Genomic DNA, 576,716 nt, shown 5'->3' with positions numbered 1-576,716 from the left:
AAACAATACCAACCACTCTACACACACTGGGGAATAACTGTGTTTGAATACTTCACAATAAAGCGACACCATATTATTTATTCAAAGTATACTCATTTTAGTACAAAACATAATTCACTTTTTTTTCTGTAATTGATGTGGTATGTTATTATTTCTCTATTTAACACGTGTATAAGTGTATGCATGTCTAGCTGACCCAGGTTTTCTGTATGTCTGGTAATTTGTGGTTATTTAATGAAACACAACTTTATTTAGGAAAATACACAATGTGAGCACAATTTTAGACTGAAGTACTAACGGTGTGTAAACTAGATTTTGACACAGGGCCAGTGGTGGAAGAAGTATTCACATCCTTTACTTAAGTAAAAGTAGAAATACTGTTGTCTAAAAATACTCCATTACAACTAAAAGTCCTGAATTCAAAGTGTTACTTAAGTAAAAGTGCAAGAGCATTATCAGCTAATGTACTTAAAGTATCAAAACTGAGAGTGTACATTATGCAGACTGACTTCTTCCAGAGTGTCATATTATTACAATATGTTTTATTGTTTGTTTTTATCACTAACAAATACATGTAAGAGCATTTTAATGCTGTAGTAAAAAATTCAGTGATCCATTTTAATAATATAGATTTTATCGAACAAAATAACAATAAAGAAAGCCATGTTCTGCTCGTTATTAACAGCGTGTCGTTACCACATAAGCAGCTACCTGTTGTTTAGAGGTGAGAACATCCTCAGCTGCCTCCTCAACTTCTGATAAATATTCCAAAACACGGTGCGACTCAGCGTCCATGATGCTTGTGTTGCTCTAAAAATACGTTCGGGCTGAAACAACAACATGAAACAGAAAGGTTCTGTCTTCCCCGTTAATTACAGCAAACACGCCCCATCACGTGGATTTATGTTGTTGAAATTTACCATTTAAACATAACATTATATCATACCATATATAGCATGTGAAGGTACAACAGTAAGACTAGGATACTTCTTTGTCATAAACAAAAATAGCAATAATACACCTATCAAGTGTGGGAAGTTACTTACTCCACTTATTTACACGAACATTTTGTGATGTGAACATCTATACTATGCATCTGTTTATGATTAATAAGTGTGCACACAAGGCTCTGTGAGATTCTCAAAACTGCATTAAAGGAGACAGAAACTTTCATTCTTTGTCTGGGATGTGTAACCCAAAGTCAACTTTTCTTATAAAAGAAATAAATAACATATACAGTAGGCTTACGTGTTCACCTCCACCCCTTAGATAAAACAAACCAACAAAAACAGCAAACAGTGTAAAGTTATCATATCTGAAGTACGTTTCACATTTAAAATTTACATAGTGTTTACGGAAATATATTCAACACGTGAAAACATAAATTTCACGTGACCTTTTATAATGTCTTTTGTAATGCTTTGTTTTACACCACATTTGGAGTTTTTTGAGGTGTGCTCACAAGCAAGCTCTATGTTCGCTGCAAAATCTAGGGACATAATCTGCCTCAAGATGGCGCCACAAGCTTTAAAAGAGTTTATATCTCATAATCGACTATAAGACTTTTTTTTCCTGAAATTTAAAGGACATGATCTAGTTTTATGTGCAAGTCGTCACTTGGAATCTGACTGTCACTGATGAAAATTGGTGGAGTTAATAATAATAATAATAATAATAATAATAATAATAATAATAATAATAATAATAATAATAATAATAAGAGTTAAGTTAAGAGTTTGAAAACTTCAGAGATTTGTCAGAGGTCACCAGAAGGTTCCTGACAGTTCAGGCTTATTGCAACACATCTTCCTAAATGTGAGGAAACTGCTTCACTGTAACCCATGGTCAATTACAGGGTCCTTCACTCTGTCTTTTAAAATTTTAAAATTTGCAAAATAAATTAAAGGATAGGTTCACAATTTTTTACCAAGAGTCCTGGTAGTCGTGGGGTTATGGTGCTGATCATGTACAACAAGGTCCATAGTTTGAATCCAAGCCTTTGTTGAATGTCATCCTCCTGTTTCCCACCACTGTCTGTTGTGCACACACTGTGTGCTTGAATGTGTGAATGTGCGTGACAGAAATGTGTGTTAATAGAAATGTGTTTCTTCAAGAAGAAAGTAGAAACATGTCCTTGGATTATACACTACAGTGGTAGAAGTACTCAGATTCTTTACTTAAGTAAAAGTACAAATACAATAATATGAAAATACTCCATTACAAGTAAATGCCCTGCAGCACATACACTTAAAGTATCAAAATACTGATCATTTGACCTCTTTGTCTTTTAAGAGAAGTTTAGAGGGGAAATGTCTCTTTGGTGGAACTCATAACAACTCATATTCCCCCCCCGACATGTAGCACAGTACAATAATAAAGTACTATAAAGTTGAAATACTCAAGTTAAGTACAAGTAACTGAAAATTATAATTAAGTACAGTACTTGAATAAATGTACTTCCACTGCAGAGTAGGTATATTTTGACACATCTTAAGAAATGGACTGATATGAAACAGAATCAAATAAATAATATGTTTAATAAATGTACCACAGCCAATATTATCATTAAGATTGTGTAAAATGTACATTTTTGTAGTAAATGAAGGTAAAATTACCTGTATGGAGGAGACATTTATCCACAATAACAAAGTAGGAGCTAGTTTGGTCTTTTTTACTAATGATGTTTAGTATTGTTTGATTATTCTAGAAATTTGCTTTATTTAGATCCAATTTTGATAGTTTTCCTTTTTTGCTAATTATTTGTTTAGTTTAATTATCTGTTTGTTTAATGTATTTAGTTTTAGTTAAGTAGTATTTTGTTATTTTTATTTTGTTTTGTGAATTAAATAACACTATGGGCATCTAAGGTTATATACTGTATATATCTATTCTTTTGTTTGCTTGCTTGTTTTTAAGAAATAAGCCTTCAGAAATGCAAAACTTTACATAGACAATGGACTTCTTTTGCCTGTGTACATCACATGCCATGTGTGTTGGTGGCAGTGGCATTTCATTTAAATTTGAATTTGATTCATGACAAATGGCCACGACATAAGGTAAAAAACACCGTTGGACTCAAAGGAAGGACCCCTCATCACTAGACTTGTTACATTCACTTGGATTTTGGATGGATGATGGATGAAGACCCTTTTCATTACATGTCTTTCATCAAAGCTTTTAAAATGGAGTGAAGGAGAAGACAACTAATTGAAGTGACTGTTTGCTCTTCCTCAAACATTACACCAGGGGGCAGCCAAGAGACCTAGTGAACTAGTTAAGGCCTTCAGAGCAGGGATCCCACAGAGCAAAGTCTTCTTGCAGAGCACTGAACACAAAATTGCACCTGCTTATATGGAAAAGATTCTCAGCTGTTAAAAGTGAGGATATTAAAGTGTTACAATCATTCTCCCTGTTTCTGGGACTAGACTTACTATCTAACATGAGGAGCATTATCTTGAAACTTTCTTACAAATTAAGGAAAAAAAATGGAGAAATGTTGCTTGTGATCTGCAAGAGCGCAGTGGTCAGAGAGCAGTGTTTACTGACCTTTTAGCCTTCATCCAAAAACAAGTCAAAATTGCCTGAGATCCACTTTGTGGCACCATTCAAGACTCACAACACACTTGCTCTAAGGCCTCCAATGCTATTCACATAAAGCAAAGGAAAGAGGGAAGCAGTTTTGACACCATGTCACTGCAGTTAAGGGAGGAGTCATAACTCCTTCCTTTAATAATAATGTTGTAAAGATTCACTAATTTTGCCTTATTTTTTCAACTTCCTTTTCCATCACCTGACTTCCTGCCGTCCCTTTTTCTTCTCACTAATTGGTTGGCTGGTTCACAATTCATTATCTTGATTCATTTCACTTGTGCACTCTAGTCCTATTTAAACACATCCCTCACTGTCATTCATTCTTTCACTTCTACACGGGGTGGCAGAATTGGTAAGAAGTTTATTTTGCACCTCAATTCATCCTTAGTTTTGTTGAAACAATATTTCCTTTTTAAAGATATGAGAATAATTTTCGGTGTTCATTTAATCTTATTTCTTTTCTTTCAGATATAGACCCATGTGTGTCTTTTTTCCCCCCTTGCTTTTCCCCATACACTTCTACAATCCACATTATCAAATAAATATATTGAGAGTGAATTCAAGTTTTCATGGTCTCCTTCATACACATCCTGAGCGATGCCCATCACAATAGTTTAACTCCTGGAACCCTCCTATTAGATAAATAAAGAACAGGAAACAAGACCAAGTCCCCCTCTACTCACAACTGTCTCCTTTGTTCACAAAGTAGTCACTGACTGGATAGATTTAAAGTGAACACGGGGACAAGATTCATTTCATCAAGGAAAAAGGAATTTGTTTTGGTTGCCTAAAGTAGACCACACAAGCAAAGACTGCAGGAGTCATTTTGATTACAATGTCTGTCACCAAAAGCATCCAGGAGTCCTTCGTACAGTATAAAGCAGCAGGATAAACACATATCCTCAGAACAAGCCCAACAGTCTGAGCCCTTAGAGTGTTTCCATTGCAATGTCTCAGACCTGCGACCATTTGGGGCAAGTTGTGAAGATGATTCCATCTTCTCTATCGTTGCAGTCAAAGTCACAAGTCAGAGGAGTAACAAAACTCTGCAGATGTATGCCTTTTTCAATCCAGATAGTTCAGGCATATTCTTTACAGAAAACTTGGCAAGAAAAGTAAAAAAAAGTATTCTGTTAAGAAAAATTGTCCAAAAGAAGACTGTAAACACTCATACATTGTTAGGTCTTGAAGTGTCTGGTATGGATACGAATGATTTCATTGAGGTACCAGATACTTTAACTCAAAAGACACTGACTGTCCCACAACAAGAGGATGTTGACAGTGGTGGACTCAGGCTGTCAGAGGGGCAGGGCTGAAAAAATATAAAGGGCACCTGATACATTCAATGGGCCTCCATCAGCAGAGAACAATGACACATGTTTGGTTAAAAAGGCTACATCCTCAATTAAGATTAACATTTTATAAGGTGATTCAGAATATAAAAAAAACAACACGTCTGTATTAAAAAGAGTTTACTTTTTTAACATTTATTTTGCAAACATCTCTATAATAACTTACAGGGAATGTGTAACATTTTAAATCTTTATTTCTCAACCACTATTAAAAACAAAGAACTATTAATAGTTTGAGAATTAGCTGAGCAGTCTTGTCAGGGGAGCGAGAAGCAAGATCGGTAAAATCAAAGGAGAATTATTTTCACCATGAGTTTGTAAATGTTAATGACCTTGTTATGGTCAAATAAGATGTCCCTCTCAATGGACAACAGAAGATCTGAGAGCCTTCCTTCTCCACATCTGTTTCTAAGCTGGGTCTTGATCACCTTCAGTTTGGAGAATAATTGGTCGACTGATGCAGTTGTCACTGGCAATGTGACATATTTTTTGAGGAGTTTTGTATTAGGAAAAGCTATTCTAAGGGTATCGTCAATAAGGAGTTCAGGGGTGTGTTACAGAAAGCGAGTTTAAATATTACACAGTGTGAATTCAGCCTTATCTCAGAATAAAACCTCTGCAAGTCCTTCTGTTATAACACTGTGACTCTGCACAAAAGACAGATCAGCTTTTTTCGAGCAGCTCCTGCACTGAAATATTTATTGCACATGTAACACCCACTGCAAGTCACTAAGGAATGACAATAAAATGAGTAAAATAAAAAATTTTATTACAGAAAGTCAGATTGAGATTTTACATTCGCCCACCTTAACCAGTTAAATAGTTAACTTCCCAGCTATCACTAACTGAGTTTCACTAAGACACACCAGTGCACACTGCAATCAGTGGTCCATTAGCTGCTCTTGCTGTGGGATTATTTGAATCATTTGTTTGTTTGTTTGTTTTGGGGGTTTTCTTTTCTGTCTAGTCCGAGTATTGCCCTTCCGCCTTGTACGGAATCATTTGAATGACTCACTCCCCCCGCCTGTTTGTGCCTTGGGTGTTGGCACCAGTCTTCAATGGAAAGCTTCCTGTGCTGTAGTTTTGTTTAGTTTTTTTAGGGCCTGAGCCCAAAGGGTGTGTTTTTTCAAGGAGTACATGTGCTCCTAAATGAAAAAAATTAGGAGCATACATATAACGTTAGGAGCACACTAAAAAATGTTCAAGTAACAGTTTCTTAAAGAAAACAATTCATTACATACATATTTACAATTTATCACATACATATTTAAACTCTTTGTGTGTGTGTGTGTGTGTGTGTGTGTGTGTGTGTGTGTGTGTGTGTGTGTGTGTGTATGTAAGTCACAATTTATGTTTTTAGGGGTGCTCGATTATGGCAAAAATCATAATCACGATTATCTTGTTCAATATTGGATCACAATTATTTAACACGATTACTTTTTGAGTCGTTTTTGCCAATTGCTGATGTTCATATATGCACATATTTTTTCCACTTGGCTGAGGAGACTATTACACATGTATATTGTACGTATATTGTACTGATGATCAAGAAAGACTATAGCCTATATAAGGGAAGAACTTGAATGCTGAGCTACTGAACTCCAGTCTTCCTAAGTTCTTCCTTCATATATTGTCTTTCTTGATCATAGTATAATCTATGCTTACATACATAATCGCCTCCTCAGCCAGCTGGTAAAAATATGTGCATATATCGGCATCGGCAATCGGCCACAATGACTTGGAAATATCAGCATATCGGATATCGGCAAAAATCCAATGTCGTGCATCCCAAGTTAAAAGTCTTTACATTCCTAAAAACAGACTTGATGAAAATTAGGAAATTAATTTGTTTTACACACAAACTCATCAAGGGTTTTCAATTTACTAATTGAAATTCAAGTGAATGGGTGCAAAACTTGCATGATTTTTATGACACAGGTGTGAGCAAGGCAGCCATGTCTCACCCTACAGAAAATTCTCATCCTCACACTGTTGAGATTTGATGTTTCACCATGACAGAGGAAGTTGCTATAATTTTATTGTAAATGCTCCATTCTGCACCAAACTTTACATGTTTGATATGACTATGACTCCCGGCCTGAATATTCCATCAGTGATGCAAACTGGCTGAATAGCGCTCCCCACGAAATTTCAGTAAAGCAGCCCCAACAGCGGGCAAAACAGTGGACAAAGGAAGTGATGTTTATCTCCTTCTTGCACTGTCTGAAAACAACCCGGGTCTGAAGACATCTACATGCCCGTCACAGAAGCCCTTCGATTGCGCCACGGCCCGACGTGCGTAAGGGCGCGAAGGCCCGTTCAACGCCGCTTGCAGCTTTAATTTCTTTTTTTTCTTTTTGGCACAAGTTCCAAAAGAAGCACCCTGCACAGAGATTGAGAGTCACTCAGTAATTTTCCACTGTGAACACCGTGTGTCCAAGCCTAAATTATAAGTCACATTCGTTCAATAGTTTCTATATATACCTCAGGTTGTTGTGTACCCATGGAAATTAAAACAAGCTATCTAATTATTATGGATTTAGAAGTTTTAGAAGTTTAGAAGTTAGTCCTATGGCACACTTTGCCCCAAGATAGGGGTAAAATGAGCATGGGGATGGGGTAAATTGAGCGCTCTACGGGCAAATAGTGCTACCATTAAATACTGATATAAAAATGACACAAAATCAAACAAATTAATTATAAAATTAAAAATAATGTTGAACTTTATTGATGCCATCAATTTAACAAAGGCAAAAACTTGTGATTTTCAGTAAAACCATATGTTTGTGTCTTGTTGTTCAACATGTTACCTAAACATTTTCAGTAAAGATTAAACTGTGATCTTTGTGTGTTAGCTACAGAGGGAATGTGTGTGCAAATGTGCTTTTGTGTATACAGACCAGTGGTCCAGGTCTGAATGACCTTGACCCCTACAGTGAGGGGATCTGGTGGCTCTGTTATGCTGTGGGGAGCATTTTGCTGGCATGGTTTGGGTCCACTTGTCTCCTTAGAGGGAAGGGTCACTGCTAATCAATACAAAGTTGTTGTGAGTGATCACCTTTAGCCTATGATGAAACATTTCTATCCTGATGGGAGTGGTCTCTTCCAGGATGACAATGCCACAGTTCACAGGACACGAGGGTTCACTGAATGGTTTGATGAGTATGAAAATGATGTGAATCATACGCTATGACCTTCACAGTCACCAGATCTCAACCCAATTGACAGCACTCTCCACGTGTTTCCATGCCTATCTTTCTTATCTTATCATTATGAATCTAAATTTCATCTCATGGTCTTTTCATATAATCTCAAATAATCTTGCTTTTAATTTGACAATCTTATATTATGAATTTCTAGTTGAAATTGTGGGTGTATGTGATGTGCTAATGTGTGTAGCTTTGTATTTTGTATAATGTGTCCTGTGTGGTTTTTGCTTTGTACTGTTTGTTATTGTGCTGTTATATGTTTTAATTGTAAGGGACTGTGGATGAAAATTAGCTAAATTTGGTGCAGTACATCAAATGTCAACATTTATGTTCCACGCAGGACATGGTCCCATTAAATACAATACAATTTTAAAACATATGGTCCAAGTATGGCCAGATTAATTTTGCTATCTGGGTATCCTCAGTAGAAAATGCAATATTTTAATATAATTTCGGCAGTAAAATGCATTTTGATAACATTTCTAGTAAGAAATGTGCATTTTGATTTTATAATCTTTGTTCAGTGAATGAATGATGTTTAGTTTGTCAGTTATTACGAAGGTTGTTTCAGGTCCCGCCAGTAAATTTTTGTAATGCAACGTTTTCTGTTATGTGATTTGTGATATTTTATGTAACTGAGATTTTGTAAATGTTCATGGAGCTAAAACTACAGGCAAACACATTTATAAAAAGGCTAATCTACAGAAATGAGTTTTCAGCAGCCACTTAAAACAAAGCACAGATTCAGTAGATCTGATTGAATGGGGAAGGCTGTTCCAAACTTTAGGAGCAACACCTGCAAAAGCACAGTCACCTCTGGATCTAATATAGGAACGGGGAACAGATAAAAGACCTTCATCAGATGATCGGAGTGCAGACCAACAGCTAAAGTGGGGACTCAACATCTCTGCTGTATGTGCAGGGTGCAGGCCGTGCAAGGCCTTCTACATAATTAGTAAAATTTTTGAGTCAATTGTCAATTCTGTGTTTTACTGGAAGCCAGTGAAGGGAGCAAGAATTGAGATGATGTTTGACTGAGGACTAGTTTTTGTTAACAGTCTTGCAGCTGCATTTTGCATTAACTAAAGATGAGCTAGAGAGGACTGAGTGATGCAAGTAAAGAGGGAGTTACAGTAGTCTAAATGAGAAAAGATTAAGGTGTGCACTAGAAGTTCCATATTTTTGTCTGATTATATAGGTTTAATTTTTGCAATATTTCTAAACTGAAAGAAACAAGACTGAATGAGCTTAGTAGTATGAGGTTCAAATGTTGGTTCACAAAGAACACCAAGATTCTTAGAGGTGGTCTTGATGCTGCTAGTGATTTCATCATGAAAATAAAGTTAAAGTAGCCAAATCAAACAATTTTACCTTGATGGATTTTTATCGCTGTTTAAATGAGTAAATAATAAAATAAAATGAATTATGTTGCCCACTGAACTTTCAAAGGGCTCTGTGAAGCTATGTCTGGGCAAAGTCATGTCCATGAAAAGTGAAAATTAAAACTTTGTCATAGGACTAAACCAAATACATTGTTGGAAATGTCTCAACCTGAAGAGTAACATCATGTCAGTCTGAAGATGAAGAAATATTGATCTCTGAGCCTTGAACCAGGACATGTTTGATTTCTTATCATTCAGCAACAGGAGGGGCTACAGACACAGGACCAGCTATTTCAGAAGATCTTGACCTCAGTTGTCATGTGGGTATGGTCGCTGTTGGGCACCAACTGGGGGTGCTGTCAAATATGAAGAAAAGCAATTTCCCTTAATTATGAGGAATATATCAATGTATTTAAAAACTACAATTCCCATCAGAGAAACGCCGTAGAACTTGTTAAAAAGCATACAAATCAGCCGGCATAGTTGTAGTTCTACCGATTTCCAGAACAGGGTTGTAATTATGCTTATAAAATGCATCTTTATTAAATATATCAGCAATCTACAACAGCCGAAAGATACATAATACTGCATCTAGACGATCAGGGTGAAAAAAATCACGAGGATGTCAGTTCATCTGGGATAGTTTAGCTGATAGGCCTACTGTAGAAATGAGTTTTCCAGTCGTGTTCAGTGTCGGCGGGAGTTATGCAGCCTTTCAAAGAGCGATTAAGGATGTTTGTGGCCTCCACATGTTTGTTTAGTAATAAACTGCGTTGAAATAATTCAGGTTCATTAATCAACGAACCTGAGTCCCAAACTGCATTGCTTCAAGAAATCAGCCGATCGCAAAGCTTCAAATTTTGGATTTCAAATTCACTTCATCCCCGGGGCGCTCTAAAATCTAAGTTTTTATTGAAAGAACATCATACAAAACAACACAAATAACTACACAACGCAAATGAAGCGTCGTGTGAAGCGACGGCTTAACAGCTGTAGAGACTTTTGATGGTTTGTGTCTGCACACATGTGCACTGTGCTAATACTAATAACGACACAGTTATGACTGCCAGAGCAGCTGTTTTCTCTCTGCAGCCTGTTACCTGTTTGACAAACACCTGCACATGAATAAAAACCTGCATTCTGTATTTATACTGTGTCCTGGTCAGACACATGAACCGTTTCTACTGGCAGAATGCGTTTATATTATTTATGAATTATTTGCATCTGTATTTATTGATATTCTGATTGTGAATTCATTATTTAATAACTCAGAGTATGATTAGAATGTCTTTTGAACACTGGAAATGATTTATTGGGCTAAATGTTTCAGGGAAAATGGAAATTATGTAACTCATCAAACCAGATGCTCAGGAATTTTCAGCCTCACATGTGACTGAATGGAAATGACGATAAATGATGTGAAATATAAATAATATAAATGTGTTTAAAATGTTTCTTGCTGACAGATAGACCATCCCTGACTTTAATTTTACCTATAATTAAAGTTAATGGGGAAAATAACAGATCATAAAAAGAAAAATCTTTCTAATAAATGAAGAAAGTTGATTATGGTTTTTTTATTGTTCAGACTGACAATTAACACAGATGTTTAACTAGATGGTGAATCAGAAAACAAATAAAGTTTTTGAGTTTTATCTGTTATGTGTCTCCACTCAGTGATGTTGTGATGTATGCAGATCAACAGTGTACGCACATCCATAAAACATCTAGCCTACAGGTGCTGAATCAAAATCAAAAACTAAAGGCAACAATCAGACCAAAGATCTGCACACTGTACTATAGCTTCCAGCAATTTTAATGGAGCAACGTTTCGATCTGAAAGTGATCTTCGTCTGGTAGGGTCAAAGTCATTGTCAGGCATTTACAAGTGTGCGTCGCATCGAAAAGACGTTGTTTGACTGGTGGTTTCAACGCAACAATACAGTAGTGTTTCCTCTGATCCCTCTGATCCCACCCATCATGAGCCATATCAAGAGCACCATAACTTCAGGAACCTCAGGAACAGTATGGACTTGCAGAGGATGCAGAGTATACAAGTAAGTTCAGCAAATTTGTTGATTTATTTATGCTCCAGCTTCATTGTCGGTTAAAGTGTGAATATCAAATATTTGTTTGAACACTTGTAATGTAATGTAGAGCCCACTGAGTGGATTATTTTAGCAAGAAAAGCAAAACAAACTGTGACAATCAGGAATACAAGTAATATTAAAAAAAGCTCACTTCTCCATTTCAAATCAAATCGCTCTCTTTACCGTGTTATTACGATTTGTTACATTTGTTTCTGGCTTTCAGTGAGTTTTATTGTCTTGAAGCTTTTATTTCGTATTTGTGGACCTTATTTAATGTCCAAATGATATACCTAATCAGTATCTAAATATTATGTGTTTTGTCTTAAGTCTATGAACGAGCTCATAGCTCTCATGAAGAATCTCTCCATCAGTGATCATCCTGAGGCCCAGATGAAGCCTCAGAAAAAAAGAAAGTTGGACGCTGTTGCTTCGGAGCACGACAACAGGTAGGTGTGATATCACTTGCCTAAAGATTATTTACACGGAGCATTTAAGATTTCAGAGGATTAAACACATTTTCCTCTGCACAAAAGCCCTGACAGGAAGAGACGAAAGCTCGACCTGCAGGCCACCAAATGGAGCCGCTCTGCAGAGAACACCGGAGGGTCTGACTGTGATCCTAACTATCCCACAAGACAGTCAGCGACGCAGAGGAAGAGAAGAAACGAAGAATTGTTGAGGTTAGTTGTCTACATTATACGCGGAATCTCTTAAAATTTGACTAATAATGCCTTATGACTGCTAACTGCCGCAAGAATAAGCTATGAGCATGACAATAGTCCTGTGTCAGGGTTCAGTGCATGGATTAAGTGTTTTGCCTGTTATTAGATTTTATTAACTGTCTCTCTCATTTATTAGTGCAACCAACATTTTATAATCGCTGCTTCCTTTCTGCGGTTACGGTTATCACCATGGTTACTGTGTTATCTATTTCATGCTGCCACTCCTAAATCATTTACTAATACAAACTTTCTTTCATCTTATGAGGTCTTTAATTGAACAGGGGATTTCCCCCAATGGACTCTTGGACCATCCATCTTCTAAGATCGGCACGACATCTGGACCAGAATTTATAAACTGCAGAGTTGATGGATTACCATTAGTAGTAATCCACATTTAAAACGAATAAAATAATCTTACATTGAAAATGTCTGTTTTCTTTTTTTCCCTGAAGAAACAAAGTCTATTTGACCTGAACAACCTCCGCATTTTCTACACATTGTATAACGTGTTTCTGGTTAATCAGACAAGGACGTGGCGCTGTGCCACATTTCCACTTCTGGGTGGAAATGTGGCACAGCGCCAGAGAAGAGTAATATTAATTTGACTAGTTGACATCTTTCAATCAAGATGACTTGAGGGAAGAAATGCAAACATGAATCCCTAAAGAAGCATAATTGATGACATATTATAGGACATATTTTATTCATGTACATATATTTGTTTCTTCAACACTTTGTGCAGTTAGGATACTTGTTAAAACCATGGCAGGCTAAATAATGGAGGTGTACAATGATGTAAAAGGATGACTTTGGGTCAAGTTATTTTATGGTATAAAGGTGTGAAAAGAACCGTGATAGAAGAGTCTTTACTCGCTGATAATGTGGACGATGAGAACAGATCCCATAGTCGGGTATAAGAGGCACTTCTGTAGGTTTCATCAGTCGGAGCCAAAACACTGAAACATGTTGTTGGCCTTATAGAATCTCAAGTGATGGGGCCAAAATCCACAGTCCTCCCTCTGTGCAAAAGTTAGGCCTCCAGACTTTTTAATGCCAACTTCCCTCTTTTGTTATGACGTTTGATTAAAATAGTTTATCTATATTTGAACCTTTATTCAATTGTTATGTTAAGTTTGATATTGTCGATAAAATCACCGCAAACATATATGGTTCCGACACGTCTGTTTTCAGGAGCCAGCAACCCATTTTCTACAAAAATACTAACAATTTCATTTGCACTGAGTCATTTGACACACCCCACCTGCACCAGCTTCCTGAGCTGCAGTTTCTCACATGGTCCAAAAGAAGAGCCCAGCGCAGAGAGAGGGAGGTACTCAGTAATTTTCCACTGTGCGTGTTTCCACGCCTATCTTTCTCATCTTAACATTATGAACTGTTGGACCATCCATCTTCTAAGATCGGCAGGAAATCTGGACCAAAATCTATTCATAAACAACTGAAGAGTTGATGGAATACTAGTAGTAATCCATATTTAAAACTAATAAGAATATATTGACATTGAAAATGTCTGATGTCTTTTTAGAAACTGAGAAACCCAAGACTCAATATGAATGACTTAGTAACATTTAGAACTGCAGACATGATGACTTTTGAGGGCTGTAGTCCTTGGTGCGGGTGGTTCTTGTTATTTATATGTATTTGTTGTGTTCTTGTAGTTTGTGCTGTCAGGTGAGGGGTTTGTTTCTGGGCGGGGCTGGGCTGCCAACACACTTTACACCATATTTTCACTCATCTCACACATTGCTAACACAACTGATGTCTCTCCTACCTACACAACCCACTAGTTAGTGAATATGTTTATTTGTTTGAGTTGAATAAATTACTTTTTGACTGATATGTCTGTGTGTGGCCTCCCTTCTTGTTGCCAGCCTTGAGCCATGTGGAAACTCCACCTTTTCACCTCTTTTAATGCTTTTTGTAACAAATTCCAGTTGTTGTGTAAATAGATGAATTTGCAAAAGAACTGCTGACGAGAAATTTGACAATACTTTCTTAACAGCTGCAATACTTTTGTAGTTTGAAACTCAGAAGAAAACATCAGCCCAGCAAATAGTCTTACAGTGGCTTTCTATAAGATGGAAGTAACTGATTTAATATTTTAAGTTTTTTTATGCAACTATACTTAAGTACAGATTTCAATATAATATCTTTTTAGACTAAGTAGTTTGACTTCTACAAGTTTCTAACACTTATCTGACGGACAGTCAGGATGAAACAGCACTACAGCAGCGCAACAATGGTTTACCCAGTGCTCCACCATTCAGCCCACCAAAAACACTTACAACTCTCCAGTGTAAGACCTCTCATCAATCATTCACATATCTGGAGGGAATCTTTTAATCAACAAGATGGCTTTTTTCTATGCCATGGTTCATAAAGGTGCGCTTTGACATATGCAGAGGACAACAATCCTGTCTCCACATCAGGACCTTATTTTCCTTATCGGTATCAACTACCATTTACAATTTCATTTAGCAGACACTTCTACGCAAATCATCTGAGAGTTGATACAACATAAGCAGGGTTCTAGTCAGGAGAGAACAACACGAGTAAGTGCCATAAAGCTAGGTATGAGTCTGATCGGACGTAGATGCCAACAGACAGTCTTTTTTTTTAATAATAGGAGGATTGTCAGTTTTGAGAAACAGAATAGATGTGAATTAGCAATGGATTAAAACAAAACCATGCTAAAATATACTACCACAAAATCCTGGTCTGTTTTGTTTTCAGTTTGATTCCACTTGGAACTGGATCAAACTGAACCAATGTTCAGATGGTCTTGGTCCTGTTGTTTAGTCAACACCATGTTTTTTTTTGCAAGTAGTTCAGTTAGTTAAGGCTGGTTTGAACACTGTCAAGTGTACACTTTTGAATGGAACCAAACAGGGTAGGTGTGTAAAAAAAACCTAAAGCTCCCTAAAACTCAGGCAGCATCAAACAAATAGTCAGAGTCACCTTATTATCAAATAGCTTCATTCTGCTTTATTACTGGTATCAAATTCATACAATGAAGCTCAAAAAAATAGGAAGTGAGGGAGATACATTCAGAGAGCAAAAGGGACTGGAGCACAATAACGTTTCGACACTGTGCAAACATTAGTCATTATACAACCCAGAGTTGAGACCAGGAGGCAGAGCTGCAGTCCTACACGCTTCTCTGCGCTTCCATTAGAGCAGTTACCCACCCAAAACTACATAGAGACTGTGTCTGTCCCCTGACCACTTAAATCAATTAAATCCAAAGTAAACAAAAGAAGAGTCATTCATGAAAATCTAGTAAAAATTAAAACCACTACTGCAATAGTACAACAAAATAAGATAATTAAATGTGGACTCTTGAACATTAGATCTCTTTCATCTAAAGCCGTTTTAGTAAACGATTTAATTTCAGATCATCATATCGATTTATTTTGTCTTACTGAAACCTGGCTGTGTCATGAAGAATATGTCAGCCTAAATGAATCCACTCCCCCCAGTCATATTAATACTCACATTCCTCGAGACACTGGCCGAGGAGAAGGAGTTGCAGCCATTTTCAACTCAAGCCTAATCATCAACCCTAGACCTAAATTTAATTATAACTCATTCGAAAGCCTTGTTCTTAGTCTCTCTCAGCCAACCTGGAAAACTTTACAGCCAGTTCTATTTGTTATAGTGTATCGTCCTCCTGGCCCGTACTCTGAATTCCTATCTGAATTCTCAGAGTTTTTGTCGTATTTAGTCCTTAGTACAGATAAAGTAATTATAGTAGGTGATTTTAATATTCATGTGGACGTTGATAATGACAGTCTCAGCACTGCATTTATCTCATTATTAGACTCAATTGGCTTCTCTCAGTCTGTAAATAATCCCACTCACCATCTTAACCACACCCTAGACCTTGTTCTGACTTATGGGATTGAAATTGAACATTTAATAATTTTTCCACAAAATCCTATTTTATCAGATCATTTTTTAATAACTTTTTAATTCCTTTTACTGGATTACACACCATTAGACAAAAATGTCCTCACTAGATGTCTATCTGATAGTGTTGTAGATAAATTTAAGGAAGCAATTCCATCAGTACTGAATTCACTGCCATGTCTCAATACTACAGAGGACTCTTATGTTAACTTTAGTCCCTCCCAAATTCATAATCTTGTTGATAGTGCTGCAGGCTCATTAAGAAAAACACTCGACTCCATTGCCCCCTTAAAAAAGAAGATAATAAAACATAAGAGGTTAGCTCCTTGGTATAACTCCCAAACCCGCAAATTAAAGCAAACATCGTGAAAATTGGAAAGGATTTGGCGTTCCACCAAAGTAGAAGAATCTCCCTTAGTCTGGCAAGATAGTCTATTACTCAGCATTAATAGAAGAGAATAAAAATAGCCCTAGGTTCCTTTTCAGCACTTTGGCCAGGCTGACAAAGAGTCATAACTCTATTGATCCATGTATTCCTATAGCTCCCAGTAGTAATGACTTTATGAGCTTCTTTAATGATAAAATTCTAACTATTAGAGACAAAATTAACCACCTCCTGCCCTCAACAGGCACCGATTTCTCCCCAAACATAGGCACCTTAGAAACAGCTGTAAATCCTGACATATATTTGGACTGTTTTTCTCCAGTAGACTTGTCTGAACTAACTTCAATGATTTGTTCAGCTAAACCATCAACCTGTCTCTTAGATCCCATCCCAACTAGGCTGCTTAAGGAAGCCTTACCCTTAGTGAGCACTTCTCTACTAGATATGATCAATCTGTCTTTAGTAACAGGCTATGTACCACAGTCCTTTAAAGTAGCTGTAATTAAACCTCTTCTTAAGAAGCCTACTCTTGATTCAGGTGTTTTAGCCAATTATAGACCTATATCTAACCTTCCCTTTCTCTCTAAGATCCTTGAGAAAGCAGTCTCTAATCAGTTATGTGACTTTCTACATGACAATAGTTTATTTGAGGATTTTCAGTCAGGATTTAGAGCTCATCATAGCACAGAGACAGCACTGGTGAAAGTCACAAATGACCTCCTAACTGCATCAGACAAAGGATTTGTCTCTATACTTGTCCTGTTAGATCTTAGTGCTGCATTCGACACAATTGACCATCAAATCCTTTTGCAGAGACTGGAACATTTAATTGGCATTAAAGGAACTGCATTAAGCTGGTTTAAGTCCTATTTATCAGACCGATTTCAGTTTGTACATGTTAATGATGAATCCTCCGTGAAGGCAAAAGTTAGACACCGAGTTCCACAAGGTTCTGTACTTGGACCAATTCTATTCACCTTATATATGCTTCCTTTAGGTAATATTATTAGGAAACACTCCATAAATTTTCATTGTTACGCAGATGACACCCAATTATATTTATCAATGAAGCCAGATGAAACCAATCAGTTAAACAAACTCCAAGCATGCCTTAACGACATAAAGACCTGGATGACCTGCAATTTTCTACTACTAAATTCAGATAAAACTGAAGTTATTGTGCTTTGCCCTAAACACCTTAGAAACACTTTATCTAATGATATAGCTACTCTGGATGGCATTACCCTGGCCTCCAGCACCACCGTAAGGAATCTGGGAGTTATCTTTGATCAGGATATGTCCTTTAACTCCCACATAAATCAAATTTTAAAGACTGCCTTTTTCACTTACGTAATATCACAAAAATCAGGCACATCCTGTCCCTAAAAGATGCAGAAAAACTAGTTCATGCATTTGTTACTTCTAGGCTGGATTATTGCAATTCCTTATTATCAGGCTGCCCTAACAAGTCTCTAAAGACTCTCCAGCTGGTCCAGAATGCAGCTGCATGTGTTCTGACTAAAACTAGAAAAAGAGACCACATTTCTCCCATTTTAGCTTCGCTACATTCCTGTAAAATCTAGAATAGAATTTAAAATCCTTCTCCTAACTTACAAAGCCCTTAATGGTCAGGCACCATCATATCTAGAAGAGCTCATAATACCGTATTATCCCACTAGAACACTGCGCTCCCAGTATGCAGGCTTACTGGTGGTCCCTACAGTCTTTAAAAGTAGAATGGGAGGCAGAGCCTTCAGCTATCAGGCTCCTCTTCTATGGAACCATCTACCAGATTCAGTCCGGGGTGCAAACACCCTCTCTATGTTTAAGAGTAGGCTTAAAACTTTCCTTTTTGATAAAGCTTATAGTTAGGGCCGACCAGGCTCGCCTTGGATCAGCCCTTAGTTATGCTGGTATAGGCCTAGACTGCTGGGGGACTTCCCATGATGCACTGAGCTCCTCTCTCCTCCTCCTCCTCCTCTCCATCTGTATGCATTCATGTAACATCAATGCATGTCACTAACTTTGCTTCTTCCCCGGAGTTTTTTGTGCTTTCTCATCTCACAGGAAACCCTTGATTCTGGGCCGAGCCTTCACGGTCCTTCACAGTCCTGATGGCATCCTTCCCTGTCTATTGATGCTTATGCTTGTTGTTGTTGTTGTTGTGATTGTTGCTCTCCTGTCCTCCCTCCCCCTTTCCCTCTCTCTTTCTCTCTCTCAACCCAACCGGTCAAAGCAGATGGCCGCCCACCAAGAGCCGGGTTCTGCTTGAGGTTTCTACCCGTTAAAGGGGAGTTTTTCCTTACCGCTGTTGCCAAGTGCTTGCTCATGGGGGAATTGTTGGGTCTCTGTAAATTAAAGAGTACGGTCTTGACCTGCTCAATGTGAAAAGTGCCTTGAGATGACTTTTGTTGTGATATGGCGCTATATAAATAAAAATTGATTGATTGATTGATTGATTCAATGGTGTGAATTAATCGGTGCGCTCCAGTCCCTTCTGGTCTCTGGAAGTTTGTGCTCCTCAAACTGAGAAGCACTTGATTCAGCTGCATTTTGCTGGAAGATGCACAGAAAACCCTGTTTCAATGAGGGAGATACATGTCAGGTTTATGAGATGCTTTGCATCTAAAAGCCGTCATCTTTCTTTGTTTTTCAGCATCAATGCATGAAATGCTCACTAGACAGGGGATGATTCTCGAGCAACAAACACACATTCTACAGGTTCTACAAACAAGAACACAAGATGAGTCTCGATTTAAAAGTGACGAGGGTCTCCTGCCACTAAACGCCCAGCAAGGCCTCCACAGTCTTGAAGTCCAACTTCAGGAATCAGACTTCAGATTGAAACTAGTGAGTAGTAGCAGTCTGAAAAGATTAAGGTGTGCACTAGAAGTTCCATATTTTTGTCTGATTGTATAGGTTTGACTTTTGCAATATTTCTAAACTGAAAGAAACAAGACTGAATGAGCTTAGTAGTATGAGGTTCAAATGTTGGTTCACAAAGAACATCAAGATTCTTAGAGGTGGTCTTGATGCTGCTAGTGATTTCATCATGAAAATAAAGTTAAAGTAGCCAAATCAAACAATTTTACCTTGATGGATTTTTGTCGCTGTTTAAATGAGTAAATAATAAAATAAAATGAATTATGTTGCCCACTGAACTTTCAAAGGGCTCTGTGAAGCTATGTCTGGGCAAAGTCGTGTCCATGAAAAGTGAAAATTAAAACTTTGTCATAGGACTAAACCAAATACATTGTTGGAAATGTCTCAACCTGAAGAGTAACATCATGTCAGTCTGAAGATGAGGAAATATTGATCTCTGAGCCTTGAACCAGGACATGTTTGATTTCTTATCATTCAGCAACAGGAGGGGCTACAGACACAGGACCAGCTATTTCAGAAGATCTTGACCTCAGTTGACATGTGGGTATGGTCGCTGTTGGGCACCAACTGGGGGTGCTGTCAAATATGAAGAAAAGCAATTTCCCTTAATTATGAGGAATATATCAATGTATTTAAAAACTACAATTCCCATCAGAGAAGCGCCGTAGAACTTGTTAAAAAGCATACAAATCAGCCGGCATAGTTGTAGTTCTACCGATTTCCAGAACAGGGTTGTAATTATGCTTATAAAATGCATCTTTATTAAATATATCAGCAATCTACAACAGCCGAAAGATACATAATACTGCATCTAGACGATCAGGGTGAAAAAAATCACGAGGATGTCAGTTCATCTGGGATAGTTTAGCTGATAGGCCTACTGTAGAAATGAGTTTTCCAGTCGTGTTCAGTGTCGGCGGGAGTTATGCAGCCTTTCAAAGAGCGATTAAGGATGTTTGTGGCCTCCACATGTTTGTTTAGTAATAAACTGCGTTGAAATAATTCAGGTTCATTAATCAACGAACCTGAGTCCCAAACTGCATTGCTTCAAGAAATCAGCCGATCGCAAAGCTTCAAATTTTGGATTTCAAATTCACTTCATCCCCGGGGCGCTCTAAAATCTAAGTTTTTATTGAAAGAACATCATACAAAACAACACAAATAACTACACAACGCAAATGAAGCGTCGTGTGAAGCGACGGCTTAACAGCTGTAGAGACTTTTGATGGTTTGTGTCTGCACACATGTGCACTGTGCTAATACTAATAACGACACAGTTATGACTGCCAGAGCAGCTGTTTTCTCTCTGCAGCCTGTTACCTGTTTGACAAACACCTGCACATGAATAAAAACCTGCATTCTGTATTTATACTGTGTCCTGGTCAGACACATGAACCGTTTCTACTGGCAGAATGCGTTTATATTATTTATGAATTATTTGCATCTGTATTTATTGATATTCTGATTGTGAATTCATTATTTAATAACTCAGAGTATGATTAGAATGTCTTTTGAACACTGGAAATGATTTATTGGGCTAAATGTTTCAGGGAAAATGGAAATTATGTAACTCATCAAACCAGATGCTCAGGATTTTTCAGCCTCACATGTGACTGAATTGAAATGACGATAAATGATGTGAAATATAAATAATATAAATGTGTTTAAAATGTTTCTTGCTGACAGATAGACCATCCCTGACTTTAATTTTACCTATAATTAAAGTTAATGGGGAAAATAACAGATCATAAAAAGAAAAATCTTTCTAATAAATGAAGAAAGTTGATTATGGTTTTTTTATTGTTCAGACTGACAATTAACACAGATGTTTAACTAGATGGTGAATCAGAAAACAAATAAAGTTTTTGAGTTTTATCTGTTATGTGTCTCCACTCAGTGATGTTGTGATGTATGCAGATCAACAGTGTACGCACATCCATAAAACATCTAGCCTACAGGTGCTGAATCAAAATCAAAAACTAAAGTCAACAATCAGACCAAAGATCTGCACACTGTACTATAGCTTCCAGCAATTTTAATGGAGCAACGTTTCGATCTGAAAGTGATCTTCGTCTGGTAGGGTCAAAGTCATTGTCAGGCATTTACAAGTGTGCGTCGCATCGAAAAGACGTTGTTTGACTGGTGGTTTCAACGCAACAATACAGTAGTGTTTCCTCTGATCCCTCTGATCCCACCCATCATGAGCCATATCAAGAGCACCATAACTTCAGGAACCTCAGGAACAGTATGGACTTGCAGAGGATGCAGAGTATACAAGTAAGTTCAGCAAATTTGTTGATTTATTTATGCTCCAGCTTCATTGTCGGTTAAAGTGTGAATATCAAATATTTGTTTGAACAATTGTAATGTAATGTAGAGCCCACTGAGTGGATTATTTTAGCAAGAAAAGCAAAACAAACTGTGACAATCAGGAATACAAGTAATATTAAAAAAAGCTCACTTCTCCATTTCAAATCAAACTGCTCTCTTTACCGTGTTATTGCAATTTGTTACATTTGTTTCTGGCTTTCAGTGAGTTTTATTGTCTTGAAGCTTTATATTTCATATTTGTGGACCTTATTTAATGTTCAAATGATATTCCTAATCAGTATCCAAATATTCTGTGTTCTGTCTTAAGTCTATGAACGAGCTCACAGCTCTCATGGAGAATCTCTCCATCAGTGATCATCCTGAGGCCCAGATGAAGCCTCAGAACAAAAGAAAGTTGGAAGCTGTTGCTTCAGAGCACGACAACAGGTAGGTGTGATATCACTTGCCTAAAGATTATTTACACGGAGCATTTAAGATTTCAGAGGATTAAACACATTTTCCTCTGCACAAAAACCCTGACAGGAAGAGACGAAAGCTCGACCTGCAGGCCACCAAATGGAGCCGCTCTGCAGAGAACACCGGAGGGTCCGACTGTGATCCTAACTGTCCCACAACACAGACAGCGACGCAGAGGAAGGACTTCTTTAATTTTTCAACATTTTATTAAAAATGTATTTAAACTACATCATCTGTGTAGCGTCATTTCTTTTCATTCATGAGAGTTTTTAAAAACTCAATTACATGTAGGTCAAAATAACAACAACAAATAACAACTTGAGTTATGTCCAAATGTATGGACGGGAGGGGTTGTTAACCAGTTTATTTCAAAGACCTGAAATACCTGCAGCCTGTCTTTTGAATACTGGAAATGATTTATTGGGCTAAATGTTTCAGGGAAAATGAAATTATGTAACTCATCAAACCAGACGCTCAGGAAATTTCAGCCTCACATGTGACTGAATGGAAATGACGATAAATGATGTGAAATATAAATAATATAAATGTGTTTAAAATGTTTCTTGCTGACAGACAGACTCTCCCTGACTTTAATTTTACCCACATTAAAAGTTAAAGGGGGAAATAACAGATCATGAGATGAAAGTTCTTTCTGATAAATGAAGAAAGTTGTTTATGGTTCTTTATTGTTCAGACCGACAATTAACACAGATGTTTAACTAGATGGTGAATCAGAAAACAAATAAAATATAAAACATGGGAGTGATTCGCTTGAGTTTAATCTCTTATATCTCTCAAGACAGTGATGTCACATGCTGTACCGGACACACGACATGATAGGCTACACATTTTTGTGGTCCCACCCATATGGCTGAGGTGGGGGAAAGAGCTCAGAAACCGCATGCTCTCATCATTAGAGGAGATTCGCTGTAACCGGTCACAAGATGACAGAGCAAGTCGAAGTAAGTTCAGCATATATATTTTTTCATTTGTGTTGCAGCAAAAATCAATCCAGTCTCTTCTCAAAATGTGTGAACAGATGTAGCCTAATGTAATGTAGAGCCCACTGAGTGGATTATTTTAGCAAGAAAAGCAAAACAAACTGTGACATTTGAACAGTTGTGATCAGGAATACTTAAGTAAAATTAAGAAAAGCTCACTTCTCCATTTCAAATCAAATCGCTCTCTTTACCGTGTTATTGCAATTTTACATTTGTTTCTGGCTTTCAGTGAGTTTTTATTGTCTTGAAGCTTTATATTTCATATTTGTGGTCCTTATTTAATGTTCAAATGATATTCCTAATCAGTATCCAAATATTCTGTGTTACAGTCGGATGCTAATTCCATGGAGGAGCTCACAGCTCTCCTGGCAGATCTCTCCATCAGTGAGAGTCTCCAGAGAGACGTGAACGCCCGCAGCGAGGCCTTGACAGTGAGTCAAACTGAGGCACAGAGAGAGCGCCAGAACAAGAGGAAGTTGGAAGCTGTTGCTTCAGAGCACGGCAACAGGTAGGTGTGACAACACTTGCTAAAGATTATTTACACAGACTAAGCATTTAAGATTTCAGAGGATTAAACACATTTTCCTCTGCACAAAAACCCTGCCAGGAAGAGACGAAAGCTCGACCTGCAGGCCACCAAATGGAGCCGCTCTACAGAGAACACCGGAGGGTCCGACTGTGATCCTAACTGTCCCACAAGACAGACAGCGACGCAGAGGAAGGACTTCTTTAATTTTTCAACATTTTATTAAAAATGTATTTAAACTACATCATCTGTGTAGCGTCATTTCTTTTCATTCATGAGAGTTTTTAAAAACTCAATTACATGTAGGTCAAAATAACAACAACAAATAACAACTTGAGTTATGTCCAAATGTATGGACGGGAGGGGTTGTTAACCTTATAACACTGTGATTCATACAATACAGATTTCAGCTTATTTAGAGCAACTCCTGCACTGAAATGTTTATGCACATAATGCGTAATCTCAGTTTAAATTTATAAAATCGGTATGAAGCTTTAGACACATGAGATCAATGAATAATTAAGTTGTCTCTATCACTTATGATGTAACTGGTCGAACCGATGGAACATCATTCCTATAATACTGGATATTATACGTTTATTTAATATTTCTGAGTGAGCAATATTGTGGTGCAGCTGCAGAATGTAGTTTGAAAGTGAGTTTTTTATTGGTGTGAATAGTCTTAACTTGCTTTAACAGCATTTCAGTGACAATGTTTAAATTTACTATATTTGTTGAAGTAGTTGAAATAAAGTCACTGAATGCTGTTGAGCCAAGATACAAATAGATGTCTACAATTTTTAAAATTACTGTATTTTAACCTCAACGCCTTTTCAAGTGCAAATGCATGACGTCATCAATGCTAGTTTGCTGCGTGGGCGACTGTCTTTGTTTGTCTTTGCAATGAGAACTGTGAGCTGCCTCACGGGTCCATCCCCGGCTCTGTATGCTCTGCTTTTGACAAATCAAAAGAAAGTTCTCATTTTCCTGGAGATAAGAGTGGATCGGGATAGAAACATTATGTTGTCAAGGGAAAGTACAGGCGTGTAAGGCGTTTAAACCACATATGGAAATTAACCATCTGAATGTGACCGTTCACCGAAGGCACAGATAACAGCCTAGAGAGAGAGAGGGAGGAAAGACAAATTAACTAGACAGACAGAGAATTAAAAAAACAATATTATTTGTGTAACCTCTTAAAATTTGATTAATAATGCCTTATAGCCTATTTTTTCTGCACTGCTGCTGCGCTGCTGATATGTGTCCGATCCACTGTAAAAAATGTCCGTGAAATTAACAGTGAAGTGCTGTAAAATCACGACATAAAAAAAGTGTAAATAGAAAAACAATGAAGCAGTGGTTGATTCGCAGTTATATTTTGTAAAATCCTTAACCAAGCATAACTGTTATTTTTAAAGTAAGAATATGTTAAAAGAATCATATTTCTTGGTATAATTGACAGATTACTGTAGTTTAAACACAGAAAACCTGTAATATAGAAAACAATAAAATATAGTTAAAATTACAACATGTTAGTGTTAAAATAATGTTTTTTGTCCAGTAGATTTTTTTTAGACATAAAAAACCGTATTACATTTTAGAAATTTGTATGTTCTACTTTACAGATAAGAATATGTACAAATACAGTAAAATTATAATATAAACATGAAGGGTAAAAAACATGTGTTGTGTCTGTTTAGAATTTAGTAGACCTGTATTCAACAACATATCAATAGACTAGTAGTAAAACTATAATAGGGTACATATCAATCATTTTATATCCTCCTGATAAAATAACTCATGAGCATGTGTAGCTAATAACCAATGGATATCAACATTTGAGTGTTACTTTTTATTCCTATTTATGCTCACGAACAAAATAAAATGTGCTTTGCATAGCTAAGTATAGGTAATTGAGGTGAACACTTGTAAATATTGTGGACAGACGAATGACGGATTTACAGTTAGGTCCATAAATTTTAGGACATTGACAAAAAGTTATTTTGCCTGCCTGTCACATCATATTGAAATTGAAAGAAAATCATTATTATCATTTTTATGTGTATCTCCCGCTGGTCAGTCCAGCTAGAAAGATAACCATCTCTAATGCTCCCCCGTTCATTAAAAATGAAATGTTAGCTAAAGAACTGGCACGGTACGGACAACTAGTCTCCCCGATAAAGATGGTTTCTCTGGGCTGCAGATCCCCGCTGCTCAAACATGTGTGTGTGTCACCGTAGGCAGGTTTTCATTGTCCTGAAAGATAAAACTGACGATCTTAATCTGTCCTTTAACTTTAAAGTAGACGGGTTCAACTACATGGTTTTCGCCACGTCGGAGACCATGAAGTGTTTTGGTTGTGGCGTGGAGGGGCATTTAATCCGCTCCTGCCCAGAGAGAATGGGGGAGCAGCGGCGGGCTGCTGCCGGGGAGCCGCGGCCTCCGGAGCGGGTGCCGGCTCCGGTCCCTGCCGGGGAGCCGCGGCCTCCGGAGCGGGTGCCCACCATTGTTGTGTGTGGTAAATTAACTTTCTTTTTCTCTCTTGGTCTTTCTTTCATTTTCTCTTTTGTATTTCTTTATTTTTTCTTTATTGTTTTCTATTTTCTGTCTATTTAGACACAAACTCATGTTACACAATGTTTGTTGTTACTGTAAGCCATTAAAGTTAGTTAAATGACCCTAAAAAGCCTTAAAATTCTCTCTCTGTACTTAAACTGATATCTGTATTGATAGGAAGCAACTCAACTGACCTTTAAAAAATGAACAACATAAATGCTCAATTTCTTTGTGAAATATTTCAGGTGCACAAGTCTTTTTTAATTTAGTTTGAATTATGTTTTTGTTGTTTTTCTTTTTAGGACGATCCTGCTATTCTTCAAGACGGTTCATGCTGAGTGTGGATCAAAACATTGTCCACGATAACATCCCCTCCTTCATTTCGGCCCAGTGCATGATGTTTGGGAGCTATTATTGCTTCAACATCCATTACCCATCAGAGCTGGCATCAACCCTGGAGTTTCTACAGAGGTGTGTCTTTTTGGATTGACTTCATGCAACATTTTAACTTTATAGAACTGAAACAAATCTAAAGTAGCTGCTGCAGTAACTTGGTGGTTATGGGACTTGTCATTTTACCTTTTTACCATTGTAAGTGGCTTTAAAATAATAGCCTATCTTGAATAAAAAATGATGGAGGGGTGAAAATTTTTGTTGTTAATGAAGCTATCTTGTTATTAATAGTCATCTGTTATTCTTCTATTTTCCAAGGTGTTTTTTCTCCATCAACCCAGAGAAGGGCACTAAAGTGGAGAAGACAATCCCGTCTTCATGTGAACAGAGTAGTGCAAAAGCCATCAAAGTCACCAAAGGGACAAAAACTGGAAAATCCGCAGCAGAGTCAGAAAGTGATTTGACACTGACTCTCCTGCTGGTATAAAGAGTTTTCTGCAGGAAACGAAGGGATCCAGGCTTGTGAAAGTAGAGGATCACTTTGCAGACCTGAAGCTGTTTGTAGAGTCAGCGAAGCCTCTGACAAAAAGATCAGGAAACTTTGGAGATGATGTCCTGACAGATCAGGAAATTTATCATTTGAAGAAACTGCTGCTTAAAGTAAAAGCACAAATGATTGCTGATGATGATGTTTAGACGAAGGTTCTCGTGTTTTTCTCTCTTCCTGTTATGTTTTCCTACTGTTATGTTTCTTTCAAGCTTCTCTCTCTCCATGTGTGAATTCAAAATAGGCACTTTAAACTTGAATGGAGCCAGGGAAGATAGTAAAAGAGCTGCGTTCTTTAAGCTGATGGAGCTGAAGAACATAGATGTAATGCTGCTTCAGGAAACACACAGTAGTGCAGATAATGAAAGTGACTGGAGGAGAGGATGTAATGGGGAAGTCATTCTGAGCCATAAGTCCAGCTGTAGTGGAGGAGTGGGGATTGTCTTTTCCAGGAGCTTCTTGCCTTTTTCCTGTGAAGTTGAGGAAATTATTAAAGGCTGTTTATTGAAGGTCAAAGCTCAATTTGAAAATATTACTGTAGTTTTCGTCAATGTTTATGCACCAACCAAAGGGGTGGATAGACTAGCGGTACTAGATGTTTTATGTGACACTATCAGCTGCAGTAGTGATGAGTATTTGTTTTTAGGAGGTGATTTTAACTGTACTGAAAATCCAAAGCTGGATAGAAACCACCAAGAGCCTCATCCTGCTTCGTCACGCAGGTTCAGACAGTTGACTGAAGCTCATGAGTTGTCAGATGTGTGGAGGATGTTTTGTAAAAGTCACAGGCAGTACACCTGGAGTCACTCTAAAGACAATGTGTTATCTCTGGCCAGGCTGGACCGTCTGTATTCTTTTAAACATCACATGAACCTTTTTAAAAGTTGTCACATTAACCCAGTGGGCTTCTCTGATCACTGTCTGGTTTTTTGCTGATTTTTTATAAAAAATGTGCGTTTACAGAGTGCTTACTGGCATTTTAACACTGCCCGGCTTCATGACAAGGCTTTTAGAGCAGCTTTTGAATGTTTTTGGTTTACTCACAGAAAATGTAAGTCTGACTTTGCCTGTGTTCAACAGTGGTGGGATTTTGGGAAATCACAGATTAAACAGCTGTGTCAGCAGTTCACTCGTAATGTCACTAGAGACATAACCAGATCTATGAGGGACCTGGAGACTCAGGTGGTGGAACTGCAGAGTTTAGCAGGTTCTACAGGAGATCGAGGGCTTTTAGATTCCCTCAAGTCTAAAAAGTCGGCTTTGGCCAACCTGCTGGGCATCGCAGCACAGGGAGCTCTGGTCAGGTCACGGTTCCTTGACATCACACAGATGGACGCCCCCTCTCACTTCTTCTTTGGTCTGGAGAGGAAAAATGGACAGAGAAAGATTGTTCACTCTCTGCGATCCAGCAGCGGCTCTGCAATCTCAGATCCTTCTGAGATTAGGAAATTTGCAGTCAGTTTTTATAAAGATCTGTATAAGAGTGAACTAACAAACAATCCAGATGTGTGCAGCAGCTTCTTCACTGGTCTTCCTGTCCTGATGCTGTAGCCAATGCAAAGCTGGAGGCTCCGGTATCCATTAATGAACTGTATACTGCTCTGATGAGCTTACAGAGTGGAAAAGCTCCAGGTATAGACGGTCTGCCTGTTGATTTCTATAAATCCTTCTGGTCCGTGTTGGGTGAAGACCTGTTGGAGGTTGTCATAAGCAGCCTGGAGAGAGGACGGCTGCCTCTGAGCTGCAGGAGGGCAGTCATCACTTTGCTGCCCAAGAAGGGAGACCTGCAGGAGCTGAAGAACTGGAGACCTGTTTCTCTGCTCTGATCAACTCAGGTTACCTGGAGGTCTGGTCTGGAAAAAAGGAGGGCTAAAATACCTTGGAGTTTTTCTGGGCAATGAAATGTTCTTACGGAAAAACTGGGACAATGTCTTAGAAAAGGTCAAAGGTCGGCTCATGAAATGGAAATGGCTTCTACCTAAAATGTCCTACAGAGGTCGTGTTCTTGTGATTAACAATCTGGTCTCTTCTGCTCTGTGGCACCGGTTGGCCTGCGTTGATCCTCCAGCTTCTCTTTTATCACAGATCCAAAGGGTTTTGGTTGATTTTTTTTGGGACAGGTTGCACTGGGTACCTCAGAGTGTGCTGTTTCTTCCTAAGGAGGAGGGTGGACAAGGTCTGGTCCATCTGGCCAGCAGGGGCGCTGCCTTCCGCCTTCAGTTCATTCATAGACTGCTCACTGGGCCCACAGACCTGGTGTGGAGGACTTTATCCTGCTGCATCCTGCAGCGGTTTGGTGGTCTGGGACTGGGTTTGTTTCTGTTTCTAATGGACTCCAAGAAGTTGGACGCTTCGTCCCTGCCAGCCTTTTATAGAAGTGTCTTCTCAGTGTGGACTTTGCTGAGGAAGCAGAGGCAGGAGCAGGATGACTCTCTGTACTGGCTCCTACAGGAACCTGTACTGTTTGGAGGACTTTTGGATTGTCCCAGCTGGGGTGGACCTACTCTATCCAGACTCCTTCACACTGCAGGAGTTTCTACTCTGGGGCAGGTGGTGGGGCTGGCGGGACCTCGGTTGGATGATCCTGTTGGACTGGCTGCTCAGCTGGGAGTGAGATCTACACGAGTCATAAACCAGTTACTGAAACATTGGAAACAGAAGCTGACAGAACATCAATGCTTTCTGTTAACTGACTTTTGTGATGGCGCGCTGCTGCCAAACTGTACGGACCCCTATCCCACTATTGGACTGTTTCCGGATTTCAAAAACTGTTCTGGTCCTTTACTTGAGCCTGTCGACCCTGTGGGAGCTTCTTTGGAGGACGCCTCAGGAAAGACGCTGTATAAGTTGATGGTTAAAACCTTGAACCAGAACAAACTGAATGGACGCAGTGACACCCCGTGGAGGACTTAGGGACTTAGACCCTGACGTCAAACCAGCATGGAGGTCTTTGTATAAACCTCCTTTAACAAAGAAACATGTGGACCTGCAGTGGAGGATCCTACATGGCACTGTAGCACTGAACTCTTTTATCTCTGTTATTAATGCTGCTGTGGAGGAGAAATGCCCCTTCTGCAGCCAAAGAGAGACGGTGTTTCACTGTTTCTCAGAGTGCTCTCATCTGACGGCTCTGTTTGTGTTGTTAGAAACCATTTTTAGCAGATATGGAGAAATTTTTATGAAGCAGGTTTTTATTTGTGGTTTTAAATACACTCGCCAACAGAAGAACAAGTGTCAGATATTGAACTTTGTTTTGGGACAGGCAAAGATGGCAGTGTATGTGAGCCGCAGGAGGAAGGTGGAGGAAGAGCTGAATGTTGATGTGGTTCCTGTTTTTGTCAGAATGGTGAGGTCCAGACTGCTGGTAGAGTTTAGTTTTTACAGAGCTGCTCATGACCTGGAGAGTTTCCAGCTGATTTGGGGTTATGGGGGGGTGCTCTGCTCTGTAATAGATGGACAGTTGAGTTTTGGACATGTGCTGATGTAACTTTGATACCTGATATGTAATTATATTATGTATGTGTTAATGTAGTGTATTACGTTTTTTTACAGTGTACATAGTGGTTAATATATTTAAAGTTTAAAAATCAAAATCAAAATCTCTCTCTTTCTCTCTCTCTCCAAGTGAATCGGTTCCTCTCATTTTGTGTGTTTGAGTGTGTGTGTGTGTGTGTGTGTGTGTGTGTGTGTGTGTGTGTGTGTGTGTGTGTGTGTGTGTGTGTGTGTGTGTGTGTGGATCTTAGTTGGTCTCATTTCTTGTCTTGCTTGTAGAATAATCAATCATTAGATTAAGATTAAATTAAATCAATTCAAATTTCAACTCAATGATGAAAAATACGTGGTCATCGTTGATCCACACATCACCGGTCAAATTCTGCCATCTGCTGTTTCCCTCTTAGAAGTCGAATCAAGTTGCTCTTATCTAAATAAAGGTTAAATTTTATAGTCATTCATTCTAATTAAATAATTTAGTTGTTTCTTTTTCTTACTAAACTTATGTTAAACGTATTTCTGCTAATTGACTCTGCGAGAAGTGAAGAGTGCAGAAGCAGCGATTCGAAGTTTATTAACCTAATCCAAAATATGAAATATTCGCGTTTTTTATGTTTATGGTGAATGAAACTTGCCAGACAAAGATTCAGCCGTTTGAGGCTCACTAAGAGCTGTTTGCGTTTGTGCGTGAATGAGGCCAAACTATCCAACCTCACTTTGCTGTGTGTTGAGCGGGACACAAACAGTGATAAGGACAAAGTGAAGGAGAGGAGGATGAAGTTTTAAAAGGGGACCGTGGTATGTACAAAGTTGTAAGACTGTTCGGATTATTTTGTTCTATGGAGGATGGAGAAATACACAAATGGACTAACGTTACACTAAACTACAGCAGTCTAAGCAGGGACAACTGGTGAGTGAAACATCCATAATTAGTCTTTATTAACTTAAATGTTGGTTATGAAGTAATAAGTCAGAATATTAGATTCATCTGTTGTTTAACTCCATGCTTTCCGCATCTCAGTACCTGTCTGTGTCACTACCTGTGGTGTTGTAGACTGTCCACTTTGTATTTGAATAATCCTTGTAACTTAGTGTTGTAGACCGCCGTCTATATTTTATGTTTACTACTACATTGTTTTAATCATACTCATATTCCAGTACAGGTGAACATGGAGGAGAGTATGACCAAGTAAGAAATGTTCTTACTTTTGGTCAGTATCCAGAGGGATACACAAAAACACAGAGGCAGACATTAAGGCGATATGTGTAATACACATGTAATACGTATCATATTAACATTTCTACCCATTGAATAATGATGTTTTGGTGTGACAAAGCTGTGGTTAAGGTCTGGTTAGGTTAAGGCACAAAGACCACTTGGTTAGGGTTAGGGAAATATCATGGTTTGGGTTAAAATAAAATAAACAATAAAATAACCGCCGATGTCTCACTAAAAACACGTTTTGTAGAAATGTTGATATGATACGTTTTGTTGAAATGTTAATATGCTACGTATTACGCGTGTTGAAACGTAGATATTCAACGTTTCTGTGGTTTGCAGAAACGTAAACTGCCAATGTTTTATTCTGGCGGCCAGGCTGCGTTAAGATATGTTTGCTGCTGAGCCCCAAAAGACGGAATGATTATATTGGTTATCTTAGCTCAACTCAAGTGTTTTGCTAAGCTATGGCTAGGTTGCTGCAACTACTGTTTGTTGCCAAGCTATACTAAAACATAATAGGTGATTTGTTACATGTTGTTTTCAGGTACTGTGATTAACCCTGAGAGGGGAACAGAGGCCAGTTTGGAAAAGTAGACAAACAAGCTCACAGTGAATCCTCATCACCTCTCTTTTGAAGAACTTGACGTCACTTCATAAAGGTAAGTTAGGTGTCCTTCTTGTTTAAAATGTTTATTCCATTGTTTGATTTCTCTTCCTCTCACTCTGCTTGATTTTCATTCTTCTTCATTTTACAGGGAAATTTGTTAGAGTGTTTATAACACACACACGCACACACTGCAACGGAAAACATTTCATCATCAACATTACATCAACAAGTAACTTGCTTCGCAAACAGGCTTTCATTGAAGACTGCACTCCTCTCTCTCTCTCCCTCTCTCTCTCAATTCAATATTCAATTCAATTCAATTCAGTAGGCCTATGCTTTATTGGCATGAGATTGTGGATCAAACATGCTGCGAAAGCAAAAGGTTTGCTGCTTCGTGCTGCCGTGCTTCATTGTGGGCGACTCTGCTTTTTGTTCCAGAGTCAAGTGCTCATTTGCATCAGAAACAATATGTCTCCTGTCATTCATTTCCAGTTATTCATTTCCAAACATAATGGAAACATTCACATCTTGCAAAGACACTGGAGGTTATTAAGATTTTTATTAACTTTACAACAACAATGCTGGTGTGCATTACAAGTCTGCAGAGCAATGCAGTAGTAATCCCAGAGCATTTGATGACTAGTAGAGACTGCGGATGGAAGCAATGAGTGAATCATATCAGTCTCTCTGCTGTACACCTGCACTGTGCTGCCATCTTGTGGCCTTTTACATCACCTGACTTGATTTTCACTGGACCCCAAACTAGGCAGGATGTCAGGTCATGTCAGATCGTTTCTTGTCCAATCCCGCAGAGCAAGAAGCTTCTATGTTATTAAAATTGCTTAAAGGAACACTATAGTTTATTACAACCTGGGTTTGATCTTCAGAGCTCTGGTCCTCGGTTGTGTTGGTCATGATAGTATTGCTAAAAATAGGTTCAACTTTGAACTAATGGGTACACTCACATTTTCCTGAGCAAAGACAGATTAGCAACATCAGGGCTGCTCTCACTTTCAGTTTGACCTCTAAATAAATTGGTTCATACAATTTGGATAAAGCTTTGGCTTGTTTAAAAGCTGCAAGATCAGTGACTGCTCAGCTTGTTTCCCTTCTGAACCTTTTGTAGGCGATGATCCTAGATCACTTTGGTGAGTAAAACATGTAAATATCCAAAGCTACAAAAATAAAACCCAAATAGTAATAAACCATAGCTTTCTTTTAACAAATGTACCCAGTTCCCCTGAAATGTACAGAAGCCCACTGCACTCACTGCAGAAAAAATATTGGAGACCTTAAATCTCATAATGATGATTTCAGTATCATAATTATGACTTACTATCTCATAATTACAAGAAAAGATCTTGTAATTACGGGAAAGGTATCTCATAATTATGACATCTTGATCTTGTAATTATGAGAAATGTCAAATGTAAAGAGACTGAATTAGCTTTTATTTCTTCTAGACTTGAGACAGTGGGAGATATTAATGTGGATGAGCAGATGGTATCATTCTGTGAAGTATTCTGTGCCTTGAGTGAATAATCAATCACATGTCCAGATGTAATGCTGTTATGTACGTGAGGCTGATATATTGATGAACATGAAATAAAGCATCAGTATCCTGCACGAGGGTTTATGTATGAAACACTTAGAGAAAAATAATAGGCAGAACAATTCATAAATCAACATCTAAACATCTGAAGTCCTTTTTCAGACAGGAAGCTCTCAGACCTGCTCAGTCGTTCAGTAGTAGATGCTTCATGGATACAAAGTCATGGATCTAAATGTATCCAATATATCAGAATGTGTTAGTCTAACTACATACTATGGTGCCATTTGATAACAACCATCAATATAAAGCATTCAATAAAGTTTGATAAAGACATTTGCATCTGAAAATCCTCATCAGGTCACAGAATCTGATAGATCACAGAATGCAATTTAACAGCTGATATCTTGTAATTATGAGATAGTGAGTCATAATCATGAAATACCAAAGTCATAATTATGACATACAGTCAATTTTGCTTTCTTTGGTGAATGCAATGGGCTTCCATAAAAATGTGCTGTTCAATTACATTACTGGAATAATTCTCGTTATTTTGGAACAGCACCTGCTGTGGATGTGGCTAGCAGTAAGCTAACTAGAACGCTAGCTGCAAAGGTGAGGCCAGTGGCTACAGAGCACAGCAGCCACAGCACCAGCTATGACTAAAAGAAACAAAAATAAAACTGCAAGATTAAACAGAGGAGACAAGACTCCAAAATAACATCAGCACTGCTTTGAACACACAGAGTAGCTGTGCTCACACTCGGCTTCTACAGATGCAGGTTTCCTCTGGCTCTGGTTTCAAAGCAGACAGCTTATCAAGATGGCTAAACAGAGTTGGAGTTGGGGTGGTGAATATGACAACATAATCTGTCAGTTGATATAAATTTGTCTACTATCATGGATTTACAACAATCCTAAAATCTCTGGGTGAACTAGACCATTAGAGCAGTGGTGTAAATCATTGATCAGGACTGTTTAATTGGATTCATTGGCATCAATGTTATGAAGTTCTTTTTCAAGTATTTCCTTAGTTGATTAACCAAAATAAGGCATTCCTGTCTTAATACTTTATCCCTTTACAATTTCTACATTGATTATGCTGAAACTTTATATCACAATACAATATATACAGATATCAACATTGTTGTAGAAAATGACACAGTTTCATCCATCACTAGTTGGAGTGAAACTTCACCAAATCACAGGAAGGAGGGAACAACTTCCTTTCCTGCTTTTTGTACTTTTATATACTAAGAGTACAATGTTTGACTGTTCTCAGGTTAAGAAAATACAACTGCAAGCATGTTGTTGATTGTCCAAAGTGATCATTTACTGTGTCCTCCAGAGGCTGGCACTTTATGTCACCTCTTTAAAAGACTGTTGATAGCTTTGACTTCATCAGTGGACAGAGGAGACAGGTTGTAGCCTCTCAGCTCTGGTTTTCCTGCAAGCAGAAACAGAAAGACAAACATCATGGTCACCTTACAGTAGACTGCTGGGAGAATGTTCAGAGTTTGACTTGTCCTGAGGAGGTATCGATCACGAAATAATAGCAGCTGAAATGTTTCCACTTGTATAACAACTGGTTTACCAGCGGAGTTAGTACTGAGCTGCAACCCCTCCCTGTTTATTCCTCCAAGTCTATATATATCTAACTGAATGCAGACTGGACTCAGTTATCACTTCCTCTTCCAACAACTGAACCACTGGGAGATGTTTGGAGTTTAACGACACATCAGCTTCAATCGGAGATCTATCAGAAAACTATTTTCTCTACAAACACAAGTTACAGGAAAAAAGACTGCAGAAATATTCCATATGGGATAACAGTTGTTTTTCTTCTCCAAACACTAAGGGTCAAAGGTCAAGACTCCAGATATCATCTCAATATCCTGTCTGTTGAGACACTTATTTGATCATCCTGCCTGAGTTTATCTAACGAGTGAAATCTGCATCTCCAGTATCTGGAAGTTTAATCTCTTTTGACATATAATAAACTATGTCATTGCTACAATATTTATCATTCATCCTGTTGCACTATGAGCTCACCAACTTTTGTTGTAATCGGAAAAAAGTTTAATCAACTCGTGATTACAGTTGCTGTTTACATGCAGGGCTGGACCACTCAACAGAAACATCTGGACAATATAACACCACAACTAAAAGCTCACAAGTCAACACTGAGCTGATTCAAAACCTCTCTGACACACTCAACAAAAACCTCAACATTTTCAAAAAGGAAGCACTTATCACAAGGCTGTAGGGACACATGACTAATGACAGTGTCACATTATTGAGCTCAACTTGCTTATTATTGTGAGCTTTAGAGATGTTGGTAGGTGTGTTTCTGAACCTGGACAGAACCAGTCGAGCTGTGTCTCCCTGTTTCCCACCTTGATGCTAAGCTAACTGCCTCCTGGCTCCAGCTCCATGTTTAACATACAGACCTGAGAGAGGTATTGATTAGGTCTGCCCCCTAAAAGTCCATACATCAGTCGAGAAGTCCCTGAGTCAGCTTGCATTTTGTCAGCTGAACCGTTGGTTTTTTTAGCCACGTCTTTATACACAGAGTAATGCAAAGTGACAGCATGACAGGCTGTAAACTTCTACAAAGTCTCTAAATGACCTAAATACATAATTGTGATGGAAACAGGACAGCGTGACCAACTGAACTCTACTGCAGTCAAAATGCTCCTCATACCTTGCATCTCATTGAGACGATTGACTTTTGCTTTCAGTCCTTTGCGAAGGTCATTGATCTCCTTGTCCAGCTGCTCCTGGTCTACAGATGAAACACAAAGATCACAAGAGTTTAGAATGACCTCACATTCAGCCACGACATGTAAAACATATCACTTTATATTCAGATGTATACTGGAAATCTATCTAATATACAGTACTTAGTTATGAACACTTTTACCTTTCTGAATCATCTCTCTTGTCTTGGATTTGGGAAATTTGATGAACATGTTTCCGAAGCAAACCTTCACTTTCTCTGCAAATGACAGCAGTGTTAAACAGTTCTCCACCAATTCAGCATTGCACTCCTAACACATTTCTTCTTCCATATCAAAACCTAGTGCCTACATTACCCACTATGCAACTCAACCACCTACAGTTGTGTGTCAGATGTATTATGCAAGTAGAAGCTAATGTAGCCTGGAGCTGCTAGCCTCCAGCAGAGATGAGCAGCTACAGAGGTCTGCTAACCTCACTGCTTTCTAACTTCACACCACCAGACTTTTGTCATTGTCTAACTTGTAGTCTTCTGCCTCAACAAACACTGACTCCAGTGACAAAAGACTTTATGCAACTCTCTCTCATATATGTAGTAGTACTGTCCAACACCTAGGAACACATATTGATGTGTAAAATCAGTATGATTTCACATACAGCGACATCTACAATCAATATACAACTCCACACCTGACTCACATCATGATACTACACTGTTGTTTCCACTGTGAAATCACTGTAATGATTGTTCTCACAACCTAAGCCATGAGTGACAGACTGAAACATCCATATTACAGCATCCTGTCATGATTGCTCACTCACCTGAATCTGACAGCTCATTCTTCAGTGCGTTCAATGCCTCTCTGTTCCTGTTTCTCTTTGAGTCCAGGTCCACAATCTGAAATACCAACACAAATCAACAGAGAACATTAGTTTTCACAACAATACAGTACACTAGATTACTCATTTCAGAATGTGGAAAAATTAAAACAAGCAATATATGTTTTTAATTGTCTGGATTTATGCTTAAAGATTTATTTAAGAAATATTGCCAAACTCAGGTCTGTTGTATCACAACCTGAGCTAGAGATGATTATTCACGCTTTAATATATATATATATATATATATATATATATATATATATACATATATATACCTGCCTCAGCAAGTCGTCCCTGGACTGTCTACAAATGTTCCAAAATGCTACTGCAAGGCTGTTGATCAGGTCCAGCAGGACGACTCACATCACACCTATCTTATCTTTACATTGGCTTCCCATCAGGTTCAGGATTCATTTTAAGGTTTTCACACATAAAGCCCTGCAAGGTCAGTCACCTGTGTACATCTCTGACCTGCTCCGTTCTTATATCACCAGTAGGTCACTTAGGTCTTCTGACCAGGGCTTACTGGTTGTCCTACACGCTCAATTGAAAACAAGAGGTGATGGTGCTTTTGAAGTGGTGGCTCCAACACTGTGGAACACTCTTCCAACAGACACATGATCTGCACTCTCTGTTGATGCCTTTAAAACAGCTGAAGACTCATTTATTCAAACTGCCTTATAGTGTCTAGTGTTTGTTTTTAGTGTGTTTTTAAGGTATGTTGTTGTTCATGTCTTATTATTTGTTTCTTTTATTGTATCTTATATATTATGTACTATTTTTATGGTCTAACAATTTTACTCTTGTGAAGCACTTTGTGACCTGCTCTGTGAAAGGTGTTACATTAAATTAACTTTACTTACTTAAAACACGATCACAGAGTCATAGACAACAGTCATATCTAACAGTTAGAGGTTTATATTATGAAGACAAATCTATGTAATACTGTGATCTTTAAGTTTATGGTATTTTAAATGAGTAGGGCCATTTTGCATAGTAAGCTACTACATTTTTCAACTACAGTAATACTTTCATACGTTTATCTATATTTTAAATGCAGGACTTTTACTTGTAATGGAGTAACGTTGTTTATGCTGTGGTTTTGCTACTTTCACTCAAGTAAAATATCTCAATACTTCTTCCACCACTGGATAATACGTAACGTTTTTGCTTTCTGTAACTATAATGATGAGATACGACTGGGTTTCTATCCGACTAGCAGGTTACTGGGAGACTGGCCACAGAGCTAACATACCCTTCCCCAGGGTAGGTGAGAATATGTTCAAACAAAGAAAATAAAGATTGAAAATGGCAAACAGTAAATATTCTGTTTCTGAGCCATGAGATAATTTAGCTAATTAGCTTAGCTGCTAACATTCACAATTTCACTTCCGTCACGTTATTTATACCCGTCCTCCCGGGACGCCATGTTCTGCTCGTTATTAACAACATGTTGTTACCACATAAGCAGCTACCTGTTGTTTAGAGGTGAGAACATCCTCAGCTGCCTCCTCGACTTCTGACAAATATTCCAAAACACGCTGCGATTCAGCGTCCATGATGCTTGTGTTGCTATAAAAATACGTTCGGGCTGAAACAACAACAGGAAACAGAAAGGACCGCGATGGAGTCGCATCAAATATCCTCCGCTCTGTCTTCTCTTACAGCAAACACAACCCATCACGTGGATTTATGTTGTTGAAATTTACCATTTAAGTAACACATTAGAACACTACCATGGGAAGATACAATAGTAAGACTAGGATACTTCTTTGTTATCAACAAAAATAGCAATAATATACCTATCAAGTGTGGTAAGTTGTCTGTATTTTAGCAGTTTCATTTCTATGACACTTATTTACACGAACATTTTGTGATGTGAACATCTATACTATGCATCTGTTTATGATCAACAAGCGTGCGCACAAAGCTCTGTGAGATTTTCAAAACTGCATTAAAGGAGACAGAAACTTTCATTCTTTGTCTGGGCTGCGTTAATGTTGTCCATCACTAACACACTGACTGCCCTCTCTACCCATCCATTTTTTTGTAAGAAATATACACTACAATACGTTCACCTCCACCCCTCAGATTTCCCTTTCGACAAACAAACATACAAAAACAGCAAAATGTTTAAATGTATCCTAAAGTACATTTCATTTGTAAAATTCATGTAGGCACGTGGTTTTTGAAAACATATTTTACATGTGAAAACAAATTCTAGCCTCCCTTAATTGGCTCCCTACCTATGTTAGATCGGACTCTAAGGTTCTACCGATGACTTACAAAATCCTAAATGGGTTCCTTCATACCTCCTGTGTGTTCCCAGAGTCCAAAAGAAGTCATCAGGCTGTAGGGCCTTTTCCTACTGGCCCCCATTGTCTGGATAATCCTGCTGATATCAGACAGTGTGATTCTGTTGAGTGGTTTGAATAAACTAAACTAATCGTTTTGCCTTAACCTTCAGTAACCTTCAATTAGTTGCGTATTATTTAGTTACTTCAGGCCCTTGTACCTGTAGTTTTTTCCAAACTCCCCTTGGGGAGTTTTTCCTTATTCAAATCAAGGGTCCAAGGTTAGGATATTGTATGCTGCACAGGTTTTAAGGCATACTATGCAGGATTTGTCAGTTGCTGTTTGTAAACACAACATTGAAAGTTTGTTCCTCTTCCCTGGCTTAATGACACTAGAGCAAGCTGAGAGTACAAGCAAGAGAAAGAGGGAGAGCAGTGGTGGTTGAGTGAGTTAAAGAGTGAATGAAGAGAGGGAGTGGCTGTAGTGAGAATAAAGCAGTGAATCAGATCAGTAAAACATTATTTTCTGATGATGTTCTGATGTCTGATGTTTCACGGCGGTTATGCTCTAAAGCACAAATAAACATACCCACACCTCTGCACAACCCTGCAGGAAGGTCCAGCATAGCCAGATTTAGTGTGAATGCAGCCAAAGCACACACTTCATCCTGTCTGCTGTGGCCTCTCTGCTCTGTGTGTGAGTATTTCAGCCCCATCCTCGGTCAAACAGACACAGACCTGCTCTCTTTATGCATCCATGACACGGACAGAGAGCAGAGGAGAGAGACGGAGACAGCGATGTAACCTGGTTGTTATGTTTTCGTAGAGTTCTGACCTCACACCCATGCTGTTATTGGCTGGGGGCTACACACCCACTGCCCAAAGGAAAATACAGGCAGAGGGCAGGGGATACGTCCATATTCATACATTTCTCCATTCACCATTCTCCGTCCACATGAGCGTTTTAGCACTGCTTCAGAAATAATCTCCATCCATACTATCATGCCTGAAAATGCATATCACATTACTGTTCATGTACACTGGGTATGCGCATGCCGGTGTAGACAGGAAGCAGATTGTCTACGCTGCAGTTGGTCGCTTAATTGCAGAAAATACTACAGTGGAAGAACAACAATAGTGAAAAGTAAGACCAGAGATTTCTTTGCTTGGACCGACAATGAGGTGGAACTCTTACTGAAAGTAACACATGAATATAAGTCATGAGTGATAAGACCCAATCAGGAAGTGAACGTGGATGCCTGTATCATCGTTTTCAAAAGTCTCCGTTTCCGTCTGTCCAGACTAAAATGCAGTCCTGGAGTTTTCAAACTAAAATGGGGTCAGCAGCATTTTCAAAGTCTCCATTTTAGAGGTTCAAAAAAGCTGGAGTAGTGTGGATGCTTGGCGTAAATCTATCAAAAGTAATGCATTTTAAAATGAAAACATATTTGTGTGGATGTAGCAAGGATCTCTCTAAATGCACCACCACACACTTCTAGTGGGTCATAAGTGATGATTGAAAGGGATTGTTTTTGTATGAGTCTATACATTGTTTTTTAGGAAAATCCTGCATAGTATACCTTTAAATCCCCTTCAGGAAATTTGTGATTTGTGATACTGGGCTATATAAATAAAATTGACTTGAGTAAATATACTTCCACCGCAGAGTATGTATTTTTAACACATTTTAAGAATTCCATTTATGTTTAATAAATGTACCACAGTCAATATAATCATTAAGACCATGTAAAATGTGCATTTTTATAGTTAATGAGGGGAAAATGGCCTGTATGGAGGAGGCATTTATCCACAATAACAAAGCCCTGTGTATGTGGAGTATTTCATTCTAATATCTTTTTATCTGTCCCATGTTGAGACGCACATCATGAGCTAACGGTGGCTGTTTGAGGATTTCGGAGGCCAGCTGTTGGTGTTTGCCTCTACATTCACACACAAGTCAGTTTCCACACACCATACTAAAGCAGTGAAACTGATTTCTGCGTGTTTTGAAATGAAACAGAAGCGTCTCTAAAGTGTAGACACATTTGAAAGCAGGAGGACACATTATCGAAGGGTGATGTAATATATATGATATATGAATCGGTTCATCAGTTATGTTGTCAGTTATATATCTACATAAAGAGCTCCTGGGCTGTGGCTCATCTGCTCCTCTTAAACAGAGTCCTGTTGCCTCTGTGGTGAGGCTGGAGGTGACAGCCGGCCGGGGTGGCAGTGATCACTGGTCTGTTTGTTCCACAGTTGTTGAGCAAAGACCTGCATGAGGGTCATTTGTTTCACATGTGCCATCATGCTTCATACTTTATTCTACATCAGACCTACACATGTTTTCTAGATCAGAAACATAAAAAGATGAAACAACTGCCTGCAGCATAATCCACTGTCACACCAGTCTCACTTGTAGTTTCTAGATGTAAAATGTTTCCCAAAAAAACTAATGTTACGGTCTACAGCAGGAAAGACAAATTAGTAAATTTAAATTTAAGATTTTTTAATATATTCTAAGGCCTTTTTGGGGAGCAATGAATTCAATGCTTTTGAAGACTTCAAGATTGCAGATAACCAGTCAACAAATCAGCCACAAAACACTTATGAAGCAGGCGAGGATTCAGCCTACATCGCAATTTTGAAGAATTACACTTGTCAATCATGAATTGTTTGATAACTTTTATTAACTTTTGTTAAGCAGTTATTTTACTGACAGACCAAATCAGAAGTGGCTTCTTTATTCACATCACTTGTAAAACTGGCAGAGTGCTGAAAACTCCTGCATACAAATATTTACATAGGCTTACTGGGTTAACTTAACTTTTTATATAAATATCTGCATGCTCATAACAACTATGATCAATAGTGCATGTTTAGGACATACACTGCCTGGAACATTAGCTTATTTGTCTGCAATCACAGCATTGGATTAAACGTGATAATATGACAATAATAAGATAAGAAAAAAACAATCATCCACTAGTGAAAAATACATGAAAAATACCTGCTACACCTATTGTCAACCCGTTTGAGTGAGGAAAAACATAATAATATACATTCATAATGAATTATTTAGTTTGATGATTGTGGCTGTGGCTTACAGTTACACTAACAGTACTCAAGTTGCTGTTATGTACCAAAGTCGACCTGTTTTGGCCTGTTTGGTCTGTTTACAGGAGAATATTTGGACCCTGGTAAATTGTCCATTATTGCCGTCACAGCATCTGGTTTTATCTCCCGTTCCTTGAGCTCAGCTGCTCTCCTCCGCTCACCCCCTCCTCTTCTACACTCAGAGCCACTCCGGCGCCTCTCCGATACATCTTGTCTTTCTGCCGCACTTTTTCTCTGCTCTGAGCCACTCCTTTTCCTAACCCCCCCTGTCCTGTAGTCCAAAACCTCCCCCCGTGTTCCCAGCTGGTCCCTCCCAGCCCCGACACTCAAGTCCCTGGCAGAATGAGGCTTGGTGTTAGCACCTTGAACAGGATTGCGAATGTTGCCCAGAGCTTGCATCCGTCTCATGTGGCTGTTGGCCCTCACGGGGCTGCTGAACCTAGGAGCCCGGTATGCTGAGCCTCTGTCTGAGGAGTGCACCCGGCTCTCACTGTAGCTCCTTTTAGGAAGCGACACGGGGCCCCTGCGCTCCAGCATTGGGCTCAGTCTTGACTGAAGGGTGTGGCTGTGGGTGGAGCGGCAGCAGGACACGCCACAGGTGGTGTAGCGGATCCGGCACAGGGTGCAGGCACAGCCAGAGAGCAGGGCAGAGTGACTGGCCAGAGAAGAGAGGAAGGTGAGGGGGAAGGCACGCTGACACTGGAGGATACACTTTGGAGAGCTGAGGCGTGACGAGGCAGCGGCAGGTGACCTGTGGCAGCTGGATAAAACCTCTGATACAGCTGACTTCCCACTCTCCTCCTGGACAGTCTGGATCTGGCGCCACTCTAGCTGCAGTAGCCTCTCCAAGTACCTTTCCAAAGGGCCCACAGGCCTGGGTCGAGGAGCCCCGCGGCCCTCCATGTTATAGAAAACAGCCAGCTGACTGAGGCTCCAGGAATTAAAAGGTGGAGGCAGGAAGTCTGGGAAGTCAAACCCACCATGGCCGTGTCTCCTGGGTCTTCGGCTGCAAGAGGGAGAGTCTTCAGCTTCGATGACCTCTGGCCGCAGCTCGAGCTGTGGAGGAACCTGAACAGAGGGCAACACAGGAAGTCTCTCTGAGTCTGACAAGTCAGTGTCACTGTCGCCTTCTCCATGGCCACTCAGACATCCTGCCTCCTGGTTTGGTGAGCGTCTCTCCAGCAGATCAGGACTGGAGTCACACAGGCGGCGGTGGGGAAAGGCTGCTGTGCGTCTGCTCCCTCTGTGCTTCTGCTCTCGGTGGCCGCAGCGCTGAGCAGCCTGCTGGACCTTCTGCTTCATCTTGTCCTCTGCAGGAGGGCACAAGGGATGGGACTTTGACTCTGAGGTTCCCTGAGCACTGGAGGGAAAAGTACATTTTATTATCTTAGCATCCAGGCTGCACAGAATGACGTAAAAGTTGCACAAACAGCCATTCTCACCTGTGTTGTGAAATATTGCACTTGGTCGAGGTGGTGTTCGGCTTGTGCTTTCTTCTTTGCTGCACCCTCTGTGATTACAGAGAGACACTATTACACCTGCACACATTTTCTACCAACACTAGGGCTGCAACTACCAATTATTTTCATTATACTGTAGATTAATCTGTTGATTATTTTCTCGATTAATCGATTAGTAGTTTGGGCCACAAGATGTCAGAAAATGGTGAAAAATTTCGATCACTGTTTCCCAGAGCCCCAGGTGACGCCCTCAAATGTCTTGTTTTGTCCCGACCAACTGTCCACAACCCATTTATTATCGTAGAAGACTAAAGAAACCATTTTCACTTTTGAGACGCTTTTCTTGACAAAAAAAATGACTGAAAATGATTAATCATTTATCAAAATAGTTGTTGATTTATTTAATAGTTGGCAACTAATCAATTAATAGTTGCTGCTTTAACTAATACGTGTTCATTATGTAAATAGGCTACATCATTACTGCAAGCTAAGGCAACAACAAAAAGGATTATTTTCATTGTAAATGAATCTGACCATTATTTCTTTGATTAATCATTTTTTTAGTCTATGAATTGACAGAAAATAATGAAAAATGCCTGTCACTATTTCCCAACGCTCAAGGTGAGGTCTTCAAAACACTTTTTATTATTATTTCATTCTCCTTTGACTCCTAAAGTTATTCAATTTACAGTGAATACAGAAAAAAACATACAATACTCACATTTGAGAAGCTGTTATCAGCAATATTTGGCATTTCTGCTTGAAAAATGACTAATCAATCAGCAAAATACCGTAGATGCCAACTTATTTTCTGCTGATCCACTAATCCATTAATCAACTGATCGTCGCAGTTCTACATCACACTTACTTTCTCATGATTATTCTCTTGACTTGGGCGCGTGTGCTGTGGCTGCAGTGACTTCCTCTGTGACTGCCGTCTACCCATTTTATTGCTTCAGAAAAATATGAAAGATTAAATATTAAACACAAGCAATGACCTAAATATCACCTATCGCATACAATAACACAAATGAAATACAGAAACAGTAATATATCCCGTGAATTGTTGGTCCAATATTGGGGTTCTGTTTAGTAATCTATCTGCACACACGAAGCACAAAAACAGCGTTTAGAGATCAAAGCGCATTGATACAAGAACAAACATCTCCGCGTCGCCGGTGATGCGACAGGGGAAATGAAGAGAGCGTTACACGCATACACAGAGCATCCCTGTCTCCAACATATATTATCCTACTGAATAATCATATATTTCACGTTACCTGGCCACATTAGGCCTGCTGTTGCTCCACTGCACCTTTTTCTTCCATTCCCTCTCTGTGATGGAGAGCCTCTCCAGACATTGTTGTGGCATCCGCTCCTGAAGGATTGTGCCCATCCCAGCCTCCGACGGGCACCAATGAAATGGGCGAGCGGGCTGTTCACGCGAAACACGATGGTGTGATCATAATGAGTGGGGACCAGAATGCACGAGACGCATCCTCTTCTTTGATTAAATTATTGAGCCTGGTGAAGGATTCAGCTGCCGTCCAGCAGAGGGCAGTGCACTGTATGTGATGCTCCCATAGGCTCCACCTGTTCTTCATGTGTTAAAGGACAGGTTCACAATTTTTCAAGTGTGTCTTAAAACAACAGTCAGGTGCAGCTCAACAGGGAAACACTGTCTGAGGAAACACAAAGAGGGAATTTGATGCTAAAAAGACTGTAAATGAGACATATATCAATCAATCAATCAATCAATTTTTATTTATATAGCGCCATATCACAACAGAAGTCATCTCAAGGCACTTTTCACATAGAGCAGGTCAAGACCGTACTCTTTAATATACAGAGACCCAACAATTCCCCCATGAGCAAGCACTTGGCGACAGTGGTAAGGAAAAACTCCCCTTTAATGGGTAGAAACCTCAAGCAGACCCCGGCTCTTGGTGGGCGGCCATCTGCTTTGACCAGTTGGGTTGAGAGAGAGAAAGAGAGAGGGAAAGGGGGAGGGGGGACAGAAGAAAAAAATCACAACAACAACAACAACAAGCACAAGCAGCAACAGCCAGGGAAGGATGCCATCAGGACTGTGAAGGACCGCGAAGGTTCGGCCCGGGAGTCAGGTTTTCCTGTGAGATGAGAAAGCACAAAAAACTCCGGGGAAGAAGCAAAGTTAGTGACATGCATTGATGTTACATGAATGCATACAGATGGAGAGGAGGAGGAGGAGAGAGGAGCTCAGTGCATCATGGGAAGTCCCCCAGCAGTCTAGGCCTATAGCAGCATAACTAAGGGCTGATCCAAGGCGAGCCTGGTCGGCCCGAACTATAAGCTTTATCAAAAAGGAAAGTTTTAAGCCTACTCTTAAACATAGAGAGGGTGTCTGCACCCCGGACTGAATCTGGTAGATGGTTCCATAGAAGAGGAGCCTGATAGCTGAAGGCTCTGCCTCCCATTCTACTTTTAGAGACTGTAGGGACCACCAGTAAGCCTGCATACTGGGAGCGCAGTGTTCTAGTGGGATAATACGGTATTATGAGCTCTTCAAGATATGATGGTGCCTGAGTTAGTCATATCCACATGATATGACTAACTCAGACTGCTGAAGCCTCATATAAGCTTCACATCAACTTTTAAATGTGTTTTTACTTCAGCAGGGGGAGCTGGGACATGTAGTGCAAAGTTCAGGTGAGACGGGTAAGGTTAGATAGTGAGGACAAATGCAAAACTTCATTGTATCACAATAAAGGGAGTTAATCTATGGAACAACTGTAATGAAGAAATGAAAACATGTAGAACATTAAGTACGTTTTAACAAATATTTAAAAATAACATTGAACAGACAGAACGGATGAACAAAGAGGTTGACTGGAATAATATGATTTTGGTACCATGTGTCTTTTTTAACTTATGTTGTATTTGTTTGTTGTTATTGTTTCTCTTGTGTTGTTTTAAATGTTTTTGGCCTTGATTTGATTGATAAAGTATATAAAAAAGGGGTTGGACAATAAAAATTCTTTACACACATCATTCTACACCCTTTTCAAACATTGAATGGTTATTATTTATGTTGTTTACTGAAAGTATGCTGTTATTTTTATTTGTTTGTTTTTTTCCGCTGCCTATGTATTTTATTTTGTTATTTTAACATGTTTCGAAATTATTACAGATGTAGGGACAGGAGCCACAGTGATTTTACAGACGGGTCAAAGGATCCACTAACATCCACTAACAGAGGCAACAGGGGCAGCAGTGGTGACTCCCAGTCATCAGACTGGGAATCAGTAAGATAACATCACATTATTTGAGTGTGTGTGCTGTCGAGCTAATTGCAGTACTTTTACATTAGATTTGGCAGAAGAAGTGACAGCAAGCAAGATACTCATCTGTAGTGACTTGGTGTCAGCACTGTCAAGCATTAAATCAGGATCAGGCAGTAATCACAAAGATACATCATATGAGCTGTTAGTAAAGGAGGCAGTCAGGAGAGATTATGTGGATATTAATGTTAAACTTCCAAATTCAGAGGGGAAAAGCATAGCTTGGAGGGAAATAATCAAACTGGCAGCAGCATTGGGGTAATGCAACAAAAGGAAGACACTTATGTTAAATACAAAATAAGGTAGGAGTGGTGAGAAATAGTAAAATCAACAGGAAAGAACAAGTTATTATAAGTAGATTAAGAATTGGTCACAGCAACCTGAATAGTAGACTTTATCACAGGAAAACACCCAACCGGCCATCGTCATCAGTGTCAGGAAAAAGAAGAAGGGCAGTGCTTACAGGGCTACAGAGGTAAAGACCAGTGGAGGTCACGGTTAAAGATCTACTTGAGTGTGGGGACACGGTGGAGGGGAAAAAAACAACTGATATTTAGATTTTTGAGAGAAACTGGACACATTACAAGTGGTAATAGATTTGGACAACAGTGGGTAATTAAATACAGAGGGAGTAATGCAACCAAAAAACTTACTTTGACAAGAAGTGAACGCTAGCAGCAGAGCCACGCCTCCGCCATTTTGGACTAAAGGCGACTACCTTATTATCAAAGACCTTAATGACGCCAGTACAACGTCCTGCCTACAGAGTGCCATACAAAAGTACAATAAAATTCTTTCTATTCTATTAATATTAAATGCCTCTACATAAATGGCCTGTGTTGAACAATGTTAAAATATGATCAATATGTACACTGTTATAACTATTTACTTATACTTAATTATGTATTTGTTACATTTATGACAGAGTAAAAGCAGAAATTTGTAAAACATTCATTGAAATTTTTATTTAGCTATTAAACAACAAAAACTTTCAAATCACGGGTTCAGATTTACAAATTCTGAGTATTCCAAATAGAAAGACATAACATAACATAACATAACATAACATAACATAACATAACATAACATAACATAACATAACATAACATAACATAACATAACATAACTTGTGGTCGCTTCTTAGGATGACGCCATGACGCTGCTTCCGACTTCCGTGAGATTGAACTGTTGTTTACACATGTGTTTACACTCTTCGTCTACGCTCTCCTCTACATTCTGCTCTAACCTCTTCATTTATCTGTCTGGCTATGTTATTATTCCACGCTTAGTTCACATAAAACTAGATTCGCTAGTTTTCTTTCTGAAACGACATTGGCGTTAGTGGCTAACGTTAGCCTTTCGTTGTCACTCTGTTCACTAGCTTCGAGCTTAGCCTAGCTTAGCAGTTAGCTTTGTGAATCCACAGGTGCATCTTCTCGTCCTCCAAAATGGCAAATAAGTTACAGCAGCTGAGAGTGTTTGTTAACGAGCGACTGACAGCTGCGGCGGAGGAAATCTTCAGTGCTGTGGAAAGGACGATTTTAGAGTATCGAAATGACATTTATCTGTCCAAGGAGGATGTGAAACACAGCGGGCTGCTGCTACTAGCTGAAGGTTTGAACCGGCAGGTGCAGGTGGAGGTGTTCACTGCAGGTTAGTCCGCTCTGTTGTGAAAATGAGTCTACTGTGGTCTTAAGAGGCTGTCACTACGAACACAGAGCTTGTGATGCTTTATTCGACGTGTGGCCAACTAGGGTGAATTAGAGTACTGTGGGACAATTTTTGCAAGTATCACTTCAGCAATATGTTTCTTCATGAAGCCAATACATAATATCCACACAAATTACCATTCTGAAATCCCCGAGGTGTTTTCTACTCATATCAGAATGCAGAGGACTCAGAGAAAAAATGGCAAATATAAAAGTGTTCATGTGCCAAATTGTCCCAAATGATGTGCCTTTCCTAATGTGGGACAGTTGAGGCTGAAATATGGGACACTCACTGGGAGGCTGAAAGGTCTAAATCACCTTAATTCATACAATAAAAATTTGTCTGGTCAGTAACACTCAAGGCCGAAGTGCATGCTCATGTTTGGTCATTTCAGTAATTACAATGTTTTAGCTGTTACAAACAGTATAGTAATGTATTATATCATGTATTAGTAATACTGTTTGCCACCTGCCTTATTTTTAGGCAGGTGGCATATTACACAAATTACAAAAATTAAGCATTACAAGTCAAAGACCCCTGAATAACTATTGCTATTGCACATTTAATGTGCTGGAATGCATATTTCACCAATTTAAGAAAGTACATGACTGTCCTACATTAGTAAAACCAACTGTCCCACATTTCAAACAACATTTAAACCACATTTTCTAAAGTGGGACAATGGAATAAGTGACAAAAAATATGAAACATGTTTTCACCATATTATAGTATATTTTGATGCATGAATATATCATAAACACAATCTTAAACATTGCTTCATTTATGATAGATTTCCTTAAAGTCCCACTTTTCTTTTTTCTCCAGTTTTTTACATGATTGCATAAACAGCTCCCAATAATGATCCTGTTTACTTGACAGAAAATATAAAGAAAATAGGGCTGCAGTTAATGATTATTTTCATTAACAATTAATCTGTTCGATTAGTGGTTTGGTCCATAAAATGTTAGAAAATGGTGAAAAATGTTAATCACTGTTTCCCAAAGGGTGACATCCTCGAATGTCTTTTGTCCACAACCCAAAGATATTCAGTTTACTCTCATAGAAGACTAAAGAAACCAGAAAATATTTACATTTGAGAAGCTGGAATCACAGAAATTGGACATATTTTTCTAAAAAAAAAAAAAAGACTCACAACCTTTAATTTAATAGTTGGCAACTAATAGATTAATCAGCTATTCATTGCAGCTCTAAAAGAAAGTAGAAGAATATTGATTACCTTGAACAAAAGTGTTGTCCTCTTCCCTGATTTTGCAGAAAATATTTCTTTATCCACCTTCTGCCGTGATAACTGCATTTACCTGGATGTTGCTGTGTTTAGCCATAACTGTGTAGTGGAAGAGGACCTCACTCTTGTGTATATTGGTAATTGTGACAATGACAAACTTACACTATGTAAGTGGTATTATTAATAAAGATATACAGTATAACATATCATCATCATCTAATCCTTGCATTAGAACACACTTGTACATGTGTCATATGTTATATAGATGTTTCTGCTGATTTTTTTCATTGGTATCTCATAAAGTTACAATACATGGTATGGATGAGTGGTAAGGGAAAACTGAAAGTGTTAAAAATAATATTCTATTGAACACTTTCTCCCCAGTCTCCCAGGAGGTCAGCGTTTCTGAAGCAGAGGCCTCCACCCAGCCAACACACAGTGCAGATGCATTTCCAGAGCCTCAGGAACACCAGGCCAGCCGGGACCAAGAGAAACTGCAGGACCTGTCACAACGTGATGCTGTTGCTTGTTTTAAGTATGAACAGAGCATGCAGCCGTCCTCTTGCTGTCAAACCCAAACTGAGACCAGCAGAGAAGAAGAGCTTCTTCCCATCTCTTCAGCTGAGTGGTTGAAAACAGAGGAGGAAGAAGATGGCTATGGAGGATCAGAAACAGCCAATTTCTGGCAGCCGCTCTCCTCAGATAGCATGGATGAAGATGATACCAGTGATGCTGAATTTACACAGAGAGGAGGATCTAACTCATGTTCAAAGACAGTGAAGTCAAAGAAAAGGGCAAAGCAAAGACTTTTGGGAAAAGCTCTGGTGAGCCCTCATATCGAACAACAGCAATGTCTACTTCGAACCCCTGTCTCTGCTAACGTGATGATGCAGATTCAAGCCAAGGCTGCAACCTTACCTATGCATCCAGCTTTGCTTACTGGAAAGAAGAGGAAGAGATGCCAGTGCTGCCCTAACAAAAAGGACACCAAGACCAGCACCGTTTGCATCAAATGTCAAAAATACATTTGCAAGGCACACACCCAAGCATTCAAATTCTGCCCATCATGCATATAAACATAATAAATATAACTTTTTTTATATATATAGCACCTTTCAAAAACAAAGTCACAAAGTGCTTCACAATAGTTACAACAAATACCATCAGTTAAGAAAAAGCCATAAGATTAAAAGTGAGTCTTAAGAAAGAATTTAAAAGATGACACTGAGTTCCACAGCTGAGGGGCCTGAACAGCAAAGGCCCGGTCACCTTTATTGAGAAGTCAAGATTTTGGAACAATTAGTAGGGCTCTGCTGGTGGATCTGAAGCAGTGATCAGGCTCATAGGGAGTTAGCAGATCACAGATACAGGCAGGAGCCTGAACATTCAAGGCTTTAAAGGCCCCATGAAATAAAAAATACATTTTCCCAGTTTTAATCCTGTGTCCCTGTGTTAATTGTTCATTTATCTCTTTTTTTATGCCAAATATACTGTCGGCGGCCACTTTATTAGGAACACCTGCGCAACCTAATGCAATCCAATACAACAGCTCCGCCATAAATGCTACATTTACGAAGTTTATACATTTTCAGTTTTTGTTGACATTGTCAGAAAGGTGATAATTCTACTTGTGTTTATTATTGAGGTCATAGTGGGTGGTGGTGGTGTACTAGAGTGCATTATATTGAAAAGTGTTCCTAATATTTTGGCCGCTACATGTATGTTAATGGAGTGGACAAAATATAAGGAACACCATTCATCACTGAAGCCAACGTAGCTCTTCAGACAGCTGATTAAGACATTATGGTCGACTGTGTCAAAGGCTGAGCTGAGGTCAAGGAGAATTAAAATTGAGTACAGGCCTGTGTCAGCTGCAAGGAGTAAGTCACTGGTGACCTTGACCAGAGCAGTCTCAGTGCGCTGTAGGGAGTGGAAACCAGATTTAAGTTTTCAGAAAATTTGATTGTTCCTAAAAGAAATCAATTGAGTGGAGACAGATTTTTCTAAAATCTTCAATAATAATAAATGGCAGCTTCGTGATGGGTCTAAAATGACTTAAAATGGATTTAGAGAGGGCTTCTTTAAGAGGGGGTAAACACTGGTAGGTTTAAAATAGGAGGGGGGAAATAGCAGTAGACAGAGAGTAGTCAATAATGGCTAAACAGCTTTTAAAAACCAAGTGAGAATGCAGTTTGTAGGGCAGGTGGATGATTTTCCAAGTGCAACAGTGCGTTCATAGGTTGACGTTGAAGGTGGGCAGGAGTCAACATCAACCTCTCTGATTTCGTTGTTAAAGTGTTGGTGAATCTCCACTACTTTGTTACAAACTAATCAAGAACTTCTTCACATCTCAGGGGAAGATTCAACTGACCGGCTAAGGTGAGGGGACCAATCACAGAATTAGCAGTTTTAAAAAGGGATTCTGGGATTTTGACCCTGTTTAGCAGTTCAGAAAAAGAGGTGTTCCTTGCTTCTTTGATTGTACACTGATAAGTGAACATTAAATCTTTTAGAGAAGCAAGGGAAAGACTGAATTTATCCATTTTCCATTTCTGCTTTGTCTTCCTGCACTGGCTCTTTAAGATCTTTAATTATTCATTCAACCATGGCAGAAAAGAAGGTTTCAGCTGTTTATATCTGACTGGAGCTGCAGAATCTAATATATTTGTACAGGAGCTGTTAAAAACACTGACAAGCCCCTCTATGGTGAGGCCATGTTGTTCACTGGTGTTAAATATGTGTTTGAGGCACTATTGTTTTTGAAAATTAAACTGACTTTTCTCCTTCTTTCATAGGAAAGTATATGCAGTCAGTTTTAACCCATAACACAACAGCTGTAACAATAATTGCTCATTTTAACATATAAGAAAATACAAACAGGTTATTTGGGGAATTATTTAGTTTATCATCAGCCTCTCAAGGTCCTGTAATATATTTGCCTGTTCTGTTCATCATAAGCAATAAAATAAATTGTGCCTATTTTAAACTGAAAACGATGTGTACATTGTAAGTTACATTGTGGTCCAAGGTTCATAAAATATCAAAGTAATTATATACACTGATCAGCCAAAACATTATAACCACTGATAGGCGAAGTGAATAACATTGATTATCTCGTTAAAATGGCACCTGTCAAGGGGTGGGGTATATTAGGCAGCAAGTAAACAGTCAGTTCTTGAAGTTGATGTGTTTGAAGCAGGAAAAATCAGGTTTTCCTTTACATCATGTGGGCGGTCGGGTGCATGGGGAAGAGATGGCACCAGGATGCACTATAGGAAGAAGACAAACCAGTGGAGGCAGTGTGATGCTCTGAGCAATGTTCTGCTGGGAAACCTTGGGTTCTGGCTTTCATGTGGATGTTACTTTGACATGTACCACCTACTTAAACATTGTTGCAGACCAGGTACACCCCTTCATGGCAACGGTATTCCCTGATAGCAGTGGCATCTTTCAGCAGGATAATGCACCCTGCCACACTGCAAAAACTGTTCAGGAATGGTTTGAGGAACATGACAAGGAGTTCAAGGTGTTGCCTTGGCCTCCAAATTCCCCGGATCTCAATCTCATGGAGCATCTGTGGGATGAGTTGGAAGAACAAGTCCGATCCATGGAGGTCTCACCTCGCAACTTACAGGATTTAAAGGATTTGCTGCTAACGTCTTGGTGCCATACCAGAAGTCACCTTCAAAGGTCTTGTGGAGTCCATGCATTGACGGGTCAGAGCTGTTTTGGTGGGACAAAGGAGACCTACACAATACTAGGCAGGTGGTTTTAATGTTATGGCTGATCGGTGTATATTTATAAATACATATTAGGACAGTTTAGTTATTTTCCATTTTTATTTCCATGTTGTTTGATTTTAAAGTCCGCCTCCATTAAAAAATTGTTTTACTTAATATTACTTGACTTGGATTTGTTTTCGTCTCTGTGCAGAATGATGTGTGCGCAGTTTTTTTTTCCTTTCATCTGTTGAAGAAGGAAGGCTTCCCTACATGTGCACACCTCACATCTGTTTAACAAGTGTACCAGTGAGCAGGATTTGTAACATTACAATTAGTTTTGGAGCCAATTGTGGTTGAGTATTACACTTACACAAGTGTGGTGTGGAAACTTGAAGCCTACAGTGTACATACATTGAGAATGGACTTCAGAACCGAAGAGATTCTGTTAAAACCTGCAGACTGAGGATCGGACACTGCGGGATAAACCAGTACTTGCACATTTTGGGAAAACGTCCTACTGGATTATGTGAATGTGAACGTTCTGAAACAGTCAAGCATGCAAATATAATACAGAAAGGAAAACTATCAGATTGTCAGACTTAGGAGTCTTGTCATATTCTATTAAGTCTTTCTGCGGCCAAAATGAGAACCACCAGCTGATCACAAAAGCAGTTTTACAGTTCCTGCATGATTCAGTGTTATATATGAAAATAAGTGTGATTGTGTCTGTTAAATTTTGTCCTGCGGAGGGCAGTAATACACCGCCAAAATCTTACATGAAGAAGACTTCCTACAAATCGATAACTGCTGTTTACACTCTCTGTTGACACCATGGTCTACACTCGGTCTGGCTACGTTATTATTCCGCTAGATTCGCTAGTTTTCTCTCTGAAACGACATTGGCGTTAGTGGCTAACGTTAGCCTTTCGTTGTTACTCTGTTCACTAGCTTCGAGCTTAGCCTAGCTTAGCAGTTAGCTTTGTGAATCCACAGGTGCATCTTCTCGTCCTCCAAAATGGCAGATAAGTTACAGCAGCTGAGAGTGTTTGTTAACGAGCGACTGACAGCTGCGGCGGAGGAAATCTTCAGTGCTGTGGAAAGGACCATTTTAGAGTATCGAAATGACATTTATCTGTCCAAGGAGGATGTGAAACACAGCGGGCTGCTGCTACTAGCTGAAGGTTTGAACCGGCAGGTGCAGGTAGAGGTGTTCACTGCAGGTTAGTCTGCTCTGTTGTGGAAATGAGTCTACTGTGGTCTCAAGAGGCTGTCACTACGAACACAGAGCTTGTGATGCTTTATTCGACGTGTGGCCAGCTAGGGTGAATTAGAGTACTGTGGGACAATTTTTGCAAGTGGCACTTCAGCAATATGTTTCTTGATGAAGCCAATACGTAATATCCACACACATTACCATTCTGAAATCCCCGAGGTGTTTTCTACTCATATCAGAATGCAGAGGACTCAGAGAAAAAATGGCAAATATAAAAGTGTTCATGTGCCAAATTGTCCCAAATGATGTGCCTTTCCTAATGTGGGACAGTTGAGGCTGAAATATGGGACACTCACTGGGAGGCTGAAAGGTCTAAATCACCTTAATTCATACAATAAAAACTTGTCTGGTCAGTAACACTCAAGGCTAAAGTGCATGCCCATGTTTGGTCATTTCAGTAGTTACAATGTTTTGTAATGTTTTGTACAATGCTGCTACAAATAGTATAGTAATGTATTATATCCTGTATTGGTAGCCTATTGGTAATATTATAATTTGCCATCTGCCCAAAAATAACAAAAAATGAGCATCTCAAGACAACTGAATAACTATTGGTATTGCACATTTAATGAGCTGGAATGCATATTTCACCAATTTAAGATCATACATGACTGTCCCACATTATTAAAACCAGCTATCCCACTTTTCAAACCACATTTTCTAAAGTGGGACAATGAAAAAGTGACAAATAAAAAAGATGAAACATGTTTTCACCATATAATAGCATATTTTTATTATAGCATAATCGATTAATTAACTAATCGTTGCAGCTCTAAAAGGATATATTAATTTGATTACCTTGAGCAAAGGTGTTGCCCTCTTCCCTGATTTTGGACATATTTTTCTTTAAAAAAATGACTCACAACTATTAATTTAATAGTTGGCAACTAATCAATTAATCAACTAATCATTGCAGCTCTAAAAGAAAATATTATGTTGATTACCTTGAGTAAAGGGGATGCCTTCTTTCCTGATTTTGCAGAAAATATTTCTTTATCCACCTTCTGCCGTGACAACTGCATTTACCTGGATGTTGCTGTGTTTAGCCATAACTGTGTAGTGGAAGAGGACCTCAGTCTTGTGTATATTGGTAATTGTGACAATGACAAACTTACACTATGTAAGTGGTATTATTAATAAAGATATACAGTATAACATATCATCATCATCTAATCCTTGCATTAGAACACACTTGTACATGTGTCATATGCTGATTTTTTTCCTTGGTATCTCACAAAGTTACAATACATGGTATGGATGAGTGGTAAGGGAAAACTGAAAGTGTTAAAAATAATATTCTATTGAACACTTTCTCCCCAGTCTCCCAGGAGGTCAGCGTTTCTGAAGCAGAGGCCTCCACCCAGCCAACACACAGTGCAGATGCATTTCCAGAGCCTCAGGAACACCGGGCCAGCCGGGACCAAGAGAAACTGCAGGACCTGTCACAACATGATGCTGTTGCTTGTTTTAAGTATGAACAGAGCATGCAGCCGTCCTCTTGCTGTCAAACCCAAACTGAGACCAGCAGAGAAGAAGAGCTTCTTCCCATCTCTTCAGCTGAGTGGTTGAAAACAGAGGAGGAAGAAGATGGCTATGGAGGATCAGAAACAGCCAATTTCTGGCAGCCGCTCTCCTCAGATAGCATGGATGAAGATGATACCAGTGATGCTGAATTTACACAGAGAGGAGGATCTAACTCATGTTCAAAGACAGTGAAGTCAAAGAAAAGGGCAAAGCAAAGACTTTTGGGAAAAGCTCTGGTGAGCCCTCATATCGAACAACAGCAATGTCTACTTCGAACCCCTGTCTCTGCTAACGTGATGATGCAGATTCAAGCCAAGGCTGCAACCTTACCTATGCATCTAGCTTTGCTTACTGGAAAGAAGAGGAAGAGATGCCAGTGCTGCCCTAACAAAAAGGACACCAAGACCAGCACCGTTTGCATCAAATGTCAAAAATACATTTGCAAGGCACACACCCAAGCATTCAAATTCTGCCCATCATGCATATAAACATAATAAATATAACTTTTTTTATATATATAGCACCTTTCAAAAACAAAGTCACAAAGTGCTTCACAATAGTTACAACAAATACCATCAGTTAAGAAAAAGCCATAAGATTAAAAGTGAGTCTTAAGAAAGAATTTAAAAGATGACACTGAGTTCCACAGCTGAGGGGCCTGAACAGCAAAGGCCCGGTCACCTTTATTGAGAAGTCAAGATTTTGGAACAATTAGTAGGGCTCTGCTGGTGGATCTGAAGCAGTGATCAGGCTCATAGGGAGTTAGCAGATCACAGATACAGGCAGGAGCCTGAACATTCAAGGCTTTAAAGGCCCCATGAAATAAAAAATACATTTTCCCAGTTTTAATCCTGTGTCCCTGTGTTAATTGTTCATTTATCTCTTTTTTTATGCCAAATATACTGTCGGCGGCCACTTTATTAGGAACACCTGCGCAACCTAATGCAATCCAATACAACAGCTCCGCCATAAATGCTACATTTACGAAGTTTATACATTTTCAGTTTTTGTTGACATTGTCAGAAAGGTGATAATTCTACTTGTGTTTATTATTGAGGTCATAGTGGGTGGTGGTGGTGTACTAGAGTGCATTATATTGAAAAGTGTTCCTAATATTTTGGCCGCTACATGTATGTTAATGGAGTGGACAAAATATAAGGAACACCATTCATCACTGAAGCCAACGTAGCTCTTCAGACAGCTGATTAAGACATTATGGTCGACTGTGTCAAAGGCTGAGCTGAGGTCAAGGAGAATTAAAATTGAGTACAGGCCTGTGTCAGCTGCAAGGAGTAAGTCACTGGTGACCTTGACCAGAGCAGTCTCAGTGCGCTGTAGGGAGTGGAAACCAGATTTAAGTTTTCAGAAAATTTGATTGTTCCTAAAAGAAATCAATTGAGTGGAGACAGATTTTTCTAAAATCTTCAATAATAATAAATGGCAGCTTCGTGATGGGTCTAAAATGACTTAAAATGGATTTAGAGAGGGCTTCTTTAAGAGGGGGTAAACACTGGTAGGTTTAAAATAGGAGGGGGGAAATAGCAGTAGACAGAGAGTAGTCAATAATGGCTAAACAGCTTTTAAAAACCAAGTGAGAATGCAGTTTGTAGGGCAGGTGGATGATTTTCCAAGTGCAACAGTGCGTTCATAGGTTGACGTTGAAGGTGGGCAGGAGTCAACATCAACCTCTCTGATTTCGTTGTTAAAGTGTTGGTGAATCTCCACTACTTTGTTACAAACTAATCAAGAACTTCTTCACATCTCAGGGGAAGATTCAACTGACCGGCTAAGGTGAGGGGACCAATCACAGAATTAGCAGTTTTAAAAAGGGATTCTGGGATTTTGACCCTGTTTAGCAGTTCAGAAAAAGAGGTGTTCCTTGCTTCTTTGATTGTACACTGATAAGTGAACATTAAATCTTTTAGAGAAGCAAGGGAAAGACTGAATTTATCCATTTTCCATTTCTGCTTTGTCTTCCTGCACTGGCTCTTTAAGATCTTTAATTATTCATTCAACCATGGCAGAAAAGAAGGTTTCAGCTGTTTATATCTGACTGGAGCTGCAGAATCTAATATATTTGTACAGGAGCTGTTAAAAACACTGACAAGCCCCTCTATGGTGAGGCCATGTTGTTCACTGGTGTTAAATATGTGTTTGAGGCACTATTGTTTTTGAAAATTAAACTGACTTTTCTCCTTCTTTCATAGGAAAGTATATGCAGTCAGTTTTAACCCATAACACAACAGCTGTAACAATAATTGCTCATTTTAACATATAAGAAAATACAAACAGGTTATTTGGGGAATTATTTAGTTTATCATCAGCCTCTCAAGGTCCTGTAATATATTTGCCTGTTCTGTTCATCATAAGCAATAAAATAAATTGTGCCTATTTTAAACTGAAAACGATGTGTACATTGTAAGTTACATTGTGGTCCAAGGTTCATAAAATATCAAAGTAATTATATACACTGATCAGCCAAAACATTATAACCACTGATAGGCGAAGTGAATAACATTGATTATCTCGTTAAAATGGCACCTGTCAAGGGGTGGGGTATATTAGGCAGCAAGTAAACAGTCAGTTCTTGAAGTTGATGTGTTTGAAGCAGGAAAAATCAGGTTTTCCTTTACATCATGTGGGCGGTCGGGTGCATGGGGAAGAGATGGCACCAGGATGCACTATAGGAAGAAGACAAACCAGTGGAGGCAGTGTGATGCTCTGAGCAATGTTCTGCTGGGAAACCTTGGGTTCTGGCTTTCATGTGGATGTTACTTTGACATGTACCACCTACTTAAACATTGTTGCAGACCAGGTACACCCCTTCATGGCAACGGTATTCCCTGATAGCAGTGGCATCTTTCAGCAGGATAATGCACCCTGCCACACTGCAAAAACTGTTCAGGAATGGTTTGAGGAACATGACAAGGAGTTCAAGGTGTTGCCTTGGCCTCCAAATTCCCCGGATCTCAATCTCATGGAGCATCTGTGGGATGAGTTGGAAGAACAAGTCCGATCCATGGAGGTCTCACCTCGCAACTTACAGGATTTAAAGGATTTGCTGCTAACGTCTTGGTGCCATACCAGAAGTCACCTTCAAAGGTCTTGTGGAGTCCATGCATTGACGGGTCAGAGCTGTTTTGGTGGGACAAAGGAGACCTACACAATACTAGGCAGGTGGTTTTAATGTTATGGCTGATCGGTGTATATTTATAAATACATATTAGGACAGTTTAGTTATTTTCCATTTTTATTTCCATGTTGTTTGATTTTAAAGTCCGCCTCCATTAAAAAATTGTTTTACTTAATATTACTTGACTTGGATTTGTTTTCGTCTCTGTGCAGAATGATGTGTGCGCAGTTTTTTTTTCCTTTCATCTGTTGAAGAAGGAAGGCTTCCCTACATGTGCACACCTCACATCTGTTTAACAAGTGTACCAGTGAGCAGGATTTGTAACATTACAATTAGTTTTGGAGCCAATTGTGGTTGAGTATTACACTTACACAAGTGTGGTGTGGAAACTTGAAGCCTACAGTGTACATACATTGAGAATGGACTTCAGAACCGAAGAGATTCTGTTAAAACCTGCAGACTGAGGATCGGACACTGCGGGATAAACCAGTACTTGCACATTTTGGGAAAACGTCCTACTGGATTATGTGAATGTGAACGTTCTGAAACAGTCAAGCATGCAAATATAATACAGAAAGGAAAACTATCAGATTGTCAGACTTAGGAGTCTTGTCATATTCTATTAAGTCTTTCTGCGGCCAAAATGAGAACCACCAGCTGATCACAAAAGCAGTTTTACAGTTCCTGCATGATTCAGTGTTATATATGAAAATAAGTGTGATTGTGTCTGTTAAATTTTGTCCTGCGGAGGGCAGTAATACACCGCCAAAATCTTACATGAAGAAGACTTCCTACAAATCGATAACTGCTGTTTACACTCTCTGTTGACACCATGGTCTACACTCGGTCTGGCTACGTTATTATTCCGCTAGATTCGCTAGTTTTCTCTCTGAAACGACATTGGCGTTAGTGGCTAACGTTAGCCTTTCGTTGTTACTCTGTTCACTAGCTTCGAGCTTAGCCTAGCTTAGCAGTTAGCTTTGTGAATCCACAGGTGCATCTTCTCGTCCTCCAAAATGGCAGATAAGTTACAGCAGCTGAGAGTGTTTGTTAACGAGCGACTGACAGCTGCGGCGGAGGAAATCTTCAGTGCTGTGGAAAGGACCATTTTAGAGTATCGAAATGACATTTATCTGTCCAAGGAGGATGTGAAACACAGCGGGCTGCTGCTACTAGCTGAAGGTTTGAACCGGCAGGTGCAGGTAGAGGTGTTCACTGCAGGTTAGTCTGCTCTGTTGTGGAAATGAGTCTACTGTGGTCTCAAGAGGCTGTCACTACGAACACAGAGCTTGTGATGCTTTATTCGACGTGTGGCCAGCTAGGGTGAATTAGAGTACTGTGGGACAATTTTTGCAAGTGGCACTTCAGCAATATGTTTCTTGATGAAGCCAATACGTAATATCCACACACATTACCATTCTGAAATCCCCGAGGTGTTTTCTACTCATATCAGAATGCAGAGGACTCAGAGAAAAAATGGCAAATATAAAAGTGTTCATGTGCCAAATTGTCCCAAATGATGTGCCTTTCCTAATGTGGGACAGTTGAGGCTGAAATATGGGACACTCACTGGGAGGCTGAAAGGTCTAAATCACCTTAATTCATACAATAAAAACTTGTCTGGTCAGTAACACTCAAGGCTAAAGTGCATGCCCATGTTTGGTCATTTCAGTAGTTACAATGTTTTGTAATGTTTTGTACAATGCTGCTACAAATAGTATAGTAATGTATTATATCCTGTATTGGTAGCCTATTGGTAATATTATAATTTGCCATCTGCCCAAAAATAACAAAAAATGAGCATCTCAAGACAACTGAATAACTATTGGTATTGCACATTTAATGAGCTGGAATGCATATTTCACCAATTTAAGATCATACATGACTGTCCCACATTATTAAAACCAGCTATCCCACTTTTCAAACCACATTTTCTAAAGTGGGACAATGAAAAAGTGACAAATAAAAAAGATGAAACATGTTTTCACCATATAATAGCATATTTTTATTATAGCATAATCGATTAATTAACTAATCGTTGCAGCTCTAAAAGGATATATTAATTTGATTACCTTGAGCAAAGGTGTTGCCCTCTTCCCTGATTTTGGACATATTTTTCTTTAAAAAAATGACTCACAACTATTAATTTAATAGTTGGCAACTAATCAATTAATCAACTAATCATTGCAGCTCTAAAAGAAAATATTATGTTGATTACCTTGAGTAAAGGGGATGCCTTCTTTCCTGATTTTGCAGAAAATATTTCTTTATCCACCTTCTGCCGTGACAACTGCATTTACCTGGATGTTGCTGTGTTTAGCCATAACTGTGTAGTGGAAGAGGACCTCAGTCTTGTGTATATTGGTAATTGTGACAATGACAAACTTACACTATGTAAGTGGTATTATTAATAAAGATATACAGTATAACATATCATCATCATCTAATCCTTGCATTAGAACACACTTGTACATGTGTCATATGCTGATTTTTTTCCTTGGTATCTCACAAAGTTACAATACATGGTATGGATGAGTGGTAAGGGAAAACTGAAAGTGTTAAAAATAATATTCTATTGAACACTTTCTCCCCAGTCTCCCAGGAGGTCAGCGTTTCTGAAGCAGAGGCCTCCACCCAGCCAACACACAGTGCAGATGCATTTCCAGAGCCTCAGGAACACCGGGCCAGCCGGGACCAAGAGAAACTGCAGGACCTGTCACAACATGATGCTGTTGCTTGTTTTAAGTATGAACAGAGCATGCAGCCGTCCTCTTGCTGTCAAACCCAAACTGAGACCAGCAGAGAAGAAGAGCTTCTTCCCATCTCTTCAGCTGAGTGGTTGAAAACAGAGGAGGAAGAAGATGGCTATGGAGGATCAGAAACAGCCAATTTCTGGCAACCGCTCTCCTCAGATAGCATGGATGAAAATGATACCAGTGATGCTCAAAGTACACAGAGAGGAGGATCTAACTCATGTTCAAAGACAGTGAAGTCAAAGAAAAGGACAAAACAAAGACTAAACAGTCCTAGCTTGAGCACAAAGCAAAGGAACAATCAGAGAACTTGGTCTTGTAAGCTGTGTGGAGAATCCTTCCATAGCAGGAGTTCATTAATGATGCATGTCAAATCACATGCAAACAATACAGCCACTCTCTGTCCTCCAAAACATGCAGCATTAGCAGACAATGGGATTGAAGCCTTGGAAACACACAGAGAGAACAATCTTTGTTACATCTGTGGCAAAACATTCACCACAAGAACACATTTAAAAAGGCACCTGCTGGTTCACACAGGTCAGAAACCACACTGTTGTAAAGTATGTGGCAAAAGATTTGCACGAGGTGAGTGTCTGAGAATACACATGAGGATCCACACAGTGGAGAAGCCATACACATGTGAAGTGTGTGGGAAAGGGTTCAGGCAGAGGGGCAACATGATCTGTCACATCAGAACTCACACAGGGGAGAAACCCCATCGCTGTGTCATCTGCTCCAGACCATTTGCATATAAGAAGGACATGTTGAGACACATGCAAGTTCACGCAAAGAAGACGTGAAATCCCACTGGACAGATGTATACAATGTGACATATCTGGATATTTTCAATGCAGCTACATCAGATTTCAGTAGAACATTTTACTCACTTAAAGTTGAATTCATTTTCTTAAGACATTCTGGGTAAATGTAGCATTTTAGAACAAAACATGAAGCATTTCTGCATCAATTGAAAACACTAAGTTCTGATTTTCTCGGGTCACTCATTAGTTGTCTGTTAAGATATGACTGATCCACGGCTGAAATATTTCAAATGTTTTTCACTTTACGCTAGAGATGGAAATCACAAATCACTTTGTTGAGTTCAAAGACTCGTAGTCAGTGATTGTAGTTTGTTCAATTCTTTCCTAAGCTAGGCAGTCACATCACTGTTCAAATGCACTTCAGTACACAGATCAGTAAATGAGCACATCATGATTCATATGACCCGACATTCAGCGCTGATTCTGACTGTCTTCAGCTCAGTCTGTCGCTAGTTCAGTCACAGTCAGTTCAGTACAAGACTAGCCTATACAAGCACTGCACATAAGGTTAAGGCCGTGCTCCCTCACCATCCCATCAGCACATTTCTGAGGAGATTCTGGTCAGTCATTACCACATGCAGCAGTGTTCTCTGTTGAACCTCTGTCTGCTATAAGCTTTTTTTCTATAGCAACAGATACTGGTATCATTAAATTAAATTTATCAACACTGTCTTTTCCAATTCAGCCATGAGTGCGTTGACAGGAGAAAGGCAGACTTTTTAATTATAGACAGCATCACATGCAACAGCAGCATCAACCAACCTCTGGGGAAATTAAATGGTGGCAGAAATATTCAGCAATGTAAAAGATGTACAACATAATTACACAACTATAGAAAAGAAAGGAACTGAATTTAATTAGTAGAAAATATCTAAATATTAATGCAAAGACTGTAAGTGTGTAAATTATAATAAAGGCCTTATATATTCTAAATTTTCCTCATGCTAAGAGTTTGCAGAGTTTAGAGTGAGTTTGGGAAACAAATGGATAACTGCAACTATTATGAAAAAGCACTTCAGAGCTACAGAGGACAACAGCAGATGGTGTGTGAAAATGTATCTTAATGACTGCTACACTATTAGTCTACAAGCTGAGGACAAAGATACAAACTTAACTGTCTATTCAACTGTATTTAGAGGCATTGGTTTTACTGTAAGACAAAGCATTTACATGCCTGGTTAACATACTTTCATATTTCCATACATGATGTGTATTTAATATTATCCTGCAGTCATGATGCCAACCTCCTGCCTCCCTCGCCTTAGAATAAATACACCCAGTGCCCACAACATTTGTGTGTCAGTGTCAGGACCCACAGGATCACTATATTTGAAGTACACAGTTTAGAGTGTATGTAGAGTAGTGAGTATTGAAAACTGTTTGGCACTGAGTGTTTGGTGAGGTTATGAGTCTTGTTTACATTATTTAATGATATTCTCTGATTTGAAAGATCATTTTGCACTGTATTATTGTTTGTTGTATTGCTCATCTGTGTATTAAACATGGATGCATTTGGGTTTAAGTTTGTCTTTGAAGATTTTTTTCATTAACAAATGCTGGCACTGGTCAGTTTAGGCACTTTTCAGTCAATGAGTATAGCAGTTACTAACTTTAAAATTCATTAACATTACTCATTGCACTGCTGTGAGTGCTGTTAATCTACATGAACTAAATCAAAGATGTGTCAACACAACAGGAATAATGAGGTCCAAAACAGTGGTGTGCTCAGTAGTTTTCATTGTTATCAGAAATGTTACATTTCTTAAGACTTTCCTGACCTAATGTAAGCCATATTAGAAATAATGCAATTTTTAAAAAGTATTCCTATCCACTAACTCAATCACACTAATTACAAAACAGTCTCAGAGGTCACCTGGGCTACCTAGTAACATACTTCATTTGCATAGTTTAGGACAATATTGAATTCATCACAGCATGGCTCAGAGGTTTGTTATCACAAACTGACAAATTGAACATGTTAATATGATCAATAAGCATGTTAAGGCACAAGTATTCTAGTTAGTAGTCACGTGACATGACCGTGGGTTTGGGTTGATTTCACTGAGATGACATCACTCCATGATCCACATGATCCCTGTGTTTGTCTCTGCATGTCTGTCCTCTGTCAGTGTCCACACACATCACTGCCATGAGGAGCTGATGCCTCCTGTGATTTGACTTAATACTCGATGGTGACTGCCTTTGTCTTCAGGTATTCGTTGAGTGCCTCTTGTCCTGTTGGAGTGACAGAATTGTACACATTAATGAAGGCAGGATTGTGTATTGTCCACATGCTGCCAGCAGTTTTGGCACTGTTGAGTTTCTTGCCACCATGCACACATGTAAAAGGTTTATGTTTTAAAGCTCAAGACAGCGAATGGCTTAGTTTCAAAACATCACCATTGAGATGGAATGAAATTTGGGGATTTGGTGGAGCTATTGGGTGCTACAAGCTAAATTACAGCAACTCATAACAGTTCAGTAGTCAGCTGCTGGTTAGTTTATAATTATTATTTAGATCTTTTCTTGTAATATTGAGAAAGCAAGTCATAATTATGAGATAATGCCTCAGATTTTTTTTCATTGGTGAATGCAATGTGCTTCCATTCTAACATTGGTTAATTGGCATTAAACAAAAAGTACAGCTGAGGCTGATGGGACTGTCATGAGTTTTGGACCACCCTTAGAGCAATGCATCTAGCATGGCTAAAATACTGTAAAGGAAAAAGTTTTTAACATTACAAACAAAACCTAAGTAAACATTTAGTTGTACGTTGTGGAGCAGAAGCATCAACATAATAAAACAAAAATTCAGAAAATTGCCTTGTTAGCTCGGTGACAAGCATCTGGCTAATTCATACAGCTAGCATCTCATCATCATCATATCATCTACCACCTGCAATTTTAACTTCAGTTCTCTGTAAAATATTAAATGTAGAAACCTCCATTTCTATAACCTTATTTATCCTGTTTTTGGTGATATCTCTAACTGTGTGGCTTTCTTGATTTCCTTTACTTAAATTGCAGGCTAATTCTATTCAAACACATTAATAAAAGAGTTACAACTACACAGTAACAGTTTTTCTTACCCAGATCTTTGCCAAAGCCAGACTGTTTGAAGCCTCCAAAAGGCGAGGCCACATCAGTCTTGTTGTAGGTGTTGACAAAAACAGTGCCTGCATTGAGCCTTTCACTGACGTACAGAGCTTTGCTGATGTCCCGTGTGAAAACACCTGATGCCAGGCCATACTCTGTGGCGTTGGCCCTTCTCAGGACATCGTCCACATCACTGAGGTAGGGAGACAGAGACGAGGCAGGTGGGAGGGAGAAACAACAGCAAAGAGAAGAAGAGACACATGGTTAATCTTGTGATGTGCAAATTTTGTGACAGCATGCTGTTGTAAATAAAGGAAAATGTGGATATGAGTAATTTAAAGGCACAAAGTAATGTTAAATTACAACATACCCACTCTTGAACCTGGAAAGGATCATGACAGGGCCGAACGACTCCTCTTTAGCGATGTACATGTGGTCTTGCACATCAGTGAACACCGTGGGTTCAAAGAAGAAACCTGGCAGCAGTCACATAATAAGACAGCACATTATAAATCTACTGTACATGAGAAGTGAATACATAATCAGTCAATCTGCATCTTCCATCAGAGGAGGACCCCACTGATTGGTTGATAGCATTGCCATACCTGGTCGCTGGATCTGTTTGCCACCACAGACCAGGGTGGCCCCCTCCTTGACACCAGTCTGACAATACTCCACCAGTTTGTCCAGGTGGGCTTTGTGGTTCTGAGGGCCGTGATCTGTGGAGCGGTCCAGTGGATCTCCGATCTTCATCTTCTTGACCTCCTCAATCTGAGAGAAAAGAAATCCAAACAGTCTTTAAGGCAACCACAGAACTAGAGATGCAGTACATACTGTGGCCTCAAAAACTTCAGCAAATTCTAGATGCAAAAGATTCTCTTTGGTTTCAAAATCTCTCATCAGTACGTGAGTTTGAGTTTTCACTGAAGTGAAGCATCTCAGAATTTCAATATATTTGGCTTTCTGTCCAGTGTTGTGGCCTCTTGTTCTCCAAGCTACTGCTGGTCCAATGAAGCAAGCCTTGTACTGTTGCTCTCCATCTCTGTACCTCACTTAATGCTGAGAAGTCTTGGAATAACCACTTGACAATCAATTCATAATATGACTTTCAAAAACACTTTACTTAAGCCCCTTTATCTGCTTACAACTACATTATAGTATGTTATAAACCATTTATTAACTGTTTACTGCTTATGAATGCTAAATAGAGAGGTTAAATTAAAGTGTCATTGTCAGTTCTACTAGAACTGTGTTGCACGTTGATTGTGTTGCATTTCTGGGTGGTACAACAAAGCCGTAGCAGTTGTCACTACATGTGAGCATTATGCACAACTGGGGCTATTTGTAGCACCAGTGTCAGTAATTAATCACAAGAACCTGTACCAGTAATCTCAATCACTGTATACAGAGGTGGATGTAGCGAGGTGTGATGTCACCTATTGGTTTGCATTGGAGCTGGTGGAGCCAGGATCTTCCAAATAAGGAGTGCAGGGTGTTGCCTTTCACACTCTGGAAATACCTCGGATCAAAGCTAACGCTAGCTTACTTGATCTAGCTAAGATTAGCTACTTTAGCTAAACTGTGCTAACAGGGCAGGTATCATAATCAAGTAACATTAAACTTTGGTGAAATATTGCAACGATAGTCTGACTCGGTGTGAGTCAGACTAGCTGTCAATCAACGTCCACACGGCAGACATCAAAACTACTGTAAGTCTTCAAATCTTATTAATGGAGTAATCATTTCCAAAATGACCATCAGCACACTTATCAGAGGGCCTGAATTTAGAGATTGGGACCATAATGACTCCTTGAAAAAAATGATTGACTTAGTAATTCTAGAGAGAAGTTAATGCTTTTTCAATGGGAGTCAGTTGGAGCCAGCATCATTGGCTTCAACCTCAAGTTGTGGTAGTTGCTGTTTGATCCAAACAGACTGTACAAAGTGCTTCACTAGAAAGGATAAAAATGAAAAGATCATACACAAAGGAAAATAAAATGATGCCTTCCTTCTAAATAAATAGAATAATAAGAATTGATCACTCAAAAGTAATGAATCAAAATTAAGTTTATATACGTGCCTTTAATGGGCATTTCACACATTTCACACAAAAGTGAAATAGGCTAACAATCTAAACCACCAATACTTTATTAGTAGTCTTACACCTAATTTTTCAGGTCCATCTCATCATATCACCCTCAGATCGTTCTAAAAACTTCTTGTCTCACAGAACATTCTGCACATTATAAATACCAGTTTATAAATGGTTTTTGTGTATACGCATCATCTGGACCACAGTATTTACCAAAAGAGTTGTTTGTTCAATTTTTCCAGGTATTACGGTCTTGCAAGAACTTGTCAGAAGTGTGAAAGAAGCAAATATTGTGGGATGGTTTCCAGAGCTGCAGTGAAGCTGCTGTGCCTCCAAACTCACCAAAAATCACCTCAGAGGATTTACACAAGCACTGAGATCCAGATTGTGAATTAATTACATTTCTCTAGCAGCGTTTTGCTGTTCAGAGATGTGAAACAAATCTGAACTTTAAAACATCAGCAGTGTGAGTGACTGTGGCCAAAGAGAAAAAGACATACCACTCTTTTCACAAACTGGTCATGAATGCTGTCTTCCACAAACAGTCTGCCAGCTGCGATGCAGTTCTCTCCCTTGTTGAAGAACACTGAACTCATGCCCTGAAATACACAGACAATAACACAGTGGTGGAACCACTTAAACTTTTTAAATATGTGCAAAATGACAAACACACATGCTGCCCAGAGTGAACATACCATGCGCACAGCCTTGTCCATGTCACAGTCACTGAAGATGATGAGAGGGGATTTTCCTCCGAGCTCCAGAGAAACTTTCTTCACGTTACTGACCGCACAGCTTTAGATGGAGGAGAACCGAGATACATAAAGATGAGTTGTAATGTTCACTTCTGTTTAGATAGAGTTTTGTTAATGTGGTGTGCCTCTCACCTCTTCATGATGTGTTTACCGATTTCAGTGGAACCTGTGAAGCCGAGTTTACGGACATCAGGATGGTCAGACAGACGCTGACCCACCAGAGCACCTGCAAGAAAAGTATGAGTTTAATAACATCTCCAGTGGCTTCAGTAGTCCATCTCAGACTCATGTGATGCTTGACAAGGACGCTAGTGGTTTTCATGCTGCTTCAAAGTGTATGCTTAATCCGGAGAGGATTTTTAGCATCCATTCTATGGATGGCAGTCCATAGCCAGTTGGTCCACCATTCTAGTCCAAACTGAAATATCTTGAAAATGATTTGATGGATTACTATGAAATTTTGCACATCCATGGTCCCCAGAGAATGAATCTGTCTGACTCTGGTGATCCTCTGACTTTTCTTCTAGCACCACCAGCAGGTCAAAGTTTGATCATCTATGCAGTAATATATCTCAACATCTACTTGATCTACTAGATTGTTGTAAAATTTGTTAGAGACATTTATGGTTCCCAGAGGATATATTCAGCTGACTTTAGCTCCCTTCTCTGACTTTTCTCTAACGTCACCATGAAGTTGACTTTGCAGTTGCAAGAAATATCTTGACAGCTACTGGAATGATTGCTGTGGCATTTAGTTCACATATTAATGGTCTCCAGAGGATGAACTTTAATAACCTTGATCTCCTGACTTTTCATTTAGTTCCATCTGGTCAAAATTTTAATGTGTTGGCTTTTGCTGATTGGTTTATACCTGAAAACTCATGACATAGAGCTAATTATCAAATGTTTGCATAATAGCATGCCAAAATGACACGGTGACCATGGTAAAAATGGTACCTGCTAAACATCAACACGCTAGCATTGTTAACACGTTAACATGCTGATGTTAGCATTTAGCTTGAATGCAGCCTCACAGAGCTGTTAGCATGGCTGTGGACTATTGTTAATGTCCTGTGTGTGTGTTCCTACCTGATCCAGGCAGAATATTAATCACTCCTTTGGGCAGTCCCGCCCTTGCCGCCAACTCAGCAAACTTCAGTGCTGTCAGCGGAGTCACCTGGAAACAAACATAAGTGACTTGTTTTTTTAAATCCACTCAACAGTATTACTGCAGACTGCACAGCCTCTTTCTTGTAGTCATGTATGGATGGAACCTGACTGCCGATATGGAGACTGACCTGAGCAGGTTTGAGGACTACAGTGTTTCCAGCTGCCAGGCAAGCTGCTGTCTTCCAGGCCAGCATCATCAGAGGGTAGTTCCAGGGAATCACGATGGCACATACTCTGAGAAGAAAGAAAGAGAAGTGTTGGCATACTTCTGACATCACTGCCTCTTTTTAACCGCCCTTATTCATGCACACATTTAATATAGGAAGATTACACATACAGTATGTGTCGATCACACAAGTGTAAATGCTCCAAATATTTTATTTCTCACCCTATTGGTTCCTTCTTGGTAAAGGTGAGGTTACGATTGGGCCTGGCCTGGTTGATGGGGATGGTGCTGCCCTGTAAACAGAGGACGTCACTTTATTCCATGTATGTATCCATATTCTGTTGTTTCTTTTCTTTGTGTGTCAGTATCATTTGGTGGTGTTGATCACCGAAGGTTCATGTAATTTTAGGAGTGAAGCTTCCAGGTTTTGAAAGCGACTTTCTTACTTGGATCTTGTCACACCAGCCGGCAAAGTAGCGGAAGGTCTGGATGGACATGCCCACGTGAGTCTTGAGGGCCAGAGTGTAAACTGCTCCGGAGTCGATGGCTTCGATGGTAGCCAGCTCCTCCTGATGTTGTTCCATCAGGTCAGCCAGCCTGTGGACAGAGAGGTAGAGGAGACGCAGAGTCACTCAGATCATAGACCATGCTTGATAATGTGGTAGTTAAGGTTCTTCTGTCTACAGTGGTACAGAACAACCACAATATGCAGCTGATTACATTGTTGCTGGCAGTGAATATACTGTATACGCAAAGTAAAACTCCTGCTAAATAGTTAAAATTTAAAAAGATACTTTGCTACAACACCACAAAGAAATGTTCTTTTAAGCACATAGAGCCCTTTGTGGTTACTATCAGTTAACCCTATAAGGCCACGGAAGTTGTAAAAGAACATAAAAAATAATTAAAAAAAATAAAAAAGGGCTTCATGAATGAAGCTCCACTACACTGAAGCTATCCCCCAGAGAAATGTAGCTAGCTAAACTACAGCAACATGGCCAAAGTAATTTGCCAAATCCAAACTTCTTTTACATGTTTTATTTTGAAACATAATAATACCCCTGAGCTATCAACCTTATTCATTGCAAGAAACAAAGGTTGGTCCCTTGCTAGACATACAAAAGAGGCATCCCATTGGGTCTCATTTAGGAAGACTAGGAATAAATGCACGTCCCTTGCTAAATCTGATTATTATTTGAACTTGGTCTCTAGCTCTTATCCAAACCCTGCAAAATTTTGGAATGTGGTAAAATCTAATAATAGCAATTCTGCTGCCTCCCTACCTACTCATGTCAGCAGCTGTCCACATTTTTGAGGATGAGGATACAGGATCCCCTCCTACTAACATTGACCATCTTTTTATTAATCATGATTATGTACCTACTCCATATCTCTCAGTTTATCCTAGATCCCGTCCCTCTCAGCATGGTTATGGAGGTTCTTCAAACCATTTATCCTAAGAAATCTACTGGTGAAGACAATTTGGATGCTTTTTTTACTCCATCTTTCTACTTCACTAATTGCTGAGCAAGTAACTCACAGTTTGGAAAACTGCTCATGTTGTGCCCCTGTATAAGGTTGGAGAAAGGAGTGATCCACTATAACTATAGACCAATATCCAAATTTATTTGCAAGTTTGCAAGTTGAGTTCCATTGTGGGTAATGAAGGTAGCAGGTTTTTTTGCAAGGAAGAAGAATGCGTGGAATAAAAAAAGATATTTGTGGTTCTTGATGAATCGATTTTGATCTTTTTTTTTTTTTTTTAAAAACTGTCCAACACAAGTTGGATGAGATTACCCAATAAACTACATTTAGAAGTCACTGAAAATCAAATAATCTGAAGTGCAACCCACACCAGCTGCATCACAGTGCCTCACATCTGTCGGTGGCGTCAACAAATGCCTGGTGTGTGGGCTTACATAGAAAGCAATGTGGGTGTCAAAGCTGCAGAGTTAAGTTTTGTAATGAAAAGTGCACTGACTTGTAGATTAGTCTGCCTCTGTCTCTTGGGTTCATTTTGCCCCATTCTCCCTCTTCAAAGGCCTCCTTAGCAGCAGCCACAGCCTTGTCCACATCACTGATCTGGGCCAGAGACACGTCACAGATGGCCTGCAGGACGGACAGATACAGGACATACAATCACAGTGCTAGCAGAGAGAACAGTGCACATTTTACACAGCAGCACCTCAACCAGGCAAGAGAATTTCTCTCCATGAGGTATCAGTTAGGTAGGGTTACACTGATGTACTGGGTAAAGATTTTTCTTCAAAGTACCGAGCACCCTCTATCCTGTTATTCTACCTTATTTACCTTTTAATATCTGCAGTCCAGCAACATCTGCAAGCTACAAGGCTACACACACTAACAGCCATCATTGGTTGTTACTGGCCAAAAATAAATTATGACTTATTTTTAGATCTATTGGCTATGAAAAAATAAAGACAGCATATGATAAAAGACACATGGTTGACATTATGCATAATGAGCTCTTGTGATAGAATGTATACTGTAAAGCCAATTCTGTAGTAGTGAGTATGTCCCTTACTGTGCCGTCAGTGGGGTTGATGGTCTTGTAGGTCTTTCCTCCATCTGCGTCAACAAACTCTCCATTGACGAACAGCTGATGAGGCATCTTTATGGTCATGTTATTGATGTCCTTCTCTACCTGAGGATGTGCAGTGTTCACGACAACAATCAACACATGGCCAAATCAGTTACAGACAGTTGCTGATAGCTGGTCTCTGTGAGTTTTAACATGGCAACAAACACTTACATAGTCGACTACCAGCTCTTCTTCATCATCCTCCCCTCGCAGCTTCCTGACACACATCTGGATGAAATCCTGGAAGGTGGTATTCATATAGACATCCTCATTCTGCAACTGGCAGCTGCTGGCCCGAAGCTTCACCTCCTCCACAAGCCTAAAGACAGTGATATATAATATATATATATATATAATAGAGGGGGAAATTCTTTTTCTCTGTGAGGTTGTAACAACCTCTTACTGCTCTCTTTTGCATTCTGCACAAGACTGTCAATTCTTTTTTTGTTGTTGTTTTTTCCGAAACAGCATCTTTTAATGAACTCATAGTGATCAATGAACATCTCTTCTCCCACTAAATGTGCCTACTGGTCTTTGTACACTATCTCCTGCCACAATGCTTTAACTTCTAGGCATAAAAGTAGGACAAATTGTGCACCACTTTGAGAATTTTTGGCCAACTGGGAATGAATTCCTACTCTAAAATGCTTAAGGGGAGAAAGAAAGTGTCTATCTTGGTATAATGACCCTAAATAAATGCAACTAGTTATTAGCCTCTATTGCATATCAGTGGTACTCTATGTGTGTTATTGTCGCAGTGTATACAGCTCAATTTTGGCAAAGAAAAAAACATGTTTATGATAATGAAAATGGATATGTAGGTGTGGATGATGTTACAGATGTCTTTAAATTTTCATACTTCTTTTCAGCAGTGAAAATTTGTGAAACACACTGTAACTGTAACTGACAAGAATTCAAGCTGACTACAGCTGCGAGGGAAACTACTGTGCAAATATTTAACCTTTCAAAACTGTGAGAATTGGAAACCTACAGTCATTACTCAGTTTTTATTAATCATAGTAATAATCTTTACTGCACATTTGGAGTTGTCAGCAGCACTAAGACTTAAACATTTGCTTTCATTACATTTGGATGCTTGTAATTGTGATAATGTAGAAATTATTGTTATTTTAGCTTCTGGTTGCAGAATCAGCTAAATGCCTATAGTGTATCACATATATTAAATTAATTATCTTTAAGGAGATGATTTTATCTTTCACCCTTTTTCATTACCTGACCACATCCATGGAAGCAGCACCAGACTTAAAGAAATCAGTTGAGTCTTCAATCTGACTGACATTAGTCAGGATGCTCTGCCACACTGCCTGTGAGGAAACATTGCCAAAAGTGAGCACAGGACAGGCTTGCAACTTCTCTGTTAGATTTTCTTCCTCTTCCTCAGAATTAGTTGAAGAGGAAGCCCTACCCTCATCTGTTCTGCGAAGGTTTTCTCCTCCTCAGTGAGCTCCACAGCAGCACTGCCTCCTGAGCGGAAGTACTGAGATGCAGCAATCATTTTTCCATCCTCAAACTGCAGATTCTTCACCAACAGCTGCAGAGAAAGAGAGACAAAAAGAGAGCATGGAATGATCATTACCACTCAATACAATGTTTCACCTCGCACAAAATTTTAAGAGAAACATTAGATTAGCAGTGTTACAATCTCATTCTGTGAAAAAAAGTATGTAAATGGAGTTAGTAGACCATAACTGTATTGGATGGACTGTATGGAAATATTCTTATATTTGTTTAGGTTCATTTTAAATACATTATTAGGACCTGAAGGGAATGTGCACACTGAGTCATCTGTGCTGACTAGACATGGTAATTTGAATTATACGCTATGGATGTCTGAAAATCCAAATAAACTTTAGGTTGGTTGATCTATTACTATCCTGTCCAAGCTTACACATTTACAATGAAGTATTTGTAATAGAAAAAGATAATGGTGTTTTGCAACAAAAAGCACCATAAGGTAAAATTTAAAGAATACATGAACAAATATATGAACTATGAATTATATGAATATATGGACTTTATCATTAGGCAAGGTAGGCAACTGCCTTGTTATATTATGCCTTTATTATGATGTTTTGATATGAAAAACATTGACTTATGTTGCCATTCTAACTCATTGTACCCGAATTAACTTGCTCATGTAAAGGCCCCCAAAGCACTTAAAATATATGCAACTATCTAGTTATAAAGGAAAACATTGTACTACTACATTTACCTGACATTCATTTTACTCGTTACGTTGCAGATTCAGATTTTACTCACAAAATATAACAAATAAAAAACAATGCATTATTATTGCTTAAACTATTCAGCATTATATAACATGGTTAGAATTAAAAGCTCCACCTTGAACAGACGTTAAGGAAATTTAAGTACATGTGCCGATAATTCCTCTCTTTCACTCTTCATGTTTAAGTGAAAATTTGAAAGCAGGGCTTTTACAGTATTTTTCTGCCCAGTATTAATAGTTTTACTTAAAAGTTTTGACTATTTCTTCTTCCACCACCAATACCAACATTCCCAGTTAGAGAAAGAGTGAAATAAAGCAAGACTAGAGTTTGTCTTGGCCCCCAGATCACTAAATCTGTCCCTGTATGTCAGTGTATGACAGTAGATGTCAAGTGGTCTCCGAGGGCCCCCAGGGGACCTTGAGTGGGTTCCAAGGGGTCCCCAGCAAAAAGGGGAATAATTTATTTTCACTATAATTCCATCCATAAGTAACATGATGACAGAATGTATAATGGTCATGGGTCTACACTTTCTGTAATAAAACATCTAAAAGCAAAAATCTTATCAGATGGGGGTCCTTGGTCTAATTTGTGTCAGTTTAGGGGTCCTTGACATGAAGAAGTTTGAGAAGCACTGATGTATGCAGTCTAGACTTCTGTTTCTGCCCGAGCATCTTTAACAGAAATGTAATTCACAGTCCAGTCCACCAGGTGGCGACACGACACATTTCAGATATTGTACACTTGTCCAACGCGGCAGAGCTAACAGGCAGCTGGCAGGATGGCCACCGCTACGCTTCAGTCATTCAACGTCTTTCTGACGGACAGATTAACCGCAGCTGCTGTAGACATCTATGGATTCGTTGAAAGGACAATACTAGACTACCAGGAGGAGGTGAACAGAGCGAAGCTGGAGAACCAGAGGCTGCAGCGGCTGCTGGATTTGGTCTACAGGCCAGAGATAAGACTGCACAGGGCAGGTTCGTAACGTTACACTACACCGTAGCCCTGGTCAGTCAACGCTATAATAAACCATTAACTAGCTATACCACGTCAGATAACACTATGTAGTTAATATGAGCGATGCGTTAGCAAGCCATATTAGCTAATGGTGGGGTGAGGAGGGGGGCGGCGGCGGTATCTAACAAATACATGACCATAAACGACAATTTTATTTCCGGTCAGTTTTCGAAATGAGGCCCTCATAAGCGTTTGTGTTTACTAAATGTGATGAAAGCATGACGACATGTGAGTATGTGTTGCTTGTTTAATTCAGCACATTTAAATAACTTGCTTCCTTTTCAATAGACACGTTTTAGGCTTGTTCAGTGAGGGTGTACTGAAGCTACACAGTCTCTGGTCCCAACATCTTCTTTTGTTTAGACGGAAACAATGTCAATGAACTTTGAGTTTATTAATCACAATAGGTGTCAACTTGCAGAACAAATCTAAAGACCTTCCATGAATTTGGAGGATACACAGAAACTCAGCATAGATTTCATCCACCTAAAAGTACCCAATTTTATTAAATATACTTTTATTAATATATGAATAGTCCCACTCTTACAATCATTTTGGTAGAAGAAAGCACAGTCTCACTACTGAAACACAACCACTCATTTTTGTACATTAAAAAAGATACATTTGTGTAGGTTAGATTTAAAAAATGTACACAAATATGTACATACAAAATGTACACATATGGACTTATTGAATATACCTAAATGCTTGATTTACAGCTATGTTCAGATGTATGTCGTGAGAAACCGTGGATATTAGGCTAATTTGGAAATGATACGTGTTAGTGGTAAGCATGAAAAACAGAGTTAGGTCTATGATACAGGAGTAACCAGGACCATCTTTGCCCTGAATGACCTTGAGTGACTATTATCATCAGAGTATATGTCACAGTTATCGTAAATATGACTTTCTAATTTGTAAATAACCAGTGCAGTGCCCCTTCAAAAAGTGCCTGTTCAGAACAGGCTGATAGCGTGGCCTCTGGTATTGCTGCTTGCAGCTTTCTTGAGAACCACTCATCCAAACAACTTAACACTCAACACTGCACTTCCTTGGGTTCTTAGCAATACACCTGCCAAGTGTGAAGTCGATCAGATGAACGGTTGTCGAGAAATTCGAAGGACAGACATACATACATACAGACAGACAGACAGAGACTGCTTCCATTTTAGTTAGATGTTCAAATTTTTCTGAAATCCAACTTGGCACTTAATAATACATAAGTGCTTGAAAACCAAGTTAACATGGACACCTCACATCAGCCAAAGACTGATGTTCAATTTAAATAAACCCAAATTTAATGGATATAATGTAATTTTCTCAAGTATTTTAAACCCTCATACGACTCGCATACAACCTACCTGAGCTGTTAGATGACGTGAACACTCACAAGTCCTTAACATGGTGGGAATTTTTACTATCCTTCCCATCCGTCCAGCATAGCTTGAATATGGCGTAAATGAACTTAAAATACTTTAAAGGAGTATACACATTTTATTCAGTGGTGAGCATCTGTTGATGAATTTGTGCAAATACTATGTTAATATGATGCCACACACACTGTAACTGTATTTTGGATCTTTTTTGTTTTGTAATTATAACCTGTGATCATGTCCAAAATGACTCCGTCGTTCCCTCATTCACTACTTCCTACATAATAGACACTCTAGAGTTCACTCAGTAGTGAAAGGAAACATTGGCATTGAAACACTTGTATTGTAAAAAAAATTGTATTGGCACTGAAACAAGTTACACTGAAAAATAAAACACTGACATTATAAAATTACAATCTTACAATCTTATTATCTTATTTTATTTAGATATTTTTGGCATTATGATGTATTTTTCAGTGTCAATCTTCAGATTATTTCTTCATACATACTAATCATCACTGACAGGTGTCGAGTCAAATGACTGTAATGTTTGCAGCCATAAACACTGTGACACATTGATTGTGGGATTGTTAGCAGAAAGTAGTGTACATGTCATGGACCGTACTTTTTTGGTTTCATTGTTGAATTTTGGAGGGCAGTGTATAGCGGATACATTTCACAATCAACAGTATATAGTAAATAGGGTGCAATTTCAGACAGAGCAGAATGTGAATGTGGACATTGGTTAGGTCCATCCACTGCCAGTAGTCAGTCCCAGTGACTAGTGACAGCATGATGGGAGAAAGTCAAATCATGTACTTGGAAGGGGCGAAACAAAGCTGCACGTTATCTAATCACACTTGACATCATTGTGTATTAAATGTAGCTCAGATTAGACAACCTATTTTACCTGGTGGCTCGGCTGTGTTTGGCCTGGCTATACTAGACTGTACTATAAGAGAGTAACTATTGAAACATTTATTTGATTAACCTCGTGATGAGGATAATACATTCATGAAGTCTTCTTTTTCCAAAATATAAACCCTAGTAAGACATGGCATAAATAAGGATAATATGTTTAAATAGAGACAAATGCAGCCCACAAGTGAAAAATGTTCCAAAAATAGCAGAGAAAATTTGAATTTATCACAGTTAATAGGCATGTAGTATGCACTACCTACATGAATTAACATCTTGTGATCCTGGAAAGTAATTTCCAGTGCAAACCCTCCCCTTATCACTATTATGACCATCAGTCACTTGTGGCACTGAATCCTGCACTAAATTCTACATTTTTTGCTAGTGTGGGGAAAAACTTTGAGAAGCAAAATTCAGCCTTAAAACCAGTAGGACTAAAGAAAGCATAGCTCAACCAATACAGTTACTTTCAATACAGTAGAGTTTGACAGTTTAAAACCTGATAATGATATTTCGGCCAATATTAATTTTCTTTACACAGCTTATAACATAAACAGCTTTGTTTTTGTTTGTTTTTTTAACACAATTGCAATCAAGAAATGTACTGTGCAGGATGTTTTACAAGTGAAAACTACAAATAAACTTGTCACATCTCCCTGGATAACTACAGTATAGAATGATGAGACTGTTTCAGAAAATATCTTTGGCATTTTTGCACTTCAATTTCTTGTCATTTATTGAGTGACATAGGTGCTGATACCAATATATCTGCGATGAGCTGGTATTGGCTGATACAGCCTGGGCGATTTATCAGTCAGCCATAATGTGACTGCAGTATTGTGTACAGACTGGGGTTTCAATGCCCTTTGAATGTGGGTGTTGTGTTGCGTTTAGAGGCATTTTACTCAGGCATAATTAGAAGCCATTAGCTCAGGTACATTGCTACCTTGCTATGTGATTACTACCTTGTGTGATTGTGTCTTCTAAGATTTGGTTTACTTTCAGTGCATTTTTATTCAAGTCTGTACTCACTGTTGTCAAACCATAACCTGCGTTTGATTTCTCTGCTGCTGTTAGGACGAGCGTCACCGACGGGGATCATTCACGTTTCCCAACATCTAACTCATGTGTTATCAGAGAAGTGACTTTTCTAGCTGCTACCAAAAACATTTTCCTATCCACTGTTACAGATTCAAGGCAGATCGATTTGCCCACACCGACACAGGAGGTCTCTGCTCAGGAGCAGCAGATAGAGAAGGAATGTATTCCCAGTGTGGCCAAGGAGGATCCAGTCATCCTGGCCGTTAAAGAGGAACAGGCCGAACCCTGGACCAGTTCTGTGGAGACACCTGTACCACCAGAGTACAGCAGCGTTACAGACAACCATACCAGAATTGTGACAGTTGGAGAGCAAACAGAATACGAGATACCATCACAAGACGTCAAACCATTACCATCCTTTGGAGCAGTTCCAACTTACACAAAGAAGAAAAACAGTTTTTTTTGTAATATTTGCAATCAGCCTTTTCTGAAAAAAGATGAGTTGAAATTGCACCTTGCAGCTCATTCAACAAAAGGTTCACACCTGTTCACCTGCTATATCTGTGGGAGAGTAACAGAGACCAGGAGTCATATGATCTACCACATGAGAACACACACCGGCGAGAAACCATTCATCTGCCCCATTTGTGGTAACAGATACAAACTGAAGGGTCATATGAAAGAACATATAAGGACTCACACTGGGGAGAGACCTTACACCTGCTACATCTGCGGGAAAAGCTTCAACAGATCCACGACCATGAGTAAACACGCCAGGGTCAAACACAAGGAGAACCTGCCATACAAGTGCATGCAGTGCAGCCAGCGCTTTCCACTGCTTGTGATGTTCAAACAGCACATGAAGATGGTCCACGACATCACTTTCTCTGTATGACTTACTGTTACCGTAGCAATGCTGACGCTTTAATCAGCAAACCTCTTCTGCTGAATCAAATGTAGAGATGGTTTCCTCTCTGTAGGTGTGTCTTTTATGATTGTGAGGCTACAAATGTAACATGTAACAAGCTCAGAAACAATATACAGAAACACTCAATGCACAAAGCAAGTAATAAACCAACTGTTGGACCATGACAGATAGGTTGAACTAAACATGCAAATAAAATGCATCTCTATCTCCATTTCATTAGTTTGTTGTTGACAGTTTCAATTCCCTAAATTCTGCCTTTAATTCATATGTTACTTTTGTTCTGCAACTTATTGCCTGTAATGTTCTAATACCAATAAAGTTTCAGTACATTTAATTACTGCTGCAGTGCTTCCATTGTGTGTTTGTGAGCAATATAGTGTAGGTGGAAATGAGTGGAGGTGTAAATAAATCTCAGTTACAAAAGAAAACAGTCAAACTCCACAGCCAGCTAAATATTAATGGCAACTGAATATTTGGTTTTCCTCTAGTAGCTTAGCTTCTAACCTCGCTGTAGTGATGTTCAAGTGTACTCCGGGCTGTGTCAGTACACTGTGACATCACTGTTGGGTGTGGTTACAGGTGCAATAGAGCACATTTATAACCACATTTATCAGGGATGCTGAGTGTAGTCAAAGGTGCAACTGACTTCAAACTTTCAACCAGAGAGGTCAGGGAAACAGTATGAAGTGATTCTTGAAGAATTGTGACCATGATAGATACTGAGCTCAACATTTTACAGCTGACAGTTTGTCATTGCCCATTGCCACAAATTGGCAAACATCTTTTTGGCATTTCTTATCTATGTTTTCTTACTTATCAGCCAACATATGTCAATACCAATTTGTATGTACATAGTTTTCCGAGATACTTTAAAGTAAAGTTGTGTTCAAGAGGCAATAGAAAGCTGCGAGCGGCTGGAACAGATACAAATGTGTACAATGATAGCTAACAACAGCTAATGTCTGTACAGTTGGTAGCTTGGCTGTTTGGAGGGAATAAACGCTTGACTGCAAAAACAATCCAGCATTCAAATCATTCAAAAGTTAGAAGGTGTTTACAAGGCAACACACCTTTACGCATCCAGATACAATACTTGTTCCTTAAATTTACTCCTTAAAATTGAATTCAAATTGACTATCATTGTTATGTTTTGGTGAAACACATACAAGATAAAATAGTTCCTAGTTTGAGGCTCATCTGAGTTGCGTACACCAGTTTTTCAGTCTTGACTGTTTGTCCCTTCATGACGTTGACGTGGCTCTGAGGCTGATCAAAACTATCTCAAAGGTAAAATTCCTGATGAGTGTGAACTGATGGCAGCACTGTTTTGCTGCTTATGATTTTGCTCTGGAAAGTTTGTTCTGGAAGTTAAATGCATTTCTATTTTCTTGCAGATGCCAAGCAACCAACTGCGCCTCCACCCACAGAAGAGAGTCCCCATAAAGAGCAGGAATGGAGCCCAAATGTGGACCAAGATGAGCCGGGACCCTCCCAGATAAAAGAGGAGCAGGAGGAGCATAAGGAGGAGCTGTGGATCAACGGGAGTGAGGAGCAACCTTCAGCAGAGGACAGCGATGACGGGGACGCCCTGACGAAAGAACTCATCAAGACAGTACAGCAGTTAGAAGACTGTAGAGCAGCAGAGGAGAGCCAAGAGGCAAAGGAATCCCCTGAGGAGGATCCAAAGCAGTCTGAAGAGAAGACCAGCACCACCCTATATCGCTGCCACATATGCAACTACATATTCACCAAAAAAACTGTGCTTACATGGCACCTCAAGACGCATGAAAGCAAGTCGCTTGACAACAAGGCAAACTTTGACTGTCACATATGTGGCAAACATATACCCTGTCAGAGCAATCTGCAGAACCACATGAGAGTACATACAGGAGAGAGACCTTACAGCTGCCACTTCTGCGGCAAGTGTTTTAAACTGAAAGGACATATGACGGAACATATAAGAACTCACACAGGAGAGAAGCCTTTCAGCTGCCACATCTGCGACAAATCATTCAACAGAGGATCCACGCTGAGGAAACATGTTTTAGCCAAACATAAAGAGGAAAGGCCGTACAAATGTGGGGATTGTGATGAGTTATTTACTGAAAGGCTGCTGATGAAGAGGCACATGCGAAAAGTTCACGGCGTCAAACTGTCCACAAGTCAAAGTCCGGCCTAAAAGAGCTTTGGAACAGACGTCATTAATGAAGCATGTTGCATATAGTCTGAGTAGAGAATACGTATCTTTTGAAATGTTTCAATGCTAGTTTCAGCGACAAATCAATAACCTTTATTGAAACCTTGCTTTTAGTGTTTTAATCAAACAAACATATCAAATGTTAATGTCGTCTAAACAAATGGCAGAACTTTGCTTAAATAAAATACTGTCTAAAATTGGCATGTTTGTCATTTAAAGGAAAAGTTTGATATTGCAGGAAATATGCTTATTCGCTCTTGCTGAGAGTTAGATGAGACGATTGATACTGATTGGGCTTTAAGTATGGACCGGAGCCAGGAGGTGATTAGCTTAGCTTAGCATAAAGACTGGAAGTGACTGACAGCTAGTCTCACTCTGTTTAAAGTTAAAAAATATGCGTATGAACACCTCTAAAGCTCACTAATTAAAATGGTGTACCTTGTTTGTTTAATCCCTACATAAATGTTAAAAAAAATCACAAATTGTGGTTTTATGGGGAATGACGTGTTGTAACTCTTTCTTGGGTGAACTATAGCCGCACACAGTCACTTTCTGGAGTCATCTCAAAGAATAAACTGCTTGTCAAGATAATGGAAACAACAGTACAATAGTTAATTAGTGAGCTTTAGAGGTGCTGATAGTGTTTTTTTTTTAACTTTGGAGATAACAAGGCTAGCTGTTTCCCCCTGCTACCCGTCTTTATGCTAACCTAGGCTAATTGCTTCTTGGCTGTAGCTCCATATTTAACACACAGAATAGAGAGTGATATCAATATTCTCATCTAACTCTCGACAAGAAAGCCAATAAACGTGTTTCCCAAATGTCAAACTATTTCTTTAAATCAGGAATTATCTGACTGAAGAATAAGAAAATAAATTACTCTGACCAGACAATCTGACTTTCAGGCCTCATGGAGACTCGGTAAATAAAACATACAAAAAAATTTGAAAAAAACAATTGATTACTAGCTCTTCTCTACAAACATAGAAGTCACACAGTCATGTGACTCTCTGTGCTACACAGTGCTGTAGGAACAGTTGCAGGCTGGAAGAGTCTTCACTCCAGATGTGCTGGGTTTTTAGATTATGTACTGTAACTACCATTTCCTCTGTGTTTATAACATCTGGTGGCCATAAATATGAACCATCAGAATTTTACTGTGCAGCATAAAAAACACTAGTTTATAAAGCTAAAACACATGTTTACAGTATGTTCATTTGGTAACCATCAATCTTAGAGGTTCAATCTGATTTTAAACAGAACCATAATAACATACATCAGTGGTACATATTTGACAACCAGTGACTCCTATATGCACTGTAAAATTGTTTTATATATTTATATATAAATTGTATGTTGTATTTTTTTCTTTTGCATAGTTCAGTCATATTATGGTGTTGTAAATCAGTTATGTGGACCTCAATATAAAGAAGAAATTATTGGCAAAAATGCATCACTGTCGTATTTGATATTTTGTATCACACTGTATTACACATTTGTGTAATGTAACACTGCAGGGGTTTTCAGGAAGGTTTTACATTTAGAGAAACAGTAAAACACTTATAGTGTAGACTTATTTAAGTAGACTTATTGAAGAGTGTCTCCTTGGCTGCATCAACTGTCTCTAAGCAACAAGAGGGACAACAGATGGAGAAAGTGCAAGAGCTGCGGGTTACATTCCAATATGATGACCAAGACCATGTATTCTTGTGTCTGGTGGTGGAGGTGATAAAGAGGTTCAGTTGCCATTGTTACTAAGCCCAGTTTTCTCTGAGGTCAAGTTTTAATTAGTGACTTGTTGTGCTCAAGAAAGATTTGACAGCTGTACTGTCAGACAGCAGAATAATAATAAGTAATTTGGGAACACAGGCTTCATCTATGACTTCTCACTTGATAGGAATGGGGCGCTCAGCTGATAAGAACCCCAGGTGTTTGTACAGAAATGTTTACCTTTTGCAAGTTTTAGAGTGCAACAGTGTGCCACTGTGTTGGTATTAAAGTTTGAATAAATAGATTAATATGCTTCAGTCACATACCAGAAATATAATATTTCCCCCCAAAAGACCGTAAATGAAATTCCAACATCTCACATAAAGGAATATGTCACAATTAACACAGAAAAGAAAGACAAATATGTGTTTTCACCCTTCAATCCTACAATGTTAGGATGAATGGTTGTTGTGTTAGTAATTAGTAAAATAGCAACATCACTGACTACTGGAACGATTAAACTGCCACAGCCTTATGATATTAATTACACAATGATAAGATTATTGATTAAAGTTTTGTACTCAATCATTTGATTTGGGTTGTCTGTCAGTTGAGGAAGATGTCTCTCAGTAATGTCGATGCCTCACTTGGAGCTTAACTTCAAGAGCATCTAACACTGTTCAGTGCATTATATAATTACATAAATTCTACATTAGTAATTCAACAGCAGAAGGAAAATATCTGCAAACACAAACTGACCAAGTGTTCCACTCTATCCACTGTGGGGACTAGACTGTGAATGTCTGATGTTTTAACAGAGGGTATCTAAAGAAAACCACTTGGGATATCATGTTACATAACAATATACCCATCAATGCAGTATAATTTTTCCATTTCAGACAGACACAAAGCAAAGTAAAAAAGTTCTTCAGTGTTTTGGAAAATTGTGGCATTTATGGTCACTCGCTAATCTGTAGAGGTGCAGTCAGCATTACAAAAGTGAACCTGAGATGTAAAATTCTCATGATTACTAATTCATTCAAGATAAACGTGAGCTGCACGATTTGAAATACGATACAAAAGCCCAACAATCTGACAGACTTTTTTTCACTCTCAGCAGTAGATACACTCCTATCAATGAAAGCAAAACATGGAGTCACAAAGCTCACAATAAATGCAAGAATACACTATATACAATTTTTATCAGGGCAGCTTGGGTGAATTAGGACTGTTAGTACTTTTGCAGATAACCTTTGCCAAATATCACTCCCAAACAATACTCTAAGATTTTTCCAAGAATTAAGAGCCAAAACTGGTAGATTTTGGTAGATATTTGACACAAGGGTCCTCATTAAGTTGACTTACCGCTTTGCCGTCGTTGCCAAACAGCACCAGACCTGCCTTGGTGACAATGCCTGGCCGACTGGCTCCGGGGATCTCCAGGGGCTGACCGTTAGCTGCGGTGCTGTTACCCATCAGAGTGGAGCCATAGAAAGTCACTTTCTACAGGAAATAAGACACAAAACAGCACAGCTTTGGTGAAGATAAAATCAAGTAGCCTAGAACTCAACAGTTGTTACTGTCTTTGGAAATATTTGTGCCTTGAATAAAAAATTAAATATATAATGAACGCACAGATGTTTCAGGCAGAGTTCTTCATTCAAGGGCATAAAAGTGTATTTTATAATATTAATAAAGTGAAACAATGTAGCCATCAAATGTACCACACTATAAACACAATATCAGCACAGAGACTGTTGATGAACACAAGGGCAAAACCTACTTATAGCACTTACTAGTGTGTGCATTACTATTCATTTCAGGTCGTGGGTAAACTAAAGAACTGGTACAACCTCTTAAATCCTTGAACAACAGAACTTTAAGAGAAGCCAAAATCCTCACTTTACTCTCTTTTTCTTATCTGCTATGCTAAACAATCACTCACAGCTACAGGCATTGTGTGCAGTTTTAAGAAGTTCTTCTCATCAACACCTATAACTAAGGACATTTTAACTTCTTCAGTACATGAATATACCGTTGCTTTGATTTTGTATGCAGGACATTTGAGTTCCCACCTAGAATCTGCCACAAGAGGGCGTTTGGTTTAACAGACTGACGACGTCTATGCTGCCAAACTGTTTTCTTCACTACAGTCCAGTGTCACTGTTTAACTAAAACTGGGCACCAATTTCCTAACTGCCAACATCATCCAGGCTAAAGTTACATGACACACCACCTTTGTGGATAATTAACTTGGTTTTTAACTTGATTAAAGAGTAAATGTCATTATTTTTGTATTTTTGTATATCTTCAAACATGTCTGGAGGGAATCTTTAAGTTGGCAAAACAGAGAAAGACCAATAACTAGAATCTATGAACACAAATATTGTATCTGTGATGCTGATACAAAATCTACAGTTGCAAAAACTGTCACTGCTTATAAGTGTTACAGTGTTGATGAGATTAATTTTTGAGGCATTGCATGGGTTTACATTAAGGAGTCATTTAACAGGAGTGTTGTCCTGACAGAAGACAGTTGCCCTGGAATATGAATCAGTCACAACTCAGCTTATTATTCAGTTTACGTTAAACTTTGGGTGCAGAAACTCATTCACTGAGTCTACAAAGTCAGTCTTTATTATTATCTGAGCAGCTATAAAAGTGTGTGACTTGATGACATCACACAAGATCATTCATCTAGAGTATTCATAATTATGAAAAACTTATCATTCATGTTTTTTCATTTACTTAACTGTGCAGGAACTGAATGCTAGATTAATGATGTATCATGTTACCTGTCCATCAACCTCTGACCAGGCACCGGGCACTTTGTCATTTCCTCTGATCCAGTTGTGGAGAGCCTCAGCAGACTGGTTCCAGTCAATCTGCCAACAGACAGAGGAAACGTTATCATTCCCTCTTCAGATGTGACATACAGAAATCTGAATCCACACAGACTTTGTTCCTCGTGTTTCAGTGACCATTCATACAAAATCATGCTCTGTTAAACATTTTACAGAAAGCTGTTGTTGGCGTTGGAAAACAATCGCTACAAGAGAAATGATCAACATAACCATAACTAACTGACATAACTTCTTCTCATAAGTAGGCCATACATTCATTTAGTCAGTTTAGATTTTTTTTAATCAGGGAAAGACAAAGAAAGTTTCATAAGCACATCTGACTCCTTATACTGTATCAGGTTTTTAAATCCCAGTTCATCATTTGAGGTCAGCAGGCTTTTACTGTCAGGATCCTTCTGCTCTGGAACATCCTGCCTAAATATTCAGTGATATATTTCAAATTACATCATCTTGTGAGGAGTCCTGGTGGCCCAGCGGTCTGATACACTGACTGTGTAACCAGGTCAGACTTTAGTATAGTGTCATCCCCCCATTTCCTATTAGCTCTCTACTGTATGCTCCTTAAAAATACTTCAGTTTTAGTGTGTTTTGACTTTTTTTTTATTGTGTTTCACATTTGTCTTGCCTTTTATTTAGTTGTATATCTTAATTACATGGTTTTACATGCCCTTATGTTTGACTTTTCACTCCATAACCCTTCTCATGTTTGGAGCTGTTTTCTTTTTCTTCCTCATTTTAGTCTTGAATCATTTAAAAACTGATATTCCCCTGTTAAACACCTCTGTGTGCAAAGGAGCAGTAATATCTTACTTTTTAATTATTCCTTGTCTTCTTCCTTCTTATTGGTACAATATATCATTTTAAACAAATGAGAAGTCACTTTCTCCAGGCAGTTTGGAGGTAGCCTTAAAGCATTAATTGGTAAAAGAAAGGTTGTTTCAAGAATATGCTCATTTACACAGTAAAGTGTCAGATCATCTACTTACGGAGAAACTCTGCTGCAAACATGAACTTATAACTGTGGAACATTCTTGAGTTTTTTATCCCGCATATTTAAAACGTATCATATGACCAAATGTAACCTTAAATCTTAAATGTTACGATTGTTAGTTTTTATCAGTTCTGTCTTTGTAGTTCCCTTAAAATCAATTCCCTGTCTGCTCAGAAACCCTCCACACCATTGTGGTACAGTGATGAATGAAGGTCTATGCAAACTCATTCTGATCAGATCACTGATTAGTTCCAGAGGGAGCTGATCAGTGATCTGATCAGTTCTTGTCTGGATGTCCTTGTGTTTTACCTTAACATTGTCTTTCTTCTGGATGCACTCATACGTGGCTCCCTCCTGTGGCTGCGTGATCCTCGGGGCCTTCCCTTCTGCAATCAGTCTCACTGCCTCCACCTGGAACCAGAACAAAGCAATTCAAGTCACTGAAGCAAAACATCTGTGCTCTCTTTATGGACTTTGCCATCAGAACACAGTGTTTCTTCTGTTGGGAAACTGGGGACATAAACTGATTGTGGGTAACAAAAGGTAGACAAGCAGCAGGATCCAAAACACGACACACTGATTTATTTACTTGTTTGTTTTGTGACTGGTAAGTATTTTAGAAGGGAACTGGTAATGGCTTTTACCCATATTACCTATATTGTTGTTGATGAAAAGAGAGAGAGCTCCTTATATGTAGCACTTTCACTTCATCATCAAACCAAAGTGGTAAATGGCTGTAAAGTTTTTCTTCATCTTGCTACTCAAAGAACCACACTGGTGCTTTTGAATGTCTTAGTCCATTTTCTGCAGATCACATCTGATTCACATCACAACTACACACTTTGCTGTTGGTGTTTTTCTCTCTTTGTGTTCCAGGCAGCTACTGGCTTACATTTGTATCCATATGGTGTGAAAATCTAGCAGATTCTTGACACTTAGTAATGTAAAGAATATAACTAAAAAAAGTATACTTACCTATTTACTGTGATGAATTACACAACTTCATTTGATTTTGATTTGTATTTAAGGAGCTTGCAGAGCAGAGCAGTAGTATGATCTTTTAAAGCTGCATTTATCCACATTTTTATATGAACAATATGTCACAACATCTGTTCATTCCTAGTTCAACATTCATGCCTGCTTGTTTCTGCTCCCTGTCATTTCAGAGCCTGCCACACCCACCTGTCCTGCAGTTACTCCTGTTCCCACCATTCCCCCTCACCTGACCTTTCCCCCACTTCCCAAATTAGCCCAGCAGTATTTATAGTGGTCCACTCTAATTCATTCTCTGCAAGATTGTCTTTTGTGTCTCAGCTATTAGCAGTCCTGCCATTTTTATCATGCCAGTCTGTTCCCTTGCCTGACTGACTAATATTAAAAGCTCAATCTTTTATCTTACCTGTCGCATCTGTGAGTCGTGCTTATGGGCCCAATTCAGTATTTACTGAGACTGTACACAATGGATCAAATGACTATGTGTAATGTGAAAGATGTCAGTCATAGACTCTGCAATCCTCACCTCTACGGAGCGTTTTAACATCTTTAAGCTCACTGTTTTGGTTTTACAGCCCACACCTCGTTTTGTATCACTTTCACCACTGTCACTGAACTAGTTTTTCAACAGCAGGCAGCTGTTTTTAGTAAAAATGCTCTGATAAACCCACTGTACACTACCTGCCCAGCACCAATGTCAATAATGTGTCAAACTAAACAAGCCAAAACAAGCGAATGCAGCTTTAAACTCACACAAGTGTTTCTGTGTACATAACAAACAGCCTGTTTCTGCCTCACCCCCTCACAACACTTACAGTGCCTTTGACTCCCTCTGGGAAGAGAAATCTCTTGTAGATTGTGTTGACAGTGTCATTGGGTTCAACATCACACTCCCTCTGCAGCAGGATTGGTCCAGTGTCCAGTCCGTCATCAGCCCAGAACACTGTGAACCCGCCCTTTTTGTCACCATGGATCAAGGTCCTGTGAAGTCAGAGACAGTGGATAAAACATTGGACTTGTCAGCATGCTACCCCCCCCCACCTTGAGAACATGAACATGGCTCACCAGTTGATAGCGGAGGCTCCCCTGTGGCGAGGCAGCAGGGAGGGGTGGTAGATGATGGAGCCATGTTTGGGGTGGTCGATGACCTCCATGGGGATGAACTGGGAGCAGAAGGGCAGGACGTTGAGCTCAGCACCTGTGGCTTTATACTGGGCCACCACCTCCGTAATGGCCTGGCCCTTCACACGCCAGCGGGGGAACTTGAAGACGGCCACGCCATCCTTCTCTGCCTCTGCGGCTGAGGGAAAAAAGAATCATGCAACTCTCAAACTCTGTCATATAAAAAGGGGTTTAGTCACAATAATACAGAAGTACTTTTTGAACTCCAAATACTGGTGAGGAAAAACAGAGACTTTTCTTCAGCTTTTATTTTGTGCCTCACAGAAACTTGGCTATGTGGATCTACACTGAGCTGCAGCTGACAGGCTTTCAGCTGATCAGAAAGGACCGCCACACAGAAAGGTGGAGGTATCTGTTTTTTCATGGTGCAAAGACATGACAGTGATCCTGCAGCACTCTTCTCCTGTTCTGGAAACTGTTGTGATTAACTGCAAGCCCTTCTACTCCCCCCGTGAGTCCACTTCATTTATTTTGGTCAGTGTTTACATATCCCTGTAAGCCCACATGCAGGAGGCACAGCCATGCCGGGCAGCCAGATACTGTGTGTGAAGCAAACAAATCTGGACTCTAAAGACGGGCAATACCAAACTTTCTTAATTCTATTTGAGAGCAATACTGTTTTGTGAGAATTTTAACGATACCAATGCCAATACTGATCATTTCTTAAATTACTTACTCATGTTGCTGCTGTGTGGCACTTTCTTGTCACAAATAGTTCATCTTGCTGGATTTTTATCTATAAGTGAAAAGTAGCACCACACCACGCTAAGTTTCCCTCTTGTCCCTGTCATTCTCTCACAAGTTTGATGTGAAGTGTGCCACTGTGCACGGCTGTGCGCTCGGTTGTCATTTAACAAAGGTTTCCACAGTTGTGACACAGGCCAGTTAAATATGTCAGGGCTGTTTATTGGCACAAACATTATACAAAAGTACTGAAAACGTTTGGTAGTGATGCAGCCACCCACATTTTTTCTTTTTATAATTTTATCATTGATATTTTTTAAAGGAATCATTACCAAATGTAAAAGTAGCTTGAGAGTATCAAAGTATCAATCCCACAGTATCGGTCCACCCATACCTACTGGACTCCTTTGTTGTTGACCAGAGAGTAGAACACTTAAGACCACTGTTACACTACCATTAACAGTACCTATCACGCCGTCACCTACACTCCGCTGGGTCACTCTGACCATGCCAGGTCCACCCGATTGCTGCATACAGGCAGAAATTAAAACTCTCTAAACCTGTTGTGAGGACATCTAAGATGTGGACCGGTGAAGCTATGGAGGATCTTTGAGCATACTTGGACTGCACAGACTGGGATGTTTTTAGGACTGCTACCAACAGTCTGGATGAGTACACAGAGGCTGTGACATCATACATCAGCTTCTGTGAGGACAGCTGTGTACAATCACTCACAAGGGTTTAGGAGTGGGGACAAAGACCGGTTTGAAGAGTCGAAATACAGGTTTAGCAAGGAGACAAGAGATGATAAACGTCTGTACTCTGAGAAAATTCAACAGCAGTTCTCAGAAAACAACTCGGCCTCTGTTTGGAAGAGCCTCAGACAGTTAACCAGCTATAAACTGACTGCCCCCTCTTCAGCGATGACTCACGCCTAGCCAGTAGCTTGAACGAGTACTGCTGTCGATTTGAAAGATAATGGGACAGTTCAGCATTCAGCAGCCCCAAATCCCCCAAAGTTGGATTTTCAGCCTCTGATCTGCACTTTGCTTCTTCAAAGACTGTGAAGGGCTTTACAGACACTGTTGCCCGATGCTAGATGACCGTTAAGGGGGAGTTACAGCACACTTTCTACCTTCAAGTAAAAAGTTTGGGTTTGTAGCTCTTTACAGTTACAGTGACAACAAATGGAGCTTAGCATGAATTCAGGCAGGAAGACTATCTTTAACCATTCATTCATATCCCACTCCTCGCTCTCTCTCTCCCCTGCTCCTCCCACTCTCACATCAGCTGTTTAGGGGCATCACTCCTAGTTATCAAATCAGATTCCACTACAATCTCTAACCGCCAATCACAGCTCAGCTGTCAAACTTTATAATCTGTTTCCCTCTCAGTCGCTGTCAACTGTCATTCCAGAGCAATCACTGCGACCCTCCTCCTCCCCATCCACTTCCATGGCCGTGTCCTGGAAGCTCACTCATCTCTTCTTCATCCCAGATCACTATCTCGCCTTCTCCACTCCGTTACATCAGCACCAGGCCCAAGTTCACAAGAAGCCGCTACCTACACCGCCAGGATCTACGCCTATCCATCACCACCACCAGTGTCTAGACTCCATCGGGGGGTTATCTTATTCTACGCTCGCATTCATCTCCCCCTTTCATATCTAATCGCCAAAGACTTTTCCACCTTCATCTGTCATGCTTGTTCAATAAATATCATTTACTTCATAGGAAATTGAGTCTCTCCTGTTTGAATTAATCTGTAGTTCCTGCTCATCCTTCTACTGTGCTGTAAATCAAAATACAAACATTTTATTGTTGGTCTTGGACACAAAAGCTCCTGATAATGCAACCTAGATTAGACAGATATATTGATATATACTGACTTTAAAGTAGTAAAGTAATAAAACTGGTGGTGTGAAGAGTCCAAATTTCAGTTGGCACCATCATGAGTCTATTTAATGGCCCAAAAATGGGGCTTGTTTTGCCTGCGTCTACCACTCATTATGGCTTTAGTTGCAGTGGAGAGACAGTATTTTCATTATTTTTAACTAACTGGTTTGACAGCTGTGCTAAAAGCTGATGATAACACACTCTGAAGTCGCAGTCAGTGATGTTCTCACCTAGTGGGTCTGCCTTGCCATCCTTGTCAGGGATGGTGAAGACTCCAACAATGGTGTGGCCTTCCTTTCTCAGCTCCTTGTAGACCTCTTGGCCGAACAGACTCTGACCAATCACTGCAATCTTCATCCTCACACCTCACAGTGTTCTGGAGGGGAAGCAACACAGGAAATAATCAGTGACGTATTGAATTGTTTTGAGATTATGTACATATGAGGGGAAAAAATACATTTTATTTAGAGAAGAAGGAAGTCTTTTGCTTTAGTTTGCATATTGTGCATCAGTTTTTTAATACTTTGCAACTGTAAAATAACATTTGCTCCAGCCTTCTTTGGCTAAAGTGCACGTAAAGTTCTGAGAAACCATTGACTTCATTTTATTAACAGACTGACATCAGAATATGTTCAGCAAAGTTCAGACAAGTCAGAACGCGGCTGTGCTTCTGTCAGGTCTGTGTGTGTGCAGGCATTTCATAATAAACCTCTGTGGCATTCACTTGTTTTTAGAGGAGGTAACAATACACTCTGTCTTTATGCAAACATGTCAAGGTTTTTATTGTATAACTGGGTCCAAAGAGCATGTTTTCACCATGTATGACTCTATCATGAGTCATGTGTGCACATGTTACGCAGGCAGAATATATCTGTACATGTAGATGACAAGCATTCCAAATCTATTTTCAGAAAAGGTTTTATGTATTTTAGATGGTGTGGATGCTCTGTGAAAAGCACATACAAGAGTGTATTTATATGTCCAATATTGTGAATAGATTGTTTTTAGACATATTCAGGAGTATATATTGCCTGCAGCATTTTCTTGTTGTGATTGCTATTATTTTCTTTAATGTTCGTATAAATTCATATAGATATATTCTGTATAAAAACCCTAATCTATATTCTATATTCTAGATGAATCACAGCCTAAAGATGCTCAGTAATCATGACTCTGTTTCTGACAGGTTATTGACCCTGGACAGAGAGGGGCGGGGCCTGCTCTCATGCCAACTTGCTCTAACCAATCACATCGCCTAGCTCTGCTCCTGCCTCCGATGTTGACCAATCAAATGCAGAGAGAAGTTGAAGGCGTTTGACAGCCCACTGAGGGGCAACATTCACATAAAGTTCAAGTTTAATAATAATAAAAAGAAGAAGAAGAAGAAGAAGAGGAAGAAGAAGAAGAAGAATGATAATAACAACGCATATTATTCCACCACGCTTTATGTAGTCATGCAGTCATACTGTGGAATTGTAATAAATCTTAACTGTGGCTGCAAACACATAACAATCTTTGGAGTGTTTGAGTGCAATTCTCAGACTGCACTCACATCAGTAAGCATTATGCATCATGCACAGAATACTGAAACAGAAGAAAAACATGAGCATGTGTTCTTACCCCCTCTGCAGATCCAGCACTCCCCTACTTGCCTGAAAAGACCGATCGGACGGAGACCGTTGCTTTTAATTTCCTCCCCTCAGCCACACATGCAGGCGGCCCAATTACATAACACACAGATAAAGCAGAGTGATTGGTCAGGACGGGCCATGAGGCTGCAAAGGGGGAGGGGGCGCGGGGAGGCCCGCTTGTGTCTTTGAATGAGCCCAGTCACATGGAAACTGAGAAATGTCAACTTTGATAAATCACTACATTTCCATAAAGAAAAAGAAATTTTGTTAAGAAATAACTTATGAATTCTAGTTGTGCAACAAAATCATATAAACTCAAGGCTTATTATTATGGATCCTAATGGATCCTTAGTCATTTCTAAGATGTTTGAATGTTTGAACTAATAAACTAACCAATTAGTCAATCAATTAATGAACTTCTTAAAGTCCAAATGCAGCTTAAAGCACTTGCCAACTTTCCAAAAACAAATTAAATCAATAAATGGAGAGAAGAAAGACTGAATTTATGACTTACAGAAAACCTGTGACTGATTGATTGATTAACTTTATTCTACCAGCAACTGGTTTGTAGTGTGGTTGCAAAATTTAATATACACATAAAAATACAGTGTATATTGTGTCATACCACACAGGCAGAGATAAAACTATACAACAATAAGCAGTACACAATACTACACAGCACCAACCTGCAGTGTTTTTTCAAGTACAAAAATCCATACAAGAAACCAAAAGTGTAAGTGCAAAAAATGCAACACACACAATATTCTGTAGGTCCATTATAGTTCCTGCTAATTTTCTATTACCCTTTTGTAAGTGTCCTAGGAATAACTCTAGAATTTGGTTCTTATTATAGGTAAGCACAATGATTCATCATTTACTTATTTAAAACTTTATTTTTCATTTATGTTAATCTGTATGCTTGCCATAAACTCTAAACAGGTTAATTTTTAAAGTTTAAATTGTGTCAAAACCTCCCCATCCATGACAATCATTGCACAACAAAAGTTGCAGCATGACACAGCAAGTGACTAATCACTCATGTGCTCAGAGAAATCTGCTTCTCTTACATTATGACCATGTAAACACACTCAAACCGATCAGAGCAGAAAATATGATCCATAACTGCAACCAGTGAGAGACACAGGCTCATATTTGCCATTTGTCTTTCACTGATTAAGATAAAGAGAAATAATAAAGACACACTCAGTGACTTTGGAGCTGATAAGGTTGATTTCGTTACTCCTGTTAAGAAAGGTCAGAGAGGTCAGAGAACAGCAAAGTCAAAGTCTGTGTGTTGAAAAAGGCCAACAAAACAATGAAACGACAATGAAATGACTTGCAGAAATTCAGTGTAACAGAAAAGAGCATTTTATCATCTGCAAATCAGTTTTAGAGTTGACTTTATTTATCATACATTTTTGTTTTTTACTGTATCCTTAATCCTAGCCTAACATCAATAATTTATTTGATTTATTTATTTATTTATTTATTTTTATTTTCAGTGTGAGAAAACAGAACACTGACTATTAGACACAGCTGCTGCATTAAAATGCATCTTTTCAGATTACATGCATAGATGTTCACACAGTCTTTATACAAGCCTGCATTGAGAACTTTGCTCTGAAGTGATTGGAGTACACCAACCTCTGATATTTATCTGTGTCATAAAACAGAATTATTGACTGATTTTAGATGACTTTGTGTGGTTGTGACCAAGTATAAAACATCATGTAATTATTCCAAACATGCAAGACCCAAGTGATCCACTCAGTTTCCTTGGCAGGACTACTTTAACTTTAACTGCTGTTTCCTGTGTTTGTGTCACTTGTGTCTCTGTGTGTGTTTGTGTGTGTTCATGTTTGTACCTTAGTTTAATCTGAACTGGTTGGTTCTGGTCTTCAGTAATCACTCAGGTTAATGATCCACTCAGCACACAGTAACCTGACCATCAGACCAGCTCTGCAGATGCTGTGGTTGGACACACAAAGACTTGTGTCTCTGTTCTATGTGCATTGCCTACATAAAGAAAAATACAACTAATACATTTATAAAAAGTGTCAGTTGGGTGAATTTTCTCAAACTGTATCATACTTTTAAAGGTTGGGAGGAGAAGGTTACTAGATTTCTATCATTTGTTTGTCATACACAAGGGGGCAGCATCCACCACAAAACAGCCACTCAGATTCAAGGTACTACATACTGTTTCAAACTATGTTTCCACCTGTTGATCCATAGAAAAGCATAAATGGACAGTACTTCCAATGTGAAAGAGTTCCCACACAGCAAAATGTCAACCAGGGCCCTGAAAGACCATTATACCAACTCTGATTATTTTGGTCATAAACATAAACATTTTCCCTGCACCTCACCTTTACATGGTGTGTTTAGACCAAACCAGAGAATACAGTATGTTCTTAAGTTAAATTAAAAGGCTAAACATCACATTGTATATGTACACATCAATTTCAAGAGTGTAGTATCCAGTATGTCATCTATTTTATTACAAATGCAGGGGATGTTTAGGGGCACATAGCAGGTCAACAGTACATGCCACATAGAAGTGGTATACATCATCTGAAAGCTGGTAACCTGAAGATTTATTTGAGATGCAGCTCAGCAAGCTTTTCTAGTCATAAATCTATAACAAACATTGTGTTTTGATTAGGCGCCTATTCAAATTTTGAAAGTTTAGAGAGTATAAGAGCTTAGAACATCATGATGGAAGTATATAATGACCATTCTCATGCTCAATTATGTCTCATTAGTTGTTACAGCAATTTTTGGGATGATACCATTTGTAACACAGACTTGGTGCAAAATTTAACCATTTTTGACCACTCGAGAATTGATTGAAACCTTTTGACGTTTGGAGATTTCTGTAAGAACGGCATTTTTCAATGATTGGATGGTGAGCACTTCTGTTCTGGAAATTACTCAGAAACCCCCTTATTGTCAATATACCTAGGAAAGCCAGCTAGTTTGTGGTTGTGAAGTTTCATGAGTCATTTTATACAGTGAGGTCAAGTTTCAAATTATGGTCTCAATGCAATGAAATGGCTACTATGGGGACTAACATCATCAAGTGTCACAACCCCCGTGAAATGACTCGTTTCACTATCAGAATTTGATCCATTCGGTCATTTTGAAAGTCTAGAAGAGCTGCATGATTGAATAATTTTATCCTACTTCAAGTTAGCCAGAGGGCTAAACCTGAAGTTAGCAGTCTAAGCCGACCGAAGTCTCTAGTGAACATGCTCCATGGGTGCATTAGGCCCATAGAGCGTGTGCATTATGTTTTCAGGATGTGGCATGTTTGGCTTCATGCGCCACTGAGCAACTTTCATAGGAATGAACGGGGCCCCGCCTCCAACGCTGTATCCGGTTCTCTTTAAACATCCCTGGCATCCCCTCAAAAAGAATTACCTAAAGGTGAGTATTTATTGATAGAAATAGTTTTAGAGATGCTGTTTTTGCTCTAGATGTAATTCACAATTGTGCTTAATGAGGCATGTAATTACAGGTTTAAATTTTTACATAATTTTGCGGCTTTGGAGTTTCATATTACTACATTAGCTAGCCCGCTGGTGTCAGGGCTTAAGGCACATAAAATAATAAAGTGGTTTGTAATTCTGTTATTTACATCCCAATGTGACCAGTAGACACATTTTAAGTACCCTGCTCTGTACAATGTGTCTATTTTATTAATTGTCTAACCCTAACATGCATAAACACTTTTGCTCGTATTAAAAGCTAAATATGATCCAAATGAGTTTTGAGAGCAAAACTATCTTTACAAGTTCCCTCTAAGCTCAGTTTTAATGATATGCAGATAAAAAGACATCTAGACATTGAGGTTAAAACTACAAAATTTGGTTGAAAACTGACATTTAGATGACATATTATCCTGGTTTACCAACCTTTTGATAACTATTTCGGTAGTAGTTTCGACCTGTTTATTGAAATATAACTGCAATGCTTTTCAACAGTTATGTGTATCATAGGTGTCACTTCAGCTTAGTCCAGGTTAAAAACTGCTGACTTAGTTAATGCTGCACAAGGTAACGTTTATATAATGAAATATCAGTTTGAACTCTGTTTGCCCAAACTCATTCAACTGTTAGTTAATGCTCAGGTATCCTCTCCATCCAGGAAGTGATAAAGCTTAAAATTTAACTTGACACTATATCTTGCGTCAGTACAGCAATTACCTGTATGGGGTGAAATGTATGTTGAACCTTTGACCACATCCATGATAACATGTAGGGCTGGTCAGGTGTGGCTGCTACACAGTGTGTGGACAGAGCATGTAGTCACCTCTAGTTGGTAGTGCATGCAGGATTATTAGACTGGGAGCAGAGTGAAATCCAGGTAAGCAAGCAAGAGATCCGGAGAAACACGCACTCTTTTACCTCTAAGGTCCATTTGGTTTTAGAATGTGGGTTTTAATTTTAAGGGTGTCAATCTAGAGATATAGTTTGAATTTTTCCTATCCCAAAAGAGTGATTTCTGGCTTTTGATATTTTCTTGAACTTCCCATTCAGAGCGCCTGTTGCTGCTTTCAGCCATTGAACCTTCCCAATCCTCAACCCTCTTGTGGTCACACAGAGAACTGTGAGCACAGAGTGAAGTGGAGGCAAGACTATGTACATCCAGCTCTTAAAACATGTTAGTGTGTGCACATTGAGATTGTGCAGCAGCCCTCAGACTGGTCCCACCCTGTCTGGATGCAGATGAATCACAGGTGTTATTCACACTGGCTGTATTTTCACTTCTGCTCTATGTATATATACAGTGGCACATTGATGTTGAAGATGCATCACAGCCACCATCCACAAACAACCTGGTCTGTTTAAAGGATTGTGTCATTTTTAACGGGAAATTCTTTGTTTCAATTTTTAATGAATGTGCTCTGTGTGTACAGTACTTGCACGTTAAGGTTGCTACGTGTACTGGAACATTTTTATTTATTTATTTTTATAATCACTTAATTCAACTTTGAATTACCTTCATATGCAACTATTTAACAGCAAAACCAAAAGATTTTAAGGGGAAAGGTATCTGTTCCTTTACTATCTGTGTGTAGCAACTACATTACGGTTACGGTGATATTCATGACTTTTGGCTTTGTCCTATTGAATGTCCATGTCTATTACAGATCAAATCCTGTCATTTCCCCACAGTTGAAATGCCGTCAGGAACTATTAACTCAATTAAAGAGAAGCACAGAGAATATTTCATTCCTCTCTTCCTCCTGTGATGTTTATTCTGTCTGAATGGAGATTTAATCTTGTTTAAATCATAACGTAGGAACACAATATTTGATAAGAGAGGCAGACACTTTTTTATTTTTTTTATTTGAATTTTAATCAGGTATTTGTGTTTGATCCAGGGGCAATTTAGAGTTTTCAATCAGCCTAACCTGCATGTATTTGTGTTGTAGGAGGAAACCAGATTGCCAGAAGAAAACCTATACAGGCACGAAGAGAGCATGAAAACTCCACACAGAAACAACCAGCCGGGCAGGTGGAGTGGAGGTGTTTCTGTGAGACCGCAGCTCTGATCACTGAGCCAGCGTGCCACCCTGAAGAAAGGAAGGAGGTTAGGAAAGATAGAGGTGGGAGAGGAGAGAGGGTGGGGGTGAGGGAGGAAAGAAGGAAAGGAGAGCAGGTGGGGGTGAGAGAGTTGGAGGAATGATTCTGCCAAGTTTTCTGGCTCTGGAGAAGTTCAGTCTCTTTGCTGCTCAGCTGGTTGGAGGTCACCGTCAGCCTCTCGGAGAGATCCTTCTTCTCCTTCCTGAACATCAGAGTTTCAGCATCTCTCTGACTGAGCTGCTCTTCTTCACCTTTTGCTGCCACTCATCCTGAATCTGGAGCTTCACCTGGAGCGTTTCCTGTTTCCTGTGCTTGTGTCACTTGTGTCACTTGTGTCTATGTGTGTTTGTGTGTGTACATGTTTGTACCTTAGTTTAATCTGAACTGGTTGGTTCTGGTCTTCAGTAATCACTCAGGTTAATGATCCACTCAGCACACAGTAACCTGACCATCAGACCAGCTCTGCAGACGCTGTGGTTGGACACACAAACACTTGTGTCTCTGTTCTATGTGCACTGTCTACATAAAGAAAAAGACAACTAATAAATTTATAAAAAGTGTCAGTTGGGTGAATTTTCTCAAACTGTATCATACTTTTAAAGGTTAGGAGGAGAAGGTTTCTAGATTTCTATCATTTGTTCGTCATACACAAGGGGGCAGCATCCACCACAAAACAGCCACTCAGATTCAAGATACTGTGTCAAGGAGAGCACTTGTGCACATGTCCAAGAACTAGTTAAAGTGCAAAAAACAGATTTTCTTACTTAACTGTAATGGTACTGAAGCATGCTGATAGTTAAAGGTTTAGTTTTCCCAGGTTGTTCACATATCTGACCTCGCATATTGATTTTCAGACTATGTTTCCACCTGTTGATCCATAGAAAAGCATAAATGGACAGTACTTCCAATATAAAAGAGTTCCCACACAGCAAAATGTCGTCCAGGGTCCTGAAACGCCATAAGACCAACCCTGATTATTTTGGTCATAAACATAAACATTTTCCCTGCACCTCACCTTTACATGGTGTGTTAAGACCAAACCAGAGTGTAGTAGCCAGTATGTCATCTATTTTATTACACATACTCATTGTTTTGTGATGTTTGTCACTGCAAAGAACACATAACAGCTGGGCGAGCAAGATTTCTGCATGGTGACAGCTGTTTCATATTGTTTACATTTTTGTATATACCTTCTGCTTTCATATTGAGTGAGTAGAGGAAGAAATGAGGGCGCATGTAGAATGGGTCATATACTGTCTACAACTATTTCACCTTTATAACATATGGAATATGGCCCCTCAGAGCCTCCTTGTTATGTGACTGAATGTAATGCAAGATGGAAAATGAAGCGTCAGGCGCACCTCTGGTCCCTGGTTTCCTTTTTACATTACACGTAAAGTAAAAACGTAACATCACTTATCCAATACAAACAGATGTAAGCTTTTACAAGGCTTTTATTCACAGCGCTAATAATATGAATATGAAAGAGGTTCCAGTGTTGTTTTAATGGACTGAAATTACATTTGACTTTGGCTTTTGAGCTTAATGAACTCAGTGGTCTGTCAGTCTCAATCATAATACATGGAAAACTGCCCAATCTAATAACACTGTCAACAGATTCATTCCATTACAGCTAAGCAAACTCCATCTGCTGATGAGGACTGTACGATATGGTTGAAAGCTGTAAAAAAAAAGGTTTTTACAAAAGCTTGTATGTCTTTTGTGGCTCTGGAGGAGTTTTGTCAAATCTAAGGAAAAAACCTTGATGATGCCACCAACCTTGGGCTTGGAGAAATTTGTAACTGAAGTGTTAAAATCTCAGGGAGTAGAGTTTGATTTTGACTTTTTTTCAGAAGTCTGTCTTATGAGTCCCCTAACTGTATGAAAGTGCAAAACAAAATCAGTGGAGTGCACCTTTAAGTGGGAAATCACCACATTTCTTTTAGATGTCTTCCACTTGCCAGGCTGCTATGCACCTTCACAAATTATGGTAAAAAATAATTAACATTTCTGAGAAATGAATTAAAAGTAATCTTATCCATGCTAACTAACCGCACTAGGCTAAAATTAGCCATAATGTGTATTTTACAGTAAATATTTAACTACATTAAAGGAGGTCCAATACAAATATTCAGATGATCTTCATGTAAAAAGTAACTTCTTCAGGTTTTCACAACTTGAACAAATGTAAAACTGCACAGACATTAGAGTATTGCTTGTGTTTCCCCTCCATCTCTTTGAGTTGACTATATATACATTTAAATGTGTTTGCTGTGCATACAGCATGTTGAGGAGGATGCTCTGTACTCTGCAGTGTGGCCAGACACTCCACATATCCATCATGCAGATTATAATTATAACTTGTGCATGCGTGTCTGTCCTGATTGGCTGAGAGCTCTCCAGTGGTGTCGCTGTTGTGTATCCAGGCATCTGAGTGTATTTTCACACCAAACTCAGGCTCTGCGCTGCTAGAGATTCACTGGCTATAAATACACACTGTGCACACTGTGTCCTCCATCAGCTTTCCTGGAATAAACTGAAACACCTGCCCAACAACCCAACAAACACACACACGCATGCACACGCACACGTGCGCACACACACACACACACACTTTGTCTGTCCTGACTTAAATTAATTATCTACAGCTTTAAAAAGGAAAGCTTCAGTCAACCAAGATAAATAAAGGCATATTTTTCTGTCTGTAGTCTAGTTGACAATCTGTCTCATTTAAAATGAGCCAGAGAGAAAATTCTGTCAAATAACCCATTTTCTTTTTTGTCTTCTTCTTCACAGCAGGTGAAGCAGGTTGTTAATTGCAGCATGTGAATGGCTCTCACACAGCTAAACTGTGAAAGTCACTGCACTAGCTTGGGAAAAAGATGATGAGGATGACGATAGGTGCACATGCCACAGCAAGTTTACATGCGTGAGTGAAAGAGGGAGCCATTTTGTGTCTTTGTGCGTGTCTAACGTGTTAATGTGTTGGCATCCTGTTACTTTGCCCCTCAGTCAATCTAGAGCCTCGTGCAGGCCGGCCATGTTCACCTTGGCACCGGGCACTGGGATGGCAGGGCTGGCAGCACCAGGAGGTATAAAAATAATATACAGCCAGTTAATAAAAATCCCAGGCTGCTGCCAAGGGTTCAAACCAATGGCTTACGTAATCCCATCCAGTTGGAGAGCCAGGGAGAGAGGAGGCAGGGCAGGAGGGGTGAGGGGGTGACAAGGACTTTGAAAGAGCGAGACATGAAAACTCAACTTTTACTTAAATTGGATGAGATGGTGAAAACTTCCTGAATTAAAACTTCTGAGCAAGACCCTTTGCAAGTTGCAGCTTAAAGGTGCACTCCGCCAATTTTACACATAACTAGTGCAGTGCCTGTTCAAAACATGCCTGTTCAGAATGGGCTAATTGCTTGGACTCTGGTATTGCTGCTTCAATGCATAGAAAAATTAATACTGTTGATGTGAGGTGTGAAAGAGTATATAAACCAACAACATGAAACAAAGAAACTATTATACACAGATGTTATAAATAATAAGAACTCTAATAGTAAATGAATGTTATTTTCTCATTTCAAGTATAATAAGGGCTGCATTTAAAAATAAAATACATAATAGACAGATTTGATAAAATGGTTATCCTAAAATAAAGTGGATCGATCATGTTGGGCTCTTAGATTGTTTATTTTCTGTGCACTTAGTTCAGATTTCAGTGAGTATGTCTGCTAAAAAGATTTGTGCTTGGTCTCTTAGTGGTGAACATATGAGACATACTGGTTTTGAACTGTGTGTGGAAAGTAAGGCCCCATTCACACCAAATGAGGTATGACGGCACCTTCCCGCAGGGTTGTGCAGAGGTGTGAGGGGGTGTGGGCGTTTTTTATTTGTAACTGCCATGAAACAATAAGAAAATAACGTTTTATTTCTTTTATTCACCAGCTACTGCCACTCACTCTCTTCATTCACTCTCTAGCTTGCGCAACCACCCTTGCTCTCTCTTTCTCTCTCGCTTACACTCTCAGCTTTCTGTTTTTCCAACAGCAAAGCCTACTTTACTTTTAACATTATCAAATGAGGAGATGTCTTCCCCTTGTCCTAATAACGTCTTTGTACTCCCTCATGGCAGAGTTGTACAGCTCTGATCAGCAGTGGCACCCACGGCTATTTTTCATAGGTGTGGCCAGATGGGGCCACTGAAAATCTTGGGGGGGAACACCAAAATCAAAAGCCATAACTGAGTTTCAGAAATTCTTTTATGCTGTTGTAGTATGTAGGCTAGTTGAAAAATATGTCAATATGAGAGTCAAGGGATCACATACTGATATACTTTGGTTTCTTATTTTACAGTTAATGATACTAATTATCTGATGTGCATAGATTAATACCAGTACAGTTAACATTATGAGTTTCACAACAGTCCTGTTTTAATGTGTTATGTATCTGTATATACATGTGTTAGGTGATTCATTGTTCTTCAAATAGGCTAGTTGTCCATTTCCTTAAAAAGACAAGTATACAGATTTAATTTGAAGGAATACATTGATTTTAAAGAACAAAACATTTACTGGGAAGCAGCCTATTCAATCAAAAAAATTTTTTTAATGATAAGTAAGTATTGTATGACTTACTTACCCGTTAGCAGTCTGGTGGTCTCAACTCAACTCTGCAGGCAACTGCCAGCTAGGCTAGCTTCTGATGATGCCAGCACAGCAGGGCTCCAGACTAACTTGTCACTAGTAGCACTGGTGCTACTAACTTTCTCAGTTGGTCGCACCAGTACATGATTTGGTCGCACCCTTCTGTTTTTTGTTTTTGGTACAGCATGGTATTAATCAATAACTTTGCATGCTGATGAATATATGAAACATAATTAGCAGATAAGATAAATGGTCCACAGCTAAAAGTTAACTGCATTAATTAATGAATTAATTAAATTGAAAGTATCTTACAGTCTAGAAGCCTAATATGCATGTGCCACTCGAGAAAAGGGGGGCTAGCGATTGTGTCAGGGTGGCCATAGCCACCCTGGCCACCCCTTGACCGTGCCATTGCTGATCAGTCTGATCGCTGGCTGTGATTAGCTGCTAAACCAGTACCGTAAAGGCTAGAAAAGCTGCGCCTAGAAACGCTCCATCAAAATATAATAATTCTCAATAATTTGTCAGTTATAATGAGAATAATGAGTTTGCACCCAAGACTGCACTTCCTTGGGTCCTCAGCAATACACCCGCTAGGTGTGACGTTGATCAGATGAATAGTCGTCAAGAAAAGCGAAGAACAGACGCACGCACGCACACACACACACACACACACACACACACACACACACACACACACACACACTTCCTTCATAGTTGGAAGATCAGTTTATTAGTCATAAGGAGCACTACTGAGCCTATGAACACAGTTGTAATATGTGTGTGGTTACAGAGGAGCTTCTCAAGTCTGAGAAAACAATCCCGATTATGTCATCAGAGGTTATTTCAGCTTGGGCATGCAGAATACATTTTTAACTGAAATCCTGCTTTATACACTAACAGCATGGAGTTTGAAAGCACAACATTTACCAGAGAGGGAATATCTAGCAAAAGATGCTTTCGTGCATTATGAAATGTGTAGGGTTCACTGTTGACCCATATGAGGAATTTTAATCGGTCTCTTGGAAGTCCTCCAACTTTATGGAAGTACAGAACTAAATTGCTGATGTACCCTTTAAAAGAAGGACATGCATAAACACTTTTGCTCGTATTAAAAGCTAAATATGATCCAAATCAGTTGTGAGAGCAAAACTATCTTTACAAGTTCCCTCTAAGCTCAGTTTTAATGATATGCAGATAAAAAAGACATCTAGACACTGAGATTAAAACTACAAAATTTGGTTGAAAACTGACATTTAGATGACATATTATCCTGGTTTACCAACCTTTTGATAACTATTTCGGTAGTAGTTTCAACCTGTTTATTGAAATACAACTGCAATGCTTTTCAACAGTTATGTGTATCATAGGTGTCACTTCAGCTTAGTCCAGGTTAAAAACTGCTGACTTGGTTAATGCTGCACAAGGTAACGTTTATATAATGAAATATCAGTTTGAACTCTGTTTGCCCAAACTCATTCAACTGTTAGTTAATGCTCAGGTATCCTCTCCATCCAGGAAGTGATAAAGCTTAAAATTTAACTTGACACTATATCTTGCGTCAGTACAGCAATTACCTGTATGGGGTGAAATGTATGTTGAACCTTTGACCACATCCATGATAACATGTAGGGCTGGTCAGGTGTGGCTGCTACACAGTGTGTGGACAGAGCATGTAGTCACCTCTAGTTGGTAGTGCATGCAGGATTATTAGACTGGGAGCAGAGTGAAATCCAGGTAAGCAAGCAAGAGATCCGGAGAAACACGCACTCTTTTACCTCTAAGGTCCATTTGGTTTTAGAATGTGGGTTTTAATTTTAAGGGTGTCAATCTAGAGATATAGTTTGAATTTTTCCTATCCCAAAAGAGTGATTTCTGGCTTTTGATATTTTCTTGAACTTCCCATTCAGAGCGCCTGTTGCTGCTTTCAGCCATTGAACCTTCCCAATCCTCAACCCTCTTGTGGTCACACAGAGAACTGTGAGCACAGAGTGAAGTGGAAGCAAGACTATGTACATCCAGCTCTTAAAACATGTTAGTGTGTTCACATTGAGATTGTGCAGCAGCCCTCAGACTGGTCCCACCCTGTCTGGATGCAGATGAATCACAGGTGTTATTCACACTGGCTGTATTTTCACTTCTGCTCTATGTATATATACAGTGGCACATTGATGTTGAAGATGCATCACAGCCACCATCCACAAACAACCTGGTCTGTTTAAAGGATTGTGTCATTTTTAACGGGAAATTCTTTGTTTCAATTTTTAATGAATGTGCTCTGTGTGTACAGTACTTGCACGTTAAGGTTGCTACGTGTACTGGAACATTTTTATTTATTTATTTTTATAATCACTTAATTCAACTTTAAATTACCTTCATATGCAACTATTTAACAGCAAAACCAGATTTTTAGGGGGAATGTATCTGTTCCTTTACTATCCGTGTATAGCAACTACATTACGGTTAAGGTACATTGGTAAAATACATGATGTTATTTGAACATAAAAATGTAACTGACCTGGCTACCTTAAAGTTGTGAGGTAACTAAACTTGTACTGAATAGCTGATTTAATTGTATTCTAATTCACTGTAATTACTAAAAGAGTCAACTTAAATCTGTATTCATTTTTTTGGCCCTTTGGGGGCAGCAGAACAAACTGTGAACACAATATTAAAGGACAGGTTCACAATTTTTCAAGTGTGTCTTAACAGTCAGGTGTCCATATGAACAGTGAAAGAGGTTTTCCTCACTGTAATCATTCCTCCTGTTCATACTGGCTATTAAAATATCCCCTTAAAATGTGCTTTCAGTGTAAGTGATGGAGGCCAAAATCTACAGTGTGTCCACACCGTAATTTGATGCAAAAATGCATTTAAAGGTTGATGTGAAGCTTATATGAGTCTGAGTTAGTCATATCAAGTGGGTATCTGCCACAATTTGCTGTATTCAACCTTTATTGGAAGTGTGTTTAACTCGCTGCAGAGCTGTGCACCTACTAGAGGCTTATTCAACACAGCACAAATCGTGTTTTTTTTTTTTTTAGGAATATTACTTTTATACAATTATTTGTTTTTGGGAAGAAAAAAACCCATACAAAATTAAAATACCAGCACGCAGGTCCATTACATCGCTATCTCAGTCTCTCTTCTCTGCTCCGCTGTTACAACTATCAGCAGGTCTCAATGAGGGGAGTCACATCCACCTGCTACATGACGCACATCCCACTCCCGGAATTGGAGGTGTTCCCCAGAGATAAAGCTGAGATACTGACAAATATGAAAGTGCTCCCAAGGGACTCTCCATAACTTAGCTTAGGTTGTAAAAAATAGGAAATAAATGAAAAGTGCAAAGGAAGAATTGCTTTCAAAGTTCTTCCCCACATGATGTGCTGTCTCTGTGTTATAGTTGTATAAATAGGTAGAGGTCTGTCTGCAATGAGGTGATGAGTAAAGTTTTACCTCAGTAGTCAGCGCAGTGGTCTATGATCTGGGAGACTCGAGTTTGAGACCCGGTGTGGGGACCTTTTTCGTAAGGTAGTTTATTCATGAACACTTATTATAATGCTTTTCATTTTCTAAAATTAAAAGCTTAATAAAAACAAAGACAGGATTTTAAGCCTCTTTCCACTTTTATTCAAATACAAATACAAATACAAATACAAATACAAATACAAATAATTTTGCTGCCTCAACAAATACAGATTTAAATACAAATACTGGGCCCTCTGCACATCCCTAGCACCTACAGGCATAGTGAGGGCAGAAGAAATCACACTGAATGATATCAATACACATTTATGTCTGAAACATGAACATGAACTGATATTCATGGCTTTTGGCTTTGTCCTATTGAATGTCCATGTCTATTATAGACCAAATCCTGTCATTTCCCCACAGTTAAAATGCCGTCAGGAACTATTAGCTCAATTAAAGAGAAGCACAGAGAATATTTCATTCCTCTCTTCCTCCTGTGATGTTTATTCTGTCTGAATGGAGATTTAATCTTGTTTAAATCATAACGTAGGAACACAATATTTGATAAGAGAGGCAGACACTTTTTTATTTTTTTTATTTGAATTTTAATCAGGTATTTGTGTTTAATCCAGGGGCAATTTAGAGTTTCCAATCAGCCTAACCTGCATGTATTTGTGTTGTAGGAGGAAACCAGATTGCCAGAAGAAAACCTACACAGGCACGAGGAGAACATGAAAACTCCACACAGAAACAATCAGCCGGGCAGGTGGAGTGGAGGTGTTTCTGTGAGACCGCAGCTCTGATCACAGGAAAGATAGAGGTGGGAGAGGAGAGAGGGTGGGGGTGAGGGAGGAAAGAAGGAAAGGAGAGCGGGTGGGGTAAGGGAAAAGGAGGAATTGAGAGAAGGTGGGGGTGAGAGAGTTGGAGGAATGGAGGGAAGATAGAGAGATGGAGATCGAGGGAGGGTGGACAGGTGAAGGAAGGGAGGAAGAGGGAGCTACTGCTGTCTGGCCTGTGCCAAAGAACCAGCAGCTTCCTCCACCTTACTCTCACTGTCACACTCAGCTCCAAAAACCTTTTTTTCTTCTCAGTCTTCTCCTCTTTTTCTGTCTGTTTTTTTGCCATCTTGTCCTCCTTTTCTTTCTGTTTCTTTTCTTTCTTTTCCATCTTTGTTTTTTACTCTGTCTGTCGTGCTTCATCCAGACCGGTTTTGGTCCTCACCTTCTTCTTGCGAGACCAGAAATATCTTCTTCTTCTTTTTTTTAGGAGTTCCTTCAGTGTCTTCTTCTCCTTCATCTGTTTAACTCTGGCCTCCCAGGTTTCTTCTCTCTCAGCCAGCTCCTTTGTGAGTTTCTCCTCTGGAGTGTCACACTTGTTCTGCCAAGTTTTCTGGCTCTGGAGAGGTTCAGTTTCTTTGCTGCTCAGCCGGTTGGAGAGATCTCTCGGAGAGATCTTCCTTCTCCTTCCTGAGTGTCAGAATTTCAGCATCTCTCTGACTGAGCTGCTCTTCCAGCTGCTTCACCTTTTTCTGCCACTCATCCTGAATCTGCAGCTTCGCCTGGAGCGTTTCCTGTTTCAGCTCGGAGGCAGCTACTTTGTCTGCCTCCCATCTTGTTGTCATGGAAGTGCACTCCTCCTTCCAGAAGTGCTCCATTTTGGTGGTCTCCAGGGCATTCTTTTAGAGACATATCCTGAGGAAGGCAATCTCTGAATTTCTCTTTAAGATGATGTTGCTCTTTTCGAGTTCCTCTGTGAACTCCCTCTCTTTGGTCGCTAGATCTGCCTCCAGCTTTTTCAGTTTTACTTTTGTGTTGTGTAACTTGCGGTTAAAACTCACTTTTTCAGCCTTTGTGCTGGCCACAAAGGGATTCATAGATTCATGCCACTGGTTCCAGCTAGCAATCACCCTGCATGCATCTGCAAGACAATGCTGCAGATGGCTGCAGTCATGGCAGGGAGACCCTCCAGCTGGTGGTCTGTGGTGATTTGTGCTCTGCTCAGGTGTGGTGTTGTTCAATCTGACCAGGTGTTTGGAGGTTGTTTCTTCTGTTCATGGCTCTAAGAAACAAAGAAAAATGCAAAAAAAATGGCTGCATTCACCAACACACTGGCCTATTTGGGAACCAATATGATGACAGAAAATAATAAAACAGGAGAGCAGGACCCCATGAAAGCTCATCAAATGGGCTGTTGTAATGTGTCTTTTGAGACCCCTTGGGAAAATTTTTTTGGCTTTCTCTTTTCAATCGATCAATCATTCAATCAAGCTTTAATGTATAGCAAATTTTGTAGAGGTTAGTGTAATTCAACAGGCTTTATAGATGGCTGATAAACCGGTAATAAGACAGACCAACAAACAGTAAAACAATTTGAAATTAATGCATACATGAAGTTAGTTGCAGATGAAAGTAATTGGTAGGACACACGGTTGACTTAAGTGTTAAAAATGAGACTATAGTGTATTGTTAGTGATTTTCAAAATGAACGCCAGATTTTCTTTAAACCCTGTCGCTTCATGTTCACCCTACACTTTTCTGCTGGACTCCGGACTTCACCATCTGCTAAGAAACTCTCAAGGCTTTTGCTCCCTTTCTTCTAAAAGAACATTGTCATTTCCCTATTCCACTCCCCTCTATGGAAACAGTCTAATTTCTCTATGATGTTAAACCAAGGCCTTGGTTTACCTCATAATAAGTTATTGACATGAAAACACTACACACAGTACCTTTACTACTGAGGCCATATTCCCAGTTCACACACTTTATTCCCACAGGCAGCCTAAACCAATTACTGAGGGCTAGACATTCAGGCACATTGTACACATCAGCCTGGTTTTAACATGACTGATCCAAAGTCTCCCCTCCATTACAGAGCAGGTGTTTCCCCTCCCAGTGTTTGTGTCACTGTGAAAAGCCTTCCCAGCTGTTTGGTCGCGTTAGTCTCTTCCACACTATAAATCCCCCCTGTCACACCATGCAGGTGCTTAAGATTAAAGAAATGGGTTCTACAAGTGCTAAATTCAGAGGAGATCTTACCTTCATACTTACCTGCAAGTATGAAGGTAGTAGCCAGTTACATAATCTGAAGCTCTGCAGAGTCTGTGGAGAGACAGTCAATGAAAACAAGGTTACCCTAAGTCTCTGGAGCAGCAGTACTACTCTGCATGCAAATGTTCCTCCAATACATTTTTCCACATCAGATTCAGTGACTAATGGTTTTCTTTGGCTCGGTTCTGTAGCGATAAGTGAATTGTCTCTGGCATGGCTATCCTTTCCCCCCAAAAGAACAGTCAAAGCAAGATGTTTCTGATTTATACCACACTCTTAGATATTGTGAGTAGACGAGCAGGCAGGCATTACACCACGCACAGCATTGGGAAAGTGTCTCTGACCAAATGTTATAAATATGTTGTAATAGTATTTTGGCAAGACAGAAAATAGAAAGTGTAGTGTATTTCAATATCCACTGTACTGTTTCACATTTTACTTAAACACATAAAGCTCACAACTGATTTATCATCCTGTGTGTATTTTGTACTTTTTATTGAAGCTATGTCTTCTAATTAAGCACACACTTCTAACTCCAGAGAGCAGCTCTTCTGGGCTGCAGATGTATTCTTTTCTCTTTCAACGGCTCTGTATCAGTCAATGGAAAACAGTGTTCAAATGATGTAACCCGAGGCTAGACCTGCTCTCAGAGCCAAACTGTTAATGGTAATTGTTTGACAAGATTAGTATGTGTATGTTGTAAATATTCATATAGTGTAAATATGTTTTCATAGCTTTATGTACTGTGAATACATCTTGAATTAAATTACTGTCACCAGTTAAGGCAACAGGGATTTCATTTCATGAACTTCTCAGAATATCTGTTGGAACAAGAATGAGGAAATAAGCTTCTCTTTAATATTTAATTGGTGGCTTTCAGAAGGAAGATTAATAAATAAAATGAAACTGTGACAATGTAGTGCAATGCAGCTATGGACAACGAGAAGCAGCAGGATGTCAGCCATTTTCAGCAGAAACCTGCTGCATAGACCATAGCATTGAACACTGCTGGTAGAAAGTTTCAAGTAGCAATACCACAATGTAAAAATACCTTTTAAAAATAAAAAGTCCTGCATTCAGATTTTTACTTCAGTTAAAGTACAACTGTATTATCAGTATAATCTAATCAAAAGTAAAAGAATTCATTTTTAGGATTAGCCTTCTAAAACGTTGTATTATTAACTGTAAATTATCGTGTGATTATTATGAATACATTTTAAAACATTAAAACAAATAAAACATTTTGTTGTAATTCATTCATTGTAGCACTGAAATAAAGCTACAATAAATTAAACGAAGCTCCAGTATGTCCCTCAGTAATGTAGTGGAGAAGGTTTTACACAGTTTTTCGGACCAAATTTGAACCTGACCTCTAGCCTGTAGTCTTGAAGGGTGGGTCGGGAAAGTGGTAATTGTTGCTTTCTTGCAGAGTACGGCAGCTGTTGTGTTCACAGCAATTACAGTGGATTCCAACAGCAAACCAGTTTATTATGATTTGGAACATAGTGAGGATTTGGATCAACAGTAGAGAACAGTGGATAACGCACAAAAATCATATGTGTATGTTGAAGTGACAGTGCCCTCTAGCGGCCATAGTAACGGATGGCTTTACTTCATTTCAAAGAGTTCGTACTAATGCCTTATGCTGTCTTCAGACAGCACCATTGAATAAAGCAATAGGCCTTTTCACCCAACCAAGTGTCTGCACTTGGCCATGACAAGTTGTGATTGGGCCCCCCGGCCTACGTTACCGCACCTGTCCTGCAGTATAAAACTATCACAGACTGTACAACCGTCCTCTTAATTTATTCAGCTCACCACTGAAAAGCAGGCCCTTACCAACATAAAGCTAACTAGCTAACATTAGCTACATTAGCTTCTCTGAGATTTTGCTAGCGTAAGAAGAGAAGAAATTGAGTATTTTAAGCGGTGTTTTGACTGCAGGTCACACATGACAAGAAGGGACACCCACATTTGCTGTGTCCAGTGCCTGGGACAGGGACACGCTGAAGTGGCCTTGTTGGACCCCTTCTTCTGCATCGACTACGCAAAACTTCCGCTCAGAGTTATCCATCATCGGGCGGATTTATTTAGCCAGGCTCCTGGACCTTCTTGTACTGCTGAAAAGCCTACAAGTGACTGGGACAATACAAAAGAGGAGAGAGCCGCTTTAACACCCACACCCCACCAACTTTTGGCTTTCTCAGCTTTCGGGCCAGGGCGAGCAGGAAGAATTACCGTGTGCCCAGTAGACAGAACTGTTGGACTTTCACGCAGCCCAGTGGGGTTCAGACAAGGAAGAATATGATGATGAGCTGGTGGAGAGGACCAACCCTGCTTCAACTAAGGATCCCTACCATCAGGAACTGATGTGTCTCCTCGAAATAGCCATTGAAAAGCTAGGAATTTCGTGGCCAAGTCCATACCTCCCACTTAGCCCAGGCATATTTCATTTAGATGGTCACCACTCCGACCCTGCCTCGCCCTCTCCCTGTGCTAAATGACCTGATGAAGGGGATGAGGTTTTCCTGGGGCTCTTCTCACAAGACTCGCTCCCCCATCCAGGTGTTTAATGCGTGGTCCACACTCGACATGGAGCCAGAGATAGGCTACTTCTCCATGCCACCACTGGAAGAGTCAGTCACTGCTCACCTGTGCCCCTCCCTTACCATGGACATGCTGCGTCAAAGCTGTGTAGGCTAATGGCTAGCTTGGCCTGTGTGGGACAGGCTGCCGCTCTGCTAAACAATATATTTTTGCTGCAAGCCTATCAGGCTAACCTCCTCTGCGAACTGGAGGAAAATGCCACACAGGAGACGTATGTGGAGCTCCGCAAAGCAACGGACTTCTGCCTCTCTATGGCTAAGGGAGTGGCCAAAAACGTGGGATGGGTGATGGGTTTTTTGGTAGTCATTCATTGGCATCTATGGCTAAACCTGACGCAGATGTCGGAGAAGGAGAAGAACTGGTTACTTGACCCGCCAGTTAAAACCTTGGGCTTATTTGGTCCTGTCATGGATTCAATAACCCACAAGTTTGAACAGCAGCAGAGGGAGTCAGGCGTGCTGAGTAACCTTCTCAAAAACACCACTCCAGTGCTCCACGGCCCCAAGACAGAGTGCCCCTGGCTGCAGAGGGATCTGCACCGCCGTCTAACAGTGGGATGAGAGGGCGGAATAGACAGCCTTTTCAACCACCTCAGCAAAACTATGCCTCAGTGGTGAGGGGCAAGAAACAGTGGAGGACCTGGCTTCTCCGGGAGGGGGGCCCCACGTCGTTGGACTGTCACATCGACTTTCAATAACAGGGAAAAGAAAATTGGACATGATCAGCTTTGTGCCAGCAAAAGGCGCATGGCTAGTTCATCACACACACATACACAAACCACTGTCTCCCCTCAAAAGTTATTCTCCACTGTGTGTCATCATGCTCCTTTGCCACTTGTCGATACGAGTGCCATGGCTTTGAACAAAATGAGCCCCAAGCTCTGTGTGGAGCCAGGACATTTTCACACACAACAAACACACACTCACAAGTCAGTAAATTTAGCTACTATGGCTCCCTGCCCAGTCCCACAAATGACTGTCAGAGCCAAAAACGAAAACATGAGCCTGGAGCCTCAAATGAGGCCAGGACTTTTTTTTTTTTATCAAACTGTGTCTCTCACACAGCTGTCTCTACCGACAGCACAGGTGATTCTGTAAATACAGTGCCATGCTTGCCCACACGTCTCAGCCATTGGAAGAGCACATGCACACTGTCCCCCTGGGTGGAACGGACCTTGAAAAAGGGGTAAGTCTTGCAGTTCAATTGGCCGTCACCAGGGTTTGCTGGTCTCACACAAATGACAGTTTCAGATGAGGCAGTCCCAGCTCTCACACAGCAGATGTCTGTTGGAGAAGGGCACCATCCGTTAGGTGGTAGGTGGGGATATGTATTGCAGCTTTTATTCCACGTACTTCCTGGGTCCCAAGAAAGACAGCTGTGCTCTACGTCCAATGTTGGATCTGAGGACAGTAAACAAAGCATTACGGAAAATTCCACTTTGAATGTTGACACACTGTCGCCTGTTCAGGTCTGTGCGGAGGTGGGATTGGTTCGCATCAGTAGATTTGAAAGATGCTTACTTTCACATACCAATAGTGGAGAGACACAGGAAATATCTGAGGTTTGCCTTCCAGGACAAGAGTTACGAGTTTTGTGTTTTCCCTTTTGGCCTCTCTCTTGCCCCAAAAATATTATCTGTAGTTGTAGACGTGGCAATAGCCCCTCTACATGCTCAAGGCATAAGGATTTTGTCATACCCCGACGACTTACTACTGATGGCGAGCTCAAGGGAGCTGGCTGTGTCTCATACCCAGATACTAGTCAATCACCTTCATAGTCTGGGGTTTCTTGTGAACTGGGAACAGAGTAAGTTGTCTCCCTCCCAAAACACAGTGTTTTTGGGTCTTGAGCTGAATTCAGCATCCATGCACACACGTTTGACCCAAGAGAGACTTGTAAAAATCATCACAGCTGCTTGGGGGATGTTGCAGAGATGCACAACCAGAGCACAGCAATTTATGGTTTAACTCGGTCTGATGGCAGTGGCATCAATTGTGGTCCCTTTGGGTCTGCTCAACATGAAACCACTGCAGCGCTGGTTTATCAGCCAGCGAGTCCACCCTGTGAGGGACCTCTCTCAGGTGTTAAAAATCACAGCACGCTGTTGAGAGACACTGCAGTTCTGGCTGAACCCCCTCAACCTTTCATCGGGTGTTTGGATGGGCCTGATTACACTCTGTGTGGTGATAAAGACTGACGCCTCCTTATATAGTTGGGGGGCGTTCTGCGAGGGTAGGACTGGAGAGGTCTGGCTGGCTCTGAAACATTTTGCGGGTCACATACAGTCCAACAACACCCCAACGATTGCATATATCAGTCATCAGGGAGGGGTTTGCTCTCAGGCCATGCACCAGGTGGCATCACAAATTTTGTGATAGCTTCACAGTGGACTGTGATCTCTGTCTGCCTATCATATTCAGGGCAGGCTGAACTCCACCCACAAGTTGTGGAGAGTATTTGGGCTCATTTCGGATGGGCAGAAGTAGACTTGTTCGCTTTACAAGACACAGCTCACTGTCCACTGTGGTTCACCAGTCAGAATGACAACCCCTCTATGGGTCACAATACTCTAGCACACCACTGTCCAAAGAGTCAGCTATATGCGTTCCTTCCTTTTCCTCTGTTGGATACAGTGAGGGAGGAAAAGGCACAGGTAATCCTGGTAGCCCCAAACTGGCCAACGTAAACATGGTTTGCAGACCTGAAGTCTCTTGTGTCAGGGACGCCATGGCTTTTGCCACTGCCACTGCGACCCGACCTGCTGAGACAGGCCAGAGGAGAAATCTTCTATTTAGCCCCTTGACGATGGAAGCTAGTTGCTTGGCCCCTGAGCGGGAACGTTTGTTGGGAAAAGGGTTGCCTCTAGAGGTTGCAGAGGTAATCCAAAATGCCAGAGCTCCCTCCACCAGGACTCCCTACTTATACAAGTGGAAAGTATTTGAGCACTGGTGTGCTGAGCTGGGTGATTACTCATTTCACGGCAATATCAGTGTTATGCTGTGCTTCCTGCACAGTCTACAACAAAATTGTCTTTCACCCTCTACACTCAAGGTGTAGCTTGCCATGTCGGGATAAATGGCAAGCTATCAGGCAGCCATGTTCTAGCTTCATGGTTTGTGCAGGGTGTCCATCAGTTGCACACTTCTGACCACTCTCTAACTCCTTCTTGGGACTTAACTACAGTCCTGGATGCTATGACAAAGGCCCCATTTGAGCCTCTCCAAGACCTGGGACTACAATGTTTGTCGCTAAAATCAGCCCTATTAGTGGCAATAGTTTCAGTGGAATGGGTGGGAAATTTGGTAGTTTGGTCTGTACGTCAGTCTTGCCTTACATTCTCCCATGACAACAGGAGAGTGACTCTGTGCCCTAATCTGGCATTTCAACCTAAGGTTATTAAGGCCAGGTTCAAGTCCTCTGTCATCGATCTGTCTGCATTTTGCCCTACTCTCTTTAAGTAAAAGGAAGATGAGAGGTTACGTACTTTGTGTCCAGTTCGCACCCTCTCCATCTATGTGGAGCGCACCAGGGCGTTACAGCACTCTAATCAACTGTTTGTTTGTTATGGATCTCAGACAGCAGGCAAAGCCCTGTCTAAAGAGCGTCTGTTAAACTGGATAGTGGAGGCTATCACCTTAGCTTACTCTGTCACAGGACAGGACATTGTTACAAGAAGTCTCAATGGAGGATGTGTCTGCCGCTGCCTCTTGGGCCAGCCCACACCCCTTTGTGAGGTTTTATAGCCTTGATATGACAGTCTTCGGTAGCTCATTCAGTTTTGAATGCTGCCAGATATTAGATGCTATGATTGCCATGTTTCAATCATTGGTAGCATTATAGGGAGTAAGTCATATAGGCAATTTGCCTTCTCTTGCTATGTCAAGTCTTTCTTTAAAACATGATCACCATCATTTCCTAACTGTAACCAAGTATTTATTATTGTAACCATGATGATGAAGCTCCCCTAACTTTAACAATAGTAATTCTACCCCAAACCATGACATTTCCCTAAGGCTAACCAAACCTTAACCATAGTGTTGTAAGTTCAGAAAGCAGTTTTATTTTTGAAATGATGTTCTGCTGATAGGGGCATCTGTGGTGCATGGACCAATAGCACATTGTGTCATTTAATTTGGAGGACTTTGGAGGTGATCATGGGCTTTTCATTGAAATCTATTGTAAGCTTTTTGTGAAAAGGCAAGCTGCAAACTTTTCAGCTTCACCTTTTATGTTAACAGGCAGTGTTTAATACTCAAATCAGGTTTTCAGTGGATTACTTAAAGTCACTTCCTAGGATGGATTACACTGGGTCCTCTCAGTCCGCAGACATTATCAGCTTTTCTTTCTAAAATCCTTTCAGTCTGCCTTGTGTCTCCTACGTGTATCCTCTTTTCTCTCCTCCTTTCTGCTGAGACTGTGAGGAGGACATTGAGCTGTCAGCCTGAGCCAGAGCCTGGCCCTGCGTGGCTCTCCAGACGGCTGCTGAAGAAACAGCAGCCAAGCATTCCTGGCTTGCATGATAACTGCTGATGAAACGCTCGGCCTTTGTGCTGCTTAGGGACAGCGATAAAAATACTTCCCATCCCATCATCACTCCTCCTTTCCCCTCTGTGCATGTTGCAATAAAACCTCCTCTTGACTGAAAGTGGAGCCCTCTCTGTGAAGTGAGCTGTCATTGTGTCCCATCAACATGGTTCATGTCAGGAATCAGAGAGCAGGGCTGCTCAAACAACTTCTGTAGCTCACTTGATGGAGCTAAATTTACTGTACAAATTATTTGTTTCTATTTGTGACCTGTGTAAAGCCACGTTGTGTGAGAGGGCAAATACACGTTCACCACTGTGTGCAATCCAAACATGATTAGTCAAACTGACAGCAAATAAAGCTAGTGCAGGTTTGGAGGTCTAAAAAAAGCTAAATGTAGTTATTCCTGCAGGTAAAAATCTCAACACTGCCTTGTAGAGGAGGTGGATGATATTTTAGATCTAAAAATAAAAACCATCAACCACAGGTGTTTTACTTTCTACAGTGTTAAAGGATTATTTAATTTTATTACAACTTGGATTTTATCCTTGTCATTTTGGCTATCATAATTATAAGGCATTATAACACAGGGCAAGAGGAGAAAAAACAAAACACAAAAAAAACAACAAAAAAAAAACCAAACAAGCAAAAAGAACAACATACGGCCTAACAAATGTCACAATCACGTCTTCTTATCTTGAGCGTGTTAGCCAGAACAGTTGGCACTCACAGTGATGAACCTACAGAGACACCCGACTCTGCAGCTCTCCTCAGCTTTATGGAACTCATTGTTTATCTATGTGGCAGGTGTTACTGTTTAGGTTCACTCTCATAGTATTATTTTCAACCACAGCAAACAGCTGTTTTCAGAGAAAAACTACCTGCTCAGCACCAAACAGCAAACAGACACAGTTACCTGTAGACTCGTTGGTGAACAGCAAATGCCAACAACAACCCCTTAAAACCCTAGTTAGTTTACCTTAATTTCCCGGTAAGCTTGCCTCCATTAAATTTAACAATATGTTAACAGAGGGTTTGCTCTGACAGTAGAAAGCACTTGAAGACTTTATTTGCCTCATCGTCATTCATTTAATGTAAATTAACTTATCAAACAGACTTTTCACATTTTACTCAGTTCTTCTGATAAATTTGTCATCATGTTTCACAAAGCAGAACTCTGATTTATTGAAATCACATGTTATAAAAATTGTGTGGATGTGCTGCCTGAGTGGTGGTGTTTAAGAATGTCAAACAGTAATGTTACACATCTTACTTTAGAGCTGTTGAAATTAAATGTCAGCCGCAATGAAAATACTTTCTGTACGAGTCATACAAAGTCATACGTTGTGATTTATGTATTTATATTAACGGAGTGGAAAGTAGTAAGGCCAGCAGACACTGAACTCCAACTCCAGAGTGTGTATTTTCAGAGCAACGGGCTTATTGGGGTTTCATAATAATGGGCGTTCGGACCAATGGACAGTCCCCGTTTCGACATTTCTGGCACTATGTCAACTTGCACTTTTGAAGTTGCTCATGGGGGATTGTTGGGTATCTGTAAATTAAAGAGTACAGTCTAGACCTGCTCTATGTGAAAAGTGCCCTGAGATAACTTTTGTTGTGATGTGGCATTATATAAATAAAATTGATTGACTTGACTTGACTTGACATTTATTCTCTCTGTCATTATAATTGTGATAGTCTTAATATAGATTTAACAGAGTTAATATATCTTTTGTCTCTGTCCTCCTTTCTGTCCAGGCCCAAAATGACTGAAGCATAGCTGGCCAAACTCTGCCTGTAGAAATGACAGCTGCCATTCCTTACATTATACATTTTGTATCAATGTTTGGGGTATGTGTGTTTGTGTGTATGCAGATGGGAAGACAAAGAGTCTGCTGGACCAAAGAAGAGAGCAAACCATGCTGAAACTGGAGTAGATTGACTGTGAAATTCACTCACACATTTCATTCAAAGGTCTGAAATATGACAACAAAAAATAGATTTTCCTGTGTTCAATTCTATGTGATTATTCATTTTGGGTTTCTTTTTTTTTTTTTTTTTTTAAATCTCCCTCTCTCTCTGCAGGAATGATAATCATACCTGGAGTACCAGAAACTGATGCGTGAGATCCAGCACTTGACACGGCTGAGGAGGTCCAGAGAGGTTGCTAAACTTAATGAGACCTATAAGTGTCTTGTGCTTTGAATACAAGTAAGGATTTACTGAATGAATTTGCAAGTTTTTTTTGACTGTGCAGTTTCAACAGTATAGTTTGAATGTAAATGCTCCTACTTCAGTATGCTTCAGATAACAGTCCATTTTATCATCAACAACAACAACATAATCATTCAAAAGGATTATTTCACCCACATAGGTGTTTTACAAATAGCACACTCAAATCTGTCACCCTTGTACAAAGTGTCCCCTGACAACAGTAAATATTTTGAACCTTTTGTATGAAGTTGTGTGTAGGCTATATTTGTATTTCCTATCCAAAATATTACAGTCAATATTTTAAACTTAAATATGTTTGTGTTTTCCAGAACTCTGTCAAATGCCATGATGACCAAGATGAGTTGTAATGTGGGATCTGCCATTTTCCCAGTCTCTGCTTTGCAAGATCATCTGTGGTAAGTTTAAAAAATGTTAAAATAGGAGCAGAAAGAAAATTCTTTTTTTTTTTATTGTCTTTCACTACATTTTGGATGTTATGTTTGTAAGAGTTTTTATTGTACAAATTTATTGATTTTTATAAAATTTGATAGATAGATAGATTCAGCTGACTGATTGATTGATTGACTGAAAAATGTATGTTGAATTATCTTAACAAATTAATTAACATAATTAATTTTTGTTCTCTTACAGTATAGAGTAGTACCACAGTAGGCTAATTGTAATGAATTATCTAATTATCTAAGCATTTTAAGTAATTATTAAGTGAAGCTATTTCATGTAATTTCATGTGCCTATAAACAGACTGTGACCAGCAGAAGAGAGTTTTGTTGGCACCTGCAAAATGTAGGACAGAGGATGAGGGTTGTACTGACATCTGCAGGAGTATAAACGATGTATAAATATCATACAATGCGGCATGTATACAGGCTGCCATTGTTTATTTAAGTCACGGAGAGAGCGGCTAGATGTTGCTGAAACAGCGAGCAGCGACATCTCTGTGATATTGGGGCATTGAACAAATGATCCAAATACTACATCTTCCCGGCACATTTTGATTACATCGCCTATATGTTGCGCCAACGTATGTGTGCTTATTGGGAAATGTCAATGTTGTGTTCATAACTTGTTTCTGCTGCCTTAGTAACAAGGGCCAAAGAGTTAGTTATTGTAGGTTTTAACTTCCACCTGTAGGCTCAGATTTTAGAATCTCTGTCAAATTCCATTTGAATTCCACTTGGATGTATTTTTAGTTATTTAGGCCATCATTTCTATCAGTAATAATAAGATTGTTCTCACAAGTTAGAAACTTGTGAGAATGCAGCAACAATGCTAAGTCAGAAAGATAAAGAAACACGAGCAGTCAACAATCATACAGGTTTTAAACAAACCCCCAGGTTAGCCAAACTTATTTGTAGTGAAAAGGCAGCGAAATTATTTTTCAGTGTTTGTTATAACATCCATCACAGTTTATAGACCCACTGCCTGGTCCAGCGTCTGACCTACCGCACTTGTCATAGTTGTTGCACAGTCTTTCTGTGTTGTGAGGGATTATTACCAACATTTGAGGTGCAATCGCTTTTTGTTTCTCCTTCAAATAAAGTGCTTTAGTTATTCCAGCTTAACTATTGGTTTGTTTACAACCTGTCTGATTGCTTGTGTTTCTTCACCTGAAGGACTTTCTGTCCAGATTTCAGGAATTACTGCGATTAGGCTAGAATGTTATCATAATATATAGAAATGATGGCCCCCAACTACTGAAATAAGATCCAAGTTGTAATAAACCAGAATTTTCTCAAATAACATACTAAATGAATCTACACCTCACTGACAGATGAGGTGTCCAGCAGTAGTAAACCCAAGCAGGAGCAGGACAGTGTGCCACCAACAGCTCGGCTAAACCAGCTGCTGACTTGTTTCTCTGCTGAAGCAATGTAGTGTAGCAGGACAAAGTGTTCTGGCTTTTTTCTGCTCCCGCTGCTACTCTCACTGTCTGGCAGGAGAACATTGTTTTGGTGGAAAATGAAGGCCCCTATGAGGTATATCTGTGTGCGCGTGCGTGTGTGTGTGTGTTTAGACTTTGGCTGCAGTGCCATTGATTGACCTGGGGGTCTCTCCAAATCAGTATTGTGCTTGTATTTTTGTGTGTGCGTGTGCGTGTGCATGTGTGTGTGCGTGCGTGTGTGTCCCTATATTCCAGCACGCTGCAGAAAACATCTGTTTTGAAGTTCTTGTGGTGCATTTTTCCTTATTACAGGAATTTCATAGAAGTGAGAAATAGCATATTCAAATAAGAGAAACAACAGAATAAAGCCCTGTTCACACTAGCGATCACATAAAATAGGTGGTGCTAGAAGCTTGGTAATGTATTTGCAAGTCTAGGCAGTGAGCTACTGCTGCTGGCGAGGTCTTTGCAACATGCTAGCTAGCCAGGAACATGTTAGCGGCAGGCTGCTGGCTCCCAAAGCTTTATTTGGTTTTGGTTTCTTAATTGGTTTGAAATTTGACAGTTTCACATTGTATTGTATCTTATCTTATCATATCTTTGCTTAGTTTAGCTTATCTTATCTCTTTATGCTAATGCTGTATCTACACAGAAACATTTCAGCTAAGTTTACCAGTCTTCTGTCCATGTTTGAAGGAAAAGATATGCTTTGATCAGTGCAGCTGTCTATACAGGCCACATAACGGCTCGCATTTCACTCGTGCTATACATATACATTTAACTACAGTGATTGTGTTTTGAGCTCTGACCTCTTCTAAAACGCAGGTGACCTACTGTTCACTCAATAACTGTGCCTGAACGCATCCTGTGTAAACATACAGATTACACCTACAGCACTAGCCACTGCTGCTCTGCTAACCTGCTGCTCATGCTACGCCTGCTACGTAGACATGCTAAAGTGTTCAACATGTATTCTTCTGTCTATAGGGCCCAATAACTGTTTCGTATCTATATTCTTAGTATATCATGGGCTGAGGTGTGTTTCTATGCGATTTAATTGCAGTGCCATCCATCATGTTATCATAAATGTCCGTCCAGTTTGGGTGTTGACACACGGTGAGAAAACAGCTTAATAAATGATGTACCACATGCCTAGCTAGAAGCTGTGAGTGTACAAAGCCTTAAATAACACAGTTGGATTGTGGTCAGCTGCTGGATGATTTCAGTCCACATATCTGTGGACACAGGCTTTGCTTAGAGCAGTTTTTGGACTGGGAACAGGTCTGAAAAATGCACTGAACTGAGCCTTGCTGCTGTGATGTGTTCTTGCTGTTTATTTGCTCGGCAGAGCCCATGAAACCAACCACACTTTCCATGCTTCAGATTTGACCAGAGATGTTTCTCCAACTCACCTGGGACTTGTTTTCTGACCTAGAACTCCACCACACTCTTAGCACGTGTTTATTATTGAAATAGAATGTATCATGATTCCTGTCTGTTTGTGGATCTAAAATGGGTCTCAGATGATGAAGAATGTAGTTTGAAGTGGGGAAGAATACAGTACATTGTGCAGACGTGGGTTACCTGTGTGTTTGTTTGAGAGAAGTATGCAGGGCTGAGCTGTAAATCAACACCAGAACATTAGTTGCTGGGCATGGATTCAAACCCTCAACCGCTCAGCCTGCACAGTCCAGCATGAAGAGTGAAACAGGGACTGGTGGGTCCAAGCAGGCGCAAGTTCATTTAACATCCCTACACATAAATATGAGCCTTTAGGACATGAAGCCATTTGCAGCCTTCCTCTGGAAGTACTTTGTCAGAACTTCGAGGAGGCCAAGGCAGAGAGGGACATTTGTTGTCAATTTAGCTCTGCTCTCAGATGAAAGTAGCCCGGTGGATTTATGGCACCTCAGCCTGGGCAGCCATGTGCTGGAGGTATGCTGCATCATGTGGATGTGAATACTGAGCAGGCTTTCACTGCCACGGCTTCCTATTTCACATATTTAAGCTGTGCATTGAGTGCGGCTCTGCTACAAGTTACCTGTGCTCTGTTCAGTCTGACCCACTTGCCTCTCCCAGTCTGATGTGTCATCAGGGAGACTCATTCAATGCTCGTCTCTGCTTCAGTAGAAAGTCTGTGAATCCATTTAAAGATGGTTGCAACCAAACTATGCAGGTTACGTCATGATTTATGATTTATAGTGAAAATGTGAACATTCTTCAAAGAAGCATGCAGACAGAGTTGACAGGAGATAACTGGCAAAAGTTTAATTTGTCACACATCCAAGATCAAACCCTTTGCTTTTTTCTTGATCTTGCCTTCCTCACTTTAGTCTTATTAATCAGAAGCCACTGAGCCAGCATGCTACAGTAAAGTCAGTCAGAGATAAAACAAGGTAAGGTAAGACATTTTTCATTCCATACTACATAGTGAATACTATTTTTTATAATAATAATATTACTATCAATCAATCAATCAATTTTTATTTATATAGCGCCATATCACAACAGAAGTCATCTCAAGGCACTTTTCACATTGAGCAGGTCAAGACCGTACTCTTTAATTTACAGAGACCCAACAATACCCCCATGAGCAAGCACTTGGCGACAGCGGTAAGGAAAAACTCCCCTTTAACGGGTAGAAACCTCAAGCAGAACCCGGCTTTTGGTGGGCGGCCATCTGCTTTGACCGGTTGGGTTGAGAGAGAGAGAAAGAGAGAGGGAAAGGGGGAGGGGGGACAGGAGAGCAACAATCACAACAACAACAACAAGCATAAGCATCAATAGACAGGGAAGGATGCCATCAGGACCGTGAAGGACCACGAAGGCTCGGCCCAGAACCCAGGGTTTCCTGTGAGATGAGAAAGCACAAAAAACTCCGGGGAAGAAGCAAAGTTAGTGACATGCATTGATGTTACTTGAATGCATACAGATGGAGAGGAGGAGGAGGAGAGAGGAGCTCAGTGCATCATGGGAAGTCCCCTGGCAGTCTAGGCCTATAGCAGCAGAACTAGGGGCTGATCCAAGGCGAGCCTAGGCCGGCCCTAACTATAAGCTTTATCAAAAAGGAAAGTTTTAAGCCTACTCTTAAACATAGAGAGGGTGTTTGCACCCCGGACTGAATCTGGTAGATGGTTCCATAGAAGAGGAGCCTGATAGCTGAAGGCTCTGCCTCCCATTCTACTTTTCTACTTTTAAAGACTGTAGGGACCATCAGTAAGCCTGCATACTGGGAGCGCAGTGTTCTAGTGGGATAATACAGTATTATGAGCTCTTCAAGATATGATGGTGCCTGACTATTAAGGGCTTTGTAAGTTAGGAGAAGGATTTTAAATTCTATTCAGCACTATTACTATGAAAGTGTTGATGACTGTTAATGTTAGGGCTGCCAACCAAAGAAAATCTTGGTCAACTGAAATTGTACATAATCTTCAACTAATCGATTAGTTGCAGGGGGGAAAAAATTGTTGGATGTTACGGGACAGAGTGAACTCAGCAGCCGCACATTTATCCGTTCTCTATTTCTCTGTCTAGCAAGATTAGGCTAACCCATTGTTGCTAATTTTGGAGCTAACTCCCTTTACTTTTCCAGTACTTGGGGGAATAACAGACGTTACTTTTCTTGGTCTTGAGAAGTCGCAGCATTCATTAACTGACACATTGTAGTCTGTGCTGTACATTTACTGCCAGACTGACAACTGCCAGACTAACCTTTTCCTCTGCTCCGCTCACGTTCACCATCACTTTTCTGCTTTCTTGCACTTTCCCACCCGCTACGCAAACATATTACACAATGCCCTATTCCTGAATGGAGCTACGCTACCAAGAGTTTCCCAGGTAATGACATAGAGGTTGACTCACGTTACAGAACAGCGCTGCACAGAGACCCCCAAACGCTATTGATTTCCAAATGAATGGATATTTGGCGTTATTTTTGGCATTAAAAAATATTTTTTTGGCCTGGCAGGGGTTCTTGTTGTTATAATTATAGGCGAAACACTGATTCAGTAAACGTTCAGTAAACGCTCAGTAAATGTTGAGTACAGTTAGACCCAGCAGTTTCCATTAGGTTAGCCCAAAGTAATATGCATGATCTATGAGCATGATCATGAAAACATTTAAGAGCCTCCAAATGAAGTTTATCTGTTGCTGTTTGGCATTCAGGAGTTAGTGCAATGGAAGCTGAAGCAAAGAGCATCTGGATGAAACTAAAGAGCTATGAGTGAATGTGACTTAATTAAATTATCTCAAATCTTATGTTTTGTCTAATGACATATTGTATCATTTTTGTGTTTCTGTATGGAAGCTAGCATCCATCTTGTTCGTCTGGTAATTGTATAGTTTATCAATCTAAATGTGTAGGACAATGTAATATTTTGTTAAAACAGCTTGCATCTGTTCAGCTCAGACCATGATGTTGTTTGGACCATGATAGGACATACATATTAAGTTGACAATATGTCTGGGGGTACAGGATGTAAAGCTGCTGCATGTCTTGTATGCATAAGTCTTTCTGGGCTGAGCATCAAAAAAGGCCAGCTGATGCTGAATATGCTGGCACATCACCACCCCAGTATCTCTAAGAATTACTTATGTCCATATCTGTGATCATGATCTCTCCCTAACCCTGTTTTAGTTTCCCAATCTTAACCATACCTTAATCATATTATATTTGCCATAAACATAATCTTTCATAATTGTTCAGCATAAAAAACTGAATATGATCCAGCATTTTAGAGTTAGAAATTCCAGTGATGCGCTGTTACTTCAACAGTTTAGGGATTGATTTTGCTGTCTTACTGGTAGTTTGATGGGGGGTTGATATCAGTTTGGGCTCTGTGTATTCAGTGGACTCTACAGAGAATGGCAAGTTCTATTACAGTTAGCCTTTCAGTTGTTAAGCTATCAAGCTAGATATACAGATACTCCAATCATCCAGCCAGATAGCAGCAAAGGCCTACATAATAATTCCCAAAGCATATAATTTCAGTACATAGTGAAGATGATACACACTGAATGTGGCAGGAAGTAAGAAACTTTAAATTGTTGCAGTTAAAGGATCAGTGACTAATCACAAAACAAAATGTTCTGTTTTTTTGTTCTCCAGATACCACATTTCTGTCCAAACTGTGGAACTCTCACAATAATCCACAAAGTGGTTTGAATTGGATGTATAACTTTGGAAATCTCTCTCTTGCATAACCTGATTATGCAGTTGTGTGAGCAGACCATGCTCGTGTGTGTATGTTCGTACCACAGATCTGCTATATCTGTAGCCTTGAGCCCATGTTTAAAGTGTTTGCTGCATTTAAGATAATGACTCAGTGCATTTTTGGTACATTGGAGGCTTTATGTGAATGTTTAAAATGGCCAGTGCTCAGATGTCAGCGGACCTCAAGCTGAGACGAAGCCAGGGGCCCGTGTTCATTTCAATCAAGCCTGTAATCACTCACAAGCAGCAGCGCACAACAATGAAAATCCAAAATTGCATTCTGGCCTGTAAGAAGTTCACCAGGATCCAAGACACTGCACTGTATCACTGACATTTTGTCCTTCGAGTTTTCTCTCATGCATTAAGGCTCATTCAAGATGCACACACACACACATATGCACACATCTGTGGTGTATCAGCATGCATTGTTCCACATATGTTTGCATTTAAAGCCTCAGTGCTTTTCCTTCTCCTGGCTCCTGTGCCAACTGTCGGACATTTTGCCTGCTTCAAGCATTTGTACCCCCGCCCCCCCCCCCACCCACTGTGATTTTACCTGTTTGTCACAGTCCCATCAAGTCCACCTTGGACTTTTCTCAATCACAAACAGCAGCTTGGCACACAGGAGGTTATAGGAAATTAAGTAATAACCATAAGGTGATATTTGCAGATGGTCAGGTCTGTGGAGAAGCTGAGGTTCATGGTGATTACTGTGTATTAGCCTTTTCACTGTTGTGAGGGGTCAGAGTAAGTTTCAACTCAAATACAAAAGAAAACCACAAATGTAAAGTAAATGCTAAGTTCTCTCTCAAGCAATCTACAATGAATAAGGGACTTCAGTCCTTGATACTGGACATAGTATATTCTTACAGGGTTTGAATGTTAAAAATAATACTAAGACATTCACGTCACTATTCAATCTCTGATCATAAAGAAAGGACACTCAAGTCCTAATATCACTCATATTACTCTGCAGTAGATTGTATAGCAAAGTACTACATGTGAGTTCAGTCAGCCTCTCATAACACAGTTCATTCATAATGTAAATAGATAAAGAGCAGTACAGTTAATGTTTGACATCCATGCTCTGACCTTGTCACTCCCTGCAGCATAAAGGATATTTTTTTCATTTTAATACAATTTGAGTCTTATTTATGTACTTTTGGTCACCAATTTTCTTCTATATGCTCTGATTTTAAGGGTTGTTACTGTCACTCCCCAAACTCTGTCTGTGCAGGCTTACAGGATAATTCTGGTGTATTACAACTTCAACCTTATTTGTGTAATACTGGCCACCACACATATCAGTAATAATAACCACTAATAACGATTAATTTAATTCCTGAGATATGGGAGCAAAGCTATATTGCTACAACGTAGTCCAACAGGGCAAAATAGCATTTCAAATTGTTAACTGTGATGAATGTTTACCTCACCTTTGTCTCAGTTCATGTTTGCTTTCCTTCACAAATAATTTTTGGAAAGATGGCGGTTTGTTTAGCACTTGTCTGGTCGGCTGACAGCTCATGTTTCTCGCCCTTTCAGTCTTCTTTTTAGCGATGTTGAAGCTTTCTAAGATAACAGCCATTTACTTGGTAAGAAATAATATATCATTATTATCAATATCTGTATGGAATAATGGTTCAAACTACGAAAATAAAACCTGAGATGTGATAAACTGGAGTTATCTTTTAAGCCTGCTCAGAGAGATACTGTGAAGTGACAAGATACAATTTCCCTCTAAATCAAAGTGTACAGGTGGAAAACAGGATGGAAATGGTGCTGATTTGAATACATAAAGAGCAGAACAACTTTGAGATTGAGATTGAGATTTCGAGAGGCTTGGTGTGAATGAAGCAGTGGCTCTTGCTCAGCAAAGAGTGCACAGAGTATTGACAGTTTAAATAGATCTGATTGTCTAGACTAGCTTGCAGACATTTTTCCATTTATAACTAAATACAAGTGAAATGTCAAAATAGTACAAATTCACAAAAACTATTCAAATACAAGAGTAGATTTCCAGTGTCAATTCTATCTTAAAATGAACTGGCTGCTAGCTGTTCTAGCTAACATACCTGGAATAAGAATATATGAAATTGAAGTATACAAGGCTACATGTTTTTGACAGATTTCAGGAGACTGACAGGAAACACAACATAATGTGACAGCACCATAGCCTGTATAAAAATATGGACATAGTTACCATGACATCTCCTGTTGTTTTCTGAAGAGTGGTTTTGAAGCTCAAAGTGAGCTGCGCCAGCCGTCGCAATCTTGGCAGTGTGTGACACTGTCTAACTCCCAATCAAAAATGAGCAAAGAGGCGGGTCGAATGGCTGAAACAAGCCACCTAGCAGCTGGCAGACCTGTCACTCAAAGCAGCCATGTCCTTCGTTATGCATAACTTTATGGCTTAATAAAATTTTAAACGGGTGAGTTATAAAAAAATTCACCCCCTGTACAGTTGTCATGAAAGGGGAAATTAGCTATAGAAACCAAAACCGTTTTTTGTACTAGGCTGTAAACATGTTTATTTCTGCTGTAAAGTTGGGCATTTTAACATGGGGGTCTATGGGGAATGATTCGCTTTTGGAGCCTCAAGTGGCCATTCAAGGAACTGCAGTTTTTGGCACTTCCACATTGGCTTCATTTTACAGCCCCAGAGGTTGCCGCTTGGACAGCACTGAGCTCAGACATATCAAAATGATGTATGTTCAGCAATAGATTATCTGTGGAGGTGATGTTTCATAGAAGAATGAATGCTAATGGATTCTTCTGAAGGGGGAAAACCATTTCTTATCCTTCCAGCTAGGCTGTACAGACACAAGAATAAAAGAGAATGGAGAGAAGGAGATGGAAAGAAGGGCATCTAAACACCAATAGCACCAACTTAACTGAAATAAAATGCTGTTACTCTTAAACTTGTTGTTTCCAGCCTTGGCAAAATGCAACAGCTAAGACACTCTGCAGACACACAGTTCTCATCTCAGCCCTGTCAATCACACATTAAAAACAGCCTTTCCCTGACAAATGTCCTGCGACAAGACATGACATCATAACTAAGGTTTCCATGGTGAAACATACACAGGCCGACACACTATCCCATACACACAGCAGACAGAACGCACAGTGTTTTCTACCAAACAGACTTTGACAAGCTGGCCTGTCTGTCTCCAATGTGCAACATCACCACAGACCAACGTAAACCCAATTTAGTTGTAGTTTTTAAAGGAACGATTCATCCTGGTCACAGGTTATGTTGGGTAAGCGGTCCCCAGTTGCAGGGCTGACTGGATGAATAAAGGGGGAACAGGAGAGTGGTTCTCTGCTGGGACAGAGAGTCCAGTCTGGTGGAGGACGGCCCCGTAGGGTTTGATATCAGTGGTAGCAGTGACGATTCCACCGCTCAGGCTCAAACAAACATTGGGTTGATCTTGGAGTTGCATAACAAACCTCCATCTGTTTCCTGAAAAGGCATCTGTGCATTTAAGCCAAATATGTGACTGTATAGTATGTTTGTTTGTGTGTAACAGAAAAGCCACAGGTCTGTCCATATGCATATACATATGTGTATTGTACATCTACTTTGAGAAAGGTTTGACCAGTGTACAATATTTTTATCCAGACTACCGGGGATCATTACTGGCAGGAACATTTTTCTAATCTAAAAATGTGATGGGTAAAAACTTGACTTTCTGTGGGAGGATGTGAGTGCCCCCCAGCTCCAGCTTAACCTTCTCACTAACTATGTAAGTTAATGGGGCCATATGTTTACAGCTCTGACAAAAGCCATAAAATGTCCATTAATCTCTCAAAAGACCTTACATACCAATTCATATGTACTGTAGCGTAATGATTACACTGTCGGAGGAATAACACCCTCTGTGTTTGCTGTACAAACTTAAATGGTGTGTGACATGGGGCTGAGTGCAGCCAAGACACTGTGTCTTGGCTGCAAAGTGATTTATTTTGAGAACCTGCATAAACCATGGATTTATTATAAAAACTGGTTACTGTGTTCCAAGATGTCACCCCTTCTTTCAAACTAGTTTTTTCTCCAGAGCTGGGTGCATCCTTCAGGACGCTACAACCATAGTATAGCTATGAATTGTTTGGTTGCTACTTAGTGGAAAAAATAACTCATTACAAGAAACCTTACAAGATTCTGAGAATATCTCTTTCCCATATGTTTGTGGGAAATGTAATTAAACTTGTAAAATATTCCACAATGCAACTATGCACTCAATCTACTGTTTACACTTACAAATAAACAAGGCAATCAAACACACATGTTGGATATTCTGAATTAGCATATCGCTTGTATATTGAAACAAACTTCCTTGCAGTGCTTATCGAAATACATTTCCTGTTATTAAATGCTGTGTTTACCATGTGACAAATGAGCTGTTGCATTTCTTTCCCCTGAGAGTACATGGAATTTGGATTTAGTTCCACTTCTTGAGCAGTGCCGAAATGTAGGTTGAGGAACTCATGCTCAAAGCTGGGTGAGTACAGTGGAAACGAAAACAGAACCTGTGACAATGGCTGCACCTTAACTTGTGTGACGTTAAATTCCTTGGAAAAGGCTTATTGGTGTCTCTTGGTCTGGGCCCGTATTATAGAGCTTACACTGAGATGACAACGCACACACAAGAAATGTTATTAGGCTCTCACAAAGTTTTATAAATATTAAAGGAATGGTTCGACATTTTGTAAAATATAGTTATTCTCTGTCTTGCAGAGAGTTAGATGAGAAGAACAATACCACTCTCATACAGTGTTGGGCAGTAGTGTTACTTACTGTAACGCATTACAGTAATGTGATTTCTTTTTTCAGTAACTGGTAGTATAAGGAATTACAGGTTGAACTTCAGTAATTACATTACAGTTACTAATCTCAGTACCTGTCTTTGGTATCTTACCGGTAGTTTGATGGAGGGTTGACATCTGTTTGGTGTCCGTGCATTTAGTGACAGACTGGTCCGCTACGTGCTAGCTTGGTGTGGGGGCTGGAGATGTGAGGACGTGGTTAGTGGCCACCAAAAGAGGAGAAATGGGACTCCAGGTAACTCCAAAGTTGTTTTATGTTCACGTTGTATCTTCTTAGCTGGCTTGCTAACATCAGTCACTAGTAAGGCTACATTCAGGATCAGATGGTTTAGTTCAGAGATGGAGGCTGTGAGAACAAAGCAGCTTAATTTAACATTTTTATGTGTCTGTTCGTGTTCGGATTAAACAAACCAGGTACAAGGTGTTACTTGGTGAGTGTAGCCATATTTTGTAACCAAAGCAAGCCTAACTGTTTCCCTTTGCTTCCAGTTTTTATGCTAAGAAAATCACCCTCTGACTCCTACAGATCCATAGGACTTAATGGACATCTTCTCATCTAACTCTTGACAAAAAAGTTAATACGTGTTTTTCCCAAAAAGTGAAACCGTTCCTTTAAATCTAAATGAATAACAAATGTAGGGATAATAAGAAGAGTAACTGACCTTGTGTTGTGTTGTGTGTGCTCCTCTGCAGGGGATCTGTTAGTTGAAGTACTGCGGTTGGCCACTGGAACAAATTGGCAACAAAACTCACTGTGCCACATCGTATCCAGCTCCCTTAATACATCCATGGCACTGGCAGAAGCTCCGGAGGCATCCTTTGGGTGTTGCTAGGCAACCACAACTGTGGTCAGTCACTAAGCTAGCTTAACTAATGACATTAGCTGACTAAAAAGAAAAAAAAAAACTTGAAGCAGGCTGGAATGCAGCAACAACTTTTAATTTTTTCCAACTTACAAAAGCCATGATTGAAGAAAGGCTTGACTCTCTTTTCAGTGATGGAAGGCATTTCAGTGCTAACCAATTTTCAACTGAGGTGCTCACTTTGCTCAATAAAAGGCACACTAAGCAGATAAAAAGTGTGATCCATGGGGCACATAAGCACTGTGCAGTACACTTTAAGCTCATTACAAACAAATGGGAAAATGTGCATCTGATTTCCAAAAAGGCATCCAATATGTTTGCCTCGTAAGACTGATTCCTGTTCATTTTAATCACAAGTAATCACAAGTGTGTAAAACATCCAGATGGGATCGAGCTTCTTTACAAAATGCCTTTTAATAGCTTAACATTTGTGAAGTCTCTGTTGACAACCCTTATTTGTATGTGTGTGTGTTTTTGTGTGTGTGTGTGCATGTGTGTTTTGCAAGTGAAAATAAATGTCTAGAGAAGGGGTTGTTGTAAATATACAAAATTACTATACTATTGTTTGATTTATGTATAAAAACAGCGATAAGTATGTTTTACATATACACCCTTTTCTAGGCGGCCTGCTCAGAAGAGTTTTTACAGAAGTTGATTTAAACATTATTCTCAAGTTTCACATAAATTCACATTACATCAAAGAAAGTCACAGACCTGTTTCCAATACAACAAGTCAAACTGGGGGGAAAATCTACCATTTACAGCAAACTCCCAAATTCTTATGGAAACATTAAACTGCAGTTGAAACAAAAGGAAAGGAGATTATTATATGATTACAGTGTAGGAACACAATATTTTCCCCCAAATAACACTAAATTCCACTCACTGGTCTGGCTGTATAACGTAAGGTAATTTATCCATAAACCATGACACTGTGACAGTTTCAACACCTTTCAGATTTAAAGTCTGCTCTCTCACTGCAATGCACTGCACTCAGTTCTTAAGCAAATGAATAAAAATGGCTTTTATTAGGTAATGCACACTGTACCACAGCTTTTCTTAACTATTTGCCATTGTTAGTTAAAGACGACAAAAAGTCATTGGTCATGCATCAACACCACACCCACAAACAAAACTGTTTGATGCCTGAAAAATAGAGACAACTTTGCTATTCATACAAACTTACCACTACTATGTCATTTCCAGTAAGGAAAGAGCTAAATATCACAATATAAAATGTATGTTTTCTGTTTAAAAAGTACAAAGGTAGGATAGCGAGTACACAATCTTTTACTTGAGTGGTTACATCTCCAGTCTGATCTTGAGTGCAAAGCTGATAGGTGTGTGGTTTGTTTACACAACGTAACAGAAGTGCATATTTAACAGATTCAATGTGGACAGAGAGCATCCGAAGTTATGCGATGCAACATGATAGTCGGATGCTCACTTGCTGTTAGGACACAGTGTAACATCCTTTAAATAACGTCTACTACTTCTCCCTCATTGAAAATTCCAGAATCTATGAATATGCAAATATATTTCAGTTCAGAAGTTGAACAACTGGACACAAGATGTCTCCTACTTAAATGTAAAGTCTGTTCTCACACTATCTGTGCTGGAGGCTTCAAGTTTCCACATCACACGTGTATAAGTTGAATATTAGACCAGAATTGGCTTCCAAACTAGTTGTGATGTCACAAATCATGCTAATAGGCCCTTTAAAATCATTTTCAGTGAGCACAGAGAAACTTTCTACTTTCAGCAGATTAATGTGAAAACAGTCTTCTAGTGTCAAACTCTGCACATACATCATTCTGCACAGTGAAGCTCAAACATTCAGTTACAACAAGAAGAAAACATTTTTGAGTGGAGGGGGACTTAAGCTCAATGTATGTGTGCTATGCAAGTTTAGTGTGTATCCATCCACCTTGGACACAGATGATTGACAGATTTACTGAAGATTTTACTGGTTTGGGTCAAACACTAAACAGTATGCTGCTGTCATTTAATAACTAAACCATCTGTCAGGAATAAACACTTTCTGTTAAAGCCAAACTGATGTGCTTCCCCTGTGGCTCATTTGGCCAAGGTGTGTGCATTCATCTTGTTTAAAGTTCAACTTCAGGACTCAAATCTACAGTGGCCCTGAACATGCTGAACCTGACACATGTGAAAAAACAAAACAAAAGCAAATTAAAAAAGCATCTTCATCAATTTGACAACACAAACAGCAGCATTTAGAAAGTAATGCTGCAAAGTGAGAAACCACAGAAGAATACAGAAATGTGCTGCAAAAACAGAAAACACAATCAAATGCACAAACTCTACAACTTGCACAGAACACTATTAAAACTGATCCAGCTTTGTGTTTTTCTGATGACAGCTTTTGTCCTCATTCGGCTAGTACTTGCTCTCAGGGGCACCATAGAGATCCACTCTGGAAATTTTGTTGCACTATATTCACATTACCAAGCAGAAAGCTGTTTATCAAGCTGAAATTTATCTTTAGTGTCCTGCATTTTCTCTAACAAAACCCACAGAGAAGGAAAAAGACTTTAAGTTTAATAGCATTTAATCTGCAGGCAGGGCGACATTGCAATTATCAATGAGGCATTAAAGAGAGAACTAACCAAAACTATCATTAAGCCAAAGGCCTGGCCTCTTGTTTTCAAGATCTCTTGGCTGACTTTGGTCAGGACTCTGCAGTCGGCTGGCTGGACTGTTCCACTAAGCTGATCTTTAACTTTTCATCCAAATCAATGTTTAATTCATTGTTTTGAGATTTTCCTAGTTTTCACCTGAATATGAATTTCCGATGCAAACTATGGACTCTAAGAACAGGAGGGTGATCTCATAATACATCACTTATTATATCCCACCAAAGTCCAGCCAACATTACGTAAGAGAAGCGAGACCCACAGACTAATACTCTGTGTACGTGAGTGGATATTATGGCTTATTTTACAGACAGCCTTTCATTTAAGGATGTCAGGCTTTTTGAAGAAAAAGTTTTTATGTTGCGCTGAGCTGGGCTGACTCACCTCATCCATCACAGATGGAGAGCTGATACAAACACACACGGCTTCTTCCTTTGATCCAAGTCCACTTCTAGCAGGCCATACGCAGACCTCTTGCAATTTTCTTTGAATTGATTTAACAAACATCTGTTAGAAAGGGATTGGATTTTCTCCAAACACAGGGTTGGGGAAAGGGTGAGCTGGGGATGGTGATAATCTGGCAAATCATCACTCTATCTCAATATGTAGTGTTTTTATGTTCCGAGCTGCGGTTATGTGATATGAGGCCAGATGTAAGCTAAAAGAGTGAATGAAGCTCTGTATATGATGAATGATTCTGAAATAGGAGATGGAGATATAACTCATAGGATTTTATTTTTCTGAAGTGATCACACTGCTTCAGATTAGTGGAGGTCTAATATTTTCAGTGACCACAAACTGGGGGTTTTCATCTTTTGTAGCTCCCATGCTGATGCTTCCCTGACCCAAGATCAAATGATGTAACCAGGAAAAACTCCCGCTCTGAGATTAAGGTTAAGTAGGGGTCCTAGACAAACTCTGCCCGTGAGTCTTTTCACATGTTGAATTTCCATCATGTCAGGATTACACCTGTCAAAACAACTTGAATGGAAATATGGAGATGAGCACTACACCTGTAAAAAGATTTTCATTTCATGGCTATGAGAGGCCAGGAGGACACTAAAACATGTGTCACAGGTTAAAAGATAGAGTTCATAGGAAAGTGGGATCCATGTTGTGCTGTTACGTAATCAGAACCTGTGACATAAAGATGGCACAGACTGCATGACAGAATAATGTGACATTTACCTGGATGTGTTGGAGGTGAGGGGTTCACCCAAAAAGCAGCGTACCTGCAACCAAGCGTCCTTCCATTCAGTTTTTCAGTTTTTGGTTTTACAAACCACAACTTTAATGTTTTAGCTCAGACTCAATGCTCTCATCACCAGGCACATCAGGCAGCTGTTTCCAGTGAAAAATATCTGATAAGTGCACTGTTCAGTATCTGCTCAGCACCAGACAGCAGACAGACAGTTAGCAACTAGCTGGTGGACATAGTGGAGCATTTAGCAGCTAAAGAACCAGATATTTGTGGAGTGCAAACAGAGCTAAAGGGGGAGTGAATATTGGACTTATATTCACTGGGTCAATATCTATCAATATTGCATCTTTAGGAGCAAAACCAGTACTATATTTGCTTCCTACATTTCTCGTATAAATAAACAATCTAACATTTTATAAGAGCCTGTTTTACTATTCTCTCTTTACTACTATTCTTAAACCAGTTTTACATTGGGTCAAAAAAAAAAAATCACCCTCAGCCTTGTAAAATAATGATGTCTGTCTGAAAAGAATGATTTAGCTGTGATGGTATTTTGTATAAAATGAAGTAAAGATTAATGCACCCTGTTCTTTACACTTAACTAAGACAAAAAAGTTATTTATTGTAGCCATCCTTGTTCTATCTGTGCAGTGAAGTGCCATGTGAGCTGCTTTGTTCTGTGCTACCTGTAACATGTTTAAATTACTTTCTGTTGTGTTGGACAATACTACTCAACAATAATGTGATAAAATAATTCTTGAACCAACTGTTTTGTTAAACTGCTAGGCATGAATTAACCATAGTGTTTCTTAATTGCCATGCTTAGGTGTAACAAGGCATCTGTTGTCTAATATTTCAGCCATAATGACTATAGAGAGCATATATATATATATATATATATATATATATATATGTGTGTGTGTGTGTGTGTGTGTGTGTGTGTGTGTGTGTGTGTATGGCCATAGTATAACAAATGTGTGTGATGTTAAGTTTGTTGTGGAATTCCCCCCTGAAGTTGCAGAAGAAAAAAAACAGAAAAAAGAAACAAAACACTGGCTGCTCTAAAAATGATCTAAACTTAAACTTATCTAAACCCTCCCCCAAAAGTGCCCAAATGTGGTTGTAGTCCAATTTTGGTAATGCTTGTCTGTCTCTCTGTTATTCCAATGTTTTGATCTAGACTGAAATGGCAAGAGCTACCAGATGGATTGCCATGAAAACATTTGTTGCTCAGAGTGAAATAGGCTCTGTGCACAAGATGGCGTCTATCAACTTCTGGGATGTGAATGTACGTATGAGTACTTCCGGTTTGAGCAGAAAGAGCTAGCTAGTAGGGGTGCAACTGATCATAGTTGAGCCATGATCCGTACGGATTGCCCCACACGGTTCAGCACACGTGAACCATGGATTAATTGCAAAATTTAATATCTCATTTAAAATAAAGTAAACAAACTGCTGTAAGTACAAGTCATAGACAGACAGCGCGTCGCTAACAGGGATTTTGAAGAGCAACAACCAAACTAGCATTTAATGGGTCTGTAGTGACATCTGCAGCTATGTTTATACACTGTTTGATGTGCTGCAGCTAAGCAGCTAATTAGCTACGTAGCTGCTAACTGACGTTAGCAGTGCACTTTTCACCAGCGAATGTTTGTTTGGTGGCTCGTTCAACAACAGCGACAGCTGATCATGATTACTGCATGACTATAGCGATGGCAGTCATGGCAAATGAGATGGCCAACGAAAATGAAGCCTTGCATCGGAGGATAAAGGAGCTTCAAAATCAACTGGAAATGCTACAGTTGTGAACCCGTTTTGGTATATAATGCTTGGCAGGTTCGGACAAGGACATTCATTTTTACACCAGGTTGGTTTATAAGGTTTTCAAAATAGCATTACACCGACCTGTAATAAGTGTGTTGCATGGGTGTAGATTTGGGTACAGACGATATGGACAGGTGTTGCTGGATTGTCTACCAATATTTTTTTGTGCAGCTAGACCTCCTGAACACTCATTCACAAATCACACAACATCAACAGGTGACTGAACAACCACTCAGTTAAAAACGGGATCAATTCCAAATGAATGAGTGAGTCCAGACAGCTCACTGTAACTTTAACAAGCAAACTACCTACTGCACATTATATGGTCTCTGCTGCATTCTTGTTAAGGAGATAAATGCACACAACAAACACAGAGACATTTAACCATCAGAGAAGAAATTAGCGACCAAAGAGACAGAGAGAGAGAAGCTGTATCTGACTCATGTTATCTGACATCTTCTTCTTTTTGTCATGAAGATGAAGTATCCATGTCATAACATCTATTTATGGCAGTTGGTCATCTTGTTTGTTAATTAACAGAACTTTGTGGCTGCTGGTTAACCAGTCTAATATTATTAGCAACAATGACAAACAACTAACAGCTAACTCTCCTGGTTGTTTCTCTGGTTACTTCTCTCTCCACCCTCTCCGGCGGCGTCCTGCCACTGCTGCGCCGTACAGTCCAGATCCGTTTTCCCATTAGCTTAACAACAGTCCTTAACAGTCCTTCCATGGATGTGTAAAGTCCTTCAGACTGCCACAACAAGCTAACTTCTGCATTAGCTAACACAAGGAGCTATCTACTATGCCTATATTGCATCAATATTACCTGTTTGTTGGTAATAACTTATAACCTTTCATATCAGCGTCATCAAAGTTGAATGGGTATGCAAAATCTTACATCCCTAACTTAATACTTAATTGAACATAATTCTTCTTTAAAATAAATTTTAAAAAACTTTTGAGGAAAAAATAGCATTTAATTCTTGATTTCTTTGTTTTTTCTTGAATTGCTTCTTCATTCTTCTCTTTCATCTTCCTTTCCACTCCTGATGAAGATGATAGGGTTGAGGTTGAGATGAGAGGAAAGAAGCTGCTGCACCGTGGCCATATGTTGACCCTATAGAGAAAAACTGTTAGTTTTACTCTCTTGACTGTAAATATAGTGTGAGATATCTGGATTTCTGACAGTTATGATGTCTCCCACTTGGTAAGAAGCCATAAGAATCAAACTGTTGGCCAAACAACTGCAAAGCCATATTATTGCTCAGTAGTTCATACATACTCTATAATAATAGAATAGGTACCTAGTAGTCAAACAATAACTACAGTATAAGTAATTTGTAAGTTCCTAAATTGTTACCCCCTTACTCCATAAGGTCACATCTTGTTCCCCTGTACCTACATATATGTATTGGTACATACTGTACTGGTACACCCTTAGTACAAAAGATTACACCATAACTACGGAGTAATTACACTGTACATTGCAGGCTGTATTCTAAAGCATTACCATAAGAGACTCTTTTTGTGGCAATCTGTCACCACTCTCAATATAAACTGGGCATGGTTCTGACAAGTTTTGACCTTGTGAACTAATGGCATTGTTGACCCCGAAGAACTTCAAAAATACCAGCCACATGGCAGCAAGGAATAGTCCCACATATGAAGATGGCAACGCTGCAGAGACAACTCTCAAGAGACCCCACACAGCCGTCTCCAACTTTGGAAAAGTTGTTTATTGAAATCACTGAAATGAATATCATGCTGCAGAGTGTTGCAACAGATGTATCAACTATTAAAGAAAAGACTGCGGAGCTGAAGGCTACAGTGGCGGTTATGTGGGAGAGGCTTGGGAGAAGTTCACCATGCCTGCCTGGAGGAAACTTCAGAGCAACTTTTGAGTGAGAGTGGGGTAAGAGCAAGCAAGTGGATGCTATGTGGGAGAGAATTCAAGTCTTGAAAACCAAAGTAAACAAAACAATGTGAGGTTGGTGGGCTTGAAGGAAGTATATGGGACTAATGGAACAATGTTGGACTGTGTCTGGAGGATCTGGACCAAGGGACTCAGTATTAACTCTGACAGGAAGTTCAAAATTCAAAGAGCCCACCAGTCATTTTCCACCAATGCCAAATAATGACCAACCCACTACAGCACAACTAAACTGTTTCAATAACTCTTTAATTTGTTTATGGTGACTGCAGCCAGGAATATTTTTGTTTATTTTTATGTTTTGGTTGTTCTATTGGACTGTTTTTTGTTCTGTTCTACCCTGATCAGGTAGAGAGCTAAGTCTGAGGCAGAGATAAGAAAGGCTGTGTCACTTATAACAAATCTGAAATTGTTTGGTTATGATGGATTTCCCACAGAGTATTATAAAGAATACATAGATATTATTACTCCAATTCTATGTGAGGCATATCAGGAGTGCAGTGTATTACACCTCAGATAAGCTGTGGTATGTGTAGGAATACAGAAGTTCATTGGTTGAGAAAATGTAGTGCCAAAGGAAAAGGCTGTCTGGCGGTATGGTAAAGTGGTGAAAATTTTCCAAATATAGTGTAAACTTAAACTGATATTGATTTTGTTAGGTGGGCCTTTTTTAGGTGGCTCAAATACATTTCGCTGCTGGCCCCGTCCACAGCAGTACAGTGCATAGCTTCTGTGATGTTACTCCTGCCTGCTGGGGACGTGCCGACCCAAATCTACTGCAGGTAATACACTGACTATGGATAAGTACCTCATACAACCCAACTTCAAAAAATCAGAACTATCCCTTTAAAGGTGTTGAGGGAGGGAATAAAGAACATAAACTACTGCTCTATGCAGATGACATTTTGACATTTGTGACGGATCCACTGACCTCTCTGCCACCCTTGATGGAGATCATACAGTCATATTCAAAATTTTCAGGCTGTCCTGTTAACTGGTAAAATTCGGAAAATGTTCAAGCGGGAATCCGTTCTTAAATATGAGACTGGACAATGCAAACAACACACGGAAAAACCTTCGCAACAACCTTAGCAACCAAGGCTATGGAACGGACGGTCATTTATAGAAATGCGCAATGAACCAACGTCAGCTCATCAGCAAGGTACAAAGAACCATTGCAAATTAAGCATTTAGGCAGATGGAAGTCCTGGGTTTTGACTTGCAGGGAGCATTTCTACATACATTAACCTCAAGTTTTTTAACTTTTGAACAGAAAACCAGAAAAAGCATAATATGGCCCCTTTAAGCATGAGGGGTGAAAAAGGACCAAAGTATACTAAAGGTCTTCAACGTACAGCTACATTATGCACCTATTTTAGTGGCTGTGAATGATACAGGAAATAAACTGTCCACTCAGCACACAGCATGCAGGGCATACACAAATACAACATTTATTTATATTACTCCCTAATTTCAGACCTCATTTGTCAAACTTTGAATGTAAACACACAGTTACTGCCTCTTATTTCCTCAGACCTATATATGTTTGTAGGTTTGCGAAGAAAATGGACGTTTACTCTCAAAACGCCCACAGCTGCACATATACACACACAGGCGAAATACACTGGGCCAAATTGCTTTTTGTACTGTGCTGTTTACGTCTGTTTACTTTGATACTTGTGGCCTATCCAAGAGCTCTTTTGAAATAGACTGAGGACATTTAAGGTATGTGTGTGTGTGTATGTGTGTGTGTTCATGTGTGCAAATGTCATATTTAGACACTGGTGTGCATCCCATCTCTGCACAGAATATTCTTGAAATACCATTCCATTAAAATGCCCTCCCTTCCAGGAAAGCAGCACAAATGGTAATCATAACAATGATAGAGAGGCAAAACTTTGCATAAAGCATGTGGAATGCTTGCCTTATTTTCTCTCCCTGTCTCAATTTTATAGCCTGGAAACCTCAACATGTGTCTGTCTAATGTCTAACGGGAGATGAAAAACCTCCCAGGCCCAGTTTTAATTCCCTGCTACATACAACAAGTTGAGCAAAAACCTCCCTCTGAGGAAAACGAATTCTTTTGTTGGCGTTCTCACAGGGGCTGGGATACACAGTAACACAGCAGAATTGAATGGCCTGTATCACAGTCTTAACACAGAATGTATTAGTATCTGGACTCTGTTCCGGTTTTTCCAGCTCGAAATGATCTTTTATGGATATACAAACACACACAGAGACTCTGAAGGAACTGCAGCGGGAACACACAAATTAAATGGCGCTCATAAATCAGAGTCACATTCCCCAGCACCACTTCGAGGCACTAAACCAACACATTTCAGCCTTATGTGGCATTTCCTACTCATTCCACCTGTCTGCACAATTTGTTTCCCATTAAAACTAAGTGTGATCATGGGATTGTAGTCCCGCTCATTTTCACTGGTGCATTTCTCCCTCCATTTGACCTGTGGCCTCCTTCAGGGAGTCAGTCTGAGGCCTCAAGAGGAGAACACAAACATCTTTACCATGATGGTCCGAGTCCTGGAGTGAACTCTGAGGAAAAAGAGCTCCTTTCTGCTGAGTGATTGATTAATCTGCGGGGACATTTAAAGACGTGGCACCAGGCAACCTGGGAAACGGAGGCTTTGCACCTCAGAATATAGTGGCACCAATGTCCTGCTGGGCCTCATGAAGGGGGGAATGTGATGATGGCAGAGTGAGCAATGAAGATTTCATTACCTCTAACGAAGTTATGTTTTCAGTCTTGCATGTTAGTTTTTTGCCTATTAGGTAGCAGTCTTGTTCTAAGTATTCCTTACCTTTATTAAACAACATACAGTAGAAAGCTGACTCTAAATGTGGGGAGAGAAAGGATGACATGCAACAATGGTTCTTGGCTAGACTCAAACTGGTGATGTTGCAATTACATGGTCAGCATTCTCAACCCCTAGTTTTTTACAAATAATTATTTCATGCAAATATAAATTATTTGTTTTTGGGAAGAAAAAACCCCAAAACATGTCAACTACCAGTGCGTAGATCAGGTACATCGCTATCTCAGTATCTTTCCTCTACTCCGTTGTTACGTCTATCAACAGGTCTCAACAAGGGGGATCACATCCACCTGCTACACGACGCACATTTCCTTATTTGGACATCACTCCCAGAGTTGTGGGTGTTCCCCAGAGATACAGCTGAGCTACTAACACAAGCAAAGTGCTTTCAAGAGACTCTCTATAACCTGTTGTTCCACTTCTCCTTTCCACAAAGTTAGGTTGTAAAAAATGGGCAATAAATGAAAAGTGCAAAGAAATAATCGCCTTTGAAGTTCTTCTCTACATGTTACAAGCTGTGCTGTCTCTGTGTTATGGGTGTATAAATAAGTAGAGATTTGTCTGCACAGTTGAGACCCAGTGTGAGGACCTCCTTCTTAAGGTTACACTTTAACACTTTAATATCCTAAAATTAAAAGTGTAATAAAACAAAAGCTGTATTTTTACATCCATTTCCACTTTTATTCGAATACAAATACATATATAAATCATTTTGCTGCCTCAACAAATATAAATAATAATACTTGGCTCTCCGCACATCTCTAATTAACCGTCTTTTTAGCATCAAATTCCCTCTTTGTGTTTCCTCAGACAGTGTTTCCCTGTTGAGCTGCAGTGGAAGTATAGTAACAAAAAGAGGGACTTTGGCACTAAAAAGACTGTAATGTTGAAAGATATCTACTTGATTTGACTCATTTGGATGCTGAAGATTCATATTACCTTCAGATAAACTTTTAAATACATTTTTGCACAAAAGGAGGCTTGTGGATTTTGTCCCCATCAGTTACATTGTAAGTGCATTATGCAGGTATCTCCTAATGGTCAGTATGAACAAGAGGAATCAGGATCAGACTGGAAACAAAATTTGGCCCTGGAAATTTTCATCTGGACCAGCTCTATTATTCCCCAACATACACACTTATGAGTTGCATAAAGCAATATCAGGCTATTTATGGCATATCGGCTAGGCAATAGATATCAAGTTGGCACCCTGACAATAGGTGTAATTAACGTGTTTCATAAAATAATATAATAAATAAATAAATAGCTAAGAAACAGAGCACCCCAAGAGGCCCACTTAGGATTTTATTCGTTTGACAATTGATATGGGCGACCCAACTCTCTGCGCATTTATGCTACAATTTGTAACTTCACACAAAAAAAAAACGAATATGACATAATCATATGTCATTAATGTAGTCTATGACAAAATGTAATGCTGTTATTATGACCCAGAGTGATAATCAGTCGAGCCATAAATACACTCTCACCTTGGCATCATTTAAAAAAACAGCAGTGGCCTTAAGCATGTCCTACCTCAGGACATGCTATTTTATGTCCTTCCCTAACATTAACAGCATCACCTGCTGGGAGGTTGTCATGCACCTTTCACTTGTCCTCGGCAGCGGCCTCCTCTTCTTGTCCCTGCTCCCCACTGGAATCAGCCTGCTGCTCATCTGTCCAGACTCTTTCCTTCTCATGTCCTCTTCTTTGCTCCTCTTCATTTGACGCAAGTGGACTGTTAATGTCATCACTGCAGCGAGCAGGATTTTGCGTGGCACTAGCACTGGCATCGGTAATGTTATTTTTGAACAATAAATGTGTTTAATGTGTTGCAGCATCAGCCTCAAGATTTTTTAAATTTTTCTGTCAGACTTTTTCCGCTCCACCTTTTTGCTTTTCTAGACCTTTATGCATTTCATTTGTATTTTGATTTAAACTCCGCTCTCTCTATCTTGGTTTCATTTGATTATTTCATGCTTGACCTCTGACATTACATGGATGGACAAATCTACTCGAAGGAGTAGGGGGAAGTGACGATGGTTGGTACCACTTCCTGCAACTGCCTATTGACAATTTCGGGACTGTGTGACCCCCAATTGGAGCTGTCTCCAATTGAGGAGCTGTCTGTGACTTGAGACTTGAAGGCAAAAAGCTGAGGAGACAAGAGATGACTCGATGACTCATAAATATTGAAAACTGCTGTGCCATGTGTAGTTTGCCTTTTGCAGCACTGCCAAACTGTTATGAATAATTAACAACATAACAGCGATGCGTGCAATGTTTCTGTAATCGAATTCACATTTGTAGGTGCCGTTGCTGCTTGCACCAGAATAAAATGAAGAAAATTTCAAACTCAGATGAGAAGAATGAACCTTTCATTTATACATATATATATACATATCCTATATCCATATGACTAAATAGCTCAGTAGTGTCCCCTCTAAATATCCAGCATATTGCCTATTTTCTTTCATGCTGCTGTGCAAATTATTCTGACACACAAATCACTTATCTATGTACTAGTTCCTGTTTCTAATGAATAAAAGAGCTTTTTTTGATTTAATAAAAATAAAATTATTATTAATTTGTTGTTACTTATCAGTTATACCTATTATAGAAATAGAGTAACCTAGTGGATTGGAGGATGGAAGGGGGCAATTTAGGCTAATTATATATTTTTCAGAAATGATATATATAATAAACCTATCTAATTTTTTAAGGTTAAAGGCTGTGGCTTCTAAAAAATATTAAAAACGCGTCAGTGAGTCACACTGCTGCACTGGGTGACATGTTCTTTTGTCCCCAAAGAGCGTGGTTACTTTAGTTTACTTTAGAAACAGCTCCAAAGAGCAATAACAGCATCAAGTTTTCACTCTCTGGAAAGTGTTTCTGTGTCAAGAAGAGGACACCGCACATTCGCGAGTAAGCAGTTCTCTTTACAGTAAATGATTGCCTTTTTTTTCATGCTCCTATTGATCAGACACTGTACATTTCTCGGAGTTTAGTACAAAGTCAAGACATAGCACAATAAGTTAGCAGAGCGGTGTCAACAGACCTGTGTCTGGGAAATGAAGGCACCTGTACTCATAGACTCTGAGGTAAACTGCCACACCAGCATCAGCAGGGCGGCTTATTGTATGTACTCTGCCTGGCACAATTTGAATTAACCAGTTGCCTCACAGGTATGTCAGCTTCCAATTTGTATATCAGTTTGTTGTAATTATTTCCTTGAGTTTTCAGTATAAACTCTTTAACCAGTAGCTGTTTGATGTACAGTAAAACACAGAGCACACTCAGTATATGGAGCGATAAGCTCCATGTGCCAGAGACAATGCTTTTTTCAGAATTGCCACAATTGTGTGTGACTAACAACAGTTTTCAAAAGACACGTAACTGAGTGAAACCCAGATAATCCTCCACCATTACACTGAAAACCACCCATCCAGATGTGTCTAATTAACAACATCAGTAATGCACTGGTTTATATTTAACAACTGTGATGGTGTGATTTAAACAGAATGTGTTTCACTTGTGTAGACATGCGAGTGATCAACTTGTGTATACGTATACAGATACATGTGCATGTGCAGAGGATACAGAATGGAGCCAAAACTTATGATGACACGCTTGGTCTGAAGTGTTTTTCCTGCACATGCATGATTGTAAAAAGCTGATTAGAAACCCAAACCAAAAGTTGTCATTATAGAAGCCAGATTTCTTGTTTACATGACTCTTACTGCAGAAAGCTGACTGTAACTGAGTTACTTAAATTCATGTAAATGCACTGAATCGTGTGGAAAGCCTTAAAGGTGCAGTGTGTAGAATTTAGTGGCATTTAGCAGAATGGACTTGGCAGAAATGGAATATAACATTCATAAGTATATTTTAGTCAGTGTATAATCCCATGACAATGAGAATCGTTGTGTTTTCGTTAGCTTAGAATGAGCCCTTTATATCTATATAGGGAGCGGGTCCTCTTCCATGGAGCCTGCCATGTTGCACCACCATGTTTCTACAGTAGCCCAGAACAGACAAACCAAATACTGGCTCTACAGAGGACCTTTTGTGTTTTTCGCGGCCACTGTAGGTTCTCCTACATTCTTGTAAGGGGAGGGGGGGTTTTCAGTTGGTTACAATCTGCAACCTCACCGCTAGATGCTACTAAATCCTACATACTCATCCATTAAAATACTAGACAGGAATTAGGTATTTTCAGAAATTATGGAAACCATTAACCAGTCTGCACAATTGTCTGTCACTATATTATTCAGATCCAGATTTAAAATGACTCTATACTTTCAGTTATTAAAATGAAAGGATCGTGTGGCCTTGGCTGTGGTATGCTCTCTAAGTGCTGTCTGCTTTGATTTACTAGAGGGGAGAAGTTGTTTGCCTCTAAAATGTGGTAAGGATGAATTAACATATTTGGCTTTTGAGCCAGTTTCACAGAAACTTCTTTGACTTTACTGTAAATAATGCTGTGCTTCTGGAGCGCTTTTAATGTATTCTCTCAAATGAGTTAAAGGTCACACATTAGCTTCTGCCAGATTTTATCATTACACAGAACGATTCTGTTTCTCCACAGACATGATCCTGGCTACATCTCTGAAGAATGTCCTTAGTACATCTGACCCAAATATTTAACGCTGTACCTCACTGACTGCAGTACCCACTTACATAGTACATGCCACTGTACAAGAGAGAGACACATTTAAACATAACAAAAATTCAATATGTGTGCAAAAGAAAATGAAACTTTTTAAAAATTGTATAAAATATGGATACACACTGCTGTGATATAACACAGAGCACAAAACAGTGATGCATCAACAACATCTATGTGCTTAAAAACAACTTCTTTAAACACTGTGGGGTAGGAATACCTTCAAATGAAGTAAAGTAACACTATTTGGAAGCCATGGAAATCTCGTCAATATCACAAAGAAAGAAATCACGAAGAAAGAAAAAGATATATCCAGAGGTCTTCTTTGGATCATCATTTTAAGTTTTTCTTTGTTTTGTGGTGCAGTCAATTGGGATTTTTTTTTTTTTTTACATTTTTCTACCAGATGGTTGGTATTATACATGCTCACAGCTAGCAATGTGTTCTAATTATGGAGGGGACAAAAAAATATATATAAAAGAAACTTTCCACTTTCAGAAGACATTCACATGAATGAACAAAAAGAAAAACTTTTTTGAGTGGAGGGTGACTTAAAATTTCCAATTTTCATTATGAATTTCCTCTAACAATTGTGTGTCTCAGGCTATATCTCAACAGTTCACATACTGTATATGTAAAGTTCACCAAGGAACTCTTGCTTTATGAAAAGGACAGTGTAACTGAAATACTTCCAGCCGTTACCTGCCCCGATCTATTGCTCCCTTATGGCTACTGACCCTGAGAGGTCACCATGTGAATGTTGACCAGTGAGACTGTTTATACCCCACAGCCTCAGTCCAGCAGTCTTCAACCTCTGACCCTGACTCTGAGTTTAACAACCCTTACCCCCTCTCTGTTAAGTGTTATGCCCTTGTTCTTCTCTCAGGGCAGCAGCCAGCCTCCCTCCTCCGCTCCTTCAGCCTGCACCTCTTTCACTGTGTTACATAACCTTGTTATTCCTTTCACTTTCAATGTCCTTGTTTTCTGCTGCACTGCTGTGAATGTTCACTATGACTACAGTATTTTTGTCGGTGTGTGTGTGTGTGTGTGTGTATGTAATATGTTATTATATGTCCAAACAAGACCAAAAATTACTCCAAAGTCAAGACTTTCTGTTAGTTTAAGGTTAAGTTTTAGGGTTTCGGTTATTGGCAAATTGTATTTACTAGTGCGGTGCTCATTCAAAACGTGCCTGTTCAGAACAGGCCGATTGCTTATTATTTCTCGAGAACTGCATATGTATGTATCAACTGACAAACGTATCAATTAAAATAATAAGGAATTAATAAATTAAATGGTTTTAATCCAGACAGAAACTTTGCTAGTGTGACTAAACAGAGGTTTAACCATAGAAGCAGTTTACAGCCTTCCATTGGTTGATTCTGCTGCCAGTCAAACCTGTCTGCGCTCCTATTGGCTAGTTCTACAGCCTCCGCCTGTTTTTTTCTCCTGTGTGCACTCTTTCTTTCCTCTTTGGCAATTTAACTGAGCGGGGCATTAGCCTTTGTCCCGCTCATAGACTGTAAAAAAAATATGGACATAGTCACTGTGACATTAGCCATTGGCTTGTGGACTGCCATTTTGAATCTTCAAGTTTAGCAAACTGACCATTGGCATCTTTGATTTTTGGAGCCAGAAGTGACCATATTTAGACGAGAGGGTGGCACTGACCCTAGCACTAGCTGCTAGCTTGGTTAGCACAGTGCATTTACAGTCTATGGTTGACTGTGGTAATGCTAATGCTAATTTCCTGCCAGTGAAAAACGGACCTAAAGCCATTAAAACTAAATGTACTCACCGCAAAAACTGAACAGCCGACTCCTTAGAGGGTCTTTTAATACAACCAAATGCTGAACAAGACTTTTTTTAGGCTACCAAAATGTTACAATTAACTTTCCTGAGCTGGAAACACACTGTGAAATAGCAGCAGCATCGCTTATACTACATTATCAACATTGTCACTGTGGTAGTGACTTATCAATCACAAGATAGCCATACCCTAAAGCAAACCCTGCTCTTTACTCTAAATGGGAGCATAATTTACAAAATGAACATCATGCTGTATTGAAGACTTGACACTAGCGAAAGAGACGATAAACTCATTAGAAAAGTGTTTACTGAGGTAATAAGAAGTAGGGTCATTTTCTCATAGACTTCCATACAATTAGACTTCTTTTTGCATCAAGTGGAGTCGCCCCTTGCTGGCCATTAGAGAGAGTGCAGGTTTAAGGCACTTCCACATGAGCTTCACTTTTCAGACTGGGAGCTACCCACTTCCCACTCAGCAGAGCCCAGAAGCCCCTCCCCGCTGTGATGTAACAGTGTTTATATCACACAACCCCTGCTGCACTCAGACTAAGTGGCTCGCTGTTCACTTGTTTACTCAAAGTTTATGAATATTAAATGTGTCGCGTGTCCAAAAGAGCATCTGTCTCCTTAGTAAATCACCTGTATACCACATGCTAATTTTACATAGCCTTTTGACTATCAGAGAGGTCAGCCCACAGTGTTTTGTAATATGTTCAAGAGTTGCCTATTTGACTGGAGAAGGTTGTTGATCTGACTTTTTAGACTAGACTAGCTGCAGGCAATTTTTTCTGAAATGTTACTACCAGAAAGTCTTCACAGCTTCAACGGCTTGTAGTGATATTTTAGCAACTACCAAGTATCATGCTTATTTAAAGGATAAAATTGTTTTCTCGTGGATTTGAAAAACCTACAATAATGCTTTGTCATTGACACTGTAGAAAGCCAATCACATCAAGAATAAGACTAGCCGTTCTTGTTCTTGATGTTTTTTACTATCAACAGATCCCAAGATCAAAATCAACAATGTGTAAATCTGTCTCAGTACTTTCTGATTTCCGTATCCTTTATGTGGCTCTCAGCCCCAAGCCTGCTGGTATACTGAAGACCTAAATCTTTAAAAATGGCCCACAAATACATAGTTTCATTTTTTAAAAAAGGTTCATTAATTTCCCTAAAACAGTTTTAATAGTTTTTAGCAAATGTTACTCAAACAGAAGGAAATAGTGCATTTGTTGGGGACTATTTTCAGTGGCAGATTAACACACATTTTATGTTCTAGTGTGTATTTCTGGCAGCAGGACAGTGTGTGTGTGGGATTGAGTCAAAATAAACTAGTGTGTGTGTTCATGGTAATGAAGGAACATGTCACCCAGTGCAACAGTGTGACTCATTGATGTGTTGATTGAAGTTTTTGGTCAACAATTGAGCTCTATGGCACAGAGGAATAAGCATGAAAGGATACACAGTACACATACAATGCAGTGCTATTTTTTTTTTTTTTTTAAACTTTTTACAGCAGTAAATATGGTGGGTGATGGTAGAGATACTGTATATTGTAGTGCAGTATATATTTTTTCACTGCATGGCAAAAAAAAAATGTGGATAAAGAGTACTTTTAGTGTAATTTTGTTTCTCTGCCTAAACATCTGGCATGGAAGAGGCTGTGTGTCATTGAGGCCTGGCAGTTATGTGAGGAATGTTTCTGAATAACTTTTGAGGCCATATGAGTACAATTATCGTTACTCATGAATCACCTAAAGTCCATTGTTTACACTGACACTGTAAATTGAGGCTGTGGTGGAGCAGCCTGCGTGTTGTGTTTTACACTGTCAGTGTTTCTCTCCTCTGTCCCACGAAACAAAGTGTAAGTTTACTTTGATTCTCTAAATCAAATATAACAGGAGTGACTGAATTAAACCTTGACCATGACTGGAGTTGCTTTGAGCGAATTTCTACAGTCTGTTGTCTCAAACCACAGGCTCATGCTGACGTAGTCTCTGGCACATTGTCTTCAGTGTATGTAGGCGTGTGCTTTCCGCAGCATTTTTACAGATCCTGCATGACTGTGGACGTATTATGAATCCAGACAGTATGTTTTGAGAGAAGATATTTATGAGATGTTATGGAGCTACTCTGGAAGCTGACACAGTGGACTCAGCCACCCTCAAAAGAACAGAGAGGAAGGGACTAGAGATTAGGAACAATTCACTTTTACAATATTTAAGAGTTGTTCTATGATTATTAATGTCCGATCTGAAATACAGGAGTGTGTATATTATTTACTTTGACCACTTTCCATTTTGGAAACTAAACCATTTTGACATCTCCTTAATCAATGTGGGGGGATATTCATAAAGGATTTGCATCCCCATCTTTATGCACTAAACGGTAGAGATATGCCCGAATACAAATATGTTATTTGGCAAAGCACAAATAGTGGGGTTTTTTTTAGAAATATTTGTTTCATACAAATATTTTTAAAATTATTTCTTTTCAGGAAGAAAAAAAAAACATATCAAATACCAGCGTGCAGGTATTGCATCTATCAGCAGGTCTCAATGAGGGGTCACATCCACCCACTACATGATGCACATTTCCTAATTTGGACATCACTCCCAGAGTTGGGGGTGTTCCCCAGAGATAAAGCTGAGCTACTGACAGAAGCAAAGTGCTCTCAAGGGACTCTCCAGGTAGTTTATTCATGAACACTTATTGTAACACTTTAATTTTCTAAAATTAAAAGTGTAATAAAAACAAAAACAGGATTTTTAAGCCTCTTTCCATTTTAATTCGAATACAAATACAAATAATTTTGCTGCCTCAACAAATACAGATACAAATAAAAATACTGGGCTCTCTGCACATGCCTAATAAACAGTCAAACTTTGTGTTGTTTATACTTACTAAACACGAGCATGTAGAAGATATGGAAGTAACACTATCAAAAATGAAAGCATTACACTTTTACCACATTTATGTGAAAACAGGTAGATAGGTTGGCCTTAAAATGTATCCATCAGATTAAAAACCAGACTAAGAGTCTACAGCCATTGTAGCGGCTCTGTGAGGACATACTTAGCAGTACTTTGATCTAAATTGTAATTTCAGCATTCTAACATGCTTGCGATGACATTGCTGATGTTGCGCTGATATATTAATGTTTACTATGTTCACCATCTTAGTTTAGCATGGTAGCCTGGTAACATTTGCTAATTAGAACTAAACACAAAGTACAGCTGAGTCTGATGGGAATGTCATTAGTTCTGCAGGTGTTTGGTCATAAACCACAGTAGTGGACAAACAGGAAGTTTGACGCCCATGGTGGCACTAGTTAAAAAGTAATAGGCATATAACTTGTAACTTTGTCAGATGGACAGAAAAAAACAACCACAAAAACTCTAAATCATCTTTTTTTTATTGAGACAAATAATAATAACAACATACAGTATATTGTACATACCTACATACATGCACACATGTTACTGGGCGTCACACATAATATGGCCAAAACCACCCCTGGCCGCCAATCTAAAAACGTCATGGGATTGACATGTCAAAAGAACCAATTTAATACCCCAAATACCATAACACATACACATACACATATACAATACACACACACACACACGCACAGGCCCACAGGCCCTCATTCAAGTCTTCTCTGGAGTGGCATGAAAGACGCAGACTTGGTAGAAAATATGATACTGCCATCAGAGAATATTCTGTTTTACAAAAACAATATCAACCAAATGAGAGTCAGATAAATACTGTGGACTGGAAATCAGAGCAGAAATTGCTAGCTTAATGGATATTTTTTTTCTGTATTGTATTTGTTTGGCATGCATGTACAGATATCACTCATTTCAACTGACATGATTACTGTGGTAATATCACGGTAATGCAGCGGCGGCATTGAAGCGGGGTGAAATAATTTATCCAGGAGTAGCTGCTGTGTGCGCCGACAAACACCAGGTGGCACATGTGAGCAGTCCAGTTGCAGTGTCTGTCTGTCTCTCTGTAGGGTAGTCAATGCAAAATGGCGATCGTGCTCGGCAAGCGGATGCAATGGGGGAAATGTCGTGAAACTGTTTGAGAATTAGTCACAGCACACCGTTATATTTTATGCCGGGCCTGTACAGTATACTTACACACTACACAGTCTTAATTTCATAATGTTATGATATTTAAACCAATCATCTGTCGACACAGTTTAGACCTCAATATATAAAACATGGAATTACAATATTTGTAATTGACTGGACATCAGATTCCCCCAGAAGCTGAAAGAAAGCTGATTTGATTTTCTCAATATTCAGAGTTATATTATATATTCAGAGTCCAAACCATGGATGTATAAAGAGAACTGGATACAGTGTTGGAGTCGGGGCCTTATGAAAGTCGCTCAGAGAGCAGATAAATTGAGGAATATGGTTCATTTACACAAATGGTTTTAAGTTCTACTTCATGCTTGGGTTGAGACATGGCAAGATTCTGCAGTTACTGAGTATGGTGGATGATATTATTATAAGTATGCATATACCAAAAAGGATCTTAAAATGCATGGGACCGTAAAGAAGAACGAATGAGTCCTACCCTATGGAAGTAGTGTCATTTCTCATTGATCAGCTGGAGGGGCATTATTATTCAGCCACGAGTCCACAAGACCTAACACACACCAGTTCACAACCACCATAAGCACGCAGTGCACAATAAAAATAAAATAACGTAATCTGCACCACGGCCCTCTTCTGCTCCAGGCCCTGTCTGAATGGTCAGAGTGAAAGCATTACACTCCACTCATGTAACACACCTGCTGCTATGAGAGAGCATGGACGATAATTACGCACTGTAAAAGTCCCAAAATGCAGGCAGAACAGGGACGAGGGGGAAAAATAACTCACTGAGCCAGGAAGATATCACATGGCGTGCAAGTGCACACAGCAAGCACAAGTACACACTTCACACGCAGTGAATTTATGTTGGAAGAACAGGCAGGGATGGTCCCAAAACCTCAAATAAATAAGTTAGAAGAGAGCCTAAGCATATAACAGCTTGCAGTGTGTGTATCAGCTCTCTACAGTGATGTGTGTGCCATTCCTCTGAGAACTGTGAAGTCCTCGTAGAGTGGGCACAAATACTCGTATTCCCCCAGATTTGCGTTAGTGGTTCGAAAGGGGGTCCCCCCAGAGCACATATCACCAGGGGTAAATCCCACTGCGGTGCCAAGGAGCACATGACAGGTCATGAGCACTTAACCAGGGAGTGAGCAAAGACAGATCTCTCTCCATAGTCTTCATGTCAGGACAAAATGGCCGCAGCATTTTTTAACCGTAGATAGAGCCACACTTCTCTATCTAACAGCTGGAGGAAAATTAACACATGAGATAGAGGGCATGATGTGTGCCCCTCTCCACACACCAGCACTGAAAAGCTGACCATTTTGTGCATAAAAGGCCATAGTAGATGGAGAAAGTGTAGGATCAAACTGTGTTGTTGCTTCATTGCAAAAGGCCAAGTGCCAGTTTACAAACGTATATCACAGGGAGTCCACCTCAGCCCTAGACCAATTTATCTTGTTATAATATGAAACGTTTTATGTTAACGTTATAACAAGATAAATTGTATAGTGTTATATCAAGAAAATTTCCTTGTTATAACGTGATCTTTATATGTCGTAATAACGTGAATATCTTGACTTGAAAACTTGAAACTTGAAAACTTGAAAAACATCTTGTTATAACAGTAAACTTTTCATGTTATAACATGATACTGATCTGTTTTTCTTTTCCTGGTGTGGCAGCAATATACTGTCGTAGAGTTGAGCCAAGCCAGTACCATGTAGTGTAAAAACGACTTAGACCCTCTCTTCTAACGACCCCCCCACTACTACAGCTAGAGAAGTTAGCTTTCACATGGAAATAATAATGCTGCAAGCTATACAAAGGCAAACCAGCCAATTAAAGTAGTACTACGTCTAACATTTAGAGTTTCCCCTGTAAATGGTAAAACAATTTTGCAAATCCATTTTTAAATTCAATTTCTTATTATGAATTGACTGAAAGAAATAGAATTTCAACAGGTTAATTTAACTAGCTGTTTATTTTTTTTCTATTTGAGTTTATGAATACACAATTAAAAATCTTATTAATACATTTAAAAGTTTTTCAAAATGATTTCATTAAAATTAAGAATTGTAAAAATCTAAAATTATTCTGGTGGAACACTCCTGGCTTGATGTTTAACAACACATACTTGATGCCATGTATGTGAAGTCAAATTGGTGATTTGCTCATGTTTTATTTATTTGTAGTGCATCTCTCAGCCACTGTAGAATATGGAGGAAAAGAATAATTATAACAATAAATCTGTTTTAAGGCTATATTAAAACTCCTCACTTTAGTGAAGAAAATCATCACTAATGTCCCCTCTAACCTTGATTATATAATTCACTAGCAAGGACCAAACCATCAATAAGAGCCATCAACTATTTATTAATGAGCAATTCATTAATGAAAAATGATTGGTGTGTGAATGTTCTTCCCCTTGCTGTCTTCATTGTCTTGTCTTTGAGGCTTCAGTCAGTAATCTGCCGTAGGCATGATGGACCCCCCTCAGGACCCTGGGAAGCAGAGGGGGAAGGAGAGGAAGAAACAGGAAAAGAGAAACAGGGCAGACGGGAGGGGCACAGAATATGAGAGTGAAAGAGGAGGAGAGATTTAGGTGGGTATTTATAGGATTGCCAGAAGAGGCGCAGTTGAGGTGTGGTCCTGCTCCTGAAACTCTGCTAGATACCTTCAGTTCACTAGCAAGAACCACACCATCAACACAAGGTGTTTAAACAATTTATTAATGGTTGGTGTGCAAGGCTTGAAACTTGCTGGTAGTTCTTCCACTTGCTGTCTGTGTTGTGGGGTGACATGGTGTCGGCATGACAGACCCCCAAAACCTTCAGCTACTTAAGACAAGATTGAGGGGATCTGAGATCTTTGAGATCTGAACAGATAGAGTGGTGATATGCTTGGGAGGACCATACGCCCCTGAGTTGTATCAAGTGTTCTGGGATGCCACTGCGGGAGGCTGAGGCTGATGCTCCGATCCTGAAGGAGTATCTTGAGTTATGAACAGGAGGAATGCCAGACAAGGAAAGTACGTGGCAAAAGTGCTGGTGGAACCAGAATTGAGTAGCCAGTTGTTAGGATTCAGAGATGAAGAGAAGATCTGTCAATGTTATGCTCCTGGGGTTTCTGGAATTGCAAGTAATCTGAAATGGTCTCTAAAGGATTCAGTGGTGATTGGACTATGAAGTAAAAGATGGGTGTAGACTGACCTGATTGATTTGTTTTAGTTCACTTTACCATGGTGTCATCGGAGAAATAAGACAAGTCTGAAATGCAGACGTGGAGATCGTGGGTCGAAGTGAAGGGTTTGAGGCGGAGAATTTGTAGCATCTGGGGAAACCAAAAAATGCAAGTAAGAACATGGCTTCTAAAGTTTGAGCAATCTGAGGAATGCTGTATCCAGAGTGGATGGTGTGGATGCAGACTGACAGAAAGATGGCAGTAATTGGAAGGCAGCAAGGATTTTGAGTGGGCTCTTTGTGTAGAAGTCCTCTGAGGAGTGAAGTTATCTGTGGATGGCTGGAGGCCAGGCCCGGACTGCCAGTTAGGACTTTAGAGAAGAAGCTGATGCCACTAAGGTTGTGTTTTGATGGCCATCATGGAATGGGTGTAGGTAACGAAACAGGTCATGGTGATGAGATCCAATGGCGACAAAGTTATCTTTTACTGGTCGTGAAAGTAACAGAAACTCTTCCAAGCTGTTTGCGGTTGCGGTTGGGAGGCTGTTGATGATGCAGTTCTGGGAGTCAACAATCGGGGGTATCTCCATGAGGGGCCAAACTTCTGAACTTATGGAATGAGAAACAGGAAAAAGTCAGCAATTGCAGAATGGCTGTGGCTATTATGGGGTAGATTTCAAAAAGAGCGCAGGAAGCAACCTGGCATTCACTTGTGAGCTCCAGGGGCTATTCTGCTGTGTACAGAGGGATGTTGTGTGGGTCAGTGTGGAGTCAGTTGGTTGTCCTAGAAGGTGATCCCATTCCAGTTAGTGAAAAGGTTGGGCCACTGATGGAGTTTGGCATGGCTTGAACTGTCAAGGGAGATGGAGTTCAAGAGTGATGGGATGTAAGAAGCATTGATAGCAGGTGAGATATAAAGGCTCACCCTTGGGGAATGATGTGTAGGGCAAAGTTGAGGTGGTCTAGGAGGGAGAGAAGCTGGTGTTTGGTGCAGCATGGGGCTGGGGGAAGAAGTTGGAGATCAGAAGGCTGATATGGTTGAGCTTTTCAACCGGGAGTGAAGCCTGAAACAGATTTGTGTCAAGAGTGATTCCAAGGAACTCAAGGGATGTGGAGGGGCCCACTGTTTTCTCTGCAGTCAGTGGAACCCTGAAGTCAGAGAAAACTAAAGTCAGATTGACCAGACCGGAAGTGGGTGGTGAAGAGGGAGGAGAAATGATGAGGAAATTTTCCAAGAGATGGATAAGGAATGGAATCTTATGGTTGTTAGACAGGATCCAGCAGAGGGATTCCGACAGGATGTCGAAGAGTTTAGGCTGCTTTTGCAACAAAAGGTGAGCCTAACGGTGAAGTAATATGCACTTCGCCAGCAGACACCAAAGAATTGCCAGAAGTCAGGGTGGATAGGAATAACTTTGAAGGCGTTGGTGATGTCCGCTTTTTAGAGCCACATCCCTTTCCCGGCGAGTTTGATGAGGGCAATGGCATGGTTGATGGCAGCGTAGTGAATCAAGCTATTAATGCTGGGGATGGTACTGCAGTGGGGTACTGAAAGATCGATGATAATGCATTTCTTCCTGGAGTATTTCCTGGTTGCAATACCAAGGGGGCTGATGCAGAAGTTGGGAAATGGAGGATGAGCAAATGAGCCGATCATGAAGCCTTCTTTGAACTCCTTGGTGAGCAGGCAGTCGACTGACAGTTTTGCATTGAAGAGAGATGGATGGTTGTGTGTAAATGCCAGGTTGGAAACCATCTTTAAATCCCTTGATGAGGAACAAAAGCTGGATCAAAGTGGTTTCAAAGTGCTGCTGCTAAGGCTGGAATGTTAACGGGCACTGACAGATGCTTACTTAGCTTCTGCAAAGTGGGGTAGTGAGGGCACAGAGGGCGGGTATGGCCTCCACTACAGAAGGAGCAGACGTGGAGGAAGCGGCATTGGGACATGTTGCACTTGGCATTGTTGAAGTTATTGCCTATGGTGCGACCTACTTGGTACATGATGGGCCTGCCCTTTTTATACATGCTGTTAGTTACAGGAAATGTAACAGATGGGGCTGACAATGCTGGCTTTGGGAGTATGGGTGCTAGTGGGGCCGCTGACAACAAGCGAGAGAAAGCTGAATCTCTTATTTGGGTTTGACGTCACTTAGCGTGGGCAGGAATGGAGCAGGAAGAGGCTGGATGAGACGGGGTACCACATAGGGAGCATAATAGGGCTGTACGGGCAGTGGAGATGCATCACTAAATTTCATTGTCGAGTGTGCCCCAGTATGTGCCCTCATTGAATTGCTGAAGATGATGGCTGGTTATCAGGGGTCCTCACTGGAGCATGGTGACGCTGTGAGCAGCTATGCGCTGTGAAGCTGGAGTAGTTAGGATGATGGCAGGAGGCTTGAGTTGTCCTTGGGGGTGATGGTGTCAGAGAACGGTGATGATGGCAATGGACTGTCCTTGAATTGCCTCGTCCTCTCTTTTCTGATGAGGGAGGTGGGCTTGGAGACATGGAGGATTTTTCAGGTGAATTATAGTTGTCTCTTATGTAGAGGAGAGATGAACCAGGTGGGATATGGACCATGGAAGATATTGTGTTGAGGCTTGCTGGACTCAAACTTCCTGGGCAGCTTTTGGGTTACAGAAAGTGGTGCCTCAGGCACAGAGGCGGATGAGCAGTTTTTGGCTTCTGTAACTGGGCCTGCTGGCATGAGCTGATGGAAACTTTGGACATGGTCATCCTGATTTCGTCCGAATAGGTCATCGTCTCGTCATACTCAAGGTGAGTTGAGTGGATGGATAATGTTGCCTGTAGGATGAAGGAGTAGCTCACTTTTCTGAGCGTGATCGAGGCAATGTTGTGATGTTGTTGTCATCTGGGTTCTGGCGCAGAATATGAGAGCAAAAGAGGAGAGGGTTAGGTGGGTATTTATAGGAATGCTGAGGTGTGGTCCTGCTCCTGAAACTCTGCTAGATAGTTTCAGTAATTATTCACTTAGATCAATGTCACTTATTACTCCACATTGTTCCCAGTTGTTTGAAAGGGACAGGTTTTGAGGCAAAAGGTACTTTATAACAGTTGAAGGATTAGTCCATGCTCATGGTTTCATGTATCTCTCAGGCAAACTCAGCGGTAGAGAATGGGTGACCACATCTTCTGTTCCGTCTTCTTTGCTTGTGTGCATTTGAACCATACTGACGTTACATAATGTTATCAAAATCATATAAGCTCATACTTGGCTGAGTTGGAGCTGGCATCTCATTTTCTTCACAGCAAACACCATCGCTGGTGGCTGTCAAACAGCGTCTAATTGTTGTTTTTCTTTCTCTTTAAAAAAAGATCCCAAGTTCTCCCTGTGCCCTGTGTAAACTGAGAGGGTTGTAGGAGGCCATGGTTAGTTCCTCTGTGTAATGACAGACTTAGCAGAAGGGAGAAGCTTGTGTGTGAAAGAAAGAGAAAGAGAGAGACAGAGAGGACAATGTAAGGAAAAAAGTGAGAGTACAAAGTCGCACTGTAGGTGAGGATACTGACAAATAATAAAAAACACATTTGGGACTCGTTAATTGTGGATTATAATAGAAAAAACAACAGCTTATTTAAATTTTCCCCCACTTTTTCTAAATCCATTGTTGTGTGTATCTTTTGAGTTGTCCTCTCTACAAGATGACTTCATTCACTTCGGAATGTTTTACCTGCATGGTAACATAACATTTCAGCATAAATCAAATGAAACCAATAAATACACAGTAATGAAACATAACTCATCACAGTGAAGGTTTAAATGAAACATCAAAGTTCATTCTTGACCTTGGTCTGACCAAACAATGTCAAGTCAAGGTCCACTTTCTAGATTTGCTCAGTTACCATGGAGATACAGAGCAGCTACTGATCACATTATCCATCTCAGTAACAACAGTACTGAGAAAACTTCATCCACTGGTGAAGACCATGTGATATGCTTGAAAATGCCAGAAAAAGCCAAAAAGTGGACCTTTAGTTGGGTTGTTTTATAAAAATAAGGTTATAAAACTTGCAAATGTGAAAAACTGTTAGAGCAGAGCTAATAGAGCTGTATGCTCTGAGAAAGAGGCCTTAGTACGCCTTTGTCATTTAGTGGATATGCTGATGGTCCAGTATTATGTGGAGGAATACAAATTGATTAAAAAAGAAACTGAACATGTGATTTAAAACAATTTTTGTAACCATTAGGGGAAGGAGAATTAGCTGTAAATACAACATTGGCATATTATGATCATATAACGTTGATATGGCTAACATGTTGGCAAACAGTTGCCTATCTACACACCCAGCAGACATGGAGCAGCATAAAAATCCTTTGAAGATGTATTTCTGGCCACTCGATGAATGTAAGTCCTTGGTGTGAATGCTTCTTCAAAGCTTTATTAGTGTGAATACTGACAAGCATTCACACTATTGTTCTTCAAAGCTTTATTTATTATTTTTCTGTACGTTTTTCAATTTCTAATCTAAATCTAAATCTAAACTAAACAAAAACTAAAAGTGCTAAAGTATTCATACTTCATGGACAAGTGTCCCACGTGGAAATGCTTAACATATTAAAATACGGGACCAAGAGCACGACCATGTAGTCAGTTATTAAGTGTTTTACATTTTAGCTAATAACTCATGAACTGAGATATAGCAAAACAAAATAGCGGAAACCGTTTATAGTAATAACGGTTACAGTGATCAACAGCTTATATAAATCAAGAAGCTTGGGACAGAATGATTCATATACAAATGCTGTTTAAATTATTTGCTTATGTAGTCCACTTAAAGTGTTCATTTTGGGTCTTTTCATATGTGAAAACATATGGGAAAATGTTTAAAACTATGGTAATTCTATTTTCTTTTTACCTTACTCCCATAGTACACGTATGATGTGTATTCAGTAGCTATAGCACCATTATCAGTGCAGCAGCGTACCTCCACAGGTTTGTGTGGAGGTGCAGGGTGGGGGTGTTTATTTGTAACCGCTGTGAAACAATCAGAAAATAATGTTTTCTTCCTCTCATTCACCGGCTTTCTTGCCACTAGGGCTGTAGTCAACCAAAGAAAATCTTGGTCGACTAAAATCGTACATAATCTTCAACTAATCGATTAGGGGATTGGGGGGGGATGTAACAGGACAGAGTGCACAGTAAACTCTGCAGCCACACATTTCTCTGTTTTGTGTCTTCAGGTTAGGCTAACCCATTGTTGTTAACTTTGGAGCTAACCCCCTTTACTTTTCCAGCATTTGGAGAAACAACAGACATGACTTTTTAGCATTTATTAACTGACACGCTGTAGTCTGTTCGGTATATTTACTGCCAGACTGACAACTTACTACTAACCTTTTCCTCTGCCCCGCTCGCATCCACCGTCACTTCTCTGCCACTCGCTCTTTCCCGCTCGCTACGCAAACATACTCCTTAACGGAGCCAAACTACCAATAGTTTCCCAGGCAAAGACAAGGTTGACTAACATGCCGGAACAGCGCTGCATAGAGACTCCCAAGCGCTATCGATTTCCAAATGAATGGATATTCATTCGGATATCAAATAGTAAAAAATATTTTTTTTGGTCTGGCGGGGATTCTCGTTGTGTCGCTATGGAGAAACACAGATTCAGTAAACGTTCAATACGTTCAGTAAATGTTAAGTACAGTGAGATCGAGCAGTCTCCATCAGGTTGGGCGACTTCAAAGTTATGAAAACAACGGGGTTGTTTTGAATACACCCCCGTTTTCACAGGTAATTTGTTAGTCTGTCCCTCCTGCCGCAGGAAATAATGGATTCATCCTGGAAAGCTATTGATGTAGCACTGTTCTCTTTATGAAAATAACACGGAGATTATTCGACCAATGAGAATTTAGTTGGACGAGAGCATATTGACCAACTGATCGACCAGTCAACCAGCAGACTACAGCCCTACTTGCTACCACTCCTTGCTCTCCTTATCCACTCTCTAGCTTGCTCGACCACTACTTCTCGCTCTCTCTCTCTCTCGTCATTTTTAAAATGAGTTGCGAAGCTGACGGCAAAGCCTAACTTTACTTTGAACGGTATCAAACAAAGAGAAATGTCCTCCCCTCTTCCTAGTAATGTTTTTGTCCTCCCTCATGGCAGGGTTGTACAGCGTTACAGGTTGCGTTTCTCCAAAAGTTGATTCTGGTTCAACTTTCTCACTGTGGCACCCCTGCGGCCCCCATCCCCACAATCTAAACACATAAGCCATCAGCCTGCCAGCTGGCTACCTGAAGCAGTTGCTGGGTGCTCATTTAAATCATGACAGGAAAAAGAAAGTCATTTTCTCTCAATGAAAAACATAGTCTCCGTGAAGCTAATGACAAACTGCCAAAAACGAGCGAACGAGATGCAGTGAAACAACAAGCATATGAAACAGCTGTTCTGTATTCTGAAACAGTCAATAAAATTCAGTAAATAGCGAAGTTGCCTGTTTCATTACTTTATGTTCATGTAATAAATATACAAATGTCAATTAGATGGTAATCCGCATAAGAAATAAAGAAAAAGAAAAAAATCGGTTATAATAATCATCCACTTATAGTGATCAATTTGACCTGGACGGATGTGATCACTATAAGCAGTTTCCACTGTATTTGCACAGTGTGTTCCTTGGATGATGCCGATTTGAATGATAAAGGCCACTCCCATTTGCGCCTGGAAAAATCTTCCGCCATTTTACATTTTTTGGTAAACACATTTTTTTTATTTCATCTAATCTTCACCAAACTTGGTACATACTGTATTTAGATGACCCCAAATAAACTTTAAGAGTTTGTTTTTGGGCATCACTCACCGTTTGTCTGTAATTGGTTACCAAAATGTTGAAGGCATGGCCTGATGCACTTAATTGGCCATTACTCTTCAATGCTAAATTAGATTGCAACTGAATTTGGCAATGTTGTACATACAGCCACGCTGCACAAGTGTGTAACATTTGACACAATTCTACCCACACGGGGTGCAAATGTAATATTATAACATGATATTTCTACAATTATGTTGTTTTTAATAAAATTAAACTTGGTACACACGTTCTCCATGAGAATGTGTGTGCCATATTGAAGCATAACACCAATAGCCTCACCTTGTGTGGTCATTAATAAAACCCCACCACACTACTTATTAACTGCTATATCTCTTGAATGTAATATTCCATGTAAGCAAATTCAGAAAAAAATGAAAAACATAAATACTTTTCATGGTCAGACACAGCAGATACATCATTTATTTAAGAATATGAATAATAAGAAAACAGTTGAAAAGTAGCTGCTGCTGTGCGTCTTTCAGCACCACGGAGGTGTGGAGAGAGAGAGAGAGAGAGAGAGAGGAGAGAGAGATGCTCTTTATTTCAATAATAACAGTAGTGCATTTTATTGCTGATAGAAAATATGTTCAAAGACCATTTTACTAATCCACCCTCCTGTATGGAACAATTACACCTTCGTATTCCTGAGTGCTATGGTTCATACATTAGTTATATATTCTGTATTATATTCTGTTTCACAAAGACAAGAAGGAAAATAAAGTCCTTTACAAATGTTGTAGCCTATCTGGTGTGACAGCTCCCATGTGGTATTTGTTGATACATTTTGGTTCACTTGAAATTTTGCCAAACCAAACCAAACGGAAAATGCAACAAAGTGGCTACTCATCCACTCATCCAAACCAAAGCAAATGAACTGTATATGTGAAAATGCCCTAAAATGCTCTGTAGAGCCGAGGGGAACTGTGGAGTCAGGTGGTAACTGATCAGTACAGCTTTGACACTGACTCAATGTCACAATGTTCTTGAAGTCAAATTCAAGCGCATGAGTGCATCACAGACTGAGTTGATGCATCAAAATCTTCTAAAAAGGAAACAGAATTGCTGGCCTATCATCAGTCTCAGGTCTGTGATCAGGTCTGTTTACTTTGGAGGAACAGCAGCTCAGATCTGGCTGCTCTGTCTCAAAATAAAACTATTTTCAGAATGGACAGGTGTTCTGATGTGCCATTAAACACTGCCAACATGACTGCTCAATGAAAAAATGTGAATTGAAAACAACAGCATGTGTTTAGATTATGACGCATATCCAGCTGCCTCTCAGTGAGTTTTAGCCTTTCAGTTCTTTTTGCCTACAGAGAATAATTGTAGTTTTAGAAGAAGAAAACAGTAGAAACAGAAGAGGACAAAGTCTAATTTGCTCCATGGCAAAGACTGGACAAGCTAATGCAGGAAGCAGAATTTAGAATCACTAAAAAAACCTTTAAATTGGCAAAAACTGAAAAACAATATTGTGATGACTGGGACATGGATATTTTTAGTGTGGACTTAACCCTCTAAATGACCTCATCAGTCAGGGCCTAAGTACCCTGATGAGATATTGAAAGTTTTGTTGGAGTAAGACAGACTCTTTCTTCAAAAAGAATTTTACAGCTCTGCCTTCCAATTCTGTAAGAGTGTGTGTACATATTTTTGTTTCTGATGAATAAGGCTCATAAGGCTAAGATTAAGTAATTAAGCTATATGATTACAAAGTGTCTACCAGGCTTGGGCAGTATCTATTTCTTCATACCTTAATGTCTTCTTAACATTTCACTGGGGTATAAGTTATAGGACGTATTTGTAAAAAAAAAACTTTAAAAAAAGGGTAAATATCCTTATAATATACCTTGATACTGTGATACCGCCCAACCCTAGAAACTATTGCTTGAATTGGGCCAGTATGCACAAATACTGAGAATAAGCACGTTAGATTTCTGTCCAACTGAGTACTGTTACTATTGACTCTGTATGGCCTCTTTCTAAGGTACACATGATGTAGTTATTTGTATTGTGTAGTTATTTAAGTGTTGGCCAAAATAGGCCAATTTCCTGCTGAAACAAGTCACAAGACGAGAAAAAATGTGCAGCTGTTGTGAGGAGAGTCTAATTATGGGCTAGTTCAGTGCAAAAGCTGCTTGTGAATACATCTGATTTCTGCTCACACCTACAAAATTCTCTGTCCACAAATGATCTGCTCAGACCCTAGCAGGGACCGATTTTTTTAAATCACTGGTGAACATGTATTACTATTAGTATTTTATATTACAGAGTAGTAATTTGTACCTCAAATTAATAATTCTTGTGCATGATTCATGTATTATTTTATTCCAGCTCAAGCACTGGTGGAAACTACGATTGTTTCTGATACTCCCAGCCTCCAAACATGAGAGCTCCCAGTTTAATTCCTGCCAACAAACCTTTCCCTCCTGTCCTCCCTGCCATTTTTATTTTAAAGCCTCTGGAAATTTGGCTTTACATAGCAAAAATGCATATATGATATTAAAGTTGAGTGTCTCATGAAACATCCACAAAAATCTGAGTGAACAAAAATGTTCATAACTATTAGAATAACTAGTTCAAAAACAGCTCATTGTGCCATTTAGACCATTTCTCAAGACTGTGTAGGTGTGGCAGATCATGTTTTCATTGACACCTGCACCGGCTCCTGGGTGCTGGCTAACTGCAGCAGCTAACGACTGGGTTTCCATGGTGCGGAGCCGCTCCTCTAACTCACTGAGCCTCACTTCCAATGCGGTAAATACACTATTACATGTACCGTTATCACTAAAGGAGGCAGAGGAACAACTAAACATAAGACACACCGAGCAGAGCAGGAGAGCAAGAGGGAGAGAGGGAAGCCATCGCTAACTGCTAAGCTGAAGTAACTCTCAGATCTGAAAAGAATGAGAACAACTGTGTGATTTGTGGAAAAGGGTAATTAGCCGCAGTAACTAAAAATATAGCAAAATTAACTGGGGTGTGATGCACAAACGCTGCCAATAACACAGAAACTCCAGCAACCGGAAATGATACAATACTGTTACCACAGCATGTCACGTCGTTTATGATTGGTTCATAGAATTTATTGCAGCATTTATGTAATAAATGTCTGAACATAAACAAGCTCAATTCAAACCCAGTATCAGGAAAGTTCACAAAAACTTAAATGACAGTATTTTGAATTTGGATTGAAAGTAATTTCTAATACTTTTTAGATGCTTACTATGTACATAAGACCCTAAATTACATAGTTAGAGGATTCTTGTGGATTCGGGTTTCCAGTGACTTTAACTGAAGAGGACCAGCATGATGAGAGTTATATTTCAGCTGCTGTTGCGAGAAACTCTGAAAGCTTTACCTATGTTTGCTCTGATGAATAGCACCTTGACTTGTGCCATTACATAATCCAGATAATTCATACTAAAACTGACCTGACTGCTCAGTAGAGGCTACCAGTCACTCCTTTATTTACAGTATGGTTAAAATTAATGCGGTGGCAGCTTTAACTTGCATCATAATTTCTGACATAAATACCATAACTACTGTACTTTGAGAAGTTGTAGTGAGCCTTGGATACGATAACAGTGCACTGTCTGACCACAGCTGGTTACTATTAGAAAGGTCTAGGCCTCCAGACCCACTCCCACTCACATTACAGGTACACACAAACACACACACACACACACACTCTTTTGATTTCTCTCACTCAGTCTGTGTCTCCTGGAGAAAATCTTCCCGGCTGAACAAAGCAGCTCTCTAAGTTGTACTGACAGCAGCTCAATGTAAACCATCCATCGTGGGTTCAGCCGCAGGATCTGTTTGGCAGGTATAAAGTGGCATTCACATCATCTTGGAAAAATTGTTCTTGTGTGTGCTTCTGCAATTATTGTGTATGTGGTGTGTTTTTCTTTCTTGAAGTGATCTTGCGCTTGCAAGAGGTGAGCTGTGCAGAGTCTGAACTTGCTGAACTTTGAACCTGACAAACCATCATCATATACACACCAAACAGCGACCAGGTTCTGTCTCAGCATTAACATTGTATCATTTTACTTTGCAAAGGTCAATTCACCAGCTAATCAAAGGCCTTGTAAATATCTTTATCCTGCTGCTCTGGCATCTGAAAATCCTTCAAACACATGGATTACTCAAACAATCTTCCTGGATTATATTTCATCGTCTCACCAGTACCTGAGGCAACATTAACCTCCACCACGCAACCCCTTAGTCTGAATGCTTGGCTAAATGTTCTCCTAAAGGCCCTAATATATTCCAAAATATGTACAGACATGGACAGCAGGGTGGAGAGTGGACCCACACTTGGTTACGTTTATACTACACTGGGTGCTGTCAAGTTTGATCTGCAATCTTTGCAGACATGGGCAGAAGATTACATTTTCGTCATGTGAACCCCTGTGGACTCTCATGGAAACATAATTTGATTATGTTAACGGTACCCTGTGCAGTTTTTTTTGTAAATAAAAGTTCTGTTTACATTCAGTCTTTTCTCACCAAAACTCATTGGGCCCTATTTCGTTCACTTTGCCCATCTGTGTGGTATAACTCAACTCACAGTGCACAGACGGGAGGCTCATTTAGATGAAGCAGTGTGAAGCAAGTTGCTTGTATTTTGATGAAAATCAGGACTTAGAAATTGTGCTGAAAGTAGATGTCCTACTACATTTTACCAGGCAACCTGACTCTTATGCTAATGTGGTGATTTTATCAACAAGAGACATTTTTTTTTACATGTGAGACATAAGATTGCCAGGACTCACCAATCCTGTACATCATAGCCTTCTTCTTGACTTTACTTTTAATGAAATATATGTTTTATATTTTATTCCTTAAATACATCAGCATCTGGCTGCAGATGTATGGTGCTGTGTGTTCAAATTGCGATGCACCTCCATAAAATAGGGCTCATTGTGTGTATCCTCGAGGCCTGACAAGCACATTGAATGCATTTCTTTCCTCATGTAACATTTGCAAAGCTGATTGTTGAAAGAATTTGGAACTTACATAGATAACATGCATTCCATTGTGCAATCCAAGTTAAACCTTGAAACTTGTTTACTTGCCAGCACTTTACTTCTTCACTACCTTTGTTGAAGATTTGCTACATTTCTTGGCGTGTTGCTGCTACCGTGGGCTTTGTATCATGTCATGGCCATTTTTTGTGTACTTGCACAAGATACCAAGAAAAGGGGGACCTACTCACAAAAATATTCATCTTAATGCTACTAGTGGTCAATAAGTCCACAGGGTACTTTTAAGCTTTTCCTGGCAAGTTGACATACAGTATATTTTGCACCATATTTTATTTCGACCTTCCCCATATGGCAGTGCTATGTAAATCCACTATTTGTAGAATTTTAATGTGAATGTATCCTTTAATTAATTTAGTTAATTCTGAAGGCCTATATTGTTGTTTGAAAAATAACAGACAATCTCGCAAATAATTGGTGCAGTCTAGGTGTTGCGTTGTGTCCTTTCATCTCAGTGTGGGCTTGATCTGTGGTGTGACGGGGGAAAGATATACACTGCTGTCTGCCACAGTGTTCTTCTTTCACACCACCACTGGGGGTGCTAAAGTCAGATATTTGAAAAATCTACACATAGTGGCTTTAATTTTGTATGAAAGTTCTTAGTGTTTAGTATAGAAATTATGTAATATTTGCTATTCATCATCAAGAGATTAGAAAAAATAGAAAAATAAAGTGAAACAGTCAGTAGCTCCACCTGCAGATTTTTCTCACTTTGGTAAAAACAGGAAAATTTTTACAAGTTGCTATAGATTTAAGGCTTTGTCAGGGTAGAACTTTGGGTGGCTCAGTGTAAATTATGAATAATGAAAATGTAATTAATAGCCAGAGGTGATATGATGAAATGATGATAACATATGGGAGTATAAGGCAGCATTTTACAGTGTGTTAACAGGGCTGGACTCTAATGGCTATGGATTTATGAGCATTCCTTCACGCACTGTGGAGAAGAAACCCCTGCTTGTTCCCCTCGAGTCTCCATACAACCCCAACCCCCACCACACACACACACACACACACACACACACACACACACACACACACACATACACACATTCTCTTCTTTCTGTTACATAACCAGAGCCCCATTATCACACGCTCGTTTCTAAAGCTAGGGGGGTCCCTCTTTCCCAGCAGAGAGCTTTCCTGCACATCTTCCTGGAAAGAAGACACAGGATTATGTGCTTTCTTTACACACTTCACTCAGCTCTCACACACACACACACACCACATGCACACAAACACACAGATGTAGACTGGCATATGAATATGCTGTGCAATAGTCCCTCTCTCCCCCTCCAACCCCTGCCATTCCTCTCCCTCTCTCTTTCCCAATGTTGTATTTCAGTGACCTGGATTTCCTAACATCACATGTTGAGGCTGTTTTGCTCTCCAAATGTCCTTGTGTGTGTGAAGTGGAGGGAATGACAACAACAATGACAAGTCTCTCAGAGACACACACAAATACACACATAAACACATTTCAGCATGATCAACATTCACCCGGCAACCTCTATTTTGGTCTTTTATATGAGCTGCAAACATATTTTCAAGCACAGGAATGTGAAAGGCACGTAGAATAAGAAGAGGCATATGGTAGTAATGTGTGTGTGTTTGTGTGTGTGTGTGTGTGTGTGTGTGTGTGTGCTTGGTGACTGATTTGTGAAAGCCCAACAATGCCTTATATCTACAGCTACCAATGTCACCCTGTACTGTGTGTGTAAGTGTATGTGTGCATTCAGTGAACTTTGTGATGCTGCAAAATATGTTCTGATATCAATCCAAAACTGTTTAAAAAGCTGAAAATTAGGTGTATATCTTTCACTATTATCAATATGTGAAAACAGCAAGTCATACAAGAGAATATCATTTGTCACTGCTCTCAAAAATGTCACCTACACCCCTTAGAGTAACTGTTCATATAAACATTTTCTGACCAACCACCTTTAAGCCCAAAAAGTCATCCCTTTTCGCAGTGAAAAATCATTGTTGAAGTATTTTTTTTAAAACTGTATTTAAAATATTTTGTGTTTTCTATTATTCAAAGGAAGAATAGAAGGTCTTTGGAGGTTTATCAGAAATGTTCCTGAGCAGGAAGGCCAGTACATGTATCTGACTGACATCTGAGCCAACAGGTACGCCAGTGTAAAAATAGCTTACAAAGCTAAGAAAAGACAGTGTTTTGTTAGCGGCAGTGAGGATTAAGGACTACCACATTTAGCATTCAAACTAACTGATGTTGACGCTTTTAGGTTTTAAACGTGCAACAGCTGACTAGCTAATTAACTACCTACAGTAGCTTGCCAACTAATGTTAGCGCTGCATGCGTTTCGATGTGGATGTTCGTTTGGTAGTTCATTTAGCCAGCTGAGGTGCAACACATGATAAGAGACATTTGTTAGAAAACTAATGTGGGCTGCAGTTCAAGCTCAGTTCTATGGCTCTTGTCGGCACTGTTAGTCAGTGTCACTGACAGAACAACGTTACTGCTTCATACATCATTTCAGTTTAAAATTAAATCATTTGTTTGGCTATATGAAAATAATTTCTCTCAAATATAGACAGAGAAACAAGAGCACTCAAACAGGAAATTTACAGAACATAGAGTCTCTCAGCTCATTGTTTTGGATTTATGGCTCACAACTTTACTGTTTTTGTTCAGTCTCACTGCTCTCATCAACCAAAAGCAGCAGCAGGCAGCTGTTCTCAGTGAAAAAGTTTATTGTGCTGCACCCAAGTACATTTACTGCAGGTTTAAGTTTAGGCAACTAAAACTATTTGGTTAATATCACGGAAAGATGTAATTATGGTTAAACAAAACCAACATTGACAGGATGTGAGCTGTCAAAGTAAGACACTTTGTGCACCCAACTATCCAACCGTCCTCCTCCCTGAGAGATTTTACCACAATATAACAACAGAATGCTTTATTCTACTTTGTTTCTGAGAGACAACAGTCATTATTCGCACGACCACTAGAGGTCAGCTGTCAAGACAATGTAGACCTACTGTATGTCATTTTAAGTCTTTGAACTAACAGCCGACACTGTCTCTCTTCAGGAACAAAACTAGGCCATGACAGACAAAAGCAGAGACATTCTGACATGTCAGAAAGTCATCAGAGGGAGAAACACACACACCAGGAGACGCAGATGAGTTTAATGTGGCATCCTGCAGATGCTTATATGGTATGCATGAATGGACATTACCATTTAGATAGCAGGTCATTGGTGAAGCAGCTAGGTGTTGATCAAGACTGCTGTGCTTTGGAAGTCTCATGTCAGTTATGGGCTGATCAGTATTCATTGCAAGGAGACAATTTCAAAGAAGTCATAGACTCTGGAGGTAAAAAGATCCTATCTGCCCATCTCTGCATAATTGCAGCAGAACTGAATGAAAGCAGAATTTTCAGATGTAAAATGTGTCAGAGGGTTGCTGTGCAATATTTGACTTATATGTCTGGGAAAAGCAAAGGCCATTTCTTCTTTACTTGTACGTGTTGTGTCAGTTTCTTTGGCACATCATTTTCTCAACTCTTGCTGTATCACAGTTTGTTTTAGAAGCAATCATTCTTTTTATATTGCATGCAAATGGGACAGGGCCTCCAAAGAAAACCTCTTTGTGTTGCCCAGTCCAGACTGGAGCTATTTTAAGCATGTTGTGAGGGACAGTGTAGCTAACTGAGGTTTGGATTGAAAGGGGGCCCCTCCTCCCCTCTGCCCATAGCAGGGGGCACTGCAGGGTAACAAGCGGTGTTGGGCAGTAATGAATTATGGTAATTGAATTACTTTTTTCAGTAACAAGAAGTGTAAAGGATTACAATTTGAAATTCAGTAATTATATTATAGTTACTAATCCCAGTAACGCTCCATTACTTTTACACTTGGGGGTTAGCGTGACAGATGCTCCGGAGGAGGAGAAATGCAACTTGCAGTAATTCCAAAGTTGTCTTATTCATATGTTGTGTGTTCTTAGCCAGCTTGCTAATGTTAGCCACCGGTACACGTACTTTCAGGAGTCTCCTAATGCTAGTTTAGTTCAGAGTTGGAGGGTGTGTAAGTCGTGCAGCTGAAGTCGGGACTTCTGCAGTCACTGAGGCTATGCTAACACTGTCTTATTTTCTATTTCTACTTTTGTTGAATACAAAAGATGCAGCATGTGTGTGTGGAGGATGCTGATTAGTTTAAAGGAAACTTTGATGGAGCTGACGGTTGAGTAACAAGAGTAAAGTAATGAGTAATGTAACGTGTTACTTTTGCTGCTGAGTAATGACTAAAATAATGTAATTACTTTTAAAATGAGTAATGATCAGTAATTAATTACAATTTTAGCTGTTAAAAAGCTGAATAGAGCAAAGGGAACCTGCAGAGTTGGGTGATAATTCTCATGTTTTATGTTCTATTTCTCAAAAGAACAGATGTTGCCCCCTAATGAAGCGGGCATCCTTTGTGCCAAGAGTGTATCAGGTAAAGTGTAAGTTTGAAAATGTCACAACAGAACAATGATAAGCATTATTTCACTAGCCACATTCCAGACCTCACATTACCATATGTGAGTGAAGTATCCTCAAAGTAAAGTGGCATTTCGGACATTGTGCTTGAAGGAGGGACAGTTGGGTAATAGTGCAGTTGTATGCACTATTACCCAAAGTGTCATCAAAACCTGGCCAGTGGCATCAGAGGCAGAGAGAGGGACAGATGGATGATCCAGAGTGTATCCCCAAGACTCCTAATAGGTCAAGACTGTATTGCTGTGTATGAATATAAACCATGTGTCCCTCCTATTGTGACACGTGCATCAGCTGTCAGGCATCGCACCACCAAACAGGAATCTCACCTTGGCCATGTTCAGATGTGTCACTCCTCTCTTTGTAGCAGCCGAATCAAAATACACACAGGAGCGTACGCATACAAAATGCTCGCATATGACTCACACACAGGCACATACAGTACATAGCAAACACACAGGCACATGACTAACACATGCCGTCTCTCTTCCTCTTTCTATCTCTCGCTCTCTCCCCACACACTCAGAGGAATCCAGTGCTCAGCCATAAACAACACGGCACCCTATCTACCAGGCCATGGTGTGGGCTGACATGGAGAATGTGATGAAGAGGTGACCTCCCAAAACAGCCTCTGTGATGTTTTAGCCGTGACGCCTGGATCCTTCACAGGAAGCAGACATCGGAATCCTATCTTTAGTCTCCAAGCCTACATATGTTTATGTCTTTTCTTGCATTCTTCTTCATGGGAAATATGTGCTGCCGTAGACTGGAGAGCGATACACATTCAGGCTGTCATGAGTGATAATGTGGAGTACATTTAAAACTCACAATTTCCATGCAACAACTGAAAGGTATATAATTTAGAATTTTCTTATTCTTATTCTTGTCAAGGTAGAGGTCTGGAGCACAACTGCTTAACCTATTCAGTAAGTGATGAGAAAACAAACACCAAAATCTTCAGTATGTCTCCAGTAAATTACATTCAAACACACTGAAAGACAGGTAGACAATGATAAAACTTCTAGCAGTTTTATCTAAACAGCCCCTCCAAATCCTGTGAGAGCACAAATCCTGACATGTCTGTGTAGATTGGTCTTTGATTCTTGATCATCCAGGTGGTAAGATCTGAAAAACAGATAGGTTCTCAATCAAAATTCAGTCCTCAGGGCGCCCCGGTAACAACATCAGAGTTCAATTCCGGCCATGGACTGTTGTTGAATGTCATACCGTTCTCTCTATCCGTGTTTCCTGTCTCTCTGCACTTCCAACAGTAAAATACAGGCAAAAATGCCTTCAATTCAACCTTCACAGACACCACTTCTTGCACAGGACTGTACCAAAAGTCATCACTTTAGAATCCTGCTAACGCCAGCTAAATGAATGTTTGGAACGTTCTCTTTGCTAATAAAAAAAGATAGTGGACAGATAAAAATAAAAGATTCATTAGCACCTGCTACAGCAAATCTAGCTATTTCAACCTTGAATCAGATCCAAAACAGAACCAACTGTCAGAAGCCAACCCTACAACTGGCACAGACTATCTATCTGATCAGTCATAATGTCCAAATTTGGGACAGAATTAGTTTTATGTTGTAATGTGTGTATATAAACAGCTTCTTTACTTCCCCTTTAACCTTGACATCACATAGCAGTGGACATTATGTGCATTTTTAATGGAATGTACAGGTGTAAGGTGGGGAGTAAGTAGTATGTATCTTAGTTTTCCAGGGCAGAAATCAGCATGTGGTCAAAACCACGGTAGATAAAAGATGTATAAAGAAGTCCTATAGTGTGTGTTCCCGACATCTCCACAAAATGGTATAAATGTGTGTGCAATATGATCTATCTGGTTTTGTTTATGCATTTGCAACATGGCTCACATGAATATCAATGCATAAAATGACTTCAATGACAGCTTAAGCTCAGTGTGAGTATTCTTCATACATAAATATACAACCAGTACAACAGCTTTGTTTTCCAGGAAATCGGCCATTTCCTTCAGGGAGACCAGTTTGGAATATTGTTGGGCAGTAACTCACCAATACAAATTGAGCGTGACCACAAGCAGAGCCTTGAGGCACCTCGCCACCTCACACACAAACAGATTCGCACCATAAAGTGCCTCAGCAAAACACATCATGATAAACAACCAAAGCTCCAAAACAGCACTGCCAGAATGTGAAGCAACACTCAGCACCACTCCATACACATAGCTGGATCACAAATGAGTCACACTTACACACTTTCTGACACACAGTGTAACTAGAGAGAACCTTTTGTTTGCCAAAGTTGTTGAGCAGTTTGCCATTTGACAGAAGAGAGGAGAGATGAAAGTGTTTATAGCTTAGTGTGAGCTTGTAAACAAATCCTATAATCTCAGCTGGAGTCTCACACACACACACACACACACACACACACACACACACACACACACACGTTTATTTAAGTCACTTTTGGAGCATTTACATAGACTTACATTCATTTCTTGGAGACTTACCCTAACCCTTACCTTAAAGCCCTACTCCTGCCAGTGTTACTTCCTGTTTAACAGTTAACGTTCTTTCTCAAACAGAGAATGGGGATGTGATTAATAGTCAGACATGATCCATTACCATGGCAACCATTAGGGGTGTGCCTGAATGCAAATATGTTATTCGGCAAAGCACAAATAGTGGTTTTTGTTTTTACGAATATTTGTTTCATACAAATTTTTTGAAAATTATTTGTTTTCAGGAAGAAGAAAAACACATGTCAAATACCAGCGTGCAGGTCGGTTACATCGCTATCTCAGTCTCTCTCCTCTGTGCCGCTGTTACATCTATCAGCAGGTCTCAATGAGGGGAGTCACATCCACCTGCTACATGATGCGCATTTCCTAATTTGGACATCAGTCCCAGAGTTTAGGGTGTTCGCCAGAGATAAAGCTGAGCTACTGACATGCAAAGTGCTCTCAAGGGACTCACCATAACCTGTTGTTCCCTTTCTTCTTTTCACAAAGATATGATGTAAAAAACAGGCAATAAATGAAAAGTGCAAAGCAATAATCGCCTTTGAAGTTCCTCCATACACGTTACACGGTGTGCTGTCTCTGTGTTATGGGTGTATAAATAGGTAGAGGTCTGTCTGCAATGAGGTGATGAGTAAAGTTTTAGCGCAGTAGTCAGCGCAGTTGTCTATGATCTGGGAGATTCCAGTTCAAGACCCGGTGTGGGGACCTTCTTCATAAGGTTATTTATTCATGAACACTTATTGTAACACTTTAATTTTCTAAAATTAAAAGCGTAATAAAAATCAAAAACAGGATTTTTAAGCCTCTTTCCACTTTAATTCGAATACAAATACAAATAATTTTGCTGCCTCAACAAATACAGATACAAATACAAATACTGGGCTCTGCACATAGAGCCCTAGCAACCATTCTAGCACTGGTGATGCCTCGGAATGGTAGTGATATTATAGCCTAAACCATCACCTTACTACAGCATTAGCTCTATAGAGTATGTTACTTGTCAGTAACGAAGATATGTGAGATCCATAGGTGAAATCAGATGATGGCTGCTTTATTGATGGATCATCTATCTTAAGCAATGACATCCTGCTTTATTTTATAGTAAATGTCTGTAAATTTTCCTCCTCATTGGCCAGGCTCGGTTCTACGAGAATGCAAAAACCATGCATTACACGATCAGTTTAATATTTTGCACCCTCAGTTGAAATTTGAATAATAAATGCCAAGCGCAGAGTTGCATGGACTGTGTGGGCGTCTCCACGCGCACCTGCTATTGGGGTTCATGTATGTGCAGCAGCGCAACATGCAAAAGCGAGTGTGGTGATTATTAAATACTCTCTCAGCCAGTCACATCACTAGCCTCATAGCTCTGAAACAGCTGAGCCAATCACAGTTAAACGTGATAACCACAGTTCAACAAACGGACAGCTTTTCTTCAGGAAATGTCTGGATGGTTCAGAGCGTCACAACATGAACACACATCACAAATCTGCAGCCAAAAACAGATGGAGTGGTTTTTTTCGTCAATAAGTTACTATAACGATAGAAATACAAAAATAAAGAAATTGATTTGATGAAGCCGTTTAAATGATTATATTGGACCAATGCTATTTCAGCAATAACTGTAATGCATCTCAGCTCATACACAGTCACATAGTTTAGTAATTAATGTTACACAACAGCATTTGCACTGCAGTGTGTTGCAAGGATAAAACATGAGACGTTACTTCTGCTAGAAAGATAGTTGGAAAAGAGGTTTATGAGCTGCTAACCCAACATCTCCTTCATAAAAAGCAGAATATTGACATATAACAAACAAGCCTGATGTGTGTAGAGGTGTGTGTGGTTATACTGTAGCAGCCTGGTGTCATCAGATGGTAAACACAGTTTAGCACAATGGCCGTGCATAACAACACTGCGCTCTGACACAGCACTTCCCAGATGCTGCAAAGATTTAATGAACTGAAGGAGAAGCTTTTCATACAGTATAAAGCAGCTGTGGACAATAGATACTGTAAAAATCACCCACAGTCCTTTATAGATCAAATGCAGACTGATTTACTGACTTTTCTGCTTTAACCAAAATAAATGTGATTTTCTGTGCTGATTTTGGTTGGAGAGTGTTTAGTTGAAATAAATTATTTATATTTTAAGCATTAATCTGTTATTGCAGCATGTCTGCAGCAAGTATTTAGTTTGAAACACAGGCGCCTGACACTGTATCAGTAGCCTATGTGACACTCACTAAAACAAAGGGATTTTATGAGGATGATGTATGACTGCAGCCTTCTACTATAGTCATACATCATTGTTCTGTTTTAGCAACAGCTTAAATTTTTTAACATTGAGTGCAAAATTAAGTTATATGTCAAAACCTATTTGGCAAACAGTGTGGCTAATCAACATTGTCAGGAAATGACTCAGAAAAATATGAAATATCTGAAAAATGCCAAAAAAACACTAGAGAGGGGCTTTAATCACTGACCCAGAAATCCGCGTTTTACCAAGTGGGGACATGGCTTTTGTACCCAATTGCACAAGCCGTCCCCAGTCATCTAGTCTGAAAGTGAATTAAGTTGCACAAACACACATGCATACACACACACACACACACATACTACATATACACTGCATTACATCCACCACATCATAACACAACAGTAAGCCTAACAATGTACAGTGGATAATCATGGAATAATGCTGCACTTAAAAAGATTAATTTTTTACAACCTCAAGCTTTATTTTGATAGTTTTGGCCACATTTGTCTTGATCATGATCACATTTTACTCACCAATTTTATTGCAGATATTTGCAGAAGCAGCAGTTTTGCTGAGGGTGACACAATGGATTCTGTTCCAGTGATTGTTGCTGTGTTCCCAGATCATAATAAGATCAAGAATAGTTTTGTGATTAAAAATTCAAGTTTTAAACAAAGTTTTCTTTTACGTACTTTTGCATATGATTCTACAACATTGCCAGATTGGGGTAGCCCAGGGGTTTTCAAAGTCTGAAACTGTGGGCTCAGACAAAATTTAGACAACTGCAGTTAGCCAATTTCTTGTTTGAAGGGGCTGAATATTTTGTTTCCCCCCCCCCCTAAACAATCAGTAGAGAGTGTCACTTTCAGTGTCACTTTCAGTTGACATGGAATCTGTGATAGCGGTTGCCATTGGCTGTTTTAACGTTTTTCATGACAATCAAAGTCATCTTAGACTTGTTATTTCTGTTAATTGACTTACAACAAGCAGTACAGTAGTGTCAATCTTATCCACGCTTGTTGCCATTTTTCTGGGCTGTCACTATCACTATTTTTAATGGCTGTAGCTACATAGTCACATGGATGTACGTAGCTTCATAGCTACATAGCTAGCAAGCTATGCAGGAAGTTGACAAGTCTCAATTCTGGCTACAAAGATATAATTGGTTGAGCCTACAGTAAGCATAACACTAGACCTATTTGAACTGCTGAATGAATTGCAGATCAGGCTAAGGTTGGGTAAGGTTGTTATTGTCATTGTTCACTCTTGGATCTCTAGAAAAAAAGAAGTACAATCCTGAGCTGTTTATCGTCTTGGAGAAATTAAGCTTGGTAAAAACTGCAGTCCAGTCTCCCGAAGCGATTTAATTCTGATTATAGAGCTGATTATTTCAAATGCCAACGCGGGAAGGCCAGATGTCAAATGCCAGAACAGGAAGTAGTGTCCCCTTCATGTATTGTAGTGAACCATAAGGGTGTGGAGGTTGAGGAGATGTATGAGTGAATAGCACGTCTGAATTTCATGCAGGAGACTTGAGTTAATGTGCTGTCTCAGATTTAATGTTAATGTTGGCTTTTTTTCCAACTATAAACATTAACCATAGCCTAACCATGAAGTTACCAAGTGTGCACTCTTTTGTGTCCCTCATCTTGCTCTCCCAATCCAAGTGGGAGAGCAAGTTCAATCGCCTTTCACAGGTTTCTCTTGGCTCTTGACTCAATGGCCTCACAAAGGCAGCCTGTCTTAGCCACCCTCACATCATCTTGTGTTTTAAACTGTAGAATGTGAAAGTCTTGTAGTGAAAGATTGTGGTCATTTAATTTTTTAAAATTATTATTTGAGATGAACATATTGTGATACCTGCTGAAGGCTGCATGTAGCTCACGCAGCACAGCAAATGGTCACATTTGAGAAGCTGGAAGCAGTGAGTTTTTGAATGTAATCAGGTCATTTAGCAGAATATTAATGTTCTGTCTGTTGAGACATGACGACCACTAACCAACAAAGACTAGAAAACTCTGCAAAAAGACTGACTTCCACCAAAGCACAGAGCTTTCTTGACAAAAAGCACATCGTCAAGGTTTACTGGGGACTATGAATACAACTGTCAACAGTCAACCCCAAAAATCCCACAGGAACTCTGATTTACTCACATCCGTCAGTAAACAATTTTCATTGCTCATTTCTGCTGCAATGTGTAGAAAAGTCACTGAGGGAAAAAAACACAATAGATGCTGAAATGTTGGAGGGAGAGATGTGACCACACAGACTGCAAACTCCTGAGAAAGCTGAGCTGTGGCTCTGCACTCAAACGTCTATGTCAACAGGGACTATTTCTTCTATAGAAAGTACTTCCAATGAATGTGGTTGACAGCGAGGTGCTTGGATTATCCTGAGTAACTGAGAGATCTGGAAAGACACACTGTTGAGTTTTTCAAATGTCATTTCTAAAATATACTGTATTTCCTCTAATAGTGGCCAGTAGTCAATTAAAAGCTGGGTCTCCGATAATGGCCGGGGGCGTGGTCAACATGAACAAATAAAGGCCAGCCCCAAATACAGGCCGAGAAAAAAAACAAAGGAAAAAACAATGGTGGATACTGTTAAACTCCTGGTGTCTGATGGGAGTAAAGACAACCTCATCCTCTGCTTCAGGCAGGGACAGCCCTGCACTGCTGGATGGGAGGCTCTTACCCAGCTCTGAAAGCAGGGCCAGGAGAACAGGTGCCAAGTAGCCCAGGATGAGGAAGATGAAGAGAGGCTATTTAACAATGAGGAGGAGGATAGTGACCACCTGTAATTGCACTGTTTCATTTATCAAGGTAAGCTGCAATGATGTTAATATCTAGGCAATATCCTATTTTTTGACTTTGGATTTTGCTTGCAGCTGAATCTGATCGTTATGAATCGTTTGATCGTTTGTGTTGTAAACTGGCTATTAATGTTTATATCCAGAGCACCTCAGATTTGTTTTGTTTTTATGTGACACTGGGCGTATCCTGGACGTGACTGGTCGTACTTCACACAAGTTAAATTGAAATGTTTGTGTTATGTTTCACAAAAAAAGTCAGGAAATTAAGGGATTATCTCTTTGGGCTTTTGAATTTTATGAACACCATAATGCAATAACAAAAATTTAACATTAAACTCCAGAAGAGCCACACTATTAAATTATTTTATCCCTGTTCAAGTTTGGAAGTTAGCGCGCTTGGCCGGCAGAAGTCTCTGAAGCATGCCGTTGTGGATTACTGTAATTATCAGTATGCAGTAACAAAAAAACAGCTGCCTAATGAACCCCAACAGAAGCAGATCAGCTAAACTCTTGACCATACTGTTTCCTCCAAGGAACAGTTGAGTGCTGTAGCTGACAGGCTTTTAGATGGCAAAGTGTGAAATTGAAAATACAAACACAATATGACATCAGGTATAAGGTCATTTACAGGTAAGCAGGTAAGTAACAAGTAAAAATGTAAGTTGGTAAGTAAAATGTATTCTTCCATTTCAGATACCAGGGTAATATACAGGTAAAACTTCACTGGTTAACCACGGTAAGTATTATAATCTATCATCTAGTATGAAGTGTATATATATATCATCGACCTATCATCAAGTAATCATCAAGTAAGAAGAAATAAGTATGAAAGGTAAGTATTAGCTGTAATTAGCTGCTATACATTCAATAGACAAACACAAAAGGATGGCAGTGGATTGTTTAGGCTTCATGAATTTGATGCGATCTTGATCTTGATCTGAAAAACAACAGAAAACATCACTTCCTGTCTTAACTTCTTTGGATCTGACAGGAAGTACAAAATCTATAGTCTACACACTCAAATGTACCACTAGAAGGAGTATAATTTTCCCTTATTATTATTTGGATGAACCAACCCTTTAAAGGGCAGGTCCATTATTTTCATCAGCGCTCTACCCCACGTCACTGCTTTTTGCTAATGGCTGAGTGGACGTTTCCGTTTGAACAACCCAGAAAAAAATGTAGATGGAGTTGTCCTTTAGCTTCAGTTGTGTCCTATTTTGCCCCACAGTGAATATCAGATGTTACAAAATCACTACTGCACAAGGCCAGGACTCTGGCAATGACAGCCCTAATGGCTTGGCTTTGAACACTCTCAGCCACAGTCACAATATCCTGATTACTTTTACAGTTCACAATTTAAAAATATATCACAAGGCAGAAACATTATAACCTCCAAAACACCAAAAACTTTGTATCAGCATAAATATCAGATTATGATGCCAAGGGAGGGAACCACCAGAGAAAATGAATTATGAAACTATCCTACTAACAACTGCTCGCATTTAATTATTAATACTTACTGTTAATTAGTATTTGACATTAACTCCTAGTGTCCAGTATTTTTACATAAGCAGAGTCACATGGAAGCATACAGAAAGATCTATGAAGTTCATTAATGAGATGTTTCCCAGTAGCAGTACACTGCTGCACAGTGACCTGCTTTTATTTTGAAATATTAATAAATTCATTTTCACACAGGCAGATTTCATGCCCTACTTCTCTTCCTTCCTTCTCTTTTGTGTGTGGTTTTTGTCTGTGTGTGTGTGTGTGTGTGTGTGTGTGTGTGTGTGTGTGTGTGTGTGTGTGTGTGTATGTGTGCTCTCAGTGCATGAATGTGCACATTAGCATGCACACACACACAAAATGAAATTCGTTTAGGGCTTCCAGATTTGTTTTGTTTGAGTGTACGCTGTTGAGTGTTTGAATATGTACACGTGTGCCCATTCAAATCTATGCACATAAATATGGATGGATGTTTCTGTTTGTGTGTGTGCGTGTGTGTGTGTGCGTGCGTGTGTGTGAAAGTATGTTTGTCTCCCATATTGGAAAACAAAGCAGTGTCTATACATTTACATTCATGAGGAAAATCTTCTTGATGCTCCATCAGACATGTGGCAACCATTGTAAACATGTCCCAGATTTCTACGAGTGTGTATATGTGGCAGTGTCTGGTTTCCATTTGGGGCTCTGTTTTGACCAAACCAACCATGAACGGGTGTGGATGGCGTGGAACTTTCAGAGCAGCAGGGGTGAAAGGACCTTTGCAGCCCCATGAAAAAAAAACCCACTGCCAACAGGAGGTCACAGACTGGATGAATGAACGTGCATTATCATTATATGCTTCACTATCTCAGTTTAGGTACTCAGATATTCAGACTGAATGGCCATTTGGTCACTGCTCCATTATCCAGTGAGGCATTGTGTTTGTTTAACAATCTGGTGACACTAATGCTGTGTTACCCAGTGTACAGCATAAGTTAAGCAATTTTACAGAAAATTGCAGTCAACACTGCAGATATATGATGCTTATGCAAAACCTTATGAAAAAGTTTTTATTATGAATAGGTTTTGAAGTGGCAAAGATGATAATTAAATAGGTGATAACACATGACAACATTCTCCTGAGGGAGGAAAATAGTGGATGAGGCAATCAAAAATTTTCACGATGCAACATCTCAAGAGTCAAATGTTTCCAGGATGCCTCACCATCACTATCATTACATGCCAAAGATAAATCAAATTCTTATTTACAAGACACTTGTGAAATCAGGTTATTCCAGAAAGGTAAACACACTGCTGATAAACATTTTTCAGAAAGAGAGTTTGGAGAGTAAGACCAAGTTATGTTTGAGTGAAGGAGCTAAGGCCAGCCAAATGAAACACTGAAGTTGCAATTTGAGCTTTCATTCTTCACACTGAGGTATTGTGTAGCGTAATCTATCCCCTCTCTAATTTAAGACCTGAGGACAGGAAAGGTAGAACAAAGAAGTAAACCTCAGGTATCAGTCACAATTTAGTCACACAAAAGACAGAGTTTATCACATCTTACAACAGAAAGTTGACCCTCACACAACTAGGCCAAGTGATGTCATTTTTCATGACTTGAAAAAGTACAGCATCTTGGAAAACTCCATTCCTCCAGCACATAGGAGGAATGGAGTTTTCCATTCCTTACCAAAATGCATTCCAAAATACATTCTGTATGCTCCTGTGAAATTCTTGTTTCCTATTGGATTCACTCCACTCTGCTCCATTCATAACACCTTATACAGTGCAGCTTGAATATTTCTTCTTTATCTGGATTTTCTTCTTTCTTTCTTCTCTTTTCTCTTTGCATGTCTTTAAACTCTTATTCCCCCTCGCTCCACCTTCTCCTGCCTGGCAAAACCACTGTTTGGTTTTATGACAGTAAAATATTGACCCAAGAAAAAGGGGGCCAGCTGTACGACAGCACACTTTTCCCAAGAGGCCAGCTGGAAAGAACTAGAACGGAGAACAATAGCATCAGCACAATGTGCCGGTCTGTTTGTAAGTATAGCTGCCAGGCTTCTCGCACAGTGTAATGTAGGATCACACACGATTACAGCTGTCCTGACTGTGAACTTTCTATTATCACATCATCATGGAAGACACGCTTTGTCTTACACCTTCAATGTTCTGATGGAAGGTGATCTCGAGACACAAAGAGCTTTCAAATGTCGTAACACTCCCTCTGCTGGCCATATCAATGGTACTCAGCAGCTGGTAACAATGGTTTAATTAATGTCCACAGTAATACTGAGAAATATAAAGTGTCATCTTTTATTTGTATTGTTTGCATTTTAATCAAAATGGATAAAAATCTACAAAATGAATATCTAAGAAAACTAAACTAAAAATCTAAAGTCTTGCAGTGAGGTGGATGGGAGCTCTTTGAAAACAGCCTCTGATGCTACTATTTTTTCCTCCATTTGTATCAGAACATTCTCCAACCTGGGAATTTCCTGTGTGTGTCCCTGCCTTTCCATCTCTCTTGCTCACCTCAACACTATCCCCAATTGACCACTGACAGTGGCCAATAAACCAGCCCCAACTTCTAGCCTATGATATTATTTTGGACTGAATCATTATTTACATGTAACTATTTACATCTTCCATTATTTGACACTCAGTTTTAGGATCCTTTCAGACAGCAAGCTGTTGTCATTATGGCCGTCACCTCCGATCCTTCCAGCCTGTAGGCTACACCACAGGCTGTTGCTATCCACACCTAGTACAGTCTCAACACACTGCTAAATAGAGCAGGTTGTGACTTAAAATAGAGAAAATGGGGAGCAATGCATAGTATGTTTTGCTAACTAGTATCAAAAATGTTGTTTATTGTCTCAAAAAGGATAATCAGACTTTAAATACCAATTCTCTTCATTAATGTCTGTTCTCTGCTGGTGAGGAGGTAGCCTACATATATCATTCAGTAAACTCAGAGACCAGTAAAATCAGCTCCTGTATCATTTCTCAAATGCATTTCCCTCGCTGTAGTTTCTGTGTGATTGGCATGGTCACACAGTGAGTCACGGTGGCAAGTTGAAAAAGTTGAACCATCGTGACAGAAGCGGCAAAGAGTTATGTGTGTCCATGAGAGCGAAAGCTGCCCCCCACCTCTCCTTGCCGTTGCTGCCGACCTCAGCGGCATGGCTGCCATCATGTTTACACTGAAAACAATGGAGGCGGCACCTTTAGTGCCTTGCTTAGCTATTTTCATTTAACTTTTTCTGGAACTAAATTATTTTAGTCCCTCATTCTGACATCAGGGCTACAGACAAGAATGTCAACAGATGTCAGAGTTCATCCATGCATACAAACACATTCACACAGACACATCTCTCAAACTGGAGAAGATCCCCAGACGGTTCATTCACTTTTCTTGAATAATGTTCACCTCATATCTTTCTATCTCCCTTACATCAGAAGTACAAAGTCAGAACATACAAGAGCCAACCTTGGCTGACAGCATATCTCTGCAGCCTGACATGCCATCACATTAATAAAAACACTACACCTCCCATGAGATCTCATTAAGACCCTCGCTGTCGTGCTGATGGGACAGAATGGGGCTCTCGCTTTGTACACTGGATTACGCCACCACCTCAGGCAGGCTGAGAAAGAACTGTCCCAAGAATAAAGGCCCATTGTCCGATTCCTGCTTTGCTCCCACTCACTGTGTCAGTGTTCATCCTTCAAACGCCGACCCTGTCACAACAATCCTCATGCCAAATATTCCTGGTCCACTGGGCCTGGGAATTTGGCAGCCAGATAACACACTCAAAAATAGAGGAACAGTTTTATAGTAAACTTCATTTTTCACAGATCAGAACAGGCACATAATGGGCCTTCATGAGAGCAGATGTGAACCATTTGATCCACTAATAAAGACGTTTCAAAAGTGTACCAATTCAGTCTGATACAGTAGTGTTCAGTTGGATAACTGTTAAAGAGGACTATTTAGCACTGAATCGCATTTTGGTAATGTGATGCATTGTTGGCATTTATCTCCTAAAGAATCTGCCATGAATGTTTTGTACAAATCACATTTCTCTTGTGTGTTACATTAGCCAAACCAATTTTAAAATGTAAACTATAAATAGAATTTTCATTGCATCTGCAGTAACCAAAATAGCACACTATGTGGGGTGCTGTCAGATTAGGCACATGTCGAAAGCCACAGAGGTCAGAGTTTATTTCTGGTCAGCAGTGCTCCACCAAACACAATTATTAGTGTTTGTTGATGGGAAGCCAGTGAGGGATCACATTCTTGTCACTGCACAAGTGACTCCTGTTGGTTGTGAGGCACTTGTGCAGAAAGAAGGTGCGGAAGATACTTTGACACTTTGAGCATTCAAACTCCTGTGATTTTCACCTCCCAATGTGCTGTGTGTTTTGTTCAAAGGTACATTTTGGCTGTAGAAAACTGTACTTTTGATTCTACAAATGCTAGAAGTACGAAAAATTGAGTTGCAAATTAGTTACCAAGAGGCCTACTTGAAAGAATGACAATGAAGAACAATAGCATCAGCACCATGTGAAGGTCATCTATCCTGAGTGTGAACTCTCTTTATCACCACATTATCATGGAAGACACACCTTGATGGAAGATGGGTCTAGAGGGCTTTCAGATAACACAGCCTCTGGTTGTCATAATAATAGTACACAGCCCTTGGCAACAATAGCTGAGAAATAGCTAAATCTTTTCTAACCTGTTTGATTGTCATTTGTCAGTCTTTCAAACATGACCAAAGTACTCAACAGAATGACTATGAATGAGAATAAGCAAACAGTGCTGCCAACTATTTTCAGTGGAAAGTAGCTAAAGCCTGCTCGAAAAGTTGCTAGATGACGTCACGTCATCAGTGACGTCATGACGTAACCACATATATTAAAGATTTTAAAAAATGAAAGTAAAGAAAATGAAGCCAAACTGGAAAAAATACACTGAAATAAGCTGTGTGTACCTATAATTCATATAGGTACACACAGCTCTGCACTCATAACAGCTCATTCACGTCTCTGTCTGGCTGTTGCTTGGTCAACTGAAGATGCTGCTGCTCTGTCCCATCCACTGAACAGTCAGTCCACAGAGCCACAACCACAATAGCACTCATCCACTGAGAAATAGTGGTGAGTCCTTTACAACGAGGAGGTAGTGTTTGCCCAAAAAGTTGCTTGATTTGTCGCTAGGCAATTCTTTGGAAAATAGTTGCTAACGGGGTCTTAAAAGTAACCAAATCTAGTGAGAAAGTTGCTGAGTTAGCAACACTGTGAGCAAATGTTATGTGGCCTGATGATCAGACTGAATTGCCATTTTGCTTCACTTCATTATTCAGTCAGACATCATTTTCACGTTGGCCAGTTTATGTTTGAGAGGGATTGTTATTTTGCCCTATCCTGTCAGTAGTAAGTGTCAGCTGACAGGAAAGCTGTCACAGCTGTTGGTGCAGTATGAGCAGTTGAAAAAAATTCCACCATATTTCAACCTGTTATATGCAGCTAGCCATAATGGCCATTCCAGACATAGTATAGTTTGCCCCAAAAAACATTGCTTTAGGTGAGTCCTTGTTTCCCCCAAATCTCTATAGCGGAGGCGGTGCAAAGTTAGCATGCTTCATAGAGTTACATTGGCCATATTTATGGGAAATTAGCCCGGTTGAAATATGCCGGAACATTTTTCGGATAGATTGAAGAAATTTGCAGATTCAAGAGTTGTTATTTCTGCAAGTCATTTTACAACATTCTGCTGCATCAATTTTCTTCTGTGGCCATTTTTCAAGCTGTGGCACAGGACAATTCATCTATTCTTAAGCCTACCTTCAAAACTCTGCTTGGCTTGGTTGTTTTTCCAACCTGGAAAAAAGCCTTCAACGAGCAAAACACCAGATTATTTGAATGACTGCAGTGTGAGTTTTGCTGTAATTTATGGGCCTGAAACCAGGCTACACAGCACAGAAACATATAAAAGTGAAAATCAGTGATCTGAGAGGTCTGCTTACTTTCCAAGACAGTGGATCATAATTCTGGGGTCAGGGCGATCGAGGACACCACTAACATCTAAAAGATACAAATAAAAATCTTTGCTTTAGATAAAAGCATCTGCCAAATGATAAAAATATAAAAGTAAAATGTACTTACATCATTGATTAACAGGGTGCCATATGGTGCCCTTTTAGGGGTACAGTCCCAGTAACAAGCTTTCATACTCTGATAGACTTTTTTCATGGTATATGAAACTCTCTGCTACTGTCCGACTGGGCTGTCTGGGTTTCCAGCACCGACGAGCAACACATTAAGTGGGTTAGGGGAAAAATAGGGCACTCTGGGATATAAAACAAGGTTCTGGTTCCGTGTCAGTGAGCACTGTGGGGAGATCAGAAATCAAAAGACATGTAAGAATCACTTGAAACACTCAATAAAGAACAGTAGAAGGTCCCAGTATGCCACTTTCTCTGCTTAATAAGTAGCTTGTCCTGAAGAGAGAAGCGATTGTTCCAAAAGCAGTAGGTGACTTTTTTTCCATTTGTCTCTATTTCCATGTAGGCACACTGAATATGATAGCCAGTGTGCCTTTACAGTGTCAGAACGCACTGCAGTGAAATTGTATAGCTCGGTCAACAGCAAGTAAACGTACCATGATATCCTGGAGCACAGACACAAGCAGTAATCAGATCCCAGTGCTTCCAGCACCGCTGACGCTTTCAATGCCTCATCTCTGGTCAGACTGTATAAAGGTCACTGCTCTTGGAGCTATACTATGCAGACTTCATTATGCAAATAAGCCATTTGTTTGTCCTAATTATGATCATGATTTATGATATATGTGTCCTCCACATTAATCATTATTATTATTACCATTATTACAGTGAAAACCGCTTATAGTGATCACGGTTACAGTGATCAACTGCTTATATAGATCAAAAAGCTCGGGACAATCATTCCAATACAAATGATGTTTAAATATATAAATAATTTGCTTATAGTAATCAAGTAGTCCACTTACAGTGTTCATTTTGGGTCTTTTCATACATGAAAACATATGGAAAAAAACATTTTAAACCACTGTAATTCTATTTTCTTTTCACCTTGCTCCCATGATACACGTATATGTACTTAGCAGCTGCAGCATCATTATCAGGCATTGCAGCGCACCTCTGCTGGTTTGTGTGGAGGTGCAGGGTGGGGGTGTTTATTTGTAACCGCCCTGAAACAATCAGAAAATAACATTTTATTCCTCGCATTCACCGGCTTTCCCACTACCACTGCTCACTCTCCTCATCCACTCTCTAGCTTGCTCGACCACTGCTTCTCTCTCTCTCTCTCTCTCTCTCTCATCTTTTTTAAAACGAGTTAGGAAGCCGTCAGCGAAGCCTAACTTTACTTTTAACGTTATCAAACGAAGACAAATGTCCTCCCCTCTTCCTAGTAATGTTTTTGTCCTCCCTCATGACAGGGTTGGACAGCGTTACAGGTTGCGTTTCTCCAAAAGTTGATTCTGGTTCAACTTTTTATAGCACTTATGCACAACGCATAACCCCTTTGCTGCCAGCTAGTGACCTGAGGCTGGTGACGCGTAAACATTGAAATCATGACGGGAAAAAGGAAAAAGTAATTTTCTCTCAATGAAAAACATAGTCTCCTTGAAGCTTATGACAAACTGCCAAAAACGAGCCTACGAGATGCAGCAGCGAAACAACAAGCATTTGAAACAGCTGTTCTGTATTTTGAAACAGTCAATAAAATTCAGTAAATAGCGAAGTTGCGTGTTTCATTACTTTATATTCATGTAATAAATATACAAATGTCAATTAGATGGTAATCCGCATTAGAAATTATGAGAAAGAAAAAAATCAGTTATGATAATCATCCGCTTATAATGATCAATTTGAGCCAGATGGAAGTGATCACTTTAAGTGGTTTCCACTGTATTATTATTATTATTATTATTATTATTGTTATTATTATTATTATTATGATCATTATTATTATAGTAGCAGTTGTCGTAGTAGTAGTAGTAGTAGTTCTAACATTTTTTTAATGCTGTACCCCACTAATCCTTAAATTGATCTGCGGTGCTTTGGCAGATTTGTTAACAATTTGTGCTGTAACCCACACCACCAGTTATGTAAGGAAAAGGGGGGGGGATAATTTCCTGCCTTGGTGTGTGTGTTTGTGTGTGTGCGTGTGTGTACAGGCCCGTAACTTGGCTCTGAGCTCTGTGTGCTTAAAACAAACCTGGTTCTAGGAATAACCCTGAGGGACTAAGGAGAGCTACAAGGGAAAAATTTACACATGCACATACACTCAGCCTTTACTCAAAGTACACAGTGCCTCTTTCAAAGAGAAACGCCAACACCGATTGAAGTCCAACAGCCTCCTGTGTGGAAAACTTATTTCACAAGGATCCATAACATTCAAAGCTAAATTTAAAAAATCTAAGTATCTATTAATCTATTACAAGTAGTATAAAGTCTATACTTTGCCAAGGCACGATTATTTTGACCATTTAAATCAGCAGAAAAATGTTAAGAATTTTTTTAACTGCCATTCATAATATAGACAGTATATGGCTCAAACATGTAACAGGTCATGGGGGAAAGGAAAGAAAATGTAAGGAAAAAAGGAAAGCAATTAAAGCGATAAAAATGAAAATATTCTGATAAATAATTGAAAATAACACTCAAAGATGTCATATTTGTACATGGCTATGACAGTGAGATAGACAGTGTTAATGATTTTGATTTAGTTTGTCTTAAAGAAAGTAGCAGAAAATGTATATTAGTTTTAGTCACCTTTTAGTCATTTGATTATTGTTTTAGTCAACAGTAGAAGTGAACTCTCCTAATTTTTGTTGGAAACTTTTATCTCTTCTCTCAACTATTCAGCTGTCTCCATTTTTGTTGTGTGTTGTTACCATGGTTACAGGTGTTGTACTGTTCTTCTTCTCTTGCAAGGTTAGCGGAAAAGTCGCTGCTTTTGCCTGTCAATACCAGACTGTAATAGTTCACACACACACACACACACACACACACACACACACACACACAGTGCCCTTGTCCTTCTCTGCAGAAATAGACTGACTCTCCTCAATAAATACAGTTATTGTCACTGTGCAGGAGAAGCTGGATTCACTCATTTTTTCACTAAAACACTGTTCACTCTCTGGGTTTAGCTTGAGATGATGAGAAGTTAAAACATCAGTTGATGCTGTAATATTACATAGCGTAATATATGACATAAAACATTATGTTGACAACCTACATTAATCACACACTTACAAACACGAAAGATAGCCAACTGAAAATAACATTAACATGACATTGACAGCCCTTGATAAAGTTACGTTAACGTTAGCTTAGGTTTTTACAAATGTTGATGTGCCAGCCTGCCTGTTTTCCCAGCTGTTGTTGCATATTGTACCACTTGTGTTGCTGTTTCTTGTCTTATTTTCTCTGACATTGTAGATGAATTAAGTCCACAAATCTGTTACTTTTATCATTCCAAGAACTGGTAACGTTAGCTAACATTACTCACTGATTCAAACCTGCATTAACTCATTTTTTCTTCACTTGAGAGCAGCAGAAAGCTGTAACACAAAATTGACCTATTATCACCTTACTTAATTGATATGGCGGACTTGATAGCAAACAATTGCTTATTTACACCTTTATGACTAATGTGCAACACTAATTTTCTAAAGATGCGAAAGCAAAGCCCTAACTGCTGCTCTATTTTAAAGAAGGTATGTAATGTTCTATGAGGTGTGGGTTATGTGTCATGTGTTTTTATTATGTGTCTTGACCATTATGCCATATTTTTTTGTTGTTCTGTCATGAGCACACAGAGGCAAATTCCTAACAATTAAGGCTTAAGCAATTACCTAAGCAATAAAGTATTGAGTCTTGAATTAGCAGTAACAGCGCTTCAGTTGGGCCTAATGAACTGCGCTTAATTAACAAACATGTTCTGTGCTTTAAAATATGTGTCCTGTGTTTGGACATAAAGCAGACGGCCTTCTGCCTCGCTGCTGTCAATGGTTAGTTCATGGCCTGTTAACGCATGACAGCTTCTAAAGCTAGTAATGGAAAAGAGTATTTATCACCACCACTGAAATAAGAGCCTGTTGATGCAGTGTTATGTAATGTGTTTACTACACTCTCTCAGGGGGGACTGAAATATTCATATTGTATATGCATGCTTTCTTATATCTGCAACATCAACATGTGTACTAGACGGTATCCCTAGATAGAGCAGCTGCTCTCATGGATGACAGATACTGTACATACTTTGGCTGGCATAGAGTTTCACAGTGTGAACCACGGTCCTGTAAAGCTCTAGTGTCATTTGTTGAAGGATAGAAAATGTGTTACATCCCCCACTTGAACATGACGGAGGTGTTGTGTGCATTGCAGTGATGATGCAAAACAAATTCAATTTCATGCCCTGTAATTTTAGCAAAGCATGACAGGCTTCTCTTAGATTTTTGCTCCATGTATTTTCTCTGGTGTTAAACTGGTGGAGAACACAGGAAATACTAGCTGAATACAAGCTCTAGGCCAGACTGCAGGTTGTTTTTTATAGTTGTCCTTCCAAGCATGAGGAACTGCTGCTATCAGATGTCAACATATAAACCATTGTCTTTTGGGGCTGATTCCCGTATTTGGTTTGGATTAGATTCTCACTCTGAATACACCATAAACTTGTCCTGAAGTTAAAAATGATGTCTGGTTTAAATGATAGTGTTTGCATCTTGCCAAACAAATCAAACTAAAGGAGGAAACAATCCAGAGTCTGGGAAAGCTGCTCTAAACTTGCTGGGTGTGAACACACCCTTACTGCAGCAATATCCAACATATTTTCATTCTCAGATTATCAAAACATCCACGTGAAGCTACAGCCCATGAAACGCCCAAATGATTATGATGTCCAGCATGAGCCTGACAACTGCTTATACTGTGAGGAGATCAAAGTGTGCATTGCAAGTACAGCCTTTTATCCAATGAGACATTCCTCATGTATGTCTCTGTCTCACCATTTTAACTTTGAAATACATACTGAACTAAAGACACACTAATTTCCGGACTGTTATTTCATACATTCAGAGTGACATGGAATAGGGCCAGGGTTTAGTTACGAGATGGATTTTAATCAAATCCTATAGATTTGATTGGATCACTCAAAATTGGACATGGCTTAGTCAATACAGCGAAATATGGAGCTGTTGAGGACTGTTGGCTTCCATCAACACCTCCATCACCCATGTTGTTAGACCAGAAGAAGAAGGAAAAAATCTAAATGAATAAATTAGACTTCAACCACATTGTGCGGACACGTAAAAAAAAAGTTTTTTCAGTTGAAATACAAACAAACACCTTCTACAAAGATATTGCTCTGCTGACTATCCAGCTAATGGTCAAGGTTTAAAGGAGACTCTTGACAGACCAATACGACCTGTAAGGCAATGGTCACATGACTGACGGAGCTAACTAAACTTGCACTACAGCTAGCAAGTTTATCTGCTAGCATGTTTAGTGGTTATTGGCTGTGTGAGCTATTATAAACGTGAAGTTTTATGAGTTTTTATTTGGTATAATGCATTGTACGTATGTTTTAATGTTTTCCTTATGTGTACAGAACCTTGACTTACAACTACTGTATGAAAAGTGCTATACAAATAAATAAACCTAAACTTACATAAAACAAACATCTTAAAAAGGCTGTAATGTCCATGTCTGATGGTAACCAGGCGACATACAAATTAAAAGCCCTCTAGCATTTCATACACAGTAAAGACATTTACTAGGTTTTGACTTTGTCTTGTTTTCTTTGCTGTGGAAAGTACAAGTAAGCTAGCAAAGCTGTCAAAGTATTCTACTGACACCCTTTGGCTGTGTTCATCAGTCACATGACTCTTGCCTTGCAGGTCATAGTGGTCTGACAGTCTCCCTGTGGTTTTCTATGATGGGTGGGTAGTAAGTCACCCCAAATCACATTTGATTAAATACATTTATGTATCTGCCCCTGTGTTCAAGATTAATCATCAAACATATGAAAACACAGGGAGAGAAAAGAGATATTTTGGAGGGATTTTGATATAAAATACTCACTAATATTTTTTTTTAACACATTGCAGGTAACAGGAGATAAATGAAATATTAACACAAACATAGGATTAGAACTTTCATTTACTATGTCTTCAAAATTCTTAAAGAAAAATGGTGGTTTATTACAATTTCGTTGTAACAAAACAGCTTATTACAACTTTATCACAACAGCTATCAAAGGACCTCAGCTGGCAAGACAGAAGCGACCCATAAATTGGATTAGATCATCAAACTTCTAGAGTTGTATGTTAACACCACCTATTTCATGGACAAAACACATTTTTACAAAGAGTTCATGTGTGAACAGGAAGAGAATGGTAAGCTGCTGCTTCTAGACACCTGTGTTCATGCAAAGGTTGATGTAATCATAAAACCCACAGGGTGCAAAAATCCCTCTCACACAGACCACTTGCAACATAAAAGATACCACTTGCAGGTAGCTGTTAGTTGTACCTGACATGCTCAACTCAACTCACTGTTGCTGGTTGTCATAGTAACACAAGGCACTTTCCAGCTCAGGCGTGCAGGAATTCAACAGTCAGACAAAAAGTGAGCGTCAAACAGCGTTGCCAGATAATTATCGTATATGTACGATAATTTTGCCCTCTGTACGATGTACGATCAATAATGCCAAAAGTCCCAAATTGTGACACTTGGTATTAGTATTTGAAATCAGCCTAGCCAATCTCATTTTAATTCATTTACTGACACGATCAGGATATTAAAATATGGATCCTATTTCTGTGTTTACACATCTCTTGTCATGTGACGTCTTTCCAGCCTATGCAAGAGTTTTCATGAGAGATAGAGAAGCTTACTGCTGCATCCATATGAAAAAAACAAAGAAAATGAGTTATTTATTTATTGAACAACTATTCTTTTGTTTTCAATGTTGCAACCTTTTTATTTGAGTGAGTCCTGAAAGGCTACCCTCTTCCATGCATCATATAACTATGTAAGAAATTTTTATGTTTTTTAAACAATGGGCTACATTTGTAGGCGTGTCAAAAAGTCGTTCGTCTCATTAAATATGTGTTTTCTGAAATTACACATTTACACCTATTTGCTCTCTGGGTTATGACTCATATGTGATAATTTTCCTCAAAATATGATATTTTTAAGCCTCTGGTATGATACTTTAATATTTCCCATCTGGCAACGCTGGCGTCAAAGCAGTGATGGAAAAGAAGGAAAGATTTGAGACAAAAAAACAGCTCAAAGAAAAGCTAAAACATCTCAGCTCTCAACACAGAGACGACTGAATCTGAGTTGACTGACAAAACTTCTACTCGGCTTAACGGACTGGTTTTGGCTGCTTGTTGAGGATGGTAGACCTTTGTCACTGTGGTAGACCTTTACACATTCCCAAATTCACATCTGTGTTATGTGGCTTTCTCATCTCTGATAAGCATGAAAACGAGACAAGAGACGTCCTGTCAGTGGAGTCAGACCTGCAGGTTGTTCTCTCTCCACGTCAACAGCAGCTCACATGTCCTATTAAATTGCCTAAAACCTTTTTTGGGGGTTTTGCTTGTTTGTTTTTCCTTGTACATCTTCAATATAAGCTTTTTAAGCATTTTTAAGCTTTTTTTTTTAAGCATTTTACTTTAAGAAAATGAAATAAATACATTTAACATATTAACTTATTTATTAGTATTCACTGTTTATATTTAATATAAACAGTGAATAAATCTGCACAGCACCTGTTGGCTCTTCTCCTGAGTGACTGAGAATGAGTCTATATTATTGAACTTAATATCGATATACTATATATAGCATAATATGATATAGTATAATATGAAATTGTCAAAACCAATAAACTTCTTTGTGTTATATTGGGGGTTGAGTGGCTGAGGGTGCCATGACAAAAAGATTTTCATGATAATAAACTTATAATATAATTTCATTATAATAAAATTTTTGATATAAAACTACTTCTTTAACAAATTTTAGCCTACTGGGAACACTCTAAATGATCTCTGAGGGTCCTTAAAAATAGGAAGTAGTATCTCAGGGCGACATATCTCACACTGTTCTTACCGGCTGGAGCTCTGTATAATATAGTGTTCATGTCTAATTACTCTGTAAGGCTAGGGACTGTTGGTTGTACTGTGTTTGTTAATACTGACCTTGTGGAGAAGGAATCAGAGAGGTTCAGGCTTCCAGCCAGGTGTGAGCAGCAGGGAGGCCAGAGCACTGAGATCACTGAGCATGTGTTTAGGGAGGAGGAGGTGTGATAAAGAAAAATGCAAAGACTGCACTCCTGCATGGAGGTCTGCCTATCAGAGGATGAAGTATTCTGGGAGAACATGCCCGTCACTGATATATTTTATAGTTCTGACATTCAAAAGCTTGCTGTAAAAGTTGAAAACTTTGATTTCTTTCATCAAACATCTGAGCACAGAGCTTTAAAATGGAAATACAATGCTTTGAGCTCAAAATGTGAAAGAAAAGTAATATGTTTCTTTGCCAGGAAGAGATAAATAGGAGGAGACATGACTAGAAACTGGTAGTAGTTTGACATCGAAATAGTTCAGAGGGTGGCTGGACTGACACACACAAGTTCCCGTTAACTCTGGCTAAGTAACTGATCCAGGTTCAACACCAAGCTCATGTTCTCTACACATTTTGATTTATAGTTAAATGTAATCTTGTTTGACCTTGACTAAAAGCCTATCCCTGACCAAAATCACATAGACAGTAAAACTAAAGTTGTGTTGTCAGTATAAATAGGAAAATTTCCAAATTGTAACATGGGGAACAGGTGAAAATAATGATTTCTTGTTCTTGTCATATTGTTGGAGAGTGTAATCCTCTCATAATACTTGCCTGTAGGAAGTCATGTGCGCAGACTACTTTAACCTTTCAAGTTGGCGAAGCTCAGCAGCAAATCAAAATTTGAGATATTAAACATTGACAGGTTGACGAGACGTTGTTCCGAACAACAGCTGCCAATTTTTGAAGGATTACTGATAGACAGGCTGGTATCATCTCTACTGTCGTCATCAGCTGTTTACCTGTGTTTGTTTTGGCCATGGTTATCGATAAACAGTGAGACTTGGGGTCCTGAGGGGACCCTCTGGAACACCGTCTGCCTGCACAAATATTGACCAGAGTGCACAGCTGCTATCGTCATCAGCTGCGAGCAGGTCAGCGGCACGAGGTTCGCTGAGGAGAGCCTCGAGTGTGGCATACAGTGTGTTGCAACATGTGTGTGTGTTTACACGCTGATAACCAGTGGAGGAAAGTAACTGTTGCATTTATTATAGGTTATTTCTGCCAGCAAAATTCCTGTTACTGCTCAGATTCTTTGAGAGCTCCCTCAAAGAGCCTCCTCCGCCAAATTTAACTGTGTAACCACTTGCTTTGAATGGTCTATACCGCGATAAAAGTGTCTAACTACACCTGTGAACATTTTCAAGTAATTGTAATTCAGAACAATTACTTGTAATTACATGTTTTTACATTGTGGTATTTCTACTTTTACTCAAGTACATATAAGGGCCTGAATACTTATTCCAACACTGCTGATATGCTCTTTGCACTTAGTGATGAGGGTTTGCAGTCTAAGTTGCATCTGACAGTAAATATCTATAATCTCTGACATGTCTCAGGGCCCAATATCCTGCTCTGGGCCCCCCATTCATTCAGAGTCCCCACCCCCTAGGAGTGCCCCTGTTTGTTAGTGTGCAAGGTATAATGCAGCTGTATATTAATGGGCTACATCTACAATTGTATAAAACAAAGACACGTATGATGAAAACCAATCTAATACATTTCCCCTGACTGTTTTTTCTCTTTAACATGATTGAAGCAAACACACACTGCTTTTATGTCTCTGCATGCGGTGTGAGAGTACAATATGTTGAACCATTGTAAACAGTGGTTCAGCTGACTTCATGGATGTAAGCACTGCAGTGAACAAGAATTAAGACTAGAATAATATTGGGAGAAGTGCTGTATTTCCCTTCTTCTGAGCAGAGCCGCTACTTGATCACACAGAAATCCAGTAAATAAGCTAGGCATGTGTGTCCAAACTGCCACTATTTTTCAATATCATTCATTTTAACAGTTCGTAACAAACGTTTTTGTATTTTAAGGATATCACCATATAAAAGCTGAAACAGCCTTTATATCATCAGGGGGCACTGATCTTTCCAATGACTGCAAGTTTAATGACTTGGAACTGAGCAGTGAAAACAGGCTCAATTAGAGATTTTAAATACAATTCTGATATCTGCTTGATAAATAGCACTCTAATGGTTCTGCTGAAAGTTAATCATTGTTGTTTTAAATACTTTTTAGCATACATTTCTGCTTTCATTGGTTTACAGCTTGAATAAACATAGTGCCAAAACACTGGTTTCTATGTAATCATTTATACTTAAGTGTAATGTCTCTCTGGCTCATATTTGTCATCATGAGGCATTGTTTCATGATCAAACTTTACTTTTTCATCAAACACTGTTTCATTGTGTTATTGCATAACCTTTGGCTGATTAGAATGACTGGAAATGTATCCAAGCAATATTTCAGCCTGTATCCTCCCAAAAGAACATACGTGCAGTATGTTCCTAATGCACATTCCTCATATGGAAATCTTTATCATCATTTTGGCCCTTGATGTATTTTTTAAAAAATGTAATTGAAGACATAAACTGTTGTTCTGTTCACTGAGTTCTTATGTGGACAAGGGGTTCATTTAAAGCAGGAGCTTTCCTATCAGAAACATATGTTGCTGTTTTGCAGCATTAAACCCCTCTTCCAACTCCCCCAAAACAAACATACACACATGCACACACACACACACACACACACATACAGGTTGAATTTTTTTTTACTGGATTTATAGTTTATGTATCATGGAAATTGTCCTGTGAAAGGTTAATGTGTGATTTTATTAGTTTAACGAGACATAAAGGCAGAAATTAAGACTGAAAAGTTTGAATTCTGAGCAGCGCCCCTTATTTTCAACAACTCGTCATATTACGTCACAGAAGGGAGTTGCTTTCCCATCCCAGCTGCAGTACACTGTGTGGTACTAACGAGTCTGAGCAGTCGTCATTTAGTGACTTCGGATTTTTTTTCACTAGTTTTGCATTATATCATTTTTTGTCATCGTGAATAATTGTGTTTGTGCAGGCTGCACAAATTCCAGCCTGGCAGGGCCTGAAGTTCACTCTCCTAGCAGGAAAAGCAGCAGCTAGTTTTCATGCAGGTGAAGGGACAGACTTCACTGCTGAACAGTTTCAATAAAAACTAAACATTAGAGCCTTCATGAATGTAAGATTTATTGCAGGGCTGTTGGATGAGACTGCATTAGCTTTGGCTTGGTGTAACTAATAAACTGGCAACTGAGTGTATTAATATATTCCTTTCTGACAAGGTCCAAAATGTACATTTTAGTGACAGGGTGACAGGGCCTCAACACTCTACACAGCACATGAAAAATTAGGTTTTACAATATATCTACAACTTATGAGCTGCATCATCTGCTTCTTCTACAGGCCTCTCCTGGCAGCGCTGCATCACACCCATAAAGGTAGCTGAGAGGTAACTAGCACCAGTGAAGGTGAGGTATGTTCTGCACTTCACTACACAGGGTTCAGCAAAGGATCATGGGTAGTTCGTCCCATCAAGGAGACGCCATTGTAGTTAGCAGTTTCAGTCAGTCATTTAATATAATTCATCATTTGATCAGTGCATGTATTAAATAATATATTGCTGAAAGTGATCTAAATATTTTTATCTCCCCCAGCATATGCATCAGCCCTGATGGAATCTCTGACGGAGGACTAGTCCAGGTCCTTCTCCAGATCCTGCCAACCTGTAAACCTGCTCAGTCTTCACGGTTTGACACAGACTTCAGTGTGAAACTCAGCACGGATGTCGTGGCTATGCATTTGCAGTTTGACATTGTTACAAGTCAGATGAATTCTACAGTTCATACTCATATTTACCATGAGGTTACATTTTAGTTTCAGACTGACTCAACTATTTTATGTTTATCTATTTATATTTGAAATCCGGTAAAAGATTTATATAAAATTTGGGGAAAAAAATAGATCATGGGCCAATGATTGAGTGATGGGGTAGTTTTGAACATTTTGACTATTTACTCATGGCTATTAAATAAAAAAAAAACCTGTCCCATGATTGTCTATCTGTGTGTGTTTTTTGATGTAGAGTCAGACGCAGATTGAAACATTTTGAAATAACTCATTAAGCATTGTGCAGCTTTGTTGTATCCACTCTGTGCTTTCTAGTTGTTTTAAAGGGTAAATTGGTATTTTTCTTTTGACCACATATGTTTGAGATACATCATTTAAAAACTTACATTCAGTATGTTTGTATGTATGTTTTACCCGATTCTAGTCATAAATAGATATATATAAAATAGTATATTTCATACCAGTGTTTTATAGGTTAGTGGTTACATGCTGCTACTCTATGTGTTAAAACACTTATTGATCAGTTTGATGGTGAGAGTAACTTCTAAGTTAGTGTTTTGATTCTTAGTGGTGGGAATAAACGTTGTTTATATCTGTATTACATAATGTGCTTTAGTTTACTTAATGCAGTTGGAGAATATTAGCACTAATAGTTTTGATTTATATAGGTTTTTATTAGTATTAGCTGCAGGCCAGTAATGCAGCATCTAATTGATAATTATGAAGCTGTTCTTAACTGCATAAAACATTTTAATACATCTAAATACTTTGATAACTTTTGTTAATTGTCACCTAAATGAGGCCACTGAAACCCTTTGTAATGTCCTCTATCGTCCCATTAAAAAGATAAGAAACATCTCTCTCTCTCTCCGTCTCTCTCTCTCTGTGTCTGCTGTGTGGTAGCACTGTAACATAGTGAGTTGTTAAAACAGACACTGTGACATAAAACAGACCAGACAAGCTGATCTTTGCGCCTTAGTTTCTGTTGTGGATAAGTATCTTGCCAGTAGACAATCACTACTAATGCTGGTACTGCCTGATAGGTGATAGCAGACGTTAACATTGTGAAGTGAAACAACACTGGGTTATGTGCTGCTAGCAGCACATCTGCCTGGTTCTCACACCATAACTGAATTTCTGGCCGATGGCCATAATTTCTCTTCAATGTTATTTCTGATCCTTTGGTCACTTAGCAGAATCAAAATTATGTGTTTGTAGTCTGACATATTTATATGAATATACATTTTCAAGCTCAGCAGTGTCAAAATTAGTGCTGAGATCCAGATTTCTTCTTGTAAACTGGACCTAGCTTAACCACTCTCCCTTATGTGATGTCATGTCCAATATCTTTGAGGCGGAAGTGAATACAATCATATAAAATTGACTCTAGATGTCACTGTAGCAGATATATAAACATAGCACAAAAAGTGAGGAAATTTATGTTTGGTAGATTATTTCGTTGTTGTAAAAATGCTTCTTGGCAATAAATCTTATACCGTTGGAAAGCTTGTTTAGTTCCCTTTTAAATGGCGCCACATTTGTAAGGAACATGCATTTGTGGGATGAGCAGCAGAGCTGTGGGTTGCGCTCATGAAAAATTTGCCAAATTTTCTCTGCCAATGACAAACAGCTTATTCTGCCATTGACTCTTGTTTGGTGTTTGGTGGATTGGATGATTGAAGTTTGAAGACACAAGACATATTGGCAATTTAACAATTTATTAATTTAACAAACAGGAGCCTCAGTAGCGTGTGGAAGAACCATACACAGCCACAACAGCCTGGCACCTCCTCCTCATGCTGGTCATGCTGGACTGCTGGCGGGCCATTCCATCCTCTCCACTCCCAAATTCTGGAGGTAGTCTTTGATAAACCCTGCTCTGTGGGGGCGAGCGTTGTCATCTTGGAGGACAGAGTTCGGTCCCAGACTGTGGAGTTATGGGATTGCCACCGGTTGCAGAATCTCATCTTGATATCTCTCTGCATTGAGATTGCCTCCAATGATGACAAGCCTTGTTTTTCCAGTGAGGGAGATGCCACCCCACACCATCACACTGCCTCCACCAAAAGATGTTACTCAGCTGATTGGCAGTACCTGGGGGTACAAGAAGCTCAAAACAAGAGTCAATAGCAACAGCAAAATAAGCTGTTTGGCATTGGCAGAGAAGATTTGGCATATTTTTCATGAGCACAACCCACATACTCCGCTCTGCTGCTCATCCCACAAATGCATGTTCCTTACAAATGTGGCACCATTTAAAAGGGAAATAAACAGGCTTTCCAACGGTATAAGATTTATTGCCAAGAAGCATTGTTACAACAAAGAAATAATCTACCAAACACAAATTTCCTTACTTTTTGTGCTATGTTTAGATTTTTTTTTTTTTTTTTGAAAATCCTGTTTCTATATCATTTTGCCACACATAACATTATTGGGGTTGCCAAGCTGCAAGTTGCTCTTTAAGAACTGAATCACAATGGCATCTTTCTCATTGGATTCTGTCTGTAAAAGGATGACCTCCAAACTTGCAGCACTGATAAATGTAACTGTGTGTATTCACAAACGTACTATATATGACAAACTTGTGGAACTTGGGAGCACATTTCTCCTATTTCCTTGCACCAACTTCCACTTTAGGGTTGATTGTAAGATTTTATAGAAGTCACCAGTTAACGACAGAGATTTGATTATCAGCTTCCCACCCAAGAACACTGCCTGTTGTGTTCACTGAAGCACCAAGAAAAAAACAATACATTCTCAACCAGAGGCCAGTGCTGGGGAAACTACCCTGAAACTGTAGCTGGTTAGGCTACAAGCTGCTCTTCACTGAAAGTATTTACAGTTTATTAAAAGCAAGCTACACAAAAAGTAGCTGAACACATGGAATCTGTTTAACATCAAAAAACATCTACTATTAATTAATATAATAAACAAATGCAGCCATTATTGGTGTTATTTATTACACCACAAATCGAATGAATGTGCTTGTGAAAGAATGTAGTTCCATATTTTTCACTGATAGATAAATTACACAACACTAGTAAAATGAAGTTCCACTTTCACTTCACTTTTTCTGTCTGTACGACCTCTTTCTATCTCTCTGTGAAGTCTGTTAAATGCTTTTTTAAACATCAGTATTATTAAATTAACTGAAGGATGTATGTATATGTATGACGTTTGAGCTTTTTCTCAAGCTTTTCTTTCGGGGGTGGCTGTGGTTCAGAGGTAGAGTGGGTTGTCCACTAATTGGAAGATCAGCAGTTCAATCCTCCAGTCCACATGTCAAAGTGTCCTTGGGCAAGATACTAAACCCCAAATTGCTTCTGTATCTGTATTGTATTAACCAACAGACGTTTCTGAAAACTGATTAGTAGTTTAGATTGCAATAGAGTTTAAGTTGTTGAAGGGGGTTGTATAGAGGTCAATTCAATCCAGCCAGCAGGGATATCAAAAGTCTGACTCATGCAAACACACATACACACACACACACATACACACCTTCACCCTTGAGAAATCCCTACACAGACAGCTGACACTGCATGTCAATATTTCACAGCATGCTAAATTCAGTGTCACCATGTTGTGCAATTGTCCCCTCAGAGCTCCTTTATTTGAAGCTTCATTACATAACAGTCAGTGGATCAGAGGGCTCAGTTCACCTGACCTGCTAACCTTGGCTTGCCACAAATGCTCAGATACATTATATCATAGACGATCAGGCCCACACATAGCGCAGGTGGTGGCTGTACTGACATGTAACTATTATTTTGTACCTTTAATAGATTTATTAAAAACACAACGATGTAAACCTGGCACATGGAAAAATATGATTTTTCATTTTGCATTTGTAACCTTTTCAGAAGCTCCATATACAATATATTACCATATTCTTTTAAAAGCTGTGTTTTCAAAGTGATTTTAACGTATATACCTGAGGCACACAGCTCCTCCTCAGTCCTCAGACTGGTCCCAGGGAAGCAGATGTATAATTGCAATGTAAGCAGAAAGCCTGAGCCTGCCAAATGCTTGTCTTAGTGATATATATATATATATATATATATATATATATATATATATATATATATATATATATATATATATATATATGTGTGTGTGTATATATGTATGTGTATATATATATGTGTGTGTGTGTGTGTATATATGTATATATATATATATATATATATATATATATATATATATATATATATATATATATATATATATATATGTGTGTGTATATATGTATGTGTATATATATATATGTGTGTGTGTGTGTGTGTGTGTGTGTATATTATATATATATATATACATATACATATATACATATATATATAAAATATATACATATATATATATACACACACATATATATATATACATATATATATAAAAATATATACATATATATATATAAGACCTATGTTTACGTAATTTTGGATTTTTCTGGAAAACTGAAGGACCAAGTGTTTCTCATTCTCATGCTTCTTAAGCTAAATAAACAATTTCAAACTATTTGGATTATATGGAAAATGCATTGTCCCAAAGCTGAAAGCATAGCTGCTTTTCTCAGCTTATATTTTCACAGGACAGTGACAGTATACAAAATGTGTGACTTTGACACCAGGGATCGCTGTTCATATCCTGTTTCCTATCAGTGGTGTCTTTGAACCATTGTTGCCTAAATTGAACCAAGTAGTTTTTCCAACTAAACCTTACCCAACCTTATCCATATTAATGGCAGATCAAAAAACACTCTTAAAGTCACTGACAAATAATGTAGTCCTGCAGGTAGGAACATCAGATCCGAATATGTCTTGGATTACTTTGGATTAACTCTTTTGTTGTTTAGTTTGGGGCACATCTTGGCCTGAAGGCCGTCCAGCAGGAAAAGAAGCTGTTGTTTGGATCCAACAATCTAATTCCATTTAAGGGACAGTCTTTCTAGTCCACCAGAAACAAATGTTTTCTGAGTCTGCTTCCAAATAGCAGTTCAAAGTGGGATTCCTGGTTACCATCAAAAATTATAACCACTAAACCACATTGGACAGTTGACCTCCCTAACAAGAAACCCAATAGGATTTATTCCAAAATATCTGAGGAGTTAACAAGCATTTCAACACTGGACATTTATTTTTAATAACTGTGTCACAGAGTTGGCCTCTGTGATATTACTGTACTCTTAAGCAATATTTGAAATGAGTCTGTGCTTTTTCCATTTGTTTTTTAACCACAAAGATTTATTCCTAAAAGTTCTTAGTCTATCCATCTCTTCTCTTTTCCTGACACCCTGCTCTCATCTCTGTATGTTCACTACTTTTTTCAGTTCTTATTTTTATCTTTTAACATATTTCTCTTGCTTTAACTTTCTACTCCTTTTTCTCTTTCTCTATATCCAGACTCCTCCTACGCAGATATGCAGCCTCTACTCTTTAGCAATTGTGTGTCCACTGAGACGTCTGCAGTGTCTATTTTCACTGTAATTCTCTGTCTCGTCGTGTGCAGAGGCTGCCATTGGAGGCCATATTCTCTCCTCCTGAAACCACACAGGAAGAGAAGATTTCAACAGTAAACCGCTGTAAATAGGATCTTACTCAGACTAGCTGGCCAGAAGGCAGCTGTTTTTTTTCAGCCTACCAAGCACTGATGCCAGGAGGTTTTTATAAAGGGTACACATACCTGGTGGGCTAAAACCATATAACTTTAATGTTGAGTTATGTACTTTTTTCTGCCACAAAATATTGATATCAGTTAATATAGGATCATTTCAGTGAAAATAGGATACAAATATACCTCAGTTATGACGCAAAAACTTTACACCTCATTACTTTCCTCTCTATGTTTTCAAATAATGGCACATTGTCAGTGGTTGTAACCTTATTTTCCATCTTTTACATACAGTGTTTTGATGTCATGCAGCTATGAATTTTATAACAACTTTATGATGCAATTAGAACATACTACAATCTACCTTTGCCCTGAATTAAAATACAAACTATTCATACAAATAAAGACACACAATTTTCCTTACTTGAAAGACCAAGTACGTAAAAGCACTCATAATAGAAGTGGATGAGTAGATCAACTGGACTATAGGATTGATAATATTATCTATCTAATAATCTATGATTAAAATAAAATGTGTTAACTAAACTAGGCTGCTGTTTCATTGGATATCACAGCTGAACAGATACTTTGGCAGTGGAATGATAAAATGTCACTGACAAGAAATGTTGATAGGTGAAAGTCAAGATACCATCGTCAAGTCTCTGAGCTCTGCTGGAGGTATGAACAGCATTCCTCCAGAAGATATTCCATCATTTGGTGTTGTGATGATGGTGGTGGAGAGCGCTGTCTAACATCTAAAATCTCTCAAAGCTGCTCAGTTGGATTGAGATCTGGTGACTCATTTAGCTGTTTTTTCTTTCTTTCATTTAGGTCTGTGGTAGGTAACAGTCTCACAACTCTCTTCAAGACAATGAACAAAAACAAGGAAACCTACTCTCTTTTTGTTGAGTCTAGTATTCATTAGTTTGGTCTCCACCAACTCCTGAGAAAAAGCTTAGGAGATGTTTGACTTTCTTCACCAGCCGCTGAACACAAGGACATAATTTCCACTGGGGATGAGGGCAGGACACATTTCAAAACCTGTCCCTCTTTGTTTTATAGTTCCAGGTTTATTTATCTTCTTAAAATATCTCTAAACAGTGTCCTCTCACTGTCCAGCCAGGAAAATCCAGATGAAAGTTGATAAAAATGTTATTATGCTGATCTGAGTCCTCTTCAATTATTATACAGCAAGAAACTTAACAAGCAGCAGCGAGTGGTGCAGTATCTCATGGGCTATATCTTTTAATACTATCGTTTAGGTTAATAGATGACTCTAAATTGCCTATAGGTGTGAGTGTCCAGTGTCAGCTGGGTTTGGCTTCAGCTCTCCCGTGACCTTCTAGAGGATAAGCAATATAGAAAATGGATGGATGGATATTTAATACCAGGTTATATTCTACTAAAAAGATGCTAGAACTGAGCATCAATCATGCAGTAAGGCAGTAAAGTCCTGTGCTCTTTGTAGAAAAATGCAAATATCAGTACTATACTACTAGCTATAGTATATAATGTAGTATCACTAGTAATCTTAAAGCAGAAATAGCATATTTCATAACTTCATTGTGGCCCCCTTTCTGAAACCAAACCTACGCCCTTGGCTGAAACATATAACTGGTGTTGGAGGTCTCGCATTCCAGGAACAGCTAGTTACATTTCTATATGGTGGGTTTAGCAAGAGCTGTGAAGAGTCAGCTATACACTCCAATGAACTACAGAGATAGAAAAGGCTTGAAAGTGAGTTCGCTGTTGATTCTCAGTTGAATCTGCAGCACTAGTGAACGTTTCACATTAAAGCTGGCTTTTGACTCAATAAAAATAAGAGTTAAAAAAGTCACTTACTAGATCTGTTAAATTGCAATGGGCAAATGTTTAGATGAGAGAAGATAAAACTGTTCTTACATCTGCTGCAAGACATGTCTTGCGGTTTTGTGCTATAAAGCAATCTGCAAGATTTTCCACTAAATCCTGACAAACATCTCAGTCACAGCCTCATTTGTTCACTGTAATAATAATAATAGTAATAATGAATCAAAAACAATGCATTTATTATTTGTACATGTTTAAATGCTACACTTACATAACGATAGATTGTTTGACTGATGATCCCATGAGTTTTGAATTAAAGTCAGAAGGCTTTGCTGAATAGCAGCTTTATGACATTTACAACAGAAAGTTAAGCTGTTGTGGGAAATTCCTCGCCCTGTGTTATAAATGATTTCCTCTTACATGTTGCTATAATCTAACACAAAGTACATTTATAAAGAGGTGTAATGAGAGCAAGAGATGGAGAATACTGTTAGCTTTGTTTCAAACTTGTCTTACTGGTAGTTAGGGGGAAGTCTTACAGTCACACACACACACACACACACACATACACAACCAACCACGTGGTATATAATGGCCCACAGATGTGTTCTCAGGCCTTGGCTCTCTGAAGAGGATATCCTGATGACCGCCTGGTAGAGCTGCCAAATCTTCACAGAAACACAACAAAAAGAGACAATGCAGAGACAAGGTGCAGATGAGAACATTGTTCACATTTAAAGTTTGTTTTTTTTCTTGAACCTATGTGACAATTATCCATACAATGAATTTGGACATGTCTCTAGTGGAGCCAACATACTGTACTGTACATTGTATTAAGTGCTGATATATAGCAGAGTACAATCCAGGAGGGAACATCTGCATGCATGTAGGAGCTACCTTGGACTTGCCTTAAACATTATGGCAGTCATACAACACAATGACTTTTTAACATTTTTACTTTTACTTTTCCCACAAGGTCTTCTAAAAGTTGTTTGTGAGCTAAATATTATACATTATTTTTGTGTCTAACAAGCCATGGTTCAAAGTGTTCCCTGGATTAGCAGGTAGAAAAAATAGTCACTACAGTTCATTGTGCAAAATAATGAACAGAAGAGTATTTGCTCATGTTTGATAAGCAACTTCTACCCTCTTTGCAACCATGTCTGTATTTTAAATACCAAATGAAGAACAATGCAAATTACTCAGCCACAATAAAGATACTGCTGGCACAGAGTAAGTAAACATACACACTGCTAGCGCTAATATTTCAGTTATATATATAAAAAAAAACCTCTTTAAAACTTAGCAATATAAGATGAACCAGGGTCTGGGATGAATATTTACTTAAAGAATTATATCAACATTTTGGAAAGTATGAGAAAACTGATACCACTCTCATGTTTGTGCATTAAGTACAGAGCTGGAGGCGATTAGCCTAGCTTAGCCTAGCATAAAGACTGGAAACAGCTAGCTTGGCTCACCTACCAACATCTTCAAAGCTCACTAATTAACATGTTATTAATGTATATTGTTTGTTTAATCTCTTCACAAAAAAACTTAAAAATGACAATTTGTGGTTGTTGGGGGAGTTCTGCGTACAGTTTGGAACAAATTGTTGTTTTTACATTTCTGTGCATATGTATTAAACAAATGAGACAACATGTTAACAAGTGAGTTTTTGACCTTTTAGGAGGCATATTTTTTCACTATAGAGAGAGCCAGCCTCACTCCCTCCCCCTGCTTCCAATATGTATGCTACAATAAGCTAACCACACCCTTAAATTCATGATGTTTTGATGGAAAAGTGCAGGTTCCCTACTATTTCATCCAGAATTTGGCTTCTCTCTATTGCTAATTTATATCGTACAATTGTAGAGCCATTTTGCAGCTGGTTTACAGAAATATTGCCTTTGGTATGATTTATTAATACAGCTTACATGCATATTTTCAGATTTAAGGCCCATGGTCCCTCTATCCTATTTATACAGTACTGAATATATTCATTTCCCAAAGCTTTTGTTTTGCATTTGCTCCACAAATCTGGAAGCAACCTTTTATCATTTCCTGCTCCTGCACAGTGGTCAGTTAAGGAGTTGTAGTTTCCATAAACTGTGGATGCATTATGCAGATGTGCATGAGGCGATGTGTTCAAAGCAAATGAGTAGGGAGGAGTATGAGCAGCACATTGTCTCGCTGTTTCCCTTCTAACAGGAAAAGTGTTTTCCCTGTGGAAGACTGGTGTGCCTGTGCAGGCTGAGGTGCCTCAATTTGCTTGGCAAGCAAATACTGTAGATAGAAGTAGAACATGTGGGCACACACACATATTCAGTCACACACACACACAGGTCCAAGATAAACAGTCTTCCCTTGGACATACATAATGCAGAGCACACACTCATCACCCCATGCTGTATCTATCATCATGTCTACATAAATGATAGATAACAGAGATTCTACACAGCTCCTGACATCCACAGCTTACTGCAGACCCCAAACCCAATTAATCAGCCCCGACAATCTGCTCAGTCCTGGCTCACTGAACTCAATTCAGATATAAAGCACCTCCTGTCCAGCCATCAACGTGTAATCTTGAGCCTCTCTTAACACCATAAAGCCAGTGGGAACACTGATAAGATACTGCATGTGTAAGTATAATACACAGTTTCCTGTGCACGGAACTTGATGTTATAGAACACAGTGATTCTAAATGGGGTCACTAAAACATTGGTGTCTTTGGGACACAACAGAACAAGCACGTGATTAGTTTGTTTATGTATTTTGTGGCCAACACAGGAGAGGAATATAACAGAATTTCAATGTAGAGGACGAGTTCACAATTTTTTAAGTGTGTCTTAAAACAACAGTCAGGTTTCCATATGAACTGTGAGAGGTTTTCCTCGCTGTAATCATTCCTCCTGTTCATACTGGCTATTAAAAGATCCCTTTCAAATATGTTTTCAATGTAAGTGGTGGGAGCCAAAATCCTCAATGTGTTCACACAGTCATTTTGTGCAAAATGCATTTAAAAGTTGATGTGAAGCTTATATGAGGCTTCATCAGTCTGAGTTAGTCATATCAAGTGGATATCTGACACATTTACAGTCTTTTTAGCATCAAATTCCCTCTTTGTGTTTCCTCGGACAGTGTTTCCCTGTTGAGTTGCAGTGGAAGAATAGTAACAAAAAGAGGGACTTTGGCACTAAAAAGACTGTAATGTTGAAAGATATCTTCTTGATTTGACTCATTTAGACACTGAAGCTTCATATTAGCTTCAGATAAACTTTTAAATACATTTTGCACAGAGGGAGGACTGTAGTAGAGTTTGTCCCCCATCTCTTATATTTAAAGTGCATTATGAGGGGATCTTCTAATCAGTCAGTATGAACAGGAGGAATGATTATGGCAAGAAAAACATGTTTCAATGTTAATTTCTGAGGTCTAACAGACAGGTACTAAGACACATACAACTGGCAAATAAATTAAGTAAAACCTTGTAACATGACTTAATCTGACTTAAAATGCCCCCAGTAAACACATCCAGACAGCTCAGTGTTGTTAAACGTTAGCATTAGCCTTGAGCTATTCTCACTGCTATTGTTGCTGCTGTAATGTCAAATGTGTTGGCTTCTTAATTCAGGGTTTCACATAATGTTTGATTCTACCATGTGTGTGTCTGTGATAGTACAAAATTTTTCCCCTGACAGATGTATTTGAAGTTTTGAGGCAAAGTATGATGTACATTAGCTTGCATTGTTGAGATGATGAGATGTGATGCTAGAATAGGCCACAGTGTAGCCCAGTGGTTCTCAAACTTTTTCATGTCAAGGACCCCTAACTGACACAAATTAGACCACAGACCCCTATCTGATAAGATTTTTGCTTTTAGATGTTTTTTTATTACAGAAAGTGTATGAAACCCATGACCAAAATAGTCACACATTCTGTCATTGTGTTACTTATGGATGGAATTATGGTGAAAATAAATGATTCCCCTTTTTCCTGGGACCTCCTGGAACCCCCTCAAGGATGCCTGGGGGTTCCTGGACCCCACTTTGAGAACCACTGGTGAAGCCTATCTAAGCTGTCTGTATCTAGTGCAGCTGTTACATCATATCTAAGAAGCATAAGAAAATATTGTTCAGCTTTAAAACATTATTAATTTGATTTTTATTTATTAATTGCTACATCGGCTAAATTTCTTGAAATTTTATGGAAATGGAAACACTCAGATCATCAATTAACTGATCCTGCTAACAAGTACTGAGCCACACTGGTTACATGCTCCTTCATTACCATGAACACAGCCACTGTAGGTTATTTCAAGTTAACCCTACGTACAACATGTGATGGCTGCACCTGCCACCACACAACTGATCTCCTGCGCTCACACATCCAGTTTTCTCTATAGTTTGTCTTTAATTTTGTTTATTTGTACCTTTTGACCTCATGCACATCACATATCTGTATCATTCACATTTAGTTGAGTTTTGTACAGTCCAAACTTTAGTTTGTCTTTAGTAAAGTTTGTCTTAATTTGTTTTAAAAATCTATTTCTTTTGAGTTACCAGTTGCTGCTGGTTGCCACTGCTGGAGCGACATGTTGTCAGGCCTGAGCAAAAATGCAGAGCTGTTAAATACAGGAAGTGGCCAATCAGACTATACCGAGCTCCCTTCACATAATGGGGGGAAATGTGATTCCTAGTTTTTGTTTATTTCTTGAGACTAAATTAGTTTTTTGGTATTTTTTGTTGACTCTTAATGCTTTAAATTGTACTGTGTTGTTGTAATTGTAGTTCAGTGACTCATGTTTTTCTTACCCCTTTATTTTTACAGTGGTCTGATCAGTGTGTTAGTGCTGTTCAGTTCTAATCAGTTCATGTTAAGTTGTCATAGCCTGAGTTTAGTTCTGTTTCGTGACCTCATTTATGGGCCCAGAACTTTTGTTTTATGTTTTGTTATGTTATGTTTTATTTTGTTTCATATTTGTATATTGTTTTCTTTTTTGGGTAAATAGAACCCTCTTTTTTTGAAAATCCACCTGTGTCTCCCCATGCCTGCCAGCTCGATCTCTCACACACTACTCTGCTTCTGCAAATACTCACTATGGAACCAAATGTGTATCAATCCGCAGCTGAAAATAGTCCCCAAGAAATGCACTGTTTGACTCCTGTTTGGGTAATGTTTGTGAAAAACTATAGTGCACAGATGTTATAGATTTTGTGGGAATGGATGGGCTTGAAGCTGAGTGAGGCTTGAAGCTACATTTTTGTCTTATGAACACAAATAAATAACAGCCTCAATGATGGGATCACTCTACCTCATTTGTTATTTTCTTATTCTGGGACATTGTGTCATGCATGATCCCACAAATCCTACAAAGTAAATGAGAAAATATGTTGTTGGTCCATGCCCTCCAGAACGACACATAAGTGTTTTTTGATCTGGTCACTACTGACCTGACAACATTGCTGTTTCAAAACTAAAATTACTTTCTAATTTTTTTTAACACAATGGTTAAGGTTTTGCTAGGTTTACACACAAATACAACATGGTTAGGGGTCACACTACTTTGCTCCCTGTGAACAAGAATCATAATTATTAGATCTGCTAGAAGGCATGGCATTTTTGGTCTATTTCTGAAACAACTGATGCCTTAGTTGTTCTTGGGAGGACAGTCTTGCATGATCACTTACTTGACTGCAATGTTTCAAGTAACATTTGCTAATCTTCAGCTACTCAGTAGCCACCAAAAGCCTGTAGTTTTACCAGGCAGCTTTCAGTAAGAATGTATGAAATAAAGCTGAACAGGCATATTCCACTAAGAAAATCAAGCTTTCTTGATTATATAAAGGTTAATGACAACAGTGCCTGCTATGTGTAATGTGTATTTTACGCAGGAAAATGTAACAATGACCCAAACCAGGTGCGGCCTCCTGTACATTATGTTTATGTCTGTGAGCAGTTGTCAAGGTAAATGCGTTCACAGTGGGATGGATCATATGGAATAAATTAACTGTCACTTCCCCCACCTCCCAGCTCTCTGTGCTCTCAATAACCCCTCTCCCCAAAGTAATACATACACCCACATGTGGATGTTTGCCTTCTACATACTACACATCAATACAATCTCCAGACCAGATCTCTGAACCAGAACCCATCATCCCCTTCATCAACTGCAATACTTTGACAGTATCCCTATGGACGGTGAGTCAGCAACTTTTTGTACATGCAACTTCAGACGCGGTGAAAGTCTAGTCCTCACATATGTGTCCGCGGAGGTTCAACCGGGCTGGAGGTCACAGTGAAATCATGTAAACTGATGTGAACCTAAAAGGAGGCCAATATGCTGTAACTATACTGGTTATTAGCTGTAATTATACTGGCTAACCTATGCTGGCCACCTGTAGGGACTTTGTGCAGGCAGTTATAGCAGCTAAGCAGTGCAGTACTCATCAAAAGCCATGGCAGACACATCTTTTGTCTAAATTTGAGTTGATCTTATGCAGAGGTCAGGATGTGCTTTTCATTTCACCATGTATGAAGTCACATTAATATCAGGACAATCATCATGTAATGGAGTTATTATTATAACAAAGGTTCAGGAACAAGACCACGTCCCTCTCTCTCACTAATTCAATCATCCATGCATACCTATATAATCGTGTCTAACCCCTTTCTCTCCCGTTCGTTTCAGTTCTCACACGACCTACGACACGCTTGCATCGCAAACGCTTACCTCCCACCTGGTTCCGTGATCCATGTTCCTCGGCAGCATACCGCCCACGACTAGATCCAGCAGTACCAACGTGATATCTCCTTCACCACCACATCCACATGGAACCCTTCTCCTCCAGGCGCTACGTTTCCGATCAGCTGGTATCCAGATGCTCCACACGCATCCACGCAATGGTCCACTCGGACACGGCTCTTTTCCAAGCGATTAACATCTTCAACCGGATGTTTGCTCACCTCCGGCGAGCTCTCAAGGAGACGGTCATCCCACTCCTACGAAACGATGATAAAGACAAACTTTCCAACTCTATGCAGACTCTACTTCCATCAACTCTCTCGCCAGCAGCTCAAATCCTCCCACTCCTCCGGGTTTATTTCCCGCCGCCGGGTCAACGCACGTTGCACATCGATGATGTCACAACGCCGCCTACTGCAACAGAGCCCAGACTTCTTCAGTCCCAACTGAAGGCCAGGCTGAACTCCAGATACAAATCCCGTTTCGCCGAACTGACAACAAAGCCAGATTCTTCCTGCTCCTCTCTGCCTCCACTTCCACCACTGCTCCGGACGGCCACTCACTTCTGGGTCCTGACCCTCTCCTGACCCTCTCCTGCTTCACCACCGTCACCCGTTCCATTCTCAAGATTAAATCTTCCACAATACACGTCTACGCCAGCCCAACTAATGTCTCCATAAAACTGTCCTAAGGGGCACCATACCTTGTCAGAGTCTGCTCTCCCCCTCACCTGTTGCTGTGGGAATTATCCAATCATTCAGTCTCACTCTCTGCTCTGCCACACCCCTCATTAGTTCAACCACCTTCACCTGGCGCTCCCACCTGCTCATCATCTGCAATCAAGCCAGTATATAAGCTGCCTCGGCCCACTCCCTCCTTGTCAGATGCTGCCTTCCTGGTTCCTGATCAGCTTGTCTTCGACCATCGCTCCTCATCTCTGCCCTGGTAAACCCACCAGCCTTCTGTCCCTGACTCTGAGTTCTGCCTGCCTGTTCCCTGGTCTTTGTCCGCTGTGGGAGTGGAAGATCGGGGTTCAATTTCCGGTGGAGTCATACTCATTAGAACTGTGTTTCTCCGACCGTGCTAATATTGCCTTGACATCGTGTGAAATAAAGACTGCAAAGTTTATACCAGTGTCGTTTGTGCTGCTATTGGGTCCATCCTATACCCATTACATACCTAGCCTTGTTTCACGCACACTTCGGCATGTTATCTGTAAGTCCGAACCACATCTTATGCCAAACGTTCGCCCCTCACTTCACACTTCCTGGCCCACAACCAAACTCTCCGCACAGGCAACCTGTCTCCCCACATCTACAAAGTCAGCCCACATTCCTAACCGTACTCTGGCCAATTCTTCCGATTCCACTGCTTCTAAATAAGAAATCCCAGACCACCTGTTAAAATTAAATAAATAAAATTCTTGACTGCTAGTCTTCCCAAGATTCCATATCTACCTCAGCGACATTCAAAGAGCCTGTTCTCACTTAGTCTAGTGAAGTTAACTTTGGGGGATGACGAAGCAGAAAGCTCATCAAGACATGTCCCCCACCCTGAGTCTCGACCCCCGGGTTCCTAGACGCTCCAGCCTCTTTGTGATTCCATTTGGTCCCCGGTCATCCCCCAGCAATTGACCCCCTTCATCCCTCTCCTCGACCCCCATCCAGCCCACCATACACTATCCTCATCCAATCCTGAACCCTCTCGACAATCCAAATAAATCTACTTTTTATACTGTTCCAATGGCATGGTCTTTGTTAATGAATTTATACTGTAAGGAACATGATCAATCAGACACCACAGGCCCATTTCAGAATCAGAATAGATTCTCTTTCAGAGATAGAAAGCTCTGAAATTATTTATTGAGCAGTGATTTTGTTTTTGTTAATTAATGATATCTTGCTAGCAAGCTAACTCTTATTTACTCAAAATAAGGTAAACTTATAATAGCAGGACCGAATACTTTGACAGAAAAATTCACAGCTTAATCCACTCAGTAGCTTAGACCTTTGAACCATATCACACAGTCTTCATCAGTGAATAGAATCTGCTTGTCGAACTGCTATTTCCAAAGCCAAGTGATAATGAACTTTCATGCTCAGGCAACAAATACATTTCAGTCAGGCAACTCACACTGAATGGATTATTATGTGAATGTAGAATATATACAGCTGATATTGTTAAGTTGATATTTGGCCTCTATAGGCTCTGACATTGTCACTCCCCACAAAGATACACCAAGCTGCCAATAACAGAGATTTCAGAGAGAAAATACTAATTTTGGGTGCATCTCAATTTCCTTATCCTACTTACCTTTCCTTTAGTCCCTCCCACTGAAGACTTTGCAGGAAGAGAGATGCAGGAAAAGACGTTGTTTTAGTGAAATGAGACAACCCTTCCTCTGAACTGTCATATGAAGCAATGTCCATTTCTGAAGGCGGCAGCATAGATGGATCAGCTGTCAGTCAGCTCTGTCTGCTCTGCAGTGTTTTTTGATTCCTTGGAGTTTGTATTGCCACATGAATGTTCTGTCCGAATAATAATGAGGGTGCACAATTACTACTGCCAGCACCATTAGTTTTTATTTCTTTCATAATTCATATCCTCCCACATAACAAGGCCGAACATGAAATATTAGTCTCTGCATATTTCATCTTTAAATGAACTGCTGCACAAAAATCCACACATGTATTAAAAACTGTATTCTATATTTATACTGTAACACTAAATACATATGAGACATTTAACTGTTGGCAATGTTTTTAATTAATTAATTAATTGCATATACATTTATAGATATTCTGTTTCTAAACACATTATCCTATAATCCAGGTTATTATTAGTTTTCAGGAGAAAGAACACCATGTAAATATGTCACATCAAAATATATACTATCTAACTGATGCACAGGGATTTTCAGCATCACATGACTGAATGCAAATTATGTCAACAGATAATTCAAATGTGTTTATTGTAGAAAGACAACAGACTCTGCTGCTCCCTCTGACGATACTATTATCCATGGTACAGATTAAATGGACAAATGATGAATGAAGCTGACCTACAGTCTAAAACTAAATCTAAAACCCTACACTACCTGAGTTGAATCTGCATCAAACTATGGTGTTGTGTTGAATGTTGGAGCAGTCTGATCAGCTGCAGTGTCCAATCACTTGCAGAAATAAACAGGCTAACATTTATTTTCGTTGCCACCATCTACTTAACACTACCGCAGCATCAAGGCACACAACACTTGTTTTAAAGACAGCTTTTATCATCAGGCAATAAGACTTGTCTACAGGCAGTAAGCCACAGGGGCAAGTAGCCACTAACCCTCTGTGCAGTCTGTTCTATTTGGTCATGACTACTTATTCATTACTGGCATGACCTTGTTTGTTATTTCTTGTTTATTTATTGATTTTTGATATTTATTATGTATATTGCTGATTATGTTTGTAAGAATATGTGTGAATGATTATGCTGTTCAGGGAGAAAGTTTTTCATTGTATGGAAACACACTGGTGGCATTTTAATGCACATGACAATCACATTCCTGAACTGGATAATGCAAAGGGTGTGTTAATCATTGGTTGCAGTGAGGAGAGTATGTCAAGTGAGAGTAGCAGTAGCATTCAATATCCTCTTGGTCTGAAAGTATTAAATACAGAATAGTGGAACTCAAGACAACACAGACATGATTGGTTCTTTTAAATTTTATTTGTAAATGCATCTTGGATAGAACAAAGAAAAAATATATATAATATATTCATATGTACTGAAACGTTAAGTTATGTACACATTTAGGGTTTGCACTAGAAATCTTCACAACCACTGATTTGTTTTTTTAAGATATGGTATCAGAATAGTCTCTGTGTGTTTCCTGGTTGCAGCGATGTACACTCCTGCATATTTACATACATTCATAGGATGCGATAAAACACCTGTGTTCACACAAGCATTAAAAATTCAAAAATTGAATAAAAGGAATGATGTACAATGTTGTGTACCCCTGCTTGTCATTCTACATACATGAATGACGCATGGACGGCATTGCTACCCCTACATATTCACAGCGGGGTGATAAACAGAGCAATCAATGACTGAGCAATTAGGGCTTTAGAAAGTGACAACACCTGTGGCATGGCCTCAAAAGGGATGTTGTGACTACATTACCCAGAAGCTCATCCTCCTGGTAGTTCAGCACCATAGTGTGTAGTGTGTCCATTGATGTCACCACAACGTATCATAATCGGCAGTTGAGACCAAAGGCTTCTCAGGGTGTTTCCAATAACAGATAAAGCAGAGTTGAGGCAGCTTTTGTGTCAAGTTCTCAGCAATATAACAGCTCAAATAGTAATAGCAGACTGAGACATTCTATTTTGTGGCTGTGCACTGATGGACATGGGCCATATTTTGATTATTTGACTTGAAACAGTCACTTAACATCCCATTAAAATATGGATCACTGAAAAGCATGATTTCCAAAACCATTTGGCTCTCTGGTAAGGATTTTGTGGTACAGTAAGGCCAGAAAAGTGATACAAATAGAAGACGAGCAAGTAGGTACACATGACTTAGCTTAAGAAAACAACAACAAAGAGAACATTTAACACTGAACAGAAGGCTGATTTAACAATCACTGGTTCACTTTTGCATTTCTTGAGTTGCTCTGTCTTTCTCCTCCTCCTTGCGTCTCAGCAAGTTTACAAAGTTGCTGTAAAATGTAAGAGGAGTCCCGGTAGCTTATCGAGATTATGCCATCAGTAGTTCATGTCCACATAGTATAATATTCTCTCCCTGTGCATCAACACCAAGCTGACAAAGGTGTTGTTCATCCATTCTGTCAATGACCTGTGGTGCAATGCTGCAAAAACTAGGACAAAGCTATCAGAGGAACCACATGGGAGAAACCTCTGTTGACCCCAGGAAGAGTAACTACTACTCCAGTAGTAGCAAGTGGAGATCCAAATGAACTTCAACCTGACTTCCTTAACTTTGCATAAAATGAGGAATGTCCAAGACATTGGCAGTTTTCAGGAAGCTAAAAGGCAGTTGTTGTTCTCTAGGTAGAATGGACACACAAGGCTATTACCAAAGCAATCACAGACTGAATGAAAATAAGTTTATCTTATCTTCTGCGGAGATAAGGGCAGAACAAACATAAGGAGTACAACATACAAAAGCACCAACAGCAACAACAACCTTTAGCTGATTACAGACAAGATGGTAACTGTGTTGGTTTACTTCTGTACAATAAATTAGAACAATCACAGACTGCTGAAACAAAAAGCAAGGCGTGCTTCCACTCACATATTCATATTGACTTGATGATGGCACAAATATTTGCACACACACTTGTATGCACAAACTCACACCTTGCTCCCTTGGCCTATGTCTGTATGAGAGTGATCCCAGCATTCCCAGTGATCTGAGTGGGGCGTCAGTTTGCTGAGCGAACTGTCCGGCTGCTTCTAGGAAAACGGTGGACTTTGATGTGTTTTGAAAGGTGGTCACTGCGGGCAAACTTCTTCTCACATACAGGACACTGGTAGGGCTTGACCCCTGAGTGGGACCGCCGGTGTCGCGACAGCTCATCTGACCGGGAGAACCTGGGAGGAGAAAGAAGAGATATGTTTTACATTTCTGTCTCAATTATAACTGTTGCATACTCACAAAATGGGGCTTTAAAGAGGTGTGCGCCACTTCCTAAACAACAGTTGTGATCTATGAAAACAAACTCGACGAGAGAATGTGCACAAATGTACAACATTTTGGAGACAGGGGAAACTGGCAACACAGATGGTGAGGTGGTAAAGTGAAGTCAGATTGTATAATGATTCTTCTCACACATTTGATGTCATTTCATATCAAAAGTTAATTATAGAAGCACATCATCATAAACATTCAAACCAGCAGTGTTATCTGTACTTGCGCTTATAGTGAGCCATAACTATTCCATGAGCACCTTTCAATTTGAAAAGATATAAGCCAACTCAAATCTTAAATCAAAGTCCACTCAACATTTCATCAGCGCTGTCTCATCTGGAGCACAGAGGAGAGGGTCAGTTGAGGTGTGCACAGCAGCTGCTGAAATGAATAATGTCAGGATGATGTCAGGATGTGGCAGGTGGCAGGATTCAGGAAAGTCTGGTTTGCCTTTCCCCAATATTAAGCGTGACTACACTGATTGCTTTTCACCTCAGCCACGTTAAGTAACTGATGAATATATCATCATCGGTTGTAGAAATCCAAAGTGACATCAAATAACTTAAACAAACGTAACTTAAAAATAATTGCAGCAGATTTTTAATAATATATTCTAATACTGTGCAGACATTAGCGGGTATGATTTTAGTGTTCATATAGTTTTTGTGTGTAAAATCACTGCAGTGAAACATGACTGTATTGGAGGCACTGTGGTGGCTGCCACAAACACTCTGCCTTCTCCACTCACCCCACCGACACATCTTCACCACCAGCACTCACATATGGACTGTCAAAATTAGAGAAACACCTGTATGCTGAATTTTGGAGTAAATATAAATGAATACAGTGTTTATTGTGTCGTAGATATTGAGTAAAAACCACTTAAAACTGGTTAACTGGGAACTTGCCCACTGCAGGGTAAGAAACTTAACCAGAGATGTCTGACTGTACGATCCACAGGAAGTTGTATATGGTTGTTTTGGGTTACACACATAACTTTAAGAAGTTCGAAAGTGGGGAAATAAAACAGTAAAAGTCTTCATGGCTGTTGCAGTCCTTCCTCTGTGGCTGCTCGAGCGCAAGTGACGAGCTAGGGGCCCGATACGCGGACTTTTGACACTGATTGGTCAGGCGTCTCAAGATAGACACTGATTGGTCCAGCGAAAGAAACACATGTACATCAATATTCTTGAATACTTTTGCATTGACCATTTACATTTCCAGGCAGGCTGTGATTTAGGGAAAAATACGTGCACTCATGCGTACACACGGTTTGATAAATCTGATTATTTTTTGGCGCACGCCAATTTCGGCTTTTGTGCACACATAAACTTTTAGTATGGATCCTACGCACTGTTTTATAAATGAGACTCCAGATCAGTTCATACAGCCTGCTGTACATTTCTCAAAGTTGGGAACACATGTCTACATATTTGAGGTCATATGGCTTGACACGACCACATCCGCCACAGACATCAGACTAAAAAGACCATCTTTGGCACGAAGTTACGTACAACATTAACTAATGTTATCTTACAATTAGCTCAACTAGCTTTCTTTGTGTTTTGGCAGTAGCTTTTGCAAGCAGAAGTCACAAGCAGCAGATGGCCACATACACAACCCACGTTTCCGGAATAGACAGGAAGTTAAAAGTCAACTGAGTCAAACTGAGTCAGAGCACTTCCTTGTTGCTGAAACGCATTAGGTCAATACTACATAAGGTCAATACTCAGTTTGACAGCAACCAACCACAAGCAGGAGGGAAAGCACACACCAGCACCTTATCAGTTTCAGGCATGAATGACAGAAAATACTACAGAGGAGGAACAGCAATGGCAAAAAGTAAGATCAGAGATTTCTTTGTCAGGTGAAGAGGAGACACAGGACTTGTTAGACTGACTTGGGACTTGTTGGACTTGATTTGGGACTGGACTTAGGACTTCATAGCCAAGATTTGTGACTTACTTGTGACTTGAAAAAAAGGCTTTGTCCCACCTCTGGAGAAAGTGAATGAAAAGTCCTAATTTAGGGGTTTGGTCAGCATACTCCACTTGTGTAAAACCAGAAACTGTTGTTCTGTTCATGAGGAAACTGTTTGTCTTGGGTCCTCGGAACAAACAAATGACATAATTCATCTTTAAAGTAAACATTTCTATGTGTGTGTTAACGAGCATCAAACTTGACAAGTGCCTATACCACATGATGCAATCAGGGACGAAAACCTTGATTTTTCCACTGCTTTTTCATTGTTATTTTGTACTCAGTTCTGGCAACCTGCCTGTTATTCCCAACATGTATACAATGGCTGCTGAGGCCAGAAATGTTTCCATGGAGCCCAACAGATTCAACAGTGTAATTATCTATCATGAGCAAAATTTCCTCACATATTGATGCTACAACTCATTTGCCTGTAACTCATTTGGAAAAGCAAAACATCGCAGAGGGTTAGCATGCGAGGCAAACGCTACTTGGCTAGAGCCACAGGGATGACAGCTCCGGGGCTTCTTCCAGCAACCTACTTCTCTGAAACTGACTGTCCCCAGTCAGGCTCTGCATCCCAGATGTTGCTCTGCTGACCTGACAGGATGATGAATCGATACAATCGCACCCTGTGATTAAGCAGCAGGAAAAAACCCGCTGTACACTCCATCAAGCTTACAGCTAGAAGCTAAAGTAATGCTGCTTCAGTAATAGACATGATGAAGTTACTTGCAACATCTGACAGCAGTTTACACAGGGAGACGCTGCCAATAAAACCATTCCAATAACACCCAAAATCTAGCCCATACCTGCTAGTAAAAAATCCTTTGAAACAAGTAGATTAAGTTTACACAGCGACTTGTGTAATTGGATCGGTTGAGTCACTTTCTGGGTACTTTAGTGATCACAGTTAACACTTTGACAGCAAGTCTCCACTCGTAAAAAATGCTAAAACAAAATCAGTTTTTCTGTCCAGGAACAGATGATGAAAAACTACAAATTGTAATTGTAAGTAAACTATAAGTTGTGGTAGGACAGTTTGTCTCTGCCAGCCACAACATGAGGGAATCAGACTGACCTGCTGGTTCTACATTGAGCTTCACATTTCTTTTCATTTTAATATGAAAAAAGTGTTCATGTATTGGCTCTATCCTCATCATTCTTATTATTTGAATTCATTGGTAACTCACACACACATGCAATAAACACATATGTTTATTTATTTATTAGTTCTTTTTGTAATTTTTTTGCAAACTTTGTCTAATTTTCATTAATACTTTAAAAAAGACCCGCTGTTACAGTTATGATTGAAACAGTGTGTGTTCAATTTTTTTAATTGTTTATTATTACATGCAATACCAGTCAAAAGTTTGGACACTTTCTTGTTGAAGTGTTTCCCAACTTTTGATTTGTCCTGTACATGAAGAACTATGTGCATATTCTTTTTTTTCTCCATTTTTCCTTCACTGAAATGCACTGTTAATTAATGTCAGTATTCATACAATGCTTTGGCAATACTCTATCTGATTATGCTCATGCCAATGTAGCCCTTTAAATATGAATTTAAAAACTGCATTAGTTATTGCTGGAGAGACTGTCTGGATCTTGTCCAAACCTTCCTGGCACAACAGAGCAATACAGACAAAACGCTATGGGACGCTGTACAAAGCATCATAAGAAACCATAAGGAAAGCTCATGCTGCTTGCAATAATTAAATTTAGAAGAAAAAATATTGCTGGTCACTGGTATAAAGAAAGATGGATTACAACCCAACAGAAGAAAAAATCTTGCAACAATAGCCTTCCTCCGGCACCTGTGCAGTTCACAGGGTGATGCAGAATTCCGCACTTTTATATCAATGCACTATCAGAAAGTACTGAGTGGTCAAAACCTAAAGAAGTCTGTCAGGACAAGAAAGTGTAATGTAGGGATGAACACAGCTTTAGCTCAGTTTAAACTCTTAAAAACTCCTAAAAATGCTATATTTTCCCGATATGGTCACCTCACAGTATGACAGCCCTGTGGGTGCCAGAGCTCTCAAGCACCCGAGAATCAACACCTGTGGTCGTAGGCGCAGGGTATATTTACTCTAATGTGAAATTTCATACTTGAAAATGAAAGAGGCCAATATCTTAACTAAATGTTGTACATAATGCAATGTTTTCCAGTAAACTGTGTGCAGTCATATCTGATCAACAAACTGTTAACTGTTATATATGAAGCATGGATACATAGGTGGTTTCATTCTTTAAACAGTAACACTATCGCTGCCATTCTGAAGTCTGGTTTGGATCTGTCGCTATGTGAAATGACATAAACTATCAGAGGCAGTTACAGGATGTATAATGTTTTGTCTACTTTTCCACTGCATTATCTACTGCATCAATTTGAAGCTGTTTTCTCTCTGTTAAAGGGATTTGTTTTCATATCATGTTAGCTAAAACTGTTTTTTATGAAACAGTTGAATAACCGGTTCGCATTTCTTCAGATCAAAAAACATCTATAAATGCTACATTGCACACTGATTTTCATTAAAAACCAGTGTTGGCTTTGGTTGACAGGAATGAATGTTGGTGCAGGAATGAAAAACAGTCAACCCTGTGCAGACCTTCTTCTGACCTTGAAAGAAAAGGTTGCACTGCATCCAGCATGAGTGTAAGTTTGGAGTGTATTTAAATTTCTTTTTTCCAGTTAAGCATTCCCCTCGTGTGTGGGCACAGTTGGAGTTCCCAACTTCATTCCTCCAACAGCCTGAAAGAGTTGAGTAACACTGCCTGGGCCTGACGATATCATGCTCCCTTTGAAGCATCCAAGGGAACTTGGCATCTCAACGTTTCAGCATGTGCTTGTGTGATTGAAATTGAAAAGAATAAAGAAAGAAAATTGTCTCATTGATCAACACAACAAGAAGCTAACATCTAGAGCTAAAGTCTGCCATGTTGTTGTAGATTATTAGCCAAACTGACACAAGATATGATTGTTTTGAATATCAGGGACTACTTTCCTTGCTCCCTTAGGATCAGTGGATGATGGGAGACTGTTTAAAACTCTGTGCTCCAAAGGCAACAGCAAGATGTAAAGAAATATTTAGCTTCCCTTCAGAAATGTAGTATAGTATGTTGGCGCAAAATTTTGGTGCAGCGTAGGAAGTGATACATTTACACGACTAACCTTGGTAGAGGCAATCCTGATCATAATGGTAACTTTTAACTGGTCATTTAAAATAATCAGCAATGATGAAATCAGTGGTCTTAACATCCCAATTCTCTTTCGTGAGCCACTATGATTTGCCAGCACCTGCAAAACATTGCTGTCTAACCCAACATCATCACAACTGCTACAGGAGTAACTACAGTGGCCCTGAAAGCTCAGTGCATACCAAATACAGAAATGTTTACAGCATCATGTTTCTGGAAACAAATACAGAAATATTCTTTGGTTGTGTTTTCTCTCGTTGAAGCATTTTTTTCCTAAATACTGTGCATGTGTTGTCAAATTGATGAAGACGTTTTTCTTCATTTGCTCGTGTTTTATCTAATTCCATCTGTTTTCCTAAGTTGCAGTGTGTTGAGCTTTCAAGGCCACTGTAGGTATCAGATTGCAACTGCAGATTCTTACCATCTCACCAGGATGCCTCTACTGTGCTAACATATAGAGCTTTAAAACTAAAAATCACCTCACAGAACAAGAATGAATGCTGCTGAATGAACAAGAAAAAATGGCCCCAGAGTTGCAGGTTCACTTGGTTTTTAATCATTAGTAAAGGGTCCCTGTGTCAAAATGTAGTTTTAACACCTTCATTATTTTAGTTTATATTGTGCTGCACACACGGTGCACATTCCAGAATAAGTTTGTGGGGGGATGGGGTTTAATGGGAGCAAAAGCAAATTTTTCCCCCAGGGGCCCCAGCAAGTTAAATACAGCCATGACTGTGTTAAGTTACAATAATTCAGTTTTTGGATCTTTATGCCATATAAGTACAAATTCCACTGGTTACCAGCAGTTAGATGGGAGATGCTAGTGTCCTGTTAGCACTCAACAGAGTACTTAGTGTTAGCATGGAGCATCAGAGCCACTATGCTCTTACAATATCAAAGGCTAAGTTGGCCAAAACAATCCACTAAGAACCTGAAAAGATTTTGGGAGATTAATCTACCTGGAAGAGACTCTCTTTGCACTGTAAATTTTGTTGCATCTTGATTGACATTATTATATATTTAAATATACAGTACCACACTCTGTGCATCTTTATATCCAGCCGTTCCCTCCCTGTTCCTCCTAGTCTATGTGAGGAACCTTGACTGATCCCTCTCTTCTCTTTCATGCAGCGTGGCAGCCTGGACGTTCCTAGCCCACAGTCATGGTAACTATTCAACACTTTGTCTTTGTTCGCTCCACTTCCTCACTGCTGCTCCCTTTAAGTGATTGTGTGCAAAACTGAAACAGGCCTTTTTCTCCCACTCTATCTGCCTCTCTCGACACCCCTATCCCACCACCAACATTTTTTCTTCTCTTGTCTTTAAAAAAAAAACAACAAAAAACTGAGTTAGTCTCTGCTCCTTACTCTATTCTGCTGCTTCTCTCACACTTTTCCCAACTTTTTTTCCCTTTGGTCAGCCCCCTCATTAACCCCATCACATACAGTGGGTTAAACACACACACACACACACACACATACACACACGTTTCAGACCATGGTCACTTTTGGGGACATTGCATAGACTTGCATTCTTTTCCTGGAGACTTACCCTAACCCTAACCATCACCATTACTTGCATAACCCTAACCCTAGCCCTAACCCTAACCTTAACTTTAACCTTAACCTAACCCTAATCTTAACCACTGCCCCAAAAATCAGCTTTTTCCCAATTGGGGACATGGCTTTCCCCAAGCCGTCCCCAATTAACTACTCCTAAGTCTGAAATTTGTCCTCAAAAGTAGCCTATGACAGACCACACAAACACACAACTTCCATCCAAACTAGATCCTGCCTTTTGTGTACAGACAAGAGCTCTTTGTTAGTCGGAACACAGCCTGGATTACTACAGCACACATTTCTGCTGCTCTCCTCATGTATTAGCACACACTTGTGCAGCATTACAAATACAGTACATGACTGGTGGCAGGTTGCCAGTTTGGTACTAAAGTCAAACAGACCAACACAAAGCTTTTCAGGGTTATTGTTGATCTCTCAGTATGTGCATGCTAAAGCACAGTTTATAAATGATTGAATGTTTAAAGACCCGGCTCCTCCAAGACTGATCTCTGCAAGCTGTGGCAGGTAGAGGGCAAATTACATAACATAACGGCCCTCTGGTTGGGATAGTTTTAGACTAACGTATTAATGCATAAGTAAAGGTAAGCATACCATATGCACAGATGCAAGGAACATGAAAAACACACCCACCGTGTCAGTACTTGCCACTGGTACACAGTAGAGTAACAAGTAGATATAGTGAGTGTGTGTGGAGTGTTCGGAGCAATGGCCCTAATGGTCTAATATTAATGTTCACACTAAGTCAAGGGTCAAACACTGGATAGCTGAACTGTCATTCAATTTCATTTCATCAAGTAAGAATAAAAATAAAAATAAAGTGCAATAAAATAAAAAGCATAACCTTGCAAAGTGGGAGGGACCACTGAGTCCACAAAAAGTCCCATTTGACAGTTTTCTTTAAATAATGTTCCTTAAAACAAAAACATAAAATGTCCTGGTTCGTTTAATTATACCTTTCTATCCATTTTAAACTGGTGGTATGGCCAAAAATTTGAAAAACTGTATGTCAATTTGGTCACTGAGTAATTGTGTTTCTTGCATTAGTTGGTTGGTGACTGCTGTAGAGAAGAAGCCAGTCAGAAGCGCAAATCAAATTTTTAGCAAATTTAGAACTTTGTCATTGAAATTGATTACATAACACAGCATTGTGGTTGCAAAATTCATCTAAATTTGACCCAAACTGTGAAAGTGAACTGTTACCTATAGCTTCAGCTTGTCAACAGCAGCAGAGAAGCAGCATCAGTTTCAGTACTCTGTCTTCATCTATACAGGATGTGTTCAGGCACAGTACAGCATGTAGGTCACCTCCTTAACTATCACTGTAGTTACATGTATGAATGTAGACTTGAAGCATACAAATACACTTTAGGCTTGTGCCTATGTGCGTATAGCACAAGTGCAAAGTGAGCTATCAGGCCTGTGTAGACAAGCTTTTACTGAAACTGTGCTTGGGAGTCGTAGTTGACTTCTGTCTTCACAATTTTTATGTACATACTCATTGTTTCTAATACAGTTGGTCATCCTTTGCAGTGATGAATCAGCCAGGAGAGTTTCATGCCTACCCAAACCTTGGAAGTGTCCCAACTATCAGCCAACTACATATAGACAATAGCTATTAGAACTAATGCAGGCTTACTCAGACAAGTTTAATATATTCCATGTTGTGCTTGCGTTTGGCCATGTTGTGAAGCTAGCTAACTTCCTCTCCTTCTCTGTTACTAGCTGACATCCACCAGTCAGTCTGCAGTAAGACTGTCAGTTTGAATTTGAAATTCGAACTACCAGTGGAAAAAAATAAATATTCAATCTGAAAATTAAATCTGAAATGTTTGAATTAAAAATTCAGTGTATAATCTCAAAAAAACTTTGTCTTGCACTATTCATCAGACCCACTGCTAGTGAAACTAGCGAACTGCACTGAACAGATAATCATGGCACAAACCAACTGAGAAGCATTGTGGATTCTAATCCATAAAGTAACATTTACACGACAACTTATCTAAAGTCACCTGCTAGCTTGTCACTCAAGTGAGGCAGCAGAATTTAGGATTAAGTCATGTGGACTGCATTTCAATTAACTCCAACAAATTACCTGTTAGTTCTTATGTGTTCTAACTTGATGTTAGTAGTAAGTGGTGGTTAACAGTAATGCTAATAAAAATGTAGGGCTGTACATTCACTTCTTTTAAAAAAAAAATTGTATTCGACTAAGATGACTACAACACACAAAATCCTCTCCCAGTCCTTTCATTGCCTTTATCTGAGAACCCATAGGCTGGAAACTGCTGGAACATGGCTGAGGAAGTCAGTGGTTGCATGCTCTGAACAATTTGTATCAGTCTCACTGGCTGACCTGATGTCCTCAGGAGAACAGCCAGCTAAAATCTGGGCAACTCTGTGCTCAGGTCACACTCCATCACACACAAATAAACACACACTGTCAGACTGATTAATGTAAAAAGATGCTTCACTTTAATGAGCAAAGAAATTGCCTCGCTGATGAAGACATCCAAATTTTTGCTCTGTGTCTTTCTCTGTTACACACAGCAGGTTCCGAATTAGATCTTGCTTCTTTATACCTAGCATACTCAAATACACACACACACACACACACACACACACACGCATACACACATACTGCCCCAGCAACTGCACAGCTGTCGAGACTCAACAGGAGGTGCCCATGTTGTGCCCATGTGACTCCAGCCCACATGCTCAGTCCCAAATTTAGTTTACATCTGCAAAAAGAGACACCCCAGCTATTCTTGCATATCCCAGATATTTCACTACCTGACAAGAAGTGTGATTGTGCAAGCGAACCCATTTATATTGCCACCACCTCACATCATTCCAATTAACACATTGGAGGCAGTATGAGTCATTAAGGGTTCTTCAGCTCCAGGTCTTAGCAAAAAGTAAACAGGATGATGGTTTTTGCCTGGCTTTTCTATTATGAATCCTTGAATAACTGTGGGCTTCCTGTCTCGTTGCTGAAGCATATTTCTGGTATTCCAACAACAGTAACCCAGTAATGCTTTGCTTCCAGAATAATTAAACATACTACCAGTAATGAAATTCATGCTGTAGCTGTTATCCCATTTTTACTTGCTTGGAGCTGTGGGAGGGTGTGGGGGGTTTGGCTCTCCAGACCCTATTAGTCCCACTAGCCAGTGCTAATAGATGACCCCCCAAAGTGACAGGTCAGTTCAAATGTCAGTTAAAATCTGCACCAGACTTGGTTCCATTGAGCAACATGACACCATGCACAGCACATGGACATTTCCCTTTGACATACAATTACTGCTGCTTCCAAATAGGCCACACTAACAAATGGGGGTTAAGCCCTTTTAAATCATGCAGATGCACACTAGAGTCTGCTGTTATTGCTCAGTCCTGTGAATAAACAGGCTTTATATAACCAGTCATAAATATGACTCAATCTCTGAGTCTAATCTGGTAAGATAACAAACGCATAAACATAAAAAGCTGCACTGTGCAATTACAGTGATTTTGCATGAGCAGAGATCATTCACTCTGTACGGTGAATGTTTGATGTTGTCAGCCAACGGACTGTAAATGTGCTAGAAAACACATTCATTCATTCAGTTCACACTCCAATCCAGTACCTACCTCCATCCACAGCCCTGCCAGTTGCAGGCGAAAGGCTTTTCCCCTGTGTGCCTCCTCAAATGGGCCTTCAGGTGGCTGCTCTTGGTGTACATCTTGGTGCAGCCAGGAAAAGTGCATTTGTGCATTTTGATAAGATCCGCCACTGGGTTCTTCTGGAACTTCTGATCTCCGACAAGAATCCCTGATCCCTGACTGACTGAGCTGTCCCCGAGCCCAAGAGGCTTGGCTGCAATGGGGACAGGAGCAATACGTACAAACTTCGAAGACATGTTCAGGGTGGGGGAGGGCAGGATGTGGGGCACCAGGGCAAATGTCTGACCTTGGATGTTGACCAGTAACTGCGCAATTTTGATGTCTGAGGCTGGGGCAGGTTGGGGGGGCTGGGCTACTGGGGTAAGAGGCACCGCAGTGGGCTCCTGCTTGATCTGAAGAGGCTGAATCTGTAGGATGACCGGCATCCCACCACCATTAGTGTCACTGTCTGCTGATGAAGGTTTGTTGGCTGATGCCTTCTTGTCTACTGTGCTGGATTCATGTGTGGGGTTAACTGATGTGGTTTTGGTCTCGTGGGAGGCAGCAGAGGCCAGGCCAGCAGTGCAGGCGGTGGGGACAGTTTGATCTGAGTACTTGGCCTCTGGCTCCAGCTTAGGCTCAGGGGATGTATCCCTGCACCACTCCAGGCCAACTTCTAGACCAAGAGTCTCCTCCAGTCCCACTCCCAACCCTGGGCAACTCTCTCGGATTTCCTGCTTCATCGTCACCACCTCCATATTCTCCTCCAGGAATTCTTCAATCTCTTCCAGTGTGGGTTGGAAGGACCCTCCAAGTTGTTCCTCTGCTTCCGCATTGGACCAGGCGAGGAAGTCAAAATTTTCCTCCTTTATAGGTTCACGTTTAGCGGGCTCATCTCTCCTTGAGTCCCAGAGGAAAGAAGATAATGGTATAGGTGCTACAGATCCTACCGCAGCACTGCCTAAAGAGGCCTGGGACAGCAGGTGGTCCAGGATGCTGTCCTGGCTCTCAGCACTAGAGTTGCTGCCGTAGCTGGAGCTGAGCACCTGGGAGTCCGGGCTGGAGCAGGAACGAGGGCTGGACGACTCACTAAGATCGTCCTCCGAAAACGGTGACGGCATCACCTGGTAGGAGTTCAGGTCTGTTACCATGTCAGACAGCCGGTAGGCTGGTGGAGAGCCACTGTAAGGAAGAAAAGTCTCCTCACTCACTGGGGAGTTATCCACCATCCCTGGCTAGTGCCAAACTGCTGTCTCTTGTTGGACTTAGAGTTTGTGTTTAGGAAGATTTGTAAGAAAATGATTCCTTCTTGCTGGGAAAGTTAGGCCAAATAAACCCAGGTCACCAAGGCCAGTCCTCTCACTGGGGTGAGATAGTGAAACACCTGGTGTTCTCTCCCGGGGTAGAAAAAGTAAGTGTCAGGAAAACAATCTTACAGTCCAAGGTCTCCAGCCAGGATACAGTATGTCTAAATGGAAATAAACAGAGAGAGTGAGAAGTCCATTAATCTTAATCCCTCATGGACCTACTGTTTCAATTCAAAAGGACACAGCCTGACTTTGAAAGGAAGTGTTAGGTGATTACATACTTGTTGAGAAATGTATAATGTATCATATCCTTTAATCTATCCGTCAACCTATATGAGATGCTAGTCATTCTGTGTATGCTAATTCTAAAATGCTGTAGGAGGGCTGCTTTGTAACCTCTTTGCTTGACCCTTTACACCTAAGCATTTCCTACTCAGACCCCTTATTACATCATACAGATGTCTGTATGAGATATGAACACTTCAACCAGTGATGTTCCCTTCTCATAAAGACTCTCGTATATGTCAAAAAAGCAAAGATTTGAAAAAAAGCATAATTTGAGCTTGAAAGTTCATTCTTGACCTTAAGAATTGGAGTGCCATGCATAATGAGATGCATCTGAAAGCTCAGAAATAAATCTAGTAAGTGGCTTAATTTAATGTGTCTTATTTTCTGTCTTGCTAATCATCTTGTGACCCCTTCAGATTTATCCTGCGACCCCTTGTAACTGCCTTACTTTATATTGTATACTATTTAGCTGTGCAGAATCACACAATCATTATGGGTAGAAAATATCCAAAATGCAAGTGTATAGTTTTTTCACTTCAAAACCTTGTTTACATTTGTACATTTTTTGTAAAACACATGTAAATAATATATGCACTAAATTCTGTACAAAAATAATTCCCTAAAAAAGAATCAGTGCAATATTAGAAGTCATTACTGTACTTATATAGTATCACTAAAACACAGTATTTATAGGGACTCTGTATAGACTGTTTTATGTTTGCGGTGCAGCAATGACATCTTACTGAAAAACAACCTTCAGAAATAAAATATCAAATCAATTAATTTGGATTTTTTAATTTCATACTCTTGCATTTTTTTTTTTGGTTTAATTTACTTAGTTTTATCTCCTATGCTATTTCTGTGATTTTTATCATTTCTTTATGGCTTCTTTTTTTATTGTTTTACTGCATGTTTTTTTTCATCTCCATTGATTCTATAGGAATATAAAACTATTTAATAACCTCATCACTTTTTATGGTAGTCTATTTTAGTATCAGGCTTTAAGTTAATGACTAATGTCTATAGTTGCCTTTCATGAGGTTAAACAACCTTGGGAGTATATAGTTCCACTTTATAATATTTTTATATTGTCCTACTATAGGACAATACTATAAATACGTTATTTTCCTGGAACAGGGCGCGTCGGTCCTGTACTCACTCCCTCCTCATCCCCCCTCCCGCCTCCATCCTTCCACCCTTTCCAGGGCCCCCTGCATGGTCAGAGTGACCGAGAGTAAACCCGGCCAGAGCAAAAAAACTGTCAACAATATTATCAGAAAACACCGCATGGGGCAGGCGGGAGCAGCGTGCGCTCCACCGCTGCGTAAATCACCTGCCCTGCTTGTTTACGGGACAATTAAGAGCAGTAAATCAGTCACATCGCTGCCTCTGAAGTTGGGAAGATGAACGTTTTACATATCAGTCATCAGATTTACGATCACACAATACAGCGGTGCAGGCTACAATGCAGCATTTAATGCTTTATTCTGCGGGGCACATTTTGATTCATTTCACATGTTCATGAACAGGAACACTACAGTGTTATCTCTTAATGACTAAGTTGTGCATTCACATACAGCCAGCGCCTTACATGTCTAATCACAGCTCAACACGATTTCATACTTTATTTGCATAATAATAATAATAATGATAATAATAATAATAATAATAATAATAATCGCACACCATCAGATTTGTGCAGGCAGCGTGGATCAGAAAACTTGTAAATCCTGTCACATGCGCAGCTGCGAACACGGAGTCCAAAATTCATTCATTTATATTCTGTAGTTAAACTGCGGCACACCAAAATCCAAACCCTCATAATAACACCCAGGACTGTTTTCCTGGCGGTGCATAACGCATGAGTAGACGCGCGTCTCCGCTCTCAACGTAAACATGTTTTCGTCCAGCCTGCTGCAGCATATGGCACCAACCGGATACACGCGCACGCTGCACCCGTGAACACACCAACACAGAAAATAAAAAATCCTCCAGTCTTACCTTGTTCACTCAAAGCAAATAGCCTATAATCCCAATGCAAAAAGCGCGGGGAGTATTTTTTTTATCCGTTGCATCGGACGTGGCTGTCTGTCTGTCAGGATTTGCCCTTGAGACTCGCCGTGCAGCAGCAGCAGCAGCAGCAGCGTTGGTTCAGACTGGACTGAGCGCTGACTGAGTTGTACTATATGACCGTCACATGACTGCCAGTGTGTGGGTTACTGTAGTGAGGAATAAAAGGCTGCCGCTGAAGGCTCGTCCCCGCTCTGCAGCCTCATTGGTCGGTTGTGGTGGGCTGGAGGCGGGTCGTCCGGTCTGTCAGTCAGGGGTTCTGCTGCGTGGAACAACATGTGGGACACCTCAGTGAAGGAAGGAAGCAGAGTTGTAAACTGGCAACATAGTCAATAATAATCAGAGGGGTGAATTAGACGCGGGTCAGTGAAGCTGTCATCTTTTCATCAGCAGAAATACAGTTTAACAACTGTTTTAAACATTAATCAGGCCTATGACAGTTTATAAAGGCTAAAACATTACATAAGATCAGAATCGTGTATGTTTCTACTGAATTATTAGATTGATTTGACCGATTTAAGCAGAGCTGATTTGTATTTCGGGCAATACCAAGTCAGGTTTGAGTTGTATTCATTTGACAGGTGAAAATGATTGCAATGGAGTATCTTCTGCAGGGAGAGGAAACACCAAGATGGGACTTATTCACTTCCTCTATTTAAATAATGTAAAACACTGTGGCTTTCATGTCTCTGAATGCAGTTAAAATGACTACTGAACATTTTCTTTTTTCGTATAGTTTATTTGACATTAAAGGATAAGGCTGGCAATTTTCTATATTTTTCTTATTGTCAGTTCAACTCAAATCTCATGTGCAGAGCTAAACTAACAATGAACTGATCTACTAACAAGTATTGTGTGTGTATCCAAAGTCTGATATATCTTATTGCTCTGTGCCGTAGATCTTCATCCAAAAACTATAAAAAAAAAAATATGTCAATGAGCCACACCGCTGCACTGGGTGACATGTTCCTTCACCCCAAACACAGTGGTTACTGTAGTCTGCTTAGAAACGGCTCCAAACACTAATAACAGCGATTACATCTTCAGTCTCTGGAGAGTAGTTCTGTGTAAGGCAGATGGAGGAACACAGTTGCGTTTACAGAGCATCACTAGCTTGTTGTGCTATATCACAACCTCTTGTTCTTTGAGAAATTACTTACTTATATCAATTACATTTAAGTGTGTTATAAATCATTTATTAATGGTTATATATTGCTCATAAACGCTAAATTGTGGGAATTAAAGTGATACCGATTGATTCCAAGTCTCTGGTTGAAAACTGTCACCAATTACACAATCTGTACATCATGAAAAATTACTTTGCATGTTCTTACCAAGACAGTGGAAAACAGTATCAGTTGCTGCATTTTCTGTATAAATTATTTTAACCAGATCAATTCAATTCAGCAAATCTTTATTGTCCCTGGAGGGCAATTCTTGTGCAGCATAAAAAACATAGGAGAAACATACTGTACATATGACAGCAACAAAAACACCGAAAACAACAAGTAGTCATCAGCTGGAATTTTACGTCATATTTATTTATCACTATATCACCGGATGAGTTGTGCTCGAATGCAACAGGAAGATCAACAACAAACGAAATGCATGTAATTATAAACATGTAATGAACCTCATTAGTTTATCTGGCATTTATTTATCTTGCTACTTACAGCTTAGCATGAAGACAATGACAGCAACATCAGCTCAGTTACTAGCTGTCAGGTGGTCTATCAGAGGCCTGTCAGGGGTAAGTATGGGTCACTGTTGCCTATCAGTAACTGGCCTCACAGCAACATCAATACTTCCTCACACAGAGAGGAACTCACTCTCTCAGAAACAATGCGGGCAAACCAGTCAAGCTTGACAGGAAGTGTTTCAAAAGCATTAGGTTGTTCTTTAACATAAGTCAGTTCAGTCAGTTCAAGGTTCTGAAAGACACATGATCACTGAGAGAGAGAGAGAGAGAGAGTTATTCTGGGAATGGCAGCTGCAATTAGGTGTATCCACATAATTGACTACGGAGGTGGCAGACTTTTTCTACCCCACATTTCCACATTTTACAGCCTGGAGGAAGGAGCTGAAAATAGACTCTGACAGCAACGGCATGTTTTTAATTCTTTTCTCTTTGTGATGATGGTGGTAGTGATTAGAGGGGGTCTATCTGTCCTGATAGGCCTTTGTTCTTCTTTTCCTGTTAAAGGGAGAGTGGCAAGTGGTGATTGGGGTAAATAAACACTTACAGTAACCAGCTACTTTAAGACTTTAACTTACTGTGAGTAGTCGTACACATGGAAATAAGTGCTGAAACATGTTAGAGTTTTCAATGGAGTACAATAAACCATATACATACAAGACAGCAAGACAAGTGGAACTAATATTTCTTTTATTTCTTTTTTCCTTTGTCGACAGTGGTACATTTACAGTAGTAGTACAATACATAAATACAATTTAATTTAGAATTGGTATTTCAGAAGGAAGTATTTTTACACCACTTCAACATCAATCTTTCAGCTTTACTTTTCAGATTCAGCTACTTAGATATGATGCATTGTTATATTAAAATATGCAACACTATATAAAATAATTATAAATAGTATAGCTCTATCTCCACCAATTCAACTTTAAAATGCTGCTTAAATGTTTATACATACATCAGTGTCAATAATCTATTACATGAAATATACATTATAATAATATAACACAGAATTCTGCATTATGAGCAACTTTACTTTGAATAATTCTATTTAGCTGATACTTTAACATAGTAACTTAAATAAGATTTTGAATGAGGAACTATTTTTTCATTGGCGTTGCTAATTATAGAGGCATTCATTTCTTTTTTGGCCACACAGGTCCAGCAAAACAAGCTGTAAACACAACATTGACATATTTTTAACTTATTATGTTAGCAAACATGTTAGAAAACAGTTGCCTAATTACACATTCCGTAGACATGAAGCAATATTGTTATTCATTCGGAGTCCCTGGCTCTGTTTTGGTTGGTGTCCACCAACTCCTCAAAAAAAAAAAAGTCTCTTTAGCTGCTAAATGCTCCACTATGTTCACTAGGTAGTCGCTAACTGTGTCTGTCTGTTGTTTGGTGCTGAGCAGGTAGTGTACAGTGAATTCATTAGGGCTCTTTTTGCTGAAAACGGCTGCTTGCTGCTGCTGGAAACAAGGTTGATGAGCAGTGAAAATGAACTGAAGTTGTGTGGCTGACAACCAAAACATGCTGAAAGACACTAAAACAGTCCATAGAGGAACTGCGGAGTCAGGTCATTTGATGCACTATGAATATAAACATTTTGATTAATGCAGCTTGAAGTAAAGGATCTATATACATCTACCACTGTTTACCCACTAACAAAAAAACCTCATACATATTTAGCTCTAATTTTAAATGTAGTAAGATTATATCTAAAAACTGAAACTAGTTGTGGAATCTAATTGTTCTACTACTCACCACAATTTCACTTCTACTATCTAACAAACTCAACCATATTTTCCTACAAAGTCTTTCTGTTCTTGGACAGTATGCTCAGAGGGTGCTGGGGTACCTCAGTCCTTTGAGATTTGCTTACAACATATGAAGATGTAAAACCATTTTAACCAAAAAACTACCAGCGTTGCAGTTCCCCTTCCTCCGATCAGTCAAATGTGGTTCAAGGCAATGACACAAATGATGCCCTTCAAGTTAGGCTGGTGTTATTATATATTTTATTTTTCTCAACAAATCTTATGAAAAGACCAAAATCAACAATGTGGTCCATCTCAATACTTTCTGAATTCTCCACCCTGTCTGTGACACTCATGTTTTTAAAAGCCTCAAAAATATATAGTTTTATTTTTTAAAAAGGCTCAGTAATTTCATAAAACAGCTGGGCGCTGTAGTTTTTAGCAAATGTTACTCAAACAGGAGGAAATAGTGCATTTGGTGGGAACTATTTCCAGCTACAGATGAATACACATTTGGTTCTCTAGTGAGTATTTGTGGCAGCAGGACGATGTTTGTGGGATTGAGTCAAAATAAATTACAAAGTGTGTGTTCATGGTAATGAAGGAACATGTCGCCCACTGCATCGTTGTATCTCATTGATGTGTTTTTAATAGTTTTTGGACAACAACTGAGTTCTATGACACAGAGGAATAAGATGTATCAGGCTTGTTAGTGGATTCATTGTTGGTTTTGGTCTTTTCATGGAATTTGTTAACAATAAGATAAATATAGTATATCACAAACCATCCTTAAAATTAAAATAAATCTCTTAGCATTGTCCCCTCCTCATACAGCTACTTCCTGTCTCACCCCTCTGACCCCACAGTGTCTCCAGTGAAGTAGAAAGTAAAGGGCTTGACCAGGCTCTGCACGGGGGGCCTATACAGACTGCATTACAGTAACTGGATGTTATTAGGCCTACCACGTTATGCGACAGGCAGAGCGGCATGTCTGACTGATCCCACTTGACCTTTTAATCCAGCCATCAAACAGCTGGAGCCAGAAGCCATGAGACCGTCCCTGCAGGGTGGCTCTGCCTGTGCCCACAGATTACTGGCTCGGTCTGGAAGGATGGAATCGTTGCTGATTCGAGGATTAGTCGCTTGCCTTTGCCCTACTTCTTTCCTCTCGGTCTCTGTCTCCTCAGGGATGTGTACAGGCTCTAATTTTCAGATGGTAGATGTTGAAATCTGGTTACTGTTCCCCTCCAGAGATGCTACAAGCCTGAGGAGGCCACATCAGTGCTGGAAAAGACATCTGACTGTAAATGAAAATAAGCAAGGTGATTTATTCTAAATAGATGCAGCATGGGAGATTTCATGACAGAGGATTTGTCATCATTTCATATATTTACCCAATGACAAACATAGAAAAGCCCAGACTATAAAATAGTACTTTTTTCTTCAGGAACACCAGGTGGACGCAGAGCAACTTGACCTTTTTTGATCACAACCGACTGTACATAGCTTTTTTTAAAAAAAGACCTTCAATCACACTTTTTCCTTCTTTTATTAAAGACATTTTTAAATATTTTGGTGTAAGACCAAGTTGCATGGCAGTGCAAGAAGTTACATTCTTTCCACTAAGATTAGGGATTTCAGTATCTCCGAGTAAAAGAAGATCTTTGCACACCTTTAAACAGACAGATAAGTAGGAGAAGAAGTGATGAGTCACAGTAACAAAAATGAGTTTCAGCACACTGTTGACACTTACGATAAACTGTAGAAATTCCAGGAGAATGAACAGCTATGTTTGAGTCCAGGGAGTTTTGTCAGGTATTTCACATAACATGACAACAAGCTCTCAGATACATGTATATACATGCTCCCACAGGATAGCAACCAATCCAAGAGAGTAATGCTGCAAAAACACCTGTGAGAGGGTGTGGGTGAAGACGAAATTATTATTTCAGGTGGACCCAACATACTCCAATGAAAATTAGGTTGTTTGTTGTCCTTTGGAAACATGCATATACTGTATATTATGGCTTGTTGTCACTTTTTAAGCAAGCGTAATTTGATAACTCTGTTGCAAATAATAGGCTGCTGAGCTATTAAAATTATGCGCAGTGCTTGTATAGGCTGCTTTTGTACTGAACTGGACGTGACAGCTTGAATTAGTGACAGACTGAACGTACTACTGAACTGAAGACAGTCAGTCAGCGCTGGTCGTTGGGCCATATGAATGGGGATGAGTTCACTTACTGATGTATGTACTGCTGTACATTTGAACAATGATACGGCTGCTAAGTTTTGGGGAAAAAGTGACCAAACTACACAGTCAGTGACTATGAATATTTGAACTAAACTGATTTGAATCAGCAAAGTGATTTGTGATTTCCACCTATATGTTCCAATAAACTTCAATTTGGCTTCTGAGTCCAAACTAAAGGAAACACACATGGATGATACAGGGCAACTTACTAGCTAACCAAACCAACCAAACTAAACTCTGCAAATCTTGGATCACCTCCTGAAGAAATAGGCATGAACCATTAGTCAGAAGGGCCATATTATGCTCATATTCTAATATGAGAAAAATACCAATCAAAACATCGGTTTTCTTGCCTTTTTACTGTGATATATGGTGGAGACAACAAGCCAGAGGAACTGGTATCCTCCTGAGGTGCAGAATCCCAACATACACAACACCTGAGATTAATGTAGCTTGTGAGGAGATAACACATTTGGTGAGGAAGGTACTAGCATCTTAAACAATTGTTGTCTAACAAATCATACAGGTGCACCAAATACTGTACACTTGACAATAATGTTGCTGAGCTAGTGTACAGCCCTGTCATGATTAATACATCACCACAACAGCAGAAGCCCATGCTGCTTTACTCAATGTTCCTGTTGGATCTCTGTAGGAGCTACAAGGTTCTAGGATATAGCTCAATTATCTATACTGTGTAGATGTGACTTTAGTAGTTTTGTCAGCCTCTGGCCTCTTTTAGCTTGTTCACAGACCTTTCAGCAATGCTGCAATTCCTGCTGCTCACCAACAGAGGTTCATAAATTTCTTAATGCCTCAGTAAGATACAGTAGGTCTTTGTAAATAGCAACGCAACATACTGTATGATGTAATTTACTGATTGGTTCAGTGCCGAGTTCAAACACTTATCTTAAACTTCAAACGGTCGACATTTTGTCACAAGCCAAAGATTTGTCTTTGGTCAAATAAGAGAGGGGAAGGGTACAGCCAGGCAGAGAAAGAGTGCTCTTTCCTCACTCTGTGTCAACATAGATATATCTAGAAATGGGCCAAGAGATAAAAAAGATGAAATACAGCCATAAAGACTAAGCTGTGTGGAAATCCTGGTGTCACTTCTGACCAAGGAGATGTAGTCTTATCTTCAGAAAATTCCCTCTGGTGCACCCACAGACACACTCACCTTTAGTACCATTCAATTCTCAAGTGGGCCAGTATCATCATGGGGTGATGGTGTCCTAAAGGTTGGAGAACCAGTCACAAAGGAAAGTGAAACAGCAGTGCTTGCCCCTTCTTTGGGGATCAGGTCCTATATGTTTGGCCGCATCTGGAAATTGCTCAGTGTCCTCCTGATCAAATACTTCATACATGTTTTCAGTTCAACTATAACTATAATATAACTTTTGCCATCCTGATATTCAATATTGTCATTTTACTGACAATATAGAAAGTTTTCCTCCATTTTTTAAAAAGGTTTTTTAAGGGGATGGGGTTCCTTATCCGAATGGAGGGTCTAGGATAGAGTATGTTGTATTGCTGTGCAGATTGTAAAGCCCCTTAAGAGAAATTTCTGATTTGCGATACAGGGTATAAATAAAATTGACTTCTCTTGAATTCCTCATTAACCCCCGAGTACTCCAGTCAAGCTACTCAGTGACCATCAAATCAGACAGTGGTTGAACCAGACAGTTTTTAGGTGTGTATATGTGGATATGGGATTGTGAACTGGGTGCTCCGGAAAAAGAGAGGATAAAATTTTTAAAAAAAAGACCTGAAGGTTGCCATCATTTCTAATAAGACAAAAACAAAACAAAACAATTTGATGTAGTCAAGCATCTACCAACTTCCTCCAGAAGTCCAAAACCAGGAAACTAGGGTTTAAATACCTCAGTTTTTTTGTTTTATTGTACTAAAATCTGCTACTTAGCAATGAACAGGAAGAACAGCTGGAGAGAAATTGTATTCTGACATGACTTTCTTAGAATAAAAACTCCTATATTAAAACCTTTAGAGAAGTAAACCCTGTGTGACTGTACAATATCAGTCTTCCATTCATTATCTATGGGGACAGTCCAGATGACATCACAGGTGGTTTTGGGCGTGTGGTTCACATTCACACACAAAATTAGTAACACAAGAATTCCAGTTCACAGCAGTCTGAACAAACCTATCTCCATAAATGTTCTTTTCATTGTCATCTATATGGTCATAAAACAAGCATCTGTCTCACAGATTCACTATATCTGAAAATAAAAACCATGTAAATGATTAGATATTTGAATGGGTGACCATAAATAAAGTGTGTGCATGAAAACAATGTGGTCTGTAAGCTTTTTTTTTTAGCTGTTGTGTCAAATACCTCATTCTGGTCTTCTTCTTGGATCCAGCACAAGTTAATGATAAGCCTTATTAAACTGTATGTGTGTGTGTGTGGGTGTGTGTGACTGTGTGTGAGAGCTTGCAACTCCAAATGCTGTTGTTACCAAAGCTTTTGTACCCCAGTGCATGCAGAGGGGTGAAGAGGTCAAAAAGGTAGGTGGCTGGCTGACACTCAACAGGCAACAAGGAGAACAAATGATGTAATGTTATAATATTCCTAAAATGAAGTGTCTGTATCACTTAAGATCTGAGTTTGTTAATTGTTAAGTGTCAATACATGCTAATAGTACATCTTAAGCCTCATGTTAGCTGACTGCTGCCCTCTGTATGGAAGCCACTAGGGATGCTCTATATGACTTGGACGCCATCTGCTGGTGTAAGAACAGTACTGTAACATGGAGAATGACTGCATGCTCCTTTCATTTTGGGCTGCAGAGCGCACTGAGATACACTAGCACTAACAAGACTACTGGTGTGATATAACAGTGATCACACTCTAAATATATAAAGGTATCCTTGTCAGGAGTATTTATAATGCTATATCCTCTGTTAATATATGAGATGTCACAATAGGCCTATCTTAATTCAACTGCAAGCTTAAAATGATGTTAAACAACAACTGGTCAGTGTCTCCTCTGCAATTCTTCATTAACTTTACAGTAAGTTTATGGTAAGAAATAGAGCTAAAACAGCAGTCTTTTCTCCATTGGGGTTGAAGAAAGCTCATGCCCAGTTTCAACCCTGCTGCTCTGGAGAGCCACATGTTAATGCTGGCATTTGTGCAAAGAGAAATAATCACCAAAAAACTCTGCTAACATTTTCAACAGAATTCCACTGGCTATTTAAAAACAGACTAAGTGTTGGGGTGACTCAAAAAATTGGGGAGGACAGGAGGAAAACCAACATGGAATCTTACAACAAACCGCATCAAACTATATCATTGTCCCCCACCTGATAAAATCGGAAGGGTGGGGGGCAATTTTATATGCCAATAAAACAACTTGCTTTCAAAAACAAAAACTCCTGACTGGTGAAAAGGCTGCTTCTTTAAAGGCATTTAGCATATAGCCTACATAATGTCTCTAAACAAAGAAGTGCTCATTTTAGCCATGGAATGGTTCAAATGTGTCATTTTACTAATATAATGAAATTCAAATTTTTAGTACTGTTCTATTGTGACAACAAATTTATGTTCTCATCAAAAACAGACAACATATCACATGATTCTTAGTATACAGAAATATATAAAGTAGCACAAAGCTTGTAATGTGACACAGGTACAGATCAGTGCTGAATACAAGAAAGATTAAACACTAAAAACATTCACAGATCTAAAAGTGTAGGTTCACATCAGAAAGTATTAATGCATGTATCAAATACATGACTTACCCACTCTTATCTATATGTACGATATACAAAATATAGTCTGCAAAGCTGACATGTTAACACTAGGGGTGTTAACATAAACATAAAACTCACGGTTCGGATTGTATCACGGATTTGAGTCACGGATCAGATCATTATTAGGATCAGCGAAAAAAAAGGGGGAGACAAATAAAACTTTGTTTCCTAGTTATTCTGTAACACACTGACAGCCAGAAACAGCAAGGAACTTTTGCCCATGGTCTTAAATGAAAACAACATTTAAGATGTCCAATGTTTAAATAAAATAAAATAAAATAAAATAAAATATATAAAATATTTAATGCTCAGTTATTGCAATATGAGGCATGCAACCTTCCTCTTTTAAACAGTGAATGAAACAGCCTCTGTCCACATCATCAAAACTTGATGATAACAAACATTCACCGCTGACGTCAGTTAGCAGCTAGATGCTAATTAACTGCTCAGCTGCAGCACATTAAACAGCAGGTAAACATAACTCAAATGTCACATCGGACCCCTTAGATGCTGGTTTGATCGTTGCTCTTCACGATCCCTGTTAGCGACACGCTGTCTGCCCATGACTTGTACTTACAGCAATTTGTTGACTTTGTCTTAAATGACACATTAAATTTTTGCAACTAATCCGAAGTTCATAAACCTGCCGAACCGTGGGGGGCGATCCGTACGGATCACGGATCAACTACAATCCGTTACACCACTAGTTATCACTTGTTATTCTAGTTACTTTAAGCTTATTACTCAATATACGGCTCAACTTAAAAACGAACTAAAGAAACTGTCAGAAGCAATCAGCCAGACCTCCTGCACACTAATCATACAACATCAACAGGTGACTAAACAACCACTCAATTAAAAACAAATGAATGAGTCCAGACAGCTCACTGTGACTTCAACAAACAAACTAACGTTACCCACAACACATTATATGATCTCTGCTGCATTCTTGTTAAGGAGATAAAAAACACAAAAAAGCCACACAGAGACATTTAACCATCAGAGATGAAATTAGCGACCAAAGAGACACAGAGAGAGAAGCTGTATCTGACTCACGTTATCTGACGTTGTCTTCTTTCTTTCATGGAGATGAAGTATTCATGTCATAACGTCCATCTGTAGCTGTTGGTCATCTTGTATGTTAGTTAACAGACCTTTGTGGCTGCTGATTAACCAGTCTGATACCAGTAGCAACAATAACAAACAAGCTAACTCTCCTGGTTGTTTCTCCGGTGGCTTCTCTTTCCAGCCTCCCCGGCAGCGTCTTGCTGCTGCTGCACCGCACAATCCAGATAATTTCTCCCATTAGTTTAACAATAGTCCTTAATAGTCCTTCCATGGATTTAGAAAGAATCCTTCAGGCTGTTGCACTGGCTAATGCAAGGAACTATCTACTGCTGCTACTCTGCCTAACAGTGGAGAGAATTGAGGATGAAATCTGGAAACTATCATTGGACCAACTTCATGTCAATATTGCATTCTGGTTATTGATTGGTGAGGAAGGACATCCTCCCTTAGAGCGTCATTTTACGTGTCATGGCCAATCACAGATTAGCATGAAAATGAAATACATTAAGTCCAAAGTAAGAGATCCCGCCCTGCGGAGGTCAGCAGGCACCCGTCCTCCTCTGTCCCCCACTCTACCTCATATAAAAATATGGACGTCACCCGTTGGTTTCTGAAGAGCGGTTTTGAAGCTCAAAGTGAGCCGCTCTGGCCATCGCCATCTTGGGAGGCGGCCTAACTCCCAGCCAATCAAAAATAGGCAAAGAGGCGGCCAATGGCTGAAACAAGCCACCTAGCGGCTGGCGGACCTGTCACTCAAAGCAGCCATGTCCTCATTGTGCATAACTTTACGGCTTAATAAAATTTAAATGGGTGAGTTATAAAAAAAAATTCACCCCCATACAGTTGTCATGAAAGGGGAAATTAGCTATAGAAACCAAAATCGTTCTTTGTACCAGGCTGTAAACATGTTTATATCTGCTGTAAAGTTGGGGATTTTAACATGGGGGTCTATGGGGATTGATTGTAAGAGCTGGGGTATCCAGCTCTTACAATACATCCATGGCAAGCCCCTAGGAACAGTACCGGGCTTTGAAGCCAATTTGACACAGCTGCCCTACCGTGTAATTACAACGTCACATGACGCTATCGGCCCCAAAAAGACTTTTCCCCATAGACTTACATTGTGAAAGAGATGTCTGTAAACCAGTGGATGCATTTTTTGAGCATCAAAACCCCCGTGAAATGACTTGTTTCACTATCAGAATTTGATCCATTCGGTTCAATCACATTTGGAGAGTTTAGAAGAGCCACACAATTGAATCATTTTATCCCCATTTAAGTTAGATGGAGGGCTAAACCGGAAGTAGCCAGCTTGGCTGGTGGAGATCGCTATTGCTTTCCTCTATGGACCCCCCAGATGCAGATGCTATGCAAAAGAAATCAAACTTTTTGGGGTTTATACACCTGAGCAACTTTCATAGGAATGAAGGGGCCCCACCTCTGATGCTGTATCCTGTTCTTATACATCCATGCTACTCAGAGGTTGGTGCTAGATTGGATGGGCCAGAGGGACGATTTGTGAAACTCTCACGAAATATATATGCTAACCTTAATCTAACCCTAACCTAGAGGGTTAACCTAACCCTAACCTAGAGGGTTAGGTTAGGTTAGCATTTACCCTACTCAGATCAGGCAGTGACACGTTATTATGGATCCAACTGCTTTTCTTGGCAAGACATGCCCTGCGTAGCATTCAAGTGCTAGGATTGGCCAGGCATCCATGCTCGTGTGAAACAATGCAAGTGTTGATTTTGACAGCTAACGCTTCAGGGTGGGAAGCTGTCAAGTAAAACCTGTGCAAGAATGGCGAGATGGTCGCTTGAACTATATTTTTTACATGTAAAATTAAATGATACACATTACACGGACCCACAGTTGTAGTTCTACTTGTTTTTGGGACCACCATTATTGTTTTCTCAGGCTGGTTAGCAGCTCCTCTGTCTGGACTGCTGCTAATGCCACTGACCCACTGTTAATTTAGCCTGTCAGCACCTGCTACCGCCAATGTTACTGAGGAAAATACATATAAACAGCTTGCAAAGCTGTATTTACGGAGCAGTTTTTGCAGACTTGTGACAGAGCTGGAGGAACTTTCTAAACATCTAACCCTGATGTCATCAGTTGTATTGGTTTGGCCTGTACATTCATGACGAAAAAAAGCCTGTGTTACAAACTGGGAGTGTGGAGAATGAAAGTTGTTTGTGTTGCCAAGCAAGGCAGGAAAAGGAGCTAATTGCATTATGGGAAATGTAGTATCAGGGTGTTTTGGGAGATTGACCCACTGGTGACCAAGTAAGAATTCTACTGATTGAGTGGCCAAATTGCTGGCTTCTCTTCTTTTCCTATTACTTTATTCAAACTTTTCTCTTCTATTATGATCCTCAAATATTTAACTGACCAAAATTAAAACAAATGAAGAAATGAGAAATAAAAGTCTCTGAGACAAACTGTTCTGATTGTGCTTTAATTCATTTGTGTTTGGCTCTGCCATTCTGTAAACCCTCAGCTAAATAATAAATAAACAGATGAAATTATTTTAAGAAGGTAGTAACCCATTACACATATATATGAATATATAAACACATGGACAGGCATGTTTTCAACATGAACTTACTGCTGCCATAGAAAAATAAATCTAACAAAATGTAAGAAATCAAAATTGCAACAAATAAAGCAGATAACCTGCCGGTGGAGGTGTGCACAGTGTGAGGTGTCTGTAAGGCAACTGGAGCGTAGACAGCCCACTGTGTGTGCACGAGTGGCAATGTGGCACCATGGAATAGACACCCAGAGGACACAGAGGAACATGAGGAGCCTCTCACGTGTGTGCAAGGCTGGAGTCTCTTTGACATGTGAGTGCTCTCAGGTTTGATTTTGGTACAAACAGGACTTTAGAAATAAACACATGATATTCTTCAAAACAAAAATTCCTCATCTCCTTGTCTCAAGGTGCATTATCAATGGGATCATGTCCATCCCAGAATCCTGACCCCTCCCCACCCTCCTCCCAATCCATATTAACCACATGTCCAGAAAGGCTTTCAAAGTCCTGGGTAAAGTCGAGGCAACCGCTTAATGGAGTCAAACATCTCAGCGCATGTTTATTGATGTAAACTGTGGACAGTGACGAGGACAGAGCCAGTGAGGCCCATCACTGACTCCGCAGCACTGTGGGGGGGTCATTCCAAGTCCTGGAGGTTGATTGTGCTTCCTGTGAACTGCGAGTTGTCGGAGCCGTTGTCGTCCTCTGTCATCACTGAAGGTTCCTGTGAGGAAACAGCATCAGAGATCAGTTCTCTCATATCAAAGTGGACTGAACTCTGCATTGACATTACATGGAAAAGTGACAAATACATCTGCTCACATCAGCTTTCAGATTCTAGATGTGGTCATGTTTGATTTATTGTAAAATATAACCTCACTGCATCACTACATGGAGTTGTGTCACTATAGCTGCAGGCAGCGTTACCATAAATACAACACATCAGAAATTGTCATTGAAAAATGTATTTACTTGTAAAATGTTGACAGGCAGGTCGACAGTGAGCTGGGAGTGGGAGCTGGAGGGCTGAGAGCTCAGCTGGAAGGCCAGGTCTCCATCACTGGCTGGGTCGTCCTGCACACACACACACACACAAGTTTATGCAGCTATCCTTGTTAGGACATTGCATTAATTTCCATTCATTGTGGACAGGCTGACCTAAACCCTAACCAATTCATGCCTAACCCTAACCTTACCCCCCTGACCTTGACCAGGACCTCAAAAATGACATTTGCCTCATTAGGACCAGGCTATGCAGTTGGTAATGTCCCCTTTGTAAAATGACACTGAAGGCTGAAGACTCACTTTAATGAAAGGTGGCAACATAGTCCAGCTACATCACTGCTACACACAATGGGGGGATATTTACTAAACCTGTTGCATATTAGTCAAATATTTTATTTTAGCATGGTTTTAACTAAAACTACAGACGCTACAAACTCTTGCTGTGCGTATGTGGAAAGGAATGAAATACAAAAGCATTTTCTGCAGCTGAACTTAAAATACTTGGGAGAAAATACTTTTGTGTGCACATGTGCATTCATTCTGGAAGAGGAGAACTATACGTGAAGAAATATAATAGCCTGATGTCAGTTCAATAAAAAGATCAGCAACAGATTATTAACCATTAGTAATGGAGGAAATGAAGCCTTCTGAAGCACTGAATCAATTTAAGCATGTGTTGAAAATAGTTCACTGTTTTGATGCATTTGTCTAAATGGCGACATCTGCTGAGCAACACCCGGTATTGCATATGTATGGATGGATGGCATATATCTGAGACCATGATCAAACAGTTATGGTTATTTTGTTCAATAGTCTAAACTATAAAAACAGATCACTTTTCACTTTTTTTTTTTATTTCAATGGTACCTTAAACAACACGCCCCCACCAGTGCAGCACCCTATGCTGTTTAAATGCTGGGCTGTTTTCAGTCTGAATCCCCACTACCCCCACCCCCACTTCTTTCTCTGTGTGTCTCTCTCATTCATTCTTGAGACCTGCTTTAGTTCCTCCCTTTCTGTGTCTGATGAAACAGTTTCCTGCAGATTGTACACCTGCTTTCACAGACGTAGTGTCCTCGGCTGCAGTGGTGTATCTGTGCTGATAAATTTGGTGTAGCGAATGTTTGTTTGAAATACCATTCCCTCCTCCCACAATTTGCACCTCTTAACAGGAACACCAGAAAATACAGATCTGCATGAGATCAAACATGCAAACAGTTTTCAGCAGGGCTGCTTTTCTTCTGTTTCACCTGCACAAATTCTCAGTGTGTCCCTTCAGCAAACAAGGACTGACTGTTTGGGATGCAAATCTTTCGTAGATATCCACCAGTGTGGTTGGGTAATGAACTGTATCTCACCTGCAGCAGCTGAATCTGGACATACTGGGCCCCGGTGACGGGGTCGCGCAGAGTCAGGCCCCCATTGGCTGCTGCAGCTCCCTCACCATAACGAGCACCAGAGGAAGCCAGCGGTGCTGAAGCAGAGGAAGACTTCACTCCCTTAGTTTTTCTCTGACTCGATCCTGAACCCCCTGGATTTAATCAAAGAGAACATCAGAGAACAGTCACTTTAGTCTGCAGTCTCTGTATCCTGAATCCAGAATGATGAACATCCAATACAAGCTTGAAGATGGTGAATGTGTGTGTGTGTGTGTGTGTGTGTGTGTGTGTGTGTGTGTGTGTGTGTGTGTGTGTGTGTTACCAGAGGAGGCTGAGGGGCCTATCTGCTTCTTTTTCTTGGCCAGCTGGATGGCTCTGTAGTCAGTCCTGGCTGAGCCTCCACTCTCCTGACACACAAAACACACATCATCACAGCACACTCAAAACTACTGCTGTTACATTGGCTTTTTATGGGTGATACCTTTGTTTTTACCTTAGAATCTAATAATTACATGAAAACAAATTATTAAACCAATATCGCTCTCATTTATCTTAAACTGTGCTGCATGACGGCAGCTCTGCTCACCAGGAAGCTGCTTGGTGACACTGCGCTGAGCTCCGGGTCTTTCTGTGGACTGAAGCTGCTGCTGTGACCGGGGAAAACAAACTGTGTGAGGACTTTTGCTCCCTCCTGAGGTCCCAGCACCTCCACACAGCCCAGCAGAGGCCCTGCTCCTCCCTGGCCACCCACCTCCACCACCTTAGAGGGTGAGGCTAGCAGCTCGGCGACAGGGGCCACGGCCAGGGAGGCTGTGGGCTCCACGCTCAGAGCACTGGAGGAGCTAAGTGGGTGCTGCAGGGTGGGGTCCACAGAGGCACCGGGGCCCTGCATGGTGAGAGCCGTGAGTGTTCCCAGGGCCTCAGGGGTGACAGTCTGCACATCATCCAGATTGAGGGTGCCCTGTGGTGGCAGGACGTCACCCACCGTTCCCTCCAGACCGTGGTGGGGACCCATGTCAGCACTGGCTGCGAGGATGAGAGGGTCCACAGCCTTGGCCAACGTGGTGTTGGCGCTGGCGCTGAGTGCGGTGCCAACTGAGGAGGGGTCGATGGTAAGGATGCCTGAGCTCACCAGGGACAGGTCCATGGTGAAAGTGCCATTAGAGCTGCTCCCACCCACGGGAATTCCCACTCCGATACCAGCGGTGGGCGCGGTGCCTCCGGGCACGCTGGAGAAAAGAGAACTCAGGTCCAAGTTAGTCAGCTGGTCCCCCCCGGCAATACCAGGCCCAGCAACTGTTGTTGGGGTGGAGCTGATGAGCTCGCTGCTGGGGGTCAGAGTGGGTGTGGTCTCCATCTGACTCAGAACATCTGGGATGGAGGAGAATTATCATCTCAATTTCATACACATTTTTAATTTACCTTCAAATATAAGAATGAAGTTCAATGATCTAAATGCTTCTCTTTTTTTTTTTTTGCTTTTATTATTATTATTAACTATTTGCCTTCAAGAACAGTGCGATCATCTGCTGCTGGTTTATTGGAGCTTCCCTGCAACAGCCGAAAGAAAATCAGGGATGCAACCTTTGTCAATTACGCCTCAAAACTATGGAACACACTAGTGATAGATATCAGGGAAACCAGCTCCCTAAATATTTTAAAGAGAAAGCTAAAAACCTACCTTTGACCTACCAACCCTTGATTTTAGATATTCCGTGTATTCTATTTTTTAACTTTGTTTTCATTTTATTACTATTATTATTCAGTGGGTTGTATCTTCCATCTTATGTTATGCATTCTATGTATTCCATTTCCACTTTACTTTATCTTATTTTTATTATTATCATCAAGTAGGTTTTATTTTCCATCTCATGTTACTTGAATGTTTTTTAACATGTTTTTATGTCTTTTTTCTTGTCTTTTTTATATGAAAGGTGCTATACAAATAAAGTTTATTATTATTATTATTATTATTATTATTATTAGTAGTAGTAGTAGTAGTAGTAGTAGTAGTAGTAGTAGTAGTAGTAGTAGTAGTAGTATAATAATGAACTGCTGATTGTGTGTCATTATATTAAACCATCATAAACAGTAATATTGTTTTATGTAGGACAGGGTGGTGCAGTGGCCGTCTTTGAACGTGTAAAAGGAAAACATTAGAATAGAGGAACAAATGACTGCTTTTAGAGAGCAATGTGTCCTGTCTATGCAGTCTAACGGTGATCCAATGGTGAACTTCTGAATGTTTATGAGATCAAGACATATCATTATATACAACATAACACTATGGTTGGAACTCATGGTTGAACTCATTTACCTTTGGAGATCAAACATATGGTGTGTTAGGGTAGGCTTTATAAGCTACAGCTTCAGCCTACACCTTTTTTCAGACTGCAGAAAAAACTTTAAGTTGAATTATTGTGCTGTTTTGAGCTGCTCTATTTAAGTATCTTTTTTTCATGTGTTTATGTGTGTATAAAAATGAATTTGTATATGCAGACCAGGGAAAAAAATAAAATAAAATAAAATAAAAAAGAATAGTCAAAATTGATGAGATATCCAAACTTTTAGCCTCTAGTATGAGTCGTGTATTATGGTTTCGATCATGTGTGATAGTTACTAACCAGGACTGAGGTGGTGGTGTTTGAGCATGTGGCTCTTAAGGCTGCTGCGGGAGGAGAAGTGCTTGGAGCAGTTGGCCACGGGACAGCGGGTCCTCAGGGTGCTGGCGTCCTGCTTATGTTTCTTGGAGTGGATGTACAGGCTGCTGCGAGCTGAGAACTTGGCATTACAACCTGAACAACATACAAAAGACAAATGTCAAGTCTTATGATACCAGTCAGGACATTTAACGATGCAACTGAGTTATAACAATGTGTTTAACTGATTGTTGAAGTGTACTGTAGTCAACAGTCATTTTAATTCACAACTGATCAAATACTATCACATGATTCCACAAGGCTATGACTCTACAGCCATGTTGGTGAGGCTGGACTTTCAGCTAAATGCTAACATCTGCATGCTAACATGCACACAATGATAATGTTAACATGCAGGTGTTTGGTAGGTACAGTGGAAACTGCTTATAGTGATCACTATAAAACAGATGATTATTATAACCAGTTGTTTTCTTTTTCTTTATTTCTCATGCAGATTACCATCTAATTGACATTTAAATATTACCGCTGGCAATCAGACTGAGTAGAGCTGTAATCCTGCTATGAGGGAGGACAAAAACATTACTAGGAAGAGGGGAGGACATTTCTCTTCGGTTGATAACCTTAAAAGTAAAGTTAGGCTTCGCCGTTGGCTTCCTAACTCGTTTTAAAAAAAGACGAGAGAGAGAGAGAGCGAGAGAGAAAGAGAAGCAGTGGCTGAGCGAGCTAGAGAGTGGATGAGGAGAGCGAGCAGTGGTAGCAGGAAAGCTGGTGAATGGCAGGAATAAAACGTTATTTTCTGATTTTTTTCACGGCGGTTATAAATAAACATGTCCACGGATATCTGTACCAAATTTAATGGCAATCTTTCCAGTTGTTGAGATTGTGATGACCCCTGTCATCTTGGGGTTTACTGCTTATTCACCTGTCTGTTCTGCTCCACAGGTGGCTCGTTACCCCAAATGGGAACACCTGGCACCAGTGTTCCCAGTTGGTGTAAAGCCTGACTACAGCTAGCAGGCTGTATCACTCTCCTCTGACTGCTTACGGCTGCTGCGGTGGGCAGCTCTCTGCTCTCCTCTCCCCTCCCCTTACCTGTTTTGATCTGGGTTTAGTTATGTTGCTTTAATTATTTACTTTGTTTTTATGCACCTGACAACACACTAACACACTCTCCATTCATGCATTACCAACCTCACACTGACCTACTGATGTCCACACCCCATGTTGTAAATATTTGGTTAATTTGTTTAAATGAATATCTTTTGTTAAACTTTGATGAGGTGTATCTCCCTTTTGCTTTCAGTCTGGACCAAAGTGTTGGTCATATAGACCGACACTACCACCCCTAGAGCCATGCTGCCAACAACATTCAATACTTTATTGCCATCTCAACAGAGTTGATAGGAATTTGCTTTTGTGTGCTCACATCACATGACCACACCAACAACCAAAACATACAAACATAAAACGACCACGGTCACACCAAACCACTGACCTCCTGGCAACTCCTGTATTTAGCTGTTGGTACCTGCACCTACCTTCTGCATGGCACTGGAAGGGTTTGGTGCCCAGATGGGTGATACTGTGACCCTTGAGATGCTCTGCCCGGGTGAATGACTTCCCACAACCTTCCTCTGTGCAGACGAAACGGCGATCATCATCATGTTTCCTATTAAACAAACATAGAGAAGAAGGATGTGGTGAGGTGAAGAGCTCTTTTAACAGACCCAAACATGATTAAAAGGTACAACAGGTGGACTAGAACAGAGAGACAACATGGGGAAAAAGAACCTCTGATTCAAGTAAATCCCTACTGAAAACCCCCTTGATTTGGCAAAGGGAACCAAATACTGTAAAATCCTGACAACATACTGGTGTTCAGAGGCAAATAATTTGCCTCAGCAAAGACAAACTGCACTGGCAAAGTGAAAAAACAAACACAGACATGTAACAGGAATGTTACTGAACAGCACAAAGGTGCTGCATCAAAATCTAATAAACAGTGATGCTAATCTAAAGGCCGGAACGCACTGAGAGCGTCTGATGCACACGTTTTGAAGTACACCCAAAAGCGTTAGGAGGCGTGACAAACTGCCTTGATGCTGCTACTCCTTGTTTCCATTTTGGCGTGTCAAATGAGGACTCGGTGATCAAAGCTGTTTTTTTATGCAGCCAAAAAAGAGAGAGATAGCATGAGTCTGAAAGCGCGAGAGAGAGAGAGAGACAAAGCGTGGTGGTGGTTGAGTGAGGAGAGGGAGTGGTGAATCAGTGAAATAAAACGTTATTTTCTGATTTTCACACACAGTGGTTACATTATAAAGTACAAATACATATCCACCAAACACTCAGATGATTTACTGAGGAGACAGATGCTCTTAGTTTCATTTTCCTCCTCTGTATTTCTCCTTTCCTTTCCAATTAATGCAGCAGCAAATACAAAGAACAGGACAAATCTGTGTTGGTTCTGTGGTGTTGGCATTTCAAATCTGATGCCTGCAGTGCACCGTAGGAGCATCATATGATCCGTGTCAAATGAGGTGCATCAATTATCGCTTTCAGTGCATATGGGCCTTAAAGCTCAGCTGACTGATGTGCATGAAGAAGCTCTGTTTTACAAAACTTCTTCCATCCATGACAAACACAGAACCTATAGTATGAAGAACAAAATCTGACAAAAGGGGAAAAAGTCTCATTCCAGGGTAGTTCTGCTCCTTTTTTTGTTATTGATACTAATTGACTTTAACTATTAGAGTTACCACTTCAGTCACACTGAGGTGAAAGCATCTTTTATAAAAACACTTACCGTTTGTGTCGGAGCAGCTTTGACATACTAGTAAAGGACCAACCACAGCCCTCGGAGTCACAGACAAACGGCCTCTCACCTGGAAACAGAATAAAGGTTTATTTACTGGTGCACAGATTACTGCATCACAAAGAAAGATTAGTATCCAGATAACTGTGGTCTTAACCCAGACTTTCTGCATCACAAAGCTGCCTGTCATAGAACTGGTGTAACCTACTCCAGATGGTTCAGTGACATGTTCAGAGTTTCTAGTGACTCGTTTTGCAATGTTTTGTAAGTGTGCAGCTGCTCTCTTCAGCTGAGGGCAACACATTCACAACATCATGTGATTAAGGAATGACTTATTCTTTGAGGAAACAGCCTCAAACATCTCTAATGCCTGAATGATCACACTGAAATTTATAAGCCACAGTTCACTGACTCTGTGCCTTTAGGTCCTGTTAGGAGACCATCAGGGCCTCCCCTTCTGAACCATGTAGAGGAAGTCGGAGCACTTCTGACTTTCTAATCTAGCGTCAGCTTACCGGTGTGACTTCTCAAATGAATCTTGAGGCGACAGGCCTTGTCGTACGTCTTGTCGCAGCCTGGGTAGGTGCAGGTGAAGTGGCCAGTTTCTCTGAAGTGAGTGCGATTGTGGGAGAAGAGGGCACTGAAGGTGATGAATGTTTTCTCACAGCCTGAACAGAGAGAGAGGATAGTACACTGTAATAGAGCTGCAACAATTCATCGATTAGCTGTAATCTATTCGATTAACTGTCCGCTATTTTGATAATTGATTAATTGTTTTCAGTCATTTTTTAAAGAAAAAAAAGTCAAAATTCTCAGATTCCAGCTTCTTAAATGTGAATATTTTCTGGTTTCTTTAGTCTTCTATGACAGTTAGCTAAATAAATATTTGGGTTGTGGACTGTTGTGGACAAAACAAGACATTTGAAGATGTCACCTTGGGCTTTGGGAAACAGTCATCAACATTTTTCACCTTTTTCCAATATTTTATAGACCAAACAACTAATTAATGAATCGCGAAAATAACTGACAGACTGGTCAATCATGAAAATAATCCTTATTTGCAGCCCTAAACTGTAAAGTCCAGGAATACACTAACACCTAAACGGTCACATTTATATATCCTAAACTTACTGTAACGATGCATTTTAAAGATTCACTTTGAAATTAAATGACATTCTGGAAAAGGCTTCAACGTGAAAGCAAAATCAGCTCCCCAGCAGCAGCTACTGAGTGCTCATCTTGGTCTGATGTATTTGGTAAACATGACTGCTGTGTTCCGTTTCCTGGTGAGACTTTGTGGTATCTGGGTAGTGAAGTGAGTGTTTGTTTACTGCTAGCTACAGTTTGCAGCTGACAATTTGCAAACCTTGCTTGTTTAGCTTAAATAGGTCAATCTTTGAGGTCACCCGACAGCACATGCAAAAAAAATGGAACAAGAATAAACTGCAACATTGAGAAATAGCAGATTAAATCAATAACCGTTAGGTGCAGCCCTAATTAAAACTCAGAAGTCCAGCTGTGGTGCGTTACCTGGGAATTCACACTTGTGGGGCCTCTGGGGCTCAAAGTGGACCCTCTGGTGATTGGTGAGTCGTGTAGCACTGCGAAACCTCTCGCTGCAGATCTCACAGATGAAGGCATTATCCTGCTCATGGACTTTGACATGAGCCTTCAGGTTGTAGACCGTGGTGAAACGTCGTCCGCAGCCTTCAAACTGACAGGTGTGTGGCCGCTGCTTGTCATGGGACTGAAGATGCCGCTTAAGCTTGTAGGAGGTGGCAAAAGCCCAGCCGCAGCCCTCCACAGTGCACTGGTAGGGGCGTGGGTCCTCTGCGTGGTTCAGGAGGTGAACCTTGAGTTTCTGTCGAGTGTCAAAAGTAAAGGAGCAGCCGGCTTCTGGACAGCCAAAAGAGGCTACAGTCTCTTTCTTGGACCTGAATAGCTGGACAGACTGGAAGTCCTCGTTGTCACAGTCTGTGACAGTGGCTTTAGGGGATGGTGTGACCAGATCAGCCTCTGTTACAGCACACAGCACCCCTGCCTCCTGCTTGACGATGGGACAGGAGTCCAGAGAGGTGCCCAGCTCAGACAGGGAACAGTCATCCACCAGAGCCAGCTCAGAGTCACTCACAGACACCCCGGGCCTGGGTTCTTCCTGCTGGCTGGAGCTGGACACTGCCAACGTGCTGATCTTCCCGATGGATTTAGTGCCACTGTCATAGTTGAGAAGAACAATATCCTCATGGTCTTTCATACCTAGATGCTCCTTCAAGCTGACCATGTCATCCTCTTTGTGAACATAGCCCTCTGGCGGGGCAGCAAGAGTCAGTATCCCGTTCTCTATGGTCACTATGATGCTTTGGTTGTTTATCGTGATAGTACCGGAAAATGTTTCGCTAGCAGGCGGACTTGTGGAGGCCGTGACCGGGTTTACACTGTCCTGCAGCCCCACTGGGTCTGAAATGAAGTCAGAAGTGTCCATGGCTTCCACAATGCTCGAGTTCCCTGAAATCAAGGCACTGCTCTCGTCAATACGGGACTGCGACGACAGCTCCCGGGCCAGTTTGCCTTCATTGTTTTCGGTACAAATCTGGCCACAGATCTTATCGCCATATTTGTTTGTCAAAACAACGTCTTCGACAGTGTGATAATAGTCCGTCTGTTTAGCATTAACCGCGGTACAATTGTCGTTTAGTAAATTATAAACATGCTCAGTTTTTTTCAAGGCCTGAGCTTCAAGACAGTTCAAGTTGTCATTAGATTCACGCAGAATAACGTTACTGCTGTTTCCAACCTCCATGGGGCCACAGGAACTTGCTTTAGAGCACTCTGGCGTTTTACCTTTCATTTTATCGCCATCCTTACATGATACATCCGCTCGGTGTTTGTTTGCCTCCCCGTTGCCATCATCTTGTACGACATTAAAAACAACATATAGTTCCTGGGTGTTTCTGTCCGCCCTGTGTGCGGTGTTGGAGCTCCCCGGCGCAGCAGCGCTGTGGCTGGCCAGTGAAGGCTGCTTGGAGGCGCCGTCCTCACGCTGCTGCCGTAAAACTGGAAACGTTTGCTGCCGCTGCGGCATCGGTTCCTCTTCCCCTTCAAACAGAGGCAGCGCCATTTGCATTACAGTATCCCCGCTTTCTACCCCGTACTTCCAGGCAGTCCTAACAAACTCCTGCGGAGCAAACAGTGCGTTTAGCTCATTTTCTTTCTCTGTGTTCACGTTACGAAGTGCAGGACTGGGTCTGTCGTCCAGCAAATGTTTCTTATCGGTTGGTTGCGGTTTGCTGACAGTCGAGCAGTCCGCCCCGCTACCATTTTCCGCCAGTAGGCGAAACGGAGATGTCCTCGGCCTGGTGTTGTTGTTGTTGTCCCTTTGAGGTTCAGGCGACTCCAGTAGTCTATCCGCTTCATTTTCGGTGGAAATAAACCGAGGTATCGACCCTGTTGCTGATCGAAGTGGAGACGAAGTGGTACAGTGTAGGGCGCCATGTTGCGAGTGAATGTTTTGGGCATCAGAAAGCCCCTGGATTTCCATCTTGGTATCCCTGTAGCAGCGACAGAGAAAAGGCCCGCCCTGGTAGACGGAGCGGATCCACGGAGCCGTCACACAGTTTACAGCAGGCCAGCTGCTGCCTTCATGGCCAGCAAGAAAATGTCGGAGGGTCTAACTTTCTTGTTTCAAATAACGTCGATTATTTCTAAAATGTCCAAGTCGTTTGAAACCATTTATCATTTATCGACTACCTATGTTTGATGTTTAGGATAGTAAGAGCATACACACCACGCTAAAGCTAATGCAGGAACTGAGGTACATTTGAACATCAGTCATGTCCAAAAACACATTCTCTGCTCCAATTTGCCATTTCAACAAAAAGTAGTATAACTACTTCAACATGACGACAGCTACAATGTTTTGTAAAATGATTTTTTTAGAAAGGCTGTGCATATGAAGGCCTATGTAGCTTCGAATTTAGGAGCTAGGAAGAATAGGAGGGAGTAGGAGGTACGAGGAGTACCTAAAAGCAGCAGTAGTAGCCTTTAGTTTTGGGAAACTGTGGAGTGGATTTAATAGCAGTGGATCCGGGTGGGTTTTTCTTTAATTAAGTAAAATTGCGATATTTTTTAAGGATCCATTTAACTAATAATAATTTATTTTATAATTTGCAATGCGAAACCAAAACTCTTGTTAAGCTGCATTGTATTTCTAGTATGACATTGTGTTTTTTCAATTTTCCACTGAGTGGCAGTGTAGTACTATAATACATCAAATATTAATCCTTAGAAACTTCATATAGACTTCTTTGTGATTAACCAATATTTAAAGAGCGCGGAACATTCAGAGTTTAGACAATGCATTTATGACTGCCTTTGATATTACAATTTAACTTTTCATAGTGATGTTTTGATGGCAGAAAATAGCATGTATTCGAAAATAAAATAAAGGATATGTAATTTAAAAAAAAAACAACTATTTAGTAAAATCAGTTCACTCTACTCAGAGATATAACATTACAGAGTTTGAAAACTTTATATTACTTGTTATTGACACTAAGGTACTGTACAAAAATTATTGGAGGGGGGTGGGAATAATCAATTCACCTTGTTAAAAAAGCAAGGCCCTCCCCGGCATCATTTCACCACTATTAACCAAAAGAGACAAAGAATATGGAATTTAAGGTGGTGTAATCTAATTTAAATATTAATATGTATATTAGTGTAATTGTAGACAGACATTACAAATAGATTTTGCAATTTCCAAATTTTTGGCAAACACAACAAAATGATGAATATTCCAGCCACTATCTATTTTTAATGAAGAGATACTAAGTAAAAGGCTGAACTTGAATTATGGTATAGGTCTACTTTATATGAAACATAACCTTTCTTCTACTTTCTATTATGGTGGAGATAAAAGTAAAAATGAGGGGGAAAAAATTAGCCCTAGAACACAGACAGGATTTTTGTCCTCTGCATATGGCAAAGAGTACTTTTATGACCCATTGCACACACTAAAGCCATAATTTGCAAGTATTTTATCCCTTTTTTTAAAATTAATCCTGCAAGGGAAGGCTAAAATATGAAATTGGGGTGACTGAAAATTATAAAACCCTTCTCTGCTCTCCCCAAAAAAAGACTACACTCTCTCCATCAAAAGAAAAAAATACATATCGCTGCCCCTTTTCTGACCTCCCCTCCACCCTCAATCATTTTTGAACTGTCCCTTAGAAGTAACCTAATAGTTACTAAAAATAGTAACCGACTAACCAGCTAGGTACAGACTAATGATGAGCCTTCAATAATATCTTTATTTTGTTCCTAAGCAAAAGCTAGAAAACATTGACAAACTCCAAAATAAATTCTGAACAACACAAATGGAGACAAAAATAACAGAGACACATTCAGAGTATCAGAGAGGAACAAAATGGAAGGAAGACTGGTCACAAAATATTCTGTACATCACTTTAGATGTATTTACATTTTACCTACATGTAGTCTGTAAGGAACACACTAGACTGGGGAGAAATACTGAGCAGTATGTTGTTTGTCAGTGTAGTTATCTAATACTGTACACACTGTATAGAAAGCTCAACATGCTTCATACAAAAATATCCAATAAGTTATGTGGCTTTGGGTTGGTGTACTTGTTAATCATAACACGCACATGCATGCATGTTTTTAAACACTGTGATACAAATCTACCCTACTATTTATGTATCTCCTATATGTTTTGGATCATTATATTGGCAGTTCCTTCAAGTATACTGTACACAATAACAGTAGAAGTAGAAAGAACACTGCTGCACAGTACACAAGTTAACACGTAGGAATGTTGATTGAAGTCATTTTCAGATATGAATAAAGATACAGATAACTTTTCTGAACAAGTACAATCATTGGCAGCATATCAGCCAAATTAGCATGCAAAATAACACGGATATCTTGTGTTGTCATATAAAAACAGTCCTCCCTCGAACATACTTATAGGATTATGACAGAAATAAGGCCACATATCCATTTCCTTTCTGATACAATATGACACATGTTTAATAATCCAGACAAATCCTGATGAATCCATTCATTATGATTATTATAATTATTGGTTTTTGAAACCTTTCCAACTTCATGAAACTGGATTGAATTTGTAAAATCAGCCTCTTTACACTGTATCTGATGAGTCCTGGCTGATAACCACAGGAAATATGCAGCTATATATCAAACTCCAGAACTGATGAGGGAAAACTGTGCATACATTTCAAAAAGAAATCAGCACATTACAACTCCCTGACAACAGCCTGAGAGACTTTGACAGAGAACAACATACCAAAACTTTACTCTCTCTTTCTCTGTGTCTTTTCCAGTAAAAAAATGAAGAAAAGTTAAAGTGACCCTTACGCTTTCACACATTCTCTGCTACATATGAACTATTCTGGCCTGCACAGTGACCAGCTCTATTCATTTTAAACAGGTACATGCTTCAGACAGCTCGAGAACGAGAGGCACCCACCTCATGAATGATTCATTCCAAATGATAGCCCCAGCACAGAGAGTTACAATTTAGAGGAAGAGGGGGACAGCAGAGCACACAGACATTGTTATGTTCAGCTTTGCAACCGGGGCTGAAATAATATGTACCTCCTGATATTGTTAAATTGTACAGTGTCTGTAGGAAGTGAAGGTGCTGGAGTGGAGGATATTTCAATATGTTCTCCATCCCGACCCAAATTTCAGAGCCTCGCATTTCCTGTTTTCGGGAGGTGCTTGCAAGCGCCTCCCTTCATGTCCAAGTGGGATTAGTAAAGACTCGCAGGCACTCCGTCTCTGAATGTTGACCTTGAAATGTAGAGTGTTCACCAGCCTTTATGAGAAAACATATTTGAATTTCATGTTCAGCACACAGTAATATACAGCATACATTTTCATGAAGCAATAAAAAAAGGACTGGTGTCCCTTGTCAGTCAGATGCCACGCCCTGGACAGGATTTCATTTCTGCTTCTCTATTTTCAGATCCCTGCGTTACTGTCGAACCTTTAAAATACCCTGAGAATAAACAAACAAGGAAAGGACATCAGCCTCAGTGCCGTCCTTCTTTAAACTGATAGAAATCAAATTGCCCAGCTACTTCAGGATATATTACTCTATTTCAGCAGACACTCTTTATCAACAGCAGGAACAGTGTCACAGAAACTGAAATGGGATGGAAGGAGCAACAGACTCGACTTCTGCATGAGAAGCTGTGGCAAAAAAAAGTCCTTAGTGGCTTTAGTTAGTCATTCGAAATGTTAGAATTAATGACTGAAGAAAAAGTGGTAAACCACATATGAAGCCTTCGATTTAAATGCAGTTTGTGTGTCATTTCAGAGTAGTGTGTTATACCTGCAGAGGGTGCGTAGTGATAATTGCTGACAAAAGTCAGAGCCAGAAACATTAAAAGGATCCAAAGTGTATTTTTCTACACTTCCAGTCTGTTGGAGGAATCCTCACCATTAACACTTTTAAAGGAATGTATTTTCTTCTGGTGTCCCTTTTAGTTTACTGTGGAAACAATCTTTCAGTTTTCAAAATCCTGACTCGGTTCCTGTCAATCAACCCTGAAACCATGCAACACACACACACACACACGTACACACACAGACACAAACACGCATCTTCCTTTGCTCAAATATGCGACTGCCGTACTGCACCAGTCGCTGCCCTCATTTCAGGCATGCACGTTGCGTTCCTTAAGGGCAGCAGTAGTGGTTGTGTTGGTGGTGCCCATTAAAGGGGAGTTGGAGGTGGCGGGCAGGGGGGGCCGAGGTTCGATCCCTCGGCTCTTCATAAAGGACAGAAGCTGGTCGGGGATCTCCGCCAGGACGTCCTTGGCCAGCCGCGCCATGCTCAATACCTGATTCCCTGATCGGTCTATGTAGTCCCGGAAAGGAACAAACTGGAGGGGAAGGTACAAAGAAAACTGGATTATGATGAGAACGTAGAGATTTGCATAAATTTGGCATTTATGAAACAGGTTTAGTTGTTGATATGCAGTAAGTAATAGCAGCAATGGCTTAATTGGAAATGAGTTCAGTTCAGCTTTTACACTTGCAGAATCTACATCGCTGCATGTGTATAGATCACGGTATGGCGATCTACAGAAGGTGCTTAAGGCCACTGATATGCTTGCTTTTATCTAAGCTTCCACCTGTGCATCATGGGTACCTCACAAACCCTGTGTTCCTATGAGTGTTAGTTTTGCACATCATCAGAAATTAATGCTTTGCATCTGCAAGATACAATTCAGCGTATGACTGGTGTGGACAGTATCATAAAGTAAGATCAGTAGCAGACTTGGATCAACACAACAATGAAAGATTTGAAGAGAAACTCATGGAGCTTGTCCACAACTACCCACATTTATATGATGACTCCACAGTCATACCTGCCAAAATGTTGATTTCATGCCTATGTTGTATGTTTCCCCTGCTGCTTTTTCTGTCCTGATCTCAATGTCAACAATATAATAACCTCTGAATATTTTGTTTCTGATTATGTTGCACAAAAGCAGAACTTCTCAAGGAGGATACTCCAGTGTCAGCCAGAGATGATTAACTTCTAACCTGCCCCCTAGTGGACATACTTTGTAATCCTCCAGGTATGCACAAAGTATGCAAGCAAATGTGTGAACAATGACGCTGGCGACGCAGCCATTGTCTACATGTACGTGTTATTAAAAAGCTGGTTTTTGTTCACATGGATGTTCGCCTTTCGAAGACCTTGGAGATCACAACGTTTCAGTGTGCGGACAGCCTTTCCTTTTTCTTTGGACAACTGAGTGAGGAATGGCACTGACATGAAGCTGCCTGGCAAGCTAGTTGGTCTAGTCACTGCAGTTTAGCCTGAGCAGAAACGATATAGATGTAAAGCCGGGTCATGCTGCTGAGAATCTGCTCTTTGCTTAGGTGAGGATTGGATTCAAGAACACTTTAAAATTGCGTTAGGTCAGAGAATGGTGTGGAAAGGTTTTCTGATTTGTGAGGCTATTGGAGCTAGATAAGTAGAGATGATGACATGACTACTGAGTGGGCCATGGCATTAAGAGGAAACTGTCTATAAAGCCAGTGGGGCCAGCCACAGCAGTCCTGCTCTTTACTTGGTTGAGAGTAGGATTTAAAGGCAGCTTAAATGTATGTTCGGTCAGGGTTAGAGAAGGGTGTCACCTCTCAGAGGGCTCAGTAAATTTATGATATCACAGGTTAGGGTCTGACATAACTGATGGCCTGAGGCCAGTAAAAGTTTATGCAGGGCAAGTTGATTGGCCTATCAGAATCATGTGTACAGTTTAGGACGAGGGGAGGACATTTCTCTTCATTTGATAACGTTAAAAGTAAAGCTTTGCTGTCGGCTTCCCGACTCATTTTAAAAGAGAGCGAGAGGAGGAAGTGGCGGTAGAGAGAACAAAGCAGTGAATGAGAGAAATAAAATGTTATTTTCTGATTGTTTCACAGCAGTTATGTTCAATAGAACAAATAAATAACCATCAAACACTCAACAGATGATTTACTGTGGAGATGCTCTTAGTTTGTGTTTCGTTTTCCTCCTCTGCATTTCTCCTTTTCATTCATTCATTATAGTTCAACTCCATGTCTGTAGCAGACAGGTGGCAGAAACAGACAGAAGGAGCTTGGAGTGAACACACGCACACAAACAAATGTCATCATGTTCTTTCTCTCACTGTTCTATCTTAACGAGAACATCCTGCAGATCTCTCAGCATTGTCTCACTTCTTGACACTTTATCTCTTTATCTCTCTTTATTATCAAGGTCATCCACACTCACTGAAATGTTATTATCATAAATTCTCTTTTCTTCTTCATATGGACGCCATACTCTCTGGCTTTACATAAAGAATGGAGAAACCTACATTTATACACCATTCATTTACTGATCCAATATGTACCTCATTTTATATTTTGCATATTTGTGTAATATATCAACATTACATATCCATAACTAAAGAAAAACAACCAAATCTAAAGGTAACTTCACTGTTTTACATGTCCAAATGTCCAAAATTAATACATCACCAAAATTATGGAAAAAAGTTATTTTCATTTTTTGGCTGCAGGGCCAGTTAAAATACCAGTAAACCAGTAAAAATCTCATCTACTGGCCAAGTGGGCCAGTGGGGAAAAAACACTAATTTAACATGAATACTGGGCTGTCTATAGCAATGTTCACCCAGCTTTTGGCACATTTTACCGTGTATTAATAACCATTAACAAAATCAACTCCATGCAGATTTTTAATGGTCACACTGATAAACATCAAATCTGTGACTAATGAGAATTAAAGAGCAAGGTGTATGTAGAATACATACCTGGACGATGTCTCTCTCAGCAAAGCGTCCCCTGGAGGACACTCTGACCTCATCCCCGTCCAGCTCCTCCATAGCTGCAGACAACAAACAACTGGACTAAAGTCTTGGTTGGAGACATGATTTACATCTTACATGTAATACTATATGAACAATTTAGATCCACCATTACAATATTTATTGGGCACTTAAAGAGTGGATGTTCCTGCCTATAAAGTGATACTACATAAATATACATTTAAAAACATTTTAAATGGTATTTTTGTGCATAGACAACTGACTATACTGACCTATATTGTATGTTATTGTAATCATCTAGCCATCTACCAGTCCACTGTTAGTTTGGTTCATATTCTATACCATCTATTTATCATTAGTGGAATTCATTATAAATCAACAACACAAAAACTTTATCTTTGTGGCTAAGTGGACTCACTTCCAGTGTAAACAAAATTAATTATGTCTCACAGGAAAACAGAGGAAACTTCAGCCACCATGACCATCCTCACTTATAGATGCTACAAGGTCTCCATTTTTATTATTGCACAAGGCTGAATTTGTGTCAGACCAAAGGGCCAAATGGGCTACATGTCCACGCAGCTTTTTAACAAAAAAAGTAATCAACATGAATAATAGACATTCCTCTTCATAGTCAAGCCTCTACACAATGTCCATGAAAAACAACATCGACAAAAAAAGACTGGAGAACATACAAGTACAGCTGCTTACAAGCCCACAGCAGTCCAACAAAAAGTTCAGACCAAAGACAGGCTTGTCGTCCTTCAGTACCACAGCTGTTCTCTGCTGCTCTCCAAGTGGAGGGAGACACAATAACTTATTCTCTAAACCAGTCTCATTAGTGCTTAAAAAGGCCACAGGAAGGAAGGGAAGATAAAGATCCTACAGGAGCAGCAAAACATCGGAGTTCTGCATCAGTATGGTCAACAAAGCAAATCAGTACAGGACAATCTGTACAGGACAGGACAATCTGTGGCCTTCCCAAGAAGGACCATGTTCATATTTGAAAGGAAAGGTAAGGAAAAGGAAAAGGAAAAGGAAGGGAGGGGAAAGGAAAAGGAAGGGAAGGGAAGGGAAAGGAAGGGAAGGGAAGGACAGGACAGGACAGGACAGGACAGGACAGGACAGGAAAGGAAAGGAAAGGAAAGGAAAGGAAAGGAAAGGAAAGGAAAGGAAAGGAAAGGAAAGGAAAGCAAAGCAAAGGAAAGGATGCTTAGGAAGGGATGCTGATAGGAGACTGGTGAGGCTCCACATGGCACACAGAGATGACAGATGGTGGTTTGGAGCAGCAGGGGAAAAGAGGAGAAGTGGGGGAAAGAATAAATTGACATGCCTGTGTAAGAGAGGAGATGGTGAAAGAGGGGACAGAGGGAGATCAAAAGAGGCTGGACAGAGAAGAGGGGGGAAAGATATAGAATATAAAAAAAATGGAGGGAGAAGGTGGTAAAAAAAAAAAGTGAAAAAATGTGATGAAGTGATGCTGGATTCAGGTGTCATGGATAAACCCTGACATGTGGGGGGAGTCCACTGAGACACAGGGCCTGATAGAAAACCTCCTGCTGCCCTGAATAACACATGGCAAGTGTGTGTGTTTGTGTGTGTGTAGACTCTCCACTATGCCTACACACTCACTCTCAGAGGCACTGATATGGAAATAACATTCAAACTTCTGGCTCTGATTCCCATTCCCACACTCACAAGTGTACAGTACAAACATCCATGGAAACCTACATCAGATGGTTTGGAGACGATATAGAGTGACTAAGGATGGTTAATGATAAAATGAGAAGAGAGAAGATGATATAGACAATGAACTGTATTGACTGATTTTTAATTATCAGCCTATAGTTCTCAGATTAATAGTGATAGTTTAGTATCATCAGCATTAACAAATGAGACCATGGTGGGGATGAGTGGTAGCCATTATGTAATAGGCGTACATTAAAACTGGACTGTCTCTTTGTATTTAACGGGTACTCCGATGACAGTTAACATTGCACTCCTATAACATTGTTATACTCCTGATGGACAAAAAGGATCAAAATTGGTGCAGCAGAACCACAGATATTTTTTTTTCATTCCACACATTCTTCCTTCATGTCAAAACCTCGGTGCCTTCATTACCAACAATGCAACTCAGCCACTGACAGTTTGGCCGGATATTTGGGTGTGTTATGCTAGTAGCGGCTAATGTAGCATGAAGCTGCTAGCCTCCAGCAGAGATGAGGAGCTACAGACGTCTGCTAACCTCACATCTTTCTAACTCCACACCCCAACATTTTTTTTACTTTTCAAACTTTTTTCCGGGGTAGCTTTGGGTTGCGCCCGACACAGATAAGACTCACAGTGAGGTTGAACTCATGGGAAGATGTTCTGGGGTAAGCTGAAATAGGCTTATTTCGGTTAATCAAGATGGTGGTGAGTCTGTGTCCATTGGGAAAAGGAAGATTATGTTATGCTTATGGCTTCAGAGACCTAGGAGCTGATTTACAGATTGTGTACACGTGACAAAATACTTTCTGTTTTTTCACTTAAGTCTCATAACACCACCACTGAAGTAGGCATTCTGTGTGTTCTATTTTCACTTTATTTATCTTATGCTATTAACATTATCGAAAGAATTTTATTTTCCATATTATGTACATTTATATGTTTTTATGTTCATTTCATATCTTTTTTTATGTGAAGCATTTGGTGCCTGTAATTTCTTTTGTTGTAAAGCACTTTGAGCTACATTTTTTGTATGAAAGGTGCTATACAAATTAAGTTATTATTATTATTATCATTATTATTATTATTATTATTATTATTGTAGTCTTCAGCCCCAACTGATGCTGACTCAAGTGACATCACTTGAGGCCATTTATCAGAATTCACACAGCTCCCTCTGAAGACACAATGTTTTACTGTGCTTTTTCATATAGTGAAATTTGATATATTGATAAAATATAATTATAAATTCAACAGTGAAAAGGTGGAAGATTACACAAAGGTGAAGTACACTGTAACAAGTCCCTGACAGAGGGGGGCCCACATGCATGAGCACAACCCAAAGGCAGAGGGAGCGTCTGTACAAGCTACAGACAAAGCACAACCAATCACTGCCCATTTGGAGTTAAGGCTGTCCCATTTGGATGTGCTATATAGGCTGCAGATACATCTGGATCTAGATCTCACAGATCCAGATGTAATGTAACTTGTGTAGACACCTGCAAAGGCTTCCAGTCTGAGATGGTCTGTTTACAGTTACACTCCAATACTAGACCTCTCACACTACAAGCTGCCTCATTATCAGCCTTCCTTATGTGTCAGGAAAAGTAGTTTTGGATTGATATGAAGAGTTTGTGGATCATCACATTAAAGGATAAGGTAATGCGGTTATTCTGTATCATTCTTATTATCATCAAATCCCATGAAAAGACCAGAAAAAGTCCTTTTATAAATACTTTCTGGTGTCTATAGCGCTCAGGCCCAAGCTCATTCATTCCTATTGAAGAAATTAATCTTTAAAAACAGGTCACAAATATACACATCCAGCTTTGAAAAAGGCTTGGTAATTTCCTAAAACAGCTGAGCACTGTAGTTTTTAGCAAATGACTATTTTCAGTAGCAGATAGTCCACATTTGCTGCTATATAATATTACCAGCTGTATCCAGTGATGTAATTTATTTATTTCAATAACATATTACCTGATTAAGAAAAAAATACCTCATTGGTAATTTAAATAAGCTTGAATAGATCATAGCACTGCTAAATCCCACAGAATAAACATGTGACATACTGTAAACATTAGAATATGTTTAGTGCTACATTTCATATTGATACATTGATATTAACTTGTGTCTGCAGATACATGCTGTCAGAAGAAGTGTCTTGATGTTATTCACACATCTAATACTTTTCATTTTTATAGTTCTAAGTAATACATCTGTGTGCTGTAATTTGATGTTGTCTGATGTTTAATATTCCTCAGTTCAACTACTTACCTTCCCCACAGGGCTCAACAAAAGTTAATCTCATCTTCTGTTATCTTTCAACATTTTCTGAATGAAAGCTACACATACTCAAACACATTTTCTACCATTTTTGCACATTATCCTAAAATATATGTGAAATGTATTTTTAACAGCGTGGGCTTGAGGGAGCAGAGAAAATAGAAGATGCGACGGGGGATGAAACAAGTAAAACAGAATGGGTTATAATAAATTTTGATTTCAAAAGGCTGATCCCCACATGGCGCTCACTGAGGGGCTTGGCTCTGACTGGGGGTGACTGATGTGAGGAGGTCTACTCAACCAGGAAGCAGACCTGGGCGTAACAGTGACTGAATACATTTCAAATCACAAGAGGAACGCTTGATTTATCCTCTTCTCTATGCAATGTGTCTGCTTTTGAAGCTTTTCAAGCATCACAGAGGGTAAATCAGGCACACATCAACAAGTTCTGTATCAAATATGGACTTGAATGACAGAATCTGCAAAATGTTTTGTTGAGCCCAGACTGGCACTGATGGAAGGCGGGTAAAAGGAACATCAAAGATGATTCAACAAACACAGCAGTGAAGCTTGTCACTTTTATTTCCCTTTTGATTCAAGTGAACTTCTTTCTACACAGAATTCAGTGGATCATTTGGTTACTGAGGTGGATGAATCTATAAATAAGTTCACCACACATGTACCATCTTGTTCTCTTACTCTCTACTCTCCATTCTCTGCCTCTCCCCGTCATCCTCTTTCAGCTCCATCGTCAGCTCTCTAATTTCTTTTTCTCTGTCAAACACAAGCATTCACCCCTGACCCTCAGCCTCAGCCCTGCGTACTGAATAATAGGTCCCAGCGAGGCCTCTCCATTCATTCAGCTAGAATCATTTCCTGCTTTACCACTCTTCATCTGTAATTTAATTCAAATCATTTTGCTAATTAGCTTCCAGAAAGACACCTATGCATTCCAGCACTTAGCACACGATGAAGAGTCTCTCTTTTCATTTAGCTGCTCACTGTAGGAGAAAAACTTGTCTCAGCATGCACAGATCAAACTGCCCTGCTAGGAGGATCCAGAGATCAGAGATCCAGATCCAGACATCAGTTCCTATGAAACAATCTTCTTTTAGCCTCCTTATTGGGGTTGGATTCAGTAGCAAGAAATGGATGAATACAGTAAAATAAATGTTTGGGGCAGGTGGCTAAATCCTACACATTGCACCTGTAAATAGGTGCAAAAGAGGATTGAGTTGTATGAATTTAATTCAGGGTAGAACATTGATTACAGCATTAGAAATGTAATAAAATAGCAGAATAAAATAAAATATGCTTTTTATGTTTTATGTAAAGCACTTTGAATTGCCTTGTTGTTGAAATGTGCTATGCAAATAAACTTGCCTTGCCATGAGAACATAAATGTCTGCACCAAATTCCATGGTAATCCACAGTTGTGGAGATGAAACCCACAAATGTGAGCCTCACGGTGGCACCAAAGCCATTAGAGGTCAGGTACACATATTCAGCTGTGTGAAGAAGTCAGGGAATCACCAGTCATTAGGATTTATTCTCTAAGCACCACAAATTTTCATGGAAGTCCATACAGTAGATATTTCACTCAAAACCAAACATCAACCTCATGGTACAAAGTCAGTAGGCTTCATCCTAAGGAGATCATATAAACTTCCTAGAAATCCATTCAAAAGTTGGCTGGTGGTTAATTACACATTCTTCTTGCAGCAATGTTCTCTGTTCTCTACATGTTGGCAGTTGGGTGTAAAGGTCGGAAAACACAGAAGATACTGTCTGGAGCTTTGGGGAAATACAAAAACATCCATAAAGCCACAGCTGAAGCCACAAATGAACACAGTTTGGCAAATTATCATCAAAATGAGGATGGAAAACACGCATTTTGTGAAATCTGAAAGTCTCTTTCTGGAGCAGCGCATCCTTTGCAAATGTGATTTTTTGCTTTTAACGACAAACAGTACTTCTGATTACTGTGAAAGAGGGCATGTTAAAATATTTGTTCTATATAAAGCCAAAAAGGAGCAAGCCAGACTTTCTCTTCAAAAAGCAATGCCTTTCATGTCACCATGGAAACTGATTTAGTAAATAGGTTTGAGTATCAGATAGACACAGTATGTGCACGCATTTTCATTTTACTTGCTTGTATAGGATTCCCAAGTAAGTAAAGCAGATGTTGTCCATTAAGACTAAAATCATCTTTGCTGTGTTGTAATTCCAAAAGAGAAAAGGTAACATTAAAGGATAATTCTGCTTTAAAACAACTTTGGTCTTATTTTCATAATTTTATCATAATTTCTATCGCTTATGATAACACTGTAGTGACTAAAGTAATTGCAGAGATTATCATTATTTGTAGGTAACAACCAAAACTTAACGCACCTGAAATGGTGGTAATAATCCTTCATTAAGTTATTACAAGTTACATAATACAAGTCTATGGACGTCCATTCAGTTCCATTGTATTTATAATAGCACAAACTCCATTCAAATGTCAATGTTCTCACCATTGAACACTTCAATCAACTGTTATTAAGCTATTAGTTATTAAAATATTGCTTGTACAAGGAAAAAATCCTTATAAAATTACAAAATGTATCATGAGTTCTCTTTAAAGTCCAACTTAAATTAATTAGCATGTTTGTTTTTTTTTCCTGCTACAGCATACGTATCAGATCTGTAAACCACTTTCTCCTAGAGAAAAAATCAGAAACCAAAAGGGAGAAATTCATATTTGATATTTTTTGTTTTTTGCATTAATTTGACAGTCCACTGTTAGTTTTCCTTCTACATGGATTGAGACCTTATTTCGACACAGCAAATCAAATCTTGCATCGTTCTTTATGGTGTAACACCAGCACTCTGATACCTGCCATCTGTCATCAATCAAACACATTCACCAACACACCCCTCCAGCTACTGTCAATCAAACAAACACACTGACACGCCCCTCCAGTTACTGTCAATCAAACATACACACTGACACGCCCCTCCAGCTACTGTCAATCAAACATACACACTGACACGCCCCTCCAGCTACCGTCAATCAAACATACACACTGACACGCCTCTCCAGCTACCATCAATCAAACACACACCGACACGCCCCTCCAGTTACTGTCAATCAAACATACACACTAACACGCCCCTCTAGCTACCGTCAATCAAATACACACCGACACGCCCCTCCAGTTACTGTCAATCAAACATACACACTGACACGCCCCTCTAGCTACCGTCAATCAAATACACACCGACACGCCTCTCCAGTTACTGTCAATCAAACATACACACTGACATGCCCATCCAGCTACCGTCAATCAAACATACACACTGACACGTCCCTCCAGCTACCGTCAATCAAACACACACACTGACACGCCCCTCCAGCTACCGTCAATCAAACACACACACTGACATGCCCATCCAGCTACCGTCAATCAAACATACACACTGACACGTCCCTCCAGCTGCTGTCAATCAAACACACACACTGACACACCTCTCCAGCAACTGTCAATCAAAAATACACACGGACACGCCCCTCCAGCTACTGTCAATCAAACACACAACAACACGCCCCTCCAGCTACTGTCAATCAAACACACACCGACACACCTCTCCAGCTACTGTCAATCAAACATACACACTGACATGCCCATCCAGCTACCGTCAATCAAACACACACACACTGACACGCCCCTCCAGCTACTGTCAATCAAACACACACACACTGACACGCCCCTCCAGCTACTGTCGATCAAACATACACACTGACACGCCCCTCCAGCTACTGTCAATCAAACACACACACACTGACACGCCCCTCTAGCTACCGTCAATCAAATACACACCGACACGCCCCTCCAGTTACTGTCAATCAAACATACACACTGACATGCCCATCCAGCTACCGTCAATCAAACATACACACTGACACGTCCCTCCAGCTACCGTCAATCAAACACACACACTGACACGCCCCTCCAGCTACCGTCAATCAAACACACACACTGACATGCCCATCCAGCTACCGTCAATCAAACATACACACTGACACGTCCCTCCAGCTACCGTCAATCAAACACACACACTGACACGCCCCTCCAGCTACTGTCAATCAAACACACACACTGACACACCTCTCCAGCTACTGTCAATCAAACATACACACGGACACGCCCCTCCAGCTACTGTCAATCAAACACACAACAACACGCCCCTCCAGCTACTGTCAATCAAACACACACCGACACACCTCTCCAGCTACTGTCAATCAAACATACACACTGACACGCCCCTCCAGCTACTGTCAATCAAATACACAACAACACGCCCCTCCAGCTACTGTCAATCAAACACACACCGACACACCTCTCCAGCTACTGTCAATCAAACATACACACTGACACACCTCTCCAGCTACTGTCAATCAAACATACACACCGAAACACCTCTCCAGCTACTGTCAATCAAACATACACACTGACACACCTCTCCAGCTACTGTCAATCAAACATACACACTGACACGCCCCTCCAGCTACTGTCAATCAAATACACAGTGACACACCCCTCCAGCTACCGTCAATCAAACACACAACAACACACCCCTCCAGCTACTGTCAATCAAACACACACCGACACACCTCTCCAGCTACTGTCAATCAAACACACACCGACACACCTCTCCAGCTACCGTCAATCAAACATACACACTGACACGCCCCTCCAGCTACTGTCAATCAAACACACAACAACACACCCCTCCAGCTACTGTCAATCAAACATACACACTGACACGCCCCTCCAGCTACTGTCAATCAAACACACACACCGACACACCTCTCCAGCTACCGTCAATCAAACACACAACAACACACCCCTCCAGCTTCCGTCAATCAAACATACACACTGACACGCCTCTCCAGCTACTGTCAATCAAACACACAACAACACACCCCTCCAGCTACTGTCAATCAAACACACAACAACACACCCCTCCAGTTACTGTCAATCAAACATACACACTGACACCTCCCTCCAGCTACCGTCAATCAAACACACACACTGACACGCCCCTCCAGCTACTGTCAATCAAACACACACACTGACACACCTCTCCAGCTACTGTCAATCAAACATACACACGGACACGCCCCTCCAGCTACTGTCAATCAAACACACAACAACACGCCCCTCCAGCTACTGTCAATCAAACACACACCGACACACCTCTCCAGCTACTGTCAATCAAACATACACACTGACACGCCCCTCCAGCTACTGTCAATCAAATACACAACAACACGCCCCTCCAGCTACTGTCAATCAAACACACACCGACACACCTCTCCAGCTACTGTCAATCAAACATACACACTGACACACCTCTCCAGCTACTGTCAATCAAACATACACACCGAAACACCTCTCCAGCTACTGTCAATCAAACATACACACTGACACACCTCTCCAGCTACTGTCAATCAAACATACACACTGACACGCCCCTCCAGCTACTGTCAATCAAATACACAGTGACACACCCCTCCAGCTACCGTCAATCAAACACACAACAACACACCCCTCCAGCTACTGTCAATCAAACACACACCGACACACCTCTCCAGCTACTGTCAATCAAACACACACCGACACACCTCTCCAGCTACCGTCAATCAAACATACACACTGACACGCCCCTCCAGCTACTGTCAATCAAACACACAACAACACACCCCTCCAGCTACTGTCAATCAAACATACACACTGACACGCCCCTCCAGCTACTGTCAATCAAACACACACACCGACACACCTCTCCAGCTACCGTCAATCAAACACACAACAACACACCCCTCCAGCTTCCGTCAATCAAACATACACACTGACACGCCTCTCCAGCTACTGTCAATCAAACACACAACAACACACCCCTCCAGCTACTGTCAATCAAACACACAACAACACACCCCTCCAGTTACTGTCAATCAAACATACACACTGACATGCCCATCCAGCTACCGTCAATCAAACACACACACACTGACACGCCCCTCCAGCTACTGTCAATCAAACACACACACACTGACACGCCCCTCCAGCTACTGTCGATCAAATATACACACGGACACGCCCCTCCAGCTACTGTCAATCAAAAACACAACAACACGCCCCTCCAGCTATTGTCAATCAAACACACACCGACACACCTCTCCAGCTACTGTCAATCAAACATACACACTGACACGCCCCTCCAGCTACTGTCAATCAAATACACAACAACACGCCCCTCCAGCTACTGTCAATCAAACACACACCGACACACCTCTCCAGCTACTGTCAATCAAACATACACACCGAAACACCTCTCCAGCTACTGTCAATCAAACATACACACTGACACACCTCTCCAGCTACTGTCAATCAAACATACACACTGACACGCCCCTCCAGCTACTGTCAATCAAATACACAGTGACACACCCCTCCAGCTACCGTCAATCAAACACACAACAACACACCCCTCCAGCTACTGTCAATCAAACACACACCGACACACCTCTCCAGCTACTGTCAATCAAACACACACCGACACACCTCTCCAGCTACTGTCAATCAAACACACACCGACACACCTCTCCAGCTACCGTCAATCAAACATACACACTGACACGCCCCTCCAGCTACTGTTAATCAAACACACAACAACACACCCCTCCAGCTACCGTCAATCAAACATACACACTGACACGCCCCTCCAGCTACTGTCAATCAAACACACACACCGACACACCTCTCCAGCTACCGTCAATCAAACACACAACAACACACCCCTCCAGCTTCCGTCAATCAAACATACACACTGACACGCCTCTCCAGCTACTGTCAATCAAACACACAACAACACACCCCTCCAGCTACTGTCAATCAAACACACAACAACACACCCCTCCAGTTACTGTCAATCAAAAACACAACAACACGCCCCTCCAGCTATTGTCAATCAAACACACACCGACACACCTCTCCAGCTACTGTCAATCAAACATACACACTGACACGCCCCTCCAGCTACTGTCAATCAAATACACAACAACACACCCCTCCAGCTACTGTCAATCAAACACACACCGACACACCTCTCCAGCTACCGTCAATCAAACATACACACTGACACGCCCCTCCAGCTACCGTCAATCAAACATACACACTGACACGCCCCTCCAGCTACTGTCAATCAAATACACACTGACATGCCCCTCCAGCTACTGTCAATCAAACACACACACCGACACGCCCCTCCAGCTACCGTCAATCAAACACACACACCGACACGCAACTCTAGCTACTGTCAATCAAACACACACATTGACACGCCACTCCAGCTACTGTCAAGCAAACACACACACCAACATGCCTTTCTAGCTGTCGTCAATCAAACACACACACTGACGCGCCCCTTCAGCCGTCTAAGACAAAAAGGTGCACTTCTGATATATCCCCATTTTCTTCTTGAGTAATAAAAAACTATGAGCAAGACATTAAAAAACATTGACAAAGAAACAACTTACTGTGGTTTCCATTTGGATTTTAATTTTCTGATATGACTTTAATGTAATCTGGACTGTTCAAGCTGGTACCTATTTGCTATTCAGTAATAACAGGTTGGGTTTTCCACTGAGATGTTTTTCTATTTTGCATTACTGTGACTGACATTTTCAGTCTCTTCTGACTTATGTTACAGGCATGTAAGTGGGAGTGGGTGAGCAGAATAAATAGAGGATTTACATATGTATGCCATGGAAGCTTCGAGAGGCATTAAATGGGCTGAAATTTACAATCTTCCTGTATATATAAATCATTTTCACAACGGAGCATCATGGATGACAACAAAGAAACTGCTTCTCTCCTCGACTGCATTTACTGAACAGATGACATGTCTGAAATGTATCCCTCAGCTCTAACCTGACCAACATGACCACGTGCACGAGCACACACACGCACACACGCACACTTACCATCAAATTCAGCAGGGCCCACTCCTACTATGATGATGGACATGGGCAGGGCCGCTGCCTGTGGAGAGAGGAGGGGTGTGAGGCAGGCTACTATTCCCCTACTCAAAAGCACATACTGTGCATAACATGTATGATCATACTGTATGTATACATGCCAGAGTATATTTGGCTCCTATTAGAATAAAATGCATTTAAACCGTTTCCAAAGAGTCCATAGTTCAATGCCCTCCTTTCAACTGTTTATTGCTTATTTTTATTCTTACTGTAATTGTTATTCTTTATTGCACACTAGCTTTCTAGCACAGCCCTTAAGAGTATGTCACCTTGCATTTCACTGCACATACTGAATATGCATGTGACAAATGAAACCTCTGAATCTTTGTTATTGTAATCCACTGTCTGCTTTCATAGTCCAGTCATAGTGTCATAGGTGTTTGCAGCTGTCGAAGAAATATATACAGGTATGAGTGGGTGAAACTCTATGAGCATGACTGAATGCATCCAATCAGACTGCAAAGAAGTGGAAAACAAGCTCACCTCTTCTATCAACCATGAATCTTATTCTCTGCTCATACATCAGTGTGGCATCTTATCTCTCCTGTTGTCTGACAATGCACACACAAATTTTCTGCCTATGCAGGCATAGATTTAGTTCTGACAAGGCACAAACTGATACCACAATTAACCTGGATCTGATCCAAGACCACCTCTTATATGTGGACTCAGGTGTGGTTTTTTGGAACATATCTAGGTTTGGAAAAAGCACTCATATACCAAATTTTTTGGTGAACCTCTCTCCTGATTCAGACTTGTCAGTTAATGTTCAATCTAAAAAAAAAAAAAAAATTTCTGTCAAACGTTTTACTCAGGGTAGTTTGCTGTGTACTGAATTGACCAGAGATTCCCTGTCAATCCTTTGCTCTTCAACTGATAGTTTAAAGCAGCAGTGTTGAGGTTTTTTTTTTTGCTTTTTGCCATTTGGAGGCAGCATAACAAATTGTAAACACAACATTGACATATTATCACCTTATAAAGCTGTCATGGCTAACATGTTAGCAAACAGTTGCCTGTTTACAGATCCAACAGACACAGAGCAATATTAGCATTCATGTGGAGTCATTAAAACATATATGGAGGGGATCTTTAAGGATAACCATAAAAGGTTCCATCTGCAAGAGGAAATTTCTATCTACTAGTTGCCATACTAAAATTTTGTTTGGGCAAATAAATTGAAATCTGGGGTTGATAGAGTCCTCTGTTATAATCCTGCAATGTTTAGCATAAAAATGTTACATAATGTAGCTTTCTATAACTGTTCTTTTTTCATTAAAGTTTACAACTTAAGTTCATGCGACTTCAGTTCCTGTGGTTTCAATACACACGATTTAGTTTTGTGTGCAGTGTTGTGGATACTCACATTGACCACAGCCTCTTTGGTCTGAGCCATGTCTGAGATGACGCCGTCTGTGATCATCAGCAGCACAAAGTACTGGGAGCCGTCAGTCACCTCTTCAGCACATCTAACATTATAACACACACAAAGACACAAACACATACACACAAGGGTTAAGTTAACTGATCTTAACCCCTGTGTGTGTAACCAAGAGGTTTAGAGTAAAGCTGCCAGTATAAAACCACTGACCAGCGTCTGAAATCCTGTGTGTTCAAAATAAGAAATGGAACAGACGAAAAAGTGGGAGGTAAGGTAAATAGTGATGAGACATTTTATATTTTAAGGGAGTCAATGTCGCATTGGTTCACTGTGGATCAACCTCTGCAATGAGGAATGTGACCATGTTGATTGGTGAACACAGTACTGAATGGTACTGCATTATGTTGCTGCCAAGTTTTGCCAGGTTCAACTTTACTGACTTCTGTGTCAGCACCCCTGCAGAAACAATGCAGTACCATCAAAAAGAGCGGGCTGCCTTTGATCACGCACTACTCTTGTCGGTCTGAGCACAATGTTACTGTACCTATGTTTAAAGGGAGCTTTTTTCCTTCTTTGAATCATACCTTGCAATGGTTCTTTACTCTGAAGATGTTAACTACTAATTCACAAATGAGTTATCATTCAGATCAGCTTGAGCATGCTCTGCAGGTAATTGTACAACCACCAGATATATGGGGATATTATTGTAGCTAAATTATTTTCAAATTTGTGTGGAGAGTTGTGTAACTGTATCTCAATCCGTGGGTGCATAATCAGATTTGTGAATGTGTAAAAGTATCTCTAAATGTGTACTGAGATTTGTGAATGTGTACAGGAATCTGCAAATGTGTACTCAGAATCCAAGTGTACGTAATCCGATTTGTAAACGTGTAAAAAAAAAAATCTCCAAATCTGTAACCAGATATTAATGGCTGAAAAGTAGTAAAAAAGCATTTTGCTCCAAAAGCTGGAAATACAGACAAGTCATCAATTACAACTCAGACACGCCTCTCAATTGGCTGTCTTTATACACATGATTTTTGCACATTTACAAATCGGATTACATACACGTGGATTCCCGAGTACACGTGCAGATTTCTGTACACATCCACAAATCTTGCAAAGTATGCATTTAGAGATACTTTTACACATTCACAAATCTGATTACACACACACAGATTGAGATACAGTTGTACAACTCTCCACACACATTTTCAAATACTTTAAATACAATAATATAGTATAATATAGTACTCTGATAGTTCTCTGCAGGTTGTTCAGTATATGGATAGTGATGTACACTAAATAGCCAATGCATGCAATGAGTCTTTCCCTGCCAGCACAGTCTTCTTATAAAATAGTCCACATAAAACAGTGTTGTATAATAGAGTGTTTTTGTTCTGCACTGGATGGTGTGTGTGTGCGTGTGTGTTTTGCAGGTAATGCTAGAATCCCAGCAGGGAGAAGGAAGACCTGCTGTCTGACTCACTGTTTGATTGGCTCACACTCTCAGTCTGGCCTGAGGGTGAGAGGAGGCAAAATGGCAAATTGTCTCTCTCTCTGTCTATCTGACTTCCTGTCTGCTGGAATACTCTCCGTCTGTCCTCCTGCCTGTCTCAATGTCCATCCCTCTTGTTTTCTCCATCTATTTCCCATTCTCTCTCATCACATACACGTCTACCTTTCTCATCCCCCGCTCTCTCACTCTCTGTCTCTGCAGGATAATGGGGAAATGTATCAACAGGTGAAACAGTGGAACATTGGAACAAATTGTGCTGTTACCTCTCAAACTAAAGTCCGCAAGAGCTGCAATCATCTTGTCTGTCAATTCACTTATCCTTTAGGAACTATTGCCTTTTTCCCCTTTTATGTATTCTTTTTCATTATGGGAGTAAGCAATGCAAGTTAGGAAGACATGCATGTTCATAACACATAATTCTAATGAACAGATCCATGTCACCTGCTTTTATATCTAATGTTACTTGGCACAGTATCACAGGCAGTAATGAGGTCAGCGTAGGATTCAACCTGTTGAGTATGACACCAGTGCAACACTAGATAGATGTATCATACATTATCAGGCCAGGATGAGGATTTTTTAAAAACTCAAAGTAATTATATTTGAAGGTTTGAAATATATTTCAAAAATAGATTTGTCAAGCTTTACTGCTAAAGAGGAGAGAGGAGAGCCTTTCTTCAACTTGCATCATATTGTCTTCTCAGTAGAGAATATGATCTTACAGTCTTCTCTGCCGGCATCGGAAACCAGTACTGGTACAAGTAGGAGGAAACACAAGCAGTTTAATCTGTCCTAACACACTTCCTCTGGTCTCAGTGCTGTAGAGGTCTTCATGGGGCCCAACATTTTGGACCTAACATAATTTTTCCAATCTGAGTAAACCTGATCCATAAAGAGTGTCAATCAAAACAGAGAGACAACAACAATAGAGGCAAGACAGGACACAAACAACCAGTGGCTGATGGAAAGAGCAGCAAGAGCAACAACATCATTTTACCTTCACAGTTTTCACTCTCCATCTCGCCTCAAAACATTTTCTCCTCTGATGAAGGAGATGTGCCACATGATTTCAGCTGATAGCGAATTCCACTTCAATATGACATTCACATATAGACCCGGGACCTGCGGCAATACAAAGGGGCCCTACCCTGCTTGATAAGGCTTAACATAATTTGGACTCAGCCAAACTTGAATCTTGGTGAAGACCTCTACAGTGTAGTATCTTTGTCGGCCCTTAAACCCTAACACGTATTCAAATTTTTAAAACTTTGCACGTTGGTAGAGTTTCAGAGTCTCCACAAGTAGCCTCTACAATACATCACAAAAATAACAATGTCATTTGTAGTGTCACAATTAGAGATCCGAGCATGTTTTAATGGATAGACATTGGATAAAATAAAGCTGATCAAATGTTGTCAGTTGTCTGTGCTCAGCCTGAGATCATTATGTGAGTGAGGAACCTCCACTCAGTAACACTGCTGTACAATCCCAACTGGACTGAGTGTTTCTGTAGATCCAACAACTCCAATAGAGTGATGCATCCTCTCTCTAGCTGATCTAAATTTCAGGGTTTGCATTCTTTAGTAAAACTTTTATTCTTTTCATATCAATAATTTAAGATTATAAACTTAATAGTTTTCAACTGGAACCTCCAGTATTTGAATCAAGAAGCTAGTGAAAAATAAGGTGTGCCAAATTTACCATTCTGTTCTGACTGGCCAGCTTTATGTATCAGAGTTGTGTTAAGTCACCGCCGATGCAAACACAACATTTCCTACTTTACTGCATCAAATTAAAAGCTTTTAAATAACTACATAATGGCAGGTTTTTATTGTGAAGAATTATGTATATGTATTCCTCACTAAATTAGCAGAGCTTCGTTACGGACGCTAAAAAATGGTCGACACAACAACATATGGAGATATTTGGAGCTCTTTGTTCAGTGGATCAGTTTGATGAAGAGCTGCAGATGACCAGCACACCTACCCCAAAACAATGGAAAAATGTCATAATGTTAGCAGAGCGGAGCAGTGAACTTGCACACTATGTGTGGAGCAGATGTCCATATAAAGAAATCTGTCATGAGCTGACATCAGCTCAGGCTGAAAGTTGAAAAAACAGTTGGAAACTTAGCGGTCAGAGCAGTCTGAAGCCAGTGCTTTTTTCTCACAGGGATTACTGCTACATAAGTTTACCTCATTGATTAACATGTCAGCCACTTTTAACATGTACAACATTGTGACATTACATATATGACTGAAAATAAGGAAAAGCATAATAGGTCCCCTTTAATCAACATTTAGATAAATAAAAGTATTCAGTAAATCAGGATTCAATAGCAGTGGATACACAATATTACAGAACTGGGATTGGGGAAGAGAAAACAGGATCAGGATGTCAAAATGTGCTACAACCATAGAGTGCACATGAAGTCCCTAGAGTAACATGATCGACCTGTACAAAAAGTGTAGATTAATTGACTGTTGCATGCTACACAGTCACCTATTGGTGTCTAATTTATTCTACATCTATAAAGCATTTGGAGAGCAACAGGGCTAGTCACTTGAGTTTTCACACTCGTGTCACATAAATCCAATAATAATAAATCCAACTAATAAATCAACTTTAGACCAACTTTACTCATCTTTAAAATACAGAGACTTGGCTTGAACTCTGTAAACAACAAGAATATATCAAAAATTGATAAGGCTATTGAATTGAACTATGAATATTTTACAACCCATCCATCCATTTTCGGCCGCTGCTTACCCTGTAAGGGGGACATTTCTGCTAAGGCAAGGTTTGTTTTTTCACAACCTTCCCTAATCCTCTGGTGTATCACAGCATGTAGCTGCCACGCACAACAAGCTGTGATGTTCCCAGAGGGGCTTCTACAAGATCTGTACCATAAATTAAAGGCTGTGGATTCACACACTTCAAAGACAACAACAACAACAAAAAGCTCACAAGCAACTAAATGTCTAGTTCCACTGGACAAATCATACTCACAAGGGTCTCACTTTGCTGGCTCTGTGTTCAAATGTGTGTGTTCATGTAGGCTGATTAACTACTCCCAATAAAAACATAATCATGGAATGTCACAGATAAACAGCTAGTCTGCCCACACACACACACACACAACATGGCATCAGACAATAACAGCAGAGACAGTGGATGAGACAAAAGATGAACAAAAGAAGCAAGACAATACAATAGATGTAAATACACACTAACTGTTGGAAAGAATCAATGTGTTTTTAATTGGCTGTGATAATATAATTGTTCCACTAAATTAAAGCAAACAGTAAGTTGTGCCTGTGTATATTTATTTATATATGGATTATACCATGCATCATCCTCCTCCCCCTCTCTCCTTGTCTTCATCACTACTCTAAACCTCCCACATGGATGACAACAACAAAGAAGTGGAGGATGAAGAGGTGGATGAGGACCAGTATGAGGAGCAGTAAGAGGGAGTGCTGGATCGAGAGGAGGAATAAGAGAAGGATGGGAGTTTAATTAAGAAGATAGCAGTGAAAAGCAAGAAGGGAGGAAGAAGCAGAGTAGGCGAAGATGCAGGGAGGTTACAAGAAATGGGAAGATTAGAAAGACAAGGATGCGGAGGAGGAAAAGGTGTAAAGGGATAGAAAGTCAGAGGAAGAGGTGAAGGTTTGGAGAGGACATCAAAAAGAAGATAAAAGAGTGAGGGAAGAGTAGTGTATTCTACAGAGTTGAGCTCCAACTCATCCGCTGCTGTACCTGGCTGTACCCAGTTGTCTCTGGTTGTCCCTGGCTGTACCTGGATGTAATAAGCGATACCTGGCTGTGCGCAACTTGACCATTGAAATCAAACTTTGCTGGATTCATGACAGCAGTCATTTCAACCTAATGGCAAATGTATTTTATTTTAACTCCAGGCCTGTAGTGGGGGGTAAACCCATCCACCTCCCAAATTCAACACAATTTTGAGTGCTGCTTCATGAACTGTCAGATTTTTAAAATCGAGGATTTTTAGATTTCCAGATTGAAAGAAGGGATGAGGAGAGAGGACGTTACCTTTCCCTTTTCTCGCTCTTGAAGATGCGTGTCACTATTGCCTAGCAACCATTGTTTAAGTTGTTGTTTTATGCTATTGCAATGCTAAAGCCCAGCCTTTGCTTCGAGATAAAACCAAGGAAGAACGAAAGCTTTCCAGCCTAAAACCAAATTGAAACACTTGAAGATTGGTGAGCTTTTGGTCAGCCGACTGGGGCTATGCATTTTTCAAGGAGACCATGTCCTGAAACATATTCCAAGAAATCGTGTGATTCCTGCGTTTTGACAAAAAGGAGTCCAGACACACACACCTGCAAGAGAATAAGTTTGCCCTGGCGACCGAGGTTCAGGAGAGATTTGTCCAAAACAGCATTGTTTGCTACAAGCCTGGTGCCAACATAACTGTGGATGAGCAGCTCTTTCCGACAAAAGCAAGGTTGCAGCTTCATCCAGTATATAGCAAGCAAACCCGATAAATTTGGTATAAAATTTTAGCTCGCTGCTGATGTCGATACCAAATATGTGGTGAACGGTGTGCCATATCTGGGTAAAGACAAGACGCAGAGGCCAGGTCAGCAACTAGGAGACAGTATGGTGTTGAAAATGGTTGAGCCTTACCTGGGGAAGGGGAGGAACATCACCACCAAAAGCTTTTTTACTTCCCTTGATCTGGTCAAGGCACAACAGGCCTGGTTGGCACAGTAAATAAGAGCAGACAGGAGCTTCCCCGTGCGTAAAGGAGCAAAGGAGGTGCTGAAAAGTAACAATGCAGCACTAACAGTCTATTAATGCAAAGCAAATAAAAACGTCTGCATTCTCAGCACTTACCACACAGGTGTTGCCGTCACAAGCGGCCATAAGGCTAAAGCAGAGACAGTCACATACTACAACAGAACCAAGGTCAGAGTAGATGTTCTAGATCAAATGGTGAGAAAATACTCAGAGAAAGCACCCACACGTAGATGGCCAGTGGCTGTGTTTTACAATATCCTGGACCTGGCCGCAATAAATACTTCAATCCTGTTCAAGAAATGCACCAATGACAGGATGTCACGGGAAGAACTTCATAATGCGACTCGCAAATTAACTTTGCTCCGACCACGAGAGCAAAAGCCACACAGCTGATGGTGCGAGAGCCAGGACCCAGGCAGGAGCAGCAGGCAGGAGAGGAGAAGGCAGTGCCAAGTGTGGAGAAACAAAACATAGGACACTTGTTTCAAATGTCACAACGTAGTGTGTGGGAGCTGCACATGGAGGGTAGAGATTACCTGTGTTGACTGTGAGTAATTGATCCACAAGCATCGGTGAAATTGATGTGTGGTTTTGGCCCCAAAACAACCTGATACCTTGTTCAAGTGAGCCCGCTTAGAGGAGAATACTTTCATTATGATTTTATAGCTTGATATTTTCATTATAATTTTACAGCATGATATCTTTGGCTCACTAAAACAAATATTGGTTTACAAATCAGTTTATTTTCCCACAGTTTAGCTTAGTCAGATTGACTGTTATGTGTTTCATATGTGTCCATAAAGGTTTTTATTATACACCGAAATGCATATTGGTGATGTTTTTATAAGTTATTGTGTCCTAAGATCCCATTTATTCTTAGATTTGATATTGATTATTGAAATTACATGCAAATAATGTATGAATGGTCAGAATGGCTGCTGTGGCCATTCTAGTAGTTACAGAGTTCCGGTAGATTGAGTGCTTGTTAAAGGACAGCCTCAATAAGAAGATTAAAAACACAAGAAAGCTGCTATAAAATGAGTGATAGATCTTTCAATATAGTGACTAACACTACACAATTTATATATCACCATTAAAAAGTGTTCATAGCAATAATCACTAACAGTGACAGTTTCAGTTATGATGAAACACAAAATGCTATTGACTTAACTGAGTCATTCTGGCTTTATGTTTCTATATAAATGCCATTTACAGTCACAATTTACAGTAAAGACCGTTGCTTTCTCTCTGAATGGACAGAGCTCACAGCTACACTTGATTATGCAACCACGATCATGCTTAACTAAGACAGGATATTGTTGCTTCATATGGGGACTAAAAATACAATAACAGGTAATAAGCAGCCAAAATAAGTCAAAGAACTTAACACCAGCTGTACTCCAGAACAAAGTTTCATTGGTGAAATTGAATTTGTTTTTTAAAAGAGCTTGCAGGATGATGTGTGCTGCAGAGTTCAGCAGGTAGACAAAGTTTGTTAGCTTGTTCCTTCCTATTCATGTGTTCACTGAAGCACTGACATTGGATGTTCAAAAAAGAATAATTTTTTGCAATAGGTTGCAATTTTGTCACAGACTGTTTTCTCTCTTCTAGAATTGAAATACAGAAAACCACGACTGTGTTGGGATAAATGGTTTACTTCTATAATCATCATGATCATCATCATCATCAAAATAATGAAGTGCACTCAACGTGTGATGCATGCTGTTAAATGTAAGACACAGCAGCACTGGTTGCTGTCTTCTCTGGTTCAGCTTTTTTCATGCTCAAAGACAAAAATACAATATTCAGTCTTGTACTTTTAGTCTCCATGAACTATAGAGAAACATGAGAAATATAGTTACATCTTTAGCTGCTAAATGCTCCACTATGTTCACCAGCTAGTCTTTGATTTTATCCATCACCTGTTTGGTGCAGGGCAGGTAATGTACAGTGGGTTTTTAGAGCTTCAATTGAAAACTGAAACTCAAACGAGGTTGATGATGAACCAAAAACAGTAAATTTGCAGCTGGTAAACCACAACAATGAACTCTAGACACTAAAATTCATCGCAGAGCTGAGGGGTACTGCACAGTCAGGTGATAATTCTCTGTGGGTTTGTCACAACAAACAACACATTATTCACATTACTCATAGTCTTTGATATAAAAAAAACATTAATTAGTGCAGTTTAAAAAAAAACCCAAATTCACTTGAGGCTCTTCCTGTCTGCATGCCAAAGTGTCCTTGAGCAAACACTGAACCCCAAGTTGGTCCCAATGGGCATGCCTGCGCTTTGCCACCATTTATTAGCAACCATCCTTTATTCATTAGCGCTGCCATGCCCCAGGCTGTTATTTAAGACTTTGCACTTATTTGAATACTGGCTTTTGTATGAGAATTTACAGTAGTCCCCTGAAATGATATGAGTGTGTATGTGTGTGTTGGGAGTAGACAGAAAAAAAAAAGTTTCCTGAAGAAATTTGCACATGCTTGCTTTAGTTGAAAGACATTGTAATGCATGTCAGAGAGCTTAGACACCTCAGACAGCTCCAAATGTAAGCTCAGTAGAGGTATCTATTTAACTTACACGACTCCCCCCAAATGAGACAGTTACATCTGAATTGGCTTATCCTCACATATAATAAATTTATCTTAATGAACACTAACAAGCACCTTAGTCAGAAGTTTAAGGGTTCAAACTCTACTATGTTGTTACTTGAAGTCAGACAACCTCAGCTGTCAGTTATAGTACAGACACCTTGTTAATAACTGCAACCAATTAGATTTTTATACGGCGAGTAAGTGGTGATGTAATTCTGTTCCAACCCGATGCAATACACACCCACACATGTTAAATATGGAAAATGTTAAAGAAAGTGTAAACAGCAGTTTCTCAAATACAAGAGGAATGGACGGGATTGAATGACAGACAGTTTCCATGATATGCTTATCACACCTCCTGCTTCCTGCCACCTCAGATATTTTCTATTCGTATCCATGATATGCATACACAAACAGCTGGTGTCCCATGATGGTGACATATGCATATGAAGCATATGGAAATTTGCAGATTTTATGTATGAGAGACATTATGTATGAGTGTGTGTGTGAAATAGTGTGTGTGCACATGCATAATTGTGTGAGTTTGAACACATATAGTACACATTTGTCTGTGTGTGTGTGTGTGTGTGTGTGTGTGTGTGTGTGTGTGTGTGTGCGTGTCTCACCGAGCCACCTGCTGGATGACAGGAGCAAAGTTGGTTGGGCCGTACAGCTGAACACTTCGCAGGCTCTGGAAGTAAGATTCAAGTACACCTTCGATCCCCACACAGTTTGGGTTTTCTATATTTGAGTTCTGCAAGAGAGAAAACTCAGTCTGTGAGAAAACATTTAACATATTGGAAGGAAACCAATAAAGATTTATTTTTTACTGTATGGGTTTTGTCTTGATACATTTTGCCCATTATCTTTTTGTGACATTTCGTTGACTTTTATACCTTAATGGCCCTAAAATATGAAAAAAGAAAAAGGTTCTGTCTCCAAAGTCTTTCTCAATTTTTTTCTATATGGTTTTACCTGCAAAACACCAATCAGAGCTAAGAATGTACACAGAGGGACCAACATTGCTAACGTTAATGCTGCTGTTAGCAAAAATGTATGCAATTATTATAAACTCTAGAAAGTTACTGTGACTACTTCAGAGATGACAGCAATGAAAGCCAAACTGTTAATATGAAGAAATCAGAGAGACACACAGCTTTCTAGCTTCTGGTTGCAACATTTCAGTGACCTGGTGCTAACTCTACCATGCTCATTATTATTATTGTTGTTGTTGCTGTGCTTCTCTATGTCTCTCTCTCCTCCCTCTTTCTCTCTCAGCTCAACTGGTCAAGGCAGATGGCCTTCCACCTAGAGTCTGGTTCTGCTTGAGGTTTCTTCCCATTAAAGGGGAGTTTTTCCTTGCTCATGGGGGAATGTTGGGTCTCTGTAAAATAAAGAATATATAACAGGGCCTATGTCTGTACAGAGTACAGACACTGATAGTGATGACCCTGCAGCTTGTCCAGGTAAAAAGTACAGAAGTAAATTTGAAGAAGAACTGCTGTGGTCTCTTGCTGCTGTAGCTCATCCACTCAATGTTTAGTGCTTTCAAAGATGTTCTCCTGCACGGCACTGTTGTAATATCTGGTTATTTGCCAGAGCTGCTGGCTGGAGCTAGTGTTTTGCACCGTTCTCAGTAAAATCTCAGTAGATCAGTGATTTCTGAGACATTCAAACCACCCTGACTGGACACCAACAATCATTCCACTGTCAAACTTTTTCCCCATTCTGATGTTTGGTCAAAACAACACCTAGGGACGGGGTTTAATAGCGTTTTATTAAATTAAATTCCAGTATTGAACCTCTTGGCAAATGTTATCAGGTTTCAGATTTAAAATACTTAAATCCTGCAAAATCAGCTTTGCAAATGTTTCTTGACCTCAAAGGATACACACAATGAGTTTTGGTGAGCAACACTGATGTAAACAAAAACTGAATTTATTTACAGGAGAACTCCACAGGGTGCCTTTAATGTTCTCAATCTGTACGTACAACCTGAAAATGAGATGCGCAGCCTTATATATGAAATATTAATTATATGTATCTGACACATTCAGTAAACAGCTGCAGCCTGCTGTACTTGCTGTTTCACAACTATGAAGCTGATCAGATTACAATGTCAATGTCACATGAATCAAAGTTTAACTGAGAGATTCTTAAACTGACAGAACACACAGTTCACTGGCGGTGGTACAGTGCTATTACAGAGTGATGTATCTTCTCATAAACTATCTTTGTGTGAATACAGACAGCAGCTGCAGAGAGCACATTAACCAGAGAACTTTTTATTTTAGCCGTTACAGGATTAACATTAATAACTACAGCTGATCTAATCTGCCACCACTGACACTGACTGACTGACTTCACTGACTGCCTCGGTCATTTTAACCAGCATCATCAACAGTCAGTGTGTGCTAAAAATAAGAAGTTGCAACCTAAATGTTTCGCACACTACTCTTTGCTAGTAAAGAGTGAGGATAAATAATAGGTTTGATAAGAGAGTCCTGGGATGTTGCTGATCAGGAGGTGGATCCAAAGTAGAACCCATCCCAACAACACCTGAACCTCTTTACCATGTCTCCATGCTTTTAAGCATTGACTCGCTGCCACACAATTGGTTGTTCAGATATTTGCATTAACAAGCAGCTGTACAGGTGCACCTAATGGATTGGCCATTGAGTGTGTATGATGATTTTCACTGCAGACATTTTGACTTGTTGCAGTAGGAAAAGCACAGGTGTTACTGATAACATAAATGATGGCTCTGTCCTCTTCAAGTGTCCCAGACAGACAAATATCTCCATCGCTAGAGCCACATCTCTGACATGCTCGTATGCAGAATAAAACACAGCCGATATTTTTCACATAACTGTCCACAGAACACGTGCTTTGAATTCCGACAATTGGATTTTCACATGACACCTCTGTATCTGATAGAAGTCACACTTGTCTGAATCACTCTTGCGCTTTGTTCTGCCTGAACTCGTCAGCTCTTACGCCTGTATGATTTAGACAAGCATGTGTCAAACCTGTGAGAAGCTCCTTCATCTCTTCCTCTAGTGGAAAGAAAGATAAACTGCGAGATGAGAAAGATCACATTTCTCAGGTTAAAAACTGAAGAATAACTGACATCTTAACCCTCGTGTTTCTGAAAAATCCCCTGACACACAAGTAGTGTCTTCACTTTCTTTGTCCCTCCTTGAAATACTGTCCCTGTGTCACTGTTATAAATGTGCAGTTCATCACGGTTCATCACAGCTGTTCCTCATCACTGCTTTGAAAAGCTGTTTGCTTGTTTGGAGACACACTTCAGTCTCTCTTCTTTAAAAATAAAGAAATCTCCTTGATCCGAATGAATATTCTTGTGTTTTTGTACATTACCTCCTAGATAGTTTCTAACGTATTATCTTAATATGTTGAAGTTGAAGCTGGTGTGGAAATCTGACTGAAAGACAATGGGCCTCATGCAAGAACATTTTCCTCTTTATATCAAAAACTTCTCATTTTTCTGTGAGGCTTACTTGTGTACAAGTGTTCCAAGTCAGATTCAGCAAACCTTTATAACTGCACAAACTTGTAAATAGCTTGTTTCAACTTATTGAATGCCACCTGCACACAAGTATGTGAATGAAGTTAGAGGCCAAAATTCCAAAGTACGAGGAAATTGACGAATGTCTCTTAAATCATTCGTATGTACCATTTGACGGTGAATCTGTTTGTACGGTTGCTTCTTGCACGAGGCCTGTTGTGAGCTGTGGAGATATGAACAAAACTGATGTTTGTCCATTGGTTTCAGCTGGTGTCTGTTTCACATTAATGAAGAACTACAGAGGTTATTGTCAGGAAGACTAAAAGTCCAACAATGTGTCCCACTTCTGTATAGAGTGTACTGTACTATGGAGTACACACTATCTCTTTTCCACGACAGGAATTTAACACCTATAACCTGGAGCTTCCCCTAACCTGAATTTGTAAGAATCTGTAAGGTCTAGGATTTAAACCAGAACATTTCAGATATATGTCACTGAAAAGGCAAAACCTCATGTGAGTGGCACTGATATAGATTTTCTTTTACATTTAAATGTCAGTATTGTTCACCCTTGTATTGTGCTAGTAAGGGGCAGGTACCTTTTGCATTTGCAGGTCAAATTTGACCATTTTTTTAAATTCACCACAAAACACTCAAAAAACTATTCTTTTTACCCAATATACTGTTTTACATCATAATTAACTTGTTATCAATTCATAACCACAAAATATACATTTACTTTTTATTATTTTGTGGTCCAATGGCTACATGTCCCTTGCTGGTGAAAATCTCATCAAACCAAATCATCAAATCATCAAAAATAGGGTAAAATCTGAACCACACAGAACATTGGTTTTTAATAGTATGGCATGCAGCAATTAACTGGATAATATTTATGAAATATTTTAACTTGAAATGGGTCAAATTTGACCCAAACACGGTAGGAGGGTTAAGTCATTAGAAGAGCTCTACCTGCAGTAGAAGTTTCATAAAACAGATCAGAACTGAACAAGCCAGGCTGCTCCTCGATTCTTTCCTCAATCTGATGATGGAGATTTGACAGTGAGGAATCTGGTCAAGAACTGACTGCTGGATATGATGTGATTATTTCTGAGGATTGTTTTTCTTCAAGAGAAAATAAAATATAGCCATGTAGTGTTTGGTTGTGCTGTTCCACTGCTAGTAGAAAAAAATGCTTCTTACATGATATTGAAAATGCTACTGAAACATTACTGGGGATTGTAATTAAGATAGTAATATACTCCCAAACACTACACACAATCTACAGTTTATACTAACAAGTGTATGACAAGGCAGCTAAACACATGTGAGATATTCTGAATCAGAATATCGTCTGTACACTGAAACAAACTTCCTATCTAAAGGTTCCTGGCGGCTCTGTTATGATAAAGGCTGATTTTGTTTGCATAGTATCACTCATATTCATACTGTAGAGAAGCATCTCTGTGCTGATAGGAGTAGAATCATCCAACATGGATTTGCCACAGCGTTTGCAGAAGACCAAATGATAGCGACACATTATTAAAATACTGGATACTGATGTTTATTTTGCAATGACCTGAAGATGACAGAATGACAGAAGCTGAGAACAGCTAATCATCTTCTCTTTTTTCTCCTTCAGGTTCACACACACACACACACACACACACACACACACACACACACATTGTCCTGGGTCACTACATAGATCACTACATAGACTTACATTAATTTTCTGGAGACTTACCATAACCATTACTTGCCTAACCCTAATCATTGACCCAAAAATCTGCTTTTTCCAAATTGGGGACATGGCTTTTGTCCCCAATTGGACAAGCTGTCCCCAATTAACTGGTCTTTAGTTTGTAAAAAAGTTTTAAAAAGTCGCCTATGACAGACCCACACACACACACACAAACACACACACACAGGCACATACACACACACACACCCTCTGGGCTTTTCCTCAATCTCCCTCCAAGAATACTTTTTAATTATTTCCTCTGAGACTGAAGTTTTTGTTTAATAATATGTATTTCTTTAAAGTATCAAAAACAGATTCAGAAGACGGTGTTAATTAAGCTCTAACACAGAGGGGCTATGCAGTGTCAAATAATGCTCCTGAAAGACAAATATTTTATCTAATGTCCTTGTGAAGGCTTCAAGGTACACTGACTCTTCATTTATTGTGAATGTGAGCTATATAAAATGCCATATTCTCATATGTTCGTTATTAGGAGATAATATATACAAGAGTTGTTGGTTAATTAGTTATTCTGACCCTAATATGAACATGGGATGTGTCTAATTAAAGGAGCCAGCCTCACTTTCTCATTTCAAATATAAACATTATATCTGCACAAGTTATTATCTTACTGTACTCATGATCTGTCCTATGTGAGCCATACATCATGAAACAAAACACTAAACCTTTACATTTGATGAACTCTAGATTGCTCAATGTGCTTCTAGCAATTTCCAAACAATACATTCATAATTAAAGTTGCCTTAGCATGGCGCAGCGCAGGGATTTGTCACGCTGAGGTGAACTCTAATTGAGAAAGCTGATTGAGCCGTCGCTCACGTGGAAAAGAGGAAAGTTACACAAAGTGATGACTCCAGACAAGCCAGATGCTGATGGTCTCGTCCACCACTGACTTCTGACTGGGAGGGGGCCCGGAGGATCATGGGATTTGACAAACATGATTGAAAATGACAGTTTCAGGTCAGAGAAACTTGGATAAGAAATGTCTCTAATGAAAGATCTGAGGCGTGTCATTGAGGTGTTTACACCCTTATAAAAACATCTGGCTGCATCACCATCTTCTTAAAAAAAAATCAATTTAATTTAATCTTATCCTGCAGCCTTGGAACAGCAAATACATATCAAACTCTCCTCTTTTTATCTTCTCTCTTCACTTTTCTCTTGTTTCTTCTTAAGTAACTGTCCAGGGAGGCAGTTGTTTGGAATCCAAGGGTAAATCATTATTTTTTCATTTTGCTGCTCTGGTAATTGCTATTGTTGCCGTCCTATTGACTGGCAATGCTAAGCTAAGCAGTGCACCATCAAAATGTCTGTGTGTCTGCTCTCTATTCTTTCTCCACCACTCCATCAAACAGAAGAACTTCTATTCTCTCTGCGTGCAGCATGATTCACAGTGTTTTCTTCCTCCCACCTTTTGTTCCTTTCCTCTGCCTCAGTCATCCACTTCACAACACTACTCCACAGTGCTTACAGCTTGTGGGATTGTGCAACCTTTCCTTTCATTGACTTAACAAGCTGTGCTCAGCTGAATTGGTGCATGGTGTTCGGTACATTGCAAGGCGTACTTTCACAAAGCTAAATTGGGTTAGACAGGCAGAGCATCTTGCTAATTTGAATCAGTAACATGAACAAACCTAAATAACAAATTTGAGCTAGTCGTGCATGTTAATGAGTGCGTTTACATGCGCACAAGTATCCTGCTTTTGATCTTATCCTGGATATGGCATGACTCTAACAGTATCCAGGTTTCTGATCCTCTCTGTCCAATTGTTGCCAGTTGTTCCTCAACATCTCAGCAACATCTCTTATTTCTCTACCAACAGAGAATGTTAAGAAACCAGAATCAAGCACTTATATGCCACAGTATCCTGGTTTCTATTGGAGTACTCCAGGTAGCAATTACGTCCTGCAGAGACTGCAGGGCAGGTCTGGACTTCGTCCGGTAGAATCCTTTTAAAGTTCATGCTAGCTAGCCATTTATCTCCTTACAAAGTGCATTATGTTGTAGCATGTTATGTAATAACAATAACAATAATATGTAATAATAATGATATTTACAGTCAGTTCACTCAGCTGTATTTGCTAACAACAGCTGTGGGCAAAGTTAAAGGATAATTCCGATTAATTACAACTTGGATCTTATTTTTGTAGTTTTGGCCATAATTCGCTTTTGTAATAAAAGGGAATGTGGTGACATCACAACAACAAAGTTAGACAGGGCAATAAATGTGCAGTCAAACAATCAGACAGGTTGTAATTAAGCTGACAGTTTAGCAAATGATCCAAACTTCTGCATTTGGAGTAAAACTGAAAGTGAGCCTGCCTGAAATGTCATTACTAATCTTATTGCATAGGAAAACTGTGTGTGTGTGTGTTCAACTACAGTAAATAGTGATTTTAATATTTATCATTAATAGATTTGATAGTCGAAACTACAAAAATAAGATCTGGCTTGTCATTTCGCTTATATCCAATTCATCTCCAGCTAATCCAAACTAAAAGTGGTGTTAGAGTTTTTTTTTTGTTTGTTTTGCTTGATGCTCCTTTTGCCTTGACAGAATATTTGATTGCATTTTTATTTGCCCAGTCAACCTTGAAGAAAGTCCAAAAAGGAAGTGGGCTCCACATGGGTGGCCAGCAAGACGTTACATCCGACAGATGGACACATTTCACATCCTGGCAGTGATTTAATCAGAGCTGACACATGTGAGCCATAAATAAAACCTTACACAAAAAACAAAGTCAAGTTGGCAAACTTTCTAAGCTATTGCAAAAACATGCTGAACATGCAAAAACAGAACTAAAGTTAACTAAAGTCTCTGTTAGTCAGTATTCACACAGAGACAACAAAACTACTCTCCTTTCTCTCTGTCTCTCCATCAGTGTCTCTTACCAGTGGGAAGGCATGGGAGATCTTGCCGTCGGGGGGAAGTTTGGCTCCAAAGCCGTAGGCTGGGAAGAGTTTGTCACTGTCGTAGTCCTGGATGATCTCCCCCACAGCCTTCAGCGCCATGGCGTACGCATTCATCTGGTAGGGACTCATGTAGTGCAGAGAGGTGGGCTGCGAGGGGTTACCTGGAGAGAAAACACCATCAGACACAAACACACACACACACACACACACACATACAATTCAAAGAAGGATTTTAAAAAGCTAGATAGGTTATGAAGCATGCAGCAACACTGACATAACCAAGCATTTTTTAGCAGGGCTTGGCAAGTAATGGAAAAGTTACCAAAACTGACATTATGACTTTCTAACTGACCTAATTTCAGTCACATTGATATGTTCGATACATTTATTCCATCGTACAGGCTGTCGCCGACTGCTTTAATCCACCTAAAAGTACAACAACCAATTTAACCCTATAAGCCTGAGTGCACAACCAGTTAGAGTTTGCTGTGTGGGCTCCAGTCTAACTCGGATAGAAAAAAATGACTCAGATGTAAATGTCAGAGATGTCCACTGAGTGTGTGTGCAGATGAGAAAGAGCCGATACAGAAAAAAAGAGGCCATGTTGGTTGTATAAGTACACTTAGGTATCAGTGTATCCGGGACAAAACAAATCTAAATGTAAATACTTTTGCAAAATAGTGGAGACAGAGAGATGGTATAGTTGCATCCCAGGATAGGCAGTTGTTGCCAATGAGATGGCTGTCGGAGCGGACTCACTGTAGCAGTAAACCATGAATATATGTGAATGTTCAGTATCAGCTACAGCTTGTCAGAAAATAAACGCTACAGCTCCTCAAGAACCAAACAGAGTTCCTGATTTTTGTTTACCAGCAGCTGAGATGCTGTGAAGTGACAGGAGTTAACCCTGAGGTCAGCTATGACTTCAGCCCTGGAGCAGTGAAGCATTCCTGACCACAGTCTGAAGCCTGACACACGTTGTTTAAAGTGTTTGTTACAATAAAATCACTCCAACCCCTAAAACAGTGGTGGGCAACTTTTTTTTCCCAGAGGGCCATACTGACTTAGATAAAATAAGTAAAGTGTCACTCATTGGACAATTGATTTGAAACACGAAGCTGAATTATGTTAAACTATATGAATTTGGTAGACATGACAGATTGCTTTACAATAGGATATTTGCCAGCCCTGGGTTCTTGTTTCAAAAAACAAGAACTTGCTGCTAGAAAATGTTGACTTTTTTTTTTTTTACATCTGTAGGCTATGTCGATCTGGTGTACTCTGAAGTTATAATGAAAAGATTACTTAAATAAAACAACCCACTTAAAAGCAGTATCAATTTTTAAATTAGCCTACATGTCACCGATGAAACACATTGAATTATGTTATAAATATAGACTCAAGGCAGACTGTTTTACAGTTATCAAAATTTAATATTTACCATTATAGTATATACCTGCATCAATGAATGAAGAAAATATTAATATTCACAGACACTCATTATGAATAAATACAAGGTCATACTCATGAATATATACATGGATTCACTTTACTCAAATCTCAAATGTTCTGTTATTACTTGTGTAACTGTGTGAGACTGTTTTTACTTGTGTGGCTAAGTCAAACTTTAATAAAATTGTAGTACATACCTGTATCACTGAATGAAGAAAAGATTAGGCTTATATTTACTATTTATGAACAAACACATTGTCTTATACATGAATACATTAATTCATTTTCTTTTCTGTTTTACTTGTGTAACTGTAACTAACCAATGAATTATAACTGTAAAATATTTGACACTGTGTATTATGAAAAGCATATTTTGTTCGCACACATAAGTGGAGCCAAACAAAATAAGCATCCTCTGTGCCTGCCTGCGCATGTTCCGAAACTGTGGTTCCTTCAGTGAGCCACAGAAGTTGTCCAGTGTGGATGGAGTGAACTTTTGATTGAGAGCCTGGTCCCACTGGATGTCAATTAGTTCAAGTTGCACATCCTGGGGTGCTTTCTTGCAGTCAAATGAAAAGAGAGAGGACACCAGCTCCAGTTCTTGTTCAGTCTTAGCAAAGTCGGAGAAAGGCCAGTTGAACTCGGTGTGGAGGTCTATGAGAGTTGAGGTGTATCTGTCGGTGTGGCAGGGTGGCACATCCATGGTAGCCAGTGTTGGGAAATGTATGAAGCACTTGTTGGCTTTGAGCGCTCACATGTATGAATACAACTCATGCATGAACATATTCTTCCCCTGCAACTTCAGATTGAGGTTGTTCAGATGGCCCATTAAATCCACCTCAAATGCCAAGTCAAACACTACTTCTCGTTTGCTGAGCAGCGGTGCCCTATCCAGCTCTCATTATACATCCATGGGTGACAATGTTGATTTCGTAATTTAACCATGGCGTAACCCTAGATTCATGAGTATAGGCATGGCTGTAGCCATTGCTATTTCACAGTATGTTTTCAGTTCATCAAAGTTAATTGTAACATTTTGGTCGCCTAAAAAAGTCTTGTTCAGCATTTGGTTGTACTAAAAGACCCTCTAAAGAGTCAGTTTTTCTGGTAAGTACATTTTGTTTTAAAGGTTCTGTATGTAGGAATCAGAAATTTCTACTCATTGGTGACATCTGTGGCCGTTAAATGAGGTGCAACATCCTGGTGCTTGCGGCGTGAGACTATTGCAGGTGATGTCTTTTTCCTGGCTTACACTTCTCATAATTACATAATTAACGTTGTGTCGTGCACCGTGTTTCAGCAAAGCATCTCAATCACTACCCTAACCACCACCTAATATCTGCATGGTGTTTCCAGTCAGATTGCACCATTTCTGTTGTGTTGTTGTGTCGTTATTCTAGTTGTTGGTTGACATTAGCGAGGGAGAGGCAAGGCACTTGGGAGCACGCAAAAACGTCGCTTCCGTTAGACTTTCAGGCCCCGGTCCTTCACATAGAAATCAGTTCACAGGCTGTTACAGACAACCAAGAAAGTTGGGGAGGGTCTCATTTTTTATGTTACATTACAACCCGTTCACTCATTGGCAATAAAAAAACATTAATACATGTAAATTGCTCCATAATTCTACATATAGAACCTTTAATGGCTTTAGGCCTGTTTTTCACTTGTGAAAATTAGCTTTAGCATTAGCATTATCACAGTTAACCATAGACCATAAATACACTATGCTAACCAAGCTAGCAGCAAGCGCTAGGATTAGCTCCACGCTCTCGTCCAAATATGGTCACTTCTGGCTCCAAAATTCCAAGATGGTGATGGTCAAATCCAAGATGGCGACTTGGGTCAAATTGCTAAACTTGAGGCTTCAAAACGGCAGTCCACAAACCAAATGGTGACGTCACAGTGACTACGTCCATATTTTATTACGGTCTATGCACGTGACATGATCAAGTTGCAACACAGTTTTACACAGGGATTCCTGGTGAATGATGCAGTGTAGGCAGATCAAATCTGAGTTGGGGTTGTCCTCTTTTGCTCGGCCCTATATCCTCCACAGGACCCCGATGTTCTTCCTGGTGAGGTCCGGAGATCCATCAGTGGTCACATTCAGCAATTTAGTCCATGGCAGGTTTAGTCTCTCCAAACATCCTGACACCCTGTCACAGAGGTCCATTCCCTTGTCCCGCACATCGACTCCCTGCCAAGAAATTCCTCTGCCCTTTTTGATAATTCAGCTTACAACTCTTTATCAATCACTTCCACACGATGAGTTACTATGCGACCAGATAGACTTCTGTTTTTCGAACTGAGCTTTGTTGTCAGGACACAGTATGCTAACTGCCTCTACCATGCAGTCATTCAAAAATTCACCATCAGAGAAAGGCCTGCTCTGTTTCGCAGGCTTGTGTGACAGCATGTAGCTAACTTTCATTGCCGATTCTTGGATGGTCGACTGCTTTGTAAAAATATTCTGCCTGGCGATTAAGTTGGAAGAAAATTTCAGGGTTTTTTCTTCTCATTCCAACGATGACATGTTTGTGGCATAGCTGGCATGCTTGGTTGAAAAATGTCTCTTGATGTTGTATTCCTTGAACACCGCGATACTCTCTTGGTATATCAAACATACTGCCTTTGAACTGACAGGGCCCTCTGTTGGAATTGAGTTAAATAGCAGTAGAGACTCATTTTAAATTTATTAACATCATGCTGCCTTTTATTGATTTTTGGGGGGTTGTTTTGTTTATTTGAGGATGCTGCGGGGTGCAGAGATGGTCCACAGGCCGGTTCTGGCCCTGGGGCCGTATGCTGCCCATGTGTGCCCTAAAACATCCTACTAATGAGATAAACTAACAGATGAGATGAAATAACAGAAGCCATAAAATTGTTATTCAAATCTATTTATAATATCATTTATTTTGATAGTTGCAAGATATGTGAAACAGTCATATTTTACTTTGAATTTCCTGTTTCAGCAAATAAATGTTACTCAGAGTCATAATCCATCATTTTCTGTTTATTGTTCAGTACAAATAATTAATAAGAGCTTCACTGTGGGGACGGAGAATCTTGTGCTCAGGTGTATTTAATAAATATCTAATTAATCATTACTGTGGTAAATGTGGCAATTAAAATATTAATTTTAGGTAATATCACCTAGCCTTATCACTACATTTTTCTTTTCAGTTCCTTTTGGCCAAATTACCCAGAGGTACAAGAAAATACAAATGTTTTGCATGTTTTACACTGATAATATGAATTCTCATTCAACTGAAATGTTTGATTTTAATTATAGTTCAGATTTTTAATTAAAATTAATTCATTAGTAAATTTATTGCAACTGTCTGTTACTCAGAAATCTTTTATTGTGTCAACCTGCACATCACTGCCAGCCTCTGCCGAGGGACCACAGATGTAAATGAGTGGTTAGATATATCTGCTGCAATAATGTGTCATGCATTGTGCTTGATAATTAAACAATAAAAAGAAATGACCCTTCAGGGGTTCTGTAAAATATTACCTCTGGTGTTAGACAGACAACTACTGCATCACAAATAATTTGACAATGGTGTTCATCAGTCATATGTAGATTGAGAATCATACGTTGCAGAAATATGACAACGTATTTTCTTTCCTTAACCTATAGAGGAGAATACATTCCTTCAATTACAATAAAAAGTAACAATCACAAACGCTGTAGTTCAAACGTTTTCACCAGACAACACACGTGGATATTTTCTGCATGCACAAAGATGTAATGCTGTCCTACCGTTGGATGCTGTGAAGTCTATGGCCACTGTGAAATTGAGTTGTGTCCTGTTGGGAGATTGAGCACATCGGCAAATCATCAAAACAGAAATGTTAGGACTGTGCCAGTATGTCCAGATGGAGGCCCGTGTACAGCTGTTCAGGCTGAACTGAGCTCATCAGTGGCTCATTGCTGTCACCTATGAGCACCAGGCAGGGGATCTGAACTGTGATTCAAACAATACAGGCTTCTGAAGTCCTGTAACCATGCTTTGAAATTGAAGTGCTGATTACCACTGGCTTATGCTGATATTCAGCATTTTTACATTTGACTGTTTTCATGCTGAAGACTGTTTCTCCTTGAGTACTATTCATATCCAGGGGGAAAACAGCGTTTATATCAGAAGGGGAAGTTTTATTTTAATGATTACTTCAGTGTTATTTAGCATAATAACTAGGGATGCACCAATCGAACTTTTTCAGTCCTGCTACCTGGGCTTTCAGTATCGGCTGATAGCGAGTACCGATCTGATACCAGTGCTTAATTAATAGGCTGTATGCCTCACTGTGTGGAAGAGACTGGGATCATTCTTTTATGAGTAAAGCAAAATCAGGCTTAATTTAAACATTGATTTCCCAACTTTGTTTAGTCTTTATGAAAAAATGAAGTGTGTTCCTGGAGTTAACTTTCCATATTCTAAGACAACTCGGCTCCACCACAGCAGTTGCTTTTTAGAGGTTTAAACCTCAGCGATTTTGAAGTTAAACAATTATTACTTTCAGCACAGAAAAAAACTACAACCCCAATGAAAAAACAAGTGTAGCAACTTGGTTTCTTGCGTCATGGCAACTTGGTTTCGTCTATATCCATAAATTTACCAAATTTCTCTTCTTAAGTCATTTTCACAATTTTGTAGCTGTAATCTCTGCTGTATAAAAACTTCTACACCAATGCAGGACCGTCCTCTTTGTGCTGCTGTTATTACAGACATGTCTGAGCTTAACTCAAGCTCGCCTCTTCTAGAGCTGTGACATTTAGCCCACAGAGGTCTTGGGCTTATGTGTAATGGTGTTCCTTAAAGGCCAATAAAAAACAGAACTATCATTTTTCAAGAAACTACTGTCCATATGTAAGCCACATGTCATATGGTTGAGAAAGGTTCTGTTCCAAGGCTGGATTTTTAGGTAATAGCATTATTACAAATGTCAATGGCTATTTTTTGGAGTTTTTTTTACTTCCGGAACAGAACTTGGATGTCTCAGTTTCACCTCAGCTCTCTATAAATTACTATGGTATACTTATGGCTATTGTTTTAAATAAATGTTTTTCTTATATTCATAATTTTCTTAAATCATGAATATTACCATTTGGTAGGTTGAAAAACAATGCTATTGAGAAGAGTTACGGCATAGTTTGGTTTGACAAAGATCAGCCTCTGTGCATTTTGCCATTTTCCAAGGACTTTTACATCCAGAAGCCTGGACACATGAGGAATCCTTCCTACGAATAATAACTTTCAGGATATAGGCTACAATAAGCAAGTCATTGAAGGATAATGCTGGTGATTTTCTATTATAAACAATACACACATTGACTGTACTCTTGAAATCAGAGTACAGTCAATGTTTGCATATATATATATATGCAAACATTGACTGTACTCTGATTTCAAGATCCTACTGATAAAATATTAGAGACTGAGCTCTTACCCTCCTCTGATGAAGTCGACAAATGTGTATTCTGACTCCACTTTGAAAGACAACAGAGTCACCTTGAAGATGGAGAGTGAAAGGTTAGAAATAAGAGCGAGGGAGAAAAAAAAAGGAAAGTAGCAGAGTGAGGACAAAGAGAGAAGATCTCTGAGAGGCTCATAGCAAACACCATCCGTTTACTGCTCTGACATGATCTGGCTGCTGTGAGTCATGTCCATGAAATGTGACAGCTGCTGATGAAACACAGTGCGGCAGGTCTTACCGTCCCTGAATTGACGTATTTCTTCTTCTTGCCTTTCTTTTTAGGATTCAAAACCTTGACCACAAGACAGAAAAACAAGAAATTAGGTTTTTTTTAACAAATTCGTCTCAGCAGAAATGTTTAGTTATTCAGAGCATGTTTGAGCCCCAGTGGGTGGATAATATATCGTTCTCAGATGAGGACTGGAATTCATTATATGAGAAATATCACTTAAATGAATAATATATAACTCTGTCAAGAATCTATTAATGTTGTTGCAAGTTCCCAAAACATTGTTACACTTTTGATATCCTTTACACGTTCGGGAAGATAAAGTTTTGGAGAAAGTCAGGGATTCCATTTTAACTACTTGCTGATCCAAGTTACTCTCGTCATTCTTTCCTTTTCTTGTAGTTTACCTCGTAGACATTGAACTGACTCTGGCCTCTGGACAGCTCTCTGTAGCTGGTGGTGAACTCTCCGATAAAGTCATGACTGGAAGAAAGACAGGGAGACACAAAAATAATGAAAAACTGTGACGTCTTCATCTACAATGTTATTTTCTGTCTGCTTTGACCAAGAATGATATTTCTGTTGTCAGCAGTGTTGGTGTTACTGTGTTGGCAGCTGCAGTTTTGCTGTGAAATAGTTGGAAAGTTGAGGTGTCTATGGGTGGAATACACTGGCCTTAAGAACACCGGATACTAACACAAACATGAGCAAATCACAATATTAAAGCTGAATTAATTGTTATCACATGACATGTTAGCAAACATGAAGCAACATTTGCTTTCATTTTAAGTCATGTTTCTGTCCACTTGAGGAATCTAAGTTCAATATTCCCTCTCATTTTAGCTCTCTTCCAGGCTCAACCAACTCCTGAAGGAAAGATCTGGCTCCTTAACTGCTAAATGATTTATTGTTGTTGCTAACTTTGTCTGTCTGCCATTTGCTGCTGGGCATATAAAAGCAAAGTGTTTCTGCTGAAAACAATGCCATCTGCGGGGGAAAACATTGTGGCTTGGGGTAAACCAAAACTCTCTGTAGCGCTGGAGGGACTTGCAGAGTTGGGTGATAATTCTCTATATCTTTCAAAATACACATATTTGAGTCATTGTGTATATAAAAAAAATGATTAGTGCAGTTTTAACTTTGAAAGGAATAATACTCAACGGTAGTGGATAACCTGACAGACACTGTGTGGTCCAGCAGATCAATAACACAGGAGCAGAACTTTAGACTTGGCTAGGCTGCAGCAGCATTTCCAGTCCCACACTGGTTATAAATAATCAAAACCTATTTCACTTTAAAAAACTATTTTAGCCCAGGATGAAATTTTAAATAAAATGTGACTCTCACTCTGAGCCCCAGGTTTAAAACACATTTTTGCCAAATGGGTACGCACCAGATAAAGGTCTGTGACTACTTTCAGTAGAAAATCAAAAACATTACACCAATTCCCTCAATGTATCATTGTGGGTCCTGACACTTAATTTTTGATTCACTACTTTTCTAAATCAAGGTACACCTACTGATGGGCATTTTGGGCAACTTTTTGACCTGTGGTGTTGGATGTTGGTGAAAGAGTTGTGAAAGAGTTTGTTCAACAAGAATTAGAAATAGTCTTTTCAGCTCTTGTCAACCCCTTAAAGGTCCAGTGTGTAGAATTTATTGGCATCTAGCGGTGAGGTTGCAGATTGCAACAAACTGAATACCCCTCCCCTCCCCTATCCTCCCCTTCCAAGCATGTAGGAGAACCAACAGTGGCTGCGAAACAAAAGGCTAGCAGCTAGCGCTATGGTCAGCTCCACCCTCTTGTCCAAATATGGTCACTTCTGGCTCCAAAAATCAAATTGGCAACAGCCAAATCCAAGATGGCAATGGTCAAATCGCTATACTTGAGGCTTCAAAACGGCAGTTCTCAAACCAATGGGAGACGTTCCGGTGACTATGTCCATATTTTTTTACACTCTATGTAGATATAAAGGGCTTATTCTAAGGTAATGAAAACGCAACAATTCTTATTTTCAGGTGATTATACACCAATTAAAACATATATATATATATATATATATATTATATTCCATTTCTGCCAAGTCCGTTCGCAAGATGCCACTAAATTCTACACACTAGTCCTTTAAAAGGCAATATGTTCAACATCATGGTGTATAATTTCATAATGAAGAGAAGAGTCCTGACCAATGTTTCCCATGAGGATTTTTTTAGTCCAGGAGCTGCAGAGTTGAAATGTATGAATCTGTATTCAAAAACACTCCAAATGTGCAACACCATGGGAAGAACATGACCCTTTTTTAGTTCTAGTTCTAGTCTAGAGATACTTTCATGATCCACACAGTGAGTATGTATGAAAAGTATGAAAAAACATGTTTCCATTATGTGCCTGAAAGTTTGTCAGTGTGGCTACTTCTAAATCTTGAAAATGTGCACTTAAGCTGTACAATCCAAACATGTAGGTGACGTGTGCTTCAATCAAACTCAGTAGTTTGTGTTCTTTATTTCGATCATTTACTGAAAAACTTGCATACTTCGAAATCTCAAAATGAAACACAGTAACAGCGTTAATATGATCAAACTGACGAAAACAAGCAAAGACAATTACTTGTTCAGATTGTTAACAAATCAAAAGCCAGAGCTGTTTGTGGTTTCTATTATTCCCTATAAAATATTCTACAATGGAAATAAAGAGCTGCTTCTCATTAGCAGTTTAAATAATATGAAATATTAAATGACCATCAAATTTCATTATTGACTTTGGAAACAGTAAGAATTTAAGGTCCTCCTAGTAGCTTTTTCCTGAGATTCAAACCTTGCTATAGTATGTGACAGTGAAGGTGTCTCCATGACAACTGAACAAACTCCATCTGCTGAGGACAACCATGAGATGTGGTTGAAAGCTGGTAAAGTTACTCTTCACCATATGTCTACATTATTGTCAATGATGAAGCGTTAGTAGAAGTCGCACCTGGACAATCATATGGCCCTGGCATTCCTCACACAGAACAAAGCTGATATCAGTTAGTTCAGTTATATCCTCCTCAGTTGACACACTTCATTCTGCACTTTCTCTCTTTCTTACTCTCAAACCTTTTATCCATCAGTGCAGTTCCCTTTTTATCCTATTTTTAACATTTCCTTCTTTACACACCAAATCATCTCTGTCAAACTATGTATGTATACAGTATGTACACCATATATGCTAACACATTGTTACCACACAGTCTATCATGATATTCCCCAATACACAATGCTTCTCCACTGAAGTCCTCAAAGCATTCAGCTGAGCTTGCAAGTGCTCTGTGTCATCGGTAACCTAAGACCGACTCCAAAGCAAATGCATCCAAATACAAGACGGAAAAGTTAAAAGTATACAGAGGGCAAATGGGAATATTGTACTCTGGCAACCTGGGGCTACATGCATAAACAATGCATATGCACAAAAACCATGCATACGCCATTTCCTGAACATTAACCGGTATTTATAAAAGCAGAATTTGCAGTGAGAATGTGCGCACCTCACGCATTCTTTACACTAGGTGTACACATGTTTTTCTAAAGCGATCTGAGCTTGATGTGATGAGGTGAAGATGAAATATAAGGTGAGTGACAGAATCTTAGTGAAACATTGTTTGTCTTGGTTGATAACCAGCTGCACTGACTGTGTGTGTTTTTTTGCATTTACACAGAGATTTGTAAATCGCCAATCAAAGGCACATTTATAAAGGTAACATTGATAAATTACCGTGTGATCAATTTGATCATTTTTTAATTTACATGGCAGTCAACATTTTATTTTGCTTTTAAAATTCTTTTTATTATATAAAAGCAAGTATATCTCTGGCCACTTTCAGAGTGGAAGCTAGTTAGCACAATAGCACTGATTCCCACTACACGTCACATTCTTTTGGGCAGGGGGGCATTTTATGCCTTTTTTATAGGGGTGACATGCAACAAGGATCTACAGCCAAATTGGAACCACAGACGTTGCAGTTATATAGCATACCTCTTAACCAGTAGGCTACCGTGGCATGCCCACGTCACTTTTTTAGTCATTTTATTTCAACAACTGCTAGGTCATCAGCAGCTCCTGCACACTCAGTGTATTGTTCATCCCACATGGAGCCTCCCGGTGGGGCAGCATGCCTGCTGTTGTGTTTACACTGGGAACAGTGGAGGCAGAGGTGGCAACCCTTTGACTGCACCTTTACCTCTCTGCCTACCTACATTTTGTAATGTGCAGCACTCTTTTACTCCCCCTCCTTCTAACAGTACAAGTAAAGTTTCACTCGGCTACATTAAGATGTCTCTCATGCCACTTGATGAAGATCAGAAATATTCAGGGCTATGTTCAAAACATTCAGGAATGAACTCCTGAATGATCATGATAATACTTTAGGGAGCACTCAAATAAATCACAGACGGGACCAACACCGTGTCTACACAGAATCTGTTTCTGCAGTGTTTTTGAGTTGTCTGTCTCGCACATCTGACTAACAGACTTGCTTCTATTTCAATTCAGCTGTCTACATGTAACGACTTGTGTTTTAAGGTGTTAAATAAGGTGTACAGAACTTTTAAAAGAGGCTCCCCCTAAATGGTGACTTGATCATCTGAGGGGAAATGCCTAAAGTTGTTAATACTAATACTGATACTGGTAAGGATCATCTATGAATCAATTGCCCCATGTCTAGACAGCAAGCGTAGCGTGAGTAGCACGTCAGCAGAGCAGCAGCAGCAGTGAGTGCTCCGTCTGTGTGTCTACACTCGAGGTGTTCAGGTGCAGTGTTGAGCGTAGGTCATCCTCGTGTTGGAAGCCTGCACCGAGAAGGTGCAGACAGCTGCATCGATTAAAAGCATATCTGTTGCATGTGACATGTGTGTAAAAAGCGCGTCTGACACACTCGCTGTCTAGACACGGGGTAGCAGAGACTGCCTAACTTGTAATCAACTAGCATTTTAATTTGCATGTGATTTCACTGTTTCCCCAATGCACGGTCACTGCACTCTGTCTTGGAATGAATATACTGCCCCTGAATATTCTCCTCTTGAGAGGATCTCTTGGAGAGGGAAGGCTTTCATGACTTCAACACATTATTTTTCATCTGAACATGAAAAATCCCCCTCCAGCGTCATCAGATTGGTAAATATCAACTCCCTACATGCCCTCAGATCATCTCTGCATCTCAATATATCACCACCTGAAGCTGTGTGTGACACTGCTGCTGCCTGTGTAATGCTGGTATTTAGAGGGGAATCCTCAAGGAGCGAGCAACGAGTTCATCTCCCCACAGGCAGCGGGGAGGGAGATGAAATATAAGAAGAGGGGGAGGAGGGGAAACAGAAACAAAGCAGTAACACACCAGAGGTTTAGGTAAAGAGAGAGACAGGGAAATGAAACTTTGAGGAAAAAAAAGTGACAAGTAGGAGAGACAAAAGGAGAAAGAGAATTAAATTCTGACAGAATACAGCAGGTGTTGATGTTTGTTGATGTAGTTTTTGGTTTATTTTCAGTGTTTTTATGAAGGCAGTGCTGTCATGCACGAGGATGATGCACTGTCCTGTCAAAGTTATCTGCCTTACTCTTCCCTGTTATCTTATGTAGACTGTGTCATATATAATATGTTCCCTGAACTTATATGTATATATATATATATTACGATAAAAACATTATAGAAGAACTACCTACTTTATGATAAGATATTTTTAGTGGATGTACTTCAGGTTTATTGTTAATAATAATGTATATGAAAGTGGTAACTGAAAAGTTGAAATGACTGTCTGAGGGCTGGGATAGTTCATTCACATTCATATTCACTTTTTAACCTCTGTCTTTGAAAACCTGCAATAAACAGTTAAATGTGCTAAAAAAAAAATTAAAAAAATCAGAAAAGTAGTATACCACAACCATGTCTTGTATTATTCCATTGGGTGTCTGGAGTTGTGTGTAATTTTGAGGTGTAATGTACAGTGTTTCTCTATAGGTGTGAAGGTCATCTGGGGAGGTCAAGCGGGTTTTTTCAAATTGTAACAATATTTTAGCTGTGACTGTATGAAATCAAAAGGAAAAGATGTACAAATGAAAACATATTGTATCATATAGTTGACAGTTACTTACTGCACTGGGATACTTAAATGGAACTGAACCATTGTTAAGATGATTAGTTCCACAAGTGCTGTGAAAAGGATCTACTACAGATGCAACAACGTTGTATCGGCATGGTGTTGCAGGGTGTGCAGGACATTTAAAGCAATCCATGCATTTCAGTGAATTCAGTTCTGTTCAGATTACACAAGTCTAATTTCTCAGCCCTCCCCAGGTTTTCATTACAGCCCCAAACATCTCTTTGTTTACCAATTTAATTTACTGAATTTCATCAGCTCTGTGCAGTTTATGTGGGTGTAATGATGGGCCAGAAAGATGCTATAGTTAACCAGAAAGATAGGAACCCATTTAGACCACACAGACTTCCTAATTAGTATTGCACAAAGAAAAAAATGAAATGTTTCGAGACAAAGGCAGTTACAAGAGTCAGACATCACAAGGTAAATGGACTGTAATTTGTTTCCACGCTTTGGGGTAAGTTGCCTTCTTATAATGGATTAGATGGACTTAAGAGTTCATTGTCGATTACAACTGAATTGCTTTCATTTTGCACTGTAAAAAAACAATGAGTGTAGTTAACAATGAAACTCTTCCCAATTAATCCGGTCCATTAATTAATCCCACCCAAATGGTTTTAACATGATGTCATCTGTGGTCATATACCAGTGAAAAACACTTCTGAAACTAAACTTTGCCTCTACTAATGTCACTTGAGTCAGTGCCAGTTTGAAAATGAAACAAATCTGTGGATGTGGAGGAGCACTTAGAAAAAAATGAGGTTAGCAGACCTCTGTAGCTCCTCATCTCTGCTGGAGGCTAGCAGCTCCAGGCTACATTAACCGCTACTAGCATAACACAAGTGAATCTTGGACTGACATGTCTGCGGTCAAGTTACATTTTGGGTAATGTAGACATCAGGTTTTGACAAGGAAGAAGAATGCACGGTATAAACAAAATGTAATCTCTGGTTCTTTTACATCAATTTTGACCCTTTTTTAAAAACTGTCCATTGTGAATCAGACAGTGCATTGAGTGCAATGCTGAATCAGTGAAAAACCCCTTCAATATCTGTGAAAACAGTCCTTTAGTCCACATGTGTCCCACTTGGTCTAACTACAGTATATTAATCCATTTCACATTTCATAATGGAATTTTCTTTTTTTATGTTTTTGGGGTGTGCTATATATGGCTCTATGTAGGGAAAACACTGCTTTATATATGTAACAGTTCAGTGAGAGTAGACTGTATATGGACCATTACATTCACATGTGGAGGGTTTACTCTGCAGCACACATCCTGCGCTCCCTGGCAGAATGATTACAGAGGAGTTCTTTTTGTCACGATTCAGCCTAAAATCTCTGATAATGGCTTGTTGTCAAAATAAACATTCCTTGCCATGATGCCCTACGAAGACAAAACAGACTTGTCTGTCAAACCCTGAAAAAGCAACTGACATGCAACATAATTACAGCCTGATTTTGTGTCAGTTGGATAAATTTTGCTGGAAATCTGCAAGAAAAACATTTACCTTTAGTTTCCTCATGTCTTGCAGGCTGTGGGGACAGGGATTTGGAAATCTGGGATTGGGGATTGTAAAATTACCACAAGAATTTCAAATGAATCCTGACTGAAATGTATGGGCCACCGTAACGCAGGGCCAGACAGCCTGAAAAACCCACACAAGGTTTCCGGTTAAGCCCACAAATCTGTAAGATTTCAACCTTTCACCTGCCAGATGCTTTTGATTTGTCACCGAGCATGTGCCACAAGGGTGGAGCCTTCCATTTGTCGTAATAATGTAATAATAAGACTGAAAGACCTGTACCCCTCCCTTGGGTCAGACAGAACAAGGTGTGACATTTGAATGATTCAGTGCGGAGCTGAAAAGGAATAAAGGATAAGAAGAAGAAGCTTACCTCCCGTCTCGGTCCCAGTCGTAAACGTCCACCTTGACTGTCCTGGAAGGAGGTGAGACGAGGGAGTGGAGGAAAGACAGACAGGGGTGAGATTCACAGAGAAGAGAGAGAGTGAGGGTGGGAAAGAGAAATGACAGAGAGACAGGAGAGAGATTAAAAGCAGGAAAGTAAGTCAGGAAGTAAACTTTTCTTGGCCTTAACTTCACAGAATGCTTCACATTTTAAAATAACTACTGTACAAACCAGTGAAAATGAGACTTATTACATAATACATGTTAAGATTACAACAGATTAATCTTCACTTAAAGGAATATAAGACTGTTTTGGTACTGATTTTTATATGCAATGAAAACACAAACACTTGTAATATTCCATATATATCCCTGTGTGGTATACATACATCATTGACTCTTTTGCTCCACAGCACACACTAAATACACTCCATGAAATTACTTTGTGATAGTAGGCCAGCATAATTAAATGACTAGTCTCTTGTCATAAAAAGGTATAACAAGATGAACCTGATAGGAAGCCCTTTGTCAGAAATAAACTGTGGGCCCCTACTGATACATACTCCTCCCATTCTCTCATTAAGGGTCCCTCAAGTTCAGTGCAGTTGTGTGTGTTTATCATATTTTGCCTTGAGTCCCAGATACCAACCAGCGCTCCTGTATTGGCTATAAACCAATCAAGACTAGATTTTGATAGAACTATATGTTGGTCCCTCTACAAGACAGGTCCTCTGAATTAGGTAATAATGCAGGACCTGCCTGAGGGTCCTTATCATTTGGGTGTACACAGTTGTTACTCTTTGATGGGGCATATCCAGAAACAAAATTGGCATTTAATAAAATTATCACAAACTATTTGACACATAGTAGAAGCTCTTTAAAAATGCCCAAACAGCTGAGCACTGTAGTTTTTACTAAATGTTACTCAAACTGGAGGAAATAGTGCTTTCATTGAGGACTATTTTAAGCGGCGGATGAATCCACATTTAGTGCTCTAGTGAGTATTTCTGGCAGCAGTGTGTGGGACGGATAAACTACATCTGTGTGTACATGGTAATGAAGGAACATGTCACCCAATGCAACAGTGCGGTTCATTAATGTGTTTTTAATTGTTTTTAGACAACAATGGAGCTCTACGGCACAGAGAAATAAGATATATCAGGCTTCGGATGCACACACAGTACTTGTTGGTAGGATACATTCATTATTGTTTGGATATCACCAGACTCATCCTTTAACATAACTGTCAGTGGGTGTGAACTAAGGTCATACATACGTTTGTATTAATGGACCAAGCAGTGTGGTGGTCACTAAGATTGATAGGGTTAAGGATATTTATATATTTATTATTTCTTCATTATTATATGGCATGTGGATACATGAATTTAAAAATTCATATTCACTCAATACGCTGTAGCACGCTTTGCTTGTTTATTGTCGAGAATGTTTGATTCACCAACGCATTCCCTTTTTATTGCAAAGGGAAACGTTTTACCTGCTAGTTAAAAACAATGTTTTTTGTTAATATCTTTTTCGTTAAGTTTACTATTGTCCTCCACAAAACTAAATTATATTACAAGTATTCTCAGTGTCATATGCTAAAGAAGCAGCATGGAGGAGAAGTGAGCAGTAACACAATCATGAGGTGGACGGGAAGTGAATTCAAAGGTTTGTCCAGGGAGGCCAATAGCTGCAAATAAATAAAACTCAAGGAAATTAAGAAATATTTGACAACGTACAGATATTATATAGAGCTGAAAATCACTACAAATACAGAAAACAGAAGCAAAAAAAGAAACACTGCAGTCAACAGCACAGTAGACGTTTCCATGGGACACAAAACTGAGGAACATGGCAGGATGCATGATTTGAGTTTTGGAAAATGAGCTAACAATGTTTATTTCAGTTTTAACATTGTGATTGCGTGAATCCAACATTATTTACTAACATGGTCATCAGTTTTTAGTGTCCCCAGAGAACTTTTGTGTAGCTGCATGTGTAACTCAATTCTGTTTTTGTAACTGGTGAAATGTGACCACTTGTGTTTTATTTACAAGATTTTCAGCTTTTTTTTCTGAATGCAACATTTGTATTGCCAAAGTGGTGAAGATCTTTTCCTTATTTGCTTTTGTTTTGTCCAACGACTTGTGTTTTTCTCAAAGGTACCTCGAGGAGTTTTTCATCACCAGTAGCACTATGAAGCAATGTTTTACAAGTGGGTCACACTACTCCACTGATCTACAGGTGGCAGTGACGCGGCAACAAAGTAATGTTCCAGCTAAGGGCAGAGAAGAAGACTGCTAGCTAGTAAACAATGCAGGTTTCAAAATGATTAAAAATCAGCTTTGCTAATGTTTTATACGCTAAGAAATTAACTTAACACGTTTGTTACACTTTAAGGATGCACACAATGCTTTCTGGTGAGAGACACTGAATGTAAAGATAACTTTTTTGTGTACAAGAAAACTCCACCTTGAGCCCAAGTGAGTAGCTCTTGGTCTAAAAAGTGAGGGCAATGCGGAAGTGCCTTAAACCTGCAGTCTCTCTAATGGCCAGCAGGGGGCAACTCCACTGGCTGCAAAGTGAAGTCCAATGTATGGAAGTCTGTGAGAAAATGACCCTACTTCTCACTTTATTTATTACTTTAGTAAACAGTTTCCTAATGAGTTTTTGGTCTCAATCGCTAGTTTCAAGTCTTCTTCAATAGGCTACAGGATGATGTTCATTTTGTAAATTATGGCCCCATTTAGAGTAAAATAGACAATAAAGCAGGGTATGCTTTAGGGCGTGGCTACGTTGTGATTGACAAGTCATTACCACGGCGACAACGTTGTTTACGTTACGTAACCACAATGTAACCCCAGATGGTATAGGTGTAGCTGTCACTATTTCAGTGTCTTTTCAGTTCATGTTAATTGTAACATTTCAGCGTTTGATTGTGATAAATGACCCTCTAAGAAGTCAACTGTACTACACCATACTAACCAAGCTAGCAGCTAGTGTTAGGGTCAGCTCCACCCTCTCGTCCAACTATGGTCACTTCTGGCTCCAAAAATCAAAGACGGTGATGGTCAAATCCAAGATGGCAATGGTCAAATCGCTAAACTCAGGGCTTCAAAACGGCAGTCCACAAACCAATGAGTGACGTCAAGGTGACAACGTCCATATTTTTTACAGTCTATGCTTGAGCCCTATCAGCCTCCATAGGTTGGGGAGGAAATGCCTCAGAGGAAAGCAACAAGCATACAAAGTACATCTGTCTGCCTGAAAGGCACCCCTCCCCCACTTCGTTAACTACAGTAAATTCTTATTTTAGTTTAGGTTTAGTTTAGGCTAAATCTTAAAACTTGGATCAATAGTTTATGGTTAGTGGAAGTACAATGCTACAGATATTTATGTGTTTGTTGCTGCTTTGCCTCCATGTTGGTCTCAATAACACCAGCACTGGCCTGAGACTGACAACACGGCCGACTGCTGGCATTATTCTGACCACCACAGAGTTTGTCTTGGGAATGTGTAATAACGTCAGGGGCTAGATGAGATTCTTCAGTATTTTACCTTTTTATTCTGAGTATTTCAGAATTCTGAGTATTTATTGATTTTTAGTCTTTATCCTGAGTAATCTTATTGTACAACTACTTTTTATCTAGGTATTTATGAGTGAGTATGAGGTATTTATTAGTGTTGAGTTATTTGGTACTGTACAGCAGCAGCATTGTGTGTCCTCTGGGACAATAAAGTCTTTTCTTATCTTATATGTTAAGTTATGTTTATTTATTTACATAATAATGCACAACAATGCAAACCATGATGAAGGTTAGTATTGAATTAAGTTGAAACCCTCGTACACTAACAAGGTCAGTGCAGCAGTGTCACATGAAGTCTTTGTATTGACTGACCAACAGCAGCAGCCACAACTGTAAGTTCTTTGTCACAACTGAAGAAGAGACTCTTCAAACTGAGAGCATGTGAATGGAAAGCAAATCTGCCTGACGTTTGTCACTGTGAATAAACAGTTGTTCACCACATATACTATTGCACATATTTGTTGCTTTGAGATAGATACCATTCTAAGGTCGTATTCAGACCAATTCAGGCGGTGCGGTGTTCAGCCGCACGGTTGAGGGGAGGTATGTGGGGTTGTGGGTGTGTTTATTTGTGCTCTAGAATGTAACCGCTGTGAAACAATCAGAAAATAATGTTTTATTGATCTGATTCACTGGCTTTCTCAATACCAGCGCTCCCTCTCTTCATTCACTCTCTAGCTCACTCGACCACTGCCCTCTCTCTCTCTCTTTCTCTAGTCTTTTTTAAAATGAGTCGGGAAGGTGACAGCAAAGTCTAACTTTACTTTTAACGTTATCAAACGAAGAGAAATGTCCTCCCCTCCCTTAGTAACTTTGTACTCCCTCATGGCAGAGTTTACTGCTCTGATCAGTCTGATCTCCAGCTGTGATTGGCCACCGCAGCCTTCAGCCGCAGTGACATCGGGTTGCGTCTCTTCAAAAGTTGACTCTGGCTCAAGTTTCCGGCCGCAGTCCGGTGTGGTGCTGCAACGGCCAAAACGGCCAAAACAGCAACAGCTGAAATGCACTACCCCCATTCAAATGAATGGGAGGACTGGTGTATTTGCTGCACCACCTGATTTGGTCTGAATACAGCCTAAATTGCATTATATGCAAATATAGTGACAATAAAGATCTCTTATTCTTATCTTACATGTAGTTACCTTGTTATCTCGAGTTGAGGTAATTTAACTTACATTTTTACAACTCTTTTGCATTTTCCACAAGTAAATGATTTTTAACTGATTATTCTTTAATTACTTTATACTTGAATTTCGTTAACTCACGTTTAAGGAAGAAGGGAAATTTGAAGTTGAACCAGCTTAATATGTCTTACCATTTGTAATGGGAATTTACAACCACGGGATGAGGACAGGGTACATTAAATCATCACCTATCAGCAGCTAGACCACTGAAAAGTCCTCCGATACTCTGCAGGGATTTGTGGTTATTAATTCTAAACCTCTGACTCCTGCGCTGTCACCTCACCTGTCATAGTCTCCATTGCAAAGCGCTCGAACAGGGATTGTAAACGACTGCCAAACAGGGTTCAGATTGTTCTTGATCACCTCAGTCTTGTGGCAGATGGTGAACCTGGAAAAACAAAGAGGCAGCTGAAGATGGTGAAGATGACAAGTCTAAACATTTCTGATCAGAGAGTTCATGTGGTGGGAGCAAGGACAGGATAGGGTAGCTCATACCGAGATACAGACAATCTCTTGAAGTACATTTCAATTGAATAAAATTTGCTGCATGAGACAGCAGAAACAGAACAAGCTCAAAAAGGGTTTTGATGCCAAACTGTATGTCTGAAATATTGAAGGCTACAGTACGTACAGATTAGAACGTTCTGTCTCAGTGTCAAGAAAATCTATTAGCCCTTCTTCCATCTGACAGGCAAAAAGCTTTCAGACTCCTCATGGGACTGGATCCAACAGAGAAATCTGCTGGCAGATTTTCAGTTGCTGTCGGTAACAAGGAAACAGCGGCGACAGAGGAGAGGCACATTTGCCTCGGGGTGATGGACTAACAGATGGACTGCACTGTAGAGGATTTGCTTTCACACACATTTAACAAAAACACACACTCACGTCCCATCCTCGTTGCTGCGGTAGAAGACCAGGAAAGGGTCAGACTTGCCAAAGAAATCCTTTTTGTCCAGCTTGTTGGCACAGAACTGCATGGTGGCTATGTCCTGAGAGAACAACAACCGTTTATTTTTACACCCTCAACTGATTTTTTTTTCTAATTTTACTTCAACTTGCAACTGGGCTTGGAACTTATATTCTTACCACTCTTATGTCAATGTGATAAATATGAAATTACTGCTAGCAGTGTGTTAGCTTAGCTTAGCATAAAGACTCCACGGGTGAAAAGCTATCCTGGCTATGTCCAAAGATAAAAACATTTGCCTACCAGCATGCCTAAAATTCATGAATTAATATGTTAGGACTCCAAGTTTGCTGTTTCTTTCTTGGCTGGGAGCAGTTGCCGGGTAACCAGCAAAGACAGCAAAGGAAGTTAAGGCTGATGTATGGAAGGTCGCTCTACACTTTTGATAAGTGTTGCTCAACAGAAATTAAAGAGTCACACAACGTTTTCAATTTAGGCTTCAGCAAAAGGTTTTGGTCGTCTCCATGGTAACCACCATCATCCAGCCAGGTCATTTAGTTACATTATATCATCCCAAACAGGACTAATTAAACAAGGAAGTTACATGTTATCTAAAGTTACAGACCAAAATATCAATAAGGAAGTTCAGTGAAAACTACAATCTCCATGGCAAGGTTAGTAACACTACCAAATCATTATGCGACAAAATATGACAGTGTCTGCGACATAACAAAATTTTCCAGGTGTGCGACATGACAGGAAAGTGTCGAGTGACACTTTTTTCTGTGGAAAATACGTCATATTTGTCAGGCGACCTGCCATAAATCAGCCTTTACTGCTCACAGCCAAGAAATAGTTTAGCACCTGCTTTTTACACTCCCAATGTTCAGAAAATCAATGTGTAAAATTGGTTAAGTTTCCCTTTAAAACTAGTCGAAAAGTGTAATAATGCATTTTGAGGTGTCTCCAGAGATAATAGATGGCTTTACTATTATTCTGGTATTGAGGTCACCTTGTTCTGCAGCATAAATGAATGAATAAACTGTGTTCAGGCAGGTTTTCTAACCAACCAGAATGAGTTGGTGTGAATGAGTTAGTTCTTATTGGGAGATCAACATGAAGAGCTGTTCCAGGTGTCAAAACTCAGAGTCAGTCACACTGGTGCAGCCAAATAAGTTCCCACATGCACACATTCCAATTTTCACTCGCATATACAGTGAAATACTGCACGGTAGGTTATTATGAAGGAGAGCCGCGCTGCAGTACTAGCAGGCTAAGGTGGACAAAACACAGTAGAAGAATGAAAGGATCTGCATTTGATCTGATTTATTTTAGCTGATACTGATCTATTAAAATATGCCTAAATCAGCCCCCAGTAATACTACTTGGTACATCTCTGAATTTATTCATAAAAACAACAAACCACAAGCAGGTGTACAGAGTGTCTTTTTATGATCCCCTTTTGCTGATAAATACTTAATAAAATCCTATAATGACAGAGATTCTTATGAGTGAAGTTTTGCCTGGATGCACTGAAGGCATATGAGTTTTTGTACTAATTTAAGAAATCTGGCAGATATCTAGTGTCCACCTCAAGTGCAATGAACAGCAAAGGTGTAGTGACTTCTGACAGATAAATCTGGTACAAAAGGTAAAGATGCAGTTGGTTGTTATATGTATTATACTTCAAACCTTAGAACTGATATTTTATCCATGAAACAAAACTAACCAGAGAGGCTTTTTCCAGAGGCAGGTATGTAATAAAAAAAAGTAAAAAAATAAACCATAACTAATAAATAAATGTAAGCTTTGAGTTCTGACACCCTCAAGGACTCTGGAGTATACTGTCAACCCTGCCCTGTGGCCTGCAGTGTGAGAAGAACCTTCTTCGTATTCATATTATGCATATGGATGTGAGGAAGTTTCACTTAATTCTGCATATACATTACAGCAAACCGCTTCCACAGTATTCACATCATTACCAGCATGGATGTAATTGCATATGTTTGCATGCGCAACCACATACTATAATACCATGGTGAATATGTTTGTGTGTGTGTGTGTGTGGTGAGTGTATGCTTTGATTGGAGTGTCTAATTATTTACCCACCGTGGCAAGAAAAGTGAACTGGATAAATAATTCATGAGCAGCTCTCATCATCACTTTGAAGGAAACGTAAAAAGTCACTTTCCTTCCACTTGATGTAGATGACAAAATTATTCTCAAGTCTGTTTGGTCATTTAAATTCACTTGGCAAAGTTAAAAATGGAAACACAGAACGTGACTGTCATAAATTCAGACTGCAGTACTTAACTTTCTGACCCCTGTCTCGGACTTTTTATACCTACTGTGTGTGTGTGTGTGTGTGTGTTTGTGTGCGTTTTTGTTACCTCATTGGGACCTTTTGCAGTATAAACACCGACCTTGTCAGTATCAGTAGTCCTCATAAGGATCAAAGCCCAGTCCTAATGAGGCAAGACTTCAATTCTGAGGTCCCCACTAAGTTTAGAGTTAGGGTTTGGATGAGGTTGTCCACAATGAATGGAAGTCAATGTGATGTCCTAACAAGGATAGCTGTGCAAACAAGGAGTGGGCCCTGCTGAGTTTGGTAAGTAAGTGTGTGTGTGTGCGTGTAAAATCCTAAGTATGATCTGATACTAACCCGGCAGTTACTGAGCTCCTCGGCTGTGAAGATGATGGTTCCGCACTTCTTCCCAGGAATCCCACTGAGGGAGAGAGAGAGAGAGAGAGAGGATGAGGAACAATGGAGGACTACCAAAGCAATAAAGACTCGTCCTGCGGTTATAGTTGTATTGGCTGCCACATGAATTCATAATGGTAATTTTCTGTCTTAAAACAAGTATGGTGTATACCAGAGTATTGCAATAAAAAAACATAATAATACTCTAAAACTTATAAACACAAATAAGCTACAACTTCTTGCTCCCATATTCAAGATGAAAGCCTTTATGAAAAAAACAGTACTCAGCAGTGTTCCTTTTGTCTATGAAAACTATGACCAAAAATATTTTTGATGGAAATGACACAAAAATATAAAAAGACCAAAAATTCCTCCAAATTAAACAACAAAATACATTGTTTGTAACTGCCAGAACAATACATAGAAAGGTTTTCTGATCTGATACCACTATCAGCAGTACGACATTTCATTGGTAATCGTGCTGTGAATTTCTAGCTGCAAGATCAGTGAAATAGCCCTTTTTTGTGTTTCACAAATAGAATAAAGGTTTCACAAATCTGAAACTGTGTTTTAATGACTCCCTGGAGTCTTCTTGGTAATCTAGTCCAGATTTGATAAGTCTAAATATAGTGGTTTTTGATCTAGACCTGGTCTAATGTGGTCTGGATGGAGAAATATCAGTGAAATCGCCCTTTTTTCTGTTTTCATAAGCGAAATAAAGGTTTCACAAATCTGAAGGAGGGTTTAAACAGGCTTTCTCTATGATGTATAACACTTTTTCATAAGTGTAAGTGGTAAAAAAAGAAAGAATCAGCCGCAAAATATCATTATTTATGTTTCCCTTCTTCTTCTGTCAGGCAATTGTCTGTCTTTGACTGTGTCAGTGATCAAACCAAACAGCCAAACAAAGGCCATGGTCAATATTCAAAGTGACCAATCAAAGGAGCCGACTGTCTATTCCATCCATGCCTCCAAAGTCTCAAGCATCAACCTGACAAGTGAGCGAGTGTTGAGCAGTTGCAAGCACGTAGGGAGGGTCATGTTGCTGTAAATCCCCCCCCCCCCCCCCCCCCCCCCCCCGCGTCACAGCCCCGTGCTCATGGGACCGCATTTGCGCACATGGAGCAGATATGCTCTCTCACAAGGACGCTTTTCTGCTCACGGATACTGTTCTATGCACTCATATCACGTGCATGTGCCAGGTTTTTATGTGCACAGATTTTGAGACTAATTTAACGCCATTTGTAAAGATCTATATATCAAGATTCAGATCGTTTTGTGTGTTTCTTAAAAAAAAAAATCTGTGTCCAAAAATGAAAATTCATTTGAAAATGCCAAGTTTTGAAAATCCAAAAGTCAAGAGCAACTGGACTTGTTGTAGATTCTTGAAGATGTTTCGCCTCTCATCCAAAAGACTTCTTCAATTCAAATTATGAACCAAATTCATCTTCAATCCCAGTGAAAATTAGATACTCACTGCTGTGTGATATGCTCAAAAAAAGCAGAACAAGCCAGTAAGTGTAGCCAGCTGCTTTCTTATTAATATTAATAGTAGAACACCACATACTGTAAAGTTATGGAGGTGGTCCTTTCCTGAAAATCACACAATCAGACAGTAACCCTCCATCTGCTAATCCCACTGCTGTCTGCCACTTACATGATTAATCACAGCAGCAGTGACAGAGGTACTGACCCCAGAGCGGATCCTCAGATTGCTCACAATTATATATAAGAAGAAAATTAAGACTTTCTACTCCGGAGACAGGCCACCAATCTTCTATCTGATCACAGCTTGACTGCTGCCTTCTAATTTCTCTGAGGGGGGATTGTACTTCTCATTCAGCGATGAATTACTGAACAATCTTGGTAATTGTATTGAAATTGGATCTGGATTAGAAAGTGAGGTCTGAAGTCATTTCTCAGAGGGGGGAATCCCCGGGTACAGCAGGTGCTGTCTTCTCTGCTGCTGGAAATGATGCTTTGCTGCCGCTGACAGAAAAACTTTCAAGAATTTACCACCTCTTCTGAGCTCCTCTAAAGATGTGTTCAGGCTGAACACAAAGCAGATTGTAGAATCAGATTGATCATACACAGGCAACATAGAGATGCTCGACACAGATTCACTCTAGTGGTGCGATATGTGGCGAAAACACATTCCTACAAATAGGAAAATGTTTATTTGTACTTACCGCAGCCGTATGACACTATTTTATGTCTCTACAGTGACAAGAAGAAAAAGGAGAGAAACTAATGAACAGATGTCAGACATAATTGGAGGACAGGAAATTTAACACAAAGCACAAAATTAATTTTTGCCTTGTTGCACAGGAACCTGTCTGTTATTTTCCTCTGGTTTGTTTCTTCTTTGCCCAAGTTTTAAGGTCAGTCTGACCTGTCACGCACACACGGTTATTACATGTTGTCACATGTAGCTACAGCTGATGTCTGTAAAGTCGGCCTTACAGCTGTTTGTGGTGAATAAACTTTATTAGTTGACCGACGCGTTTCGGCTTGTGGCCTTCATCAGGGTCATCATAAAACACATTACAAACACCATTTAAATAAAGTAAGTTGGGTATGAAAAAAGGTAAGAAAAGTTAAAAAAAAAAAAAAAAAGACAACCAATCATATACAAAAAGACACATATCAGCCAATGGGACATCTACAAAGATGGGTTGGATATATGGTCATGTGGTTTCAGGCCAATCATTGTCCAAGATTAACAGAGGCAAGGGGAGTGTCCAAGAAGGGACATGGGTGACACCATATTTGGTCCCTTAACTAGAAAGGTGCAACTAGGGGGTGGTACTTGTCAATCACTCACAAACTTTCAAGTCTGCAACAGCAACATATGGTATTTGGCATCCCAAGTGTTTTACTGTTTACTGGTGCCATGATGACATTTCAAGTGATCATTTTATTCTAAACCACGATCTTTCCCTAACCCTAACCAGTCAACCAGCTCTGAGTGTGTAATATTGCTGCAGATGGGTCTACATTGGATTTAGTTGAAAGCCTGGCACATCTCATACAGATGCCAAAGGGTACCTTGTGTCAATATCAGATGCCGAGGGGCATTGACAAAGTGTTAGTATTTGACGACCTGGGATGAAAACATGGTGGATATTCATAGTCCCTATAAATGGACTGTACTTGTATACGCCTTTCTAGTCTTCCGACCACTCAAAGCGCTTTTACACTACGAATCACATTCACCCATTCACACACATTCATACGCTGAATGGTACAGGGGCTACCATGCAAGGTCCCAACCTGCCCATCAGAGGAAGCTAACCATTCACACACATTCACATTCATACACATGGCACAGCCATCAGGAGCAATTTGGGGTTAAGTTTCTTGCCCAAGGACACATCGGCATGTAGCCTATCGGAGCCGGGAATCGAGTGGACGACCCAGTCCACCTCCTGAGCCACAGCCATCCCTACAGTGATCTATTGACCTTACTCTAGCACCACCATCAGGTCAAAATTTCTATTTGTCCAATACTTTTGTTTATGACCAAATATCTGCAAAATTATCAGTCATAGCTGTACTTTGTGTTTAGGGCTAATTAGCAAATGTGAATGTCTAATTAGCCAGTGAATGTGAGCATGTTAGCACGCTGATGTTAGCATTTAGATTAAAGCATAGCTGTCCCATTTCGAAGTCTCCTTCAAATGTGGCTGAGAAGCGTGGCCTTCTTTTCCCAAATTTAGAGGATCCAACAGATTGATCCTCTGTGGCCCAACGTATCCCAGACTGCATTTCACACCAACCAGCAGCTATATAGCTTCTTTAGTTCGATTCTGTCTAAACTTTAATATGTGAGGTTTTTCACTTCCGTGTAAACAATATATAAATACATTTAAATCTAATCATCACCATTTATGCATTGCTCTGCTCTTTGATCTACACAGATCTAAAAGCTGATCGTATCTAGTAATACCACACCTGTCAAGTATTTGGCCAATTTCCCACTGCATGGTCTAGAATATCTCGCGCTCTGTGTGTGTGAGGAGATTACACGCTGACAGGAAAAAAAAAAAGCTGCATAATTAAAAGTTTTTTCCATCAAGTCAAACCCAGAAAAAGTTGGAAAACCTTTATCATCCGCTTGATAATTCCCTCTGGCTGCGAGTCACACTCCACCTAACAACACGACACACCAATTTGTTCCATCCACTTGAAGGCGTGCGTGTGATTAAAATGCCGGCTGAGATTCAAGGATGTTGCTGTAAACATCTGTGACACATATATAGGCACACACACACACACATCTGAACACATGCACACAATCCATTATGCTGGAGGGAACCACAGATGATAATTTTGCACATGCACACACACACATGATATATCCACCTTGAGAGGCTGTTTCCTGTGCCCTTGAACTGTGGTTTCACCTCAGTCAGTCTATTGTCCCTTCCCCTGCTTCTTTTGTGAACACCAGTCACGTAACCCAGCTGAATGAGGGCAGGTAAAACTCAAACACCTTTGCTTGAAACAATAATTAATTCCTGTACTTCCAATTTCCTCTCAGTGTGCTTTTCTTTTTAATCAATCTCTGCTGACCCTCCCACTTTAACAAAGAACGGTAACAGTGATGTACGAGTGTCTGCAGGCTGCAGTCGCTCTGATAATGACTTTTGCGCGGTCACGTGGAGGAGTGGGGATACCTGCAGCAGAGCTACATTTTAAACACTCACGCAATGCCACCACTTATCATAGAGGGTCTTATTCCAACACCTGCCGCAACACTGCTGCTAAAAGCTCAGCGGTGGCAAAGCTGCGTCTACGTGACTTGAGCAAAAGCACAGTGGGATAAGAAGGAATCGATACAGAAAAGATGAAGAAAATAACTGAAAGATGGAAGTCATCAAAGAAAGTGTGAGTGTGTGTGTGTGTGTGCCAAGTGTTTCAGCAGGAGTTTTCCCACTCATTTCTTGTTGTCCTCCCACCACTTCCACTGCCTGATGTGGGTCCCCACTCCCACACATGTTATACAAGCACACATATACTCACAGTTACACAACTCTAAACAGAGAAAGCGATGCACGAAAACTGTGCACAAAAGTCCTCAAACTCTCTCCTCATTTGTTTATTAAATGTTGTTTCTTAAAGTTCTCTAGCAATTTAGAATCACACTTATATAAAGTTTGGGGAATCATGAGACAGTTTAACATCCGTTCACACCTGGACTCGTGACTCTAATGACAAGAGGACGAAGGAACCGCACGTGACCTCAATGACCCTGAAGGTGTAAACGACCCCGCAGAGGTTAAGACTATGTTTACATTACGCCGGCTAAATTCTAAAACACTGTTTTTTATGCAAAACTGACATGTGCTCACACCAGCAGGTTCATCTTGTTTTGGCAAATACCTCTGTCCACATTGAAATGCCAAAACAGGTAACTGTCCTCCTACTGGGCATGTGCAGAGGACCGATGAGCACAGAAAACCAGCCAAGAGGAAACAGTATGCTATTTCCATTTCCACGGTAGCTTCTTGACATTTTGTTTATTTCAAGCAGATTAGATTTAGATTGAACTCTAAACAAGCTATCAAAGTAGTCATTAAAGACTACTACTGCCACCATCTGTTGTTGGAAAGGCTCCGTTTTGAAGGGAGGAAAATGCTGTTTTATTTTGGACGAGAGAGGGAGAGAAAAAGATACGTTTATACATTTAGCCGGATTATTGTAGACATCTAAATATCTGACTCCCTAACAGTCAGTCAGAGCTGAAGAAGCCTTTTGGATGAGAGAACAAACGTCTTCAAGAATCTACAACAAATCCAGTTACTCTTGACTCAACACTTGTGGATAAAACAAGGCCTGGATGACTGAGAATCTTCACACTTGACTAAATAATCTTGACAGAATGATAGCGATTCAGTTGAAAGGCCACGAAAAAGCTAGTAAGTATAGACCTTGAGTGAAGAATATTTGCCAAATTGTCAGATTGAAAATAAAATGATCTATCAAGATTATAAATGATTAGATGCCAGAGGTAAGCAGTCATTTAGTACATTAACTTTAAAGTTAGACATGTATTAAGACATATAAAAATACTCAAGTTCCCACATCACACTTGTGTAATAATAATAATTGAATACTGGACCACGACTGGCTTCCAAATCAGTTGTGATGTCACAAATCAGATTTTCAATGAGCAAAGAGAAACTTTTCACTTTCAGCAGACGGATTTGAAAACAGCCTTCTAGTGTCAAACTCTGCACATACATTATTCTGCGCAGTGAAGCTCAAACGTCCAACTGAAGGAAGAAGAAAACAAAACAAGAAGAAAACATATTTTTGAGTGGCGGGGGGGACATTAAGTTTTCAGGAACTCTGAAAAAGATCCTCGTTGATACATTTTTTATAAAGGGAAACGGGTTGGGAAATAGTTGAGGAGACAGTAATTCTTCAAAGCTGAAGGGAGGAAAATCCCAAAGATTGGAGAAAAGATGTTTTCACAGTGACAACATGACACACTGCTGTACTGTCCAACAACATGATGGTGCTGTCATACTAGCTACTGCTTACAGGTTGAAATTGCTACTTTTACTGAAGAAAAAGGATTTGATTACTTTTTCAACCTCTCATGCTCTGAAGTACATTGAAATCTACATCAGCACAAATCTCCTCTGACACTGCACCTTGCTCACCTCACACTGCCGGTAACTCAATCAAATGAGAGTAAACAGAGGCAATATTGGAAAATGATGGCAAGTTATGTAAAGCAGTTTCTCAAGATGACATGCAGATTATACAACATCTCTGTGGCCACATAAGGACATCATGTACTTGTGTGAAGTACACAACATGATTAATCAGAGCTCTCACCAGCGGATGTGGGCAGCAAGCCCTCGGCCTCCTGACTGCATGTACAGAGCAGGGGATCCCTATCACAGCTATAAATATGAACGCGATGCTTTCAAAGCACTGTGAATCAGTGCAGCAGCTGGATGGCTTCCACCGCTGCCTGTAAAAGATGATGGTGTACAGTTGTCTTTGATGTGGGGGTGTGTGACTGCTGTGTAAGATGTTTGAAGAAGCATATATTCATGCATGTGTAAAGTCACAAAGTACATATACTTAAATACAACTTAACTACACGCCTATGCAGCACTCAACCTGCGTTCCCTTAAGGTGTAGAAAGCAAACTGAATTTTCACCTTGCATCATACGTGTGAATTTGATTTGCCCCAAACAGCCAATGTACCAACAACTGTACGGATGTTAGCTGTAAGATGTTAGCAACTTGACTTTGTATGCGACCGCACCACCTCTAAAATTCACCAAAAGCAAATTATAATTATTACATAAAGTGTAACTGGTAAATATATTGCATTTATATGGCGCCTTTCTAGTCTTCCGACCACTCAAAGCGCTTTACAATACATGTCAACATTCACACACACATTCATACACTGATGACAGAGGTTGCCATGCAGGGTGCCAACCTGCTCATCAAGATCTAATCTAATGCACATTCACACACACTCACACGCACTGCTGACACATCCATCGGGAGCCATCGGACATGCAGACTGGAGGAGCCAGGGATCGAACCGTCGATCTTCCTGCTCTCCCTCCTGAGCCACAGCTGCCCTGTTGTAAACATCCACCACAGTTCACAGACACCTTTCTGATTCAACTTTGACATACTGTACTAACTGTGAGTCCTTGACCCGTTGGACCCATTTTTAACTTTGTCCAACACATTTGAAGATGTCAGGAATTATTACATTTGATCATATGTTCTCATAAACCACAGTTTCCCTTAGAGGCTTTTTAAATTTCCAGATCAGTTAAAGATTTATTAACAGTCACACAAAGAATGTCAATTATATCTTGAAAGGCCTTTGGAAAATATACCTTGATATGTTTGCAAATCATGCTATCAATACACATAAAGCTTTATAAACTATTTTATTCAAATCAAGGTGATCTAGTCTAAAATCTGAAGGTTTTTGCAGACTTTAATCTTCTAGCAACAAATGTCCGATTGTAAAGCAGAGAAATAGGGACAGCTCCTTCAGATGTGCTTTAACAGTGATATTCAGACAGCAGATCATTAACAATGGTCATCTAGTATTCATGAGGAAAGATTAAACAGGACTTCAAATGCTACCAATAACATTTCTCAGCCAATATTGCAGAGTAACTTTAGAGTTTCGTCTAATTGAATGATGTACAACTTGGGAGTTTTATTTTTTCTGAAAGAGAAAAGGTCATAATGTGTAAAAAGATATCTTAGACTTTGGCTTTGACATCATTAGCACAGTCTAGCTCTTCTTCTTCTGAGGTTTTCTACATTTTTTATGACACTTTTTCTACACTGACATAATTATATTTCTGTTGCTCACATTTGAGTTGAACTTTGCTCTATATAAGCTAATATATTCTCAATTCTATTATTAATTAAATGCAAATGAAATACCTTATGAGGGGGGTTGAGATTTATTTCAATCTTTTTTTTTTACCTTTATTTTAACCAGGTTAGTCCCACTGAGATTTAAAGAAGTATTTTTTTTTTCAAGAAAAACCAGGCCAAGACAGCAGCTTCACAATAAATATTAATGTTGAAGAACACCAAAATACAACAATGTAAAAAGCAGAATGAGGTCAAAGTGATATGGAAGGCAGAGTGAAACTGTCTCCATATAAACACTCCAAGAGGTTCATTAACAAGCCGGAAGAATCACAGGCCTAACCTGTCTGCTACATCATCATCATTACCAAGAGAGACCAGCTATATTGGTCATAAGTCATTTTAAAGTCATATTATGAAGAAGAAACTGAATATATTAGGGCTTTTGCTTGACACTGTAATCACACAGGTCACTTTTTTCTCTCTTTTAGCAGTGTGATGCATCTTTGTCGGCTGTTTCTGTTAGTTTGCATTTCAATGCCTCTGGGATTTTGGCACCTTACATTTATCCACTGGTGTATCTTAGGATTTTTGGAGAAAGGACGTGAGCACCAAAAGTCTGAGAAATGTTCACCTGTAATTAGAAAAAAATGTTCTATATCAACATCCATTGAAAATACACGTCTAGAATTCATAAATCACTGCTGATTTTAATCACTTTGTTCACTTTTTTCCTATGCTAAGTAGTCGCATCACTGTTCAAATGCACTTCAGTACATACAACAAGTAAGTGAATGCATCATTGTTCTTTTAGCCCGACGTCCAGCACTGATTCTGACTGTCTTAAGTTCAGTCTGTTGTTAGTTCCAGCTGTCTGTTCAGTCCAGTACACTCGCCTATACAAGCACTGCACATAAAGCTCAGCAGCCTGTTATTTATGACAGCTATCAGATTATGGTTTTTGTAGCCTCTGCAGTCTTTTAATATGTTTACCGCTCTGTCACCAGTGGGGAGGTCCACTGCTAAAAAATTCAGTCAGTGACAATCGGGATTCAGTATAGTCAGTTGGTTAATAAAGATTTGTTCATACATCTTCTGAACACCTCCAGATATGATCTGTTGTACATAAGGAAAAAGAGGGAAAAGTTTGTTCTGTCTGTTCTTTCTGATCACTTAGTTCCACCAACAGAGATTACTATTAAACTGCTTCAGGATGGTGAGTTTGTTTTCGTCTTTAGTTAGCTAAAAAGCATTAGCTAATGTCATTAGCTACAGTCCATTAGCCATGTGCTTGACAATGATGCTTACACTTGTGCCACTGCAGGCTTCTGAAAATAAAGGCATAGTGTGCACACCATGTTTGTGTCACTGTTGAACACTACTTGAGAGTTTAATAATGTTAGCAGCAAGCAGTTAAACAATGGTATCAGCATAAGTGGTACCATTTGATTAGGTGTGTATGGCAGTTTAGGTCATTTCATGCAACCTTAAATTTTCATAAGCGTGGAGTTTACTAGTCAAGATAAATAATGTACAACATATTTCATTCAAAAGTAATATTATTTTATCAGTGTCCTGTCTCTGATGAATTTTCTGGAAACCAAACAGCTTGTTGATCACTAGAATGACATTACGTGATCGGACATATTTCCATCCAGATAATAGTTGTCTTTTGTACCATTTCTCATCTGAACTACTTTAAAGAAACTGATAAACTATTAGGGGGGGAAAAAACTCACATGAGAGTTTCAAGATATCGTTTTTTGATAATTCAACATTACACACGTACATCTTTAACTGTTTCCTGACATCATGTACTATAGCTGCGATGAGTAACCAGTATTCCACTGCCAAAAATGCTGCAGCAGAAACGGGAAATATATCACTTTACAGTGTAATTTCCACCTTTAAAGCCATTCTAAATAGAGAAAATGGAGCACTCTCCTCTCAGCCCATCATTAGGCTGCAGTGATGGCCTCCAGCAGTTTGTCCCATATAGGCCAGTCCTAATCATATCCACTCAGCAGAGAAAGAGAGATGTCCTGTGTGGTCAGTGTGACGGCTCTGGGAGCAGTGCCACATCAGTGACCGTGTCTTCACTGTGTGTGTGAATTGTTGCCATGGTGACCTGTGATAGGTAATAATAATAGCCAGACTGCAGAGAATTCCAGAGGGATGAAGCTTCAGTGAGTGAGGGACACATACAGAGCAGATGTTACTGTATATACAGTATACATAACTTGTGGTTAACATCCTGTTTCTAATGAAGCAGAGAGTTCCACTGTTAGGACTGCATGAATCATTCCTTGTAGGATTAGAAAGAGAATATTCAGAAACATCTCTTTATGGTATGTACTCAAGTGAATTTCACACTTTATAACTGTACCTGTTATTTTTGTTTTTTTGGTGATATTACAATCTGATAAGCAGTTTATGCAACAACAGATTTGGAATATTCTCTTCCCCGCTATTTGATGTTTCTTTTTATTGGTGCTACACCTGGCCCATAACTACCTAATGTATATGCATGTTCTGCTAAAACAAGCAACCCTAGAGCCAAAGAAGAATATGAATATTGGATGATTCTGCAAAACCATAGATTATGAACATCTTTGCTTTCTATAATATGTGCTTATGGCAACAGGTATAGCTTGTTGGAAAGATCACATTTATGACACCGTAGGCACTTCTTCCAAACTGTTGTTTGCACAAAACATATCCATGGCAACACTGTGCGCTGAATTCATCACATGTGAAATCTTCTGTCAGTATTTTATTGGAAGTCACATTACTACTCAAAACACATGCAGTAGAAACCCAGAAACTTTATAAAAAGAAAATACAGATCTCTCATTTAAGAAATTTGATGATAAAATAGGGTTTATTTCTAGGTTTTTTGATACATGTACAATAAATGTTGGATGATGTTAAAGGGGAACTCAACCAATTTTACACATTTAAGTTATGTTTAAAGGTGTTGGGGGGTACTACTGTATGAAAAAAGTAGTATAGCAGTTAGAAAGAAGTGAAGTTAGCAGATGGTTAGCAGACCTCTGTAGCCCACTTCTCATCTAGTTGAGCATTATGAAATGGTATGGAATTGGATGCTTGTTGGGAGTAATTGAGGGATATGTAAACATGTCACAGTTATACATTTAAACTACATAAAGGTATTTAGCTATCAGCTGGAAATGCAAAACTGTTGACTTCAGTTGGGTAGCTGTGACATTATATATAATTGGTTATTCTACATTACTGCATATAAACATGTTTTTATTACAAAGATTAAAATATATATATATACATATTATACAATGGAATACAACCTGAGTTCAAATCTGAACTGACAGGCTTATTGCACATCCTCTCCTCACAATTTTAATTTCCCAACCAACGAGACACAGTTTTAAAGACACTTGTTGGACATTTGACCTGTTCGACAATGTGCTGTTCTCCACATCCACAGACTATTCACTTTCCTCCCGCTTATATGTGGTCACAAGTTTTCACTCTTTAAGTGGACATTATTAGAGTGAGAACAGGTTGAATTTGTGCGAAAACATCAAACCCTCCACACTGAATTGGGTTGTCAAGGTCAAGGCTTCTGTGTTAAATGACTTATGACTACCGATGTGACCTTTTAGAATTTCTGCTCAGTGTCTGCAGTCATCTGAAAATCTTCCTTGAACCTCAGTGTTTGCTTGGCTGCAGTAGCCTCAGGCTCTAATTGGAAGGTGTTGGAGCTGCAGGAGGTTTTTCTTTGCACTTCAGGATTTCCATATAATTTTGACATTGTGTCAGTTTTCTCCTCACACAATGTGAAACAATAGATATGATTTTAAAAACTCTTGCAGGAAGCAGAGGAAGTTTCAGCTACTGCCTGTGTGCTTAAACCAGCATCCTGCAGGAAGAAGGTAAGACGTTACCAATTCTACCTGCAACACTGATTCTCTGCTGCTCAGCCTCCCTATCATGCAGATGTGGACATGGACAAGGAGAGGCAAGAGAATATTTGTGTGTGTGTGAACATAAATATGCATGCATGCTATGTGTGTACAGCCATCACCTGTGTGTCCATTCCTAACATGTGAGGTTGCCCCTGTGTCAAAGTCTCTCCCCATGGGGCTTTCTGCATGGGGAGGCTGGTATTCATTTTGATTATAAGGGAGGGAATAGGGGAAGATGGAGGTAATGCTGGCCTCTGCCACACACACACACACACACACACACACACACACCCTCCATCCCTCTCTCTCCTGTCACCCACTGATGGGGATGACAGGGCAACAGGACGACTGACAGCATGAGCAGCTCATTCAATTACACAGCTCTCTGATGAAAAGCTTTCATGTCCTCCAGAGAGAGCAGAGGATGGAGGGATAGAGGGAGGAGAGGAGGGAAGTGGTCTGCGTTTGGGAATAGGTAGAGCGGGTGACGATAAGTGGGAAGCACAGAGAGGAACTGGAGTAAGAAACAGTTAGTGTGTGAGACAAACTGAGACCAAATGTGTACACACACAAAATATGTGATACGATAAAGGCATGTTCACACTAAATACTGTATCAGCCTGTTCTGAACAAATCAACAGCTGCTTCAAATTAAATGGGAATTAAAAAACACTGTTGGTCCAAGCCCTCCAGCCTGCTGATGCCTGAATGTAGCCTTACCAGTGTAATGTTAGCAAGTCCACTAAGAAGACAACATGAAAATAACACAACTTTGGAGTTACCTGAGGTCTCATTTCTCCTCATCTGGTGGTGGCTAACCGCGTCCCCACACCTCCAGCCTCCACACCAAGCTAGCACATACCGAACCAGTCTATCTACTGGACGCATAGAGACCAAACTGAGATTAACCCTCCCTCAAACTACCAGTGAGTCAACTGTTGAAGTAACGGAGCATTACTGGGATTATTAACTGTAATATAATTCCTGAATTTCAAATACCTTACACTATTCGATACTGAAAAAACTGAAAAACTAAATATTGTGCAGTCTTAGTAAGGTTGGTTCATAAGGTTTAGGCATGATTATTAAGCAAAACCTGCTATATTAATTATGTCATATTGCTTACTTGCAACCTGTGTAATGCACATGTAAGAGGACTGCAGGACTCCCAAATGAGAGAGAGAATTGAGAGTGAATCATTTGTGAAACAGGAACAGTGTGATAAGCAGTGTTTGCAAATTGCTTTCATGAAACAGACCCAAGGTTGTTTGTAGGATCGGAGGTTACCGGGCAGCAGACACAGTGACAACCATTCACTGTCTGAAAGCACCTTTAGCAAAACAGAGCTAAAAGGAAAGTGAATGAACTTACATTCATCAGGTGGATGAATATATGATTCCAAAAAGGTGAAACTGTTGCTTTGTGTGCTGAATGTCAGTTAGTGCAAGTGTGTGATGTATGTGATTGTAGCTATTTTATAGTTATTCTGATGACATAAGTTTAAGTTTGTTGAAAAAAATCGATGCAGTTCATGTGTTACTTCCAGCTGTTTTTCAGTCTTGACTAAAATAATTTTGTAGTGTTTAAAATCACACATGCACAGTTTAAGTGGCTAAAATGCTGCATATTCAACTCATTTTTCTCTCCACCGTATCACAGTCAGCTCAAGCTACAAAAGGGTCTGTACACGCATTCTGAAATATCCGTGACGAACCCACATTCTCAAGCATGCTTTTTGTTTAGTAGCAGTTTGCATTTGAAATGCATGGTTACATCGGTTTTGCACGAACACATCAGTTATACACTTGAGCCCATGTTGTCCGTGGAGTCTCTAGCACACATTTCTCTGGCACAATGCAAACCTTACTTTCAGTTCATTTGATGTTACAGGAGAAGTACGGGGGATTGAGCATAAGCAGCGTCAGGCATCATTACTGAACAAACCAAGAAAACAACAGTAACTAAAACTAAAACTCTGCTATCAAAGTCAAAAAATAGGTATTTGCGTATTACCACTTTAATCACATCATTTTGTTAATTGTACTGGCAATATCTGCTGTGTTGTGAAGTTCCAGTGAATGGAGACAAGACAGAAAAAGAAAGAAAGGGAGAAAGGGATTAAGGGATTAAAGGAGGTTATATCAGTGCTTCCTCTGTCCTCTTTCTTTCTTCCACTCCAATTAAAACCTGCACTTGACACAGACATCTCTACAGTACCTCCCTGTCTCTTTTGTTCCATCACTCTCCCTGATGGTAATTAGATAATGCGCAGCCACCCGCTACCAAACTAAAAAAAAATCTATTTATTCATCTGTGTGTGCATGTGTGTGTGTGTGTGAAGGCAAGACAGCATTGCCTCTCCTCAATCCTATGAATGAAGGAATAAATGAAGTGATAGTAGAGTCTTGTGCTAGAGGATTTTCACGGATGCAAAACTTTGAAACTGAAGACTTTTACATTCATTTCCAAAAAAAAAAAAAAGAGGCCAGAACTGACAGGGACCAGAGGACAGTCAGCTCTTCTCAGAAACAAACAAACAAACAAACACAGACCTTATTAGATGAATTATAGTTTTGACCTTTGGGTCCTGGGTAAGTTCTTGGTTACTGAGAATCAAGAAGCTGCTGCTATAAGTTTATTAAGTTAATCATCAGGCAGTTTGGAATAGCTTGACAGTTCTACAAGCCAAAGCAAAGCAAAGAACTGACCCAGTCGGAAGAGAGAGCAGCTAAAATATAAATGTAATCACAAAAAGGACATTGCATGTAGGGACAGTTGTTTTTCTTCCTTTTTTTTCTTTTTTTGAATGTATAATTTAACACATGTGTGTCAAGCAGACAGTGTAACTCAAAAGAGGGGACACTGTATATCATGTTAAAGAAAACTCTTTTGAAAAATCTTTTAATTCTTGAAGATGTGAGTAAGAAGGAGAGGGAGAGACAGCACATGAGAATAAGAGGAAGATGTGTGCCCTTCTCCAGCGTCCCCCTGGAGCCAATAATGAAAGATAAAACACGTCCATTGGCCTTTTTCATAAAAAGGAGGACAATTCATTATGCATGTTTGTGTTCCTTGCTTCGCACTCACCCTCCTGTGAAATACGACGAGAAATTTCACGCAGGATGAGAGGAGAGCTTTTTAATTGGCAGTGAGGGTGCATTGTGGGTAATTCTCTTTTCACTGGTACTTAAGTGGATTATTGAGGAGTTTTAGAGCAGAAAGCACAGGAAGTGAACGAGACAAGGCAGTGAAAAAATGTTGATGTTGTTGTCTTTCTGGAAGCTTTCCAGTTTTGTGCTAGTTTGGCCTACATAGAAGAAAACACAGAGCCTTCCATGAGAGGAAAACACTCCAAAGACAACACTGGCAAAATAATGTTTTAAAAGAAACCAGGTTAGAGTCAGGCACTTGACAATTCAGTAATCATGCATGTAGATTGAACTACTGTGTACAATCCTTCCACTGGATGCTCACTGACTCTAACTTGTACTGTATCTTTTGCAGTCAGGTGTAGGGGAGGGTCAGGATCGAATTTTCATACTTTGATTATTGTGATCATGACACTCATGGAATTATCATGAACAATAAAATTTTCCTGAAATACTACTATTAGTACTAAAATATAGTTACTTCAAGTGCTTCAGCAGCGATCTGTACATTTCAACTTTTATTGGACTCTGTAAAAGGAAATATAACTAAAAGCACCACAAATACAAGAAGGTTAGTTGTAAAACATTAAGGCCAGCTGGCTGGAACTGACTTTGAATGCAGCATAATGTCAATGCTTACTTTACATGTTTTGATTTCTTTGGGTATTAATGGTTCAACTCATTAGCTACTGTAGCGACAGTGGCAGTTGGTCTCTAGGGATGGCCAGCCGGTCCACCACTTTGGTACAGAGTGAAATATCTCCATACATATCGGATGGATTCCAATTAAATTTGGTACAGACATTCTTGGCCTCCAGAGGATGAATCTTAATGACTTTAGGAATCCGCTTACCTGTGATTTAGCACCCCCAGCAGTTCAAAGTTTTTAATTATCCAGGGAAATATCTCAAAGTCTACGCAATGGATTGACACAACAAAATTTGGTACAGACATTCAGACAATAACGATGAATCCTTATGAAACAGGAAGACAACTGTCAACACACTGAGGCTCCACCTCTCGACTATTATCCAATGATTTAAATGGGTTCTTAGCTGAAGAATATTTGAACCACCTTGGCTATTTTGTTACTTTCTGCTGTCATTGCAGTCTGTGCCGCTTCGCCCCTACGTCCCTCCAACTCAAGAGCCCATCTACAGCCCCCTAGGGGGATCTGTGATTGGCTGCTCTTTATAGGGCTCTATCTCAATAAATATATCTAGTCGACAGGGTCAATACCAATGTCTATCAAATAAAACTTCTGCATTCATGTTAATTTGTGTCTTTCCTGATTTAACTGACTTTGGTGATCACCTGTTTTTTCATAACACTATCATTGTGTCAAAATTTTCACCTCAGCTGTACTTTATGCTTAGTGCTAGTTAGCAAACGTTAGCATGCTGATACCCTAAAATAAGACAGTAATCATGGTAAATATACCCGCTATCAGCATGTTAACATTGTCATTGCTCACATTAAGTACTGCAAGTAGTCAGAGTAGGCACTGTTGTGTGTTAGTGGTGCACTCTAGACTTCTTAAAAGAAACATTAGTAAATGTGCAAAGTACCTAACAGTGGTGTACACTAATTCCCCATCTGCACACCACTACCACCACTACTACTAGTCAACTACAATAAATACCTTCTTGTTCTTGTTCTTTTCCATTAGTTGGGTGATGCTAGAATTGCTGAAATGAACCCCTTTAACACAGATAGAGCTCAAGCTGACCCACAAGGAATAACACCTACGCAATGTGCATAATGTTAAGGCAGCAGCTTTTCATCTTCCTCTGTTACATAAAATGCATGCTCCCTCCTCACTCAACGATACATCTCAGCACCTGCAAACTGCACTTCAGAAGGTTGCTTAGTTAATGTTAGCATAGCGAGCCGTGGTCATGATAGCTACAGGCAACCTATATTTGAGCTGGTAATATTCTATCCACAAGCTTGCTTCACTGCTCCTGCTGTAGTCTCTCTGCTTCTGTTTGTCAGTAAAGGGGTGCCCTCCTGTAGCAAACTGAAAGAGCTAATAAGACAGGAGCACTGTGTCCACAGTACCCACTTGAAAAGGCAGTGACGGTAATGATAATAATTGTTGGTAGTGTTATTACCATCAGTTTTTTTCACTATGGTTATTATTTTATTGATTTTTAAAACTGACTGGCACACCATTAGTCAATTGCTAGCTTTCCCATGGACTCATATGGCACACGAATCTGCGTAATTTACAATTAAAATACAATTACTTGAACTCAACAATGGTACATTTTAAGGTCAGATATTGAGTCTGGATTTTATCAGACAGGGACACATTACAATCTGTTTTCAGAGCAGCATCCACATTGCTATTGTCTTATATAATATGCATGGTGTCATCTCAGATCCAAAGTGAACAGTCTGGACAGAGCACTGGCTGAGACACCATCCTATCTAGGTTAGACCCAAAACCCAGCGAGCAGCTATTAGCTTTCTTTTAATAATAAATGGCCGGTAGGCCTGAGGTTGAGCATCGAGGAGGGGCTGTGAAATACCGAGGAACCCGCTCATCAGTGAGTGGTGCAATCCCTGCCATGCTTTTTACCCTCATTACACTCAAGGAAATAGTTAATGGCAACTTGCTGGGTGCATCAAGTGTAAGGTGGATAAAAAGGAGCAAGGAGCTGTAATTTATGTCCTGACATGGAAAGCTGGTGTTGTTTGTGAGAATTTGAAGACTTGGCTCAGGCTCAGCTTCTTGCATACCTCAGCTATTTTAGGATAGAGTCAATTAAGAAAGACTAGCCATGACCTCTTGATTGTAATCTAATATCACAGTTGTGTTCTTTTTGCTAATTAGATTGATTTACTGATTAATAAATGACTGACGGACTGTATAGTATACATGCTAACTGAAGGGTTAGAGAGGTGCTGTTCTGGAGGTGTTGGCTGGATGTGAGGAAATGGAAATACATCTCTAATGGCAGTCTGACCTCCTTTTGTGGCTACTGTGAAGTATAGGGCGTAGTAATGGAAAGAGTGACGGAGGGAGATACAGAACAGGGTTTCCCACTGCTTACCCAGAACAGAGCCACACTAGATCTAATTCTAACAGCCTTCTTGCACTTTATATGAAAAGGTATGTTGACAATTTTTGAAGTCTGTCGAAAAACAATAGTCAGGTGTCCCGATGAACATTGAAAAAGGTTTAGCCTGCTGTAAACATTCTTCCTGTTCATACAAAGATCCCATTCTAATGCACTTTCAATGTACTGTAAGTGATGGGGAACAAACTCAGTGTTTCCTTGCTGAGCTGCAGTAGAGGGATATAGCAATAAACAAACAATATTTCATACTAAAAAGACTGTAACTCTGGAAGATCCACTTGATTTTTCTAATTCATCCTGCTGAAGCTTCATATTAGCATCAAATAAACTTTGGAGTACATTTTTACACAGAACAAGCTCTGTGGATTTGTTACCCATCATTTACATTTGAAGTGCATTAGAAAGGAAGTATGAATAGCAGGGATGTTTACAGCAAGCAATGTTCATATGGACACCTGACTATTATTTTAAGATAGACCTGAAAAATTGTCAACCTGTCCTGTATTTCTAAGAAAATCTCAAACATTAATGACTTTCGTCTTTTTAGTTTGCTTTATGGTACCACTGGTTTAAAATTACAGCAAAACAAATCTAAATGTATATATACGATTGTATTGTTTTCACTGATTACCAAAACCTGAACACTATAATGACAAATGCAAAATAAGTAGAATGAGATTTCAAGATTTAGATTATTGTCATGTTCTTGTGTACTTGCGCAAACAACAAAATTAAATACTGTTCCTCCCAACTCACAGCATTGCAACTACAAGAGAAAGTATAAAGATATATATTTAAAATTCCTTTAAAAATGGTAAAAACATCAAGACAATCTCAAGAGAAAAAACAAAACAATAAAGAACAAATAATTAATAACAGCACACTGCGTTAAAGTGCATTTAGATAGAAAGTACATGTCTGAGCTTGATGTAGACAGCCCTTGCAAGTCAACAACTGACCAGCACTGACCAGTTATATAATCAATTTTGCTGTCCAGAGAGCGAACATTAGCCAGCATGATTTTTGGAACTGCCGATTTGTATGGGTTAGCAGTTAGCCTAGCTTGCACTCCTCTGCGCTTGCCCCACTTCCACATCCTGTCACACCGCTTTCAACGTTTCCTCTCTGGCACAACTCCATGGTCTCATTTGGGTCCACTCAGTGTAGCAGACTAATTTCACTCAGCTGATTTAGCTCCCAGCCAGTATTTCTCATGATAATAGACATATTTCCCTTGCACTCCACACGATGACTCAGATGTAGGCATAGACATGGACAAAGACATTGCATAGTCGGAACTAGGAGAGGCCACCTCAAATATCAGTCGCCCCAACATCAAACCTGCTCATGGAGAGAGAAAGACTACCACCAACAAGGACCCCTTAATTTCTGTTCTTGTCTTCACAGAATAACTCTTCTTCTTCCCCAGTGCAGTTGCTCCTTTAGAATGTTGCTACCAGTTAGCAGTTGACAGTTAGCTATTTCCTCTTCTCTTCTTGCTGATTAATGCTGTTATCTCCTCTTTACAGTTCTTTCTGAAGATTATTTTAAGCTTATTTTGTAAAATGTCCAACTTTTTAGGTCCTTTCATCTGAAGCGACGTCAGGCTGATGATGGCAATACACCTGCATCGGCTGTCAGTTTTGTTTGATTGATCTGTATGTCAATTCATTATGTAATAATCCATGTTGTGATGAGAATGTCTTGTAGTTTGTCAAAATAATTCTGTAGTGTTTTAGGGGTTTTAAAATATATCTTCCAGGAAAACATATGCAAACATATCTTATGTGACTTTCTACCTGATGCACAGGGATAGTGAGACTGATAAAAACCGATATTCAATTAAAGTTTGCTGGGAAAAACTTCTGAAAGACAACAGAATCAATTATAACCAGGGGACATTCGGCAAAATAACATAACCAGCCAAGAACAATAGTGTGTGTGAACACGCACAAGATTACAGTAAAGCAAAGTTAAAGTAAGCTGACATTTAAAAAACACATTGCTTCCAGCCAGCTGGATAAAGAGTACACACATGAAGACTACATCAATTTAAGGACATAACCAGTACTGCAAAAAGTACCTGGCACCTGTGGGGAATGACAAGCTATTTCTAGTCAGCATATGGTCTTAGTCACGAATAGTGACAGGGAAGAAATTGTTTTGCCCCTTACAGCAGACCTTGGCGTGGAATACATCAAAGATAAAAACAGAAAGAAGAGATGAACCCACGAACCACGTCTGTGTGATCAGAAAAAAACACCTTTTCACTTGGCAAGGTATCTTTTTTTCTGATGTAGGTAAGAGAGAGCCTGAGGGAAAGAAATATTACTTTACTTGGCAAAGCAGACACTTGAAGGCCTTCCAGCACTCTCCTTTTTCTCTTTAAAATGATTTTCATTTCCTTTTCCAGAACTTTCTTTGATCCCTCCTCGTCTTCACTCATTACTCAAAACGTTTCTCTGCTATTTTGTTCTTTTCTGATGACCCAGTTCTCTTAACGTTTCGGGGACAGATATGCACGACCACACAACCACACGCATAGGCACTGATTACTTGGGTGTTCAGGAGCTAAGGTACCCACAGGTAATTGTGAGCACCCATGGGGAAATCATATTACCCATTTTCACAAAGTCTATCACTTATTAGATAACAATTCTATCTCTAAAAAGCCAAGTTTAAATGTATCCAAGAAGCATTCAAGATGGACTGAAATCCGATCCCAAGATGCATTCTAGCCAGATGTTAATGAGGTGTAAATCCCTCTGTCTTTCCAAGACGCAAATGTAATCTTTACTTTTCATATGTCAGTAAGTGCTCTGTGGACAAAGCCTCTAGAGGGTCTGAACCTGTGATAATGTCAGCTGAAGTCACGCTGAAATTACACTGAAATCAGCTGTCCATCTCCCAGTTGCTTGAGACATGGAGAAAAGCGGCTCCAGGAATTTCAACACGTGCGATCATACAGAGGGCGCACTGAGCTGGCGTTTATCTGATCCCTCATCAATTCAACTGCTGAATGATCTGTGGGTAAGGGAGATTTGATTTGTATGGGTGAGGGAGCAGTGTGAGTGAGAGCCTGTGAAAACAATTAAACTTTCAACTTGTTCTTAGTCCATTATTATTATTCATCCATGAATTTATGGAAGGTTGTTTGTTGGCTAAACTGTTATTGTTGTAATTAAACTGCTAAAGTGTACCAGTCATTTTTATTCTGGTGTTTTTGGCTGGTACCAAACAGATTCAGGTGCATTACTATCACCCTCTGGACTGGAGTAGGGCCGATCATTTTTGCATGTTGCCGGAAATGCAAGACGGATTGCAATAACGGATTGTAATCAGACCAACAGCTACACATATATTTGGCTAAGTGTAAATGAAAATGTCTTAAATCACACCTCAAATGTATGGCCATACCATAGACTGTAAAAAGTATGGACGTAGTCACCGTGACATCATCCATTGGTTTGCAAACTGCCGTTCTGAAGCCTTGAGTGTAGCAATTTGACCATTGCCATCTTGGATTTGGCCGTTGCCGTGTTTGATTTTTGGAGCCAGAAGTGACCATATTTGGATGAGAGGATGCGGCTGACCATAGCTTGGTTAGCACAGTGCAATTACAATCTATGGTTAAAAGTGATAATTATAATGCTAATGCTAATTTTCGCTAGTGAAAAACAGGCCTAAAACTGTTAAAACAAAATGTACTCACCGGAAAAACTGATCATCCGACTCATTGATGGGTCAACCGAACGCTGAACAAGGCTTTTTTAGGTGACCACAATATTACAATTAACTTTAGTGAACTGAAAACACACTGTGAAATAGCAGCAGCTACGCCTATATGCAATGGTTACATTATGTAAGCAACGTTGTCACCATGGTGGCGACTTGTCAATCACAACGTAGCCACACCCTAAAGCATACGCTGCTTCATCATCTATTTTACTCTAAATGGGGCCATTTTTTACAAAATGAACATCATGCTGAATTGAAGAAGACTTGAAACTAGCAATTGAGACCATAAACTCATTAGGAAACAGTTTACTGAAGTAATAAATCAAGACAGAAGTAGGGTCATTTTCTCATAGACTTCCATACAATCGGACTTCTTTTTGCAGCCAGTGGAGTTGCCCCCTGATGGCCTTTAGATAGAATGCAGGTTTTTGGCACTTCCGCATTGGGTTCATTTTTCAGCCCCGGAGGTTGCCACTTGGGCCATACTGTGGGTGACCAAACAAGTCCTCCAAATTAAATGACAAAATGTGTAATTTGTAAATGTACTTCACAATGACACAAGGAAATGTTTTCTGATGTGACGCCCCTATTAGCAGTTATCAACATAATTTATCTGTTCCTTCCAAAATCATTACAAATCACAAAATACATACATTTTATCCTGTGTGTCTGGTTAGGATTAGGCACAAAAATGACCTGGTTTGGGTAAGGGAAATACTTCAGTTTTGATTGATAAGACTAGGTCAAAACCTAGTATATGGCTGGACCGTGTGTGGTCAATGTGTGAAATTGTGTGCAATCTGTTACAGAGATAGTCAGTGGTAGTGTCTATAATGAGAATTCCTGGATATTAATTGTTCATCTACAATTTTCTATAGTGGTCCCTGTAATATTTGTTTTTAAAGTGTACTTAAGTAGCATATCACATGACATGGGTAAGCTACATTAGAGTTAAAAAAAAGGTAATAAATGCAGTTGCAACAATACTTTCCACTCATATATTGGGATGTTTGATTTGAAAGAAAACTTATTTTAATTCTAATTATAACTATCTAATTACCTATCTGTTAATTCCTCGTGCTCTTTCATCTGTTTCACTCTGCAGATGTCCCTCGATTTTCACTCCGAAGTGAATGTTTTGTCAGAGTGATGGTTATTTTTTCTGCCTCTTTTCTGGTCAATGATCATGGAGGCTGCAGTGGAAATTGTAAATGAAAGTTTTGACAGCATTTTGGGTGCAAATTCAGGAGGTTTATTTCTGCCTGGTTACCACAGTTACAGTCAAATCAAGCGCACCTGCAGAGCAGCACCCCCACACCAAACTGATATAACGGCTACATGGGTCGCATGTTTTACCTGCAAGGCTCATGTCTGTTGTTTATTATTTGTGATGTGAAAAGAGAAATAAAAAGCTTGCATCCTGGTATTAGCTCTGTTATAACAGGGCTGCCAACTTTCAACTTCAGCTTGGAGTGAGATTTGTTCCCATGGGAGGGGGGTATATGAGTAGTACTTATTTTTATTCATAATAAATTAGTATTATTTGTGGTAAATTGACCCCTCTCTGTGGCCTTGTTTAGTGTCGCAATGCTGCAATAAATTTACTAACCTTTCTCTATGTAGGCCAGCTCTACAACTTTACACAAATAGATCCTGAGTAACACCTGAAAAATTCATAAAATTAGGCAAATGACCAGACCTGTCAAATTAACATGACTGAAATCTGTGAGGTCAGTGATTGAAATCTGTAGCCTAAAATGGTAGTAAGTTACCTAAAAATGTATTATTGGGAATCATGAGAAAGTTTAAGGGCGACAGAGACACACACACAGAGAGCCCCCGTAACCATAGTAACTCACTTTCACTTGTGCCTGCATGCACATGGGCACAAGAGGAGATGAAGAGATGCTGTGCTGCTGTCAGAAGAGCCGCTGACTGAGATTACTTTGAGCAGCATGCATGGGAATACATTACAGTATAGATTTGTGTATATTTCTGACTTCCCCCTGATGATGAATAACTTTAGCCGACTTTGCTGCATTTAACACTGGAACTGAGAGCGTCAGAGCTTGGAGCAGGAAACAGTCCCTTATAGGTTGGGACCACTGAGTAATTTCAAACAATGACACAAAATACATCACTTGGCATGGCCTCTGTGAACCAGCCATCTGACCCAACTGACAAGACCACTGCAAAGTGAACACTTCCTGTCTATTAACAACCAAAACTTTTGAAAAAGATTAAAATTTTTAATAAAATGTAAAACAGATTCAGGTAGAAGCTGTAGCGACCAATCATCAGAAACACCAGTCAATGAACCATTGTGGTGAGTTAATGGTAGTTGTCTCCAGATCAAATGTGCTTTATGGTCGACTGCACTTCTTTGTTGCTTGATTAAATAGTTTCTAATGTACAGATCCAAGAGTGTGTAGGTAGGTAGAGTACCTTCTCAGTCCCAAAAGGGAAACTGCAATGTTACAGCAGTTACTTCACATCACTAAAAACAAATGAGCTAGGTGAGAAAGTACAAGTAAAGTACAATTAAAATGCAATTATATACAATAACCAAAATACACAAAATGGAATGTGAAAATAGAAAAATTGAATATAATAAAAAACTGAGACTGGAGACAAAATATAGGACCATAACTTTAACTCTAATATGTACACTGTGCAATGATAGTAATACACTGTAATAATTAATGTACATTAATGCATGTCAAGTAGATAGTGCTAAAAACTGTAAAGAATCAGTCATTGAATATCAAACAGAATTTACTGTACATGTATATGTATATATGAATAATTTACACTATGTATATACAGTACAGATGGTTATGAAGTGCAAAAGTCGGTGGCAAGGCTAGATTACCAACCAGGCAAAGCTGGATACTAGTCTGGTCCTAATTTTGAGTCTCTGTCTTGTAGAGGGACCCTGTGTCAAAACCTAGTTTTAATACCTTTTTAATTTCAGTTGATATTATGCTTGATGGTGAATATTCTCTAAAATAAATGTGTGTGTAATCACCAACTAACATTACACACAGAAAACACAGGGTCAGGGTACTATTGTGCAAATAGAATGTAGTGGAGGAAAACTGGTTAGTTTCTTGGGCAAAGTAGGTTGGGGAGAACCGGATATTAATGGTTAATAGGGGCCCAAAAGCAGATTAATCTGGCCCTAATTTGCAGTAGTTTGGTTATAGTGTTACAGTGTTTGTCCAGTTTGTAGGGTTTGTATACCAATCCATGTTTCAGCCAACTTCAGGAAAAAATATATTTGGCACCTATTCCCATTCACATGAGGACACACATCTCAATACACAGGAATACTCCCATAGAGACACAGAAATGAATAACCATTTCACTCTGAAATTGTAAACCAACTGGTTGCCCCATCACCATGATACATAACAGAGGTTTGGAGCTTTCAGCGTTGGCTGTAAGACCACTTAACAATTCTAGACATAAACAAAATCAAACAAGTAGAACATTTATTTCTTCAGTATTTTATTGACATTTTATTGAACTATACTATACTATGTTAGTTACACTCTGGATTCTTCCTCTTTCTCCTCTTCAATCCCACGAAGTGGCGGAATCTTTTCCATAACGAGGGCTTCTTATTTTTTGTTGGGAGATTTTCTGCTGAGACATCAACCTCCTCCAGGAGCTTGAGGGCCTGCGAATCACAGAGGGGCACCTTTTCCCGCTGCACCACCTGTAGCTCAGCATTTTTCTGCTGAAGGTCCTGAGAGTCCTCATCCTCTGCCTTGATGTTGGCAGTGAGTTTGAGGTTGGTTAAAGTCAGCTCTTTGAGTTGTGATTTGAGATCCTCAAACTCTTTGGCAAATGACCTCTCCCTCTCTTCCTGCAGGATTCGGATTTCCTCCTCCTTCTGCTGATGCAGATGATCCTTGTTGGTCCTCAGCTTTTTAACAAGCTCCAGATCGGCTGAAATCCTTTCTCCATGACATCTTCTCTCCTGTTGCAGCTCTTTCTGTAGAGTGTTATTTTTTTCTTTCTCAAACTTGAGCTCAGTTTCATACTTGAGCTTGATCTCATTGTATAAAACTTTTATCAGCTCAAGTTCTCGTTGCAGACCCATGTTCTTGTCTTGTTCCTCCTTGATCTGTGCAGTGAACTTTTTTCTGCTGTTGCTGTAGTCAACTCTCACTGCTTCCAATTTTTCAGGCTCATCTTGAGCAGGCTTCACATTGCTGAAGACATTCTGGAGCTGTTGCAACCGTTCTGCTTCGTTCCTTGCTTTCTTCTCCGCTGCCATAAACTTGTTCTTCAAACTCCTCTCTTCCTCCAACTGCCTTTTTACCTCACTCAGTTGTCGGTAAAGCCCTTTTCTCGTCCTGGATTCGTCCTGGTATCTCATCGCACCCTCTCGAGCCACCATACCATTCATGTACTTAATCCTTTGATGGAGTGCCTCACACTCTCTCTTAGCACTCTGGAGGGCCTTGTCTGTGTCCTTCACCTGTTGGTGAAGAGACTCTATTTCTTTATTCTGGTCCTCCAGCTTGGCAGCAAGCGCCTCGTCCTTGTCTTCGTAAGTTTGGACTTGAGCCTTCAACTCCTCTTCTTGTTTAGGGAGTGCCTCCTCTGTCTCACAGTCCAGCAGCATCCTGGCTGACTCCATTTGCTGGTGGATTCAAGCTGTAGAATCACAATCTGTGGTTTCAGTCTGTCTTAAACAGTGTGTCTCTGATTAAAGGTTTTATCAATGATAGGCGTCTCACTCTGATGAACAGGTGCTGTATCTAAAAGGTCTGTATCTGATGAGAGTTTGCTGAATTTTGATATGCCAACAGATGACTTGTATTATGGCATCACACAGCACAAATCCATCCAATTCATGCACATTCTCTGATGTAATTAAGCTCAGAGAATGGAACCATTCCCACAGTGTCATCAGTTGTGGAGATAGCAAATACCATGATGATGTCCGCATATTTTGGTCTACACCTTTTAATCATTGCATTCCAACAAGATGTATACAAAGCATTATACATTAAACTAAATGGTGTAAAGGAGTAGGGAAAGAATGGTTTGCTGGGTAAGAAGAAAAATAATAATAATGAAATGAGAAAGATTCCTGAGAAAGAGTAAATGAGTATTCATGTGAACAAATTTAAAAAATCGATATAAAAACATTCATTTATGATGTGGCACCTGCCCTACAGCACATATCTTACACACACACACACACACAGAAGGGAGTCTTGGCTTGGTCTGGAGGTGTAGTTGTTACAGCACTGTGGGAGCCTGGCATACATGCCACATGGAAATAGGCCTGAGGTGGGAATACACTATGACTGACAGGAGGAAAAATCTCTGACTGTAAGGTCTGATGATGATGATGCATGATGAGAATGTCACGTATTTTGTAATGACAGTAAGATATTGCCTAAACTCTGGAGAAGTCTGGTCATTCTATACTTTTTCTTAATGTCAACAAATGTCATGGAAAGACCAAAACCAATAATTAATGATCTACTAACAAGTATCGCCTGTGTAGCCTGATAGCCTGATATAGCCTGATATATCTTATTCCTCTGTGCCATAGAGCTCCATTGTTGTCCAAAACTATTAAAAACACATCAGTGAGCAACACTTTTGCACTGGGTGACATGTTCCTTCATTACATAAAAAATAAAAAGGGTGTGTCTTGGTCATAATTCAGTTATAAAATCTGAGCATACCACTGACCATCTCTCCTGTGAGGCTGAACACACTGCACGGCAGTAGAGAAGGGTGTGTTGGTGTCTAGTAGTTTTGCCAGGAAGAGAAACTAGCCACAAAAAATAGTCTCCAACAAATGCGTTATTTCCTCTACAGTGCTCAGCTGTTTGAGGAAATTATTGAGCCTTTTTTAAAATGGAACTATATATTTGTGAGAAGTTTTTAAAGTTTTATGCTTTCAGTTGGAACCAATGGGCTTGAGACTGTGTGTCACAGAAAGGCTAGGGAAATAGTACTGAGAGACAATTGTTGGTTCTGATTAAAAATGAGTTATTCTATATTTTTAGATAAGCACTGCTACACTCTTCTCTGTGATGTCTTTGCATGTATTATAAATAATGGATTGGTGGTTTTGCCATCTTATTAGGTTTCCTCATGGATGCCTCACTGTGGAGATATTCTGCATAAAAGTGGTAGGACAACCCTGTGGCAAACCAAGAACACGTCGGGGGGATTACATACATCCCATCTGACCTGGGAACGCCTAAGGATCCCCCAGGAGGAGCTGATGGACATGACTAGGGGAAAGGATGTGTGAACTACTCTTCTTAGCCAACTGGACTGCTGCACTGGAGGAAAGATGGATTAATGGTGAACCAATCCATCTTTTGGCCATGCCTCTGTCCATGACAGCAGCATAGAATATTTCACTAATTCTTGCACAATAAATCTGCCTAATTTTTAGCTTTTATGACCAAGTTTTCGCTGTCCTAAATTAAAACATGATTATTACCCGAACTGCAGATACAAGGATACAGCTATGACAGGAGTGCCACTCAGTCAGTCAGTGAGCATAAATAAAATATGCTGATCAACTGCAAGGTAACTGCTGCTATAAATAACTCGAGCCAGCAAAAAGCTTTCTGACAAAAACGCTCAAGAACCCCTCAAGATCCCTCTCGTCACCAATGCCAGACAGATCGGGGCCTGCCGGTAGAAATGGATCAGTTTTCTTTGCCTGCATCTCCTCACAGCATGGTTGTGACAGGGAGACGGTGGGTGGCGTGCTATGGCATCTCCAGTTAATTATCTATTTGGACAAAGACCAAACACCCCACTGCTGAAATTATGTTCAATGCTTATGCAAGTCTGAGCACTCAGTGTGCCAAAAAAGTGTGCGTACCGCAAATGGAAAGGCTAGGAGAAAAAGGAATAAAGAAGAAGAAGCATTAAAAAGGTGTAAAAATACTTTCAGTGACACAGAGAAGTGCATAAAAAAACGTATTTACAGACTTGCATTACTTGTCTTGACAAATATACAAACTGAACTGAACAAAAAGTAACATGCTGCTCTCACCAAAAAAGGGAGAAGTCCTGCAGAGACTGAAGGATGATAAATGATAAATTAAAGTTTCTTCTCAACTGCTAAGTAACATTAAAGCTGCTCTAATTGTTTTTTTTTTAATCAGTGGATGAAATGATACATAATGTGAGTCATTCTTTGTGACTAACACATAGAGAATGATCAGCCATCGCAGCAGCTCCCCTCAGCTCTATAGAGCATTTTTTCATCTTTCAGCTCATTGTTTTTGTTTTACTGATTTGTTTCAGTCTCACCACTTTCATCTGTGTTGTCTCCAGCCACAGCAAGCACTTGTTTTTTGCTATTCGTGCCAAGCACCAAATCACAGACAAAATTAGCAACTAGCTGGGCAGTGGCTAGCAGCTAAAGAGTCAGATATTTTTTCCAAGTTGCCGGAGACCAAAAACAGAGCTGAAAAGAGGGTAAATATTAGACTCATATTCATCCAGAAACAGAACTCAAAATGAATACCAATATTCCTCTATGTCCTCAGGATGGAACTGTTTGCAAACATGTTCACTATAACAACTAGGGGTGTGCCCGAATACAAATATGTCATTCGGCAAAGCACAAATAGTGGGTTTTTTTCTTACATTTCGGTTACATCACTATCTCAGTCTCTCTCCTCTGCTCTGCTGTTACGTCTATCAGCAGGTATCAACGAGGGGAGTCACATCCACCTGCTACATGATGCACATTTCCTAATTTGGACATCAGTCCCAGAGTCGGGGTTGTTCGCCAGAGATAAAGCTGAGCTACTGACACATGCAAAGTACTCCCAAGGGACTATCTGTAACCTGTTGTTCCCCTTCTCCTTTACACAAAGTTAGGTTGTAAAAAATAGTCAATAAATAAAAGCACAAAGCAATAATCGCCATTGAAATTCTTCCCTACACATCACACAGTGTGCTGTCTCTGTGTTATGGGTGTATAAATAGGTAGAGGTCTGTCTGCAATGAGGTGATAAGTAAAGTTTTAGCTCAGTAGTCAGCACAGTTATCTATGATCTGGGAGACTCCGGTTCAAGACCTGATCTGGGGACCTCCTTTTTAAGGTAGTTTGACAGCCTGAACACTTGCCTAAGTGTTCATGAATATAGTGGTGTTTAATAGTATTCTGCAGCATGTTGTAAAATGGGGCATCATAGCCAGGTTCAAAAAAATGCAGTAGGTCTCTGAGGCCTTTTCCATGTACTGCAGGTAAAGGTCTAATATCTTTGACAATGAAATTCACCAGCATTACAGCAGGGCATTTGATGAAGTTGCTTATTGACTGCTGTTGAGAGGATTTGGATCATTCCTCAGCAGCTAGCATTAGCAGATGCCTTTTCAGAGTATGCATGGCACTTGAACTTTTGTTGTATTTCAGAATGGATGTGCATACTTTACAAGTGACAGTGGTATAGGTTTCATATTTAGTGTACCGCTACTGGTTTGCTGCAATGACCCCCCACCAGGCTCCTCACTTGTTGTCTTCTCTGAGGCATCCATGTTGTTAATGTCATAAATGTGATCAGCAACTATAGTCGACGTCAAACTTAAAGTGTCATCACAAAGCAGTAAAGTCAACAAGTCGACTATTCAACTAGGAAGCAACCCCTATTTCCTACATCTCATTTGAAACATTTCATTTAAGATGAGAAGTTGTAAAACTCTCTGGTTGTCCTTCTCTAACCTCCACAGTTAGTATTCACTTTTCTCTCTTGCGTCCTGTATTTTATTATTTATGTGCAAAGGCATCATTCAAAATGTAAATGAGTCTTAAGTGGTGCACACCAGAGTTGAGTGTATTTGGGTCGCAGAGTATGTTGTGCTAGTATTACCACACCTACAGTACACTAGTAAGGTCTGAGTCTGTTATCAGAATTTCCACTGAGATTTGTTACAGAGCTGGAGAGACCAGAGACCAAGAAATTAAAGTTTCATCCAAATTGATATATCCAAGGTCTTCTCCTAATTGCTGAGAGGGTGCGGTTTAATTAAGAGGGTTAAATCCAGTGGTCACTGATGAGCTGTAGAAAACGCTAAGAGGGAGGGAGATGTAAATGAGTGGAGCAAAGAAACCTGCCATAACATTTTTCATCTGAATCTTAATCTTATCAGGGCCAAAACGCACTCACAATGTGGAACGTAATTACAGGGATTTAAGTGAGTTGCCAGGATGCTGCTCTGCACGTCTATAAGGATGAGGAGGGAGAGAACAAGGACAAAGCAGCTAATAAAAATACCTATCGGCAACACACATCCCAGACATTTTGAGTTAGACTATTGTATTCTGAGGTGATTTAACTGTCACAGTGACTCAGTTTAATAACTTCCTGAATGGTTTCAGTCAAGCACTGCATCATTTAATTTTGAACCACAGTCTACATGAAAGGGCTGAACAGGACCAAAAGGATAAATTTATTCAGCCGGGCAGTGTCTGGGCTGAACAATGACAATCATTCTATCTTTTTTTCGTCACAGTGTTCATTGTTTAAACAAAGCTATTATAAGCACTGTTAAGAACACCAGGCTTGTGTTTCAGCAAGCGGTAGGTTGGGGGAATAGGGTGATGGTGGTGGTAGGTGTACTGTCACCTCCCTCCTTCACTGATTTAGCCTGGCCCCTCCAGCTCATATATCTCAATAAAGCACCTTGACAGCTTGTTCCTCCTGTAAATTGATGTTTGCCTGGATTTAATTTATTTGGGGAACGTGACTCTATCCTCTGTAGTGGAGGAGATTTAATTATGCATGTATGAAATAAATAGGAAGGCCTGGGTAGCAATTCATGGTGGCACAGTGACCTATGGATGGGCTCAGTTATTGAAATGGATGTAGTGAGAGGGAGAGAGGACAGGGAGTGGAAGGAAGGAAATGGCCAGAGGATGGTGTTTTTACATCCTTTTACTCCATGATGGAAACTAACAGAGCAAGTATCAGCTCAGTGGCAGTGCACTATTAACTCTCCAGGATGTCTCTGGAGCTGAAAAGGAATGCATTTAGGAATGGTGAAGTCCACCCAAATTTATTTTCTATTGGATGTGAGTGAATTGCTTCACAAAGCATTGTGGGATAGTTGGTGGCATAGGAATTTAAAGGGGGGGGGGGGGGGGGGGGGGGTAATTATGTTTTACTCTTAAAGGTTAACTCCCTCCCAGTATGCAAAGTGCTCCTGTAGCCAGGAGCCGTTAAGCTGAAAATTGCAGAGTATGCCTTGTACGTGGATCAGATTACTTTCCCGCCACTAACTAACCACTTCGGAATTTGTTTGTGACTAGACGGCTGTTTTGGTCTGCACCAGAGTATGATTGCTGTGTTCATCTGCCCAAACCAATCGTCCTGAAGAGGAAAACAAAACAGAATCCCTTTCAACCGGACTAAACAATGTAGATTTGAAAACACCCCAGATGCACATTTATGGCCATTTGAGAGAGTTTCTGTGTGGGTAAATTGTGTTGTAGCTGAATAGTGGCTCTTCTACAAGAGGCGCTCCAGTGTGTGTGTGTGTGGGGGAGTGTCTGTACATAGCCGTAGCCCTGCTGTTGATTGCAGTTACTGTTTGTCAGCCCTACATATATAATGAAGCTCTGAATATAGCACAGTTATTGGTGGGGTCATGTGCTCTGTTTATTGCCACAGAAGAGGAATAAATCTCTTGTTCATGTACGTCTTTCTGTCCGCCATCACTTATCAGACTTGCTTTACGAACTTTTGAACTTTAAGGCTCATGTGGGGTACATCACCAAACCTGCTTTTTATCATCTCAAAAATATCTCATAAGTGCAGCCATTTCTCTTTCTGAATGACACAGAGTGACTTATGCATGCTTTTATCTCGAGCAGGCTGGACTATTGTAATGCTCTCCTATCTGGTCTGCCAAAAACAGTTGTAAATCATCTACAGCTGAATCAGAAATCTGCGGCCTGAGTACTGACCAGGACCAGGAGAGAACACATTACACCTGTTTTCAAGTCCTTAAACTGGTTGCCTGTCAGTTTCTATATTTATTTTAAAATTATTTTACTTGTTTTCAAAGCACTTCATGGTCTTGCACCAGCCTATATGTCTCACATGCTTACAATGTATGAACCAGTACAGCCCCTCAGGTCCTCTGTCACAAGTCTGTTAGTTGTTCCAAAGTGCAGGACTAAAATCTTTGGTTAGGCAGTTTTTAGCTTTTATTTCCTTTGAGCTGCTGGAACAGTCTGCCTGAGGATCTGACAGTTTGTGACACACAGTCTAGTTACATGAGGTGCACAATGGGTGTTCCACAGAGGTCAGTGTTAGGTCCCCTATTATTTAGCCTATATATTAATGATCTCCCTCAACAGTGTCATGATGTAGAACTGCAAATGTATACAGATGACACTGTTGTGTACACACATGCAAAAACAGCTGAGTTAGCAACTGCTAAGCTAACAATTGCTTCGAAAGCATCACACATTGGCTTCATCAGTCATGTCTGAGTCTAAATGTAAGCAAGACAAAAGGTATGTTCTTATCTAAGACCATGGTACAACCTCCTAACGCTGATATTCTCATCAAAGGTGAAAGGATTGACATAGTCACTGATTTTAAATATCATGGTGTGACACTGGATCCAAATTTGAACTTTATGGTTTGAACGTGTTAAAAACAGTTCAAACCATAAAATACAACTTAGCAAATTTTAGACATATTAGAAACTGTCTCTTTGGATGCAGCCAAGATATTTATGCATGCTATGATTCTTTCCCATATATCTTATCGCATTACATGTTGGGGGCAGGCTGGAGAAACAGCCATATGACCTCTTGAGTCCTTATACAAACTCTAAAAACTCTTTGAGAATTTTAAGATTATTTTCAAATTTGTGCCTAGTTCATAAAGTTTTAAATGGTTTGGCCCCTCTTCCACGTGACTTTGTATACACTGCCTCAGTAAGTTCTATTAGATCTTCCAGAATATCCTCTATACAAGATTGTACCATAAAATTTTGTCGCACTACATTTGGGTAGTCAGCTTTCTCTGTAAAAGCCACAACTAAGTGGAATGCCATACTTGACGATTTGAGGAACCACAGTTCCATCAGTACGTTTAAAACCAAATTAAAAAGTCTGCTAAAAACTACTCAACAAGCTTACATTATTAATTTCTAGTTGATATTGTGGGTGTATGTGATGCACTACTATGTGTTGCTTTGTATTTTGTATTATGTGTTCTGTATGTTTTTTGCTTTGTGCTGTTTGTTATTGTTCTGTTATATGTTTTAATTGTGACCTGCTGAAGGGACTTCAGATGTTAGCTATTAGCTATAGGCTATCCCTGGTACAGTACATCAAATGGTAAGATTTATGTTTGACACTGTACATGGTCCCAATAAATAAATAAGACATCAGGTGGAAGCAGTGTTGATATCTTAAAAACTTAAAACCTAAAACCTACCTCTTCAGCCTGGCTATTGATTAAGAAGGATTTATAGACATTATTTATTTTATTTTACTCACTTTTTATTGTATTCATGTTGTAAAATTTTATTTTATCTGTTATTTTATTATTATTTATAAATGTCAGTGGAGGAGAAGATAATTACTCTTTTGTATCATGCTTGCCTCCACGATTAAAGGTACAGACAGAGTCTCCATTCACACCTGTCATTTCATGATTGCCCCACACCATCAGTGGCCCTGAACAACTGTCATTGTAGCAATTAATTAGTGGTATTGTTGTCATTTTATCACCTTATCAGGTGGCTTCTGCATTTTTACAAAACTAGTTTAAATACTGTATTGGCCCAGTGAAGTTGATTATAAGACAACCCCTCTGTGTGATGTCACGGCGTCTGCTGGGGCTGAAAACTTCAAGTTTGAAAATGAAACAAATCTGTTGGTGTGGAGATAGAAATAAGTGAGGTTACCAGACCTCTGTAGCCCACTCATCATCTCTGCTGGAGGCTAGCAGCTCCAGGCTACATTAGCCGGTACTAGCATAACACACCCCAGTCTGTACAGTCGAGTGAATCAAGTCAAGTTGCACACTCATTTTTTAAAAACTGTCCATCATGAGTCCGATTGGTGCAAGAGGAGTGCGATACTAAATCAGTGGAGTACTCAATTAAACATATTTACAGTGCCAGTTAAAAGTTTGGACACAGCTTCCCAGACTATCCAGACTTTTTACTGGTACTGTATGTTTAATCAAATTATCACAAACTAAATGGACACACAACAAACATGGGGCAGGTAGTGTTGCAGTGTAGGAATACTGGTTGGTTTCTTGGGAGAATGTATGTGTTGGGGGGTTAACAGCTGCCTATAACTGATTTCTGCCCTGGGGCTGCCTTGCTTGTTAATCCGGCCCTGACTGTAAAGCTCAATTTTTTGATCTGTCAGGGGCGTTTAATCCCTAAACTTGTACTTTAGTCAAAGAGAGCAGCAGGAAGCTGTAGCAGACTGAATAGCTATGGACTATGGTGGAGAGGTGAGAAACCTGGTCATGGTTCAACAACACCCTCCCACACACCCTGCTCCCAAGTGCTTAAATCAAAGCTCATCTCACCTCTGTCACTGTAATGTTGCTCCATCATAAAGTGCAGCTTTGACTGAGGGCTTAGCAGCAGCCACAGCCTCACCACCCCAAGACTCCCACACAGGAAGTCAAGTCTCCTTTCCATGGCAACCTCCTCTCCAAGCATCTCAAAATAAATACAAGTCAGACAGGCACAAGGACATGCAGACGACAGTCAGATCAGAACGCAAACTTCCTGCTCTGTCGAAACTCATCCAATATATCAAAGGCAAAACTACCAGCTTTGATGTTACTTTCAGATTGAAATCAAAAGCATTCAGAGAGCTGGGAATAGTCAGGTTCATGTCAGATGAATGGAGCTGATGCTAAACACTGGGTGGGAAAAATAGTGGTGCCATGGAGTGAAATGACAAATCAATGCAAGGGTCTGTTAACAGGCAGGAGTGATAGGGATTGATCAAAGAGCTGAAATCATGCCAGTTTGCTGTATCGGTGGCACACTGGATGGCAGAAACATCAAGCATCTATCTACATATGGCTTTTTAATATTTAATCAGATGAACTGCCAATAGAAAGATTTTCACATCTGAGAGGCAGAGCCTTCATTAAGTGCATAAAGTTAATAAAGTGTGCCAGCTGATGTGTGCCAAGTTCATTAATTCTTTTGTAAAACCTCAGATGACAAAATTAATTAATTAATTAATGGCACAACTTTGTCAGGGACTGCTTTTGAAGACAATAGTAGAATTGAGCAAGAGGCCATGTGTCAACAGATATCTACACAGCCAGATCCCACAGCTCAGGAGGACAGAGAGCAAATCAATTACAGCTCTGGGGAACTAAAGACCTCCCGCTCCTTCACATCTGAGCACAGAGAAAACTTCAGACTCACTGCACTCTAAAAACTTACCACAGGGACAGCTTCAGCTTGCTCCTCACCATATTCAGTTTGAATTTATAATGCGTGAGGCTGTGGAGGAGAAATTGTTGAAGAGCAGAGAAGCCACACACAGATGTGTGCGTTGTGTCATTGAAAAGAAAGAGCAAGGAAGGATCATTTAAGGCGTAAGAGGAATTACTTGTTCATGTCTAGGTTAGAGGCAGTTGGGGAAATAATGAAAATAAATGTGTATATTTCATAGTGATAAACCCTGACAACTACCCCTGTCAAAGTCACAGTTTTATAATTAAGAAAGCCTTCAGAAGTGTTTGGTGAAGAACTTAAGTATGCTAAACACTGGAATAATAAAACTGATGGATTGGCAACCTGTCTGACCCTGTATATAAAATAGTATAAATGAGTCATAGGCCACCTACTTCTGTGTGCACAGACACCTTCTTTGCTGGTGGACTTGATGATGTTCATTGCTATGGATACCATTCAATCACTGCAGGTCATGGCTGTCTGAGACATCACTGAGGTGAAATTAAACTTGTGGAACGACAGCTGATTCATAAGGCTTGTTATATCAGGGGTTTATTTAATGAAAATTTCAGGGCTTTATCTGTAACATGTTGATGTGCTGCTAACATGCTGTGGTACACTTATTGTCTCATTTCCGGTTGCCAACTGCATTACCGACGCTAGTTCTGCTCAAGCACTCTTAGCTCTCTCCTTCTTTTAGCGTCTTTTCTTGCCAATCCCACAGTTGTTAGTTATTTTAGCTCAGCAGTTAGCTTAGCAGCTAACTTAGCTTAGCAGTCAGCAATGGCTTCCCTCTCTCCCTCTTGCTCTCTCTTGCTCGGTGTGCCATAGAGACTAAGGATGTGCAGAGAGCCCAGTATTTGTATCTGTATTTGTTGAGGCAGCAAAACTATTTGTATTTGTATTTGAATAAAAGTGGAAAGAGGCTTAAAAATCCTGTTTTTGTTTTTATTACACTTTTAATTTAGAAAATTAAAGTGTTACAATAAGTGTTCATGAATAAATTACCTTATGAAGAAGGTCCCCACACCGGGTCTCCAACTGGAGTCTCCCAGATCATAGACCACTGCGCTGACTACTGAGCTAAAACTTTGCTCATCACCTCAGTGCAGACAGACCTCTACCTATTTATACACCCATAACACAGTGACAGCACACCATGTAACATGTAGGGAAGATCTTCAAAGGCGATCATTGCTTTGCACTTTTCATTTATTGCCTATTTTTTACAACCTAACTTTGTGGAAAGGAGAAGGGGAACAACGGGTTATGGAGAGTCCATAACTTACTTACTGACACACTTTGCGTGTGTCAGTAGCTCAGCTTTATCTCTGGGGAACACCACAACTCCAGGAATGATGTCCGAATAAAGAAATGTGTGTCATGTAGCAGGTGGATGTGACTCCCCTTGTTGAGACCTGCTGATAGATGTAACAGTGGAGCAGAAGAGAGGGACCGAGATAGCGATGTAGCCTACCTGTGTCCAAAAAACCAAAACAAATAATTTTAAAAATATCTGTATGAAACAAATATTTGGAAAAAAAAAAAAAAAAAAAAATTGTGCTTTGCCAAATAACATATTTGTATTTGGGCACACCCCTAATAGACACACACCGAGCATAGAGACTCTTTATCTAATGATATAGCTACTCTGGATGGTATTACCCTGGCCTCCAGCATCACTGTAAGGAATCTGGGAGTTATCTTTGATCAGGATGTGTCCTTTAACTCCCACATAAAACAAATTTCAGAGACTGCCTTTTTTCACCTGCATAATATTGCAAAAACCAGGCACATCCTTTCTCAAAAAGATGCAGAATTAAAATAACAGAAAAAAGTGAAAAAAAAAAACAGAAATCAAGGTTTTCACGCAAAGTGAATTTTAGAGGCGGCGTGATTGCATACATACATACAGTACCAGTCAAAAGTTTGGACACACCTTCCCATTCACTTGAATGAGAAACTGTAGCCAATGGAAAGACTCGATTAGATGCAAATTTGCTCAGAGTGGTGCGCATTGACGTGCCAATGCTGAGCTGAACACAAACACACACAGAAAAATCTTGGACTCTCAAGGTTAGCTCCCCTCACACATGAATGCAATAAAACAATTTAATCATGTGGCTCCTCTAGACATGGACTTTGGTGCAAATGTTATTGAACTGAATGGATCAAATTCTGATAATATAAAGAGTCAGAAAAATGCATTAACCATTTTAAAGCTTTTTGGGCTAGGTGATGGTAGTTATAATCACCTGGGTTGGCCATTATGTCAAAATATCTTTAAAGTCTGTTTCTAGCAGGCTTATAGCTAACAGTTGGTAAATTGGCTAATTGGGGTGAATAAACATAAATGGTCCAGTGGTCCAAATTCATGCTAATGACATGGGGAAAACCTTTGCTTTGCTCTCTGTCTGAACACACCTTTAAGTGACAGTCACACCATAAAGTGACATCTGCTTGTAAATCCTGGTGTGAACAGGCCTTAAGGTAGTACAAGGAGAAAAGTTATATTAAAATATTAAAATATTAAAATAAGGGTTTGAAATGATGACTGCTTTTGACTTGACAGGGTCTTCATCAGGGCAGAAATAATAAAACAGACTGATACTCTATATTGACAATACACTGGGGGAAAAAAATGAAGAAATGCAGATCATATCAAGTATAATGCATTTCCATCAATAGGTGCAATAAGGAATGGTATTAAAGAAAAGGTTTATGATCTATTTCTTCCTTCAGATTTGGATATATTAAGGCATCAAATATGAAAATTCGGCAGTTTTCCCTCCTGCAGCAGTTTTTTTCAAATTCTTACCAGCTCTGATGGACTGTTCAACATATTCTATTCCTTGTAGCCGCAAAAGTCATTGCAGATTTTTCATCTGGCGCATGACCATCAGCTTATGTGCATTTTCTTCCCATTTCCTCTTCACTTTCTTTTACTGGAAGCATTTTCTGAGCTGTCAGTGTCATATGATGAGCATGATTATTGTAAATTGCACTTATCTTCTGGAAGCACCAACTTTTAGATGCATATGGACATAAAATCCAGTTTTAACTGATGTGTTCCTTTCAAAACTCTGATCTCTCCCTATGATCTGCATATTTAAGCAACACGCAGAGAAATTCCACATCACATGCTTCAACAAACACTTCTCCATATTTTAATTACTTCTCCCCTGTGTTCACTGCGGCGAATGAAAATGTCTTTACCTTTTATACTCTATCTACTGTATCTCTCTGCTGTGCACAGAATCCATGCATTTCAGTGTATGGGAAGATTTTCATTACAAAACAGAGAACAGGCTGGAAGTTTCTCAGAATTGAGTTTTGAAATCCAGCAATCCTTAGCATCTGATCAAGTAATTTTCCAGTAATTGGTATTCAAACCAAAGGCAGATACAGTATACAGTACATTATGTGTTGTTTGTTACATTAAATGCTAAATATCTTCCTTACTGCCTACCTTTACTCCCTTACTTAATGGGCTTTTTTCCAGTGAGTCTTGGTAATGTGTCAAGTGTCTCAGCAGCCACACTACTTAATGTAGAACTTGACTGTGGAGTATATTACCAAAGCACAGGAGGCGATTCAGTTTAGGCTGGCAGGTGGGTGATTGCTATTACAGACGCATTTTTCAGCCTGCAAGCGCTTAGGCTGCCTCAACAGAAAAGAGTGTCGTGACTCGATGCTTGAGGTGGGTTTCCCTCGTAATCCTGTCCTCCACGCGTTAAATGCCACAGGGCTCTCTTCCTCTCCCCCACCCAACATCTGAAAATAGATCCTCACCATGGCTCTGATGTCATCTTAAGCACAGGAGAATAGGGCAGCATGGAGGAAATAGCTCACCCAGCTGGATTTTTCAGCCGTGCAGAGCATAAAGTACACTTCATGCTCTCAGTTGCCTTGGAAACTCGTCTGTCATTAAAAGAGGATCAATATACTTTTATAATTTCTGTGCCTCTCTGTGTGCTCTGTGTGTGAGTGTTTGTTTTCAGCTGAATGCGTCAATGCTTTAAACTTTTCCAGTACATCATGCACTCTGGGTATTCTGCTCTTCCGTCCTCTTAGGTTATAATTCCTGTCAGTATCTCTGATAGCAACTGTGCTCTGATGTCGTTTGTGTTTGTGCGTGCATTGTGAACAGTGAGTACAGCAAACAGATATTGATGAGTCAGCGCGCTCTGTCGAAAGCTTGTGTAAAGTTGGGACAATCTGCTGTTGTCCATTCTGAGATGTCTGCATGTCTTTAAAATCAGGACATGAATATCTTACTAAAAGGTTTAACAAAATATGCATATTTTCTGTCAAATTCACAGTCAGCAAAGCTGGATTACCAATCAGGAAAAACAGCAACTGCCCTGGAGCCCCATAACCCCCATGCAAGCTTACGCCATATCATTTGGGTGATTCATTGCAAATTTGTTAGAAATCTACACCACTGAAGTACAATATCAACTACAACAGGTCTTCCATCTTGTAGAGGTCTTATAGAGGGACTAAATCTGGTTTTATGACATTGTTTAAATTTATATGGAGCTCATTTCTCATGAAGTTGTGTTTTATCAAGTTTCACACAGAAAACTGAGGGCAAGGTAGTATTATTCCATCATAGGAGTACTTTGGCTGAAACCAGCTATGGCTGTCCTATAAATGAAATGCCAGAAAATAGTGAGGCACAAGTTAACATATTTAGATGACTTGTTTTGTCTGACGAACAGTCAAAATCCAAAAAGATTACCATCATGAAAAACTAGGAAATATTCACATTTTCTGTCAATCGACTAATCAATTAATCAACTTATAATTTCAGCTCCAACATATTACCATGTGTAGTGGGAGTCAGTGGGGGCCCAAGAACACACTTTGGCCCTGGGACCTCATTGGAGGTTAATCTGGCTATGACAGTCAGATGAGAAAATCAACATCCATGTGGTTTAATACAGAGATTCTGTAGGCCCACGATATTTAGCCTACAAAACAGAGGAAAAACCTGGCCTGGCCTCTTCAAAAGTTAACACATTAGCCTTTTAATGGACTTTATGCTGTCATCTATACGTACAGGTTGGACCCTGTTAGCTAGCAAACTAGCTACAAATACAGTATTAGTAAGAGTCCAACAGTGTTCAATCTGACAACCAGACTATAAGTGTTGTTGGTCAAGAAATAGCTGTAACGCTAAAGTAAAAAGTCTTGTATTATACATCTTCATGTGTTTGAATAGATAAGATAGAATGTGTAAGACAGTACTCCAGCGATTGGACTTCCAAGAAATTGGGAGACTTGAGAGACAAATCAAAAAAGAACTATCAAAATCAAAGCAGCAGAGGCCAATACCCTGACTTCTAGTCTCTAGTATTGGTCAAGCTCCAAAAACCCCAGATCTTATACTTCCCATAACGCAACCTCTTTCAGACTCTACACCCCAATTTTGTGATGTACAGATGCAGAAGAAACCTTATCTCGAAATTAGGACTTCCTTAAGTCATAATTATGACTTAATTAAGTCCTACTATCTCATATCTCACATTTAGGCCTTAGAAACTGATGTTCTACATTGTTGTGGTAGTTGGTTGAGAAGGGAAGACAGAGTCACAGATGTATTTTGGTGTTAAAAACAGAGATTTGTGTCCTCCGCAACAACCCCCAAGATCAGACACAACAGAGGTTTTATCAGTATCTAGCTACTCTGTTTTGCATTTCTATGGAAACAGCTTTGGGCCAAGCTTACTTTCTGATAGCTGCTGACAGCAAAAGCCATTTAATTGTAGTCAACGTAAGTGGTGAAAGGAAGCATACAGTTTATTACAACATGGGTTTTTATTTTGGGAGAACTGGCCATCTGTTCTATTGATTATGTTAATTTGGTAAGTATTAGTTAAGATCCTTCCCATGTAGTAGCCAAATAACCAGACTGAATTGCCCAATGGTTTTTACTTCATTATTACACATACCAATATTGTAGTCTAGTGTTATATTAGTTGCTGACATCAACATCTTCCAAAGTGTCAAATGAAGGAGGAACTAAAGCAAATTAAATCAAAGTGCCAATTACCACAACTTGAGGCTGAAGCCAATGCAGAAGTACGTTAAACTGCAATGCCACCGACGGCCGCCAGATGCTTGAACTGACTCCCATTTAAAAAGCCTCAACATCTCTCTAGAAATACTAAGTCAATCATTTTTTTCAAGAAGTCATTATGGTCTCAATCTCTAAATTTAGGCCCTCTAATAAGTGTGCTGGTGGTCATTTTAGAAATTATTGTTAATAAGATTTGAAGATTTATAGTAGCTTTGATGTCTGCCGTATGGGCATTAATTGACAGCTGTGATAGACAGTTGATTGACTAACCCCCCCACCACCACACCACACACACACGCATGCACACACGCACACAACAAAGTCACTAAAATATAGCACTGGCATCCAAGGGCATCACAGCCTCTCACTCTCATTGACAAGCTGTCTGAATTAGGAAAAGCTCCCTCAGGCTTCAACAAAATAAATGACAGTGCGGGAGTAGCAGCCAAAGAGGCTTTGACAAACAGAGGAGGGTCAATGGAATATGATTTATAGGTGGTTGATCATTAAATGTGTGCTTTATGACTCTGTAGAGGAGTTTTCCTTTCACTGCTGAGGTTGTTTATGTTTTCATTTAAGCACTAGGTTTTCACCAATCAATAATATTAACATTCAGGACACGCGCAGTATGACAGGCGATTTAATTCCACTTTGGTCGTCATTCACATCTCCAATAAAACTAAATACCTGGCAAAAGAGATTCTCTCTTTGCTTTCCACCTGTCTTCAGTGAAATAATGCTTGAAAAGCATCATCATGCTTTGAAAACACACATCTTGCCACTCAGACTCGTCACGCTGACCGTCTAATTATAGAAAGAACATGTGGAAGCCCTCCAGGCTCTTGTTACACATAAACAAGAGGTTCAGCGAAATGGTAGCTTCAAATTGTTTCATGCTGTCAGCCCCAGGCAAACACACCGCTCACTCCTCTGCTCTTTCCAAGATGGGAAGGAAGTGCTGCCACTTTGTTAGACCTGCTGTCATCAGCTGAGGTGATGATGACAGATCGATCAAAGGTAGACAGGTGACAGAATTTCATCAGAATTGGATCATGTTTTTTATATTGTTACGGTAGTACTAGGTATTGTGGCGGAGTGTTGTTTTAAACATTTAATATCTCAGGGATGCTTCTTTCTGTATGTAGTCTGGTATGTGGGTTACATTTACACATGGGAGCTTCCCAGTACAACCACAGCTGCCCACCACTTGCCAATGAGGAGCTCCAATTGAAGGGTAAAAGCCTTCGCTCAAGGACAGCTTAATGATATCTAGTGGGATACTGGAGGCTGCCTTTACATTTTCCCAACCAGCCTGCATTCCAGAGCACTCTGACCTTCTGATGCGAGCCGAGGTGATGAGGTCAAGGACCAGGTAGAGTGCACGATATCCAGCAAGCAGTGCCATCAGTGTCCATAATGACTTCCATATTGACTCGCACATCAGCACACATTTCATTCTAATCACCAATACTGACAGGAAGCCATAGACAAGATAATGTAAAAATCACCAAGCTGAAGAAAATGAAAGATATTAAAGAGAGACAAGTGACCTAGACTCTCACTTACATGACTGATATCTCTAACATCTGCAGACGATGAATAAACTGCTATGCTTTATTTACTAAAATCACAAAAAGTACCCATGAAACTCCAAAGTTGTCTCTGCTTAGTCTCCTCTCTCATCAGGGTGCAATTACTACAACTGATTGTTTCATATATGTGTTTAATCAATCAAAACATAAGATTTGCTGTTATTCTTGCATTTTGTGGATGATACTAAACAAGCTTTTAGGATGTTAGGATCGATTCTCTGCACAAACTTCACAGAGAACCCTGGCTGCTTTGCTGATATCTAAACACAGTGTGTGTACTATATGCTGGACTTACGAGAGCGTCCTTTCCAGTCTGCTGCCAGTCGAGCCGATGATCTCCCCCAATGTACAGAACATCTGACCCAGGAAGTCCTTCACAAAAGAGAGGAGACCGGTACACAGTTAATAAAGCAAAATACAGTCCTGCTGTACACATGAAGCTTTATACCAGTGCTTCATTACAGTACCAGTGTAGGAAACCCATGATAAAGCCAATATTATATGTAAGTTTACATTTATAAAAGGTCTAATTATCATTAAGTCACTACTTGTCTACTTGAAAGGTGAATACAGTGCAATCTCAACATTATGTAACAGTGTATTTTGTGGTATGTTTTATACATGTTCTATCTTATTCATCCGCTCACTCTCACACTGTCATGTTCTTTCACTCATTTAAAACAGGTGACTAACAAAACGACAAAAAATTCTGCTCAGGGATTTTGACATTACAGTCATAGTCTCGGAAATGAGCAGATCTTCTTACAATCCAGCCACCCAGACGGTCTTTTATCTGTGGAACAGTCTGGCTTCCTTCACTTTTATATCAGTTATACAGTCACAGAAACACACTGGAAGGTCATGTTTAACAGAGTGGTAAGACCTCGGCTCAGCTCAGGAAATGTCCAGCAGATAACAAGGAAAAATGAAATAAAGGGACACAACGTGATGTCAGCCTACCTTCTGCTCATCCAGTTGGGGAGGCAGTAAGGAAATGCAGACACAAGTTAGAGGAAAAGCTGGAAAGACACAATGAAAACACTCCAAGTTGATACTGAAAAATATATTCTCCTTTTTTTTTTGATGGAATCACTGTGTTTACTACTCAGTGAGTTGTTCTATATTAATGTTTATTCATTTATTAATGCTTGTATCACAAATCATTACCATAATCAGCCATTGTATGTTGTATCTAAATTAAAACTCAAGGTATACTCTTGATTTAATTTAAACATTCTACATTGTAGGTACTCTGGCAAAGTTTGTTTACATTTCACATTAAATTAAATTAAGAGTACTCCAGTTTGTGGAGCCAAATAAGTTCAAAACATAATTAGTTAAATAGAGTAGCTGGTTCAAACATAAAATCATTTTCTTTAACCTCTGGTTTGTTGAAAAAAGAGAAAAATCTATTTTTTTCTGTTACCTTTAAACAGTTGATAAATTAATCAGAATTTTTAACCCCTTTGTTTTGTCTTTGCACATAGTTTAGCCAACTTTGTTAGTGTTAGCTTGCCAACTAAAATGTCTTAGCTACTACCAGATTTTATACAGTGTCACTTCAGTAGTACACAGTATGGATGATTAACATTGTCTTCACTGTTGTTGTTTTATGTCAAAGTTAACTGCAGCTAGCTGGCTGAAAAGGCTGATGCTCAGCATGTTTAGCTACAGGTAGCAGTGTTTTCAGGTAAGCTAGCTAGCAACACAGTCCTCTACACATTTCAACACTGATGTCACACACTGACATGCTAAACCCATTTATTTTATCAACTACTACAAGGTAAAGTTTTAAAACAACTTTTCCAAAGGTTAAGAGAAACATAATAATTTTTTATTTAATTTTACAATTAATTTTAATAATTTAGCTTATGGTATTATTAATGTATTCAGTTATATTTCTGACTTAACATGATAATCTTTTACTGTCTGGTGTTGGTTTCAGAGCACCATACCAGTTCAACATGTCATTGTGGAACATAATAAGAGGATTTGTCAAAAACTGCTTACATGTTTCGAAAGGTTGGAGCTCCTGGTATCCACATTGTACCTGCAATTTAACACAAAATGCAGACTTTAAGTGTTTTCCTTTTAAATACACACTGCAATTGCTTATATGCATAATGCAACAGACATCCAGAGAGGTAAAACAGAGAGTACAGCCTTCAAGAAAAAAATTAAGCCCTCCTAACTCCTCTTGTATACGGCACTCTGACAAGCAGATCTCCTGGGAATGAAAAGATAAAAATCATGTATGCCAATTAAATAATTAGATACAGTGTTCACAGGCGGGATGACTCAAGAGTGATATAAAATAAATATATGGATCTGGAACAGCACTGCAATATAATGAACTCTGGGATCAATGTGCAGATTGAAGTCACTTCCTCTCTGGCAGACAAGTTGCTTCTTTCTCCTTCTTAAGGCTACTGTCTCCCCGAGGACTTCCTCTTAAGAGCTGTCACGAGAGGCTTCTTTGAAAAGAATTCTGCTCATGTTTGACAAAGGAAATCCACTCGCGTGTCGAATAACATTACACAGACAAGATGTATTCTTCAGCTCCTCATCTCTCTCTGGATCTCTCCGTCTCCCTCTCTGCCCCGTTTGTTTGCTGTCAGCATCTTTCTAAAGTCTACAGAGAGGAGGGAGGATGAAACCTATCTTTTCACCTGTTTTCTGATCTCCGTCTCTGCTTCAGTTAGGGAGCCACATATTAAACCTGATAATAGCCTGACATCCTCACTCCTGCAGAAGTTGTGAAGCTGCCTAAAGCAGATGGAGCTTCATAAAGAGGTTGTAAAAGGGAGTTTGAAGACGCTTTCCTCATTGACTCAGAGCAGGAACAACACTAATACTTCAACGTTACTCTTAAGACGTACTATACATCTCAGTAGTGTAAGGTTCCCAAGAGGACAGGCAGTCTTGGAGAAGATGAGTGACAAATTCTCTGTGTTGTATTGTGTGAGTATTTTAGAGTGAAGCCCTGTAGACCATCTGCTCCCGTTAGCCGGGGTTAAAGCAAAGCTAAGACAATAACATTTCAGCAGAAAAGACTTAAACGTCTAGAACACTTTCAACAGTTGGAAGAAAACTTTCCCAGTTACTGATGCTTCTTCTTACTCGCAATCAATTTTTGCATTTCAAAGTGAAACAAGAGTCTGTAAAAACGATACTTGGGAAGACAGTGTGTTTATGTCCTGGGATCCTCTGCCTGGTTCTAACTCTTCCATCATTTACAACTTCAACTTGATTTACAAAGTTTATTATCAAGTAAAATATCTCACAGGGATATGTAGCTGTAGCATGGTATTATATAACCATCAAGTGCATGTTTAGGGCCCCTTTACATGATTATTGATTTAAAACAAGTCAGCTGGAGATAGTGTTTTCAACCAACTCACAGAGCTAATGCTAAATAGCTAGCTAACTACAGCTAGCCAGCAAAACTAATGGTTGCTGGGTAGATATGATATGCTCCCTTTTTCTTTTTATTTCTGAATGAAATCAAGGACCCACTCTTTCAAAATTTTTAAAATTACCTAGAATTTTGTTTGGTAAAGCCTGACAGGTGTTACTAGTAATTAAAGGGGCAGCGCCAAGCAAAATTCCGGGTATCTCTGGATAATTACAACTAGTAGGCTGATGTGAATGTGTTTTTTTTCACACTAGGCTGTAACGGTCTAAATATGACATGAACACATCAATGTCCAGTGTCACTGTGCTTTGCGTACCTAACCATCCACTCCAACCTCCTCCCTATGACTTCACTGCCATATAAAAACATCCTGGATTGATAAAAATGCGGTCAATGAACACAATCAAGGCAATACTGTATTTTCTCTACTAGTGGCCAGGACCTTTATTTACGTCAACTGCAGGGTTTACCAGGCCTTTATTGGAAGCAGGCTTATATTAGAGAGAGGCCTTTATAACTAATTCCCTTGTTTGATAAGTATATTTGCTCATATTTTAGTATGAAGCCTCCCTGTTTTCTGATCTGCTTCCGTTTGCTCTGTTAATTTTTTGTTGCTGCATTATGCTATTAATAATATTAAAAGCCTTCATTTCCCGACTTTTATTGTGAGACATTACACAAACATTTCAATATAACTTGTGTGAAGTATAACCGGTCAAGTACCGGAGGAGAAATATGACCAACTTTCTTCCTCCCACCTCCAGCTAGCCGTGCTCTCCTCTTGTCAGTCAACAGCAGCTCGCGTTTCTGTTTTTTTCCAGTATCTGATTCTTTTCGGGTCAGTGTCAAAATGTCTTGCAGCTTTCGCTCCTTAAATTTCCTCCGCAAATTACAAAACTCTCGTGTTGTGGCATCAGTGTTATGGAAAATTTTGTCACTGACACTTGCACAGGTCCTATATGGTACTTCAATTATAGCTACTGCCATCTTGTGGCACTTGTACATTACTACAAACCACAGTCACATTATAACAGGCACCAAGAGGAGGGTGGCGGACATTTCGTTTCATTTGATAACGTTAAAAGTAAAGTTAGGCTTTGCTGTCGGTTTCCCGACTCATTTTTAAAAAAGACGAGAGAAAAAGACTGAGAGGGGGCTAGATAGTGAATGAAGAGATCGAGCTGGTAAGAAAGCAGTGAACCAGATCAATAAAAAAAAAAATCTAATTGTTTCACAGGGGTTACTTTCTAGAGCACAAATAGACACACCCACACCCCACACACCACCACACAACCCTGCAGTGGTGCACAGCAACACCCGATTTGGTCTGAATACGGCCTTAATCTACCCTTGTTTTTTCCCTTCCCAGCCTGTTGTTGGGGTCGGCCTTTATTTGTTCGTGTTGACCACACCCCCGGTCATTATTGGAGACCCGGCTTTTAATTGAATATCGCCACTATTAGAGAAAATACGGTAGTTACATTTCCCTCAAAATGTATTTGGCAAAGAAAATTAGTAGTGTATCAATGTATTTTGTCTGAGACAGGTTTTCTCAACCACACTTCCTCTTTTGCTATTCTTTGTCTCCTCTATCTCGATGTTTCCCCTCATCCCTCTCTCCTGTTTTCCCTGTGTTTCTCTCTCTGCAGTTCTTAAGAGACCAAGGAGGGTCCTGTAGCACTGTGATGGATAGGTGAGGGTTCTGCACGGTCAGGAAAGTTGTAGCGTGACAGGACTGACAACTGTGTAATGAACTGACCAACCCACCCTGTATCAGGAAAAGGTGGCAATGCTGGTTTCAGAATTTCAATTTTTAAAAAAATCTGTGCACACCACCTTTTTCTCTAGTTACACTGATCGAGAGGGCATAAAATGATGGAGTTATGTTGGGAAATGAACTACAGTACCCACTAACATCATTTTCATTGTCTACTGTTTTCTGGAATTCATTTTTTTTAAGTTCAGCATACGCCAAGTGTCGAGTTATAGGGCTTTGAAGAGGCAACTAAAAGCTGGTGATAATGGAAATAATGGAATTGAGAGGAAATGTAAGAGAGCTACCAGCTACATATAACACAGACTGTGGTTCTGCAGCTTGCCCAAAAGTGCCAAATGCAGTGCTCTCTGCCATTTAAAACAGTCACTCCATACCCCCCTACACACACACTTATATCTTTATCCTCTGTGTATCACCACTAGTCTTCAATCTCTCCACTCCTCCATTCTAACAGAAATCTCTCTCACCCCCCACTCTTGCTTTGCAAAACTCTCCTTCACCAAATGAAATTACCATGCAGTAGGATAAGCCTGTGAGCAATGGCCAAATGAGATTTGAGTGCGGAGAAGCAATAGAGTTGCTAAAAAATGTAATGACCTTCATTTACATGGCATGCGGCAGGGGAGCTGGAGGGCTTCACATCAGAAATGAAGGTGAACAATGAAAACAATTTGTTTTGATACAGTGGAAGTCACCTTCATATTTCTTCATATCCCCCCCACCTACCTTCATTTCCTTTGTGTTTTTTGTGAGACGCACATACGGTAGGATTCAGATCAGACAATGTGAAGGTACATGGGTCTGCTGTGGATTGAGATGCACCCATTTGAGCTGCACCACATCAGAATCCATTTGAGAGATTGTAAAGTTCAGCATCCTTTTCTGTTGTAGCAGAGACTCCAGAGATCCTGGTTTATTAAAAAATTTGGATTTCCTCCTCTTCATGGCTTTACGCCAAGACGTTTACTCATACTCATAAAACTCAGCAGTAAGTGCATTACACCGTGAAAATGATGCAGCAAGGTAATTTAAGCTGATTCATATAGTCATCGTGGTGGTAATTAGTACAGTGGAATCACATTACTGTTGTGTAAGTGTCAGCAGTGAAATCAACACGGTAATGAAGGGTTAAATTTTTGATAGCCATCATGATCTGCAATGTGTGGAGGCACAGCCCATCAATGACAGACCACAGCAAGTCAAAGTTTATTTGGGGACAAGACTGTTTAGTATCCTTGCAAAGGTTGGTGTAGAAAAAGGTAATACTATTGTGCCACCATGCGTGGTGGATCATGATGGGTGTTAAATATGTAACCTTTCATCACTGTGTTGATTTTCTCTGGCTGACAAGAATAATAAAAGTGTAATTTGTACACACCCACACAGTCCTGTGGAGAGAAGTCTAATCAGCCAAAATAATTAAAATCACCCGTGTAGGCATTCCATGGGTTCAACAATAGCCAAGGCAGGACAGGAATGCTATTGATCCCCTCAGGGATCAAATCTTATATGAAATATGTTTTTAACAAATCATGAGTCTCCTCATAACATGCTGTGATTATTTCACAATGCACTGACATGGTTGTGATAAAAGGATGGAAATACAAAAGACAGCTCTGCTCTGAGACTGAACCCACATCTCTGAGTAATTCTGGGCATAATGGGCATAGTGAAACTTACTGCATTTAAGAACAGTTTATGTGTATAGCTCAAATGTGCCGCCTACTTTGATATGGCCTCAAGAACTTGAAAAGAAAGGTCACTACTGGCAAGATACATTTTAATTGTTTCATTACTGAGAGTCATTAGCTTTTAATGCCATTTGAAATGTTTCAAGACAATGAACAGCACTGCAAAAGTCACATAACTTCATTTGAACATTTTTCCACTTCAGCAATTCATGCTGTATTTGATGCATTTTTCAGTATGCTCTGGTAAACATTGTACATTTGTGCGTTTCAGGACTGCCAAGAAAGAAGCATAAATGAATTTAAGAAGGAGTGTATTGAAAGTGAATGTGGTCATGATGTGATTTACATATTCAGTTTGCATCAAGGCCTCTCTTATTCACACTCCAGGCCTGGAAACGGTAGAGTATAGATGTAAAAACCTAATTACACACCACAGCACGCTACATTAAGTTAAGGTCTGATTCATTCCTTTTGGGTGCAGAGCAAAATGTAGAACAGCCTTAAATACATTTTTCTACAATAACCAATGATTGCAAACCCTGTGCTCTCAGTGAGCTGGAATTTACAGTAGCACTCATGGCTACGTTTATGTTCTTTTACAACATACAGATCTGCTGAGTCTTTGAGAAGCTCACACTACTACCAGTGCAGTTGCTGCGGCAGCTTCCTTCTTATTTAATGCTTCATTCACATTTTATTGTGTCTAGTTTATCTGTTGGAAGACAACTATCTAAATACAGCCATCATCTACTGTACTCCTGGTCCCTATTCACAGCTATTTCAAGAAGCACGTCCTGATTTTGCCTGGTGGTTGTTGTCCTGAGACCATTTTGTATGATAGCACTAGGACAACAACTGTAGACTCAGTAGGTTTTACTCTGTATATATCAATGAACTGACCACAGCTCTGGCTGCATTTAATACCTACTGTAGTTCTTGTTAAAACTATATTTCTATTATATTCTGATTCTGTATGTTGCTCAGTCAAAAGTACAAGTCTGAAATTATGCAGATTATAGAAAAATTCTGGCTATACTTACTGTCAACAAATCCCATAAAAAGACTAATCAGCAATCCAACAACGAATTGATCTAGTGACAAGTATTCTGTGTGTATCCAAAGCCTGATATATCTTATTCCTCTGTGCCGCAGAGCTCCATTGTTTTCCAAAAATTATTAAAAACCTATCAATGAGCCACACATTGCACTGGGTGACATTTTCCTTCATTACCATGAACACACACACTGCTGTTTACTTTGACTCAGTCCCCTAGTGTGATAATTAGACTGAACTTCCATTTCAGTTCAGGAAGTGTAATGGGAAACAACATATATTTGGTTAAAATACTGCTAATAGCAAGTAAAAAGGCTATTACAACATTGGTTATTGGGGAAAGGGAGCACCCTGACAAAGGATCAATGGCTAAAAATTGTTGAGGATATCTTCTCCATGAAAAAAAACTGACAACATATATTTAAACTACAAGAAGCACAACTGTAGGAAAAAGAAAGAAATGGACATTATACAAGACTCAAAATGGTGACATGGGAACATTGTTGCGAATAAATTCACCAACAGGATTGCATGGATGATGGAAAAAATGTGGTTTTTGTGTTTGTTTGTTTTTTTGTTTTTTTATGGTCATTTTTTAACACTGCAAATCTTTTGACAATAAAGATTAAAGTGACAAAAAACTAGTCCATAGACACAACACCTGACATATATGAATCACTGAAAAAATCTGAGATGTGGACAGCTAACATACACTGGTAACTTTAATAATTGGATGCATACCATCATGTTTGAATAATGTCTGCTAAAAATAAAATGCCCAGCTGTCTTTAAAATTGAAACTATACATTTGTGAAACAAATTTATAAAACTATAACATTGTAGTCCAATAAATTTATGACCCAATATTATAGATCTACATCTTCAGTAGGAACCAATGGACTTGTGGCTGAGTACCACTGACACTGTTGGAAAGTATGGAGAGGTGGACCAGCACGTTATTGCTTTTGGTCTTGTCATGGGATTTGTTGGCAATAAAGAAAATAAAGAAAAAACACCAGCATTATCCTTTAATAACACTTTAATATCTAGTGTGTGCTGCAACCTTTTTACAAACCTTTACTGTCAAACCAAAGCATGTAATATAGCCTTTGAAACGCAAAAAAATAGACGTACTACCAACAACTACCAGCTAAATTTGGCATTTAAATAATATCTTATATATTTTTGAAAAAAAAAAATCACTGAGGATTTCAAGTGACAATACCTCAAATGATGTATTGCTGTTGTTGTCACGAGTCATCAGCTTGGTCCATTCATCTCCCATTCCCTATGGAAATAATACATCACTTTGCTCCATATCTATCCTCTGTGATTCAGTGGGCTAAAAATAACCTGTGTGGAGAGGTGGGACTTTAATAATTGATTCCCTCTACTGGGATGCTCCCTTTTATTGGAATCCCCTCTCATGACCCCATATCAGGGAGACCACAGAACTCTCTTGGGACTCGGTACAATCCATATCTGGGCCATGCTGCAAACAGACTCAACACTCATTTATTCCTGTTTCTAGGACCATTTTCTCGCCGTTGTTGTGTAGGAAAGTGAGGCTGTGCCTGCCTCAATCAATATCAGTGCAAGAAGATGTAAAAGTGACCAATAAAAATTATATTTCTCAATATAATATTGAATGAGAACATGTTAGATTACCATGGAATTATTGCATGTCTCAGCGATGCCATAAAAACATGCACATTCATTACTATGGATGTTAATAATGACTCATTTATCAACCATTATCTAACATTCCTCCCTGCAATATTATACCAACAGTGCTGATTTGCTGAAGTTCTATCAACAAGGAATAGCACTAAACAAATTGTGCATACTACTAAAACTATGTCATTATTTTTGTGTTTATTAAAATTTAAGTGCACATTTTTGGAGAGCTGCCTGGCGTGATGCATTTCTAAAAAATATAGGTGATCTTTCAGTCTTTTTTCAAATTTATTGTGGAGAGAAATAGTAAATATTGTAGAGGACGGGTGGAACACTCGGCAAAGCAGGCCATTGACCTTAAGGGGGCGAGGGCTTCTGCTCCACCCCTTAGATGCATTAAGGAAGTGAAAATGAACACCTCTTGTCTTCATTGCTGCTAAACTTTACTTGAGTCATTTAGGCTTGTACAGTATCTCTTAAAGCTAAGGTTCATTTAAACGATAAAGTCATTCTGACAGTATTTTGAGTTTAATGTACATAAGCTACTTAATGTACTTGCATTCCATTAGTCTATGGCTCCTGCATATTATACTTCATAGAATATGTTTTTATTGTTAAGTGTGTTAAATTGTGAATGGGTTTCAGGGTTAAAGGACCTGCACTTGTTTGAGTAAAATGTTAATAACATGTAATGCTACTGTCTGCTGTGACCTAATTTTTGTGTACTGAAAATATTAAGGTGGAACTCCACCGATTTTACACATCAATGTGTGTTTACAGGTATTAAAATTTACAATTTTTACAATTTCATTCAGCAGATGCTTTTATCCAAAGCAACGAACATCTGAGAGTTGATACAACACAAGCAAGGATCTAGTCAGGAGAGAACAACACGAGTAAGTGCCATAAAGATAAGTTTGAGTCCAATAAGATGTAGGTGCCAACAGGCAGTGCACGGAGGCAATGCATAGAGTGCATAGAATGCATAGAAGCAGATTTTTTTGTTTCAGTCCATCAAGTGTGGAGGTGTTCATGAAAGAGATGGGTCTTTAGTCTTTTCTTAAAGATTGAGAAGGACTCTGTGGATCGAATGGACTTTGGTAACTCGTGCCACCACCGGGGAACTACAGAAGAGTCTGGCTAGTGACATAGGCCATACTCAGATCAAATCAGGCAGTGCAGCAAAAATGCCAGTCCTCCCATTCATTTGAATAGGGGTTTTGTGTTTAGGCTGCAAGGGGTTTGGCCGCAGCGGCCTATGGCAAGAAAGTTGATCCAGAGTCAACTGTCATCATCATCTGCAGAGGTTTGAACGTACATGCGGGGAGGCCTGCCAGTAAGGAGTTGCAGTAGTCAATGCATGGTATTACGAGAGCCTGTACCAGGAGTTGTGCTGCATGCTCAGACAGGTAGGGTTTGATGTCCCTGATGTTGTACAGGGCACATCGACATGACCAAGCAAATGAGGCCACATGAAGTTTAAAGGTTAGTTTGTCATCAATCATGACACCCAAGTTTCATGCAGACTTTGTGGGCATGAGTTGGGTTGATTCGAGCTGGATACTGATCCGTTGTTATATAGAGGAACTGGCTTGGATGACAAGGAGCTCAGTCTTAGAGAGATCAAGTTGAAGATGGCATTCTTTCGTCCATACCGAGATATCGGCAAGGCATGACGAGATACAAGCTGAGACTGTGTGGTCTTTCAGCAGGAACAATAGGAAGAGCTGGGTATAGTCAGGATGGCAATGGTATGAGAAACCATGGGAACAAATGATTGCACCAAGTGAGATGGTGTATATTGAGAGGAGGAGGGGACTGAGTACTGACCCTTGAAGAACTCCTGTGGATAAGCTGTGTGGTTTGTCCTCCAAGATACTCTAAAAGATATCCCTGAGAGGTAGGACATGAACCAGCAGAGGGCAGATCCTGAGATGCCAAGCTCAGTGAGTGTGAAGAGGAGGATTTGGTGGTTAGCCGTCTCAAAGGCAGCTTACAGATCTAGCAGCAATAGAGCTGAGGGCCGACCAGCAGCTCTAGCTGAACGCAATGATTGTAATACAGGTATTAAGGAGTACTACTGCATATGTGTACAGGGTTGTTTAATGCCTTTTGCAACTACAGTACTGTCTCTCAGGGGGTAAAAAGGTAAACAGTCCATGCGGGGGTGGGTGGTGTCTTTTACAATGGTGTTGGCCATGTTCAAGCAGTGTTTCTGAAATATGTCTTGTATGATTGGAAGTCTCTTTTCTGCTGTCCTCACCTCTCTCTGCAGGGACTTCCAATCTGAGGCATTGCAGCCTCCATACCAAATAGAGATGCGGCTGGTTATTACGCTCTCCATGGGGCCTCTGTAGAATATGAGGAGGATGGGTGGGTGGGGGGTTGGGCTTCAAGGTCAGTGTGGAGAGTAGGAAATTGTTACAGTGACCTATTTCCACATACATAAGAGCACATCAGTATTGTATTAAGACAGACCTGAAAAAACCCAAACCTATCATTTCATTTAATATGTCCACTAAGGGTTGAAATTGATCTTTACTCATAGTAGAAATTATTGTATCAAATCAGTTCATCTTTTTAAGTCACAGTCATAAATCAAAACTTTGTTTTTTATATAACTGATTGTGTCTACACTGTTGCTTAATTACCTTCTGATGAGAACACATTGGAGATCACTGTCTACACTGTTGATTTAACCTCACATCACTGTCTACACTGGACATAAATGTCAAATGTGTAGCTTTATAATTGATATTTAAATTTCTAATACACCTATCAGTTTAGACTGCAGCTTCTTTCCTTAATGACTGAGAATTGGGATTGGTTCAATCAATGCCGCAGCCTAGTGTTGTTGATGTTCACTGTTATTGACCATGATGGACAGAGGGGTGAAGAGTAGCTCTGATCAATACAAGGGATGTGATAGGCTCTTTGGGCGCTTCTTCTACCTGACCCCATGATGGGTCTCTCCTCTTCACTCCCTGTAGAGACATTGATCCCCTCTGTGGAAAGAATGGAGGTGGTAAAAGTCTAAGTTTTCCCCTCTTGTCTGCTTTTATCTACCTGCAGTCTGCTCTGTGACCACCTCACATTAAAGGCAAAGTTTGAAATGGATCAGGAACTACATAAAGGCTATGCAGATCTGTAAACAAACAACATACAACAGCAACGCTATTCTCTATTCTTTGAATCCTTTGGGATTGGTTTGGGAATCAACAGGCAGCAGAGATGCAGTGTGCTCATTTGCGGGCTGTAAAAGTAAATCTCTCTTTAATTTTGCTCACAAATACTCCACAACATCTTTATATACTTTAAAGCCTTGAGCCAAACAAACAACCTGCAAATGAATAATGAGCTCACAACAATAGATTCAGAAGGAAAATTGGACTGTCACTAACGTAAAAGGAGTACAAACATACTGTGTTTTAATGAACTGGTCATCTAAGATGTGACAGTAAAACTAAATCATCTAATAATAAATGAATGCTAACTACACCAAGAAGGTTACATTTTGTCAATGCAAGTTGATGTACTTTAAAATCAGAATTAAAGGGGAGGAGCCGGTGAAGCATTTGACCTGAGATCAAGAATTATTATTTACATTTCAGCCATGATTCAGATTTCCAGGCAATTATCTTTTCTATCCAAGACTGTTAAACCAGCTGAGATGACTTGCTGGCAATGAGGACTAAACACAAAGTACAGCTGAGGCTAATAGGATTATTAGTTTTTCAGTTAGTATTGAACAAATTGAAATTTTGACCTGATGATGACTCTAGAGGAATGTCAGGGATCAACAGTCCACCTGACTGATAGACAGATAAACCAACATTGCCATCCATAAAGCCACACCATTACTGTAGCTGAAAATGAATGCAGGCACTCTTGGTTCTGTTTACACTGTATCAGATGCCTTGCATAAACTCACACATTTGTCAGTATGATCCATGCAGTAGAATTTACCTCATTTAGACCCTTAATTTTTAGTGGACCAAACGGAATAAATCCTGATGTTACAAAAAGAGTTACATGGGTGTTTGTGACACCCAGGGAACAACACAAAATCTTCACCATTTTACAGCCATTTCACTCAACAATTGTATGTGAAAAGTGTTTTTGGGCTATGTGGGCATCTCATGACTTGCAATTCTGACTATGGCCACTATGACAAAATCGCCTCACAGCCCAGCATTGTTACTGGGGCTTTATTAGTGTATGTGGGAAGAAAGTGGAGGGTTAGCACTGATGTCACACACAGAGGGGACCTGTGAATAGTCATTGTCATTAATATAGAGCACCTAAAAATTACCTGCAGAGACAAAAGGAGAGCAATGGTGGATATGTTGACTGTACTGAAAGGGTGAATCATTTGATTTGATTTTTTTGGGAAACTTTGACATCAACCCTTTTAGCCGTAAAATAAAACCTGAACTGCCAACTCAAAGAAGAGAGCAGGCTGGTTGAAGTCAGAAGCGGCTGATTGGTGAGACAGCCACAGGTACCAATCCTGTAAAACCTTTTGCCCTAAGGCCATAGAAACAGAATGCACTTACTCAAAATTGCAACATGCAAGTGCAGGCTTCTGGCACAGTAAAATAAAGAGTACATTTAACTGCCTGAAGTAGACATTTCTACAAAGGGTAGAGACCAAAGTTTTAGGAATTCTACTTGGTACCAGAAATGTCCATACTAGAAAATAAAAGATGGTAGAAAAAATTGGCAAAGAAGTGTGAAAAAGTTGAAGGCTGGCATCTTACACTGCACTGTATACAGTTTTCCAGCATTTACTTTATTTTCTCTATTTTTTATATAACTTGTGGTTTCAGAGTTCTCCGATGGAAACCAAAAGAGATGCAGAAATTTGTAACATACAGTTTGCTGATTTAACGTCTAACAATATGATGAGAGTCATCCAGTCAAAATGCTTTTATGGCTTCCAATATTGTGGGTATGAGTCAGCAGGCCAAAAGAAGAGGCTTGATTGAAGTCATTCCCTGGTATAACAAAGGGAAGAAACAGTGGTGCTGTAGAGGGAAAAGGCGGAGATGTTCCCACTTACACATCAAAGCGAAGGTTCTGCTTCTCTTCAAAGAAGAAATCAAGGACAAATTTCCTCACGAAGTCGGGGTTCAGTGTGTTATCGATCACTTCTGTCCGACCAAACTGGAGGAAAGACACAGACAAGAGAGACAGAGGTGAAGAGAAAGTCAACACCATGCTGATCAATCTGTACATTTAGTGAGACGAAAAAGCAAATACTGTAAGACGGTATTCTACTACTGTTAAAAACCTGCAAAAGAAGCAACACAACTTCTCACCCATCAAACATTTGAACAGGACACACCATAAATCTGTCTTAACCTGATTAAGGCAGTGCTCAAACTAGTAGATTAATCATGAGAGTGTCTGATACAACTGTCTTACTTGGAGAAAAACTGACCCAGTTAGTTTACCTTCATTTCTGCTCAATTTTTCCACCTGATGGGGAGTGCAACACAACATCAAATGCAGGGGAGAGCTGCCAGGTTGCTCAATTTAAAAATCCAGTGATTTTTACAATCAATCTAATCATCTCATTATCTCAAGATAACGAATGGATGGCTTTGCTGAGCCCATTAAGCCTGATTGTTTGGAGCATGATTGAAGGCAAAGGCAGAGCTAGAAATCTATAAAACATTCTTGATCAATGCATTTATTCAATAAAGGTAGAATCAGCAAAAATTGGAAACCAGTGTTGGCGTCACCAGGCCCCAAACAACAATACTGACATGTCCAAGTGAAAGGAGTATTGGTTGATGTAATTGTTCTTGCTGTCCACACTGGCCTCAAAGAGTTCAATATAAATGATGATGGACAAAATCCACAGTCCTCGTACTGTGTAAAAATGCATTTTAAAGTTCAGCTGAAGCTAATATGAGGCTTCAGTAGTGTGTAAGTACACCAAAGTGACAGTGTCTTTAGAATGAAATTCTCTCTTTGCTTCCCCAGACAGTGTTCCCTTGCTGTGACACTGCAGAGGGTCAGTAACACAAAGTGGGAATTTGGTACTAATATGACCGTAACTTGGGAAGAAACACTTTGTCTAACTCAGGGTGCTTTCACATGAAGCATCCTCTCACACAACTGAATCCCCTGTTGATCGCTGTGCAATCACACACTCATCCCTCAGCTTACAACACAATCCCATCATACTTTCTGGAAGGTGACAGTGATGAGCTATCGATCTGACAAATACCTATAACCCCCACCCCTCTCTCCAGTCTTGTTACTGCTCTCCTCGGTCAGTCAAACTCCACACAGGAGGAGTAAAGAGAATCCTCTATCAGGTATTAATCTCTTTGGATGGATCTTGGTCTGTAAGGGTACACAGGTCTTAATGCTTGTCAGCGGCTGCTGAAACCTAAAGAGTAATGAGTTTAGATTGTCACAAGAGGCAAAGTCACGATGTCAATAGCTACCATCACAGAAGACAAGTGAATTTCATACTGACGTCTTAAATGAAAAAAAGGTTATTATAAATTTTTCAGGCCTTGTGTTTCAATCATTGTGTGTCCATGATGGGATCTGTTATTGTTGTATATTACAGGACAGCCACGTGAGTCAAATTAACGTGATCATTATCTGATTTAAGGGGCAACACATCTGAATATCATACAGTTCTTTATTATCACATTTGCAGTATACTACATGACCCAGTTCCATTGCCCCCCCCCCCCCCCCCCCCCCCCTATACAGTCACAGACTTTGCAAGTGCTCCCTTGAAATCTGTAAAGTGTTTGAGAGCTCTGTCACAGATTGCTTTAGCCTTTTATACACACTATGGAAGGAGTCAGCAAGATTGACATTTTCCTTGCAATTACAGTGACAGAAGTTGTTAACCAGCACCATGTATGTGTAGTCGTATGATCACTTCAAATATGTTGATTTAGTCCAGCAGAGCTAAACTGCAAACAACAAATATTCCACCTCATTAAATTACAGTCTGACATATGAGCCTCACACTTCACTGTAAATAGAAATGTCTCATTACCTGATTGGCTATAGACAAATCTGAGTTATAGGTTTTTTACCAAGATATCTATCCAGGAGATCCTTATCCCACTCATGAGTTAAAAATATCATCATCAAAAATTTAAATTTTCAATGTAATCTGGTCCAGTTTCGACAGATGGTTCTGTCTTTTCTGTTCTGTGCTGTTATCAGCTGCTCCAGCAATGAACTTAAGAAAAAGATATCATAATATTTGGACCACATTCTGAGCTCCATGCCAACAAAGGACCGACCAGGGACCACTATAGTACAAGCAGTTTGCCTACACAGGGCCGATGGATCTCTGGTAGCTTGGTACTAGCATTAAGCTTCCTGGGAAAAATTCCACTTTTACAGTATGATCTTTTTACTAAATGTTGCATTTCTTCTGATTTCAGTGACAGAAATCAGGATATACAAAATTACAAGACAAACTGAAATGTCCTTTCTCAGTAAGAGTGATAAAAAGGAGAAATCTTCTTTTAATGTGTATGCTAGAGATGCTTTTTAATGTCAGTTGTATTTGTAATCTGGGTGAGTCATGCCTTAATGCTCTGCAGATATGACACATACCTGTATGGTAATGCCAGGTGGAAAGAGGATCAAACACACAAACTGTCTACTATCTATTCACACACACACATACAGTACAGACACAGAGAGCCTCCTCCCTCCCACAGTGTAGCAGTACTGGGGCGAGGTGAAGCGGCAGGTTGCTGTCGTGGACAGAAACTTAAAGAGTCCCTGCCACCGCTGCTCTGCTGACAGCTGCCAAAACACCCAGCAGTGGCACCCGCAGCCCAACTGATCTGTAAAACACTGCCCTTTGTTTTATATTTAGTTGTTAACTATTCTCCCTGGCTTCATAGTGGAAGAGCCCTGACATGCCTTGAGGGACGGGACAAAGGAAGGCTGGTTACATTCCCGCTGGATTTAGGGGGGGGGGGGGGGGGGGGGGGGGCAGATCTCTTTGCTCACTGTTGCATCACGATCTTTTGATCCAGCAGTGACAGCGGCACACTGGAAGACCATGTAGCTTGCTGCCCATAAGAAAACAAATCAAGCACCTGCGGGGAGTGCATTTTTCAGAAGTGGTTTGTTTGTTACTTCACTGAGACAGAGAGGAAAACAAAAGAGATGATGAATGAAATCTACACCCTGATTAGACTTTGTATTAAATTAAACTTCAGAGGTACCTTATAGGAAAAAATACACTCACTGTACCTCAAATAATAACACGAAACAGCAACAGAAAGCCGATATGATGGACAGTTTCAACATAAAAAGGGAAAATAACAGCAGTGGTGGCAATTTTCCTCTCTCAAAGAAGACATTTTGACATGTCAAACACAGATGTAATTAATAACAGTGGAATTCATTTATATGTGGCAGGTCAGGGTATGTGTATTGTTCGTGTATACTGGGTCACTGACGTGGCTCACTGGAACATTTAAATGGACAAAGTCATCATTAAGGTTGATTACAAACACCTGTGCTTTTCCTGCTGTGACAAGTCAAAATGTCTGCCGTAAGCAAAGCTCTTTAGAGTTTACTATGACAGGAAAGAGGAAACAAATGAAAATGTGTGTGCATGCAGTGTGAAAAATATGGAGGTAGGCTAGTTTATATCACAGCAAGGTAAGAGCTGCTACATTTCTAAGCAAGCACAAAGTAGTATCTGACGTACATCATAGTGCCATAATTGCAATACAGGTATTTATCTTTTATCATTTTATCAAAGAAAAAACATTTATCAAATATCATCTTCTCGATATATGCAAAGACGTATACATTTAGCTAGTTAATAAGTTTGACCTGTGCAGTTCAGCTCCCCTCTGTATTTTTGAAAAGACTTTACATAAAATGTACATTAAACATAAACCAATCCATCTGCAAAACAAAAGTCCTCATCAATTTAATTTCAGGATTCATGTTAGTAAGCTCGTTTTAAAATGTTACTGCATGATTTATTATTTTTTCATGGCATATAAGATGTCCAGTGGTGTCTTGATGTTGTATATCTACAGTATTTAGATCAGTTAGGTGATCATTATATAGGCCAAGTCTGTTTTGGAGGCAACACACACAGCACAAGATATTTTACACACTGATGCTATGGTATAAAATAGCTAATGTGAAATATGCCGTTTATGTAGAAATGAATGTGTTAAATGTGCATCAACAATCCTCCTCCTCTTCTGATCATGTAAACTGTCATTTCAAAGGGAAAATGAGAAATGCTCAAACTGCACATGAGAAGGTTTCATGCCTACTTCCAGTGTTCTTACACAGGGTCACTGGTGACCGGAGCGTATCCCAGCAGCTTAAGAGTTTCCAGCTCTCCTGATATGCATGTCTTTGGACTTTGGGATGAAACTGGAGCACCCAGTGGAAATCCAAGCTGAGGTTTCACACTCCATACCTTCTTGATGTGCAGTAACAGAGCTAACCTCTGAGCCTCTGTGACACTTAAACTGTACAGTCTGTGGTTTTTACCTCCAGGCAGCAATAAATTACGCTTGAAGACAGAGTCCTCCCTTTTGAAGCTACCATGTGAGCATACAGTCAGTTTTGATCTGTGCAAGATAAGTTGAGCTCTTTAAAGCATTGGGGAGATGTACAGTTAGCACAGATCTGTTCAGAAGAGCAGGAGGGATTTAATCAAGAGCAGCACAGAGGCTGACAGCTTGTGGCCTTTGTTGGATGTGTGGCTATTCAACAAGACCCCTGAGGAATCATTGAATAAAGAGAAATGTAGGAGCTGCAGAGAGGTTTTCTCTGCTACTGTTCTCATTTGTCTCCATCATCCTGCATCATGGGGATTTTGACAGAAATACAGGCAGCAGGTATTATATGAAATTGTAGCATTAAAGGACAAAACCAACTTTTCCACAGTCAATTCAGATAATGAGTGCTTTAGAACCAGAATTCTGCATCAGGAGGCGGGTAGGGAGGATGGATAGATAGTTAGCAAGATGACAAAAAAGGCAAAAAGTGGCCTTTGCTGCAGGAGACCACTGTTCGCTTCCCACTTCCAACCAAGTGTCTTTCCCTTCAAAAGACACCGCAATTCGCCGCAGCTCGGGTGTGTTTTCCCTGCAAGAAGCAGTTTGTTTCACTGCAATGTAAAAACGTCAGTTTGTGGTTTTAGATGGAGTTATGTGCTGGAACTATTTCAAGGTATTTCAAGCTATGGTGAGGTTGTCAGGTTTGGTACCATAGTACTTGTATGGCTGTGTACTCACTGCATGCTCACCAAACATATCTGGTAATCCACCCTGTAGCTGAAGATACTGCACAGAAGATTACCTTATTCGTCACAAAATAGTTTCTACACTGACTAAAATTTCAAATAGTTTTTTATATTTCAGTTTGAGTACGGACCCAACAGTGAGCTTTAGAGGTGTTGGTAGGTACATTTAACTTTGGACAAAGCCAGGCGAGCAGTTTTTGTACTTAATACACAGACTTGAAATTGAGATTGATTTTTTCATCTTACTTATAAAAAGCAAACAAGCATATTGACATTCATACACACATCTGTGTATAAAGGTCAATCTAATTGTCATTTAAGTCATGGCTATGGTCTTTCTATGGCCTGCAGATTAACTGCTTGCAGCTGGATTTTGAGTTTATCTTGTCATATAAAGTACATATTTTGTGTTGTGTGGCTCCAAGGAAGAATTCTGCTAATGGTGATTCTGTAAAATGAAATGTAAATGTAAAATGAAAATACCTCAGAAGGCTTTTTAGAATTATCAAAATGCTAAATACCACATGTATCCTTTATTACCCTTCTTTTACAGTCAAAATTTAGATATTGACTAGTGTGTCATGCCAGACAGAAACATAGCAACATAACACCTGATCACCTCACTATTCACCTAAAAGCACTGTCAAGAGAAGACTTGTGAAAATGTTGTAATTGATGCAAAGGGACAACTATACCACCAGAGTGGACAAAGAAGATGCAAACAAGACTCTGAATCATACTAATTCAAGCAGAAGGCAGCTGTTAGGTCAGAAAATAGATCATACTATTGTGAAAAATATTATTGCATTGCTGACCTTGTGGCTTTGGAGCTGAGTGGAGAGCTCATGTGAAGTGCACTTTACACACATTTGCTGCAATATTTTGCATTGCTGTCACTGAAGTGGTTTTCATTACTGAATCACTGATGAATGCCCACATTGTCTAATTTCTCTCTCTGTGACTATCCCTGTCTCTCTTTGACAGACTATTTCAGTGTTTCAATTGTCTATAGTTAGCTTATGTTCTTTGACATTATAAATGCGACTCCATGATGTCAGAATGTGAATGGAAAAAGGTCATTGTATCACTAGATGTTAAAGACAGAAGATGGAACAGACTGAAACATAGCTGAAGTGAATCAGAGCTGGACTTTCATTGCAATGTACCAACCATACAGACTGTAGCTGTAGCTAGTGAGCAATGTGTCCACTATGTGTGGAGTGTGCCAGTTCAGCCTGACTGATCTCACAACTGAGCAAGAACTCTGGTTCTCTAAATTACCTCCAGTCTCTCCCCTTTGTCTCTGTACATACGCTTATTAATTGTTGGCATGAAGTATCATTCATGGAGACACGTATGTCTGAACACACTTTTAGAGTCAACAAAACAAGCACAACATACAGCTAAACCATGAACCATGCACTTCTATTATAATGTTTGTCATTCTACAACTCTGTGAAGCATCAAATATAAATGATGCCCTGACATCTGGGAGGGAAAATAATGATCAACAACATGGACCTCGTAATCAAACATTGGTACAGATTTGATCATACCTTCTTTCTTTAAGTATCTACAGTACAATTTTAGAGATCAATTTTTCCTGTATACTGGTCATTTTTATTCAAGATCAGTGTAAAAAGTGTAACCAAAAGCTGATATGATACCATGTTGGTATGTTACAATAAGTCTTGTATGTTACAATAAGTCTCTGCCATGTCTTCATTGCCATGAAGGATTGGTTCATAATTTTTCAAGTCTGTCTTTAAATAGTGAGGAACCCAAATGTATATTAAACTGTTTTCTTTCTGTAATCATTCCTCCTGTTCACACTGGCCATTAGAGGATGGGGCCAAATCCACAGTCCTCCTTCTGTGTAAAAATGTATTTAAAAGTTTATCTGAAGCTACTATGAAGCTTCAGTGTCCAAATGAATCAATTCAAGTAGATATCTTTCAATGTTAGTCTTTTTACTATACTTCCACTGCAGATCAACAGGGAAACACTGTCTGAGGAAACACAAAGAGGGAATTTGATGCTAAAAAGACTGTAAATGTGGTAGATATCCTCTTGATATGACTAACTCAGACTACTGAAGCTTCATATAAGATTCACATCAACTTTTAGATGCATTTTTGCACAAAATGACAGAGGAAGGATTACAGTGAGGAAAGCCTCTTTCACTGTTCATATGAACACCTGACTGTTTTAAGACACACTTAAAAAATTGTGAATCTGTCCTTTACTAGTCTATTTCTTAAACACAGATGTTTTAGACTTCGAAGATGTACTGCTTGGATAAAGGAGAAAATGTAAGTTTAAATCAAAACTCAAAAGAATTGTTCAGTTACGGATTTAAACATGAGTTTCTTGAGTTTAACATTAGATTTCTTTGTCCTTACTTACCAATACTTGCCATGAGTTCCATGAGGTTAAGAGGGTGGCAACCAAACACTTCCTGCTTTTATGCTCTTTGTGACAATCAGTGATGTCATAGGATGCACCATGTATGGGGGGTGTATTTGGTTTAATCTTCTCTTTTGATTAGTATCTATATTTGTAATGATTAGTTTCCTTGACATATGGAGGCTAGTAAGACTTGTTTGTATTGATTATGTGTACTGACATAAGTGACAAATATGTATTGAAGCTTCAGGACTTTAAAGTCAGCAAAACCAAGGCCAAAGTGTACCAAAGCACCACAACACCTTGCTGATCTTATTGTTTCAATCTCCTATCTGTGTCTGTGAAGATTCTCAGTCATCCAGGTCATGGTTATCCAAGGAGGGTTGAATTTAGGGCAACTGAACTTGGTTGTAAATACTTGAAGACATTTTGATTCTCATCCAAGGGGCATCTTCAGTTCTAACTGACTGGTGGGGAGTCCAAGGTATTTAACCGCTGTGGGGTCATTATCTCATTATCATAGTCATTGCTCATATATGTGTTATAAGTTCAAGACGTGTACATGTAATGCAATAAATCTGTAAATGCACATTTTATTGAACAATATAGTACAGTAAAATAACTAATAAATGAAGTGTCCAAAAAGCCTACAAATAAAATATTTTTGTTGACATGAATGGGCCTACATCACACCTTATTGGCCCAATGTGATGTGATTTGAGATTTGCGTCCATTAAAATATTACCTTTATAGTTTTGTTACTTGGTGTTCAGTGGAAATGTTCCCATACTTAAAATTTTGTCTTTCTAGTGTGCATTAGTTGAGAGAGTACTTACATCATGTAGGTGCAAGGCTATTAAAAAGCAGCATCAATCAAAACACAATATACCTGAACCGAATGTTATAGAAATAATGTTAGATCAAATGACCAAACAACATCAGTCAGGTTAGCATACTAAGATATTTCCTGCTCATTCTTCTGTCCCACCAATGTGCACATCACTGGAGCATAAAGTTTAGCAGTTTCAGAACTGTCAAACTGAAAGAAATGCTTTCTGAAGCATCAGTGACATATAAAACTTCAGACACCATCAATCATGTGCTATTCTTAATTTGATAAAAGCTCTGACACAAAGTATTGAAACAAGCTTCGGTGTTTTTGTATCATCCACCCATCACTATCTACCACCGAGTCACTCTGAAGAAAGCTCCCCTACATATTCCTTTAATGCATTCCCCAAACAGACATATCATCAGAAAAAGAAAGGTAACATGATCCTATTCAGTTGATTAAATCCCTACAGCCATGTAAAAGCAACAAGAAAGATGTTTTACATTATCAGTCTCTAATTTAAAAGCACTGCAAGAAGGACATCCCCCATTCAACGCAGTGGTCCACTGTAGGTAACTGGATCACACTGTGAGCAACCAACACCACGCTGCAGCAAAGTAATCAACAAATATACTGAGTGCCCCTGATATGTCCCCATTGTCCTTGTTGCGTCATGTCCATTCAGATGTGACGCAACATAGTAGTGGATGAGCATCTACCGATTTAAGAAGAACCATTCTCTCTGAGGCTGATGAGTTAAGTGATGCTTGGGGGTTTCTGGCACAAAGCAATCCATTATATCATGTTCACCTTCTAACAGCATCATAGCAGAGTAGAAAAACAGCCTAGCAGCATCGAGGCAATCAGGGCAGCATTTTTTTCTATTTGAGTCTGCTGCACCTGTAATGAACTGTCTACAAGTGGAAAAGACGGAAAGAAAGGAGGACAGAGAGACAGACAGAAGGAAAGTGAGTTTTTCCCAAAGGATCAGGAATCCAGAAATGCATGTGACACTCACAATGTGGACACAATATGTCAGTTGAAATGGGGAAAGGATCATTATTATTGTTATTCCCCAGAAGGTCTTGGAAAAAGTAGGTTAGCATGGCTGCTTGTGCCTCCTGGGGGAAGAGGTTAGGCTGGCAGTCAGGCGCGGTCAGAAATGGGCTAATGAAGCAAGAGAGAGTGAGAAAAGCAGCGGTATCTGGTCCTAACTCAGTAACATGTTACAGTATAACAACTTACTACTTTTTCAGGGCCAGACCAAGCCTTTTCGTGGCCCCTAAGTCACTTCTCACCTCAAATGTACAAAATAACGATGAAGCACAGTTTATGACGTTTAAAATCAAATATAAAAAGAATTAACATGGTAACACTTAAACACCTTAACACTTAAATACCTCTTTGATACAGTGTCACAAATACTGGTCAGATGTAAGTGGATGTGCAAATTGAGGCAGACATGTCCACACTTCAGTGAAACATTTGCGCTTATCCCAACTTATCTTTACTGTATCTTTAAAGCTGCATCAATTCAAGTTTAGTGACCTGGGGCAAAAGACTCCACATCAAGCTGAAAGAACCCCCTGTTAAGTTATTGGCTATCATGGTAACAAATATCCATCCAATACCGACATAGAGAAACATTAGCTTTCATTTGATGTTGTGTTTTTGGCAAACTGATGAATGTAAGTCCACTATTCACACTGTTTTTTTAGCTCTGTTTAGATCTCCACCAATCTCTGAGGGAAATATCTCAGTCTGTAGCTGCTAGATGTTGGATGTTTTGTTAAGTTTTGCAGTTAGTGCTGCAAAACCTTGCAGGGAGGAGGTCAGGGTGGGTCAACAAAGCCTGTTACGATTGATCACATCCTGTTTCCTACAAACAGTCAATATGGGTTTCTTTAAACCATGATCCTTACCTAACCCTTGTTTTTGTGCCTAAACCTGATTTAACCTTAGAGCTGAGGGAGGCGTAGAGTTGGGTGTGGTATGGGTTCGTCAACACAAGCATGTCCTTTGATGCACTGATTATGTATTGATTAGTGGAGCAAGAGTAAATACAGAAACCTAAAGAGAGTTTACATGTTCAGTGTGTTTGGGGAGGGGGCTGCTGGCTATGAGGACCAAAGCAGCTGCTTTTGCTTATGCCTCAGGCCAGCTCTGCTCTTCAAGTAACAAGTGGCATAAAAAATTAATGTCAGTTGGTGTGGTCATACACCAATCTCTATGCGATATGCCAAATGCCAAAAAGGTGACTTCCTATTTCATTTAATAGCATCAAAAAGATCTGTGATCATCAACGCTTCCTGGCTTCCTGATCATTCTCAGGACAAGAAACTGACTGATCCTGATCTTAGAAGTGGAAAAGGTTGCCTGTTGTGTAGGTGACTGAGAAGAAATTCTAAGAAAGTACTGCACCCTCATACAAATAAGTAACATTAGTCCTGAAATGACCAAAGAGAAAGGAGTATATTACGTTTTTTTGCGGTAACAAGCCCAATATTGACAGAGACGAGAGGTAGAGTATGAGACTGGTTTCATATAATGGAATATGAGCTGTCTCCCTGTTTCTCTCTCAGACACACAAACACACACACACTGATAAGAAGTATCTTTTAATAAGCTCTGCTTTTGACAGCTTCTCCTTTTGTTTGGTAAGTTTTCTGTACAGTTTGTTTGTTTTCCGTACACTTTGTCACCCACTAAAAATCCGGAGTTTGTTTTTGGCAGAGCTGTAATTATTTCTTTCTCCCATTAGTGTGAGAATTAGATTTCTGTTAATTGCATCAAAAAGTGCCCAGAGCCAAATCTACCAATGTGTTCAGAAAGCCCACGCACTACAAGTCGCTGACAATACATGCATCGCAGGGAGGCTGTTTGTTTCCTTTTGCCTGTTGACGGACAGCTATACTACTGTCCAAGGAGATTGTAAGAGGAAGAAGTGGGCTACTGAGTGGGATCGGGAAGCATATGGAAGATCTCCAACTGTGGCTTCACTCCAACCTGGCAACCCAGGCTAAAAGAAAGCTCCTTGCTCTTCAGTCAGTTCTGATTTATAAAAATAAAAAAGCTGCAAAAAGTAGATTCACAGCCAAACCACGCGTGTCCGTTCTGCTGTAATCGACAGCAAAAGGCCCCATAAATTCCATGACAAGAGGAGAAAAGCTTTAGCTCACTGCCGAGATAGAGAGGCAGTGAGGAAAATAAAGTTTAGGATACTCCCAGATAAACTTTTATCTTCTCACAGAAGCAAGAGGCATTTTATGATATGTTCCTACTGTGATGTCTTTGCTCTGATGGGGGCTTGAGAGTTTATCCTGCACAGATTCTAAATCTGTGACAGGATTACTGCTCTATCGCTTCAAGCAACCTAACATTTTCCCAGCAACTCCCTCTGAAGTTTAAAAAGGTATATTGCCTTTATAAGCCTGGCAGAAAAACATTTTAGTCCATCTTTGTCAGTCAAGCTGCAAATAGTAAACCCTGGGACACAGACTGGGGAACTGAAGAGGAGTGATAAGGAAAAATAACTGGAAATTTGATAGAAAGGACAACAAAAGTTACGTATAGTGAAAGAGGATTAAAGAGCCTGTAATAATGAACAGATGAACAGATAAATACTTACAATATATAGTATAACAATACAATAAACTTATATACTGCGTTACAAACCATTTCACATGAAATAATTATCAAACATCATTTCATTTCATTACAACTTTAGGTTCACTCCGTTTAGTTTAGCAGCAGGCGTCACCATTAATTAACTGAAGCCAGTTGCACCAGTTGTTCTTTAAATCCAACTGAAATCACAGTCATCCCTTTTTGCAGTCAAAATGAAGCATTGCCTTAGTTCAAGATGTGTTAGTGTTAGTTGATTGGCATGTACTGATTTATTCATGATTCACTATCAGTGGCTGCTTGGCTACTAGCTGACTAGTAATATCCTATCATATACATATTGTGATATTCTAACTATAGAAAATCTTGCTATACATAGTCAGTTCTTCAGTGCAAGTGTCTCTGACTGAACTGTCATTGAATTATACACTGCTGCAATAATGGGTTTTTTGCAATAGAGTTGACTCATAGTAATTAAATGTCAGTGAAAAAATGCTCAGAACAACTATTCTAAGAGTGGATTCAATAAGTAAAATGTGTATTAATGCATGAATCAATGAATATAGACATTACTCTGCAATCATGATATTACATTCAGTTTTGAACATATATATTTTTACATTCAATAATGTTTAAGAAAATGGATTGTTCGCTGGATGGATATTTAAATCAAATATAGATTGAAATTGGATTTACATTGGCAATATATTATTGATTTTTCTGAATTTATCTCCCCAATAACTGGCTCATCTGCCAATATGTCCTTTATTTTGTCATTTATCTTCATGTTATTGTCTTTAATATTGTTGTGAGGAGAGAATACGCAATAAAGATAATAAGAAATAAGAAGAAAAAACATATCTCCCAACTACAATACTTGTCAGCTTCTGAAACTATGTAACTATATTATATTTTTAGGGTCATGTGACACTAAAACTCTCCTCTGACACCAAGAATAATTTGTCTGGTCAAAATGATATTAGGAATTAGTTCAGGTTTCAAGTCTTTCCATAAAAGAACCGGCATAGTGTTCAATTCTTAAGTAAACACTTATGCAATAAAATAAACTGCATCACACACATTTGTCAGATTGTTTAAAAAGCAGACACAGTATCTAAAAACATAGATTCACCTCTATACAAGAGAAATCTGTTATTATCTCTGCTGCATCTCCTTGCGCTGCTGCATGAGGGCTGCACGTAGCTGCAGCCTCATCAGTCTTTTTAAAAACGTTTAACACAACTCAATGCTCCCGTTCATTTGTGATGCTGGCTGCTGCTCGGCATCAGATAGCTGTGATTACAGAGCCATACAGCAGAGCCGTTTACCTGCATCGACCACCGCTTTACACTGTGTGCATGTGTGCGTGCGTGTGTGTGTGTGTGTGTGTGTGTGTGAGAGAGAGAGAGAGAGAGAGTGTATACAGCTCTACTGAAAGTGTCCTCGCCCTGCGAGACTGATTGAGGCTCACTGAGATCTGTGTGTGTGTGTGTGGAACCCCACTGAGGTGAGACTGATTTTCTTTGATGGCATAAAGCACAAATTACTGCAAGACACAGAGAGAGAGAGACCAAGGCAGAGAGAAGAGAGAGAGATACAAGGTCTTTTATATATTTACACATCCACAGTGTACCAGGGTCGACCTTCCGAAGCATCTCCGATGGTTTTCCGATTCGTGAATTCCTATGTTTGGCCACTCAGGCTTCACAGAAGGGCTTATTTTTTTACTATGTTTTGTTTACTTCAAAACACTCTAATCAGTGTGACCGTCACAGGATATATTGCTCCACGCCTGCTTACACTCTCTTAAGTTGTGACCTTGCTGGAGGAAAGCACTGATCATTTTTAAAATGTCAGTCTGTTCGGGTTATCACAAATACATTTTAGAGGATTGCTGTTATTTCCAACCTCAGCCTTGTTTTCGTAGATGTTTTTGTCATTTTGCTGAGTGATGGTGTAAAACATTTCATCAGTAACTTCAGTTTAAAGGTTTTTGTTCCTCTCCTGCTCTCCTGTACACACTCTAAAGGTCAAACCCCAATTATAAGAGCCCTTTGTAAATGTGAAATCAACCCCAAATTAACTACAAAACACATTTCTCACAAGTAGAGTTTCAATCTATTACTGTGAATATAAGTGATTTTTTTAAATTCAATACGTCAGACTGCAGGCACTGCGGCATTAGTTGCTCAGACACACGTCTGACAGCAGGTGGGGGATATTGTTGCAGCCCAAAACTCATTTCCTCATCTCCCAATTAGAGACAACACAGAGAGGCTGGTGTGAGAGTGGGCAGTTGGTATGTATACAATATGATACTGGGTAGGGTATCCACTAAAATGACATACTGAAAATGCAGAACTGTGCTAGTTCAAATAAAATTTAATGCCACAATTTCAGTAAAGTATTATTAGAGATCTTAAGTAGGCCGTAGGTTGTTATAAATTGTAGGCTTTTAATCCTCTCAGTTGAAGCTCTTTAACTACACCTCCAGTTAACTTATGTATCCATACACATGGGGAAAATGATTTATTTTGCAATATCATGTAGTGTTGGAAAATACATTGTATAGCAATATGATGAATCTGTGCATCTTTGTGCATCTTTCTATTTTTTGTGATTTAATCCTCAATGACTGTAACTATTTTGAATCTGCATGTTTTGGATCATCAAATATATTCAATCAATCAATCAAAGTTTGATGTATTACTGCTGAAAACTGTGGTTGTGGTTGTGACAGACCCAAACCATCATTGTTTTAAAACTGCATTTTCTGTTGCTCTTTTGCATTCTGCACAAGGTCCATCCAAAAAGTTTTTTTTCTGAAAACTGGACAGGAGTAAAAGCATTTTATTAACTTTCTTAACTTATAAAATGACTCCTATCTTGGCCAATATTTGGCAGGGCTAAAGAGGAGTCCTAACTTGTTTAGTCTCGCGATACCAGACAATCAGAGATCTCCACCTACTGAAGTCTGGGGATCTCTAAATGCACTATATTTGCTTGAATGGAGGCGAGAACAGCTGCTAAAAAAAACCTACGCCCCTTACATTTTGTCAAGGACACATATTAATGGACATGATGGTCTCCCCCCATTCTCCTCCGTAGTGAACTGCATGTCACCGCCCCACTATGAGGTGCTGCCCTAAAGACTTTGGATTGGTTCTGCAATGCAGGGGTTTTTTCCAGCTAGTTTTAACAACAAAACCTGGGAGATTGTCCTCAGTCTCTATGAGCAAGCGTTTAGAGACTGACCTGTAAGTCTATAACCTGTAAGGACTAGTCAGGAGATGGTGTTCAGGCAGAGACGATCCATGAGAGACGGAATGTTTTGGGAAAACATGATGACAATAAGCTTATCACAATATTGTTTTGATTTGTGAGACTGAGCTTGTGGGAGATGCAGAGAACACATGCAGAGAATTCATGCTGCCCCTGTAGTGTTTAATGGGGAAGATGCAGCTTAAATAAAACTTTAATTGTGTTCATGCGCCTCATAAAGATAACGCACGCGACGAGGGTCCTCAGTGAGAGCGGACAAAAACTTACTGGTACACAATCACAATCCCCCTGACACTTTGGCTACACGTCTACGGCACATAAGATAACAAAGGGTGTAGTTGAAGGGGGAATTAGACAGTGGGAGAGAAATGCTGAAAAGTCATTGCAGGAAGCTTCATAAATGACTCTCAGTCCTTCTCTGAAGGGTTTTTAGGCTTATGTTAACTTTTACTGTTATTTCTAGAAGGGATTCTCAGAAGCTGGATAGATACAGACCCTTGACTTAAGAATTAAAGGCATTTCACTCACCTCCCTCCACTCCTTGGTCCCAAGGCCTTGAACGTACAACACCACCACTGAGAAGAGAAACAAATATATTCATGTTTTAGAGTCACTTCAGCACTTTGTAAATTTTAATGCAAATAAAAATCTCAAAATCATGAATCATGAGTGCATTTAACCACAGGGTCCAGCACTGGTATCAGCAAGGAAACTGATCATCTGCTCTCTTCTAGCAGTGTTCCGATAAATAGTATGACCAACCTTTCAACAAAAGATTTAGAACATAAATATTTATAAAATGTATTTGTAATTGAATATATTATTGCATTATATTATAATATATGGAGGTATTTAAAAATATAATTGCAGGGGAAAAAATACCTTGAAAACTCTGCTACTGAACAGATAAAAAAGCAAAAAAAGATATTTTTATTTCCAGCCATCCTGCAACAAAGCAAGACATTCAGTGGTTTGTCACAGGAAACTGACTGATGATTCACTGAAGACAAAATCACCTCTTTATATACAAAAAATCAAGGAGTGTGGGTACAACCAGGATGATTTTTTTGGTCTTAAAGTGAAACTCTGAAAAAAGAAACTTAACCTCACTCTAACCTCAAATAACAGAAACAGAAACTCAAACTGTGCAATCAGTGGAAAATACACACTGACTGATTGACGGGTGATTTTTTTTGGAAGTTCCGTGCAGAAACACCACCAAACATGCAGTCTGAATTACACAAAACAAGGATTACCACTCTGAACAGAGTGGGGGACCACACAGCTCCAGCTTGTAAACACATACACACACACACACACACACGGAGTGCAGGAGCTTTCAGCATCGGGCTACTGTGTTTCAGCTGACAGCTCAGTTGGCTGAACACTCAGGCACTCCTCAGGCCCCCTCAAGGTTAAAAGCAGTGCAGCACTTCCATTAAAAACTGCTCCCCTTCCTCCTCCTCATCCTCCTATCACCCTCCCACTGCTCCACATCTAGACCAAAATGAGTTCTGTGAAAATATTTTGTGTTTTTGTTGTCAGGTCTGTCAGGAAAACTTTAAAACAGCTACAGTAGGAAAAAAAATATCAGTCATGAACAACATCATCTCTTGTATCCTAGAGAAGCCATCCCATGCATGTATGGGCTCCCCAAGACTCACAAAGAAGAAGCCCCCCTCAGGCCCATTATCAGCAGCATCTACTCAGTTACTTACAACAGTGGTAACACTCCACGCCATATTCAAAACTCCATGGACTTTGTGAGCAAGGTTCGAGGATTGAAACTGGACCCAAATGAAACCATGGTGTCCTATGATGTGACCTCACTGTTTACATGCATCCCAAATATGGAGGCAGTGGACACCATAAGGACACAACTGCGACATGACAACACCCTTAACAATAGAACCAACCTTACAGACAAAAGCATGGCTGTGCCATGGACTCACTAGTATCTCCCATTGTGGCCAACCTCTACATGGAAGAAGTAGAAAGCAGAGCCCTGAACTCCTTCAGAGAAACAGCACCGAGCCACAGGTTCAGATATGTGGATGACATATGGGTCACAATTAAAACCCAGGAAGTGCAAACCTTCACAGAACACATTAACTCAGTGGACAGAGAGGACACCAGGAACAACAGCTTGGACTTTTTAGACTGTGTCATACACATTGAAGAGGACCGGAGCCTCCACGTTGGAGTATACAGGAAGCACACACAGACCAGTACTTACTCTTTGACTCTCACCACCCACTGGAATATAAGCTATGAGTTATCAGAACCCTGCACCATCGAGCTGCTAATGTACCAACAAGTGCCCAGGCCCAAGAGAAGGAGCACAAACACCTGAAGGATGCACTTTGTGAAAACAACCACAAGATCCAGGAAGAACAACAACACTGCAGGTGGTGAAGAAAAGAAGAATAAATGCAACAACATTGTCATTCCATACATGTCCAGAGTATCTGAGAAACTCAGGAGGATTTTCAAGAAACACCGCATCCCTGTGTTTTTAAAACCCAGTACCACATGAAGACAGAAACTGGTCCATCTGAAAGACAGCACACCCCAAAACAGGAAAAGCTATGTAGTGTATGCAGTCCAGTGCCATGAGGAATGCACACACTTATATATTGGGGAAACTAAACAACCATTAAATAAATGCATGGCTCAACACAGGAAGGCCAAGTCCTCAGGTCAAGACTCAGCAGTTTACCTACACCTGAAAGATAAGGGACACTCTATCAAGGACAACAATGCACATATTTTGGATGGATGGTTGGTTGGATGGTAGGATTTGGATTTTGGATGGTTTGAAAGAGGAGTGAAGGAGGCTATCTATGTCAAAGTAGAGCAACCATCCCTCAATAGAGGAGGAGGTCTATGACTCCACTTACAATGCTGTCCTTTCATCCCTTCCCAGGAGACTTAACAACCATTTACACTTGGCCTCAGGTGACTCCAACAACTCTAACAATGGTCATTACACCAGCCAGGAGCACTAACGAACCAAGTGGTATCAATGACCTTGATAACGACCCCACAGAGGTTAAATACATGGGACTCCCTGTCAGTCAGTTAGAACTGAAGAAACCCCTTGGATAAGAGGCGAAACATCTTCAAGAATCTACAACCAAGTCCAGTTGCCCTTGATTCAACCCTCCTAGATGATGATCTCCACAGACATCTTTCTTTTCTTGATTCCTCACATCTCATCTCCTCCCATCTATGATTCCTCCTCTGCTCTCCTCTCCCCCCTCTATCTCTCTCTCTTCTAGCCTTCATCCTCTCCATCCTCTCCTCTCCTCTAGTCTCCATCCTCTCCTTTGTCTTCTCTAGCCTTATTTCTCTCCTCTCCTCTAGTCTTCATCCTCTCCTCTCCTCTCCTCTCCTCTAGCCTTCAACCTCTCCTCTCCTCCTCCTCCTCCTCCTCCTCGCCCCTCCTCTTCTTTCCTACACATCAAAGCAGAGCATGGTAATGTCAGGCAGTGTAGAGAAAACATCATGTTTTCTACTTCAGTAGGACAGGAGGCCAGTCGACCACGACAACCCAGCCACCACTGGGACCTGTACATCCCGATTGTCTCTGCTCTTCTCTTCAAAGGGGAAAAATAACAGGAAGGAAGAGGAAAGAAAAACAGGGTCAAACTAAATTAATAAATACCAAAACAGAGTGAGAGAAAGAGCCTGAGAGTTTAGGGACGGTTGGCTAACTGATTCCATTTGGTAGAAAGAGAGAAAGTGAAGCATTTATGACCAGGCTTCCAGGCTGAGTAAGCTGTGTGTGTGTGTGTAGGAGAGAGAGAGAGAGAGAGAGAGAGAGACAAGCATCCATCAAGATTACAAACCTATGCAGTATGTATGTTCTTTACTTGATGGAGGCCAGTACTCCTAAAACATTTACACAGTGTGTGAGATGTATGTTGTCAATGAATGTTACATGTTGGCACTAGGGGGAAACTGTCTAAAGTCTGAGGACATCACGTAAAGTGACATAAACCCTCTCTGGATAGTCGTGGCTGTTTGTGGACACTTGCACTTGGATCAGATGGTATGAAGACTCTCCAGAGTTGAAAGAAACAACAGTGTAAAACTCGTGGAGGGGCATTTTGTAAAGATGAGATTCTATATTTGTGTGCTAAACTTCAAAGCAGCAGTAGCTTAAGGGTGGATTGGTCGTTTTAGTGTGGAAGCAAAGATTTGTGCGATGGATTATCGATGTGAGGAGAAACCCATCTTGGGGAGCTTTGCCTGGTCAACGCCGCCCGCCTAAAGGATATGAGCAGATGATAGCTGGAATCAAAAATCTAATCTCACACGCATTTCCACAGAGATGGAGGCACAGAGGAAGCCCACTGCAGACACTGTAAATACAGTCAATGTAGGAATAGTTTAGTTTTGTGTGTGTGTATGTGTGTGTGTGTGTGTGTGTGTGTGTGTGTGTGTGTGTAAAGTGTCCTTGGTTTACGAGAAGAGGCACTTAAAGAGGCACTTGAAACTGAATGTATTATTATTATTATTATTATAATTATTATTATTATTATTAGGAGGCTATCCTCAGAAAAAGGAGGCATAATGAGTCATCAGGGTGTTACTATCAAACAGGATGTGTCCGCAACAGCAAATAATTTTTTACATCCGTGTCTGTAAAGGAGGGAAGGTATTCTGACCTTTATTTAAAACAAACTCATCACAGATTTGAGCTCATAGTAATGCCCTGTTGGTTTACGAAGTGCTTCTGAAAGCAACGATCTTGTAAAAAACAATCTCACTGGGTATTAAAACAAAGAGTGAATATAGACGTCCAATGAAAAGCTGCCATTGAGGCTGATTTTAAGGAAAATCCAACTGACCTGCCATTTTGGTTTTATCTAATTTTTCAGTCTGACAATGTGTTCATGTTAGCTAATTTCTGTTTGGAAGATTTGTTATTTTGCCCTAGCCAATCAGAAGCGAGGGACAGTCCCACCAACATCATTGTCAGTCGGCACAGCGGTAGATGTTCGACTTCAATCAAAGAAATATGTAGATTTAAGAGTTGTTACCTCTGTAAGCTGATTTAAAACAGTCTGTGTAGCCTTTAAATCTTGCCCTGGCCTTTTTGTGGCCATTTATCTGCAATTTTTGTGGCTTTGACAGTGGATCTGCTCTGTGGCCAGCAGTAAGAGTGTAGTTGTATAAAATTAATATCAGCATTCAACATTTATTAATATTTAGTATAATACTAATCACTTATACGAAGTTCTGGTTCTGGCCATCTGACGGGTTGAGTCCAATATTCTCTCTGTTTTGGTCTCCACCAACTCCTGAGAAAAATGTCTGCCTCTCTAGCTGCTAAATGCTTCACTATGTTCACCAGCTAGTTGATAACTTTCTCTGTCTGCTAGGTCTGGGTAGTATAGTGCACTGTGGGTTTCTCTAAGCTCAGATGAGAGTGCTGAGAGTGAACCAAAAAATACTTTTGCAGGCTTTAAAACCAAAACAATGAGCTGAAAGACACTAAAGTAGAGCTGAGGGGAGCTGCAGAGTTGTGTCATTATTTTCTGTGAGTTTCTCACTATGAGTGACACTTTTCACATTACACATAGTCATTTAATTCATTATTTCATTAATTCTTTAAGTGCATGTTAATTGGCATTATATAATTAACACTGTTAATGGTAGGATACTGAACAATTCATGGGGTAACTGTATATTTAATAACATGACATTAAACATTAAATTAATTTTCACGTTTGTCTGATGATATACAGTGCATTTTTTCTGCTAATGGGTTCTACATATTTATAATGCTTCACCATTAAAGTCGTATCCTTTGTTATAACAATTGGAACCACTTCCAAACTCAAATAGCCTATTTTGGATGGGTAACATGTATTGAGTACTAAATTATGAATAAAAACCTAGTTGTCCATTTAAGTAAGTTGGTCTGCATGTGACCTGTGTGACGACCCCAGCCAGTTAGCAATCAGTCAATCTGTAGAGAATCAATACAGAATATTACCATTTATCGACTCTGCCTCTAAACCCAGTCACTTATCTACAGGCATGGACCTACCTGGTGAACGGGTTCACACGTTTATCAGTAGCTGTCAGTGCTGTGTGACATTATCAGTGTGTATCGACCCCGTCCTGTTGTGGCCTGACACCTGGGTCAGATAGAGGGGTCTAACCAGGGACATGAAAGAGCTTAGGGGGCATTGTGGCCACCGCGAGTCCAGTTTCCCCTTTTCCCCCGGTAGGGAGGAAGAGTTTGAAGTTCAGTACCCCTCTGACACAATCATTACCCTCCATGATGGCTCTCAGCCTCCACCCAGCTCAGGAAGAAAGACTAATCTATGGGATGCATCAATAAAGGACCCCTGGCCTGCTGACTGACTGTGTGTAGGAGAGTGTGTCTACTGTCATTACCTAACTGTTAGTAAACCCTCAAACACAATCTGTCCAACATCTGCAGCTAATTGCTTTCTAATCCTACAATAATATTCAATATTCTGATTTTATAGCTGATTATTATATTTAAAATATAATTATATTGAATTTCTCACATACTGTTATGTATATATACATACATCCTTGCATCTAACAGTGTCCAGAGATACAACATCCCAGTAGGCTACACCAAAGGGTTTTTGAATATGTCTTTAAAATGATGTGCAAAGATGATGTTAATCCTAAACTGAATTAAGTGGCAGGACATAAAACAGATAAGTGTCAGAATCTTTCATTTAATGGTTACTGAAATTTAGTTCATGAATGAACATCAGCACATTACAAGATATCCCTAATCCTCACTGATGGCAGTAAAGAATCTCCTTTCTGCCTGCCTGTCACTGTTTCTAATTCCATAAAACTCTCCAAAATGATTGTAATAAATGTTCAGAACAGTTGACACTTACCTTCTTTACATTTTATATTTTTACATTTTACATTCTTATATGAGGCACTCTTTTACAAAATCAGAAAGTTTACTTGAGGCTTTTGGTTCCACAGGAGCTTTATCATAATTACTGATTGTTAAACAAGATGAGAAAACTTTGCCTCTAATCTGCAGATCCAAATCTGCAGACTGGCATTAGATAATTAGGCTTCTAACACAAAGATGTACTTGTGAGAGTTTGTTACAGGGCCGTGAGATTAAGGTTCTGTAAGGTCATCGCACACAGAAACACCACACTTGTCAGTTTTCAGAGGTGTGAAATCTTGTGCGTCAAACAAACATTGTTTGGTTTGAAAAGCTGCAAAGGAGAGTCTCACATAAAAAGAATAATAACTAGATGCTTGTTTTCATTTAAAAGTGCTATGTCCATGTTTCAGGTGATAATCAGTGACCAGTTCCACATGGAACAGAGCAGTGGTTCTTACTGTAATACTGATTCTGATGGACCCCCAGCACTGCACAGCAAATAAACCAAAATGAAAGGGCCCTTAAAGTGACATCTGCATTATTACATCATCTTTTTGTAAAGGGGCCCTGAATGAAAATCAAGTTTTAAGAACTTTATTATTTCAGTTTATATTGCACTTACATGGTGCACATTCCGAAAAGAAGTGTGTGCTTAATTCGTATAGAAATGCACAGTGTGAAAAATGGTTGCTCAGTAGGGATCCTCTGTTCATTTTGTAAAGAATTTGAACTTTATTGAGATAGTTAATCCATTACGATGTTTTTAGCTATGCTAGTATGCAATGATGGTTGCTTGGGCAGTTGGTCCACCACATTGGTCTCAAATTAAATGTCTCAACAACTATTGAATGTACTGAAAGAAATTAAATAAAGACTTACATGTTCATCTCAGGATGAATTGGGATATCTCTGGTGATCTTCTGAGTTTTCATTCAGGAAATGAGCACCGTCATTTGGTCAAAAATTTAATTTGGTTTATGACCAAATATATACAAAACTAAGGACATTCCCATCAACCTCAGCTGTACTTTGTGATTAATACTAATAAGTAAATGTTAGCATGGTAATATGCTAAACTGGTGAACATGGTAAATATTATAGCTGCTAAACATCAGCATGTTGTGCTGTGTCAGCAGCTTTGTTGCATGGCATACCCCTCTCTATCTCCCATTGTTTCCTGTCTGCCTCTTTACTACTGACTGATCAATAAAAAGCAAAAATGCAAAAAAAAAAAAAAGTCTTTAAAGAAAAGTTGTATTGTTATTGCTGCTTGGTGAAGCAGTGCAGATATTTCAAGTTAATCTTCATATAATGCAATTGAAAACAATAAAAGCAGATATTAATGTTCTATATTATGATAGAACCAGTGGTTGGCCAAAATGTAGGACAAGCACAATTTAAACACTGATATACAGCATGCTGTGCGTTAAACAGCAGTAATGTACGGTGTGGATGACTTGCATTAAATGGGTCAAAAAGTGCAAAAAAATTGCTAAAAAGATTATATGAGTATCCACTTCAATATTTGTCCATGTCTGTCATAAGGCTGGTGATGTAGTATGAGAACACGTGAGGTGCTGGGTATCTTGTGCCGGTGGCACTGTTGCTTAACATTAAGACTACATTTCCCAGGCACACTTTGCTTCCTGTCTCCCTTATTAGACTAAATGTGTTAGAAGTGATTTTTCAATCACTTTCACTCCCATTTTCATCTGTTGCCAGGAACTCTGAAACAGCATTGTGTCAGAGCTTTTTCTGAAAAAGGTTTTTGTGTCAGAAAGCGATCAAACAAATTTCCCTGTGCGAGTCCCTCTGGTACACAACAGCATACATCAACAGCATACATTACACCTAAGGGAGGTTTAAAGTTAGAGTGCCTGCTTCACACCCAATTTTTTTTGACTTGACTTTTTGGTGTATCGAGTAAAAAGTAGCACAAGCTCACATGTGTGTTTGGTTTTTTTTTTTTGTCAGGTTGTAGTGTACGACTAATGTTCAAAGAGAATTTCTCATCTTTTGGTGATAGTACTGCGTGTGCTCTGACACTGAGATCTGAGTCTTCTTCATCTGTGCTACAGAGAAACACAGTCACTGTGGAATACACCACCCAACAGCACTTACACACACACTTACTATCAAACATCTGAACAAGGACCACACAGGCCTGCATGGACACACTAATGACAAACACTCACACAAACTTCAAAGCCATTAGGACACTATGAGCACCGAAAGGCATGTTACTGTACTGTATATTGGAAGTGCAAACTATACTTTACATACAACCTAGTGGCAATGTAGAAAGTATAGTTTGCACGTAATCACATTCAGTATATCTGATTTTACTACTGATCTTTTTCTAAAGCACACGACTTTATACAGACAGGTGACAAATGACAGCAAACTGCTACATCAAGGCTGTGTTAACACTCACTCCTCCACAGATAGCTTCTATATTGTGAGCAGTAAATTTAAATTTTGAACACTTATGAATCATCATTTTTCATGATCCCTGACAGCTGTAGAGCTACATGACTGTATTTTTTGCATCCATAAAATATGACACATTGCATTGTGGGATTGTTAGCAGAAAGTATAAAATGCCAATGGGCACTACTTTTTCATTCTAGTGTGTTCATTTGTGAGAACAGTGTATAGTGGATACATTTACACAATCCAGAAACTCAAACCAAATGGAGAGTCAATATTATACACTATATAGCAGTGGTGGAAGAAGTATTCAGATCCTTTATTTAAGTAAAAGTACCAATACAGCAATACAAAAATACTCCACTACAAGCAAAAGTCCTGCATGATAAATTCTACTTACGTAAAAGTACATACATATTATGAGCTTGATGTAGTTAAAGTATTGCAGTAAAAGTAGTGGCTGATATATTATTATATATGATTATTAATATATTAGATCATTAGATTATTAATAGTGAAGCATCAGTGTTAGAGCAGCATGTTACTGTTGTAGCTGCTGGAGGTGGAGCTAGTTTACACTATTATTATTATATACAGTTAGCTAGTTTAGTCCAGTGGTTCCCAACCTAGGGGTTGGGCCCCTCCAAAGGGTCAGCAGATAAATCTGAGGGGTGGTGAGGTGATTAATGGGAGAGGAAAGAAGAAAAAACAAAGTTCTGATACACAAATCTGTTTTCAGTTTTTGGACTTTTTCTCTAATCTTTGATTTTTGGTGAAATATTGGATCATTTGAACATTTATTGAAATGAAAGCATGTGAGAAGTTTAGAGGGTTTCATCTTTAACAATGTGTTGTATTTTAAAAGCTTGTCATATTATTCATTGTGCCAAATCTTCATCTGAAAAGTAACTAAAGCTGTTAAATAAATGTAGTGGAGTAGAAAGTACAATATCTGAAATGTAGTGAGTGGAAGTATAAAGTAGCATCACATGGAAATACTCAAGTAAAGTACAAGTACCTCAAAATTGTACTTTAGTACAGTGCTTGAGTAAATGTACTTAGTTACTTTCCACCACTGCTACATAGTAAATTGGGAGAGCCAGTGTGTTAGAAAGGTGCTGGTCCAGCATGAGCCTCCAGATCAGCTTCAGTGCTGCTTGGCATATATTCACCAAGTCTGTGAACAGCATTCTTCCCTCATTTGGTGTTTTGGTGATGGTGGCAGATAAAGCTGTCTAACAGACTGTCTACACCCGACACATTTCAGCCGTGTTTCTCAGTTGTCTGTCTCATGTGCATCTGACACACTTCTATTTTAATCAACACACAATGTCTACCAGCCGCATAACAGTCTGAAGCATGTTACACTTCAAGTCTACTTTCTTCTTACTTGCACACTGATTGTACGCAGGGCTGTGAGCACTGCCAAAATGCTTCTAGCACACAGCAGCAAACGCTTGAAGTGTGAACACTGGTGCAGGACTGCAGCTGCTGTCGTGCTGTTTTTGCAACGCAGCCTGTGCAAACAAGGTGTAACACATCTGTCAAAATCTCCCACAGGTGCTCAATTGAGTTGAGATTTGATGACTGTGAAACCTACAGCGTATAATTCACATCATTTTCATACATATCAACCCATTCAGTGAGCCCTCGTGACATGTGCTGAAGAGTCTGCATTTGTTGTGTTTCTCCATTCATTTATTTTTATCTCCTCAGTCTGTCAGTCTGTATGTTTGAATGTGAATGCCTTCCACACAGCTGCTGATACCTGTTCATTTCACAGAGATAAAACTATCGACTTACAGAGATTTGAAACTGGATTTAGATTTAGATAGTGAACATCCAATGTGCTGTTCTAATTTGAAAATGATATGGTGTTAACTGTGGTAATCTAAGCACATTTCAAGTCTCTGCAAGATGTTTTTTAAGTCTCAGACAAATACAAACCGCTGCCTACCTGGATGGTAAGAGAACACCTTCAAAAATCTGTGATGATTTTATTTGATTATGGAAATTGTCAGCAGTAATCTTCAGTAAATCAAACAAGATGTAATTTAAGATAAATAGGCTACAGTATGCAAAAACGTCAGTATGGTCCCTTGATAATAAATCAAAGAAAAGCATAACACCTTGAAACACATTTATTTAAATAGACAACATTTCAATCCCCATATGATCTTTGTCAGGGATCAGATGTTGTCTATTTAAATAAATATATAATTTGGAGTGAGTGAGCAGGTGTTACTCCTTTCATCAGCTGTTGATGTTGTATTTGTAATAGCCATAACTACTTATGTTGTGCATATAGTACTGTTATATAATGAAATAAAATATCATTCATATGAATGATGATAACATTTTAAGAAAAACTCAAGCACATGTGATGTAATAGCATGCAAGATGAGGATGATGATAAGGATGAAGATTAGGATGATTAGGATGATAAAATGATAAGCATGGGATATCTGTCTACTTATGAACTACTGCATTTATCCCTGCAGAGGAAGATAATCTGCCTCAGACTCGCTAATCAAGCAGAAACCTTTCTTGACAGCTGTGTTATTTATTTTCTATCAACTTTTGTCATTGTTCTTTCTTTTCTCTGGATCCCCTGTTCTCTCTCTCTCTCTCTTTGTCTCTGGTCTCTTCTTCCAAGTAGCTCAAAGTGTTGCACTAATCACAGTAACTCTCTGTTGTTCACCACTCACTGCTCCTAAAGGTTACTGTACCTCATTGGTCAGTTGTGCTTCAAACACGCACATACTCTGTTAGTGTGTGTGTGTGTGTGTGTGTGTGTGGGGCCATCAATCATTTCGTGTCAGTCAGGCACCAGGGATTAGTTGCCCTAATTGGGAACAAACTTGATTGAAAGTCTTTGCCAGTTGACCCCCCGGGACGCAGCTTTTCATTCACTGTGCTGTTGTATTGTGTCTCTGAACGCTCTGGGAGACTCGCTGTGTTACTGCTCACTGATGCTTGCTGTGCACTGATAAGGTGTATGAAGTAGTGATTTAATAATCGCTGCATGAAATTGAAAACATTTACTTTGAGTTATGTGTTGCGCAGCAAAAGAGGCACTAGGGGTGTGAAATCATTTCAAAACTGAGATTACAAACATGAGAGTTGAATTTGATTAGAAGAATGAATGTAAACATAGCAGCAGTTACCTGGATCTGACTTAGAAAAGGTGTCCATGTCCAACAGGTTTCTGCAACAAAAGAAAGAGATTGTTAGAGGTTGACAGAGATAGTTAGAGCAGATGCTTTTGTCTGTGAGGTTGGAATGATTTTTGATATAGTTTCAGTCACTCTAAATGTATTGTAATTATACTGGGATGTAGCTATGCAGTTAAACAATCACTCGCCTTTATCGGGACTGGCCCATTTATTAACTTCAACATTATAATGACAGCATTTATGTAAGTCGCAAAGAGGTCAAGTCCATAGATGTGTCCCAGCTCCATTCTACATTCTAAGCAGGTTGTGAGTATGTAGTGTGTTCACACTGTAAAAGTGACTAAATAAAGTATAGTCAAATTATCAGTATGCAGACTAAATGGAAACATTACTAAAGAGCTGGTGGCAGCGGCTAGACTTTACAAAAAATCGTGAATGGTGGTGAAACAGCTCTGCAAAGATTGTAGAAAACAAAAAATACAGGTAAAACTTTACTGTAAGCCACCTTATTTAGCATTTATAAACAGTATATACACAGATAATAAATGGTTTATAAGACACAATAATGTAGTTGTAAGCAGATGTATTATTAATGTATTTGTCATAACTGAAGCTGGTGTATAAACATATAATTAATGACAATATAGATGATATATAAAATATAAGAAGTTATGATTATTGACAAATACTGTACATTAATAAATACTAAAAAAAGTCTTCATCTGCTTATAACTACAATATAGTGTGTTATAAACCACTTATTAAATGTTTTTATACTGCTTACAAATAATAAATAAGGGGAATTAAAGTAAGGTATTATCAAAATGTCAAAAGTAAACATTTTATTAATGTCCAATTGTGCACATATTTTATCTTTTCCTGTTAGTATAACATTGGTTTCTGATACACTCACTGTAAAAACAATATACTATGATGAGTAGTGTGCTGTATAGTACATATTATATACTGGGGTGTCGTATGGCATAAGAACACAGCATGTCATCGTTCATGCATGTTAACACATCACATCATGTGGAGTAATACGACACATCAGCATTATCTCTGGGGTGACCAGATGTCACAGGACACATGAGACAGTTCCAACCTTAAGTTCAGCTTCCTGGTATCATGTGGATTCGCTGCAATAAATACAACTATCATCCAACATACTAATTATGTAATTTGATTAACTGAAAATTTGTTTGGGAAAAGTAAAGTAATTACTTTAGATCATACAGAAAGTAATATCAACCAAGACTGGTTCTGCATTTTTATCAAATCTTGTGGCCCTCGCCTATGAAGGGGCCCTGTGTCAAAATCTAGTTTTAACATCTTTATTATTTCAGTTTATATTGTGCTCACAGTGCGCATACTCCTTGTTGTGTTTACCACAAAATGATACACAGGGAACCTGGGGCCATGTATGGTTTGCTGGGTGCACTGTATGTAATAGGAAATTGCAGGCAGTCAATAAAATTATCAATAGGAGCCCAGCAGCACATTTGTGCCACAGGGGCCCCTGACAGGTTATTCAGGCTATGCTCAAGGAACCCAATGTAAAACACATCCCTGTCTTAATAGTTACAGACTTAACTTCATATTCAAATTAAGTTATCCTGAAAATGTTTATATTTTTGACATGGCCAAGAATCAGTTCGTAATGTATATTAAAATATAGCTGAGCATAGTAACAAAACTTCTTGCTTTGTTCCACTGGTGAAACTAATGTAATCATGAGTTAAAAGGGATATATTATGCTTTTTCTGGTTTTCTGTTATTTATATCCTGTTCTGATGTCAGATGTTAAACATGGTCAACGTTCCAAAACTTGAGGTTAACGTATGTAGAAGTGCTCCCTGCAAGTCAAAAGCCAGGGCTTCACCCTGCTGTTGTTTGTGTTGTCCACTCATATTTTGGATCAGATTTCGGCTACAACATGTACGGATGTGTTTGACAAGTTGACATTTTGAGTAAAGAATGAGAAAAAGTAGTGAAATTTTACTACTATAGTTTATTTCATGGTTTGTTGACGAAGCCTCCCAAATGTCCGGAAGTAGGCCGTGACACAACTTCCAGAAGCCAACCAATCTGAACGGAGTGGGCTCATCAGGACAGGGGCCTTAATGAGACGGGAGCTAGTTAAACTGACAGCAATGGCAGACCTTTCAGAAACAGTTTTACTTTTTTCCTTGAGTAAGTGCCTGTGCTATAAGCATGATAATGCACTCTGAGGTGCGCTCATACAGAGCATAATGGACCAGGCAGAGTCTGTTCTCATCATGGTGCTCATACCTCACCCAGTATTTTCTTATATCAGGACACTTAATTCTGCCATTTTAGAAAACAGCACAGCATTTCATCAAAAACCTGGTGTATTCCTTTAAAGATGACAGCCTCCAGCTTTGTGACTACAGTACACAGAAACGCCACTGAAAGCCATGCAGCCCTCCTCACCTACAGGCGTTTGTCTTTCACCAGCCTGCAAGAGCAGCTTCATTTCCTTCCCTCTGTGCAATGAAACACTACACAGTCAGTCAGTCCACTGTGTAAATTGCATAACGTGGACACCATTTTCATGTGTTTTTGTCACTGGATTTTTCCTAATTAGCTCAGCTGTCAACAAAAAGAAAAAAAAACTTGAAATGCATGTGTTAAGGTGCAAACTCTTGCTCCCTGGTCAGTAATATTAAAGCTGACACATAAAAGCATTTCATGTTTCTTCATTTGGTAGCTGCAACAAGGGAAATGAATCATACAAACACACACAGACACAGAGAACAGCATAACACACAAGCATCAAATCATTGCTAGGATTACGACCCCATTTCCTCCTAACAACTTGACACATTAGTGCGAACTGACTGTGATAACAAACACAGTGTTCAATAAAGAGCTGAGGAGAGGTAACTGACAGACTGAAACATTTCCCTCTCGAAGGCTTGTAGCTGTCAAGGTGATGAGAACCGAGTCAGAGTGTCTGCAGGGAGCAGCAGAATGTGCATCTTCACATGTTCATGCTGGTCTGTTCGTGTCTATTTACAGTATGTTCGTATTCATGCGTGGGCATCAGTAAAGTAGCCCTCGCCTGCCAATATGGTGACAGTTTGTAGTGCTAAAACCCAGGAGTGGTAGAGCCATATGGGTTCCCCACGCAAATGCTTTTATCCTACAGGGTTTACTATTTTTTAGTAAACAGTTTTCACCTTCTACCGAGAAGGACCAGATCCTAGAGAGACAAAGTTTTCAGGTTCTGTCCAGCAATGAGAAAACCTCATTTAACAGCACATTGAATCTGTGATGAAACTATTATTACTAAAAATCCATTCCTGACATGTTGCAACATAAGTATGCTGTTCACTCCATTTTACTTAACAGTGATTATACACTTTTACAAAGCAATTTAATAGTGTTGTTTATTCAGTATTTATATTTTTAGCAGCCTTTAATGAACACCATTTCCCACAAGCCCAAATCCGTCACTGTTGAAATGTCACTAGCTTGACAGGCTAAAAATACTAACTGGCGAGCTATGACAGTAACCTTGTCAATCTCCATAGTCCAGACATGCTGTAACAATAGCACACCTTCTTACTTTTTAAAGATGATCCTTTAAAAATATAGAAAGAGGAGAAGATAGAGATAAATAAGAATAAGAGAGAAACAGGTTGTAATGACATACACACACACTTTCTCATTCAAGGAAATGAGAAGGTGTGTCCAAACTTTTGACTGGTACTGTATAGTAAGAACACTACTAAGCTGGACAATTTACATGGGAGCTGTATTGATAGTAATATTACTGAATTCTTCAGAGTAGCTGGTATTTCAACAGCACAAAACAAATTACATTCACCTCCAATGTATTATCTAAAATCCCACTGACATTTGTAACAGCACCAATAACTCCAAATAATTCCTAACCCAACAGTATGTCATGTTAGACCATGTCATATGTTTAGATATGTGTGTAGTTGTTTATGTGATATTTCTGTTTTAGCAACCTTTAACAAACCCCAAAGGTCAGAGCTTAACAAAAAAAGATGAGCCCTTTGGCTAGATGAGAGACGCTGTGGGTTCAGACATGTCTGTAAGAACAGCAGGACTAAGAGGACTGAACAGTGTTGAAGTTTTTAGCCAGCAGAGATTACAATTAAAGATGTAGAAAACTGACTTTAGACAGGAGTTTATGAATTTTATTGACATGAACAAAACTAAGTTACAATGACATAAGGATCCGCGCTGTCATGGGAGTTGTAGTTTTTTGTAAGAAATTAATCGTTGTTTAACTTTGTTAATATCACCAATGTTGTTTCAGCTTTTAAAAGTAAGTGCTATAGTGGATTTGTCTTAGAATATAACCCAGGAGAAAGCTTTTTTCGGAAAGCCAGAGGAAATAAATTCTGAATGAGAGACTGCATTGAGTTACAGAAGATTGAAGAAGAAGAACTGCTCGGCTAGGTATCTTGTGCTTTGTATTGTGTGAACTGACACTGCATCATTCATCATGTTATTAAAGTGTGCTGATTTATGAATAAAATGTGTATGTATTATTTCTCTTCATTTACAACAGAGCTTTTTCTTATTGACAAAAACACAGTACAGAACTTCCACTGGAAATCTGCCAAGATGATTGTGAGCTGACTTACAGAATGACCTACAAAAAGACGTGTGTTTGTTCTATATTAGGTATACAGCATCACTGTGTCTGTTTATTACTGTTGTCAGGTGATTACTGGTTAAGCCAGATATATGAATGTATTTGTATGTATGTATGTATGTATTTAGCGCCTTCTCTTATCAATTTGTTTATTGCTGTTATAAATATCCTTACAGCGTGTGTGTGTGTGAGATGTGTGTGTGTGTTACTGTGTGCCTCAGACTGCTGGCTGGTACATACAGTGTATCTGCAGGGAACTGGAGACATTTCCTGAGGGATTTGCTGCCAATTGTTTTCCTTTTAATGCTTTACCACGTCATCCCCTTTGCATGTTGCAATGTCACTTTTATTTACAAGGTTAGACACGTCTTATATAATGTATGCTCACACTGCAATACTTCAACCATCAAGCTGCTCCCCTAGTGTCTTTCCAAATGGAAAGACACTAGGGGAGATGTAATCTGTAACATACAATGGAATTCAAAAGTAACCCCTTCCTGCATTTATGGAATTATCAGGCTCAAATTTTGATTTCCTAGATACATTTTTCAATTATTTTCCACAAAGTTGCTTGTTAGCAGGGTCTCCACTTGAGTAAGGCGACATCTCCCATGTCTATTAAAACAAGGAGCAATGAACCACTAGAGAGAACAAGCAGCTTTTCTACAGAAATACCAAAATAATCAGATCTGCATACGACTAAGCCCGCCGTCTTTCATCTGAAAACTATGAAGGGTTTTGTTTGTGGCTGCACTTTTATTCAGAGAAGAGAGAATCTGCCTTATCTTTGAAGCTTAACTTCTGTGAGACACTAATCTTATTTAGGCGACAAAGCTATTTGCATATAATGTGGCCTTATGCTTGAGACCTTCAGGACATGATATGGGGGAAGTTGGGTATCCAATCAGAGCCCTCCCCTGCTGTGAGTGACATTCTCCCACTGAGAAGTCCTGGCTCCCTGTGCTCACTGACCTACCTGGCATTTCACTCTGAAAGCACCGCCGATGTCACTTTTTAGCATCAGACCCCCTCCTACACTGTGCAGCCATCACAGCAGCAATGCAGCTCTTAAATGCCTTCACAGCACCACAACACAAAACTCCAGAAACTACTGACACTGAGCTTATACTCTTACACTTATGATCTTATACTCATACTTCAAAGGCTAATCTTGATCATTTTTAAGCTTGCAATAGATGATATTGGGTTCTTAAGTATCTTAAAGAAAAATTCAAAACACCAGACAAACCAGCATTAATTAAAAAGTTGGCAGTTCTATTCCCAGTCATTTCAATGCAAGACATCTGACTTGTTTGGTCAAATGAAAGCTACAGTACTTGACATTGACATCTGACAGATCCCTCAAATCACAAAATTTCCTTCCATCGATTAATCTACTGATTATTTTCTAAATTAAACATTTAATATATAAAATGATGGCAAGTTCCCAGATCCCATGACTGTGTCTTCAAATGACATTTTTGTCCTATCAACAGTTTAACACCAAAAGATATTTTATTTACTATCATAGAAGACAAAGAAAATCAGAATGTACATTAGAATATATAACTGAGATGCTACAACCAGTTACTATTTGCAATTATATACTTAAACAAACTACTCAAACAAGCTGTTGTGGTGGCCTAATAATTAAAATGCATACCATATACTGTGACTGCAGCGTCCCTGGTTCAGTTCATGTGTGTGACTAATTTCAGCTTAATCACAAACTCTGTTTGTGTCTCTCATTTTCTGCCAGACCCCATTTTTTTCTTTTGTTGTCTCTGTACATTAATCAAGTGGAGTCATAGGGATAGCTGCATTTCTTATGCTGAAGCTGAAACCTTTTCACCCTAAGAAGACCTTAATTTCACTTCAGTTCACCCCAAGTTTGCATTACCTGCAGAATATCTGTATAATTTTGCTCCCATTCACATTTTTCCATTGGCTTTGCATGACATTATGCCTCTACATATCTAATAGGTGTGTCCCTTATGTTGCAAGGCAGACAATAAAGGTGTAGAGGTCAGGGTGGTGGATGGGCATACAAAAGACTCTCAAGCAGGAGGGAGGAGTTTGTGTTCTATCATACACCAATATGTCTTTTTTTTACCCATCACCATGATCTTTCCACAATCTACTGTCTAGTTGTCCCTCCCAGATATTGTAGAAATATAAACTGGTATATAAGAACATAATCCCATTGAACGTTAAAAATGTTATCTTTGAACGTAATCCATAGTTTCAGAATCATCCAAGATCTGTGTGTTCTGTCTGGTAATAGACTTGGTTCAAATCATCAACAGTGAGCTAGAGGGACATTTGGGGCACTGTACCACAGTCAGGGAGTAGATCATTAAAGCTGCGCTAATCAATATCTTTATATTATGGTTCAAATTGTGAAAGGTGTCACTTGTAAAGACAGACCCACAGAGAATGATCACTAAACTCTGGAATGCTCCTCAGCTCTACAGAACCTCTTAGCATCATTCGACTCATTGTTTTTGTTTTACAGCCTGAAACTTCACTGTTTGGTTCAGTCTCACCTCTAATATCAATTTCGTTTTCCAGCAGCAGCAGGCAGCTGTTTTCAGTGAAAAAGTTAGGATAAACCCACTGTACACTACCTGCCCAGCACCAAACACTGAATAAAGTTAGCGACTACCTGGTGAACATAGTGGAACATTAAGCAGCTTAAAAGTCAGATATTTTCAACCGGACGTGGTGGAGACCAAAACAGAGCTAAGAGGAGAGAGAATATTGGACCAGTATTTTATCAGGTGGTCATTAACATGACTTCAAATGGATGCTAATGTTGCTCTGTGTCTGCTGCATGTGTTAATAAGCAATATTTGTTGTAACAAATGATATGCCAGATGTCAGATGTTTGTAATATGTCAGCTTGTTCTGCTGCTCTCAAGTTATGCAAAAAATCAGTTAATGCAGCTTTAAATTCCTTTAGCCTGTATCTCATAGTCGTGCATATTTTCCTGCCACTAGGGGTCTCCCTTGAGAACGAACACAAACACTTCTGTTTGTGATTCACTGTAATGAAAATGCTCATATGGACCTAAAATTATAAACTACCTGGCTAACACATCTATTTTAGTCAATGCCAGGCATTAAGGAGCTAGCTTCATACTTCTGGCATCATAACAGTTAGAGGAGCATGGTTGGAGGGGGGATGTTGGGGTTAATAGGTGCTTTGCTTGCAAGAGATGGAAGGTCATTTATTTCCTACTGTTTCATCTAAACAATTGTGTGCCAGTGGTAATCACTGCAGACTCCAGGGTGGCTGCCACGCTCGGCTTGTCTAATAGGATCTAGAGGAGCAGCGTTTGGGTGGCAGGCAGACATTCTGCCACTTATATAAGACAGAAGAAGAACACTGATTCTTTCCACAGTATCTGACTGCCTGTCTAACCCACGTACACGCTGACATATCATCTGACAGAGCTGTTAACACAAACCTGAGTCATTTTTCAAACATGGTCTCTAAGGTGGAGCCTCCATATTGTCATTAACAAGTGATCAAATCAGATTTATGTGTTTACACAGCAGAATAATTTTCTGTCATTGCTGATTTCTTTTAATGCAAAATACACTGTCTGACAGGTTCGGACACAGCAACAAGCTAGTTAAATACACAGAAAACACATCGTCTTCATCAGAGAGCTCTGATGAAGACAAATAGCTGAAAGTAAGAGCTGTTTTACTGCTGTCTTTTATGCTGCCTGTAACCAATCCAATTTTCCCAACATATTCACGTTGCTAAAACTGTTTTTATATACCACTGACGGTCTGATAGTGAGGCAAAATCCTAGTTTTATCTGTCTGATACTCACATTTGCTCCAAGAGAGCACAAGTAAAAAGGTAAATAACTGAAGTCGTCTGTTCTTCAAGAGCCAGTAACTATCCATCTCTTTTTTAATATACACTTTTATTGTGCAAATTTAAAATAGCAAAACCTACGGGGTAGGAGCACCTGTGCGCTGATTGAAAAGGATATCTAAAAAATGCCACTGTGTGTGTGTGTGTAGACAGGAGACAAATTAATTCACAAAAACAACATGAATGTTGAGATTGACAGTTCATTCTTGACCTTGTAAAAAAGCAAACAATCTAAAATCAAGGACCGCTTATTGAGTAATGGACCTTTCAACCAAATGGACCTTTCACCAGCAGATATGGTTTGCTCACTTGTAGACGTTCAAACTATTATTCTAAGCACTTTTAAGACTTCTTGTCCATATTGGCTTACCTGACCTTGGAAAACAGTAGCATGTCAGCGTGAAAGTGGACCTTGAGTTGATGTTGTTTTGTCATCTGTCAAATGTAAATGTAAATAGAAAAGGTACTGGTACTCTTTTAAAGCCAAAGATTTCTAACTTAGGAATCCTCCACTGGGTCTATCAAAAACAGCCACTATAGCAGACAGCAATGCACACCTGAGAGAAATATGTCATTTTGTTACATCAAGTCCAACTGAAATTAAATTGCATGATTTTTGCCTGCTACTTGTCCTGTACTCAACATTGAGAAAAAAAAAATCAGAAATCAAAAGGGGAGAAATTTATATTTTATATGGTGCCCCCTATTTTTGCCTCAATTATTAATTGAATTGAATTAACAATTAACTAAAACTAACCGAATATTGTTTTTCTTCCTCTACATAGTTGGAGAACTTCTTTCCATAGCCAATCAAATCTTTGTACAAAGGAGTAACATCAGCGTTTGATCAGTCACACTGAGCCTGATAGCATCCTGCTACACAATAACCCACATTAGCTTTCCCGCTACTTACTCTCCTTATCTAACAAAACAGCATGTAAACATACCTGCAAATGTCAGTTCTGACCTGTTAGCTGGTGTGGTCCTTACTCTTCAGTACCACTGCTAACAACACACTGTCTGCACATGACTTGTAGCTACAGCATAAGTTTGTTTACTTTGTCTCTGTTCCATATGGTGTAACACCACCACTCTGGCAGCCTGCCAGCTGCTGTCAATCAAACACAGACACTGACACACCCCTCCAGTTGGCTGAGACAAAAAGGATCATTGCTGGTGTTTCCCTAAAGACATATAATCTTATATGTAATAATAATAATAATAATAATAATAATAATAATAATAATAATAATAATAAAAGCTATTAACAATAAATTCAAAAACACATTGATATTATTTTTGGTTGCAAAAAGGGATGACTAACTCTAATTTCAGTTGGACTCAAAGAACATCAGCAGTGATGATAGTTGATGTAGACAAACTGACTTCCTAATTCAAGTTTTTGAGTTTTTCAGAGCAAAAAGCTTTTTATTTAAACTTGGAACATTGTTGAGCGTCAGTGGAGGCTTTCCTCTCCATGCTTTGTAGTTTTGTAGTTATTTTTTTACTTTTTATATTGGTGTAATATAACAACAAAAAGACATAGAAACATAAGACAAGGCAGTAGGACAGTGTCAGAACATAGAGACATTAAATACAAGGCAACAAAACAGTTTACATTGAACTGGGAGGCTGAGTTTGACAAGCTGTAGTTTTTGTGACGTGACATGTAGGGTTGGGTGAAGTATGTTTGTAAAGGGAAGACAAATGAGAAGTAACAAAAAAAGAGAAAAGATACAAAGTGGAGAGAATAATAAATAAAGGTAATAATAATAATTAAAGCTGCAAACAGTGATGAACGGGCCTTTGCACCTCACATGCGTCAGAGGGAGTGGCAGCCATGGTATCACTACGGAGGTTGGTTGACATAATTTAATTTGATAATGCTGCCAGATTGAAGAGTATCCTGATAATGACTGAAGCCTGAAGAAACCAGAGGGTTCATAAATTAAACTTAAGAATAGTTTATTAACGTAAAAAAATAGAATAATGTGTAAACATTTAACTTTGCAAACATGCTTTATATGCCCAACAAGTTAGCTTGCCTCATAACTTTTTGAAATAATGTAAATAAACTAAAAGCTGTGACTACAATCACATCAAATTCCTTTGGCCATCTCTCAGTTTTAGAGGTAGAAATCTGAGTAAAAAGTGCAAAGTTGTAAACCAGCCATTATGCTACATCTTTCCTCTTACCTCTTACTTGTTTTACCTCTTCATTTATTCATAAAATTTTACATATATGTACAAAATTTAGTAGGCAGATATAACATCTCCAGACTCTACAAAAAAAAAAAGTCTCTTGGAGCCTAAGTCCAACAGGAAGTCAGCAATTTTGAATCTACTTTGCATTTTTTTTCACAAAGTGAACCCATTGACAGGTGTTGTATTTTAACAAACTCCTCCTGGAGATTTAACTCAAGTGACTTCAAATTTGGTAGGTTACATCTAAACAACTTTGTGGTGCTAAATTGCAAAGCTTTTTAGTTTTCATGGAACACCCTTGGTGTGGCATGGCATTGTGTCAGACAATTTTGCCCAAAACATGGGGCATTAAACAGGAAGTTGTTGTAACTCATCTGTACATTGTCCAATCTACCCCAAATTTCTCATGTTTGATTAGAGTCCAGGCTTGAACACATCTACATGTCAATTTTGAGTCATAGTCTTAGTGCCACCTACTGACAATAGGAAGTTGGCCTTACATGACAAATGTCATGATATACAGCAACATGACATATAATTAGTGGGTATTCTCTAGCACCATATAATGGACACAGGAAGTGATAGTTATCTCCTACATGCAATGTCCAATATTCATGAAAATGTATATCCATGTCAGGTGCCCTCTGGTAAATGTATTCCTATATGGTGTTGCTCTGCAATAATAGCAGTTCGCCTGCGGCATAGTTCAGCTGTGGCACACCCCGACATACGTGCGAAGGAGCGAGGGCCTGATCATTGCTGCTTGCAGCTTTAATTCATTTTATTATTCATTTTTACTGACTACGTTATTTTAGTTCACATTTCACTAGATTCGCTAGTTTTCTTTATGAAACGACTCTAGTGTCAACGGGTAACTAGCCTTTCATTGCTACTTCTGCATAGTTTAGCAGTTCGCTTTGTGAGTCCACAGTCAAAGAAGCCTCATTAAAACGATGATGTGTGTTGACTGTTCCGCAGTTGCAGACAGAATGTCTCTACTAGAGAGAAGTGTCCGTGAGTTAGAGCAACTTTTTTGAGTCAAGGTTACTTTAGACGTGACAGGCATTCCAGCTGTAGCCTGCTAATGTTAGCACTAGCGTAGCCTCATCGGCAGATGCAAGAGTTTGTCCCTCTTCACCAGCCTGGGTTCACGGTTTACCCAGGGACAGACTCCGACATAGAGACTAATCTGAGGGTTAGGGGTAGGCGCAGTATCATCATGATGCTTTGTGCCCCTCAATTCCACTCATTTTTTTCCTCTTTTCCAGAGGATATCCACTTTCTTCACCAGTAACTCAAACAATGCTTTGCAGTAGGAAATGGGCGTGTACTTTGACGTGCAGGCAAAAAACTGCAGACTGACTGGCTGTTTTTGTGTTTATTTCTGCTGTGTGATAGGCTGTTAGATCTACCCATATCGAGTTAAAAATGTCCGAAGTTTATCATTATTATTGACATAACTTTTATTGACTGTTTTATTGCCCAGCCCTATGTGGATACACATTTTCATGAATATTGGAATTGTAGGTAGGAAATAACTATCACTTCCTGTGTCCAGTATGTGGTGCTAGAAAACACACACTTGAACCAGATCTGAGTGGTCATTTGCAGCTGCCTGCCTGTCTTACAGTGATATACTCATTCTGTATACAGACGTGACTCTTCCCAGCTCTCGCCTGATTCTCATTTCCCTTTTCCACTTGTGTCTTATCCATTTGAACAGAAACCTCTGTGTCAAGCATCTTAAACTGAATGGGAAAAGCAATCCACCTTATTACCACCCGCAGTGGCTTTGAGCTACAACACGAAATCTGGGCTGTTTGAGAATGAAACCCTAATGGAAAAAAAGAGACGTGAGAGAATAGATCTACTGGGACATCATGTGCATAGAGACAGACTGATTTATTTTTCCCTCAGGCAAATCCTCCTCATATTACAAAACAAGTTGACTTACTTCAAGATCTAAAAAGCAAGTTGAAGCAGCAAAGTCACACAGCAGTGGTGACTTTTAGAAATAAAGTCACATATTCACCTCCAGATAACCTCCCCTGACAGTACGCTGACATCCACGCAATAATGAGATAGTGTGGCTACATGAAAGCTTTTTAAATCATCCAAGTGTCAAGTATCTGTCAAAACACATGAGGCACCATCAGACAGGTAGGGGTTTTCTAAGACAGGGGGTGATGAAAGAAGCTGAGTTGGGAGGATGGTGAGGATGCAGCAGCTCAGATCAGGCTGAGTTCAGAGGTTGGTTTCTTGAAGAGAGGTAGAAGTTGTTAAAGATCTGGTATAATGGCCTTTTTTGATTCATTTTTAAAAATACTGAGTCTATTTTAAACGTATCTGTGGAATTTTATTCACCAAAAGTTTAGATTTCTCTAAATCTATCTTTCCTTACAGCCCAGATTCCCCTCTGTCCTCCAACAAGCAGCAACCTCCAAGGCTGAAAAATGAAGCTAATGTGGAAGTGCCAAAAACTGCAGTTCCTTGAATGGCCACATGAGGCTGTCTCCAAAAGCGAGCCATTCCCCATAGATAAACTATGTTAAAATGCCCAGAAATAAACACGTTTACAGCCTGGTACAAAAAAATGGTTTTGGTCTCTATGGCTAGTTTCCCCATTCATGACAACTGCATAGGCATAATTCACCTGTGGCTTGCTTCAGTAACCAGGCTTCATTAAACCCTCTTTAGCTCCACCTCTCTGCCCATTTTGGATTAACTGGGAGTTAGGCGGAGTCAGGCACTGCCAAGATGGTGACTGCCGGAGCCGCCCACTTTGAGTTTCAAAACTGCTCTTCAGAAACTAATGGGTGATGTCATGGTGGTTGCAACCATAGTTTTTACAGTCTATGTTTCTGAAGCTATATACATGAAATCTGCATTTTTAATGACCACCTACTCCAATTGGCAGGAGGTGTGGCCCCCACCTTCAGCCCCAGCCAATCGGAATACTACCTAATGAATAATGCAAGTTCCCTCACCTTTCAGCTGGAGATATAAGTCCGAGTTACGAGTGCACATGTTTTGAAACTTCATCCAAAGACTGAAGATGAAAAAGTAGAAAATCCTGCGGCAACAATCCTTGTTCAGCAGTCAGCTATAAAATGTGTGGAACACACACACAACCACTCCCTGATAATGGAGGGAAGATTGTTTCCAAAAATGAATTTCAGCCATTCCTGAGGTAAATTTCCATCCTCTGGAAGGCTATAAAGACTTTCTAGCGGCTGAACAACCAGCAACACTTCCATTGTCCTGCTTTGGTCCTCATCCGACTGCAATGCAAACTCTACAGAGGTTACAGCAGGGCTAGGCTCAAGCTAAAGCTTGTCTTCCTGCATATTTGATTTGACTTTCTGGTGTGACGTAGTAACAGGTCCCGCCTTAACAACACTCATTCTTGAGCAGCGAATTTCAAAATTTCAAATAACTTAAAAAGACTGAGGAGATAGAATTGAGTAATTTTACAGCACAGGAGGCCCCACCATCATCCTAATCCATCCCAAACATCAGTTTTCTTGTTTCCCACAATACCAGCCCTATAAGATGAGATGGAGTAACAAGATCATCACAATGCAATAGCACAACATCACAGTTAGAGTCCACCTTCAAAATCATACAGATGGTTTCTGTCACCAGAGATGTTTGACTCAGTTGGTGATACTTCTCATCTCAAATCATCTTCAATGTCATTAGAGAGCTGTCGGCCTAGTTATATGTCATATTAAAGGCAAAACAGTTTTATATCCACTTACTCCTTACAGTCTGTAAAGTCAATTACAAAATTTACAAAATTAGCCAGGCAGTACTATTGATTAGACAACATTATTTAATGAATTTACATTTAATCAGGAACCAATTACCTCAACAGGAAAAGAAAGCCAAACTTCAAGAACAATTAGAAGCTAGGAGCAATGGCAGTTGTTTGTTCTATAAACCATTTCATATAAATGGGCCTATTCTAAATATATATAAACTTTAACATTTTCATGATATCAGTATTACTGCCCTCCTTGTCCATGATTCAAATGGTGCACCCACACACAAAAAATTCATGAATAAATAAAATCAGCCGATCAAGGAGTATTTGCGGCCTCCCATGGTTATTACACATATCATTTCAATGTTTTATAATAGTATGAACTTGTCATTGTCAGCAGTAGCCCAATTATCCAAAACAAAATATTAAAGCTGCATTCATTAATTTTTTTGTTGTTTTTTGGCCAGTTGGGTGCAGCAGAATGACATATTTTCAGAGTACAAAGTTGATATAGCTAATGTGTTAGAAAACCATTTTATATTTACACATCCAGCAGATAAGAAAAAACATTATCATTCAATGTTCCCTCTCCTTTTAGCTTTGTTTTGGTCTCCGCCAACTCCTGCAAAAGAATATCTTGCTCTTGAGCATCTACTGTAAAAGCTTCACTATGTTTAGTAAAAGCTTCACTATGTAGCAGGTAGTGTACAGTGGGTTTATCACTGAAAACAGCTGCCTGCTGCTGCACGAAACAAGGTTGATGAGCGGTGAGACTGATGCAAACAGTAATACCAAAACAATGAGCTGAAAGATGCTAAAAGTCTCAAGAAAGCTGAGGGGAACTGAAACCAAAACAACATCATTTCACATTACAAAATTAATGTGATTAATGTGCCTCAAAATTAACTTGTCACATTAAAAGTGTTGGTCATACTTTGACCTATGCAGGTTTTTGAATAGAGAATCTGTAACAATCAGCATTCACTCACACAGGTTTACTTCTGCTTTATCCAAGGGGATGTAATTATTGTATATGGAATTTAATAAAACTATGAAAAGATGAACATTCACTCAAATAATATGCAGTGATAATGCAGCAGCAGTGTACAGTCAAATGAGACAAAAGCTAAAATAAACAAAGCCAATTTTTTGATCATTTTGAAACTAGTAGTCTTCATCTTCCCTGCCTTTTTGCCACATTACTGCTTTTCTTGGTGCATTACCAACACTTACGGATCAGTGGAATACCCAGTGCAGAAATGTGTATTCTGTATGTGTGCATGATACAAACAGAATGAACTCACACTCCTAAAAGCATTTCTCTGTAGCACTACAAGGGGTTGAAAATTCCACAGGGTATCTTTAAGATATCTCACCTTGTTGTTGTCATCCAGTATCCCGGAAAGAAGTGCCATCACATGACCACTTAAATTTAATGTTTACTATATAGGCAGTGTCTTCCAAGGCTCAGTCTAATGAGGTGAGTAGTGCTTCCACCTAAAACCGATCATTGAAAAGCTGAAACTCCTCTAGCTGTCAGTGTTTTCTTCAGAACAGAGTACATAATGAAAACCCAGAAATCTCAGCAGCATGCAGAGTAGGCCTTTCTCATGACAGACATTTTGACAGTGCAGGAAGTGCACAGGTGTCAACAATGCTGATGACGGCTCGTTCCATTTCAGTGTCCCAGCAAGTCATGGCAGTGAGCCAAGGTAGACCTTTCTCACAGCAGACATTCTGACTCGTCATAGCAGGAAGCACACCAGGTGGAACTGATAACATTAACAATGGCTCTGTTCCACTCAAGTGTCCAAGGAAGCCATACTGGTGAACCATCATGTACTATACCAGGGTCATGAATCATTAAAAACTAAATTGGATTCAGTCATCATTAATGGCATTAATTTCATCTGTGTAATAATAAAAATCAACAAATATGAGCTATTTCTTGACCCTGGAAAGTATTTGTAAATATAAAAGAATTTTAAGCTCTCAATGCTGGAGGAATTGTGGTGAAAGTTATGCATATTATTTACATATATTCTATTCATACAAATTCTGAAACAAATTTAGGTTGGAAGGATTTAAGTTTATAGATTTTTTAAAAAAAACAACATCTGTATTCAAAAGCAGAGCCTATCAAACTTGGAAAACCTCCAACCCGGACTTAGTCAAGATGGAAATTATTTACCTAGAAGCCAAAGAATCACAGCATTGAAGCAAATTACAAAAGGTGGAAAAAGACCAGACTCCAATTTAATAAGATGTGAAAGTATAATTCAAGAAGTACAATTTATGGAGACAGTAACTCACAAAATAAGAAATATGGAAGATGTGTTTGAGAAAAGGTGGACTTTGAGTGATGGGGAATTATGACTACATCATCAGAATGTATCAGAAGGTTATTTACCAGCTTGTCCTCTCTTCAAATAGGCGGGTGACCATGTTACTGAATATCTGACTACTTCCTGTAATTAGTATGAACATTGATGCATGCATACACACATATTTACACTGTTTGTGAATGTATATGTATGGGTAAATGTATATATGTATGTGAATGTACATAAATGTGAACAGTATCCAACTTGTGTGTGTTTTGTTGTTTGTTTGTTTTTAGTTCAGCTCTTTTCTTTTTCAGTGATTTATCATTTTGATTATACATTTTCCTTATCATGAACTGTACATGTGAAAACAATTTTGAAAAAATAAAGTATAATAAAATGTCTGCTCTGAAGAAGGTTCGTAGCAGGACCGTGGATCTGGATCATTATTAATGTTATTAATTACACCTGCCTTCAGCAAGTCAACATGTCTGAGAACATGAGTAAAGCCTGTTGAGTCATTGGGACTGACTGATAACACCTCTCTCTCTCCTATTTTCACAGCTGACATCCGAGTGATCTGCAGTGAGGATTCTTCTGGGGTTCACTGAGCCAACCCCATTCTGTCAGTGTTAGGGAGCTGAAACAGCCCCTCTGTAACCCCTCTGGACTAGCGGGGCCAGGGGATACAGGGGACCAGGAACAGCTTGTCACAATCAGTAGCTTCAGGCTCTCTTAGCATATAGGCATGACGCAGGACATGGAAATGCTTTTGTCAGAGGGGACACACCATGGCCATTATTTCCAGGTCTGCCAATACACCATCTCAGGCACAGTGCCAGTGGGTCCCTGGTGACTGTGACCCTAATTGTCTTTTTATATTTGTACTTAAAGCAGCATTAACAGATTTTGTTCATGAGACTGAACCAAAACAGTAAAGTTATGAGCCATAAACCCCAAAACAACAAGCTGAAATGCTAAAATGCTTTGTAGAGCTGAGGGAAACTGCAGAGTTCCATAATAATTCTCTGTGGTTCATCACTACAAGCAACACCCTTTCATATTTTACATAGTCTATTAGGTAAATATTAGTGCAACTTTAAAGCTGTTGCACACTGGATCCATCATGTTGGTTTTCATGCTGCTTAAAAAAAAGCTAAGGAAAGTACTGGGCTCACTAAATTTTGGCAAGGTAACAAGAGGATGGTGAGTTTCACTGACTGTAGGATAATAATGTTTTAAATTAATTTACAGGGACATTACATTTTTGTTGTATAGGAGGAAATTCAGAAGAATCAGCTTCAAAAGTTTTTCCATTGCACAAAATTACACGTTTGGTGTGCAACAAGAAGCCTGTCTCATAGAAATTACATTTATATACAACTAAATTGCAACAGCAAATACTTTTAGAAGGAAACATAATGCTGGCTGAATTACGTTTGTTTCAACACAAAGACAAAAAGTCTTCAGTGACATATATAAATGTAGCACCTCATTCATGAAAAAACATTGCCAGTGAACATAATCCAGGCGACAATTTTCAATGCAACAAACAAATGAAATACAACCGTAATTTCTAGGAGACTGGTTGGCAAGAAGCAGCAGAAAAACAAGGATTTACCGTCTCGGTTTTGTGCATGTAAATTCAGATCTTTATCACAAACAATTTACCAGGTAAAGTGATTTGGTTTCATATTTGCATAATTGAAGATTTTAAAACTGTAGGCAAAAAATCATAAAGCTGTTTGCCTAATGTAGCTGTGGGGGCTCATTAAATGCTGCTTAGGACCGCAAAAAGGCTTCGGCCAGCCCTGCAGTATACAACTTATTAAGTAGTTGTATATGAATTATATTACTGTTGTAATACTAGTGTAATTTAGCAAGAGCATCTTTCAAGGAAGAAGAGCAAACACGAGTGCTGTCCTGAAAACATACTTTTAATTCATTTTGGTGACTGTTTGCCTTCTAATAGGCCTTCAAGAAGGGGGTCAGAGTTTCTTTAGCTATTAGCAGGAGGAAGAAAGAATAATAACACAAAATAAAACAGTTCCTTCGCCTTTTGACTTCATATCAGAGAATCAACCAACATCTGACACCAGGAACAAGACATTCAGACAGTACAACCTGCCTTCCCCTATCTCAGCTCTCTTTTCATTTCTTCTTTTCAGACTTGATATATCCAAATAAAATTATACATACATTTTTAGTTGTAGTAGTTATTAAACCTGCATAATCAACATATATTGAGTTCTTTATTTATTGCTTAAGTAAAAAAATTCTTCCATATAGACTTTGAATATATATATTTTTAAATCAGTCCACTATGTGATAATCCTATAAGTTTTCCCTAAAACAGCCCTATAATTGGCTCTATTCATGTTAGTCCTCTTTTCTAACAATCCTGTTGGAGCGCAGTTCCCATGTATTAGATTGTGCTTGTACGATGAGTTATAGTATTGTTACATTATTCCCATTCGTTCTTTTCTCCTCACGCCTTATTAAAATAACCATTGCTCCAACCAGAACCCTCTCTGTCTTTTCTTTATTATCAGTTGGCGCATTTAATAGCCTATCCACGCATTCAAGTGATCTCAGAGTTGCGCTCTCCGGAGCTCTCCAATACACTCAGAATAAATCCCGGTACTGTTGGTTACTGCACCCCCACGCACTTCTACACCCACAGCACATGCAAATTCCTCCTTTGGAAGAGAAAGAGTTCGTCCGCGCACGTAAAGACCCCAAACCCCGGTTAAAACCGGGAAGAAAAGTATAAGATGAATAGAGAACGGGAGGAAATTACGCACAAGAATATCAGAACCCCTTAAAAATTGTGACGACAAAATTGACTTCATGACAGAGTTATCCACAAATGTAAAAATATGTGATTTAAAAACATGCTTAACAAGTGAGTACTGGGGAAACATGTTTGCAGTGCTTACCTGCAGGAAACGGTGATTTCAATCTTTGTCGCAGGTACGGTGGAGTTGAGTGGGTCGAAATCTCCTATTGTCGCCATGGCTGAGGTTTTTTTTTTAATAACTTCTTCTCAATCCTTTAAGTTCACACTTATATTACAGCACTAATTTCCCTGTGGCTATAATTTGTTTGTTCCATCCACCCGAGGATGAGAGACGGAGAGTAGATCGGTGGGCTCCGGTAGTATAGTTGTTGCTGCTGACGGTCGCTGGAGCGCAGTTGAGGGTTAGGAGGCATACCTGAAGATGAGGCTTTCATTCATGGCGAGATGGGGGAGAGAGAGAGATACACCGGAGCGCAGACACGGATCCAGAAGCTCCTCTGCTCCTTATTTCTCTACATCCATCGCCAGGTGGAGGCAGAGACCTCCACAACTTCTTCTAGCTGTGTCTGGGCGCAACTTGTGGTCTGTGTATGGGGGGTAATTAGTGCCACTGAGCAGTAGGTGAAGGAGAAGCAACAGCAGCAGGGGAGGGTGTTGTATGTGTAGCTTATCAATTTCTCTAAAGAATACTGAGCTATTTTTTCCTTTGAGGCAGTTCAGCAGTTGGTTCCTGTTTTTTTTTTTTTTCATGAAAATCAAAAAATCAACTTGTAACTAAGTAGACACTATGCAGTAGGTGAATTGTCAATTAACAGGGGAAATGGCCCAATGGGAGAGTTAGGGTTAGGGTTAACCTGGGACTGCAGGATTATCATACAGGCCTAGCCTAATTCTTGATATTATAATTGTGATTATAATTTCAATTTAATAGAACTGCTATTAGGCCAAATACATATTATGTGTAGGGCTATTCTTTTACTGGATTTGGACATTTTGCATTTAAGTACTTGTTATTTTTCAAAACACACCATAATTTTGATGGTATAAATTTAGCCTTGAATTATGTAACTGTAGCAGCTGAGCGCGGTGCGGTCAGTGCAGGTTAATTTCCTCAATCACAGTACTTGCTCCACTCCCAGGTTACACTAAGCAGCTATAATAAAAACTATATCTATAGTCATGTCTCACCTAAAATATTTTGTTACAAAGGTGGCTTGGTCTAGAGATGTATTTCAGTGGCACAGATGCTACTGAGTGTTCATAGAAATGTTATAGGTATATTATAGGAATACTACAGCCATCAGCATGTCTATGATCCTTTTGCTCTTCTACGACTTCAAATTGTTACTTGTCACTTTGATCATAAAGGTGACAATACTCTATAGAGTATATAGGATACAATATAGTACTGAGTATTTATAGTATATAGTTTTGAGAATATTATAGACCCAAGACAAAACCGACAGAAGGGCTGGATAGAGAAAAAGGCGCAAATACAAATCCATCTGCTACTTCAGTACCAAGGACAGTGCCATGGATTTATAAATATTTCAGAGCCATGGTTGGGGCCATAGATTCTAACTTGCACAAACCTCAGTCATATGAAGGATTAATGAGTGAGGCAGACTAGACTGACATATTCAACTAAACACCTCTGCCCCTACACTGTCTCTCCTACTAGGTGATGGAGAGAGGGGATGGCAGGTTAAAAAGGAGGATGCATTTTTGAATTTTGTTAATGAGGGGGATGGCATCCCCCTTCAAATTGTCTACTGACAGTATGTATTTGAGTATTATACTCAAATATTTCTTTATGTCACCCGCATATACAGAATGTGAGGGCCTTTATTCGATTCACAGAGCAAACATCGCTGAGTATTTATTTATTGGATGCTTTCCTCTGTGACTCGAATGTAACGTTAATGCATGAGTTTTATGGTACTTGTACTTAATCATTAACATTTTATAGTTTAGCATTCTACTCCACTACATTTCAGAAAGAAATACTGTATTGTACCCATACTACTACTTTCCCACTTGACATCTTGGATACAGAACATATGATTATCTTATAGAATATGATGCATTGTTACAGATTAAACGTTGTACAAATGACTATAGATTATACAAATGAGCTCCATCTTAACAAATAAACATTAAAATGTTTATGTGTTAATGCATCAATAATGATACAATTATATAATAATATAACAATTAGCATTCTGTACTTTTACTAACCAAGTGCATTTTCCTGATGATACGTTTTTACTTTTACTCCGGTAAGATTTTGAATTCATGATCTTTACTCGTAATGGAGCATTGTTTGAGTTGTGGTGTTATTGTTATATTAAGTAAAAGAACAGAATAATTCTTCCACCACTATATAAAACTTGCTTGTGTTGTGTAATCTATCACAGTGAATAGTATCAATCACTGTGTGATAATAGTGTTAACATCTCAAGTTTCAAAATGTGTATATTGGCTTGCAGTAAAATAAATGAAAAACGCCTTTCATCATGGCTTAATTTTACTACTGATTTTTCTGTCAGTAAACATTCTGTGAACTTAGAAGGATAAGAAACAACAGCACTCACACTGATGGCAAAGGATTGCACTGCATTACATTTGTCTCTTTTCCTGCTCATATTGTCTCGTCTCTGTGTCCCAACGTTGCACTTATGATGCACTCAAAAGCCTCCTCCATATGATCCTCCCATGGCAGCTCCAGCATGGTGATGTTGTTTTTTATTAGATTGCATTATTTAAGAGTTGCTGCGAATATGTCGTCCCCCTCATGTACAGTACCAGTCAAATGTCAATAAGGATGGATAGAACATTAGAAACATCACTCACTACAGCCTCTGAATTACTATGGAGGTGAATCAATTCCTCTCTGACAGTGTCAAAAATCCAAATCCAATCTTATAAGCATGAAACATATAACAAAATGTGCCTCAAATTCTGTTATTTTCCCTATTTGAATTTAAATTACATGGCAGGTGCAAAAATAATAAAAATATATAAAGAATACAGTCATACTATATAGGTGAAATATATAAATCGTTGACTTTCTCAACACTATTACACATGAAAAGTTTAGCTTTTAGGTGAAAAAGGGGGGATAGGAGAAGTAAAAGCCAGGGAGAAAGAGGGTAAGAAGAAGCAGAAGGATGAGCAGCCAGAGAAACTGGATGCAGAGAAAGTGGGAAGCCTGTCATGCTTCTCTGTGGTGGCATTAATCACCCCTCCTACATTTCCAAACACATTACACCTGAACATTTTACCCACATTCCATAAACATAGAGTAAGCGTAAAGAGTATTTTAAGCTTTTCAACAGCCGTTTAATAGGATAAATATTTTTTATAAATGAATAATTAATCACTGAAACATTTTAGTTTCCACACCTCTGAGGCAGCGGGAATTTGTAGCTGATTAAAAAGAAAAACATAAGCTGCCTAGGGTTCAGGCCAGGTTCCAGCAAACATCTGGCCTGCTGAATTATCACTGTTAAAGTGGACTTAACCTGCGACCTCTAAATTTAAAGGAGCAAAAAGAATTTCACTGCAGAAAGTAGTAAATTGTGGTATTAAGCGAAGACAAATCATTAAGCTAAACACAGTTGAATGATTTAAATTTTATCAGAACCATATGCAGTTATATAACTGCTTTATGTAATCACATTTCATTTGACACCGAATTCTCATTTGCCCAACTGTTAGATGTCTTACCTGTGTTAAGGAAAAACACTTCACGTCAGCTCAGCTGCTAAGGGAAGAAAATTATGTGGTGTAAATAGTTATACATTTCACCATGGCTAAATGAATGAAAAAAATCAGTATAAAGCTGAAAATAAGCAAGTCACAAAAACATTCTCATGTTTTTCTTTATTCACAATTGCCACCTGCTGCTCAGTTCACCTTTATGTGTAGCCTGTCATCTGCCAACAATTAAGAGCAATTTATAACCAAAGAAAAGGTAAAATTACTTAAAAATGCATCAACTGTACAAAGACGAAAACTCTTTACACAGAGAACATCGGGATGAGTGCAATGCAGCATTTTAATAAGAGATTTTAAAATAAAAATTAATTTGTAAAACAAATAAAACTATATTTCACAATTGAGATAAACTTGGAGGAGGTCATGCAAAACCAGTGAGTGAAAACTGAATAAGAGTATTTGAAGGGAACTCAAAGAATTTTTCTTCCAATGACAATTTTCAGCCATTTTAAAGAGACATTAATGTCTTTATGAATCATAACTCAGTTGTCCTGTGATTGGCTGCTTATCAGCTGCAGGCAGACAGTATGCCAAAATAAAACAAATGATTAGAAACCTTGACTGAATTAGAACTCTTCAGAAAGGATATCTGAAAAAGATATGAGGTGTGGCGATGCCTGAAATGACCAAATAGTCTCAAAGAAAGCTGGACAGATTGTTCTATTGTCAGTTTGTTTGGAGGTACAAAATTGAACCACTTTCTTGACAGTCCAGGCGAAGAACTGATATGCGTGGTTATATGAACCAAATTCCTTACTCCACTGAGGAAAGACTGAATTAAAACTCACATGGCTTAAAACAGCTCTAGCATTCTAGCAAATGTGTGTTTGTGGTATAAAGAAAGCATTATGTGGCTTAGAATCTCTCAGAACACCAAATTCTGCCGCTTAAAAGAATAGTTATGGGAAGTACACTTATTTCTCTCCAAGAGTAAGTGAGAAGATCTTTATCAATCTCATGTCTGTGTGTTGAAGTAAAGTAAGAAGCCTGAGACAGGACATGGTTAGCTTAGCTTAGCATAAAAACTTGAAGCGGGGAGAAACAGCTATGGCTTCTTCAAAAGTGAAAAAATACACCTACAACAGGTATCTTCTTTGTTTAGCCCATACTTAAACAGAAATGTAAAAAAAAAAAAGTCAGAGAAGTCTTGGAAGGTTTTTTTTCACTTTAACAAGAGCTAAGCTAACTTTATCTCCTGTCTCCAGTCTTAATGCTAAGCTAGGCTAAGCATGTACCAACCCCAGCTCTGTGCTTAACACACAGACATGGTTGACATTTATCTTCTCATCTTTGCATTTCTCAAAATGCTAAACTATTTTCTTTCATCAACACAAACTTCTTCAGCTACAGTCATCTTCGAAAGCAAAATCTCCTTGTGTCTCACTCATCTTGGTGTGAATGATACAGTATTTGTGTCTGCTAAGTAAAATCCCCACCTCATAAGCCTTATCAGGGGTGTCCGTAAGACTCAAGAGCAATGTTACTGTACACTAACAAAGACAAAGATAATCTTGTAACCAAGTGAGTGATAAAGGGGAAACCCCAAAAAATGCTTTATTACAAAGCTAACACTGCTAATGCTCTACACTCAAAACCTCAATTAACAATCCGCTGCAAACCCCTCAAGCTCTTAAAACCATTTAAGAAACAGAAATACACCTGAAACTGGACCAGAGACATAGAGACCGGATCCAGTGTTACTGAAGATAAAAAAGGCACAACAAAAGGTCCTGAGGTACAGCAGCCATCAAAAACCATTTGGCAACACCGACAAGCTAGTTTCAAATCAATTTTCTCAACAGAATTCTCTCAAGAAAATTACTTCAAAGTGTGATTCTACCCAACAGTAGGCCAGGTAAAAATGTCTGTTCAACTGTGACCTGGAAGAAGGCACACATGTTGTTTGAACAACATGTATGTGTGTGGTAATAGCTGGGCGGAAATCTCAGCACTGGCAGGAATCAAGTGGACCTCGGTTCACTGGTCACAAGTCCAACAAGAAACAACATTGAAAAGGCCTTCAGTTCACAGATTTGCTACCACAATGCTCAATGCCTCTTGTGCTACCATGTCAGTGCTACTGAAGAAGAAGATGACTGAATATGAACTGAAGTAGAGGAAGTGGAGGCATTAGCCTAGCAAGGTTAAAAGATATATTCATTGCTTCATCTCCAGGGTTTACGGTTTCTGAAAACTGTGTGAGGCTATTCAGGAGTCCTGTAGATGTTTGATGATCAAAGCTAATTTTATAAAGATGAAGAAAATATCACATAAAACTCAGAAGTTAATTTAAGGATAGGTTCTGATTTTTTTTTTTCTCAAGGTTGTCTTAATGGAATACTCATGTTTCAATTGTACGGTAATAGAGTGGTCACAGTATTCAGTCATTCCTAATGGCCATGAAGGAATCCCTTCATCGCACAACTCAACAAAAATAGGGTATAAAATCCACATACAAAATTCTCTCGTGTTTGTCTGTAAAGTGTTTCTTCCCTGAAACACAGCAGAGGAATATATTCTGGGAGTCACATGTAGGTTCGTTGCAGGGTTACACCGTATTCTGTCAGATTCCTTATTCCTAACCCCTAGAACGAGTCATCTCTGCAACACCTAACCATAAACTAAAGGGTTCAGTATGCTTTAAACAAAGTGCTTGTAGGATTGTCAAACACTCATTATCCCTATTTATTCCATTTCCCACACCTCAGCCTTCAGCCAGTATGGCTGTCTGAAACACCTATAAACACCTTTTCCTTTCGTACGACATGTCGTCCAAACTAGTATGTCTAGTTCGGTTGAAGCACACTGAAGCTTTAAGGTTTCAGTATGCTTCACTATGCTAACTGTTTGTCGGACTGTCAAACAGTGTATGAAACCCCCTCCTCCCACAGCTTTCATACATCAGAAACAATGTTAACTAAACTGACAGCCGCGCGCACTTCATGCAGTGATTGGCCAGGTGTGCTGAGGTGAGAATCTTCAGTGGAATGTTAAAATGCATTTCTACATGGAACACGGACTGTGGATTTTGTCTCCCCAACTCCTACAGTCAAGTCAAGGCAAGAAAACTTGACATATTTTATCCAAAAATCCCAAATTTGTCTCAGAGGGCTTTACAGTGTAGTCGCACTATGCAGGGATTCCTGTCCTGCCAAGTACTGACAGGAGACATGATTACAGCGACCAAAGACTCTTCCAGCATACAAATGGCATGTGAGTACTGTATTAAGACGAAAAACTTCTCCTTTACATCTAGACCCAAAGCTGTAAGGTCGAAAACTGATTAGATATTCAGACTTCAATCTACTGTGCCAAATTAGAAAAAAGCTTGGTGCCAAATTCTGTCAGATCACATTAAGTGCTGAGTTCATCTCAACTTCAACATCCACCTGAACTAAACAACTAAACAATGTCTTCTGCTTGGATCAGTGAAGAATAGCAGCACAAAACAAGAGAACTAGAAACATATTGCTTCCTGTACATGGGACGGTCACTGCAAAGGGAGAAAAAAAATATGAAGAGATTAACGAAGAGCAGAGGAAGGAAGAATTCTTTATATTCTGCCTGTAACAAGTACAGACCCCACACTGTCAGCCATTTACATTTCAGCAGCTAGAAAGCCTTCTCACTATCCCTTTTTGATACGGTGGCTGAGAGCATTTCCCTCCCTGAATGTGACAGATGCATGACTCGACATGGAAGATTAAAAGTCCAAAGAAAAGTTGGAGCAGCATAGAAAAAAAAAATCAAATCCAGGGCGTGTAAGGTTTGAAAACAAAATCAAAGAAAATTCAAGAAAAAAAAACAAAATATAAAAAGGAAAATTAATGCTTCACCCCTGAATTGAACAGAGATATTTGGCACTTTATTGTACTGAGTCCAGACATGAATCAACTGTGGATGGATGGAAGCAGAAGGAGGGTCTGAAGTCACATTGAGGGGGGGGTTCAGACGATGGCATTGGTGCCTCGGAGGCCAACCCCGCGGGCAAACTGCTCCAGCAGACCGGAAATGGCGCCGGAGGGGCTGGGTGCAGAGGACTTGAGGCCCACAGTGGAGCTGTAGGCTGCCAGGAAGACTTCCCGCACCGCTTCCAGACGCGCTTGACGCTCTGAGGGGAAAGGACACCTGGAGAGGAGGGGTGGGGTGGAAGGGGGGGCGGAAACAAGAGGGAGCAAGATGAGAAGACGGGAAGAAAAAGATTAGGGAGGGAAATCCTACTGTAAAAATAATAAGGAGCTGAGGCAAGATGATGAAGTCTGCCAAGAAATGAGGAGAGAAGAAGAAAAGAATGACACAAGCAGAGGGAGTTTGGATCAACCCCACTTGGGCCACAATGTACTTCTGAATTAAGCATCACAGAGCTCACACAGTCATGATCACCATCCCTCTGCTTCACTTCCGTCCTCAGTTTCTCTCGTTCCCTCCCAGTAAAGATGGATAGATGTTATTTGCCTTTTCCACTGCAAGTGATGCTTGTGGGACACACTCAATTTGGCACTGAGATCAAGCAGAAATTAAAATGTTTCCCCTGCTGGAAGCAGAGAGTAGGAGGATGAGTTAGAGGGAGAACCTGGTGGAAAATTCATCTCCCTTGATTCTCCTCTTCCTCATCTATCAATTGGTTGAGTGGGGGGACAGAGAATAGAGGTTGGAAATATCCTGCTGGAACTACAGATCCAAACAGATGGTATGCATTAGTCCTTTAAAAAAATTTTAAAAAAATAAAATAAAATAAATTACTGCATTGGAAGTTTAATTGGTCACTTGAGTGTGTCATGACATGCTGTGTGATGTCTTTCCTGAAACCATTGTGATTCATGCACACACATGCTGCCATCAGTGAAACTCAGCACAGAGGCAGTCATGGGCTTTTTAAGAAGCCTGTGTTATCTATGGTCAGGTATAGTTTGAACATCTCCAGTACTAGTAAAGTAAAAGAAGTTTCAATATAGATACTAACATTATACTGTTTTTCAATACTTTTTTTTGAGGATTTTTTGTAACAGTTTCTTTAAGTTTCACTATTTATTATTTATAAGCAATAAACAAAGGTTTAATTAATGGTTAACACACTAATGTAGTTAGAAGCAGATACTGCTGTTTATGTATTTGTCATTTGAGGAGGCTGCTGTATAAACAGATAATGAATGACAATATAGTAAAAAACAGTTGTAATATGATATATGTCTTCACAGGAGAAGTTATGTCCTTATTTGTTAGACTATTGAGTACATGGTATCAAGTTTGATATAACTGCCATAGTTTTTGGAATGTACAACACTAAAGCCATATGGTCAAATTTAAATAATCTATTTAAAATATAATAACAATAACTTATTTCAGCAGTCACAAAAACAAAAAGAAGAGCCACTAGATTGCAGAAGGGTACTTTACAACAACAGCTTGAGCTTCCTAAACTAAGTTTAAGTGTTGCACTTTTTAGACGGTCTCTACCTTTCACAGCCGGCTATACATAGAGACCAATGTTACTAGTCCAGCTTGGAGGATGGATCATTGTGGTGAAAATGAGGTGGTTGTAAATCATTTTCTACATCACTACGGTAAGAAAGAGGCGTCATTTGTGTTTTAACAACATATCCTTTAGGAGATAGTGATTGAATCTGTCAATATAGTTCAAACTTTATCGAGGTGTGTAGTATAGCCTACAAACTGTAGTTTTTCTGTTAATGACATGTTCCTTGTTTCCACAGCTCACAGGGAAGGCAAAATGTTGTCACCCCTGTGGCTTCAGGGAGGCAGAATGATTTTCCAGTTCTGTTGTTTCTCCATCAGCTCTGATTCCAGCAGTGGCCATGGTGTCTTGAAAAGCAGGTGCAGGCTACCGGTAAGATACACTGTGTCATCTTTGAAATGTTGTTTTTCTCCTCCAGACACGCACAAGTAGGCGAGGGTGGAGAGAAAAAAATACCGGAGAATTGCCAATCCTACTTCCGATTTTGAAGGTTGAAATAAAACGCTCATTTTGATTGATTGATGATTTAGAATCGCAATCATGAATGTTAACTTCAGAAAGAAAAGACTGGAGCAACTAGACTAACGTTTCAACACTACTGTGTCTTGATCAGAGTCAAAAACGACTGAATGTTAACCTGATAAACACAAAAGAAAAACAAGTTAAAGAATGATTCTCTGTGTATTGACCAACCTTCACGTAAAGTAAAAAGAAAAGAACATCAAATACTGAGTGCACACTGCCAACAGTGAGCTGGACAAAGATAGAGTCTTTGTAATTAAACTACCACACATTCTTAAAAGATCATCACCTGCAGCAGCTGCTGCCTTCACCAGTGCCCAATGGGGAGCAAACAACCACCAGTGACACTTCCTCATTTGAGCAGAATAATGACACCTAAACTCAACCATCTGTTACATACAGGGCTACAACTAATGATTCTTTACATTATCGATGAATCTATTAATCTTTTTTTTTTTTTTTTGATGAATCTCTGTTTATAAAATGACAGAGAGAAAAGCAGCAGCCCTCACATTTAACAGAGAGAAAAGCAGCATGTTTGGTATTCTTACTTGATAGATTATAAAGTACTCTTTTCTGTCAGTCCATTAATCAAATAATGGACTCTTTGTTGCAGCACTGGTGATAGAATACTTCAACACAAGCGCTTCTGTATAAAATGATATTTTCTTTACTGACATCTCAGTCATGTTAAACTAAACCCTCTCTGTTACAGCTGCTGCAAGACCCATTAACACCTTCTAACTGGAGTACAGATAAAGATGTGAATTCATCTTCACAACACATGGTAGGAGTAGTCACCCAAACACACAGAAATGCACAAAACCACTGCAAAGTACAATTTATTTGTTGGCAACAGAATTATTTATATGCAAAGTAACCTCCTTGTTGTGTGATTGGAAGACAATGCTACTTTACTTTTGCCATCAAGTGATCAATAAATAACTGGTACTCGGCTTTCTGTCTTCTCTGATTTTGTGGAAGAAATTAGTTGAACAAGTCAGAAGATCAACATTACATCTGGATGTTTCATTTTGTGCGTTTATTATGTAGAGTTTATTTTTCTTTTGACTACGTTTGGGGGGGGAATGGTGGATGAGGTCGAAGTGTTACTTACATTCGTCCACTGGGTCCTTCGTCCTGAAAGCTGAAGGGCAGGGGGGAGTCATAGGCAGCAGCGACAGCAGACGAGTTGGAGGAGGCTGAGGCCAGAGGTGGAGGGAAGTGAGCGTGGTCATGGATGCTTCCACAACCGGAAACTATCTGCCAACTGCCGTACTCTGTAGAGAGCGAGGACCCTGACCGGGTGTAGTCTGCTGCTAACCTGAGAGACAGAGATAACAGAGATAAACAGAAGATGTCAAGAAATTAAAGACACAATGATAGAGACAAATACTAGAGAAAAAGCAAGACTGTCGGCCAGATACAAACTGAAGACCAAGTATCCAATTATGACACGTGTTCCTCACATACTTTCATCTATATGATTTGACTGTTGGTCTCTGACAAACTGATAAATTATGATCTATCCCTCTGCTCTGAAAAAAAGAAAAGCCATACATCTGTGGTTGCTGATTTCTTTCTAAGCCACATGAAAATAAGCCTGCCAGCGAGTGTGACCCTCATCTCTCTTGTTTTTTATTGGCTTTAAATTATCATTCACAGTCAGTGATTCCAAACAGATCACTCATGTCAAAAAAATGTTTTTGCCTTTTCTTAAAATGATGCTATTCAGCTCATGGGCTCAATGAAATATGCTAAAGGACTGATTCACTGCAGCTTTTGCATCTGTTTTTTTTTGTAGGGGACAGATGTGACACATTCTGCTCCAGCGTGCATCTCTCTCCTCATTGTGTATGCATTTAAGGGAGGATTGCGCAAATAATAAGAGACAAGTTAAGAGGCTGATTGTGTATTCCGCTGGATTTACTACCATCACACGATTCACACACTGTCAATTTTGCGGGTAAAATTCTTGCTAAACACGGTGTAGATGGATTTACATGAGCCACAAGGACAGTAGTAGCGGGAAAAGAAACGTGCATTAAATATAAGCTTATAAATAAGTAAAACCTGGTTATTTGAACGAAAAATGAATAAATTACGCTGTATGCTGACATGGTGAGATGACGAAATTTAGATTGCAGCGACTCTTGCCAAGCGGACGCAGGAAGTAATATTTTGAAAATAGCAGTGTGGATGTGTTTGAGCTTTAAATGAACAGCCACATTACATTGCTCATTAAGAATAATCTATACTAAGAAAATTGTTCTAATAATGATATGAAAATGTTGATACTAGCACATGCTTAGTCACATACTGTATCTGTAGCACCACAAAAAATGGAATTATGTTATAACACATGCATGAGCTGCAATTTTAGGCCACAGTCTCTGTCGGTATCTGGACGGAGTTGAGCTGCTTGTGTGAAAAAAAAAAGAGAGAAGCAGAGTGAAAGCACTGTGCGTCTGGTGATCATCCAAAATTTACACAACTCTGTTAAGTGTGTGTATAAAAATAAGACTTGGACTGGCTGATGAAGTTGTATCAACTCACTCACCTTCTCCCGGGGACAGCCAATGGGCTACTGCCAGTGCGTGTGACGGCGTGTTCTGAATGGTTGGATGAAGAGGAGCTGGAAGACCTGGCTTCACTGAGTGGATGGGAAAGGTGTTCCTCCAGAGGGTTTTGTTTATTCCATACGACCATCTGAGGAGAAGAGGTGGTGCCTTTTCTCCTGAGGAGAGAGGAGAATTCATCAGAGTCAATACAGAGGAGTTCAGAGTCAAGTAGTAAAAGCTTGTGATGTAGATTTACCAAAAGGTTGATGTTAGCCTGATGTTGATGATGAAATAAAATCAGCTTTAAATGAACTTCAGTTTATTTGGATTGACTTGAAACATCTTCATAAATTAACAATTCCTTCTGAAAAGTGACTGAAATTGAAATATCAAACATTAGTCAGTCGTTTCATTTTTATGTCATTGATCCAAATCAGTCAAATTCTGATCCCTGCTAAGACAAACATTAGCACTGCGCTGGCACTGAGGGGGTGCCTATAAGAGGGCTCTGGCAAAAACATCAACACATCGCAAAAACTGCAACACAGTGAGGCATCACATGGCAACACAACGTTGGAAAATCAAGTTCTTTCCTGGTACATTTTGCAGCATAAACAGTGTATTTCTTGTGGGGTCACATTTGTCCATTAACCTGGACCCGATTTTCCCATCTTTTTGTGTCTAAGTGACTAATGGGGACAACAATTTTGAAATTGGTCCAGTATTGAGCGAGAGCACTGCAGCCGCGCAACAGGCTGCAATGTAATCCTTTGGGGCAATAGCACCTCATCAATGTACGTCCACTAGAAGTGTTTGTTGTTGCCACCGACAGGCTCAGATTGTTATTATAAGTGTCTGATAACATTATGGAAAGGACCAATTTCAAGAATTGTTGTCCCCATTAGTCACTTTGACACAAAAAAGATGGGACAACAGGGTCCATGACGAAGTTTCACTTTAATAAATAAGCAATAAAAAAAAAGTGGGATTGCAAACCATCCAATAATAACTGCAGCCCAAAATTATTTTCATAGCTAAATCTGACAGAGAGCTACAGTTTGAAATGCACACTGTTACACACCTTCAGCTTGACTGAATTGCTTGTCTTTTGGTTTGTAATTCCTAGTTTTTCTTCTCGATTTGAAAGACAAGCAATACAGGCCAGCTGAAGCTGTGATTTATGATACAAATCACATTTTCTTTTCATTTCACATCATAGCTCTTTGTCATAATAATTTTGGGCTCCATTATTGTTGGATGATTTGCTATCCCACATTTCTTTGCCTTTTTCTAGTTTTCATGTTCTTTCTTTGAGAAAAAAAATTAACCCCATAATTACTGGCGTTAACCACACAATCAGCAAGACTGAGGATAAAGTGCCAACTCACTATGTCCCCTAAGCCTGAACCCTCAGAATCTTTATTTGACATCATCTTTGTCACCGCTGTCAGTGCCTGAGTGATGTGGACATATCTGTGGTTAGCAAAGCATGAAGCTGACTGTAACGTACTTAAATAAACTGCAGTTTGTTATCTGCGCCCTGCTTACAAGTAAAACAGTTTTGTTGGACCACATCAACATATTTGGAAGTATACACTAGGAGAACACTTGGAAGAACACCATCATGTCACTATGAGACAAACAAGTACACATTGCTGGTTGACGACAACTTGTGTATACTTGAATGGAAAATTTCTAGTAGCCAAATCCTTCCATGTTCGATTCATTTAACTTTTTCCAGTATGGAATTCCATTGTCATCACCATTTTAACACCACAATGCACAGCAGTGGTTTTCATCTTTAGTCGCCATGATTGCAAGGTTAATAGTAGAAACAATGCATCCATGCTACAAAGTAATCCACCAGGAATGCGTGCTTGCATGTATTTCACTAGAACCTAAAACAGCACACTTCCACCAACACAGCCCCCTGTGCTGTTTTAACACAGAGCTATTTTTGGTCTGAATGCCAGCTTACAGAAAGTGTGGGATTTCACAGTGGGACAACCCTGAATCCTCACAGACACAGTAAGAGTGTGCATCAAAGTCTGTGAGTCCATTAGAGCGCACATTGGAAGTGGACCATTGGTTGCTACCGTGATAACTTTCCAAAGATTAGATTTCCTGGATTGCATTTTATCATCTCACAGGTGCCAGAAGCAACACAATCCCACCAACACAGTCCCTTGTGTTTTTTTAAAGTACCAAAAATTGCTATAAAAAAATATAAAAAGAAATAAAAAAGAAATTAATCCCTCAACATTTCAAGTTTGAGTGTCTGTGCTGACCAGCTGGAGGCCTGGGGTTGGCTGGAGAACAGGTCCACAGTGTCATTGGTGAGGCTGGAGGCCGCGCCCACCTCCTCAGTGATGAGGGAAAACTCGCTGCTCAGACTGGTCACACTGCCGCGATCCTTCGACTCTGAAGCCAAAAAACACACACAGCTGTTAGTTTCAGTTCCTAACTCAATATTTCACACTGTGCCAGGAGAGAACACAGCAGCCTGTGTACAGTATTATAAACCTTTAACCCATATTTGGGATTTAGTTTTTCAGCAGCTATCTTCTTCCGGATGTGTCAATAAATTTACTTTCAAATCTAAAATTTGAATGAATTTCAGTTCCATCTTTCTTACAATGACTGTATTTCTCTGTTATTCTCAAGTTACCTCACTGCCATTTGAAACCACCAACCAAAATATAGCTAAAATTAGAACTTCATCATGATAACAATATTTTACTGCTTAACGTAGTAGAAATGAATTCAAACCATGTAGGAGTTTTCTTAAGCAGTTATAAATTTAAATTTTATGAATCAGTAGTTATCTGGCGAACATGAAAATGTATTCAGGTGAGACTTTGTCACTTCTGCTGAGTAGAAGCATGGTGTAGCAACTGCACAAGTAAACAAGAGTCATCAAGTCAGAAAACTCAGTTGGTAATGTCAGTTACACAGCAATATCTATCTAAAGTTAGCTAACAATAGCTAACATTAGCCACCATGAACTGCTAGTCATACCAGAACAAGTAGGAGTGTAATGAATTGAACAAGGATGTATTTTCTTACTTATAACTTATTTTTTTCAGTTGTGAAAAGGAGATTATTTCTTTTTTCAAAAATTACATTCGCTCTACACTTGCTTTAAAAGCTATAAAACAGAGATTTAAAAGGGGGTTTTGTTTATTGAAGTAGTAGCTGGTAGAACATCAATCAGTGAATCTTTTTGGGACTGCTCTGGCAATAATGTGTCGAGCATCATGAATAACTACTGGCCCCCCATCGCTACAGCATAAACTCATAAGCAGACATTTATGCCTGAGAAACCAATTACCTGTGACATAAAACAGTATACTGATGCATATGTAAGACTCTACTGAAGGTTAAAGGCCTGGAGACATAAAAGTTTGTGATGCAAGATGTTTTGGATTTAAGCAGTGCAATTTGCTGAAGAGATGAAAGCGCTGTGTTATCACCCAGAGTCTCATTGCTTTGTCTGTGCCCCAACACTCTCTGCGCTCGCAGCATTCAGGAGCTTTGTTATTCCTCATTGCATCAGACCAGAGGCATGTGGCAGGAGCTCCCACTGCTGCCACAAGTACATCATCAAAACTGACTTTTAAAGACGATCTTCACCAGTTAGAGTGAGATACAAATACATTTCTCCTCAAGTCTGACACTTATGTTGTTTTAACACATGTATGAAGGTCAATAGGAAAACATGGGAAATACACTCCATTTTTTTTTTATTTACACCATATGATTATATTTATGTATCCTTATGTATCCTAGATAATTCTTTAAATTCTATTTAGCATTGCAAAATAGGAAGTCCAAATGATTTTTCTTCTTGCAGGAGATTCTTTGGTCTAGTCTTATTGTCAGGACACTGTATGAATGAGTAAAATATTGTTTCCTGTGTGCAGTATGTGGCACTGGAGATGACATATTGGAAATTGTGTATATTTTTGATGAACTAATTGTCATTTAGGCTTCACTGACTGTTGCCTGTAGGCAATAATACATAAGTGAAATATTAATGCAGCAATACATTTAGAGGAGGTCGTCTGACATACATATGCATTTTCATAAGTATCAGACATTGCATGAAGGAGTTAAATATCACTTCCTGTGCTGTATATCATGTGTAGACCACACCATGTAAATGTCATGTAAATTGGATGATGTTTGTCACATAGGGTTGACTTCCTGTTGTCAGCAAGTGGTGCTATGACTTTGACTCAATATTGGTATGTAGGTGTGTTCAGGCCTGGACTCTTATCAAGCATGAGAAATATGGGACAGATTGGACAATGTAAAGTGGAGTTACAACAACTTCCTATTTCATGTTTTGGGCAAAATTGACCAGCACGCTACACCAAGAGTGTTCCATGGAAACTCAAAAGTTTCGCAATTTAGCGTCGCAAAGGTCTTTAAATATCATCTACCAAATTCAAAGTCGCTTGGCTTTTGCTTCCTGTTGGACTTAGGGTATGGCTTTTCTAAGTCTGGAAATGGTACATCTGCCTACCAAGTTTCATACATCTATATCAAATTTAACAGTGGGCCCTTTGACTCTGAAATTTTCTAGGGGGTGCCCTCGAGCCACTTTGCCACACCCAAACCCAAGACCCATATTAGATATCAAGTTACACTACTTCTGATGCATGTACAAAGTTTTGTGAGTTTTCGAGCACCCCTAGCACCTCAAAAACGCTAAATGTAATTAGGGGGGTGCTATAGAGCCAACGTGTCATGCCCGAGCCCAATTGCCATATCAAACTGAAATACGTACTAGTTTTGTGAGTTTTCACACAGCCTAAAGGCCTCGAACGTGCTCATAAAATGAAAACTGATGCACAAAATCCAAAATGGCTGACTTCCTGTCAGGCGAAAAAAATTCCAAATAAATGTATTATGTCCAGAACAATGAGAACAAAGAACAAACCTACAGAATTTAGTGAATATCAAAGCAACTTTATCCCGACATGGCCCTGCATTTGGGGGCACTATGGAGCCCACTGGCCACACCTGAGCCCAATCACTACACAACTTTGCAATTTTCGTTGGGCACCTGACACTTTTGTGCTCGGGCCCTAACTAAATACAATTCATTAGCGTTTTAAGTGTCAGAGCTGTCTCGTAGGCCTGTGAGGAGGGAAAAATATATGAGAATCACTGACTTACTTAACTGGCAGAGGTCCTCCACAGTGAAATCACTGTCTTTGAAGTGGGAGTTCTTCCTTCTGAAAGAAAAAAAGAAGATATGATGAAATAACATCAGAGATCAAAAGAAGAGAAAGAATACTGGATAGATTCGTACAGTGGGAATTTGCCTAAGGAATTAGGTTATTCACTGTATGAGTTAGATATTTACTGTATGAGTAAAAACCTTGGGCAATAAAGAGCAACTGTAGCTTTAAAATATTTGTGTCAGAAAGAAAGAAAGAAAGAAAGAAAGAAAGAAAGAAAGAAAGAAAAAGAAAGACAAGCGTAAATGAACATAATACATGAAACAACATAAATAAAGAACACACCTCTGTTTCCTAACAGCAGAGAACTTCTCTGAGACAATGTGCTTCAAAAAATTGAAGCAAAAAAAGAAAATCTGAGGGAGAAGAAACATTTTTGATCAGAGAACATAACAATCAAACATATTTAACAGCACACGGTGCGTCCCAGTAGCCTACTGGTTATGACACATGTCATATAACTGCAAAGTCTGCAGTTCAAATCCAGCTGTGGACCCTTGTTGCATGTCACCCCCCATCACCTCCCTTCGATTCTTGTCATCTCTCCACTGTCCCTATAATAACGGCATAAAATGCCACCCCAAAAGTATTTATATATATATATATATATATATTTAACGGTACTTAAGTTCCAGTTCTGCTGAAAGTGTCCTTCCTGTGAACCAAAAGTCCATTTACACAGAGGATTAAACTCACAACACTCAATCTGGGTGTTTAAACCTGAGAAATTTACAAAAGGCTAAGAAATCTTCAGAGTCTCAAAATTGAAATTTTGCAAAGCTTGCAGTACAAAGGAAGGATTTGATATCCAAAAATAGAAAAATACAACTTTTTTTAGTGCAGGAAGTATGTTTTTATGCACCCTCCAATTCAATTAAAACAAACTCCTGCATTCTGAATGTCTGAATTACAATACTGGAAGTTTTTGTTCTAAAAACCTGATATTTGGGGTTTTACAAGTTAGTAAAATACTACATACAATTACCCAGGAGGAGTATAAATCTTTTCTTTCTAGCATCTCTCTCTCTCATTCTATGTTGATGATCACTGACACTTTTTTGCCAATGATCTTTTGTGTACCTGTAGTGAAAATATCTTTACACAACATATACAATTTCTGACTTGTAACACAGCAAGAAAATAAATACATTAAAAACAAAATTGATCAAGGAATGCATGCCACTGTAGCTTTTGTTGCTGTTATCAAACAGTGGTTTGTTAATTTCAGATCAATTGCTTCATTCAGCTAGTCAGTTAATGCTTTCTCCTCAAAGTTATATTATCATGTACAGAAAATCTTCTGTTAGACAAACGTACCTCCTCCCCTTTGGAGAGTCGATCTGGCAGCATGTGACTGGAAATAAATAGAGAAACAAGTATGTTACTTATTAAGAGTGCATGTTACTTACTGATTTTAACATTAATTTTTTGGTATCAACATTGAATGAAATGAAATGTCAAGTAAACTAACACTGATCATCTTAGTGAAGTGTGATCCAGAAATTGTAGACAATATTCACTGAAACTATTACTTCAAAGTGGTTGGCAGAGAGTCAGCCAAAAATGTCATTTTCCAGTGTGCTGAGGAGAATGGCTGAAATTTCATTCACCTCCATTGTTTTGAGGTGGCAGTTGAGATTTCAGAGACAAATATCTTTAAATATCAGCACATAAAACCAAAACTATCTGGATGGATAAGGAGCGCTGTGGCTAAGTGAGAAAAGAAGAGTTGTTTTCTGGGTTTTCCATCATTAGGGTGAACTGGTCCTTTAACTCACTCAATCAAAGCATAAATGAAGACCCTCATTGGGAATCATGTTTTTTAGTTTTTTTTTCCTTTTAACATATCAAGACTAATTCAAAAGTAAATTGTTCAGAAGGTGCACAAGCACTGGTATAGGAACTAATGTAGTCTCTTGAGAGTGATTCGTTAACAGTGATCACATCTGTTTAGGTGCTCCTGACAGTGTTTATGGCCATGACAGAGAAAAGAAATCAATAGATTACTCCACAATGAACCTGAAGTCCAAATATGATTCAGTTGTAACAAAAATGAGGAAGGACAGCAGCTACAGCACCACTGGGTGCTCCCTCTGTCTCTCTGTCTCTATCAAGCTCCTTCTTCCCTCATCTCTCTCTCTCTCTCTTACACACACTTCTTCTGCTTGGCCGATGTCCCAAGGGTTTGGGCAGGCCTGCTGATGTATAATTACATGGGCTAGCTGGCAGTGAAGGGGCTTTTTACGAGACTGCCTCCGATGAGCTCAAATTGGAGAGATCGTGCTGGTAATTATGAAAAGGAGAACCCCAAGAGGGAGTGTGCGTGCATATGTGTGAGAGAGAGTGAAATATGGAGAGTGGGAGGATAAAAGACGTGGTCAAGAGCAAAGCCACAGTCGTTGTCTCATGTTGTCCCGGCCTCTCCCACTGCTTCATTAACCAGTCACTTTCAATTATTTGTGGCAGATAAACACGGCCAGACAGCACAGAGAGGCTGCAAATGCACTTCTAAAGTATTGATGTCAGCTAATGCGCTGAGTTACCGCTCGCCACAAAGTCATGAAACCATGACTGTGATGATGTTGATGATTATTTTTACCCGAAGAGGAACCAGTCGTAAGCAATGGTCAGATACAGGATCTCGGCCGGCTCCAGGCTGGCGTGCACCGCACCATCCTGTGAAAGATACATGACAAGAACAAGTCAAATATCTCAAACATCCCGTGTTAAATAAAACACCGTCGGCCCATTGTGCACAGGATGTCATGTAGCTCCAGACACCAAAACTGGATTTTTTATTCTGTTTGAAAACACATATGTGTAATCAGTCATGAGAAGTTTCCAGTTTGGACCATGTCTTGAGGAGAAAAAAAAAGATAACATATTTATAACATACGGGTTCTATTTTTAATAAAGGCAGAGAATACAGAAGAGGCTAATTAGAACGCGTGTTTGAAATGGTAAATGAGTCTTATGAGTAGAGGGTCTGGAGCCACGGCAGATGGATTCAGCACGGGATTATCGAAGTCACTAATGAATGTTGGAGGGGCCAAATGAGCAGTGGGATATCATGTGTAGGGAAAACCAGGAGAGAATAAAGGAGATAGCAGAAGGAGAGGAGAACATAGGAACTTACTGCCCACAGGGAGAGCCTGAGGAGGGACACAAACAGAGGCGTCCGGTCCCAGCCTGATATGCAGTGCACCAGGAGGCCACTCTCATCTGAAAGAAAAGCAGGAGTCACCTTTAACATCAACACTTTCAAGTGCACCTTGAAGGATCAAAAGTGCATTAAGAATGATAGAGCAAATATCGTTCACAAGAGAAAAGCATGTACTGTGAACCAAACAAAACAAAAGAGAAAATCAGATGATATAATAATGAATTATAAATCTGTAGTACAACACTGCTCAAAACAACATGTTCAGAGTAGCAGTGGTAAGAAAAAAAATGTTTGCCCAGGGCTGGTGATAATTCAATAATTTATCAAAGTTCAGTAAAATTAGATTGTGATAACTTGATCTCAGCATATTATCGTCTTCAAACTTCTGCTGTTCAAATGAATGATTCTGAGTTAGCGGTTATTTAAATCCGTTTTGTTGGACACATACAGTAACACCAGAACACACTGCATTGCTTTGAACTTCAGTTTAATTATTTTATGTGTAAAGTTTTCATGTATTTTTCATAGTGTGATATATATTAATATTGGAACTATCCGTATTAAGTTCAGAAAAAATAATTTATGCGCAGTTTTGTTTGAATGTTTCCTTAAAGATGACAAATAACATGAACTCACTTTTTTTTTTACTATTTATTATGTTGTTTATGTTTTTAGACCACATTATGTTATTATGACCCATATAACTATTCATCCATACATCCATAAAAGTGTACAAACCGACACTTGCTGCTGATTTTACAGACGTCAAGTGAGAAATGTTGTGCTTTTATATATGTAAATGCCTTTTATTGTCTTTCTTACGTAATGTAATTATGTTATGTAATTATTAACTATGTTGCCAGTGTGGCCAGAGCATTCTGTAAAAAAAAAAAAAAAAAAAAACAACAAAAAAGAAGAAAAGATTTCACCTTTACTTAACCAGGTTCAATAAAGGTAAAATAAGATTTAATAATATATTCACACTGATTTATGCACCACAGTCATTTGTCAGAGAATTTAGTGAGCAGTTGATTATTTATTTATCCTGCAATATGTAAATTCTCTTCAGGGTATTAGTGTAGCATCTGTTCTGGGCCGCAGCATTATAGAAACAGATAGGTTCCCCACGCAAGTATGCAAACACAAACACCTGGCCCAGCCGCTGCAAACATGCAACTACAGTGAATATACTCAACATGCGCTCCTGAGATGATGAATCAGTCTTCAAGGAGGGGATATAGGCTAAAAAGCTAATCAGCTAATCATCAAATATCAAATATGGTGTCTGTAGAGGAATGTGCACAGAAGAAAGAAAAAAAGGAAACGCAGAAGATGTGAGATTTCTGATTCATTCAGAGGAATGATGGAGAATTCCTGTCTGAATAAAGACAAAGTTCATCCAACTGCTCGGCAGGATTGTTTTGACCGACTCTGGCTACAACACTCAGACAGAGCCACGACACAGCTCACGCTTGCGTAATGTTAAGAATTTTCAGGTGACACATTCCAAAACGCAACAATGCATGAAATCAATCTTACATAGCTTGAAGAGCGTGCATTTGCTTACTTGCATGGAGCATATTTGGAGCCTTAAACAGCCCACTTTTGGGAAACAAGCACCACACATACAGACCTCACACAAACATTTGTATAGCAGTCTGTAATATTATTATATTATTAGTAAATCATATTAGTATTAGTTGATAAATAGAAAATTCATTATGTTGTTATCTCTGTTTCCATCATCATAAATTGAAAACCTTGGATGTTTTGACTACTGATAAGGCTCCATAGCCAACTTATAGCCTACTTTTTTGTCTACATGACTTATTGATTAATGAAAAGAATAAGTGCAGCTGTTTCCCACATGCTACTTTTAGCCCACAACCCAAGACACAACCATTAGCTAACATTAAACCTCATCAAAACAAGCAACACACACCACCTACCATCACTGTTGATGATGTGGAGCAGCAGCTTCAGGTAGTTTTGGGTCTGCTCCACCAGGTCCCATGACTGAAAACATACACACCTTTATTCCACACTGTACTAATGACAGCATCATATATATTCTGTATCAGCTTGTTCTACCTCTCACTGAACCAAAAGAAATGCTTCCGTTTTTTTGTGGCTGACATATTTGGTATATTTGGAAACTTTGGTATCTCTCTTAAAATAAAAAAAGATTTGAACAACATCTGGCTGCACAGAATGAGTCAGTGAGGTTTGAGGGGTTTAACCACACTGTAACTATTACTGTACAAGTGCAGTTCAAGTGGTTATGAATCATGACCAAAGCACTTTGCAGGTTGGACAACAGATGGCACTGACACACCAAAAATATTACAGAGCAAAACTGAGTCACAGTTGTGGAGGACAGAGTAAAGAAGTTAAAAGTAGAGTAGAGATACCAGATACCTGGTATTGAGTCCAGTCAATGTTCAAGTTCTGGGTGAAGCACACAGGGATTGTCAAAGGAGCGTCTACATAGTCCTGTCAGAGGAGAGACAGTGGCATGAGATCAATACAACAGAACCAGGTTACTATGATTAAGTGAGCCGACTGTGAGCACACACTGTACCTGATTCCAGTTGAACACCAGTCCTTCAGCTGTGTAGTCTCTGTCTTTGTAGTCCTTAAAAAACTCACACCCTAAACAAAGAAAAGAAGACAAACACAGTGACCCTCTAGTCAGCCTTGTTTTCACCTGGTTTTTAGCTGAAGCCGATACAGAATGTGGTCCTTGTCTTAAAAATTTAAGTAAAAAATGTTATAACTTTATAACTTTAAATTCAATAGTGATGAAACAGTGATGGATGCATAACTTTCTTATAAATGGCAGTCTGAAGTTTCTTTTTTTTATCATTCTATATCTTTAGTACCAAACCGTCACAGCTATGTTTTTTTTAAATGGACTTCCCCTCTTTTTGTTTGTGAATGATGGGTCATTTTGCTGAGTGAAACCAGAAAACAACTTTTTTTTACAGCAACAAACACCAAAGATTTGAGTGGGCTTCAGATTTCACTCCAATAGGCAATTTTTCCCTTTATTTCAGTCAAGGAATCGTGTATTTGCAATTCTGTGGCCACTATGTCAACATCATTGCACAACTCCACATTATAGCCTGCCTGATACTGGATTTTTGAGGTGTGTTTAAAAAATATCTGATAATGATATATTGGCTAATGGTCATTTTTTCCATCAATGCAACAACAAACATAAACAACTCTATTATAAGGATTTGTTAAATTTGTGTCCTAGAAAAGTTGTGTCAAGGACAGCAGGACATTTTACGGTAGTATATGGCTGGCCTGTGTATGGTCAGTGTGCATAATTGTGGTCAATTTGTTAAAGAGATAGTCAGTTGTTAGGGTCTATGATATGAATTCCTGGATTACTGCAATTTTCTGTGGTGGTCCCAATAATATTTGTTGTTAAAGTGTACTGAAGTAGCATATCACATGACATGGTTTAGCTATGTTTGAGTCAAAAAAAAAAGGGTTATAAGTGTTGCACGAACAATACTTTCCACTCATATCTTCTGATGTTTGATTTGAAAAAGAACTTACTTTTATTTTAATTATAACTATGCTAATTATCTGTTAACTCTGCTGCTCTTTCATCTGTTTCTATCTGCAGATGTCTGTGAACATATGGTCTCATCCATATGTTTACATAGGATTAGCATGCCAGACCACAGTCCATCAACAGTCCGTCAGCTGTGTGACTATATACCAACCATGACGTCTTTCAGAGCACACAAACACTGTAAACACACCTGTCACCTGCCCAGCACGGTGCTGTTAAACCAAAAACACTGCGGCAACACCTTATTTTTAATACAGTGTATGGGCAACACACAGTACAGCATGGCTATGCTCACTAGCAGTAGCCGCCGTGCAGGCTGGTAAAAATGGATCTGTTGTGTCTCTTTGTATCTGCGGGTTGGTGCTCCTGTCAGTGTCAAAGCCTCCGTAGGAGATGCTTCAGTCAGTAAATGTGTGTTTTTAAAACTTATTTACTCCCTGAGGACATAATTGAAACTGTTCATGCCAATTCATTTTGAAAGAGCAATGGCCAATGAGGAAACTCCAACACTGGGCCGGCTGACCAATGATGTAACTTCATCACTCAGTCAGTCAGTCAGTCAGTGACTGACATTCAGGGTTATAGGGCTGATGTGTGGCCGGTCCAGCCAAAAATAAATTTGTTGGTGCTCTCTGGTGGACAAATTATGTAACTGTGACACTATTTCTTAGTTAACTCTAATGGATCTTGGGCATTTCTATGTTGCAGTGTCTTCCTACTCATATGTCAACAGATACACAAATACTTTTACACAGTATCTGCAATAAGCTAATATCAGCTAGTATACAGCACCAGCCCAGCTTATTTATCGGTTTATCTCTAGCGGGATGACTGGGAAGACTTAACAGCAGTTGTTTACCTGGGTAAGGCACAGAGAGCAGGGTGAAGTCTGCATAGCGTTGGGCCTTGTCTGCCTTCTCAGAGGATGTAACACTGTAGAGATACAGAGATGCAATGTAAGAATTCAGGCACCAGAATTTTAATACACAACACATTTACACAACACAGGGCAAAAAGGCTTATCAGAGATATCAGTGTAGTATATACTGTATGTTGGCAAAAGTAACACATCAAATTACTGTTATTTTGAGAAACAGCCATCTTTAGTACGCTGTATAGCATAATTGCTCACTGCCTGTTTCCCGCCTTTCTAACCTAACATTATTCCATGCTGTTCCTTAATCAGTTTGTTACCTCATCTTCTGATAGTTCACTGTACATTTTCAGTGCAGTTAAGTATACCTAAACAGTACCTGCATCATCTGTTCTACCTACAGTACACATTAACAGTCACAACGACAGCTGTAGATGATTAAATACATGTACAGAAAAAACAAAAGGATGACAATGATCAGCAAAGCCCTGTACACTGAGCTCAATTTAAAAAAAAAAATTCAAAAAAAAAAAAAATCACACCAAAACAACATAATCACATAAACCGCATGCACCCACACTCCTAACTCAATAAATGGAAGCATTTGCTAAAATCTGAGGCAGAGTCAGATGCTTTCCATAAGGTTTCTTCCTACAAAGTCCAGTGGAAACAATGACCTACATAACAGTCAGAGTGTGTATGAACTAGTCCATTGTGTTCCTTACTTTAGGCCAAACTTAACCTTCTTGTTCTCCACCATCAGGTCACAGATGTAGCGAACCGAGAGGTAACGTAGCAGCTTAATGTCATGGCCTCGAACCTTGTCAAAGAGCTGGGAGTCCCCATTCCTGCAGAGGAGGAGAGAGAGAGGGAAGCAGAGAAGGAGAGAGAGGAGAAACGATTACTGTCTGATTATTGACTTTGAGTCATGATATCACTTTTGAAATAAGGGAGACGTAATGAGTAATGTGTAACTTTTGAACACTTTCAGTGAAGTCATTGATTGTTGTGTTTTATTGTTGTCACAGGCAGTTAGTTTCACATACTGATTTAGCCCACAGAGAGACTGCTGTCTGATGTTCACTGTACACTAATCTAGTTAAATGGATTTGATTACCTGACTGCACTGTCATCCTCTGGAACCTCTTCTGACTCTGTCCACGTGTCATCACTGCCCCCTATAAAGACACAAGATGAAGACAAGATGAACTAAATGAGCAATATGAGGCACTCCTCCACAAACTGAGGATAATTAAAATGACTCAGAAAGTTCAGTCGTTCACTGAAAAACACTAAATGACAGACTACAGCTGTTACAGTCATTTTGGCCTCCTCTTTTATACTCAAATAATTACATTTTGGTTATTTCTGGTAAGGAAGATTATCCACAGTCACTGCCATGTCATAGTAAGTGTATTATAAGCATGTGTACAAACTTAAATATTAGATACTACTATCATCTAGAAGTTGACAGCAGTGTATTCTATATTCTAAAAGTGAAGATATATCTTTATTATGATGTCACTTTAAACATTTCTAACTAGGTAATTAAACTCACACACACATTATGATTCAGAGTATTTTTATATGTCTTAAAAGAAGACAATGAGAAAAATATTTAAAGCAAAATTTGTCAAAAATTGAAAATCATAAATCAATAAATACTTGCAGAGGTTATTAGTGTGTGTAGGAATCCACTTTCTTTGGATGTTCAGGGGAATTGATTCCCTGCACCACAGGACAGACACAGCAGGTGGTGTGTGTGTGTTGTCTTCTACTCTAATTCAGCTTTTGACCAATTAAAATGTAATACTGTAAAGTCAATCTGCATAACCAATTTCTCACCTGGCAGCAGCAACTAATTTGCAGCAAGGACAATTTATGTTTGTCACAGTAAATAAGGACGAGGTAGCTGATATAGAAAATCTTCTCTTGATTATGTGTAGGAGGGATGCACAAGCTCTTCTTCCTCTGGAGTTTAAATGCATTTACTGTCCATGCATTGGACAAAGGCGTCTGTAAAATGAATATAATGTAAAAGCCTCCTCCTCCTAACTTCATTTGCGGGTTTAGCTCACAAAATCCATTTTTAGATCTTGTAAAAATTATTTTTGAAATGAGGAATTCTGGAGAGGTTTTGTACCCTTCTGGCCATTGCTCTGCTTGATGCGAGCTAATTACTACATGAGCGACAGGAACAGATCATCTCTGCTTCAGGCCTGTGCAACCTGAGAACAAAGAGCTGGAATTCAGATTGAAAGTGATCAAAGATGTAGAGCAACAAGAATTACACTCAGCAAATAGATAATTAAGGTTTAACTCAAACAGAATCAGAATTTGGGGCATTTTGAAACAAAAAAACCCCCGACTGGATGCTTATTGCAGCTTCCTTTTGTTTTAATATAGCCGTTTATTATTATGTTGGTATATTGTTTCATTTCCAACATGACTTATCTGATTTTTTTTTTTATTATATTATTGCTGGATAATTTATTCAATTTTATTTTTGTATTATTTTGTAATCGTCTGATTTTATTTGCCTTTCTGCAGTTCAGAAATGTTTTAAATGTATCATTATCATTATTATGAAATACAGAACCGCTAAAATAAAAAATACAATATAATGTACTCTTCATTTGTGGATCTGCCCATTTTTCACTTTAGCTCATTTACTACAACGCCAGTAATACTTGAAACTACACCCAACATCTTCAAAGGCATACCAGTCAGATCAGTCAGTTTATTTTGGTACAGTATTTTAAAAAAAAAAACCTCAACTTTCATCGACTTGCTTAAGATATAATAACAATCAAAGTGGACGTGGAGGTTTTGTATTTTTACTAATGTACTACAGCATGATAAAATACAGTGATATTAACAACATTTCTTGGTGACTTGGCGATTCTGAATGAACCCCCCCCCCTCCAGTCATTCAGAGGAACATCTAGTCCCAATAGGAAAAGTTTGACAGCTGTGTGACAAGTGCTGCTACTATTCTCGAGTCTGAGAGCGCACATGGAACTGAAATCTCACACGGAAAAAAAAAAAAATTCAACCACAACTTCCCTTTTTAAGCTAAATTTAAGTTTCCGTGTTTGTGTGTTGTACCTGAGAAGATATAGTTGTAGCCCGTGCGTCCGTACAGCTCCCCCCAGCCTGCCAGAGTGGACGACCGGCAAATATGCTGCAATGAGGAACAAACAATACTGTGCTCATACAGCACCAGCAGACTGCTACCACAATTCATAGCTGTGTCACCTGCCAAGCCACAAAGCCACAAAGAGGTAGTGCTAACCACAGAAAATCTTATTCTAAGCAGAATCGCTTGGAGGTATTTTCTTATTTTAGTTCCATAAGCAGTACTGTCCCTGTTACAGTGTGTTCTAGTACAAACTGCAATGCTTTAACTTTCTTGCTTTAACTCTTTTGTTGTGTTCTTATTCTGTGTAAGTACACTGAGAGCCATTAAACCAAAGTCCTTGTATGTGTAAACATACTTGGCCAATAAAGATGATTCTGATTTCTTTGAATACAGTTTCATAAACTAATCTTCACTGGCCTATGTTTTCTTTCAGAGGATGGACATGTTGTTATTTTAATTTCACATTTTCTGCAGCAATCGTGGTAAGTTGTAAATATCTACTGAAATCAGGGATGTTGGAGAACAACAAAGAAAAGAAATAAAAAACTAAGATCCTTTATTGATACAGGGGTTTTAGTCGTTCTAATGTCTTAAAGGTGTGTAGGATTTAGTGGCATCTAGTGATGGAATACCCCTCCCTTCACCCTCCCTTTCCAAGTATGTAGGAGAACCTACAGTGGCCACGAAACTCGCAAAAAACCATAGACTGTAAAAAAAAACATATGGACGTAGTCACTGTGACATCACCCATTGGTTTGTGGACTGCCATTTTGAAGCCTTGAGTTTGGCAATTTAGACCGTCGCCATCGTTGATTTGACCGTCACCATCTTTGATTTTGGGAGCCAGAAGTGACCATATTTGGACGAGGGGGTGGAGCTGACCCTAGCGCTAGCTGCTAGCTTGGTCAGCATGGTGCATTTACAGTCTACAGTTAACTGTGATAATGCTAATGCTAATTTCCACTAGCGAAAAACAGGCTTAAACCATTTAAACTAAATGTACTTACTGGAAAAACTGAACATCTGACTACTTAGCGGGTCTTTCAGTACAACCAAACGCTGAACAAGACTTTTTTTTAGGCAACCAAAATGTTACAATTAACTTTCATGAGCTGAAAACACACTGTGACACCTATACTCTGTGATTCTGGGGTTACGTCATGGTTACGTTATGTAATCAATGTTGTCACTGAGGTAGTGACTTGTCAATCACAACATAGCCACACTCGAAAGCATACCCTGCTTTAAGTCTGTCTTACTATAAATTGGACCATAATTTACAAAATGAACATCATGCTGAATTGAAGAAGACTTGAAACTAGTGATTGAGACCATAAACTCATTAGGAAAGTGGTCACTGAGGTAATAAATCAAGTGAGAAGTAGGGTCATTTCCTCATAGACTTCCCTACAATCGGACTTTTTGGAGCCAGTGGAGTTGCCCCCTGATGGCCAATAGAGAGAATGCAGGTTTAAGGCACTTCCGCATTGGCTTCACTTTTCAGACCCAGAGCTACCCATTTGTGAAAAACGTGAAAGGCCCTCTAGAGCTGGTTTATCTGTTCTGGGCTACTGTAGAAACATGGCGGTGCAACAGGGCGGGCTCTGTGGAAGAGGATCCGCTCCCTATGTAGATATAAAGGGCTTATTCTAAGGTAACGAAAACACAACAATTCTTATTTTCAGGAGATTATACACTAACTAAAACATACTCATGAATATTACCTTCCATTTCTGCCAAGTCACTAAATTCTACACACTGGACCTTTAAGGTCTTAAAACTTGTTTCAAGAGAAAGTTGAATATAACAAATACAATATACATTACAACCCTGAGGAGAGAGTGTAGAGTTTCCAGTCGTGCAGCAGTACCTTGCCATTGTAGAGGATGACAGGACACACAAACCTCCCTCTGCAACGAGCCAACTTACTCCGGTTCACCAAGTCCTGCAGTTTACTGATCTGCACTGTGCTCTCAAACCTACACACACACACACACACACACACACACACACACACACACACACACACACACACACACACACACACACACACACACACACACACACACACACACACACACACACACACATCACTTGTTATCCAGCAGTCAGTCGACTTGTTTTTATCTTCTGAATTGCAGGTTACAGTTACATGGGATATTCAGCTGTGGCTACACATCAGGCTTTAACAACTATTGATTATTTCATTACTATTATCCATATGTTAACTGCCTGCCTGTTGCTGTTTCAATCACATAAACACAAACATTTGAATGATTATCTCAAAGGTTAAATAAGTTACAGTGAACATTTGAAAGGCCTGTTGAATGATGGATGACTAATGAATGACACATATCAATCAATCATCGCCAAATCAGCAAGCTTTTTACAATTTTATCCATTCATTCATTACCTCATGTGAGCTTATCAAGTGAGTTTTAGTGAGAAAAAAAACTAACTGGGGCTTCAACTAATGATAATGAATTAATCTGTCAGTTGTTTCTTTGATTATTTGATAAAATGTTTAGTCAATTAAATGTCATGAAATAGTGAAAAATGCCCATCAGTGTTTGAAAAATGCTCATTACAGTGATGGTGTCTTCAAATGACTTGTTTTGTCTAACATCCAAAGATATTCCATTGGAAATAATATACAGCGAAAAAAGTCTGCACATATGAGAAGCTGGAACCAACGAATGTTTGGTATTTTTATTTGATAAATGATTCAATTTTGGTTGATTAAATCAAAAATCATTGGATTGACTAAGTGTTTCAGCACTACTACACACTACATGATACTACCAGCAATCCTGCTTAGAAACTCCTTTGCAAATGTGTCTGGTGCTGCTATGAATAATTGAAATGTTATTTCCCCAACTTATTCGTTTGCAGCGAGGGTAACTGCAGGACAGACTATGAAGTGAAAACATAATGCTGGAAGGAAAATGTTTCAGTGCACAAGAGGGATTTTGCCAAACAACGGGGGCCTTTTTTAATATTGTATATGAAGCCTTTGTTGTGAATGTCGGTTTTGCTCCAGCATTGAAGAACATCTTCTATTTCCAGAACTACAGTGGAAAATACTGTAACTGCATTATTCAGCAGTAAGAAATGACAATTTATTGAATCACTGGAAATTGCTTCCTATTTCCGGCCACAATGTGACCTCATGTGACAGAGCAGTCACTTCATCTCTCTGCTGCCTTGATGTGACCGGGGAGGGGAGGGGGGCTCGGGATGAAGGCTAACCTTTGCTCCCTGCACCACAGTAAGGTGTGCATGATGAGAGCAGTGACACAAACAAACAAGAAGGGTAATTGGTAACCGAGTGGTCTGGACTTTGTATCAGAAAATGATGGATTGGCTGAGTAGTGGAGCGGTGGTACCTGTCTCTCTCCACATCTGTGCATTCATACTCCAGGAAAACTATCTGCCGGGGGTAATGGCCACACACTTCTCCGTTGGCGTTATGGATGATACTGTACTTGTAATCTCTTGCGAATAACTCCAGACAACGTTTCTCTATCACCTCCATCTGAAAAGAAATCAAAACAAAATTTTCGTTAGTGGTTTGCAAGGAAACTAATTTTTTACATCGGGTATCATTTTGAAAGCAAATCAGAATGTTTTGGTTGTGCGGACACCTACCACAATGAAAATAGGGTTGTCTTAAACCAAATTCTGCCCTACAATTTGTGTCATCCCTGTATTTTGAAGACTGATCAATCTCAAATACCTAGAAATTTATTTGGAAGTTATATCCAGAATGTCATCAACAGCATTTAAGATCAAAATCCATTTTTTCATCAAACTTGTCATTTGATAATCAATATGTGACATTTTACATTTACCATCAATTTACTTTACTGTTAGTAAAGCTCTGACCCATTCAAGCTCAAGGAGCAACAGGAACTGAAGATATTAATGTTACTGTGCAGTGTGATTAACACCATCCAAGTTATCATGTGTGGCATTCAGGAGCACAACAATTTGGAGAATGTTGGCACTGTAAGAAGCAAGCTGGCCCTTGCCTGACAGAAGCTAGTTTCACAACTATTTAGCGATTTAATCTTGAATGGCTTTTCATTAAAAAAAATCATTCGTTTTCTACACCATCTGTCATTTATAGGACACATGTGCAACAATGTACGATGATAATTTTGATGACTATATAGAGTCATAGCTTCAAATCGGGGAGAATTCAATACACAAAGCAACACGGTTTTTCAACAAAATTTCATTCACTTCACTTCAGATCTGAATGAAGGCTGTGAACTCAACATCAACATGCACCGAAATAACCTGCAGTGGTGTGAAGTGGAGAGCAGAGTCTATAAATAAAAACATTGTAAGTTTAGGGAAGTTAAGTCCTGCTTGGTGGATCAGGTATATGCTGAACTGAGCAGTGGTTCCTAAAGGTTATAAATAACTACCTACAATGTATGTGGCTTTGCCGGTGTACAAAGTCACTTTAAATTCTTTGATTCTGCCATGCAATTCAATGTATCTTTCACACATGATAGGATGACAGGTAGTCAAATAAGCTAAGCACACTGAATATTGTACCCAGAAACATTACCCGAGGAGTGACTTCCTTTGCTCTGTACTGCGTCTTCGAAAACACGTCTATCAATTCCGCTATTTCCTCGCTCTTTCTGACCGACAGCCCGGAGGCCTTGAAGCCGGCGGCCACGGAGGGGGAGGCGGCCATCATAGCGCCTCGACCCGCGGTGGTGGCCTCTAACCGGACCCGACCTCCTTCAAACACCGCAGCGCCTTGTCCTTTGGAACGGGAAGACCGACCAGGCCATCCCTTCCCAGCCAGCTTCTTCCTGACTGCCCGCTTGAGGGGGCCGGAGCCGGGGACTCTTCCTGAATTCAGGGCACCGGCGAGCGGCTCCACTCTCCAGACACAAGCCGTCAGCCAGCCTGTACAGCCAGCCTCTCACACCGCGGCGTCTGCGGCCACCGGAGTTAGCACAATCAGCTAACAGGCTAGTTCAGCTTCCCAGGCGTATGTTTGTCGTTTTCACTACCTCAAAATACACGTATAGTTTGTTTAAGCAATTTCAGACCTCCGAAGTCCTCTCCCACATCACCGCTGGTTTGTTTGCGTTTCTGACATGAGGTGAAGTGGAGCCACACACCCAGCACTAGCTAACTGAAGTCCGGTCGGCTGGACTCAGGAAATATCCAGGATCCTTCCCGGCCTGCTCACGTTTCCTCAATGTCACGTCTTCATGTCTCCTTAGTAACCACGACCATGACGATAAACGGATTAAAGTTATACAGCAGTCAACCCTGTGGCTGCAGGATCTCAATGCTGCATATGTTGTTGTGGATGAACGCCACAACAGCGGAGCGCGGTGTTGCAATCTGTGTACTCCAGTCTGAAGGTACAACTGGCGGTAAACAGGAAGCTGACATAACCATGTGACAGCCATCTCCCCCTTTAAATGACGTTTGTTGTTGCTGAAGAGGATGAGGTCTGATGTTTTGGACTGTCTTCAGCCACGCTGTGTTTACTCAAATCCTGGTGCTGCATATTCAATACGGCCTACTCCCGACCGCCATCTACTTTATCTCAGAGTGTTGGGCACAGCACACTTGAAGCCTGAACATCTGTTTTTCTTATGGATGTGCCTTTCATATATTCAAAAACAAATATCCAGGCAACAAAGAAGTGAAAGTCACTTACCCATAAACTTTACATAACGAAATAGCACTCATTCCCCTGTCCCCCAACCTTTTCTGCTCTCTAAAGGGAATGAATATATATATATATATATATATATATATATATATATATATATATATATATATTTAATCTAATCTCTCTTAATTTAGTCTTATTATCTGTCTTGTCTTATGTGCACTGTTTAATGGCTTAGTGCACGGTGTGTTACTTTGCTTCTTGTGTGAAAATGTTCTACTGCCGGTTCCCAACACCAGCAGGTGTGAAATGTTATCAAAGGTGAAGCTGTGAGATTTGGCCTTCAACTTTGAATTCTCAGCAGACAGGCAGAGAAAGAAACCCCCTTGGGAAGGAAGACAGATATGAATGGACAGTAGAAATACTGTGTACTGATTAAAAGACAACTGTTAGGTTGAGGAATGTGAAATGCTCTGTGACGCAGGAGACTAGAAATATGATGACTGAACTTCACCACAGCCATCTCACAGCCTAGCAAACTGGAGATGCATTTGCAAATGTGACTTCTGATTTACTCCAAAAGACACTGCTCTCTGTGACTTCATCGTTTATTTAGAGGAATAATTCCCACAACAGTGGTCTATTGAAAATAATACTATAATATAATAATATAACTCAGATCCAACGAACAAAGTTCAATATAACATGTGGTAATGTTTAAAGAATCCTTACAGCTTACATTCCCAAATATGAAAGAAAAGGAGGCTAGAAATATATGTCCACAATTTAGCCTGTTAAGGGTTCATTTCTATTATTTGAAAAAATATATATATAGTAAAATCAGGGAATAATAATAATACTGGAGGTGAAAATTCCACCCAAAATAAGAGAATACATTTCTTGGTGTATTATTAATTAGCGTGTATTTGAGACCATCTCGTGTCCAATGAAAAGTTGGTTTGTAACTGTAACAGTTAATATATTATTATTATTGAAGGAACAATGATTTTATATATTAAAGTGTATCTTCTGAATTTTTCCATTATGTTACATACATATTTTATTTATTGGCTGTGATGAAAATAAAATGATATCATCTGCATAAAAATATATTATATGTTTGTTATTTTTGATATTTAAACTTTAATTAGTATAATGTCTCTTACACATGAAGGCAATAGTTAAATTACCAATGTAAACACCAACAGTGATAAATGGCATCTCTGTCTCATACCTAAAAGAAAATCTCAGGATAAACCGTTGCTAATGATTACAGTCACAAATCTAAAACACTGATATTCTCTGAGAATACATATCAGTGCTGTGAGATATTGGGCAGTAGTGGCCTAAAGGTTAGAGAAGCAAGCGTGTGACTTTGGACCAGCAGGATAAGTCTGTGATGGGAAAGTGAAAAGCAGTGCTTGTCCCTCCTTCATTACCACTGAGGTGCCCTTGAAAAAGGCCCTTAACCCCAACAGTGGAGCTGCTCAGTGGCCAGCGGATCAGACTGTGGTTATACTGGGCAGCTTCTAGATGTGAATGTGTGTAACTGTGTGAATGTGATCAGGGCATTCCTGCAAAAGAGAGGCTTCCTCTCAGTGAAATTTACCTGAATAAATAAAGGTTTTAAAAAAGTATATCTCACTTGTAAAAGCAAAATAATCAACTATTTTCAGACTATTTTCATCCTTGCTTTAATGTTTGAACAGTTGTTATGAGTACAATAATGAATATGGTTTATTGTAGTGGGGCCTGACTCTCTCTTGGTTGTCAAAGCTGGTTGATTATAAGTATAGTGAACGAAGCATGGCCAAAGATAAGTTCCATATATTACACTAAATAAATTGGTAAAATGTATTAGGCTACTCTGTGTACATTTTTCTGAATATGCCATTGGGGGGTGCTATTGTGCAGATTATCTCATGCAGCTTTAAATATGCACTGACTGCAAACTGCAATCACTTTTGTTATTCTTGTATTGATAATGTTGCTGTTGATGCTGGTGATAATGGAATATGACAAAAATAGACAACAAATGACCTCCATTGGAAATACAATTAAAAAAATAGCAAATCTTATTAATAAATCTTTTTTCTCTTAGCCTGTTGTAGCATGACACTTTTCTGTGCTATGTAAACACTTAAGTTTAAGGAAACAAATGACAACAATCGCGAGAACTTTCAGGATTTATTCTTTTCAGTGTTTCTTGTTAAGTACAAAAAAGTTACAAAGAAAGCACTATGACTTCAGAAAAAAACATCATCAAACCCTGTTTGGTTTAGATGAATTCACATGAGAGTTATTTTGGAATTATCACATGAGTCTTAGAAGACTGCTTTAATGTAGTGGGGAACATAGTGTCTACTTGCAGTGAATGAATTATTACATGAGTGAAAGTCAAAGCCAGCTGTCGGTATTAAGATTGGTCAAACAGCCACACAGCTGTTGAATACTTACTGTGCTGTTCTGATGGTAAACATGACCGCTCTGTGCTGCTCACAACACATCATGTTCAGCCATGTGTGAATCTACTTCATGATAAACTCTCTGATTTCATGAGTAAGCTCAATCAGCACATGTGGTGTTGTATGTTCAGTACATGTTATTCACTAAATCTTCAGTGTAATCACGTTCTACAAATGTAAAACCATGGTGAGGAACTGAACATGTTAACTAATATAATCCTCACCCTTCTCATAAAAAATAAATCAAAATATTCAACAATTATATAATGAAATAAGACATTAGCCCAATTACAACCATGGGATCCTAAAACAACCCCACATCAGTCCACAAAGCTTGTTTTATTGTTTGAACCCTGTTATTGATAACTTTTAGTAAATGAAAAATTACACTTGTGAAACCTTTTTATGGAGCCAGGAGGACATGAACACTTGCCAAAGTGATTTGAGGTTGATGCTCTTAGTCATCACCATTCTAGCGCAAAGACCACTTTGACTTCAAAATGTCATATCATTTGATCTCAAATGAATTATTTCTCTCTGGAATTACTAACTTGTACCCTCAAATTACTTCATTTGTTTATTTGAATTAGTCCTTTGCGCACAGAAATGAACAGAATAAAAACAGTCTATTCTCATATTTGTGAGGCATATCAAACATAACACAGCCAAACCCTGACATCCCAACATTTCACATTTCAGATCTCAATCAAAATAAAGCTGTAAACTCAAGCAGCTCATTTAGATAGGTTCATGCCAGCATTCACTGTTTGTTTTTATGCTGCATTACTCTTCAGCAGTGAACTGACAGCAGCCAAAACTAGCCAGCAACAGAGTAAACAATTGTGCTGAAATACAGTAATTTCCCATTTATCAAAACTGCATGAGAGAGAGTGTAGTAATGTAGTGAATAATTACTGTGGATGGTAGAGAGATGAAAACACTGGATGGAAAAATTCATTTATGAACATTTTATAATAGAGATGATTTATAAAAAAAAATACAATCATTGTGTAATTAGCTTAATTAATGAACTGCCTCTATGTCTTCACTCTGTTTTACATGGGGGTCAGACACACTCAGGGGGCCATTTACTTTTGGGTTGCACTTGTGAGATACTGAGTTATATGAGATAGGGGGGGAAGACCAATGAGAGATGTAGTCTTTTTAACATAAATATCTACAGAGCTGTGACCTATCCACTTACAATAAATGCAAGTACAACATCTCACTAACCAACATAAGGAAACAGTCCTGCATGTCATATAATTACATTCATTAAATTTAGCCTTTCATCAGGCTACAAAATCAGGGGAAACAAATTGATGCAATAATAACTCATCTGATTAGTGTGATAAACGTCTTGCAAAAACGTCTGGAAACCCCATATTATTTTCAATTTTTGTTTTTACATCCAATGCAATGTTTCCCATATTTTGCTTTCTACAATATCTGTACATAACTATGTTGTTGTTAAAGGACGGGTTCACAATTGTTCAAGTGTGTCTTAAAACAGTCAGGTGTCCATATGATCAGTGAAAGAGGTTTTCCTCTCTGTAATCATTCCTCCTGTTCATACTGGATATTAAAAGTCCCCCTTCAAACGTGCTTTCAATGTAAGTGATGGAGGCCAAAATCCACAGTGTGTGTGTCCAAGATTCAAGAGGTTTTATTGTCACATACACAGCAAGACAGCAGATGGCAACATTGAAGGCAGTGAAATGTGGCTTCTTCAAGTTCTAGTTCCAATTACAGTATAAAATAAAATGAAAGTGTTTTAGAACAGACTTGAAAAATTGAGTGAAAGATTGTGTTTGTTATATAAACTGGTTAAGGTAAGGAATGTGCAACATGAAAACACAATTCTGTAGAAATGAAGGTTTTAAACTAGTTTTTCACCCAAGTCCCTTTTTTAACAATATGGGTTCAGTATTAGAAAATAAGCAGAAACCACCCTGTCCCAATCAGTTTACCACAAACCAGCTGACACACAGTAATCATGGGGCTTTCAGTGCTCCAGAGGTCCTGTGGAACTGCTTTGATATTGTAAACCAGCCTGAAGGAAAGGTCCTGAAAGTTATGGAGCAGGTTTTAGTAAGTTCATTGTGGGTTGGTGAGTGTTTTTCTTGAACTTTGCTCTCTTTAGTTAAATATAGCAAGTCCTCAGACGTGACTGTTACTGACGCCAGCACTCAATAATGTGCGCGTGTGTGTGTGTGACTGTGGAGACAGAGAGGGGTGTCTGCGGGGGGATTTCTGCAATATCAAAATGTGTGCGCGCTGTCATCCACAAACTGTCGACGTTCCCCGGTTGCGCGCACGAAGGAGAGAGAGAGAGAGAGAGAGAGAGAGAGAGAGAGAGAGAGAGAGAGAGAGAGAGAGAGAGAGAGAGGCAAAGGGAGACACACAGAGGGGAGAGTGAGTGGGAGCCACAGTATCCAAAACCACAGTCATGGGGTTGTCGGTGTGTGCAGTGTTGGAGGACTGATTTCTATTTTTATACATTTTTTATGCGTACTTGGACTTTCGTCGTGTCAAATTTCTGTTTTTCGTTAAGTCTAATTATTGAGTATACCATGCCAAAGGCTGCATCAATGTCTTCGTTCATTTCTTTGAGATCTCTGTTCATTGGCGGAGGATTCATCATCATCTCGGGGAATCTTTAAAGCCTTTTCTGGAGTCTGAATGCACAGCAGAGCGGACACCGTTAGATTATAAGGCGGAGGTGACGTGCTGAAAGAAAACAATGCACCTCGTGCAGTCCATCCTTGGCCGCTGTGTTTGGCTCCTTGAGCTCGGCTGTCGGCTCTGCCGTGTCTTTACGCGCTGAGAGGAGCGGGGGAGAGGGGAGGCTTTCCCGTCAGTTCAATCACGCAATCGCTACTGAATTGATTGACTGAGCTGAGGGGGAGGGAGGAGGGGGGAGTATTTGGATGTGAGACTAATTCAAAAAAGAGCAGGATCTGGATCTGCTGGTTGACTGAGGTTCAGGAGGAGAGGGGGGACACTCTGGACCTTTGGACATTTCTTGCAGAGGAATTATCTATATTCTTTTCTCTTTTTTTCTTTTTTATTGTTAAATATAATTTCATTGCATATTTTTCTAGCCACGGATAAAGCAGGATAAGAGTAGAGATCAAGAAGAGGGAACACCAGTTTGCCGCTGATGTGAGGGGGGGTGGGGTGGTGGGAGAGAAAAATGCTGCCTTTGCAAGAAGCCTCCAAAATCTACCATGACAACTACATGCGCAACTCCAGGGCCATCGGGGTCCTGTGGGCCATATTCACCATCTGCTTGGCCATCATCAACGTGGTGGTGTTCATCCAGCCCTACTGGATCGGCGACAGCGTCAACACCCCCCAAGCCGGCTACTTCGGCTTGTTCCACTACTGTGTGGGCAACGGGAACTCCGACCGGGAGCTCTTGTGCCAGGGCAGCTTCTCCGACTTCAGCTCCATCCCGTCGGGAGCCTTCAAGGCGGCCTCCTTCTTCGTGCTGATGTCCATGGTACTCATCATCAGCTGCATCGCCTGCTTCGCCCTCTTCTTCTTCTGCAACACCGCCACGGTCTACAAGACGTGCGCCTGGATGCAGCTGCTATGCGGTAAGGAAGACCCTTTGACGTGTTTTGGGGGGTGGATGTAGGGTCCTCCAAGCCTATTTGGAGAGGGGGGGGAATACCTCCAGGTGAGACGCATCAGCACCTCCTCTTCATCTCATCTTGTGTCTGGCTACATCTCACGTCTTTGGCAGAAATGTCACCAGATCCTCCTCAGGATGAGCGCAGCGGGAGCGCATCGTTCATTCTGTGCACGAACACTGTATGGGGGACTGGCTCCTCATCAGTAGCGCACCCTCCCTCTCTCCCTATGGGCGCCAGTTAGGCACAGCAAAGCGCACGGGTGCTCCCCATAGCTTAAATCTGATCTTGCACTTGATGGAGAGCAAAAAGATCAACGTCCCCACGCAATGCCTCTGCAGGCATTCAGGATCTGAAAGTTTCGTGAACTCCATGTTTTTAGCAAACTGACTAAATAACATCTTGTTAGTCATCCACTGTGTCGTCAGACATTTGCCAAAATAAAGAGGCTGTGACACTTTGTTGGCAGACCCTGGGTCTTCCCCAAAAAACTCCATCACTCTGACACTGACTCTTCTCTCTCATTGCTGGTTAAAATAATGTGTCAGAGTGTAATTGTATGGAATTATGATAATGAAGTGCCTTCAGCGGCGTTGCATCAAAGATCACAGCTTCTATTTTTGTTGCTATATCTGCCTGCCAGATTAGCCTACATTATGCATGATCTAAACATGCATTCCAGTAATGTATCCCCACTCAGCGCATTCATTCATCGGTGCACAACCGGAACAAACACCATGTAAAGGCTGTATTGTGTATGTAATTGTATTAGGATGTGCAATAAACTGACAGATAGATACAGCTGAGCAGATTAGAGAGGGATACATTGGAGAAAAAAGACCCAGTGGTTTTTAAACTGGAAAAAAGTGAGGATTTTTTTTCAGTCTTTGTCTGATGTTGATCATTGTTTTCAGAGTGTCAGTTTGCTTTGGAAGCTAGCTGTATAAGCTCAGCTGTGACAGATGTATGTAGTAGCAGTTACTGTACCTCTGTGTGTGCATGTCTCTGGTATTCTCCCATCAGTGAGCGCTGAACAGATTTTATCAGTCCAGGTGGAGCCTACAAGTGTCTCCCGCAAGCTCACTCCACATCAAAGAATCCCCTGGCGGATTCCTAATTACACAAACCGCTAATTAACTAGACGTGATGCAGATGAAACCGGTCTCAAACACGCGAGTGTTCGCAGCAGGTGGGAGATGGGTTTCACCGTGTTGAAGATGTGGTTTGATGTGGTTTTGTCCCTGAACTCAGCAAGATTATTTCACAAATCATCACTCCAGTTTTTTTCACTGAAAGGATACACAGTGATGGTGTGTGTGTGTGTGTGTGTGTGTGAAGGAGGGGGTAGTAGGGTTAATTGTGCATTGATCTGGAAGGGCTAACACTATCTGGGAGGAGGTATTGATGGCTGGATTATTCCTTCCCACAAGGCAGCTGTGTGGATGGCGACGGACTCAGGACTTTTTGAAATCACTGACTTATTTCAGCACTCTCTGGTTCTCTCTCTCCTTAGAGAGAACAGACATTTCTTAGAGAGAACATCACTCTTTAAGTCCACGCATCCGAAATTAGGCCTAAGTCTTGTTTGCATCTTTGGTGCTATGGGACGTCTCTGCATTTCACTCCCCAGAGTATTTACCAATCAAGTCCATGTGACATTTTTTCCTCGGATTCTCTGTTGATATAATTAGGATTTTTTGTAGGTGGAATTTGTATCTTTGGCTGTTCCGCATATCACTCCTCATGTAAACTATCCAATTTTTCTTCTAATTATTCAGAACAAACTACAAACATAAAACACATCACTTCCTGTGTGCCAGAGGAGAGTACCACTGAGCAACAAAGCAATGACAAAAGCCTCCATGAACATACAATACAGCAGGTTTTGACACTGTTGTGTTATAGTTAACAGCAATTTAGAAGAGCACAATGGATATGTGTAACAACTTTCAACCCAACATGACAAGAGGAACCATACTGCCAGCAAAAGATTATTAATAGAACATTTTAAGTTGTAGCACTTACAGTAGCACTCAAAAGTGTGGACATATTTTCTTATTCAAGAGAATGAAAAGGTGTGTCCAAACTTTTGACTGCTACTATATGCTGTGTTCACGTCATATAGTTCAGGCAATAACTCAAGCAGCAGAGTGGGAAAAATGTTCCAGTCAGCCTCCGAGTTATAATTTCCTGTACGCACACACAGGGGACACAAATAGAAAATACATGACCAGCAAAATTACATGTTGAAATAATAATGATAATAATTGTACTAATGATGATAATAATAATTTAAAGAGAGAGAGAGAAAAAAAGATGAACCAGTCTTTTACGTGAAAACCACAAGAAAAAACTGGTTAAAAATCAGTCTTCCCAAGATAAGCCATATAGGGGTCCCAGATCTTAGAAAAAAGGTTGGATTTACCCTTAAGTGAGTATCTGATCTTCTCTAAACCCAAAGACATCAACAGATCTCTAATCCAGTGTCTGAACGGTGGAGTGTCAGATGATTTCCAATTTAAAAGAATGACCCTTATTGCAAGAAGTGCAGACAGGGCCACTGCCCCACGCTGAAGTCCAGACAGGGGTGAGTTTACTGACAAAGCTCAAAAATAACACGACCCATGGAGAGGCTTGAATATTCGTGTGGTGTATTTCGGAGAGGCATTTAAATATACTGTCCCAAAGTTTTGCCACTAAAGGGCAGGCCCAAAATTGGTGATATAAAGAAGCAGATTGAGTCTTACATCTAATACAGGTGGGATCAAAATTGGGTAAAATATGACTCATTTTGGCCCTTTTTAGTATTTTAACCTCCTCCTCTCTTTTTTACCTTCTGCTCTACCACTCCACTAGTACATATAACATACCCAGAAAATAAAATTGAATTATCTGTCTTGACCAGTCCAGTCCCTAATGTTCTTTTTCCTCCACCTGTAATGTTAACTATGTAAAATTATATTTTTGTGTGGTAAAATTATAAATGAACAAAAAAGAACATCTTCTATAATTCAGTTACATCAAGGATGAAATTAGAAATGCCTGTCTTATCCAACAGAGAAACCCTTTACAACCCTTTAGAAATCTACACTTTCTGTTTTGAGCTTTTGTATGTCAGGACCATTCATCTTCCAACATTAGCTGCCCTGGGATTCACTGTTTATATTCTACTAGGGCAGTTGTTTTCATCATCAATTAATCTGCAGATTTGTTTTAAATAATTGATTAACTATTTAATATACAATGTCAGAAAAAAATGGAAGAATGGCCATTATAAGTTTCTGGAGCCAATGTTGACATCTTCCAACTGTTGCATCTGACCAACAATCCAAAACACCAATTAATTATGAAAATTACTGATGATGTATTTTCTGTCAATTGACTAATAGATTAATCAACTTGTTTCCAACCTTGTCTTTTAGGTTTAGGAAGCAGGGTTGTTGTTTGAACACTTTATTCTACCACAGTGATGTACTATTTGGCAGTGCTGTCCTCATGTGAACTGTTAAATGTGAAAATGGTCAACCAAAAAAGGGCAATAATAGGGCAACTCTCAGTAAAGCAGTAAACACTGATTTGTCTTATATTCCTCATTATTAATCATATATTTCATATCTTATCTCAATATTATATTAATCATCCACTCCCTGTGCTTCTGACCACAGTTGACTTTAATGCATTCAGGTTCAGAGGTACCACAGAGCAGAGGTCCTGTGTTCTGCAGCTTAATCTCGTGTTTGACTCACTCCATTAGGCAACACTATGAAGGAGAGCTTCCTGTGCGGGGAGTTTCTCAATAAGCTCAGTGCCCGTCTCATCAGTAACAACTGACTCAGCGTCTCTCCATGAAGGAGCCAAGACTATGCTGAGACTATGAATGTGGACTATTTGCAAAGGCTCATGGGAGTTGCAGTTGAAGGCTCGGTTGGCTTGGTCCTATGTTTGGCAGGGTTTAAGTTGTGAACACTAAGCAGATATGATCATTTTATGCAGATATGTTGATAAAAGTGAATTAGTAGCATATAAACGTAATTTCTGGGAGACAGGGCTGAAAGAGGACCAGCAGATTTTTATTTAGCCTGACTGCCTCTACATGACTCAATAGGTATCTGCTGGTCTTCTTTACAGCATGATGACAGATAGCTTTACAGCATAACATAGCAGAGCATTTTAACTTTGTAAAGAATATACAACTCTATTAAATACTATATATATTGATATGGTGGAAATTGGTCAGAGAGGCAACTTTGCATTCACTAGGTTGCTGGTTTGATCCCATTGTATGACAAGATTTTGTGCAGAGTCATCCATTGATTGCAGTTCCTTGGCTACACATGTTGAAGTCTTTTTGAGTAAGAAACTGAACCGCAATTGCTCCTGATGGTTTAGTGATACCATGTTCACACACCTTATATTCTCATTTTAATTTGACCTTTAAAGTCATTAAAGTGGCAATCTCGAATGCCTCTGTTTTGTTCTCTTTGCCAGCACCATATGGCGTTAAGATCCAAACAGTGTCGTTGTTAGGGATGTGCAGAGAGCCAAGTATTTGTATTTGTATTTGTTGAGGCAGCAAAATTATTTGTATTTGTAATTGTATTTGAAAAAAAGTGGAAATAGGCATAACGATCCTGTTTTTGTTTTTATTACACTTCTAATTTTAGGATATTAAAATAAGTGATCTTCAATAAACTATTTTGCAAAGTGGGATTCCCACACCAGGTCTCAAACCCCAATCTCCCAGACCACAGACGACTGCGCTGAGCACTCAGCCAAAGCTCAGCTCCACCAGACACACAGACCTGCAGCTATTTATACATCCATGATACAGAGACAGACAGAGTAGAGCAGAGGAGAGAGATGGAAACAGCGATGTAACCTCACTACGGCTCCACCCCTAGTCACTGTGAGACGTCACGCTAGCATAAGCAAACTGCAGAGCGAGCCTGTTGCGTTAGGTCTGCCTACCCTCTCTGGCAGATCAACCACTGTGTGATGAAAAACACATCACTAACTGCGTCACTTGTGATTTTAAAGCATGGCGGGAAAGTTGCCACTGACACCCTGTTCGTAATAATCATAACACTGCAAATGCAAGAGCTTCATCAGCGGGCCATGGGCTCAATCACCATTGTGTTACCTCATTCAGTGATAGTGACTTAACAGACATTTATTTAAATGAAAATCATCAAGATTATAACTTTAAGGTTTACATTCAGTTACAAATAATTTTTCATCTATCTACTAAAGTAAGGAATCTCATGTCTGTATGTATGTCCTTTGCGTATCTCTTGAACCGTTCATCCGATCGACACCACACTTGGCAGGTGTGTGGCTGGTGACCAAAGGGAGTGCAGTTTGGTGCAATTTTGACATACAGTACATTTAATATTCATAAACTTTGAATAAACCAGCAATCAGTGAGCCTCTCCACTCTGTGCAGGGGCACAGTGGAGCTTCAGGGCCCTGCCCACTGTCTCCTTTATGTCATGGAGAGACTGAAGACGAGGCGTGATATGAGTCAAAGAAATGTGCTCTAAAAAGAGAAGAGTAGACAGTGAAAACAGAACTTTTAATCAAGAATGGACACTCTTACCCCGCGTCTAGACAGAAAGCGTTAGCAACACGTTTAGCAGATCATCATCAGCGGTGGGTGACTACACAGGAGGCATTTAGGTATACTGTTGAGTGTAGGCAACCTGTGTTTTAGAAGCACTCAGAGCCCAATACACAATGACTGTAGCTACACCCATAAAATGGAGCAAATTCTTCCACGGGCAGCTCAAAACCAGTTTGTCTCATATGTTCCGAGACCGTGGCGATTGTGAAGCACCACTACAGACAAAGCACAAATCTTTGGAGCAAACACACACACTCAAATCCAAACCCAAGGACATCTGGCTTCCCATTTAACAGATGAGACTGATGCAGTGAGCAATGTTAAATACACAGTCCTCTCATTCATTTGAATGGAGGCAGTATGTTGATATAGTGGGGGTGTCAAATGGTTAAACAACACAGGATCATCCTACAAAAAGCCAGGTTCAACTTTTGCTGTAACGTGACATCATCTGGCAAGGTGCTGCGTTGGTCAATCACATACATGCATGCACACATGGTGGATTACTTTGTAACGTGAACAATGTATTTTTACAGTTTACTTCACAATCTTTCTGACAAAAGATGAAACAGTTCACGACCTCTGTGATAACTTTCCAGAATCATAAAATCTTGTCTGAGTATTACAAACTGTTGTGCAGTGTTTTGGTGTCTGATAAGGCTTTGAATGCGTTCGGGACTCCCTGGGTTGTATTTTATTGCAGCCCCCTGTGCTGTTTTAATGCAGGGCTCTTTAAGGTCTGAATCTCTACTTAGTCTTTTAAGTAGGTCAGTTGGGTTGAGGTCAGTTAAGTCACTCAACTGTTCTGTTGCAGTTCAGTTTGCTGTATCTTTAGTTCAGTTTTGTTTATTTGACCTCTTTTAGGTCCCAATTTAGTAATTAATCACTTTTTCTTTGTTATTTCTCTTTTTGTGGGTAAATAAAAACCCAACATTTTTTGAAACAGAAAACTTGTCTCCTGTATCTTCCTGCTTGTCATCTGAATTCATTTTTGCAGTGGCAAATAACACAGTGTTGACTGTAGTTTCCAGGTGCTCATATGACAGCTCTAAAAAGAAAAGAGCTACATGGCCTTTCCATCATGAGTCCTGAATAGGAATGTGCAGAGAGCCCAGTATTTGTGTTTGTATCTATATTTGTTGAAGCAGCAAATTTTTTTATATTTGTATTTGTATTCGAATAAAATTGGAAATGGGTGTAAAAATCCAGTTTTTCTTTTTATTATGCTTTTAATTTTAGGATATTAAAGTGTAAAAGTGTTTATGAATAACCTATCTTACGGAGGAGGTCCCCACTCTGGGTCTCAAACTCGAGTCTCCCAGGTCATAGACGACTGCACTGACTACTGAGCTAAAATAAAGTGCATTGCAATTGCACAGACAGACCTTTACTTATTTAAACACCCAAACAGAGAGACAGCACAGTATGTAATGTGTAGGGAAGAACTTCAAAGGTGATCATTGCTTTGCACTTCTCATTTATTGCCTATTTTTTACACCCTAACTTTGTGGAAAGGAGAAGGGGAACAACAAGTTATGGAGATTCCCTTGGGAGCACTTTGCTTGTGTCAGTAGCTCAGCTTTATCTGTGGGGAACACCTCCAACTCTGGGAGTAATGTCCAAATTAGGAAATGTGGGCCACATAGCAGGTGGATGTGACTCCCCTCGTTTAGACCTGCTGATAGACGTAACAGCAGAGCAGAGGAGAGACACTGAGATAGCGATGTAACTGGTATTTGACATGTTTTTTTTTCTTCCCGGAAATAAATCATTTTTAAAATATTTGTACAAAATAAATGTTTGTAAAAAACCCACTATTTGTGCTTTGCCGAATAACGTATTTGTATTCGGGCACACCCTTAGTCCTTACCCAACTATTAATGCCTTTTAGCACCACTGAGTTTTCTCTCCTGACTGCCACAATTGTTATATTTGACATTTTCTGGAGGAAGTTGATGTAACATGTAGGAAGATTTGAAATGGGATTCCTCCCATTTGATATTTTGAGTAGTTTTTTTCTCTTTCCCCATTCCCCTTTACATCACCTTCACTTCTATCCTCAAACTGGTGTTTCCCCATGTACATCAATCTGTCACTCACAGAATTCCCTCTCCTCCATTTCTGTTCCTTCAACCATTGTATCCTCCCCAGCTTCCTCAAGGCTGCTGGTGTTTCCCATCAACACATTGGGTATCAGCAGTAGCTTCAGAGGTGTGAAACTGAGAACATGCTTACAGTGCATTAGTTTTACACTTCTGTTACATGTTGTCACATTTATTCATGATTCGTAACAGCTTTGTTATGTAAAAAGATCATTGTCTGTTTTTGCATTTGACATAAAACACGTCAGCGACAAGACAAAACAGCACATGCTGATTTCTTTGTCTTATCCTGGGTAGCATTGGGAAACATAATCTTAACAGGCTTCAGTGCTCCAGAAAGCATCCCTTCATGCTCAGATGATTCAAAAGTAATGGTATTTTTCCTTTGTGTGTGTGTGTGTGTGTTTGTGTGTCTTGTATTTTCCCTTAACTGGCAAGCAAATCATGTCATGTTTGTGACTATTTTAAATGCTGGCATGAGCTCAGCTGTAAGCTCAGTGATCTATAAAAGATAGGCCCCATAGGTGGTTTGCTGGGTCAGAGCAAAATAGTGCAGTTTAGACAAGTTCTCTGAAAAATCATCTGTCTGCTCCAAAGGTGCCAGAAAATGCTCCAACAGACAGCTTTATTTCCACAGCAACAGATTGTTCAGGTATTGAGGATTGAGAATTTAAGTTCTCTGAGTGTGACAGGTCATCAGAAGTGACTAATTGAAAGAGGCTGTATTGAGTCTTTTTGTAGCGCGCAGGCTGAGCAGATAGTGGATGGTCTTTGCCAAAAGGACAGCACACTGTGCAGAGTCATGCTGAGGGACTACAGAGGAAGTCTGACTGTGTTTTACATTACACTAATATTACTCCATTCATTATCCTGTAGCGTGCAAGCATTGAAGACTAGATGATGTTCGATAAATTGAAAATCTTTTCATGCTAGTTTATTATATCATGTTTACAGGGGTGATTTATTTCAGCTTTGATTGTGAGTCCAGTCTCCAGACTGTGGTCTCTGCCACAAGATGTTGACTTCTGACTTTTGAATGCCCATGTTTAGAGCTGCACTACTTTGTCGAATAATTGATAAGTTGAGTGAAAGAGATTAATCTGAATTTATTTTGATAATGGATTAATCATTTCAGTCATTTTCTGAGCAAAAAGACAAAACATTTGCTGATTCCAACTTGGATTAAATAAACAAGATACAACATGCTATTAAGTGAGCTTTAGAGGTGGTGGTAGGTGTATTTTTAAGTTTGGAGAAAGCCAGGCTGGCTGTTTCCAGTCTTTATGCTATGCTAAGCCTCTTCACTCTAGTTAACACTGAAAGCAGAAGGGGTATCGATCCTCTCATTTGAAGGTATACTATGCAGGATTTTCCTAAAAAACAACGTACCGACTCATACAAAAATAATCCTTCTCAATCATCACTTATGACCCACTAGAAGTGTGTAGCGGTGTATGTATCTACAGAGACTCTGCCCTCTGCCTGTATTTTCTTATTATTTTGCTGTGTTCAGGAGGCTTCTGGGTGTCAGCCTTTGGGGATTAGGTGTGTAGCCCCCAGCCAATAACAGTGTGCAGGGTGTGAGGTCTGGACTCGTAGTGTAGCGACCAGGGCACATTGCTGTCTCTGTCTCTCTCCTCTGCTCCGCTCTGCTCTGCTCTCTGTCTCTGTGTCATGGATGTATAAAGAGCTGCGGGTCTGTGTGTCTGCTGAGGGGCTGAGCTACACACACGCAGAGCAGAGAGGCCACAGCTGCTAGGAGGAAGCTCTGCATTCACACAAAATCCGCACCTTCCTGCAGGGTTGTGCAGAGGTGTGGGTATGTTTATTTGTGCTTTAGAATGTAACCGCTGTGAAACAATCAGAAAATAACAACACAATATATGTTTTGTGGGAACTAGAGGTGCAATGATTATATTAATCAATTTGTCGCCAACTATGAAATGAATTAATGAACTATTTTGATAATCGATTAATCATTTGGAGACATTCTTTAAGAAAAAAAATCATGTCAAAATTCTCTGGTTCTGCCTCTCAATGTGAATATTTTCTGGTTTCTATGGTGGAAGACTGAATATCTTTGGTTGTGGACTGTTGTGGACAAAACAAGACAGTTGAGGATGTCATCTTGGGCTTTGGGAAACAGTGATCAACATTTTTCAACATTTTATGACATTTTATGGACTAAACAATTAATCAATTAATCGAGAAAATAATCGACAGATTAATCAATAATGAAAATAATTGTTAGTTGCAGCCAGGCAAAATTACTTAATTTTAAAATTCCCCTCCTCTCTGCAGTAAGGTGGATCTTTGCTGGAGAATTACTTTTAGTGTGTGGGCCACTTGACACTTCCTGGCCTTTTTGACAAACTCAGTAAATACTTAATAAGAGTGGAGTGAAGCTGGGATCTGACGCTGGGAAGTGATTGAGATCTGTATGTTACATGTTACATTGATCTCACACTCGGAAGCCTATGAAAATGAAAATTCTCTGATATGAATTGATCACAGCCATTGTTAATTTGAAAATATTGATGTGGAAATACATTAATCCACATATAAGAATAAGATGTTCATATTAGCAGATAGAATAGAATAGAATGATAAATCCCTGGCAGTATGCCTGCTCCACAGTGAGAATAATACATGTGACCAGGACACAGCTCTTTCTTTGAGTATTGGAAAATGCCTTACAGAGTCACGTTCCTGTGGGAGCAGCAGTGCAGCTTTTGTGTCTGTGTTGTGTAGGAGAGAAAGCTCTCCATTGATACACAGAGACAGCGCAGTAAAATTGCTTCTATTCTATCTACTGCTAGAGAGACAAAAGAGGAGGAGGGCTGCAGCAGAGCGTGCTGAGCTGGATTCACTGATTCATTGCCTTACCTTCTCCCTGTATTCATTCTGGACTTCTGCTGGAAACATCTTAACAACCAGGGAATCCCCTGATTTTTAATGTCATGAAGATTTGTAGCCAGGCAAAAGGCAAGGCTATGGAGGTGGTGGTGGATGAGGATGTAATGTGTCTGACTTCTTGCTGGGGAACTCTTACATGGTATGTAACTAATTTAAAAGACATGGGCATTAAACGTTCAAAAATATTGTCATTGAGTGTATAGGAAATAATCCCCATGAAACAGGTACAGTATGCAAATGATCCTACTGTAAACAACAGGCATGTTGTTTCTGGCAAGTCATGTTTTACTGCTGTGAGCACCTCAAATGAAAATTTACTGCGTTCAAGTGAAGAGCACACATTTCATATGCGGACATAAAAACCTCAGTACATGAAACCAAAATGATCTCTATGGATAGATACATGGGAAAGATAGATAGATAGATAGATGGGAAAACAGAACTGATCTGTGATTATGTTAAATTGAGCTTGACAAACTTGATGCAATTTAACTGTTTAGTGCCTGATAAAGGCTGCAAATCCTTAGCAAATATCCCCCTAAAGCTGTGTTCAGACATAACTCACGCAAGTTTGACTACTGGATCATTTGTTTATTCGCCCCAAACAGCCAAAACACGTTACTGTATATTAGCTGTAAGCTAGCTAGCAACAGGAAGCACCAACTGTGTCTGTGAGAGTGTTTCTGTGTGTTTGTTTGCTCAGCCTCTGACTGAACTCAACTGTTCACTCAAGCTGACACATTTTCAACTTGCACGGACGCAAATTCATGCCTACTTGCATCTTTGCATCGACTTTGTATGAAATCGCACCGCACAGAAAAAATTCACTTCGCATTCTATCTGAACACACTGTAAGAGTCTAAACCCATGCTAGCAGCTCTGTAAGGCTGCACTGTGGCACATCTGTGCTATCATTTGCTGATTAGCACTAAACTCAAAGTACTGCTGAGGCTGATGGGAATGTTATTAGTTTTGCAGGTATGTGGTCATAACCCAAACTATTGGACACATTGACACTTGATTATGGCACTAGATTAAAAGTCAAGAGATTACCCAAGTTGTTACAATTCATCCTGACCACTTTCATAGCAATACGCCCAATTGTTGAGACATTTCACTCAAAACCACAAAATGAGAACCTCATGGTGGTGCTAGAGAAAGAGTCATTAGGATCATAATCTGTGTGGGTTTTTTTCATATTTTGACTAAAACGGGGAACCTTAGCTGCCTCTTATTCTAAGCACATAAGGGTCCTTCTGCAAGACCCTCAAGGGCTGTAAAGACTGGGGTATGCTTAAAACATATTATTTATTTAGCCACATTTGAAGACAAACAAAAAGCCTGTCAATAAAGAAAAATGTTGAGATGGGATTATCGGACAATTTGGACAAATGAGGATAAGGGTCCACTTTTGGACAACACCTTTGTACACACATGAGGAGAGTATCTTGGGAGAGAGCTTCACACCTGACCAGTCACTGGAATAGTGAGTATGAATGTCAGATTGCCAGTTTCAGAGAGTTACAAGAATTGAAATGGGTTTCAGACACTGTTGGATGAATTGATAACCACTTTTATTGAAGCACACTGACACCTTAAAAATAAGCTGTTTGAACTTTTGAACTTGTTGAATTTAAAAAAATTAGTTTTTGTGGGTAGATCCATTACTATGTGCAGCAGTGTGTGCATGTGTGTGCGTTCATGTGTGTGCCACCTGTTGAGACTCTACTAATGCAAAGCTAATCTCCAATCAGAGGGGGACTGCCAGGGGTTTCACATCACAGCAGCCTACACTCTGTACCCATAATCCTCAGTATTCTCCCTAGAGGTTAAGCCTCAACCAATTATTCTCCATGCCATGCAAAGCCCATCATCGCTGATAGATCAGCCCATCAAGGCTCCCAACACCTCTTCACCTCCCAGAGAGCAGAGGAAACAAGTTAGGGAAGTAGTGAGGAGATGCTGGAATACTGTAAACCCAGCTTCATTGTGAGAACAGGTCTTCTGGGGTGTTGCGTGCAGTCTCCAGGGCTAAGCTACTGTTGATGGCAATAAATACCTCCAAACCATCAGCTGGTTGTTGGAAGGCATGAAACTGGACTGAGTAAAGAAGAGTAGCGCAATGAGTAATGTAACTCACTGCTTTTCATATGTTTGTAATGAATTATTTAGATAGTGATAAGTAATGATGTAATTGAGCACATCTTTCGAGTAACTTACCTAACCAACCATCCAACATACCAACTGATATATGCAAGAGGCTACCAGTGATCACCAGCCACAGACTCAACTGTTTACTTATTCCAATTTTTAAAATTATAAGATATACATACAGATGGGTGACAAATTAAAGGAAAAACTGGTACATGTCTGAGGAGATCTGGTGGCTCTGTTATGCTGTGGGGGGAATTTTGCTGGCAATGATTTGGGTCCACTTGTCCCCTTAGAGGGAAGGGTCACTGCAAATCAATATAAAGTTGTTCTGAGGATCCCATCTATCCTGATGGGATAGGACTCTTCCAGGATGACAATGCCCCCATCCATTGGGCATGAGGGGTCATTGAATGGTTTGATGAGTATGAAAATGATGTGAATCATATGTTATGGCCTTCACAGTCACCAGATCTCAACCCAATTGAAACCTATGGGAGATTTTGGACTGACGTGTTAGACAGCGCTCTCCACCACCATCATCAAAACACCAAATGAGGGAATATCTTTTTGAAGAATGGTGTTCATCCCTCCAGTAGAGTTCAGAGACTTGTAGAAACAATGCCAAGGTGCATTGAAGCTGTTCTAGCAGCACATGGTGGCCTAACACCTTACTATGACACTCTATGTTGGTTTTTCCTTTAATTTGTCACCCATCTATAGCACCCATGAACTAGTAACTTTCATAAATTCACATTTGGAATACTTAATTGGTGTTACTTTATTTATATTAATTTTTTGCCCCCATTTTCTCCTACTTTGGATGAACCAATCCCCCTGCCCCTGCACCTTGGTGGTTCATCTCCATTACGCAGGCACACCAATCAACCAGTGAGAGTTGGTCGGTTGGTGTGCCACTAGTGAAGCCACAAAGACAATTCTTTACCAGCTTCCCACATGCAACAACAACAGTTGTCAGTTGGAACATACAGTCAACCTGGTTGTGCAATTACCCCTGCACCACCCGTGGGCCCTAGAATTAGTTTTGCTAAAAAGGGAAATGCACCTTCTTTTAAAAATAATTATTTACTTTGCACAATAGTATCACATGTGTGTCAGGGACCAAAGTGGATATACAATATGTCTGTATGCATGCATGCGTTTCTGTGTGTGTGTATGGATGAGGAAGGTGTCTAATGGGATTGGAGCTGTGCCTATTGCTATCGGGCTGGGTGCAGATGATAGTTTAATCAGCTCTGTGGTGCAGCTCCACAGTGGGGCTTCTTCTGGCCATTGGGCCTTTTGATGGTGCTATGCTGTGTGCCAGCAGACTACAGGCTAGCCCAACAGGCACTTGGCTGGTCAGAAAAATGAGAGGGACTGTTGCTCTACATTGGACCAAGTGACCATTCCAGCACCTAAACTATCTAAACCTACCTAAACTAAAATGGTAATCACTTATTTCAATACATTTAGCTTTAAAATACAAGGAACTTCCATTTAAAAATTACATTTTATTGCTGTGGATTTTGGCCATTGATGCCATTGCATATTATATGGTTTTACATTGTACTAAGAGAAGAATTTAGACATTCACTGTCATAGAATAGTTTGTGCCATTATGGAAGCTCTTTTGCCAAAACCTGTTTAGATTGTGGCCTACATGCCATAATATCTTTCTTCCTCCATCTGTCCCTTCCTTGTTCCCCCACTTTATGCCTCCTTTTCTATGTTTTCCTAAGGAACCACTGAGCTGGCTGTGGGAATACCTAATAGAATAGAATATAATACAATGTTAACGAAACACATCTCCCTTGAGAGACAAGGCAGGAACCCACATTCACTGCACCATGCACCATTTACGTTAACACATGAGGTTACTTTCTATGTTGTTCTCACACCAATCCATAGTGAGTGAGTAATGAGAGAATGAAAGATAAAGAAAGGGGGAAAATGAAACGCCTGAAGCAGGCTGTAGTTATTTGTGTCTAATTAGCCTACATTCAGAGAATTCAGAGAATACAATCCTTCAGGATCTCAGTCTTTCTCTTTTCTTTTCATAGTTATTGTGCTTTTGGCCACCAACTTCTAAGCAGAACTTGGCCTAGGTAGTAATGATTTGTTGCTGTTTAAGTGAGCTGGGTTTGGCTGTGACCATGAATGGTTATTTAAAAAGACCAACAACAGGGGTTTCTCAATAAGCTGAAACAAAATGCAGGGGATGATCATGCGTAAATGCAACTGTGATCGTAATACGCTTGGATGTGTAAAATTGCTGGAGTTCCCCTTCAACAAAGGATCAAATGACTATGTGTAATGTGAAAGGTGTCACTCATAGTTACGCACACACAGAGAATAATCACTTCATTTTGGAGTTTTGTACACCTCTGTGGAGAGTTTTAGTGTCTTTTAGCTCATATTCTTACTTCTGGCCCAGCAACAACATCAACCTCATCTCCAGCAGCAGCAGGCAGCAGATTTCATCAAAAAAGTTTTGATAAACTTTTGTGTGCTACCAGCTACATGAGATAAACAAAGTACTCATTAGTGAATGAAGTTGAATATCTAGCAGTTTAAGATATTATATTATATATTATATTTTCAGGTTTTGGAGACCAAACCAGAGTTAAAAGGAGAGTGAGTATTGGACTTAAATTTATCAGGTGGACAGAAACAAACTCCAAAGGAATACTAATGCTGCTCTGTGTCTGTAGGATTTGTAAATAGACAATTTTTTGATAACACATTATTTTGTCGTTTCAGCTTGTTCTGCTGCCCCCAAGTGGTCAAAAAAATCATTAATGCAGCTTAAAGGTGCATATCAACAAACTCTAGTAGATTCGTCTCCCCCATGTACTGCACTGCACTTACACACTACACTAAATTAGTTGTGCATGGTTATTCCAAGCCAAGAATAATTGCATTACCTCATTCTATCTCCCTGTAAGTCATCATAACCACTTATGACTTTTTAATTCAATTCCTGTCCATGGTAGAGAAAAAAAATATTTCTTCTCTCTACAGCATGTGTGGAGATGCATTTCCTCTCAGCCAGACACATGCATACAGTGAAAAATTGACAAATGGACAAATTGCGAAGAACAACTGAAGACCAACCTAGAGGCATCAGATGGACACTCTCTTCAACACTTGAAGACCTTGACTTTGCAGACGACTTGGCACTGATCTCCCATACCCACCACCATATGCAAGAAAAAACATCCAGTCTCAACACCTTTGCACAATAAATAGGACTGAAAATTAGCTTGAAGAAAATGGAGGTGATGACACACACAAAATCCCCCACCGATACAAGTAGATGGAACAAACCTACCCACAAGTTTATATATATCTTGGAAGCACTGTTAGATATGATGGAGAAGCAGGGAGTGACATTAAACGCTGACTAAGCAAGGCCTGAAACACCTTCAGAATGCTGAACAATGTGTGGAAGTCCCCCAACAACAGCATGAACACCAAGCTAAAACTGTATCAGAGCTGTATTCTCTCTACCCTGCTATATGGCTGGAGAATGACAGAGAGAGACCTCTCCAAGCTTTCAACATTCCACACAAGGAGCCTCAGAAAATTCCTGCGTATCTTCTGGCCTAACTCCATCTCCAATCGAAAACTACCAGTCAAGAGAGCACTGACACCATCATCATGAGAAGGTGGTGGAGATGGATCTGACACATCATGCGAAGAGGACAGGATGACATCCCAAGAATTACCCTACACTGGCCACCAGAAGAAGTATAATGACTAGCTAGCTTGTTTACTGAGTGTGCTACCCATCCATAGGCCACATATTCTGAAAAATGCCTCTGAAATAAGACAGTAACGGCAATGTGGAAGCAACATTTAGACATACAGTAACATGAAGGCAGCAATATCATAACAATATCAAGCTGAAATCTAGATATAGCAATATGAAAGTCGCATGTACATGTATGTTCTATGTAGATTCTTAGCAATATGACCCCACACATAGATACAGTAATATGACAGGAACATTAGCTATACTCATAGCAATATTGAGACAACCTTATCCACACGTTTAGCAATAATAAAGCAGGAATATAATTGCAACAATAAAGTAACAATTTATATACTGTATCCATGGGAACAGTGAAGAATCATTATCTTGACACACTAAATTTGTTGGAAAATTACTAAACTACTAAATGATACATGAAAATACTGTTAAAAGAGTATCTGGGTACATGGTAACACTGCAGAAATATTATCCAAACACCAAGCAACACTGAAACAAAATTATTCAGACAAACGGAAAACAAACATTGTCTAGATGACTGAATGGAAAGCGTTGGTGTCCACATATGGCAATGCTCAAGCAACCGCTTACTGTCCCTGAAGTCAAAAATCAAGAGAGCAACATAGCACAACCGATATGATGCAAGCTGAAATCTCATTAGAAATGGCTCAAGTTATTTTGCTCTAATGAGCCCTTCACTGTTTATTTTCTGAAGTGACCTGAGACATTTGTGACGCTGACTGTTGATTCTAATCTGGTGTTTGCTCCAGGGTAGATGATGATACATGAACGAGCTGCTCTGTCTGTCTGCAGTCTTAGACACAGTTCACTGGACCCACTGAATCCAAACATTACATAAAGACGGTATATACAAATGTAATGGCCTATTTTGGGACTCCTGCAACTCTGACAGCATTTTGGATGTTTTTTGCTGCCACTGCATGTCCAGTCCTGACCCCCATAAAAATAATGATGCTGAATAATACCATTCATGTTCTATAAAGACACAGCAAGGAAGGTTGCATATACAAATATACAGTATGTGTGTGCATGTGTGAATGTGTATTGTCGGCTCCATCCACCAGGCAGCATTGTGTTTATCTCCTCCATGACACAGAAGACTAAGAGCATCTCTAGTGCTTGACATTTGTTGGAGTGTGTTAGCTGGACCAACATGGCTCACTCTTCCATATTTTATATGACACATTTTAAATCACAATTTTTATTCAGTGTAGATCTGTGGACATCCAGTAGAGTAAATAGTGCACCGGTGATGAAATACTCAGTCATTGAGGCCATGGCACTGTTTCCATGTCAGCTGGAAAATGTGTCTTTGCACGCACAGTTTCATCAAGAACTATGCAACAGCACTGACTGCATCAGTGGACAAGGTCTTCCACTGAAGGAGTGTGTAACCATTCATTTCAACCATGAACGTTTTGCATCAAGTGGCACCATTTACTCAGACCGAATAGCAATACAAAATTTAGTTTAAATTAAATTATTTTAGATTTAGAAGTTAAAAGTTTATTCACAAAGAAGGTAACATTGAAATGTATATTTGGCTCTCTGTAGTAAATACCTACTTATTTGGAATAACCTTTAAGGTCCTGGGTAGATATTATTCTTATGGCAAATTAGATTCTCCCTCAGGCAAAATTATCATCTGTTGTCATTACTAAGTTAATAGGGTGAACAGATTCCAAACCCCAGGCCTCATTGCTTTAGTTTAAGTCATAATTTGAAGAGAACTGTATATTAAAAGAGCTTTGGGGCAAGTGGTTCCCTACACCTTGTAGGAGTGCAGTGAGGACAAAAGTGCAGTTAGAAGCAAGAGACTGAACATCAACGTAAATAATAATGCCAGCATTCTTTTTTTTTTGTCAACAAATTCCATATGAAAGGAAAAAAGAAGGCCAACATAGTGTTTGTCTGTCTCTTAATATTTTGTAACTTCCCTATCCTGTCTGTGGCAATCACCCCCGAGCCAAAATTCGGCTACAAATATAGAATTTCTTTCTTTAGGGCTAGCAAACATTATTCAAACAGGAGGAAATGGTGCAGTTGTTGGATACTATATTCAACAGTGGATTAAGCTACATTTGGTGCTTCATTGTTGTTCTTAGATTTTTGTGGGATTTATTGACAGTAAGAAAAATGCACAATACCACCAGACTTATCATTTAAGAGAAGTTTAATTCTCTTGGGAAAAAAAAAACTACAATAAGTAAGGGGGGAAACATATAATAGAAAAAAAGGCGAAGTCAATGATTATGCAGGTATGATAAACTATTAGCTGAAAAATCCTGATGGAGTTAACCATCCCTCTTGTTTGGACAGGAGAAAGCATAGAAGCATAGCTCCATGACAGCCTCTAACAGCTGCAGGATCAGCACCTTGGAGAGCTCCACTGACTTGGACTCACTGATGCTCACATTTAAAAGAGGAAAAGCATTGTTGCACTGATGTCTGTGGGCTGAATATTTCAGGTCTGCTGAACTTTACTACACCCAATTGAATTGTAGTGTATGGTGAAATGCTATACGTCACTGGGTTGGGACAGAGAACACATTCATTGTGAGATGACAATAGGATTTTCTACCTGTGTGTAGGTAATTATTTGAGGGAAAGTTAGAGGCAGTTTCAAAGAAAAAAAATCTGCTGTTGATTTTTAATTGTTTCGGAAGGCTCTTCATTTAGTCACTTCACAAGGAGTTAGTGGGGAAATTCTCTATAAAGCAGGTTATAGAATAACACAAAATAACACAAAGGGTATAGAATAACAAAAACTTAGATGGAAACTCAGACCAAATCATTGGCATAATAATCTGGCTGGAGCTTGATTGATTGAACTGACTGAATTAGTCAATGAACACCTGATAGATATACAGTATATAGGAGCAGAATGCATTTAAAGTGTCCAGAGTAGTCTATGTCAACCTGTGTGTTAATTCATCTTCCTAATTTTGTCATATAAACTCAGAATAGCAAAACATCACAGCAGATTTGGAAAATGTAAGACATATTCTTTAAACAGGATGTAACAAGCACATTTCTCGCTCCATATTTATATTCTGGGGCTCTACTGGAATATCTTTGCATGATTTCTAGTTTAAAAAAGACTCCTTATTTATCCTATACTGAGCCCACTCAGTTCTGACAGGCCAGTTTAAGGAAGCTACCCTTCGACAGACTTCTGCCTACATAAACAAACAACATTAGTAGGACTTGACTTATATTTTCTCATTTTTTTACCTGAAATGTCAACTTCTCAAATACATCCATACATGTTCGAGCCAGAATCAGATCCAAAATATGAGAGTGGACAACACAAACAACACATGGAAAAACCCTTATGAACCTTTTAGTTAAGCAATAGCCATTCAGTGTATCTACATTCTGTATTTGTCTCTCTGCTTAGTAGTTTTCATTATTACTGGTGGACCCTGCCAGTCCCATGTAGATTTGAAATGCGCACTCATGCACATGGGATTCAGGAAAAGATGCATGGACATGCTGGAAATGAAGCGGTGCAATTTGATCATGAGTTCAGTATGACAATATCTGACATCATTGTTGTCTTCTTTATTAAAACGTGATACAATGAATCCTCTCTGCTCACATTTTGTTTCACTGTGCTGTAAACAGATGCATGAGTTGTTCTTCAGTTGCATTTCAAGGTGTGTTTGCTGCCCTCAGTGGTCGATACACGTGTTATTTCAAACTCAAGCAACCAATAGCCACATGTGTCGCCAAGTCAACCAGCACTCAAATCTTAAAGATTATGACTATAAACATCTGGGCTGTGTGTAAAATCATTTTTGTCCACATGGGATCAGATATTAGAAGTGTCAGAGCACCTGCTCTACATGCTCTCTCCTACACACCAGGGCCACAGTTGGCATACTGTCTGTGTGTGTACGCCTGTGTTTGTCCTGAGTGTTTGCTGTGTTTTGGCTGTGAGTATGTAAACTGCTGCTGTGTATTCCTTGGACTTCCTCCCATTCATGTGACTCATCTCATCAACAAACACACACACACACACACACACACACACACACACACACACATACACTGAACACCCTGTGCAGTGTCTTCATATCTGTTTATTGTCTCTGTGTCTTTCTGTCAGAGCAGGGGCTGAGAACTGGAAGGCAGATATATATTTTAGCCACTCCAGCCCCCTACATCGCCATCCCTCCCTCTAACAAGTCCATCCAGTTGCCACAGCAACCCCACCTCCCTCCCCTTCCTGCATCCGAATCCCTCCATCCTCTCATCCTCATTGCCTTCTCCTCTCTCTGTCTCTTTCACCATTTATCCCTCATCTAGTTCTGTCAGCCTGGTTTTCCATCCAGCAGAATTCCTTGTCCTCTGTTTTTCTCTCCTTCTCTCCTTACTTTTTCTCTCTCTCTTCCTCTACTATCTGCTCATCTTTCTTTATATATTTTCCCCTCATTCATCTGTAGGCCGTGTCGTCCTGATAGTTGTAGGAGCACTGCTCAAGGGATAATTGGTTGTATCGACCAAAGCTGCATGTGTCACAGTTGCACTAATTGAGAAGCCAGACATGCATGCAAATGACACACACACACACTTACTGTACATAACTCTTCCCCCCCAACTCACCTCTCTCTTTCCACAGGTCTGACACTCACACACTCACACTCACACATACACTCACACATCTAACATACCTGAATCTGTTTTGAATCTGTCTATACCTCTTCCATCTGGTGAACAGTGGTCCATATGTTGAGCTGATATCGCCATCTGGCACCATCTGTTGGAGAGTCAAATAAAATCACAACCAAGCATATGTTTATACTGGCATTAATCATAATAGCAGAACTCCAGTGTGTTTCATATGAGACAGAATTACACAGATGTTTTCTTAAAACACAACAGACAGGAATTCATCCATTATTTTTATTTTTATGATGATTTTAACAAAATAGATGGAGTGGTCCAAATCTGTCCATAGAGCAAAAAACTGTATGCAAAAATTTGGCAGAATACTAACAGATGATCATAATTTACAACTTTTGATGATGTTAGACAATAAACAAGTGTATGCTGTCTGGCACTGTAGATCTTTGAGGATCAAGAAACACATAACACATGTACACCAGTACACTACAGATCAATACAGGGATTAACTTGATGAGTACAATGTAATTATCACAGATCATTTTGAAAGGCACTGATTAACAACTTATTTTGTTATTGAAATATAAGGACATGATGACAGCTGTGATTTAAAGGTACCCTGTAGTTTTTGACCACTAGTAGCACTATTTAGCAATGTTTTTATGAGTGGGTATGTGGCAAGGTTGCTCCACTCCGTTTTCACTGGGTCCTTGTTCCCAACATTGCTAGTGTTTTGTGTATTAGATCACCAGTTTCAGACCAATGTTTTTGTTAATTTATCAGTCATGTTTCACAAATAATGGAACACAGGTTTCAGTTGAGTATTTTGTTTCACAACGTTATATTTTGTTGAAGGGCTTCAGTCCTGTTGTGATTTTTTTGAGTTTTGTGATAGTAGGGGAGATCGTCTGTTGATCAGTGATAGTGACAACAGGTGTGCATAATTAGCTGCACTTAGTGAATCGATTGGCTCGGTCAAGTTGAGGTAGGAAGTATAAAACTGTTCTGTAGTAAATGACATTCTGTATAATTTGGTGCTCTCTTGGCTGTGTGTGTGTGTGTGTGTGTGTGTGTGTGTGTGTGTCCATAGGAAATGTCAGCAGTAACAAAGAAATTCTACATCAATGTTCTATATGTTTTGGAAGCTTTGCTCACCCTGTGTTTCATTTTTGTCTGTTTCATTAGTATTTTTGTTAACAAACAAAACCTGTTTTTGCACATATTCCTGCCTGCTGACCTGCTTCTTTAACATCCATTTTAACCTTTATATGGTGTTCGGGTCAAAGTGACCCATTTCAAATTTTTACTAAAAGAAAAATAATTAACATTAACATTAATAATAACTTATTGCCTTGACTTATATTCTGTGAAGAACCTGTAAAAGAAAAAAATCATTGAGTACATATGCAACAATCCCTCACACATGTATGTCCTTCATACAATGTTCGGGTCAATTTGACCCGCATACACACAGACGCTCAGACACACACTCTCTCTCACTTCACTCACTCACTCACTAATTTTTTTTTAATCAAGATAATAGGTGTTTTTAACAAATACAAGTAGAAAAACACATGACTACCTATCTACAAAGTCTGTGTGGTATCCAAAATTATGTGGACTGGAAAAAAAGGCAAAACTAGTTAGTAGTGTATAAATGTAATTTTTAGCAGGATCGCTCAAAACAAAACCATAAAATTATGTTCCATAATTAGCCTTTGTCAGCCTTTTGCTAAGCAGTATGTGTGTTAACAACTAATTAATTGTAGCTGATTTTTTGCAGAAAGATAGTTTTGGGTTTTTTTTAAAAAAAAGAAGTAATCAAGGCACAAAGGATCTCAGGGAACAAGAATTAAAAGTTCTGAGAGATGTGTTCTAGCACTATAACTGGCTATCAAAAATATAAATTGCTTGTTTATTTCTTGCCTGTTAGTGTTTGTGTTTGAGATGGTGGGAACATGTCTGTTGTCTGCTGTGTTGTTTAGCCTTGAATTAACAGAATCAGTTAAGTCATCTGCTCCACCTCCTCACAGTCTGTCCAACCAAACCTTAATTAATGCCTCTGAAATGCCAAAGCCTCAAGGGCATCTGGGAAATGCAGTTCTTTTCAAAGCTGAGAAAGGAGAGGAAAAAATCAATAGCACAACTGTGACTGTTATATTATTATATTTGGAGGGAGCTGCGCTGTAGAACTCTCAGAGAGACAAAAAGAAGGCCTGTCAGAGAGCGCTCGTCAGTTGTCAAGGCAGAGATTTTTCTTCTTCCTACTTTTTCTTTACAGTATGTATTTCTTGTTTTGAGCAATAGTATCCAGCACACGAGGTGTTCAGCTTGGCTACAGGTTTCACCATTACAGACTGTGAATGGCTCAGCACTAATGGTTTGACTTAATTGAATTATGTTTGTTTATGCGTGGTGCAGTGAGTCAATTGGATTTTCTTATGAGGAGTATCAACTTTGGGAGGGGTGGGGGGAACATGGGCATCGGGGCATTAATAAGTCTTTCTCGAATGATGATGTGAAGGTGATCATTTTCTAAACCCTGGGAAATTTACTCTTAATGTAGAAGACTAGAAGCTGGAAAACACTAGTGGCCCCTTGTAGTTGCAGTGTTCATTACACTCCACAATACAAGTGTTAGAAGGTTAAAACACACTAATGATTTTTAGAATATAAGACGCTTACTGTGGTGAGGCTAAAAATGTTAATTTTGAACTTAAGGTAGCATGAGAGGAAAGGCCACAGGTGCCTGATGGGCTCATGATGCTTTCTGAGCCGATCTACACATCATATCCTCTGTGGTTGTGTGCACACTGATGTGAACATACCCGTACTCTCATCCATACAGGAGTTGCCATTGCACTCTGGCACTGCAGTTTGTGCTGTGAACAAATCTACAGCAAGCAGACTGGAAAGCTCCCCAGAGGGTTAAAGTAACACCATGTATACCCACAGTTCAAGTTCACCACAATGTTTTGTTTTTATTTTTTAGCATGGCTCAATGGATAACAATGTCACTCTGTCAGTTGATCCACCACTTGGGTTCAGGCTGAAATATCCCCACAGCTGTTGGATGTTGCCATGAAATTCGGAACAGACATTCACATCCCTCTCAGGATAAAATAACTTTGATGATCCCTTAACGGTGCAGTGTGGAAGGTTTACTGGCATCTAGCAGTCAGGTTGCAGATTGCACCCAACTCCTCCTCCCCTTCCAAGTGTGTAGGAGAACCTACAGTGGCCGCAAAAAACACCGAAGGCCTTCTCTAGAGCCAGTGTTTGATTTGTCTGTTCTGCGCTACTGTAGAAACATGGTGGTGCAACATGGTGGGCTCTGTGAAAGAGGACCAACTCCCTATGTAGATATAAAGGGCTCATTCTAAGGTACTGAAAACACGATTCTTATTTTCAGGTGATTATACACTAATTAAAACATACTTATGAATATTATATAACATTTCTGCCAAGTCCATTCTGCTAGATGCCACTGAATCCTACACACTGCACCTCTAATGTTTCATTTAGTGCAACATTTAAGTCAAAATTTTTGAAGTTGTCGAATACTTTGGTTTATGACCAAATACCTGCAAAACTTATGACAGTGCCATCAGCCTCAGCTCTACTTTGCATTTACTGCTAATTAATAAATGTTAGCTTGCTAACATGCTAAACTAACATGCTAAACTAATGTGAGCATTTAGCTAATGTGTATTACTGCAGTGCCTCACAGAGCCTCTAGCTGTGGACTGATGAAACGTTGGTTGCACATATTGTCATAGCATGACACAAAGACACTGTTACCACAGTTAAAACAGCGGACTTCAAGATGACAAAAAAATATTCTTCTGTGTGACCACCAGACAATTACAACTGTAGCCAATCATCAAAAATGAGCTGCACAAAATAACTTCTTCATCATTATTTACAGTGAAATGTCCTTGTGACGACTTCTGCCTCTTGTCGATGCCAGGATGTGTGGGTAGTGGAGGGCAGTGCAAGCTGCTCAGGAGAGCATAGCTCAACTCTGTTGAAACAGCCTGTAGTTGTCTGGCTTGAAGTGGCTCTAGACCAGAGTGTTGGAGGATTGGATGCATGGAATACTGGAACCAGTTGACTGACATCACCATCCCTATGCTCTGTTGCAATTGGTGCAAAAAACTTAAACTTACAAATCACTCTGAGGTTTGTTTGTCATTTATGAGAACATGTCTCAGCTTTATCACCACTACTGCAGATTCCATTAAGATGGTTCATTAATTGCTCCTGACTCACATGCACCACAAATAAAATGTGTTTTTTCATTTCCAAAGCATTGCAGCTCAAACCACCCAAAGCTAGAAATCTTGTCTTGTGACACTCATTAATTCTAATTGTGTAATTTGTTAAACTGAGCCTGATCAAAAAGGATGAAGAATTTAGGTGATGGAATATAAAAGGTATATGGAAACTGATGGATCTTTATGTAGACAGGGTATTGCTTTCTTTTGATCAATTATGTCAGAGATATCAAATCCCTAAAAAACACTTGATTAAATATTTACAGTTAAAAAGCTAGATGTCATCAAAATATGAACGGATAATGTGGATACCACCTTTATCAAATTTGAGGAAATAACACTTGCAGGAAGGGCCACATATCTAAATATTACTGCATATTGGTAAGTGCTTGGAAAATGGATACAAGACGACATTGATGAGACAGAATGGCATGATGCTTGTTTAAAAGCCCAAAAACAGACAATAAATACAAGATTTAAATTACTTCAATATAAGTGGTTAATGAGAATGTACATAACTCCTGTCAAGCTTCATCATATGTCTGCTAATATTCCAGATGTTTGTACTAAATGTCTGAAAGAGAAAGGTACTCCAATTTACTATCTATGGAAATGTCCAAAGATCCAAAATTTGTGTAAGGATGTTATAAAATGTTTGTCAGAGATGTTTAATACCGGAGTCCCTTTAAATGTCAAACTTTGTATGCTTGGAATATATCCAAAGCAGTTTATACAAACATCAAAACAGACTAAACTTCTTGACTTTGGACTTCTTCAAGCCAGGAGGGCTGTTGCACTATGCTGGAAGAGTATGTATGCTCCATCGCTGAGAGTGTGGATAAGGGAGCTTTCGGATTATAGCGGGTCTGAAAAGACTAACTTGGATTGCTAAGGGCAAGCAGAAAGATGTTGTACAGCTCTGGGAGCCATACATGAATATCATGAAAGATGGAAATGTAGGCTTAACCTGAAAGGATACAGAACAATACAGGGAAACATTTCGTCTTATTTGTATTCTATCCGATATCAGTGCAAGTTGAGTATGTGTGTGTGTATGTGGGCTTGTGTGTCTGTGTAATGTATGTATTTCTGGTCTCAAACTGTTGTATTGTTACTGTATGTTTCTTTGATGGGATGTCATAATATAAGAAAATGACAAACATATTGTGGGGGAAAAAATATCTGTTTAATTTCATAGACTACAGTTGGTGGAAGCATGTTGCTTTGGTTTGTTTGTGGTTGTGACAGACAGGAGGCAGGACTTCATGTGACTGGTTTTATTTTGGAATGATATGTTTACATGCACACAAGAAACCAGGTTATTTGCAGCTATCAGGTTAAAGCAGGAAAATCTGCCCTAACCTCTAACATACACTGGTAGCATGGCTCTGTGGATGGCAATCCACAGAGTCACCTGTCACCTGTCTGTCGGTTGGTCCACCACTTTGGTCCAGACTAAAATATCCCTATCCAGAACTACTGGATGAATAGCCATGATGTTGTGTACAATTCATCCAATTCATGGTCCCCAGAGGATGAATTCTACTGACTTTGGGGATGGAGACCTCTAGCACCAGCCTCATAGAGCTGCTATGGCTGTAGACTCTTATGCCTATGATACTGCAGGTGTGTGTGTGTGTAGAATGTGTCCAAATTTTTGTACACTCTTTGGATTTTGGATTTAAGGGGTCATCTCTCTAGCTTTGCTTTCAGAGGCTACTAGGATGAGAGTTTTGAAATGCAGGCTTTTAAGGATGCAGCCCCTGAAATAGGAGCTGCTTCTAACAGTAATGGTGTTAATTAATACCTAGAAGAGTTTGTGAAAATGAAAACTACATTTACCATAAACGCTGCTGATCCCCCCCCCCCCCCCCCCCCTCCACATATTGGAATGAGAATGTTAGAACTCTGAATGTTTTATTTAAATGCTTGAGAGGAATTGTGCCCTATTCCTGTTTTGTGTCATGTGAAGCAAAATGATTTTGTGATATGAATGTGGTCATTGTTTACTGAAAGCTAAAATGCTACACACTTGAAGATACAAGAGTCTGTTCATGCTGATTGATAATGCTGATTTTGTATGGAACATGGAGGCAATTGAAGAGTTTTATACGGCTTTCTTTTAGTCGAGATAATAAAGATCATGCTAAGCTTGTCTGTGTGCTATTACTGTCATCTATCACAGCAGAGAGAATGGCTGTAATAAACCCCAGTGTGTGAGGGAAGGGTTGAGTGGCTTTAAAAAAAACCTAAGTACTAAGTACTACTTCAAAGTATTGTGCTTCAGAAATGGGATCAAGTCACTGCTGATCCACAAACCCAGGCCACACACAAACACACACACACACACACACAGAATTTCCTTCTCAGACGGATGAACTAACTTGCAGACAATCCTTAATTGATTCTTTCTAGCGTACATGAGCACACACAGCCACACACACAACCACGTGCGTGCATGCAGGGAGCAGTGTAACCTTCCCAGCATCCCTGACACAGATTTAAATGAGGCTCAATGAATTATTAAGAGTGAGTCTTGTTCACTTCTGTCAGCCAGGCAGGACTAAAGGAAAACCACAGGGAACACACAAACTCTTCACACCACATTAAAACTGCTGTGGCCGTTTCGAAAGCACTGTGCAGAATCATTTTTTTCAGTGTGCCAGTAAACAGAGACAACACAGTTCAGACTTGTATAATGTGCATCAAAAGGTGGAACATTTTCAGCAGCTTGTGACACTTAGCCAAACCTCACATGGGTCAGTGCTGCAGGGAGTTTGGAAATCTGAACAGAGAGCAAAACATGCACTCACCAGTGTACCTGCTCTCTATTTTTGTTTACCCTGTTTCACCATCATCGCTTCTTTATCTCCCATCTGTGAACCTGATTACAACGATCGTTTTGAATGCAGAGCAGTTATAACGTGCAGTGTTTACTACATTGTCCTTCATTCATCGTATTTCATCCAGTTTACAGCTGTGCTAAATTATATTTTCATCATAATGTGAAAGGTGTAGCTCATAGTGATAAACCATTAAAGATTTATCATTGAATTCTGTGATTTTCCTCAACATTTTAACACCTTTCAGCTCATTGTTTTGGTTTTTCCCTCAAGAGACCAAAACAGAGCTAAAAGGAGACTTACGATCAGATGGCCAGACACTCAGAATGAATGCTAATGTTGCTTCATGTCTGCTGGATGTGTAAACAGTAACAGCACCATGGCCAGAGGAAATATTCATTTCTGATTGGATGGCAGCTGCTCAATGAAACTGTATACCAAGACATCTCAGACATGCAGCAGTTCAACAGATTAATCATTTTATATCACTGCTGCAAGTGACCAAAGTGTTAATGTAGTGCAATTAAGTGATGGTGAAGATATTTTACCATATTATACAAAATAAAGTAGGAGAAACACATTTTTTAGATTTCAAATGGACTTGTGAGGTGTCAAAATATTCCAGTCAAAAATGTGTTTTGCTTATTGTTCCATATTTACTGTATTCCATAGTCTACAAAGTACTGTGGGACATATAGTGTGTGAATTATGTTTCAGGCCAGACATCATCCTTAGTGCATTTCCATACTGCAGGTCTGTCCACTTTAGCATAAAGTGGATGAACATTGATTACTGTAAACCCTGCTGCTCATGCTCAGACACTGGAGGGATTTCCTTCCTTTCTCTGTATTTACATCAGCTGAAACCTTCCATTCTGTATGTCCCTACACACTGACCCTATACGTCAGCTGAGTTTCATCTGGTGTGTGTACAGCTCTCAACAGTATTAGTGGTCCAGTAAATGAGGCATTCAGGGACCCATCTGTCAGGGCCAGCCTGGCCTCAGCTGGACCCTCTAGACAGCAAGGGACCACTCAAGCCTTATGGGAGCACACACACACACACACACACACACACACACACACACACACACACACACACACACACACACACACACACACACACACACACACACAGTTTTTAAGCACAGAATGAAAAAAAAACTTTTATGTGCCAAATGTGCACAAACACACAAAGACTGAGGCCCTCTGATATAATGTGGGTGTGTGTATAATACACTTTCCAAAGTGGAAAGCCTCTCTGTGCAGAGGAAGTTGTATCCCAGGGCGCTGTAGTTAATGTGAGCATCAGAGGGAACCGAGCTACTGCGCTGTGTGTGTGTGATTTTTCAGGATTTCTCCCACTGTCTGTTTAATTGCAGCTGAGCTGTTTGTTTGATAATTAGCTGGAGGAGCCCAGATATTCAATTTGGCGCATCAAGTCTTCAGTGATTACAGTTTATTTTAAAGGCAAACAAATCAAAATGTGTGTGTGTGTGTGTGTGTGTTTCTAGACCCACATGTAGTGCCCACAAGAGCTATAACACAAGAGCAAACTTCTAAGCACAACATATGAATGTAGTTTCTACAAGACACTTGTTCCCACAAGTTTCTCTTATTGGTGTCGGAACAACAAATCATGGAACAAACTATACTAACAGGATTTCACTACTTTTTCTCATTCTTTACTTGAAATGTCAACATTTCAAATCCATCCATTCATGTTCACGCTGAGTCAGGTTTGGACAATGTGAACAACACATAGAAAAACTTCAGCAACAACCTCAGCAACCAAGGCTAAGGCACAGACGGCCGTTTACGGACATGTGCGACGAGCCGATGTCAGCATCCCTGGGTTTTGACTTGCAGTGAGCATTGAACTAGGCTAGCTGTTCCCTCTGTTTCCAGTTTTTATGCTAAGCTAGGCTATCACCTCCTGTCTTCAACTCCATACCTAAAAGTTAAAGGTCAAAAGTACAATCAGTCAATTAAATCAAACTGATTGCTCCACATGACATGTGGATGTGAAGGTAAGATCTCTGTGCATGTGTGTGCAGGGTAGGGATGTGCAGAGAGCCCAGTATTTGTATTTGTATCTATATTTGTTGAAGCAGCAAAATTATTTGTATTTATATTTGAATAAAAGTGGAAAGAGGCTTAGAAATCCTCTTTTTGTTTTTTGAAGGAGGTCCCCACACCAGGTCTCACCTGGAGTCTCCCAGATCATAGACCACTGTGCTGACTACTGAGATAAAACTGTACTCATCGCCTCATTGCAGACAGACCTCTATCTAACAAATAATTTTTAAAGTATTTGTATGAAACAAATATTATGAAAAGAAAACAAACAAACAAACAAAAAAAATAACACTATTTGTGCTGTGCTGAATAATGTATTTGTTATTTGTTATTCTTCATTATCAATAATTAATAAATCCTCTGCCTTGTGTTTGATTGTTTGCATGTGTGTTTGATTGAAGGATTAAAGTATCTTCTACCTCCATGGTGTAGATGAGGGTTTCACTGCTGATGAACACATCAGAAAAGTAACTTGATGTTATTTTGTCTTTAGTTTTTTAACATATTTGATTAAACAAATAGTATTATTAATGAGTAGTTTTCATTTAGTACAGGGCTTTAGTCTGCAAATGATTAGCCTAACTTCAGACTGGAAGCAAGAGAGACAGCTAGCTTGGCTCTGAACACCTCTAAAGCTGTCTTAATTACATGAACCGTCCTTGTTTATTAACCTGTCCATGAACAGACATGTAAAAACTGTAGCTGCTGGTTTTAGGGGGAGTTGAGTGTTCAAACCAAGCCAGGCTCACCACGTCTTGACTCCAGCTGTGTACTTAATGCCACATTTACGTCATATAGTTTAAGTGAGAATTATGAGTAAATGAGTCAGAACACACATTCACATCATCGAGTTGTAATTCTGAATTGCAGATGTAATAATTTCTGTTCTTCCCAGAATATTAAAAGATCCCCTCCAGACATAAGATGTACATAAAATATTCTACTTGGAACAACAATTTGTGTCTGATTTGGTTTTTCCACGAAAAAGTTCAATTATATTGCTAAAATCCATAGAATTACATCTAGTCCTTCTCTCTCATTAAAAATTCCACAATCTCTGAATATGCGAATATATTTCATCTCAGAAGTTTTCCTGCTGGACACAAGATGTCTCCTACTTCCCTCAGAGTCCGTTCTCAGTACATACACTGGAGGCTTCAAGTTTCCACATCAAACTTGTGTAAGTTGAATACTGGCTCATGATTTGCTCCACACTAAGTTGTGATGTCACAAATCATGCTTGTAGGAACAGGCCTTAAACTGAGCTTTAAGGTGATCACAGAGAAACTTTCCTCCTTCTGCAGATGAATGTGAAAACAAGCTCTGCACATACATCCTGCACAGAGAAGAGAACAACATCCAACTGAAGGAACAAGAAAAAAAACACATTTTTGAGCGGAGGATGACTTCTATTCTATTCTTCTAACTATTTCTTTAAGTTTGAATTAGTTCATTTGAACGATTAGCATTTTGGTGTAAATTGCGAGACGACAGCTCAGTACGATGTTGACCCTCTGCTCTGTCAGAGCTCGCCTGGCTGTAGAGCCTGCCAGCTGCTGCACATGTTTTCTTTATTACTTTCCTTTCACTTTTTCCTTTCTCCTTCATGCTGGCAAGCTGAATCTCTCCATTTCTCATTCAGGCGGTTCAAAGACCGGCCTCTACTGAAGAATAGAGAAGAACAGAGAGGGGAAGAGACTGAGTGATGAGGCAGATACTGGCAATACCACCGCACAGACTCACAAGCCGGAGTGAAATAGAAAAATAATATTCTGTCCTCTCTCCTCTGCCTCCCCTCTTTTCTCTCACTTTCATCTTGTTAACGTCATGTGACCCTGTGCCCAGCCCGCTGTTTTACACCTAAACCCTATTTTCTCTCCCTACCTGCCTGTTTCATTGCCCTCACTTTCAATCTCGCTTTGTCCTACAACTCAACCCTCTTCCCATATTGATTTTCTTTCCCGTGCTGCTTTTCAATGGAATAAAACCCCGTCACCTTGACCCCATCGCTCTGCACGTTATTACATACGCTGCCCGACAAATCCAATATTGCGCAAACCAAATACCATTACACTGCTCTGTATGTGACCACCTTATCCATCACGCCAATGTATTCAAACATTTATTCATCGATGTGTCAACTCACCGTTCTTCCCATCCCTCCCTCTCTCTCTCTCTCTCTCTGCTCTCCAGCCGTGTGTCTGGTGCTCGGCTGTATCATCTTCCCAAACGGCTGGGACTCCGAGGTGATCCGGGACATGTGCGGCGAGGACACGGGGAAGTACACGCTGGGCAACTGCTCAGTACGCTGGGCCTACATACTGGCTATCATCGGCATCCTGGACGCCCTCATCCTCTCCTTCCTGGCCTTCGTCCTCGGCAACCGGCAGAGCGACTTCCTGCAGGAGGAGCTGAAGGCCGAGAACAAAGGTGAGGAAAATGTATGAAACTGCTCTAGATGATTGTTAAAATGACAGGGGAGGGAAAGGGCCAATAAAAGCACAAAATAATGTATTAAATGAAAACGTGTGCATTCAAGATTCTGTCACATAATGCTCAGCAGTGTTGCAGAAGCCACTGCTGGGCATTTAGGGTCATTTATCAGCAGGGGAGCACCTCAACCAGCCTGATAAGAGCTGAAATCATCCTCAATAGTAAACTCAGATCAGAAACCAGCCTCAGCTCATTCGCTCATCAAGGCTTTTTGCTTGTTTATTTTTTCCAACACAGAATTGGATTTTATAATTAAATAAGTCAAAGCAATTCAGCTTATTGACACAAGAGAGTGAAATAAGTTTGAAAGTGGCCGAACAAGTTAAACTATTGATGTTTGCACACACGTTTAATCGAGGCCACGTTAATTAATTGGTTTGCACGCATGATTCATTTGTTTGTACAGGTTATGAGCTGAATTAATGAGAATATTGTGCACTTTGAATTGATCAGGAGAAGGATCTTCAGATGGTAGACACTTAGTGACTTGTTTGTTTGTGCTCACAGCCAACAAACACATACTGTCATTCTGTAAAGAGTAAAGATATATATTCAAAGGTAAATAAAGTGTATACCTATGGTTTGTATCTTATCAATTTTAATGCAAAAAAGACATTTAAGTGTACACACGACTGTAGCGTGTTGTAGGAAGAAGAGTGAAACATGGCTGCAGTTCCACTGTGAGCTGCAGGAGGAAGATGCTGAACTTCAGCAGTACGGTTGATATATTTATATTTGCTGCGTTACAGTAACTGTTGGCTGCAGCTTTCTTCTCTGCATGGCTGCTGTTATGATGAGAGTATTGCAGCATCATCAGAGGAAGTGGTGAGCTGCCTTAAGAGAAGTAAAGAATAAAACTCCCCCCAATTCCTCTGAGTGTATGGAGGAAGTTTCCATGGTTACGTGTCAGATACCAGGAGGATAAGACTGTGCTTTCCTCTCTCTCTCTGCATATGTCTCTCTCTGTTTGTTACAGTGTCTCTCTAAAGCTCTTTTTTTTGTTGTTTTTCTCTTCTTCTCTCTGTCTGTGTCGCTTTCTGTGTTTTTCTATCTCTCTCTCTTCTTTTTTTTTATTTCTCTCTCTGTGTAAAACATTCTTCTGCATCAGTCAGTGCACAGGAGCAGCAGGTGTCATAAAACATTGTACAAATGCCTGACAACATACTTGCATGTAACATTAAAGATAAACGCTGATTTTGTTGCACCCTAGTGTGTGTTGATGTTTTGAAAACTAACACAGGACCTACATAAGTAGTGCAAGCAAAACATGAATTCACAAAAAAAAAGTAAAATGTAGAAGTGGCACAAGCGCATATGAAGTCATTCAAATGACATGAACGGAGGTAAAGAGATGTGATTAGCTCAACTTGAAAATGTTTCAGCTTGAGTAATAAAATGCGAGTTATCCCGAGCTGTAGGACAGCATCTCATAAATGTTCAGAGGCAGGAGGGAAAAAGAGATGCTGTGGCAGAAAAGAAGTCAAAGAGCTGGAGTTGTGGTTCAAGGAGAATGTCTATTGGTCATTCGTGTCTAAAATCACTGACTGCAAGAACACTGAAGTGATCAAAGGCTACGTTCACATTACAGGCCTTCATGCTGAATTCTGATTTTTTTTAGGTGGATCCAATCTTTTTGTGTCGTATTCATGTTTGCTTTGACATGGAGGCTATCTGACTAAACTGCCACTGCCATGGATGACATGGCTGTGCTAGCATACATGTCCAGGATCTTTTGTTGTGGAGGTGGGCAGACAGCACAGATGATGAGGATGAGAACGATGAGAAGGCCACAAAAGGCAAAAAAGCCTTGACTCCTGTCACTGTTGTTGCTCTTCTCCATGTTTATTTTTACCGGGCAGTGAGGAGACACTGACACTGAATGGTGACAACATGTGACAACGATATGTGCAGAGAAGTGAGACGTTAAAAAAACCCCACATGAATTCCAATCTGATTGTTCTGACAGCGGTTGCATAAGCAGAGATCAGACAGACCTACATATGCAAGTGGCCCAGATCTGGCATGAAAAAATCTGATTTGGTTTGTTCACACTTCTGTGAAAAAAAAATCATATCTGACTTACTCGGAGGCAAAGAAATCGGATTTGGCCCACTTCAGCATGTAATGTGAACGTAGCCAAGTTAAACACAAACTCTGAGCTCTGAGGGAAATCAGGGAGTCTTTGTTTAAAGGCTCTGCACACCCACACTCAATGATTCAGTCTGATCAGACCTCTGATCAGGTTGAAGTGAGGTGAATCATGCTAGAAATCAAGCACCAATAAGAACAACGATGATGTAAACTGTCCACCTTTACAGGTACGACAAAACAAAGAGAGTGAGATGTCAATCAAGGACAGTTCTGAGAAGGAAAGAAAGAAGGGAGGAAGGAAGAAAATGAAGACTACTGTATATGTGCATTATAGGCTTTGTATTGATTACAATGAATCTTAGCATAAATACAGGTATAAGATTAATTCTTCTTTTTTTGTCTGCTCCACAGATTTTGCTGTGTCTAGGGTAAGTTATGTTGTTGTTGTTGTTGTGGTTTGAGTCTGTGGTCTTGTGGTTGTGAGTGATCTGTGTGCTCATGGTAATACATAAACATAATCCACTGAATTGTAAACACAGAAACTAACCTCAAAAATCATACCTATACATAAATGAACAGCATAAGTAGAATGATATACATGCTGACATGTAGAATAAAACATGTTAACATGTATCTGAACACATTAACACTGTAACCACGGGTACACTACTGTATAATACATGTGTTACGTGCAAAATACATTAGAGAAGCACTCAGGGAAGCGTTGTGTTCTCTGTGTCCCTGAGCTGAGTCTGTCAGGCAGCACTTACTTCCACACTGTGTAACGCCCCAAGCAAAGAGGCAGTGGACTTCATATGAAGCCTGATTCCATCAATTTTCCATCTGCTTGTTAAAAAAAACTAAATGGAATTTTTTTTTTTTTTTTTAAAGCCTAAATATTGAAAAAAAAAAAACATGTTCACACCTTGCTGAGGTAAAAAGTTGGCTTTAGAATTGGCGTTAAAGAGAATTTAGAGACAGACTTTCTTAATTAAAGGTGATGTAGTGGGACATGGCTTCATATCTTTTTCCTCTTGATTATCTCCTGCACTGTAAATGTAACATTGACATATTGTATCATTTAAAAAAAAAAAAACAAGGAGACAAAAACACTACATGATGTGTGCAGACAGAGAAGACAAAGTTATTCATGAATATAACATAAATGCCACTTACAGCAGGAAGCAGCCATGAACTGCCTCTCTCTTTTGATTATTTTACTCGGTAACAGTTTTCAACACAAAATGATTTAATGCAGGATGTATCATGAATTCATGTCGCTCACTATTAAGAAATGATCAAGTCACCATCAGTTTATGTGATTAGTTTGCTGGAATCCAGTTACATAGAAAATATCCATAACACAGAATCAGCCTCTGTGAAAGCAGAACAGCACCTGCTGTCATAGAAAGATGATCTACATGTACAGCAGTCAACAGAAACTCTATATCTCTAATAATGTAGATAAGTCATAATCATATTCCTGACACATTAATATCCAGTTTTTCTCTCTCACTTTATTACAAGGTGAACTGTTGAGGTATGCTTAAAAGAGTTCTCTACTGATCCAGCATTGTAGTCCTGTAACATCGTCAGACTCATGATGGACAGTTTTTTATTTTTTTTAATATAGTATAAGTTTCAAAGGCAATGAAGCAGGACTAGAGATATCATCTTTTTATCACCATTCTTCTCCTTGTCAAAACCTGATGCATACATTACCCACAATGCAACGTGACTGCCAACAGTTCAGTCAAAGATTTGGGTGTGTTATGCTAGTAGCGGCTAATGTAGCCTGGAGCTGCTAGCATCCAGCAGAGCTGATGAGCTACAGAAGTCTGCTAACCTCACTTCTGTCTAACTCCACACACTCAGATTTGTTTCATTTTCAAACTTGTAGTCTTCAGCCACAACTGACGCTGACTCAAGTGACATCACTGGAGGAAATTTATCAGATTTTACCAAGCAGTAACCTCTGGGGCTATAAAATGAAGCCAATTCGGAAGTGCCAAAAACTGCAGTTCCTTGAGTGGCCACTTGAGTGTGGCTCCAAAAGCGAGTCAATCTCCATAGACCCCCATGTTAAAATGTCCAACTTTACAGCAGAAATAAACATGTTTACAGCCTGGTACAAACAACGGTTTTGGTTTCTATAGCCAATTTCCCCTTTCATGACAACTGTACGGGGGGTGAATTTTTTTATAACTCACCCGTTTAAATTTTATGAAGCCGTAAAGTTATGCATAACGAAGGACATGGCTGCTTTGAGTGACAGGTCCGTCAGCCGCTAGGTGGCTTGTTTCAGCCATTTGGCCCGCCTCTTTGCCCATTTTTGATTGGCTGGGAGTTAGACAGTGTCACGCACTGCCAAGATGGCGACGGCCGGAGCGGCTCACTTTGAGCTTCAAAACCGCTCTTCAGAAACCAACGGGTGACGTCACGGTAACTACGTCCATATTTTTATAGTCTATGGATTTTACGCAGCTCCCTCCGGAGACACAAAAGGCTTTATACACATATACAGTAGTACTCCCCAACACATGGAAACACACGCTGATGTGTACAGTTGGTGGAGTTAAATATGTCGGTTCATTCTCCCTTAATGTGTTAACTGGCACCAGCTAGATGATTTTGATTTTAGTGTCTCTTCCATGCTACACTCCACTTCTTTCAACGACAAAAAAAATATATAAAAATAAAATCTGAAAAAAACCTCATGTCCCCATTCATGCATAAAATGATCATGAGTCAGGCATTAGTTACGCATTAATGAATCATGTGTTTTATAGCCTGAAGTGTCACCTGTTATTTTGATAGAAACACACTGATTTCTTTTGACTTTGAAGTGTTTTTGCATTTTGAATGGAAAAAGCACCAAAAGAAGCTCAACTTAGAGCTACAGAATCTATTTACATGTGTGTTTTATGTCAATATGTATTATCACATAATGACTAGAAATGAAAGACACATGACATGAGCCTCTCTGAATCCTAGCAGTGTGCACGTATTTTTGACATTTCCACCTTTCATATGCAACACATAAAAGGTGAAATGTTAGCAACTGTTTATAGATGTTTTATTTCAATGTCAAAAAAAAAAATTCTAATACCTGATGCATACGTTACCCACAATGCAACTTGACTGCCAACAGTTCAATCAAAGATTTGGGTGTGTTATGCTAGCAGCGGCTAATGTAGCCTGGAGCTGCTAGCAAAAATATTCAACACACCAACATTCACAGGGTTTGGGTGTTAATGGTCTGGATGTGTGCTGACATTATGTTTAATGGGACTTTGTCCAGCTCTCATCCACCCATCATCACATCAGTGATGATTTTTAGTGTATATTTTTTAAATGATGCAAGGAGAGTGTTAATTTGTCAGATTTGTGAATTTACATGTTTTTTAACTACCAATATTTTAAAATTCTTGCACAGATTTTGTCCTCAATCTCAGTCCCATCACACGTAACCGGAGTAACGAGAGTAAACCTGCATGTAGCTGCCAAATGTCGTCATCTAGAACATCACAGTAATCTGTTTCCTATTGAGTCTGTACGAGTGAGTGCAGTTCCCCTCAGCTGACTCTACCTGGTGTCAGGTTCAGATATCTTGCACTCGTCCTCATGAGACAGATGATGTTTGGGCACATTAGAGACTTTGGTAAAGTGATATATTCTCTTCGGGGGAGGCTCTGCTGTGGCAGAGGGGTAGAAGAAGAGAAGGAATCAGTGGGAAAATAAAAGGTGGGAGCATGTTGCAGGAAACATCCCCAGGCACAATGCTTTCCCAAAGGAGCTAGGCCTACTGTGAGAGGAGCGGAGACGTCAAGTTGAGGAAGGCCTTTCACTGAGGAGTGTGTCTGCTGCGTACACCAGGCCCTCTAGCCTCTGTGTGTGTGTGCGTGTGCGTCAGCATCAAAGAAAGAGAGGACAGAGAAAAAACAGCCTAATTACAAGCCTAGCTGATCTACAAAAAAAAAAAAAATCCCACAAACACAAATGTGGCGTGAGCAGCTGGGTGCCTTGGTGCATGAAAGATAAATTGTTAAAAGCACCAGCACGAGGAAAACCATCTCTACCTCTTAGTATTCTACATGAGGAGGGGATGATGTTTCTCTAAATGTGCCTTAATGTCTTTCTGCCTTCTCCTCTTACATATGTCACTACTTAAATATTATATTAGTAATATTATGTAATGTCTGGTATTTTTAGAGCAGTGTTCAGTATCATATTGTGCATGTATTGTTCTGAAGTAGATGGAAAGTAAGAAGGTAAAGGTTTGTCACTGTTGAAGCACCAATAAGTTGTAGTTGGGTGTGTGTCTACATACAGCGGGTACACATTCAGTATCCAGACCAGGGCTGCTGCTGTGTCTGAGCAAACTGCTCTTATGCCGATACTGCCATTTAACTCCCCAAAACCGAGATAATCAAGAGGATCACAGGTCACATTTATTTCACCCAGAACAAAGCAGATTTAAAGGAGTAGTTCAGCAATTTAGTTTTGTTCTTCAGCAAAATTACACGACTCACAAGAAGCTGATTTTTAAAAAGAATGGTCAAATTCAAAGTGGGCTGAGATATCCTGACTGTTAGGCTGTGTTCAGACTAAATAGGACTGCATAGGGCTCAGCAAAAAAACACAGTGGCTGTCCAGCAAAAAGGTTTTTGCCAGAACGCAACCTGACGTCACACTGCATTGGCCAATCACATACATGCAAGTGCACATTCCTGGTGGATTACTTTGTAACGTGAAGCCATATTTGACTGTTTACCTTGGAACCGTCATGACAAAAGATAAAACATTTGCCACTGTGAAAACTTTCCAGAGTTGTAAAATCCTGTCTATGAGTATACACTGCACAGTGTTTTGGCTTAAATCCTTAAATGATTAATCTGTAATTCCAATTCGACTTCCTGGAGCATATTTCATTGGCTCACCGGTAGTGCAAACAACACGCCCACACCACCGCAGTTCCCAGCGCCTTAGAACCGGAATTGCCGGATTGGTTTGAATGCAGTCTAGTCCCTCAAATGAGGCAAGCCACAAAAATTCTGGATCCTACACTTCCCATCAAGCAAATCAGTTATTGTTTAAAAAAGACTTTTTCCCATATGTTATCATTACAAAAGAAACTGCAGTGACACAATAAACGCTTTTTTTCTGAGCATCAAAAACATTCAACTTTGTTTAATCACAATTTGATCCGCTATGTCCAAAAGTCTTGAGAAGCTGTATCAGTAAATTATTTTTGTAACATTCATGTGTGCAGGGAGTCGGCAGCAAGTCAGTCAACTCAGCCAGAGAGGGAATTGCATACATGTCATATCAGAGTTGTAATTACAAGTTTCTGACTTTTAAATAGCTCACGGGTCAACGTCCAAGTCGTGATTACGAGCAGGACAAATGGTCTGATATAGCTTAGCTCTTAATAATACTGACATGCCTTAAAATCAGACAACAATGGATGCCTCACATCAACCAAACCTAAATATAATGGATATGGTGTTATACTGTCAATGCACAACATTTTAATCTTCACATGACCAACTCTATATTAATACAAACGTCTTGATGGCATCAACACTTGCAAGTTGTAAACATGGGAATCGTTCATGCTCAAAAATGTGGAAACCTGAAAGCCTTATCTGGCGTAGGCACTTATACTCCTTTTTCACCAAGGTAGTTCGAGGGTTGGTACCTCGTCTCGAAGCAGTTTGTCGTGTTTCAACAGCTGCTCATGTCAGGGGCCAGGGGCAGGATTATTCTCACCAAACAAAACCAAAATGCATCGGGTCTCCTCAGATTGCGCAATGGCAGAGATTTTGAGCCGCTGCTTCCCAGCTGAGCTCGCCCGTTACCGAGGGCTTAGCAGATTTTTTCTTTGACGGAAAAACCTAAATGAAAACGATTGCTGTACAAATAATCTCTCATTTCATCCATTTTAGATGATGACAGACTGTTCCTAAAGCTAGCTCTTAGGCTACAGCCAGCACGACTCGCCCATCAGCTCCCAGCCAGCAAAACCCTTTCACGCTTGCTGCACAGGGAGGGGAAAATGAGTTTTTGCACACCTCAGTCCACATGCATGCCTTTTTCTACTCTGTTTCTATACTGTATTCAGACTCAATGATAAACCTGTGAGGACTACTTTTTTTCCACACAGAAAATTGATCAGGAATTAATAAGGGAATCAATAAAGAATCGGACCGATAAGCAGAATCGACAATGGCATCGGCATCGATAAAATCTTATCAATTCCCATCCCTAAGCTCCTAGTGTGTGTGTTTGCACCGGTATGAATGTGTAAAACTGAGTTGCTTTAAATAGGATACATGCTAAGTTAATAAAAAGAAAAATGATGATGAATTTATTTTAAAATTGCTTCCTCCCTTTAGCTTCATCTCGGCTCTTCTCTACGAATGGACGGAGTAAGACCAACCAGTTTCTCCCATTAGTATATATGACCTGTAAATCCAGCTCTGGAGCATGTGACCCCTGCATGCACTCAGGCTTTCCTCTGTCTTGTACAGGACAATGCACTGTGGACCCCCTTTATCTCTCCTTATGTGGTGTTTGTGTTGAACTTGCTCTCTTGTATAGAAAATTTGCTTTTTGTGTTCTGTGACACCAATGGTGTGAATGAAATATTGGTTAGTTCAATTTTATTTAGGATTTGTTAAAAAAAAAAAAAAAAAAAAAAAGAAAAGAACTACTAATATCTAGGTCAGACTGCTTGTAGTTACTAATGGGAATAAATTGACATTGTAGGAAATATGTTTGCTGTCTTGTCGAGGGATAGACAAGAAGATCAATATCATTCTCATGTCTTTCCGGTAAATATGAAGCCAGAACCAGCAGGTGACTGTACTTTTTTTAAAGAATGAGATAATATAAGTTCTTATGTAATCTCAGGTCTGTCTCTGAACATCTGAATTTACCCATGTTGTCATTTCATTACTATTAAATGAATGAAACCTGTAAGTAAAAGTGAAAGCAAGACTGAGATCCTGAAGTCCTGCTAGACTATAGACCAAAGTAATGAAATAATAAATGAAAAACACACCTCTATGTTGTGTATAATTTGAAACATTAACTTTTGTGGGACATTAAACTCAACCTGTAGAGTTTGTGAGCATGAGAGGGTCATGTTTTGTTTGTATGTATGGTTCTACTATCTCACAGACAAGGATGCAAATGTACAAAATGAAAAGCATCTGAGGAATTAACTCATGTATCTTGAGATGAGTGAAATGGGGGTACCGTTTACTCTGATTGTGTGTTTTACAGTAAATTATTGACCCCATAAGAGGAAGTGAGGGTCTTGGTGAATCTTTAGATGTTTTCGGTTCTTACAACTTGAAATGTAAAACCTAAACTGTAAAGTATCATTGGATACCAAGATTTGGACTATAGCTTGTGTTTTCACTCCATCTCCCAACCGCAGAGTGCATATATTCTGTTGATGGATGTGTTTGCTGCATACAGAGTGTTGTGGGCTCTTACATCTGCCTCATGGATAAAAATGGAAAGTATTGAGCTGAGTGTTGAAGGTAGTGCTGGAATCTTAGCATCTGAAACTTTCTTATTAAAGGGCTGGTTCACCCAAATCACAAACTGGGATAGCTTCAATGTCTCAAACCCTCAGCACATAAAAGTGAACCTGCATGGCTCTGTACCACTATAGGAGTAAGTGGTGTAAGTGGTATGTTTTTTGTGGTTTAGGTAAACTTCAAGTTTGATTTGATGTCTTTCCCCAACATTGGCATATTGGTTGCAGAGATGAGGTGATATCCTAAAAGCAGACAGGAATGTTGATATTGGATGATTTTGCAAAATCCTTTTGTGAATCCATTTGTGAAGAGTGCAGCGTTCACTGTCTGAAGTGTCGTGGCCAGGGTGAAGGAGTCAGAGTGACGGGTCACCCTAAACAGATTAATAGCACAATAATCCCCAACCTCTGCACCTCACCATTCCACCAACCCACCCCCCCATCCCAACTCTTTTCCTCATCCTTACTGATTCACTTTTGCTGTAATCCGATTTTCATTAAATTGGCTTGCATGGAGGATGAATCATCAGAAAGTGCTATAGCTATTAATATCCATTCTAGAGGCCGCCATCATAACCCCCCCCCCCCCCCCCCCCCCCTTCCACCAAGCCCACAGTCACAAACAGGAGGTTCATCCAGAGGCAGCTCTGACTGAGGTAATAATGGAGGGTTAGGATAGCAAATCAGATTGCTGCTTGCTTAATTGAGTTACTGAGTTAAATAGTCGTTGTTATGACCTCGTCATTGACAGGCCAGTAAGTAGCTCCCATCTGAGTGTGCTGTTCTCTATCTGTTAGAGGACAAGTGGTTATTTATTCATTTCTCATTGAGTTCTTGATATATTTCAGATTTTATGATTGCGGAAATCAACATTAAATAAAAAATCTGTCATTTTGACCCTCCTGTTACCCATAGTAGGTTAGACATTTCAAATGAATGGAAAAGTGTTGTTTTAAAGGAGTGTGGAATATGTGAGAAAAACTGTATTAAGGTGTGACCCCTCAAGCCCATTGCATTAGTCTGTTTCTTTATGTTTGTTTTTGGTCCCTTTCATTTTCCACATCTCGCCGGCTTGCACTGACTCATGTGAGAGCCCTTATGCTGCCTCTCCTACTTCCATTTGCAGCCAAATGGAGCAGAGCAGCAGACAGAGGAAGGAGATGAAGTGCAGAGATGACTGTCCAAAATCACAAACCACAAAATCTGATGATGTGATAACATGGTTGGTGCAAGTCTAACAGCAGTTTCCATTGTATAGTGTATGGTGGGATGCCATATAGCTGGATCCCTATCTACCAAAGAGTTGAAGTTAACTCATAAACCCTTTGGTGGGAGTTGGTAGCTACATTAAAACATATGGACTGTTTCCAATCATTAGACCCTTGAAATCAATTTGGACATAAAGTTTTTAAGAATATATTACCAGTGCTGGGCAACTTACTTGGAAAATGAAATAAAACCTTACATATTACTCCTTAAAATAGTAATCATGTTACTTTACTAATTACTCAACAGCAGAAGCAATTAGTTATATAGTCTGTCAAAGGTGCCTTTCAAAGAACTTCAAAGTCTTCTTCCATGTTTAACATGTAGAAGAAGTAAAGGAGGAAGGTATTTACTGACCATCGGCAGCTAACTTCACGTTAGCCACAGTGACACACTCTCAAACTCTGAACTAAACCATTCCTTAATGTAGCCATACCAGTGCTAACATTAGCAAGTCAGCTAACACACAACATGCAAATAAGACAACTCTAGAGTTACCTGGAGTTGTATTTGTCTTCTTTTGGAACTGTTAAACTTGAATTCATCACTATTTTGATATTTAATGGAATCAAATGTCTCTGTAATATAAAATAGGTTGCTTGTAGTGCCCAAATCTTTACAACTCTGTGAAGCTGCTTCAAGCTAATTGTTTTGATATTATGGACCACACATTTACTTTACTGTACGTTTTGGTCGAAGCAGCACTCAGTAACCCTGTTTACTACAGCAGCTTTCAGCAGACAATCTCTGATTAAACCACTATTTCATCAGAACAGTGATTAGCCATTGTATGTGGATGTTGAAGTGAGCAACTTTTCATAACATGTCAGCCATAACAACTTTATAAGGCTGGATATCCGTCAGTTTGTTTTGGTGTTTTTCTGCCCCTTAGTGGCCAAACTTCATTAATGCAGCTATATACAAAGAGTCATATAGCTAGGGTAGAGTCTAATAGGCCTTTTGGCCAAGTATTCCCAGAAGCTAAACTCAGAAAAAACTTTCAGCACATTTGTATTTGTGTTTCCACCACACCTCAAAAAGATAACATAATGAAAAGTTCGGTTTTGGGAAACATTTTTGCATGCAGCACTATGCTATGAACATGGAGGAGACTGAAATCCTCGTGTTGTCTTTTGTTATATACTGTTTTGTGACTGTGAGCTGTAAATCAGTTCTGGAAACAAGAGAGATAGAAAAAGATATTGAAAATGCAGAAAAGCAACGTGTGAACCTCATTGTCAGTCCATGATGTCACTGCAGATAGATTGATGATATAGTAGTCGATTTGGCAGTAGTTCACTTTCGGGGCGTCATAAAACAAAACTCAGTGTCTGTCAGTACAGCACAGTGTAAAGTATACAGGGCATGAATGAGTCTTGACCCTCCCCTCCTACATCATCCCCTCTTCTCTCTCGTCACCAGGCACGTTTCTGAGATTTGCCCTTCTCACCACTGTAGCACGTCTATTTATTTTCTGTTTATAGCTATAAGAAATCATCCTTGCTGCTGTCATCCTGACCCTCTCCCTATTCTCTCTCTGTTTCTCTTCCAGATTGAAATCCGAGACACCAAGGATCCGAGATTTGGCGTCCAGCGGTTCCACTGAGAACCAAACTTCCTCTTTTCCAGCTTTTCCAGCTCCTACCCTCCCTTCATCCTCCTCCTTCTGCTCCTCTGTCCTAAGCTTTTCAAGTTAAACCCTTGATCTGGGCTTGGAGGCTGAAGCCTAGCAGTTTGTAAAATAGGACAGAAGTGGAATCACCTAACAAAGGAAAACTCTGTCTGTTTGAAGAGAAGAAGTATGCTGATCAGTTTTATCAAACTCTGGGATAAAATCAGTCATGACATACAGTCTTACTGTCCCATCACGTTGTTATAACAAAGATTATGAAGTTATTGATGATGATGATAATAATGCTTGCAGTAGGAGTGTTCTATGAAAATCTTCATATTTTTATTGAGTGGAAAAAGAATTTCCAGCTTTAAAAGGTAATATTATAAAATGCGTATGTAAAAGCAGACAGGTGCTACTTCTGAGATAACAAAAATGAAACATTTTAAAATACAAGAACAAGAAAAAAAAGATTTTGTACAGCCACGGTGTAATTTTCAAGTCTTTTTCAGGCCACTTTTCAACTCCTCTTTGTATATGACAAGGTCTGATCCCAGGAACTACAAAAATAAACCATGTATGTAAATGAGATGTTTCTATGGAAACAGGGTAAAAAGACATTTTTTCAGCATTTTTTTGCCCCCATACATGAAACATTCCTGTAAACTGTGGAATAGTAAAAATCTGTTTCATTGTCCTATCGTGAAAAAAAGTGTGGATTCCATGTCTTTTAACCCTGTGTGTAATTTCTAGCCACCCGCCATCCTTAAGTCCACACTACACTGAGAAACAAACAAGCTGAGAGGCAGAGAAATGTCCTTCCTGTCCTCAGCTGTTTCAATCTTTGGCATCTCACTACATTCTGTTTTTTCTTTGTGTTTCCTCCTCCCACTCTGGCTGTGTTCAGTTCTGCTCTAGTCAAATGGGTTTTGTTTGTACATCCGCCACCAGGAAAGGCCCTGCATGCTGCATCTATCTCAGGCTAGCAAAGATGAGGTGTCCTCTATGCTCAGCAGGGCTCAGACTCCGTTCAGTCCAACAGGCAGTCTGCTGCACTATCCAGGCCCACCAGCTGAAGAACACAGAGCTGAGCTTTCATGTTGAGAGGACAGACCCAGCACAGACTTTCATCAACACAACAGACATCACGCACTGTGCCACTACCCTGCTCTGATTCCACACAGGACCCTCTCTATGGAGACAGATTAGTGCTTGAAGTCGATATGTTCATTCTGAACAGAAGGCGCAATTGAACGCAAAGGCTGAAAACAAAATGATCCAAGTGTGATTATTATTTAGTATGACCTTCAACTACAATTTTAAATTTACTTTCCGATACAGATTGTGCTTTGAAAAACACATCTGGTAATCAGTCTAGTAACACTGAGCTGTAGCTTCATGCTAAGAATGAACCATGGGATAGGTGAGCAGTGTGGCACATCTGGAGGATGTGATAATCCAGTGGAAGAGTATCATTTAGGTCTCCACACCTCAGTCAAACCCTCTCCAAGATCACACTGTGTATGTATGGGGAGCAATTTTAATCAGTTTTGTAAGAACAAAAACTATCAGCAACTGACAAATAAAGATGGAAACATGTTACTGTTGACTCATCCACAGATGTGTCTTACAAACTCAATCTGAAGTGAGCAAGCTGAATTTTAAATGGGTTTTTTTATTTTTATTTAAACTGAGAAAGAATTTGAAAATATATTTATCATATGATTTTAAACTAATTTTACTTTTTTAGAGTTCACTTCTTTTAAAAGAAATATTTTTTGAATAAAGTAGTTCATTAAGAGCACTGAAATACAAACTAAATCTCTGTGGACACTTGTGTTTCTGTACATTTGCCACACCTGTCATACATGTAGACACACACAGAGGTACACAGTGAAGCCAGCTGACAGGAACACTGAGGAAATGTGTATAACTGTATAACTCAATAGAAGCAATTACAGCAGAGGAAGCTTTGGTTTCCACAAATGACATTTTGATATCTTGAGGCATAAACACAGACTGGCATTTTTTCTCAGGATGATACATAATAACACATAGTTCTTTTGAGTTTCCCTAAAGAGATATTTCCATTATTTCAGATCTATGTCAGGGTTTCTCAACCTTTTCTGACCCATGATCCCACGACCCCACTGACCAGCTGTCATTTGAATTGTCAGTATGACATACTTTTGTTTTCTAATTTCAAAAGCATGAAGGGGCATAGAAATGATCATATATTTCAAAATTATGTTTTTTAAAAAATACCAAACACTTATAAACTATAGGTTGGTGTGGTTTACACCAACATAGTTTGGGGTTCACTTGCTTTTGCTTTGAGCTGCTCACTGTCTTGCTAAACAAATACCTGATGGAGTGCAATGGACAGGATTCCACCTGGATCCATCAAAATATGTATTAAAAGGTAAAAGAATGACATCACTGAGACACAAAGAAGGTCCTTTCAGTTGGAAATCCGCCACCTAGTGCTTGTATGGACTGGCCAAGCTGACAGTATCATCAACCTGAGAAGATTTTCTTCGTACTAAAGTTTCCAATACAGATCTCTCTCAATTAACCAGTCTGGCCTCAAGGCATTTTGTCAAATGAACACAATCTTTTAAAAATATATCACTATGAGACAAAAAGTCAAATTCACAGTGACACAGTGCCTGATACACATTCAGCTTAGGAGGTTATGGGTAATGTGGTTTGTATGCTCTTTAGTTTCCAATTCATGCCCTTGTTCTATTATCAGATCTTTCAGTCTGCTCATTTCACAAACAGACTGTTTTTTTTGCAGCTAGAATCTCCTCTAGTCTGTTTTTAGTAACAAGGATTTAGTTTAGTAGAATTTTACACCACTTCTACTTTTGTACTGATTATCCACACAGTGCAGAATTAGATTGGAATTTTGTATGAAATATGTTTTGTATGAAATATTTGTTTTCTTGAATGATTTGTGGCTCACGCTGACTCAGCAGGTTGTTGTTTTTTTGGTGTGGAGGAATCATTAGTGCAAAGCATGACATTTAAGCTTCATCAGTAGTAGTTAGTCCCTCTGAATGAATCATATGCCAGGGTCGAGGTCACTGAGCACGCCTCAACACGAAAAAAAAGTTGTCTACTCTCTCACTGGCTCTCTTTTTTTTTTATTGTACATCTGCCCACAAACATATGATTTTCACCCCTTCCACTGTTATTCAATGTGCCACATCCAGATATGGAATTATATATTTCTATTTCAGTGCTTTTCTGTTTGTTTCTCTCTTACATGGTGTTATGTTCATTGCTCTGCACTTGATGTAACGTTATTTTCTATGGTTATGGGATGCTGTGATGTTTGTGCGGGAGTGTGCACAGGAGAGTTTTCAGCATGGCAGCCAGTGTCATACACCTCTATCACCATTGGCGTTGTTGTTTTAACAAGAAGATGAATAAACGGATTGACTTAATTGACTTTTTTTATCCTACCTTATCAAGACAGACATATCTTTCATTACACACAATGTTCTTCATTCAAACATCGCTGAGTTATCTGGAAGCTGACTGTTATCTATAGCTGTTCTAAGAGTTTTATTAGCCTATGGAGATCAAATAATGGAAAAAATAATCCTCCAACCTGTTTGAAAGAATGAAAATCATCAGATGTTGATGTGTTGATATAACTATGGGAATACTTTATGTTAAAATGATATTGAAAAAAAAAAAGATCCATTTACTATTTCTAATCTAAATAATGAGTTTGATTCTATGTTTATTGCATACTTCATCATAAAATACACAGCTTGTAAGCTTACCAAGCTGACAGATATCTTACTATTTGTAATATTAGTAGTACAGATTCTGTGTTTCTCATGGAAAAACTAAATCCCAACCTAAATCTTTAGCATAAAAACCATCAGATTTAAAGATATTTACCTGTAGTATCATCAAAAATATTGGCAGCTTCGATTCAAAACCCAAGAGCCGCCTCGTTTGTGTATGTTCAAACTTCAGCAATGATTATCATTGCGTTTGTTGTTATTGGAACACTGTGAAAATGTCATTGACCAAATAGTGTGAACATACTGAAGTGATGAAGTGAACCATCGTCTGAGCAGTGATGGGTGAATATTGAGATCTTCTACTTAAGTAAAGTGGAGATACCACAGTATAAAAATACTCTATCAGAAATCTGCATTCAAAATCTTACTGAAGTGAAAGTACAGAAATATTAGATGCAAAATGTAAATGTGCACCAAAGGTGAAAGTATTCATGATGCAAACTTCCTCAAATCAGTGTTTTATAACTAGTGCATGTAAAAAATATTCACCCCTCTCAGAACTTTCAATGTTTTATTGTTTTATGACATTGGATCTAAGTAGATTTAGTGTCTAAATTAATGATAAATATAAAAAAATATATCTACAAAAAATATAAAATACATCATCTGCTTTACACAAACATCTGAAAAGTAACTAAAAAGTACAATATTTCCCTACAAAACATAGTGGACTGGAAGTAGCATAAAATGGAAATACACAAGTAAAGTGCAAGTACTTCAAAATAGTACTAAAGTACAGTACTTGAGTAAATGTACTTAGTTACTTACCACCACAGTGAGCAGGTGTGACCCAACGAACTGGATCAACATTCCTCAACAGCAGAGTAATGAGAATACCTCTATACACTTATCATACATACTCTGGCTGGACATAATAAACATATTATTTTTGTTCTAATTTCAACTTGAGTAGCTGTTCATGGTTTTTCATGTACTTCAAGTACAATTTTTTCTTAATATGTAACAGAAAGATGTCAAGAATCACCAGGTATCTGCTATAACAGCTGAGAAATGTCCCTCATCTGGTGGATTTTAGGGAAGAGAGCTCCACCACACTAAGTATGTAAGAGAAATGCATCCTTCTCTGCTGTTACTCGTGCTCCCTCCATGCATCCTCGTTATGTCATCATATAAGCAAGCAGCTGACCCGTAGCTCATCTTCCTGCTCTGCCCACAGTCTTTACAGGAGACATTACTGCTGGAACATGGAGCCCCGGGGGAGATAACACACCCAGATACTCTGTGTGTGTGTGTGTGTATGTGTATATGACGGTATGTGTAGATGTATGAATGTGTGGTTTGCAAGTTTACAGTTGTAAGGACATATGTGTGTGAGGAACAGTTTGTGTACTTATCTGTGTGAATGTTCCTCTGGTCCCATCTGTTTGTGAGGCGGCGAGGCGTTAAAGAACACCACTGGACTGTTACTGATCAGCACTATCAGTGTTGACCAATCCCCGGCCCCAGGACACACACACACACACACACACACACACACACACACACACACACACACACACACACACACACACACACACAGATTCTTGTTTTGAGTGATATAAAGCCGTAAAGAAACTACAGTAACTTTTTCTGTTACCTTCTTTTAATTATCTTTTAATCTTCATGATTATGTTTGGGCTTGATTTGATGTGTGACTCGGCTCATACACTAATAATCAGGATGTTTTGTGAACATCTACATCGAACTCCAAAACAGTAGGAAAATAGCTTCTTGTGTGCATCACAGTCATCACCAGCTGTATTTATCAAAGTGCTAAAAGTAAAAATCCTTCACTTTTACTCACAAACTTTACAATTTACTATTCTTAACTACAGAACACACCTCTGTTTCTGTCTGATTGTATTAAATATCATTGGCCATGATGAATAATACGATAGCTGAAATCTGTATAATTAAGATTAAAGAAGTTATATTTAAAGCTTATTTGATACAATATTACACAGCTTTTTATTTTTTATTTATATTTATCAGGGTGCAAACAAGAATAAATCTGACATTGATTTTGTTTGCAATCACTTCCTCAGCCTCCTCATTGTCTGCACTTGTCAGTGTGATACTACATCCTCCTTATATGATAAGCTTTACTGTAGTGTGCTGTTGTTACATCAGCAGATAACTAGGGCTAGGCTGCAGCCATGCTAAGCTAGCCTCTGTCCACACATTTTTACACCTAAAGATGGAGCTTTTTTGAAAACACTCCACAGCAGGGATTCATCTGAAAATGCCTGCCTTGCATTTTAGTGTGGACCGGGGGGGGGGGGGGGGGGGGGGGGGGTCCAGTTAGACATTAAGCTGTCTAACTGGAAGAATCTTCTTTATCATCAAAGTGATCAACAGAATGTGTAAAAAAAACTCAGCCTGTATATACTCTACAAGAAGGCTGAAGTCTCATTGGTTATCCATAGAGAGCTTGACACATTGATGACTAACTTCCAAAGGATGATGCACCTCCAAGTACACAAACAGCAAGAAACATCTCAGTCACAAAACATAATACTGACTGTGAGGTCTTTTTGCAGTTTTGGGTTCATTTTGTTGTATTCTTTTATTTATACATAACTAATGAGGATTCAGCCTTCTTGCAGAACAGGGGTCTCAAACTTAAATGACCTGGGGGCCGCTGGAGGCAGAGTCTGGGTGAGGCTGGGCCGCATCAGGTATACCACAAAAAAAGCTTAGCAGGCGCAGGCTAGGATAGCAGGCGACTACTACCGGGATGTTCATTACCCGCCGCGCGTTTGTTGTTGTAAACGTCGTCATAGAAACAAGTGAAACAAATGGCATCATAAAGAAATATCTTCATATTTTTTTATTGTGCAAGGCATTTACTATGGAGTAAAATGTTTTGAGGAATAAATCTCTTTCCGCAAATGATTCAGTACATTTCATTCATGTCACATCATTGCAGAGCAAACGTGGAGAACATGAAGCTGGGACAGTGGGACACCATTATCCCATGGTTTGCACCTCCATGGCTGCAAACCATGGGATGGAGCCATGGAGGCGTTATTTATTGGCTTTCATTTTCTATAATAACTCCATGGATGCAGCGGCGTTGTCAAATCAAATATGACGTGTGGCACAGCAGCATCAGCTGTACGGTGTTTTGTTACACTCTGTATTTATGATCTCTGTCGGATGAACATAAGTGTGTTCATGAAAACGTATATATTAACTTTTAATTCACTTCACAGCGTGGCATTATGTGACAGAAATATGCACATACATTGTGATCTGCCAGACTTATAAAGACGCAGATACACCTGGTTCTGTTTTTTTAAATGTCACACACTGTGGAATCACATGCACGAGCCTCATTTGCTGTCACAGTGACCCAAAAATGGATGTAAAGGTCTTTAAACCTCCGTTTGTACGTCAACTGTTGTGTCCGTTCCGCTCATCAGACCTCAGTGAGAATTACGCACAGGCTCTCCAACAGCTGATCATTACGCACGGCTGCTGTGGATATTTGAAACGACTTTACCCCTAATTCATCATATTTTTCTGCAAACCGTCACCACCGTAAAGTGTCAGTTATTATTATTAAACATCAGAAGAATGATAAATGATTTATTGATAGAGCTCGTGTTGAAACGGACTTTACAAAGTGCTTCAAAACAAAATGAAGTGATCGTTAACAGAGAGATGATGCTGAAATAAACAGAATGATGCTTTTATAAAGGTTTAATAATTCACCTTTGAATTTTACTGAAGGCTGTATAGCAAAAATAACGACACAATCTAGCGCGAGGTGCGCACATTCTCAGGGCACACTCTTCCTGTATAAATAGCACAGTTGTTGTTAAACAGCCATATACTCCTGTGATTGGCAGGCTCGTTCAGCTCCAGCTTGTGCAATAAATGGACCTTCAACACACAACACAGTAAAGTGCCATTCATATAAAACTCGCGGGCCGCACTAACATTAAACTTTCATATCAAGGTGGGGGCCACAAAATATCAGACCGAGGGCCGCGAGATTGAGACTCATGTTGTAGAGTGTATACAGGCTACACCTACACCAAAATGCGTTGGTGAAATAAAGAAGATTCTTCCGTTTAGACAGCTTAGTTGTTGCCGAGTTGTTTTTTCGCTGTTAGCTTTACTGAACCAGTCCAGGCTTCTGTCATTGTTTTCCTCGTCCACACTAAAATGCCAGGCAGGTGTTTCAGATTAATTCCTGCTGCAAAGCTCCATCTATGGAGTCATTATTATAACAAAGGTTCAGGAAGAAGACCAAGTCCCTTTCTCTCACGAAATTCAATCACCTGCGCCTCACTAATTCAATCATCCGCGCATACCTATATAAGCGTGTCTAACCCCGTTCTCTCCCGTTTGTCTCGCTTACCTCCCGCCGTGCTCCGTGATCCAAGTTCCTGGCAGCATACCGCCCACGACTAGATCCAGCAGTACCAACGTGATATCTCCTTCAACACCACATCCACATGGAACCCTTCTCCTCCAGACGCCGCGCTTCTGATCAGCTGGGATCCAGAGCTCCACACACATCCACGCCATGGCCCACTCAGATGCGGCTCTTTTCCAAGCGATTAACATCTTCAACCGGATGTTTGCTCACCTCCGGCGAGCTCTCAAGGAGATGGTCGTCCCACTCCTACGAAACGATGATGAAGACAAACTTTCCAACTCTATGCAGACTCTACTTCTATCAACTCTCTCGCCGGCAGCTCAAATCCTCCCGCTCTTCCGGGTAAATTTCCCGCCGACGGGCCGACGCACGGCGCACACTGATGACGTCACAACGCCGCCTACTACAACAGAGCCCAAACTTCTTCAGCCGGGGCTGAAGGCCAGGCTGAACTCCGGATACAAATCCCATTTCACCGAACCGACAACAAAGCCAGGTTCTTCCTGCTCCTCTCTGCCTCCACCTCCACCACCGCTCTGGACAGCCGCTCAGTTCCGGGTTCCCCGCCCAGCGCCACCCGTACGCCACACGTCGATGACGTCACGACGCAGCCAACTGCTTCAGCCCTCTCGCAGGGCCAGGTTGTATCTTCCCCTGTGCCTGTTCCCTCCCTGTCTGAACTGTCTCATGTTTTTCGTCTTTTCTCTCATCCCGTGTCTGCAGGCTGCATAATCAACCCCTCATCCTCTCCTCTTCCCTTCCTTCAGCTGCTGCTACCTCTACGCTTTCGGCTCCAGCGGCTCCTTCTTTTATGTTTCTTCCCTCAGCCACTTCAGTCCTGCCATTACCACAGCAACAGTCGCACTGAGCCACGGTGCTCCCTCTGATGGACCCACTTTCCTCAATTTCCTACTGTTCTATCCCTGTTCCCCTCCCTTCCCCCTCCTTTCCCCAACACCCAAGTATTTTTTTCTGTCTTCAGCACCCCCTGTCGCCGATCCCCTCGCTCTAGTCGTTAACACTGTGGCCGCAAACACTTTCACTCTGGCCTCCACTACTCTGCCCCTCCACGGCCTACAAAGCCAGGCTTTCCGTTTCTGCACAGCCTCCAGCTCCACCACCGCTCCAGCAGACCACTCGCTTGCAGGTTCCCTACCCAGCACCCCGCACTGGCACACCAATGATTCCATCCTGCAGCCACTACGATGCAGCAACAGACTCCTTCAGCCCTAGCTAGGGCCAGGTTGTATTTCCCCACATGCCTGCTCCCTACGTCTTAATTGCCTCGTGTTTTTGTTTCATCCCTCTGTCTATGAGCTGCACTTCTTACCACTTCACACGCATCCCTTCATCCCTCACTCCTCGACCCTCATCCCTCACCCCTTCATCCCTCGCCCCTCATCCCTTCATCCCTCGACCCTCATCCCTTCATCCCTCACCCTTCGACCCTCATCCCTTCATCCCTCACCCTTCGACCCTCGACCCTCATTTTTTCATCCCTCACCCCTCGACCCTCATCCCTTCATCCCTCCCTCGATCCGTCCTTTATGAATCATCCTGGCTCTCCTCCGTTGATATTATTTGTTTACAGCACCCCTTTTCGCTTCCTCCTGCCACAGCTACTATAGCTCCCTCAACTCGCCTGCTTCTTTTCATTCATTCAACCTTTATTTACAAGGCATGCCTTCATTTTCAGTGACATTGACTGACTGTATCAACTGCTTTGCCACAGTGAACAATTTTCATTGCAATTGCTTCATATCGATTCATTGCTTCAGGGAGCCTGGTGGTTTTCCTCATCACTAGTTGATCTGTAAGGAAGCCACAGAGCTCCCTCCTTTCTAACCCCCTCCATTTTATATTGTTTTCATTTTCGTCTCATCCCTGTGTCCACAGGCTGCACAATCAACCCCTGCACGTACATCCCCTCATCCCGGCATCCTTTCCTCTTCCCTTCCGTCAGCTGCAGCTACCTCAGCGCTTTCGGCTCCACCCGCCCCCGCAGCTCTTTTCTTCTCTCTCCTCCCATAGCCACCACTGGTCCTGCTGTTACCTTAGCCACAGTCGCACCGAGCCACGGTGCTCCCTCTACTGAACCCACTCCATTCTGAAGCAGAAAGCTCATCGAGACATGTCCCCCACCCTGAGTCTCGACCCCCGGGTTCCTAGACGCTCCAGTCTCTTTGTGATTCCATTTGGTCCCCGGTCATCCCCCAGGCCATCGACCCCCTTCATCCCTCTCCTCGACCCCCATCCAGCCCACCATACACTATCCTCATCCAATCCTGAACCCTCTCAACAATCCAAATAAATCTACTTTTTATACTGTTCAAATGGCGTGGTCTTTGTTAATGAATTAGTTATGAAAAGTGTGTGGACAGAGGATCAGAATAAAGAGAAAAAGCCAGCTTAGTGTGGTTGCAGCCTGAGAAGACTGATTCATCTGATGCTACAGACTGTTAAGCAGTATGTATTCAAGTGTATATGACTGCATGACCATGACACTGATAAATATATGCTGCACAACACAGTATCCATTTCAATCACGAACCTTCCTCCCAACAACACAAGCTAAGAAAGACGAGAAGCTGTTTCAGAAAACATAACATGTAACCCAAGCTCATGGAAACATCTCCTGGCACACCACACACATCTATCCACCCCTCTGAGTTGACGCTAGCCGCCGCTATTTATAGCTGCGACAGAGCGGCCGGGCCGCACGGTGCGTCAGAAGAGATTGGCGCTTTCTTTGTTGTAGAGCAGAGTGTCCAGACTGCTGGCTGGATAATAACAGAGATCCTCAGTGATGTGCCTCGCAGTCCTCTCTGCCTCCCACTCTCTCTTTTTGTCTGTCTGCCTGTCTGTCTTCACAGCCATGGCCTAAAGAGAACTGCTGCACTGAGTGTACAGGGGCCTGCTGGACCAGGTGGGACCACACAGAGCCAGTATGTAGGAGGTCAAAGGTCAAGATGGGAAATAGTCAACGGGGTCTGGATTTAACACAAATGGATGTCTTCAGAATCCATGTTAGTTGGATAACCTATGTTTTGAAATGATACTCTTGGAAAAGGCTTATAATAACCATATGTGTCAATAAAGAAAAGCACAATTCTTGTTCATTTTAAAGGAGTCAAAGAAGCTTTTGTTAAGGATTGTTAATAAAAAAAACAGTCAAAATCAAAAGACAGAGTCTGAGATATCCTGGTTTTTAGTCCCTATAGGTCAAGCACCAAAGATATGTTATCCTACATTCCCCATAATGCAACTCGATAGTGTCTGTTATCAGACCCACTCTGCCTGGTAAACATCCACAACTTTAAAAGTCCACACCCCCAGTTTGTACCACGAGCTTTCTGTCAAAGAAATTGAAAACTGAGATAATCCTGAAGATTATCTCAGTTTGAGTTTTAGACCAGTTCACGATTATTTTCTCAGACTGTAGAAAGCTTATTATTTTATTAAGTGTGATGTCATTCTCTTCTCTGTGTAGAATGACGTATGTGCGTATGTTTGTTTTCAAAACCATATCAGACACAAATTATTATTCACTGCAGTGTTTTTCTATGCTGCAAAACATGTCTTGGGGTGTCATTCATAGTTTAATAATCTCTTTCTGTGTATTTAACCTTGCGCTGCTACAGCCTTTACATTAGCATCTTGCTTCTACATCTGAAACAGTCTTTTCAGTGGAGAAGCCCTCATCGGCCATTAATCCATCCAGGCTGGAGAAACTCTAACAGTTTGATTTGTTTATTATTTGTTGATCTGAGAAGCAGCCTGGGTAAAGTTTAGATATGAAGGTGATAAGTCTACATGGTGCGATGCCTAGCAGGCTTTTGAAGGTGGAATGCTTGTTATGTTTGGAGAGAGGGGGGGATGCTGTTTCACACAGGATCTCTGTGGTGTCTACTATCACTCTCAACTCATGACGGCACAGCTTGAACTTTTCAGGTATGGTGGCCTCTACTTGCTGTTTAGTCATCCATGTTGCCAATCCAATGAGCCAAGGAGCTGGTAAAGGTAGCTGGTCCATGTTAAGACGGTGCTAATAACAGAATACAAGCTGAACTCAAAGATGGTTGGCAACATTTTCTCCTCAAGTCCAGCTCCAACGTGGCAGAGAAACATGAAGAATTCATTGATGGGCACCAGACCTGTCTCATGAGTCATGAGCTGAGTCAAGGACCAGTTCACAAGCCATGTCACAGAGAGATGTATTGCCTCCCAAAAGTGAGTGAAAACCTTCTTTTAGGGGAATCTGATGTAGTAATTAAAGTTTTCATCTGTGATACAAAACTTGTAAACCAGCAGCTGCTCATCCAGGTTACCTTTAGTGGGGGGAGAACATACAAGTTCATTTATATCATGAACTCTGTTATTCGGTTCCACTAGAATCCAATGTCTGATGTTGCGTGTTGGTGAGCTTGTTCGTAACTAAAAAGTGCAGGCATCTGCCAAGACAGATAATAGTAATGAACAGTGTTTAGAAATGGTTCATCTACACCATCTGCACTATATCAGCACACACTGGCCTCTAGTTTCAAGGCAGTAAATTGACGGTAACAACCGATAACAGTGTGTGCTCTCCGTTTTGCACACCACCATGTGTGAGCCTGACATGAATATTCTGCCTACTCTCCCCTGTCATCTGGAGAGTCCTGGAATAGAACACACAGTCCTTACAAGATTATACTGACACAAATGACCAATCAATTCATTGAGAAAAGAATCGACAGATTAATTGATAATGAAATCAACAACCGTTAGCTGCAGATCTATCCGTAACATTATTACTCTGAAAATCCTCATTATGTACTATACAGTGAGCTGTGGTGTATACAGTCAGTACACAGGAGACTATGCACACCTGTTGCATTTTTTTCCTCTGAAAAATGATGAATGTAACACAACACACTGAAACCACATGTTGAACTGATCACCAAAGTATTGGTCACAGAGTCTGACAAACATTTACACTCTTCATTAAACAGCCTAAACACACAGAAACAGAGTGAGCTGTCTTAACTTATAACAGGCATTTCTTCCTGCCGTTTCTGTGTAAAATCATTCACCACCTTCAATTAAATCCAGGACTCTGACCAGATCAGACAACTAATTCTGCACTATGAGATAACTGGGAGGTTTCCTTCTTGGGATAATGAGCCTTTTCCACCCATTACTTCAGCGATTTGTGCAGTTTAAGGCACAAAACAACTTTAAATGTTGATCTTCTCATAAGCTCTTGGTCATTCTGGCTTCCTGCCCCCCAGCAGCAGCAGCAGCCCTCCCAGATTTGTGTCAGCAGTTGGAGGTAAATATTATTTAGGAAGGAGGCTATATAAATAAAGATTATTATTATTATTATTATATATAGACTCAAACAATAGAGGCGTGACAGGCTGACATTCATTGTGAATAGACACACGTGCTATATGTCTTCATACATGTCTGGGGGGAATCTTTTCTCCTGGCTCCTCATCCTGTGATTCTACACTGAATTCCAGCAGCGCAACCTGAAGAAAGGTTCACCATCATGCAAATGTCCTCTGACAGCAACACTACGCACTGGTTTTCTTCACCTTTGGGAAACAGAAGCACAGCTGTTAGCTCAAACTTAAAGGGGGCATATTTTGCTTTTTGTGACTATCCCTCATTTATAGTTTTATGACGTTGAACACACGTTAAACATTGTAAAAGCTGCAAAACTTGAGGTGAACGCCTGGAGAATTTAGCCCAGTAAGCCAAAAAGTCAGCTGTCACTGCTCTGAAGGACTCGTTTGAATCACACTCTTTATTTCTCCTCAAGATGATATCAGTTCCAGTCAGTCATGTCCATATATGGGCTTCCTGTCTGAGCCTCTGCCCCAGGTCATCAGACAGAAAAGACCAGAATACCAGATCCTTAAGGATGAGGACTGGATTAACTGGTGGATTTGGCACCTGTACTGAACGTCCCAGTCTACTCCTGCCAGTAGCTAACACTAAAGAAAAGCACCATTATTGTTAACAAACTAATTAGACACATTGTGTAGGTGTTACTGTTATTCTAGTGAGTCTTCACCTTCTAGGTGCGGCTCCCGATGTTTTATTCTGACAATGTGAAAAAAGTCTGCAATATGTTGTTCATTGTCTAAGTTTATAGGGTAAAATTTTCATTTTCAGACACATTTTTGAGGATTCAAACACCTTTTCTGTCTTATTTTAATCTGCTGAACTCACTCCTAAATTATGTTCCTCCTACAAACGACAGAAAAATATGTTAAATATGTTTAAACATCACAGAAATAACCCCTGAAGTCAAATGAACTGCCTTCTGCTTATTTCCATTCTTCTTATTAGACTCTTATCAGCCTCAGAAGTGACAGTAAAGCACTAATACTGAGCAACTGTCATCAAGCTGTGTCTCTGCAAGAGGAAGCAAAACAGGAACATGTCATATTCATACCCTGCACATACATACGCAAAAAAACACACATGTGTTTGCAGAGCCAACACGAGGAGTAAACACTGTCTGTGCATGCAAATGTGTTCATCAAACATGCAAATGTCGGTGCATTTTAACATTAATACATGCAAGATAGTACAGCACTCATCCGCTGAGAGTTAATGCCACATGGAAGTTGGCTACAGTTGAAAAATATGAAATAGTTGTATTCTGAAACAGTTGAAGTAGCAGCAAAATACAGTTACTGAAGTTAAATTAGCAGTTTAACTAGAAGTGCTGAAAGAAGTTGGAAGTTTTGGTTGAAGTGATGAAAAGAGTTGAAGATTTAATGGAACAGCAAACACTGAAAGGAGTTGAAATATCAGGTAAAGACGAATGCAGCAGAAACACCAGTTGACACGTGAATGGTGAAAAGTAGCTGAAATTTCATGAAATGATCCAGTAAGCTCAGGTTTTACTAGCAGACTCTCTGTCTTTGTGGGTTCTTGGCTGTGTGTCGGAGCTGTGCTGGTAGACGGTGTGTAAAGGCCATCTGGAGCGCTGAGAATGAAGACTTCCACATGCTGACAGGCCTCAGACCAGCCATCTGCTCTCTGCGTTTTCCTTCAGTTAGACAACCTGTCGTCACAGCGGCCTCCGGCGCTGCTCCCCACCAACAGGCCTGTTCACTCACTGGCTTCAATTAGTGTCTGTCTGCCTGCCGCCTGCAGCCAGGAGGAAGCTGACAGAGTGGGGAGACCTTGCACCGGAAATTTGTTTTTCCACATGCTTTTTGGAACTCATTTAGGTCTGTGTCTGGAGCCGGGGGTGGTGGGGGGGGTGTCTTAAGCAGATATAACTTTATACTTTTGAGATGATTGTTTAAAGTTGATAGGTGATTTGTTTATCTACTCACAAAGCTGATGTGGCTCTGGGTGGAAGAATCTCTGTCAGTGGCCTTGGAAATGCTTTTTTTTCAGGGAAGTGACAGAGAGGAAACAACATGTCTTTGCTGATTTCAGAAGCAGGGAACATTCTAAGAAATTAACCACTGAATGATGAAAGTGATTGTGGGGCAGCTGGTGGTCCAGGGGTTGTAATTGCAACATCCCTGGTTTGTGTCCGGCTGGGGACCTTTGTTGCATGTCATTCCCATCTCTCTTTCCCTCTTTTCCTGTCATCCCTCTACTGCCAACTGTCTAACAAAGGCATAAAATGCTCAAAAAAAAGGTGATTGTAATTTTCATGTTGGACATTGCATGTGCATGTACCTCTGGAAACAGCTGGAAGTCATTACATATGTGGCCTCATGGTCAAATGCATGAGTTAACAATCAGAAGGAAGGTTAAACATGACATCTAGTGAACATTTTAAGGAAAAGGGGTTTTCCCCTTAACAGAATATATTTTTATATTTCCTACATCACTATGATGCTGTTTTAGTATATAGACTTGTGTTTTATGTAGTAACGGTGAGCAAACTGCTGTACATCGCAGCAAGTGCTCAACATAAACAATTACCACATAAATACACAATGAAGAGAATAATCTTCAAAAAAATATGAATATTTCTTCCATGATGCTTTCACTTACAATCTGAAAAGAGGAATCACTTCTTTGCATTATTGACCAGAGTAGTTCAATGCTTCCCTCTAGTGGATGAAGACGGTACTACAGCTCCTGTTGTTGTACTGATGTTTTGATTTTCTCAACTTGACTGTAGGTTCATTGAGCTGAGCTTTTTTAACATGGGTGGCTTAACAACATGATCACAACTGACCATTACACTACATCACACCTTTAAGTACATTTTGAAATATAGGCTCATATTGGTAAAAAGCTGCAGTAATCACTAGTTGCATGTTCCACTGACCTAACCATCCACCGGATGTCATTAAAATCTTTTTTCTTTCTTTTAGTTTTTTTCTAACTAACAAATAGAACCAGAAGCAGGAGGCTCATTACTGAGGCCAACAGCACTCGTTCCTGCTGAATGAAACCAGGTATTTGCAAACCACCAGTTTTTCCCATGAGGTGCAATAAGCAGAGCTCAACTGTGAAACACTAAAACTGTCCAGTGAACTCCTGAAATACATCCTGGAAGATAAACCAAGCGCTCCTCCATTCATGTTTTCAGTCAGCCTGTATATCTCATAGGCATGAGGTCAGGTCAGGGATGAAATACCATGACTTTTTCAGTTTGGAAAGCTGTGAGGTGTGCAAAACATACAAGTGACACCCTAAAATGACACATCACAATGGTAGTTTCCAAAATACATTACCATCATGATTATTTTATTATCAAAATGCATTACATCTCTTGCTTCTTAAATCTTTTTGAAGGGGAACAATTGAAATAGTTACTACTATGATCTGTGTAAAAATAAAACAAAAACCCAACAGAATGATCTTTACAAAACAAAGAGAATGCAGCGTCTGGTGTTTGGAGGAACCCAGGAACAGACCCAATGATTAGCTTCCAACCATCTGACAAAAGTTGGTCACTCAGACCCTAAAAACAAATATCATGCGATAAATTCAGTGTACTATATTTTCTCCATACAAGTCTATATCACATTTCTTTCTATACAAGTACACATAATCATACATATTGTCCTATTGTGTCTTTTAGGTTGTATCTCTTTCATTTTAAGGTGCTGGTTAATTTTGGGTCACAACTTGTTTTTTTTTGTTTGTTTTTTTTTCTGTCTGTCAAACATTCATGTAACATGAGTACCCTTCTGTGTGTTGGTGGACTTGGGGAAGGGTTGGTGGGTGTAGTGGCGGGTGGGGTCCTGTCACATCATGACCGGGCCCTCGGTCCTTGAAGTCTTCCACACAAACACGGCGGTTCCCTCCGGTACGACAAAACCAAAGTCTCAGAGAGGGAGGAGAGGGCGACTCCCACTGCTGTCGAGCTGTCAGTTTAACGTCTGTTTTGAGTTCCCACTGTGGCAGTCTGGAGAACCGTCTCTTTTCTTACGAGTCAGTTTGTGGGGATCAAAGTTAAAAAGGAAAAATAAAAATACAGCATTCTGTGGAAAGGGAAGCAGCTCTCACAGGAGAACATAGCAGCTTTTTTTTTTTTTTAAATCTAGTTTCTATAAATCATCCAAACACTTCCTCAGAGATCCCTCCCCTGGTTTTTCCTCAGTGTCACACGGAATGCGAGGATTGGTCAGAAAAAAATACATATATATATTTATATATTTAAAGAAATCCTGCAGAATAAAAAAACAGTCAAACCCAACATTTTAGCTTAGAAATAAAGTTGGATTATTTGCCTCTTATTCTGTTCCTGCATTCCATCGCTATAAAATATGATTAGTTGACATTTGGACAAAAATAAAAACGGATTTAAACTGATATAATGACAAGATGAATGCAGTCGTAGGTGGGGAACATAACTGGATTTCAAATTTATTGGAAAAAAAACAATAATGCAGCACCATGAATCATAAGACCTGTATGTCTCAAGTACAATATCAGAAGTCTACAGTGAAGTAGTACTAGAGTGAAATCAAAGAGTCCAGTGGGGATGAACGAACAGAGGAGGGAGGGAAAAAAAAACAACAGAACACTGGAACAGACGGAGAACCTTGAGGAAAAAAAAAAAAGGGGGCTTGTTTTCATGTTTAGTGAGATAACACGGAAGCTGGTAATCATGTGGAATGATCCTATCCAGGGAGAACCCCCCCCCTCCCCTCCCCTCCCCTCTAATGCATCTTTAGAACGGATGATTGACGTGTTGACCTTGCATTATTTCCCCTTTCCAAATGAAACACTTACTTACTGCAGCACAGACTCGGCCACTCGCCAAATCAAAAAAGTAACGTTGACAAAAAAAAAAAAAAAAAGTTTAAAAATAAAACAACTCTTGCTTTCAGTTACATATGCGTCTCAGCATTTATCCAACCTGGGTACCATGACGACAGGTAGGGTTTGTTTTTTTTTTAATAACTTTGTACAGACATTTGTGTGGAACTTTTAACTTTCCCACATTATAGAGCCTGTTTGCACAGTCCGGCACATGACGAAACACTGGGGACAATTTCAAGTTACATGTGATTTCTTGTTTTTTTTTTTTCCAGAACGTGTTATCCAAATCGCTTTTTCCATTGATTCCATAATGATGTCCCGAGTCAATGATTAGCTTTGTGCAGAATGTGGTCATTTGTTTTTTTTTCTGAAAATAAAGAAAGAAAAGACAGAAAATAAGAAAAGGAGAAATCCGTAAAGAAGTCCGTGCTCCTCTTAGGTCTGTACATTTCCCCTCCCCAAACTCCCTGAGCCCCATTTCACCACAGGTTTAGGGGTTGAGGAGGTACGCAGCTTCATACACACACACATACACACACGCTCACACATACTTGAACAAGGTCCTAAAAGCTTCCTGACTGTGTCCTTACTCCCGGTCCCTGGAGAGGGGAGTGCTGGAACTGACTGAGGCTTGTCCCTCTCTGTGGATAGTGTGTCGGTCCGGAGGCCGACAGCAGCCTGGAGCCGGCCTGCAGCTGGCCCGGGCTGCCAGACTTCAGGCCGCGAGACGCCTGCTGCTGGCTCCCTCTGGAGGCCTGGGCACTCGAGTCTGTTTTAGTCTGCCCGTGGGCCCTGGGTCCCGGGGTAGGAGTCCCCGCCAGGCCGCTGCTGTTCAAAAGGCTCGCTTTTAAGTGGCTGCTGCCGTAGCTGTGACCTCCGTCCACGTTACTGCTGCCACTCTGCTGGTGTAGAGAGCCCGCTGGCGACCTGGAGTCTGACGAGGAGGTGGGGGTGGTGGTGTGAATGGGGTAGGAGGATGGAGGGTGGTCCTGGGACAGGCCTGGGTGGGAGGAGGAGGAGAGGCGTGGGTAGAAGCTCTGGCCTGATGAGGGACTGTAGGAACCCCGGAATGGAGAGTTGGAGGTTTGCTGGATGAATGATGGACTGTCGGTCTGCCGGTGACTTTCTGATGACTGAACACAGACAAAAACATTACTTACTACTTGGCAACAATCACACCTGCTTAAGGCTGCGTTCATGTCATGTAGAAAAGAAGATAGTGATGAAAAAAAATCCCATTGTTACAAGTTTCATTTACAAACTGAATGAATACTTTATCAAGTGTTGACCTACTTGGATGATAGGAAGAGTTTGTCAGATTGGGACTGAAAACAAGTGTTCATCAAAAAAATCAAATTGGGTGTTTTAAAGGGGCCATATTATGAAAAACTCTGTCAGTGCTTGTGTGTATGTACTTGGGTCTCTGATGAGCCTTCTAACACACAAGCTGTGAAATAAGACCACCCAGTCAGTTTGGTGTGGGCTGGCTTGCTCTGTACTCATGTGATTCAACAAGCCATTCAGATTTGTTGCCCCTTCTTATGTCACATGGGGTGAAGCTAGGCTAGGCTAAGCCACTGTTTGCTGACAGATGGCTGCTGAGCAGCAGTGAGCTCTGCAGGAGACAGCCAGCCAAGGAGCAGAGCAGGAGAGTCCTGCGTCGCTGCTGCTGCTGCAGCTGCTTCCTTGTTTTCTGGAGGAATAAACACCTGATTCTGCTCTGATCCGGAGCAGTTTACCAGCTGGAGGACTTTGTTTTTTAAACTTTTGGGATTAAGAGGATTTATCTTTAATCTCACTTCTCAGCCTAGCTGGAGCTAACACTGGAGTCACACACCACCTCAGCTGCTGTCATTGATAATAAACATCTTAAATGTCGGTCAGTTTATATGATTTTAATATATGTAGTATGTAGATATCTATATGTATAAACAGTAACATTGCTGCAGTATTTATGCCTTTATATGACGTTACTTTGAGAGTGAACAGAGCAGCTACAATGTTAGCATAGCTCTGATCAGTCTAAACTCCATTCAAAAAACAAGCATTTTAACAGTTTGCTTGTCGTCTTGCGGAGACACTTGACAAAGCATGAATTCAGGCTTTTTAAAAATTAACATCATGATGTAGTTGTTTCGGCATCCTTTTGATCCGTTTATTGCAATTAAATCACACACAGTTTATTTACACTCAAACCGGCCATTCTGAACAGGGCTGTTCAGACAGGATGAGAAGGCTGCTGTGCTGCTTGATCCTTGTGGTATTTTGATCAAAGCATGTCAGATACATTTTATTAAGACCCCAGGGAACTGTGTTAACTTGTAGAAAGGGGGCATAATATGACCTCTTTAAGCTTAAATGACTTGTGATGACATCATGGGTAACAACAAAAATAGACATTTATACATGTAATCATGGCAAGCTGATCAAGGTAAGATATCTAAGCGTTAACATACTCTCTGTGCTTTTTACAGCGTACCTGGTGTGAGTACACAGATGGACTGTATCTGTGTGGACTCTTCATGGGGGAAGCCATGGACACGGCCTGCATCTCATACCGATCTGCATCTGAAAACATGAAAAGAAAATGTATTATATGCACTTCATTCATGTCATTTAACAATAATAATCTTTTTTTAAAATATATTCTCAGTCACATACTTTATGTTTTCAGTCTTCTGTTCAGTTGATTTATATTGAAAAAAGAGAAAATTCCAAAGAAAAGTGTTTGTAATTGTAATGTATGATTAGCTTTTTATTTGAGTGCATCTAAGGCTGAAGCAAAAGACATAATGCTCCATCGTTAGTGCATCTTTATTTAGATAAGCTTATAGTAGTTCAGATTTCCCTGGGAATTTCAATGCTTGTTTCTTATTTCTTATGTGCTGAAACATTTAAATATGTTCCCAAAATGGGACCATGAAACCTATCCTGACACACTACATGTTTTTTTACACAAAACCAGAGAAGTGATCCTTGGAAACTGTTTGGAAAGGGCAGGTGATTGGATGAACCATCTGTCTATCACTATCTAACCTTGCAAGGCAGCTGGATTCGCAAGATCACAAGATTGGGTGAGAATCCTCACAGGACGCTGATTGGTAGAAACCACCGGTGGTTCGGACACAAGCGCATAACTCAAAGCCTGACAAGACGGATCTCGTGATGCCGTGATATCACGAATCCAGCTGCCTCGCAAGGTCACATGGAACCCACGTTGGGGAACACTGATCTAAGCTCTTCATACCAGATTCTTTCTCTGTAGAGCCATCACTCCTCTTGTATATTCGCTCCATCTTGATGCTTCTGAGCACTCGCTCCAGAACCCCCTGACCTTCCCTTAGACGTTCAACACTGGTGGGAACCATCCTAGGAGAAAAAAAAAATCCATTAGTTATTGGCCAGTCAACTCTGATCAGAAACAAACCAAAACTTCTAGGTCATTTGACATTAGCTGCCAAGTGTCTTAAATTTGAAATCTTTCATCCGTCATTCTCTCACCACTGGTTGTTGCTCTCCGGGCGTCTGGACTGCACAGACGAGCCCTGGTGGTCTGGAGGACTGACCTCCTCTATCTGTGGGATGGAGGAGGTTTGTGCTGAAGAGGAGAAAGAGCTGTGCGGGGAGGCCGGTGGCTGCATCTGGTGATGTGAGTGGGGATGGGGAAGGAGATGATGGGAGTCCTGGCTGTAGTGGGAGCCAGGCCGAGTGGGGGTGCCGCCCAGGGACGAGCTGCTGCCGGCTGGCTCTGAGTCACGACTGCTGCCCTGCTTCCTCTTACGGTACTCCAGCAAAGACACCTGAGGCAGCAGAGGGAGAAGCGCTATCTAGTATCTGCTGCTTTGAAGACTGACGGATAAGTCTGATGTGCAGGCTTAAAACATACAACTTTATGTCATTCACACTGATGCTGGGCTGCTGATTCAATCACATCATTCAACAAAAACTGCACTGAGTGATGGGCAGACCGCATGCACCACACCAGAGAGGACTCACCTGGAAACAGTATTTACAACTATTCAATATGACGAAAAGAAAACACCGTAAATCACCATGGAAATCACCTGTTTACATGAAAATGACACTGTATGCATCTGTTTTTGTTCCATTCCATTAACATACTTCTAGTCATGAAACAGGCTCAATTACAACTTACTGTAAATCACTTTTTTTTGTGTTCTGAATGCACTGTTAGTCACATACAGCATCTAAAGCTTTGACGAAAGAGCAGGCAACTTTGAATGCACCACGCCATGATGCAACCACGCTGAAACAACAACGACACAAACATTCATATCAATGTCCACAGAAGGTTCAAGCGCACACACACGCACACACACACACATACATACACACAACATATACACATCTCCACTGTTAACAATGAAATGAAGCACTCATCCCAGCTTAATGTCGTTATGACAGAAAAGGCTTGTGGGAACAGAGGGGGGGTATATGGAAGAGGCAGGGGAGCAGGGATGATGAGCACACGGTCAGATACTGACATGGATGGCTCTTGCCTGAAGCTAGCGTAAAGATTACATACAGGAGAGACTGCAGAAGGCAACTGTGATGTCAGGAGGACTGGGATTCAGGGTCTGAAATTACCACCAAGCACCAATATCAATGTTTTCTTCAGTGTGCACATTAACACAGGTTTCATAGAGATATACATCTATATATTTGACTGTGAAAACCAAAGCCATAGTTTTGTATCAAAAAGGTCTGTGATTGGTCGCCTCTTCCAGTCCCATAAAAAACATTTTAAAGTAGAACTATGGTTGATTACATTTCATTTATTTAAATTCAGATTTGTGAAAACAAAGGTGAACTTTCTGCTTCAACTTTGACCTACTGTACTTGCTGTAGCTGTGTACACAGTGTTGTGTGCAACATTTCATGTGTTCTCGCTTTGAGTTTTACCACAAAATAAAGTTGTTAAGCTAATCTGGTTTATCTGTGGGCTTGTTTACAACTTGCATGATCATGTGACTGCTTGTGTTTCCAGTCTTGAGATCTCAGCTGTTACTACGGTTAAAATACAATGTTATCATAACTGATAGGACTAATGGCTGGTGCTATGAAAATAACAGCTATTATTTTGGCTGGTGAACATTAATCTGGGCCAGTAATTTATGTTTACTTAAAATCTTGGCAGGTGAGGATCTTAATACTGTTAGGAGGACTGGTATTGGTATCGTCTGTGGGAGAGCAGGATCTGAAAGACTTATTGTTTAAATGTTTTAAATGTATTCTTTCTCAATATGTGGCCTGAGAAATCACTTCAGTGATGTTCAAGTACAATCTCTTCTCTCAGTCTTTACTGGACACTGTACACACACTGTTGCAAGCAACCGCACAGAAATGTTCAGCTTAACATTACATTTGTTGCGTCAGGACTGATGAGTCATGTTACTGGGAGAACCAAAAACTAAAAAAAACTCCAAGAGGCATCCCTTTGTCTCACCCTTAATTCACCCTGAGCCCCAGGACTTTCCCATGGTGCCTTGTGATAATGCATGTTGGTTTTTTTTTTTTTTTTCTGTAAACCACACTGACAGATTCCGCCTTGCTTGCAGTACAGAGAGGGGAGTGAAGCACTGCTCACAGTTTGGAAAGAGCCATGGATGAGATGGAGCAAAGACACATGGGCTTCATCTCGACACCATCATGACAATTCATGAACCGTCGGCCTCTTGTGTTGAGGGGAAAGGCGATGGATGAACCTTTAACACGCTTCGATGAGTTTGACTTGAAATGGCATAATAAATCAAAACTCCTGCTCATGGCTTTAGAGTCAGAATTCAATGTAGGTTTGGAGGAGGGGAGGGGGCGGAGCTGTCGGAGCATGGGGTGGGTGTTGTATGCAGATGCAAAAAAACAATATTTACATGCACACTTCTAAAGATGTAGTTGTAGGGAGAATATTCACCATATTTTGTACTGGCTTGTATTCACTTCTTACAGCTATAGCCTGGTAATCTGGCTTCCCTGTCAGCAGACTAATGGTATGCTGGTTGGCCCTCTGCCTTGGAAGAAAAGTGGAAGAGAGACTTGGCAAAAAGTGTCAAGGAGCAGCGAGGGGGGAGGGAGGGGACTGAGGGAGAGGAGGGGGGAAGGGGAAGGGGGAGGAAGGGTCAAAGCTACAGAGTCGTAATCATTGCAGATATACACAGAAAATGGTCAAATAAGTTTTTTAAATGCCTGTTGTTTGTGGATTTGACCACCTGACACAAGGGACTAATTGATCTATTTAAGACAAAGTCAACGGGCAAACACAGAGCAAGGGGAAAAGCACATCATGAGGTTTGGTTTTTCAGTTTGCACATATCACACTCAAAGTCATTCGTGCTTGGAGGAGAACAGATGAAATTCCTTAAGATTTACCTGAAAAACTATCTGTGACCGAAAATGTCAAAAGCACATGTTTTCAAGACGTTAAAATGTGGAGAACTTGCCTTCTTCTTTTGCGGTGGGTTGCTGGTGTGAGGAGGTGTGCCACTATCTGGGTAGCCTCCCCCATAATGAGGCTCACCGTAGGGTGACATTGAGCCAGGGCCTACATCCCCCAGCAGACCCTGGCCGCTTATGGAACTATGGAAGGACTCTGCTGGGGAGAAACCTCCTTCCGACTGGGAGAGGCGCCGGTCAGTGGCCACGGGGTTCCCCAGGTTTGCGTTGAGAGGTGAGCAGGTGTATATGAGGTTGAACTCTGTCCTGAAGGCCTGCTCCCTGTTTTGGGGGGTTAGGTCTGAGGTGGGACAGGACACTGGGTTTAGGGAACTGGTGCCTACAGATGATGGGCCCTGGGAATCGTGGCCTGAAGGACCTCCAGGAAGGGAAAAGTCATCTGAGGTTACGGCCACGGGGCTCTCCAAGCTGGAGGGAAGTGACAGGTCTGGGAACTGGGGCCGAGGGACGTCAAAGTCTGTCTGAAGACATGGCTGAAGGTGGAGAAAGAAAAGGAAAGGAGAGGGGAGAAAATTAATTAGACACATTTGAGTAATTAGTCATCACTTAGTAGCATGTTGTTTGCATTAGCAATTAGGAGTTAGCGGCAGAGAGATGCTAATGTACCTCAGGAGAGATGGACTCTGGCCGGTGAACAGGAGATGCCTCAGGGGATGATATGTTCTAGAGATAAAAGCAAAGGCTATTAGAAACTTCAGTGTCAAACACACATGATGTGTTTCAAATATTAATTAGATTTGGATGATCTACCCAAGTACATTAACAGTAAATTAACTTCTATTGTTGTGTTGGTGTTGAAGTCTAGCAGTTCTTGTCATTATTTTTAATCCAAAACAAAGATTGAATTATATCAAGCACCAGAGGTTAATTTACTTACAAACAGTAGCTCATCCTAGTTGATTAACAATGTTCCCCAGATATAATTTGGAATAATTAACATACTTAATATACAGAAGGGGAGGTTGAAGCTGACAAGAATTGTATTTGTGGATCTAGGTGTGTATGTGGTTGTGCTCTTACTTCGAATTGCAGCGGCGTGTTGCAGCGGCTGGCAGGCAGTGAGGGCATGGGTGAGTATGCCAGGCCGTTGGGCAGCAGGGAGCCACATGGGGTGTGGAGCAGCGGGTGGAGGGGGTCCTCTGGGAGGGGCGGTGTGATGGGTGACAGAGGGCGTAGCAGGTGGTCTGAAGGTGCTGGTGTTGTCTCTGTCATATACTTGGCGCGGCGCTTCTTGAACGGTGCATTCAGTTCTATGATTTTAAAACATGAAGTTTGGGAAAAAAAAAACTTTCATATTAATATTTCACATACATTTTCTATTCATTTACTTCTAGTATTGATAACACTCAGCTGCTTAGCTCTGATCTATACTTTGTTCTTTGTTTTACACTCTTCTGGAATAGAAAAAGCATCCGTATGCAGCTCATTAGAAGTTAAATTCAATCTAAGCAAAACAGCTAAATGATTTTCTTCCAGCTTTTGGTGATTGCAGTGAAAGATGTTGCAGCAGTGAATGAGTCATCCAAATGGAGGTGGATATGTACGTACCGCTAGACAGTGGGTTGGGGGTGGATCTGCTGCTGGTACTTTGCTGGGAGGAGGTGGACTCAGTGCCGTCCTCCACACTGGCTGAATAACTCTCATCCTCCACTTGCTTGATCCATCTCTGCATTAAAACACAACAACAGTCATGTCTGGTTCAAAAACAAACACTGGCATTTATTTACTTTTATAGGAGTTAAAGTTTTTATAATATGGGGTGTTGAAGGTCTCATATGTTCAGGTTTCACATTAGGCAGATAGACTAAATCATATGACAAATTTAAGGTATAATAAACAGGTAAATAAACAGCATATTTGAATACTGAAGGCTTAAAATGTGAATCAAGACCAAAAAAAGCTATATCTAACTGTATTTCAGATCTGTTATAGTGTTAAACTTTGTATAACTTTGTATATATACTAGCATCTAGTGTGCATCCGCCTTCTTTACCTTTTTGAAGCAGCCATAAGTGCCGTCCATTTGGAGCGGGCGGGGTCGGCGTCTCTCGGGGTTGAAGGGGGAGCCGAAGCGGACGTAGTGTCTGGGTGTGGTGCAGATGAGCGATGAGTGTGAGAGGCCTGGCAACATGTTGAGGGTGGTGGCCAGCACCGTGGGGTCAGTGGTTATCCGCAGCGGCCGCTCAACGGGCAACTCTTGGTGGACCTTCTCCCCTCCAGGAACCTTGTCGTTTAACCACTCTGTCACCAGGTACTGGGACCACAGAGAGACATTCATGATCAACTCCACGTTTGCAATGATATATTTGATTAGGAAAACGTGACTCAGCCAGAGAATAGCCAAAATCTGACAAACTCTCCCATATTTGTACAACGTTTAATCTCCTCTAACCTTCTTGGTCTTGGGGTAGCGCAAGTTGCCTCTGTTTATGCAGCTTAGTCCCTGGCCATCCCCCTCTAGGAGATGACTGGCCCCCAGACCGCCCTCCCCGTGGCCCAGTTCAGCACCATATGGGCCCTGAGATCCCTCCTCATCCAGAGCAGCACCTTGCTCGGATGACGATGGTGTCGCTGCGACCGCTGCAGCAGCCGCGGCCGCCGCTGCCTGTTGGGCGAGGGCTTGACGCTGCCGCCGGGCACGCTGGGATGAGCTGGACCGGTAGCGAGAGATTCGACTTTTGGGCCGAGGCTTGGTAGGTCGTGCAGGTTTAGGTGGAGCAACTGGGGCGGGCAGGTTGGGTAATGAGGTCTTATCTTCAATGGATGGCGCCTCCTGTGAGAGAGAGTATCAGTAGAATAGATTAAAATAGATGCACTACCGAAACAACAAAAACAAAAATACAAGAGAAGATAAACAAATACAGATGAAACAACTGGTTTTCTCTCACTGACCATGACATAGGTGGTGCGCCGTGTGCTGACCCCCACTCCTGTGTTGTGGGGTATGGGTGTGTTCCCTGCGGGGTTTCCTGCCCCGTCCTCAGTTTCCACACCCTCCTCCTTTACATCTGCTCCTCCTACTCTCCTCCGCCTCCTTTCCAGACTGTTAAATGTCTACATGAACAGGCAGAGACATAAGACACTTTAGTTCACTGAAACATTTTGTCTTTTGAATTACTGATGTGTTACTGGAACTGGAATCCATCATTAGAATATATAAGAAGAATATGATAAATTATAGCTGTACTGGAAAATAGTTTGACATACTCTTTTACTGGAGATGGCAACCCCATTTTCATCCACCTCTCCTTCCTCTCCCTCTTCCACCTTCATCTCATCCAGCAGTCTCTCCTAATTACACAGACAGACAGCACATGAGGAAAACATCTGACCCAGCAGGAAGTAAAAGCAAGGAATGGCTGATTACAAGCCCAGTTTTAAGAAAACTTTATTGTCTCTTTGTGGGCTCATTAATATTTGATGGAGTCTATCATCGGACTGATATCTTTAACCTTAGAATACCAAATTTATTTAGAAAATCCCTTCATCTTAGCTACACACACACCTCTGCATCACTGGTCCCCTGCAGTTCTTTGGCCTCCTGGTGCTGGTCGAGGTTCTGGCTGCCGTCCCCGGTCAGGCAGCCCTCCAGCTCTCTCCTACGGGCCTTCCTCCGTCGAGTCTCAGCACCAACCAGAGGGGAGGGAGGCGGCAGGGACGGGGGACTCAGCAAGCTCTCCCTGGGGCTCAGGTTGTGTTTCTGCACCGGGCAGTTCTGGTTGCCCTTATGGCAGGCACAGTCCACTTTGTAATTACTGGTGGTTTGTTATGAGAGAGGAGAAGTTAACACTGGAGAAAATATCATGTAAACTGAAAGATAACCAATAACCGCTTCACACCTGGATCATTATCACTTATATATATTTGATGTCAATGGATGGATGGATTTGAGCTGTTTTGCTTGTTATGGATGGGTACTTGTTAGTGGTTCTAAGAGAGGTGTGAGGTGAGGACACAGAACTTACCAGCTATTGAACTCGTAGTCAAATCCAATGGTGACCTCAGCGTCCTTTGTGATTTGACTGACAGCGTAGATACACAGATGGATCATGCCCTCAGCAATCATATGCCGGACCTGTGGGAGGGAACAGATGGATGATTTATCTTAGTTACCAAAAAAAAAAAAAAAAAAAAAAAAAAAAAAACCCAATCCAAAACAAAAAACGCTTAATGACTGACCTCAGCATTTGGTGTACAGGACCTCCTGATGAAGCGGGCATCATTTCCAAAGGTCCTTGCATCGACACACATCTCTACATCGTTAAACTTTGAGTAGAACAGCACAAAAGGGTAGGGTCTGGAAAACAATAATGGCAAAGGTGTCAGAAGCAGCACACAGGTTATGTAACCAACTGTCTTTGAACCCAAATACTATATGTATATAGTGTAGTGGCCCATCACTCATATATTGTGACTCTTACTTTTTGAAGAAGTGTCCGTTGACCTCAAACTGTTGTTTGAGCATGACCTTTCCCCGATATTCAATGATGAGAGTGTCTGGTTCTAGGTTCTTGGCAGCTCGGAGGATCTTTCTGTGTTTCTGCACCCGTGTGACCCGCCCCAACTGCAGCTACAAACAAATCACAAGTTATTTATTTGCAACTGCAGGAACATATTAAACACGTTATATTAGGGCATGGTTACACAGTTGCTTATTTTTATTAAGGCTAAATTAAGTTATTTATGAGATTGTTTGTCTTTAACATTAGGCATTAATTTTCTATCAGCCAGTAAAATGTGTTATACATTATGTTAATGAGCCTTGTTTAGCTAATTACACTGCTACTGACATATAAGCTGAATCAATACGTGGTTTGATCCAAAAGTGCAATAGTGAGTTTGGATCAGGACTCGGGCGGACCTGCATTTGTGAGCCCAGCACTGTGTTGTTACAGGCCAGCTCAGTGCGGTTGATGGTGTCCATGGCGTCGACTGAGGCGTGGATCTGTGTGGTGGCGGGAGGTGTTGTGGTGTCGCTCTCTGTCTTTGAGACAGTGGTGCTGGCAGCACGGTGAAGCTGGAGCAGCGTTTGGACGTCAGCGCTGTATTGGTTGGCTAAAGCCTCCTCATACTGGTCTGTCCACTGGCGGATCCTGCTCTCCCATCCCTCTGCTGTGTTCTCGTCCAGCACGTTGGCCTCCGTTGTTGAGTTCTAGACGGAAGGAAAGACGGAGCGAGTTGTGAGCGGGGTTTGTCTTTACAGAAGAGAAGCATGAAGCTGACAGCAGTGAGTGAAGAATAACTTTAACCAAATGTCAGGATAACTCCAGTCTTACCTTCATCCTCATAGACTTCCTAGAACCCTCTCTGAAAGCCTGAAAGAAGGAAAAATGAACCCATATCAATACATGTACATGTCAAGTAGTCAATATTCTACCATCAAATATAAAATTTGATATAGTACAAAACTTTGCGCACCTTGACTTTCTTGCCCTTCGGCGTTCCGCGGGCCTTCTCCGTGCTCTTTTTCCTCTTTTTGGATTTGCTCCTTTTGACCCGGTTGACAGTGAGTTTGATGCTGGTGGGCGTATGCTGGGTGGCGGTGTAGGAGATGGTGGAGGGCGATACCTCCTCATCACCACTCTCTGTGGCACTGCTCTCTCCAGCTGCCAGAAAAAAAAAAAAAGGTATATTCACTGGATATCATGAGGGGAGTAACATCTTTAAAAAACCATTACATTTACCTGCACAGGTTAGTAAAAGAACAAATGAATGTACCTGAGACATTTTCTGTTTTCCTGTGTTGGCCCTCTGCTCCTTTCCTCCTGTCAAGTCCCCTACGACCAAAAATGACAAAACACATCAGTGCACAGTGCAGATGGGCCAAGTCAAATACTAAAACGGCAACAGATTCTACCAGAATTTAACATGAGTATCATTTGAAAGGTGTCTTGGCTATTAAAGCCCTGTTATCATGACTTAAGGAATGTTTGCATGTTTATTTGTAACTATATAAAGTTAGCTGTTGCCCTTCTTCATTGAAACATATCTTTGGTATATTAAGCATTGAAAAGTCTGCAAAAAGTGCAGGAAGATTTTGTCAACAATACAATCATTAAGCTGAATTTACATTTGTTAAATATTAATGTTATCATGACAAACTGACACCAAAGCAGGGAAACTTGTGGCAGTCTGGTGACAAAGTACTCATGCTCCAGCATCCAGACCGGACAGGTTTCTCACCTGCAATTGTCACATTTGATGAGCAGGCCGTCCGGCGTCAGGCTGCAGTGACACCAGCTGGCCACGGCCCCATCCTCCTCTGAGGAGCTGTCGCTGTCGGCTGAGTTGTCCTCTGTGGTTTCGTGATAGCGGGAGCTGCGTACCACGCCGTTGAGATCCATGCGGGGAATGATGGTTTGGGAGAGCGGGGAGGCGGGTGGGGTGGGGGGAGGGGGCGCGCCATAGTTGTGATCCTGACAACACACAACGGAAGACTGTTGCATCTTCAAACAACGGGTGTTCAGGCAAAAAAAGGGAAACGGAAAATGGAGACGAATGAAAATGAGGGCAAAAAAACAGGTATGTGAAACAGTACAGCTGTTAATAACGGAAGTAGTTTGTGGTTACAGAAGATCAATAGTAGGATAGACATTTATGTATTGAATCAAACTAGAAGCACCACCAATCCTTAGTCTTACTCTTACTGTTCTATTTTAATAGAACGAGGGACTTGAAAAGATTAGAAAAAAAGAAAAGATTGGATAGATTAAACTGAGTTATTATTTTAGCTTGTAAAATGTTCATAATCGTAGCCAACTTATCTGTGATTAATAGAGAGTAAAACTGTTTTTATACGATAAGACATGCTATGATTAGAATTGATGATTAGAAAAGAGCTGTTTAAACTCACAGCATATGGTAGTCCCCGATACCCATGACTCTGTGCGCTCCCACAGCTGTGGTTGTTGTAGTTTTTCTCATTCACGGCAGGGCTTGCTTCAACTGACTCCGGGCTGGAAAATTTTTTTTTAAATGATTATTTTAAATAATAAAAAATAAAACAAGAATTCAAACAGCACATGTTTCCACTATGCATTTCCAGAACCGTTATGTAAACAACTGTTTGAGTAAGAGCATCAATCAGTCACTAGGTGGCACTGAGACCCTGAAGTTGCTCTCCAGCCTGGAAGAACAGCAATTTAGGAAATGGAATGTGTGCCGCCATTATGTTATGCAACTCCTTTTGCCCTTTAGCTGAGGTCTGGCCAGACAGTGAATAACCTTGCCTTATCCCCCCCTGGTCCTCAAAATGTGGACCAAACTTAAATGTAATAGAATCAAAATGATAAAAATATTACATTTAAAAGCTCTGGATTTTTGTATTTCTCGGCAGAAACAGTATATTTGCTTGTGTGTCAGAATCAATCTCCCTGACTGAGGTTTGGAGGAAGCCAAAGGGGGCCGTGAATAGGGGTAGATGGGAGGGAGGCCAACTGCATTCCACATCACCTCAGTCACTTAAGCAGGCTTACCTACAGAGAAATGGCAACTGTTCTTACTGAGGCCGTCTGTGTGGACATGTCCTCAGACACTACTCAACACAGCTACGGTCTGATGTGGAGATATGATACAAATCTATCTCGCTTACACAGAGGGAGGGCTGGACGATACAGAGGAAACACTGATCACAAAAAAATCATAATAAAAAGCAATTACAGAGATGATAAATAGGCTGCTGAGGGTGGTTTGTCCTGACAGAAATGTGCAAATGATTAATATAATATGGAGTTGGTGCAGGCCAGTTACACAATGCACCCAGTGTGATTATTCCAATGTAACAGATAGTGATAATTCAAATAAAGTTACTACAGCCTTCTGGTAAATGATGCTCTGCTCTCCATGTTGAGTGGGTGGAACATGTCATTTAGAACTTTCTGAATTTTCTGAATAAGTGGCTTTGGTGACAAAATGCCACTAATGGTATTTTTTGTTCATCTTCTACTCCTATATAGTGGTTAGTGTTACATTGCTTCATCTTTTAGACAGTTTTGACTGAAGCATTACGTACTGTATTTCCTTTACTTTTGTCTGGTTAAGTTTAGTCTTTGGTAGACTGCACTTCCCATCTCTTCGGGTCTCTCCAGCATACTTTGTGGAGAGGACAGAAACTGCTGACAGGATATTGGAAGGAAACATATTTATCACAACCCAAGGTGCTACAGTTGTAGAGAAATGTGAACAAAAAAAGGGGAGAGTTCTGCAACGTTGCATGAACATATCGTGTTGCTTTGGGCGAAAGAGTTGTACCGCTGTATTCACAATGTAAAAATGGGTTGAAACCTATTATCACTATAATAATTCTTGTACATTTTCTAAAAGGGAAAAAACTGCTAAAAAAGAATCCCTGGATCCCACTCAAAAACCCCTGGAGGTTACTGACACCAAACCTGAGATGGAATAGGAAAGGAAATTCCTACCACTTATTTCCATAGCTCTGCCCATTGAGGTTTTTTTTGGCTGTTGATGACGATAACATTTTTTTTCATTAACCTAATTACTGAGATCTGGGGATGTGGCAACATCACCAGAATGAGTAACATTAGTCACGTACAAACCTCCAGTTTAACCCAATTATCTCCAGCACTTATTTGGACATGAGTGAACACACCTGACATTCATTATGAAGGCCCATTGCATTTAAAAACTATGTGTGCACGGTCATTAGAAGGTCAGGTTTCTCTGTTTATTTATTTGGATCTGCCAACCATGTCATAGGTTGTAAACAAACTTCCTGTTTAACCTGATCATCAATGCCGCCGAGTTTGTTTACAACCTGTGACATGCTCTATTTGAACAATGTTACTGCGTCCACAGATATCAGCAACAAAAACAAGACCCCGGTAGTAAAAAAAAAAAAAAAAAAAAGCAGACTTTTCCTTTAAGGTGAAAGCTTAACTACTGTGAGTACCGACCCGCTGGTAAAGAGTACTTACTCTGATCCAGCAGCCATATCTGAGTAAGACGTTTCAGGTGTGGTGACTCCCAGCGCGATTACTATGCTCATGACGTCCAGCACAGCGACGCGTGGGAGTGGGGGAAGAGGGGGGAGGAGGGGGAGGGGGAGGGGAGGGACAGGATGGGACGGGGGGGAGGAGGAGAGATGGGGAGGGAAATCACAGGGTCCCAACTACAGCAACAGACCACTCCAGAGGTGGGGCGCCGCCGAGCCGTAGCCCACGGCTCACGGTCATGGGGGACCTGAAGAGAGAGAGGGAGAGAGGGCAACAGACAGAGAGACCGTCGGTTAAACAAACACACACAGAGCATGGATACAGTAAAAAAAAAAAAAAAAGCCTGCTACATGAGTCAGCATGTCATGTGATATCATGGAAAAAACCTGCACTTCACTGGCCACTGTGTCTTTAAGGGTGTGATTGATTAATTATGGATTGATGCCTCTGACAGCTGATATTCTGTCATCTTTCCTTACATTACATATTGAATTTAGTGAATAGCTGATTAAATTAACATTTTGAAGAAGGCAACCATTAGAAAAAAAACAAATGAACCATTACATATACCATGACAAAGCATGAGCAACCACATAAAACAATTGGATCCATATGAAAGTGTTAGGAGAGCTTTAAGGCAGCTTGTCTTCTCCTACCAATAACCCAATGAGGGATAAATTGGGTATACTGCCTTTCAATGCAGCAACATTTTTTGTTTAATTTAAAAATATCAATGAAATACATGAACTAATATGATAGCATTTCATTTTATGTTCTACAGCCTGCTTTGTAGCCTCAGTATGGGAGGGATCCTCACCACATTGCATCAGTAAACCTTTCAGATGAGCGAGCATGCATAATACACAGGACTTGGAAATGAAACACCTACATGGAATGCAGTTGTTAGTTCTGTTATGAATTATACCTGTGCTTTTCCTGCTATGACACGTCAAAACGTCTGCCTCTTATGTATACTAAAAAGCAGAATATCTGTCTGTTACACCGGCAAACCAGACTAATCCTACTTTCATTGTGACAATTACTTACTTTGGCTGCATAATGTGTTGGCATAAATTACTGCTATGGAAATGTGTAAGCGGCATAATCAGCAGGCAGATTCAACAATAGCAGGCCACCTTAAGGACAGGTACAATAAGGAAAGTCAAACAGCAGGCCATTTTTTTTAACAGCTTCCAAACAGTCATGATTTATGACCATTATTTAATTAATTCCAAATACTTCATTATTTTGCGCATCAGAAAGTCAGTAGTGAGACACAATGCAGTTACTGATGAGAACAGGAGCTCTCTAATCAGGGCTCCTTTATCAGAGGCCACAACAGCCGCCCCCCTTGAACATCGACAAAGGATTGTCCACATAACCCCATAAGTCAGAACACTATACACAGGGAAACCATCCCTACACGCCGAATGAAGAACCAAATTTGCTGACTCATGTTGACAAAGGTGGCTTTTTATGGGAGAAGCAGGGGAGAGCTTTCATCTGCCTACGTTGAAAATGATAACTCGATATGGACATGGTGCGATAGGCCTGTCTCTTATCCATGCAGAGGCTTCCAGCATGGAGGAGAGGGAGGGAGGCTATTCAAAGAGCAGAAAACAACCAGGGGCTTTACAGCTCTGCTTACACCGAGCCCCCTGTTAGGATGCACTAACAAAGACGACCAGTGGGGGGCGCCTTCTTCCCAGACGCCTGGAGGGGTGAGTCATCCAACATGAAGCCCGGCCCTCCTGTCATGTGACCACACTCTGCTGAAACACTGACCCACACTGCTCTGCTCTCTCTCTCTCTCTCCCTCTCTCTCTCTCTCTTCTCCATGTCCTCCCCGCCTGGCGATCTCAGCCGCCCGAGCAGACGCAGAGCTAGCGGCGGCAGCCACGGCTGCAGAAAGAGGAACAGGCCCTGTGCTCTGTTCACACGCTGAGGAAAGGATTTGGCTTACAGCAAGGTCATCCGCCGGGCAAACACATGCAGATACGTTACCTCACAAACACCAGACTGATCACACTACAAGCTCCAAAAAAAACACAAACAAACAAAAAAAACTCCCGTACACAACAAAAACTGTAACATTCAAACACTGGACTGCTTTACTAGTAATGAGCCATCTGAATTTACAGCAACAGGATGCATGACATTTCTGTACTGCTCCCCTGGCTACAGTGACTGCTACCCTCACTCTCCAGCACCACGGCAACTACAGAAAGGCTGGGGACTTCCAATAATGTCAGAGAATGTCAGCCCCATCCAGCTGGACACACACTGGAAGGTAGCAAGAAAAAATGTCAGCTAGCGTTTGGTTACAAAAGCAGCACATTCTGCTACAACTCAAACGAGTTAGCATAGAGACATACAGACAAATACTGGATGGTAGATTTTGGCGAGAGTAAATAATGTCAATTTTGTTTTATCAAGAACTATTTTGTTTGTCATGACTCATTACATACTTAGTAACAGTTTTCTATAAGTGCCGTCTGCCAGCCAAACAGCTGACTACTCATTGAAGTCCAGAAGGCTACTTTATATATTAATTTCTTATAATTATTCTTATTAAAAAATTTTGAATAACAAGTTGCGATTCGCTGTGTGTGAACATTTCCGACCACTAACCTCTGCTGCAAACCAATGCGAGCATGATGATAGAGAAACGTGCCTATCTGTCTGTATCAGTCTCACCCCCACATGCTCTTTATGAATGTGTGCGTGCACTCAGTCTGAGCACGGCTCCACACTAACCCCCCCCCCCCCCCCCCTCCCCCAAAAGAGTACATGTGCTCCTAAATGAAAAAATGTAGGTGCACACAAAGAAATTTAGGAGCACAGTGAAAATTGTTCAAGTAACACAGAATTTATTAACAATTTATTAAATCCATATTAATACTACGTATGTGTGCATGCTTGCATCTTCTTCTTGTGTGCAATTATGATGTGAAAACCAATAGAGGACTATAGAAATGGGAGACCCTGGTGTCTACCAGACACAAGGCATGGGCATTAAAATATTGACAAAGCTTTTTAAAACACTGAAACTGATTTTTTGAAAAACTGACGCATTGAAAACAGCTTTTAAAACATTGACACAACTTTTTAAAAAACACTGAAATGTTGAAACAGCTTTTTAAAATCAAACATTGCAAGAGCTTTCTAAAATATCTAAAATATTGACTGCATTTTAACAGATGTATTAGTCCTGCAGTTTTTGTGCATGTGTGTGTGTGTGTGTTTGTGTTTGTGCGTACTAAGGGACACACATCTATGCAATAGCACATACCACCAAAATCACTCATTGGCCCATGACTACTAGACGCAAAGGCTGAAGATTCATAGTTCAAGCTTTCCATCGGTGAACCAGCGGGAGGCTTTTATTGTGAAGCAACCACAGGAAGTGTTATGTGTTTGCATGTGAGTAAAAATAAGTAGTTTTAAACAACCGGATATTTTGGGCTATTCTGTTAGTGGAGCGGTGGTCAGTGTGTCTGCAACCACTGGCTTGAGGTAACATTACCGCTTCACATTCTGCTCACGTTTAAGAATCACAGTTGTCTTGTATTTGGCCGATATGGTTTGTAACTAAAGACTACAGTAGGTTATAATCTTTACTTGCACATCGTGCTTGTAAATTATTTTTCCAATTCGCATATATCTACTTTTAGGGGCATATGCAAGCACTGTCAGCTGAGAGGTTGTGTCCTGCCGTGTAGAGAGCAGAGAGTCGTTTTCAGTGTTTGACAAAATAACTGATGACAAAACACATTAAGAATTCAGACTTCATCAAGACTTCAGAAAACACCGGTGGCAGCAACTTGACGATTGTGCAGTAAGTCAAAGTAATTCAAAGTCCAAAAGTGCTGCGTTTTCCATATACGCAACACAGAAGTTTATGGGCTTCATCAATGAACGAATTAGCTTTATTTACATTGCACTTTTTACAGCAGAGCCATCTCTCAGATGCATTATAAACACACACTACAACAGGCAATGTTGTCAAAGTAACAGGCCTGTGTCATATGAGGAAAATGTAGACACTCAGGATGATAGTGAAGATGAAAATGAAGACAAAGATGACTAGAAGTTGCGTTGATTCAGTAGATTCACATGATGTGAGTCAAGTGATTCACATGTTTTGTTATTTTAGAGTTATTTTTGGCATAGGTTTATTTTATAAATAATTTAATTTAAATACAGAGGCTAGATAAGACATGGGACTAAAAACATGTCCCCCCTTAAAATAACCTTGTTTATTTTCATTGAATAACAGTGCATTTATGTTTCTAGTAAAACAATACATTAACCATCATTGTGGCATGTCTTGATAAACCTTACAGTGAAGGTGTCGATAAATAAATACAAATGAGCTCTGATCAGTCAGGAGTAGGTGTGGGTTTTAATATCAACAGCTATTTACAGACTGTGAGAGCTAAAATGCACAAGAAGCCTAATTCTCCTTCAATAATTCACTATATGTTTACAATCAGGAAGGCAAACTCATTAAAACATAATTAAGATCAGTATGTATGATGGAAAAGTGGCATTAGAATGTGCCAAATGTTCTCTGGTGGGGCATGCCCCTGAACCCCCCTAGCTGGCTACTCCATATCCTTGTGGAGAGCCCTGAGTAAGAGTAGAATGATATAAAAGGGTGCACAAAGGGTTACCACTAGTTTATAACATATTTAGACACGATGGCATGGAGTGGATCCCATGGTATCCCATCCAGAGCTCTTTTTTTGAAAACCGCTGGCTGTTTATTATGCCGTGGATGACGGCTGCCTCACAAAAATAGCCACCTCTCTCCTACCTAACTCACAAAGGGAGTCACTATTTGGGCCTCTTCCAAAAGAACCAGACGGTGAACTGGGGAGGTAAATTCCATACGAAGAAGGAAAGCCTTTCTTTACCTCACTCCCTCCTCCTCCTCCTCCCTCACCACCACCTCCCTCCCCTTCCTTGTTCGTTCCTCTGCCCATGAATACCGGGCTCAAATTACCAGCAGGCTCAACAAAGTCTTTTCACTTCCACTAGAACAGAGGCCATTTTGGAGACAAGTCCAAGGGGGAGGGACATACACACAAAATGAACAGCTCAGGAGACCCCTCTCTTCCTCTCTCTTATCTCTTACATACTCTTTCTGCCCTGTCCTCTTCTTCTTTTTTTAAACACACTAGTGTTCCGACATCTTTAGGCACTAGTAGACATGCATTGTGCTGTCCTACAATATGCTATTCGATTCTCATTCTCCAAATCCAAACATGAGAGCATATGCACAGCAGTTCAAAAGACATGAACATACAAAACGCCACACCTCGTCTGAACAGAGCTCAGCACAGGGAGTTTTGTAAGCTTTAAACATACTGAGGGAACAAAAATAGACACACGCGCAGCCTATAGGAACTTGTTACAGATTTAATGATTTACAACACTGAATAATCATAGTGGATGTAATTAGGTGAAAACACATCTCTACAAATTCATGCAATTTAAGTACAAATATAAAAATAGCTGATTGCACTGTACTGTTACCTTTGTAAAACTCACAACACATCTGACCTGTGTCAAAATCACTTCTTAACCATTTCTCACAGGTTACTCAAGTGTCTAAAGTATATGTGTTAAAATACAGTGTAAACTACTACGGCTAGAAACACCACAATGCAATACTTTGCTCCTGAGATGACAGGTGTGAAAATAACAGCTATACAACAATGTCTGTGATGAGACAAAACGATGATAATGATTCGTAAGTGTGACAAAATTCAATTCACAACTCTCTTCAGAGCACCTATGGAGTTTTTATGGGGTTTTTTATTTTGATCTTAATATTTGAATTTCAAAACGAGTGATTCTCAAAATTGCAAGAGCTGAAATTTGAATTCACCACAGCTTATTGATGAAACGATACCTGCAACGGGCTCATTTAGAAATAGCTAATGTCTGTGAGTTGCTCTTTGGTGTCTGGTGTCTGGGATGGCGCCCTCAAGAAAGAGACATCACAAATTTTATTTTTGAAAAGCAAAAGTAGAGTCTGGTTTTGCTGTTTAATAATATTAATAATCTGTAAGTCATGTCGTGTCATTTCCAGATGAATAGTTAGTAACCATGGCAACATGTGACCAGCCAGACATAATCTTCCAGTTCAACTTTTAAGATTAACATCGTGGTTATATGCTTGATAACTCTAAAGAGGAAAGTCAGAGATTTGAGGGTGTGAGATAGCTTGTCCAGTTCGGTTGTCAGTCAGTTACTGCCTTTTTATATCAGTTTTACAAGTCACATACATGACTTACCTGAGCAGTTTGTCATTATTACTAGAACTAGATAACTACAAACTCTGCACATCAGCAGAAACACACCGGCTCCATCATAAAGCCTGGCTATGGCAGCATCATGCTATGGGGATATTTCTCTGCAGCAGGCCCTGGCAGGCCAAGAGAAAACACCCCAAAAACATCACCAAAGCTACACAGGAAAGGCTTCACAACAAACAATGTTGAAGTTCTGGAGTGGCCATGTCTAGACATCGGTCCAATTAAGACTTTCAAAGTTGTGAAATGATAGCAAAAGTCTAAGGCAGGCACACACACACACACACACACACACACACACACACACACACACAAACAACCCCTTTGCTTACACTTACGCCAGCAATTTAGCTAAACCTTCTCTTGGGAGAATGCAAGAGTACACCCTTTCACTGTAAACTCACAGGGCACTTCTGTCTACACTGAGAACCTCAAAGTAAGGAAAGACACTCATCGATGGGAAAAACACCTCAGGCAGCTTGTCATTCAGTGATTTCCATCAATGGCTCAATGACCTTGCTGGGCATCTAGCTCCTACATTCATCTTAACAGCAACATTAAGCAATCGTTACCATTAAGAGGCAGAAAGACATCAATAAAAGCTGATAGATACATATCTCAGACAGTGGTTAAAATGCCACAAACTATCCATGTTTTAGAAGCATTTCCACTTCAACAGCAACTTGGAAACTTCTTCACCTGGCATGGATGTGATGAAACTAGCTGACCAGACGGTGCAGCATGTATACTGGTATTTTGTTTACTGTATACTGCTGGCCTAAGCATGGCGTGGTAAAAAATACTGCTCAAGATTTTCCATTACTACATGTGAGAACAGAACACTAATACTCACACGCTAAAACAATAATGACATGTTTGGGTTGGGTACTGCAAAAATACATCAGGGATCAATGACTACAATAGACTGATTTCACTTTCAGTTGATACATTTGGGAATTTCCATGACTTTATCCTTTCGTTTTGTTCGCTATAAAACCATAAACTAATCTAAAACTCCATGTAATGGTTTGTTTTAAGAGAAAGAACTGTCTGTTGAACACAGCATGTAAGCAGCATCTGCTGACCAAAAGAGACACTGTAACTAATATGCATGTTATAGTGTTATTTTGAGTATGAACTCAACTCTATTTAGATTAGTAGAGTAAATAACTCTGTAAGCAATTTCTTTCCTTCATGCTTCTGCATGCTCATGGCAGTATTGTCTTCCTCATTGTAGTAATGAGTATAGCTTATTGCAGGTTATTTAACCTTGTATATTACACAGAATAAAAGCCATCGTGCATCAAACAGAGATAGGATAAATATTTATACAAAAATATTCACCTAAATATCAGCATTATACATGTAAGCAGCCATTGCAAAACTGACCAATGTATTGAATAGACTGGCTGTTGGCCAATATGATTGGTTGATGGGAGGGTGTCAATCATTCATCATTTATTTACAATGACTTTTCCCACATATGGCTTCAAGGAAACCACAAGGAGGGTCATATATCCATATACATCCATTGACATACACACATAGTGTGAACAGCATGTCCATACTTGCACAGTGTCCACCTGTGCCTCATGAAACCTCCACAACACATCCAGTTGAGTGAGATTACACCAGCCCCCTCAGTCTGCCCCCGCACACATGCTTGCTGTACAAGGCAGGATATGAATATATCTGCCGTTCCCCAGCACAGTGCAGGTCGAGCTGCACTCTCTAAGCTCCAGCAGGAGGAAATTGAAGATGAAGAACAGGCAAATCAATAGGGCTTGGCTTTAAGACAAACGGGATATGTGGCCAGGGAGAAAGCATGGCTCATTGTAGATCTTATTTCACACTCACCCAAACACATTTGCAATATCACAAAGAGGTAAAAACACACGCACAATGTCAGGAATTCTATCATGGATTTCATACCAAATAACGGACAAACAGATATATATATATAAACCTTTGGCTGCTCACTACAAGCCTTGTCATATGTAGGGTTGTGATGATAACAGCATTACCGCAATACTGTGGTCATATGATGCCTTCTGCAGGGTTGGGTCATCACCGCAAAAATCAAAAAAAAAATTTTTAAATGCCAAACACAACCAGATGGAAAATATGTTAGAGGCCCTGCGTTGCCTGGGCTTGCTCCAGGCACCAGGCCGCAAGACCTTGGCATTGCCCCACGAGAATGACCGTCCAGAGGGACGCCGAAAGCAAAGCTAAGCTAAAGGCTAACCCCAGTTGACCAGTTCTCCCATCAATCTTCCTCGCCAACGTCCGCTCCATTGACAATAAACTAACTAAAACTGCTGTGCCCTCATCTTCGCTGAGAGGTGACTGCATGAGAGTATCTCTGTCTGTGTTCGGAACTGCCTAACGTACTGCCAGCTACATAGTCAATGAGTATGTACTGCATACTGTCTACTAAATGAAAAGTTAAGTATGCCATTACCAGCAGACTGTTCACACTGAAGTATACAGCCAGGTATCCCAGAATGCATCTCATACCAACCGCCAGCGATAGAGATTTTAAAGCAGGCAAAACGCTGTTGTGATTTTCACTGTAGGACTGTTAAATATGTAACTTTATTAAGTTTTACTATTTTTTCCAGGCGAGAAAGTAACCATGTAGATTTCTAAAATGTGCTCAATTTATCCAAACAACGCCTGTTTCTAAATCTGCTCCAACGTTTTCGGACATGTGAGGAGCCGTTGGCCGGGTGACCAGCCAATCGTCTCGCAGCAGCAGCAGCCCGAGTCCTGAGATGATCGTCGCTCAACGTCCACTGTCATCCCTGGGAGAAGATGATCTGATGAACTGATCTGCAGCTCTTTGGTAATTTACCACTGGCTCTAATGTCTCCACAGCATTTTGATATATGATATTATTCCTTTTGAAAGATAATTGTTGGTCTCACAGATGAAATCTGACAATTGTAACTGTCACATTAGTTTGTCTGAATGTAAAGTGAAGCTTCATGTTTTTACTGGACAGAACAACAGTGCTGCCTCTGGGGCTATATATACACAGATATCACCACATTTACATAAATATAAATGTATTCAAATGAACACATCAGTCTGTACTAAGTTTTGTTTTATTTTATTAAGCTACATAACTGTTCAGATTTTTATTATAGCTACATTACAGACTGAATAACATCATTTACTGCATCTCTGTCAATGAGGTTATTTTATCCTGAGAAAAAAAAAAGTTAATGGAACTCTGAGTTGAGATTATTTTGTCCCAGTACAGTCAAGTGGGTGTGTTGAGGACTTGGGAGTGCAAACGTCTGAGGATGGGAGGACACTCAATAAAATAAAATGAAATTTAATACGGACTGATCGGTTCACTTTAATATATTAATATTAATTGAAATGTGGTAATATCTGTGCATATAGAGCCCCAGAGGCAGTGCTGTTGTTCTGTCCAGTAAAAACCAGCATGGGTGGCAACCTGTGTTAAGGTTCATTACCGCCACCTATGCTAGTTATGTTAGAATTAATTAATGTTACATAAATACTGATAGCAGCACTGTTTGTCAAGGAGCTTATCAATATTTCAGTACTGACCAGTTACCAATTCAATATCGGTTCTGGATACCCATCCCTACCAAAGCGTAGGGCTGTTGGAATGAATTTTGAGATTCGAATGATAAAAAAAAAAGATACTAATCGAATGATGAAATAACTATTTGAAAGTGGGTATTTGTATTTTTCATAAATGTGTTGGCGTTAGTGACGTTAGTGAATCTCGCCTTGGCCTACTCACATGTGAAAACGAAATGTTTTTGTCAAGTCTGATGAACAATAATGTTTTCTGAGTCTGACTAAATCACATTCTCACATTCGATGTGCTAACTCTTACCTCTAACGTTACAATATCAGTAATGGTAACAAGTGATGCACCCACAGAGATCACCACTCCTGACCATTTAAGAAGCTATATGTGGAAAGTATTTGGATTTCCGTCAACAAACAGAAACATTTAAAAGAAAGCAGGCCCACAGTACAAGACGGAGTGATCAGTGCTGCAGCTGCAGTGTGAGGTTTGGACACAGAACTCACGCTATCATTTGGGCTCACAGTGCATCCCGACCCAAATAACACGTCACATATTGATGTAAACAAGCGCATACTGATGTGGATGTATTTATGTTCCAATTAAGTGCGTAGTTTACTTACTATGATCCTGTATGATGAAAGCTTATTTAATATTTATATTTTAGTTATTAATTTTGTGCCTAAGCATAATTATTACTTAGCAAAAAAAGCTATCACCTGTTCATTAGTAATGTTGGAACGCCCTCTAGTGGACAGAATGTATAACAAGCACATGCTGACAGTGTCATTAGCAATGCGCAAGCCTGTGTATACAGTGTATGAGTACATAGTAAATATTAATACGACAAATTTAAGCATTAAAAATTCCACTATAATTTGAATATTCAAAACAATAAGGAATGAAATTTGATTGGATTATAGAGGAAGATTGACAGCACTACCAAAGAGCTGTACAGATCAGTTCATCAGATCCTGTTCTTCCCGGGATGAAGACAGACGTTAACCCGTCGATCATCTCATGAATCGGGCTGCTAGCAGCTTAGATGACTGGCTTGTCCCGGCCAACGGCTGCCATAGGCAGCTCCTAACATGCCGAGAAATGAAAATTACAACGGTGTTTAGTCTGGCTCATCTCCTCCAGTCTGAAGAGACGCAATGCATTGTGGGGCAGTTGAGTATGTCCAGTAAGCTCATGCCACATACTCAGAAATTCTTGCTAATCTAGTATACATCCGAGCATTTCTCGCATACACAAAATCCACATACTATGCAGTTGGAACGCACTACATACTTAATGTCATACTAAGTATAAATAATACATTAGTAGGCAGTTATGAACACAGCCTCTGACTCCACTATCCAGCTAGCCAGGCTAACTGCTCTCCGCTCAAACAGGATTGCTTCATAAAATGCCACCACTCCTCCCCATCCAAATGATTTTTACATGAATACATTCCAAAAGTGTTCAAATTATTAAAATGTTTATTAAAGAACTGTACAATGAAGTATTATCACCATCGACCGTATAGGTTGTAGCTGCTGCAGTAGTGGGCAAATCACACGTTGCATTAAATCAAAGAACACTTGCGGTGATTGGCTATGAGCAAAACCATACAAATAGTCATTTTTTTCTAGATATGGGTACAAAGAGGATCGAATGCAGGTATCATTTGACTGGAGAAGTTTCTGTACTACTTGGTACTGACTAATTCTGGTAAATACCATAACGTTATAGAGTACTGATATCCAGCCCCACTGCACACTGCTCAGCATGAGCAGAGGTTCTAGCAGTCAAATGTGGACCCTTTTATCTATTAAAATTTGAAATTTTAAAATTAAATCTTTTTGCTTTTTCACTGCGCAAGAAAAAAATCCATACAGTCACGACTGTAGTCATATGTCACAAATGTAAAACATACAGCACACCAACAAGTTTGTAGTGCCTTAATGAAGAAAAGTGGTCTTTAGCCCAGGTATTTATATATCTATATTATTAATGTGTACATTCTAATATGATTCACAATGGTCTCCATTGTCATGGTGACAGTTTGAGCACAACCAAGGAGAGCCAAAATAACAAGAAGTACAAGCACTCACACAGCAAAAATATAGTGCTATTACCACAGCATTTCCATCACTATCTTATCCAAATTGTGGTGTTGTCTTCCTTAAACTCTCTGAACCAGGCTAAATAAAACAATTATGGGATGCAGCATTCAGCTACTTGGGACAAACCATTTCTCACTACAGCAGCACAATCATAGGCCTCAACCATAATTACAAAGCACAAGGGCTGCCTGAAACAGATATGGCTGCTGCACAGCCAGCTGAAAACACTCCTGGAGCAAATTGCGATCAGACTGAGGAGTTGGCTGACTGTTCAGGCAACTGCATACAAATATAAACATGCTGGAGATGTGGGGGTAAAGGAATGACATATGGAGAAATGATGCAAACATCTGGCACCACAGAAAGAAGTGGATACTATATTTCAAAGGGCCTGTGGCTGGGTTATATCGTCACTGGATATACTTCCAACCCTAGCGGCGTTGTGGCTGTTGTCATGCTGAGCGGTCGAGCGTCCTGAGAGCGCAGTGTGGCCCGCCATTAACACAACAATGTCCAGCTGCCTGAATGGACCGGGACCAGACCAGGGATGAGAGACACACAATGGAGAACAAAGGCCAAGTGGGTGCTATAAGAGGGGTGGGGGAGAGAACGGTCGACAGCAGGGCCAGCATGACACAAAATCAATCATCTGTTTCAGGGCAAACAAGCCAGCCACTGTCCGTTTGAGGATCACTAACCTAAATGAGGAAAAACAGAAAGGACTAAGCAAAATACTGCTGCCTGTTTAGGCTTGACTACCTCTTTCTGATATGCTTCTGTTTTCTTATTCCTCCTGGAAAAAAGCAGGCTGCTTCTATGGAATCAATTCATTCTTATGATTAATACCTAACCAATTCAAAAGGAAAGGTAACATTTTTACAACAGATTTACAGAGCTTTAGAGAGAAGGACACTCACTCCTCACAATGGCAGTATTCCCTGTAAGCATGTCTACTCCCGAACGTGGGGAAGGATGTTTTCCAAGTAGTAGTCTAGTAGAGGCGTGGAGCCCAAAAAAGCCATCTTGTTAGATAAGCTCATGCTCTGGCATAACATAAACCAGAGACACCCTCTGTCTCTCAACCACGTGATCTCACTGCATGACAAACACATTTACATGACATTTCCATTTCCTCTTTTGGCCGACGGTCTTATCCAGAGTGACACGAGGGCTTGCCCTGGCTCCACCTCGCAACAACACTCACAGCACAACACATATGTGAGACTCGCCAATGCTAGATTACAATGTGTCACTCAAAGAAAAAAAAAAAAAACACTGAGGCTTGGCAGCCATTTTGAATTGCTGTAGGGCTTCAACTGTCCCATTCTGTTCAGAGTTCATGAAGTGAACACAACAAACCTAAAATGTCTTGAGGAAAGACATCGAAATTCTGGGAAAAGTGTGTGTGAGGAGGTGTATTTGAATAAAACAACTGCCACACTTCCACGAGGAACAAATCTAGGGTTCAAAGAGTTCAGAGGCAGTGCTCTATTTTAAGTCCAAACCTGTTCTAAAAGCATGAGTCAATAGCCGGGGATAAAGCCTGTTTACAGAAAAGACGACAAAAACTCCCACCTCACTCTTCCCAACAGGAACCATTTGCTCAAGGTGACAGAGCAAGGCGCTTGTGAACAGGAAAAACCTGGCACCAGCCATTCGTTTCCCCTTTTGTTTTTAGCACTGCTGCTGTGCATTACAAAACAGGGCAGCTGCGAGCAGGTTGGTGTCAAGTGGCTCGACTTTGGTGCAAAAGCTCTCCTGGCTGCTTTTCTTCTGTGCTGCTCCTTATTTGCTCTCTCTCTCCCGCCTGACAACACCTTCTGAGCAAACACACTTGGAAATGTGCTTGTAGATTTAGCAATCTTGCTTTCACCACACACAAAAGCATTTGGGCATTTTAAATCGACTGTTATTTGGTCTCCTTTATTGTCCCGCTTAGTTACATGAAAGAAAAAAAGAGCGACAGGACGAGGGGAAAGGGTGGAAAAAGGAAAGAAAGAGGAGGATTAATGTGGTGGAGCCAAAAATGGCTGCCTGCAGTTCAAAAGGTGGAGAGACAGAAACTCGGAATATTGGTGAGTTTTGTTCCTGCTGTACGCTCAGCCAAGTATCACAAGAGAGCGAGACAGGCAGCGTGACAGTGAGAGAAAGAAAAGGAAATGAAAGACAAAACGTAAGGGTGCAATAAAACAAGAACAGGAGAGCGAGCGAGCGAGAGAGCAGAGAGAGAGAGAGAGAGAGAGAGAGAGAGAGAGAGAGAGAGAGAGAGAGAGAGAGAGAGAGAGAGAGAGAGAGAGAGAGAGAGAGAGAGAGAGAGAGAGAGATGATTACGTAGATTGCCTGCCTCACCCCCTTTCAGCCTTGTTTTTTTTCCCCCCAGCCTCCTCCTCCTCCTCCTTCTCCATTATTCTCCCAAGAAGCATTGCTTCTCGGCACAAAACAGAATTAACCAGCACAGCCCTCTGCAACATTGCTCCCCCAGTGCCGAGGAAATGCTGCGCCCCATTGGAGCAGCTCCAGAGCTCCTGCGCCAATAGGAATGCACCGATGAGGCAGGCGTCAGAGCGACTTGTTTTTAACCCTGTTGTGCAAGACGGCAAGCCACAGAGCACACACAGCAGCTGCAGAGGAGAAGCTACACAGAGAGGAAGGTGGATGGACTGGTTCTATATCTGTAGCTAAAATTAAAAGCAAGGGCAGAAGGTATCTAAAGTTAGTCTCTCTTACAACCGAGGAAATCAGTTATGATTGTAAAAAAAATAAATACTTTTTACATGCTAAGAAATAAAGAGATATATGTATAGGTGTGAGTAACCATCTTAATATTTTTCATTATCTATATAACACTCAAGAATGGACGTGTCTCAAGAAACAAGAGAAGAGTCAGTACTATTTGCTAAACACTCATGAAATGCAGTGCAGTGAAACTACACTTCAGAGACAAAAAGCACACGTCTGCTTCCCACTTACGTGAATGCAACCTTTCTGTTTCCATACAGGTGTAGATCCACAACACTGGGTTAGTTGACTTGGTCACATAGACACAACACACATGAAACCTTATTAACATATCAATAGCTACACCTGCCCTCCGTGTAATGATACAGAGTGTCATCAGCATGCAAATGGCAAGCTAAAAAAGACAGGGTTTTTTCCCCCCTCTTCCTATTCCTCACAGCAACACCCCCTGCTCCCTCTCTCTCCCGTCTCCAACCGTCTGCACCGAGACAGAATCCTGTCTTCTTCTTTTGGAAATGGGCCAACATCCTGCTTCACTCCCTCTTGTACAAGCACACACACACATACACACACAAACCAGGGTTTAAATTCAGACTCATCCAGAACACAGCACTCACCCATTACAACAAGGGGCTTCAGTGATTTCAAGGGCATGTCACCCAACAGTTACATTTCTTGTAACCGCTCTGAATGTGAAAGGGAGACAGACTACATTTCCTTAGTAAACAGAAAACTGGGCCAGGCTAACCTTGCATGTCTGCACATTCCTTAGATCTCCAAAGTTTCAGAGGCCCATATTGGGAAAGAAGGGTCCACATCCTGCAGACAGATCCACACACACACACACACACAAAAGTACAGTGCTGCTCTCCGTGTTAGCCCTCAATCAGCAATTGTTGTAACTCAACACCCGTAGTACAGTAGGTGTATCTCACTGTAAAACATAATCTGGACCTGCTTGAGAGGCCTGGAAAACCAACATGGCGGCAGAGCAGCAACAAGCAGCCAGGCTGTACATTCTTAGCTTTCCCAGGGTGGCAGGTTGAGTTTAAGAAGCCACGGCATTATGTGCTTGCTTGTGTCCCATATTCTCCTTGCATTTCTTACTCGGCTGTGTACATGTCTTTGTCTCTGTTAGTGAGAGCGGTGTTTGTTCAAGATAACAAGGAGGATCAGGTCAGGGGGAGTGCTGGAGGGGCTCATGTTTCCAATGGTTCTGAGTGGCCAGGTTTGCATGTTGCAGCCCACACAGTCTATTAAAAGATGTGAAACATATTCAGAGAATGTCAGTCGCAACCAATGAAAACAAGGCTCAGCACACTGCAATCTGGCTTCCAACAGGCATCAAGATCAATCCAAATACTTGGCGAGGGCTGAACACCCCCAGCAGGGCACGGGTGTAATCTTTGTACTCATGGAGCAAGGTCGACAACTGCTCAGGAAAAAAAAAAGGCCTCTCACATACGTTTTCCAATCTCAAAGCAGTTTGTGTGTGGTGGATTTTCTTACTGAGCTTGGTTGAAATATTAATGAGCACAGTACTTAAAGTGCAAATACAGAGCAACCAAGAAACATATGACTGATAAGGATTCTCACTGACAAATATGTCCTCTGTTGATATTAAAGCATCCAATCTGATCGTTTCAATAAGAGATTTTTTTGGGCTGTGTAGAAAGAGTAATATGGCTGAAGTATGACCAGTTGAATTTGCGACACGTCAGACACAAATATCACTGCAGGGAGAGTCACACATCCGGTGACACATTAATTGACCTAACCATGTCCGATAGAGCAATATAAGATGTCCTTTCTCTGCGCCTGCTGTGTCCACTGCTCCGGACTCCGGCCGCCGCACAATGCGAGTCTACGTGGTGCAGCTGAGCGGAGCAAAGCCACTCAGGCGACGGTTAGGGCAGCCATTTGTGCTCGGAAAACACGGGGTCCCAATAAACTAAAACCTCACAAAAAACACTACAAAAGAGGAAAGGCGCTATTTAAACATTAATACATTTCCCAGTATCACTTGTCAGCTGTGGTTGCCGCGAGCATAGTTCTCATGGTGCGTTGCATTTTACCTAAAAATGATGATCAACTATACTGTGAAAATGACAAGGCATATCTTTATACTGTGACCAGACTTTGATCCCTGAAACCAGTCTAATAGGGTGGAGATAAAAATAAAGCATTTTCTCAGAATCAAGAAAATGTAATAATTATGAAACAACGCGATGGTGTTTAATAACAGAACAACTACGAGGTCTCCAACTTGATTAAAACTTGTGATTGCTACATTCCGGCTCAGCGATGCCACTCGCACTTACTCACACGTTGAAATAAAAAATGGAGGCTAAAAAAGGAAACAAGAGCTCCCCTCTAAAATACCACCCATTTCTCTTAACCGCCACCGAGGCTGGGGGTTGGTAGGTGGGGGGAGGTGAAGAACAGCAAGTCACTAACAACAGATCTGGGTTTCTGATTGCTGGATCCCACACGTAGGGAAAAAACATATCAAGCACAAATAAAGAAGACACAGCCGAGCTTTCAGCTTGATTCACACGCCTGAGAGAAGTTAGGACTGTTGCCAAAGAGAAATGCACTAACATGATGTAGCCAAACACCACCATGATGCAGACACCATATTTTCCAAAAATCCACAGCAATAATGAGTTAGTCCTCAGGTGTATACATAGCGTAAGGCTTGGAGCGGCTGTGCTGTGAAGTACTGGTTCAAAACAAGGACACAATCAACTGGAAAACATCCAAAAAGTTAGCTAAAAAGGCTAGTATAGCATTTGTTGCCTATGGCTGTGTCTGCTAACGCTAACCAACACAGCAGCTGGTTGCTTAGCTAACACGAGCCGCCAATAATGATCAAATTGCAAGCAGTATCATGGCTAACTTTCAAAAAATTCGACAGTTTCGTGGTCCCAGAACAACAATTAACACATTGCTGTCATAAGAGCAATGCAACAAATTGGTTTTTGGTTCTAACAAAACAAGTTTGCCTGTTACCTTGTGCGATCTGATTCTGAACTCACTGCCCCAGTAGATCTCTCAATATAACCTACCAATATATATGCAAAGAAACACAATATAAACACAAACAAAGTCCGTATAATGTGCTGCTGATATAGTGTAACGTTAGGTCATGTTAGCCAACACATTACACAAGTTGCTCAACAGACCAAGATTTCTATGTTTTTTATTTAGTTTCATGCTCTTGAGGCAAAAATAAACCCTCTAATTAGTAAGTTAACGCTGTAACGACAGCAAAGTGTGGTTTATCAACGACATGAAAACAGTAAAAACTGAACTAGATGTACCCCTAATGGACTCAACGTTACACGAGTCAAACTCATCAAAACTTGCATGATGGTGTTGAGAGCTATGTGGACACGGTTGTTTGAATTACTGTTATATCACTGGCTATTATAAAACTTGTAATGTGGTGGATTCCCAAACTAACAAGCTAGCTATCAAAAACAACACGAGGAGCTAATAAAAAAAAACATGGAAGATCAGTCCAGACACAGCCAAGAGCAGCCCTGCAAGGCAGACCATCAATATGGGAAGCTTTCTGGCCAGCCAAGCAAGCCACTTGAAAGTGGAAAGATAGTGGAGGCAACCCAACTTGTTCTAATAAACTTAAGTGGACGTTTAGTTAGCTAGCTAAGTTGGTTAGCTTCATAGCTATGTTGGGTTGACTGAAAACATGGTTAGTGTCTGTTGTATTTATGTTACTGTCTTCATTTATAAAGGTTAATATTATCAACTAACACAGATTTAAAACACTTACCTAAAGAGGCATTCCAAACTTGTACAAGCGAGGCAAATTCATGTACAGAAGGAAGTCCTTAGAGTATCCCAACATCAAATCCAGCCAGACCAGTAGGCCTGACGTCGGCCTCGGAGTCTCCTGTATCCTTTGCCCTTAAAAGTAGCTCCCTCTCCAGGGGTAGGAAACAAACTTCTCAGTGTCTCCCACACATAGAAGGAAAGTTAAACTCCCTGTCCTGTTCAGGTGCAGTGCATCCATTGAGTGTCTACGATAGATCCCCGGTGGATAAATCCATTTATTTGAGTGTATTGAATATTTACAGTCGCTATTTATAATGGGGTATATGCTGCTGTATGTGATACGGGGCTCTGACTCTGTCTCGGATCCTTACAGTCGCAGAGGCGCCCATCCCCCTCCTCACCGGCACCGACCGCGGGTCCCAGCGAAACTGACACACAACCACGCCACGGGGTTTCCCTGGCGACCGTGCAGGGGCTCTCTCCATGGGCTGCGATATCCCGCCTCTTGCCAATGATTGGATATCATCGTGTCAGTCATGCTTACAAACAGACATAAATGTATGTGATTGGATGCGAACGAGAGCGTTGGTTGTTTTTTTCCGTCAACTACGCAAAACGGGGCGGGCACTGCTTTGAGGAGGGGTGCGAAAATTCAGTCCCTTCATGATATGTGTGTGTGTGCTTGGTGGCGTACAAGAAGGAGAGCTATAGAGAGTGGCTGGAGTCGGAAGACAATTTGACACCCTTCAAAGGATCTGTATCTTCAAAAGTTTTGGGGAATTCTTGTTATTAAATTCAAATGCCGTGGATTTAATTTTAATTCGTTAGTGGGATTATTGTTTTTTCATTATCTGAGGGGTACATTCATCTATCTACTGTGGAAGGAGCTTTCATACCAATAGATAGTAGCAGGCGTTAGCTACACGGGGTCTCTGGGGCCCAGTTCCAGGGTCAGCCCACTGGGTCAGCCCCACCTACCAGCCTGTCAGATGAGCAGAGAGTGAGGTGTCGCGCTCCGGTAGCATCTGGTCAGGGGGTTGGACAGGGAAATTGACCAGTACTCCTGGGTTGCATCTACTTATTCACTGGTCCCTCCTACTTCAGTTCCCGCTGCCGAAATCAGTCTCTCCACACACTTGCACAGAAAAAATACCCGACACAACGAAAAACATCCCTTTCACCAGCGGCTCAACAGAGCAAAGTATTCGTGGGATTTGCAGCAGAGGAAGGGTTAGAGCGGACAAAATCAGCATAATTTTTGCTGTGATGTTAGTGTTTGAATTGTATATTGCCCTAGCCTGACACACGCACACACACACACTGGATTTACAAACAAAGCGTAAAACGGAGACGTTATTTTCAACAGGTACAAGTAAATAATACAAGTTTTGGCGTCGGGACTGCGATATTTATAAACAAATAGTAACAATGACGCGATTGGTTTCATGTCATGTCATGAGACTTGGGGGCGACTTCGGATTGGCTGTGCAGATAAATGCCAACGTCATTTGTTGCAGAGGTCTGACGAGCTACAAGATTAGACAGCAGAATAATACAATTATTACATTGCGGCTGAGTGGCTTCCACAATAAAATTGATTATGACCCCGACTTCCATAAAGCAGATATTCAGGAGACATTATGATGTTGTCTTAAGTATTGGATTCATTTAATGAAATGAAGGCAGAGGCCGAACAAAGCAGTGATATAAATGTAGACACTTCCTATTGTCACTTATTTCCGATTAGTAGCACAGCTGCAGGCTACGCTTGACATCAAATTAACATTTAATATGCTGACAAACTAGCTGAACCCTAGTATGTCATGGAAACTAATGTCGGTATTCACCAACACACTAATATGGTATACTGAAACAGTCCACTCACATACAATTTTGCTATGAAATCAAAATAAAAAGGTGTCAACACAATTTAGCTAAACCAAGAACAAAATGCATCCCTTTAATAGTCGGTGAATTATATAAAATAAGCTAACACCCACGCCCCACAACAGCCGACACACACGAGCAAGAGTGGGCTGTTATCTTTATATCTGATGTTACTTTTAATTTCACAAATATCTACATGTGTTGGCCTTTGGAAAGTAACTGTCCGCCTTCCCGTCCTTCGTCTGGCTGTTGCCCTTTATAAACACTACCACCAGAATAATTTCCGAGAACACGTCATGAGGTTAATAACTGAAGGACAGATTATAAATTTCCCAGCCGGACTGCCGTGGTAAGCGACGGTCATATTTCACAATGCTGCCATTGTTACTGCGGTGAAAAAGCAATGTCATATGGCCAGCCCAAACCGCGCACTGCAACATGGCTGTGTTCAACCCTCCCCCACACTGCTTTCACTGCCACAGCTCTAGCAAATCTCTTTTATCTGCATAGTCTGTATGGTCGGCTCTGTGTTAGGTAAAAACACGATTCAGGCGGTTTGTTACTTCATTTGGAGGCATTTTAATTGTCTCCATAGTCTGAAACACTCACACAAATGACGGTATAACACAGGAGGTATCAAAGTGTGGACATGTTACTAAAATTGACATGACTTTGGGATTCCCATGGTCTGTTCATATATACAGCTCATATTGCATGCATGACACTGCCGTTTTGACAAGATTTCTGTCACAAATAAAATCATTGACATTACACTTAAGAATTAAGGGAGTGGCAGTTCATGCCCACAAATATTTGTTAGAGAGAACATAGACAAACAACAGCTTGCAAATAATTCTTTGTATATTAAGATTATTAGTAGTGTGCAAGACTATTCATAGAGTCCTTAACAAATGTCATACACACGATCATCTGTGACCTCTCGAGTTGCAAGTTGATCAAATTCACTATTTTAACTATCCACCAACAGGCAGTCAGAGTGCATAAAGTTAGGCCCAGCGTAGGCCTTTAACGGACATAACATAATATTTTTTCCATAGAACTTCTCCGCCACCATCAAATTCTGACAATAAATCCAAAATCTGTAACCTAAGAGAATCTTTCCTTCTGCATAAAGAAATAACAATACAACAAAGTCCAGTAACTGTGCATACTGTTTAGGGTGGCACACCACAGTTAATACAGTATATGGCCATAAGAGACATATGAATATAAAATAGAGCCATTCATCAATAATAAGTAATGTTATTGAGTCTATAGGATAGGGATCTTTGGGAGAGTAGTTGCATACAGACAAAATCATTTAAACGTCAAAAATGAGTGTTCACATATCATCAGTTAAGTTACCCTTCACTTGGGAGTAGTGAATTCAACTGGGAAATACTACATCTATGCGTATGGGTATAATTATAATTACATAATGCATTAGTCTACAGTACACCACCCCTGGAATAAGCATGACTACAATATTGGTCAACCACCAAAAATACTTCATTTAGCCATATCTGAAACTGGATAACAGACTAAATGTGTTTGAAAATTGATTCAAATTCTAATAAGACTCTCTGCTAAGTTGGTGGCCTGTTTAAAAAAGAGAAAAGTTTCCCAGAAAAAAAAAAACAAAACAAAAAAACAAAACACACAACTGCCCTGGACTTGTTCCCCTGTGAGGAACCTGTCTCTCTCCCCTCCTGCTCGCAACGGCCGACTAAGCGGCTTAGACAAAGAATGAAAGGGAAACAAATGGCCAAGAGTGTTGGTTTTCTGGTGTTGGGACATGTCTTGTTTTCCCTCTTTCTTTAGGTCTTTTTTTTAAAGGTTGTTACTCTCTTGCATGCCAAGACTCTCCTTGCTGCTGGGAAATGCTGCCCTCTGCTGGTTGCACTTTGGCACCACAGAGCCATGCCTCCCCACTGTAGGTTTGATCCCCTCAGAGCAGCTTCAGACTCCCAGTGACATTGTTCACCATCTCCTCCTCGCCCATGATGGCCAGGACGGTGCGGGACCCGGCCTCCACCTGCCAAAGACAAAGAGGGGTCGGTTTAGCACTGAGACTTGAATGTCTAGCCGACACTGACAAAATCAATTAATGTTTGACCAAATGTATTAGTACTAATAAAGAGATGTGAAGTGAATGAAATGACATCCAAAAAACACTGACGCAAAAGCCAATTTTGAAAATGGCATGTTTCCCTCACCTGGGTAAGCCCTGCATCCTGGACCAGGTAAGTGGGCAGGCTGAGGCTCATGGCCAGGGCCTGCAGCTCCAGTAGATGAGCCACGTTGGTGCCCTGGACCACCACCTTCTTAGCTCTGTATCAACACCATGCACATGAACTTTTTCATCAATAATATAATACGGATTGACTTGATTATTCAACAATATTATACATTCTGGCAAAAGAGGTATTTAAAGATATTTCGGTAGTCAACAATGTCAGTAACTAATCATCTAATTGATACAGCTATTCTAATAAAATAATGACAGCCAAGTGTGGAGAGTCCAGAACGATGTTAGAACACAGACACAGATGGTGAGCAATGATTGGAGAAAAAAAAAAAAGCAAAAGTAGCACAGCTATCTGACACAGTTGCAGGATTACATGTTCAAAAAAAAATAAAGAGACTAAGGAGGACAAGTGGCAAAGCAAACCTTCTAAAATAAATTCAAGTACAACAAAGTGCGGAACATTTCTGGAAGTGGAGCATTAATGGGGTAACATTTTGGGTTTCTGTAAAACAGCAGCAGTAGAACGAGCTTGCTCCTCCTGAAGTAAAAACTGTGATGTTGAAGGTAGCAGAGCTTTAAATATGGACACTAACTTTGATACGTAACACGTGCATCTCCTCTCTAACAACATATTGTTCAGGTCTTACCCACTGTGGTCCCACTTCCAGGCCATCTCCCTCCAGCTGTTCTTCTCCTGCAGAGCCTGGTACAAACCCACAGCAGCATGACCAACCTGGGCTGCCACCTACACAAACACACAGCACCGAGGTCACACTGACATGACAATCTGTCACATTTTCAGCCATACTATAGATGGGCTCCATGTGCTCTTTCTGACCGAGTTCGAATAAAAAGGTTCACATTGAACGTAAAAAAATAAATTTGCACTTTGCATTTTTACTGTTAGAATGCAAACTCAGCACTCAACAAAATTTGCATGAAATAACTACAACCACTGTTTCAGTGCAACTGATGTGAGAATTAACTACTCCCACTCAGAGCAAAAGAGCACTGAACCTGTTAGTCAATAATTGGAAGAACCTGGAAAATTCCAGGCAAATTCAAAGCTCCTATGGTTTCATGTGACTGTAAAGCCAGAGACAGGAGTGATTCAATTTACAGTGTGGGCAAGAGCTTCAAAAGTTAGCTTAGATAAAAAGTTCCTCCTCTATTTTTGTCTGTGCAGTAGCTCCAAGACTTGTCTTGCAGGAAATCCTAGCTTTCTTTTCTCTAAACTCAGGAGAGAGCTTTTTCATGTTATGACAAACCATAACTGAACTATCATTACATATTAAGAGAAGCACTTGGAAGACAGCACATAACCCACACAGTCCACAGCAGCCCCACTCGTTTTTACCTTTCCAACACCCATGGCAAGGTCCATGTTCACCACAAACACCATCTTGAACATGAGATCATCATCTCCCTCCTCCTGAGGATCACAACAGACAAGAAGAGACACTGAGATTTGGCTTTGGACAAACTCCAGGAGGTCTAATGTACCAAGGTGTACCTGTGGAGACTAAGGCTAGCTTATGGGCACCTCATTCTCCAGCTTGTTGAAGTAGTACATGGCCGCCTCCTCGGCAGACACGTTCCGAGTATGCAGGAGTGCCTGGAGTTCGAGAGAAACAATAGAAAAAGGTCAGAGAACAAAGAAGTGAATTATAGTGTGGCCATGCCCGCCATCATTTTGGCTGACAAATGATACAAGTAAGCAAGACATTTGTTCAATTAAACTTCAGCTTTTACAGTCGTTCAAACTGCTCCATTAAAACTACATTCTTATTTTGGGTATTTAAATGCTGCACATTCCTAAACACAAGATATAAGCATGTAGAAAGCTAGAAAAGAGTGGTAGGCGGATGATACTGAAGCTTGTTTCATTACGGTGAAGCACAATGTTTCAATACGTTGTGTTTGAGTTTGTGTCAATTGAACAATAGCACGTGACTGATGACGTTCAAGTTTTAAATGTGCTGGTGCTTCAGAAAGTGACACTTGTGTGACACAGTTAACATTTAGATGATACACACATCGGTGGTATATGAAGAGAGGGGTATGATGAATATGGCAGTATACTCTAGCATCGGAACATTTCCGCCTGATACAAAGTAATAAGCTGATAAAGGTAATATTTTAATAAATCTCAATCTCTCATCACATTATATGGCAACTCATAAAATGTCACATAAATATTGACCATGAAGTTAAAAACACATGAGCCCACAGTGAACACTGGACCTCCATCTCACCAATAACGTACATTAATATTTCCTGTCAACAATAATATTTTATTTGTAGGCTTTTCGGACAGTTCATTTATTACTTATTTTACTGAGGCACATTTGATAATATGTACATTTACTGCAGTACTTCACAAATAACATGCAGGCTTCTTAGACCTTTATTGCACAGACATGAGATATAAACTATTTCATCAGTGAGGTGCTGTAGTGCAGGGGTATTAGAAATTGTACAAACCACCAGTTATCACTGTGCTCGCTGAGTTTGATAAGGCTTAAAATCATCTTAATATTCTGCTATTAAAGTTAACTGGAGAGAGATATAATGAGGTAATATTCTGAACTGGAGTTTTTAGCATGAAAGCTGTCTGGTAATGCAGTGTTCACATTATAAGAGTATGGATCATTGAAGGTCTGTGATATAAGCATCCACAATGTTACTCATTACATTTACAATAGGCCTTTATTACAGCAGACATTGTGAGCTGTACAAACACAAATGTAACCGATAACATTACATAATTGTTATCTTGCATTACAGTAGTTGCTAGAATGGAGTCATTAACGTTATTAGTTCCATCTGTGCTTTTGCGGTCAAAATATCTGCTGGAAAAAAGGTCTATTAGCACACTGAATGACCAGTCATCTAGCATGGAGCAACTGTTATAAGAGATGCTTTATTAATACAGTGCAGTATTGGTGATGTGGGTGGAGCGATGCTGCATATGATAGGATTCAACTACCATCATTGAAGGAGTTCAGCTGACATGAGAAATCCTTGTTTTTGTGTTTCTCAAACACTTGAGAATTATTCACCACCAAGTCAGAAATACCACCATCATTTCAGAAAACAAGATGACTTTCATTTTGGGTCTGTTACTGTGCTATTTTTTTCATTTCTATGAACTTAACCTGCTCGTTTTCACAAGTTGATACTGAAGCAGACAATTTGTGGAAATTTACGTCAGGAGAGAAAGAGATCAAAATCCCGGTCAGATATCATATTGCTGTGTCTTTACTGACGTTAAGTGCAATCACTCATTTCTTTGAACAGTGATCTCTCCCTTACATTCAGATATTACACTCCATGGACTCACCCTCAACTCCGATGAAAGCCATTCTTTTTAATAACACTGTGCACATTAGTAAGGCAACTTGTCAGGTCATCAGAACTCATCTCCTGTACATTGCACATTACTGTGGTAATCTTTGGTTAAATGAAAAAACAAGACATTTAAGACACTGATCAATTAATCATCTCATATTAGTCATAGTATAATTAGTTGTGCTGCGGGGAAATTCCTATCATAGTTATCATATCACACTGGAGATTATATGAATATCCCTGAACGCTGAACTAACCCAGTGAGCATTATTATGGTGCAGCTGAAATTACTTTCATATTTTAAACTTGGACTAAATTATTGAATACTTTTTTGAATATATTAAGCATACGGTCTTTACATGTACAGCATATCAGTGAGTGTACTGTCCCACCTGTTTGGCTGCTTCCTCGGGGATGTCCAGCTCCCTGAGCTGCTGCAGAAACACAGGGTTGACATCCTGAGAACCTGAGTCTGGGCCCAACTGCTCTGATGGCTCCATTCTTTACTGCAATGAGGAAAACAGAAACAATGAACACCCTGCACAGCACTAGCCCATGAAATACGACACCAGTGCCAACAAAATCTACCACATTAGATTAAAGATGACCTGGTCCACAATGAAAAATAAGATTGGCTGTGTGCCGTTTTTTTCTTAAAACAGACCCGTGTCTTGTAAAACAGACCCCAGTGTTCTGCATGCCTCTGAATGGAACACAGACAGAAACAATGTATTTGATCACATGTATGATAATCTGCATATATGGGTGGATAGCTTCTTTGCACAAACCAAATCAAAATGAACATCTAACATGACAAACAAATAGAAAAAAACTGAAATACGCCTGAAGTATAAAATTACACAAATTAAAGCTGTATTTCTACATAAATTAAAGTTAATTTATGTAGAAATACAGCTTTAATCAGCTGTAGTGGTCGGTAAGCCAAACTATATAATTCGTACTCGTTCTATTCCCTTTTACAATCTGACTATTCCAAGCAGGGCCGTAATAAAAATGAATGAAGAGTGGTTTGACGTTCTCTTCATACGAGCGTATGGGATATTAAATCTAAAAATAACGTTACCTTTGCAGATAGCCACAAAGTGCAACAAGACAAGCCATAAATGAACCGCTAGGTTATGTGTCGGAAGACTACGTTAAGCTAACTCTGCGCAGTGACAGTGCTAGCTAACGTTAGCTCACCTAATACACACCATTCAAATCAGCTTGGAAAAAAATGCAGCAGACGTTAGCACAGTTGGGTGTCTTTTGCTCTACTTAACGCCAACTACTTCAGTAATAATATTCATCTCCAACAAATAGCACGTAAATGCTTCACGTAAATGTCTGCTTGACAGTTAATTAAGTTAACTTTTCTGGTTCAACCACATTATAACAATGCTAGCTAACGTTAGCATCAGTCACTGTTGCTAACTGGGCTACCCTCCTTCCAGATACTTGCCTGTAGTTTCCTGTTCTGTGCAGCTAGCTCAACAGCAGGAACAACGATTGCCACTTCCCCGCGGCTTCTGGAACTCAGAATTTTTAACTGCGACGGAAAAATGTCAGTTTGAATTTGGAATTACATTCAGTGGGATGCCCGTCTTATACTGTCTTCGGCGTTACTCCATTTTGGACCCTCGTGTATGTTGGCACGGGATGCTGCCTCTTCTCCAGGATGGTGTAACGGATTTTCTGGTGACATGAATTATGAGGGGATGGTATGCGCGTGCTACTCATCGTTGTCGTAAATGTTAAGAAAAACGTCATCTCATCATGTCGTCTGTTGACTCAAAACAACGATGTTAAACACTTCAAATATTTTTAACCAGTATTTGATGATGTACTTTATTCTCATATCCCGTGTTATCCTGTTGCAGCTTAGAACGATACATTATATGTAAATGTCGGTAGTTAATTAGCAAGATAAAATAGATATGTGGTATATTTATTAACAGATGTTATTGACTCAGTTGACTAAATCTCAGCGTCCTGATCTCCATGGTAACATCTGCCTCATGAACGCGCGTAGCACCAGACAATCTACACAACAGCACCCTGTCCGTAATTACAACTGGCAACACATCTGTCAGCTTCCAAGCCCTAATGCACCGCTTACAAATGAACATCTTGAGGGATTCAATATTAATGTTATGTATTTGAAAGAAAAACACAACAAACAATTTTAAGAATACTTTATTACATCAGCATCTGTGAGAATTTGCACATTCTCTTATTAAAACAGGTTAAATCACTACAGTTACATTTGAAATCAGTATGTACAATGATATTAACACACAAAATAAGAAACATCCTTAAAACTGCTCCTTGCAGAGCCTGCTCTACATTGCCAAATTTATACAGCCTAACAACAGTTATAGTTTTCCCTCAGACAGCTTGTCTTGATCATCACTGAGCCCCCATCCCCCATGTGAACTGACTGTGTGACACAACAAACCATCCGCTCATAGGAGTCATTAGTCACTTGTGTGTGTTAAGTAATGTAGTAATAACCCTATGGGCTACATTCCGACATGCTGAGCCTGGGCGTGGAAATGACACACTTTAGGCTCCACTGACACACATCAGCACTCTTTAAGAGGGAGCATGGACAGAAATGAGACAGTTTTGAAAAAAAAAAGACTCCTTTTTTATGGTCATCTGTTTGGTCTGACAAGGGCTGGGTATCAAACCTCATTACATTTGAGTGACTAAACTGTGTCTATAGCATTGACTTGAGTATTGACACTGTTTGTGTTAAGACAACATTAAAC

The 576,716-nt window shown here is 39.8% G+C and overlaps 17 protein-coding genes and 2 long non-coding RNA genes across 33 annotated transcripts in view; 7 read left to right on the top strand and 12 right to left on the bottom strand.

The window, feature by feature from the left end:
* The window catches only part of LOC121894821 (p53 and DNA damage-regulated protein 1-like), a 7,523-nt gene extending 3,857 nt beyond the window's left edge, over positions 1-3,666 (bottom strand). Inside the window, exons 1-2 of the mRNA XM_042407679.1 lie at positions 3,547-3,666; positions 712-827 (exon numbers count right to left, since the gene is read on the bottom strand). Of these exons, the coding sequence (XP_042263613.1) occupies positions 712-795 (84 nt within the window). The 5' untranslated portion in view covers positions 796-827; positions 3,547-3,666. The remainder of the gene's footprint in view (positions 1-711; positions 828-3,546) is intronic.
* A 29,545-nt stretch (positions 3,667-33,211) lies between these two features.
* LOC121894851 (p53 and DNA damage-regulated protein 1-like) lies at positions 33,212-39,460 on the bottom strand. The gene is made up of 5 exons (XM_042407725.1): positions 39,318-39,460; positions 37,783-37,858; positions 37,145-37,219; positions 36,926-37,006; positions 33,212-35,668 (listed from the first exon to the last, which is right to left on the bottom strand). The coding sequence occupies exons 1-5, from the start codon at positions 39,399-39,401 to the stop codon at positions 35,586-35,588; spliced, it is 399 nt and encodes a 132-aa protein (XP_042263659.1). The 5' UTR covers positions 39,402-39,460; the 3' UTR covers positions 33,212-35,585.
* Positions 39,461-42,806: 3,346 nt separating this feature from the next.
* LOC121894093 lies at positions 42,807-48,837 on the bottom strand. Its single transcript, XM_042406436.1, has 5 exons — positions 48,687-48,837; positions 45,994-46,311; positions 45,582-45,666; positions 44,696-44,763; positions 42,807-44,613 (listed from the first exon to the last, which is right to left on the bottom strand). The coding sequence occupies exons 2-5, from the start codon at positions 46,107-46,109 to the stop codon at positions 43,272-43,274; spliced, it is 1,611 nt and encodes a 536-aa protein (XP_042262370.1). The 5' UTR covers positions 46,110-46,311; positions 48,687-48,837; the 3' UTR covers positions 42,807-43,271.
* Positions 48,838-49,158: 321 nt separating this feature from the next.
* On the top strand, positions 49,159-52,426 carry LOC121894224. The gene is made up of 2 exons (XM_042406662.1): positions 49,159-49,686; positions 51,374-52,426. The coding sequence occupies exons 1-2, from the start codon at positions 49,482-49,484 to the stop codon at positions 52,063-52,065; spliced, it is 897 nt and encodes a 298-aa protein (XP_042262596.1). The 5' UTR covers positions 49,159-49,481; the 3' UTR covers positions 52,066-52,426.
* A 2,961-nt stretch (positions 52,427-55,387) lies between these two features.
* Positions 55,388-57,996, top strand: LOC121891011. The gene is made up of 2 exons (XM_042403721.1): positions 55,388-55,931; positions 57,305-57,996. Exons 1-2 carry the CDS (start codon positions 55,727-55,729, stop codon positions 57,994-57,996), a joined length of 897 nt encoding a protein of 298 aa, XP_042259655.1. The 5' UTR covers positions 55,388-55,726.
* Positions 57,997-61,221: 3,225 nt separating this feature from the next.
* LOC121892681 (zinc finger and BTB domain-containing protein 49-like) lies at positions 61,222-65,740 on the top strand. Of its 2 annotated transcripts, none has more exons than XM_042405496.1 (2): positions 61,222-61,862; positions 63,236-65,740. In XM_042405496.1, the coding sequence occupies exons 1-2, from the start codon at positions 61,658-61,660 to the stop codon at positions 64,195-64,197; spliced, it is 1,167 nt and encodes a 388-aa protein (XP_042261430.1). In that variant the 5' UTR covers positions 61,222-61,657; the 3' UTR covers positions 64,198-65,740. The 2 variants fall into 2 exon arrangements, with proteins under 2 accessions (XP_042261430.1, XP_042261432.1); XM_042405498.1 differs by lacking the exon at positions 61,222-61,862 and adding an exon at positions 62,830-63,005.
* Positions 65,741-65,938: 198 nt separating this feature from the next.
* On the bottom strand, positions 65,939-96,038 carry aldh1l1 (aldehyde dehydrogenase 1 family, member L1). Of its 2 annotated transcripts, none has more exons than XM_042405495.1 (23): positions 95,794-96,038; positions 94,372-94,517; positions 91,446-91,680; positions 91,196-91,361; positions 89,697-89,798; positions 88,328-88,417; positions 86,898-87,035; positions 75,526-75,651; positions 75,333-75,424; positions 74,271-74,418; positions 74,043-74,162; positions 73,479-73,606; positions 71,944-72,094; positions 71,720-71,790; positions 71,460-71,565; positions 71,251-71,338; positions 70,294-70,387; positions 70,102-70,201; positions 69,907-70,005; positions 67,920-68,085; positions 67,685-67,790; positions 67,308-67,507; positions 65,939-66,453 (listed from the first exon to the last, which is right to left on the bottom strand). In XM_042405495.1, the coding sequence occupies exons 2-23, from the start codon at positions 94,496-94,498 to the stop codon at positions 66,398-66,400; spliced, it is 2,709 nt and encodes a 902-aa protein (XP_042261429.1). In that variant the 5' UTR covers positions 94,499-94,517; positions 95,794-96,038; the 3' UTR covers positions 65,939-66,397. The 2 variants fall into 2 exon arrangements, with proteins under 2 accessions (XP_042261429.1, XP_042261428.1); XM_042405494.1 differs by having other exon boundaries at positions 95,762-96,037.
* LOC121892707 (zinc finger protein 2 homolog) lies at positions 76,942-85,284 on the top strand. Of its 2 annotated transcripts, none has more exons than XM_042405499.1 (2): positions 76,942-77,325; positions 83,020-85,284. In XM_042405499.1, exons 1-2 carry the CDS (start codon positions 77,127-77,129, stop codon positions 83,802-83,804), a joined length of 984 nt encoding a protein of 327 aa, XP_042261433.1. In that variant the 5' UTR covers positions 76,942-77,126; the 3' UTR covers positions 83,805-85,284. The 2 variants fall into 2 exon arrangements, with proteins under 2 accessions (XP_042261433.1, XP_042261434.1); XM_042405500.1 differs by lacking the exon at positions 83,020-85,284 and adding an exon at positions 80,847-81,959 and having other exon boundaries at positions 77,060-77,325.
* A 76,795-nt stretch (positions 96,039-172,833) lies between the features above and the next one.
* Positions 172,834-177,108, top strand: LOC121890803. Its single transcript, XR_006093932.1, has 4 exons — positions 172,834-172,913; positions 173,839-173,966; positions 175,196-175,244; positions 175,812-177,108. It is a non-coding gene; the product is annotated as an uncharacterized LOC121890803 (long non-coding RNA).
* Positions 177,109-210,078: 32,970 nt separating this feature from the next.
* Positions 210,079-216,681, bottom strand: LOC121894262. The gene is made up of 2 exons (XR_006095512.1): positions 216,600-216,681; positions 210,079-210,531 (listed from the first exon to the last, which is right to left on the bottom strand). It is a non-coding gene; the product is annotated as an uncharacterized LOC121894262 (long non-coding RNA).
* A 3,628-nt stretch (positions 216,682-220,309) lies between these two features.
* On the bottom strand, positions 220,310-237,134 carry LOC121894506 (Krueppel-like factor 15). The gene is made up of 3 exons (XM_042407141.1): positions 236,314-237,134; positions 232,706-234,185; positions 220,310-222,220 (listed from the first exon to the last, which is right to left on the bottom strand). Exons 2-3 carry the CDS (start codon positions 233,944-233,946, stop codon positions 222,052-222,054), a joined length of 1,410 nt encoding a protein of 469 aa, XP_042263075.1. The 5' UTR covers positions 233,947-234,185; positions 236,314-237,134; the 3' UTR covers positions 220,310-222,051.
* A 12,254-nt stretch (positions 237,135-249,388) lies between these two features.
* si:dkey-156n14.3 (zinc finger protein ZXDC) lies at positions 249,389-260,925 on the bottom strand. Its single transcript, XM_042406921.1, has 10 exons — positions 258,869-260,925; positions 257,854-258,006; positions 257,330-257,408; positions 256,065-256,195; positions 254,491-254,661; positions 252,453-253,237; positions 252,189-252,273; positions 251,846-252,018; positions 250,455-250,556; positions 249,389-250,206 (listed from the first exon to the last, which is right to left on the bottom strand). Exons 1-10 carry the CDS (start codon positions 260,874-260,876, stop codon positions 250,120-250,122), a joined length of 3,774 nt encoding a protein of 1,257 aa, XP_042262855.1. The 5' UTR covers positions 260,877-260,925; the 3' UTR covers positions 249,389-250,119.
* Positions 260,926-263,492: 2,567 nt separating this feature from the next.
* Positions 263,493-429,046, bottom strand: LOC121893948 (copine-9-like). 6 transcript variants are annotated; one of them, XM_042406165.1, is made up of 21 exons: positions 428,635-429,046; positions 408,843-408,883; positions 396,864-396,910; positions 380,969-381,072; positions 368,303-368,342; positions 367,253-367,255; positions 366,588-366,664; positions 321,805-321,868; positions 319,121-319,224; positions 318,519-318,623; positions 313,454-313,495; positions 305,836-305,911; positions 305,438-305,491; positions 305,173-305,234; positions 303,485-303,531; positions 298,246-298,427; positions 290,685-290,812; positions 281,157-281,259; positions 279,740-279,797; positions 267,697-267,770; positions 263,493-265,269 (listed from the first exon to the last, which is right to left on the bottom strand). In XM_042406165.1, exons 1-21 carry the CDS (start codon positions 428,709-428,711, stop codon positions 265,042-265,044), a joined length of 1,716 nt encoding a protein of 571 aa, XP_042262099.1. In that variant the 5' UTR covers positions 428,712-429,046; the 3' UTR covers positions 263,493-265,041. The 6 variants fall into 6 exon arrangements, 3 of the variants coding, with proteins under 3 accessions (XP_042262099.1, XP_042262097.1, XP_042262098.1); XR_006095450.1 differs by lacking the exons at positions 380,969-381,072; positions 396,864-396,910; positions 408,843-408,883; positions 428,635-429,046 and having other exon boundaries at positions 263,493-264,380; positions 264,478-265,269; positions 367,253-367,311; positions 368,303-368,328; XR_006095451.1 differs by lacking the exons at positions 380,969-381,072; positions 396,864-396,910; positions 408,843-408,883; positions 428,635-429,046 and having other exon boundaries at positions 263,493-264,380; positions 264,717-265,269; positions 367,253-367,311; positions 368,303-368,328.
* Positions 347,680-349,166, bottom strand: LOC121893949 (golgin subfamily A member 6-like protein 4). The gene has a single exon (XM_042406167.1). It carries the CDS (start codon positions 348,792-348,794, stop codon positions 347,688-347,690), a length of 1,107 nt encoding a protein of 368 aa, XP_042262101.1. The 5' UTR covers positions 348,795-349,166; the 3' UTR covers positions 347,680-347,687.
* A 3,315-nt stretch (positions 429,047-432,361) lies between the features above and the next one.
* Positions 432,362-501,253, bottom strand: mtmr14 (myotubularin related protein 14). Of its 2 annotated transcripts, XM_042406162.1 has the most exons (20): positions 501,166-501,253; positions 489,869-489,954; positions 460,238-460,386; positions 458,722-458,830; positions 456,818-456,893; positions 454,827-454,887; positions 454,435-454,557; positions 453,695-453,768; positions 451,828-451,898; positions 451,665-451,739; positions 451,196-451,262; positions 449,220-449,305; positions 448,683-448,759; positions 447,401-447,437; positions 446,369-446,439; positions 446,019-446,077; positions 443,123-443,255; positions 440,834-441,010; positions 439,391-439,597; positions 432,362-436,403 (listed from the first exon to the last, which is right to left on the bottom strand). In XM_042406162.1, the coding sequence occupies exons 3-20, from the start codon at positions 460,384-460,386 to the stop codon at positions 436,223-436,225; spliced, it is 1,833 nt and encodes a 610-aa protein (XP_042262096.1). In that variant the 5' UTR covers positions 489,869-489,954; positions 501,166-501,253; the 3' UTR covers positions 432,362-436,222. The 2 variants fall into 2 exon arrangements, with proteins under 2 accessions (XP_042262096.1, XP_042262095.1); XM_042406161.1 differs by lacking the exons at positions 489,869-489,954; positions 501,166-501,253 and adding an exon at positions 461,431-462,519.
* On the top strand, positions 467,355-517,657 carry lhfpl4a (LHFPL tetraspan subfamily member 4a). 2 transcript variants are annotated; one of them, XM_042406169.1, is made up of 5 exons: positions 467,355-468,571; positions 501,213-501,449; positions 504,015-504,031; positions 512,282-512,377; positions 513,974-517,657. In XM_042406169.1, exons 1-4 carry the CDS (start codon positions 468,166-468,168, stop codon positions 512,330-512,332), a joined length of 711 nt encoding a protein of 236 aa, XP_042262103.1. In that variant the 5' UTR covers positions 467,355-468,165; the 3' UTR covers positions 512,333-512,377; positions 513,974-517,657. The 2 variants fall into 2 exon arrangements, with proteins under 2 accessions (XP_042262103.1, XP_042262102.1); XM_042406168.1 differs by lacking the exon at positions 512,282-512,377.
* Positions 517,658-520,186: 2,529 nt separating this feature from the next.
* On the top strand, positions 520,187-524,526 carry LOC121893951 (leucine-rich repeat extensin-like protein 2). 2 transcript variants are annotated; one of them, XM_042406170.1, is made up of 2 exons: positions 520,187-522,888; positions 524,144-524,526. In XM_042406170.1, exons 1-2 carry the CDS (start codon positions 522,395-522,397, stop codon positions 524,340-524,342), a joined length of 693 nt encoding a protein of 230 aa, XP_042262104.1. In that variant the 5' UTR covers positions 520,187-522,394; the 3' UTR covers positions 524,343-524,526. The 2 variants fall into 2 exon arrangements, 1 of the variants encoding a protein (XP_042262104.1); XR_006095453.1 differs by lacking the exon at positions 520,187-522,888 and adding an exon at positions 523,405-523,490.
* Positions 524,527-532,065: 7,539 nt separating this feature from the next.
* On the bottom strand, positions 532,066-566,901 carry setd5 (SET domain containing 5). Of its 4 annotated transcripts, none has more exons than XM_042406156.1 (25): positions 566,455-566,901; positions 547,897-548,161; positions 545,814-545,916; positions 545,144-545,406; positions 544,679-544,737; positions 544,379-544,566; positions 544,237-544,275; positions 543,822-544,112; positions 543,382-543,530; positions 543,140-543,257; positions 542,926-543,035; positions 542,466-542,715; positions 542,168-542,251; positions 541,853-542,014; positions 541,353-541,733; positions 540,954-541,214; positions 540,509-540,626; positions 539,981-540,210; positions 539,567-539,623; positions 538,948-539,433; positions 538,422-538,514; positions 535,991-536,289; positions 535,737-535,858; positions 534,969-535,057; positions 532,066-533,622 (listed from the first exon to the last, which is right to left on the bottom strand). In XM_042406156.1, exons 2-25 carry the CDS (start codon positions 547,965-547,967, stop codon positions 533,053-533,055), a joined length of 4,593 nt encoding a protein of 1,530 aa, XP_042262090.1. In that variant the 5' UTR covers positions 547,968-548,161; positions 566,455-566,901; the 3' UTR covers positions 532,066-533,052. The 4 variants fall into 4 exon arrangements, with proteins under 4 accessions (XP_042262090.1, XP_042262091.1, XP_042262092.1 ...); XM_042406157.1 differs by having other exon boundaries at positions 545,144-545,376; XM_042406158.1 differs by lacking the exon at positions 538,422-538,514 and having other exon boundaries at positions 566,455-566,900.
* Positions 566,902-569,590: 2,689 nt separating this feature from the next.
* On the bottom strand, positions 569,591-575,673 carry si:dkey-19e4.5 (UBA_like_SF and PTH2 domain-containing protein). The gene is made up of 7 exons (XM_042406160.1): positions 575,405-575,673; positions 574,335-574,448; positions 572,135-572,206; positions 571,949-572,023; positions 571,239-571,336; positions 570,560-570,674; positions 569,591-570,378 (listed from the first exon to the last, which is right to left on the bottom strand). The coding sequence occupies exons 2-7, from the start codon at positions 574,440-574,442 to the stop codon at positions 570,292-570,294; spliced, it is 555 nt and encodes a 184-aa protein (XP_042262094.1). The 5' UTR covers positions 574,443-574,448; positions 575,405-575,673; the 3' UTR covers positions 569,591-570,291.
* Between the last annotated feature and the right edge of the window lie 1,043 nt (positions 575,674-576,716).

The sequence above is a fragment of the Thunnus maccoyii genome, chromosome 3 (assembly GCF_910596095.1).
Source record: "Thunnus maccoyii chromosome 3, fThuMac1.1, whole genome shotgun sequence".
Taxonomy (NCBI): Eukaryota; Metazoa; Chordata; class Actinopteri; order Scombriformes; family Scombridae; genus Thunnus; species Thunnus maccoyii.
This window is presented reverse-complemented; position numbering and strand designations above follow the sequence as displayed.

Coding starts and splice junctions, on each gene's coding strand:
- LOC121894851 (XM_042407725.1), bottom strand. CDS start 39,401: ATGGACGCTGAATCGCAGCGTGTTTTGGAATATTTGTCAGAAGTCGAG. Junction 37,859..39,317: donor TTCTCACCTCTAAACAACAG/GTAGCTGCTTAT, acceptor TTGGTATTTCAG/ATTGTGGACCTGGACTCAAA. Junction 35,669..36,925: donor TCGTCTCAATGAGATGCAAG/GTATGAGGAGCA, acceptor TTCTGCTTGCAG/GAAAACCAGAGCTGAGAGGC.
- LOC121894093 (XM_042406436.1), bottom strand. CDS start 46,109: ATGGGCACAATCCTTCAGGAGCGGATGCCACAACAATGTCTGGAGAGG. Junction 45,667..45,993: donor AGCAGGCCTAATGTGGCCAG/GTAACGTGAAAT, acceptor ATTTTTCTGAAG/CAATAAAATGGGTAGACGGC. Junction 44,764..45,581: donor AAGAGAATAATCATGAGAAA/GTAAGTGTGATG, acceptor CTGTAATCACAG/AGGGTGCAGCAAAGAAGAAA.
- LOC121894224 (XM_042406662.1), top strand. CDS start 49,482: ATGGCAAATAAGTTACAGCAGCTGAGAGTGTTTGTTAACGAGCGACTG. Junction 49,687..51,373: donor GGTGGAGGTGTTCACTGCAG/GTTAGTCCGCTC, acceptor CTTTCTCCCCAG/TCTCCCAGGAGGTCAGCGTT.
- LOC121891011 (XM_042403721.1), top strand. CDS start 55,727: ATGGCAGATAAGTTACAGCAGCTGAGAGTGTTTGTTAACGAGCGACTG. Junction 55,932..57,304: donor GGTAGAGGTGTTCACTGCAG/GTTAGTCTGCTC, acceptor CTTTCTCCCCAG/TCTCCCAGGAGGTCAGCGTT.
- LOC121892681 (XM_042405496.1), top strand. CDS start 61,658: ATGGCAGATAAGTTACAGCAGCTGAGAGTGTTTGTTAACGAGCGACTG. Junction 61,863..63,235: donor GGTAGAGGTGTTCACTGCAG/GTTAGTCTGCTC, acceptor CTTTCTCCCCAG/TCTCCCAGGAGGTCAGCGTT.
- LOC121892707 (XM_042405499.1), top strand. CDS start 77,127: ATGGCCACCGCTACGCTTCAGTCATTCAACGTCTTTCTGACGGACAGA. Junction 77,326..83,019: donor GATAAGACTGCACAGGGCAG/GTTCGTAACGTT, acceptor ATTTTCTTGCAG/ATGCCAAGCAACCAACTGCG.
- aldh1l1 (XM_042405495.1), bottom strand. CDS start 94,498: ATGAAGATTGCAGTGATTGGTCAGAGTCTGTTCGGCCAAGAGGTCTAC. Junction 89,799..91,195: donor CAGAGGGAGTCAAAGGCACT/GTAAGTGTTGTG, acceptor TTCTGGTTCCAG/GTGGAGGCAGTGAGACTGAT. Junction 71,566..71,719: donor ACCAAGAAGGAACCAATAGG/GTGAGAAATAAA, acceptor CTTTCTTCTCAG/AGTATGTGCCATCGTGATTC.
- LOC121894506 (XM_042407141.1), bottom strand. CDS start 233,946: ATGGTGGATAACTCCCCAGTGAGTGAGGAGACTTTTCTTCCTTACAGT. Junction 222,221..232,705: donor TGGCAGGGCTGTGGATGGAG/GTAGGTACTGGA, acceptor TTCTCCTCCCAG/GTTCTCCCGGTCAGATGAGC.
- si:dkey-156n14.3 (XM_042406921.1), bottom strand. CDS start 260,876: ATGGAAATCCAGGGGCTTTCTGATGCCCAAAACATTCACTCGCAACAT. Junction 258,007..258,868: donor CCACAAGTGTGAATTCCCAG/GTAACGCACCAC, acceptor CTCTCTGTTCAG/GCTGTGAGAAAACATTCATC. Junction 250,207..250,454: donor TGCCTGTCAACATTTTACAA/GTAAATACATTT, acceptor GTTTCCTCACAG/GAACCTTCAGTGATGACAGA.
- LOC121893949 (XM_042406167.1), bottom strand. CDS start 348,794: ATGGAGTCAGCCAGGATGCTGCTGGACTGTGAGACAGAGGAGGCACTC.
- LOC121893948 (XM_042406165.1), bottom strand. CDS start 428,711: ATGGCGACAATAGGAGATTTCGACCCACTCAACTCCACCGTACCTGCG. Junction 290,813..298,245: donor TCTCCCATGCCTTCCCACTG/GTAAGAGACACT, acceptor TCTCTCTTGCAG/AACTCAAATATAGAAAACCC. Junction 281,260..290,684: donor GTCATCCAGCAGGTGGCTCG/GTGAGACACGCA, acceptor TTATAATGTTAG/ATGTGCTGAAGAGGTGACTG.
- mtmr14 (XM_042406161.1), bottom strand. CDS start 461,565: ATGATGGCCGCCTCCCCCTCCGTGGCCGCCGGCTTCAAGGCCTCCGGG. Junction 460,387..461,430: donor CAAAGGAAGTCACTCCTCGG/GTAATGTTTCTG, acceptor ATTTCTTTTCAG/ATGGAGGTGATAGAGAAACG. Junction 449,306..451,195: donor CCACATCATCAACAGTGATG/GTAGGTGGTGTG, acceptor CTTTTCTTTCAG/ATGAGAGTGGCCTCCTGGTG.
- lhfpl4a (XM_042406168.1), top strand. CDS start 468,166: ATGCTGCCTTTGCAAGAAGCCTCCAAAATCTACCATGACAACTACATG. Junction 468,572..501,212: donor CTGGATGCAGCTGCTATGCG/GTAAGGAAGACC, acceptor TCTGCTCTCCAG/CCGTGTGTCTGGTGCTCGGC.
- LOC121893951 (XM_042406170.1), top strand. CDS start 522,395: ATGGCCCACTCAGATGCGGCTCTTTTCCAAGCGATTAACATCTTCAAC. Junction 522,889..524,143: donor CAGCCCTCTCGCAGGGCCAG/GTTGTATCTTCC, acceptor CTGTGTCCACAG/GCTGCACAATCAACCCCTGC.
- setd5 (XM_042406156.1), bottom strand. CDS start 547,967: ATGAGCATAGTAATCGCGCTGGGAGTCACCACACCTGAAACGTCTTAC. Junction 545,407..545,813: donor ATCGGGGACTACCATATGCT/GTGAGTTTAAAC, acceptor CGTTGTTTGAAG/ATGCAACAGTCTTCCGTTGT. Junction 544,276..544,378: donor CGAAGGGCAAGAAAGTCAAG/GTGCGCAAAGTT, acceptor TCCTTCTTTCAG/GCTTTCAGAGAGGGTTCTAG.
- si:dkey-19e4.5 (XM_042406160.1), bottom strand. CDS start 574,442: ATGGAGCCATCAGAGCAGTTGGGCCCAGACTCAGGTTCTCAGGATGTC. Junction 572,207..574,334: donor CCGAGGAAGCAGCCAAACAG/GTGGGACAGTAC, acceptor CTCGAACTCCAG/GCACTCCTGCATACTCGGAA. Junction 572,024..572,134: donor TCAACAAGCTGGAGAATGAG/GTGCCCATAAGC, acceptor TGTGATCCTCAG/GAGGAGGGAGATGATGATCT.